The 543,286-nt window shown below is 41.7% G+C and overlaps 25 protein-coding genes across 35 annotated transcripts; 9 read left to right on the top strand and 16 right to left on the bottom strand.

Annotated features, from left to right (window-relative positions):
• Nucleotides 1-16,321: 16,321 nt before the first annotated feature.
• On the top strand, nucleotides 16,322-58,505 carry uxs1 (UDP-glucuronate decarboxylase 1). Its single transcript, XM_069663000.1, has 15 exons — nucleotides 16,322-17,095; nucleotides 19,537-19,564; nucleotides 21,571-21,619; nucleotides 24,596-24,639; nucleotides 25,507-25,567; nucleotides 27,620-27,800; nucleotides 32,451-32,555; nucleotides 33,925-33,984; nucleotides 34,688-34,809; nucleotides 44,359-44,478; nucleotides 45,952-45,995; nucleotides 54,272-54,332; nucleotides 54,454-54,511; nucleotides 55,764-55,867; nucleotides 57,737-58,505. Exons 1-15 carry the CDS (start codon nucleotides 17,005-17,007, stop codon nucleotides 57,866-57,868), a joined length of 1,260 nt encoding a protein of 419 aa, XP_069519101.1. The 5' UTR covers nucleotides 16,322-17,004; the 3' UTR covers nucleotides 57,869-58,505.
• A 1,522-nt stretch (nucleotides 58,506-60,027) lies between these two features.
• Nucleotides 60,028-67,325, bottom strand: ecrg4a (ECRG4 augurin precursor a). The gene is made up of 4 exons (XM_069663612.1): nucleotides 67,182-67,325; nucleotides 62,662-62,709; nucleotides 62,396-62,565; nucleotides 60,028-60,429 (listed from the first exon to the last, which is right to left on the bottom strand). Exons 1-4 carry the CDS (start codon nucleotides 67,249-67,251, stop codon nucleotides 60,280-60,282), a joined length of 438 nt encoding a protein of 145 aa, XP_069519713.1. The 5' UTR covers nucleotides 67,252-67,325; the 3' UTR covers nucleotides 60,028-60,279.
• A 10,820-nt stretch (nucleotides 67,326-78,145) lies between these two features.
• On the bottom strand, nucleotides 78,146-119,650 carry nck2a (NCK adaptor protein 2a). The gene is made up of 4 exons (XM_069663789.1): nucleotides 119,443-119,650; nucleotides 92,530-92,771; nucleotides 81,649-82,415; nucleotides 78,146-80,356 (listed from the first exon to the last, which is right to left on the bottom strand). Exons 2-4 carry the CDS (start codon nucleotides 92,753-92,755, stop codon nucleotides 80,162-80,164), a joined length of 1,188 nt encoding a protein of 395 aa, XP_069519890.1. The 5' UTR covers nucleotides 92,756-92,771; nucleotides 119,443-119,650; the 3' UTR covers nucleotides 78,146-80,161.
• Nucleotides 119,651-128,553: 8,903 nt separating this feature from the next.
• fhl2a (four and a half LIM domains 2a) lies at nucleotides 128,554-133,118 on the top strand. Its single transcript, XM_069662773.1, has 6 exons — nucleotides 128,554-128,610; nucleotides 131,036-131,211; nucleotides 131,298-131,472; nucleotides 131,928-132,097; nucleotides 132,228-132,414; nucleotides 132,517-133,118. The coding sequence occupies exons 2-6, from the start codon at nucleotides 131,056-131,058 to the stop codon at nucleotides 132,666-132,668; spliced, it is 840 nt and encodes a 279-aa protein (XP_069518874.1). The 5' UTR covers nucleotides 128,554-128,610; nucleotides 131,036-131,055; the 3' UTR covers nucleotides 132,669-133,118.
• Nucleotides 133,119-133,706: 588 nt separating this feature from the next.
• On the bottom strand, nucleotides 133,707-136,217 carry cunh2orf49 (chromosome unknown C2orf49 homolog). Its single transcript, XM_069663632.1, has 4 exons — nucleotides 136,107-136,217; nucleotides 135,760-135,914; nucleotides 134,744-134,990; nucleotides 133,707-134,497 (listed from the first exon to the last, which is right to left on the bottom strand). Exons 1-4 carry the CDS (start codon nucleotides 136,215-136,217, stop codon nucleotides 134,441-134,443), a joined length of 570 nt encoding a protein of 189 aa, XP_069519733.1. The 3' UTR covers nucleotides 133,707-134,440.
• Nucleotides 136,218-138,782: 2,565 nt separating this feature from the next.
• On the bottom strand, nucleotides 138,783-143,631 carry gpr45 (G protein-coupled receptor 45). The gene is made up of 2 exons (XM_069663570.1): nucleotides 143,564-143,631; nucleotides 138,783-141,553 (listed from the first exon to the last, which is right to left on the bottom strand). Exon 2 carries the CDS (start codon nucleotides 141,442-141,444, stop codon nucleotides 140,284-140,286), a length of 1,161 nt encoding a protein of 386 aa, XP_069519671.1. The 5' UTR covers nucleotides 141,445-141,553; nucleotides 143,564-143,631; the 3' UTR covers nucleotides 138,783-140,283.
• An 8,185-nt stretch (nucleotides 143,632-151,816) lies between these two features.
• pou3f3a (POU class 3 homeobox 3a) lies at nucleotides 151,817-153,085 on the bottom strand. The gene has a single exon (XM_069663452.1). The coding sequence runs from the start codon at nucleotides 153,083-153,085 to the stop codon at nucleotides 151,817-151,819; it is 1,269 nt and encodes a 422-aa protein (XP_069519553.1).
• Nucleotides 153,086-196,559: 43,474 nt separating this feature from the next.
• Nucleotides 196,560-202,768, bottom strand: tmem182a (transmembrane protein 182a). Its single transcript, XM_069663403.1, has 5 exons — nucleotides 202,408-202,768; nucleotides 200,835-200,964; nucleotides 199,775-199,873; nucleotides 199,535-199,672; nucleotides 196,560-198,149 (listed from the first exon to the last, which is right to left on the bottom strand). The coding sequence occupies exons 1-5, from the start codon at nucleotides 202,561-202,563 to the stop codon at nucleotides 197,923-197,925; spliced, it is 750 nt and encodes a 249-aa protein (XP_069519504.1). The 5' UTR covers nucleotides 202,564-202,768; the 3' UTR covers nucleotides 196,560-197,922.
• A 1,958-nt stretch (nucleotides 202,769-204,726) lies between these two features.
• Nucleotides 204,727-210,201, top strand: mfsd9 (major facilitator superfamily domain containing 9). Its single transcript, XM_069663457.1, has 6 exons — nucleotides 204,727-204,827; nucleotides 206,923-207,010; nucleotides 207,169-207,212; nucleotides 208,286-208,415; nucleotides 208,902-209,111; nucleotides 209,193-210,201. The coding sequence occupies exons 1-6, from the start codon at nucleotides 204,741-204,743 to the stop codon at nucleotides 210,065-210,067; spliced, it is 1,434 nt and encodes a 477-aa protein (XP_069519558.1). The 5' UTR covers nucleotides 204,727-204,740; the 3' UTR covers nucleotides 210,068-210,201.
• Nucleotides 210,202-212,505: 2,304 nt separating this feature from the next.
• slc9a2 (solute carrier family 9 member 2) lies at nucleotides 212,506-225,752 on the bottom strand. The gene is made up of 13 exons (XM_069662730.1): nucleotides 225,258-225,752; nucleotides 224,898-225,112; nucleotides 224,552-224,800; nucleotides 221,108-221,358; nucleotides 220,796-221,013; nucleotides 220,077-220,276; nucleotides 218,634-218,723; nucleotides 218,472-218,542; nucleotides 216,234-216,401; nucleotides 216,015-216,120; nucleotides 214,324-214,440; nucleotides 213,963-214,050; nucleotides 212,506-213,481 (listed from the first exon to the last, which is right to left on the bottom strand). The coding sequence occupies exons 1-13, from the start codon at nucleotides 225,517-225,519 to the stop codon at nucleotides 213,060-213,062; spliced, it is 2,457 nt and encodes an 818-aa protein (XP_069518831.1). The 5' UTR covers nucleotides 225,520-225,752; the 3' UTR covers nucleotides 212,506-213,059.
• Nucleotides 225,753-227,043: 1,291 nt separating this feature from the next.
• On the top strand, nucleotides 227,044-246,071 carry inpp4aa (inositol polyphosphate-4-phosphatase type I Aa). The gene is made up of 24 exons (XM_069662901.1): nucleotides 227,044-227,133; nucleotides 232,835-233,106; nucleotides 233,211-233,255; nucleotides 234,869-234,987; nucleotides 235,077-235,193; nucleotides 235,329-235,408; nucleotides 235,526-235,643; nucleotides 235,757-235,847; nucleotides 235,956-236,103; nucleotides 237,079-237,209; nucleotides 238,339-238,443; nucleotides 238,540-238,648; nucleotides 238,757-238,774; nucleotides 238,878-239,064; nucleotides 239,311-239,592; nucleotides 239,679-239,826; nucleotides 240,206-240,238; nucleotides 241,141-241,313; nucleotides 241,417-241,540; nucleotides 241,654-241,921; nucleotides 242,918-243,015; nucleotides 243,113-243,225; nucleotides 243,306-243,460; nucleotides 243,554-246,071. Exons 2-24 carry the CDS (start codon nucleotides 233,007-233,009, stop codon nucleotides 243,684-243,686), a joined length of 2,895 nt encoding a protein of 964 aa, XP_069519002.1. The 5' UTR covers nucleotides 227,044-227,133; nucleotides 232,835-233,006; the 3' UTR covers nucleotides 243,687-246,071.
• Nucleotides 246,072-247,500: 1,429 nt separating this feature from the next.
• Nucleotides 247,501-252,792, top strand: LOC138592281 (inosine-uridine preferring nucleoside hydrolase). 3 transcript variants are annotated; one of them, XM_069663029.1, is made up of 7 exons: nucleotides 247,501-247,740; nucleotides 248,773-248,867; nucleotides 249,065-249,252; nucleotides 249,630-249,809; nucleotides 249,889-250,000; nucleotides 250,149-250,285; nucleotides 250,589-252,043. In XM_069663029.1, exons 3-7 carry the CDS (start codon nucleotides 249,073-249,075, stop codon nucleotides 250,934-250,936), a joined length of 957 nt encoding a protein of 318 aa, XP_069519130.1. In that variant the 5' UTR covers nucleotides 247,501-247,740; nucleotides 248,773-248,867; nucleotides 249,065-249,072; the 3' UTR covers nucleotides 250,937-252,043. The 3 variants fall into 3 exon arrangements, with proteins under 3 accessions (XP_069519130.1, XP_069519131.1, XP_069519129.1); XM_069663030.1 differs by lacking the exons at nucleotides 247,501-247,740; nucleotides 250,589-252,043 and adding exons at nucleotides 247,809-247,870; nucleotides 252,174-252,792; XM_069663028.1 differs by lacking the exon at nucleotides 247,501-247,740 and adding an exon at nucleotides 247,809-247,870.
• On the bottom strand, nucleotides 251,011-254,051 carry LOC138592596 (cytochrome c oxidase assembly factor 5-like). Its single transcript, XM_069663430.1, has 5 exons — nucleotides 254,038-254,051; nucleotides 253,347-253,524; nucleotides 253,070-253,199; nucleotides 251,518-251,601; nucleotides 251,011-251,371 (listed from the first exon to the last, which is right to left on the bottom strand). The coding sequence occupies exons 1-3, from the start codon at nucleotides 254,049-254,051 to the stop codon at nucleotides 253,158-253,160; spliced, it is 234 nt and encodes a 77-aa protein (XP_069519531.1). The 3' UTR covers nucleotides 251,011-251,371; nucleotides 251,518-251,601; nucleotides 253,070-253,157.
• A 706-nt stretch (nucleotides 254,052-254,757) lies between these two features.
• Nucleotides 254,758-256,684, bottom strand: LOC138592280 (cytochrome c oxidase assembly factor 5). Its single transcript, XM_069663027.1, has 3 exons — nucleotides 256,441-256,684; nucleotides 255,164-255,247; nucleotides 254,758-255,016 (listed from the first exon to the last, which is right to left on the bottom strand). Exons 1-3 carry the CDS (start codon nucleotides 256,540-256,542, stop codon nucleotides 254,975-254,977), a joined length of 228 nt encoding a protein of 75 aa, XP_069519128.1. The 5' UTR covers nucleotides 256,543-256,684; the 3' UTR covers nucleotides 254,758-254,974.
• Nucleotides 256,685-256,948: 264 nt separating this feature from the next.
• mgat4a (alpha-1,3-mannosyl-glycoprotein 4-beta-N-acetylglucosaminyltransferase A) lies at nucleotides 256,949-294,327 on the bottom strand. The gene is made up of 16 exons (XM_069663432.1): nucleotides 293,832-294,327; nucleotides 277,629-277,796; nucleotides 275,807-275,947; nucleotides 266,808-266,941; nucleotides 266,669-266,715; nucleotides 266,453-266,566; nucleotides 265,359-265,434; nucleotides 264,664-264,778; nucleotides 263,188-263,318; nucleotides 262,997-263,104; nucleotides 262,838-262,912; nucleotides 262,583-262,701; nucleotides 260,280-260,358; nucleotides 259,903-259,963; nucleotides 259,388-259,500; nucleotides 256,949-259,271 (listed from the first exon to the last, which is right to left on the bottom strand). The coding sequence occupies exons 1-16, from the start codon at nucleotides 293,923-293,925 to the stop codon at nucleotides 259,245-259,247; spliced, it is 1,602 nt and encodes a 533-aa protein (XP_069519533.1). The 5' UTR covers nucleotides 293,926-294,327; the 3' UTR covers nucleotides 256,949-259,244.
• Nucleotides 294,328-296,870: 2,543 nt separating this feature from the next.
• Nucleotides 296,871-300,156, bottom strand: creg2 (cellular repressor of E1A-stimulated genes 2). The gene is made up of 4 exons (XM_069663434.1): nucleotides 299,511-300,156; nucleotides 298,061-298,230; nucleotides 297,413-297,526; nucleotides 296,871-297,310 (listed from the first exon to the last, which is right to left on the bottom strand). Exons 1-4 carry the CDS (start codon nucleotides 299,928-299,930, stop codon nucleotides 297,169-297,171), a joined length of 846 nt encoding a protein of 281 aa, XP_069519535.1. The 5' UTR covers nucleotides 299,931-300,156; the 3' UTR covers nucleotides 296,871-297,168.
• A 1,322-nt stretch (nucleotides 300,157-301,478) lies between these two features.
• Nucleotides 301,479-307,939, bottom strand: cracdla (cracd like a). The gene is made up of 9 exons (XM_069663426.1): nucleotides 307,891-307,939; nucleotides 307,482-307,626; nucleotides 307,262-307,394; nucleotides 307,060-307,182; nucleotides 304,595-304,840; nucleotides 303,420-304,485; nucleotides 302,287-303,200; nucleotides 301,831-301,951; nucleotides 301,479-301,749 (listed from the first exon to the last, which is right to left on the bottom strand). The coding sequence occupies exons 1-9, from the start codon at nucleotides 307,937-307,939 to the stop codon at nucleotides 301,553-301,555; spliced, it is 2,994 nt and encodes a 997-aa protein (XP_069519527.1). The 3' UTR covers nucleotides 301,479-301,552.
• A 4,477-nt stretch (nucleotides 307,940-312,416) lies between these two features.
• Nucleotides 312,417-314,998, bottom strand: mitd1 (MIT, microtubule interacting and transport, domain containing 1). The gene is made up of 7 exons (XM_069662977.1): nucleotides 314,747-314,998; nucleotides 314,554-314,655; nucleotides 314,244-314,380; nucleotides 313,269-313,355; nucleotides 313,056-313,168; nucleotides 312,877-312,937; nucleotides 312,417-312,788 (listed from the first exon to the last, which is right to left on the bottom strand). Exons 1-7 carry the CDS (start codon nucleotides 314,889-314,891, stop codon nucleotides 312,693-312,695), a joined length of 741 nt encoding a protein of 246 aa, XP_069519078.1. The 5' UTR covers nucleotides 314,892-314,998; the 3' UTR covers nucleotides 312,417-312,692.
• A 185-nt stretch (nucleotides 314,999-315,183) lies between these two features.
• On the top strand, nucleotides 315,184-317,468 carry mrpl30 (mitochondrial ribosomal protein L30). 2 transcript variants are annotated; one of them, XM_069662978.1, is made up of 5 exons: nucleotides 315,184-315,573; nucleotides 315,997-316,083; nucleotides 316,507-316,653; nucleotides 317,006-317,079; nucleotides 317,230-317,468. In XM_069662978.1, exons 1-5 carry the CDS (start codon nucleotides 315,523-315,525, stop codon nucleotides 317,360-317,362), a joined length of 492 nt encoding a protein of 163 aa, XP_069519079.1. In that variant the 5' UTR covers nucleotides 315,184-315,522; the 3' UTR covers nucleotides 317,363-317,468. The 2 variants fall into 2 exon arrangements, with proteins under 2 accessions (XP_069519079.1, XP_069519080.1); XM_069662979.1 differs by having other exon boundaries at nucleotides 315,189-315,564.
• A 1,925-nt stretch (nucleotides 317,469-319,393) lies between these two features.
• txndc9 (thioredoxin domain containing 9) lies at nucleotides 319,394-322,714 on the bottom strand. The gene is made up of 5 exons (XM_069663391.1): nucleotides 322,634-322,714; nucleotides 321,334-321,540; nucleotides 320,574-320,692; nucleotides 320,052-320,306; nucleotides 319,394-319,964 (listed from the first exon to the last, which is right to left on the bottom strand). Exons 2-5 carry the CDS (start codon nucleotides 321,505-321,507, stop codon nucleotides 319,844-319,846), a joined length of 669 nt encoding a protein of 222 aa, XP_069519492.1. The 5' UTR covers nucleotides 321,508-321,540; nucleotides 322,634-322,714; the 3' UTR covers nucleotides 319,394-319,843.
• A 720-nt stretch (nucleotides 322,715-323,434) lies between these two features.
• rev1 (REV1 DNA directed polymerase) lies at nucleotides 323,435-333,947 on the bottom strand. Of its 2 annotated transcripts, none has more exons than XM_069662942.1 (22): nucleotides 333,667-333,947; nucleotides 332,868-332,943; nucleotides 332,248-332,380; nucleotides 331,904-332,072; nucleotides 331,284-331,823; nucleotides 330,385-331,166; nucleotides 330,106-330,204; nucleotides 329,881-329,997; nucleotides 329,665-329,791; nucleotides 329,450-329,578; nucleotides 329,213-329,367; nucleotides 329,008-329,127; nucleotides 328,707-328,927; nucleotides 328,446-328,618; nucleotides 328,134-328,363; nucleotides 327,867-328,060; nucleotides 327,504-327,782; nucleotides 326,422-326,521; nucleotides 326,101-326,309; nucleotides 325,851-326,001; nucleotides 325,420-325,522; nucleotides 323,435-325,326 (listed from the first exon to the last, which is right to left on the bottom strand). In XM_069662942.1, exons 2-22 carry the CDS (start codon nucleotides 332,931-332,933, stop codon nucleotides 325,215-325,217), a joined length of 4,209 nt encoding a protein of 1,402 aa, XP_069519043.1. In that variant the 5' UTR covers nucleotides 332,934-332,943; nucleotides 333,667-333,947; the 3' UTR covers nucleotides 323,435-325,214. The 2 variants fall into 2 exon arrangements, with proteins under 2 accessions (XP_069519043.1, XP_069519044.1); XM_069662943.1 differs by having other exon boundaries at nucleotides 326,101-326,306.
• Nucleotides 333,948-337,241: 3,294 nt separating this feature from the next.
• On the bottom strand, nucleotides 337,242-355,284 carry aff3 (AF4/FMR2 family, member 3). The gene is made up of 19 exons (XM_069662567.1): nucleotides 355,146-355,284; nucleotides 353,315-353,359; nucleotides 347,773-347,847; nucleotides 347,028-347,061; nucleotides 346,855-346,912; nucleotides 345,526-345,577; nucleotides 344,840-344,874; nucleotides 344,478-344,667; nucleotides 340,791-342,812; nucleotides 340,574-340,701; nucleotides 340,324-340,480; nucleotides 340,128-340,231; nucleotides 339,895-339,958; nucleotides 339,102-339,238; nucleotides 338,955-339,026; nucleotides 338,744-338,837; nucleotides 338,569-338,618; nucleotides 338,246-338,451; nucleotides 337,242-338,110 (listed from the first exon to the last, which is right to left on the bottom strand). The coding sequence occupies exons 1-19, from the start codon at nucleotides 355,215-355,217 to the stop codon at nucleotides 337,989-337,991; spliced, it is 3,717 nt and encodes a 1,238-aa protein (XP_069518668.1). The 5' UTR covers nucleotides 355,218-355,284; the 3' UTR covers nucleotides 337,242-337,988.
• Nucleotides 355,285-361,619: 6,335 nt separating this feature from the next.
• arhgef7a (Rho guanine nucleotide exchange factor (GEF) 7a) lies at nucleotides 361,620-392,420 on the top strand. 2 transcript variants are annotated; one of them, XM_069662911.1, is made up of 22 exons: nucleotides 361,620-362,047; nucleotides 366,125-366,208; nucleotides 372,923-373,007; nucleotides 373,157-373,290; nucleotides 375,850-376,051; nucleotides 377,531-377,610; nucleotides 378,375-378,469; nucleotides 378,654-378,749; nucleotides 378,978-379,100; nucleotides 381,506-381,644; nucleotides 381,719-381,778; nucleotides 381,892-382,038; nucleotides 383,528-383,614; nucleotides 383,740-383,818; nucleotides 383,897-384,036; nucleotides 385,112-385,333; nucleotides 385,421-385,514; nucleotides 385,976-386,065; nucleotides 386,459-386,638; nucleotides 390,145-390,244; nucleotides 391,384-391,438; nucleotides 391,536-392,420. In XM_069662911.1, the coding sequence occupies exons 1-22, from the start codon at nucleotides 361,883-361,885 to the stop codon at nucleotides 391,656-391,658; spliced, it is 2,580 nt and encodes an 859-aa protein (XP_069519012.1). In that variant the 5' UTR covers nucleotides 361,620-361,882; the 3' UTR covers nucleotides 391,659-392,420. The 2 variants fall into 2 exon arrangements, with proteins under 2 accessions (XP_069519012.1, XP_069519011.1); XM_069662910.1 differs by lacking the exon at nucleotides 386,459-386,638.
• A 3,251-nt stretch (nucleotides 392,421-395,671) lies between these two features.
• Nucleotides 395,672-480,033, top strand: sox1a (SRY-box transcription factor 1a). Of its 6 annotated transcripts, none has more exons than XR_011308217.1 (5): nucleotides 395,672-396,179; nucleotides 396,255-396,309; nucleotides 396,590-396,695; nucleotides 472,466-472,514; nucleotides 479,121-480,033. XR_011308217.1 is itself a non-coding variant. In XM_069662918.1 (3 exons), exons 1-2 carry the CDS (start codon nucleotides 467,843-467,845, stop codon nucleotides 472,484-472,486), a joined length of 864 nt encoding a protein of 287 aa, XP_069519019.1. In that variant the 5' UTR covers nucleotides 467,572-467,842; the 3' UTR covers nucleotides 472,487-472,514; nucleotides 479,121-480,033. The 6 variants fall into 6 exon arrangements, 3 of the variants coding, with proteins under 3 accessions (XP_069519017.1, XP_069519019.1, XP_069519018.1); XR_011308216.1 differs by having other exon boundaries at nucleotides 479,118-480,033; XR_011308218.1 differs by lacking the exon at nucleotides 472,466-472,514 and having other exon boundaries at nucleotides 395,673-396,179.
• A 22,451-nt stretch (nucleotides 480,034-502,484) lies between these two features.
• LOC138592153 (phospholipid-transporting ATPase IH-like) lies at nucleotides 502,485-541,505 on the top strand. The gene is made up of 29 exons (XM_069662820.1): nucleotides 502,485-502,894; nucleotides 514,038-514,160; nucleotides 514,419-514,508; nucleotides 516,812-516,892; nucleotides 517,481-517,588; nucleotides 520,912-521,040; nucleotides 522,937-523,040; nucleotides 523,132-523,182; nucleotides 523,312-523,376; nucleotides 523,467-523,548; nucleotides 523,645-523,795; nucleotides 524,399-524,596; nucleotides 524,687-524,860; nucleotides 525,490-525,656; nucleotides 528,138-528,209; nucleotides 530,121-530,194; nucleotides 530,295-530,398; nucleotides 532,099-532,280; nucleotides 532,754-532,987; nucleotides 533,260-533,437; nucleotides 533,750-533,852; nucleotides 535,030-535,175; nucleotides 535,582-535,641; nucleotides 536,621-536,748; nucleotides 536,842-536,977; nucleotides 539,950-540,015; nucleotides 540,247-540,350; nucleotides 540,474-540,639; nucleotides 541,423-541,505. Exons 1-29 carry the CDS (start codon nucleotides 502,856-502,858, stop codon nucleotides 541,498-541,500), a joined length of 3,393 nt encoding a protein of 1,130 aa, XP_069518921.1. The 5' UTR covers nucleotides 502,485-502,855; the 3' UTR covers nucleotides 541,501-541,505.
• The last annotated feature ends 1,781 nt before the right edge of the window (nucleotides 541,506-543,286 follow it).

Here is a 543,286-nt window from a genome sequence, read left to right as displayed (position 1 = left end):
GCATTCAGCTTCTTTAGACGTCTGACTTTTTTTTGGCAAAGCTTACGTTTTCTATCACCATTTGCACAAGAATCAGTCCTTTACTAATTCTTCTGTTTCCTTTGTGTTTGGGGAAGTCTGTAATCTATAAGTCACCACTTTGAAATAAATTGTAATCCGCGCTCACAGTGAACACTCCGGCTACGTGTACAGTGTTGTGTAAAGTGCGCGCTGCTCCGCTATCCAGCATCTTTTAAAGGCGACTCTTACGTCACGAGACACTGGGACGAAAGGGGCCAAAAGGGGGGTGGGTGGCGGGGGAGTGTGTGTGAATGTGTGTCTGTGTGTATATCTCTGTGTGTATGTGTGTGTGTGTGTGTGTGTGTGTGTGTGTGTGTGTGTGTGTGTGTGTCTCTCTCTCTCTCTTTCTTAATTGTGCCTTTATTTAGCCTTCCATAAGTTTCATTTTCCTTTTTTTTTTCAGTGTCTGACAGCAAGGTGATTTTTTGACAGATGAATGCTGCTTTTAAATAAGAGGCCTCCTGGGAAGGTTAATCACAACTCATCAACAATCTAGACCAGAGATACTCTTGTTGCTTTGCCCGGGGGCCTCTTTGACAAAATGACAGGACGCCAGCTGGGGCCAGTTAAAAAAAAATTAATACTATTTATCACATAAGGTGATTTAACTCATAACTTATTGTTCTCTAAAAGAGGAAACTCATTCTGATGTTCAGGTTCCCAGTTTTCACACTTCATCGGCCCGGTTGTTCACGACTGATGGCTTTCCTCCTTGAGTCTGGTTATGCTCAAGGTTTCTGCCTGCTCGTGCTGTCGCCATGTGCTTGTTCATTGATGGATTAAGTTGGGTATCTGTAATAAATATTACAAAGAGTATGTCTAGACCATAGACTGTATGAATAATGGACGTAGTCTCATTGGCGTCACCCATTGGTTTCTGAAGAAGCGTTTTGAAGCCCGAATTGCGCCGGCGCTGGGGGTTGCCATATTGAAAATGCAAAAGCCGGCTAATCCAGAGAAGGGCAAAGAGGCAGAGCCCGAACGAGCTGAAACCTATGGCTGAGCTCTATGGGAGGGCCGCATGAATCAGCCAGCTACGGCTATGAAGCTAGGCTATATGCTCCTCAGCGTAGCTAGCGGTTATTAGCCATAGACTGTATAAATAATGAATGAGCTAGTTTTTGGCAGGAGGAGATTCTGTTTGTGACGGTGACTGACTGCAGGTGTTATCAGACTAATGAAGTAGCGGTGAGAGAGTGGCGAGCCGACTCGTAACGGGAAACGTCTTCTTATCACTACATTCCACTGTAATCTCTCCAAGGAAAAGCCAACAACTCCCGACTCCTATTTACTGGCCGACGATTAAATAAATGTTTGATAAACACTGCACAGGCTAACAAGCAGCTAAAGGGAGCACAGAATACCTGTTACTTAGTGCAAAAAATATATCAGTACAATAGCACTAGCATTTAACTCGCCAAAAAGCTGGAGATCAGACTTCTTGCACAGCCATAAAGTTCCATAAATCCCTCAGAGAGAGATTATTTATCCAAACTTTGAATGAAAAAATCCCCAAAAGTCTCCAACAACACAAACAGGTGAAGTTAAGCTCAGCGTCTGTGTTGACGTCTAGCAGACAGCCAGCAGGATCTACCTGTCAATCAAGTGTGCTGGCCCCTATAATCTAAGGCTTAATATAATTAAAACGAGTGTGTTATAAAAAATTCATCCCCCACCCCTTTACAGTTTTCTTGAACAATAAATTTAGCTATTTATAACAAAACCGTTTTTTGTACCAGGCTGTAAACATGTTCATGTATATAAAAATTGGCATTTTCCCACCTGCTGTAATGTTATTTCTTGTTTTCTGGTGCCTCAAGTGGCCACTCGAGGAAATGCAGTTTTTTGCACTTACACATTGGCTTCATTTTTCAACACCGGAGGTTGCCCTTTATGTAAAGTGTGAGATAACTTTGGTGCTATAAATACACATTCAATTGATTGATTGACTTAAACTTAGAAAGTCACTTGGCTCAGATCAACCTCCACCTGTACCCCTAATCCTGGGCAAGTTGAGCCACTGGGAAACTTTTTTTTTTTACAGTAAAATTTTTAGGGCTCTTTTTCAGATGCATTAGAAAAAACAGTTAATAGGGAACGTCTCTTAATGAGGTCAGATGTTTGTACATCTGTCTCATTTTTTCCTGCCTAGAGGAGAACATATGTGTGTGAACATATGTTCGCAGTTACAAGAGTCACTACTTCCGCTGCTGCACAGATCCCTGATAGGCTCATATAAAACTTATAAATAAACAGCCAGTGGACATAACTGCACATTTACTAACTGATATAAGTAAAAAAAAATTGCCAAATTAATAACTTATATTAATTTAATTTAATTGCAAATTAGAAAATGTTTGGCTGTCCACCTGGAGCCTTATCAGGCCCGATTCTGCTTTTTACAGAATGTGACTTGTTTTATGTCTAAGTGAGCATTTGTATAATCCAAATCCTACTTTTGACCTGTCATGTCATTTAGATGCTGAAGAACCATATTCAAAGTGATAACTAAAAGAGCCGAGCTGAGTGTATTAAAAAAACAGTATTAAGAATATAGACTGCTTTTTCATATAGTTCATCTTTCTATAACCAGGCTTTTACACATAAAAGATTTTTTTTTAAAAACCCTGTCTCTATGCTGACAGCAAACTTGGAAGCAGAACAGACAACTTCATATTCTGGATTGTACTGATGTGTTGGCCTGATTAGATCAGCTCCACTCTTTCTGTTATTCAGCAGACAGTGTGACTGGATGAAAAGCACATAATAATAAACATTAATAACATGCAGCATAAATAATGCTGTTAGTAACACCAGAGATGGGCACAGAGATGGGCATGTCAAAATATCTGTTGTGAAAAGGTGTCTTCCAGCTTTAAGATCAATTATAACATGAGAAGTAGAGTGTAGTTTGTCTTAAACAACAGTATTTACCTAACCTTTACTAATACCTGTTGTCTCTCTTTATTTGTTTTGGCGCTGCATTCAAGTGCACTGAAATATCAACAAACCAGAGTCAAATTCCTTATATGTTCAAGCTTACTTTGCTCTTAATAATGTGATTCACCTAATACATAAGAAATTGTTCATGAAATGTTGCAGTGAAGGCTGAAAAATGTCCCCCCTGAGTGACTTTGATGGATAGTGGGTGGTTGTGCTAAAAATAGCGCGGTGTTAAAAAAGACAAGGGTTTTGTTGGTGTGGGCATGTGGTAACGATGAGAGGATGGAAGAAGCACAGTCTGTGTCAAGAGTTTAAAGGCCTATATGAACCCAACACAGTGCAGAGCAGACGGTAATACAGAGAGGCTGAGAATGGACTTATGTTGTTTCAAAGCACTTTCAAAGATATGACTATAAAGAAAAAAGGAAATTATTGTATTCTATTTAACCCTATTGTACCATATCGTACCGTATCCTATTGTACTTGTACTTGTAATCATATCGTACTATACAGTATCATATTGCACCGTACCATATCGCATTGCACTGTGCCATATCATCATATCGTATCTCATTGTATCGTATCGTATCTCATTGTATCGTATTGTATCGTATTGTACCATATCGTATCGTATCTCATTGCATCGTATTGTATCATATTGCATCATACCATATCTTATCGTACTATGGCGTATGTATCGTATCTCAATGTATCATATTGCATCGTACCATATTGTATCACATTTGATTGTATCGTATTGCATCGTACCATATCGTATCGTACTATGCCGTATGTATCATATCTTATCTCATTGTATCGTATCGCATCGTATCATATCATACTATGCCATATGTATCGTATCGTATCTCATTGTATCGTATCGCATTGTACCATATCGTATCGTATCTCATTGTATCGTATCGTACCATATCGTATCGTACTATGCCGTATGTATCATATCGTATCTCATTGTATCGTATCGTATCGCATCGTACCATATCGTATCGTATCTCATTGTATCGTATCGTACCATATCGTATCGTACTATGCCGTATGTATCATATCGTATCTCATTGTATCGTATCGTATCGCATTGTACCATATCGTATCGTATCTCATTGTATCGTATCGTACCATATCGTATCGTACTATGCCTTATGTATCATATCGTATCTCATTGTATCGTATCGTATCGCATCGTACCATATCGTATCATACTATGCCATATGTATCGTATCGTATTGCATTGTATCGTATCGTATCGCATTGTATCGTATCGTATCTCATTGTATCGTATCGCATTGTATCGTATCGTATCGCATTGTATCGTATCGTATCTCATTGTATCGTATCGCATTGTACCGTATCGTATCGCATTGTACCGTATCGTATCTCATTGTATCGTAACATCATATTGCATCATACCATATCGTATCGTACCATGGCAATGTATTGTATCTCATTGTATCGTATCCCTTCATACCATATTGTATCGCATCTCATTGTATCGTATTGCATCGTACCATGTCATATCGTACTATGCCGCATGTATCGTATCGCATCTCATTGTATCGCATCCTATCGCATCGTACCATATCGTATCATACTGTGGCGTATGTATCGTATTGTACTATACAGTATCATATCGTATCTCATCGTATCGTATCGTAACGCATAACATCGTATTGTACCATATCCTATCGCACTGTGCCATATGTATCTTATCATCTCCAAACAAATGAAATATTACCCCCCATCCCTTGCGTCAAATTACGTACAATTCCTCCACCAATATGGTGGCTTATATTACAGTACAATGACAGTATTCACGTAGTCTACCAGGAATGTGCTCTTGCTAGATGACACATTATATTGCTGGAAAAGTTGAGACAGGTTCAACCCTCATTTTGGGATGAACAAATGCTGTGTTGTTTATTTGACAATTTATTTTGAAAGAGGCCTCTGTGTTGAACACGAAAATTCAGACATGAAATTGCACAAGTAACACAATCCTACAATAACGTAGTAGTAATGTAGTGCAGTGAATTGTAAAATGCAGCCTTTTTGACTTTTTTTCCTCAGATCCCTCAGACTGTTCTGACGTAGGAATTTTAATAATCCTGTTCACTTTATGAACTTCTCTCTCAAGCTCTTTATTTCTGTCACTTTTCGGGTCTAAGACGGGTGAAACACTGGATGCCTTGCGGGAGAGACTTTTCAAAAGTGTGTGTAGCATTTGTTCCGTTTCAACGCCTCTTTGCGTCTTTGCTCCTCTCGCCTTCAGACATGTTCACACAGTCTAGTTCATCCAATAAGTAGAAGTCACTAATGTAGACATCAGAAACTTCACTGTTTGAAGGGTATTATTCCATTTTCTATTTAAAATTCAATCATCTCTTTCTTGAAGCTGCACAATTTCAATTTGTCCGCATGTTAAACTTATAACTCTTAAGGAGGTTTGCAGACCCATGCAGAACAACCCACAGAAAAACATCAGCTTGCATTGAAAACAGGTTCATTTGATTTACATCTCAACCTGGATTAAAAAATAAGGTAATTATGGAGTTTCTACGGTTTCATAATCTGGTAGAGAGATCCCAAGCTAAAATGTAAAAGGTAATGTGTCCCTCTCATGAGGTGAACGAAAGGAGGAAGGCGAAAACAAACAAATAAGAAAATCACAAATACAGCAAAGTGCCACTCCTCAGTTGCAAGACAGGGTGGGGGTGCACCTCTCTGGCGGCCCGGTCAGGCCTCACAACTCACTGTAGTATCGTAATGGTTATTATTGCAATATTCGTTGTAGATTATCACTATGGTTGCTGCACTACCTGATTTATTATTATTATTCCAAAATTGTTATATATATCAAGATAATCAAAATATCACTGGCACTATATTATTACATATGGCTGTCATCATGGCATATAACAGAAATAATATGGTGTGTGGGTGTACATATGTATGTATATGTATGTATAATATGTTATATTATGTTACCTTAATATCATCATGATAACTACTTTTTAACCCCCCCCCCCCCCCACACACACACACACACACATTTTTTGTATGTTTTTTTTTTAAACTTAGCTTCATTTACTTATTGATTGATGCCTATTATTAATGTCTCGTTCTCTCCTTACCCTTCCCTGGCTAACGCAAAAAATACAAAACTCAGCTCTTCATAAGAACTGTTTCAGATCACATAACAAAGATAAAGGTCACAATCTCCAACTAACACCCATTAATTTATTTCCTCTTATTTAGTCTATTTCATCCAATTACTTATTTTTTTTCTCTCCCTCTCCTTCCCTCTAATTCTTCATGATCCAAAATGTTTTGTAACTGTTAGTGTTTGTTATTGTACATCCGTCTAATTTTTATTTAATTTTTTTCTCTTCTCTTTCACGTCACTTTTTTGTTGACATATTATCTCACCAATATAAAAATAAAGGAAAAAGGTAATGTGCGAGTATGATATGTTATCCCGTTTATATTGAAACATAGAATTAATTCTAAAATTTAACGCTTCCTAATAAATAAAGCTGTGTACACATACTTTTATTTAAGAAGTTGTGTTCACATATGTGTGGGCTGCTGATAACTCTTTCCAGTAAAGTCGTAACTTAAAGTAGGATAAAATGCTTCTGCCCACAATTTCTTCTTTGAATAAAATGAATGAAATGAGTAAAAGCAGCAATGTAAGGACATTTAAAGCAGAAAACTGTAGCTTCACAGCAAGCATCTTTAATTACAATTTAAATGTAATTTAAATATGTTGCCATTAGAATTGCAAGCCAAGCACAACCTAATGATGCAGCACTGCAATCACTGAGCCTGAGGCGTTTAGACTCACTAAACGCACGCTTAGGTGATTAGCTCCTTTGAGTTGTCAGAGCAAAAATTTTTGAAGAACATTTTGGAAGGAACAGCTTTATGGTTTTTTAAGTTTCACTTTTCTTTTCATTATCAAATAAAAAAAAATCTGGTGCTTGTCATTGTTGCGTATTATGTAGAACATATACAACACGGGTGATGTTCAATATGTGGAATTTGTGGTTGTGATTGGTATGTGCTTCTCTGCTAATCAGATATGATTCCTTTTTATTTAGAGTATAACTGTGGAGACAGATAAATGTATGATGCATTTGAGTCTCAGACAAATTACAAACTATGATGACAATAAAGTATATTGTATCTAATCCTATCGTACTGTATCATATTGCATTGTACCATGTTGTACCATATCGTACCGTACCGTATCATATTGTACGGTACTGTATCGTATCATACTGTATCATATTGACTCATATTGTACGGTACTGTATCTTAACGCATCGTACTGTATCATATTGTCTCATATTGTATCGTACTGTATCGTATCGTACCGTATCGTAGTGTATCATATTGTCTCATATTGTTCGGTATCGTACCGTACTGTATCGTATCGTACCGTATCGTAGTGTATCATATTGTCTCATATTGTACGGTACTGTATCGTATCGTATTGTACTGTATCATATTGTCTCATATTGTATCGTACTGTATCATATCGTACCGTATCGTAGTGTATCATATTGTCTCATATTGTTCGGTATCGTACCGTACTGTACCATATCGTACCATACCATACTGTACCATAACGTATCAGACTGCATTGTATCTTATTGTACTATACTTGAATTCTATCCTATACTACCCTATCCTATCGTACCGTATTGTATTGTATGGCACCGTATCATACTGTATCGTACCGTATTGTATCAGAACTTATTGTATCTTTTTTTTTTTTTTTGATTATTCTTTGGCTATTTTGCCTTTAATTGATAGGACAGCTGAACATAGACAGGAAATGCTGGGAGTAGAGAGCGGGGGACGACATGCACCAAATGATCGGGAGTCGAACCTGCGATCAGTGCGACAAGGACTGTAGCCTCTGTACATTGGAAGTGTGCTCTACCAACTGAGCTAAACCAGCGCTCCAAAGTATTGTATCTTAATGTACCATACTGTATCATATCCTATTGTATCCTACCGTATTCTATTGTACGGCATTGTATTGTACCTTATTGTACCATAATGTATTGTGCCGGTTCTGTATCGTATCCTAACAAATGGCCACTAGATAAATGCGTCTTCCAAGTCTCTTTAATCTCTCCACCTTGGTCAGTGACATTAATTTAAATTCTTAGATGTTTTGGGCATGTAGTTATTTGTAAAACTGAACAAAATAGGATCTTGGCAGTTGTTCTCTTAATCTCTTCCAGTTTCCAAACAGGTGATATCTCCAGTCCTGCAGACAGTGTGTGCATGTTTTAATTTAACACCTCTTGTGCAACATGGTGCTTTTATTGTGATTGCCTGTATGTGTGTGGCTGTTTTTTTATTATCACTGCTGGGAAGTTTTTATAATAAGCTGGGCCTCAAAGCAAAGTTCAGTCATAAAAGTTTCTGATGTCTTGCTGGGATTAATCATATACTGGCCACATCCTTAACTGGCTTGTTTTTATTTTACCAATCAATCTAAAACCTATTTTACTTCACAGTTTGAACCTCAAGGACAGATAGCGCGTCTAAATCAAATGAACTCTTAAACTCAAACTCACTCTGTTTGGGACACATGGTTCAATGTTAAAATAAAGGAGCTCAAAAGGTTTGAAGGAGCTGGGTATGAAGGAAAATGTCCATGAAGATTCTTAGCACAAAGCCGTCTGTGGTCCAGATGATGAAATATTTAATAGCCAATTTCATCACTCAAAACTAGACAGTGTGCACTGCATCTGAACTTAAGAGGATGTTATATTGCTAGGTATGGTCTGAACTACTCATGAGCAGAGACACTAGTATGTGTACTAGAGGTGATAAGAGGGTTTATAACAGGCCTCTTACACAGTGGACATTTTTTACTTGCCAGAGTATTAAAAGCATAACTAATATCATTAACAATTCTATTTACTGTATAAGTATGACATGGCAGGGTGACGGTGAGTTAGCATCCACATTACACCTGGGCTTCTACTTTGACACCTCAAAGTGTCCCATGACAAAGTCAAACTATTGTAAGAATAAACCATATATATTTGGTTGGTTTAGATTGTATAAATTGTGCATAGTTTAGTGATAACAACCTGGTACTTTACAATTTTGTTTAAAAAAAAAAAAAATGTAATCTTACTTTCCCCAGCTTTCCTTAGTTTGAAATCATTAGATTCAGATCCAGTATAAAGTGATGTGAAGTCATAATTAAGACCTACAAACGGTCTATTTATAGCAGAAAAAGAATACTAGGTGAATACAGTGTGGTGTGCAAAATTTTATTTATCATAGAAAAAGCTTAATCAAAACAAGAGCATCTGTCACACGGTACATTTCTAAGAAGTAGAGTGTTTACAGAATACTTGACATCATACACCATGATCCATAGACCCTTAACATTCAGTCTTAGTTTGCTCATAAGTACTCCGTGCACTGGATACTTTTTTTCTACAGCAACACTTGGGTACGGTGAGGCTGCTAGACAGAATGCAAGCTTGAGCATGCCACTATGCTAACATTGGCGTTGTTAGCATGCTAACATTTGAGAATTTGCACGAAACACAACATACAGCTGAGGCTGAGGGGGATATCACTCATAATTCCTACCAACCACTTGGTTTGAATTATCCTCTGGAGAACAAGAGTGTGTGTACAGAATTTAATGCCACTTTAATGAACTTTTTGTTAAGATATTACAGTCCGGACCAATGGTTCAATACATAAAACACTACTGCTATAGCAGCCTACATAACATCGTCCCTTGTCACATTAAGAGATATAAATAAGCAGGGAAATTTGGGGGTGTGGCCTTATGTTCGTACAATTTGTTTAAAGCCTGTTTTTCACTTTCCAGAATTAGCATTAGCAATTAATAGCAGCTACCGTGACTTACAAATGCAATTTAATATCCAAGCTAGCATTACCTGATGGCTATGCTAACACCTCGCTCTTCTCCAGCTCCATATGATCACTTTTGGCTCCAAAAAAAAACAAGGTTGCGACAAAAAATGCCAAACGCAACGCTTAAAAATGTCAGTCCACAAACCCAAGGGTGACGTAACAGTGAAATGTCCACTTTTTGTATACAGGATATATACATTGTATACATTTTGTACATGGATTGCTATTTTTACTTTTTTGGTTATTCCACCCCATTCAAAAGTATTTTCGAGAGAGAAGTTAAGAAATTTAATATTTTGTACGCTGTTTCCTGCAGGTGTACTCTGTAGGTTATACTGATGTTTGAACTGTGTTTTCCCTCCGCACTGTCCCCTGCAGCTCTGCTATTCAGTTGCCAGTTTCAGTTCCCTACGTTTTTACCATCGATGTCGCAGCAGGGCCAAAGAATTATGAGACAGAAGCTCTGTGTTGGCTGTTTTCATGCCAATCCCTGCTATTAACAGCTGTCAGATGGTCTATTACCAAACAGCTCCCTTGGCAGATGGGTTGTACTGGAAATCATCTCTGAAGGGATTTATCAGCCGATGATGAATTAACATCAAAATATGCGAACAAACACAACCAAAGCAGTGCTGGTGTAATGCTGCCTAATTGTTTAAAATGAAATGAAAATGTGTCCCTCTGACATGTCATCTGGGCGTTCTCTGTTGACAAAGGAATGCTTTCTCAAGGGAGCAATTTGTTCTTGCAAGCACAAGATCTGGCACAAAATTGGCTCTGTTTAAATTATTCAGCTTCAGTGAACGTGCGAAACCATCTGAAAGGACATGAATAGACCACCCAGTCAAACTGTTAAGTTAAAAAAAAAAAAATCAATAATTCGGCCAGTTATGTTGTCTTTCTTTTACAGGATGGCAATCTTGTCTGGAAAGATGTGTTTCAATACAGTCTTTCACTGGGATAATTGTGCGTTCTTCTGTCTCTGTGACTCCATTCAAGACCTGAACAACTGGATTATCCCCAGCTGAGTGCAAATATCAGAACCTTCTGCCCAATCTTGACGAACAAAGACAGGCAGGAAATTAACTGCACTGTGACTGTCCTCAGACAATACTGATTGAAATGTCCTACCAGCACACAAAAACTGCCTGCAGGTTATTGAGTTATTGTATTTTTAATTGTGTTAAAAAGGCAGGTGGGATTACATTATGTGATTTTAAAAGTGGTCTAACCTTTCCTGTCCCTCTCTGCTTATTGGCTGTGAAAGCAAAAGAAACTAAAGAAAAATGAAACAACATGTTCTGAGAGCACTGAGGTAATGCAACCAGCAGTGTGGTTCTTACAGGTGCAGCAATATTCACACTCATCTTTTTCTGGGTTATGTCCTGATAGCTGTTTTAGTGTAACCCAGGTGCTGGGTTTACAGTCAGGTCAGCCTCGGTGACTGTTAAAACCTCACAGACAAGACTGCCACTCCTCCAAATTCAAGGAGCCTATCTACAAAGCCGCCAGGTCAACTGTGTGCTCTTCTCATTTTGGCTCCATTAGTACTCAAGAAGCAGCTCATTCTTCCTCGAGCATTTAAGGAGAAAATTATGAAAAGAAAAGGTTGGTATACACTTTTTCACCTTTAAGTCAAATATCACTGTCTTTGTAATGTCAGTTAATGTTATTTTTGTTGTTGGACCAAGCTAATAAAACGTTAACGTTAGTTGTCGTTTAGTTTTTTGGCAAGCTTGCTAGCCAAAGAAATCCAACTGTCTAGAAAAGAAATGGATTGGATGTTAGCTTTATTTGCAGATTGTAAACATGAGTCTGTCGCAGATATACGGCTAATGATGTATGAAACCGATACTTCAGTGACATGGAGGACTAATCATCTACCAACGTAGCATGGAAACATCGCTAAAATAGTTTAGGTCGATGTTTATGCCATTAGAAATGTAGTATTTTGTCATAAACCATCGATTTGGCTGGAGTCAACCTGTCTATAAAATATGACTATACTTCACACTTGATTTGTTACCTCAATTAACTTTCTTTTTTTTTTTTTAAAGACTCTCAATAATAGTGAATAATGTTAATTTTGTAAATTAGTGTCCCACTTAAAGGGCATGGCAACTTAGTGATTCAGCAAGTTGCTACAAGGGGGACCTTAAAAATTATTTGTTCAGCAATCTGTTGTACTTACCGGTAAACAATCTCTAAGGAGTGATTGGTTTGAGATTTCGATAAGTACATTTTCTCCAAACCCTTATTTTGCTAGCTAGTATTAGCATTCTAATTTATATTTCAGATACCTTGAATTACGGATGCACGATTGAAATTGGCGCTAGCGCTAGCTTACAACCTTGAGTTTGCTAACATCTCGCTCCACTCTCGCTCCACTCTCCTCCAAATATGGTCACTTCTGACTCAAAAATAAAACAAGATGGCGGCGAAATAATTGAGAAATTTGACACTTAGAAATTGTATGTTGCAACATCTACTTGTTGTATAGAGTTTACGGTTGTTTAAAGCTGTTGTAATGGTTATGTATGGGGAAATGTCTGGTACAAGAATGTCATGTGACTGAGAATTTGGTATATTTTGGCTATTCTTCCCCATTCTTCAATCAACTTAAAGAGAGGGGAGTTAAGAATCTATTTTGAGGCTGTTTCCAGCGGGTGTGCTCTATAGATTATAGTCATGTTTGAACGTTTTACGTCGATCTCAAATACAGTCAATCTTGGGGCTATACATTTGTTTGTGCTGGCTAAATCACCAGCTGATGCATCCTCGGTCAGAAGGGAACTAAACTGGCAGAATGTTTACACGATATGTCTGGCTTAACATTTATTTGTTCATTTACTTGTTTACACACTCTCTCTTATTTCACACTGTGCTTTCCTACATCAGATATTACAAGAGCACAAGTAAACAGTGGAGGGGCTTTCATCCTGTCCCCGGCATATCAGGAAAACATGATTTGCTCTTGGAAACTTTTGATTTCTCTCTTTTAATAAAAAGGTATTTTTTTTGGATGTCAATGCCAGTTAATCATTTCTCATAGAGCTCATTATTTCCTGGATGCTGTTATGCAGACAACTGCATAATCTCAGACGCCAGCAGCTCAAAAGAAGCAACTTGTTCGCATCAAATTACATTTAATTCCCCCTCGACAAAAGGCCACTACTAGAAGGAGATTTAAAGTTAAATCCGCCCATTGCCTGCCAGGAGCTTATTAGTGTAGCTCAAGATGTGGTCAGTCTCTATAACTAATAGAGCCTAATCATTCGGGAGGTTGGATATCCTTTATATCAGTATGCACTGTATGAGACTGTATTAAAAAAATCTATTAATCTCATCCTAGTTGATCTTTCAGTTCAGAGGTTGCATGCTTAAGAAGCATTTCTGATGAGGTCTGTTTGGATTGATATTGTCTGCTCAGAGGGTGTGCACAGATAATTACTACCTGTAAAGTTAATTACAGATCTGAGGACAACTAGACCAGGATCTAACTCCTACAGGATACTGTAACATCCTACTAGTTTTCTAACAAGGTTTTAGTTCCCTACCAAGCAGCCCATTGTCTATTGTAGAGTATAAACCTATTTTGAAAAAGGTTGTAATGGAACTTCCAGTTGCAGTGTAGAGTTAGGATGTACGTTAGAGGGCTCCCAGTCCACTTTTAGCTGCACTTTTTCCTTTGACTTTCGACACAAAAGCTGCAGTTGGATTAAATGTAGAGATTTTTGTACAAAAGAGCGATTCTAAGTGTGGCAAACAAGTTAACAGTGCTCAAACTCTTTCACTTTGTTTGACACAAGAAAATAAATGTAAAATCATTTTTATTTTAATCTCTCAGAGGTATTCTTTGAGGTTGTGCATGAAATGCTGTGAACCAATCCAACAGATTATTTTAATTGTAAACCACTATCTTAGATTTGACTAATAAGTACTCCTCATCAACTGCTTTGATGTTTATTAACCTATATCAAGGCATGCTAAAGTGTTAATATCCGTTTTCTCTGGACCGTTTCTCTGGCAGTTTGCCTACCAGCCACACCTGGGGGTGGACGATGCCATCATCTACCTGCTGCAGCGCGCTCACTCACATCTGGAGGGGACCGGCTGCACTGTGAGAATCACCTTCTCCGATTTCTCCAGAGCATTCAACACCATCCAGCCACAAGTGAGAGAGAAGCTGCAGACGATGGGTGCGGACTTGTCCCTCCCCTCCTGGATTACTGACTACCTGACAGACAGACCACAGTTTGTCCGCCTGGGCTGTTAAGTCTGGAGTGGTGGAGAGTAGCACAGGAACTCCACAAGGGCCTGTGCTTTCTCCTTTCCTTTTCACCCTGTACACCTCTGACTTTCAGTACAACTCAGAGTCATGCCATCTGCATAAGTTTTCTGACGACTCTGCAGTGGTTGGGTGTATAAGTGATGGACAGGAGGAGGAGTACAGAGCACTGGTGGACAACTTTGTACAGTGGAAAAGAAGCAGGAGGAAGAGGTCGCTCACTACCGCTGTGTATTCTGGGAGAGGATGTGACCATAATGGAGGAGTACATGAACCTGGGAGTCGACATCGACTCTATTTCCTGAGGAAGCTGAGGTCCTTCAACGTGTGCAGCAAGATGTTGGAGATCTTTTATCAGTCTGTTGTGGCCAGTGCACTGTGCTTTGCTGTGGTCTGCTGGGGAAGCAGCATCGGAGCCAGAGATGTAAACAGACTCAACAAGCTGATTAAGAAGGTCGGCTCCGTCAGCGGCTGCAAACTGGACTCTGTCACTGAGGTGGCAGAGAGGAGGACACTGAACAAACTGTTAACCATCGTGGATAACCCCGACGACCCACTCTTCCACCTGCTGGACAGACAGAGGAGCACCTTCTCCAACAGACTGGTGCAGCTCTGCTGTCACAAGGACAGATACAGGAAATCTTTCCCCGGCCGAAGCAATAACTGTACAACAGCTGACCTCTGTCGAGCAGGGAACTCTCATCTCATCTCATCAATTTGCACATGATCCATCTTGAACATTTAGTGCCACTTCATCGGTGTAATGGCACTTTAACACCTTGAATCACTGTATCTGCACATTAACAACCTATACACTGCAATTGCACACTTACAACTGTGAAGACTGTATGGTACGATAACACCTCTACCTCCCTGTAATGTTTGTTTACATTTAAGTTATATGTTAGTTTTATATTTTAGATTTACTTTTCAGATATGTTTATATATAGTTATATGCATGTATATTTTAGATTAATATAGTTGAGGTTATTATTTATTATTGCTGTTTATTTTACTATGTAGTTATTTTGTACTGTGATGTAGTCGCTTTGATAACCTGCTGCTGTAACGCCACAATTTCCCAGTTTGGCATCAATAAAGTACATCTATCTATCTATCTATCTATCTATTTATATAAAACAAGACAATATTTATTCCACCACTCATAATTTTAATGTTTGACTTTTATTCTGGAGGAGACCCCGGGGCAGACCCAGAGCTAGCTGGAGGGATTATATATCCTGTCTGGCCTGGGAACGCCTCGGAATCCCCCAGGAGGAACTGGAAAATGTTGCTGGGGAAAGGGACGCTTGGGTCACCTTGCTGAGTAGGCTGCCACCGCGACCCGGCCCCGGATAAGCGGAAGATGATGGATGGATGGGCTTTTATTCTGTTATTTTTTCTCTCTTTTTCAGGTATCAATTTTACATAGACCTATAATAAAAAACATTTGCTTGACATGCTGACAAACAAGATATGTAACATAAAATGCTACGTGACACATATCTCTTTCCTTCTGTCTGTAAGATGTCATTGTTAATTTTTTTAAATGTCCTACTATATTGAAGTCTAAGAAGCTTGTCCCACCTGCTGTGTAATGTAGAAATAATTTAAGGATAGGAAAGCAATTAAACTGTAGTACAGGGCCCTTGCTATGTAATGGTTTGTTTGTCAAGGAGAAGAATTTATTTCATTAAGGTAAGGTCCCATCATCTAACACTGACAGATTTACAATTTTCTCTGCCTGCACCATAAGAAACAGCGCCAAACAGGATACCGTGGTTGAAATGGGGAAGATATTCAACAGGGTTAGTTAAATGGACTGTGGAAACTTTCGTGTGATGGAATGAATGAGCCATTGTGTTACCGTTGAAAATAAATGATTGTGCAACTTGACGCCATTACACTGAAAGTTAAATCTCAATTACAACGTCCTATCCTGGTTATGAACAAATAGCAAAGGTTTAAGTCAGCTCATACCGGTACAACAAAATGATTATTATTGTTTGAGGCTCGCTAAGTCAAATTAACGTCACACGATTTCTGCAGGAAAAGTCAGGCTGCTAAATCGAGCACAGAACAGTCGTTCTCCTGCTATTCCTTGGCCCAATAAGGGGAGCAAACTCCAGCATGTATGCATTTGTGTACTTGGACAGCTGTTTCATTTTCTCGGTACTTACCTGAATATAGATGTAAGGCAGCATTCGCGTCTGTTGTTTTTGAGCGGCAGCTGTCAACTACGGGAATAAACGCTGTCAGTTTGTCAGCTTGCTAGCTATCCGCAGCTTGTTGCTAATGTGGTGCTAACGGCTAACCTCTCTGCTTCAGTGATATTCGTTACTGAGGCGTTGTCGCAGTTTGTAAATGTGTCTCTAAGATACACGTTCACGCCAGGAAATAGGAGTTGCGGCTTACGTTGAGTTTAGTTGGGGGACAAATGGAGCTACTAAATAAGTTTATACGTAGTTGTGAATGTGGACACACCATAGTGTAGCTTGCTACCTGATACTGATGGCTACCTGTGAGCACCCTGCTAGCCACGTAAACTGCTCCTGCTAGGTGTTGACGTAGCAGGAGTAGCTAGCTTATCTCTCCTGTCAGGCTAGTTAGAGTTTATGTGAATGAGAACTACCAAGTCGTTGACAGTGCGCCTAATATACCAAATCATCCCGAAGACCGAATTCCACAGAGGACATGATTAATTGTGACTCAAAATGCTATAGCTGTACTTGAAAGTGTGGCTCGTTGATTCCTGGTCCTGTTGCATTGAGCGGATGATGAAGCGGGTCATCTGGCTGATATCAGGATTAAACAGAAGAATGATGAAGCTACTTTTTGCCCTCGCTTTGATCGCCTACATTGCCTGTAAGTACACTTATTTTATAAACTGTCATCAATTCTGTGACTCTGTTTTATACCATGCTATCCTAACTGTAACTCGTGTGAGAAGTTAAAACAGAAACATTATACTCTTTAGTTTCCCAGCACACATAGTATGCCTTTTATGACTTGTAAGACTGGTTGGACATGATTTGAAAAAACACATAATTCTTGAGAAGCCTCAGCTAAGGCAATCAGGCTCATTATACTGAAAAGATTAAATGTATTTTGTAGATGCATCCTTTAAAGCTCCTGTAAGAAGTTTTGTGCTGATTATGAAAAAGACTGAAATTAATTCTGATGACTCTGTATGATATACAAAAGCAAACCAGACCATCAGCAACAAGATTGAATATTCCTATATAGTTGTTTTTAAAGCCTGAAACTTCCTGGCAGGGGGTAGGTGTCAGGCGAAGCGATTAAATGTAAATTGCAATGAAAATTTTCAGGGCAAAAATTTAAAGTTAGCGATGCATATGACTGTTAAAGTAAGCAGGATGAGAATTTTTGTTATAAACCACCACTTAAGCATGTACAGGACAAAATCAGCAAAGAGAAAAGAGGTACAGCTTTGTCCACAGTGGATGCCAAAATCAACACAAACCAAAAGTTCCTCACAGTAGCTTTAAGTTAAGGAGAAATCCCATGAGCTGTACCATTTCATTTCCCTAAGGAAGAGAGAGTGGATATACTGGATGAATTGGTAGAGGGAATTGAGATTATTTTATGTACATTTACAGAATGCAAACTCTAAGATCAATGTTATGAAAATTTAGCTGATCAACAGGAAATGTATTACTAGCAATTTTGTTTATTTAAGGATGTTTTGCTTTAACTCTTTTTTTATCAACTTTAATAGTAAGTTGAATTTATTTTAGTTTTCTGGTTTGATAGCTAACTTTCTTTCATTGTTAAACTCTGAGAAGTTTTGATAAGCAATTATCACTAATGCCTGACCTTTTTAACGCAGCACATCTAAAATCTAAAATATCAAAAGATATCTAAAAGTATCCTAAATTTCTCCATACTTTTAAATGTCGACCGATTGACCGACATAAACATTTAAAAGTATGGAGAATGGATGCAGACATATACCCCTTTCCCACCGAAAGTAGTGCTTTGACGTGGGTTTTTCAGACTTGGGAAGACCCTTTATAGATGCTGATTGTCTCTTTTCCCATTGCCAGTGAAGTATACTCCTGTCAGTCTCTTTTCTGATGCGTCACCGTCTGAGGTCACAAACGAGCCCAAAACAGGGTTAGCAAACAGTGAAGATGTTACGGTGGTTAGGTCTTTATTGTATCTATTACTCATTCAGTCTGTTTATCAAACTTGGCAGTGACAAATTTGGAACGATGTTCGAGCGCTGCTCGGACGGAGACGGGCGGAATTTGTAGCTGAGATGACAAGGAGTCGCAGAAGTTACTGATGGTGCATAGCATTGCGCCGGAAAGGGGGCGGAGATTAGTGTGTTGACACGTTTTTTATGTTCCCATCAAATGCCGATCGGAGCCGAGGTGATAATGACCCGGGTCTACTGCAGAGTTATTTGACCCGGGTCTGAATGCCGATTGTAGTCTTTCCCACTAAGCAAAAAATCCAAGTGTTAGCGGGTGTTGGTGGATTTTTTGAACAGTGGGAAAAGGGCTATACTAACGCTTATACTGAGACTTTTAAACAGTGACTAGATTATATACTGATTGGCTTGTATTTGAAGAAATTTTGTTGGTCTTCTGTCCTTAACATGCTTTTGAGGATTGTGTTGTGGTTGCACAATGAACATTGTGTTAAAACACACGTTGTCATGTTTCTGTGTAGTTTTCACAATGAATTCTTCCATGTTTAGTAACTCAGAGACCTGTGTTATTTTCAGCGAATACAGCCACAACGGTAGGCATTTAATAAGCTGATATTCTCGGTTCATTATTTTTAACTCTCGTCATGGGTGATTGTTTTGTCTAGTAGTGCTTTGTTAGGTTGATCTGACATTTAAACTGTGGCAGACAGACACAGTGGCTGACAAGTAAAAATGATAAGATGCGTCAAGGCAGTCGTCAGCAACGCCTTTGCTAAGTTTAGAACAAGTTCAGGACCAAGCAAGGTCAAGTTAGAGTTAATGTCAAACGGTAAAATGACGACAATACGGAGTCATAGAAGCCCAAATTTGAACCAGGATTAAACCATCATCCATTCAATCATTGGTCATTGTTTTAATATTTTAAATTGTTAAATTGAATCCAAAAGTTTTACAATCCTCTTGTCAAAGAGTACGGTTGTAGGGAACACAGTTTGAGCTTTAATTTCCTCTCTTGACTTTGCCTTTCAGAAGTGTTCTTTGTGCTGAACGTGACAAAGCTTTATATGTGCACTTTACGTTCATGATTCTGGCATGTTTTGTGACAAGATTTCTTCTATTTCTTTTCCAGCTGTCTGGGGAACTTACACGAACATGAGGTAAAGTCTTTCATTCATATATTTTTATTTATATTTGATTTTTCAGTTTAGTTACAAGATGTCTTCTTTCAGGGAGTTATGGTCAAGATGCAGCATAACATATGACATAAGAAAAACAAACATGTCAGGTGGAAAGAAGTAATCCTTTTTTTTTTCATCCCATCTTGAATGGTTACGTATCAATGCACAAAACTCCCTGATCAGCATTCAGGGCAGTCCTAAAGCACTGGCACTCGGATTTCTCACCTCTACATGGCATATTCAGTGGAGGAGTGGGTTGTTTAATGAGGTTGTTTACCGAACATGATGACTGTGACCACCCTCAGCATGAGGCCATTTTACTTCTACACGTGTTGTGTAGTCTTGCATGTTGAATAACACACTTCTGACAAGAGCGAGTGGTGCTTGACATAAATCAAGCCAATATTCTTCCGCATGGGAAGTCTTTCCTTCTCTGTGAAAATAGAACCAGGCTAAAACTGGTGGGAAATTGAGTAAGATAATCCTTTATTGACCCGAGGGGGGAAATTCGGGAAATAACGGTGTACTGGCACAGTCTACCTGCTCCCATTCTTGCACTGTGATAAGTGCAAGCAAAGTTAGCATATAATAGAAATATACATTAGATGGTTTCCCCAAGAAAAAGTTGTTCGGCTTGTTGGAAAGTTTCCTTTGACCGGGGCAGGCGGCCTAGGGCATGTCATTAGAAATGACTAGGGATGCACCGATACCACTTTTTTTCAGACCAAGTACAAGTACTTACATTTGGGTACTTGCCGATACCGAGTACCGATATGAGTACTTAATATCATTACAGTTCTCATAATGACTTTATAAGCATGTTTCATTTTCATAAGATGTTCCTCACTGTCTGACTGTTACAAAGTAAATCGACATAATGACGCAACTGACATTTTAACACTCAGCTTTGTTTTACTTAAAAAAACCAAACATGACACTGCCACTACTACACTACCACACATAGTGTAAAAAAGGTCACTTGATGAGCATTCCCATTTCTGAGCGCACCTGAACGCAGCGCATCCCCCCGAAACACGGCAGTGAGGGAGACATGCCCGGACTTGTTTACTACAGAGACATCAGTGATCGCCGAATGACTTTTTTTTTTATCGTGTGTCCGCCATGAACATGTAAGTTAGTTTGCCTTAATGTTTATGTTACACTTCAGTTTGGCCGTGAGTGTATGTTAGTGCTGTCTGTGAGGACTATGCCTTTTTCTGAAAAGTGACATTGTTCCTTCTCCTCCTACCTGCTTAACTGACGGGAGGCTAACGTCAAGCTGTAAAGTGTCATCGGGTGCAGTTTTCAATTAATCGAATATTAATTTCAATTACAAGTTTGGCTTCCAACGATTATTAAAAAAAGAAATCAATAAATCCAGCACACCCCTTTCCCTCAGCAGTGTCCGTTTCCCCGCCCACACTCACTCGCCATGCTGTAGTGGCATGTAGTTCAGTCTGAGCCAAGATGACGGTGAGAGAGACTTTCGTCTACAAGAAAGGTAAAAGTAAATCCGTTGTTTGGAGACACTTTAGTTTCAAAGAGTCTGATGAGGAGCAACAACAAATACTGTGCAAGAATTTGTTACACGGAACAGGACCAATTTGTTAACTCACCTGAAATTCAATCACCGTTGCCCATGACGAAACAATAAAGGAGCGAAACACAGAGAGAAGTGACCAATTCATCAATAATGAACAACACAGCAACACAGTCGTCGATAAAGGCCACTTAATGCAACTGCATAACCGCCCAGCTCACAAAGACATAAAGAAATAACAGATGCCTTACATTCTTCCAACTTAAGACATGTGCCCAATTAGTAAATTAAATAAAATGAATATCACACTTTTAACGCCTGCGTTGGGTCATGTGTTGCTACGTAACAACATTCGTCAAGTGAAGAGCTGTTTTCTGTGGCCTTGTGATAATGGCTGCCATCATCTCACGCCCTTGTCCTTGTCTTTTTCATTCTCTTGCCATAGATCAATACAAGAACACGGAGAAATGAAGATTGAGCAGAGAATTGATGAAGTGAGTGTGACACAGAAAGCTGTTCTTTCCCCTGTTAAGATGTCGTCTTTTACAGGTCCAAGGAGCTCTGCTGCACATGTTATTACACATTTACCAGAATACAACCTTGACCTCGACAAACAATACGATTAGGCTGAAGTGTGTCTATTAAATGTACGTTCATTCGCTTTTTCTAGACGGCATTCTTATGTGCTGGGAAAAATCACATTTCACATCTTTTTACCTTTGACTAGCATGCTGCTAAAGACTTGAACAATGAACCATTTTAAAAGCGATTTCTGAATACAATAGTCAGAAGTGAAATAGGCCTTTAATGGGCCATGAAATGATTAGGAAGGCTGCGATCAATGGCTTTTTTTTTTACGTTACACTTATTCTGCTACGGCCAAAGAAATGACTTTCTGTTTGGGCTGATGACATAATTGAATAAATTGTCAAATGGCCATAGTCCTGAGAAAAATGTGGGAATGCACGTTTTTTTTCTTTTGTTCCCGTGAACATTGAATGTCTTTATTGACAGACAGATTACCACAGTTACAGCACGTGTGCGCGGCAGATGGCCGCAGGCATGCAGCAGGATTATAACTCAGAGCTGTTGTTTTTTTATGCCTCAACACCCGTGACAGTCGTGGCCGGAGGCATTTTATTTTCAGGTTGTCCGTCTGTCTGTCCGTCCGATTCTTGTCAATACAATATCTTAGGAAAGCCTGGAGGGTCTGTCTTCAAATTTGGCACAAAGGTCATCTTGGACTCGATGATGAACTGATTCGATTTAGGTAATCGAAGGTCACTGTGACCTCATTAAGCATGTTTTTTGCCAATAATGGAAGAAATTGAATAGGATTTATTATAAGTCAATATATTGATATATATTATAGTGATAATATACAAGTCAATACCTAATATCTGTTTATTAACCTCCTCCACGGTCTTATAAATGTCAGGACAGACATTGACTTGATTATTATTATCACTTCCTTGAATTTGTCAAATGATGAGTAATCAGTTTTGTTATGAACAGTAAAGGCAGAACTGGAACAGACCGTACTGTTTGTTCCTCCATTAGGACCAAATGAACTGAACTACAGGCTTTAAAAGCAGTGAGATTAGATTGAACCAGTCATGTAACAGCGTATTGATTTTGAGAAGACTATTATTTTGGAGCTGAAACTGGAATAACCTCTGACATCATTGATAATAACGGAAAGGAAGCTCCGGGACGTCAATACATCATCAGAATAATTTGAACTGTATCCTGACCTGAGCGCAGGCCCTTCTAGTCCCAAAAATGTAGTTTATGAGGTTGTCCGCATTCAGACATATTGAGTATAACTTTTAATGATGCACAGAAGGAGATTGAAATACAGTAGACGAGTTTGAGCTCAACGATTTCCTCAACATGTCTGACAAATTCGTGGATGTGACCTGTTTTTAATAGCTGCCAGAAACCTTCAGTTAAAGATTAAAGTGAGCAATTTAGTGATAAAATAAATTAAAAGATAAACATCCTGGGCAGACACTCCATTGATAATACCATTACATGCTCCATGATAACCACATCAAATGACCAATACTAGTTTAAAAGTGCGACTATAGAGAATACAGCGATTCTGCCATAACTGAAGAATACAAAATACAGAATTAATGTACTGCACGAGTCAGGACGATAATATGTTGCCGTATCAATATTTTGTCCCACCCCTAGTGACACATGTCAAACACACAAGTGTCACACTCTTCCACCTGTTTCTGACCCGCTGCTCTATGCTGAAGGATTGGCGTAGTAGATGTGGTCGTATATATGTTACTTAAATAGCATCAATATACCTCCCATTTCGCTCAACCATGTCCCACACCCTTTGACAATTCCTGGCGTACAAGTTGTGAAATACCTAAATTAATAAACATCCACATTTCAAGGTAACAATATGGTGTTCATGCTCTTGACTCTTTTCTGCGTGTTAAAAAAAAAAACATTTATTGGTTTTTTTTTTGGTTTTTTTATTTGTTATGGTTTGGTGACTATAAATGAAAATTGATAATTATATTAATAAATATATAGAAATGGACTCGCTAGTTTATTTACGCTTAGATAATGTGAAACAACAGAGAAGAGCAGGTTTTATATCGGTGTTCCTTTTTTATACCTTAAAGTAAGGTTTGGGTTAAATAGCCATCCGTGCAAATGTAGGGTTATACCTTGGTTTCCAAATGGCGTACAGAGGTCTTAAAGTCTTAAAGCATTTCATTTAATTTTGTCTTATTATTATTATTTTTTAATTCTTCTTTAATGCATCTTAAATTTAACAAAAAGTTTTTAGGGTTTTTATTGTTCACAGTGAAAAAATGAAAACTGCATACTTCCGTGTTTTTCCAGAATGACGTTTTTAAAAAGGTCGCCTCTGAAATGGGCCGTTCAGAACAGCTGCAGGTGGAGGGACAGCGCGGTGCGGCCCCTCCCCCACGTGGGATCGCACAAGTAGGGGAGGGGCTATGCTGTCACTCCAAATACTGTCAGCCAATCGCGGCTGAGGTCTGACCTTTGAATGGCAAAACGACTTGTTCGTTTCAGAAGGAAGGAGAGGCTCAGAAAAATAATTAGATTAAAATATTCAAATTTTAAAATGAAACAAACTTTACCAACGTGATTCAAAAACACATTAGAATTGGATAGGATAGGATTGTCATTCCTACACCACTTTGTTCTGTGTTTAAGGGGATTAGTTACATCTTGGGGGGGATTTTCTTTACATATAGTTCACACATTTGTCAGTGATTGAAAAGGTACATGGATAAATGAGTATGAATATGACACGGACCAACACTGACACTGTACACTTTCATTAACATGCTGGTGTGATAACATGATAACAGACACTTAAGGGACAATTCAGTACGACACTGTATTGAATTATATTAATCAGCATTGACTTGTGCTCTCATCTCACGTCTCTCTCGCTTCTCGTCTCGCTGCAGGCGGTGGCTCCTCTGAGAGAGAAGATTCGTGATCTGGAACAAAGGTGTGTATCCCCTTATTTACAAGTTCAAATATACACACACACACACACGCACACACACACAAATGAGTTACAGTAAAGGGTTGAGAAACCTGTCTGCAGACCTGACGGTCACCATCCCTTCTCACTGTCAATACAAGCATATTTTCTGTAATTAAATACCTGCTCAGTGAAAGGTTAATGGGCTTTTTATTGGCGTTAAGAATTTCCTCTCCGGCTGCCAGATGTTTGAAAATGGAAAACCATAAAACATAACGGCAAGATTAGAAGTCACACGTGCTTGTTATGACTTCTGCAGAGCAGGCCATCCAGTTATAGTAAGATTATGATTAATGTTTATGATTATTCGTGTCAAATTTGATGCTTTGAATGCTAATGAGGCGGATGATTGCAGACCTGTGAGCCCTGAGTCCCTACTGCAGCCTGCTTTCTATAAACCTGCAGTATGGCAAAGGATTAAAAGACTCCTTTAACATGAACAAACATGAGCAGCGTAGTCTTGTTATCCTGTCTAAAAGAGCAGAGCAGGGCTCTCCAAAAACATGCAGCGAACGCTTGTGTATTGTGTTTCAGCTCAGAGATATTGTTCTGTTTTGCTTTTAGGGCTGCCCCTTAAAAATCAACTTCCATTCCGTCAGTTAAATCCCTGCATCTTTGTTGTTTACAGCTCCTTCATTGTACAAAGGGCACTGCTGTAGCAACAGCACGACAGCCTGTACTCTACATTAAAGCAGTCTCAAAGCAAACTCAGTGTTCAGCATTCTTGAGGGTTTTTACCAGGAGCCGAATTATCTGAAGAGGTCTCTTCCTGTCCTGAACAAACAGACCCTGCTCCGTTCTTTCTTCTCATGTTCGTCTTCTCTCTCCCAGTTTTTCTCAGAAATACCCGCCTGTGAAATTCCTGTCAGAAAAGGACCGGAAGAGAATTTTGGTAAGCAACAAACACACAACTTCAGATTCAAATCATATTCACAATAAATGTTGTACTAGGGTCAGACGCTTCATTGAGCCACTTCAGCAGCACGTTATCATGAAGTGAATGCAAATCATCAAGGGGCTGAAAACTTCTGCTCTAATCCTGAATAATCAAAAAAAAAAAGTAATAATCTCGAAGATTTTCATTCAAATAAATGTGGCCCTATGGCCCACTGATGACAGCCTTTGCATCTGCATTTTTATAGACTGGGTGTCTGTGGCGACATTATAAGAAAACATCACAAGCGGCCAGTTAGTGACGTGTTTTCCATCAGCCAGCAGTGGTTGGTCTGCCAGAGACCAATCGATCTCTAAAGATCGATGACTACAGATACAACTTCAAAAAAAAGTGAAAATCCAAAGAAAAATAAACAAATTGGACGCTCAGATGAAGGCAAACAGTCTGAAAAGGAAAGCGACCGTCAGCGAGGAAAATCAAGAGTTACAGCCGTTACAAAGGGAGCCAACCGTAGACCACTGGTCAAATTTGGAAGTGTCCTTCTACAATTAATGTAGAAGAATTGCAATTAGGGGGCACCAAAGAGAACGAAACTGAAAACTTCAAGATTCGAGAGTTTAAATTAAACCCAAACATAAGATTTGAATAGCACAGGTGGAACACATTTTAAGATTAAGTGCTGCCTGAGATTGTCAGCTCTGGTCAAGAGCAGGTCCGTCAGATGTTTGTTGTTTAAGACGCACGTCGCTGTTTTTACAGTTGAAAAGGAAATGTTGTTTTTTACGCAACCTGGAAGTCAGTGTTGTAATTAGGCCCTCAGTCCACAATCCAGGTGTGGATGAAGATATCTAAACATCTACATGAAGCTTGACACAAAATTCTGCACAGACATTCGACGTTCCACAACAATGAATCGTAGCGCTATCGCTGCACGATGTGTCGTTTAACAAGCAATTGCGATGTGTGCAAGTGCAATAGTCACATCGCAGGAGGTGCGAGAGTGAAGCAAATGAAGTGAAACACGTCAAACAGCTACTTTATTGTTGCTCGGTGCAAAACGAAAAAGTTTGTCACTAGTGCAACAGAGCACAGAGTGACTGACCACTGAGTTGCAGAGTCCGTGCTGCTGTTGCAGTTTTGGCCGTCGCTCCTAGCAGGAATATTTATTTATATCGTACTTGCCAAGTTATTTGCTGAGATCCAGGAACAGTGCAACATTTCTAATTAGGTGAGCCAAGACAATTTATAAATACACCCCCAGGTGAGCGAGACATATTTTGTAAACAGAAAATAAGACTTATGATTTAATGTTGGCGAGAGTTAACATTTGAGAAGATCACATTTCACACAATACTCAGCTGTACACACTGCGTATGACTTCCTCTGTCAGATTGATTGAATGGTAGCAATGCTGCTTCGTTCCCAGATCTTATTCAGTCAATTTGGGGTGTTACATTTCAACATAACCGAAAGGAAGAATTGCCATGTCTGGGAAAATTTTTATTTTAATGGTACACATTTTTTATTGATTTTTTTTCTTTGTATGAGGTGTCGGTGAGGACGCTCAACTCTATCAGCTCTGCTTGTAGTCGTTTAGATGCACAAATGTCCTGCAGTATATCAGTGAAATGGCGCTGAAAGTTGTTATACAAGTAACGTTTCACTGTACACATAATTGTTTCATAAAGTTTCTTTTCAGAGGACATTTTCAAACAATGCGGGTTAAACAATACATGGTGGCTAATTCTATTCAGCTGCGTCCGTTTCAGGGTCCTGCTACTGTTCATGCCGGATCAATGTCACACCGTCGGGGCTTACTAGGGCACATGAATGGAACAAGTCAAAATGTTGTTTGTCAGAAAGGCATTTATGAAGCCTTCACTGCTGCCCGGAGTAGTTAAAAACAAAAGGCATAATAGGCATAACTGTTACACACACACACAGACAATGATCACTCAATTGTGTACAGGCTCAAAAGCAGTGTTTCATCTCTCGCCTTTTTAAAATGTCCTTTACTGATGTTATCGTACATGTTTATGTTTTAACCAGATCACAGGCGGAGCAGGTTTTGTGGGCTCCCATCTGACTGACAAGCTGATGATGGATGGCCACGAGGTGACTGTGGTGGACAACTTCTTCACGGGAAGGAAGAGGAACGTGGAGCACTGGATCGGCCACGAAAACTTTGAGCTCATCAATCACGATGTGGTGGAGCCTCTCTATATCGAGGGTGAGCGAGAGAGTAAATGTGGGAGGTGATGAGTTGTTTTGTTTAAAATTGAGTCACCGTAAACAAGAAAAATAAATTGTAAAAATGAGTGATTTCAATTTAAAAGAACCTGCTTGAACTATGGACGGATAAAAACCGCCTACAATCTGCTCACTGAAGCGCATCATTATTCTCTGGCCGAGATGAAAACCACTAATTGCATTTACCTAGAGACGGTAATCCACAGTGTTTTTATCTTCATTTATCTTAATTAGTTTCCCCCAATGATTCCATTGTGGTTGTCAGAAAATAACCATTCTTTACTCTGATGCATAACCCGCTTTAAAAAACAGTGTCTGCAAAATGTTTGCCTCATTAAATATCATTTAGAAATTGCTCTGCATGCGGCACATGTACGTGATGTGTACAACCGCCTATGTGGATGAAGCTCTGTTCTAAAAACAAAGTTACATTTTTTTTTCTCTTCTATGCAGATACTGTAAACAACTCATGAAAACTGTTGCTCACACCCATAATGGAGATGAGCAACGCAAAGTATATACACAGTAATAGTGCAGAGTCGGAGCGAGAAACTGCCTGTCAGAAAAACACAAAACGCAAAAGTTTAGAAAGACAACATAGTTAAAAACAATGAAGAGTTTGACACACAGCAGCGTCAACTCTCAGTATGAATATAGCCTTGCTCAGTCACCTCCAGTGTTTGGAAGTGAAAAAATGTTTTTAAGCAGTTAAGTTGCCAGTGGAATAGATTTGTTAAACTGGTTGTCACGGCCGTGCTTCTAGCTTTGATGTCTTTTATATTAGAAAGCAGCAGTTTACAGAAGTGCCCCTTTTTTCGATCTATAATTCCCTCCAAGCACAGACAGAAACTTCCTTTCTGCCTGTGGCTTTCTTGCTACATGTTTATTGAAGGGTTCAATATAAATACGATGTTTCGATAAACAAAAAATAACATTCACAGCAATTTGAATAACATTAACCAAAGTAAAATACGAACAAACAGAACAATGACCTCGCTGGCTGCATGCTACCAAAGGGAATAGGCTTGCGAGGTGTCTTAGCGGAGCAGAGAAGTCCCTGCTTCCTGTTGCCGGCAGGTGACGTGAGTCTTACTAATGTAAGAGCAGCCAAACGAGACTTAAAATGTAACTTTAAAATAAAAGCACCACTACTTATATTAAACGAAACAATGAATAACAATGTAAGTGTAACATAATACCAAACCAAATGATTTCTCAGTTTTAATATTAATAAGGGAAACAATCCAATGGAAACGTTAAATTACAGAATCATTTTATGAAACCTCAACCACAAAAATGTATTGGAGTTGGTAAAGATGCCCAGAGTTAAGAAGTTAAAGGCAGAATAAGCATTTTGTCAACAACACATTCACACTGGGCCCCTCCCCCTGGGCTCTTCGTCACCAGAAGCTCACGCTCACTCTCTCGTGCGAGAACACGGCCATCCCGCCGAGCTAACACCGACAGCATCACAGCTACCTATGCGCTAGCACGCTAACCGCTGGTTTCCGTTGCGCCAGCTCGTCCTACCCGGTTTGAGGCCCCTACCTGTCCAACAGAAAGAAGGCCAACTCTGCATCGCACCACTCCCACACTCACCTATACGCTGTGATTGGCTCAGGGAACCACGACAGCGCCCCTCCTGAAAAACGTCCCGTGCAAAGCAAAACAACAGAATAGATGCAGAGGGAAGGGTCTCACAGGGGTCTGCACACACACTCACCTACACACATGTATAGAGGCCCATAAGTGATGATTTATATTATATTATATTTGTAAAAGTCTATATTTGATTTTTCTAGGAAAATCCTACTTACTATACCTTTAAATTATCTTTTCTGGTCAATCCGTTAAACCATAATAATGTCAAGAGAAATGATCAATGCAGAAGCTTCACTGTATATCAGCTTCAGTGAGATTATCTTCATGTGCAGCGGTGCACTTGAGTTGTCTGCCTGAAACTCGCTCACAGGCTTCACTCCAGTTTATGCTAAGAAGACCTTGGATTGCACCATTACAATATAATGATTCATGGACAGTAGTAGTGGCGGACAGATCTGATATGACTGATTAGAATCGTCCTTTTGCATCGAACAGTGTTGTTATAAAACAGTTTGTCTCCCACATCCTGGCATGCCGGCGGCGTAACGTCTCACACAGGCTTCCTGAACACACCGCAGCATCATTGAGTTGTAAATATGCATGTGTTACACAAGCACCAAAAGACAAGCTGTAAGAATCTCTCTCTCTAGTGAACACAGAAGCATAATATAACTCTTATCACGTGCGTTTCTTTTTTTGTAATGTCATTTTCTTCTCTGCAATATCATAAATTCTCACGGCTTTGAGGGTCTGTGATCTTACTGTGTAAAACAGAGGGAGATGGGATTCTCTGTTGGCATATTAAGAAAGAATTAAGATGGGTGGTGTCTTGCCAACTCTATGAAAATTGCTTGGCCACCCCATGATGTCCCTCGCCTGTCCTCGGGGAGATATCCTTGCATTTTGTTGGTAAAAGAAAACAGGGGAAAAAAACGTGTAAATAACTTTAAAAAAAGTAAACTTACAACGGACACCGGGAGCGTTTCTATCACTGTGCAGGACGATCAAATCTGACGTCCGTGTCTCTGCATTATATCGAGTAAATTGTGCTTCAGAGTTGGAAGAGAAATGTTGAGAGAACGAGCTGTGAAAGTGAAAATGTTTTTGCTTCATGAATCAGAAGGTCATGCCTTCAATAGGCGGGGACATTCTGCTGGAGGAAAGCTGAAATGAATGTGGTGGGCCAGAAAATGGAAGGATGACAAGGAGTGCAAGATAATGAGCCACTGATGGTCGAGGGAGAAAAACTTACTGTGGGCATATAAGTCGATTTGACGTTGTTGTAGTGGAAAGCACATAGTTGGCGGTTTAAGTGTAAGCTACAGTAAGTGCACAAACTGCGCGATCAGATGTGAAAGAGCCGCCGCTGGCAGGAATTCAAATTCACTTACTGACTTTAAAGTATCAGGTGAGCGTGACCTTGTTCGTGTTTTCTTTAATACTCAAACTATGTACAAGGAGAGATGTTCTCATTCCTGTGCTCTGAGCTAGTAAAGGAGCAAGTAGCTAATCTTATTAGTTCACCTTTTTTTATTTCAGTCCTTAATATTTGGAAAGGAGATAATTCAGTCATTTTATTTCACTTAAAGAAGATTTGTGTGATATTTGCTTTGGCACTGCAATTTTTGGTGCTCCCAAGTTTTGGACAAAGTTAAACATAGAACAATAAGACATTAAAGATACAATTAAATGTTTGTGCTCTTGAGCGCCTCCCATTGGCGAAAATTAGTGACTACAAGAGCACTCTTCCGAATTCAATCAGACGTCTCCGGCTGGCTCCCTTTGTCGTGGTTGAAACTCTTGATTTTCCTCGCTTTCCTTTTTAGATTTGCCTTCATCTGAGCGTCCAATTTGTTTCTTTTTCTTTGGATCTTCACTTATTTTTGAAGTTGTATCTGTAGTCATCGATCTTTTCTTTGTTTGTTCAGCCATAGTAGATTACCGTTTCTTAGCAATGCTTTCAGAAACTGGAAGTGCATCCGCTTAGCTCCGCCTACCCTCTCTGGCAGACCAACCACTGCTGGGTGATGGAAAACGCGTTTAACTGGGCGCCGCTTGTGATTTTTTTCCACGAATGACCCCAAGTCCTTAATAATACTGTATACTGCAAATGCAAAGGCTTTCATCAGTGGGCCATAGGCTCAATCGCCATTGTGTTAGCTCATTCGGTGATAGATAACGACTTAACAGACTTTATTTACATGAAAAAGTTCTTGATTTTAACTTTAAAGCCTTCTCCTCATTAATAGTGCCGACTTTTACTACAGTGGAAGTCCCCCAAACCACCATCTACCTCCCAGTGGTTCACAGACACTGTGTCCTTTTATAAAACTGGAAAAAATAAGACACTCCAGTAAAGGAAACCTTTGCAAATGTTATAAAAGATGGAAAGCCTTCATAGATCCCTGTAATTCTATGAAAACGCTGCCCCCTGATCAATCCGTCCCCCTCTCTGTCCTCTCTGTCTCTTTCTTTTCTTCTGTCTTGAGATTATATCACTGCCTACCATATTTGTTTTTTATCGCTAGCCCCTTTGACACTGCCAGTTCAAAGCCTCTGTTACGTTCCGTCTTCTATACAAAACGCACGCAGGCGTGATGGTGGGGTGAAGTCGTTCCACCTCTGAGCTGGCATCGGCGGTAGTAACAAAGGCGAGACGGTGTCTGTGTAAACTGCAGAGCCGGCCGGGCGGAACAGTGCTGTGTGTGTGTGTATTCGAAGCACGCGCTGTTTGTATACACCTCACACATGCTTTGCCTTTACGCCGGCGTTGCTTGGTCCAATGTAAAATGGCAAAGGCTGCATGAGGACGGAGCTTTGTTACGGCACTGAGGCAGAACCGCAGTGTAAAAAACAGCTACTGTCTGATTATTTGTTGTGTGTGTATTAAAAAAAAAAAGAGAGAGCTCCAGAAGTGTTGTAACATGTCACATAGTATGTAATACATGTTTTTCTCTGAGTAAAAGAAAAAAACGATTGGTTTCTCAAGTTGAGATAAATAATGTTTCTTCTTCTCTTCTTTTTACAGTGGACCAGATCTACCACCTGGCTTCTCCAGCCTCTCCTCCAAACTACATGTACAATCCCATCAAAACACTCAAGACCAACACAATAGGAACTCTTAACATGCTGGGTGAGTGCACGCTACTCACTCAGATCGTACGAGGGGAAAGAAGGACAGGCCTTCACTGTATATAAGGTTGATTTAAAAGCCAAACTGTATCACCGCACTTTAACCCAGTGAGGATTGTTCTAAATGTTGCTTTTTGTAAAACTTTTTAATGTTCTAAATGTCTCATTTATTATTTCTTATGCAGTTAGAAATTGATAAAGATTCTTCAGTACTTGGCTGAGATTTTAAATGTTTCATTCATTGTTTTTCCCCTTGTAGTATGAAGCAAAAGAGAAAGACACCTCGCCACTTACTTCACAGTTATTCTCCATAATTACATTCTCAGAATTTCTGCCTGCATGCCATCTGCTTATGGTTAAAATATAAAATCTTTTTACCACAGCACTTCCCATGACCAAATCAGGCTGCAGAACCTTGTATTATACATAATATCATTATTGATAAATAATCAAATTGAAGGGAAGATTTGTCATGGGTAGAAGATACATGATTTCATCTTATTCTAGGACTGCTCCGATCAATTTCTACTTCAGTGAAAAATGAAAGCTGAATCCCAAAAGTCAAATTAAAGTGCTTTTTCTTTTTCAGTGTTTTTAGATAAAGCTTTAAAGACGAGCTCCAGTCTTGGTTTAGGACATATCAGATACAATTTATTATTTCAAGCAGAGCATTTTATATGTTTTTGCCCTGAAAAAAACGTTTAATTACCTTGTAAAAATCCTCCCAAGGCATCTCCTCCTTCTCTCTCATCTGCATAGGCCCCGCCCACTATGCACATTTCCAAAACAAAACGCGTCTCTGCCATCGTTTAGTGGCAACTTGTTGAAACTTAGCTAGCTTGAAATGTAGTAATTAGTAGTGACGTTAACGTTAGTAGTCAGCAGTGAGTTTGCGAAATTGACAATGACGGTTACCATTGGTTGCACATAATGAAATGCACAGCGTCACCCCGTCCATTAACGGGATTGGCTCCTTAGGTTTGTGACGTCTCAAACCTGCCAATCTGAAAACGTGTTGTTCAGCCTGTCCTTGGTACACTGCATTTTAAAAGCAGACAGGCCCAGCCATGGAGATGACTGCTGATGTTGTCCCTGATATGTCTTGTAGCACATGAAGAACACCACATGGAGATGTTTACAAGGTTAAACACTTGATTTACACGGCTTTAACTGTATGAATATTAACATAAACTATAGTCAGAATAATATTTGTTATATTCATATTTAATAGGCTGTGCAGCAGTGGCTGTGGTAAAGTATGTGCTGTCTTACTTGTTGCTTATCTGTGAATACAGTCAGGTTGAGGCCAAGGTTTGATCTCCTTTGTTTCTTATTGATAAGGCCGTGTCACTGTTTTGTTTGTCTCATAGGTTTGGCCAAACGTGTAGGCGCCAGACTTCTCCTGGCTTCTACTTCTGAGGTATATGGAGGTAAGAGAGACGCCTCCCACTCACCTCATACTGTTCTTTACATAACCAGACTGAAGTGCTGCTTTTCAATGACTCTGTGGGCTAACATTGTGGCTAGGATATCCGACGGATGTGTATTGGCATTGTAAGTGATGAGAGATAAATTTGTTAGAGCAGCAGCCCTCAGCAAAATGCAGCTGCTGCAGCAACCTCATCCCACGATTTTACATTATAATCACCTCAGAGATCTTTTATGTGTCCACTGATGATAAATCATGTGTTAAAACTTTCGCGAAGTCTGCCAGCGTTGGCATTCCTGCCACATATATGTGTTTAATAATTTAAGGAGGCCACCTGTCCTGCACATGGCTACACTGGCTAATCACCGTTTTTTCTTCTTCACTGTTTACATTCTAGTCAGTCGCTCATGAACAGGTTCCCAAGCATGTATTGATGAATTGTTTAAGGCTCTCAATCTCTCTCATCTGACAACACCAACTGAAATATTCTATAATGTATTGTGCAAAGTAGCCAGAGAGAGTCAGACATCTGAGCGTCATCCTAACATCCTTTATCTTTGTCTGTTTTGTGCTGATGTGAAGCAGACTTTTCTTGGCAGTTCACAAGTGGAATGCAAAATGCAAAGCATACTATCACAAATCAACCTTGTATGATTCATTGTAAAAAACAAAATAATTAAAAATCCAAATTGTTTGTGTTCCAGATCCAGAGGTTCACCCACAGAATGAGGAGTACTGGGGGCACGTGAACCCGATTGGCCCTCGAGCATGCTACGATGAAGGGAAACGTGTGGCAGAGACCATGTGTTATGCCTACATGAAACAGGTATCATCACTGTCACTCTACAGTACTCATTTAAAAAATAACAGGCTTGAGAGAGGTGATTTTTTTCTCTTGAAGTTGATGTACATGGTCATCTCTGTGACATTCATCCAAATACTTTGTAATAACGCTAACATTTTGTAAATGTAATTATAAAGCTAAACTTGAATTATGCAATATCTGCTGAATATCAGCACCGCTGTGAGTCGGTTGTAGGCACAAGGCCTCAGGCCGAGTGCCGAAGATAGCAGTGCAAACGGTTCATTATTTTTGGCTGACCTCCGGGGTCAGCCCTACACATGGGTCTGTATATGACTGACTGAGTAACTGACTGAGTGAGTGACGGTACTTTCAGAGCCGTACAGAGAGAGAGTTGCGACATCGCAATGGCGGATCATGGAGCATATTGGACCTTTACTGACGCGACTCTCTGTCTATACGGCTCTGGATACTTTGTTCGGGGAGTAGGCGGGGCTGCTCCTCCGCTGTCCTCACCTATGTCCGCAGCGCGCACCTGCTTTCCAACACGTTGTCATTGGCCTCATAAGGACAGTCCTTGTAACACATTGCCCACTAAAGCGCACATTGAGCTAATGCGGTCAGCCACATACTAGGTTTTGACCTAGTCTTGTTTACTCGGCTAAGTCAACTAGTTCCAAAACTTAAAGGAAACTGGACTTTTGTTGCCAAGCAACCCAAACATTCTCCTGCACTCTGTGTCTACAGGTTACCACAGATCAGCTGTTTTTTATCATGTGCATTTGTTTTTATCAACAACCAGTGAAATAAGAGTCTGCTGTGTGATTCAGATGTACCAGCTTGATCAATGTAGACATACACAGTCTTCACTGTTAATTAACAGTATTTAGAACACCTAGCTGAGGCGGAGTGATGTTGCTCTCTACATCGTTGACAGCCCTAGTTTAAACTGTTGTTTATTCCATCTCCTTACAATTCTTTTCAGTACCAAAATCTGTTTATTCTAACAGGATAATAAAATAATTAGTTTAACCTCATCTGGTCTCTCTCAGTATCACAAAAGTGATCATATACTGTGTCGCGGCTGAAAAAGTAAAGATAGATTTGCCTGCATGTGACCTTAAACATCTAAATAACGTTGGGAGTCTGTTGTTTAATTCTCCCGTTATGACTTGATTGATGCCAGCCTTTGATGAAGAGATATGATTGACTCGTCTTGCCTTTCCTTCAGGCAGGTGATATTTATTTATCTGCCTCGTCTCCTGCTCCTCCTCATTATTTTTTTCACACCTGCTGGGAGAATTCTCGGAAATTGCCGCCATTCGATATCCAACTGTCAGTCGTTTGTGCACAAGGACAAGAATATCGCAAGTTCAATCTATTGCCCAGTCATGTAATCAAAATTCATTAACATTTAAAAACTGATGAGTGTAGGTTATGCAGTCTGCTCCTCAGACACAAGGCAAGATGACAAACTGTGCATCTGTTGACTTCTTATTATTATCATCCATTTAAACTAGGGGCTGTCAATCGATTAGATATTTAATCGCGATTAATCGCATGGTTGTCCATAGTTAACTCTACCTTAGACATATTTTTCAATTTTGTAATGATAAATGGACTGTACTTATATAGTGCTTTTCTAGTCTTTGCGACCACTCAAAGCTGCTTTTACACTACATATCTCATTCACCCATTCACACACTGATGGCAGAGGCTGCTACGTAAAATGCCCAACTGTCAATCAGATATCACATTCATACCCGGGAGCAATTTGGGGTTCAGTGTCTTGCCCAAGGACACTTCGACATGTAGCCTGAGGGAGCCGGGGATCGAACCTCCGACCTTCCGATTGAAAGACGACCGACTCTACCACTGAGCCATAGCCGCCCCGTAATCCTGTTATCAACATGAGAATGTTTCCTTTATTCAAGTGCAGCGTTCCAAAACAATGACAAATACTGTCCAGAATATTCTACAGAATAACCGCAAAGGTACTGCATGCTCAGAAATATGCTGAAAGCATAACATGGCAAACTGAAGCCCAACAAGCAACAACAGACGGGCATATTGACCTGAATGTAACATTCCTAAGTAATAAGTCATTGAGTCTGCAGTAGGAGATAAAAATCACATTCTTTCAGTCAAAGTTTAATCACTTAAAGACATTTTTCACAACCTGGAGCTCTCTGCATCAGCTGTGTGCTTTGCCAGCAAGTGGTGTTTAAGACTCGACGTACTCCGGTGGTAACTCCATTCACATCGACAGTCATTACAAATAACTTTTGTCTTGTTGAGAGAACCATCTAGCAGGGCTTTGAGGCATTTAAAAGATGCGTTTCTTTATCCATTTCTTCTCACAGAGGTTTGTTCTGCTTGCTTTCCACAACATTGCGGCTGCAACGCTGCGTGATTTTTCAATCTACGGGGCGGGTGGAGGGTCATGATACTAGAACGCGCATGCGTTAATCACGCATTAAAATAAATAGTGGCATAAAGTGAATGTGCATTCACACGTTATACGCGTTCACTTTGACAGCTCTAATTTAAACATAATTGTATCATTTATAAGGCAACAAAGACACAAGTATATATAAAGCACTGTTTTATAGGATGCAGGTGCTGCCTCTTTTATTGAATAAGAAGTAGTGGGATTTGTCATGCTGGTTTTAGCACTTTCTAGATACTCTGTAATTTTTGTAATTGATCGTTGACCATTATCTGACAGACAGGCTGAAATAATAATCTAAAATAAGTAAGAGTTAAAGCTGCTGAAAAACCCGACTACACAAAAACCTTTTAACTTAAAAATTGAATGTCTTATATTCATAATTGTTGGCATCTAGAAATTAGTTTCGAACTCGACATGCAGAAAACAGATGGTCTGAGAAAGAGCTTCACAGCTGCACAGAAACTGCACGTTGTGGATTTTGCTGAACGCCGTCTTAAAAAAGGTCTTTATAGCTAATTGAGCTGTTTTTATAACAAGCTTTTATGAACTTTTATTTGACTCAGATGTTGTGGATGCTTCATGAGACTCTGATATTATTAAAGCACTTTTAGTATTTCAAGCAACATTTCCAGAGGCTTTATATCAGACAGTAGAAGAGATATAACCACTGACAAGTGTACAGCAGCAGAAACCTGTGGATAAAGGCGCCGTGGTTGCTGATCTCATAGAGTCCTTACTGCGGTGAGATATTTTCCCTTTGCTGCATGTCATCCTCTCTCCAGTTCACAACAGCAGTTTGATTAAACTAATCATCTGATTAAAAAAAGTTGTGAAATAACACAAGTTTTCAAAATACTTTGGGGCGCCTGTGGCTTTGGAGTTTGAGCCCTATATTGCTCCAAAAGGCTTTGAGTTAATTGTGCAATGCAGTGTAAAAAACGTTGTGCGGGAAGATTAGAAACTCACAAGTTATTCTTTATTTTATTCTAAGAAATAACGACATCCTCCTCTTGATTAGTTATAAATAAATTGAAATTGCACAGATAGGAGTGTGTGCTGATTTTTAAAAGGCCTAAATTAATATCATATCTTAGTTCTTCTCTCTTATGATGGGTGTTACCGTGACTTGAGGTCACGTTGCTCTGTGCGTCATTCCCGACATTAAACATGAAGCCAGGGGGCCCAAAAGAGGCAGCACATGTTTTCTCAATAGTTAACCAGTGTTACTTCTATTACACGCAACAAGTGCTACGCTCATACATTTTCATTTTCTCTGTCATACAAATTAAACTGCTCGCCCAGCAATTTAACCACCTGCTTCTCATAACTACAGTCCACAGCAGGGGAACACATCCTGGGCAATCAGCTCTGCAAAAATCACACTTTTTTGGACAGGCCCTCAGACTATTTGTAGTTTTTCTAAGCCCTAATCAAATAGTGAGTCTACATCTTTGAGAAAGTTTGACGCGTGTGTTCTGGTGGAAGTTTTCGGGGTTGATTGCATTGTTGAGTAAGGTCTTAAACAGAAACAGAATCGGCACGATCAGTTTGAAAACGTTTGTAGAAATAAACGCACAACAAGCTCGACAACATTATTAGACAGTAAGATGATGCGACCAAAGAAGAGTGCAAATGGTGCAGAAATAAATATGATAATGTGGCTTTAACAGGTTGCTTTTATATAAATAAGGTAGGTGGATATGAAAGTGCAGCGTGCATAAACAGGGTGTAATCTACACAATGAGAGTGAATGATATAATGAAGAGTTACATTGGATAACATGTACTTTGATGTAAGTCACATGCTCAGGGCTCTTCACTCACGTGTTTCTTCTCAAGGCTCTTGTGCTACTCTCCTTTGCTGCTACACTTTTAAGCATAAAATATACAGTATCCACTTAATGCAGTGGCAAAATGACTTGACTAAGACTTTCTTGAATAATTTAGTAATAAGGTACCAATAAAGAGAAAAGGGATGTGTAGTGTTTTAGGACTGCATCTGTTTTCACATGATTCAATGTTTCTTTAATGGTTTGAAATGGGGTGGGAATCGCAGGGTAACTCACAATATGTTGCGTGATACGTGGCCCGCGATAACAATAATGTCACGATACAGCGATAATCGATATATTGCAAGACGGTTGAACTTGTTCACCGTTTCCTCAGAAGGCAGAAACGTGTCTGTTTTGAGTGACAGGCTCATCAAAGTTTACAATCTGAAGATACAACCTGAAATGTGACGTGCAGCGTAAGATATGAATGTTGATTAAATATGTATCTGAGCTGTTGAAATAGCAGGTGTAGTTAACCTCTTTTTTTAACAAGCTCAATGCTCAAAGTATTTCAGGTTTGGGTGCAGAACTATTTAATTATCACTCTTACACCCTTGATAAAAGTTACGAGGAGACTCGAGCTGAAATTATGAAATCAGCAAGCTAACTTCACCAGTTAAGACTCTTGAACTGTCTCTGTCTCTTGAACTGTCTCTGTCTCACTCAGAAACACACAGTCAAATTGCCTTTGCACAGAAGCATTACACAGTGTTTTTCTCTTAATCGGTCTTTGGTTGCTCACTGATTTACAGAGAGCACATTATCCATACAAAAGCAAAGTGGCATGCGTTTGCCTTTAGGGCCTGTGTCCACTAACAGCGTTTTTTGCACTGGCCTCACCCACAACCTCAATTTCAGAGCGCTTCTCAGGGCGCTTACTGTTGCTAGGTTACGAAAGTTGTCTGGCGGCACTTCAGCTTCCCTCGGTAGTGACCGTTAGGTCTGTTATAAATTGCTCTGTATGCTTAATATTTGCTTTTACTCAAGGACATTTTAGGAATCGTGTCCTTTCGTTAGCAGCAGCTCGAGACAAGGAAATTGTATCCTTGAAAAAACGAAAGGATCAGCTTCTCCTCCACCATTGTTGTTGACACAAACGTTAGCTGAAGTCCCGCCCCTTCTTGATTTTGATTGGACGGTGAGGGAGAAGACATTTGCGAGCGTGGTGACAAAAAACTGCTTATACTGAAGGTGTTTTCGGCTGTGGACGCTGAGCGCTGAAAAGTGTCCACTAACAGCGTTTTTTGCACTGGCATCACCCACGACCTCAATTTCAGAGCGCTTCTCAGGGCGCTTACTGTTGCTAGGTTACGAAAGTTGTCTGGCGGCACTTCAGCTTCCCTCGGTAGTGACCGTTGGGTCTGTTATAAATTGCTCTGTATGCTTAATATTTGCTTTTACTCAAGGACATTTTAGGAATCGTGTCCTTTCGTTAGCAGCAGCTCGAGACAAGGAAATTGTATCCTTGAAAAAACGAAAGGATCAGCTTCTCCTCCGCCATTGTTGTTGACACAAACGTTAGCTGAAGTCCCGCCCCTTCTTGATTTTGATTGGACGGTGAGGGAGAAGACATTTGCGAGCGTGGTGACAAAAAACTGCTTATACTGAGGGTGTTTTTGCGCTGTTGACGCTGAGCGCTGAAAATGCTAAACTACATTGGTTTTGTATAGAAAATAGGAGCTGCCGTTAGTGGACACAGGCCCTTAACTAATGCTAATTAATGATAATTTACAGATTGGTTCGCATCTGTGTTCTAACAAAACCCCTACAGTAAGCCTCGAGGGTGCCCCAGAAACTGAAAACGTACTTTCCTTATAAATTACTCCAATACGGTTGTGCACTGAGACAGAAATAACCGGAAAACTCATCGGATTGTTTCTCCCAACAACCTCTCTGGTTTTGAATCTCTTTTTCCACTATTTCCATTCCAACATCACAGACACTCACACAACAGTACGTGACAACAAAATCAATCTTTGTTGTTTTCATGCTCAGTCCACACACACACACACACACACGCACACACACACACACGTCTCTTCCCGGAGCTATTTCCTGGAACTGTTTCGCTTTGAACGTTTTAAAAAGCCCTATTTCCTGGTTGTTACCTTTACATCTTGTGCTTGAATTCTCATTAAGGTTTTATGGCGTCTCTGTTTTTATCCACGAGGGTCTTGTGTCATGGACAGTTATAGATGTGTACATGCACATACATTGTGTACTTAATAACCCTAAGGCAATGTGGTTGCCTATTAGAATGTGCAACACGCCACATGCAGATTACAACTTACACCTGTGTAGTGGTGAGCAATTGTTTCATAGTCACTGGAGGTCTTTCATCGATTCAAACTGTAGTCATTGACATCCTGCTTTAAGCCAATTACTCTCACTCCTTGAGATGTAAACCTGCTCTGTTAGGTAGACTGTGGCGTGTTTTAAGTCCAGTTTCACGCACACTCCACCTCTGTTTAAAACGGGGGCACACACCTTCCACGAACTCCCCGTCATCTCGCCCTCACTGTGTCCTTGTTCTCCACCGTACTGAATACATTTGCAGGTTTGCGAACATTGAATTTCTTGTTCCACTTTTTCAAAAACAATCTACATAATATTCATGTTTTTATTCATGCTATACAACCTGAAATGGGTCCTCATCCGTTCTGAAGTAGCACGTATTGATGCATGAGGCTGACACATGAAGGCCAAAGGCAGTGTTTTCTACAGCCGTGGGATCAGTGTGACTAACCAGGATGTAGTTGGCTTCTTTATTCATTCTTTGGAGAGTTTGTAAGGAGAGCTCAGAGTCGTAATTGCCTTGAGATTATTTTGACAACAGAAGTCACTTTAATTTCCTCTCGCATACATTCTCGCACAATGCAGTTAATTCTGCTTCCGATTCAAAGAATGTAACTATCTCATTAACGCTCAATGGTCCATGTATGAAAGGGCTATTAGGTAAGGAAGTATGTGATGCAAATTATCCCAGTGCCCTTTAAGAACGGTATAGACTCGTTCTATATCTGCAGGGATTGCTCCTTATTTGTAAGAGTAACATGTACACGCTAATCTCACAGTGACACCATGTTAACATGCACACGCACCCCCGGGACAGGAATTACACCTGAATGAATTACAGGAAGATTCAATTTGTGAGGAGTTGTTTGGCAATAAAATGCTTAAATCGTAACATTGATGGCTGGGAGGGCACAAAACCATCCAGCTCAGTGGTACGTAACAAGCTATTTCAAACTAGCAGTCAGGTGAGACGTTTGATAAAGTGGTGGAGGAGTGGGAAAGAAAATTACACATTTTGTGGTGGACTGTAGCTCAGTCTGTAGGGAACCGGCTGGTGAAAATCCCGGTATGGAACTGGGGCTGGTAGCTGGAGAGGTGCCAGGTCCTTTCCTGTGCACTGTAGAGGTGTCCTTGAGCAAGGCACCGAATCCAAGTGAAAAATTGAAATTATTGATTAATAAAGTATTTCTTCTTCTTCGCCTTCTTCTCTGTCTTCGTCTCCTTCGTCTTCATCGTCTACTTCTTCTTCTTTGTCTCCTTCGTCTTTGTCTTCGTCTCCTTCTTCTTCTTCTTCGTCTTCATCATCTACTTCTTCTTCTTTGTCGTATTCTTCTTCTTCACTTCTTTGTCTTCGTCTCCTACTTCTTCTTCATCGTCTACTTCTTCTTCTTCTTTGTCTTTGCCGTCTTCTTCGTCTTCTTCTTCTTCACCTCTTTGTCTTCGTCTCCTTCTTCTTCTTCGTCTACTTCTTCTTCTTTGTCTTCTTTGTCTTTGTGGTCTTCTTCGTCTTCTTCTTCACTTCTTTGTCTTCGTCTCCTTTTTCTTTGTCTTCATCTTCTTTGCCTTCTCCGTCTTCTACTTCGTCTTCTTCACTTCTTCGCCTTTTTCTTTGTCTCCTTTTTCTTTTTCCTCGTCTCATTTTTTTTGTCTTCTTTTTATTCGTTTTCTTCTTCTTCTTCTTCTTCTTTTTTTTCAAGGAAACATTGCATTTTATTAAGTTGCCTGTCTTCCAGCGATATACAGGAAACAACAGATGATGCCTCAGATAGTGAGGAAGGAAGTCGTTAGCTGATGTTAGTATTCATTAGGAGGAAGTGACATAATGTAAATAAACATGACTCAGCGTAACATGATTAACACTTAAATACATTCACCACACTCACTGGGATTTTCATGATGATGATGATGATGATGACTATACTGATTGTGTTGATGTTGCTGATGGTGATGATTATTATTTAAAGAAACAAACAAAAAGAAACGCCCTGTACACTGCCTGTCTGCACCAGTGTCTGATCGCACTTGAAGCTGTTTGTTGCCTCTTACCATCTTCGTTCCCTCCTCTCTTGATCTTTGCTTGTGTTGTATTAACTCTCAGATGTACGTCACTTTGGACAAAAGCGTCTGCTAAATGAAATTGTAACATTACGTCCATGAACATGATTTCTTTGTTGCATCAGATTTTCATCGCCATACAATGCTGCTTATTTAACAGTAAAGACAACAACTCCCACATTACTTCACAACATCAACAAACTCTTTTGTTTTGACTGAGAGGCCCTATCTGCAGAAACTCTTTACTGTGCACTCAAGGTGAAGGGTTCGTTCCGTTTCTTAGTGTTGACTGCATAATGATAATTAAAGCTTCTCTGTTTTATCTATCTTCTGTATGTTATATTCTGTCAGCCATTTAGATTGTCTAGGAGACAGTTCCTGCATGTTTTAATAAGACAGGCTGACTGATGACTTTAAGTGGAAAATGCATCATACTTCAAAAATGAAAAGTGAAATCAGCGTCAAAAATCTTCAAAGAAAAAAAGATCACAACCAGAAGGGATTGCCAGGTGTGCACAGCCTCGTTGTATGTTCCCCTGCAGGTGAAGATTCATCATTTTTTGATGTGTGTGACATCTAATATTCAAACTGACATAGACCCCTAAACAAATGACCCGTGTGCAGTGTCTCATATATGTTACATACATGCTGCTAATATTTGATCAGCGGGCCTCCCTGCTCCATCAGCTCATTTGTCTTGACATGCAATAAGTAATTTATAGGTGTCATCCGCATTAGCATCAAACCGCTGCTAGCTGCCATTTATGTGCACATGAGTTATTGATTATATAGCATACATATTATTTCAAGGGCAGATTGAAACATTTTTCCCCCCGCAGAAAGTCTTAAACCAGTAGCAGCCAGGCTTTATACGAAGCGCTCCAAAATGCTCTTTACTATAATAACAAGATGACAAATGAGTTATCCTCTTTGTTCACAGGAAGGAGTAGAGGTGAGGGTGGCGAGGATCTTCAACACGTTTGGCTCCCGGATGCACATGAACGATGGACGTGTTGTCAGCAACTTCATCCTGCAGGCTCTTCAGGGAGAACCTCTCACTGTACGCATTATAAGCTTTCTAATGATCCTATGCTCTCAACTCATTTATCAAGTGCTCTAGGCAAACTTCAGCAGGGCTCTTTTCTTAGCTGCTAGCAGTGAGAGTATTTACATTGTAAAGGAGAAAAAAACTGAGTATGATTTAAATTTGGATAAAAGTTGAATGCACCTTGAAGGTATAATAAGTAGGATTTTTCCTCGCATTTTGTCAACAACACATTCAAACTGGGCTCTTCGTCACGAGAAGCTCACTCTCAGGGCCTTTCCCAAACCGGACCGTCCCCACTCCCACTCCATCGCTGAATGAACTCCGTTTGATGTCACACTCGCAGCCGAACGGAGCACCCTTCGTTTAGGTGAAGGGGTTAAATGCAGCGCACAGCTGTGACACACACTCCTCTCACTCTGGCGGAGGCAGGAAATGTGTGTAACCATGGTTTCATGTCAGACAAATAACAATAGCTACGTAAATACCAGTGAGGCAGAGTCGTTACAATCACTCCACATTATGAGGAAAATAAACTTCATCCCGAGCTCCCTTGGTGGCTTTTCTTATTCGTAGCCTAAAAGTATTTTTTCAACATGACCTGCTGAGTTTTTACAGCCGTCCCCGTTGATATAAAACACTTCAGATCAGTATATTATTTCATGTTTATCCTTATTAAACGATTCTCGTTGGTACGGGTGATAACACAGAACTTTAATTTGCAACACAGCCTTGCACCTGGTCCGTAAATCAGCGTCTGTGCCGACTCGCTGGTGGAGGGTATTACAACCCACTCCCACTCCACACTTTCGGACGGCACTCAATGTGGTGGACCCTCCACACGAGCATGCGAGCGCGCAAGCGGAGTGGAAGTGTGTAGGGAGAGGGTGTCGGGAGTGGTTTGGGAAAGGCCCTCGACATCGAGCATCTCTGCACCTTCGCGCTAGCATGCTAACCACCGGTTAGCTTGTCCTACCCGGTTTGAGGCACCTACCTGTCCAACAGAAAGAAGGCCAACTCTGCATCACTCTTTCGCCATGTTCCCCGCTCTGAATGGGGCCCAGGTGCTAATTTAAACCACTCCCACACTCAACTATACGCTGTGATTGGCTCAGGGAACCACGATAGCGCCCCTCCTGAAAACGTCCCGTGCAAAGCAAAACAACAGAATAGATGCAGAGGGAAGGGTCTCACAGGGGTCTGCACACACACTCACCTACACACATGTATAGAGGCCCATAAGTGATGATTTATATTATATTATATTTTTAAAGTCTATATTTTATTTTCTTAGGAAAATCCTACTTATTATGCCTTTAAATTATCTTTTCAGGTCAATCTGTTAAACCATAATAATGTCAAGAGAAATCTATTATTAATAAATAAATAAATGAAACTTGCAATAAATGTAGTGTATGATTCAATGCATGGTAATCACATGTTTGTGCATCATGCACGGATGATAATCAGTGTTCTCTTGTTCTCTAGGTGTACGGTACCGGTTCCCAAACAAGAGCCTTTCAGTATGTGAGGTAAGACGGCTAAATTAGAACCGGATATTTAACTCGACGTCCCTGAATATTAACGTTTGTTGTTTTCCCATCAATCAGGAAACAATGTAGCAAAAACAGTCACAATATAATGTATAAATAAACAATAAAAACGATGAATTATAGTTCATTGTATTGCATAAATGATAAAAATGCCATGCGAGTCACTACTTCTGCTGTAATCAAAGGTTTGTGTGGATGTTGATGCTTACATGCACGGATGAATTAAGGATCAGGCGAAGTTTTACTGCATTAAATCTTTCAAGTTTTATGCTAAAGACCAACATGTTCTGCCTGGGAAAGCAGATACATTTGCACGCGTCAGGTTTAAAGAGTATTAGTTGGTTTGTGTGCAGGTGATGATGAGATTAGTTTGATGACTTTGAAGAAGAGAGATCAGAGACACGGAGCATTTGAAGCCCTCGTATCTCTTTTAAGCATCCACCTGCTGCCCGTGACTTTATTGTTGTGTAAGCAGTGAAAACGCAAGGTCGTCATGAAAAGTCTCTTTAAAAAGGAACTCTGTAAGAAAGTTAATGTGTCCTTCATTACTAACACTTTTGTCAAAACAAGTCAGTGTTCAAAGACAGTCACACCTCTCCTCCTCACCGTCATCTTTTCACTTTCTCTGTCAAATTTTAATGATCAAGTCAAGAAGCACGCTGTTACAGGCGGCTGTTACAACTTTAGTGCCATAAAAAGTGTTTGCTCGCCTGTGGACTTTTTTCATTTTTTATGCAATTAGGGTTTTATATCTGATGGATCAACAGAAAAAGTGTGTGTTCCTTATGTTCTTTGTAGTCCAACAGATGGCGATAACACGCTGCCTGCTACAAACCAATGGAGGAAACTAACGTGCTGTCGTTAACCTTTCCTGCTTCAGCGTCCCGACCGTAGTCAGAAAGCACAGGGGAGACTTATTGTTGTTCTGCCCCGGAGCGTCACTTTAATACGCCAGCAGCATGCAGCAAGCAAGACGCAGGAGCGTGGCTTCAGTATTGAGGTGTCGTAGGCTTTTTTATCTGGCTCAAGGTTTTGATTAAACGAACTGGGCTTCAACTTGCGCGAGATTTGGCCACAAGATCTCATAGCGCGAATAACAAAGCCACGCGAGAGTTATAGGGAAAGGCATGCTGTATAACAACATGCCGAAAATACACTCGTGGCCAAAGCCGACGCTCACAGAGAGTAACATGAACTAGCTTACATATTCATGGACGCACACACGATAAAAAGAGTCTGTCAACGATCACTGATGTCTCAGTAGTCGGTACAGTAAACAAGTCCAGGCATGTCTCCCTCGCTGCCGTGTTTCGAGGGGATGCGCTGAGTCGTGCTGCGTTCAGGAGCGCTCAGAAATGTGAGAGATCAGATGTTTTTACATATTTTTGAAGATCGATCTCGGGATTAATGAAGCAATATTGGGTCATTCAAATGAGAATCGATTCGAATCAGAAAAAAACGATTTTTTTAAACCCAGCCCTAACTGCTACAGACACATATTGAAGTGTCCTTGGGCGACACACTGAACCCCAAATTACTCCTGAAGGCAGAGCCATCGGTATGAATGTGCATAGGTCCTGATTGGTGATTGGCACTTAGGTCTTTGCCATCAGTGTCTGAATGTGAGTGTGAAAGTGTAAAAAGGTTTTGAGTGGTGGGAAGACTAGAAAAGCTCTTTATAACTTCCTATGATAGATCCTGTGATAAGTCGATTCAAGGTTCCCAAAGGTACCTGTGGAAGGATCCTTACCGGTTGCCTGTAACAACCCTTAGCCCTTGTAACAGGATGTCTCCTTGATAATTTAGTGATGCAGTTCTAACTGCACTGCACTGTGGAGCTTTCAGATACTTTAAGAACCACTCACATTCATTCATAGATCTGTAGTCGCAACCTGTAACACATGCACTATTTTTCGTTGCTGTTGCTGGGCCGCACTGTCGGTACGAGTGCCCTCCGCTTAATTCTCAGTCTGAGTTTTTTTCCGAATCCAGGCCTACCTTAGAGAACTACTTTGTGAACTACTTGTTTATTTATGTCTGTATTGTGTGCACACCTCTGGAGAGGTCTGGGACGTCATGATTTCATTCATTCCACACATCGTCCTCTGGCCGTGCCTTTGTGCTGCTCAGACTGACAAAGGTTTTCACCTGGCAGAGATCATGAAACACCTTGTTTTTCCTGCACCTAAAAATAGATGCAGCCAATGAGTGAGCAATTATGCTCCTTTGTCATCTCTGTGGAGAGTTACGAATGCACAGTTCCTCTTAGGAAGTCAGTGATGATATAAAACAAAGTGTACATTTCAAAACTTGTGAGACCCTGAAAGCACAAGACGTCATGTGCACAAAACGTATAAGGCTGATTGGTACATGATTGTACCAGAATAGCTGCGGACAGACGGAAACACACACATACACTGTACTGAGCGCATGATCCCTCAAGCCTTACGCCTCGCGGAGAAAATGTGCATAATGCATGAAGGAAATTGGACCAAATTAAAATTAATAGGCAGCATCTTGGCGTCATTAGCCCTGAGAATGCGTGCCTTATGAAACCTTAATCATGAGTCAATAATACTTGCATAAGATACGTCTTGCCCTCACAGTTAAAGAAGAACTCCGGACATGAAAGCAGAGAATTAAACAGAGGAAATAACTTATTTTGCTAATTGCTAGTTTTTAATGATAAAACACTCTGAGTCAAACGTTCAGTTTAAGCGCTGACAAAGTAGGAAATGATGATAGTCCAATCAGTCTCTTATATAGTGATTAGTTCTGCTGAACTGACAAGAGTTTCTCTGAAACGGCAGTTAAAGTTAAGAGGTCTTGTCTAATAGCAGTGACTATTCTTAATGTGTCCGTCAAAGTGCTTTTAAGGGCTGTTGGTGCAAGGTGAGTCATTGAAGAGAACAGCCAGGTCCAGATGTGGATTCAATGTCTATATTTGTAGGGCAGTATGTGTATGGTACTATGTGGAGCACAGGTAGATTAGATTCTTGTATGTAGTTCTCACCAGATGTAAGCAGGTGAACAGGTTTTTGCCGGGGTTAACACTGTTTCTCAGTTATCTGCTGCCTCTGCACAGGCCTCTCACCGCTGTCACCGACGACGTTTAGTGATGTACAACCGCTGCCCCGGGCCAGCCCCGCCTGTCCCTCCCTGACTGCCAGGGAGAGAGGAGAGAGAGCAACTTGGAGCTGTTGGCATAGGTGCCGTGAGCTGCGATTAATCTGAGCAGCGTACGTGGGAATTAATTTATTAATTAATTAATATGAAAGTTGCTAAATTTGTCGCTAGTCGCTTTTTTGAAAAAAGCTGCCAAGAGGGAGAGAGAGAGTCGCTAAAGTGGCAACACTCACAGGAATTGCCACGGGAAGTAAACACAGGTGTGTTGGGTTTTTTTACGCATTAAATATTTCAAATTAATCGCAAAAATTAACACGTTTTAACAGCACTAACAAATAGTAATGTTTTTATCCACTTCCAATTAGGGCCGGGAATCGCAGGGTAACTCATGATACGATACGTGGCCCACGATAACGATAATATCATGACACAGCGATTCTGCGATAATTTATATATAAGATATGTAATGGTACATCACGATATCTGATTAACAATTCATTTCCGTTCATGTTACCCTCATTCATGTCAAGCGCCACTGCGAGCAGTCATGAAGTAGTGACACGGTGGGTCAAAATCGCAGGGAAAATCTGTTTAGAGAACCAAATATTAGTAAATTCAAACATCGATATTTGGCGCCAGCGCATCACTAATTGTGTTGCACGAGTCAGGACAAAGATATATTGCCGTATCGATGTTTTGTCCCAGCCGTACTTCCAATAGCGGCCAACGTAACTCAGTTTCCTGAAAATCTGCAACTAAAATGGAATGCACTTTTCATCTTATAATATAAGGAATCGATTGTGAGTTGGTTGCATTGAGAGTTCATTGAGACTTCAGTGCCTTTAAATCAATTCAGAGGATGATGGTGCTACAGGTGTCTTCAATGGTATTTATAAGGTATTGTTGAACCACACAGTTCTAGGACTCGCTGTCAGTAGAATTCCATTGGGCACCTCCACAATGGACAGACTTTTTTTTTCCCTTTTAGAGCACTTAATGGCATCTATATGCAGACAACAGGAAGTTCCTGTTTCTAAGAGAGAACGAGGATTGTATAAACTGCAGCTAAGGTTGCATATATTACATGACTTGTTAATGATTGTTGACTTGAGACGAAAGAAAAGATGATCGATCCTTTATATTATCCAACTGAAGCGTCTCAGGGGATTGATAATGAGCAAAACATTCGAATCAGGTGTGTTAGAGCGCGGAGAAACCTAAAACATGCAGGCAGGTAGCTCTCCAGGAGCAGGGTTGGAGACCCCTGATATAGACAGTAGTCTCTATTAACAAATTCTACATAAAATGTATATTTTCCGTTTGTAGTACGTTTGTAGTCCTATTAGTATTTCCCAATCACGTCAACAGGCTGCAGGAAAAGTAAAAGGAACATAATGCGCCCTAATGAAATCCCGGCTCCCATCGGCAGCATCTGACAGCGATTTAGCTTCTTATTAATCTCTATAAACGGACATCTGCATGCTAACAGCTAACAATCCGTTAGAGATCTAAAATTCAACTTGAAAAAATCGTTTGACGCTGTGTAGTATAAGCCGTCCAGTGTCTAGATTTCCCGACTTCCTCGAATGCATCAGAAAAGATCGATCCGACCTGCGTTCGACAAACGAGCATTTTAAAAGTGGTTTTCTTCTCCTCTTGAGGACAGACCTGACAAAGCTTCATTTTTACCTTTTACTAATCTGCATCATGATGTTATTTCAGCAAAGGTAAGAAAAGCGGGGGTTTTTTTTCACTTTTGATCTGAGCACACGGTCGCTTCGCAAGTTGCTAACTGGACTGTAAACAATGCAGCGCACGGAAAAGGAAGTCTTGACTCGAAGTCCTTATCGCTATCTGCTGGCTAAACCGGACACGCCCGACATGTTCACCTCCCCGAGGCTGTATCGTTTCAGGCTATAGCTGATGGGTTTCAACATTGTACAGACAGTAAAGATCGCATATGTTATTTAGAGACAAATTAAATTAAAATATGTGTTTGCAGAAATGAAACAAATCAATCTACCTCATCAGCACAGGCATCAGGCGACACCAATTATCTGAAAACGGCATAATCGATCAATCAGTTGATCACTATTTTTAAATGACCTCACGTTTCTCCTCATGTGACATATTTTCTTTGATAGCACGTGTTACAGTACAATGAGATGAATAATTACTCTTGCAAAACATGTTTCTTCATCTGTTGTTCCATGTTGGGATCGTGTTAAATGCTCGTCCCCATTCAGAGTATTTTTTTTCACGCTTCTTTTGTGCGGCTGTTGTGCCACTTTTGTGAGCAATGCTGAGGGAAGCGGAGTAATAAAGGTCCGAGAGCATCGTTGTGTCAGAACAATAGTTTCTTCATGCTGGCCATCACAGTCTAGACTAGAATGAATGCTGTTAATGTTCACGAGATGTGTTGTTTAATGCTATTGGCGCGTGTTGTATGTGAGGGAGAAAAAGAGCTAATTCAGACTCTGTCTATAGGAGAGATCGAGACAAAATGTGTGCGTGTGGGTTAAAACACGCGTCCAATGTTCTCCGACAAATGTGACAATTACCCACCCATAAATACATTGACCTCTTGTTGGCCTTTTATGCAGATCAGGGGCATGGTGTGAGATGGACAAGCTGAGCAGCGCAGTGTGCACTCCTGAAAGGACTCAGCAGTTTATGACCTGCCCTATGGTACCAACTTTTTATGCAACTTATGCTTTTTGAATGTAACTCTTCTAAGCAAGGGGATATTATGATTTTACATCCAGATGAAGATTTCACAAGTTTTCTTTACCACATCGGTGAAGAAGAGATTACATGCAGAAAAGGATGCATGCTTTAACATTGAAACAAAATCGACGTTGTGAATGTTTTATGAGGAAACAAACGCACTCATCACATTTATAAGACGTCAAGGATTTTCTTGTAGCATTGAAGTGGAAAAGACAGAATGGATACAAAAACATAGAGCATTACTTTCATTCACGGAGAAGCTTTTAATAACCACAATCCTCTGCAAAGTGGATTACATCCTTTTCTACCAAATCTTCTAAAGAGGATGACAGCATGATGATTACAAGCATGATCCTGTGCCACAACCGTAGCAATATTATACAGCTCTGGAGACTCCACTCCAAATTGTCCTTAAATCAGCATCTCTCTCCACATGTCATGGCCAGCTCAATCCAGGTCTGAGCCACGTTGAAAACCTCCTGGACATGATCAAGAATCCTGATCGTGATTCTTCAAGAGGAAGGTTGATGGTCACAAGCCATCGGACAAAGTCAAGCTGCGTGAATTTTTGAGCCAAGAGCGGCCTGATGTCACTACGTTAAAACATTAGTATTCTGTTGTTTAAGCATGAACATTAACTTGGTTTCGTTGCGTTATTCGAGGTGTGAAAAACATCTTTTTTTGCATTTAGTAGACCCATAGAAAAACACATTTTGGCAGTTGTCTCTTTATTTTTTCTGCAGCTGTATTTGATGGTTATGGACGAAAACACATTTGTATTATATGTTATTGCTGTTGCGTATTGTGTGCATATGTAGAGTAATATAACAGCGCTGCAGTAAATCATTTTTGTTCAGATGTTTTGTTGAAACTTGATAACTTAAAGACCCCCTCCAGTGAGAATGTTTAACCTTGTAAACATCTCCATGTGCTACAAGACATATCAGGGACAACATCAGCAGTCATGACTGGTCCTGTCTGCTTTTAAACTGCAGTGCACCAAGGACAGGCTGAACAACACATTTTCAGATTGGCAGGTTTGTGACGTCACAAACCTAAGGAGCCAATCCCGTTAATGGACGGGGTGACGCTATGCATACCATTATGTGTAAGCTATGGCAACCACTTTGGCGATGCGCGAGCCAGCTGTAACCGTCATCGTCATTTTTGCAAACTCAGTACTGACCGATAACGTTAATGTCACTACAACTGATTACTACATTTCAAGCTAGCTAAATTTAAACAAGCTGCCACTAAACGATGACAGAGACGTGTTTTGTTTTCGTGTCGGAGGAGGCGGTTGGTAATTTGCATAGTGGGCGGGGACTATGTAGATTAAGGAATTTTTAATGAAGAGAAGGAGGAGACGCCTTTTTTACAAGGTAATTAAACGTATTATGCCGCAAAAAAACATATCAGACACAATTTATCATTTCAAGCAGAGCATTTTATACGTCTTAAAACAAGCTGGTCTTTTAAATTCATTTTGTCAGCTTTAGGTTGAGGTTCTGTTTTTAGCACAGCCTCATTGGTCTAAATAAAGTAGACCAAACACATCCCTCAGTATGTCATGTTTATATTCATGAATGCAAAATTTGACATTTGTGCAGAAGTAGAGCTAACTGATGTGGATGTCATGCAGTGATCAGGATTAGATTTTTACACTAAACCTGCATCTGTTAAAACTCAACCTGTGGTCCGTGAAGTAGCTCGTCATATTATTATCTCTGTTGCATGCACCTGCTAATGTCAAGGTCTAATGCATATTGACAGAATGCTGCTAATGAATGGTGTGTGTGTATCTGTGTGCGAATCATGTAGCAGACATGCTTAGGGAACACGGCACGATGGCATTTTTATTTCTTTATATTTTTACGTCTCCACAGGCTCCTAATGAAGTCGTATGTTCATCAGCATGTTGGCACCGTATGTTGGGGTTATAGCTCGAAGCAGCGCTGCGCATCAGTGTAGCCTCACAGAGCTGCTAGCATTGCTTTTGAGTCTTATGCAGTGTCGTTTAAAAAAGTACATGCAGTACTCTGGTTCTGGTTTATATTTATTGGTAGTGCAACATGAGTGCAGGCAGATTGGTTAATGCATAACACAATAATAGAATAACAATGACTTTATGTTTCCATATAGGAAAGAAGATGTTCTGTAAGGAAATCTTACATCCTGACTCTGCCTTGTCTAACATTGCATTTGAACATTTTGCACCACTGTGATGACTAAAAGGAAAAGCATGAATGAAACAGTTGTTTGCTGAAGAAATGCTGTGTTTTCTGTTACATATACATATCCTCATGAATAAATCCCTGCTCTCGTACAAAGCAGAGCGTAATTTAAAAAAGACATTGAATTTTAAAGATCTCTCCTCCTGTCTCTGATTCGTTCTCCAGCGACCTCGTGAACGGCCTGGTGCTGTTGATGAACAGTAACATCAGCAGTCCAGTCAATCTGGTGAGTTCACGTTTTACAAACTGAAGTGGAAAATGGATTCTGCAGGCGGCCGGTTTACTGGCCCGTGCGTCTGCCTCTTGTTGACACTGATGTGATGGAGGTTTATGAAATGTGTTTGCAGGGGAACCCGGAGGAGCACACCATATTGGAGTTTGCTCGTCTCATCAAAAGTCTCGTCGGTAAGGTGTCGCATCGATCAAGATAGTTGTAATTCTGTGTGTCTCTGCCCGCTCTTGTCCCTCGACATCTCAAGTCCCCGTCCTATCAGACCTTGCCTCCTTATCACTTAATGTCCTTCTCCCGCTTAAGTCGCCCTGTTGTCTGTTTTATCTCGCCTCTTCTTCTTTAAAGATAAGTTGTTCCTCTGCCATGGTGACTCTCACATAGAAATTGATCTGTTTCTCGGTTTAGGATTTAACCCCTTGAATATTTGCAGCAATGTAAGCATCTTAAATTATCAAGAGTTGTCGTTATTGTTCTGTATACAAAAACATCTTTTAACCCCTTGGAACTCATCGCCCCATGAAGTCTTGTTCAAGGTACTAAAAGGTTCCTGTTCCTGTTCCTGTTCCTGTAGAATAGGCAAATCAGTCTGCTGACATGTGGTGGAGTGTAACACCATATAGAGTAAGGGAAAGGCATCATAATTAACACTGCAAAAGCAAAAAAAAAAAAACATGAAGGGTGTTCAATTTGTGTTGTTGATCATGATTTAATATGCTCATTAGGCCCAACCATCTGTCGTGTGCTTTCTTCTGCTACTCTATTTATGTCAAAGCACGAAGATGAAAAAACAGACGTGTTGCATGTTCAGGTTGCATTTTTAAAAATTGTTTAAATATAATGAAAAAAATACTTGTAAATCATCTGCGCTGCAAACCCCACCAGCAATGTTCCTGTTCTTTTTGAAAGTACTACCCCCCCTGCAGGGCAAAATTACATCCCGGGAACTTAATTTAGACCACAAACAACGGTTCCTTGTCCCAGAGGAAAGTTCCTGCAGTTGAAATGTGGTTAAAGAGAGCGAGCAAGGCTGCAGATACAAAGTTTAAATAGCTATAATAACTACAAATTTACAGTGGCACCAAAAAGCCTTTTTTCCATCTGCTCTATGTTCTACTGTACTGTACAGATACTGGAAAAAATGCATTAAATAACAGTCATAGTTATGATTGTCCAATGTGGCATCTCCTCAGCCAGAACATGTAACATGTCAGCTTCACTCGTACCTCTGCAGAGTTACATCACCTACTCATTAAGACACAAGCACTTCCGACACAGATCGATCCGCCTGGAGTCATCTCTCTTCTACAAACCGTTACATAAGATCCTCTACAGTAATAAGAGGATCATGTAGAAAAATAACTACGTTCTTCTGTCTGTACTCTTGTGCCTGTCAATGAACACTCCCTCTCTCTTTTACACACACAGTGAGCAGAAGTCAGATCCAGTTCCTTCCAGAGGCTCAGGACGACCCACAGAGGAGACGACCCGACATCCGGAAAGCGAAGATGATGCTCGGCTGGGAGCCCGTGGTACGTGTGTCACACTAGGATACCAGGTCCTTAATTTCATGCATGCTCACACACCGTCCCTAAGAACTGCAACAGAGCCGCAGATCTGACCAACCTTACAACCACTAAGTGCCTCGTTGAGCGAATAACATTTAAACCCTCTAGTTTTCAGATTGTCACACAGCTCACGTTGCGGATCCACAGTGAAACATTTATTAGCAGACTTCTTCTTTGCAAGCTGATACTGAATTTTTTATGCAGAAGTGGATTAAAATTCACATTACATTATACTATTCCTTGTAATGATACATTATTCTCTGTATCAGTAAGTGACTTAGTATTCAAAGTCCCAGAGAACAAAAGTCAAATTAATTATTTATTAGTGTCGTAAGTTCTTACAAACTGATATAATGTGGAGTCCATCTTTACAAGATTAACAGTGATAACATTATCTGAGTTTAAAAAACTTCACAACAACATGCCGGCCCATAAATAATTTTTGCAACACTGACACTTTTACATTTTTGAAATGGAGAACTGGCCAATCAGAAGGATGTGGGCTTGTAGGGGCGGGGTTTCTTAAAGGGACAGAGCTGACTGATGCTCTGTGCAGGCCCTCGTTCAGCCTCTGCCTGAAACGACTCCGAGTGAGAAAAATTAGTTTTTTTTAACAGTAAATTATGCTAAGCTACTCCACAGGTATCACAGGTATGAGGTAGGTATGACATTAGCATAATACCCCCCTTTAAATGTGGCAAAGATAGGTACTGAGTGGGACATTTTGCTGTTGAAACTTGTCAGAACATAACTTTTGCATTTCTGTACGACAGTTTCTTGTTTCTTATCAGTATTTATACACAGTTTGTACTGCTATAATGCTACTATATCTGCTAATATCTGTCTGACAGGTAAGTTGATTATGAACTAGTTTTAAGTCTTAAAAAGGTTAAATATAGCCGCTTTCCCACTGGTCAAATTACCCGCTAACACTCGGCTTTTTTGCTTCGTGGGAAAGGCTTCAGACCCGGGTCACATGACTCTGCAGTTGACCCGGGTCATTATCACCTCGGCTCCGATCGGCATTGATGGGAACACAAAACCCGTGTTGACACGCTAATCTCCGCCCCCTCTCCGGCGCGATGCTATGCGCCGTCGGTAACTTCTGCGACTCCTTGTCATCTCAGCTTCAAATTCCGCCCGTCTCCGTCCGAGCAGCGCTCGAACAACGGTCAAAATTTGTTGGCGCCAGGTTTGATGAACAGACTGAGTGATAAAGACCAAGCATCGTAACATCTTCGCTGTTTACTAACCCTGTCTCTGGCGCATTTGTGACATCAGACGGTGACGCAGCAGAAAAGAGACCAACAGGAGTATACTTTACTGGCAATGGGAAAAGAGACAATCTATAAGCTGGTCCTCCCAGGTCTGAAAAACCTGCATCAACGGGCTAATTTCAGTGGGAAAGGGGTAAATGTCATGCTATGGGAAATTTGGATACAAATGGGCTACGATTTGTTTAAATAGAAGAACTATCATCCTAATTTTGTTTTACACAGAGCGACACATTATATATTTGAATTAAAACCCATATTTTTGTACGTATTTAATATTTTGGAATTAAATTTAAATGCAGAAGATAAGTAAGTAATTCATATTTTCCCTTTGTTGTCCATTAAACTATGAACTACTGTATTTTGATCCTGGTATACTTGAGGTCTTTAGATTAGGGATTTTTGGCCAACTTAATGAGTAATATCACACCGTTTTCAGCCGTGTTAGGAGAGCAGACTCCATCAATAGTAGTCATCATAAGCAGTGGATTACATGCCTGGCCTTTTTCATTAACAGCCGATTTCCATCATCTCACCTCTTCCTGTCTCATGTTCACAGGTGCCCCTGGAGGAAGGCTTAAACAAAACCATCCAGTACTTCAGCAGGGAACTCGAGCACCAGGCCAACAACCAGTACATCCCCAAACCCAAAGCCGCCCGCATGAAGAAAGGACGACCCAGACACAACTGAGGTCAGGAGTCTGAACACAGACTCTCCTAAAACACAGAGGGATGTTAAAAGACTCCTGAGAGGACCCTTGAAGAGCAAGTGACTGAAATACACTGCTGAGACGAGCACTCTGGGATATTGTGTCTTTTTTTGAGACTGCTTTCAGAAGAAGTTATTGTTGCCTTCTGTTGGAGCTGCGGCTGCTCTCTGGGATACAAAAGGGCTTCAGTGCCGGAGCTTTTGTTTTGAAAGGACAAGACTGAATCAAAACCAGAAATGTGAGGCAGGAAATCTGAAACCCAGCCGACCTTTTTTTTGTGAATTTGTGCTTTTGCTATTTAAATCGCAGACTAAAAAAATCGCACAGCTCATGCTGTGAATCAGTGCTTTGTGTTTATTGATCAGTTTCATGGTGTTTTGTCTCCGGAGATAAGCTACCTGGCTTTGTTTTTTTCTCCTTCCACTGGATGTTGTGTGCTCTTATCAGTGGTGTGCCAGCACCCTGCTGGCTGTTCATACAGCACACCGCAGGACTGAGCGAATCCTGACTGCTACAGCATCATTATGTGTTTATCGGGACATCATGCTGTTATGCTTTGTGAAATCTCATGTCAGGATTTGCATTATCAATCTCAGATGATGCTATTTTAATAAAATATTTCCAATATGTTGTGTACGATGTAATCTCTATTTACAGATCCTACATAGAAATGTAGAATCTGTAGGCAGGGACGTGGATTTTAGGGATGGTACGCATTTTGGTTTCCGTTTTACACTTGTAGTCTGAGTAATATTGACCAATCACGTATCAGCAGGTTGGAGAGCAAAAGCAGACGGAACGTAATGCAAGGGTCAGCCATACACACGGGTCTGTATGTGACTGACTGACTGAGTGAGGGTACATTCACAGAGAGAGAGAGTTGGGACATCACAATGGCGGATCATGCAGCATATTGGACCTCCACTGACGCGGCTCTCTGTCTATACAGCTCTGGATACTTTGTTCGGGGGAGAAGGCAGGGCTGCTCCTCTGCTGCTCGTCAGCTGTCCTCACCATGTCCGCAGCGGGCATATCCAGGGGTACTTTCCGGTCTTTGTTTTAAGGGTTTCCGTGGGTCGGTCTTAACAGAAAACGATCTTTTTTTATTAGAAACGGGACCTTAATTAACACATAGCGAAAACAGCCGTAAGAGCCGAGACGGAGAGCGAGCTAGGGGGAGAGAGGGAGAGATCGTACCTGAGTTACATCTGTAACATGATGTTATTTATGTATATTTACTAACATATATACTTATGGCCTGTGGGAGACTTATGACTACGTATTTATTTCAAAGAAAATTAAGCCTGTGAGTGACTTTATCGATCAAAGAACTTCCTGGAAATTTTGCATATAAAGTAAAAAAACAACAACAACGGCATGGCACTTCAAAATAAAAACATTATGTACAAACGAGGGGAGTCAGAATTCCAGATCGAGCTTTTACTTTGAAAAAGCATACCGGAAGTGTTGACCTACTTTACTCTCCATGCCTGTGTCTTTTACTACAGGAAGAGATATTAATATTGCTGTCAGAGATCAATAGGACTCATCACAATTCATTTTCACCGTGTATTTTGGCCGAGAACCGTGCGCGGCTCGCGGTAAAAATAGCCGAGCCTCCTAATCTCTACATTTTCGGCGCGTGAGTCACGCCGGCAGTGAGGATTCTCAACCGTTTTCATGCACTTCAAATGAAAATGAACACGTCCCGCAGCTGCCACGCGCACGCCACGCTTCTCGCGTGTTGCCCACAAAAGCGTACATTGAGTGGTTTTGACCTAGTCTGGTTACTTTTTACTAATCTGCATCATGATGTTGAAATTCCGGCAAACTTAAGACCCATTAATTAAAGTAAATCACAAGAAGAATTGTTTCTTTTTCTGTAACAAAGCAGCACGCGGAAAATAGAGTCTTGACTGGAAGTCGTTTATCGCTCACCGCTGGCTAAACCGGACACGCCAGACATGTTCAGCGCTGTCCCCTGAGGCTTTATCGTCGTCAGACTGTAGCCGATGGTGTCCGAGGTTGTGTATGATGTTATCAGAAAAGAAGGTAATTATGTGTGTTGGTGTGTCACTTTTCTACAACTGTTTTGTACTGGAGTTATGAGGAAGTGGAACAAAAGCAAGCCAAAGGGAGGGAGCCAAATCTTTATTTACAATAATGTACTGGTTAAAAAACGACTAATAAAGACGACTAATTTTACAGTATTTTTAGGAAGTCTGTTGACTATAAACGTACAGTATATGTGAGGATGAAGAGAAAGCATAGAGAAGAGGGGGATATAATGTGAAGTGTAACCAATCAGAAAAAGAAGCAGAGCGGCCGTTGAGCTCTTGGATGTTGGCAGCTGCACGTCAGGGGTCAAACAGCAGACTATCACAGGCTGGTGTTAATAGTAGTCGTAGTTGACATTAGCTCCATGCCTGTAAGAACCATGGTCTCTCGGGCCGATTGGAGCGTTTTCATCATAGTGGTGCTGGCGCCCCTGATCACTGGAGCGAGCGTGGTCCATCCAATACGATAGGTCGGTCTCCAGCCTCTGGTGAGAGAAAAACACCACAGACGACGTGGCTTGTTAGGAAACTCAGCCTCAAACAAATCCCAAGCCAATAGATGCAGAGGCAGCTGATAAGGTCTCCTCTTAGATTGTCAAGAGAATAGACACGGATGAAAGGCAGACATTGAAAAGGCCAATGCTTTCACGGCTCTGGCCTTTTAAGGGAGCAGCAACAAGCGGCGTTCATGCGCGGGGCTGTTTGGGAAAGGCGGCTACACTGGCTGAAACGAAAACGCTGTCAGCTGTCAGAGACGGTGGCGTTGGGGGATAATTTGTGCACTCTGTCCCCTCGTTCCTCACTGTCCCCGGGGAATTCTACACGACAGTCAGACCTGAAAGCAAGCTGAAACCGGCTCTGAAGGCGGAGTTGAATTTGTGTGTGAAAGAAGGACTTCGTGTATTTTCATGTGTTCAGTTCTACATTTGTATTTGTACATTCAGTGGTACAGCAGCTTCTGAGGACTGAGGACAGAAAATGTAAAGCTGCAGGTTTTATTGTGTTTCCTTATAGGTTTCCTGCCTGGTCTGTCTCCAGGTTTAAAGCCCTAAAAAATCTGAAGACAAACTGAATACGAAACAGTTAAACTTTGGAAAAACATCTTCAAGCATTGTTTATTAAGAAATAAGCTTAGAAGCTAAAAAATGAATGTGCTTCATCTGACTGTGTGGGTGTTGTTGGTTGACATTTGATTGATAGCTGCCAGGAAACATTGGCTTAAAACTCCACAAGTTTTAATTGAAATATTACTAAATCCTGAATGTAAGTATGTGATAACGAAGCCCCGCCCACTTCAAACCACTGAGAAAACACAGAAACATCAGAGCAGAAAGAAATGATACAAAAAAGTATTTTGTTTGTTCCGACCAATCTGATTGGACAAGAGGCATTCCATGAGCGCAGATATAGAGCACAACATCGCTGGCACTTTTCACTCTTGTGTATCACTCCGCCTCAGCCGTGTGTTCTGAATACTGTTACTGTACTGTTGTATGTCTACAGCAGACTCTTATTGCACTGGTTGATGATAAATTAAAACATAAATGTACATGATGAAAAACAGCTGATCTGTGGACTCAGTGCAGGAGAGTGTTTAGGTTGCTCGGCAACAAAAGTCCAGTTTCAGTTAAGTTGTGGAACCCACCCAAGTGGAATTCACTTGTCTGGTAGATGAGATGCCAGACAAGTGAATTTCCATTTAAAGTTATTGTTATTGTTATATCACACTCGAGGCCGTCGTGTTGTACTGAATATCATCACGGCTGTGCCTTTGACTGAATCACAGCCGTGATGATATTCAGTACAACATCATGACCTTGAGCGTGATGGTGCTAAAGTATAAAGCTTAGAAAGATAAAGTAAATAGGTTTCATGGCGCTGTATTAACTCTGAAAATATGCAGAATGTACATGCATCACTATTGTGATGTGAGACGTCACTGAAGAGCCTCTTAAAGGGAACGTCCACTGATTTTTCATGTCAAAATCTAGCTACTCACAATTAGTACTCATTGGCTTGTGAGAAGTTGTCCCTTCTGGCTTTGTAAAATTCAGTTCAAATATATGGCGGCGCTTTAATTTTGAAATTTTGAGGAAACAAGTGACCTCTGTGACCTCAAGAGTGTGGAATCATGTTTTTGCAAACCAATTGGAAGCACAACATTTAAAGTATTTATGCTGGTGGAGGAAAGTAAAACTGGGTTCTTATGAGTCAGACTGGAGAGAGGAAATCAGTGAGTCCCTGCTGTGTTTGTGTGCGTGTGTTCTCTTCCTCCTGATGTGCAGACTCGTTCTCAGAGGGAGGTAAATCTATGCGCCGTTTGCTCTGTGGATCAGTTTTGTTTTGCAGAGTCCCTGTCTTGTTGACAGCTCCACTGGAGAGTTTGTTGTGTTTTAGGATTTAAGGAGTTCAGAGGAAAAGCTGAACTCTCCTGGAACAAACACAACCCACCTGCTCGTCATATCCCATGTACATAAACTGCATAATCCACTGCTGCACGTCGGGTCTGCTGCGATCCCAAATGTTCCTCTTGGTTCGGCTCAGTTTGGCCAGGAACTCTTGAGCCTTGGAAGAGGGGACGGCGATGGAGGACTTCGAGGGGGCAGTACCAGCTCCTGCCACTGGAGGGAAGCGCAACAGAATGGGGGCATTTTTAAAACACTTTAATGGAATTTTTTTCCCCAGCAATTTTATAATGTCATCAAGTTAACTGTTACCATCTCTTCTCCTTAAGATCTTGTGCAAGCTGCTGTCGCTGGATGCATCTGTTGAGGAGAGGCAGGAGGGAGATAATGAGATGCAGAAACAACAGTCTTCACGGCAGGTTAGTTTAAAGTCTTGGTACATAATGTAACAATGAAATTGGCCGTCATTCACTCTTAAAACAATCATCTTATTTTAGGTCTAAATTGTACGTTTCTTTGCCAGTTTGAGTTGAGTATGGCGGCAAATCTTTGGGACCAACTGTTCACTTGTTTGAAGGTTTTTTACTTATTTTCGTGCAGATAAAGAAACATTAAAAATGTAAAAGAAAACAAGATACAAATATGAATACCAAAATATAACAAGCTGGTTCTTTTTCTTACAGTAGAAGAAGAAGGAGAAGAAGAAGGCATTAATCCCCCAGAGGAAATCCAATGTCTTCACTCTGTTAGTATAAACATGCTACACACACAAAGGCACGAAATACAGACATGCACTAACAGGACTCTGTGGACATGCGTCAGTGGAGAGATGAGTGAGGGGGCTGCACGTGGACATACACCCCGAGCAGTTGGGGGATTCGGTGCCTTGCTCAACGACACGTCGACAGAGCCCAGGAAAGGAGCTGGCACCTCTCCAGCTACAAGCCCCAATTCCACGCTTGGTCCGGACCAGGACTTGAGCCGGCCCCGCCCTCCGGTTCCCAAGCCAAGCCCCTACAGACTGAGCTGCTGTCTACCCCAGAAGTATCACAGAAACATAAGAGGTGTTTCAAAGTAGTTTGCAATATTATAATTTCAATTAAAGTATTAGTAATAAATGAAAAACGAAAAAAAAACAGAATTTAAATACAAAGTGGGTGGGACATGGTTCAGTTGGAAGTCAAATAGGTGAGAGACATCAGCCGTAACACCTGGGTGTGAATAGAACATGAGAGTGGACCTCGATCAACAGCCGAAGTTCCCAGCTGAAGTTCCCAACTGAAGTCACTACAACCTCTTTACGTCCAAACATTGTCCTATCATTCACCGCAGCCCTGACACTGATCATGGCAGAGCTCACTGTCCCGTGGGAGGGAGGGATGGAGGCAGCCTCTGAGCGGAAGGAGGACAAATACATGGAGCTGACAGCTGGATGCAGAGAAGCAGGGTGGTCAGCTGTAATCTACTCTGTGGAAATCGGCAGCAGAGGCTTCGTGAGAACATCCACCCAGCGCTTCTTGAGAAGCCGGGGAGTCTTTGGTCCTAAACTCAAGAGGGCCCTCAAAGAACTGGCCGAGGAGGCAGAGCAGAGTAGCTTCTGGCTAGGGAGACGTCCCTACCGTTGCTCCACCACCACGAGATGTTCCCGGGGTTAATGGAGCAAAGGGTGGCCCCTGCCTCATGACCGTGCAGCTGTCCCAATGGCAGCAATGCCAAGCAGGTAGCCTTTTACCTGTGCTTCCATCTGTTGTGCTTATATTCAGACATGGCAGTTTGTGGGGAGACTGCTGTAACGGAAGGGTTGCCAATCAAACCCTCTCAATAAGTATTTCATTATTTCCAGATGGAGAAGTTTTCAGGCTGTAACTCGAGCTTCATCTTCTTTGTCAAAGCTACATAAAAAATGCAGTTTTCCCTGATTAGTCTGCTCTCTCTGCTGACGATGATTAGCTTCAGTAGTTTTCACTTTTCATTTTACTCCACCAGTTTCATGCCTGACTTGGTTTTCCGTTTCCATTATAGATTCAAATGTGAAAGTGGAGCGTGGAGCATGCATAACGGGGACGTTTCCAAACGCACGCCCAACGCAGCTACTCGGAGGTCAATTTGCATGTAAATATATGTACTACATCCACTTCCTTCCTGCCGCTCCTCGCTCCCACAGCTATACGCAGTGTTAGGAAAGAGACAAAGTAGGCGCTAATGAGGTGTCTTGTACCTCGCTGCACACAGCCAGTTCAATCACATGACGTTTTACAACACTTGAAGAGGCAATTGAGTGTTCTCTCGGAGCACTGAAGTCCCGCCGTACATCTGGGCCACGTTCGCTTTAGTCTCAGGGGATTTCGTTTGTCTGCTTTTCTCAGAAAGCTTCAATATAACAACTAAATCTGCCGTTGGTGCAGAAATCCAGTCCGTATCTTTTGATGGACCCTGTTTTGGCTTGGGCCCAACAAAATTTGCACTCTGCGGTGAGAAGTGGAAGCATGCAGTCGGAGATAATTGCTTGCATGTGGATTTTCTCCTCCTCATGTTGCTTCTGAGCTACGAACAGCACAATGCTGCAGAACGTCTTTTGTCTTTAGCACTCTGTACATTATAAGTACAGTATGAGTCATTCTTCCAAGTCGCAGTTGTGTGAGCTATTTTTAATCATTTCACCTTCTTGTAAACCTCTGCACATTCGTAATGAATCAGCTCACAAGTACAGGAACAACATATGCTTTATGTTAACATCAGTCCAGCCCTCCATTAGCTAAACAGTCAACCCACAGAGGGTTCAAAAGAGCTGCTGTCAGTCCCAGCTGACAAAAGGACAGGGGGGCGTGGGGAAAGTAATTGCATATATTGCTGACACACAGGAACAGATGACCATCCATGCTCACATTCACACAATGGGGTTGCCAATTGACCTAAACCTGCATGTTCTTGTGCCGTGGGAGGAAGGCGGAGTACCTGAAGAAAAGCCACACGGGCATGTGGAGAACGTGCAGACTGCACGCAGAGGTAGAGTGGAGTTTGCATGTTCAAACCCAAATCCTTCTTGCAGTGAAGCCACAATGCAAACCACTGCACCACCGTGCCAATTTTATAATTACAGTGCGAGGATTAAACTTCTCAAAAGGTACTCAAACCAAAGTCAGACAGCAGAACATCACTATGATCTCCTAAAATGTGAAATCCCCTGTTTAAAATGTGCAGCACAGAAGACAATGTGTGACCAGATAAAGTTCAATCAGTTGATCCAGAGGCTTTAGTGATTGCCCTCTGACCTTTCCTCTAGCACCGCCATGAGGTTAACATGTGGCTCTGAGTGGACTGTCTCAACAAGTACTTTAAGGATTGCCCCTCAGGCTGAATTGTAATAACTTTGGTGATCTCTGAACTTACTCTTTCCTCATCTAGCGCCATCATAAAGTAAATGTTTATTCAATACTTCTTGAGCTCCGGTTTAGCTCAGTTGGTAGCAGGCACCCCATGTGCAGAGGCCACAGTCCATGACGCACTGACTGCAGGTTCAACTCCCGGTCTGCTGATCACTCTACTCTTAACATTTCCTGTCTCTCTTCAGCTGCCCAATAAATAAAGACAAAAAATAATCTAAAAAAAGTTTATCCAGTGCTTCTTTAAGACTAAATGCCTGCAGGGTGCTGGTTTAGCTTAGCGGTTTAATCGGTGGCCCATGTGCAGAGGCCACAGTGCTTGATGCAGCGGCCCCAGGCTCGACTCCCACCCTTGGCCCTTTGCCACGTGTCATCCCCCATTATCTCCTCCCCTGTTTCCAACACTATCCTTGTCCCCTCTATAATTAAAGGCTTTAAAAGCCAAAAAAATAACAATGTTGGATGTCCGTACTAAATGTGGGTGAAACAGCAGCATGTCATTGTGAGAATGTATGTTATCATTAGTCTTCAGCCATAAACACTGCTCAGTACAGCCTCACAGCGCTGCAGTCTTAGTCTTGTTGAAGCTAAGCTAAGCTCTTCTAAGCAGCACTGGACTCTTCTGAAGACCAGTAGTCTAAAAAATAAAAATGATAAAGAGATGTTATGTTCTCTCTCGTAAGAGAAACAATTTGTTGTTTAGTTGTTTAAACATGCAGATGTAAAGTAGGGTATCATCTGCATATGGGTGTATTCTCATAGGCTTCACATATAAAAAGCTGTGTTTTGTCTTACTATGTTTTGCTATAAATATAAAGTTAATCATTAGACATGTGTTATGATTCAATGCAGACTTCAATTGAAGCTACTTTTTCACTGCATTCATCACATAAAAACTGGAACATTCACAATAACAGAAGCAGACAAAGCGTTTAATGCATATAACACCTCCATAAAGATTAAAATCTCTGCAGGTTTAGTTTTCCACCAAACTTATAAATCAAATGTTATCTACATCGAAGGCTGCCGGAGTGCTTTCAGATATGTTCTTCAAAAGGAGCGGAAATGTAAACGATACTAATCCAAACAAAATGGGGTAAAACTATATAAATGTTATGGCCATTTGTATCTGTTCTCTTGTCCGTTAAAGACACTTTTTTTTACACTTTTCTCTTTACTGCAGTTCTCCATACTGTCAGAATGTGAGCGCCAGACAGAGAAGAAGAAGGCAGGGACAAAGACAAAGAGGGTGAGTGAGTCATCATTTTATGAAAGGTTTTCTAAGAACAAACATCCTACACACTCTGACATGCTCATTGTGCTGTGATACATCCGACCAGCACAAAAATCTAGCTATAAACACGGATAAATAAAGGCCAGACGGTAAAGGACGCACAAAATGTGACATTTTAAATGTAAAGCAGAAGAAAAGCCAAAGATTGAGCTCACCTTTAAGAGCCAGCAGTGTCAGCAGCACAGCCAGACCCATTAACCTCGAGTAGAGCTGCTGGGATGCCATCTCGGTCCCCGAGCAGAGTCTTCACAAAGCGTCTTAAAAGCAACAACTCTGCTTAAACTGCTGCACGACCAGAGGGGAGAGTGGGCGGCGACCCAGGCTTTCCAAGTGGAAACTGGCCCACGGCTCAGGAATGTCGTTTACCTCCCTGCCTACAGAAACAAGACTGAGGCGGGAGCTTTTCTGCTGTTAAATGAATTTTTATGTGTTTCCCAGGTGCTTTTCCATCTCTCATAAATACAGTGAAAAAGCAGAAGCGGTGTGTTATGCAGGTTAACTGAAGAGAAAAATTGGATGTCAAAATATCATGATTTGCGTGTGTAAGTAAGTACGCAGAAATGTAGGTCTGTTGCAGCTCTTTCCAACGCAGAACTGAAATAACAGGAGACATGTGGTCAGAGGAGACTGCCACATGAAATTAATTTCAGCGTTGATTGAAAAGCAGTGAAACACCAGAGGATCTGTGTGCCTGACAGCAGGAGAGTCGGAGTCTTCAGGGGGAATAAGAATATAAAAGAGGCCTGATTCAGGAATCCTCTGCAGTGAGAATAAAAGTGCACAAAGCTGCACACCAAATTGGCTGCATGCTGCATAAATCTGAAATATTAATTGCTTGTACGGCGCAGGGAGATACCTCTGTTTCTCACTTCCCCCTGGGGCTACATCTCAGCATACATGGTGTCCACCTCATCTCACCTTGATCTATTGATCATCCTTTCACCTCGGGTGTTTTAAAATAGACATTGCTTTTTTTCCCAACTTAATTCTCAGATAGTTGCAAGATGGTCTCCTTTTACCTGAATGTGCTTTTGTGTTGTGCGGCTCATTTCAAGCCCACCGGCTCAGCCCATAGACTTTATACTTTAGGAGATGATGCCACGCATCTTAGCGGAGCTTTCTAGGCTCTGGGAGATTTTTGCAGTTGAAGGTGTCCCCTTAACAGGACCTATCCAAGAATTATTTTAGTGTTTGTTTGTTTATTGCTGCAGTACCACTAGTGGCCACAAGGACAAAATGGCAGTGAAGCTTATTGGCTTCACTGTACTCAGCACTCTTAGTAGCATTAGCTAACATTAGCCACCTTCACCTACAGGTCATACAAAACCAAGTTGGACTGTATTTACCAATAAGTGGACGTCACATCTCCATCTGCTCTCTTAGCCCCCATGGCGGGCGCTGCCATCTTGCGATGGTGACGTCATTTGGACCCAGAGTTGCGCAGCAGAAATCGGTGGGTGGAGCCGCTGTAGCCACTCCCGCTAACCAAAACACACACTTAGGGATCCCACACGTCAGCGTGTTTAACAGCAGAACAGCTTCTGTGTGTTGGTGTGAAGCAGACGTTAACAAATATGTAAACTTCAATGACTTGTTTTGGTTAAGTCTCCTCTCGCCGTTCCTCCTCTACTCTGCTAATCAGGAACAGATCGGCTGCAGGAGCCGTATTTGTCGACAGAGCTGTCAATCATCATTTTTACAGCATCAAATAACTCATTAAAAATAAACTCAGCATGATAAGAACTAACTATAATGACAGATACCATGCTTGAGAAACATTTATTTGGCGTGTATTTTGATTTTATAGTTTGACTCATGTCCCATCTGTTAACATGGAGGAGGCAGGCTTTATGAGCTATACTGCAGCCAGTCAGCAGGGGGCGATAGAGATGTTTAGGCTTCACTTTTAGAGAGCTGTCATGTCGTCCATCTTTTTATACAGTCAGTGGTATTTACCAAACCGCTCAGTGCATTAAGTTGTAGTACAAAGTAAGAGCGACTTGTGGTTCTTATGAATTGAATGAATTGATTTAAAGGTAATATTGTAATTTATTGCTTGTTTTTACAACAATTGTTGATGTTGATGTGTTCGTCAATTATCAGTTTCCTGCACAGCAATGGTTCATACAGAAATAGCAGCCTTACTGAAACCAGGTCAGCAGAGTCATTAGTGATGAAATGTTTCTTTATAGAGGTTTCATTCATTCTCTCTCAACTCAGCGTGAACTTTTAAGTTGGTGTGTTTGTTTTCGTGCGTGTGTGTGTGTGCGTGTGTGTGTGTGTGAACCCGTTTATGAACTCTGCTTTCCCTCTTTCATTACTCAGGCTCTGCCAGAAGTGTCCTCATCCTCCTCATGAAGGCTGCATTTTGCCAGCTGTGTGTTTTCTCACACACACACAGGAGAGAAAAAGGTTTCAGCTCGCTCTGAAGTTAATCCAACTGAAGCGTCCGAGTCACGACTGGTGAGTTATAACGCTTAGTAAAAGGCGCAGGCCTCCTCTCTGAGAGCAGGCGTGCGTATAGACGAGATTTCCCCTGTGTTTTTATTCATCAGATTCCTCGGAGAAGGTCTGAGTCCACTAACAGGAGGTGTTATCAAAGGCTCTCTGTCCTCGGGCACATGTTTGAATTCATTACATGTCAAACAAAGAAGATTCTGTGAGTTATAGGATAAAAAACGCAGATTTTGTTGAGTTTGAGATTAAAATATTTGAGCTTGAAAGCCTGGAGACACATTGACGGATGCAGACAAACACTGATCCCCCAGGTTTCCCTCATGCTGTTTCTAATTCTCAGCTTTTGAGCACATTGGATCATGAGAGGCAAACAAGAACGAGGGATGAAGAGAGAGCGTTTCAACTCTCACGGGATGAAGAAATTCACAGCCACAGGACCCTCATCGGACGCCTGGATCTCTCCCGTGCAAATGAACCTCGCTCTGAGCTGGAAGGAAGAGCAAAGCGTTGGAAGGTGCGGACACAGTAACTCAGATTCAGCTACAAAGCTTTTCTTTTCTCTTGCCCATAAAAGCGTGAAATGAGCATCTCTGCATCAGAGCATTCCTGGACGGAGATAAAGCAGAATAAGGTAATCCTCTCTCATGTGTGCGCTCACTTTGTTTGTTTGTTGTCCCGGGAATTAGGACTCAAAGCATCGCACGATCAGAAATATACAGTACATTGAACCTCAGTTTCCTTTTTTTAATCCTGTCAAACTCTTTGTCTCCTCGTCCGTCATCCCTACCCCCCCCTTTTGCCTCACACTTGACATGACAGTCTGAGCGGTGTGACCCAAGTGTGACCCGAGTGTCTGGCACTTTAGCATCCAGGATGCTCCTCTGCGCTCACACAAACACTTCTCACTGAAAAGTCGAGTCCAAATCACACTCTAACAAAGCCTTTCATGCCCTCAAAGATGTGTGAACTTTTCAACCTCAGCTTCAACCGTGTGTTCGAGAACCCGGCTCCTGGGTTTAACATGGTTTTATTATTGTGACTTTCCTTCATTTGTTTTTGTATTGATTATATTTTCACACATGTTTTGCCTCTGCCCAAAATTATTTTTTGGCAATCTATATTTAAATTTTTCTCTGGCGTTCTAGAAATATCCAGAGAACCACCTGCCACTATAGCAATGTTTGGTGCCTCAGGATCTTCAGCTGAACAAGTGCAGTAAAAGCAGGGACGCCTTTGCTACGCTCCTCGCTGGGAGGCTTATACTCCTTAAGTGGAAAGATGGGCTCCCTCTAACTTTCAATCTATGGATTAAAAAAAATCTAGGGGCTCTGTTTAGCTCAGTTGGTAGAGCAGGCGCCCCATCTACAGAGACTCCAGTCGTCGTCGCACTGATCGCAGGTTCAGCTCCCGGTCTGCCGATCATTTGTTGCATGTCATCCCTCGCTCTCTCCTCCCAACACTTCCTGTCTATCTTCAGCTTTTCTATCAATGAAAGGCAAAAAGCCCAAAAAATAATCTTAAGAAAAAAAAATCTGTATGCTACAAAAGGTTGTGACCTTACATTGTTTGACAACCAGTTCTGTATCAGGTGGAAAAGATGGATGCCTCAGACATCTCAGATGTGGCGATATAACCCCTCCTATAACCGCTGTAACGGTACATGTTCGGGTTAAATTTGGGAAAAACTGTCGAACAGTATTTCAAATTGTCTTTTGAAAACTTCAGAAACTAATAAGAAATCTTTGAACAAAAAAAAAAGAAGTCAGCTATAAAAGAATTCCACTTATTTTTTAATTGGTGAACGCACGATGTGAGAAAACTCGATAACGATATGAATCAAGATAAATAAACAAATATAAAAGCGTGCGTATTAGCTATACCACTTCTAACCCTATCTGCTGTTCTGCATGTTCCACACAATACCTGTGTTTACAACATGTCCCCCCTGAACCCCAAATAGATCCAAATATCTGTTGGTATGGTAACCACTTCATTAACACCAATTATTAAGCATCAAAATAGTGTTAAAGCATCACCATTATACCCATTAAATCTAATGTTTGCATCCTCAGTGAGAAAGCATGGCTTGTTTACATACAATATTTTTTCTTATTTGTTATGATAAATTCAGAGTTTTGCGATGCATTTATTTATTGCTCATATTGCGAAAACAATGAAATTGCGATTTATGCGAAGCTCTAGTTTGGAGTCTCAAAGATCACCACTGTGGGAAGAATTATTTAGATCCTCCAATCCAACACTCACTACACACTTATTTATTATTTATTTATCACTCTTATAAAAGCAAAAGCTCTGCATTCAAAACTATATTATTATTATGATTAGCTGTGCCTGTGAATGAGACTCCTAAATGCTGCTGCTCGGCTTTTAACTCGTTCAAACAGAAGTGTTCTTAAAGCCCCACAGGCACCACCTTATATTCGTGACATTTTGACGATTTACGAGCCTAATGGCTGTCTGAGATTCTCTGGCAGGTCTGTTCCTGAACCTCGCCTGGTAACTGAAGGCGATCGGGACGTCTCTGTTCGAGCCCCGAAGCTTTGGAATCTCAGATCAGCTGGGTCACTGTCCTCTTTAAAATCCTTATTGAAGACTTTTTTAAAATCTTTCTCTGGTTTTATGTATTTATTTTTATTGTGGTTATTTTTAACATCTTAAACTAACTGTCTTTTGTCTGCCTGTTTTTACCCCTTGTATTTTAATTAGGGATAGACCGATTATCGGCGCCGATATTCGGCATTTTGACACATATCGACATCGGCCTTTTTTTTTTTTTTTTTTTTAATCCGACGGCCGATAAGAGATCAATTTAAAACTGGGTTATTTTGGCTCTGATGCATATGCTTAAAGGCATTTAAACAAAGTTAAGTGTTGGAGTTTGTATTATTCAAAATTTGGACGCCAATATTTTCACTTTTACTGCAAATGAATATCGGCTTCAAATATCTGTTATCGGCCTCCTTGACTACTAATAATCGGTATCGGTATTGGCCCTGAAAAAACCATATCGGTCTATCTCTAATTTTAATGTCCGTCTATGAGGCACTTTGTCACTTTAATTATTATTATGAAGTCTTATCAGCGCAATACAGCAGGAGCCAGATCACGAGGTACGCCTACCTAAACCTAATAAAGTCTAATTCAACACTCATATATTTGTTAAATTCTTGTTCAGACTGTTTTAAAGAAGTTTTTATTCAACAGTGTGTGTAAAGCAGAACAGTTTAACTGCACCAAAGGGAATTCTGTTGTTAAGTCTATAAATCAAGTGGAAAAAAGAAACAATCAGTTAAAATATTTAATCTATTTTTGTTATTTTTATACGTGCAAAAGTGAAAGTCCAAAAAGTCTCCAAACTAGTTCTGATGGTTTACACACATTAAAGTTATCTTCTACCTGCCCTCAGGCTCTTAAATCTCTCCTTTCCTCTCTCCTCTTCCTCACTCCTCAGGTTGATCCTCCTCCTCCGGACTATCGTATCCCAGCCCGTTCGCGATGGGAAAGTGAGCCCAGAATGTCCGAGCCAGGTCGTCCACCCCTCTGTGATCCGCCTGCGCCCGCAGCTCCTCCAGCCAGCCGTAGAAATCAGACGACCACAGGCCCCAGTAAGGCAGGCTCCGCTTCTCCCTCTCCTCCCTCCTGCCGGCTGCATCGCTCCCCTCTGCTCCCATCAGGGAAAGAAAGAAAGAGGTGCGAACGTTATTTCACACCTTGTCTGTCATGTCAGAATTGCTGCCTATCACGATATCATGCTGGTATATGTAATTTGCCCCGCATGATGGGCTGACGTACCTGTAGGAGGCAGGAAGACGAGCAGAGAACAGAGCAGCGCGCACACAAAGAGAGCACGCATTATTCCAGGAGCTAGGAGACAAAATACAAGACACAGTAATTCTTTTCAGCTGTCAAAAGATAACACGTGTGTATGTGTGTGTGTGTGTGTGTGTGTGTGTGTGTGTGTGTGTTCATATAGAACATCAGAAAGTAAAGCATAGATTCAGAGCTGAAATTTCAAGGAGAATAACATGTTCTTTAAAAGCCTCGCAGGCTTCAATCCAAGAAGAAGAAGAAAAAGCTGCTCCAGGTGTCAAGGCCGTCTTCCTTCTTACCTGATCAGCAGGAGATGATGCTCGTGGTCCCCGGCCTCCTCTCTGTCAGACTGATCTCAGGATAACGCCTGCATCACCGTTAGAAGCAGACAGGAAGGCGGACATGTTTGTTTTTCACACGTTGCCTCTTTACACCTGCATGTCTCAGAGGTACGTCAGAGAAGCTCTTTCACACGTCTCACCTCCGTTTGCTTTGTATAGAAGAATGTAACGTTGTGTTTTCTGGTGTAAAAATGTCCGAATGTGTCGTAAACATGGTCAGGTTAGAGATAAGAAAGACGGAGAGGTCACATCTGGCTCCGTCCTAATGATACAGACTAATTATTTCTGCTACAGCGTATTTATAACTGTGTTGTTGTCACATCCATCAGGAGCTCAGTGTGAGACATTTTAGCCTTAAGCTGCACGGGTTTATTTTATTTTTCAAGGTGAAAAGAAGAGAGAGCAGCAGATGGGACGGGACAGGAAAAAAAGTGGATGAAGGCGGATAAAAAGAATCATGAAGCAGACAGTTTTCACACCTGAGATCCAGACAGAGCGAACCAGCGTTCAGCCACGGGGCGGAAAGTTACAGACAGTTTGTTCCTTTCATTAGACCATCCCGGATGTTTGGAGGAGTTATGATGTTTGCCAGTGAAAGTTTAATGGACAAAGTTGGTATTTTTCATCATCATGCGTGTTATTGTGAACAAATCCAATGGAGGGACCAAAGACAACAATGTTTTCTTTGTAAAAACGTTCCCACAAACACATTTTTTTCTCACAGACAAAATAAATCTTACAACAAAACACATTTTCATTTTTGAAATTAGGCTAATTTAGTTCCCACAGCAGACGGGCTGAGTAGTTTGTGTGAGTCCAACTGGAGTGATGAATTAATGGGGGACTATTTCAGGCCACAGATTAACAGTTTATTTTTAACAAACCATTTTTCAGGCAGGAAAAGCAATTAGAAATCTCTTCTTTCTCTCTGTCCAGGCCATAGACCGTATTAACAGTCGCACACGAATAACATCCATAAAATGATAATAAATACAAATTCTTTCAATCAGAACAAATATGTCATTCTAAAACAGCCTAAAGGCGCTCTAGTGTGGGTGAGAGCCCAAGAACTGTCTACAGTGTGATCGATGTGAAACATTAACTTGATGAAAAGTTGCCAGAAGAGACTTTCACTGCAGCAGTCCTCTGACTTCACAGAGGATGCCACATTTTGAAGTTTGGATCCAATTGTTATATCCAAAAGCAGCACACTTCAATGTCATGTTTTAATTTTACATAATCGAAGACTACATAAACAGAACGTCCTGGGCGTCGGTTTAGCTCAACGGTTAAATCGGCGTCGCATATACAGAGTCCTGGATGCGGTGGCGCCGGGCTTGACTCCCACCCTCGGCCCCTTTGCGAGCTCTTTGCCCTGTTTCCAACACTGTCCACTGTCCTCTCTTTCAGTAAGGGCATGAAAGGCCCAAAAAATCATTTAAAAAAAAACAGTACTTCCTGTATTGCATCATTAATAAAGGGGGGGGCATTATGCTAACCGTAGCTAGCTGTTATATAGGTAATCAAAGTAGATGTGATTTCTACTCATTTGTTTTGTATACGTCACTGTCTGTAGACTTCATTGTGAACTTGTTTGATTGCTCAAGTTTTCTTTTGTTCGGCTGCAGACACAATCAGTGAGCTTGTTGTTGTTGGTGGAATCGAAGTTGCATTCAAGGCCGGCTTTGAATTTGATTTACAAACAGAATTTTTTATGTGATACAAGAAGTTTTTTAACGATGTTGTTTTTTTCTCAGTGCACAAAGTCAATCAAAGGCCGAGTTTATTATTTTGCTAACAGCTGGAGAGATTCTAGTTTGCTTAAATTGTGTATATTTTGTTGGTCAATTTTAAAATCATGTTGCCTCAGGCCTCGTGTTTAAAAAGCTCCACTGTTGCCCTGAGGTGTTGCTCCCTGTTTAAAAGTGTTGCTTCTTCATGGACTCAATTATCTTGCGCACCGCTGACAACGACTCTGTCTCTCTGTCAGTCACAGCTCTGAACTTCCTACACCTCCAAGTGTTGTTAACCGAGTTTATGTCTTTAAAGCGGTGTCGATCAGAGCCATGGTAATTTGGAAGTTTAATCAAAGCGTTCAAATTCAACGAACTACATCCTCGGGTTTTTTCAGAGCTCACTGGGAAACGCTCGGAGCAAAAACAGACCAGCTGTCACTTCAGGAAAATGAATGTACGTTTAACAAACAAACAGAGGCTGTGTTTTGTTTCAATATCCCATGTAGGCACAAATTAAAAACATAAACGGTTGTGAGGTGACCGTGCCTGAAGCCCAACACTGCCACCATGTGGAATGTAAAGGTATTGCAGCTCAAATTTCAGTGGCTGTTTTACATGCTGTTAAATGCATTCTTTAAATCATCTTAGAAAACATTAACTTTCTGTGTTTTCATTCCTGTGACAGATAATGATGGCGCAACTGAACCACTTCATCCAACTTCATCCAAAAGGTAATATATATTGTTATTGTACTTATTCTTAAATGTAGCACATAAACCAAAGTAGCGGTCTGCTGAGGAGTTTCAAACAGTCATCGCTCTCACTTAAAGGTATGACATCTCAACAGCTGGCCGCTCTGTGCCGTCACGTCGGCGGCAGATGGTGGTTTAATCGTGACTGACGCAGATTCAAACGCTCCCTCTCTCAGGTGACCTCAAACATCAGCCAGACTCTGCTCACACCAGCTGACAGACGCAGAGTGTAACTGAAAAACTACCAGCCCACAGGGACGTGATCACCCTGAAGGGATCGTTAACGGCTGACAGTGTTTGTACACTCTAATAGAACACACCCAGTGATTTAATCAAACACTACAGCTGTTAACTAAAATAGAAAACATCCATTCAAATCAAATACTTTCAATTTTTTTCTGGTGGTTGTTTGTTTTGTAAAGCAGATTGTGATGATAGATTGTGCAGCTGCAGCTCAGATGGTGGAGCGTGTCACATGTCATTGTGTCCTTGAGCAAGACTCTAATCCCTAATTTGCTTGTGATGTGTTTGTATATCTGGATAAAATGCCAAACCCCAAACACACACGGTAAACACAGTCTTTACTTTACTGACTTGACTTTACTATTACTTACTTATTTACTATTACTGGATGAATGGATATTCTCATATTTAGCATTTTGGGTTTTTATTGTTCACATTGAAAAAGTGAAAACTGCATAGTTCTGTGTTTTTCCAGAATGACATGTTTAAAAAGGTCGCCTCTGAAATGGGCCGTTCAGAACAGCTGCAGGTTTCTACCTAGAACCTTGCTTCCACTTAAAATCGACCAATCGTCATTCACCGTCATTCACCTCAGGCTGCCTTCTCGCACGAGCTTCTTGTCGTTGTCAAGATTTCAACTCACGATTCCGATACCTCCTGACGATTCTGGCTATGCGGTCACTCCAAATACCGTCAGCCAATCATGGCTGAGGTCTGACCTTTGAATGGCAAAACGTCTTGTTTGTTTCAGGAGGAAGGAGAGGCTCCGAAAGATTTTAAAATTAAAATATGTATACAATTTTTAAAATTAAACAAACCTTACCAAAGTGATTCAAAAACACATGAGAATAATAGAAAAGCGATTGCATAGCTAAAATATGTCCCCTTTAATATAGTACTGCTACATTAGTTGAGGCTAGTGTTTCGTCTAGTGCTCAACTCAGGCACAAAGGTGCCAAATAAAATGAGTTGGTAATCCTCATAAGCTTTATTGACCACCATAGTTTGAAAAAAACCCAAAACATTTTATTACCATTAGTTATAATATATATTAAAAAGAGGGTTCTAGGAAATGCAGGTGAAGATGTTTTATTTTTCAATAATTGTAGTAAAGATTTAACAAAATATCCTGGTGAAATCGAGGGGCTGAAATGCATCCAGATCTATTATTCCTTATAATTTCTTTAAAAATTAATTTATCTTTTTAAAATGTTGTGGAAAAAATGTGTATATTTATGATGCGTACGGATAATTTTTGTAATGAGTGATCTGTCTGTTGTATTTGTTAAAAGTCAAGCGGCAGCATTTTGGACCAGCTGATGTTGAAAAGGGACTCTTGAGGCTAGCTTTGAATTCACTGCAGAAAGAGCAAAACACTGCTGTATTATAACAGAAATACTCTTTTCCCTGTGATAAGGACTTCTTTTTTGTCAAGGTTAAGTTAGAGCAAGTTATTTGAGTGGTCTATGGTCTGCATAACAGGGATGCCAGAAATGCCTTCAAGTAGACAAATTGAGGAATGAAGCAGGGGCATGTGCAGGTAGAAAAGAATGGGACCCAGGATTGAACCCTGGGGTACACCTCAAAGTATACGCCACAGCCAAGCAGATGAGGAGACATACTAGTCAAGGCCACATAAAAACTCCCATCTGATGAATAGAATGACTTTACAAGCTATTTGAACATTAACCAGCAGGACAGTGATGATGACAGCCAATCACACATTTCAGCACATGTAGGTATAGTATTCTTCAAAAAATTTTATTGAACAAAAGTATTTCAATTCTCATCACGTTGTCGGTGATACAGTACCATAGTTTGATCCTAACGATTCATATATGCACCTCATCTTATTTTGAATATATACATACAGTGGAGACAAGAATTAAATAACAATGCTCAATAACATTCAGATATATCATATAAAAGCTGAGGACCCCATGATCAACAACACTTCCATTGGTAAACAAATGCACATAGCAGAAGAAAATAGACAAGGTAAATGTTTGGTAGGACTATCTTTTCTTTTTTTTCTAAACCAGACGACAGAATATTTGGTTTCTTTACAGTAAAAGATAATATTGCAAATTGACTGTTCGTTAAGCCCCGCCCCCCTTAGTTACTGTCGCTATGTCTGTCTAATCTTTGATTCTTGCAGTTTAAAATGAAAACAACTGCTTAAAATGTATAGTAATTTTAAAGTTTACTTCAGACAGAGGCAGAGAAAGCAGGCATTGTATTTCTGTAGCTACCTTAGCTAGCTAGCTAATGTGCACTCGGTCCTTTTGGAGTGACTCTTTGTTACCACTATATGTAGTAAGCTAGTTAGCTTGGCATGCTAATGATACATTACAAAGGATTGAAGACACTTTCCCCTAAAGTGGTGCCATCCCTTGTTACCGTTGCTAAGAAATGATTGGACGATTACTGTTAGGGGGAGGGGTTTAGCGAACAATCAAAGCGAGTCTATTGGCGGGTTTTCTTGAATTAGCAACAAGTATTTAAAACTTATGTGGACCTATGAAAGATATTTTTTTGATTCATGAGTGTAGAGTAACCTTTTATAGTAAATTATTATTTGGGTCTCAGTTCATCACTTTTTGTGTATAAGACATTTTTCCGGCAAAATTCTCATTAATTACAAGATTCACAAAGATATTTTTCATCCTTGACAAATACTACTTTAGAAGAGGAACTTTTTTTTTTTTAGATTAACTGAAATTAAGCAGATTAAGTGTAATTACTCAGAAGTGTTACCAAAAAGGTTTTTATTTTTCTTCAGTCAGTATCCTCACGTAGCTACAGACACATACTGGAGAGCAGAACAGGAACATGTTCAACGTGACACAATATAAAGCATGAGCATAGAGCTACGAATGAATGCCAAGTATAGTGAGTGCAGTGCAGACCTGGAGCCAGTAGTATGGGTACAGGGTGGCACATTTGGTTACATTGATAAACATTCAAACTCTACAGGAAATCAGAGGTCTCCCCTATTGCAATAATGCTCCTCCCACTGCCTTTCAGAAATAGTACAGGAAGTATTGTGGTCAGATTTTCATTAACATCATTAGACTGGGTCTGTGCGGACAGAAAGAAGGAGAGAAGTGAAGAAGACACAATAGGGGGAGAAATCATGTAGAGGAATGATGAAAATAAGGAGAAAAAGGCAAGAGAGCGATTCTGGTCACTTTGTGAAGTCACTGTATGAACGAGCGATGATTCGAACCTCCAGAGAGGAATTTAAATTAGCTTTAAAACAAACAAACAAAACTCAGGAACAAGCATTTCTTTTCAAATTAAAAAAAACCCGAAATAAAACAATGGCCAGCAATTTGACAGAACAAAACATCAAGAGGAAGGTCCCTCAGAGGTTCGAGTCCTCTCTGTCCTCCTGTGTGGATTAAGAGCAATGGTGTAACCTACAATGTGCGTGGTAGTAAATGGACGTTATGCATGACATCGGAAGTAGAGCTCGACCCCCAACAAGGCCTGGGGCGTTCTGTTAGCAGCACGTGTGGCTGCGTATTTCCTGGCACAGTACCCGCCGTCTTAGGACAAACAGCTTGATTATAGAGTTAGAGATAGTCTCACCTAGTCACCACTAGAGGGCGGTAGATTCGACTTAGAGAAAGATCTGGGTGTAGTAGAGATGCCACAGCGACCACAGGGGGGTCCAGAGCTAAGGCTTGAGTTAAGACAGTCAGGGAGTGGCATTAGTATCATGTGTGTGTTTGTGTGTGTGGGATCCAGTGTAGGTGTGAGCATGTGTGAGTCACAGCAGTGCTTTGACCAGGTACAGCTTCTCCCCGTGTTCGCTGGTGAAGATGGGGGCCTTCTTGTAGTGCTCCACTAGTTCGTCCATGGAGTTGAACCTGCGCTGGCCGATACAGTACACTCCCTCCGTCATCTGCACTTTAAAGTGCTTGTTCTTCCCCACCGCCTTCAGGGACACGGAGAAATCACTGGGCTGGAAATAATAAAGAGGGAGACAGTTGATGGTGCGATTAGAAATATGAGAGGGACAGAAAAAAATGCAGTGAAATTAAATGAAAGGCTGCTTTAATCCAGCAGGTGGCAGTGTTTTCCTACATTTAACAACCTGGGCCCACTTTTATCAAACTGCTGAGAAGAACAGCTTCCTTTAAACGTTCTTTGATAATACTAAAGCGAGAGCAGCAGGGACATCTTAAAGGCTGCCTTTAAAGCTTTACACCTGTAGTGTTGCTTTGAAGGTGGTTTTACTTCAGTGGGTCTGCATTTTGTTTATATCTTGCACGAGGAGGCACATGCTCATGGCACACAGTCCTGCCATTGGTCTCCACATTATTCCACTGATCAACAGGTGATAGTAACATATGCAGCTATGTGCCAACAGAGGCAGGCCAGAAGAAGATTTAATAAGGTAAACGTGGATGAAAACAACAGTGATTTTAATAAATGGCTGTTTAAATGATTAACGAGGAAGGAGATACATTTGGCACGTATGTTAGAGTTCAAGGACACATTTTTCGCTGGTTATGAAACAGGCGGAATTATTTCTGATTACTCTATATGACCTACAAAAGCAAACCAGACCATCAGCGGCAAGATTGATTATTTCTGTATATTTATTTTTAATGCCTGAAACTACTTTTTTTTACTTGTTCAATGCTGTTGCTGATATTAAGATTTCAAAATATGATCATACTGCATGCTTTTGCAGACTTAAATAGTAAGGATATATTAGGAGGGGGATCAATAATGTATGATGTATTTTGGCAGTGTGTCTGATTGGCTCTTCTTGTTTGGAGCATAAAACGTAAATACTCATGAAATAACGTTAAAAGTTTACTCTGACATTTTGTTCATAATAGGAATGGTATGTTTGATAAACAATCATATTCTTTACCATCAACAAACAACATTTTTGTGCTTTCTTAGGAGCTATATCCACTTATATAAAATGATATCTTCTTTTCTTTCTCTGTATCTGTTTGTCTTCCGTATGCAAAACTCAAAGGCCATTTGTGCAGCTATGCCTGGGCTGCTTCTCTGGTTGTTTTTTACATGCATGGAGCGGGGTTTTAGCCTTTCACCATGAAACAGCCGACTGAATAAAGGCTTTTTACTTTGTGCCAGATGAGTGTCTTTGTTTTTTTTAAATGTTTGAGACGCCCACAAAAGAGCACTTCCATCACACTGTGTTTGAACTCCAGAACACTCTAGACTCTGTTTTTCTTCTCAATGCAGCTCTGCCATGACTTCACTTCACGGACTCACCGATGACTCGCTGTCCCGTATGAGGAAGTCGCCCTCCTCTCCCTTCTCGTTGAGGATGCACTCGGCCTGGTGTCTGGTGATGTCGCCGTAGTACCAGTCCCTCCCGGCGAACTTCCCTGAGCGGGCCGGAGCCACGAAACGGTTCTGCGGGGAGCTCGACGTGGAGGAGGGGAGGCCGGGCTGCTCGTCCAGCACCATCACATAGTTTTTAGGCACCAGGCCCACCATGCCGCGAGAGTTCTTACACCTCCACCACTCCGGGTCGTTCTCAGGCTTCTCCACCACCTCCATGACCTCTCCCTTTTCAAAGTTCAGCTCCTCCTCCGTCACAGAACTGAACGGGTAGAGAGTTTGTACCAAGTGGAGGACTTCACCGCCCGCACGCCCGTTAGCCAACAAAGTCCCTTGAGATCCTCCCATGAAGCCCGAGGGATCTCCCTCCCCTCTTTCATCTGCTCCTCCCACATCTTCCTGGACATAGTTGGATGGAAACCAGCCCACGCGGCCCGCCTGGCTTCCCCGCCACCAGCCGTCACTACACTTCTCCATCACTGTGACCCGCGAGCCCTTCAGCAGGGACAGCTCATCTTCTCTCTCCGCCGCGTAGGCGAACTTGACCACAGCGGGCACGTTGAGGTCGTAGATTCTTTCAGCAGCTCCTCCTCCACCTCCTCCACCCCCGCTGCCGTTGGAGGGGTACTCGGTGTCTGAGCTCGGCGTCGGGGAAGCATCGCGGGCGCTCGTCTTCCGCTTAGTTTTTCCCAAACCTGCAACATGAACAGAAACAAAAGAGAAAGATGACACATAAAGAACCAGAACCACCTTTTCTACACATCCAGCAGTCCAATTTCTGAATCAAACTCCAATATTCACTCGCTTTTAAGCTCTGTTTTGATCTCCTAAATGCTCCCCAGCTAGACGCTAACTTTGTCTGTCATCTGTTCGGTGCTTGGCAAGAAGTGTAGAGGTTTTATCGGAGTGTTTCCACCGTTAAACAGCTGCCTGCTGTGTTTGGAATCAACGCTGATAAAAAAAAAAGGTTATTTGTGAGCTCAGCTGTAAGATCAAAACAACGTGCTAAAAGATGCTGAGGGGAACTGCAGTGTCTCTGTGTGGAACCCCTTTAATCCCACGTCTATTTAAAAATAATGATAATAGCAGCTTTAAACTTTGACTCTATAAGCCAAACACTGCTGAATGTCTGCACTGGAGCAGCGGTGAGAGGCTGTGGAGACTGAAGGCCGTTTATAGAAAGCAGGAAGAGGCCTGAAGTCCACTGGGAGAGGAGGAGGTTCAGGTCAGCAGGAAACTAATAATTGCACTCGTGGGCCCTCAGAAGCACAAAAACTACTTTAGAAAAATAAAGGATACAGGATACGCCGAGAAACCTCTGCGGTGCAGCACCGATCAATACTCCTGAAAATAGAAACAACACACAGGTGCACACATCAACTTGTTCTGAGCACCCCATGTCCCAATGAAACAGGCTCATATTTTACTTCATATTCTGTGGACACTGTCCACACAGCCTATATAGTCCATGAGCCAGACCCCCAGAATTTGGCTGTTGTGCCAATTTGGGGGGACCATGTCTCACAGTGATTCTTATAAAGGTCTATGTCCCTAGTGTTGTGGTGGTAGCTTTCTATGTGCTATCACTCCTTTTTTCTCCATCATGAAACATTTTTCATGTTATTTTTGCCATCCCCAAGAGGGTACACAGAATATCATGAAGTCATATATCATCGTAAAGCTACCAGTCACATTTTCATGATGCTAAGGACAACAGAATTCACAAGAATTCAACCAACCGAACGACTTTTGAAGAGACAGACCAGCCGACCAACTTTTGAAGAAACTGACCAACCGACCGACTTTTGAAGAAACCGACCGACTTTTAAAGAAACCGACCGACTTTTAAGAAACCGACCAACCGACCAGCCGACCAACTTTTAAAGAAACCGACCAACTTTTGAAGAAACCGACCGACTTTAAAAGAAACCGACCAATTTTTAAGAAACCGACCGACTTTTGAAGAAACCGACCAACCGACCGACTTTTGAAGAAACCGACCAACCGGCCGACTTTTATAAAAACCGACCAACCAACCGACTTTTGAAGAAACCGACCGACTTTTAAAGAAACCGACCAACTTTTAAGAAACTGACCAACCGACCAGCCGACCAACTTTTGAAGAAACCGACCAACCGACCGACTTTTAAGAAACCGACCAACCGACCGACTTTTGAAGAAACCGACCAACCGGCCGACTTTTGAAGAAACCGACCAACCGACCGACTTTAAAAGAAACCGACCAACTTTTAAGAAACCGACCAACTGACCGACTTTTAAGAAACCGACCAACCGGCCGACTTTTGAAGAAACCGACCAACCAGCCGACTTTTAAGAAACCGACCAACCGGCTGACTTTTAAGAAACCGACCAACCGACCGACTTTTAAAGAAACCGACCAACCAGCCGACTTTTAAGAAACCGACCAACCGGCTGACTTTTAAGAAACCGACCAACCGACCGACTTTTAAGAAACCGACCAACTTTTGAAGAAACCGACCAACCGGCCGACTTTTAAGAAACTGACCAACCGACTGACTTTTAAAGAAACCGACCAACCGACCAACCAACCGACTTTTAAGAAACCGACCAACCGACCGACTTTTAAAGAAACCGACCAACCGACTGACTTTTAAAGAAACCGACCAACCAACCGACTTTTAAGAAACTGACCAACCGACCGACTTTTAAAGAAACCGACCAACCGACCAACCAACCGACTTTTAAGAAACCGACCAACTTTTGAAGAAACCGACCGACTTTTAAAGAAACCGACCAACTGACCGACTTTTGAAGAAACCGACCAACCGACCGACTTTTGAAGAAACCGACCGACTTATAAAGAAACCGACCAATTGACCGACTTTTGAAGAGACCGACCAACCGACTGACATACAGACATAAGGGCTAGTTATAAGAGCATTTACAGAGTCAAGCAGAATTTGCCCTGAAACCGACCAACCGACTGACTTTTAAAGAAACCGACCAACCGACCAACCAACCGACTTTTAAGAAACCGACCAACCGACCGACTTTTAAAGAAACCGACCAACCGACCGACTTGTAAAGAAACCGACCAACCGACCAACCAACCGACTTTTAAGAAACCGACCAACTTTTGAAGAAACTGACCGACTTTTAAAGAAACCGACCAACTGACCGACTTTTGAAGAAATCGACCAACCGACCGACTTTTGAAGAAACCGACCGACTTTTAAAGAAACCGACCAATTGACCGACTTTTGAAGAGACCGACCAACCGACTGACATACAGACATAAGGGCTAGTTATAAGAGCATTTACAGAGTCAAGCAGAATTTGCCCTGTTACAGCGTTAGAAGTCAAAGGTCTAATCTAAGCTTTACAATAGTATATTACTTCATTATATATCATGTGTAAAATTGCACAAAAGAAAACATGAAAAAATGTTTCATGACTGAGAAAAAAGGAGTGATGGCACATAGAAAGCTACCATTGCTGCAATGCTATCATACATTAGGGACATAAACCTTTATAAAAACCGCTATGAGACATGGTCCCTCCATATTGGCACGCCCAACCCCCTGGCTCATGGACTAATACACATCTAAACCAATCAAAAGGCTGAAAATAGTTGGTGTAGACAGGGAATGAAAAGTGGAGCAGGCACCGTGGGTTTGATAACGACAGGCACATCCAGGAACAAAGTCGGCTCCTGTCTCACCTGCCTCTGACTCCTTTCTTCATGTACTTTCAAAGACGTCTTTAAACACGTGTTTGCTCACTCCGCACTTTAACTTTCTGAAGTCTCTCAGCTTGAACATAAGCAAGGAGGTCTCCCCTCAGAAGTTAAAATAATAATGATGCGCAGCGTGGTAGACAACATTTAAAACGTTTACTTGACAGTTGCGGCTGGTGTCAGCGTATCTTATGCGTGCCGCTAATGACTGAAGTCGGCGTCTTGACAGCTAATCACCCAGTTTTTCCCCCCTCCTTGGAGCCTGCTGAAATGCCACAGAAATGTCACCGCTGAATAGAACATTTACATTGTTTGGGAAATAGCTGGGTTCACGCAGAGTAGCATGAAACTTGTTGGCAGAGAAAAGAGGAAGAGGAGGAGGAGGAGGAGGAGAGCTGTGAAAGACGAGGGGTCCCTTGGCAGCTGTTTCTCACACACTCAGTAGACCGAGCATATCAGAGGCCACAGCTGACAAACACGCAAAGAAGAAGGATGAGACGGGAATAACAAGCAGATCATGTTTATGGATAGCAGCGTGTATGCTACATATCTCATAGCTGGCTCTATATATGTATGTGACAGGAAGCTTTATTGACTTAAAGCCGAAGACAAAGGTTGACTCTGAGGCGTACTTCAGGTGATCTCTTAAGGAAAGATAAAATAGACAGTCGATGACTCTGACACACGCTCCCTTAAGCAAAGTGAAGAAACTTTAACACACACACACACACACACACACACCTTTCTTCTTCACTCATTTCCACTTCAAGGCACTGGCCTGCTGGTTAGAGCAGCAGCAGGCTATACTCCCTCCTCCCACACATTCACTCCCAACCTTCACCTCCCTCTTCATCAGGAGGAAGGAGACGAGATTTTCCAGCCCGGAGGAGTGAAGCTCGGAGGGAAGCGAGTTGATGAAAGCCTCGATGACGGCGTGTTGCAGCATATTGCTTCACTGTACGACTTATAGGGGAAGTTACTGTGCCAAAAGAGTCCAAACAATGCAGTAACGTGCGTGTGTGTATTAATGAGGAAGCACAAGCCGTTAGCTCAGTGTCAGTGAGTGCTGGGGTTTTTCAGAGAACAGTAAGTGAATCAGAGTTGAGCTCTTCTTCCACAGGGTCTTCATTTATTACTGTGTGCAAAAAGGGTCAAAGCTTTCAAAGACAGAAGGAGAAAATGAAAGTAAGTTACAATGTTTACATTGGAGGAAAAAAGGACTCGGCACTCGATGTCGAAGCCGCTATTTCAAACCGTCGCAAGGTTTTTCACTGTTTTTCTTCTGCGTCATGATGCCAGTCGTTTATGGCTCGAGTCATTGGTCGGCTGAGACGCTCCAGTCAACGCAACGCACAGTTTTAGAAAATGAAATGGCAGAGGCAGCAGCAGCGTCCAGCTCGGTTCAGTTTCTAAAGGCCCAAGGCCAATGATCACAAAACAAAACTGTGTGCAAAGAGAGCACACAGGCCCTATGCTGGACGATGGAAAGAAAAGGCCAAACCACCATGAGTGTTGTCTATTCATTAGTAGGGAGAGCTTTCTAATATCTCTAGTCCTCGGAGCTGTTTAATACACTTATTCAGGCAGACGACTTCATGGCTTTATAAGTGTTCGACAACATGTTTCAGAAAATGAGTTTGTCAAAATAAAATGTACTCAGTTGAAAAGGTTTTTTTGGAGGAAAATTAATCGTTTAAGGTTAATGTACTGATCAGTAAAATAGTCGATAGATTAATCGATAGATAAATTGTCATTACATGGAGCCCGACAGCTTTAGAAGCAGAATGCAAAGCACATTACACATGCAGTATTTTAAAGGCAAATACGACAGGCATTTGAAATGTGCAGGTATAATACCACTTTTCTTTTAAGTTGTAATCTTGAAGATCTCAGTTTCGTTCTCTTTGGCGGCACCTATGGTGATAAACTGTAATTGCGGGAGCACACTTCCCAGTTATCCAGACAGTGTCGCATGTGTGACGTCCACGGTTGGCTCCGGTTGTAACTCTTGATTTTCCTCGCTGACGGTCGCTTTCCTTTTCAGACTGTTTGCCTTCATCTGAGCGTCGAGTTTGTTTCATTTTCTTTGGATTTTCACTTATTTTTGAAGTTGTATCTGTAGTCATCCATCTTTTCTTTGTTTGTTCAGCCATAGTAGATTACTGTTTACTCGCAACACTTGCAGAGACCGGGAAAATAGCCGCTTAGCTCCGCCTACCCTCTCTGGCAGACCAACCACTGCTGGGTGATGGAAAACACGTCACTAACTGGGCGCCGCCATTGTGTTACCTCATTCGGCGATAGATAGTGACTTAACAGACATTTATTTACATGAAAATCTTCGAGATTATATCTTTAAATTTGATGTTTAAAAGTAGCACTAGAGAAGTTCTTTGCTTTAACTTATTATAAAGTTATGTTGATCGTAGGATGTAAAGGCTTCGCAGCTCTCCCACCTGGTACGATCCTGTAAAAGATAAGGCTCGACTTCCGGAGGCAGGAATGACAGATGGTGAAACTACGCTGCTAAAGGAGGAGGAGGCTAAAGCCTGGTTTACACTATATTAAATCTATACTTGGTTGAGTCAACGTAAGAGCCTACACCACAGCATGACACAAGAACATCCCACACATTTTAACAGGAAATACTAATCGTCTCCTCCTCTCTTGATACCTCTGTATTGACCATCCAGGGACAGGATTTCAGAGGCTTAACGGACATTTAAGCTCTTCTGGCTAAAGACTGCATATTGTATTTTACACAGCTGCAAAGTCACAGCCTTTTATGGGGTACAAACTGAACTTTCTTATGCAACATCAGAGTAAAATGAAGTGCAGGTATATAATTGTTTGTGACTTTACGACAGGACAAAGTGCTTTTAAACGCCTCACATCCACCTACACGAACAGTAGCACAGCTGCCACGTACAAACTCTAACTAGCCGGTATTTTTTTGACAGGTTCGAGCTGGCCCAGTTTCAGGAACGGGTCGGACCTTTTCTGAATTCTTTCATCCATTACTGTGTTTTTATTTCCTGTGAGAGGAAACTGGGGCACAGAGCAGCATGCAGCCATTTACAATTCAATTCTGCCTGGGTGCATGTCGATGACACAACCACATTAAAGTGCAGCAAATGAGGAGGAAAAGCTGCAGATAACAGTAATCACTGGCTCTCCACGAGCGCTATAATCACAATGTAGACTCAGTGAAGACCGGGGAAAAGAGAGGACGAGTCAGAGACTGTAGCAAGATGAGGTAATCACGCTGTCAGCCAATCAGAGGCTCTATTCAAGTGTGTGAGTGTTTTCCATTAGCCTCTGACCTCACCTATTGCTCATCACCTCATCTTGAAAATGTTCTCGCCTATTGGATTTGCTCGGGCTTTTAACACTGAAGAGCCGCAGACTGGAAGCAAACTACTTACGCTAAAATGGAACTGGGCCATAATGTTGCAGTCGGAGAGGTAATCCGTCATTCCAGCACAACCATTAGGCTGCTCATCTCTCCACTAATCAATCCTCTGATCATACAGACGCAGAGACGCGCAGTGACAGAAAAAAGGGGGCCGAAGGGAACAATATTGAAGTGGGGGGGGGGGGGGTGCGTGAGGAGGGGGGGGTGACGCGTGTCGTCTGTGCGCACAATGAATGGCGACGAGGGCGACAGCGGCAGGCCGTGCCACGCTGGCCCACATAAAGCCGCAGAGCTTCCTCCCCCGAGGGCTGAAATCCACAGAGCCGAGAGGAATCAGAGCGTCAGACTCTCTTCATATCATCCACACGGCTCTGAATGTGGCCGCTTTCAGGGACACAGTTACTATTTCTATCTTAATTGCTCTTCTTAATCGTCTTGTCTTGATAGAATTTCTCCCACATGTTACTGTTTTCTTCCCAACTCTCTCTCTGTGTTTACCAAGCTGACAAAAAGTGCTAACAGATGCTTAAACTGTCAAAACAGATCAATTCCTGTTCTGTGCTGGCATTCTGCTCTTTTCCTGCTACCGGAAAGAGCAGCAAGCTGATCATTTTAAGTCTAATATTCCCACACTGAACGCTGCTTTCTGACCAACACATCCGTACTATAACACTTAACTTGATTTCCCTACCACCTAATTCGTAATCATGCAGATGAATTGGATCACGTGACGTTGGCAAACCTGATTACAAACTTCCAAATTACATTCTGGTTATGAGAACATATGTCCGACCATCAGTCACGACGCTTTCATGATGATGCCGTCGCCATGTGACGGCTCGGAGGCGACAGTTTCCTCCAGACAAATACCAAAATATCAACACACATGATGAGTGTGGTGTGAAAAGGTTAAAGAGGATGCGTACTGACACGAAGGGGAGCTGTGTGAGTCACACATGCTCACGCTGTGGTGCTGTTAAATCTGCTTTTATGGAATGGTAATGTGTATTAACAGCATCGCACAAGTGTCGCACGACACGTGGCCCACGATAATGATAAAAGCACGATACAGTGATAATTGATATATTGCAGGACATAATGATAAATCATGATATCTGATTTACTTCTTCTTCGGCCAATTAATTGACGTTCATGCTACCCTCATTCACGTCATAAGCGCCCCCACGCGGAGTCACGAAGGAGTGACGCGGTGAGCAAAATCGCAGGGACATCTGTTCAGAGCGCCACGCATCTGTAAATTAAAATAGCAATATTTGGTGGCAACCTATCGATAATTGTATCGCACGAGTCAGGATGACGATATGTTGCCGTATCGACATTTTGTCCCGCCCCTAATTAACAGTGTTATAAGTAGGCCGGGCCGATTATTGGCGCCGATATTCAGGCGCATATCGGCATCGGCCTTTTTTTTTAATCCGACGGCCGATAAGACATCAATTTAAAACTGGGTTATTTTGGCTCTGATGCAGCCGCACCTCTCTGTCTGCAGTCACTACTCTGTCTCCAGCATTGTCCCACCCACAGCACTGATTGGTTACACGCAGAGCCATGGCACTGGTAACAGCCAATCAGCAGTGAAAGCTGTGCATGCAGAGTGCTCACACACACGGCGGAGAGGAGAAATTTTCATTTCTTTGCAAATTTTATTTAACTTTGTTTTATTTACTTTATAAAACTTCAGGAAGTTATTTATTTATTTATTTAAATTTTCAGTTACCTTTATAAGAGATGCTGCTGACCCTGGGAACTCCCTGCGCTTTTTGTTTGTTTGTTTAATAAACATATGCTTAAAGGCATTTAAACAAAGTTAAGTGTTGGAGTTTGTATTATTCAAAATTTTGACGCCAATATTTTCACTTTTACTGCAAATGAATATCGGCTCCAAATATCAGTTTTCGGCCTCTTGACTACTAATAATCGGTATCGGTATCGGCCCTGAAAAAAACATATCGGTCTATCTCTAGTTATAAGGCCAAAAAAAGTGTCGGTGTTTTCAGTACTTTCATGCCACAGATGCAGTTTCATCAATACTCGCACCTCTCCGCACAGCGCTCTTGCAGACCGTCATTGCTAATTGCAACCTTGAGAAGGTTAATAACAGACGCCATAACGTGTTAAACACTGTGGAGATGAGACCAGACTCAGTTGTAGAAAACACAAGATTGAAGCACATTTTCAATCATCTTTACGCAGAGTGACTTCACGTGTGCTTTTTAGTCGTCACGTTGGACCTGCCTGTATGAACATGCAAGACTTAGCAACAGGTCAGAGTTATAGAGTGGAGCATTCATTTGAACAATATATTACTTTAGTGCATTAACTGTTAAAGGAATACATTTTTTATTTATTTATAAGCGCCTTTCAGGACACCCAAGGTCGCTGAAAGTAACATTTACATAGAACAAGCAAGCTTCTGTTTACTGCTCACATCATTTTCCTATCTTGCGTATTTACTGCTGAGCCAAAATGCACTGAACCATGATTTTGTTTACTGTTTTGTTTAATGCATTTTTTCCCAAACAAGGCAAGTCTGTTTACAAACAACAAGCATTCAAATGTGTATTCCATGTTTCTCTGATCTAATCTGTCGGTTAGGGCTGTCGCTGCACAGAACTTCTCTAACCGTGGTGAAACACTAACGCACCCCCGCTGCCGGTTTTGTTTACTTAACTTCAGCGAGTTCCCCCAGACGGTGAAACATCATCGACATGAGTGAACACAGCATGAGCGGTGGAAACACAAGTTTATTATCACTACTAAGTTTGTATCCTTAATTGTTGAAATGGTATCCGTGGTGACGGATTAGTTGTTGTTGTGGCTGAACAAGCATGTAGCACACAGGCTTAGAAGCGCAGGTTGATTACTGTGACTCTTAAAACAAGTTTGTTGCTCATATTAACGTTTGGTTCTGTACGGGAAAGATGAGGTGCTTCTCTGGGACGCGTGGAAAGTGAGTGTCCTGCTTTCCTTTAGATGTTAATGCGTCAGAGATGCAGGACGCTTACTGAGCAACCGAGGGTCTATGATATTAAAAAAAACACAAAAGCAGTGATGATGGCACCGGGTCCAACCCACGTTGTCCTGTTTTACTACTCGATTTTGAGTGGGGAAAAAATGAAATAATGTAGATAATGAATCGCATAGAAGATAAAATGACATGTTTGATGCAGGAGCCTTTTTAAATGACACTGTTATTTTCTTTATAGCTGCCCATAAAATAACTCTCTCGTCAGTAGCTATTTTTCTATCCTTAGACAGGGTCTAAATAACTCCGCTCACTCTATATGCACCGACAGTCCCTCTCATAGGTTTGCAGCTACGTCTACATACACAGCTTTATGTATTCCAGTCATGGCCGGGGACTGAGAGACAGTCCGCTGACAGCCGAGAGCAACGGCCAGCTCGGCAGGATCCCTGGAGTGCGCAGTGACAGCTCCCAGCTCGGGCCAGAGACACGGTGAGCCAATCATTTCACTTGTGAGGACTGAGGCTAACACACACTCAGCACGCACACACACTGACCGCTGTTTATGACCACGTCTGATCTCCTCTAACAGGAAGCAGGATGTGTTAAAAGGAAGAGAGTTTTGACTTTTACTGAAAAATCCTCTTTGACACATAAGCGACCTTTAACCTGTAAAAACTGAATCCTTACCCAGTGTGTCTTTGATGTTCTTCACCAGCGAGCCTTTCTTCAGGCTGTTCTTGCGCTCCACGTAGTTCGACGGCACGTAGCCCGTCTGGTTGCCGGCGTTGCGGACGCGCCACCAGGTCTTTGAGTCGTCCAGGAGGTGGAGACGCTCGTTTTTACGGATGTCAAGTTCCTGGTCCTGCTGGGCCGTGTAGTCCCACTTGGCTACAACAATCACCTCCTCTGTCATCTTTCATGGAGTCCTCCTGTGGAGAGGACGAGGACTGGGTTAAACACACACAGAGGTATACAGCCGCTTCACAGTGAGCATTAACAAAGGACCAATGTCACATTGTGCGGATGAAAAACAAGCGAAATATTCTGGTCCAACAGCAGCTTGTAAACACTACCACACCTTCAAACAGCCATGAGGGAGCAGATAGGATTGTCATGGGTATTTGAATTAATTAACATGAATAAATAATTAAGAAATATTGTAAGTTAATTAGTAACGGACTAGATCCACTGGGTAATTTACATTTTAAAAAGGGGAAAACAGCCATTACAAACTGAATCCTTTGCTTCATAAATAACTTGGGATTAATTAAGAGGGATATTGGGAAACCACACGCTAACGTGTATCGTGTATCATTATTTCTCATGTGCAGGCTTTCTAAGGTGAGTGTGTGAAAGGCTCAGTTTTCCTGTGACAAGTGAAAAGTCATTACAAAATAATCCACATCCTCCCATGCACACCGTCTTTAAACCGATTATCCCAGCTCTCATTGGGCTTCAGGGAGGACACATCCTGGACAGGTTTCCAGTCCATCACAAGGCTAAGTTACATAACGGAGCTACATATGAGTTTCAAATTGGTGGGGATGTTTAAGGCCTGAACTGGGAATAAAACCGATAATTCCGTGGATTAAGATTACGGCTCAAAATTGCTGACCACGTGATCACCCCTCTGTGTATCCTAAAACACAGAGCGGTCGCATGCACAACACACGGCGCCTGCAGCTAATAGGCCTAAGTGTTTTGAATGTGGAACAATCTGCAACAAAATGTAAAAATAAAAAATATAAACGCTCATCACAGCTTCTCAGAGACAGAAGGAACGTCTCCCGATTGCTTCTTTTGTCCAACAAACAGTTGCAAAGCCAAAAACTCTTCATCATAAAGGACAAAGAAAAGCAGAAAATGCAGAGATTTAAGAGGCTTCAAACAACACAAATGTTTTACATTACGGACTTTTACCGGTTAACTGTTAACTGACCGTTAAGACCAGTTATACAGTACAAGAGAGCAAAATAAAACCAGCAACAAGAATTTGTATTTAATACAAATTGTACTATTTGCTATTTATTGTATTCATTTGAAGTTAAATATCTCCAGAGAGATTTAGGTTATTATCTCCAGGTATTAGGCCTATAGCCTACCTAATTATATGTTCCATGCAGCGGTCTCAGGCCCGGAGCCTAACTTTATATTCAGAGTCAGAAATTGCCGGTATCCTGGAAGCCATAACGCCCAAAACTACACAGATGTGTAGGCTAAACCCTCATGTTCTCTCCGTTTATGCTATTGCACTTGTAAAATAAACCTTAAACATTTGTCGTATTTGTGTTTTAATGGGTCCCAGACTTTTAAGTTCAGTAAATTAACCAGCTATTAACCTTTAAGAGTGTTGGTTAACTAGTCAAAAAACATTACATTACATTTATCCCTATTTTACATTATTGCCTAAACCATGTCGTTTAATACCGTGGTGGGTCGGGACCCAAAAGTGGGTCAGGCGGATGTGTGCTTGGAAAAAAAAACAGTTGTGGTTATTTTGAAGGACAGGGGTTTCCTGTGACGTGCGTGCAGAGGTGGTGTAGTTAAGTCACACTCCATGTAGTCACTGATATATACCTAGGGTAAATGGTAAATGGACTGTACTCATATAGAGCATTTCTAGTCTTGCGACCACTAAAAGCTGCTTTTAAACTACATGTCACATTCACACACTCACACACTGATGGCAGAGGCTGCTACAGAAAGTGTCCAACTGTCAATCAGTCATCACACCGGGATTGAACCTCCGACCTTCCGATAGAAAGATGACCGACTCCGAGCCACAGCCGCCCCAGATATATATATATATATATATATATATATATATATATATATATATATATATATATATATATATATATATATATATATATATATATATATATATACACATACAGCTGCAGTTGCATTTATGTTGACATACTGTGTTAGGTCCAAACTGCCATTTTTCATTAAACATATGTGAGTGGTTGGAAAAATGTGTGTCGCGATTTGTCATTAAGGAAGTGGTTGTGGGTCCTGAGGCGAGACCAGTTGAGAACCACTGGTATTATTGGTTAATCAACTTATCACTGCAGCTACCACACAGCCCAGAAAAAAGAAGCTATGTTCAAAATCAACATGAAAACATGACAACTTTCACAGCCACAGTAACATCCAACATCCAAGTCCAAAAAAGCAGCTCGTTAGAGAGCGGCACAAACACACAACATAAATGTACGTGTTCACTCTGCACGCTCTCTCGCTCTCTGACACACACGTACACACACACGCAAGTTAAGCCTTGCCTATTAGTTCCTGAGACAGACAGTGAGCGATTACACGCTCTATTTCCCCGGGCCTTAGGTGAGGTGATTGGACAGGGGTTTGGTGGACCACCTTCGCTGCTGAGAGATTACATGCATCTGCTCAGGAGACAGCCCCACAGGAAACAGATTGTCTCTTTGGAAATATGCGTGAAACAATCAGGAAAGTTGAATGCAATTTTTGTTTATCCCTATTCTGAGGGGAACTTTTTTTTCTCCCCTCTCTGCGATAAACGGCATCCCGCGGTATGAGAACCATCCGAGCAATCCGGTTTATATTTAGTTCACCGCCAAGTTAACAGTCTGCGGCGGGGAAACGAGATCACTGGAATAAATAAAGGAAGTAATAAAAAAAAGGTTCAGATGAAAAGGAAAGGGAGCTCTGAGAAGATAGGGCTGAAATCAAAGGTACAGAATGAATAGTTAGGTTGTAAAGCTTTTGTGTCTGCAGCTGTTCAGACGGAGTAATCAAATAAAACGGCACATTTCTTATCTAATCTCATGTGGAGCTATCAGTAGTTTTTGGCTGTGATTTATGGCAGAATAACCTTCCAGGAGACACAACTGACAGTTAAATATCCTTTAAAACTCTATCACACAAAACAAAACACAATAATAGAGCTGTGTAATAACGGTTAAGTTATTAAAAAACAGTGTTTTTGATTAAAAAAGCCTGCTGAGTCATAGTTAAATGGAAAAAACTGATACAGCACACAGTTTTATTCATGCATTTTGAGCGAGTGTGCACAACAATACAGTGTTTTCTACTCGATACACTGGAGTAAATGCAGCAGCGAACATACTGTGTATTCTTGTACTCGTATTGTCATTTACATTTTATTCTTTAATGAGAGGGCAGAGCGAAGATAAACCTCCTCCACAAAAGAGAATTATGACTTACAGGAAGCAGAGCCGCACAAATTAGACCAAATAAAAGATTCCATTACTGGTGGAAAGATTGATATCTTCTGCGGAGGCTACTTTTTATGAAATGCAAATGGGAGCACTCTGCAGTGCGGGCGGGTTTTTCAACCAAAGATATTTAATTCCACTCCAATTAGGCCACAAGCGCGGAGACGGAGCAGACGTCTCCGCATACATTCTTACAGTTACAGTCACAGCCCGATGCTGCGAGTGTGACGCTGCATGAAAGTAGCTGGTTTCAGTCTCTACAACATGCAGCAACAACTCAAGTGCAACAGTTTGTACAGTAGAGCGCCGCACTCTATGAATGTGCCTCTGCTTGCCGTCACTAAAGCTGTCAAACTGGATTTCTTCGCAGGCCGGGACAGGGACAGCGGAGGAGGAGGAGGAGGAGGGGTAGGAGGAGATGGGGGGGAGTTTTGCAACACAGCACTCGGAGAGTTTATGTTAAGTTCACCATAAGTTAAGTTACTCAACTTTCAAGGATGTGACTTTACTTTTACCGCAGCAGAAGGAAGGCGGTGAAGGGTCAGTCCGACATGCCGGCGGAGATGAAAACGCAGCAGCTGTGATTCTTCTGCGAGCTCGGGAAATAGAAGAGGAATTGGCAGATTTATGACAAGATGAGGGACGCTGACGTCAACTCCTCCAGGAGACAGGAGGCATGTGAACGTGCTGTGGCCTCCGTCCGCCTCAGGCGGGATTAGACCAGGCTCCCGCTTTACCTTCTTTTTATTGCATCTGTTCCTCCTGGTGCGGATGGATGGACGAGGAAGCCTGATACGATCTGCAGGGGTACTTCAGCGTGTTACTGTCACCACGTTTGAGATGTTGAAATGGAAAGCAGAGCAGAAGTGTTTGATGGTATTACAACATGGCTTTGTTTGGGATTCTCTGCTTTTTCAGTTTCCTCCTCTACACAGCAGAGATTCAAAAAGGTCTTGCTGACATGCAGACTGAACTCAGGCATTCAAGCACACAGAAAAACCTGTGGTCTGGTTCATGTAGTCCAGACCAAGTGAAAACAAAACTAATTTTGTTATGTAGTCGTTAGCGCTGTTGCCTCATAACTAGAAGGTTCCGAGTTCGAGTCCCAGTTTGGACGATGAGGGAGGAGCATGTTCTCCCCGTGCATGCGTGGGTTTCCTTTCGGGCTTCCTGTCCGACAAGACATTCGTGGTTAATTGGTGACTCAAAACTGCCCGTAGGTGTGGGTGTCAGCATTTCTCCATTTCTGTCTCTATAGCCTTTTTTACACTGCGGCTCCGCTTGAGCACCGTAACGAAGCTCCGTCCTCATGCCACTTTTGTCATTCTACAATGGACCAAGCAACGTCGGCGTAAAGCCGCCCCAGAGCGTGTTTTCAAATAGCGTTCCGGAAGCAAAATGTGCACGAGGTGTAAACAAACAGCACGTGCTTCAAATACACACACACAGCGCTGTTCCGCCCTGCTGGCTCTGCAGTTTACACAGACGCTGTCTCGCCTCTGTTAGTACCTCCGATGCCGGCTCAGAGGCGGAACGACTTCGCTCCACTGTTCCGCCTCCGTGCGTCTTACATAGAAGACGGAACATAACGGATATGATAGCGTAATAATCCCGCCTTGAACTGGCAGTGTAAAAAGCCCTTATGTGTCAGCCCTGTGATTGACAGGCGACCAGTCTAGGGCCCCGCCTCTCGCACAATGACTGCTGTGAACCAGGCAAAAACTTGGTCATTTTTGGTGACTTTTATTGTTATATGATTGGAGGAAGGTCATAAGAGAGAGGGGTGGGGACCGCAGGGTAACTCACGAGACGTGGCCCACGATGACGATACAGCGATTCTGCGATAAATGATTAATTGCACATATAATGATGCATCTTGATATCTGATGAACTTCTTCGGCCAACTAATTTCTGCTCACATTACCCTCATTCATGTCAAGCGCCACCACAAGGAGTCATGAAGTAGTGACATGATGAGTCAAAAATCGCAGGGAAATCTGTTTAGAGCGTCAAATATTTGTAAATTAAAAATATCGATATTTGGCACAAGCCTAACGAGTCAGGATGACGATATATGGCCATATTGATATCTTGTCCCACCCCTAATTAGAGATATGTCAATTACCCATGCACATGTCTCTTTATAAAAAACAGGAAGTTGTTCTGTCATTCTGTCATGGAAACAAAAAAAAACGGTTACTTTCTAGTGCAGATAAGAGTTGTTATCTGAATACCGCATGACACAATATTTAACTTCACAGGGTGATCATGGGAATTTCCCTCACCATGTTATTTAGAATCAGTGTCGCAATCACACGGTTTGTCAGTAAAAGAGTTTATTTTTACACTGCAGAAGCTCCCACTTGGAATATATCGTGGTCACACACACTCAGACAGAAAAGCCCCCAAAAAATCTAAAGAATCTGCATCAAGATAGTTTCTGTTGTGTGTTCAGCTTGGGGACGATCAGGGAACAAGAAATTCTTGGCCAGCTGATTTTCAGCTTTTGAATTCATGCTGAGATTAAAAGTATACCATCTATAAATCCTGTGGTTGGTCTGCTTTACGTTTTTGGAAGCAGACATGTTTGTTTTCACACCAAATAAATTTGATTGACAGCTTTTCCATCAGCCTAAACAACCAGCAAAAGCACAGACCCCACAGTGTCAATGTAAAAGCACCCTATGAATTATAACACAATCAACCTTCCCACATTCCCTCTCGCTTGGTGTCACCCCCCCCCCACGTGTGACTCTGTATAAATTGGCAGAATAACATGCGATTTTCTCCCATCCTACCACGAGCACTTTGCCTCCACTCATCCATGATACCCATTCCTCTGTCTCCTTGACAACCTTGCTCGTCATTAGGCGGAGTGATGGGAACGCCGCTCCGAATCAAGTCCATCCTCCCTCTACGGGCAGTGATGTATGTCAGAGTGGCAGCTAGCTCATATTGACGCGCGCTAACGTGGCGATGAAATCCACGACGTCTCCTTTTAAACCGTTTGTGCTTCAGACGTCTGTGGGTGAAAAATAATCCACTTAACAGATCATTTATCATTTAATCACAGCCACTAACTGTTTCCTTGATATGGTTAACAAGCAGACAGATGGTCGAACAAAAACACTTCTCCTGAGAGCACACAAACACGCACAAAGAAAACAAACAGATTTTTTTGGGACTGACTGGGATTAAAGAGAGGAAACCCTGCGAGCTAGTGCTCCCCGTGACCCCTCCATTCCTGCGCTGAGAAAGTTAAAAGAGGGGAAAGAGGAGCGTCAAACTGCTGAGGTGGGCTTCAGCACCACTTCACAACTCCCCTTCAGTGTGGGGAGGGGGGAGGATGCTCGCAGGCTCTTTCAACACCACACAAAGAGAAAGGGAAAGTAAAAGAGGATTATAAAAAAAAGAGGGGATGTGGAAAGAAAAAAAAACGTCTGGCGGAGCTTTCTGTGTTTGGCATTCAGGTCAACGACGAGGGTCAGGATTCAGCCAATGGGAGACGTTTCCACCTCCCCCCCCTCTCCCCTCCACTCCACACTAGTGTTTGCGGTAGCTGCTTCTAACAGGAAGGAGGGCTGCTTCACTCCCTACTGGCACTCAGTGTGTGAAGCATTTGGAGTGAAGTGAACAGACTGAAACATGAGGAAGCCAGACTCGCTGTGAAGAGGCACCGCGGACAGAGCTCCGTGATCTAAAGAGGCCTTATGGTCGTCTTCACTGAATAATTCGTCTCTAACAACTAAACCAGGCCACCGCAGAATTAGATGCATTTAGCATGCAGTCAATTTAATGATTTCTTTCCACATTACAGCTGCTGCTGCCCCAAACAAAGCCAAAAAACACATGGTGACGGCTATATTGTGAAACAGGCAATATGTCACAACCCCAACGGTACATGTTCCATCTGTCACACACTCGCCCTGAACCGAGGCTGCGGTTTATGACATAAGCTCATCTGCCTCTGTGTGATGAGGTTTGTGGTCACTCTTCTTCAGTTTCAATTCAGAGGAATGGGGCCCACATGGACGTCATCAAAGTCATATAAAAAAAACAAAAAGACAAACCCACAAAAGGGCATCTCAAAAGCAACACCAGGAGGGTTTCTCGCTCTCCGCTCAAAATAGGACTGAGAAGAAGGCACTCTCAGACCACACAAATAGAGCCTGGGCTGCCATCTCCAAAGCATATGACTGCACATCAGAGGACAGAGGAGGCTTCTCCAAAATCGGCTTGACCAAACTGTGGTGAGAAGTAAAATCCACACCGGAGGGCAACAATAATGAGGACAGGCAACTCAAACCTGGCTTAAAAATGTCTTTCTCTTTTAATCTGGCTGATCTGGCAAACTCTCTTTTATCCCGGTTTTTGGTCTCTACCAACTTCTCGTTGTGAATTCTGTTTGGTGCTGAGGTAGTGTACAGTGGGTTTTCAGGGTTCTTAGCTTCAAACAGCTCAATGCTTTGGCAATAAATTAAATTATAAGAGGTTAAATTTAACTTTCAGCCAAAACACTGTAAAGCTCTGAGTGGAGCTGCACAAAAAGGTGACCACTCTTTGAACGTTCATCACTACGCTCTTAGTGACGCTTTTACATTGTCACCTTGTAAATAATAATATAATATTGCTAATAAAAGAAGCCTAAAAATGTACTCTTGAAAGTAGTATTAAGAGGGAACTATTTGCTTGCTTTCTTGAAAGCTGCAGAGACCAAGACCCCTCCCTTCTATTAGTCAAGCTCCACAGATATCCTACAATTCCCATAATGCAATTTAGAAGCATCTTTCATTCTGCCTTACATGCCTATTAAATAATGCTATATTTGAAAATCAATGTCCCTAATTTCTAACACAGGGTATTTGTCACATATTTTGTATTTCAGTGTTTGGTCTCAAAACTATCCAAGATACGCTGACGACATTCTACTTCTGCTTTGCAAATGAAACTAATGTTACCAAGCTACTTGCCACACAAATGCATCTGAACTCCGAGATAAGTCAGGGAAAGTTTAATTTAAGCCTCAGTCATTTCAAAACTTGCTGCTCAGCCACAGAAACACCTGATTGTTCTCGTGATTCTCACCAGTGGGTCTGAAGCTTGTGCACTCGGTACACAGATGGCACTGACTTCACGGAGGACAGAACATCTCAGCACAACAAATTATATCCGGAAAGTTTCCTCATATTAGAAGCTCACGGTGTGGACATCAGATATTGCATTGAGTGCTTCTCAGGGTGGATGATTAATGTGAATATCTACCAAACAAGCAGGGACTTAGAAGGTTTTTGGATGCATTTTATAGAATGTGTTTTGCTAAGTGGGGCTGGATGTTGAACTTCAAATACCTTTAAGAGGCCTTTTAGACCAAAATGTGTCCATTGCACCAAATACAGAACTATCAACAGTCCTGAAAGCCTCATAAAATGTCTCGTCAGATGCTCTTCTGATCTGGTAAATTGCTTTTCTTTGTGGCAATAAATTGAATATATTTGGTCATTATGTTGGGCTTGCTATTTTCTGACATTTTGTACAATAAAAAAAGAAGCTAAATTGATGGACTAAACTATTCATTGCATCCCTATTGTTCCGTATGTTCATGTACTGTGCACATCACTAAGCACATAGAGAAATAAAGTGGTGTTAGTTGCTGAGTCATGTTGGCCCCTCAAGCAGCAGCGTTGCACTCTCTGACACAAATGCAATAAATCTTAACTTCCCTAAATGCATCATGACAAAAACATGGAATTCCCTTCTTTCTTTAACCAGACCATCCTTCTCCCCCCCTCCTTACTCCCTTTACCAGCAACTTTTCACATGTCACTTTCATTTTCTGTCACCGCTTCAGCCCTCCTCCCCTGAGTGAAGCCAGCATTGTTGAGCGAGTCTCCATGATAACCGTCGCTGGGTGGTCCCACCGTCCCTGACAGGGGCGTTCCCCAAAGGCTCCGACTTTTATCCCCTCGCTCTTCGATTTTCAATATTTCTTCACAAAAGGATCCGCTCTGTTTCGGCACGACAGGGTGATGCTTTGAGGAGAGGTTTTCTTTTACCCCATTAAAGTCAAAATAGAAGAGGAGTACGAGATAAATGGTGTCCTTGGTTTGATATTAATTCTGAAAAGGTGTTTAAAACTTGAAATTACACTAAATTCAGCACTTAACACCCTAATCTGACAGCAGATTGATGGCACTACTGAAGAGTGATGATTGTGCATTAACACTGTTACTTAATCCCAGCATCGCACATTATCTGTGCGGGCAGATGGTAGGTATTGATTTCCTACTGAAGCATCAACCTCCAGTCCCTAATTTATTACACATTATGAGAGCTGCTGTTTTGATTAGTATCTGCTTAGTTAGGGCACAGAGCAGTGCATCATGGTAATTTTTGATATCATTATTCCATCATAACGATCGCACTGACGGATGATAAACAACGCAGAATCCCCGCTGCACTGAGATCTCACTTTTTCCTCTCCTTCTCTTCAGCCAAAAATAGCCGGCGTCTAACTTTGGTTGTTTACTCCTTGATGCCCACTTTGCCTCCTTCGACAACAGTGCAGCGCTTGTTCACTCGGCAAACCTCCCTGCGCTCTCAACACATGATGCAAACCTCTCCGCAAAAACCTAATCCAGACACAAGCTGTAATCTGTTAGCACACTTTTCCTTGTGTCTTTTTTTTTTGTTTTATTACGCCTTTTTGTAGCTAAAGTGGAAAAGACTCTATTTTTAACTCTCTATGTGACAGCCTGGTTTCCCCCGTCCCTTGGCACAACAACAAAAGGAAAGCACTGTAAATCACGGCGGGGCAAATGTAGCGAACACAGCTTTGATGTACAATGCTGCTCAGTTTTCCTTTGACTGGAGGAGACAGAAAAACCTGAGGTGATGTTGTGTTTGTGTCTCACAAAGAGAGGGGGGGGGCATGAAGAGATAAATAAAGTATGGGGGTGAAAAGCGGGTCCCACACAACGAAGATGCGGCAGTGGCTGGAAGCTATAATAAACTGTGTATTAATTTCTCTAACCTTCATAATAAAAGCATGTCACCGAGGAACTTCTCGAGGGTTGGGAAACTGGGCTTCACATTGGGGCCTTTTCTAAAACGCCAAGGAACTTTCCGGTCTTCCAATGTGTATTTCAAACAACGGCTAATCATCTGCAAAGACAGATATTCTGGAAGTTATATTCCAAGACCTTTCTTATACCAAGCATCAATCCAACTGTATGTCTATTTGTTTAGATACAAGCTAGCACACTTGTCGTCACAACAGTGTGAAAGATGGATCGTAGTTCGTTCGCTAAACGTTTGAGCTCTTCTTTTGCCATTTAGGAAGTCAAAAAAAGCGAACTTTCAAACAACAATCTGCAATAAGTTCGGGCAGGAGAATATAGTTTGAGTTTGCCCTCGGCAGAAAGAAGAAAACTGCCTGTCCTTAACATCTCCTTATGACTTATTTTCAATGTCAGTGCAGCTTATCCCACAGTATGGGGGTTGTCATTGGGCTGTATTTATGTCGAGGGTCTGGGTTCATTTCCGAGCTTGGGAAAAGTTGTCAACACACACTTTCAACCACATCTTGCGGTCGTACTCGGCGGATGGAGTCGCTCATTTGTCATCGAAGATGGCTGTGGTCGTGTTGAGAATTTTTGGGGTCGGACTGTATTTCTGCCGATTTTGTCGGTGGAGTTTGTAATTACACAGAAGCGAATGAATCAACGTCTCAACACAGCAGTCTGGGGAAATACTGCGAACCTCAGTCACAGAACACAGCAGTTATGTATCTAAGCATTATGTGGTGTTTGTTTGTTCACAGATAGCAAGAGCAGACAGAATGATGGTTTAACTGGACCAATCCTTCCAACGTGATCGGTTCTGTTTTATGCCTCAAATTAATTCTACATAAAGTGCATATTCAAAGTGACTCTGCCTGGGGTTCTCTCTCAACAAGCTTTGTAAATCTATGTCCTGTCAAAATATGGAGAGAAAAACAACACTCGACTGGTAGTTTTTGTCAACACTCCCAGCGGCTGCAGGGCTGAATTTCTAGACTATGAAAATAAATAAATAAGTAATAATAAGTGCCGCAGGATGTGCGGAGAACAAGCGATGCTCTATGACATATTGAACATTTTGAGACTGGAGGCACGAAACATTTCCACGCTGCAGTGTCTTATTGGCTTTTAAACTTTACTTCAAATGAGCAGCTTGAGAAATCAAATAGATAAACGCTCAGAGCAAAGCGAGCTCTGCAGCTCAGCTTTTATCCTAAGCCAGAAATAGTCAATACAGTCACCTAAAAACTCAGAGACAATCTAACAGGAGCACTCAGCTGTTAGAAGATACACTCGGAATAAATGTAAGGAGCGATCAAATAAACATCCAGAGTGTAATGAGGCTTCATGCTCTTCATGAATGAATGACCATGAGGCAAGTGAGGATTAATGAGACTTTTGCAGAATTATGACAGGAAATACAGTTACTGTTATGTAAAAGTGGATAATGACGCTGGATTCTCAAGCAGATGCAAAAAAACAAGGTGCCGTCTGCAGCTGTCCAAACAGCTCCTTGATAAATTGACTAAAGCTGCAGTAATTATGAAATGAACACATGTAAACAAGCTAATTAATGTCAACACAGTTTCTTCTTCATTTTCCTTGATTTTCGCCAGAAGAGGCTGTGCAATGATGCGATCACATGAAATCAGGAGAAGATAATCAGTCGTAAATAAACAACGTGCTAATTAGGCGTCTCACCTACGTGGCTCAGTGTACTAAAGCACAGAGATTAGAGATAGACCGATATGGTTTTTTCAGGGCCAAAACTGATACCGATTATTAGTAGTCAAGGAGGCCGATAACCGATATTTGAAGCCGATATTCATTTGCAGTAAAAGTGAAAATATTGGCGTCAAAATTTTAAATAATACAAACTCCAACACTTAACTTTGTTTAAATGCCTTTAAGCATATGTTTATTAAACAAACAAACAAAATTTTTTTTTTTTTTTTTAAAAAGGCCTAGCCGATAATCGGTCTATCACTAACAGAGATAATGTTGGGAAAAGGCGAAAGTGAGGCTGGGTATTGAACTAGGTAGTATTTTATGAGGCAAAGTTAATATGTGGCAACTTTGGCTGCCCGCAGGCTGCTGGTGTATGACAAGGTACATGCACATAAAACAAAACAGAGTTGAATTAAATATATCGGTTCAGGATAGGTATGCACGATATTATCGGCACGGTATCGGCCGATATTGGCTTAAAAATGAACTATCGGATATCGGCCAACACGCCGATATCCACCGATATAATTAACCGATAAAATAATGGGCTGCTGCATACTTGATTAAATGCCCGACCTCAGCGCAATGTCCCCGGCGCGAAGAACACCTGCGTGGCGCAGCGTGATGATGTCACGTGTGTCTACCTGCAGCATGAGAGAGTTAGAAGCCAAAATGTCAGTGGTGTGGAAGTTTTTCAAAGTGTCCGAAATAGAAAGCAAAACTGCTATTTGCAATGACTGCTCAGCTTCGGTGATGCGAGGAGGAGCCAAGGCAAAGTCTTTCAACACTACAAACTTGATTAACCGTCTCAAGACCCGTCACCCCGACCGTTGTAACAAATGTGATAAGAGTATCACCATTATACTGTACGCTAATTCCAATACAGAAGAGAGTTGATGATCTCTGCAATTAGGTGTGCGGGGAAAAAATATCGGTATCGGTAATCTGCTAAATGAGTTGTAAAATATCAGCATATCAGATATCGGCAAAAAATCCAATATCGTGCATCCCTAGTTCAGGATTGTCAGCAATTACCCAATCCAGTGAGTCAGTATAAGGATGATATCAGATATCTATATCGCACTGACGCATCCTTATTTGGTAGCAATCACACATGCAGAGGAGGGGAATCAGTTCGCCTCCACTTCATCAGGATCTCCCCTCATTACCGAAAGGAGAATCTCTCTGAAAGCTGAGCCAATCTAAGAATTGATCCTCATTAAAATATATGCAATTAAATCAGCAGATGTGAAGTATCATATACAGACACAAAAACGATCAGTGCTTAGAGATCGTAGAATGTTACAGTTCTTTGTACAAGACGAAAGCAGGCTAGACAACTGCAAGGTAAGTTTCAAAAACATTCACTTTTTATGAGACTCTCATGTGTTGAACTAATCTGATGACTCTTTTTTTCTTTTTCCTCTCCTGCAAACATTTAGTCTCCAGTCCGCTGCAGGGAATCCTGGTACAACACACTCTAGTTAGAACTAGAAACGCAACAGAAAGAGAGTATCCCTCACCTCTTTTCATTTCGCTCCGTGTGGAACGCAATCCGATCTAGCACACATGCACTTACGAGGCGTGAAAACACAAGGGTACCTCTGTGAGACAGTAAATTTGCTGTTTTGCTTCTGTTCATCAAAAACTGCGCTGCTTACAACCCCCGTCCAGGGATACAGAAGCGGCGGTGTGGGTGTGTGTCTTTACTTTAAAACTGTCTTGTACTCCTACGGGCTTACAAACACACTCCTCTGTCTCTGCACACGGCTCTGACAGCAACTTTCATATCTGACAGATGCAGCATGTTAGTGGAAAGTAAATAGTGTTAATACTGTCAGGCTGATGTATCCAATGGTCTGTTCACTCAAACAGCAAAATATCTTCAGACTATTCCTTGCGGTATCAAACCAGGCTGAAACTTTTTATTGTATTCGCTGAGGTTTTGAGATTTCTGTCTTCACTAAGATACAATTGGGATGATAGAATAAAATGTGGTTTTTGTGTTTTCACAGCAGGGAGAACATTTGAAAAACTGAGCTCGATATCTCTTTCAAGAAAAGATGCCCCACTTATATTGGGTAATCTAAGGAGCTCAGCGTGGTTCCTATTTTTGGCGTAATTATGGATTAAGAAGAGGGCGGAAATACAAAAAAACAAAGCAGAAAAATAAAACCTTTCCTTGAGGAATAAGAGGCCGAACTATCAGGCATCTAACTCCGCACTCTCATGCAGGTAATCATATACATTACCATGCATCTGTGAGGATCCCTGCAAGCAATAAATGGCAGGAAGATATTTTCTCCTAATGAGGCACCATGGGAGCGAAACTAGACAAGCCGGGTCTGCTGTGTGCAATTGTGTGTTGTGCACACTTTGCATCTTTGAGTTAATTCAATATGTGCTTTTGATGAGCGCGCAGGCCGTGGCACCATAGATGACCCCGGCTGTACGAGGAAATAAACTCGCAGTCACCTGAAGCGCTGCCAACTGCACTTTAGCTCCTGTCAGGTTAAGTTGTGAAAGAATATGTGGTAAAATGAGGTGAGGAAACAAAGTACAGAAACAGTCCCCTCGTAGTTCTCGCTCCTTGTGTAACGCAAACAACTGTTGACTTTACCCCAGCTTGAGCTTCACCTTCCCTTTGTACCCTCCGCTCCATCGGTCGTCTCCTCACTTCTCCCTCGGCTATGGATCTGAATTATTCCCTTTGATCCGGTGCTACCTTGAGGCTCCCAAGAGAGGGAGAGCGAGCAGGCTGAAGTAGTGAGAGCAATGCAGAAAGACTGGTGCAACACACCGCAGACCTGTTGAGCACCTGAACCCTCCATCACCCGGGTACAGATGAGGATATTTCACAAAGGCCACTTAGTAGAGAAGTCAATTATTTAGTGGACAGTCTCAGGAAATCCTTTAAAAGTTCGTCCCACAAATAAAGCACAAAGTCTGTTCTCTTAACGAGAAACACTTGCATCTTATTTTTAGTTTAGAAAAGGTTGCTCAGAAGAGTCAGCGGTTTTTCTTCTTTAGAAGGCGTAGTGGTTGTAAAGGAAGCAACCTCGGTATTCATGTTTGGTTACAGAAAGACCAAAGACCAAAACAAGGTCGGTCCCTATTTGTCAACTACTGTGAGGAGATGAGAGCCTTGTTTTCAGCAAACAAGAGAAGGTGAGAATTTGTCAAATATTTTCTTGGAAGAGGATCCGTTTCCGGGAATTTTTTCCAGTCTATTTATTTTCTGTGAGTGACTGTTATTTTCCATGACGGACTGAAAACACTGTCTAAATTTATCCAGGTTTTCCAAAAGGCATGGGAACTCTTCCTAAGGAGCATGAGCAGATGCTTCTGGTATCCCGCTTGTCATTCTTACGCATGTTTGTTTGCCTATGTTACATAACGGTGGCCTGATGTCAGAGCCAGAACAGTATGTTGAGAATGGAAAAAGCATATGCAGAAGCTACATCTCTTTTCCATGTATACGTGGAGCTCATAGTACATGTCAGTTCTTAGTAGAACAAGATACTACATAACTGAATGCCTGCACTCTTTCACAACATTACAATGGGCTATGCTAAACCTCTGGAGAAGGCACTGACCTTTGTAAAGGCATTCTAGTAGGAAACAGTTACGGGAATGAGCAAAGGAAACTTTGAAAAGACTAAGGGACGATTGTTATTCTTTTATTTCTATTCTGCCCACATGCCGACGTCTTCTTGGAAGCAGGCTTTGGATTGCATCATGTTTGACTGACTCGGAGAAGCTGAAGGATGGAGATATGAACAACAACTGATAATTTCAGAATCATCAATTTTTGATCATATCTCCATCCTTTAGCTTCTCCAAGTTTCAACTTCAGCTGCCAATGTCTACAAAGAGTTCGGTCTCTTTTGTCAATCAATCAATTTTGACTTATTTAGTGCCAACAACAAAGGGTAGGCTATATATTTACACCTGACATATAGAGCAAGTTAAGACGGTCGATTATTACAGACAACATTGATCCACCAATGAACAGGCACTTGGCAACAGTGGCAAGGAAAACATCCTACAGAACCAGATTCAATGATAGAAATCTGTGAGCCGTGGCACATGACAAGAAAGGAAACCAAAAGTGGTAACAGGAAGAGTTTAAATAAGGACGCTTCCAAATATGTTGCTTTTGTAGCACTAAATATAAAGCTAGCTATATATTAGCTTAGCTTTCGCATGTAGACTTGCAGATGTCCTCCATCCTGACATAAGCAGTTTCTCTGGTTAAAAGTTATTGATCCGGTGAGCTCCTAGATTCAGGCGGATACATTCGTCCCCATAGATTGGTTAGAACCTCCTGCTCTTCACTCTCTTCTATCTCTGTGTTTGGTCTCTACCAACTCCTGAGGGACATATTTGGTTCCTCAGCTGCTAAAGGCTCTGCTATGTTCAGCACATAGATGTTTATTTTGTCTGCTGTTTGGTGCTGAGCAGGTAGTGTAAGTAGGATTTTTGCTAGGGATAGACCGATTATCGGCTGGGCCTATTATCGGCGCCGATATTCGATATATTTTTTTAAAAATCCGACGGCCGATAAGAGATCAATATAAAACTGGGTTATTTTGGCTCTGATGCATATGCTTAAAGGCATTTAAACAAAGTTAAGTGTTGGAGTTTGTATTATTCAAAATTTTGATGCCAATATTTTCACTTTTACTGCAAATGAATATCGGCTTCAAATATCGGTTATCGGCCTCCTTGACTACTAATAATCGGTATCGGTATCAGCCCTGAAAAAACCATATCGGTCCATCTCTAATTTTTGCTGTACATAACTGCAGCGAAGAAGAGTGGTGACAGCGAACTTAAACAGTAAAGTTGCTGGCCAGGAAGTTTAACCCTGAAACTCACTGAAGCGCTCACTAAAGTCGGTTCTTTCCGTTTGTCACTGCAAGTGATCATTTAATAAATGGTCGATTATGCTCCCACTAGAAACATTTATCCTTCTCCTCCTCACCTTTCATTCGTTGAATATTCAGTAAAGCCTCCAGTGTTAAAAGCCAAAAAGGCCATCACATGAATGTAACACCTGGCTAAAGGCTTCCTATCGACTAAAACTATGTTTCCTGACGCCTCTAAATCACATGAAACACTTTTTTTTTTTGCCCTTCAGCTGAGGCCAAAAAGGTACACCTGTTATCTTCACGCCATCATGTTCATGACGTTGGGTGTTTTTTTTCTGATAATTTAAACAGCTTGAATACTTCCCTTCAGCTCCGGTGCTCTCCTGTTCCTATTACGGCTTTCAGCACTGTGGGATTTCATAACTTGACATTTTACGGTTCACTTGAGTGCCACCACGGTGATGTAGTGTGACCGGATGGCATTTCTGCCTCTCTGACATGCAGATGATATCATCCTTCCACTGAACTGCTGCCACGTAAAAAAAAAAGCACTAAAGCACCACATTCAGCAGCTATCTGCCGGCAGCTCTCCAAACCCTGCTGGGGAAGACCAAGGTCACGCTCAAACAACTGTGTTTCTGCCGCGCCAAACAGCAGAGAGGGTAAATAGATGCCCTGCAGCCAGTGTGTGTACGATTGTGTGTGAGAGAGCAACAAAGAAGAGACTCCACAGGCCAAATACTGTGTGTGTTTGTGTGTGCAGTGTTGAATCCTCAGGAGAACCCTGTGGCTCTCCGAGCTATACATCTCATAAATAAAGCAGGATTTCCTTCAGCTGCAGCCATGAGTCAGTGTGTGTGTGTGTGTGTGTGTGTGTGTGTGTGTGTGAATAAGAAAGAGAAAGAGCACAAATGGATTAAGGGGGGGGCTATCATATTGCTTCATTGAACAACTGAATCAACTCCACAGCACGCAGCAGCAGCATGTTTCAGAACAAATAAATGAAGACATCATATCTATAAAGCCTCTGTGAGCTCTTGTGATCTTACTACATAAAATGTTCCTAAAATATTAAACAGGAATTCAGAACAGAAATTTCGACTGGGGTTAGAGATGCAGTACTTCTTGCTGTTGAACAATCTCTGTATGCACGACTTATTCTTTTATTTGCCTCACTATGACGTGAGGCGAGCTTTGAAAAAGCCATTAACAAAGATTGCTAGCGTACAGTGGTAACCCGCTTATTTGACAGGTCAAGGACATACAAGACGAGCAGGAGGAAAAATAAATCTTACAGCAAGCTTACAGGAAATCAGAGAGCGATACGTACTAAAACCAGCAATGCAAGTGAATTTTGATCTTTGAGAAATTCCTTCATTCTTTTGACGCTGAATGTGGGACACGTCAGGTGAGAGACTCATCAACATTTTAAAAGCAGCTCATCTGGGGACTTGTTTGTAAAAGCACTACAGCTGCAGAATAAAGACAACAAAGGAAGTCCTCAAAAAAGCAGCCCTAAATTAAAAAGCAAAGGGGTTCCTTTCAGGTTTAGTCACAGGTCCTTGAGTTTGAAGGCTTATCAGGCAGCAAAACACTGCTCAACCAATTTACTGATTTTTTCAATTTTGTTTGTTGTTTCAAATTTTTAATGAACATGACCTTACACAGTTAGTCCAGCAAACATTTTTTGCAACTAATAGTATGTGACTGCAGGTCTAAGAGTTCAACTGATCACTATCAATCATCAGTATTCACTATCACTTGGCTGTCCTCTGTTGTGTCTCGTCTTGTTCATTGAGTAATTCTGACACACAGTACGAGCTGGTGGCAAGTTTTCACTAGAAGTGAATTCCATCCATGTAATCCCTCCTTTAACGCATGTCCCGACAAACATGCACACTATTGATGCACCTTAAGAATGGCTCCCTTTCTCATTCTCTGTGGTTTGCGTGGGCACTTCCTTTAATCGCGGAGATTTCTCAATTATCTTCCAGGACATTACTAAGAAAGGCATTCTTAATTCTGTCCGCGGGCATAGGACACATGAGTCATCAATGTGCTTGCTCCGAGGGGAGTGTCAGAATGATGAAAACACAGTTCTTTTAATGGAAGATAAGCAACTGGACATCTGGTGCACACTTATAGATCCTTTAACCCAGAGGTTTTAACGCTGTGCGGCACAGAGAGCTGAGAGTGTGCATTATTTCAAGTCCGACAAATTGCAAAACAAGCTTATTGCACTGATGCGTGTCCGGTTGAAGGCGTGCTAATTGAGAAATCAGCCTGCAGTCCACTTAGTTTTAAAGACAGAGGTTTCTTTTCCTCACAAATAACATCTGGAAATCTAAGAGTCACAGAGTAACAACTTAAAGCAGATTAATCAGACACCAGTTAATATTCTAATTTTAGCTAGTGGTCCAGTTCCCTTTAAAAATGTTAATAAGATACAGCTGATCGAACTTGCTGCCAGGAATATTCGTCATTTCAACCTGTGACAGTGCCGGGCACTGACACAGCTGCTGCACTTGTGAATACCCCTGAATGGCTGAGGCGTCTGTGCACCGGGGTGAGAAAGTGACGATAGTGTGAAGCGCTTACGTGCCACTCCTTCCTGGGGAAGTTCACGGCCAGCAGGTGAAAAGAGCAGCTGGAAACCGATCGTGTCACGGAGGAGGATCGTGTGTGTGTGTGCGACCTTCCCCGGGCCAACATTAGAGTTAACAGCACATCGTAAGGTGTGATTCTGCATTAGCATTAAACAGGGAAGATTTCAAAGATCAAAGATTTCTTTAAATCAAAGAAGTTTTATCTCAGTTTGTAGGGACACACGGTGTGTTTCAACTGAAAGTAACATTAAAGTGATGAGAAATAAAGCCTGACGCAAAATGTGAGTAGTGTGTGGAACTACTACAACTACTACTACTGGTGGTACTGCTGGTGGCTCTACTGGTATTACTACTACTACTGGTGGTTCTACTGGTACTACTACTACTACTGGTGGTACTGCTGGTGGCTCTACTGGTATTACTACTACTACTAGTGGCTCTACTGGTACTACTACCACTACTGGTGGTTCTACTGGCACTACTCCTACTACTACTGATGGTTCTACTGGTACTACTACTACTACCGGTGGTACTGCTGGTGGCTCTACCGGTTACTACTACTACTGGTGGTACTACTGGTACTACTACTACTACTGATGGTTCTACTGGCACTACTCCCGACTCCTACTGATGGTTCTACTGGTACTACTACTACTACTACTGGTGGTACTGCTGGTGGCTCTACCGGTTACTACTACTACTGGTGGTACTACTGGTACTACTACTACTACTGATGGTTCTACTGGCACTACTACTACTACTACTACTGATAGTTCTACTGGTACTACTACTACTACTACTACTGATAGTTCTACTGGTACTACTACTACTACTGGTGGTACTGCTGGTAGCTCTACCGGTTACTACTACTACTGGTGGTACTGCTGGTAGCTCTACCGGTTACTACTACTACTGGTACTTCTACAACTAGTAGCGGTACTACTGGTACTACTACTAGTGGTGGTACTGCCGGTGGCTCTACTGGTACTACTACTACTAGTGGTTGTACTAATAGTTGTTCTACTGGTACTACTACTACTACTACTACTACTAATGGTGGTTCTACTGGTACTACTACTACTACTGATGGTTCTACTTGCACTACAACTACTAGTGGTTGTACTAATAGTTGTTCTACTGGTACTACTACTACTACTACTACTACTACTACTACTGGTGGTTCTACTGGTACTACTATTACTAGTGGTGGTGCTACTGGTGGATCTACTACTACTACTAGTGGCGGTCAGACTGATACTAATACTACTACCACTACCACTACTAGTGGCAATCCTACTGGTACTGGTACTCGTACTGGTACTGCTACTTCCTTTCATCAGTCATTAGGGAAAATCACCTAACAAATGTGAATCACAATGTTTACTAGAGTGCCGGAGCCTCTCAGAGCATCCACAGGAACGCTGAGAGATTGTCAATGAGGCCGAACCTCGGAGGGACGCGTTGCTGCGTGGGCTGTGATGCTGCGAGGGATACTTGGAACATGGATCGCTCTGTGAAATGCAGATAAGCAGAGCCCTCACGCTCTGGGTGAGATAATTCAATGTTTGTCTACATACTGATGGTTTGTGCATCTGCACAGCCAGCGGGGAAAATGTCCACTTAATTAAATCAATTAGAGCATGAAGGGCCCGCCGAAGCCGCCGCTGAAAACAACACGATGGAACAAACTGGAACAACAGCTTTCATGAGTCACACAAACTCTAACGATGTCCTAGATGCAGACTTCTCAATGCAAGCCATCGAGATAATGCTGTGGTCACAAACTTAAGACATTTTTCTTATCTTATTTATAATATTTAAATTGCTTAAAAATCTCTGTGTTGGATTGGCTAGAAAAAGTATTTTTTCTTGGAAACAATAGTGCTAATTTCTTCTCTTAATCATTTAAACTTTAATATCTTCACTTTATATAGAGTGTGTGTTTTTCAGTGTGTTTGTAGAGGCACCTAAGGTCCTGAACCATGGTCCAAAGTTTACTCTCTCCTGCTAAGAAGTTTTGGGTTTCAGCCTCACTCCGTCTCCCTTCATGGCCTTAAGTACCAATTTTCTGCCGTGTAATATGAACCCCGTACACACTGAAGGAGAGTGTGGGGGAGCTGAAGGCCTTGATTACTATTTAACGAGCAGTTCTCAGTCTGTCTATGAATTTATGGTCATGTTTCTCTGTTGAGGGAGGAGGAGTCGGATTTACAATCTCCATGAAAGTAATCTCCCTGAAGACCACAGGAGGGTTACAGTTGCCCAGCTCCCAGAACTCTATTCTTTCATGAAATATAAGTAATAGCAACAACAAATAAAAGTATTACAGATCAAACTTCACTCTTCTCGTGTTTCCATCATCATCATGGTTCAAATTCTTGAACTATTTCGCTTCTGGGATCACCTCAAATGCCATTGCAGGCCTCTACGTCATCATGCACCATCCACAGATTACAAAGTCAATGACTGTGGCTTTTGTTGGGCCGAGTGGGTGTGAGGCTGAGATACAGTACCGCTCCCCGCTCCATCCCTTCCCTTCCCTTCACGGTCTACCCCTCTGTGTCCGAGAGGAGGATTAGGCTCGGTGCCCGGTGGTGACACAAGGACACTGGAGCCAGCAGCCTGTTAGTTCAGTTGTTGGGCATGAATTAGGAAGTGAAGCCGGGTGGCAGAGGAGGGAGGTGATGATAGAGATGAAGGACGGGGTGGAGAGAACGGATAAACTAACAGGCACAGAAGAGAATCTGAGAAGAGAGAAGTGAAACTCTAAGCTACTGATAAGTAGCAGGAATGACTACAGTGTAAGTTACAGGGAAAAGAGACTCAAGTCTGGATTTCAACTTTGTTTTTTAACAGGGTAGTGGGACCCTAAACTTTTAGAGTTGTTAAAATCTTGTTAAAAAAGTTTGTGGGCCTGATAGAAGCCAGGGTCAGCTACCTGCGCTGGACACAACAACTGGTTCAGCAACAACAAGAATTTGTTAGCTCCAGATCTACTGCTTACGTCAAGGACTGGGGTAGAGTTTTGATAACCAACCATAACTCTGTGATCGCTGCAAGCCGAGAGTTTCTTTGTGGACATAAAATCCAATAATGGCCTCTCTCTTTCTAGCTTGTGAAAATGCAAGGCTGTTCGGTAACTGAACCAACTGTGAACAGAAGCCAGCACAAGCCCAGAACCAGATATAAGTTTGAGTTGGCGTAGAGGGAGTATGAGAGGCTGGACTTGTACAAGGATGCTTTTAACTAAATGAATGCTAAAATGCCCAAAATGAAAACATTTACATGCTGATGTTTAGCAGGAAATGATTGCAAAGGCCACCATCGGGCCGGTAGGAGAGGGAGCAGTTGTGAAAAACAGAGACCACCTGGCATGTCAAGAGTTTAGTCTTTTGGCAGGCTGGATATATTCCAAGTTTTGTGATCAGTCTAGACCAAGAAGAGCAGCTTGGTCCCCTTGAGCCAGTGGCGCCACTCTTTGAGGGCCAACTTCAGCAATTCCCGGTTCCCTATGTCATAGCTCCTCTCAGAGCCGTCTGGAAAAGGAGATGCGAGGGTGTAGCTTCTGAACACTGGCCGCCCTCTGTGTTCTCAGGTTAGCACGCTGACATCAACACCATGTAAAGCAGCGGCTGATGGAATTGTCATTAAGTAGTTATTATCCTGATGATGGCCAAGGATTTTAATACATTTTACTCAAAAACCAAAAACTTCACCCACGTGATTTTGCAAAAACAAAAGTTAAAGCATCACCAAAGTTATTAGAATAAATTGCACGGGAACCACGAGTGTTGAAGGCCTGTAAGAGTTAGAAGAGTTAGTAGACAAGAAAAGGGAATGCCCTGTGATTGCAATATTTAGGATGCAATCACAGGGCTGTGAATATCTGTTCAAAGAGGGCCAAAACAGTGAGCCAACAAACAGTAGCTAGAAATCATAAGAGTTAAATATATAACTCCTCTTCGGCAACGTGGTGTGAGTGCCAGCGTGCTACAGAGACATTCTGAAAACAAACAGCTTGTACAAATAAAAACAATAATCATTATTTTGCTATAACCGCACACAGACGGTTCAATGGCCACTGTGTGCCTTTCTGCTTAATCATACCACAAATCCTCTTTCGCCTCCTCGTTCATGGGGTCACAGACAGGGGGTCTATTGTCATAACTGGATGTACTGTCAGTTTAATGGCCACCCATTCCCCAGATTACACATGATTACAATGACAATGGGTTGACCTTTATCTCACCACCAACATGATGTCTGCTGACCGCCCATCTGTGCCTACACAAGTCTTTCTTCCCTCCTGGAGAGATTAGGATTTCCTGGGAGGCGGACATGACGCTATTACCAGAGATAAAGTACCAAATTTGACAATGACCTCTATTTTCTACACGGTTTCCCCTGTAAGTAAGTAAAGTGAAATATAAAGCTGTTTTGATTTCACGCTCCTGGAGAATCTGTTTGCTGTGGTTTATAAAACGTTAGCGGATAATTTAATCAACTTTAAAACCATTTTTTGCATATTTAAAAAAGGAGATGATTTTTCACCTCATCTTGAAATTACCTCCTTAAATTATTTAACAACCAAATACATTATTAAAGAACAGATTTTTCTTTGTTTAATTATCCTCGACTATTAAATTTATAATTATCATTCTACATTATGTAAAGATCACATTTGCCAGACTTATAATATCTTCTAAAAAAAACTCAGATCAAACAAAAAAGAATCTAAAAAGTTAAATATTTCTTGTTAATGACGTCGTTTTTTTTCCAATCGACTCCTACACGAAGAACAAAGGCGTAGGTGGGCGCTGTGTGTGACATTTAATCACTTACAGTGTGTGAAAACATTTTAGGCCCATTAAGCATCATTGTAGAGAGAAACTAGCAGAGTAATTAGTCACAGCTCATAACTGTGCAATCAAATCTGGAAGACGCGAGGACCGGGCTTGTTATCTCATCAGTGAGGATGTGGCTCAAATGACAGATCTGTGAGTTAAGTGTCAAAGATATATGACGTGTGCAGGGTGTGAAATTTGAGTGTAGATTTTCCGTTATAGCTTAAAAAATATTAAAAAACATAACACATATGGTAAACGTGTTATTACACTTGCCCAAGTATGTACTGCTGTGTTGCCTGTTTGGGATAACTTAGCCAACTCGAGGTTAACTAGCCACATGTTTGGCTTTTTGGTTTTAAAAACATCAGCTAGTTGAAGTGTCTTTGAGGTTAAATGAGGTGATTTACTGTGACTCTGAGTCAATGTTTAAAAATGTCTTTATGTGGCCAACTAACAGACCAAAACCACCGAAGAATTTTAAAGGTATTTAAGAGAGAAAATGCAGCAGAAGTCCGCATGGGGAAATGCTGGGACTTTTTTTTAAAAGGGAAAAATAAATATCAAAATGTGACTATTATTTTTTAGATCAAAAATCACCTGATTGATTACTCGTTTCAGCTGTATGACCGGTCTGACTTTGTGCACTTAGTCAGCAACAGTTCAACTATGTTCTGATAAGAAGTACTTTTTAACTACTCACAGAATGTGAATGAATGTGTATCTGCTCAAAACATCGCCTCCTGTCCAATCTTATTCCTACAACTAGTAAATGATTCATGCTTTTGATGTATTTGACTTTCAGGATTTACAAGCAGTGGCAAATGTTTGACAGCTCAACTTACATGAGACTTGAGGGGCCGCTTGACCTCTTGACACACCTTACGTAAGGCTAAACTCTATTGTGAAACCAAATAAATACAGTAAAACAGGGTAGGGCTGCAACTCACAATTGTTTTCATTATTGATTAATCTCTTGATTTCATAGTTCAATGCTTCGTGTATTAATGGTATATTAATTATTATTCCATACCCAAATATTCAGCATGCTAAGAAGGACTAACTAATTTGACACATGTTCACCTTTGAGAAGCTGAAACCAGATAAATGTTTTTGCTCTTGTGCATGAAAATGACCTTAAAAAATAGTCCTTTATCCATCGACTGGTGCTGATTGATTATTTCAATTACGCAACAAATTCAGTAAAACCAGCTCACCAACCTAAATGCTGAAAATGTGAAATTTGCGCAGCATTTTAAATCACTACATGAGTTCCTAACTTATGATGTCAGATAGGAAGTTTCTGTAATACAGGCCTAGCAGTCTTTTACTGCACCTGCCTTCCACATACCTGTCATAGCTGAGCGAACCTTGTCCTAGACTCTGTGTTACCCTTAAGAGAGAGAGAGGGTGTGTCTGCAGAAAAAGGTGTGCCAAGAAAGTGAACCTGCACCTTATAACATGCATCTTTGAGTAGCTGAATCTTCATGAAAATAACCATAAAACACTTTCTCTCCGTCTCCAAGCAAAAAAAAGAATACATGGTAAGATTACGTTCAGCTTCTGCAAACAAAAAGAAAGACAATGCAGCCCATCTTCCATTGATAAGGAGGATAGGTGGTGTAGTTACCATGAAGAGCCACTAAACACACTGACAAGCTCAGCATGTGGCTCCAGTCGCCAATCTATGGTGTTCTGGCAAATGTGGTTCATTGTGAAAAAACAAAAGCTGTGACATGCGTTGTACACTCTAGCAATGAACAAATGACTGAATGTTATTTTAAAGTAAGTAAATAAAAAAAGGAAGAGCAGAAAATAAGTCAAACAAAACAGATGTCTTGGAGAACAGAGATGTCTTGAGACCTGCGTGTTGATGGCTGTAGTAGCCTTCGCTTACAGGCCTTTGAGAAGTGGTGAAAATATTGCAAAATGGGTAAGTTTATACATTTAAACTATCTGTTTTAGTTATAAGAATGAGCATTTAAGCTTTACACTGTTTGCTATTGAATCGTAGCAAGCACAAAAGAAAGATAAACCGAGGTTTCCAGCCCAATGTCTTGTAAAACCACATCTGAGTGGACAAAGAGCCAGCGTCAAATGTAGAAAGTGAGACGAGAAAGCTGCCATTTCTGTCTCAACTTTTACGACTGTTTGTCACAGAGAAAACGATGAGAAATTAAAACAGAAACTGGCTTTTAAACTGCGAAAAGTGGGCGAAGTAGCCCGTCCAACTGCACCAACTTAACACAGTCTGTTTGCGGTTCCAGCCTTACCTTAGTGTTCACTCCAGCGAGAATGGGCAAACGGCGAGACACTCAAAACGCCAAACGAGAGCCCGCGTGCCAAACAATAAGTAACTAAGTCGGCGTGAAAGCGACAAAAATAACGGTTAAATCCACATATCCTCGGGTTTCTCAATATTTCTTTCTTTTAAAACATGGACTGAGCATGTACTGCTCGACCTATCCTCGCTTGTTTTTCTGTCGCAGGCTGACTGCCTCCACATCAATCACTTCTATCAAGCTAGTTTAGATAAAATTCGGACTTCCGGTTTGACCTTTCAAAATAAAACAGCACTGAGTTGCAGACAGTATTTCAAATTTGCTTCTGGTTAAAGAGTAGTTCATTTAGATGTTTTAAAAATGTTGATTTGTTTAATCCAACAAAAAAACACATTTTACCTGTAAAGTTCAGTCTTCATGAATATTGGAATTTGGTTCTTAAGCTTTTAAAGGAATATTAAAAGTATGCGAGAAACTTTAACTTTGAAGGAGCCTCAATTGATTTTCGGTGTAATGCAACTGTCTTCGGTTAACTTGATCGCCGGTACCGTTGGTGACGTCACTCACGCCGGGACTAGTACAGGACAACGCCAGAGGAAAAGGGTCCTACTCTGGATGACAATAACGCCCCTTGCTGATGATATTGGGAAGTTTTCTCTAAATAATGAGGACAATATATTTTTCTAACGCTAACAATGTCTGAACTGGACTCAAACTCAACAGAGTCAACAGACCAGATATGTCTCAAAGAGATGTGCAAAATGTATGCTTAAAACCTCAAATTTTCCAAAATTGTGAAATGACTGACACACTGTATGACCTCTAGACTAATATTGTCCATCACAAAACTTTAACTGGATATTCAAGGTTAAATTATATGATTATATTATTCCGTTTCAGGAGAAAAAAAAAGATGAGCGTGGATGAGTAAACCTTGAGCTTACAGAGAGTGAGTCACTGATTACATCCTTTCAGGTTACAGTTATAGCGTAGTAAAATTAGTCAGTTTTATTTTGGTATTCAAGGAGAGTGACATCATCCGATGATCAAGGTTGGTGTACAGAGGAAAAAATACATTGAATCATAAGAGTTGAATCACAAAGGAAGTCCCCATAGTCAAAATGTGACATTGAAAACCACACAGTTTTCACATTGATGAGAAATGAGAGAATCTGAGTTTGTGTAAATTCAGACAATGCAAGTGTGAGTTTTTTTGCTGTATCTTTGTGTAAACATTTTAATTTTTTATAGATTAAATTAAATACATAAAGTTAAAGTTATATCCTTCACATCTTATCTTTGACACCTGACCTGCAGCTACAGTATCTGCCAGCCAGCTCACTTTGTTGCAAACCTATACAATTAGTTTAATTCAGTTCATTACATACAGCCACAACCTCCCATTTATCTTCCCTCTCTCGTGTACATAAATCATCCCTATAAAAGTTATTAGAGGCACACTGATGCAAACTCATGCTCTTGTTCTTTGTTGCACAGCACCTCCACACGTCTAATCTGTACTCCTACACTGGAAATATGAAATGTTTAACTGCCAAGGTTTTTTTTGTTTGTTTACTTAGTCAATCTGAGATTTTGAAAATGAAAATGAAACAGTGCTTTTATTCTGAAGTTGAAATCATACGAATGAAATAAAAATGTGTCTTGCACAGAGATTTGGCTGTTCAAGTGTTGAGTTTCCTGTCACAAGGGGGCAGAGCATGCATGGCAGAAAAGTAAATCACCGTCACACATTCTAACCTTTAATGGCCTGTTAATGTAGTGCCATGCATGTGGCTGTTGAAATAACAAATCCACTGGGGAACGCCTGGTCCACACCCAACTTCGCACTCTTATTCTACAAGGTCAAAAAATGTCATACCAAATATATTTAATTAGAAAGTAATTAGTCAAATAAACAAAACCACATGCCTATTTGTTTTATGTTCTGCTTGTTTTAATACAGCTGACTGTGTGAGTTTAATTGGAAAGAGCTGGTGTTTGGTTAGATTAGATATTATGGTTCAGTTAACATAAAATGATCGAACATCTGGGCCCTGTTGTATATGTGATTTATATCACAATTCAGGCAAACATGCTGTTATAAGGCTTGAATAGCCATACATCCCAGGAATTCGGTTTCATAAACTCAGTTTAAGGATTTATTTGTTAATCCCGAGTAAAGGAAGCTGTTGCGAGTTTTGATCTACCTAAAAAATGACTTGTTGCCAGTTTTGATGTACCAAAAAAAAAAGACTTGTTACCAGTTTTGATGTACCTAAAAAATGACTTGTTGCCAGTTTTGATGTACCTAAAAAATTACTTGTTGCCAGTTTTGATGTACCAAAAAAAGGACTTGTTGCCAGTTTTGATGTACCAAAAAAAATGACTTGTTACCAGTTTTGATGTACCAAAAAAAGGACTTGTTGCCAGTTTTGATGTACCAAAAAAAAGGACTTGTTGCCAGTTTTGATGTACCAAAAAAAATGACTTGTTACCGGTTTTGATGTACCAAAAAAAGGACTTGTTGCCAGCTTTAGTGTATCAAAAAAAAAGGACTTATTGCCAGCTTTAGTGTATCAAAATAAAGGACTTGTTGTCAGCTTTAGTGTATCAAAATAAAGGACTTGTTCCCAGCTTTGATGTACCAAAAATAGGACTTGTTGTCAGCTTTGATGTATCAAAACAAATTACTTGTTGAAAGCTTCAAAGTACCAAATAAATCATATCAAATGTTCAAAATGTGTATCTGGTTAACTAAGTTATCCACACAGGAAAAACAGGGTGGTATGTGACTTAGGTGTAACATTATACAATAAAATTACTGCTCTTTATCGTGTTCAGAGCTGCTGTAAAAGTGCAAAATGATTGGAACGGCTTCCCTTTCATGCCCCTCCTCTCTGAAGGCCAAGGAGAGCTTGACTTATTAATCAGGCTGAGTAACACTTGTCAACACTTTATCTGCCACTGCTATAAGCAGGATGTCTTCCATTTTAGATCCACGCCCCTCGTATTCTCACCCGCCACACCAAATCAGCCCACTGAGTGACTGCTGAGAGCGCTGCAGCTGAGCACAGCTATAGTTACAGCCATGATGAAGCTAGAGGTTTATTCTGGCAGAAAGGTGCCCGTCTTTAAGTCCACCTGATTGGAAGTGATGATGTACGTAATGAACCAGCGGCTCCCGTGCTATGTTTGCTATTCCGTGACCTCTGGGCCCAGAGGGATGTGAATCACTAATAATGTATAAGATGTGTATGATGAAATGTGTGGCTATATGCATTTTTGTTATGGTAGTATGCATGCCAACTCTAAACCATTCTAAGGTGTGAAAACTTGGTTCAGAGGACACAAGACTGCAATTCCTAGTTTAAAATTTTTGGTCATGCTTATTTGTTTTCTTGCTGAGAGTTAAATGACAAAATTGATACCACTTTCATTTCTGGATATTAAAATGAAGCTACGAACTGACGGTTAGCCTAGCTTAGCATAAGTATAAGAACCAGCTAGCTTGACTCTGTATTCCTTGTCTGCTCACTTTTTGGACATGTTTGCCTTTGACTTACTCTACCAGGTTTGTTGTCATCGGTCTTTCTCTAAACACAACCGTTTCCATGTCATTAAAGGGAAAGCACATACTGTATGTTGCTAATAAACAAAGCGTTCTTAAGTTCTTCAAGTATCCCAGCAGCAACAAATGGCTGGCCAACACAGTTGCCTACAGGGTCCTGAAATAAGTCCAACTTAATGGATCGAGCCCCTAAAAAAATATGAATTACTCCTGTGATTTTCCTTCTATGTCAAAATGTCTGCTCTAAATAAAAAGGTTTACACTGTGACCCTGAAACAGAGGCAGCTAAATGGAATTCAGCCATCAGTCATTACATTTTTTTACACCTGTGCTTTTCCCGCTGTGACATGTCAATATGTCTCCTGTGAAAAGGGCTCACCATGGCGTTGTAATTGCTGATGCAACTGCTTAATGACTCACATACTCATGTGTGTTTGAATGAGTATGCAATCGCTAATAAGCTTAGCAAAATGAAAATGCATTGATGATATCGGCAGTGACAAAGCCTGTCTTCAACCAAACCAGCAGGCCGTTGCAGTCAGAACAGCCAAATAACTAAGAGCCTAACGGCATTACAAAGTGGAGACCGCTGGGCACAGTTGGCGCTCAGCTGCCACCACATCACCAACCTCGAACTTCCAGCAGCCCCCCAAATCTTTTGGATCTGTATTCTGGGACACAGGGCTTGGTAAAAGCTGCCAGAGTGCCACCATGACAGCTGTCCACGCTTTGCAGCGGACAAAATTAGCAAGATAAAGGCAGCCAGAGACAGAGGGGCCCAGTTGTTGTCCAGATAAGTGAGGTCAGATGAGCCTTCAGCAGCCTCTTGCCCTCTAAGAGAACAGAAACATACAGTACGTTTTTAAGACTGGGGGTTCTTCATTTAACTTCTATAGACATCATCAGATCAGTTATTCAGCATTTTGTTGTGTTGCATTCTTGTGTGATTGTTTTTAAGAACAAAGAGTAAAGACAAACTTCAGCATCTAAATAAAGTGTCTGGTGACTGCTGGGGCTGAAACATCCCACCAATCCCTGCTGGGATTTAGCGGCCTGGGAACACAACACCAGGCTGAATGACTGAAGATTTGCTGTGTCATATATAGAGAGCCACATCACTGCTACGGCACGAGTGAAGTTTGAGTGAAAATGAATACAGGAGGCTTTTAATAACGGTCATAAATTGAATGTCAGGGGGACAAAGACACACGCAGACTTTAGAAATGTGCAGCGGAGACAGGTGAAAAAGCAATCTTACGAATTTGTACTTTCAGAACCAATAAAAAACTTTTTTTCCTCCTGCAGATGTAAAATGGAGGCCCTGGTTTTGTGAGAACTTTTTATTAAATAACTCTGCATACTTTTCTTTCATCTACCACATGATCATACCAAGGTAATTCAACCATTCAGTAATACAAGAGTCACATGCTGTCATCATTCATCTTATTTGATTTTGATTTAAAAGTCCCTGCACAAACCATCATGCACAACAATTCTCTCTGTAAATTCTTTGAATTAAATCATAGGAGCATGTTTAAGGAGTAAATTGAGGTTAATTCTAATTGTGTACAATAGCCTCCGGAGCTGGCAAACGGACAACAGAGAAAATGCTGGTTAGCTTAGAGCGAAAGCCTTTCAACAAGCAGAAACAGCTAGCCTGACTTTCTAATGCTAACAAATTTTACCTACTAGCTTCTCTAAACCTAGCTAATTAACACATGACACTTTGTTCGTTTAATTGGTATGGGTAAAAAATGGGGATGCACGATATTATCGGCCGATATTGGCTTAAAAATGAACTATCGAATATCGGCCAACACGCCGATATCCGTTGATATAATTAAATGATAAAATAATAGGCTGCTGCATACTTGATTAAATGCCCGACCTCGGCGCAATGTCCCCGGCGCGAAGAAGACCTGCGCGGCGCACATGATGACGTCACGTGTGTCTACCTGCAGCATGAGAGAGTTAGAAGCCAAAATGTCCGTGGTGTGGACGTTTTTCAAAGTGTCCGAAATAGATAGCAGAACTGCTACTTGCAATGACTGCTCAGCTTCGGTGATGCGACGAGGAGCCAAGGCGAAGTCTTTCAACACTACAAACTTGATTAACCGTCTCAAGACCCGTCACCCCGACCGCTGTAACAAATGTGATAAGAGTATCACCATTATACTGTACGCTAATTCCAATACAGAAGAGAGTTGATGATCTCTGCAATTAGGTGTGCGGGAAAAAAATATCGGTATCGGTAATCGGCTAAATGAGTTGTAAAATATCGGCATATCGGATATCGGCAAAAAATCCAATATCGTGCATCCCTAGTAAAAACCAAAGATTGTTTGTTAGGGTGGCTTGTATGTGGGACTATTACTTGGCTCAGAACAGAATCGACCCTAAGTCTCACACTTTTATTGGCCATCTCTTAATGGTCCAGGTAGATACAATTTGTTTTGTTGGAAAGAGCCAGGCTAGCTGTAGGCCTATAGCCTCCCTCTGCTTCCAGTCTTCGTGCTAAACTTAGCTAACTTGTTGCTAGCTGTAGTTTTATATTGATAGAAATATAAACTGTTGGGAGGAGGGGGGGGGGGGGGTTATAGTCTTCTTATATAACTCTTGGCAAATAAGCGAATAAGAGTATTTGCCAAAGTGTCAAACTCTCCCTTGGTCTTCATCATCAAATCAAGACTACGGTGGTCCTAAACAAATTCTTGCTGCACACTTGCTAAGCTGCATGAAACAGTATCCCCACAGTGGGAGCCCAAAATGATTCTGTCCCTCTTCATCAGTTCTAATTGCCCATTAGAGACGTTCATTATGACGCTGCACGTTCTCAGTTGCTGGGATCCATTTCAACCTGTTCGACAGTTTGCACTGTAGTGAAGTTCTTCCATGGGATCATATTGGATCTTGGATGACCCAGAGAAATTCCAGTCCAATTGGTTGCTGTGGTATAAATGATTAACAGTCCGCTGGTGATGATGGGGTCTGCCTGGCTTGACCTTTCCACACGGCTGTATTTGCAGCAGCAGTAAGCACCAGGCTTTAGCATCACGATAGCCTCACAGTGCCCAAACAGCTGCAACTTTATCCCCCTGGCCTTAGCAGTGAGAAGCAAAGGCTGAGGGCTGGGTGGTGAGGTCTGAGGGCTCCCTAGAGCAGTGCTGGGCAACGTTTCAGTTTGCCAAAAAAACATATTTGCTGCTTGAGGTTTTAATTACACCACACGTCTGAAATTAAATGCTCATGCTATAAATCTTTTGAGGGAATTCAGGGATTTACCAGATCACATTGTAAGCACGTCTGAAAAATGCTATATGTCTGTTTCACAGGGGTAATCTAATTATTGCTACATCCATCTTGTCCTCTGAAGTAGCACAACATCTTCCTCTGTCTACTGTCTTGTAAACTGTCATCTGACTTCAATTTTGCCCTTTAGCTAGTCCTAACAACACAGCTTCCTGTTACCTTGTGCACTTTAAACGTGTTTTGAGTGGCCTGAATGAAGCTATTGTCACAATTTTAACTAAAAAAGTGCCTAATATTGGAGCTTTTGCATAAAAAAAAGACATAAAGACTGTGCTACGTGCAACAGCTAATCAAACATGTTAAGATTTAATGGCTTTGCTAGCGGCTCTACGAGGCTGTACTTCAACAAGCAATTGCTTTAAGCTAAATCCAAACGTCAGCATGCTCACAACAATGTTCAAATGCTCATTTTTAGAAGGTATAATACATTGTTCGCCATCTTAGTTTAGTGTGTTAGCATGCTAACAGTCACAATGTTAACATGCTAATGTTTAGTAGGTTTATAACCATGTTCACGTCTATGTTAAGCATGTTAGCATGCTAACAATGTCAGTGTTAACATGCTAATGCTTAGTAGGTAGGATACCATATTAACCATCTTAGTTTAGCGTGTTAGCATGTTAACATTGACAATGTTAACATGCTAACCTTTAGTAGGTTTATAACCATGTTCACGTCTATGTTCAGCATGTTAGCATGCTAACAATGACAGTGTTAAAATACTAATGTTTAGTAGGTTTAAAACCACGTTCACGTCTATGTTCAGCATGTTAGCATGCAAACAATGACAATGTTAACATGCTAACGTTTAGCAGGTTTAAAATCACGTTCACGTCTATGTTAAGCATGTTAATGTCTTAACATGCTAATGTTTAGTAGTTAGGAAACCATATTAACCATCTTAGTTTAGTGTGTATGCTAACAATGGCAATGTTAATATGCTAACGTTTAGTAGGTTTAAAACCATTTTCACGTCTATATTCAGCATCTACGCATGCTAACAATTACAGTGTTAACATGCTAATGTTTAGTAGGTAGAATATCGTATTAACCATCTTAGTTTAGCATGTTAGCATGCTAACAATTACAGTGTTAGCATGCTAATGTTTAGTAGGTAGGATGACATCTAATATATCATCTGAGGCCTGTACAAACTTTCTGCACAAAATTTAATTCCGATCCATCTATTTGTTGTCTAATTTGTTACTTATTGAGATGTTTTGGCTCAGTCTAAACACAATAAACACAATAAAACATACACATAAATATACACTTACAGTTAGACAGAGCACACACACAAACTGATAACACTTTGTGAAGCTACAATCTCTTTCTGGCAGTCTACAAATAGAGCACTTGAATGTAGTGACGCATTTTCTCACTGGAGGATGTCCAGGGACCCCTAGGTCAGGAAAACCTGCTGGACGTGGAGAGTAAAGGAGGGGGGGGATTGGGGGAGAAAGACAAACAGAGAGAGAGGGAGGGACGGAGGGGTGGTGTGGCGGTGTGAACAAGAGAGTGTGGGGTTACAGAAAATAGTGCTACAATTTTCTTAGAAACCATGTGGGCGTCTGTCATTACCAGGACTGGATACTGTACCCCACACCGTCGGAGATTTGGGACTGAATGCGTATTCCCCCATGAGGAGGAATATAGGACGGTAGAGACAGATGAGACAAATGAGCTGGGGCGAATCTCAAAGGACAACAATCTTTGCCGTTTGACCCTTTGCATCCGTTCCATCAAGTGTCAAAGGCCACCGGACGGTTGTTGCATTATCTAACAGTGTGCGCACTTGTGCAATATTATGATTATAATGAATCACAGAAATCTCTGATGTAAAGAAAACAGCAGAAGGATGGATTGCTTTTTTCCAGGAAGCGAGATAGGGAGGGATTATATGATTAAGGGTGTTGTGGAGGGGGAAACAAAAATATTAGCAGGATGAAGTACAAACTAAGTGCACGAGTGAATAAGTGAATCACTGAGTGAGTATGAGAAAGAGGGAACAACTGAGTGACCTTAAAAGGCCACACGGTCTCGCTGGTGCAAGTGAAAGGGGGCCTTGGGGTTATCTCTGTGTAGCGCCGCTGTATTTATAGATCATCTCAAAAAAGATTCCCTGCCCCCTTGCCACCCCCTTGCTCAGTTGCCCCTCCCCTATTTTCAATTAGCCCCTGATGGGTGGAGTAATGCAATCAGGAGTTACTACAGCTCACCCGGCGCCTCCTCTCTCAGTCTGCCCCAGACTCCGCACAGACACACACTCCTCAGACAGGAAGGTAAGACGCAACTCTGTTCAACTGCTCCACTATCCATCCATCCACCCGTCCATCTTTCCACCCATTCATCCTTTCACTGGTCTTCATCCACCATCCACCATGTCTGCAGCTGCTCTGGCATCCCTCCGATCTGCCTCCCCACCCACCTGTTTGTGTTCTCCCTCTTTCACCTGCACAGCACCTTTATTATTCTCCACTCTCCCCACCTTTTGTCCTCCTGTCTGTCTCAGAGACACCTTGACTTCCTCTGTTGTTGAATACTTTCATCCACTTTTGTCCAAAAAACTGCACAACCCCTGTTGACCCCTGTCAGTAATGCTCATTCCCACCCATCTTTCCTTCTTTTTCATCAAGCTCTCCCTCAGCAAAAATCATTTGTAGGTATTTTTCACAGCAAACTGGTGTTTTGTTTTACTTATTTGTGCCTTTTCAGCATTTGATGCACTTTACTTTTTTAACAAATTCTCAAAGTGCAGCGAAGAAATGTTAAAGTTTCTGAGTTTCTGAAAAGAAGTCTACGAAATAGAGGATTATAGTCTAAAACAGTTCCAGGAAGAAAAACTTTTTATTTGTATTACATTTATTATGCGAGTGAGATGTTGAGATGTTAAAAAAAAAGGGTATTTTCCATTAAAAGCTTAATTCTATTGAACTTCTATTCCATTACCCACTTACCAGGCTATTATTAGTGGCTGTTGGTTTTCAAACTTATTCAATTGAATGGAAATGCCTCAAGAGTTCTGCTGTGCAGGGATCAATAATCAATGAAAGCGCGCTGATTGTAGACTCACTGTCAGAGAAATTACTTGTTGATGGTTTGCATTCATTTAAATGATTGGATAACATTTAACAAACAGTCTCATGCACCTGGAAGTTTAGAAGAAAGAGCTGCAGATTATAGGATTTCCTGAGCCATATAAAACATCTAAATTCTTGAGATAATAAATTAGATTTTTCTGCTTGAAATTTTTTGCAATTTAAAAAAAACAAACTTGCACACAGAGTTGATTGTCTGGGTGGAAACAGTGCCTTCAAGCACTGGAACTTTCTGGAGCTACACCAGTCTGCAATTCGGTCAAACTCTCAATCAAACTGGACTTATAGCTCAGTTCGGCATAAGGCCACTTGCACCGAGAGACCCCCAGATGGGCAGCATCAAAGAGACCCCACAAGCTGGCAAACAGCTGCCTGACATATTGGAATGGCCCCGGGTTTTATTTGTGGCGGTCGAGATTATCCGTTTTTTATTTTTAGGAGTCAGATAAATCCTTATATAAGCTAGGTGAGTCATGGTGGGAGCAGCAGACAATGAGGGAATGTGGGAGGGGTCGAGAATAAATGTGAGCAGAAAGGACAGGCAGATTAAACGTCTCAACTTCAGCCCGATAAAAGACACCTCCTGAATGTCGGGGACATCGCAAATCAATCACAGAGCTCGTGTTGAGACGGGGATACGACGTGATCAGGAATAGATCAAGGGGAAGACGTTCTGTCGGTACACGTACAATAGAACAGCAAGAAAAAGGGCAATAACAGCAGAGAGGAGAAACTCGATTATGCAGTAAATCAGACATGAATGAGACAGAGAACAGAGGTAAATTAAATTAGAGGTTTTTTTCTGGTAGCTTTGCTGAGGAATCACTGGACAGAAAGTCACATGAATAATGGAGGATATGTGCAAGTCTTCGGACATCTCTAATCCTTCCTCATATCCTCTCTAAGTAAGACATACAGTTCAAACGCACACTCTAATATATAGCCTATATTATCCTTGGTCTACAGAGAATAGGGGTATTTATGCACAGGTGGGATAACCAGAGGGCTTAACAGGCAGCCCACAAACAGCTGCAGATTGAGGGGAGCCATTATTACAAGTGCAATTCAAACCCACTTATACACTGACACACACACACACACACAATGACAAGGGATACAGTGATCGGGTGCTGACAGCTGGACGTGAGGTGATGGATCGGTCAGTGTACAGTGGCATGGTGAGAGTTGGTATGCAGCAGGGCAAAAGTTGACTGTCTCTAAGCAGGACTGATAGGAGTTATTTTTAACCTCCTCATCTCTCACCTTCCCCTCCTGGCGCTGAGGACGAAATGAAGGACTGCTGGGAGATGAGAGAGAGAGATGAAAGGGGGGGAAAGCGACACGGGAAAAAACCCTGTGATGGGAAGGATGATGACGTTGAATGCGACTCGGGAAACATTTATTATTTGGAAATGAAAATCTCACTGTGAAGAAGTTTACCGTGCGGATTAGCAAAGAGAAAACTGATGACAGGATGAGGAAAAGTCATCCAGAATAAGCATGACACTTTCATGTCTAAAAACTAACTACCTAATTTCCCCACTTCTGTTTGCATGAAGTTACTCTTACTTTCGACTGACAGTGTCTCCCCCCTGTCCCTCTCTCTCAGGTTAGTGACTCTGGGTCAAAATGACCGAGCGCTACGACTGCCACTACTGCAAGGAGTCCCTGTTTGGGAAGAAGTACGTCCTAAGAGAGGAGAATCCCTACTGTGTGAAATGTTACGAGAGCCTGTACTCCAACACCTGCGAGGAGTGCAAGAAGCCCATAGGCTGCAACACCAGGGTAAAGAAACGTCATAAAGTACATTATATGAATGAGCCCTTTTATTCCATCACCTAGCTCTAACTAATCATCTGTCTCTCTTGTAGGATCTGTCCTACAAGGACCGTCACTGGCACGAGGAGTGTTTCAAGTGCTTCCAGTGCAAGCGTTCTCTGGTGGACAAGCCCTTCTCCACTAAGGATGAGCAGCTCCTCTGCACTGAGTGCTACTCCAACGAGTACTCCTCCAAGTGCCACGAGTGCAAGAAAACCATCATGCCGGGTAAGAAGACTATAAAAAGACTATTTTAGTTGAGCCAAAACCAACACAAAAGACAGCAAATAATATCAAAAGGGAGGAGTGTGCGATTTTAGAGGTTCCACAAGTTTTTTTTGTGTAGTAATAATACAGCACAAATAGGACATTGGTTAGATATAAAAGAAGATCATCAGCATACAGGGACACTTTTTGTTAATGCACCATTTGACAAGGTGTTTTGTAAAGCAGGGGCACTGTATTATTCAAAAATAGAACAGCTGTGCAAAAAGAGGCAAACAGAGCTGTTGTCATTCGACACAGTACATTAAACATTTAAACTGCAAATGTATTCTCTTTATGTTTCTAAAAATGTTATGTTTAAACTCCTGCTTATACAGAAATTGGAATAATTGTTTTTGTCTTTTTGCTGTTGTCTTAGAGTAACTCCATCTACTCCCTCTCTTCATGTTTCTCTGCAGGCTCCAGGAAGATGGAGCACAAGGGGAACAGCTGGCACGAGACTTGCTTCACCTGCCAGAGATGCCAGCAGCCAATTGGCACCAAGAGCTTCATCCCAAAGGACAACCATAACTTCTGCGTTCCCTGCTATGAGAAGCAGTTTGCCATGCAGTGTGTGCACTGCAAGAAGGTAGGACATACTATAGTGCACATCACTCATGTGACTTTCAGGGCAGTACTTAATCATTGTCTATCTTCACTCAAGGAATCATGACAACACCTGTTTGTGGGACAAAAAAAACTGTTGTTTTTCTTATCAGCCCATCACCACTGGCGGGGTGACCTACCATGACCAGCCCTGGCACAAGGACTGCTTCCTGTGCACTAGCTGCAAGCAGCAGCTGTCTGGCCAGAGGTTTACCTCAAGAGACGACTTCGCCTATTGTCTCAACTGCTTCTGCAACCTTTATGCCAAGAAATGTGCCTCCTGCACCACCCCCATTAGCGGTAATCACAATCTTTCAATTGAATTCTCTTTCTGAAACTTTCTGAAAAGGATTCTTTTCCACAATGTTTTTTTTAATTTACACTTTTCCATTACTTTTCTAGGCCTTGGAGGCAGCAAGTACATTTCCTTTGAGGAGCGCCAGTGGCACAACGACTGCTTCAACTGTAAGAAGTGCTCCGTGTCCCTGGTTGGCCGCGGCTTCCTCACTGAGCGCGATGACATCCTGTGCCCAGAGTGCGGCAAGGACATCTAATACATCAGATACATCTGAGTGGATGGCCATGTTATGACACAAGAATCAAAGAGATATAAAAAATAGTATCAGAGCACAGAGCCAAGCATTCATAGCATCCTTACTACCCAGCATCACTATAAATGTACATTGTTGTACGCCTTGAAACTACTAACAGTGTTACTTGAATGAAGAAGTTAAATGTTCTTTGAGAAAAAGTCATTACTAATAAAAACTGTTGGCATGAATGTAAAGACCTTTGCTTATTAAACAGCAACATGTTTGCAGATAGACTCTGTATGAAGCTTTTAGACATAAATCTGCAGCATTAAAGTATGTGAATGACAATCCACTTTGAAGTGTAATATTAACCTCTGCTTTTTGCATGGGCTAGCTTAATGCTGTAATAAGTAGAGGTTTTGTGAATGAGTTCTGCTATTACCTATTAAATATTTAAACATTTTGTCTTTACTCTGTGTACACATGAATTTATGACCTTACTTGTATGAAAAGGGGATCAGAATCTTCTGACTACTCAAAGCGCTTTTATACTACATGTCACATTCACACACTGATGGCAAAGGCAAAGTGCCAATCTCCATTCAGTATCTATGCTCATTCATACCCGATGGCTACGCATTTGGGAGCATTTTGGGGTTCAGTGTCTTGCCCAAGTCAGGGATCAAACCACCAACTTTCCGATTCAGAGACGACCGACTCTACCACTGAGCCTAAGAATATTTAAACAGAACGTTCACTGAGCACTTTCGAGCAGAACATGCACACAGCTTTAATATAGAATTGGGCCTAAGACATCTTAAAAGACATTTAGATTCCTTCATTATTTTTTAACCACAATGTAAGTTTAGAAGTGCACTTAGTATTGCAAATGTTACATGTCAAACATGTGCACAAAGCAGCTGCAACGTCTGCAGTAATTAAATCCAAAGTGACTCATTGCATTGAGACAATTTATTTAAAAAATGTTGGTACAAACATGACAATGAATTTGACAATAATTCAAAATGCTTTGTGTTTCTGAACTCCGTCAACATCCATTTGAAAGACAAAAACTACAAAGTCAATTTATCCAAATTAATAATAAATACTGTTCTTATTAAAAAGTGATTCTCAAATATGTGAATGGTATCCGCTCCCTCTGTGACAAAATGGATTTTCATGATCGGATTACGATCCTTTTGAACTCCATGTTATGTTCAACTACACTGCATTTATATTTAAAAACCCTGAAAAGCTTTTGACAAAGCACTGAGAGTGAATTGAGAACAAAAATAACACAAACTACCCCTTGAGCACGTTCAGCATAACCTGTGGTTTGTATTGTTTTCTGCTGCACCAGAGAATTACTTTTTTTTCTTTACCACTGCCAGCCTCTTACATACGTCCATCACAATGCATATCAATATTGCAAACCATAAAAGTCCAAAGCACAGAAACAGAATATCAAAAACCATGAATCCTATAGAAGAAAACAAATTGTCCTCTACAAGGTCTCCGTGTTTGGGACTTCATGGAGAGTTGCTGATCATTGATGGTAAGGGCACTTGAGGTTATGGAAAGCAACAAGGGAGCTCGTGGCTTTAAAAGCAGGAAGATGTTTTAAAGCCCCGCGCCATCCTCCTCCATCCAACCAGAGTTGTGATCGGCCTTGACACACAGGTTAAAGGTTTTTAATCCCTTTTGTGATGGAGTTAGTGTGAAAACTATGATGGGAAAAGTCAAAGGTAGTGGGCAACAACATAAAGTGGGTCTGTGTGAAGAGGGGTCAGAGGTCAGGGCCATGTCACATGCTGGATCTTTTTCTTCATGTCTGGAGACTTCATTGCACCCTGAGGAGATAAAAATAAAAATAAAATCATGAGCAGCTATTACAAAAAGACGTCTGAAAAATAATCAAGTGTAAGTATTGGAAAAGTCTTGTAGCAGAATTTGCCTTGTATAATACACACCCAAATTTACAATACAATTAAATACAAGCAGCACAAAACAATATTGATTATCATGCATATTTTCTATAAAGCATATGGTATGTGTTTAATACAAAAGTAACAGTAACAGAACATAAGGTTCCATACCGAGTTGTTTGCTTCCCGTTTAAGACTGGCTGCATCAGGGCTGCGATGAATGGATGAAGATGATGATGTCGTGATTCCAGATAGCTTGCGGATGGGGTTGGACAGGTTTGCAGCCGGGGGCGGTTTTAACCTGTCGCTGATTCCTGACGACACGGAGGCGCCCTCTGGTTTCTTTACTTTTAGTTGGCCAGAGTGGGATGAACTGCCATCAAAAACAATCAGAGGCCTTTTCCTAATGTGGTCGTTACTGGAATTGGAAATCACAAAACAACAGTAATCATGCTTTTGAAATCATGGTACTATTAAGTTTCTACTTCTAAGCAGGTGCACAGAGAGAAGCACCTTTTCCCTTGCCTGCATCAGTTTGATATTTTGGTGACTTGCCATACATAGCTGTGAGAAAAGGAACACAGGAGAGGGTTTTCCAATGCCAAACTGGTACCACACTGCAATCACAGTGGTAAAAATGACTTCTTCTTTTTTGTGCTGTCCACTTCCAGAAACTACACAGCCCACCTGTACTATGTCATGCTGTCTCTAAGCGTCTCTGAGCTCTAAGGAGAACCTACAGCGGCCGCGAAAACTCGCGAAAAAAAACACTAAAGGCCTCGCTTTAGAGCCTGTGTTTGGTTTGTCCGTTTTGGGCTACTGTAGAAAAACATGGCGGGACAACATGGCAGACTGAATGGACTATACCGGCTTCCTCCGTAGATATAAATAGCTCATTCTAAGGCAAAAACGAAAAACTTCCAGTTATTTTAGCTGAGTTTTACACACATGAAGACATACTTGTGAATATTATCTTCCATCTCTGTTTTCCCTGGATCGTAGAAACGGGACCCTATAACATGACAACTTCTTACACCACTGTTCACCAGCCTGGTATCACCTGCTCGACATAATGAAGGTAAACTAGCCTATAATAGATTGCGGTGCAGCGTGAGAACATTTTGGATATAAATGCTGACATACAAAACATTTAACCGGTCTAACTTATTAATGTTTACATGTCTGACCTGTGACCGGCCGGGGTCTGTCTCGGTCGGGTCTTCTCCATCCTCTTGCCCCAGCGGCTGTTTGGTAAAGTCCTCTGCGGCAGTGGGATGACATGTCGGAGGTAGAGCTCTGTCAGTTGGTCCCGACTCTCACAGTGTCTGTTGCTGACATGTTTCTGATGAGAGAGACAGAAATGTTAGCTTAACATGCCCGATATAACAAACATTTGTTAACGTCTGGTGAAAGAGCAATACTGCTAATACAAACAGATAGCTATATTAGCCGGTAAGCTAACCGCCGGTGTCCTTCCTCCTCTAAATCGGCATTAAATTAGACTTTCCTTGTTTCTATCTACATATTAGCTCACCTCACTCAAAATTATCCGCATAAACTCTTGAGACAACAGCTCAGGGTGCAGTAATAGGTCCACATCCGAGGTACCAACAGCCTTTCCATCTTTTCCCGTGGAAGTCGCCATATTGGATGCTGCTCTACTCCCAGCATGCCCCGCGTCATAACAACAAAGCGTGGCTGTTAACCGTAGACTGTATAAAAAGATATATATATCTATATATACAGTCATTGCTGTTAACCAATGCTGTCATTTTTTAAATCAGGAATTAAAGTACATTCTTTAACATAATTGTCCACCAAGGAAATGCCTAAACAAACGAAGATTTAAAATTTAAATTCATTTAAAAATGATAATTGAACATTTTTAGTTTCAGCTGGTGAAAAGTTATAAACGCAACCAAAGCACAACTGTTTTATTTACTTACAGGGAGTGTTGTTGCATAATTAATGTATTTTGCACAGTATAAACTTTAATATGATTTTTTTTGCGCATTGTAAGTATCACACTTTTGTTTAGTTCAACCACTTATGTCAATATTACTGACTGTATTGACTGTTTTCTACCTTAATTGGAGTCATGCATGCGTGACAACATTACATTACACCGTAATTAGTAAATTAGGCTTGTTAAAAATGAACTTCGAACAGATATGAAAATAAGGGGCCCTGCAGTTTGAAAATTCTCGTCTCAGTCAGTCATGTGTCTCAGTCATGTCTTGTGCTTGAAAACAGGGAACCCAGTTTTCAGTCACGGGCTGATTTAATATGCTGCCTGAGGTGGGCGTTGCCACCTCATGGAGATAAACATCTGTATTTGTATTAGGGCTGGGCAATATGACAATATATATCGTTAAAACACGTATGTGTTTTTCTTTATCATCTCTATCGTGATGTCTGCTTAACAGCAATTTTTACATCATTTTGACAATGCTTTATGTGCTAATTATTGCACGTGGGAGTGAAGCTAGAGCAAACCATAGAGGGAGGGGCTGTTTATCAACATGGACATTAATGTGCAGAAAAGGGCTCAGCCCGAGTGAAAACAGAAACTCAGTACTTTTTATTTGTCAAGTATTTAACTCACTCAGAATTATCCGGAAATAGGCTTTACCGTGTGGTTATTTCATATGGACTACATTTTTGTTAAATTGCCAGAAAACGAAAATGCTATATCATGATATATATCGTCATAGAGATAAGAAAATTGAATATTGTGATATAGGGTTTTAGCCATATCGCCCAGCCTAAGTTTGTATCTGTGTATTTACTAAGCAGTTAGAACTAAAGAAGAACGAACTTCATCAAATATCTTGGCCTAGTTTGACTATAAAGTCCTGAAATAATGTGTTTCACAACTGCAAACTAATGTAACGCAGCTCTTGGAATTCAGACAAACATACAGAAATGACAAAAATCAGAAGAAATCTGCAAATCAAAACCACGCCCGTGAGCTTGTGGTCTGAGACTGTGGAAAACTGTTGTGACCTCGGAGGAGTTGCCTCAGCCTGAGACCAAAACAAAAATGCAGTTAAAAGACTCGTCGGATCCAGCTGTAAGTGATTCGGTTAGGACAGTAATGTGATGTAGACACCATGAGATCCTGATTAGGAGAAAGAGGCCATGTGTTGGTTGTCATGTGTTGGTAACCAAAAAATGTGCCTAATTCAATGTTTGATTTGGTTCTCTTTTGTTAAGGCAACCTTTATGACCTTTATGACAAAAGATGATGGAAAGGGGTTTGATTTTATACGTGAACATACAAAATAGTTTACCATAATTTGGATCATTTAAATCCTAATTTAAATACAGTATTACAAATCGTTGCTTTAGATCAAGTGGGTAAAATTGTATTCATGTGTGGCTGTACCAATGAAACCTGTTTTAACTTAAACAATCTACACAAACTAAAAGGGGGAAGTTAAAGCGAAAGCTAAGCGACATAAAGTGTATGGCTTACAGCCCCTTTCAGAAAGAACAGTGAATGAGTCCTACTTGTTTTCTCACGATCATTCAGATCTTTGAAATATTTCAGCCTACAAATAAAATAATTTAATATTAATGTTTTGTATCTTCCCTGAATCATGTGAGATTATAGACAGAAACATCAAACAGAACAGGATGCAGTGAATAATTATATAAATAAAACTATTTGGGCTGAATGGATTAAACTTACTTAATGGACTGGTTGATCTTAAGTTTTTGTCATTTTTCAAGCAATTATTATTATTATGGTCATGCCTCCCAGTTTATAAGAGTAGCTGCTTTTCTTTGCCTTACGTGATAGTAAATGTAGTATCTTCAGGTTTGGGACACGTTTTAGAGCACATTTTTTAATTATTTCTTTAATCAATTAATTGGAAAAATAATTAGCAAATTAACTGATAGCAAAAAATGGCAAAAAAAGCTGTCAAATTAATCGGGCAAGCTCTGTTAATCACCAGGAACAAATGAGACCAGGTTTATAGAGATCACTTGCTGCCAGTGTGATAAGACCACATTTCCCATCTGCCCCAGTTTTTGTGAAAAGGATGTTGTTGCCAGAGTTTAGTAACCTGTTTAAAGACCTCTGAAATACAGCCAATACCTCTAATGAATGAATGTTTCCAATTGAATTAATAAATGAAGTGAAACCAAATGAGCAATTCACTTTAATAGATGAGGCTGAGGAGTCTCCAGTAGTAGTCGTAGAACATGAGCCCATTCAGTTAACAATGACAGAACAGCACCATCTTCCTGTTCAGTGGAGAAACACAACCTCGATTAGAAGGAGCCAGAGTTGTTCAAGCTTCTCATTGTTATTAATGATGGTGGTTAAGCTTTTGTGAGTTCTAATTTCTCTTCTAATCAGAGTTCGATACATGAAACGCTGTGTGAAGTGTTTCAATGGAGTAGACACACAGTGAATAGATGTCTTCAGTATCCCAGCAACCTATTTCCATTGTGTATTGTTGTTTGTGTTCACTGTAAAAGCAGCTCTTGAGAGTGTTCGTTTCATCCAAGCACTTCAGTCTGTCAATGCGTCCTCTTTTAAAAACTGTATCATTTATTTACCTGGTTTCGTCGTTCATGAGACGATGATACAATCAAGTAGACATTCACAGCCAGATAACTGACACTTTTTATGTTGACACCATCACGTCCAAAAAAGATGGACGACATTACAGCTCCCTAAAAGTGAAGCCAAAACATTTGGAGCGCCTCCTGCTGACTGGCTGCAGTATAGGTCATAAAGCCCGCCTCCTCCATGTTAACAGATGGGACATGAAACTATACATGAAACGTCAAACTATAAAATTAAAATACACACCAAATACATTTTTCTCAAACATGGTTTCTGTCATTATATTATCATGCTGATTTATGTCCAAGTTTATTTTTAATTGGTTATTTGATGCTGTAAAAAGGATGATTGACAGCTCTGTTGACAAAACCGGCAGCTGGAATGGCGAGAGGAAACATAACTTAAACAATCGCTACAGTCACTGAAGTTTCCATATCTGTGAACGTCTGCTTCAGACCAACACAAAGAAGCTGCTGTTAAACACGGTTGATGTTTGCTGTTTTTTTGCTGTTGTGTTTTGGTTAGCAGAAGTGGCTCCACCCGCCAATCTGTACTGCGCAGCTCTGGCTCCAAATGACGTCACCCTCCCAAGATGGCCTATCACGGGGGCTTTTTTGGCTTCAATTTCATACAACGAGAGCAGATGCAGACGCATCGTGCATCTATATATACAGTCATTGGTTGACACACACACACACACACCGGTTTCAATCAATGCTTTTAAAAAGGATGTGTTCCTGCACACATTTCATGTATTCATATGTTTTTTTCTTAAAAAGACACATATTGGAGTCTTACAGACTTTCCTCTGAGAACATCACAGAACATTACAAACTGTGTTCACATTTTTTTTCTGTTGAACTCACAACATAGCCGACAATGTAAGTATTATTATCACTACTCAAGGACTGAAAGTCCAGTCTGAAGCAACAAAATGACACAAAAAAGAAACCAATGATGGCCATGATTTAAAACCAACAAGTGTATCTTGAGAATGAGAAAGTGGTGAGATAATTCTGTCAATGACCTGCGTTTTCTTTAGAGGTGAACTTGATTAACCTCTGATTGCTTACTATGTGGAAAAGTATGAGTTAAAAACAGCTAATAGCAGCAACAACTGCTCCTTGTGTCACACAGCTGACTGCGTCTCGCTGCACACGTAGATGTTGCTCGGCCTCACCCTCCTGCGGCTCCGGCCCGGCACTCTGGGACACAGTCTGCAGCTCTTGGGGATGAACTCCTGACAGGCCTCCCTGAACTTCCTGATCCTCCAGCAGTAGATGACCGGGTTGAAGACCGTCTTCAGGTAGCTGAGCCACAGAGCGCCGATGCTGATGGGGTAGAAGACCGAGCTGTAGTAGAACTGCCGGCTGAACACGGCCAGCAGGCTGACCACCGTGTGCGGCAGCCAGCACACGGAGAAGCCCACGAAGAGGATGAGGATGGTGGTGAAGGCCCGGGTCTTGAAGCTCATGTCCACTTTGATCTGAGGGGGGCGCTGCAGCCCTGTGAGTCTCATTTTGCTGACCTGGTTGAGCGCGGGCAGGCAGGAGTGCTCGCTGGTGTGGTTGTGGATGCGGAGGGTGTTGCGGCGCACCGTGTTCAGGATGCACATGTAGGAGTACAACATGATAGCAAATGGTACAAAGAACACTGCAACCGCCAGCAGAACTGTGTATCCTCGATCTGCAAGAGAGTCACTGTATCCCAGCACGCACTGCGGCGCCCAGGAACCCCCGATCCCTGCCGCACCCGTCCTCCACCCGACGACAGAGGGCAAGGACACACACAAACTCAGCAACCAAGATCCTACGATCAACAATTTAGCTCTGTGAGGGGTCAGCTTGTCCTGCCGCTGCACGATGATGAGGAAGCGGTCCACGCTGATTATGAGCAGTATGGACACGCCCTCCAGCACAAACAGCCAGTATAGCATGATGGACGCCCGGCAGAACCCGCTGCTGAAGCTCCAGTCAGCAGTCGCCACGGTGACCGCAGTGAACGGCATGCAAAGCAGAGACAGCATGATGTCTGAAAAAGCCAACGTGGCGAGGAGGAGGTTGATAGCAGAACGCATGGCGGGTTTCTGGTAAACAATCAGACACACAATAGCGTTGCCGAGGAAACCGATAGTAATCATGAAGATCATAATGGCCGCCAGAGTCACACGTAGGGTGACTGATATGACCGGAGTAGCAGCTTCTGACGGGAGACTTTGTTCTGCTTCCTCTGCTGCGTCCGGAGGGATGAAGGCACAGTCCTCCAGAAGGCTGTCGTTCCAAAAAGCCATGGCAGCTTTGAGAAGAGGACGTCAGGCCAGAAGACTTTCTACATGATTGATTATTGTCGTGGTGTGCACATTGAGTTGTCTTTCAGCAGGAGGTCTTCCATGGCAAAATCTGAGATAGAAAGACAAATAGTTAAACATGTGGCAGTTTCAAAGTACAGATGTTCTGATTATATTTCTTCCTTTCCGATTCGATTCTGAGACCTGGACTTGAATATTGGCCGGTAGGCTAAACCTCCAATACCAGTGTGATAAGAAATATACATCTAATATTGATGGAAAGATCCTGATTGCTGGCATTTTACTTGCTGAGGTCACACTCTCTTACACTCAGTAGCACCACACTGTAGTTGTTTGTAATTGTCACTGGATAATTTCCTTGGAACCATTGATTTTTGGGGGATAATTGGTTATGCTATTGGCTCAATTCAATGACTCGCATAGTCGCTAATACCTGATACCGCACCTTTTGCATTAGAGTTTCTACCTGACATGGTGTGCCTTCACTGGCTTTAGTGTATGACTATGAGAAAGTGATCAAATTAGCTTTCAATTTCTTTTAAAGATTATTTTTTTGACCTTTGTATGCCTTTATTGAGAGAGAGGACAGTAGATATTATCAGAAACATGGGCAGAGAGAGTGGGGAAGGCACGGGCAGAGGGCCGAGGGTGGGAGTCGAGCGTCTGGACACGGGATGCACGATTTAACTATTGAGCTAAACTTGCGCCCCAGCTTTCAATTTTGTTAATAAACGTTATCAAAAGTAGGATAATTTTCACGCTCCTATCCCGCCTAGAATTGTTTGTTTGAAGGGGGGAAAAAGCACTTCAAAGACCATAAAGCATTTTGTCAAATGTAATTATTATTGTGGCTAATTTCTGCATATTTACAGTAATTTTTATAATATAATTTGTCCATGACAAATATACAGAATAATAAAGGCTCGTATCAAGTTTGTAATGTTGTCCTATTCAGAATAAAAGTGGCAAATTAGTGTAACTGTAGTCAGTAGCTTGGTGCTTAAAAAATATTAAAATTGAAAATCTTAACTCTTAAAGACCCCCTCCAGTGAGAATCAAGTGTTTAACCTTGTAAACATCTCCATGTGGTGTTCTTCATGTGCTGCAAGACATATCAGGGACAACATCAGCAGTCATCTCCACGGCTGGGCCTGTCTGCTTTTAAACCACAGTGTACCAAGGACAGGCTGAACAACACGTTTTCAGATTGGCAGGTTTGTGACGTCACAAACCTAAGGAGCCAATCCCCCTTAATGGACGGGGTGACGCTATGCATATCATAATGTGTAACCTATGGCAACCACTTCGGCGATGCTCGAGCCAGCTGTAACCGTCATCATGATTTTTGCAAACTCACTACTGACTACTAACGTTAACGCTACTACTACTAATTACTACATTTCAAGCTAGCTAAGTTTCAACAAGTTGCCACTAAACGATGGAAGAGGCGTGTTTTGTTTTCGCGACGGTTGGAAATTTGCATAGTGGGTGGAGACTATGCAGATTGGGGAATTTTTAAGGAGGGAGATGCCTTGGGAGGATTTTTACAAGGTAATTAAACTTATTTTATTTATTTATCAGACACAATTTATCATTTCAAGCAGAGCATTTTATGTCTCAACAATTTCCAAGTGAAGTTGGATTGTGGATTTGAGGAATTGTGACCCTCCTAATGACTACGTGAATGAACAGTGCATTACATCAAGGTGCTGTCCCTCTCCTAAAAAGCTGCTGTAAACATGACATAACCATAGAAAACACTGAATGTCTCATTAGATAATCAAAATATATCAGCTGCTCTGTGTTCTATTACTCAGTGATTATTGTAAATGTGAAACAGTGAGAGGAGGAATGACGTCCACATGATGCTGAATAATTACATAAACCACAGATTCACCACACTGACACATACAGTCACACAGAGGACGCAGAGGTGCTGCTTTCTGGCCTGAATCAGGTTGATGATTAACAGCCGAGCGGCACGGATACACATGGGTGCATAAACAAACATCACACCACCTACCCTCCAGTCTGTGTACTGTGTTCACACATGAGTCGAAACATTACCCAATCTACACTCCAGAAGTGTTACAGTACACACCCATGATGTCGCCTGTCCCCTGTGGACGTAGCAGAAGCTCAGTCGCAGTTTCAGAAGATGCAAACGTGATAAAACGGAGCGGCATCCTCTGCAAGTGTCCCGGTCATTCTGGCGTTCAGGTCTCAGATACGGCACTCAGGAGCTGGGAGACAAGAAGGACAGATAAGGGTCATATTATTAACTTAACTTACTGTTCATACATGTAAACCCATGTCCCATCAAATATTGTCACAACTTAATTTCAATTGCTGTTCTGTCCTTTAGCAGTGCACACACTAGCCCTTTAAAAACGCCATATGATACTAGAGAGGACAATATATATATTTTATTGTATCTTATTATCTGTAGTGCAATGTTGTTTTATGATACTTAAAGCTGTATATTAGTTATTATAATGTAAACGTAAAGGCCCAGCTAGAGACTTGGAACTATGTTAAATTAACCATATTCACACAGCGGCCATGTTCCTCTGACGTCATGCTCTAATGCTGTTGTTCTGTCCTGCTGCTGTGTTCCATTTTGCCAGTCCTGTAAATGTAAGATATCTGACAAAACATTATAATTTCACGGCTTTACGATTGATCATAAACTGAAAAGACAAAGACGTGTGAAAATCTGGAGAAACATCGTGTCATATTTCAAGTTAAAACGACATCTGTGAAACAAATTAGGTACCGTAATGCAACAGCTAATGTTAGCATTCAAACAGCTAGCTTACATAAAGGTAGGGTCGAAGGAAGTGAATTCCTCGCTAATGTTCTGTAAGTTTGGTTTCTTTTCCATTATCATGTAGCAGTACAATAAGTTTAAGTTATCAGCCATCCCCTAGCTAAAGGTAATATTAGCTAGCTAGTGCTTGAATGCTAACGTAAGCTGTGTTCTGACTTTAGCTAACAGGTTATCAAATATGTTTAATCTGTTGTCTTTTTAGGTGCTGTTCAATCAGGAAGCAGAGAAATGACAAACACACAACCTGGAACACAGCAGTACAACATTATAACATGATTTGAGCTTCCCACACTAAGCGTGATGTCACCGGAAAATGGCTGCTGTATGGATATGGTCATATATCAACAAATTCAATAACCTCCCTGTTCAGCTAAATGGAATTCAGCCATCATTTATTCATCAACTCCATCAAGTTATTTACACTTTTGCTTTGCCTGTAGACATTCAGATAATTAATATAAACAGTAAAAATCAAAACGTCACTGAGAATATCAAACTATGATGTCATTTCTCATCTCACCCCCCCCCAGGTGAAAGTTAATGATCCCACCGTGACTGTAGCCACATTTTCGCACAAAAATACCTTAAAGGCTGCTGCATAGTGTTACTGGTTGTTGCCAAGGTAACAAGGTCACCTGTTTCATGGCAACAAGCAGCCCGTACACTCCTATGACAAATAATTTTGTGCATCACTTGAAATTCAGGACTTTTTCGAGACTTGGGGAAAACCTTTTTTCCCATGAAACCCGGAGGAAAAAATATAAGTGTAATAATCTGTTGACGTATTCAATAAAACAAGGTCAGATGTAGGAAATAAATCACTTAGTAAGAGAAAAAAGGAGAACATAGCATAACGTGACAAGAAGGAAACGATACAATAATGATATTTTAGAATAAACGTAACAGATAATGAAATACATTTATTTAAATACATGACAAAATGGTTAAGTAGAAATTTAATCCAGAAGACAATAAGCTAAGTTGTCCTGCAGGGGGCTCCTGTCTGCTTATTTCAACAAAAACAGGTGGTTTTACTCGCTGCTGTGATCAGATCAAGGATTCAGTAGGTGTTAGGAGACTGATGGAACAGCATACACACATAAATATAACAGAAAATCTTTATAGAATTAAAAATAATCCCTTAATTTCCTCATAGATTAAATGATAAACAGTTACATTATAGTGCTATCAGCCTCCAGGCTGCTGTTTTTCGATATAGAATACGTGACGTTACATCCATTTGCATTAAAAATCCAATGCTTACGTGCAGTGACATTAAAGACTTTTAGCGCCATCATTGATCCTGTACAGTGTGTTCTCACATTTCTACACGAGCCTGTTTCTTTCTCACACCTGTGTTTTCTGTCCATCTCAGGCTTCTGTCTGCATCACTGAACAACAAGTCAGTGCTCATTTTCACACAGGCTACATCAAAGGGAAAATACCTGTTTTTCCCTCCAGCGGAATTAAAGCAACAAACCAATACATCTTTTAATCAGTATGCAGATAAAAATAGACCCACCTTGACGTTGCTTTTGATATAAGATTTCACGTTCCTCTACAGTCGCGTCAGTCAGCCCAGAGATCGTGTTTTTCTCTCTGTTCATGTCGAGCTTTCCCCAAAATATCTCACTCTGAACATTTTACTGCCGTATCGATCGCCATCGTGCCGCCGCCTGCGGACGATGCTGACGCCAGAGGAGCAGGTGGTCACTGATTTAAAGGAGCAGTGCGCCAACTACATTTCTGTGGAGGATGTATTTAAAGATATGCGGTTATAACAGCATTTTTTTGTGATGAATATACAAAGCAGGTTGCACGTTTGATTCGACAGTTTTTTTTATTGAAGATGCAAATTAAGCAGGTATAGGGTTGGCTGAAAATGTAAACTACGGCAATAAGAAGGATCATATTTAAAGGATTTTGACTAAAACAATAATAAAAAAAAAAACCTCATTAGCCTAGTATGGCATCTTAAACACTAAATAATAATATTCAAAATAAGCATGACTTCTAGTTCTTGAAATATGCAAGTTTTTGGTAGTAAACTTAATGAAAAGCCAATTTAAGTACAAAAAAATGTCAAATTAAAGCAATATATGAATTTATAACACTTTAATTTCATTAAGCCGTCATTTTCAAGCCTTTTTAAATTCCGCACACCACTGCAAAAATATCGGCATTACATATGTTGATTACGATCAATCCCAATGGTGTCTCTTAACTCAGTAACGTCAATGGCAGACTCACTCTCACATGCGAGCTTGTGACTTCTCCACTTTAATTATATTATAAATTAATTATATTCATTGATACATTAATTTAATATTGAAAATATTACATTTTGATGAAATATTTTTCAACGCATTATTTGAAATTAAAATTAAAATTAAAATTCAGAAACATGCATTATTTGTTTTGTCCAGGAGATGGCAGCATTGTTCCGTACATGCACTGGGCTTTGAAGCGTTTGAGACATTATTGTGTTTGTATGTGTTGAATTTTATAGAAATGTATAGGTGTTTTTTTAATGTATTAAAAAATGACAGCACATTTTTAAGCTAAAAAATTATACAGTAACAGTTATATTCTTTTATTTTGAAAAGCAGGTATACCACACATCAGTGGCAGAATGCCGACTTAGTCCAGATGTGCAGAATATCATCTACAGATTTTCTAAACGTTATTTAATCTTTTATTAGAAAAAGGTGTATTCTCTCTTTTACGCTCGTAAAGACACACTCTCTGTTACATTCACACACTCGGCACGCAGGCGGAGATTATTTTCATGGGCATGCTTGTCTAAATTGGCATCATGCCCATGTGTTGAACATGCCCATCAAACCAGTTCCACTCCAGCGGGCTGGCACATGCATGCTCGTCACGTTCAGTGGCACCCTCACAACCAACTCGCTGGTGAGAGAATTCATTTCCCCGTCCATTATTCCACAGATGTTTGCTTTAATTTGTCCATGATGGAGAGACTTTGGCACTCCATCATTTACCAAAAAATTACCAGAGGAAGCAGGGAGAAAAAACCTGCACACGTACCAATATTGGCTGTGTCCTGTACAGGTAATGTTTGTGTTACATTTAGGACATTTTAGTGGATTTACACTCAAATATATTAGCTTTACAATCACCTTTAATGCACTTTTGGGGCCTTTTTATTCATACTCTGGAGCTCTTTTGCTCCAGGTAGCAGTCCTGAGTTTTCCCTCTCAGTATAAGTAACAGTGTTGTTAATCAGTGTGAGACTTCACTGGTTAAACAATCTCCACAATGTGAAAATAATTAACACCAAAGTGTGGGGGCTGATAATGTGCAACCCACAGTGAAATAGTTGTACATTCAAACTTTGCTGCTGTTAAATAACTCTTATAGATGCAGGTTTGTGTGTGTGTGTATGTGTGTGTGAGTGCGAGGCACAAACAAGCTGCGTTAAAGAGGGGATTATCAGGCAATAATTGCTTTATGTAAAGTGCCTCTGAACAAGGCTTTAAGAGCAATTATGAGCTATTATATCAGCAGTTTATTCTGGGGGAGGTAATGACATGCTTAGTGTGCAACTGCAAACATTTAGTGCGAGAAACAATACTCCAATTAATGCATTTAAGTAGCATGTGCATGCACCTGCACTGGCTACATGTTTTGCTCTCATCATAAGCACATTCGCTCTTCATGTGAGCTCAAACGTTTCTGTAGATTGAGGGGTTTTTTTGTTCAGGTTACAGTAACATCATCAGCTCGCACCTTCAGATCCCCACATTAATATTCAGAGAGGACACCCAGCACCGTGTGATGACAAAACCTCTTTAAAGAGCTTTTTTATCCCCCAATTCCAGCCTTATCTCCCATCTTTACATCGCTAAGCTTTGAGGGGATCATACTGCAATCCCACCAGCTTAGATTTTACCTCCATTTTTTATCTGAGAACTTGCAGCTCACGCTGCTCAGAAGGAATCCACCGTTTAAAGACACACTGGAAGATGTGGTGCCATTTTCCTAACTCAATATCATACAACTGTGTTAGATGAGATAATGAAGGAGTTTACCTTTGAGTTAACATTGTGTGTTTAACATGTCGACCAGGAAGGATTTCAGGACAATTAAGCTGCATTATTTTCAAGCTACTTGATGCTAACAGGCCGTGTTTGCCACTCTACAGCGATTCTGAAATGTCCATCAGATTTTTTCAATTTTTGGAGTTGCCAAAATGAATTTTACAGGGTTCTATCTGCCCCAAAAGTCACATTTTACAGATTTTGTGCTGGATAATCTCGAAGATCTCAGTTTCGTTCTCTTTGGCGGCACCTATGGCGATAAACGGTAATTGCGGGAGCACACTTCTCAGATATCCAGACAGTGTCGCGTGTGTGACGTCCACGTTTGGCTCGCTGACGGTCGCTTTCCTTTTCAGACTGTTTGCTTCATCTGGGCGTCAAATTTGTTTCTTTTTCTCTTGATCTTCACTTCTTTTTGAAGTTGTATCTGTAGTCATCGATCTTTTCTTTGTTTGTTCAGCCATAGTGATTACTGTTTACTCACAACACTTGCAGAGACCTGAAAAGCAGCCGCTTAGCTCCGCCTACCCTCTCTGGCAGACCAATCACTGCTGGGTGATGGAAACCGCGTCACTAACTGGGCCCCGCTTGTGATTCTTTCCGTGAAAGTCACCACCGACACCCAGTCTGTACTAATACTATATACTGCAAAGGGGTATAGGCTCAATCACCATTGTGTTACCTCATTCGGTGATAGATACTTAACAGACATTTATTTAAATGAAAATCAAGATTAGTGAAAACTGCATCAACAAAACCGTCTGAAAAAATTGTCCCACTTGTGTCTAATGTATCTGCTTTCTGAGGTATTGGCATCATAACAAGGTGCGGTACAATCAAAAAGTCGCAAACCAAATAGTGAGGAGTTTAAAAACTGACGTGTAAAGAAACCATTCATGCCTGCAGGCTGCTATTTATAACCCAGAAGGCCTGAGTTTCCCTTAAATCCTGCCACAAGTCAGCAAAGACAAACACACTTTACACTCTTCTGACGTATACTCCGACTGTAATCTGAAGTGTAACATTTCCAGTGAGGTATTAACCTTCCTGTTTGACCTTTGACCCTCCCTCCTTCACCGCCTCTCCTCGGCCTTTTCCACCACTTCTCTTTATAATCAGTGAGATGTTTGATTTGCAGCGTCAGCTCTTGCGTCTGTATGTGTCTGTGTGTGTATCATTGTGTGTCATGTTACACGGCTCACAGACAGAGAGAAGAAACTCTCTCTCATAGCCCGCCAATCTGCCAAACCCATCGTCTGTGGCAAAAGATCCGCCGCCTCGCGTCGCTCCAAACTCGCCGTCACCTCGGCAGCCCGCTGCTGAGGTGAACTGCCAGCTGGGATATGTGACCTCTGCTGGCTGCGTTCCACAGAGCCGCAGTCCGTCCACCGGATGGATGGATGTTTCTGGACGGATACACAGTATATCACTCAGATATATGTAGGCAAACTCCAACTACAGCGTTACACAACAAGGGAAAAAAAGGTTGAAAATGCCTCTTCGTGTACATATTGTAACGCAGGGTATAAGTTCCTGTTTATGTTTGCTGTTGTTTTGCAGTTGTTTACTGAGGGAGGTGTCCACTGTAGTAATTAGCTAAGAAGTAGTTCCAGGGGAGGGAAGAAGGAGTTAAAGGAGTTATTGTTATGAAGCTACTTTTAAGCAAGAGTCCAGCAATATGGGGAGGAGAAGACGCCTGCTGAGCGAGCGAGAGCTCAGTGAGAGAAGCAGATAGCCAAACTGTTTGTTGTTTTTCCCGGGGACACCTCAGCCTCAGTTAGCTCTGTTGAGCTAGCGACGCTCGTCGCCTGTTCCTCATTCTTCCTCCATCCATCTAGCCACCCTGCCACGCTACAATATGAGCAATTAACAGTTATACTTTGTACTTTAAAGTCTATTTACTTCTAACTAAACAAACCTGCCTTTCTGTCTTGTTAAAGAAGTTTCTGGCTCACTGACTTTTGGATTAATCAGTATTAAACGGTGTGTTAGACTGACAAAAATCTTTGATGATCCATCAATGTTTTTGTCATTTGTCAGGCAAAAAAATGTCAAACTTGGACACATCGCTACAGACACTGCAAAAGTGCCCTCACGGATACCCCTGTTGAAGATAAACATGATCTTCAAAGAGCCCTTCTAGTGGATAAATGATGCACACTCCTACGTGTGACACTCATGGTCTTTTATAGTTAAAAATGCCCACCTTGTTGTTTTGCATCACAACTTTCTGTGCGCTTTTTTTTTTTGCCCCTGCCACTCAAACAGCTCGTCTGTTGCTATGGTACCAGTTAGGGCTGAACGATAAATCGTTTAACAATCACAACTGCGATGCGCGCATGTGCAATAGTCACATCACATGGCGCGCGATCGTGAGGCGAATTAACTGGAAATAAGCTCAATACTTATAAGACAGCGACTTTATCTGCAGGAGAAGTCCGTCTGACGTTAGATTAGTGCAGCTCTTCATGAGAGCAGAGTGAAGTGACCACTGTGCGTGCAGTGTCTGCGTCACCTGCCGGTAAACTGTAAGCACGAGACATGAAAATATTTGTTTACGTTTATGTAGCTTTATTGTCATTTTAACCTTTGGTTTATTTGACAATCTCCACTGAGAAGCGGAAGACTTCATGTTTTATATTTCACTGCAGTCGTTTCTGTTTGTTCGTGTGTGTGTGTGAGAGAGAGAGAGTGTGTGTGAGTAAAATCGATGCCCATCTCAGATAACTGAACACAACTCTTTACTTTTTTTTGTCAAATTTATTAAATAATTAAACTATTCCATGAAAATAAACACAGTGGAAAAAAAATAAATAGTCCAAATCATCACACAGGAACGCACAGCAGACGCACTGGTACATCATAAAGTTGAGGGAACATTTGCTACTTTTTAAAAAATAAGTTTCCTATAAAGAAAAACAAAACACAAAACTGTAAAAATGTTTCAGATGCTCTTAAACTGTGTCACAACAGAACTCCACTGACACACAACACAAAGGTGAGAAACACGTTATTGCTCGTTTAAAACAACTTAATGCTGAATAAAGCGCATTAAATCTTAAAGGAACACATAGAGCCTGTGGGACATCAAAACCCTGCAGCATTACAAGGGAACTCTTATTTTTAACATGACAGAGACACGGAAATAACTTCTTCTTTGAACTTCTTGACGTATATTTGATCAAATAGTCCTTCCGCGGGCTCTTCCGGTGAGAAGCCTTTAATAGACTTAAAGTTATTTTCTAATCAGGTTTTTATCTCAGCTTTTCATTTTTATGTCCCAAAGGCGGATTCTCAGTGCAGAAAGATACCCGGAGATGCATAAAAGGAGACACTTGTCCTGCTCTGAAATGAATACACAACATGATCGTGGGTCACGTGGAGCTGTAAGAAAAGTTAATCAATAATGAAACATGAAATATTTTGTATTCAAACGCGTATTGTTCAGTTCACGTGATTTTCACGTGTCGCTGTACATCCTCTTGCAGTCTATGGAGGGTGACGGGGTGTCGGGTCCCATGCTGCCCACCTGTGAGTACGCGTCCTCCGGAGTGCGCGGCAGTCCGGGCGGCGTCATGCGCTTCTCTTTCTGCCTGCGGTTACAGAACCAGACCCGGACCACCTCCTTCTCCAGCTGCAGAGTGTCCGCCAGAGAGTTGATCTCCTGCGCGGAGGGTTTGGGACACTTGAGGAAGTGGCTCTCCAGCGCGCCTTTTACGCTCACCTCGATGGACGTGCGCTTTTTCCTCTTCCGGCCCTGCGTGGCGATCTTATCGATGCTGGTCGGACTCCCCGTGGTGGAGTCGGCCTCCTCCAGCCATTTGTTGAGCAGAGGCTTCAGCTTGCACATGTTCTTAAAGCTCAGCTGCAGCGCTTCGAACCTGCAGATGGTGGTCTGGGAGAACACGTTGCCATACAAGGTGCCCAGAGCTAAACCCACGTCCGCCTGCGTGAAGCCCAGCTTGATGCGTCGCTGCTTGAACTGTTTGGCGAAATGCTCCAAGTCATCAGATGTAGGGGTGTCCTCGTCTGAGTGCGGCTCGTGGCTCACCCCGTGGTGCTGGTGATGGTGCGCGTGGTGGTTATGATGGTGATGGTGGTGATGGTGGCTGCTGTGGTCCAGCTCCGGGGACTCCCCGCGCACCAGCCCCGCGTGCATGAGGCTCTGTCCGGTGTGCGAGCTGAGCATCCCGTTAACTGTGAAGCCGCCGGGCTGAGAGTAAATGAGAGACTGCTGCTGCTGCTGATGCTGCTGCCCCTCGCTTATGCTGATGTGCGCAGCAGAGGAGCTTCCCCAGCTTCCCGCGTGCGCCTGATGCGCTCCCAGATGTGGGGACCTGTGGTGCAGAGCGGAACCCGGGTGGAGGTCCTCTCTGTTTCTCTTCACGTCCTGCGGCTGGGAGCTGGGGGGCCACGGGGATCCGGCCTCGGCTGCTGCCACCGCAGCCGCGGCTGCTGCGGCTGCCGCGTGAGGCAACGATGTCACCCACTGGTGCGCATGGCTCAGCATGTGGCCCCCGTTGCTCCCCACCATAGCGCCCTGCATGAAGTCACTCTGCACCATCTTTACCGAAGGGTCCCCTCTGTAACCAGTAGACACCGTGGTGACAGCGGGGCTGCCCGGCTGCATGCCGCCACCTCTCCGGTCAGAGTGGAGGACCGGGCCGGATAGAATCCTGCTGCTGGCGAGGTAAGGACTCGAGGTGGCTGTGGCCATGTCCCAAAGCATAAATCTGAAGATATGTGTCTCTCTTCTGAAGTCCCAATTTATTCTAATCCATTAATACATTCAGTCAGTCAGTCTCAGCATGAGCAGCAAAATTACGCGTTCGGTGTAAAAAAGTGTGAAATCACTCCATAGAGGCTCAGAGGATAATTTTAGTTATAAAGCAGTTCGCACGTGCCAACAGCTGTGTGACACTTTTTTGGATTCCTGTGCAAAAAGAAACACAACAGTCTTCAAAACTTTCCCTGTCCCGGGAGCTCTGCTGTGCGTAATCCACCGAGCTGATGAAATGGGAAAACACCGTCTTCAGTCCAAAGCGACGAGCCAACACTCTCTTAGAAACGTTAAAGTGATACATCAAATGTTAAAGACAAAAACTTCTAAGCTTCTCCTGTACTCTCGCTTTCACTCCATCCGCTCTATCCGGCGTGTCCTCCGCGGAGCGAAGCAGACGAGCATGTGTGTTTACGTTGTGCCAAGGCTGCGTATTCCTCTCCCGTCTCCATCCAATTAGAGCAGAAAGGCGCTGCAGAGCTCCCGCTGATTGGACGCACTGACAGAGAGGAGTGTGTGTGTGTGTGTGTGTGTGTGTGTGTGTGTGTGTGTGTGTGTGTCTCAGTCGAGCCTCGGGTGCACAAAGTTAGAGCTGCAGGGGAAAAAAGCAACAATGAGCTAGAAAATATTATAATTTAAAAAAAAGTAGAGAGGAAAGGAGACAGAAGAGTGAGGCTCTGTTTTTAAGGACGCGCAAAGAGAATCGTGTTTAAAGACGTGGAAAGAAAAAGTGCAACAAAACAAAAGTTCTTCCAAATATTTTAAATGAATCTGGATTTAACCAGATTTTTTATGTAAGTGTTGCAAACGTCTACACAAATGTCCAGGTTATAATAGCGCTGATACCAAATCCAAAATGCTGTATATACTGTAGCTACATATATAGCCTATTAGTCCTTTCATTATAACGCAGAGCAGCTGAGACCTGTGTCAAGGATACTTAAGTCTGCTTTAGGGCCGTCTGTACGCGTCTTGCATCTTAATGCGCTCTTCTTTTCTCATGGTAAAGGAAAGGCCACAGTGGCGTGACGCGCCGCGCTGGTAGACGCTGAAGGCGCACAAAACCAGCAAACTGACCGCGTCTCCTGCGATGTTTTCACAGTGGATGTCCTCTTACATGAACGTATAACTTTGGGATTTATTTTACCTCGGCTTCGCCTCAGATTTTAAAGGCCTTCAGAGAGCGAAGCATCGGCTGAGACGCGGGAAGTTTGGAGAGGAGAGGAGAGGGGAGACCAGGTGCAGCCTTATAAATGTGCTAATTTATGTTTTCAGCGGATTTGTTTTGGATGGTTTCCAAAAAGGTAAAAGATAAACGGTCATGAGAAATGTATTTGCTCAAAGCTGCAACATAAACGGAAACTATTATCATAACATTTAAATCCACTTACCCACCACTGTGTTCGGTTAGAAAGAGCTATATTTATCCGAAGAGTAAATAAGCGATGCAAATTAGGAGCAATAAAAATCAGCTTTATGATTTATCAGCGGAAGTAGACTGTGTGTTGTTTTGTATTATAATCAGGCTGTTCTGAAGTTCTTTAAGGGACATTAAAATAATCTAAACTAAAGAACTTTTAGGACATCAGACTCACTGATTGAGTCACTCTTAAAACACTTCTTTAAGATGAATAAAAATATGGGATTGTTTTGTTTAACTGTCTCAACTCTTTAAATAGCCATAAAATTAATTACCAATGTCACAAGTGAACACCAGTCAGAGTTCTGTAACATCCCTTTAAGATTTCAGTGACCTTTTTGAGGTGTCAGGATGGCACGTAAGGATTAACACACTCATAAAACGCACTTTATCTACAGGAAGCATCGCAGCATTTCAAAATAAAATACAACAAAGTTCAGCATTTGCAGTAGATTTGCTAATTCAGCTGCTTTAATTTTTGAAACCTAAAACAAACTTTCTAAATGACTCAGCTGTTCGTGACTTACATTAACAACAATAAATGATGAGCTGAAGATAGTTTTGGTGACTTTGCTGTTGAAGTGCAAAATCATACAGGTCATACAGATATCACTCTGCTGAAGGGACACTAACCACTTCATCAGTTTCCTTAATATGGAAATAGTGTTTTCTTTTTCCACATACAGAACATGAACATGATAGAGTTTAAAAGTTGAAGTTTTACGGGCTTCAGCTGCTGTTTTCTCCTCCAACACAACACTTGCTTGTGAATTTAAAAAAAGTTGTAAATTAAGGATTCTTACAATAACCTCAGCCTGTAACTGTGAACACCATTAAGTTTAGTATTTCATTATAACGCAGACGTTTGTCACTTTGAATGCACCACACTTAATACTTTTTACAACCAAAAATGTCCAGTTCACTTTTTAGTTGTTTAAATCAGTTTCATGCAGAAAGTTCAGACTTTGTAATAAAATGAAAGATGTCAAGTTCATAACTTAAAAAAAGGAAAGCATCTGCAAGAAGCTGCTCCTGCATCTCTGCCCTGCTGTAACAGCGATGTATCAGCAGCTCAGCCGAGCCGGCTCATTCTCCTGTAGAGACGCAGACAACTTTATTGTTATGTCATTTTATTCATGGCTAATTGTTACTGCTGTTTTAGGCTTTAGTAAGTTATTCTGTAAATAACTGTTGAGGCTTGTATTCACATTTAAAACGTTACATTCTGCAGTAATCATTGATCAGAGTTTAAAGTAACAAAGTACATTTACTTAAGTGCAAACTTGAGGTACTTTTACTTCACCTGGGTCTCTCCTTTTTCTGCTTCTTTAGACTTTTATTTCTCTGCAATTCAAAGACTTTTTACTCTCCTACATTTATCTGAGTGACCCTGCACATTCTCAGTATATTCAACAAATGTAAACTGCTGCATTATTACGGGTTAAGATCAGAGGAAATTCAGACGCCAGCAAGATATGAAGAAATAACTCGACCAGCTGCAGCGTTAAAGTAGTGACGACATCTATGCATTCAAACAGAGATTTCTGCTTCATGTGTTCTTTTACTTTTTGCACTTTTGGTGAATTTTGATGCTCATACTTTACTTTTATATAAATTATAACTTAAACTTAAAAAAAAAGTCCTTTACAAATGACTAATAACTATTTATAAGAATATAAGCACAAAGAAGAAGATGCATGAGAGAGACTTCTTAAAACTTCTTAATAACTCATCTATAACTTAATTATATGCAGCTTTTTACTCTTTAAAATGTAACGACAGAAGTAATAATTAATCCCACAGTCTATAAAAGCTGTTATTGTTGATGCGTGTGCAGTAAAACACAGCAGAAACAGAGCCGCCGCACAAAAGCAGCACAGTGTTTCCAGGCCAGCAGCACAATGTCGAAAACCAGACGAGTCGGGGAATGCAGTAATGTTTTTCATGTGTTGTGCTGGCTGGTCGCAGCGCTGCCTCTCTATTTGTTATTCATGAAGGAAGCTGGGTGAAGAGGCCTTCTTATGATGCACATTTTTCCCCCCTGCTCACTCGCTCTCTCTCTCTCTCTCTCTCTCTCTCTCTCTCCTTAAACCGGCCTGACAACTACGCAAAAAGGCTCTGCTGTAGTTAACGTGATGCAGCAATGAATCAAGCACAACAAGCACGACATCATCAGCTAATTGACGTTATTGTTTCTTTTAGATCCTCTTCGAGTCATTTCCACAGACATGCTCCCTCTCTCTCTCTCTCTCTCTCTCCCCGTCTCTCTCTCTCTGCCCTCTGTTGAGTCTTCAATATGCAGATCGGCCATTTCTGCCCCCCGGCTATTTTCTTTGGTAGACTTTTGAAATATGCAAATGCTTCCAACAAAAATTGCAAAAAGGAGGAAAGAGGAAAAAAAAAACGAGAGCTTCATCTGGGCTGCAGGAGTTTTCCATTCAAAGAAGCAGATGATTTTTTAAGCTCTTGTTCTTGTTTGTTTTGTCAGACAGTTACAGTGAGAAGTCACAAAACCAGGACAACAAAAGATGAAGGTTGTTGTTGGTTTCTACATCATCATTAAGCCTTCTATGCAGAGAGAGTAAAAACATCCAGCTCTGTACGGCTTGTGGCTCGTATTGGACACTTGGCTCAATCAATCAAACAGCTGTATTAATCCTAATGGGGGCAATTAGTTTGGAGCAGCTTGTACATTTAAAAAAACAGCGTCACACAGGCGACAAATACATTTTAAAATGTGGAATAAGATCCAAAATAAATACTGATAACTGATTATAATGATAAAAACAAGCTGGTGATTAACCATTTTAAATAGTGGTTACTTTAACAAGCAGGTAAAATGACTAATGACTTCCTGTCGGCGACAGAGGAAATTAATTTGCGAGAATATTTCCAGACAAAAAAGCTGAATTATTTGCAGCTTTCTGGAGCACCTGCCTGGTTATAGAATGATGTAGATCTGTCGTTTCACGGCCGTGATGTCAGCGCGGGTTTTAATAAGACTCCTCAGACTTCCTGTCTGTTACAGCGAGGCTGTGGGAGCAGCTGATAAAAGACAAACAAAGAAGAAGAGGAGAGAAAAGGGGGAGTCGTTTCTGGAGAAGATGACTCATGGCCACCTTAGATTTAAGGTGATTATTGAAATATATATGTGATATAACAATTTTCATGATGTATGCAGGGGGCATGTCAAGACTTTAAGGCCGGGGTGGCCCAACTGACTCATGCACAGGGGGCATGATGTAGTGTTTATAGCATTTACTTACATTTGGTAAACTGTAAATGGACTGTACTTATAAAGCTTCAGACCACTTAACGCACTTTTACACTACATGTCACATTCACCCTTTCACACTCACTGACGGCAGAGGCTGCAAAGTGCCAATCAGCATTTACCCCTCATGCACACTCACTGCTAGATATGCCTTTGAGAGCAAGCTGGGGTTCAGTGTGTTGCGCAAGGACACTTCGACATGTAAGCCGCAGCAGCCGGGGATCGAACCGCCAACCGACTCTACCACTGAGCCACAGCCGCCCACATTTCTGTCCGCACTACTTTTATGTACTTTAACCGCTAACATTAAGGTATCTAATAAGTGTATTCAAGATCCAGTTTAGTAGACAGGAGAGGATGGGAGGAGTGGCTCTGCTGGACCTGTGTCTTCTGACTGAGGGCAAAAGGTCAAACAGGTGATGAGCTGGATGTGATTGGTCACTGATGATGCTGTGTGACCGGCGAAGGCAGCGGGTGGTGGTGAAGTGGCTGATTCCCAGAAGCTTTTGTCTGTATTTAGTTTTTTAATGACCAATGACAAAGTCCAAAGTCACAGTTCAAAGTAACAAAGAAGGAAAATGGACTGGACTTTGGAGAAGCAAACGTCCTTATTTTCTCCTTAATTCATCATAAAAGTGTGCATGTGTTCTTAAGGCTTTCAGACTGTAAGGTATGTGTTCAGCTTCTCCTCACTGAGCGGCACACTGTTGTGTTACAGACCGAACTGCACCGAACACACTGCCAGAGAGAGAACACAACTTTATCTGCGTGCCTTTCATCCCCGTCCTCTTTTATATTCCACCTCTTCAGTGTCATCCTGCGGTTCTGATCATGAGCGTGTTTGACCTTCAGCTCTCCCTGAGTCAGAGAGATCCTTCGCAGTGTGAGTCTCTTACCCACAACCCCCTGCTGCGCGCTTAAATCAGAAGCAGAGGCAGCCGCGGAGAAGAGAACCGGAGAGAGAGAGAGAGAGGAGACAAAGTGTGTTAAAGAAAGCGAGGGAAACAGAGGCTGCGGAGAGGAAATGATCAAAGTGCATCCATTTCTAAAGTCCTCATTCACAGAGACGGAGAAATATGAGACAAACATGAGCGATGATATTCAAATTTAAAGGCAGACTTCTCTGAGGTTTGGCAGAATGTCTGAGTCCTCTGTGATGTGCTGCTTCAAATTGCTCTTCAGTCAACAAGCGAGTTTAAAGATGAGTCATCAGGCATGAAAAGTTTTCAGGGACAGACATCAATTTCTTAACGGCGCTTGATGTGGCGGAATTACTCCGCGCCAGAGCGAGAGGCAAAAGGAGAAGAAGGAGCTGTGTTTACCACGCGGGAACAATCGTCAATTACAGACCCCTGCTGGGATGCGAACGATGACACCCGACGGACAGATGCACTAGTTAAACACGGCTGTGGTCGGGCCCATTATGTGTGAATAATGTGTGAAAATTACATTCATTAATCCCGAGGGATCATTTGAAAGTGGCCGAAAACGGCAAAGCCGGGAAATCTGTGTGTGTGTGCGCACAGGTGTTTGCAGGTGTGTTCGAGGCCCCGTCTCTAAGTGTCTGAGCGCATTAACATAATGGTGGAAGATGTTCGGGGAATGATGGCCTGTTACAAGCGGACGTCTTTGCTGCATATTTATGCTAAGCTAACAAAACGCAGGGAGAGCAGAGGAACATCTGGGAGGAAATTGAGAGGGGATGAGTGTATTTGGATAAAGTCATAGCCTATAGAGAGAAACGCAGCGCCCGTATGGCTGCAGAAACGAAGACATGGAAGTTGGATTAAAAGAAAGGAAGTCTTGGAGTTTTTTAATTTCCTTTTTGATTCGACCAAAGCTTGCGAGCTAAAATAGAAAAAAAAAAATCACATTTGCGTCCTCCCACTACGGCATCTAATGAGATTTTATCCGTGTTCTCGCTATAAAAACTCCCTCGCCGTCCTCTGCAAACAGCATGACAGAGAAATTTAGTCAGGAAATACCTGCAGCTCTGCAGCCTGTGGCTCCGGACAACTGTAGCCCTGTACCCGGGCCCGGGCCCGAGCCAAGGCAAACAGCGGGTGTCCCTGAAGGGCTCGGTCTGGCTCGGTCTGGCTGGGTTTTGAGTCTTTCATGAATGGACAGATATCTGTGTGAAGCTCTGCGTGCTTATAAAGGCGCTCTGTAGCGAGGATGATTTCTCAGGTGGGGTTTGGAGGAAGAGAGGGAAGTATCACATGCTGAAATATTAAGTGACTTCTGATACAAGTGGCTGAATGCTCTGTGGGGGTTTGACTTTTGTCTGTGCTCGTGTTACGCCACGTTCCAGTGGATTATAACGGCAGGTTAAATAGTTAAAGCGCTTGTAATTCACTAGTTACTTCTTATTATGGATGATTACCCTCTGCAGAGTTCAAATAAACTCTGCAATCATATTTTGTAGCATATTTTTCATCTGAATCTGCGACCAATTAAAGAAGGCGGGGTACACCCTGGACTGATCGCCAGTCAATCACAGAGCTGACACACAGAGACAGACAACCTTTCACGCCCACACCTACAGGCAATTTAGAGTCACCAATGAACCTAACAAGCATGTTTTTTGGACTGTGGGAGGAAGCCAGAGTACCCGGCGGGAACCATAGACTGTATAAAACGATGGACGACATGACAGCTCTCTAAAAGTGAAGCCAAACCTCTCTCTATCGCCCCCTGCTGACTGGCTGCAGTATAGGTCATAAAGCACGCCTCCTGCATGTTAACAGATGGGACATGAGACAAACTATAAAATCAAAATACACGCCAAATAAATGTTTCTCAAACATGGTTTCTGTCATTATAGTTAGTTCTTATCATGCTGATTTATGTCCAAGTGTTTTTCTGACAAGTTTATTTTTAATTAGTTATTTGATTCTGTAAAAAATTATGATTGACAGCTCTGTTGACCAATACAGCTCCTGCAGCCGATCTGTTCCGGATTAGCAGCGTAGAGGAGGAACGGTGAGAGGATCTTTGCTGTTTTTTCGGTAACTTAAGTGTGTTTTGGTGAGCGGAAGTGGCTACGGCGGCTCCACCCGCCGATCTCTACTGCGCAGCTCTGGCTCCAAATGATGTAACCTTAGCAAGATGGCAGCGCCCGTCACGGGGGGTATTTTGGCATTAATTTCTTACAGTGGTAGCAGATGGAGACATCGTTCATCTTTATACACAGTCATTGGATGGAACCCACACATGCACGGGGAGAACGTGCAAACTCCACACAGAAAGGCCCGCCATTTCCAAACCGGGATTCAAACCAGGAACCTGCCGCCTCACAGCTAGAAGGTTCCTGGGTCGAGTCCCAGTTCAGATGAAGAGGTTTGCACGTTTTCCCTGTGCATGCTTGGGTTCCCTACTCAGGCTTCCTCCCACATTCCAAAGACATGCTCGTGTCTCCGTGTGTCAGCCGTGTGACTGACTGCCGATCAGTCCAGGGTGTACTCCTCCTCTCACCCAATAGGCTCCAGCCCCCCTGCGACCCTGAACAGGATAAGCAGTGTAGATAATAAATGAATGGATAGATTATATCAGGTTTGGATAAGATTAAGGGGGAAATTTACAAGCTAGCAGTGTGTAAAAAGCTAAAACAATCCCCACTTTTACCAGCTGCAACAATAAAGTGATGAACACATTAAAACACCCAATCATTCAATTAGACAGTATTCTGTTTCAGGTCATTCTGCACAATGAGTTCTTCCTGTTCGGGTGCTTGAAGTAGGCCTGTATATTGAGGCAAACATTTCTATACTATAGTACTGCTGCTTTTACTGCAGTAAAAGATCTGAGTGTTCTTTCCACCACTGCTTTATGAGTGACTAATTACCATCAGACACATTTACACACTTGTATTAAGTGTAGAAGTGTCATGCACTAAATGACGCACCAACCGGATTATTTCAAGCTTTCTACAACTCTCTATATTGTTGATCTGTATTCAGTAAATCACATTAAAAACAGAGAAGCTGTTTGAATTTAGGAAGACTTTTTGTTCACTTGCGTTTAAATAATCTGAGCATCTCGAGAGCGGCGTAACAAAAGAACACGAACACGTCAATGTTATCTTGAATGTATGAGCCCAGAGTGAAACCGTGCCGATCAGCTGAGACATCAATCACAACACCTTCCAGTGGAATCTAATTAAGTAGACGCAATGAATACCTTTAAACACAGCAGGTAAATGATGTCGTGCAGCTGTGGTATTAACACTTATTCGCTGCACAGTGAGACTTACACATCAACACTGCACACTTCAAGAGTTACAAACTCCCCTCACGTGCGCCTCCAGGGTAATAAGAGAAAAAAAAGCTATTTTTAGCCTCTCGCTACGATTTTAACTTTGTGTTAAAGTGACACATTTAGTGTTTTTACTGCATGCAGACTGAGTGATTAAGTTCAGTGCAGGTGAAAGTTTGGAAAGATATTGTTACTTCTTTCTTTAGTTTGCATTCGTGTACAGCACCACTGTGAGTGTTCTTTTTTACAGTGTGGTGAGCCCAACATGCAGATAAAGCATTCAGCATACTCGGTTTCCACTATGCTGCTACAGAATATCATCCTCTTTATTAATACTGTTGGCACCTTACAAAAGGTTTGTGACTGTCTTTTTTTAATGGTGAATTTATCATCCATTTATACTTGTTTCACAACAGTTTTTTCATACCAAGCAAGGGTGGACAGTATCAAAGTAAATTTACTTGAGTACTGGACTTTTACTCCACTACTTTTGAAAGACAAATATGGTACTTTTGACTCCACTACATTTCCATAGCTGTGTTCCAATCCAGCGGCCGCAGCCTTCGAAGGCCGTATTTGAAGTCCCATTGCGTCACAGAAGCGCGTCGAAGGCTGTTCCAGTTCGAAGGCTCCTTCAGATGTGGCCTTCAAAAGCGTCCTCCATTTCCCCGGCCGCCAAGGATCCATCTGGTTCATCCTTCCCGGCCCACCGTATACCGAGTTGCATTGCACACTAATTCAAATGAGATGCCGGACTTTTAAACGGCCGAGGAATACACTTTAAAATGTAAACGTTTTTGGTTTCAACTCAATCAAATAGCAAGTGTTACACATGTTTTAGAAAACGAAAGGGCCCTTGAAACAAATGATCTTTAAAATAAGAGGTTAAGTTACAGGACGTTAGTTTTGCTAGCTAGTTAGCCCACTTGCTAACTGTTGCTAGGCGACGGGAGCAGCGTTTGGTGACGCAAGGGTAGACCAGACGGTCTCATTTGAGTTCGGCTTTAACGGTCTACACAGGCTATGAATGGAGCATCCTCTGTGCACCGCCTCCTTCGAAGGCTGCGGCCCCTGGATTGGGATACAGCTTATGAATGTTCTCGCTACTTTTGCTCTGAAGTTCTTTTCTGAAATCCATAAGACAATAAACTGTGTTCGTGTAGTTCTGCGTGTGGTTTGTCTACGTGGTGTTGCCGTACCTGCACCTCGAACGTCTCCAACGTAGAGCAAACGCAGAGCAAACGTCACTCAGATCAGGGCGGTTCATTTAGTGCTGCTAATGACGTCTACGGCTGGTCATCAGGTGGTTTTGGTTGTTCCTGTTATTGTTCCTGCGAATGTGTAAATCTGTCGCATGTGAGTTTAAAAATGTAAATAATGTTTTCTAAATAAACTTAACGTAGCAGAATGTACACCCATGTATTCTTGACTGCACTCAACTGAAAATACAACAATGTTATGAGATTTAGAAGTAGTCTGAATAATTAAGTATATTTAAACGCTAGTACTCCAGTACTTTAACTCAAGTAATAATTTGACTGAGCAACTTTCACTTGTATTGGAGTAATATTTGACCAGGAGTATCTATACTTTGAATACTTCCAAGTTATGAAGTTGTGTACTTTGTCCACCACTGCAACCAAGTAATCTGATTGGACAGGAGGACTTCCATGAGTGCTGATATTGAGTATAACAGCACAAGGACTTTTAACTGTACGTATATGTCAGCTTTAGGCGTTCTGAATACCATTAAGTAATGTTACATAATTGATTTAACAGCAAGCGGACGTTGTCTAGATTGTAACACACTTTGCACAACAAACATGGACATATTTTTGCTTATAGTTAAACTAAGAATTGTCTTCAGAAGTGGATGTTTCAGAAAAAAGAGAGATCCCTGCACACGAGCGCAAATCTGTGTTAAAGGTAGCTGGAGATACACAAAGTAGGAAGGTTTAAGTCCAGTTCCAGTCAAGTTGCAGAACTAGTTGCGTTGCAGGTGCCGATTACTGTTTACTAATATATGCAGCTTCTGGAACTGTTGTGTAAAAAGCAGTATCGCACTGGAGGCCGTGCTGTTATGCTGAATATGCACGCTGTGATTCACTTCTATGACAGAATCTGAGGTATTATATTTGGTGTTTTATGACACAGAATTTTAAAGGGCCCCGATGAATTCTGCATGCTGGATGGGTCAATGAAACCCAAAGCTTCTGTCCTTTTAATTTTCATGATGCTGCGCTTTAAAAAGAACTTCAATGGACACTGTAATTGAGGACGTCCTCCTTCTATCAGCCCTTGTTGGCTTTTGGTTCTTGGTCCTGCTGTACTTATGCAGCACAGATGCAAGTTTCTCACTGTACAAGGTGGTGTTATATCCTCGTAGTTTTATTGGTGGTGGTTTTCTGGATTCTCAGACTTTAAAATGCACAGAAGAGATTTCACACGTGTAAACTGGGAGTTGAGTAGATTTAAGTCAATTGGAGTCCACAACTTTAACCTTTAACCAGCCTTTGTTGGCAGCCACGTTTGACTTCCCGTCCATCAGAACACGTCCTGTACACCCAGCAGCAGCTCACCTTACACATCAGACCTGAAGCGCTAACACCGCCCGAGCAGGATCAGAGACAACCTTGGCATGCGCGCAATGAAAACACAGCCTACTTCACGTCTCTCTTTGATGTACATTATCAAAGACCTCTCCTCCCTGGACCAAAGGCTACTATTGTTTTTGTTGTTGTTATTGATATTGTTTTCCACCCTTATAACACAAAGCAGTCTGACCATGACTCTGATGCTAATGCAGAGGTGGAGTGGGTGTTTTAATGAGCTGCAGAGTAGATCAGAGGGGCTCGGGGGGGTTAGAGAAAGGGAATAGGTAGCACCGAACATCAAAACACAGCTAGTACTTCAGCTCCTGATTTTCACCAGCCGTGACCTTTCAGTACGGCACCGGCTGGAGGATCTAACATGGAAATGATGATTCTTTGCCTTTTTTATGGAGGCAAAAGCAACTGAAGGTTTGATATAACGTGAAATAATTGATGTCGGAAAGTTTGACCACCTTAAATATCAATAGATTACATTTCTGAGTGAAACAATCACAAAGGACGGCGTTGAGAAGTAGTGTGGGATCATGGGAGTTGCTGTCTTGTTATAATTCCAATGTTAGCCAAATGGGTGCTTACGTGTCTAGTTGAACACATGCATGATTGTCAACTGTAGTCCTAGCTTGTCATGCAGCACTCTCCATTCCAGAATTGTCACATCAATTATTACACTTGTTTGCATCCCCACTTGTCCAATAATGCTCTAGTTTGATTCACCTTCTAGGGCCAATAATAGTGAACCATCCCGTGAGAGCAATACAAACAATAGTAAACTCTTAACCAACATCCTTCCTCACTCGCTGACATTTAACCTGGTGTTTCACATGAAACCCAGGAAGTCTAAGGCGGTAAAGGGAACATTATATAACTGACAGTTAACTGAATGAAATGTATGGAGCCCCTGAAGTCCCAAAAGTTGAGAGAAAAAAAAAAGAGTTGTTATCAAAATGTTTCACCTTTTGGGACTTCAGGGACTCCATAGAAATGTGACCTAACACTGACTAATATAAGTTTTTATATTCTAGATGGTTTAAACTAATTTTAGTTTAGTTTAAAATACTTTTAAGTCCATCCATTATCCATACCGCTTATCCTGTTCAGGGATGCCGGGGGCCGGAGCGTATCCCAGCTGTCATTGGGCGAAAGGCGGGGTACACCCTGGACTGGTCGCCAGTCAATCACAGGGCTGACACTTAGAGAAAAGACAAGCCCTCGCACTCACGCACCCCGTACCTATGGGCCATTTAGAGTCACCAATTAACCTTAAAAGCATGTCTTTGGACTGTGGGAGGAAGCCGGAGACCCCGGAGAGAACCCATGCATGCACGAGGAGAACATGCAAACTCCGCACAGAAATGCCAACTTTTGCCCAAGCCGGGGTTTGAACCAGCGACCTTCTAGCTGTGAGGCATTTGTATGAAATCAGAGGAGCAGGATGTACATTACAGTATTGCAGTCAAGTCACAAGTCCGAGTCACCAAAGAAGAAATCGAGTCGAGTTGGAGTCCAAGTTAGCTAGCAGCTAGCTAACGGTAACGTTATCAACAGTTACCAAGTAACTTTAGCATTTCACTTACTCTTCTGGGTGCATCCTGACGGATGTCTGTTAAAGTTTGAGATTGACGTTGTTGAGGTTCTTGCATTTGCTGTAAAAAATCTTTGACAGAAAAACGCACAATTTCCTGCCAGGGTGCCGGCAGGAGACAGAACGTTAGCTTGCACGCCCCTGGTTGAAACTGGATACATTATGAGGGCCTAATACAAAAAAAAAACAGTCGTTATCAATAAGTCCAAGTCCAAATGCAGTCAACTCTCAAGTCAAAGTCTGAGTCATTAAAAATCAGAGTACTTGAACGCTGGTATGTTATGTTCTTAGCAGCACAAGACAGAGCTTTCCTGCTACATATTCAAAGCTAGGTTACCAACAGATTAAAGTGGGAAGTTGCCCATGACCTCTTTGCATTAACTACTTTGTGCTAATTCAATTTAAAAAGTGTTTGGAAATATGCACCGGAAGCACGATATCAACAGAAAAGACGGGGGTAAAGTTGGTCCTACTTTATCACCTAATCTTTGCACCCTTATTTGGAGTGTGTATAGGTCAAAATCTAACTGTAGGACCATTCTAGATTCTGAGCTTACATTAAAATCTCTAAATAAATTGGTTTAATCAAATTAGCACACAGAAAATCTTGCAGCAGGTAGAGTAGGAGGAAGAGGTGTTGACATTGCTTCACATAAACAGCCCTGACTCGCGCTGTCTGCACAGATTGTTTTAAAACCTTACAAGCGAATCATTCCTTCCAACACAGACTGTGACAGTTTTTCTAAGACGGACAAAAGCTGTGAGGGAGACAATAAAAGGTAAATGTGAAGTTATTGGAATAGAAATACTGTCTGAACATTTGGAGCTCCGACATCAGAACAATTTGTTTTTGCTTTGTTTTCTTAAAGAAGACTGAAAATGACTTCAGACCGCTTCTCGCTTCTGATCTTCAAAGTTAGAAGAGTTCGTTTGACTGAAGGGTAACAATTATTTCCTAGTGGATGCGAAAATGTTCAAAGTCTGCAACTTCTCATATCTTTCTGTTCACATGCTCCAGCACTGCTCCCACTCTGGAGCAGTTTTTTCCTGAGATGTTCGGTAAATATACACGTGTCAGTCTGTTTTTGTACCGCGGCAAAGTATGACCCTCATCCTGCTGCAGCCTGATATTTTGTTTTCTGAGCTCCTGCTGAGATGAAAGTTTATGAGCATCTCTTATTTCTCGACTGTTTGTATAATGAGATGATTCAACAAAACATCTACCAGTGCTGATGTGGAACCTTTTTTACCTGTACTCCGGGGCTGCAAAGGTAAAAGCAGTTTTACAGGAAGCAGGATTTGACACAGAAGTGAACCGTCGTCATACAGCTGTAGACGGTGCACAAACAGCACCTAAACACCCACTTTATGTACTGGGAGCTGTGGTGGAGGCTGTCCATAAGCTGGTACATGCTGAGAGATAAATGCTACAACTTTAGCATCCAGCTGCAGCTTTTTCGACTCTGCCATGTCGTCTCATCGGATTCCAGATTTGGAAGTTGAAAAAACACCTTCCTTTAACGTCTATGGCATCTTTTTAATTGAAATAATCACATTCTACTTCTAACAGAGCAGATATTTAGTTTTTAAAAAGCTATTTAAAAACACACACATTAACTATAGGTCTTTTATTTTTTACGGCTGTGTTAAATACTTGATTCTTATTGGTTAAGTACAGCATTCCGAAGTCTGCTATTTCTCAATAACAGACCATTACTATGAAGAAAAAAGCATTGCAATGAAGAACCAACCGTTGCTTTAGAGAACACATTTTTGCAATTAAGAACAAATCGTTGCTATGAAGAACAAACCGTTGTTTGAAGAACACATTGTTGCTATGAAGAACAAACCGTTGCTTTGAAGAACAAATTGTTGCAATGAAGAACATACTGTTGCTATGAAGAACAAATCGTTGCTATGAAGAACAAACCGTTGCTATGAATAAAAAATTGTTGCTTTGAATAACAAATTGTTGCTATGAAGAACAAACCGTAGTTTGAAGAACAAATTGTTGCTATGAAGAACAAACCGTTGCTATGAAGAACAAATTGTTGCAATGACGAACAAATCGTTGCTATGAAGAACAAATCGTCGCTATAAAGAACAATCCGTTTGCAATAAAGAACAAGGATTGCTAGGGATTCGTCTCTAATCACACAATCTAGAGGACTAACTGTAATCAAATAAATCTGCCAAAAGAAGTCCCATGAATTTGACGTCGGTCCGTTTACAGAGAAAAAAAAAAGAGACAAACAGCGGAGAGAAAGCAAGAGAGGTTGAACGATGCAAAAACTGAAGCCTACGACAGAGAGATCTGCAGAACTGAAGACGGCACGGAGCCAGAGTCCTTGCATGTTCCCACATACTTGGCCAACAAAACTGATTCTGGTAAAGTAAACATTAAGCAAACACAGAACGGGATACGACGGTGTTTAAAGATGGTGAATGGAAACGAAAGAGTCAACAGACTGACAGTGACGAGACAGAAAACCTCAATCAGGTGCTGTGCTGATTCCTGCGGTCACGTTCACCATGTCGTACTTCACCATCAGTGGAAATGTTTCCATTGAATGTGAGTAAAAACAGCTAGCTTAGCTTGTTTTAATGTGAGTAATATTAGATCTATTAGCTCGTATAAAGAAGGCTACAGTTAACCGTTGCTATGGACGCAGCTCTCACTGTGAGTGTAACAGTCTATTTTTAAACAGAAGTATAATCATTTTTAAATTAATAAAATCATTTCCAAACCAATATTTTGTCAAATAATTAATTTTGAAAAAAATTCTGTTTAATAAATTCTGTTTAATAAATTCTGGATAATGTCTAGTGGTCTTATCTCACCCCCTTGTGTAGTGGTCCTATCTTCAGGCTTCGCGACGGGGTCCTGCCCATCCTGTCGGGGCTTCCATTCCGTGATAACGAATGTGTTGGTTTTGGCGACCCCTGTGCACAAAGTGGTACGTCTTATCTATTTGCTGATCTTGTCATGTCCATTCACAAGTATTTTCTAAAGATAAAAACCTTATCCTGCTGTCCTTTAACTGTCAAACGTATCATTCATTGTGAATCTTTGACTTGGAAAATGTATAAAAAGGCTGTTTTGTAGGGGTGCTATTAATTGCCTTGTCTGAAACCAACCCAGTGGCAGCCATAACAGACATTTAAAATAGCTATACAGAAATAATCAATCATCTTGCTGATGGTCTAGTTAACTCTTTACAGTACACGTTAGTTATTAAGATTCTGTCTTTGCATATTCAAGAGACCACTGGGCATGCATGAGCAAACCTAAGACATGTTCACAGTCCCCATGGTAGAGCACAGCACAATTCTAGAGACAGTTTCCTCTCGAGATATCCATTCATTATCTATACTGCTGATTCTGTTCAGGGTCGGAACTATCCCAGCTGTCATAGGGCTGGAGGCGGGGTACACCCTGGATAGGTCGCCAGCCAATCACAGGGCTGACACACAGAGACAGACAACCTTTCAGACTCAAGTTCACACCTTAAGGCAATTTAGAGTCACCAATGAACCTAACCTGATAACCTAACCTAACGAGCATGTCTATGACTATGGGAGGAAGCCGGAGTACCCGCTACGTCCAAAGCGGTACGTAGAACCCCCTTCGTCCAAACCGGGATTCGAACCAGGAACCTTTAAGCTGTGAGGCGACAGCAAACCACTGCACCACCGTGCAGCCCTCTACAAATATCTTGCTGTTTAAATCATTCTGCTGTTTTTTTTGTTAAATTGTATTATTCACAGGCGTGTTGAATGCTTGATTCTGACTGGTCAATTAGAGCACTCTAAGGTTTGCTATTTCTCTGTAGCACATTGCTGCAAAGAAGAACAGACCCCTGCTAGATATGCAGCTCTGATCACAGTGTCTGGAGGACATACTGTAATCATATCAGTCTGCAGAAAGAACCCGGTAAACTCGACGTTGGTTTGTTAACTGTTGGGGCAAAAGAAGAAAAGAAATGAAAACAGCCGAGATAAAGAAACAGTGGGCTACAACTGAAATAGTCAAAGTTGAACACCAATTAGGTGTCAACAGATTTAAATACACAGTTTATAGAAGCATAGTGCAACTTAAACATTGACAAACACATTTATCTCTCTGCTCTCGCTGACTTGTTAATATAGCAAAAGAAGAGGGGAATTTATCAAGAGTCTCAGAGCCTCAAAACAAGGCTGGAGTTCAATACAGAGAGCAAAGTGTGCTGGAACAAGGCAGATGGGAGGAAGGAGAAGAAAAGACTTGTTTACCTTTCCTCCCCTTCTGGGTGGAGGGGGATTCATTAGCCGCTGTGTAAATCAATCTGCTTCTCCTTAAAGGCCTGTCAATTTAGGCCTGATGTCTGGCAGCCTGACATCGCTCACTGGATATTTAACTTGAAAGCCAATTAATCATCATGATTAATTCACTCACAAACCGCACGGAACTGTTCGACTTTACCTTACGGAATAAGAGACGAGTTCCGCAGACTTGAAAAGGGAGAGGAGTATTGAAAGTCTCACGGCTTCGGTCACTCTTGATCAGTCGTTCAGTGCAAAGTTTCAGCTGCAACGCAACACTCTGTGCTCTGTGTGTAACCACAAGACTAAAGCTCCTTCTTTTTCCCCACAAGCACTTTGACAGAGAGAGCTATTTTCCATGATTATAGAGGGATGCTTTCATTTGCTTTACTTGTCAAATCTTTGATATTAAAACTTTGTGACTAAAACGTGCTCAAACATATAATAAAGTAACTCTGCCGTCTAACAGATTTTAAACTCTTGCTGGCTAATATTGTCTTAGGTTTAATTAAAATGTCCTTGCATTTCTCAAACTAAATGTGGTATCACATACAGTATAAGTAAAGTGTAGTGTGAATATGTACTCTATTCAGCACTTTATAATCTTCCAAAGTCTCATCTGAGGTCATGGAAATGCCCTAAACTGTGTGCACTTACTGAGAAAGACGGCACCATCAGGAAAAAAGGTAATTTCCCTGCTCTTTAAAGATGGGGTGTTATGCTGTTTCACATTTTAAGACATTATATATATATATATATAATGTTACAGTGTTGGATGTCCAGACTAAACATGGGTGAAGTTTCAAATCTGTAGGTAAAAGTATGTTAGAGTAACCCCCAGGCTTCTCAGCTCAGTCTGCAGGCTGCTGTGAACGCCAGGTTTCACACTGTTTTTCCTACACGCTGCACTTTGTGACGTCACAAAGTGCATCCTTAGCAGGCTTCAGAGAGCTGGCCACTCAGAAGAAAGCAGGCTTGTAGGGGCGGGGTTTCTTAAAGGGACAGAGCTGACTGAGTTGTTTCACGCAGAGGCTGTATGAGGGCCTCCACAGAGCACCAGTGTGAGAAAAATGAGGAGTTTTTTTAAACTGTAAATTATAAGCTACTCCACAGGTATCACAGAGTGAAATATGAAGCTTGAAATTAGCATAATACCCCCCCTTTAAACATCCATCATTATATCCTATGATTATTCAAGGCAGAATTCAATCCATACATAGAAGAGCATGGATTACTTTTTTGCATTAGTTTAGGATTTAAATAATCTGTTATTTGATTACTTGTTCATAAAAAATAATCTGTTACTGGAAAAAAAAAATGCTGTATTTCTCTTTTCCTTTTGTCGCCACAAAAAAAAGAAAATCCCAGGAGCACTGTCTCTGTTTCTCTCCTACTTCCTGGCAGGTCGCTGCGCACCAGCAGACCATAAACCTCCAGTTGTGTCAGTGCGCTTGCGTAGCTAGCTAATTCACCTAGCGAGATGGCAGAGAGGACAGCATTTACTTGGTGGAAATATTCCCATTATTTTTAATATTCGGGCAAAAGGGACAAGAACAATGTAAGTTGTTTTTGGAGGATAAGTGCTCATCAGCTGCAAAGAGAGAAATTTAAATAAGCATGTGCAGCTAAACGCACTGCCCAGTTCTCTGTCAGATCGTTAGCATAATAAATAGCTTTAAAGGTTAGATTGACATTACTGTTATCAGGCTGCAGAGTTACTAGTCTGTGGAATGACGGTAGAGTCATTCACAGGTAGACGTATAGGCTACATGCCGTCCTGACAATGTAACTGACATGTGTAATGAGTCTCAAAGGTTGTTTAATTTTTGGTAATGCAAAAAGTTTATTAGTTACTTTTCTCAGTAGGTAACGCAGTAACATAAGTTACTTTTTAATGGCAGTCATTTTGTAATTAGTTACTTTTAGAAGTAACGTTTCCCAACACTGGTGGTTAAATGGACTTTCTGCAGTCTTATAGCAGCGTTTCAATCCCTATTCTACAAACAGAAAAAATGGGGTATTACACTATGATGACAGCAAATAAAATGTCAAAATGTGGTTACAAATTCTGCACAAGGTGTCTCTTTTGTTCTCCCCTGAATCCTTCAACGCGATTGGTCGAAGCTGACTCAACAAAGTGATGAAGTCAAAGGTTGAATGATTCATGACACCAATTGGCTGACTGATGACTTCCTGTTATAAAGCTCCACTCTCCAAGAGGACAAGAGCAGCAAATCAATCAATCAATCATACATCCCCTGACAATACAGAGAGAACATTCTGTAGCTGCAGTCTAATCACTTTAGAAGCAGCGAATCATCACTGTCATCGTCCAGTCCAAGTGTAAAGCCTGACAGTCAAACTGGCAGACTCAGCACATTTCACTCAGTCTGTACACCTCAAAAGCAAAGGATCCATTGTGTGCTGGAGCATCTGTTCAACACATGTCACAACTTCACATTATGCCTGAGGTACACATGCGGGCCGGACTGAACACCACTCTGTCCATTCCTCAGATATAAAGAGATACTGGTGGTTTTAGACCAGAACAAAGCCATCATTCTGAGGAAGAACAGCTCATTCATTCACTGGACAAAACATTTATTTAAAGCTTAAATTGCTGAACACTAAAAGGCGTGTCATGTCATGTCTAATTGTACAATGCATCCTTGATGTAGCTTGGCATGACTGCACCAATTCATAAATGTAAATTAGTCTGGAAAATCTCAGTTCGGTTTTGATTTCCAAGAGGCGTTATCAACAGGAACCGATCCAAAATGCCTCCGGACTCAATAATCAATCACAGCAATGAAACGTGTCATGTAGCGGAAGGCTAGTACGCTAAGTAGCTAGTCCCAACTTCTAATGGGGCTTTTAGTTCAACACAATACACAAAGTCTGAGATGATGTGTTTTTGTAGCAAACACTTGCCATTCCAGCTCCTTTAATACTGAGCGGTAGCAAATTCAAAGCAAATGCTTCTACATAAGCAGCAGCCATCTTGGTTGTTTAAACCCGCCCCATATTAGATAAAGAGTTGTGATTGGACCGACCTAAATTTGGTCGGATAGAAATCTGTCTGAATGGAAGGGCGATCAGATTTATCTACCAAAGCTCACAGATTTGTATCTTTTTGACTACACTAATAACAAAGCAGACATAATTTAAATGTTTTTTAATATCAAAAAGGTATGGCAAAAAATTGCACATTGCATCTGCGATGTAGCTTGGCATGGCCACTCCAGTTCACAACTGCAAATTAGTCTGAAAACCATTAGTTCATTGTCTTTTTCAGTTATTATCAATTCTGGACTCAATAATTAATCAGAACTTTAGTTTAAGATGTTACATGAATGACTGTTCAGTTCCAATAATACTGAGGCGATAGCAAAACATTTTACATAAGCAGCAGCCATCTTGGTTGTTTAAACCCTCCCCATATTAAATAAAGAGTTGTGATTGGACCGACCTAAATTTGGTCGGATAGAAATCTGTCTGTATGGGAGGGGGACCAGATTTATCTACAAGAGCAAATGCAAGATGAGCTTGCAGATTGGTCTGGATCCCAAGAAATTATTTTGTATCACTTTAACTACACCACCCAAAGAAATTAAAGAAAAGATATATGCTTTGTTTTTGCTACCAAAATTAAATGGTACAAATATCATAGTGTTATGGTTGTGTTTGTTCAGTTGGAGGCAGGAAAAATCCAACTATAAAAATCCACAGAGAATAAATCATATTCCTTCAAATAATATGACATAAGTTTATAATCACACCAATTCTCAACCAAGTAATTAAATCACATGAGAACCCTTTAAATTGACAGATCCACTTCTTGCGATTGACAACACCACCTCCAAACACGCACGTACGCACCGCTCACACCCTCACACTTACACCATACGCAACCTCCCGCTGAGCAGCACTGTCCGCCACGCAAGCTCCATCCTCACTGCTTGAAGAACGGGACATGAAAGCAACGGCAGACCCTCCACATGGGCTTGTATCGGATCTTAATTAAAAAGCCTCGCATATTATTTGCTGTAACAAAGGGAAATTTGGGGGTTCATTTAAATCCAATTAGGCCTGCGCCGATGCCTCGGGAGATGAGAGAGTAATTGCTGTTTGAACACGAAGGTCTTTGTTCTGGGCTCCGGTAGATTGATAAAGGCAATAAGCACACAATGTGGAGCGACTGGAGACGGGACGGGGCTGTGAACTTACAGTACGGAGGCTCAAACACACCAGGACCATAGAATAAGACAATTAGGAGTATGGAAATTGTTCCTTGTTGTGTTGAGAAAAAAAATGGGATTGAGCTCTGTGTGCTGCAGGTGTTACTGGAAAGATCAGTAGAGTTAATTGCTTCAGTCATTATTGCCTGATACCACATGCAGTGAGCCTGAAGATAATCAAAGGGCGACTGTTAGTGAATAATTTCACTAACTGAAATACATTTCCTGTTGTTATGTGGTTATCATCTATGTGTTCCTCGCTATTAATGTCATTACTGATTTATGAGAGGCTCAGGTGTTCCCTCCAAATGTCCAAGGTGGGTGGTGGTAGTGATCAATAACACACCCAACCCCCAAAGCCTCCACACACACACACACACACACACATAAACACATGCTTATCTTGTTCTTTTCTTGAACACAGATATTTGTTGAATGTAGAAGCTTATATTTGCTCCATCTTTGGTACCCAGATTAAAAAGCACATCCTGACTCATTGCACCGTCTCATAATGTATGTGTATGTACACACACATACATACACGCAGACAAACATACAATGACCATGACCTCTGACCTTTAACCCCATGATCTATTGATTGTGTCTGGCTGAGTCTGACACCTGCACACCACAGCCAGCGAGGACAAGGACATTTGTTGGGCTCATGTGATTGTTGCAGGAAGTTCAAACCAACATTAAAGGAATGTTTTGACATTTTAGCAAAAATTTTCATTCATGTTCTTGGTGATATTTTGATGGGAAAATCAAAACTCTCATGTCTGTAAGTTCAATATAAGATACCAAAAGCAGATGGTTAGCTTAGCTTAGCACAAAGACTGTAAGCAGGGGGAAACAGCTAGCCCGGTTCTGTCCAAAGGTAACAAAAAATCGGAAAACCAGTACTATGAAGCTTAAAGGGCCAGGCTGCTGATTTTCAACCTCAGTCCTATCATGCTATCATGGGGAGCTAATGCCATTATGGTAGGAAAAAATGCAATTTCGCTCTGTGCCTTTGGAGGACGCTAACCGCTTCTACAATGGGCCCTGGAAAACCTCCAGCAGACTACGTAAAATGCGTCATCTGGCAGAGGCCAGGGAGCTCGCTAAACTACACTTCCTCAATCTAAAAGGACCCCCACCTCTGATGTCAGATTTGAAATGTAGACTGCAGACCCAAAGATCCACCAGTATATTCTCGTCATATTCCAGATTCTGTTCCGCTCTGATCCATTGCCTGCAGCGAAATTATAGTATTTCACTCCAGCCTCTCTCGCTTGGCCGTTCCTTTCAGAGGGAGGGGCGCAATGCACGCTGGGTGTTGTAGGAATGTAGAATGGGTGAAACCACGAGCTGTTTGTACAACTTTCTCCACAGCTATGTCGCCAATTTCAAATATTATTGATTCTACACAGCAGCTTTGACTGACAGCGGCTTTTTTCAGGGGCAGATTGCTCCTTTAAAAATTAACAATTTGTCATTTATTCACTCTAAACTAAAAATAAAGCCCCAAAACATGTGATTTTATAGAGTGATCTTGTATGAGTTGTCGTTCAGTAATCTTTCTGTATTTACTATATTTACGCTGCACCATGTAATATGTGAGAGCTATTTTCCTTTTGGGAAAGTTATTCACAGCGCTGTTGCCTGACAGCTAGAAGGTTACTGGTTTGGACGTAAGGGGCCTTTCTGTGTGGATTTTGCATGTCCTCTCCGTGCATGCGTGGGTTCTCTCTGGGTACTCCAGCTTCCTCCCACAGTCCAAAGACATGCTCATTAGGTTCACTGGTGACTCTAAATTGCCCGTAGGCGTGAATGTGAGCGTGAAAGGTTGTCTGTCTCGATGTGTCAGCCCTGTGATAGACTGGCGATCAGTCCAGGGTGTACCCGCCTCCAGCCCTATGACAGCTGGCTTGAATAGGCTCCAGCCCCGCCGCTACCCTGAACAGGATAAGTGGTAAAGATAATGGATAGATGGAAATGTGTTCACTACATAACTATATGTTCAACCTTTTCTGACGAGTCCTCTGCTGTGGTAGATGAACACAAAGAAAGCAAAGACTGTCTGACTCTGTGATCAATCACACTGTCTGTGTACGTGTGTTTAATGCACGCTCATGTAATTAAATTACCAGATCAATACCACTGAGCTGCTGGTAACCTTATGACTGCTTCTTCACACTGTAGAAAATGTTCTTACTTCCTCCTTCTTCCCTTCCTTGGGGCTCTCTCTCGCTTTCTCTCTCACGCTGAGGTCACACCTCTCAGGTGAGGCAGCATTCAAGCGAAACCTTTACTTTAACCTCCCCCTTCCTTCTAAGTCCTCCGGAGAGGTTCCTTTGGCTCGGGCTTTTTGTCAAAGAGAAAGGTAGCAGGGCCAGAACACGCAGCTCAGGTCACATCTGGGGCCTCCCGGAGGTCAGAGGTCACAGGATGGAGGTGAGAGGTCAGTGTTCTGGCTTTAGGCCAAGGTCAAGGTGGCAGAGGTCAGTGTCTGAGATGTCGGCCTCATCCTGCCCTTGGCCTTGAGCTGATCAATAGGTGCAGGGTCTCTGCTCACCTCGGCAACAACGATCAATGGGGCATTTACATTTAGGCAGTCACTCCATTCCCCCTCACTTCCTCCAACCCCCCAGTATCTCCCTACCTTGTCTCAAAAGGTGTTTCTCAGCTGTCTTCTTATCTTTCCTTTTATTGTTCTTCATCTGTAGAGGCTATCTCATAACTCTCTTGTTTTATAAATCAACATTTTGGTACACTGCCTTCCTCAGTATAAAGATTGAGTTATGAGTGTGTAGCTTTCTGCTCCTTTCTTTGATGTCTGCCTGAAAGTCAGCACCTCATCAGAATCGGTCCTTCAGTTCTCTATGTTGAAGCGTACATTAAATATTTTTCATTATAAGTGATGTTGATGAAAATTGTCTTTCGTTGTGTTTGATGTCAAGTGAACTTCTCGGCTCTGCTCAGTTTATGTTTGCAGGCTGTATTATCGTTCTCTGCTTTGAGTTTTTGGTCGCTAATTTCTGCGATTTTGACAGTGTCGTCTGTCTACATTATTGCAGCGTTATTGGTATTCATTGTCATTGAATTCAATGTATCTAAAACTACTGGTACATCAAGGCAGAAATACAATTGATGGGAAGCTCAAATGTTGTTAGTCTGTCATTCTAGGTTCCAGGTAGCGTACAGGTAACAATCGTTGTAATTTACTTCACAATAAATAAGCAACTAAAAAGACAATGAACAGTGAAAATCTGGAGGGAAATCTGGCTGTAAAACAACATATTTGATAGTCCGTTAGTTACCTTTAGACAACAGCTAATGCTAGCATTCAAGCACTTCATATTCTACCATCATTAAGTTAGCTAATAGTTAGCTAGTTAGAATGTTAACTAGTTATTTGTAACATTATGTTAGCTAAGAATTTAAGCGTTTCCTATTGTATTGTGTAAAACTACCATTTTGTCATTTTAGCTTTCAGCCTCTTCCCAGCTAACTGTCACGATTTCAAATTTAAACAAAAGGTTGAGGACTCAGATGCAGAATGAAATAAGTATTTATTGAAACAAAAAGGCACAAGGAAAAACAAAAGGCTTACTGGTTTGAGGAATCCGAGGGGGGCAGGCAAACAAAATCCAATGGTAAATAAAGTCCAAAGGTGAAAAATCCAGTGAACACTGAGATCAAGATCAAGAATATCAGGATGCATGGACATGGACAGACAACAAAAACTCCAGAAGAAGGACGACACGAACTAGCACAGAGACAAGGGAAGACAAAGACTAAATACACTGGGGAGGTGAAACTAATCGGGCACAGGTGAGACAATCAAGGGAGCAGGTGAAAACAATAAGGGCAGGGCACATTATCAAACAGGCGGGAAAACACACAGAGGCAGGAAGTAAAACGAGACTAAACAAACATAGGGCAAATACTACAAAATAAAACAGGAAACACTAAAAACCAAACTCAGGACTGTGACAGCAGAACTCAAGCAGAATATCTCTAGATAATGAAACACAAATTAATTACATAACTAAACAAGACTAAATCAAGACAAGAACACAATATATTAAATACAAAATTAAACAATAAGAACCCATGACACTAACAGTAATGTTATTTAGCTGGTGGCTGGATGCTAACTTTAGCTGTTGTCTAGTTGAAGCTAATGGCTCTTCAAATATTTCTTATCTTGAGATTCAGTTGCTAATCAGTCTGTAAGAAGTAAATTGATAAGAACTGCAAATCTATACGACGAACAGACTTGAACACAGTGGTACGACATATAACAGCAATCTAGCTTCCCACTCTGAGCATGAAAAGAAAATGGCCGCCGCGTGAATATGGTCCTTTGCATCTCAGGGGTTCTTTACCACACTCAACTATGTCACAGTGACCCAGGTTTTGATGTAAATATTAACATTAAAGATGGATCTTTTGAATACTTGTAGTTGTTCCTGATGAACCTACCAAGAATTAGCATCTGACTCTGAGCTTTATTACCAACAAATAGTTTTTTGTTTCACTCATAACTTTGTAGGTGTAGCAGTTATTTATAGTTAAAAAAACAAAAACTTTCGGCCAGGCAACAAATGTCCCACTGACAGTTTATATTCCCAAATTGACTGAATGCATTTCTCTCTCTCTATCTCTCTCCCTACCTTACCTTTAGCCATGCTGGTGAGTGATTTTAATTCTGTCTGGAGCTTATGTGGCTAATTATACACCAGTAATAGTTACAGCCTCAATTAATAGAGTTCTTTCGTTGTTAAGAGCAGCTTTTCCTCATATTTTTATTGGAGGTTTTCTGTAGAAATGGAACAAGTTATTTATGATTTAATTTAACTCATATACAGAAACATGCTAACATATAGGCCTATTTTGGAACCAATACAACAACTTGAAAAACTAAAGCCATCAGAAGAAGAGGACCCTGTGACAGCTCATCAGATGCCTGTGGTGATATCAGCTGCCAACTGGTATTGTTTTGGCTAGTCCTGCTGAATGCTCATGTCTATAACAAACCACTTCTTTAACTATGTTAAAAATCCAGTCTGGAGCGATGAGTTAAACTGCCAAAACACGCAGTGAATATTTTATTCCCCTCCTCACCCTGTAATGTTAATCCCATCCAAATGGGGCTTAAGTCTAACAATGTATTTCCAAGATTGAAAATCGTATTTAACACTCTGCTGTTATTAGCATCCTCTGTCACATTTTATCTACTTCCTTGTTCTGTCCTGTTAGCTTCCCTCCGTCTCTCGCTTGTTGCTGCTATCATGAACCTTCTTTCATTCTCTGTAGCGTCTCTGTGACATGGGACATTTAGACAAACTGAAGCTATGTTGTTTGGACAGTGCTTCCTATTAAATGGCCCTTCCTTTATATTCACACACGGTGCATTTCCAGTCCCAGAGCAATTATACACATGACTACACTTGGAGCTAAAGGAACCGGCTGAATCTTTATCTCCCTGCCAAAGAGCAGCAGCACTGTGACTCCTACCGAGCGCTCGGCCGTCTGTGCCTGTGTCTGCGTTCCCAGTCACAGAAGAGGGAATATTATTTTGTTTTAATCAAATGACCAAGCATTGGACACGAAAAGTTAGCATGGAGCTTAATTAGCATTTTGCATTCTTGGCAAAATCACTCTGAGATAATTATTCACTACAATTCAAAGTCAGTTTTAACTTAGGTTCAGTTAAATCATCTTATAAGTATGCATAACAGTCACACAGAGTGACACTGACAAAAGAACAATCGTGGTTCAAGTACAGACGCCAACTTCGGCTAGCTACTGTTCTTGTAGCAACTAAAACATCATGCAACTCATATCAAACATGTCTTTATCAACCTATCTGAAAAAGAGAGTCATGTTGGTGCAATTTACTATCTTTATTCCAGGATAAATGTCTACTGTAGTGTGTGAAGCTGTGAGAAGTTGAGATTGCTATGACATTATTATTAAGATTTACAGCTGCGTTATGCTAACATAATTTGTTAGCATAGAAAAAGAATACATCTCACTTGGAAATCTACCAAGACGGCGGGAAAATGACATCATGGTAAATGGATTTATTTCAGTTCCATCTAGGCTAACTTTCCAGCTCTATGCTAACATTCGAGCTCTATGCTAACTTTCCAGCTCGATGATAATGTTCCAGCTCTATGCTAACATCCCAGCTCAACTTCCCAGCTCTATGCTAACATTCAAGCTCTATGCTAACTTTCCAGCTCAATGCTAACGTTCCAGTTCTATGCTAACTTTCTAGCTCTATGCTTACGTTCCAGCTCTATGCTAACTTTCCAGCTTGATGCTAACATTCCAGTTCTATGCTAACTTTCTAGCTCTATGCTTACGTTCCAGCTCTATGCTAACTTTCCAGCTCTAAGCTCTACAGTCTAAGCCTCTTTACATTGCTCATGCTTGTCTTTACAGACCTGTCTGCAGCAGCCCATGGACCTACCCATGGACTCAAGTCTAGTCTTCAGCCAGCTGGTGACATTAAAGATACGCCAACATGGTCTTAGACTAACAATGCTATTGTCCTGTCACTTTGAATCAATGCTACTTAACACATCTATCCCAACATCTAGAGGATAGCCAATGATCTATTAGATTGGCAATAGTGGTTCTCAGACAATGTATCCTGGCAACGTATCTTTAGTTCTAATGAGCAAATGTTAGCATGTTTAAATTAAGCAATAAAATGATAATTATATGAGAAATCTTCACCCGCTAAACATTGGCACGTTAGCATTGTCAATGTGAGCACGATAGCCTGCTGATTTCAAGAGTGTAGCTTAAAGCATTGTTGTTCCTCAGAGCCAGCAAGTTTGTTAAATGTCGGGCAGCATCAGGCTCGATGGAATCATTATTTGTATAGCTTTGTAAAACATAAAGAACAACTTCACAGACATTGCAAGTAGCCGTATTACGTCTTGGCAAAATATCCAAAAGAAGATGTCACTTTAGCTCCGTCCATGCTGGTGGGTTAGCTCCCTCTATTGACCCTTCAAGCAGAATGGCAGCCAGCCATGCTGCTAACACATGGCGTAATATCCGATTGGTACCTCCCTACTTTCTGTACAACTTTCCTTGTGTCCTACAAAAACCAATTATTCATTAAATCACTCAACTTCCTCTCCAGCCTGGACTTCAGGATATTAATAAATGTTCTCCAATTCAAAGAGAGTCATTCCGGACAAGGACAAATACACCCTAAAATGAGTGGCATCCGTCTTTCCTTCCTAGTACTTCCAGGTCTTAGCAGTGTCAGAAAATCTGGCAGCAGCTAAGATGAAGGCAGGACGTTTGAAGATGAGGAAAGATGTTTGAACCGACACCTTTTTTTCAGTGTCCCATTGGGGAGAGTGTATGTGAAGGAGAGTCATGTATTATTTAGAGTCACATCTTACGTTGGGTTTGATCAGGGTTTGATTGAGAGGGTCTGTGACTGGTGCTTTCTTTCCGTGTGTAGGAACGTCTGCTCAGGAATGAAGGTGAACTTGTGACCTCCACACAGAACTCGGTCAATACCTGCATACATTGAATGCAAAGCGCAGGAAATGCATTACACCCCTCTGATGTTGTCAGGTCATGTCATGAGAATACCAGAGAAGGACGACTCTGTTGAATTACATTATTGGACAGCTGTGGGAGAACATGCGGTCCTTGTGGAGTTGTTTTAAGCACTAATAGACTCGTGAACATGAGTATTGGTAATGTGTCAAGACCACAGGGAGCTGTGTTTTAGCCAATCCCTAATTAAAGTAGTAACTCGGAGCACTGTGCTCCTCCGCGGCTCAACAAACGAGCCTCTGCTGATACGCTCTTTAAGTCATTAGCAGCTCTGATTCAGAGCCACAGCAGCTTGTTAACAGAACAGGGCTCATAATCCCAAGACAAGACGCTCTGGTGCCGGTGGAGGAGTTACTTTAGTCCAAATTGGATTATCTGTTTAGTTTATAAAGTGTGCAATTACCATATCAGACTGAAATATTAAACTGTAACATCCGTGCTGATGGTGTCATACGCTGCTGAAAAAGGAGAATCAGGAATATGACACTGCCAGGTATCTTTGCAGCAACAGACGGGAGTTTATTAAACACAGTTACTTAGAATTTCTGAAATTCAGCCATTGGTTACTTCACTGGACACTGACTGAAGAGCTTTCCTTAGCATTAAAATTCTCCTCTTCAAGAGATTTGAAGACGTGTCTCTACACAGTGTTTTCATCCATCAGGAATATTGAAATTGAGCAACAGCATCCACTGAATTAAGAAATATTTGAATGCATGTAGTTGTAATCTTTCAAAGATACAGAACCTAAACTATAAAAATTCATACTGTTTTTAACAATTAAGGCTTTCGAGACACACGTGCACGTTTCCTGCAGGTGGTGCAGTATTCTGAGATGCACGTTAGGTTAATTGGCAGCTCTAAACTGCCTGTAGGTGTGGATTAAAGTGTGAAAGTCAAAGTGTCAATGTAAGGATGGTTTCCCATTTTGAGACAGACTATTTCTCTTTTCAAAGCACAGTGGTTTGTAATGTACCTGTTCATGTTTCCTGATGAACTGGATGCATGTAGAGGTTAACAGCTTATAAATGCAAGTTTGAAGGTGTTATGAGCAACACTGAAGGCCATTGTGACTAACTACGGTTACCTAGTTCTAAAGTAAGCAACCAGTGACACTGAAGGATCATTTTTTATACGTTTTTGCAAGCATTGGAGTCGCCCCCTGCTGGCCATTAGAAAGAAAAGAGTAACTTCATCAATCTTACACATTAAAGTCTGTTAACAGGTCGTTGGGCAGTATGACTGCATGTTTGAGCAAAGTTGTAAAAGTCCTTTTGTAGTTCCAGAGGTAGTGTGTTAATACCTCAAGTGATGTCACTTGAGTCGTCGTAGGATGGGTCTGAAGGCTAAAAGTTTGAAAAAGAAAAAAATCTGGGTTTACCAGACCTCTGCAGCTCGCTCCTCGTCTCTGCTAGAGGCTAGCTGTTTAAGGTGTAGTTAGCCGCTATTAGCATGACACACGCTAATCTCTGACTAAGGACCTGTGTCCAGTCGTGTTTTTTGTGCTAGCGGCGCCCACGACCTCAATTTCAGAGTGCTTCTCACCAGCGCTTACTGCCCCTAGGATACAAAAGTGTATCACGGCGCTTTTGCTTCACTTAGTAGTGACTGTGTTAGGTTAGTTTGAAATGTAAAAACAATTGAAAGGAATCGTGGCATTAGCAGCAGGTCTACACCTGAGCATGAGATAAATGTCAGTGACGCCACTAGGATTAGTTTCTCCTCTACCATTGTTGTTGACAAAGTTGATATCGGAAGTCCCGCCCCTTCTTGATTTTGATTGGTCGGTGAGGGAGAAGTGACATTGATGAGCGTGGCGCTGTTCCAAATATGTAACTATTTTCAACTGAGAGTGCTGTGAGAAAATGCTGAACTGCATTAGTTGTATAGAAAATAGGAGCTGTCAGCGCAGAAAACGCTGTTAGTGGACACAGGCCCCTAAACCAGCTGAGTTGTATTGTGGGTAATGTAGTGGAGGGTTTTTTAACCTGCACTCATATTAGAATGAATAAAAAATGAAATTTAGAAAACATTTTTTAGTCTTGCAGTCATTTTTTTGTCACAAACAAATTGTTCAGACTGCTTTCTAATGAGGATTTTCATGTTTGGACACAAGAGGAAGATCTCAGTGTGACAGAGCACAGGGAGGCTTTAGATGTAAGAAGGAGTGAAGAGGTTTGAGTTCACTCGGTGTTGTCTCCCCCAGAGAGCTGAGCCTTGGTTTTCAGACATGATTGTTATAACCAAACAATGTTTTTTTTAAGATATACAGATGACATTCCCTTTTTTTAAGGTCAAATGTATTTACTTTTTTTGTACTATGACTCACAGACAATCAGTGAAGTATGCGTAAGTGCTGTGAATGGACAAATGCTTCCACACCAGGCGGGCTGCATTTGAATAACAAATTCAAACAAAAAAGCAGGTTAACCTTCAAGCTGCAGTGTACATTGATTCACTGTTAAATATGCATTCACAAGATTTATTGTCCTGCGTTGATGGGTCTGTGAAGTTGGACAAACGCCACCTAAAGATGGTTTATCCTGCTTCTCCTCCCCCACTCTCTCTCTCTCTCTTGTCAACGCTCGGATCTACAATCAAGATAATCCATCATTGTGGCACATAATGCAAAAAAAGATATTAAACTCACTGTGAGAAAATGTATTCAAGGGACCGAAATGAGAATAAAATGCTGCTTAAGCATTTAGTGAAGGTTAAAAAAGGAGAAGACTGCAGGTGATGCACTTTCAAATCTGACAATCAGAACAAATATTAACTCATATTCTGATTAACTTTAACTACATTACAACCAAATACATGTTTTATTTATTAAAACTGGTGACATTAGCTGTGTCTCAATCCAGGACCTGCATCCTTCAAAGGACGCATTTGAAGGCCGATTGCATCACAGCAGCGCGTCAGAGACTGTCCTTTTCCCAGGCCACAAAGGATCTATCGGGTGCAGCCTTCGCAGCCCAACGTATCCCAAGATCCATTGCGCGCCAGTTCAAACGAGATGGCGGTTTGTTTTTCGTTTCAACTCTATCAAATACTATAAAGCGATACAAATGTTAAAAATAGCGAAAGGGCCTTGAATTAAATGATCTTTAAAAAAACAGGTGAAGTTACGTGACGTTAGTTATGTTAGCTAGTTAGCCCGCAAGGTACCTGTTGCTAGGTGACAGGAGCGGCACATTGTGACTCAAGGTTAAGGGCGGGAACAGCTGGTGACGCAAACAGGAAATCCTCCGTAGACCAGACCGTCTCATTTCAGCTCAGCTTGCGGTCTACACAGGCTACGAAGGACGCATCCTTCATAGTCTGCGTACTTTGAAGGATGCAGCCCCTGAATTGAGACACCGCTAAAGTGTGTAAATTTGTTCTAAAAATTTTATTTTTCAGTGGAAACTGAAATGCAAATTCGTATTCTAATAATGCAGAAAACAGCTGTAGGCAACTATTTCGTTTTCCTACATCTTTGTATGATGATGCCAAAGTACTCTTAACTCATCCTAAATTTAAAGTGAAATAAATTTAAATGAGATAATTCATCCTGCAAAGTGTTAGGCTGATTCGACAAGCAACAGGAACGTGCTGAATGAACAGATGGAGGGCAGGGAAGGAAGAGTTCAAACAAGAAGGAGAACGAGAGGCGAGAAAAGCTGCAGAGGTCAGAAGCAGACTGAGAATCGCTTTGCAGCAAAATGAAACACACTTGTGGGTGTGTTTTCACTTACAACAGGTACAGATAGGAGTAGAGTAGGCCAGTACGACTGCAGATGTTTTCAGACAGATGTTGACTTACACCTATTCAGCACATTTTACACTCAGAACTACGGTGGCCGACAAGCGCCGACAAGCAAATTTCAGAAACGATGCAAAAGTCTAAAACACATGCAACAACGGAAACAAGCTGCAAGTGTGGCTTCCCTTAGCTACAAATCTGTGCAGGCTTTTGCATGTGTTTTTGAATTTGCAGCCTGTTTCTTCGAATGGAAACTGTTAGCCCTTGTCGCCCACCGTACAGATCATTTTTAAATGGTCGCTATGTTCATGACGAAAACTGTCTGCAGTAGGACGAAGGAGCCTTGGAAGTGCAATTTGAACCATACAATCAAACTAAAAGCTTCATTAAATAGTAAATTCTTTGATACCCTTCTAAACAAAGAGAGGAAATGGAAATTACATTTGTATTAGATTGGCAAAGAATATTTTGACGTAGCTTTGGTTGTTGAGGAAACATGGTGGTAGATAGTGATTGCCTTATTTAAATACAGCCCAGTCTCACCAAACGGTGTGTGTAAAACATTGTCTTAAGTCACTTGGTGTGAGATCACAATGTGTTTGTGGGCGGCTATGGCTCAGTTGTAGAGTCGGTTGTCTCTTAATCGGAAGGTTGGCGGTTCGATTCCCTGGCTGCTTTGGACTACATGTCGACGTGTCCTTGGGCAAAACACTGAACCGGTAATTTCTCCCCATAGATCTGTGTTTGGAGAGTGGCACTGAGGCCGCTGCCATCAGGACTATCTGGACAATAACTGCTGAGCTTTGTTCATGTTTGTCTTGAGAACGCGTGTAACATTGTAACTTTTAAATGCACTCAAATGTAAATCGGCTGTATGTAAATCTTGAAGTCATCATGGATGTGTGTGCTCGTGGCTCCTGCAGGAAACAGTATCAGTGATTATTCATATCATTCAGAGGAGTGATTAAATATTCCTTTTTGCCTCAGAGCAGCGAAACAAATGAAGCACGGCTTCGTTCTAACAGGAGCTGACAGATCTTTTAAATAATGTTTATTTATCACTGGTAACATTTACCAGCCTGCGTATGCTCCCTGTGGCATGTGACTTCCAGCGCCCGCAGCCCGCCGCTGTCTCCTCGCATGGCATTTCTTTTTCTTTTTTTTTTACTTTGTGAAACTTTGCAGAACTTTGTTTATCTGCTCTGCTGCTCATCTTCAGATATGGAGAAGAAAGGGAAGGAGAGAGGGTGAAATGAAAGGAGAGTCAGTAAACATTTTACAAGTTTAAACAAGAAGGAGACAGAGTGAGGAAAAATATGTATTTAAATTAGGAGTGCGGTATGAAACGGGATCGACCTTGCTTTCCTAAAAGTTAAAATATCCCCACTGTAAAGAATAAAACTTCACACAAGAGTTTTTGCACAGAGAAGTAATGGAAATATAAGGGCAATCTAAATTGCAATTCAAACGTATGAATTAATAAATGAATATATGAACATATTCATTTATCATCTGCATGCAGATACATTATTCACCGCCTGCTTTTTTCCTTTCCAAGCAAAGGATATCATTATACTTCAATTAATACAAAGTCTACTCTTTCCATTGCAAAACCAAAACACCACCGTCTGCGCATAAGATTTAACTTTCAAGGAATGTCAGCCCCACTCGGGGTCAAAGGTATGATTTTGCAAGTTGAAACCAGTATAAAAGCACGGCAGGCGCCACAGGACGAGGACACACGTGAAGACGGTTTTGTTGCAGAGGTGAAGAAAAGGGATCGTAGCAGTGGTCGTGTTCGAGGCTTTAAATGTGGGGAGGATTGTTTGTCGTCAAAGGAACACAGCAGGTAAAGTGTTTTTTTTCTGGGTCTTTTAATTTGAAATTCACGGCCTGTTTTGTGTCAGTTACTCCTCATGTTTACAAGTAAATTTAGCAATGTTTTTTAATGATGCTGCTAAAGCTAAAACACTTAAAAATTAAACTTTTATTCTGTAGTTTTAGCTTCCTTCCTTCACTTGTTTCTCCTTCTTCTCCTAATCCGAGCCATATTTCTGCAGTGTACAAACGTTACATAAACCAATAGTGTTGTTGTGTATTTGTGTCTAAAACTTAGCACAAGTATTCTGGTTATGCTGTTGTAACTTTAGAGACGTCACCTACGTTAATATCCGGGCGCTGTGACTCTAATGTCTGCACACATGTAGTTCAAGTGTTAATAATAGGCCCCCGTTTCCTTTGCTGTAATTTTAATACATAATACGTAATTTTCATAAATGTTCCTCTAATGAAGTGCGCCTGCCTACGAAGCTTCTCTAATGAATACACATGACGAGTGAAACAAAGAGCGGAGGCAGCATTTGAATAGTAACATTAGAATTGTATATTTTTTATCTATTAAATATGGTAAACAGCGTTTGCTCCTGTTTATTTAGCCGAAGCCATTTACACACGCTGACATGTCTCAGACTCACAGACCTGACAGTGCCCTCTTGTATTTGTGCATTAATAAACATGTGTAACATTAAGACACGCTGAGGGGTCGGGGTTCAGCAGGACGGATCAGCAAACACTTCTTATTGCACCGTTGAGACGCGCCGACGAAAAATTAGGTTTAAAGCTGCAGGAAGTGTAAAAAATGTTTTCTTTGTTTTTTTATTGTGCACATCAGGTGCTTCACAGAAAAGGCTTCATAAAACATGACAGGGTAATGCAGGGAGATGAGGACCATAACCAAAGCTATACAGCAACAGCAACATTGACAGACAAACAAATAAAGTGACCGAGCCATGAAAGGGTGTGTACATGAAGATGAAGAGAGTGTGTTTTTTTAAGCTATTAAATCATCTATGAGTTGGAGAATTCTGTTCGAGACAAAAGATTTAAAGGGTTAAAAATAGTGATTTTTACTAAAAGATATTATTACATTATTAGAGCGACTATTGTGAATTATCTTTAGTATAAGTAGAATTCTGTTGAAGACAATTAAAGTATGACAGTTTAATAATGAGTCGAAGTCAAGAACCACAACAGAGAGGACAAAAAGTGTCACACACGTGGACAAACTTGTTTTTGATTAATTAAATAAATGTAATAAATTGTTATATTTATGTCGTTACTTTTATCTCTCTCTTTTTTTGAGCCAATGGTCTTTCTTATGTGTATTTTTCAGTCATTTAATGAAGTTTTAAAGAGTCACTCTATGGTCACTTAGGTTCAACAATAACATCTTTCTTTACATCGTGTATAAAGTTCCTTTTTACTGACATTGTTAGAGATATGTACACTGTAAAAAAAAAACTTGTTATTTGTACTAAAAAAAAAGTTATTGTCCGGGCTGCCTTAAAATTTTAAGTTGACTGAACTTGAGAGGATAAGTTGAGATAAACGTGTATTGATTTAAAGCTAATTAACTTGTAGCCTACTTTACTTTACTTTCTTTAATTGTTAACACAGTCTTTAAATTTCATTCAATGTGAACCAGGGAGCTTCCAGCTGTGAGGCGACAGCGTTACTCACCGCACTGTGCAGCCACTTCACTTAATGTCAACTTTATTTTTGTAAGTAGAAAAGTTGAGATGACATAAACAACATAAATTGTTTTTACATTGTAAATGAATTTATATTCATGTGGTTAGCGCTGGACTAAACTGTACAGAGAGGTCACATGTTTTGTCCCTTCCATTAACCTCTCATTAGGGGTGCAGAATAATGGAAACACTGCTTATATAAACTGTATGAATAAAAAAACACATCTGAAAACACTGCAGTCCACTACAGAACCATCACGTGCTGTGACAAGAATGCTGAAACATATAATTAAAGTAGCACATTTATGACAGCGTGGAAAAAAGGAACATTATAGGTTTTTATAACAGTGAAGCAGAACAGTTGTTTGAGACTGCATCAGACTGAACACCATGTTTACTTCAAGTTTAGCTGACATTGACGGAAATGTGTAAATTAATGTATCTAAACTCGGGCTGTGTTACATTCTAATGATATATTAATAGGTGCTCTGATTACATGTTAAATAAAAGAACATTTGTTGCCAAAAAAAGAAAAAAACAAACTGTAAATATAATGCAGGGAGCTCAGAACAAAACCATCACTTACTATAAAGTCGGTGCAGAAACTTACAATTGAATTAACACCTTCCTAAAAGAAGGAACTTCAAAAAGTATTAAAAAAAGTAACAAAATTTTAGTTACGAATTACGAAACAGACAAAAACGTGCAAAAATGTTAATAAACCAGTCGTCTTTTATTCTGATATATGTATTTAATTGACAGTTTTTGTATATATTTAGTCACTTTAATCTTTTGTATGAGAAATTTGCCTCTTTAAAGTCTCGATCCTGATTATTTCAAAGTTATCTAATCAGGAGAAGCTGTTTAGGAGGTTTTATAAGAGTCCACTTCATGGCAGAAGTTTTATTTGACTGCATCAGGTGTAAAGGTGTAACTAATAAAAGGGACACTGAGTGTAAAATAAAGTAACACAAGAGGAATTGAAAAAAAAATTGAAAAAATAAAGTGTGAAAATAATATTTAAAAGTCTTTCGTGTCACTTTCAGCGTGACTTCTCACTCTGCAGCAGAAAGTGCGGCCTCACTTTCTGCTCAGATCAGACGCACAAACCCTGACTGTCTTTGAAGCCGCTGCTGCCTGCCTCACCAGCGGCCTGTGTTACGACGCTGCATAAGAAATGATATGCACGAGGTGCGTTTGAATATTCATGAAGTGAATCCACCGGCTTTTTGTTGCTGTGGCATTAATTAATAGCTGCAGGGGAAGCTATGCCCATATAAGGAGAAACCGCTGAATCCCAGAGAAAGCATTGAAAAACAGTTACCAGGGTGCTTCTTATTTAACAATTACAGACACTCACAACAAGAATTAAAGTAAAAAAGTTAGTGAAATGTCTGATAGGATACCCCGTCTTTGTTTAGGATTGGTGGCTATACATGTTCCATTAAAAAAAAAGTATGAATATTCAGGAGGAGAAGATGGCTGAAGAGTCCCCATCATCTCCTACACAGTTTGCTCCGGCAGTTAAAAGAGGGCCGCTGAGAGGAGTTTCACTGTGAAAGACATTAGCATGCCTTTGAAACAAGAGACCTTGAGTATGAACGAGGGCTTTCCACACACACTTTGGAATGTCATTTATATGCACAATCTGAGGTGTGAGGCCAGAGGATGTGAGAGGGGCCAGAAAAGGAGCCACTCGGTACAGGTGTAGCTTTCACCGGCCAATAAGCAGTGTAGACTCAGCAAAGATAGTATATAAAGATAAATGTTCTGTTGTATTTCCTCCATGATCCTAAAGATGTTCTCTCATTAAATAGATTATATTTAATGTTTCGAGTCAATAAAAGTGTTGATTTGTTGATGACCTGAGTTACTTTTTGCGCGCCTGCCACCGGTGACCTATGTGCCCCCCTCTCTGAATAATGCATGCTGATTATACGCACAGTCCTCTGAATTGTAAATCCCCACAATTATACAGCCCATTGTCTATTCATTATTTCAAAACGAACGGGAAATTATGTAAAACTATCTCTGAAGAGGAAAGCAGCGTGTAATATGACTTGCCATATTGTTCATGCAATTCAAATACTTAGCTTTTTCTGAGAGTTGAAAGTAATCTGATTTAAATGAAATCTGACTTGCATGTCGTGCGGGATTATGATACATTTGGAAGATAAGCTATGATAACTACGCGACGTGCCACGAGGTGAGAGCACTCAGGCAAAGAGTGTTTTCCAATTAACTTAAACCTCCCTCAAGGTTAAATATACGAGTGTCGACTGAGAGTCCGACTTCTCGTCTTCCCTCGACCGGATGAGTGACGGACTTCAGCTCGTCCCACGGATCCCATACTGTACATTTACAAAGACGAAGAAGTTACTATTACATTTATAAACAGAAAAAATATATTCCTCCCTAGTTTAAGGCCTTTATTTACAACTTCCTCGGCTTGTGTTTCCGGGTAGTACCTACAGTCCCGACCTCAGATCCTGCAACAAACTCTGGCAGTCCCCGAGTCTGGACTTATAGCTTCCTACTGTGTTTTTATTTTGTGTTGACCTTTGTGACCCCTGTGGACAAAGCGGTGCGTCTTAGCTCTTTGCTGATATTGTCTTATACAGGTATAAGTATAAAAAAAAAAATCCTGCTGTCTTTGAACCTACTGTGAATCAATTTCTCCACTTACACTTCCTGTTTGTCTGACACTGACCCGGTGGCAGCGGTTACAGCCTGGTTTAGCTCCCGCTCTGCCGATCATTTGGTGCATGTCATTCCCTACTCTCTACACAACACATTTCCTGTCTCTCTTCAGCTGTCGTATATATAATTGAAAAAAGGCCCCCCCAAAAAATATATATAATTCTAGCTGATGGTCAGTTTTGCTTCTGTAGCCTATATTGAGACATATAGTGACATCAGTATCAATTTCAATGTGTCTGTTTCATAACTCATGCATTAGCAGTCAGGGCCCTCAAACTATGGGCACAGCCGCTCTGTTCAAAGTTTTTCTTTCTCCCTCAGATTCCTTCAAATCTGTGATAAAGAAACATTATAATAAACATGTATGTGGTGTTGCTGTACATTGTCGAAGGCCCCCGCAACTCTTAGATGTCTGACCTTTACTGTGTACACTCATGTATGTGCAGTGCATGAGTGTCTTGTGCATGTTTTCTGCACAAGACACTGATTTTGTATTCATGTGTGTCTCAGATGAACGTGCTCCTTAAATCTGAGTTTAACGCACAAACACGCCACAGCAGAGCGGGATTCTGTGACATCACATCTAGTTTGGAAGCCAGTCGATGTTTGCTGAGCAGCTCAAACTTAGAAACGTGATTCTGTCCTCTTCTGTATTGTTCTGCTCTGTTCCTTCTTCTTTTGTGTTCTGTTGCATTCCTTTAATCTAAAATAAGATGAGGTAGAACTTTATTCATGAAGGGAATTCTAGCGCCGCATTGCTCCGAAATACCAAAACAAAATAAGAGTAATACAAAAATAACAACTCAAATGAAAGTGAAATACGGGGCGCTGGTTTAGCGCAGTGGTTTAAGCGCCCGCCCCATGCATAGAGGAGCACTCATTGATGCGGAGGCGCAGGATTCGACTCCAACCCTCGGCCCTTTGCTGCATGTAGTCCCTACTCTCTCTTCCCTTGTTTCCAGCTCTATCACGGTCCTCTAAATAAAGGCTCAATAAATAATCTTAAAAGAAGAAGAAGTGTATATGGGCTAAATGCAGGCTAAACGACGGTGCCTGAAATAATAACAATAGTGCAGTAAGTTGTTTACAACATTAAGCTGAGAAGACAGTAGTGATGGCAACCATGGACAGTCGTACTGACAGTGATACAACTTCTCTTAGACACGAGATGATGACTGTAAAGACAGCACATGATATAAGATGTAACATGATGATTATGAAAAGTAATTTTTGCATGAGACTGAGTAAGTAATTCTATGAATATACATCTATCTCCTGATATTGGAAGTGATATTGCACACGATAGTGAACACAACTATTTTGTTCTGTTCTGTTTCCTCTGGTTCTGATCCGTTCCACTCCTTATTTTCTGTTCGGTTTTGTTCTGTTGTTTGCTTTTATATTTTCCAGTTGTGTTCCTTATTTCTGTTCTGTTCTCATCTAGTCCAACATGTTCTGCCCTCCTGAGACCCACGCTTTTGTTTGCTATGCATTTTTACTTTGCTGAATAGTAGAGCCTGATGGTGTATAAAATCTAATAATTTCCTCTGAACTGAAAGTAGTTTTTGAATAGATTAATGTCCTCATGTGGAGACAATGGGATTGTTTGCTTTATAACACCATGAAGTCACTAATTATAAAACTTTAATACCGGAACACTGTGGTCCGAGCTACAGAATAGAGCGTTAAACTTCAGTGCTTCATGAGCCAGAAGAATCTAAAAACTGGATGAGGGATTATTTGAGTGCACGTCTTGTTGCTATGTGCTGCTAATTTATACTACTATATGTTTTGTTCTTCATGTGAAGCTTCTTTATGCTGCTGTCTCGGCCAGGACTCAGTAATGCAATAACAATATTGCAAACAACATATTTTAAAGCCTTGTGATGTGTTCATGTTTCCGGGAAATTCCCAAGTCTTCCCAAGCACTGTTTGCTTACTATTACACTTTCACTTTGTATGAACAATCATACAGTTCAAATGAGTCCTTCATAAGCCGCATTGTAGCTGGTAATTAATGCTAATAGTTCACATTCAAATGTAAGTTATCTCAATTTTTTGTCCACTTTTGTCTCCGGATTTGCTCGGCTGAGACGGCTGCCTTCTTGCATATTGACCCAATATAAAGACCATGCTTTGCAGACTCTTCTCTTCTCTTCTGTTTAATTCTATTTTTCTTTATTCTATTGTTTTTTAAGGGATTTCCTTTCTCATTTTGTTAAGGTGCAGTATCTTGGCCTCGCTTTGCTTTAGCCGATTACATACAGACTGTAAGGACCTGCAGTGAGACGGCTGCTTCCTCCTCCTCCTCCTCCTCTGAAAGTGTTACCCTCTCATCCTCTATCTCACCCTCATCCGCTATTCTCCTCCTCACCTCCTGCCGCACTCCATCCCTCTGCTGAGCACAGGTATTTGTTTAGGAATCTCTCGGTGGAAATTATACTCCATCTCCGGCGCTCCCTATCAACACACAATTATCATGGGCAATCATGCAGAACAGCGCTGGATTCAGCTGGGACTCTGATGACATTACTGACTGCTGAAGGCCTCGCGTCTTCTGGAGGTAGCCTGCTCCACACCTGCATTAAAACCCCCACCTCTCTCTTTCTCTCTCTCTCTCTCTCCCCTTCTGGATATGGATTGGGAAATTATCAAATATTTTTTATCTTATTATTTCATTTAAACCAGGAAGTCCACCAGATAAGAAATCTCTCTCCTCGGGGGAGGCTTGGCTGAAAGGACCACTCCAACCTGAAACACGACAAATCCTGCCATCTTATCTTTCAATTTATTATCATCATGTGCCAACCTCTGTGGCCTCTGCCTCTGACCTGCAGCGATTTAGCTTGGTGTGAGCTGAAGTTTCGTGTGGCTACTCCCTCTGCAATTTGAAATTTCAGGAAGCAGGAAGTGTGAATCCTCACCCTCATCCTCGCCTGTAACGGCGAAGTCAATCTCACAAAGTAATCAATGCCTCACATTGTGTCTCTCCCTCCTACATTCTGAGGCATTTCCCTATGTATGATAAGTACATTTTGAAGCTGGAAGGGCCCGGAGTTGATACAGACACATGAGAAATCGACACTGGAGTCCATTCAGATCCTGATCAAATGCTCCATTCATGAGTGAAATTACCATCCGTCTGTCAGCCAAGGTGTGAATTCTTTCATCTACAGATCCTGCCTCTGAAGCTGTGATTAAATGCATAACGCCACATACGCTCCGCGACGACTCCAGATAAGCAAAATAGGGTTTCTGCTGCTCTGCTGGAGGTTAATGTGTGACGGAAATGATGCAGAAGTGCCCTCTAGTGGTGATGATGATGATCCCATTTCAGAGAAGAATTTTCTGCATGAGGCTTCCCCCTGATTTATCATCATAGATGTATTTTTGCCTTGATTCACCTTTTGCACCTGGAATAAATCGGTTTTGCTTTCTTTGTTCAGTGTGCAGAATTCAGTACACACACCTTTCTCTGTCTTCTGAAAACCACAGATTTCAGAGCACAAAACCCTTCACAGTTTTTTGACTTTGCTACAATGTAAAAAAGATTCACTTTAGGCGTCAAAGCCTTCACCCTCTTCTTTTATTGGCAAACAGATCACAGGAGAAACATTTACTTGGACAGGTACGTTACGTCAGAATCTCACACTTAAAGCTAGGGTAGGCAATTTATTTTGAAAGCATTTTTTGTTATGTGTTAAAATTCTCGACACTTCCTGATAGAAATCAGTTAATCAAATGCTCTGAAAGTACAAACAGAAGAAATATGTGCATCTGTTACTGTCACAGGCCAGTTATAAGTCTTTAAAACAATTAATGTATCCAGAATTAAAGGATAAGAGCCCGATCAGACAGAACCAATTTTAGCAGCTGCTTTTGCGTTGCAGAGCACCTCGCATTTTTCCGCTCTGTGTGCGCCTCGTGAAAAAACTTCAACTCAAAGCAGAAAAGCGCCTGACGTCAGGGGCGTTTTTTTCTCATTGTCCAATCGGATGAAAGGAGAGGCGGGCCTTCTGTCAGTTTACAATATAACGGTTAGGTTAATCACAGCTCGGTGGTTGCCTTAACAACAGTAAGAAAACAAAGGCGTAGCGAGCTGCTCTCTTTTTTTTAACCGTAGGCTTCAACAAAGGCAGCCTCATGTTTTACAGCCTGCAAAACGCGCTCCGCTGATCGGGCCCTAAGTTGGTTTACCTGCCTGTCCATGTACTTAATGTCCTACCTGCACACACTTTACCCATGCAATCATTTTGCTGCAGTATTCTTGCATGAGCTAAAGCAAGCGAGCTAATCTCGAGACATGTAGTTGGATACTGTTTGCTACGCTTCTCTCACAAACTCATGCTACTGCTCATGGTGGATTCATATATTCATATACTCTATAAAAAAATGAGTTATGATTTGGCACCATACAGACAAAAAATTTAATCAAACTCCTCCCATAAGTGTGGCAGCGCACATTCGTGTGTTACAGGAGAGTGGCTTTAGCATGTCTTCTGCTGGATGCTAACACGAGTTAGCTTACTCTCTGCTAGTTTCTCCAAAGTTGCCTACCCCAGCTTTATAACCTCATGGAAGCACCAGAGTAAGGACTTTTAAAACAATACAAATCTGCAACACGAACATTAAACTCTCACGTAAAAAGCCAATCATGCTTCAAGCTCACTAATAAATAGAACAAAAGGTTTTTAAGCAATAAACTGGTCAAAAAGGAAACAACACGGTTTTAAAGTTATATACAGAAATTGTGAAATAATACTGAAGAAAAAATAAGCATGAAACACTCAGTGAAATATAAATATTTGACTATATTAGATGATAAGTCCGATGATATTCTGCTTATTTTCAACATAAAGACCAAAGTCAAAGCTGAATCCGTTTTCTCATGTTTACGTAATGACAGCTGTTTCAGGGTGTAATGAGCCTTTATAAGAAAAGCAAGCTTTTTTATGTGATATATGTTTTGTACAATACAGTCAGAATAAATGATTGGACAAGTGTCCAACAGACAAGGCGGGGGATTTGAACAGTATTGTCTTTGTCTTTTTTAACAAAGGTGCAGATGATGACAAAAATATAGAATATCATCAGCGTCAGCCTTTAAACGTACAGCTCGGTGCTTTTCCCCGAAACACTGACTCCTGTACTGTGTGAATGGAATATAAAAATAATTCTGCCACCTCATACTATGTGCCTGTGCATTTATTTAAACTGCTGTAACTCTGCAGCATATTCTAAAACAGACAAAAGGCCTCAATTATCATACGATTTTCTTATTAACATTTAATTGCTGGTGAATTTTACACACAAGATTGAATCTAAAGTGATGTATGCACCACCGGGATTTATGATGGGATTTTGTTGAGAATTCCTCGCAGTCTGATGCCTGTTAATGGAGCTAAACTGTTTTACCAATGACCATATGAAATCTACAGAGTCTAGCTTTTACATGGCAGACGAAATGGGGTAACCGGGATCAGGACCGGTGGTATAAAAAAAACAATCATCGTTACAATCATCCACTGCTCCTCTAAGGCGGCTAAAGTCACTGGTAGTGAATCTGGACGGTTCGGCCGACGAGGAGGAAGAGAAGGCCTGCCAGGAGGCAGAAGAAGATGCCAACAGGAGCAAACATGAAGGACAGACCGTAGTGGAGCGACAGCTTGAAGTTTGGACACACTGTGGCGCGCTGGTGGTCGACGTAGACGTCCACCACGTCCAACACCTGCAGCCACAGCACGTACATCACCACCACACACAGCAGGAACACACCTGGGGCAGAGAGGGGAAAAGAGACCAGGCTGTGATTATTAGAAGAGACTCACGAGATTTTTCAATACACAAATGGATCAACAGGACATAAATATTGGGAGAGTTCAAATCCTCTACAGTAAGAGTACAAACACAACAACTTTAAAGTATGCCATGAAAAAATCATGCATTCACTTCTGTAAAAGTACAGAAAGTAATAAAAGTATCCCAATAAAAAGTGCCTGTTTTGCAGGAAAAGGCCCCCCATGTGTGTCGCATTATTATATATGACTTTATCAGCGCATTATACTCTAACTTAGGTAGTTATGAAGTTATGTGGTTTGAGTCTTTCCCCTCCAAAGATTAATCCTCCAGATAAATCTGTACGAAGATGACATTTTTGGAAAAGAGAGAAGAAAAAGAAAGTTCCTCATCAACAATTATTTTACTCGTCTGGTCCTCAGATTATTATTTAAATTAAGACATCTGGGGGTTTAAAGTTGTAATCTTGAAGGTCTTAGTTTCGTTCTCTTTGGCGGCACCTGTGGCGATAAACAGTAATTGCGGGAGCACACTTCCCAGATATCCAGAGAGTGTTGCATGTGTGACGTCCACGGTTGGCTCCGGTTGTAACTCTTGATTTTCCCCCGCTGACGGTCGCTTTCCTGTTTAGACTGTTTGCCTTCATCTGAGCGTCGAGTTTGTTTTTTTTTCTTTGGATTTTCACTTATTGTTGAAGTTGTATCTGTAGTCATCGATCTTTTCTTTGTTTGTTCAGCCATAGTAGATTACTGTTTACTCCCAACACTTGCAGAGACCGGAAAAGCAGCCTACCCTCTCTGACAGACCAACCACTGCTGGCTGATGGAGAACGCGTCACTAACTGGGCGACGCTTGTGATTTTTTTCACAAAAGTCGCCACAGACAGCCAGTCTGTAATACTGCAAATATAAAGGCTTTCATCAGTGGGCCATAGGCTCAAACACCATTGCGTTACCTCATTCGGCGATAGATAGTGACTTAACAGACATTTATTTAAATGAAAATCTTCCAGATTATCACTTCAAGAGAGGAAATGTTTCATAGATATCTGAAATGTGACTAAGAGCCCAAACCAGCTGGGGCCTTTTTGTGGAAAATCACAAAAGGCTTAAATTATTATGCATTAATAATGCAATGGATTGTGTTTTATTGGTTAATTATATGCTTTTATTTTGAAATCTCAGTTTGAAAAGTCACCAGTAACCAGAACCTTTACATGAAAGAGGTTGAGTAAAAAGTTCAGTTCTTCCTTTCAACATGTAATGGAGAAGTATTTAAAAACATATAAGGTAGCATAACATTTGTACATAAGTTAGTGTACTTAGTGACTTTCACCGCTTGATTTAACCCTTTCAAAGCCTCACCTGATGCCAGGAAGAAGCCGCCTCCTGCTTTGTACAGACGGTGGCTTGCGAACGGAGCAGCACAGATGATGAAGAAGCCGCCGAGCACCACAGCTGCCACACCGATCAGCATGAAGATGCTCCAGAAACCTCTGTAGACTGGACGGCAGAAATGTCAAACAAGTGTGTATAAAGCCATTGGAAGAATAAAAACTTAAACGATGCAAAGAGTCAAATCTAAACAGATAAACAGTCACTTACTTATGGCTGAGTCATACTCTGTGGCATTGTGGGTCTGATGCGACACGGGGAACGGGAAGAGGTAGGCGTGTATGCACACCTTTGAGTGCGGCTGATTTGCTGCAAACAGAAAGAATAAATCAAATGATTCTTTTGCTTTAAAATGTGTCACTTCTTTGTTTTGTCTGACGCACACTGCGACAACAATCCCCTCTGTGACACAAAGTTATGATTATAGTACTCTTTCTCTCTCATGTTTTTGAACTCTTTCCTCATCTCTTCTCTCCCAGCATGTGAAATTCCACAGAGCCTCACAAGGTCCTTTTTGGTGCTGCAGGCTGTTTCTGACAATGACCCACCATTCAAAGAAGGAAGAAAATAGATGACACACGATCACCTGACGGACGACCAGAATAACATCACATGGCTCGGCCTATAAACAGTCATATGAGAGGGTTTTCTACCACTATGACGTCACGGAGAGGGTATCAACAAATCCAAATATGATGTTTATTCTGCAGAAGAAGACTCATTGGGCCATTTAGGAGGAAGTACAAAGTTAATTCCAAAAGGTAAACCTACAGTTACACCGTTAAACTAATTTTTCATGAGCACTATGTTAGTGTTTGTTGTAAATCTCAATTAGATTACTATCACTGTTTTCACACTGTTGAATTCGACCTCTCTGGGGCCACAATGCAGGATATAGGATAACATGCTAGGCTAAAATGCATGCTTATTATTTATCTGTGAATGACATGCATGCTTATTTTTTATTAAATATGTATATATCTTTATTTAGTGTAATAAAAATCCTCTTTGGTCATTTGCATGCTTTTTTGCCTCATTAAAATTTGCTCTGACAGTTTGCAGCAAAGTTAATGGTTACCACTTTGTGACTTTTCTGGGTTTAAGTGAGTTCAGGGGAAAATGAATACTCAAGTGAAGGAAAATAGTTGACTGTGCATTAATTGTGCTAATTTTGAAATATAAAGTAGTTAAAACAATGAGAATTAAGCCACAGTCAATAATACGTATTGGTAAAATATCGCGTCATCACCATCGTGTGTCTGTGACTTACTGAACCAGAGCTTCCACAGCAGGTCGTCGTCTCCCTCGCTGCCTCCGAACGAACACCTCCAGAAAAAGCCCTCATGGTACAGAGTGACGTCACTGGCTGCCGGAGCCTCCTGCACCACCACATCTCCACGCTGAAACAAAGACAAAGAGAAACAATTCACCGTATTCACTCGGGCGGGCATTTTTCTCTGACGTCAAACTCTGGACGGGAAGCTTAAATTCTGTTGTAATGTCTTACAGCTGTGTGGCAGAGTCTTATGAATGAGATAAATCAGGAAATTAAAGTAAATTGGGCCATATTTCAAGTTAAAACAACATATTTTATGACCCACTAGCTACGTTCAGAGCTACCATTTGACAACAGCTAATGTTAGCATTCCGCCACTTACTCGCTAATTATAACCGTTAGCTAGGAAGTGGCTGAAGGCTAACATTACCTTTAAAATGTGTTGTACCAAAAGACACGAATGATGTTAACCCCTAGCTAACGTGAATGTTAGCTAGGAAGTGGTTTAATGCTAACATTACCTGCTGCCTGTTATTAGCTAAAGAATTATCAACTAGTCTTTTTAGTTTGTCAGGAATAAAAAGTACTGTTATGCTAACTATTGCCAGATAACACTTATTTGTACAATTTACAACCTGGAATTCAATAGCACAACATTAAACCATGATGTTGGAGGAAACTGGCCGCTGTGGTAAAATGGTCAATAAGGATCTTACTTTCAAAAGCCTGCACAGAATAGTTTGCAGTATGGATCAACTCCACGTTATCTGTGGCTGTAATTAAAGCCAGAGAGACATCTCACGATCATGTGAGGCAGGTGCACAGCGTGTGGCCGCAGTGACACACAGCAGCTGCTAATTCAGGTCAAGGGTTGAGCTGAGCGAGCACCTCCAATGTCGTGCAGGTTCGGTTTAGGGCCTTGCGAGAATACAGTTCAAGGATGTTCCCATGAAAATAATTAGATGTTTCCAAAATAAATAATTAGATCAGAATTAGTTTGGAATTTAAAGAGACAGATGCTCACTCTAAATTACTGTACATACTACGTGCTACCACTTTGGTTTTATTTTGGTGATATCAAATCTCGATTCCAGTATAAGTGCCCACTATGAAAAGCTAAGTATGTTCTAGTCGGTGATATTTAATACAGCAACATACCACCGGGACTACTGGTATTTGTATCTCTATTATAGGTGCACATACAAGCTATGTCTCAACTACTGCATATCTGCTCACACGCACACACAACATTAAACAGTGTCTGATTACATGGAGACGTCCTGCAGCAGGGATGCCTCTCTCTACCCCACAGTTCATCAACTGACAGAATGATTGGAGCATTTAAAAAATAAAAGAAGGGACTTTGATTTTAGGTTTAAAGGTAGATCTTTTATATTAGGAAATAGAGTTGCACATTCAAAACAAACCAAGCTTAAATACTATACATGATATTAATAGGAATATGAGTTTTTGCTGGTCTCCTAATCTGATTTATACACATAAACTTTTTTTAATTAATAAAAACACATGTAAACAACATTCAAGCTCCCGAATCTGCTACACCCACCTCTATGGTCACACCACCCGGGCCAGAAGTCCCGTTGGGGTTTGGGCAGCTCTCAGAGGCCAGCAGCCAATAATCAGTTCCAAACGAGAGCAGGACGAAGACAGCTGCCAGTGCTCCAAAGAGCCCGGCAAAAAACAACGCCACACTAAGCTTCATGGTCCAGGATTGACCAGCAACTCAGCTCCTGGATGTCTGACTTTTTCCTCCAACTAGAGTGAGTTCATGTGACAAGCAGAGGCAGAAATAATCACTCCTCTTCCACTGCAGAAAATCCTCTCAGCGAGCTGGTTTATGCTCAGTTTCTGGATCCTGACTCTTCCCCTGTGTCTCTGTCTGTGTTGTGGGGCGACAAAGTTAAGCACATGACTCCTCTGGACTCTGCTGGGGTCTGCAGCCAGCCAGCCCACCCTCCATCCCATCTCCCCAAGGCTATTTTGGGGGTCTGATTGAAGGCGGCTGCTTCTCTCCGCTGTGGGTTTGAGCGTGCAGAGCATTTGGGGAGTGTGAAGGGAGGGGATCAGAAATAACTGGTGGCAACTGGACACCTAGCATCTGCACGGGAATGTCAGGGCAGGGTGAGACTGAAAGGACAGAAGAGGGGTGAAGAAGTGTCCCACAACACTCCCCCCAGGAAAGCACACATGTAAACATAATATCCCTGCAGGGTCATTTCCTGTAAATGGGGTGTTGAAAATTACTGTAAAGGCTCTATACTTATTGGATTATCAAGTGAAGCTTTATAAACAGTTACTTTTACCTTATGCAATGCTATTGTTTCTGAAAATAAGTAAGAATTTCTAAGAAAAATTTCAAAAATATTCCACACTTTTGAAATGTGGATACAAAGACTTCTTTTAAACTATAAATTAGCGTGTAACTTTAAAAGTCACTGGGCCTTTAATGCTCTTATAGTTTGACATTTAAACGCTATAATTGCGTTTAACCCTTTCTGTAAAATCTAACCAGTGTCAATAAGCTGTTGTTTACTTGAAGTTGGTCGTGCACTACATGCAGTCTTTAATCAATAAGTGTTTTAAGTTTTACAGTTATAAAACAAAGCAGTTTGAATTTTATGGTTTGTAACATTCAGTTGAGGGAAACTGCTGCCTTATTAGCATATAAGGGGCATATTTAGCAGTGAAGCTACATGAAGACCCGGCAAATTTGCACACCTATGTGACTCACCCTCAGCCAGAAGCAGCACACCCATAGCTACTGCTTCCAAGGGTGTGTCTGTGTCACTTTTTAATGATAGCTTTTGGAAGCCAGTGAGTTATATTTTCTATCAACCGCTTACAACTTATCTTATATTCAGATTCATTACATATTTGACTTTCAAGATATAGATATAAGGTGTCTGAACAAACAAAACAGATTTCATCCTGTTGAGTTCTTCACTGATCATAAAACATTATCATATTCAAATGTGAGGAAAAAATATGTAAATAATGTTTAGGAAATCTATTGTGCCGTTAGTGATACTCCACTTTGTCCAGCAGGTGGCGTAAAAGAAACTATAATCTATGTCAGCCAAGACCAAGTAACAGTTAAAAGGGCACTGGGAGCGTATTCATTAAATTAAACTCTGAAAAATCAATACGTAAACAATAAGAGTTACGAGAGTCTTCTATATAAGTGGTTAGGACAGTAATCAAAGGCAAGCATGTGGATTATATAATTAAGATAGTGTATTTATACTGTCTTTTCGCTTTGATTCAGCTCCCGGACACACGTAATCTGCACATCTGTTTATGACCCCCCCACCCCCACCCCAAAAAAAATCTTCATTTAAAAAGCATTTATAATTACATTGCAGATGTGCTCAACATAAAAGTACGCTTAGAAAAGAAAAAAAAAGAATAAATAAATTAAAAAGAGTTGGGACACTTAAACTGCATAAATAAAGAATATTTATAAAGTTATGTTAAAGAGAACATCTGTCTATTTATCGTGTTATTCTTTTTCCCACCGGTTTCTAAATAAGAATTCTCCCGATCCAGTTCCGTGACGTCAGTGGACAATACCAATTGTCAGAGCAGCTGCGGGGGAATCGGAGCAGACAACAGAGCAGTTAAAGGTCAAGATATAAACCTCGACTCGAGCAGTCAGCTTCATCGTTGGACGAATATTTGTAGTCTGTCTTTAAAACCCGCCAGCTCTTATACATGTCTGATTTGTGCTGAAGGATAAAGGTGAGCGGTTTAGCCCCACCCTCCCCCCGCACGTGAGACCTCAGCCGGGACGCCTCACAGTAAATTAACCGTTTGGATGATTTACAGTAAAGCGGAAAACTGCTTCCGCCTTTGCAGCAGTCTTGCTGTCACAGCGGGAGGATGAACAGCCAGAGATGTAGCACTTTATATCAGAAACCAAGAGGACGGCGCAGCATTATACAATGTATATACGTGGTGGGCTTCATGGTGAGTACGTAACTGAGGTAGGACGGTGCTGCTTTCAGCCGACTGGGTGAACTGGTCTGGTCATGCTTGCTTTCATAACTCAAAGGTATTGTGTCAAAATACATTACACAATTTAGAGATTGTTCTTCATGTTTAAACCTGGCTTACACAAAAAAAAGATTAAATACCTTAACTTTCACAAAAATAAGTGTTAAAAGTGTTTAATTTGAAATGTAAGTGCACGAGGATTACCTGTAAAAAATAAAATTCCAAAGCAAAAGCACAAGTTTTATAGCCTAGTAATATAGGCTATAAAACTTGTGCTTGTGTTTTTGTTTTTGATATTTTTTTCTCAAGCTGGGTTTGTTAAATTGTATGCTTGCTCTTGAGACAGTAATAACATAAATATTGAACGTAAAACGTTTTAAATTACACTGACAGTGCATATTCTGTACACGTAATAGCTACTATACGAATACTAATACTATAGCTTCTTTACTAGAAAAAAAATGATGTTCTATACGGTGTAATTTTATATAAATTTAAATATGTCACCATAAATAAACCAGGTGTATAACTAAAAAAGGAAGATGTTAGCAACAGGTTGTTGTGACATCTCTAAGTGGTTGCTCTTCAACACACTGCTGTCAGTAAAATATGTTGCTGAGTGGACTAGATCTTCTTGAATTTCAGTGCACACATGCTTACCACATGCCACATGCTTAAGTTGCTGATATACAGTGATCTCTATATAAAGATGATTCAAATAGCCATTCTATTTTCATTGTTTTTATTCTTCAAACAACTCCCTTTACATGTCAGCCTGCATAGTTGAGATGATAATCTCATTGAATTCAGGCAGCTACAATGTTTGGAGCAAAGAGACACGAGTGGAGAAAGTGAATCTACTGGAAGTTAAGCAATTAGGGTTGTAAGTAGTGCTGCTAGAGCACTTTATGAATTGCTGTGTGACTTCAATCAAGAGTTTGGCTCAAGCTGTTCTGATCTCGGCAATGCAGAAAAACAGGTAGAACTGCTGCAATCATCCCTCTTTTTCATTTGTAATTATGTAGCTCTCTGAGACGGATACCTGGTGGCACCTGAACACCTGACTCCTAAAACACCTGGTGGGAACATCCTTGTTGAAACGCATGGTTAGAATGATAAAACCCCATTCAAGAGTTTGGCAAGAGCTGTTCTGATCTCAGTGATGAACTGCTGTCACTCTCTCTGAACCAAGGACATTGGATTACATGTCCCTGCAGATATTCGGCAAATGCTGAAATGTCCCCACCAATCATTTTGTCCAGGGCCGGGGTATGGTGCGATAAAATATCATTTAATTCCCTAAAAGCCTGGACTTGTCGCTCGATTGATCATGTTGCAGGAAGTCTTATACAGGTGTGACAGACAGGTAAGAGTTCTGTCAGGATTCCTTTGGTCCTGGAAGGTTTGCAAGCCAGGTCTACAACTGTGCAGAAGTTCAGTTCAGTCTCACTACAGTAGCCTAATAAAACAAAAGGCTGTATGTAAACCATATTTACACAGCAGACATTTCTCCTTTTGACTTCACTGGTTCCTGATTCTTCGGCAGCTAAAAACACAGTGTATAGTGAAAATCCAGGGGCACAATGAGCCGTATCTCAAGCATATAACAGTATTTCTTACCTCATTTGGTACTTACAGCTACGTCACAACAATGTTAGCATTTAACATATTCTAGCTAACATTGCTAGCTACTCCTTGGTGGTGCTTTTTAAACGCCAAGTGGCATCGCACGTGTTTAAAGCCTAGTGGCTTATTAAAAAACCTGGTGATGTCACACTTGTTAAAACGCCTGGTTAGCCTCTAAAACATCTAATGCTTTAATTAATGCTTATTTAAAGGGCCACGACTCGTGTTTAGAGAACAGGTGGAGCCTTTTAAACTTAAATGGAGACCAAATGTGACCTTTTGCTAATCTTCCAGTGACGCTCTCAACAGCCCAACAGCAGCTAAAATACATTAAAAAAAAGGCACCAGCTGTTAAATCACAATGTTATGAATTAATGGCAGAACTCTTTGTCAATGATGCTATCGAGCACTGAACTCACTTCCACTTCCTTGTTTTCTTAAGGACTTGTTCGGGGTGAGCATGATCATCCCGCTGCTGAGCCATCATGTAAAAGCTCTTGGAGCAAGTCCCACTGTGGCTGGTATCGTAGGTAAGCTGTGTCCTTTGCACAAAGTAAATATGTAAGTTACATGATAGCGTGTGGACTTTAGGGTCAGCCCTCAGAGCTCGTGCATTATTAAATAGTCTGTTTAAACACACACTCTGTGCTTTACATTACAAATCTGAATTTAACCTAACATGTTGCAGGATCTACATATGGGATCTTACAGCTCTTCTCAAGCACCATAGTTGTAAGTATTGACTTTGTTTCTCTAACTGTCTCTAGCCTCCATTCGTCCTCTCATACTTGACAAGGCATGCTCGCAGTTAGCCAAAATGGCTGCATTCCATGTCATCTGACATTCCGTGAAAACAATGCACACTGGCTGTTTCAGGTTGGTTGTGGTCGCACAATACATCCAGTCTCTGCACATTTACACCAGATACTCCTAGGTGGCTGCAGACACACGTACGTCACTCTTCCTACACAAAGATTTATACTCTAGTCTTTGACTTCCCCTGACTGGACATTTTCTCGCTGCGTAATCTTTGATTTTTGTGATGGAGAATCAAAGCCTTGCTGATTAGAACTCCGTCCTGATAAGGAATGACTCAAAAACGCTAGTCGACCAAAGCCTCAAATACAACATTCTCTGCTTTCCACGACTCCTGGAACTAGTCCTACCGCCCATAGCTCCTGAAATTGGTTAAATTCTCAGGGGTCATGGGACAAATTAAACCGATAAAGAGTCATCTGTTGGTTCCCGCGTGCAGACCGGCTGGATCCTGATAAACCTTGGGATACGTGAACAGCTGGGTCTCTGTGATAATCCCACCAGGCCACATCCTGAACACGGCAAACTCAATTGGGCCTAATTTCATTATTTCATCAGATGTGTGTGTTTGTGTGTGCGTGTGTGAGTGTGTGTGTGTGTTACAGAAAGAAAAAGACAGGGTGAGAATCTAATAAGGGTTGTGTAACTGCCACATTTAAGAAGAAACTTAAGAGTTTGGGGTTTTCTGCTTCAAGGTGTGTTTAGAGAAACATTTGGAAATGTAGAAATGGTGACATCAGATAGTTTCCACAGAGCATGCTCACACTCTTAGAACTGTCTGCAGCACATGTACCGAATCATCACAACTGAGCAGCCTTAAGATTTCCTTTGCATTGTTATATATCAGCGCAAAATCTGTGCACAAACTGGTGAATTTTGTGACCTCCAAAATCAGTACCAGTCTCAAAAATATGCCTATATAGGTCAGGCTCTTGGCTGGGTCAACATCTGCTAAGAGTTGTGTGTTATGTGCTGTGTGTGATTGTCAGGGCAGCTGGAGTGATGTGGTGGGACGGCGGGACTCTCTGCTCACCTGTCTGCTGCTGAGCGCTTTCGGCTACTGCCTGCTCGGGATGTCCACCAGCATCGCTTTGTTTGTCCTCGCACGGATACCTGTGGGTGAGTCCATAACCATAAACGTTTTAATAACGCCAATGTTTTGACATCCAGGAAAAAATCACATGTAAATATTAAAATACATTGGGTTTAGCTGCTTAATTATCGGGTCTTTGTGCACGCTGGTTACTGTCACACCTTCAAGACTTTCAGGACACTAGATTAGAACAGAGTTAATGTTAGGCGTAACATCTGTGCTTTTCCTATTGTGACAAATTGCACTAATATGTGTGTTTAAAATGTAAAAATATACTGTCAAATTTGAGTAATTTTGGAGGCTGAAATGGAACAAGCAGTAACTGTTTGTTTTCTTTAGGACAAAGACTACAAGTCAATAATCCTGATTAAAGAAACAACGTGATAAATAGATGCTTAACATTCAAGATGTAGTAAAAAAAAAGTCTTATTTTATATCTTTACATGAAAACAAAACTTTACTTATTTATATCCAGACGCCATCTTTATCTTTTGTGCATCAACTGTTTTCAGGGCTGTTCAAGCACTCCCTGTCCATCTGCAGAGCCCTGCTGACTGACCTGGTGTCTGACTCAGAGCGCCCTCTGGTGATGGGACACTTCAATGCAGCCTCCAGTGTTGGCTTCATCCTCGGCCCTGTTGTGGGTGGCTACCTTAACGAGCATGAAGGCGGCTTTTATACCTCCTCTTTTACGTGTGCCGCCATATTCCTTATAAACGCAGGTGGGTAGAACATTTAGATAATTAACCAATTAACTATCGTAAATTGAAATATTTACCACAAACATTATTTTTTTTATAAAGGCTTGGTGTGGATGTTACCCTGGAGCGAGGTGCTAATGCACCTTGAAGAAACAAACTCCAGCAACAGCACCAGTAAAGGTTGTAATGACAACATCTGCAGGAAGCTGGTTCAAAATGGCTCTCATGCAAACAGTCACCACCCTGTGTTGGCAGCAGAGGCTGACCCAGGATCCAGTCCTCCAGGGAAGCACAGAGGTGGTCTCAGGTGGAGGGACGTGTCTCTACTCCAGCCTGTCTGGAAACAGCTCTCCTCGGTGGGCTCAAAGATCCGCTTAGTGGCCTCCTCTGACATGTGGGACCTCTTCCTGGTGCGTCTTCTGATGGCTATAGCCATCATGCTTTACTACAGTAACTTCTCTCTGGCCATGGAGGAGCGTTTCTCACTCAAACCAAAGGTGACGGGTTATCTCATCAGCTACAGCAGCACCCTCGGGGCACTGGCAGGGTTCCTGGTGGGGCCTGTCACTCAGCTGTATGGCAAAAACATGCCCGCTCTGCTGCTTCACTCCACAATTTTCACTGGTACTCTTATTTTCCTGTACGCTGCTGCACCCACTGTGTGGCAGGTGCTGCTCACCTCCACCTTCTTTGCCATTTCCACCTGTATCGGGCGGACGTGTATCACAGACCTGGAGCTGCAGAGAGGAGGGGTCCAGGCCAGCGGGACTCTGATTGGAGCCGGGCAGTCAGTCACAGCTGTTGGTCGGATCCTGGCCCCTCTCCTGTCCGGTCTGACCCAGGAGTTCAGCCCCTGCGGCCCCCCGAGTCTGGGAGTGGTGTTAGCTCTCCTCGCTGTAGTGGTAATGATCGTCAGGATCCCCAAATGGGAAGGGAGGGGGGTGACAAAAACAGCCGAGCACAGAAAGTCAGAGTGACTGGATACATTTCAAAGAATGAAAAATCAACTCAAAGAGAAGTGCTCTTATTTTGAAGAGGCCAGCTGTGAGAATGAGCAGCAGACTCATTGAGGGAACGATGTTTCCTGCTTAAATGCCTCTGCAGAATATGTCTGCAGCATCACTGGGTCACAAAGGCACCTCATCACCAGCACCAAAGTCCTTCTCTCAGGAAGGCGGTCTGAGGGGGAGTCAGGGCGGAGAAGGTTAACCCCCTGTGCGCTCCTGGTTTGCGAGAGCCTGATTGGAAACAATTGACAGATGGATTTTAAATATAATTTTCTAACCACTACATCATCCAAAGTCTCTGAAGCTAGTCAGCCCGTCTGATACAAGTCAGATGAGCTGAACCTATAGTTAGTGGTGGAGAAATCAGGCTGATCACTATTTTAACCAAGTTGGACACATTTTACCTCTATTAGTTGCTTTTCTTAATGCACTACGCCAGAAATGGTTCATACTGTGGTATGTGAGTGAATTTTTGCTAGTTTCTGACTACTGAGATTTGTGAATGTTTCTTGGGGATATGTTTTAATGAAGAATTGTGGTTATTATTTGGGTTTTTTAAGTTTATACAGAACACTACTGTGGTTTAAAAATGTAAATATCCCGGGGTAAGAAAGACACTAAAAGTCAGGCCATCCACGAGGTACATGCCAGATCCATGCCGAAAGGAATAAACGTTATTTTGTATTTAAGTCTGTGGTGTTTTGAGTCGTTATATGAAACACTGAAATCAATACTGCAGTTTGGATTTTGCACTCAACTCCAACATATATACTGTACCTGACAAGTTATCCTATGTTTTGCTTTGCTCAGCTTCTGCCCAAACTTGAAAAATGGCCTGGCCAACCATAAAAGATGCAATGGGACAACTCTTTTCCTCTTCTCAATTTTTATGAGGAATAATAGGTTGAAAACCTTCAAACAGAAACAGAAATGTACAATCATCATCACTTTCAAACAACCAAATGTCTTGCATACTTTTTAAATGTTTTAGTTATTTTTAAAGTAATTTATTATTCAAATATTTTAACTTTAACTTTAACTTAACTGTTTTAAAGTGCAGAATATTCACTGTTTTTACAATATACCATGTACCTCCAATTTATTAATCATCACATAATATTTATCAATTATCATTGACATTAAAGTATGAAATCAATTTAGAATTTCAAAGAGACAAACAAATCCAAGCAGGCTGCTTCACTGCTGCTCAACAGAACAGGCCTGCTGTCTATCCTAATCATGCATGAAACCAAACTACACCTTTTCTGCTTTTAGCAACAAAACAAACATTTCTTATCAACATAATTTCAGTCCATTTCAGTTCATCCATACCAGTAGCTTCTTCATGGTTTGAACCAAGCTGAACAGTTGTTTCTCTGTTGTCTGAAGCCACACTGAAGTGCAGAGTGATCCTGCTGAAAAACTGCAGGCAGGTGCCCTCAGTCTGCTAATCAGCTAATCAGCTGGTGTCAATTTGCGGATTTCCCTCTCCTCAGCAGGGAGGCAATACACTGCTCCACTCGTCCTACAGGTGTCATGGTTTCTTTGACTTTGATTGATTTTGATTTTTGACTCAACAGCACCTATACCTGTGGTTTTCAAAGTGGGGTCCTAGGACCCCTGGGGGTCCGCAAACCATAGCCTGGGGGTCTGAAAAAATTAAAATAAATTTATAATAAATTATAAAATTGTGCTGTATCATTACAAACTGCATGTCTACAGATGAGGACCATTTGCTCCAATGAAACAAGCATATTGTGTCCATTACTCCCACCCACGTTAGCTTTGGACCAATAGAAACTGACATGATTGTGACACATCACGTCAATCTGTCATCACTCAGGTAATAGCGAACCGTTCTTGCTGCTGTTAATTTTCTGAAAGCTTTTAAGATCAATTACTCAATTACCAATTAATATAAATGCTGTCAAATTGAGTCCACAAGCAATTTGAATAAAATGAGTCTTTGTTTTAAAGTATATAAGTGGTATTAACATGATTCAAATTGATGTTTTTCTGTGTATCACTATGAGACGGGTCTGAAGTATTTAGGTTGATACGTTTTACAAAACAAATAGTCCCAATGGCATCTCCCTAGCCCCAAAAAGAACCCCTGACCTATACCATCTACTCTTTGGTCAGCGTTTCAGTCTCACGCTTGTAAACTTACATTGTATCCACTGTTTAATTAAGAATGCATTTTAATTGGGCTTTTAGTAGAGCAGGTCCCCCATGTACAGAGGCTACAGTCCTCCACCAATGATCACAGGCTCGACTCCCGGTCTGCCGATCATTTGGTGCAAGTCATGCACCCACTCTCTCCTCCCCATATTTCCTGTCTACCTTCAGCTGTCATATCTAATCAAGGCAAAAAAAAAAAGAAGCATTTTAACAGATTTCTACAACATAAAAAATTTATTACAGATAATAATAATGACGTGGGCCCTGATTTGTGGGGTCCATCATTGTAACAGACACACAAGGCCTCCTGCTGGTGCTTTGTACTGCACAGCAATAGTTCTCATTTTAAACTAATAAGGCCTTTATATATAAAAAACTATCCTCATACATATTGTACAACTGCGGCACGCAAAAGGTCATAAAACACAAAAAATAATATTTACATGCAAGGACAAAGAAATAATAACTCGATATATAAAAAGGTTTAAATAACATGTCTTTAAAACATCCTACAGGAAGACAACGTCTTTAAAATCACAGGTGAACGGTTGAAATAACGTCACAGATAAAACTAGCAGAATATAGTTACAGTGCACCGCTTCTGATACGGCTGACTTTACTCACTTGACCGTGCATTTTGGCTCATTTTGGAGGACGGTTCACCTCTAATAAGAAATAAATAAACCTCCAGTGTTCATTAACTTGCACAGTTTTATGAAGAGACCCGGGAATTGTTTAAGAACCTGGCAGTCCAGCTGCGCTTGAAATGCAAGAAAGGCTTTTATTTCTTCGGGTTCCACTGCGGCCGCCTGAGCAGAGGGTTTCGTGCTGCGCTGTCTCTGGGCTCGGCAGCCCAGGCCGGAGGAGGAGACGAAGGCTCCTCCTGCTGCTGCTGCTCCTCTTCTGCTTCATGATGCCCGTTCTTCAAGTTATCAGCTGAGCCGCTGTCTTCCTCGACGAAGGGACGGCGAGGAGCAGGAAGGCGGGAGTCACTGGAGGAGGAGTTCGTTCTGGGCACGCCGCGCCCCGCCCGGCCTCGCTCCTCCCCCGTGCTTTCATCCAGCACGTTGACAGACGGCGCTTCCTGTAGGGTGTCCAGCCTGCGCAGAGGCATCATGGCTCTGGAGGAGGAGCGTGAGGGCTGGCTGAACCGAGAGCGTCTGGAGGGCGGGTAGGCCACCTCTGACATGGTTTCCTGATCATCTGAAAGGTGGAGAAAAAAGTGAAATTAAGTGTGAATCATGCCATCATACCACATTATACAACTGTGTGTTAATAACACTAGAAAGGTCCTTATTGTGTGCACAAATGAATGGGCAAAATTAAACCTCATTGACTTGCCGGTGGGTCAGTCTTCATTAACTTTACTTGATCACACATAAACATACACTTATGTGCATTAAATGAAACACAGAATATTTCCATGTTGATACCTGTGAGGCTGTACCGTCAGCCAGAGCATAGTGAAAAAAGCTGTGGGTCGGGTTTGCTTGATTGAGGAGCAAGATATACATATACAAATATAAAACCTGAGCATTTACCAAAGAAGGCTGTGAGATACAGATAAAGGCTGTGGAAACAAAAACGAATAATGAACCTTGCATTCATGATTAATTTTTTAAAAACCTTTAATCTACTAAAGGGAAATACATTTGAAGGGATAGAAGGTAGTGTAAGAGCTTACCTGTGTGGCTCAGCCTCACAGGAGGGAACTTGGAGTCCAGACTTTTCCCAGCAGGAAGAGAAAAGTACTTCTGAGATTTTGGCACCATCTGAACGTTGGAACGAAAAAGCAAAATAAGTGAGAAGAAAGCGTGTCAAGGGAGAAAAGGAGAATCACGAACAAGGGTTGGGATAAGATGGGGAACGTCATGTTTGATTTGGATTCTCTCATTTCAGTGTAGCTGATAGATAATTAACCTGCTTCTGATGAGGTTTAATTCAGCTCTGACTTACCTACTATAAACTTAAAGGCTAAGAACATATGTAAAAAAGAGTATCTTATATAAATGTGAGCCCTTGTTATAAAGATTTTTCCTTCTTACCGATGACTGAAAGCTGCCCGGTCGGAGGCTCCGACGGATGCTGGCGTGTCGTCTGATCAGAATCTCTCTCGAGTGGCTGTCGTTAGGAAGGGCGTGCTTGTTTGTGTATGCCACCGTCTGGTTAGAAAACACAAAAGGGGAAAAGATACATTTAAAAATCCCAGAGGAGTTATGACAACTTGAAGACACAGATTCCACCATTTTGGACCTATCTCTGTCCAACACAGTCAGCCTACAGGCCGCTACAAGGCTTCCCCCTTTCATCCAATGACTGTGAAGATAACAAAGGCTGACACAAACACAGTAAAGATGCTTTGAGAGGTGGCAGCATTCTTTAAAGCTCAGATTACTCTACCTAAACTGGCCACACCTGTTTGAGCCGCAAGGGTCCATGTGTGCATTTGGACACACTGCATGAGCAGCAACACTAACCTCCGCCATGCATTGAGCTCATCACTGTCAACATAGTTCTTTCTGTCCTGCAGCCATTAGCTATACTCTAAACAAACACAACGGCCTTTCAAACACTCGAAAGGTTTCTATAGCTCTGAGAAATGTCTCGTGCCAACAAAATGCTTCTGTTTCACAAAGGGCCTAACAATAGGAACCAAGTTAATACTCCTTTCTGTTGACATTGCGTTCCCATCTAATGCTATGTCAAATAAATACAAATTTGCTAGATACAGAGATAAATGCAATAACGTGCTGTGAAGATAGTCAGTCTATCTCAGAACAGCAGCTCATGCTCAGCATTTGTCTGCACATCAAAGCGTCTCTGTGGGCTTTCTAAATGGTGATGTCATTTCACTAATGGAAAAGTACCAGCTGCAGTCTGTGGCTATGCAAAACAGCTCCGAGTTTCAGGAGTTGGAGCAATCACATTGTTGTGTGTGGGGAAGGCGTCGCAGAAACTCTGTGTTTCAAGTTTACAAGGAAGCTGTCTTGTCTTATCAAGCTGTTGCTGCCCTGTCGTAAAAATCTAAAAGCAGTATCACAACTACTGTATTATGAAGAACAAATACATGTGGCTTCGTTGTACGAGTTCTAAATGATGCAGCTTTGTAGAGGAGCACATGTTATATGGCTGCTTGCTATCTCAATCTAGTATGCACTACTACTAAGCAGTTTAGCTATGCTCTACTACTGGAAGTATACTTTAACAACAGCAAAAGACTGGGAAAAGCTTTCTGCCTTTACCAATAAATCTATAAACTACCAGATAAATCTGAGGGGCTGCGAAATACGTGACTTTGTCTTTCTTTGGTGTCTTCTTAAAATATCATATAATTGTATCCTCTTTAAGAATCAAACATTTACTTAACAAAAGGTGAGATGCCTTTTTGTGAAACTGTGAAAGAAGTATCCGCAGAATGGTTTAATCTTCAACAATTATATGTACTTTATAAGCTTATTTTACATTCTTTTAAGGTAATTTTTTTTTTTACTACAGCTGTTAAAAATACGGAGCTAAAATTGTGACAGAGAAAAAATACAGTTTTTGTCTTTGAAATGTACTAAAGTAGACGTATAAAGCAGCAGAAAATGGATGTACTCATGTAAAGCACAAACACATCATAATTAGGTGAAGTATGGAACTTAAATAAAGGTATTTAATTACTTTCCAGTACTGTATGACAAAGCAAAATGGTGTGCACAAAGCTGTCATCCTGCATGATTATTTCACATCTCACCCGTTGCCTGATCTTGTACATGTTCTTGGACAGGATGTCGTGCATGCTCCTCAAGTCAGCAGCCAGGAACTTCTTCTTAGGTTTAGCAGAGCTTTTCTTCTCCTCACTAAGACAGAGATAAACACAGATTAAAAGAGAAAACAAATATCTATCCATTTGATCAGACAATAAGAAGCTGGTTTGTTTGTCAGGAACAGAGCCATGATAAATGTTTCATACTATAGAGAGACGATGGACGGAGCGGCGCTGATGTCTCCGGACACCGTGTCCAGGATCTCCATGGCGTTCTGCAGCTCCAGCTTCTTGTACAGAGCCACGATACTGGACTCGGCCCGGTTGTCTCGGATCAGGATCCTCCGCAGGATTCGATTGTTGAACTTCATAAACCTGACGTAAAGAGAAGTGGAATGTATACATTGAATAGGGTTCAACGTTTGTGTTAAAAAGAGGTACATGTGGAGGCTCTGATGCAGTGACGTCAAACTGCAAACTGAATTTGAGATGATGGAATAATAAGGAGGTTAAAGGATTAAATTGATGCTATTCTAAGTTGTTTTTCTTTTGGAACAAATCCCCTGAAAGGATTAAAACTAACAATATGTTCATAATGAACAGATTGCAAAGTTGTGGCACATTGATTTGCTTCTAATAGTTTTGGGATGACTATGGAGCTGTAGTACACAGAGGGATGAACTTTACTGCAAAAAATGCCCGTGAATATTACAAATAGTTGTTGCTTTTTGTGTTTTGATGGGATGTGTTTCCAATAAGAAAGACAGAAAACATCAAGAACGGCGTTGGATTTGAGATACGACATCTAAGAATGCAGATGTCTGTTTATAAAGATTAATACAAGCTAAATTGTTGTCAGATGACTGCTGATGGGAGACGGGATGGCATTACAGCAAATTGCATTCCGCTCCTTTGATCTCCACACGTGCTGTTTTTCGTGCATGGAACCAGAGCCTGCTGATACGTGATTGGTCAATACCACTCGGACTACAAAAGCACCACAAACAGAAACCAAGACATGGACAAGATTCTGGATTTTCTTTGCAGAATCTGTAAACAGAGATTACTTTCAGAATTGCATATCAAAAAAGAGACTTAATGTTAATGTAATCAGGATATTATTGGTACATACTTTCATGTTTTTAGGAATGCACTTTGGTATCGAACCTTTCGAAGTGTCTAGAAAAAAATTCCCAATTCCTAAACAACCTTCCTTATTTTTATTTAACGACGTGATTCTGCACTCAGGGACAAAACCAGATTGGCCTTTAGGAAAATCATATTATAAAGTTCGACTGCTGCAAAGAAGACTATAATACACTCATAGAAAGATCTTTAGCTGTAATTCATAAAGCGTGGGCATCCACTGCAGAGGCTCTTGATCTCCTGATTGCTTCTCTCTCAGACTCAGTTATAACTGGCCCTTTTTGAAACGATGTAGAATGAACACACACAATATCCTTTCTATAAAATATTAATTTTAGTTGTTATTATTATGATTATTATTGTTTTATTTATTTATTTTTATTTTGTCTTTTTATTTTATGAACCTATTTTTCTTATTAAGGCAATGGCGATGTGTAAATAGTTTGTGTTTGATGGTGCTGTTTGTCTCTGTGGATCCTTACGTAGAAGCATCTCAATGGGAAAAAAGGCATAATATTGTAAACACTCATTTCAGAGGATAAAACATAACTTAACATTTTTGCAAATATTTCATCTATGTTAATGTGTGTAGAATTGAATCCCTTATATTTAGTTTTCTGCCTCATCTCTTAAAAGTAGAAGTGTATACTATTCTTATTCTTTTGTAAAGTTGCTGTACTGCTGACCGGTTCTTGTAATTCTGCTGTGACACTTGAGTTCTCCTGCATCTCTTTACTTACTTCAGTTCAATTTTGTTTCTTGCAGCTGGTGACAGGATCCTCTGACTCACATCGATCAGCAGACACTTTATTTTCTGATAAATGCTCTCAGGCTATCTGCACTTCTTACTTGTTTTTTCACAACTTGTTCGGACTTGTTTAATTTTAAATCTACATTCTGAGACTCGAGGAACACGTCTCACTACACAAGCAACACGACTGTGTCGCATTAGTGGCCTCTCCCTGGTGTTAGGGTGAAACATTCAAAAGAGGTTATGAGGAAGTAAGTAAAACACATTTCAGATCAGTGAAGCTGCTGATGGTGGAAGCTGAACACGACTCCAGGGTGTGATTATAGCTGAAAACATTTTCACACAGTCCCGCGGTGAACAATAGCACCGTCAAACAAAACCACAAAGAGGGAAACTGAGAGCAGGTAAAGTAAAACTGCCAACTCCCTAACCTTTAAGCAGCCGTTAATTTAAGATTCAGTGTCTTATATGTAAGTTTTGCAGGGTACTTGTAAACTCGGTGTGATAAACAAAAGCAGAGCAAAATGAGCAGAGAGAACGTTTCTTACTTGTCCTTCCAGTAGAAGTGGCTCCACTGTCCACACAGGTCCTCGATGCCAGCTATGGTGTGCTCCATGAGCTGAGAGAAAAATTAAACCTTTTAACACTGCGAGCTAAAAAAAACAAAATGCTGTCCGTCACATTTACAGCGATCAGAATCTGTGTCATACCCTGCAGTGAACCTCCGCGTTGATGGTGGCAAGATCGCGGTTGGTTCTGCGGACGTTGATGAACTCGATCAAAGGGCGAATACTGATGCCCTGCAGAGGAGAATAAGAGAGACCACAGATTCAATAGTTAGAAAAATCTTTTAAAATCCCAAAACACAGTGCACAGTAAAGAAGTAGACAGGACACAACTTGTTTCGTTTATTTGAAGTCAGTTAAAGTCCAAGTCTTAGGAACTAGTTTTCGCCTCAGTACAGACAAAGCAATAAAACGAAAATATGTGATGTTATGATGAGTTTATTAAATTTGCTCATTTTAGACTCATCTTTTAATGCCCACATAATCAGGCTCCTCAGGTGCTCTGTAACCTCATGGCTCCACTTAAGAGTTTCATGCTCAGTAACCCGAGGAGAATTTAAAGACGCACTTACGTAAATACTCATTTAGACAAAGATCTCTTTCTTAAACTGCCAATCTTATTTGTTTAACTGGATCCTGATAGGAATCATCTAAAATTGAAACTGAGACACTTTTTGAAGAGTGTTTAGTCATTTATTTATGAATGATCTGGTGCTAATTATTTTAGGGGATTATGGGTATTTTAGTTTCTATCTTGTATTGTTCAGACTTTCTTTTCGTTGTTAAAAGTTTGTGTGTTTGATTTTGAGTTTCATGCATTTTAAAATTTCCATTTAGCGACAGGCATTCCAAATTAGCTGTGGCTGTAAATGCTGTACTTTGTGGTTGAAACATTTTATAAATAAATATAAATATATGTTCCTCGGCCGAATATGAAAACATTTCAAACTAAAAGGTGGTTTCAGAGGTCTCTCTTAATGACAACTCAGATTGTCTTGACATCGAGCCGCCATCAAAAATCATTATGTCCAATCCGACAACAGAAGGAACAGACAGTTATGATGCACTGCAAAGGCAGTAGTAGTCATTATCACAGGTAGCACTGCTCAGGGATGGGGGGGTTTGGAGGGGGAGGGGTTATATTATTTGCACATTATTTAAAGTTGAGCTAAAACGGCATTTGGAGAGTATCTAGCTTCCGTATCGTGACGTATTTCCGAGTGAAACAGGACGTGAAGGCGGGACATATCATGAGGGGGATTTGATTTGATCGTTGAGAAGTGGGCGTTCTCCCACAGCGCAGTAGCTAGCTAACTGTTTGTAGCTAACTGACGGAGCGTTCTTGGTGCTCTGCGGCTAAATGTTGCAGATTGATTGGTTGAAATTGTTTTCTTGTTTCATTTCATTTTGTTTGGTTTTGTTTGTTGGTTTGTCTTTTGTCTTGTCTTGTCTTGCCGGTTGTATTTTCCTGTATTGTTTGTTGTTTAAAATAACTGAAAAGAAGCACAACACCTATAGAAGCCTGTAATACTGACGGCTTCACAAGAAAGATGTTGGAAAAGAAATCCAATCCGACATATCTGTTACCTGAAGAAAGACGGTGAAGAGGATGATAGCAATGGTGGCCGTGATGAAGAGCTGCTTGCGGCCGATGTTATCAGGAAGCGTGAAGGCCAGGGCGAAAGAAATTGCCCCTCGCAGACCACCGTAGGCCAGGCCAAATTGATCTTTCAGATTAAATGGGATGGTGCGGAAAGGGTTGATGATCTGAGTCAGCACAAGGACACCTGGAAGGAAGTAGAAAACATGCTAGTTTTTTTCTGAAATTATATTATTAGCAAGCTTAAAGCAGAAGCACATAATAATGATCGTTCACTTTATGTTCCTTTTGCTAGTTTGCCAATATCAGACACAAGTGTGAACAGTCCATCAAATTCGTGAGCAGAGGATATCAAGGACTAAGATTTGGCCGATCCCAGCTGTCATTGGGCGAGAGGCGGGGTACACCGTGGACAACCCCAAAGCAAAGCTGTGATGAAAGTTGATCTAGAGATCTAGAGTTTCCCCTTCTGACCAATGTTGATACTCAGAAGTCTAAAAGACTGTTGAATGCTTTATTCCACCATAAAACCCTTGCAAAGATGTGATCTAAGGAAAGATCCTCAAAACCCATGAGTTATAATATGGCTTCATAGTTCTTTAAAACGCCACAGGCCACCTTGAATCGGCAACAAGACCTCCAGACGCCAAATCAAACACAACCTGACCTACAACATGACACAGATGCCCCCCTGCCCTCTGCTTACCCAGGCCTCTCCACACAAAAGCAAACAGCAGCGTGAACAGGATGTAGCCCCAGTTCCACTCGTGCTCCGTTGTTATGGTGACGACCCCCAGGAAGAAGAAGATGAGCGTCTCGGAGATGGAGCCCAGCATCTTGACCACGTGGCGGATGGTCGTGCAGGAACGCTGGGAGACATTTTCCTCCACGTAGTACTTCATGGTGAGGGCGCAGGTCACAATGCTGCAGAGAAACACCAGACACACCTGTGATGCTGCTGCTGAAACTCTCAGACATTCCAATATTTGGACCTAGAAAAATGTCAAAGTCTACTCACGCCATGATGGAAGAGATGGCGAACAGCTCGGCCACCAGATAGGCCAGGTAGCTGTACATGAATATGAAGAGCGGCTCGATCTCTCGGACCTTGGAGGTGAATCTTGTTGTGAAGGCGGCCACAAAGCCAAACAGGATGCCGAAGCCCATCCCGCCGAGGCCGACCACGAAGAACCTCGCCACCCCGAGGAAAACATCCACCGGCTCCACCACCGGCATCTCCGCCACGAAGTTGAACATGTTGTACAACACCTAAAAAAATAAGTACACACAAAAGAACCGGTCTTTTATGTGAGAGGTCATGGGTGAAGTCAGGGGCTGTGGCCTCTGATGACACCGTTTCAGATAACAGTGATTTATTGAAATATTTACTCTGCACTGTTTGCAGTTTGATGATCTCTTTACCTAAGCATGCTAATGACTCAGGACAAAGGAGCAGGCAGATCTCTTCTTTTCCTTCAGCTCTATCCGTTATCACTCAGTCACAGTTTCATCGCAGTGGGAAATTGTGGGTTAGGGTCTTAAATGTTTACTAGGTTACATGCTGTTTAAAGATTCCCTGCAACAAACATTGTTGAGTAGTTCCTTTAACGCATAACTAGAGACCAGCTGGTTTAAAGAATATGACAGGAGATATTCTATATTTTATTTTATTTAGTTTTTGGCCTTTTATGTCTTTATTTAGAGAGAGGACAGTGGGTAGAGTCTGAAACAGGGGAAGAGAGAGTGGTGATGACACGTGGCAAAGGGGCGAAGGTGGGAGTCGGGAGACGCATCGAGGACCGTAGCCTCAGTATATGGGACGTGCGACTTAAACTGGCGGCTGAGCTAAACCGCCACCCGATTTTTTTTTTAAAGAAACAAATCAAATTACTTAGTAAAAAAAAACCAAAAAACTGTCTGCAAAACTCAGCCCCAAGCCAATTTGTTCCTACTAAAGATATTAAATCGTGAAAAACAGGTAAAAAAAAAACCCTACTTTATTTCAGCACAGTTTAACTTTGGGGACTATTTTTGGCCACAGATGTACAAGTATTTTTTAAAAATGGTGGACAACATTGGAGCCTTGTTTAAAGGATCGATTCATTTATGACTTTTTTTCATGGGATTTGTTCCCATACAGAATATCACCAGATGTATCCTTTTAGTAGACCTTCTGCTCTAGAATGAGACTGTTAGATAGTAAAGTTAACAAGCCTTTTAATGGGCAAAGGCAGACAGGCTGATGGCTGCTTTTTATAGAATTTCTGTGCGTGAGTGAGGGATCAACAGTTCCCTCTTTTGAATTTGCGTATCCATAGATACAGATAATAATCAGCCTCGCAATGTTGAAAATAGGATCCTACAGTAACTCCTCTCCACCATAAGAGCCCCTACACCTCTCACCAGCTAACTTGGGACAGCAGAGCTCAAATATGACACCTTGTTTGACGGGTGCTCTCTCTGCACAGACTACGCCTGGGCTCTCCCGGTCTCCTGGGTAAATGTTTGCCTTCACTTTCTGCACCAGCTCGGCTACTGTGTACCAAACAAAAGGGTCACCAGCACACCAAAGGTACGAGCCGGTTTATGGAGGTGGCTGCGTGGGTGTGTCCGAGCACAATGAGAAGAGGAAGAGAGGGGGGAAATTTGAGCATGAGTTCCCTTCAGACAAGTTTCAGACGATGGTGTGTGTGTGTGTTTGTGTTAACCCCTCCCGCACAACCAAATGAAACGGTGACCTCAGAAACTGGTTTGGCGGCATCTGAGCAAACAAAGCTACACAGCTCAGATGTGCGGAAACATCCCTTTTAACGTCTCTGACAACATTCCCTCACTTCCATTTTTGAGTCGGTTATCTGTTCAGCAATCTCGCCTGTGCACAGATATTTCCCTCCCACACATGATGTCCTCACGCATGCACACTAACCCAGATAAAAAAAGAGAAATTGTACAGTATCTGCTGAAACATGAGCCGAGCCTTTAGAGGAAGAGGAGAAAAGCTTCAGACAAACGATACCGGATCTGCTGTTTCATATAATAGCAGTCATGAAATTAAAGGTGCAAACTGGGTCATAAATGGAGTTTCTAGGGCCTCCAAATGAGCTACATAATAATAATAATAAGATGGAAGAACAAAGGAATGCATAAAGACAATAAATTAAGTTTCGCATTACATCATGCAGGACACGGAAGTCATACGCCCCAGCTGTAATCAGCTGACAGCCTCCTGACTGAATCAGTGTTTCTAACCAGTAACACACCAAACACAGCTGCTTCTTACAACAAGGGGGTCCCTTTAACTTCCTTCCGTCACTCATCCTTGTTACACCAATGCTGCACACACACCACTGCTGTTGCTGGCAATGCTTTGTCTCCACCACCCCAGCCTCCCCCTTTCTAGCCTGAAGCCTGTCTTGATTGCTTGCGTTGTTTTATCTCTCAGACGTACGTCCACATGCTTCAGACAAAGCGTCTGCTAAATGAACGGGGGATGCTGCTCGGCTAACCCAGGAGCATCCTAAGAGCGGAGCCATCAGCGCCAAACATAAGTGTATTTCCATTTGGCAATAAATGCTTAAATCTATGACGAGAATGTCCCTGACTGACATTGTGTTAAAGTTAAGAATGAAACAAAGGAAAGTTAAATGTTCGTGAAAGGCGATGTTCAATCAATAAATTAGTCTTCATTTGTTGCTTAAAAATTGCTACAGAGTTTGCATCTCTTACAGCCTTGGTTGGGGAGTTCTAGTTTTGGTGCGTTGTTTAAAAAAGGCTGAACTGCCAATTTTCATATTTGTGTGACAGTTTGTATTAGGGAAGTTGGTTGCGGAGGATCTAAGAGGTCGTTAAGGATTATGAAAGGACAAAGAATTAGTAATGCAGGCGGGCCTGAAACCGTAAAGAGCCTTGTAAACAAATAAAACAACTTTAAAAGACAGAGGGACCCTGTGGTTGTTTTGGAAAACTAGCAAAGCAAGTCAAATCTACTTTACTAAGGTTTTGGGGATCTTGTGGGGACAGGAACACGCACAGATTTGCTATATTTCTTTACGTAAAGAAACTATATGTATGTGGGGCAAAATACTAACAATAGGTGTGTGTGTAAGCTCTTTGTGAGACCCCTTTTGGACACTAAATTAGTCTTTGTGCTGTTGCAATTTGTACCCTTGCAAGTTGCAGCGCTTTTCCAATTAACTTTTATTTTGTCTCTCCGCATGTAAAGTGCTTTGTTAGCGGTTTTGTATCACTAAAATATGCCCAATTATCCCAAACAATGCCTTTAATGCATCAAGAACTGTTTGTAGAGGGACCTTGCTCAGCGTGTTTTCATAACAAGCAGCAGCCTGGAGGCAACCAAAGCAGGCTGACGTGCTGCAGCAGGTATCAGTTTAGAGTAAATGGCACACAAAAAAAGGACAGATTCTTACTAACCTGCAAAAAAAGAATGTATCAGCACACTCACCACAGTGACAGCATCATTGAAGAGGCACTCCCCGAACACCACGATGTAGAGCTGCTCGTTCACAGACACGTCCTCGAACACGCTCAGCACGGCCACGGGGTCCACGGCCGAGATGATGGTGGCGAACAGCAGGTTCTCCTGGAGGTTGATGTCCTGCACGCCGAACGCCTCGATCTGACAGATGGCAAACAGAGACATGCCAATGCCTATGCTGTTCCACAAAGTCCCCACCACTGCAAACCACAACACCTGCAGAAAAACACAGAGAGAAAATGTCAAATTCTTCAGAGGGAGGGGAGAACGAGCTGAACCTGTTTGAGGAAACTGGGGCAGATTTGAAACGAACCGTGCCGATGTTCTCAAAGAACGGCCTGGTGGGCATGAAGTAGCCGGAGTCGAGCACAATCGGGGGGAGCATGTAGAGGAAGAAGACATTGCTGGAGAGCACAGCGGGGGGCTCTTCGTGGACTGAGTGCATGATGCCCCCCACAATCAGACCAATGCTGATGAGGAGGCAGGACTCAGGCACCCAGATGGTGATCTTATGATACACATGGAAACCTGCAAAGGAAGATTTAACTTAAGTTCAACCACAAGAACAAGGCTGATGAACATTACACCTGCAAAGAGCGTACCTGCAGCCTCTATAAAAGGGTTTTAGTGCCAAATGTGACCACAGTTTGAGCGTATGTTTCATGTTACTCACCTATCTTTGCAAATGAAGCCAGCAGAATCCAGAGAGTGATCTCAAACGGTATCTGTATTCTCGGGTAATCCATAGTAAACACTGGTAAATTGTCTTTACCGGTGTCTGGGAAGGCCTGGGGGCCATCAGGCTTAATCGGGGGCACAATCGTGACACCCCTGGTTGTTTTGGGGGGGATTTCTGCTCTGGAGCCATGCAGAAGACTTAAACATGTGAAACTAAGGAGAAGAAGTCCTGCTCGCCTGGTACTGGTTAAATCCATTGTAGCACAAAATCCGACAGAGTAATCCAAATTAAAGCCAATATAAATCCAACTTCACGTCGAAAAAAGAAAAATCAGTTGAGGTGAGAAGAAACTCAACTTCTCCTCTAAAAGTTTTAATTTGTTGTTGATGTTCTCACATCATCATTTCCACGGAATTCTCCATCGTTTGCAGCTCAAGTAAGTTTTCTTCAGAGTTCACAGCTCTGCTATCCGGGTGAGTCCTCTTCAAACTGCGGGGCTACACACCTGTGCTTCACCTGCAGCGCGTCCACGAGTTCCGATACAGGCTGGGCGCGGCCTCGAGCGCGGCCCTGATTGGGTGTCACCTGCAGCAGATCATAAGGGTGGGACGTGGTGGTGTTTCTGCGGGACATTCAGGGCCTACTCTGTAGTTTCGGTGACACCAGTTTCCGGAATTTCAACTTTCAGCTGTATTACACTCTCTGATTTATCTAAATGGATTATAGACCGCAGAGTAACAATAATGTGATAATTAAAACGTATTTTAGTCGGAAATAAATTGGTTTCTTCCATTAACGATGCAATTGGCTTGAACGAGTGGAGTGCTACCTCTCATATTTACTGACAATAAATTGACTTCTGTAAACAAAGATTTTTTTAAGCAGCATTAGCCAATACAATTGCATCTTTATATCTTTAATTAAGTCTATTACAAGCCCATTAAAAAAATAATAAAGAGAGACAAAAGTTAGTAATGACAATAATTTCCCGTTTCTTTAACTCCTGGAATCAAAAAATGACAGGACCGATGACAATTGCAGAATAAAGCAGATAACAAACACAGTTGTCGGTCACATAGCATATTCAATCATGTATTCACCTCAATTCATTCAACCTCAAATATTATTGCCTTAACAGGCAATTATAATTGATTACACTAAGTGGCAGTAGGCTATATACATTGATACGAGAAGATAAATTGAGATGAGATGACATAAGATAGAACTTTATTAAACCCGAAGGAAATTATAGTGCCAGATAGCTCCAAAAATACAGTACAAATTAGAGAAATGCAAAGAAACAACTCAAATATAAGTAAAAAATATAGTGTATGGGTTAATTTTAAAGAGGCAGTGCCTCAAACAAAAACAATATTACATTAGTCATGTACAAAAGTAGGCAGGAAGTAATGGTGGCAGTTGAATAAATTAGCCCCACCTTTGCCAGCTGCATTATTGAAGTGATGAACACTTATAACATCGTAATCTGAGCATAATTTGTATTCTATATTTTGGTAATTAATACTTTTATACTAACTTTAGATTCGTTTCTACTCTGTGCTTTCTGTACTTTGACTCAAATATAAGATCCGACTATTGCTTCCAGCACTGCCCATGTTTATCCATTCACTTACAGTCTTCCAGCCACCTACAATAAACATGTGAGTTTATCTCAAGTGGTACAGTCTGTCTCTGTAGCAGACCGGGTCAGCGGCGCCCTCTGGTGGAGGGAGTAGGCGCTGCATACAGAGGAGGTATTACGTCTCGATGTGTCAGAGGGAGTCAGGGCGAGTCTTGACTGCAGACATCGTCGAGTATGGAACGAGGATGCGCATTAAAATGAACAGAAACCTTCGCATCTCTCTAAACGGTATGTAATGTGTAATATATGTTTGTGTTTCTCATTTTACAACTCATCATTTCATTTGTCGAGGGCGTTTGTTTCAGATGCTGCCGTACAGAGAGTGCAGCATCTCGAAGCAGGGTCAGAATAAGACATGTTTACACCCATTAGGACTCATATCTCGATTTGAATGTATTGTTTTTATACGTGGCGTGTTTTTATTCGCGCTGAACGAGGTGTACATCCTGCAGCAGCATGCAGCAGCATCACTGAATGAGCATCAGCAGATATCATGACGCAATATTTGTTATTGTCCGTGTGTCAGTGAATAACAGTGGATCTATTCTGAAGTATCATCACTGTATTTTTATCCGATGCTGCCATAAATAGATTTCCGGTCCACAGCTCTGGCCTCTGTCCGTTTTATTTCCACGATTCCTGGTAAACACACAGGATGACACCCAGTTTTATGCAGGTTTAAAGAGGGCCAGAGGAGTGTTGGCAAAGGATTATGGAGAAAAATGTTACATATTTGTTTTTGTAATACGTGTTACATGTAAAACCGGATGTATTACTCATGAAGCAACGTGTCACGCCATGCTCATGGACACCCAGATGCCCCCAACAGAGCGGAATGGATTAGATGTGATCTGTTGAATCACAGTTTTCACTCTTTTTATAACAGAAAGACTAAAATACAATCAGCTCTTCTATGATTCACATCTTACTGTTTGCACTTTCTTTCTCCCGCTTCTGTGTGTGCTAAAAAGACTTTTAAACCTCCCCGTGGTCTTTTAAATGACACTGATTCTCCTAAAAAGGCTGCATGTGACAGAGTAACTGTATGTGATCCTACAGCATCATTAGCAAGAATACATCATCATCATCATCATCAAAGGTTTCTTTCTCATGCTCACTTTACTGCTGTCTGGGTAACAGCCTCTTTTAGCATCACACTGCTTCCACTTAGCATTTGTGTGCGTGTGGATAAATGTCGCTCTCGTGGGAATAAGCTGCTTTGCATATTCTCCTCCTCTTTGATCAATCTGATCAGAAAGCAGTCACTGTGGATGGAGACAGACCGTCCACGGCTACTACGGCAACTTGACAATTATAGATCAGACTCAAGGGACCATGAATCGGCACAGCTCAGCTCTGGGCGGAATCACAATCAATAGACTGAAATTGAGAGGAACATCAGGGTTATAGGGGGACACAGGAAAGAAAGGGAGACGGCTGGAGCAAAAAAAAGAAAGTGGGAAGGGATGATGACGAAGCAGAAAATGGGGGGCATGAAGCAGTGGGAGAGATTTAAAGTTAAGGAAGAGGATGTGTGAGAGAGAGGCTCTGCAGTGCAGCCGGTAGTGACAGCATCTGCAGGGGGCCAGCTGTGTGTTGCCAGCTTCCCTGAGTAACTGGGTCATTTTTGCCTCCAGACCGTCCCAAGAGGACTCCCTACCACGAGGACCACCTGAATCCTCCCCGTCCTCTCATGCACAGCTTCACTTGCTTCCTCGCCGCACTTATACTTTATTTTCTTCTTCTTTCCTCAAGCTGGAGAACCGAACTATGTCCCTCACTGGCCGGTTCTGCCTTTTGAGGTCATAAGGTCACCCACAGAGCAGCAGCTGCGGAGCTTGTCAGGGTTCAGATTTTGCTCAGTGGCATCGCATCAGTGTTGATGTTAGCTGTCAGCAGGCTTGAACACAGAAAAACTAGCCACACTGCAAGTAGCAGGGATCTGTCAATATACAAAACGATTAGTCAATTAATCAATCACAAGATGGACAGAAAATGATTTTCATGACTGTTTTGGAAATTAATCACTTCAGTCGTTTTCTAGCAAGAATAAGAGCCATCTTTGGCAGTCCAAGGCCTCATATTGGAGTGTTGGACTGGTTTAGCTGAGTTGGTAGAGCAGACAACCCATAGACTACAGGCCTCAACGCACAGGTTGCAGGTTCCACTCCCGGTCTGCTGATCATTTGTTGCATGTCATCTCCCCCTCTCCACTCCCCACATTTCCTGTCTCTTTGTACACCAACTGAAAATTATCAGCAGATTAATAGCCGATAAAAATAATGCTCCGTTGTAGAGCGGAAATGATTAAGTCATTTAATGTAATAGCCGATCAAAACTTGCAACTAGTTTGATAAATGTATTAATTTTCAAGCTATAATTAAAGCCATTCTTTGTACCCAGCTTCTGAAATGTAAAAAATGATCCTCTTAAATTTTTAGTTAATAAGATCAATATAGATTATGTTGGGGTTTGTAGAAATAATTTTTTTTAACTTTTATGTAGTTTATCTGGTTGATGTTTTTCTATAAAAAAGCAGAAAAATATGTGAAAATGGCCGTCACAGTTTTCTAACTGGACTTCGAATGTGTTCTTGTTTCTAAACTAGTAGTCCATGATCAAAAGACATTCAATCTATAAATATATAAAGCAAAGAAAAACAGCAAATCAGCACATCTGAGGAATTGGAACTAGAGGCTGTCAACCATTTTTGTTTGCCAAATCACTAACATGATAGAACAGTCATCAGAATTGTCACTTCTCCACCCACTGTTAAACCAGTAAATTGATAAATACGTTCAGCACCACTCCCGGGTATTTCCTCTCCCTTCACGCGTGTAGCTGATGACTGTCAGACAGATGCAGTGATGATGATGATCCTTGGCTTCCTGTGGTTTCGCATTAGATCCACTGTAGGTTTCCTAGAGAGCTTCCCATTGAGCCTCAGGCCCGTGTAGATTACAGCGTGTTAAAAGACGGCACCCACTGACAATAACGCCCTCACAGCTTAATGAGGCAGAGCATCCACGCTGTAATTGTCATCTGTTTTGGTCGCACATGAAGGTTCCAAATCAGAGATTTAAAAGCCTCACACACACACACACACACACTTTGGATTTTACGTGTGTGACTAGGCTGAGTACTTTTAGTGTGTGTGTGTTCTGATTTAACACACTTTTGGGGACACAGTCTAACGACCTGTTAATAGGGGACCGCTTGTACAAATGAGGACATAATTAGGACAAAGCAAATTTTTGGGTCTGTAGGTGGGGTTAGTGTTAGGCTACAGCTGAGCAAGTAGTGGTGGGTGTTAGCATAAGTGTTAGTTGTTTTGCGCGTGGAGTGTGACGTCAAAACAGACACCCATGTAAAAATAGACCTCCATTACAGAAGTCGTAACACATGGATGCACATCGCCGCACACACTCGGATGTTCTGCTTTTGTCTGTGTTGTATAAAAAAACAGCCACACACACACACTCACGGTAAAGTTATAGTACCATACGTTGCTTCGGACTCCCTGGTCTGTGTACGTTTGGGCTGAGAAGTGATGAAAATGTATTCCAGTTGATCACGCTAGATATTTGTGTAGCACACCAACAAGAGGAAATGTTAACTGAGTCTGACGTGCCACTAAACATTTACCTCTGAAGCAGCTTTCAGCTCCGATTAGTCATAAGACCACTTTTTTCTTTCCTCTTCACCTTTCACATTCACTGTTTTTCTGTTTGCCATTTCTGCTTCTGCTCATGTCCTCCAATTACTTTTCTGTTGATCATATTTGTGCTTACTAGCGCTTTGCAAGAGCTAAATCAATACACTGACAGCTTGCTCGTCTTGTTGCTGATTCCCACTCTTGCAGCAGTGTTTCCTCCTAGTAGTCACTGTGTGGCTCACTTGGCACAGCCCCGGTTTCCTGTCCTCTCACTGTTACACATAATTTTGGCAGGTACAGTGTTAGCTTGGTGAAAACATGAGCTGCCCTTTATGCTGTTGCTTTTTGCAATATAAGCCGTCTCTTCACAGTAATCATTGTTTTGATAATAACTCATCAAAGTAGTTATGTATACGTCCAGAGAGCCTTCTAGCGGTACATCTTGCAAACTACCAGTGAGAATTTAAATTTAAATTTTGTTTTAAAGCCTGGAGGATAATTCCCAGTGATCTTGACTTTGTGAAACTCTTCCTTTTTTCGAACACTACTCCATTACAAGGCTTAAAAACAACCTCCTCAAAAGATTTATGTAACATTAATGGGACCCTTTGAGGCCAAACTGTCATGGTTGGACACTCAAACCTTCAAATTGTACTCCAGAAGAACAGGTGTGTCTGGATGGCCTTTGGGTTAGAGGGCCAGTTTGCCGATTTTCAACCTCAGTCCTATCTTGCTATTATGGGGAGCTAATGCAATTATGGTAGGTCAAAAAATGCAAGTTCACTCTGTGCCTGAGGACACTATTTGGTTCTCCAATGGGCCCTGGATAACCTCCGCCAGATGACGTTCTACGTAGTCTTCTGGAGTACAATTTGAAGGTTTGGCCTCAAAGGGTCCATAAATGTAGCATCAATGATACCAGTCGTCATCCGAGGAAAATGAACCAGAGAATTCTTTGGGGACATCTTTTGAGGAGGTTGTTTTTAAGCCTTGTCATTGAGTCGTGTTCATAAAGTCCCAAAAGGTCATGGGGCCACCGAGATTACTGGGAAGTATCCTTTGGGAGACATGAATGCAAAACACAAATTTAAAGTCTCACTGTTAGTTTGGCCAGGGAGCTTGAAGATTTCTTAGACGATCCACCGGCATATTCTCGTCATATTTCGGATTCTATCTCTCTGAGCAATTGCCTCACTCCAGCGTATCTTGCTTGGCCGTTCCTTTCAGAGGGAGGGGCGCAATGCACGCTTGGTGTTGTAGGAAAGTAGAATGGCCAAAAGCACGAGCTGTTTGTACAACTTCCTCCACAGCTATGGTGCCAATTTCAAATATTATTGCTTCTATCAATCACAGAGAACACCAGCTTTGACTGACAGTGGCTTTTTTCAGGGGCCAACTGCTCCTTTAAGGTAAAGACCATATCAGTTAGACATCCCTTGTTTGAGTCTACATGTACTGTACTTTGTTTGTGGTCTAGGACACATGGGCATTTTATTGCATCCTTTGGGGGTGATGGGGGTGTTTTACTTTTGATTATTGGCCCCGTGCAGACTCAAAAACTCACATTTAAAGTCTTCTTATAAAGGAACAAGGCAATAAAATACTGAATTATATGTCTAGGTAGTCAAAAAGCTGTGTAAGAAAACGTACGTAGTGTCCCTGAAGCGACTTGTGAAATAACTAACAGTTCTTTCTGCCTTCGTATGACGAGGACATCGGGAGTAGATTGGCGTAGTTTATAAAAATAGAACTGTGACATTTACGTCATTATCTATCTGGCTGTGTATTTTATGTGTGACATTAGTCATTAAACAGTTATTTTAAAAAAAAACACAGGGAAAGTACAAGTAGCACCAAGAGACGGAGGGTGAAGATTCAGTCTGCTGCCGTGTTTCACATCATGCAGCTGTGTGAAAAGTCACACTTTTCCTCACAGTATTTTTTTCCACTGCCTATATTTGCACATTTTCAGACAGGAAGAGAGAAGTGAAACACTGACGGAAAACTACACAACCTATCATATGTTGTTCATCTTAGCGTGAAGCACAGCAATTTTCAATAATTAGTTATTCATTGCTTTAGCGCTGTGTAGTGGGAGACTGTTGTGTGATGCTGTGTGAATGCAGCCACTTACATGCACTTTTCTAATTTTGTCAGAGTTCAGCTGCCATCATACTTAAAGGATGACATCAAAATAAAAATGTCCACCCTGTCTCAGGTGTTTCATTGGCAATTAGAGATAATCACTTTGTTGTCTTCTTCTGTCTCTTTCAGCTTTATCATTGACAAACGCTTAACCACTCAGATCAGCACACAAGAGGAAAACCCACACACATCTGAAAGAACCGACGTGACAGACAAGATTTGATTTTGAGTCAGCTCGGCATCGTTCCGCTCTTCAGCCTTTCACTCTAAAATCCATTCTTTGCCGGGACGTGAACCCACCATGTCCGGAAAGGAGCGCAGCCCCCGCCATCGGCCATGGTCGGTCTACCGGGCCAACACGTTTGATCTCTCAGCTGAGATGATGGGGCTGGCTCTCTCAGGTAACTAAGTAACCGCTACCATGGCAACCTGTTTGCTTCATTGATGATGAAACAGCTAGGCGTTAACAAAGAACTCCCCCTTCCTCTTTCTCTTTATCCTACAGGCAACAGTCAAGATCCAGACGAGCCGGTGCTGGAGTTTAGCGTGGGTAAGTTCAGGAAGATACACTGCTGCACACTGCATATGGATCACATCGTGTGTAATGCTTGTATAAGTAATAGTCAAAGTGTTTAGCTTAGTAAGGTCTATAGGTGTAAGCAGCGTATTAACAGAACTTGTTTCATTTACACCAATAAGCCCAATGAACTAATTGAATTGATCATTTAGAAGTCAGTAACCACACTGGCTACACAGGCAAGTATTATCTCTGCATCCAAAGCCTGATACAACACATTCCTCTACACTGTTAGCGAGACAATCTTAAAAGAATATAATTCACATCAAACACATAAAATTTAGAAATTATTCCAGTTTAGCTTAATTTTGAAGTTTCAATTGGGAATTTGCAATGGAACCATGGCGTGAATGTATGTGATGATTAATGTTTTGACAGAGGTTGGATTTGAACCAGGGTCCGAAAGTACCCTTTGATACAGGGGTCGGGTACTCTGTCCATGGGCTTTCTGATTGCCCTGCCTTTAGGGGTTCATTTGGAGTTTTGAAAGCATTTTGGTTGTGCATAATTGTATTGCTACTCTCCCTACTCTCCCTACTCTGAGATTTGAACCCACAACCTGCTCCCTACAATCACCCAACCAAACCACTTCACTAACCTGCCGCACTGAAGACTTGACCTGTTAGATATATATATTTCGCTTCTATCACATTGTGAAATTTAAAGAAAGGCCCCAGCTGGGGAATTGAACACAGGACCTCCTCTCTGCAAGTGCTAACCACCTTGCCAACCGGCCACCTGCAACTTCTTGCCTGTTTGGTTATATCTACCTTTAATCACATTGTGATGACTTAAAGAAGGGCCCCAGCCGGGGAATGGAGCTCAGGACCTTCTCTCTGCGAGGTGGTGTAGCTAACCGCCTGGCCAACCAGCCACCTGCCAGTGTGTGCCTGTTTGGTTATATCTACCTTTCATCACATTGTGATGATTTATAGAAAGGCTGAATGTACCCTTCAATACATGTGTCGGGTACTCTATCCATTGAGCTATCTGACTGCCCTGACTCAAGGGGTTCATTTGGAGTTTTGTAATCATAAGATTGTGCATAAAGTTGTGTTGTTACTGTAAATGGAACTCCACACCATTCTCAATTACATTATGATAATTTAAAGTAAGGCAGGTCCAGGCTGTTGCTTGTTTTGCCAGGGGCTGGATTCGAAGGGGATTCAGTTGGAGTTTTAACATCATTATGGTTGTGCATAATTGTGTTGTTAAATGACTGTGGTGAATGGAAATGGATGTGTCACTTAGGCCTTTGCCATTAGTGTGTGAATGTGTGTGTAAATGGGTGAATGTGACATGAAGTGTAAAAGCACTTTGAGTGGTCGGAAGACTAGAAAAGCTCTATATAAGTACAATCCATTTTTGTACCATATTTGTATTTTTAAGTGACTGTTGTGGAACATGGGATTTGATTCATGTTCTGGCAGAGGTGGAAATCAAATCAGCATTAATGTAAACAACTGCTGCCCGTCAAGTAACAGCTCAAACAACTGTATTACATTCATTCCATGGCCAAGGATTAGTGACCAGCCCAGTATTAAATCCCACAGTTTGTAATCTCCTGTGTCTTTATGTTGCTGCAGCCTGTAGTGAGCTGGTTACTCCCTCTCTGGACCGTAAGCCAACCAGCTTTGTCGCTGTCAGCTGCACCACCCCGCCTCAGGCCTTCTGGACCAAGCACGCTCAAACTGAGATCATAGAGGTACAACACTGTTTGCTCCCCCTCACTTCCCGCTTTCTGTTAGACACTTCAACACAGTTTAACATCTCTTTTTCTCTCTCTGTCTTTAGGGCACCAGTAACCCTATCTTCCTGAGCAGCGTAGCGTTCTTTCAGGACTCTCTGATCACTCAGCAGACTCAGGTGAAGCTCTCCGTCTATGATGTAAAGGACCGCTCGCAGGGAACGGTGAGCCAAAACCCAAGAATATGTCAAAGCAAAAACTTGATCTAGCTAAAAGTTGTATTTTCTAAATCCTTTAAAGTCTACATTTATCTGCGTGAAACCCTCTAAATCCCCAGGCTGTGTGCTTTTATGTGACAGATGTACATGCTTGGTTCGTCCATGTTTTCTGTGAAAGAGCTGCTGCAGGACAAACACCACAGATTGCACCTGACTCTCAGGTAACAAGCAGACACGACACACTGTTTCTTTTCCTCTATCAGAGATTAAATCACAACCACTGCTTGCTGGATTTGGGCTTAGGGACGTTTAATTTACTGGCTGTCATTGCGGTTAAGGTCGGCGGAGAACGAGCGCGTGGGGAACATCACGGTCATCGCCTGGCAGATAGAGGAGAAACGGGAGCAGAGAGCTCCTGTTGCTAGACTACAGAGAGGAGACACTGTTAATGGAAGGGTGAGTGATCCAGAAAAAAGTTAGGATTACTCAGGACAGAAATACTTTACGCATTACATTCATACATTTATTTAAAAAGAAAGGGGAAGAGCTGAAATTGTTGTTTGTGTCAGATGGTTCTTCCTGTTGATGCAAGCCTGACTGAATCCATGGGCATTAAATCCAAGTCTTCCTCTCTGTGTAAAGACCCTCTGCTAAAGGCCGGTGAGTGCGTCTGTTTGACCTGAATATAAACCTCCTGTATGACTTCGTGTGAGAGTTTAGGTGACATGGTGAATCACGACCATGATGGTGTGTGTCCGTTTGTTTCAGCGTTTGGGGGCGTCATGTCGCGGACGTACCGGTTCCCCACCACAGACGGCAACCACCTTCGCATCCTGGAGCAAATGGCGGAGAGCGCGCTGTCGCTGCACATTCCCCGACAGTTTGTGAAACTGCTGCTGGAGGAAGATGCTGTCAGGTAAAGGCTGGAATTTGTCTTGATTGTTTCTTTTTGTATCAGAAGCTGTATGTAGAAATTAAGCGGTATACTTACTGCTCTTGTGAGGCCGAACTTGGTCTCCCAGTCTTATTTTTTCAAGTCTTGTGTTTTGTTTTTCTCTCTCCTTGTCCTTCTTTAATACCGCATGTGATTCTCAAGTGCAAATAAGTTTCAGATGCTCCATAAAGTGTCTTTTTAAAACCAGGCATGCTCATTTCTGATGTGTGGTAGTTTTTCATGTGCGGAAAGATTTGATATTTTTTTACTTTCTCTAAACATTAAAATTAGTTTTTGAACTTAGACTTTTAAACCTTTATTTCGAGTCTTGCTGTAACTTGAAGTTGAAAATGCCAGAGTGCTGGTTTAGCAGCAAATTCTTTGATGCACAGGTCGTGGGTTCGACTCCGACTTGCGGCTCTTTGGTTCATGTCATCCCCACTCCACTTCCTGTCACTCTTTACTGTTCTGTTTAATAAAGGCCAAAAAATGATCTTGAAAAATGCCTGACTTGACTCACAAACTTTAGGCATGCTGACTGCAGCTCTGCCCACAGTCAGCCAATGAGCTGCAACCTCTTCTGGGACATTTCCCATGGAATAGTTATAAACAGCCTTGAGAGATATAACCATCAAATTCCTCACAATAAAAAGGAGAGATTAATTCAATTGAAAAAAATGCCCTATCTTATTAATCCTGCAAAAGTATGTTTGCAACCACACATATCTGCTTGTGTGAAATATGTCTCATTTGTAGAGGTGGCAAAGAATATTGTGTGATTAATGTATTCTCAGTATCTGGTCCAAGAAACCTTAAAATGAAGACTCCCACTGTTGTCGTTCTTACAAGTGGTTGCTTGTAATGACGGCCTTTTAAGGAGCTGTTGTGTTTCTTGCTGTGAGATCCGCAGTGCATCGGCTGGATGTCTCGATCTTAATGCATCTGTGTAACGTGCAGGGTGTGTGAGCTGGAAGAACTGGGTGAGCTGTCTGCGTGCTGGGAGAACCTCAGGAGGCAGATCATCACTCAGTATCAGACCATCATCCTCACCTACCAGGAGACCATAAGTGACCTGCACGAATACAAAGGTTAGAAACACAAGCTAATTATAACATATCAACCACAAACTATCTCTGACAGGCAAATGTAAAGGGGCCCTCGACCAATTTTACATGCCAGAGTAAGGTAGTCACAGGGGGAGGCTTTGGCAAGTCCGAAAAAAATCAAATCAACAAGACGTTCTTTACAAACTAGAGGCTTTTCATATATGTTGAGCATTTATCAGGCAGGAAGGAAGGAAGGTGGGGAGAGCGGTAATCCTGTGGCACAGAGAGAACACGATGAGTAATCAGAGCAAAAAGAAACTTCAAAAATCAGTGAAAGGCCTGAGACATAGTCTGCCACTGTAGCTGAAACAACAACCTGGCGATGAGTGGATGGAGAACCGTGGTAGATATAGAGCTGGGTTAATGAGTAGATGGAGAGCAGGTGTGCAGGTTTGAGCAGGTGTATTGCATGAGCTGCAATTAGGAGGGAGCCGGGGAGTGTCACTGGAGGAAGCCACACCCACACAGACACAGACAGATGAGAAAACAGGGAGATACGGGAGGAACAACTGGTGGCCCGGCAGAAGCCATAACACAATTAGGAACAACTTGGGCTCCTCTGGCCTCTGCATAAATCTTTGTTTATATAATCCTTAGTATAAGTTTCAACTTTTTTAACATGAAATTGCTGAGCTCTTAAAGTGATAATCTCAAAGATTTTCTTGTAAATAAATGTCTGTTAAGTCACTATCTATCGCCGAATGAGGTAACACAATGGCGATGAAAGCCTTAGCATTTGCTCTATATAGTATGATTATGGACTGAGTGTCTGTGGCAACAATCGTGGAAAAAAAACACAAGTGGCGCCCAGTTAGTGACACGCTTTCCATCAGCCAGCAGTGGTTGGTCTGCCAGAGAGGGTAGGCGGAGCTAAGCGGCTGCACTTCAATCAAGAGTTAGAACCATGACAAAGGGAGGCAGCTGTAGACCTCTGGTTAAACTTGGACGTGTGTTTCCATAGTTACAGGTTATAGTTAGTGGTGCTTAAGAGCATGAAATTGAAATACTTGAGATTAGAGTTTTATATTTTCATGTAACATATTATATTTTATCAAAACCCTGCTGTATGCAGATACAGTGAGTGTCTTCCCCCCTCTCTGCTCCCTTCCAGGTCCTTCTTTTAAATCGAGTACCCTGAAAGCTGAGAGGAAGTTGGAGTTTATTCCCACTAACCTGCACATACAGAGGATGAGAGTACAAGGAGAGTCTGGCTACGGTTGGTATTTGTGCCGAACTGTATATGCTGCATATCTATGTCAGTCCAAATAAAACTGTTCTTCCAATATCTTTAATTTTTTTGTCCTCTGTTCAGACCGGACATACGATGTCGTGACGATTGGCGCTCCTGCAGCTCATCATCAAGGCTTTAAAGGCTGCGGCCTCCGAAAACTGCTGCAAAAGCTCGAAGAGGCCAGGAAACAGTGAGTAGAGCAAAGCAGAATCAAGGCCCTTTTTTTATAGTGATGTTTTATATTTTGACTGATAAATTGATCTGTTTCTTTGTGATTTTTTTTGCCTCACTCAATCAGCACCTATGGCGAGGAAAGGTGAGGTTATTTTTAGTTTGTTAAAAGTTTCCTGTGCTTTTTTGTCTTTGCTGTGTTCCTCAATTTATCTTCTCTTTTTTTGCTCTTTCACACACAAACAAAGCTCCACCGGCTCCGGCCCTAAAAGAATGGCGTACCAGCCTCAGGATGTCGTGAAAGCGAAGGAGCTGATCGGTCAAATTAACACTCTGAAGACACAAGTGTGTTACTACACCGAGCGTCTGTCTCGAGCTGCGAAGGAGCGCTCGGCCAACGCTCTGGAGAGAACACTGGCCATCCTCACAGAGAAGGTGAGAGAGCAGTCAGAGGAGGAGGAGGGACAAGTGCTGTTATTGTTTGTGTCTGTTTAATCTCTTTCTTTCAGCCCCCCTCAAGGCTTTTAATGACAATCTGGACTTTTTAATCTCAGCTCTTATTGCCTGGATAGAATGATCTGCTCTTGTGAGCTATAAATGTCTTTAAAAAGACAAGCAAAGAAAGGACACGTGAAATTCTGTTCTGTTCTCACTCCTCTCTCTCTCCGTCTCCTCCTGCAGACTCGTCAGTTGGTGACCGTCTGCGACTCCAAGCTGCTGTCCTCAGCCATCCTCGCCCTGGCAGCCGCCCGCCCAGAGTTGACTCAGCAAGGCTCCCCGTCCCCTTCCTCCTCCTCCCTCTCACCCTCCTCTCGTTCCCCGTCTCGCTCCCCCTCCCGCAACCCCACCTCCCCGTCTCGCTCTGCCACCTCGCCTTCACGCCATATTTCTCCTACGGACGGCAGCGAGGGGAGTAAAATCAAGCGTGCCTCTTTGCAGGCCGATATGCACGAGGAGGAGTGGGTAAGAAAAGAGTCCACCCGCTCCTTTTTTAATCCGCTTTCATGTGTGTTTGTTATGTTAACTCTGTTAACTGTGTTTGTGTGCAGGAGAAGGTTTGGCTGAATGTGGATAAGAGTCTGGAGTGTGTGATCCAGAGGGTGGAGAGGCTGCTGCAGAGGGACAAACTCCAGAGCGACAGCAGCTCTGAGGACGTCTTTGAGCTCGCCACGGAGGAGCCGGGCAAAACTAAGAAAGGTACGCACACACACACACACACACACACACACACACACACACGCACATACACAGGGATTGTTTTTCTGTATGATGTGTGAAAGAGGAACAATCGTGCAGCACTTCGGAGAAGAAAGATGTCACTCTCATGAAGTATGCACATTAACAAGAAGCTTTGTGGATAAACGCTGACCACACAGACCATCCCATCCTCCTCTATTATTATCTCCATCAATCATCATCTTCCTCTCACCACACTCCTGCATGCCTTTCACATCCCGTTTATCACATCTGTAGGTCCAGGCTCGTCACTAACCGCTTCAGCGCTGCTGGTTGAGTTACGTGCAAAGGCGGAGCTCTGTCCTCATCTTAACATTGTTTTACTTTCTCTTAATCGCAGACAGCAGCCCAGTGGTAGAAAAGACGTCCCCAGGTGAGTTTAAATTTTCAAACCCGGATTTAAAGTGCTACTAAATATCACGGTTCACGAAAAACACAAAAGGTACAGGGCAAGCGGAAGTAAACAACAGCCCTCTAATAGCAAAAGGCTGCTTCTTTAGCTATAGCGCCCCCTTCTCCTCTTCTGCTGCCGTCCGCCATTTCAACTGCTGCTGTGACGTTCCAGCGCTTTGCATTGTGGGATACAGTAGACGAGGTAGACTGGTCTGATGCATACTGGAGATTTTTTCCAAATCAGTACGACATCCGGGTATTTTTGGCACGCTGCACATTTTGTTTTTGTTTGCATACTACATAATACATTTCGGCCACGTCAGGACGTACTGCTAGAAAAGTATGGCTTTTCGAACACAGCGATACACTGAGGGGAACAGGTGAACACAATAAGGGCGGGGCACACAATCACAAAGGCGGGAAACGAAACAAAGGAAGGAAGTTAAACAAGACGTGACATACGTGGGGCAAGAACTACAAAATAAAACAGGAAATAATAATAAACAATGAAATACATAACTAAACAAGACAAAGGCCCAATCCCAACCTCCACCCTAAAGCCTATAAGCACTGAACCGTCACAGACGTCAGGCGTGCAGTGCGTGAGTGTGTGAGGGTTTGAGAACTGCATAAAACCAGGAATGCACCTCAAAGTCAGTGAGTCTGTGAGTGTGGAGATTGGGATTGGGCCTAAATCAAATTCTAAACTGGTGAAAATAGTTTCACAGATTGGAAAAGGTTGAAAAACTCTGACCAGTAAAGTGAAAATGACGCATAAAAATGATACCACATAAATTAATGAAAAGTAAATGCTTTTTTTGCGTACAGTAGTACAGTCTGTGTGTGTTTATATGTGTCTGGGACCTGTCTGTACGTCCACAGGTGAGTGGAGCGACGCTCTGTACCCTCTCCTCACCACGCTGACAGACTGTGCGTCTCTGATGAGCGACAAAGCCAAGAAGTCCATGGTGTTTCTGCTGATGCAGGACAGCGCGCCCACCATCGCCATGAGCCTCACAATGCAGTACCGCCGCGACGTCGTCTTCTGTCAAACGGTCTGTCAAGCTCCTTCCAGCGCTCTGTCTCTCATACAGATGAGAATTTTGCAGTGTGCACGATGTGTATTAACAATCTGACCGTTCCTCGTGCCGCTCACAGCTGACGGCGCTGATCTGCGGCTTCGTCATCAAGCTGAGGAACTGTCTGTGTGACTCGGGCTTCCTCAGGCAGCTGCACACCATCGGCCTGCTGGTGCAGTACGAGAGCCTGCTCAGCACCTACGGTAACTCGTGTGTGAGGACGTGTGTGAGTGTTTGTTTAGAAATGTCCCATCAACAAACATCATTCTCATCACCTGTGTGACTTGTTATCGCCACGCCTCATTGTTCCTAAAAGGTGAGGAGCTGGCCATGCTGGAGGACATGAGCGTCGGAGTGATGGACCTGAGAAACGTCACCTTCAAAGTTACCCAGGCGACCTCGGGTTTCGCCCCAGACATGCTGCCGGTGATCACAGGAAACAGGAACGGCTTTAACGTCAGGGTCCCGATGCCCGGGGTGATGTTTGACTCGCTGCCTCGAGAGATCCAGAACGGGATGCTGCTGCGCGTGCAGCCCGTCCTCTTCAACGTGGGGATCAACGAGCAGCAGACGCTGGCTGAGAAGTGAGTCACAGAGATCAGAGGATAGAAAGGGTGCAGGCTGAATGACATTAAATAATAACTAGAGCAGAAAGAGCAGCCAGAGGGAAATGGATAGATCACTTGGTCAGTTTCAAAGTTTTTAAATAATATATTTCAAATAATCATCAAAAAAATCGTTTATGCTTTCTGTTACATTTTCATACTAAATTATCTAAAGGCTCATGTGTGAATGTTTTTGGCATTTTCTATTTAAGGGGGGGGAAATGAATCTATTTGTAAATATTTTTGCACCAAAAATATAAACTATTTAAAATGCGTTCATTTAAAACAACAGATGTAAATGACCAACTAGTTACACATAAATAATGCTGTTAAGTCATGGCATTGTACTAGTGTTAACTGGTAATGTTTTACCTCTTTATTCCTCTGATCTACTTAAAGATATCATCTCGAAGTTCTCAGTTTCATTCTATTTGGCGGCACCTTATGGTGATAAGACGTAATTGCAGGCGCATATGTCCCAGATAACCAGGCGTCTACGGTTATCTGGGACGTATGCGCCCGTCCTAGCTGACGGTCGCTTTCCTTTTCAGACTGTTTGCTTCATCTGAGCGTCAAATTTGTTTCTTTTTCTTTGGATTTTCACTTATTTCTGAAGTTGTATCTGTAGTCATCCATCTTTTCTTTCTTTGTTCAGCCAAAGTAGATTACTGTTTACTCGCAACACTTGCAGAGACCGGAGGAGCAGCCGCTTAGCTCCGCCTACCCTCTCTCGCAGACCAACCACTGCTGGGTGATGGAAAACGCATTACTAACTGGGCCCCGCTTGTGACGTTTTCCACGACAGTCGCCACAGACACCCAGTCCATAATAACACCTAAAAGCAAACGTACTCAGGTCCCCAGATGATGCATTTAACCTGTAAAGGTGGTGCAATAGAGCGATGAAATATTTTAAAAGCTGAATTACAGGGAATGATAAAGATTTAAACTAGAATATGAGAACATGTGTGTTTAGGTTTGGAGACACGTCACTACAAGATGTGATCAACATGGAGAGCATGACTCGCTTCCAATCCTACTACGACCAATTTAAAGAGGTCCTGCCAGAAGACTGTGAGTTCACATACACACTTTTATTCAATGAAAAAATGTGTCCAGTTTCTCCTCATATTCAACGCGCCTCATCGATCTTCCTCTGCTCTCTCCTCAGGCCTGCCTCGCTCGCGCAGCACCACCAGTCTGCCCGAGCTGCTCAAACTGCTGAGCCAGAACGTGAACGCCAAGAAGAGCAAGAACGTGGAGATTCTTTGGCAAGCAGCCGAGGTACCCTTGATTGTCTTGTCTTCTCTTTACAGTTACAGCAGTTTTCTCTTTTATTTAATCTCTCTCTCCAAACCCTGAAGGCATGTCGCCGCTTGAACGGAGTGCGTTTCACCAGCTGTAAGAGCGCCAAGGACCGCACGGCCATGTCTCTGACCCTGGAGCAGTGTCAGATCCTGCAGCAGGAGCACGCGCTCGCCCCACAGGTCTTCTACCAGGCCTTGGACTGTATGCGCAGGTCAGCCAGTGATGAAAGAATTGAACCAAAAAGCTCATTGGGAACATTCCCCCCCCCCAAAAAAAATAATGCATTGCTTCTGTTTCTCCACAGTGAGGGCTGCAGGAGAGAGAACACCATGAAGAATGTGGGATGTCGTAAATACGCCTTTAACGCTCTCCAGCTCAAAGCCTTCCCCAAACAATACCGCCCTCCGGAGGGGACGTACGGGAAGGTTGAGACCTGAGCGGACTCCTCTAACCAAAAGACTGAAGACATTAATGATGATAGCACCACATGAACAAAATCACCAACACAAACTGGAACAAACAACCCTTTGTTTTGTGCTTAGTCACTATTAAGATGTCCAAGTGCCAGTGCAACTGTAGATTGTTTTATAGCAGTCCCCCCTCTCTCCTCCCATAGTAATCACACTTTTCACAACCACTTCACAGCCAAACAGTAAAAACGTGGCTTTCTCTGTGTTACATCGTAGCCACTGTGCAGACAACACTGTCGGCTGTAGCGGTTTGTAGCGTCTGGAAGCAAACTGAGTCACCTTAACTTGTGTCCCTACAAAATAAAACGTTTAATCTAAGCTTTTAGAAGGATGGATGGATGGCGACACATATCTGTAGTTTTCCTCGCTGCTTTTATTTATTTTATCAGTTTGTTTGTGAATGGATGAGGCTGCAGATATTCTATATTTTTCTAATTGCCAACAAATACCATGAAAACACCAAAACTAGCATGAATTGATCCGGCTAACAAGTTTGTGTAGCCACACCCTGATAGCTAATTCCTCGTGTAATAGAGCTCCAATATATACTTAAAGTTAAAAAATTACATAAGTTGGCTTCACCATTGTACTTGGCATGTTCCTCCGAACAGTAAACATAGGTAGAATTTATTTTGAGTCAAGGCCACATAACTCCCTGCTTCTGCTGTATAAGACACTGGAGTACCAATTGTGTATTAATCCACCGCTGAAAATAGTCCCCAACAAATTAACTGTTTTTGAGTGTAGCATTTCTAGTTAACTAAAGTGCCCAGCTGTTTTAGGTAATAACCGAGCCCTTTCAGAGAATGAAACTATTTATGTTTATGCTCAGAATAAATGTACTTTTTCAGTGCGTTGGAAAATATTATTGGTCTCAAGGTTGTAGTAGTTTTGAATTTTTCAGTATTTTTCATATTTAGTTAGTTTTGAATTTTTGTTTTGAATTTTAGTTTAGATTTTATTAGTTTTAATGCTATTTAGTTTATATGTTTTGTTTAATTTTAATTCGTTTTAGTTTAGATTCAGGTTTTTTTTTATATGGGATACTTCAGACGAGACTCAAAAGGGCGGGAAAAATAATTGTGTAATAAAACTTTAAAAACATCCATATTTTAAAAAAATCAACTATAAACAGCAACAACAACAACAACAACAGTACAGTAATTGTAGAAGTGGGCACATATTTGGCATATGTATGACATCAATCAAACTAAAGACATTTTCTCTACAATGTTATTTTATTATAGTTAGTTTTCACTACGTGTTACTTTTTCGTTTACGTTAATAACCTTGATTGATTTTGGTCTTTTCATGGGATTTGTTGACAGTAAGAAAAACTAAGAATAATGCCAGCCTCATCCCGTGAGGCTACACTAGAACATGTCTCCAAAAGAATCACCTGTCTTGTGTAGCTTTGAGAAGACGATCATGTTTTTGCCTGTTAAGATATTTCTCTGGACCTAAACTGCGCTGCAGAATGAAAGCTGTTAAAGTCAAAGCATTTATTTTATTTAATCTCAGTGCTTTTAACCTGGTGTCTGTTTCCCTCCCACTGTCTCTTCCTCTTCTCATGTTTCTTCTTCCACCACATTAATATTCTGCACCATATCACTCTCTACAACAAGCACAGATGTTTAAGAAGTACATATCTGACACCACTCTCTGACATTTGTAATACAATGATGTCTCATCTGATGTGATTTCTGAGGTTCGTCTGATGCTACGCCGGAAGCATCGATGGGGAGCTGGTTCACTTCAGAAGTGGTGCATCACATTATTCTGTAATTGTAACATGTCTACAGATATTTAAGACTCTTCTCCAGGTTACATGCAACACTGTAGTGGTTTTATAGCTCTTCAAACTTGGGTTTTATTTATTAAAAGTGTGTGTTCTCAGTTTTTCAGCACTCAGTTATATTATGCAGAACATTGTGCAAAGCTTCATTCATTTAACCTGCATGAGGACGCTACTGCTTTATAATACTGCAATTGTGTACTGTTGAGAGTACCCACAGGGATTGAAATAATGCATATTGCCTTATTTCACCGACCATCACCATCACCTCTTCTGTTGTTAGTTCACCAGCTCCGGGCTCCAATGTACCTTACTGTACAAAACTTACAGAGACAGTGGATTTTATTTTAAAAATGTTATTTTGCTTACAGGTATTTATGTTGATATGGCTGCTGCTGCCAAATGCTGTTATACTTTTATCCATTGTTATTGAGTAAGTTAGGATCTTGTTATGGTCAGTCTTTCATGTACAAAGTTTGGACAGGGGGAGTTTGGGAGAAGCCTGCATCCTGACAACGGTATGAAGTGAAACTTGATAATGATTAAAGGCTTGAAAATGCCAACTGAGTGTAAATGATTAATTAAATTATACATTATGGTTTGTGAATCAAACAACACATGTTTTGTTCTGCTAAGTTTGTATCATGTAAATTCCCTCAAAAAGAAGCATATGCTAAGAAGAAGTAATCCCAATGTTTTTCTGTAAATATCATTATCTACATTTAATCCTTTTAAACATTTTAATCCAACTGAATATTGAACTGGAAATTTGCATATCTGCGAATACATTTAAGAACAGGCAAAATAATTGAGTCGAACCCATAGACTGTATAAATAATGGACGTAGTCTCAGTGACGTCACCCATTGGTTTCTGAAGAAGCGTTTGGAAGCCCGAATTGCGCCGCCGCTGGGGGTCGCCATATTGGAAATGCCAGAGACGGCTAATCTAGAGACGGGCAAAGAGGCGGAGCGCGACCGAGCTACAGCCCATGGCTGAGGAATATGGGCGGGCCGCATGAATCAACCAGCTACGGCTATGAAGCTAGGCTATATGCTCCTCAGCGTAGCTAACGGTTATTATCCATAGACTGTATTAATCATGAATGAGCTGGTTTGACTTTCCCAGGAGGAGATTCTGTCGGTGACTGACTGCAGGTGTTTAGTTATCAGACTAAAGAAATAGCGGACTCGCTGCTCGCTCGCCCGGTGAGAGAGCGGCGAGCCGACACGTAACGGGAAACGTAAAAGAACCGGTCTCTTCATCACTACGGTCCGCTGTAATCTCTCCGGGGAAACGCCAACAACTCCTGACTCCTATTTACTGACCGACGATTAAATAAATAAACACTGCACAGGCTAACAAGCAGCTAAAGGGAGCACAGTATACCTGCTACTTAGTGCTAAAAATATTTCAATACAATAACACTAGCATTTAACTCACCGAAAAGCTGGAGCTCAGACTTATTGCACGGCCATAAAGTTCCATAAATCCCACAGAGAGATTATTTGTCCAAACTTTGAATGCAAAAATCCCCAAAAGTCTCCAACAACACAAACAGGTGAAGTTAAACTCAGTGTCTGTGTGTCTGTGTTGACGTCTAGCAGACAGCCAGCAGGATCCACCTGTCAATCAAGTGATCCGACCCCTATAATTTAAGGCTTAATATAATTAAAACGGGTGTGTTATAAAAAAATTCACCCCCCGGACAGTTATCTTGAACAATAAAATTAGCTATTTATAACAAAACCGTTTTTTGAACCAGGCTGTAAACATGTTTATTTCTGCTGTAAAAATAGGCATTTTCCCACCTGCTGTAATGTTATTTCTTGTTTTCTGGAGCCAGCCTCAAGTGGCCACTCGAGGAACTGCAGTTTTTTGCACTTCCGCATTGGCTTCATTTTCAACACCGGAGGTTGCCGCTTGGTCGAACAAAAACAAACGTGCGATTCTCTTTAAGAGTACTTCCGGAAGTGATGTCGTTGCCGTAGATTGTATAGTAAAAAGGAAGAATCACGTCGACATTCAAACACCGGCCGTTTTGAAAATGTAGACATTCATCCTCGCGCATTCGCTCGTTGTACCCTGCCACTAAAACTCAGCTAGATGTGGCGTTGAAAAGTCTAGTAGTGAAACACCTTTAGAGTAATAATCCAGCTCTCTGACCTCAAAACGAGATTTTTACACAATATTTCATTGTAAGCGCTCTGGCCGTCTTTAAAATTCGGTAAGTGGTGCATAGAAAACAGTGAGACCTCTCTTCGTTGTCCTGCTCTCTGGTCTCAATCTGTCTGCATGGCGGTTATTATCCGATGTGTTGCATCAAAATCGCACGTTTTCAAGAGCTGTGTAGGGAGGTGAGGGGATGCTGCATATTCATACTGTAAATACACTGAGGAACTGTTAGGAAATATTAATACAGACACAGTACTTTTACATATATTCACAAGTATTTTTGCTAGCTATCATGTTAGCATGTAGCAATTCTGTGCATCTGTTGACTATTCTGAAGAAGGCGTGAAAGAATCTAAATTTTTATGCTCTTCAGTGCAGAAATGTGCCGTGTTACTATCTTAAAGCACACTCGCATCATGGGAAGTGTTTACTGCTCCCTTTGAGATATTAATGGTCATTAACCATGGGTGTGTTTTGATGGCATAAACTTAACATTTAGTGGCAAAACTTATAGTAAACTTTGTTGATTAAGCGGACATTTACTGAAGTATGTTAGCTCAATTTAGTTACTTTATTTCTATTAAAAATTAAATACCTGCTACCAGAGGGAAAGCTGTTTTTGTCCCCTCAAATACAATTATCAGCTGTTGCATTTTTATAGATTGACTGCAACATTTACATGCTGCTTATTTAAATGCATCTGAGGGAATAGTACAAAGGTAATATAACACAGTAAGGGCTCACACTGCATAATAATTCCTGTCGATATAAGTACATTTTTGCCACTTACACATCAGTACATTTCTTAAGTTTTAGATTCCTGATTAGTTACCTGATATGAAGTATATTTACTCTGTGGTATTACTAATAATAAAGTTTAGTATCAGAGCATTTCCTTTGTAAATTACACTTTTAAAATGTTTTACATGGAAATAGTGTCCCAACAAGTTTGGTGATTATTACAGAAGTCGCCATAGATTTATTAAGTAACTGGCTGATTATTAACTTTTGCTTCCTATCACGTAACCCCTCCCATTCAGTCCACTCTCCATAAAGTCTTTGATTTCCCTCTTGCTGCTCAAAGGTTGTTTGCAGCTGACCATCGGTGGTTCCAGTCTGTGAGAGGAAGAGCAGCAGCTGGCAAACACTACAGTTTATCTATCTCACGCTCAGCTACAGGTGGGTCAGGTGGGTTAGTCTTGTGAAATATGTGCTTTTGCTTTTTACAATGTAACTAAATTAAACCAAGATACTTCACCACAATGTTATCTTCAGCTTACTAATTAACAAGAGGAGCAGAGCAATAACTAAAGAGTTACATGGACAGAAAGACGACAGCTTTTTGCTCCTGCTGGACTGATGTGTTTACTCCTCAGGGTCCACGATGAGTAAGAAGCTGCTGGTGGACGCAGACTGCGGGACGGACGATGCTCAGGCCATCATGTTGGCGCTGGCCGCCCCTAACGTGGAGCTCCTGGGCATCACCTGTGTGCACGGAAACACCACGGTGGAGAACGTGTGTAAGAACGCGCTGCGAGTTCTGCAAGCCTGCAATAAACTGGAGGTGGGAGGAGCACGGTTATTAAATATTAGTTATTTTATGGCCATGACTTGACTTTTTGGTGCCTTTTTCTGACCTGCATGTGTTGGCTGAAGAGTCAAGGGTTGGATTAACTGGAATTTTCTGGCATCATGTGATGTGTTAGGGACAGTGAGTTGTTGTTCCTCAGGCCACATGACTTGAGGCAGAAACTGGACAAACTACACAAGCAGAATCAGTTAGTTGTTGTCTGGTTTCGGCTCTATGCTCTGAAGAAGGAAATGAAACTAAATATCTGACAACATATAATATTAAACAAAATCAGTGCTTAATAATACTACATAAATGTACAGTATAACCCATAAAGCGCCTTGTCTCCTTGGTGTCATTTCTCGTGCTAGATCCCAGTGTTTAAAGGCGCTGCTAAGCCTATCCTCGGGAACACCCTCAATGCGGGGCACTTCCACGGGCTGGACGGGCTGGGAGACGCTCCCGACCCCGACGCTCCCGGTCTGGACTTGGTTCAGAAGGAGAGCGCTGTGACGGCTATGATCAGGATCGTCAATGAGAACCCAGGAGAGGTAATAGTCTTGAAGCAGCTCTCTGTTCGTGTGTATACCTGCTTCTTTCAGGTCTTAAAAGTCTGAGCTCATTCCCCAGGTGTCTCTGGTTGCCACAGCGCCCCTCACCAACCTGGCTCTGGCTGTGAGGATTGATCCGTCTTTACCGAGCAAACTCAGAGGGCTCTACATCATGGGAGGCAACACTGAATGTCAGTCAAATTATTTATCTAGACAAGATCAATCAAAGATGAAATAAAATCCATAGCTAACTGTGACCCGCTGGTTTGTAATTGTAGACTAATTGCTTCAAATTCTCTCAGTGTGTAATCAGTGTTATGTTTGGTTTTCTTCCTTTAGCTCGAGGAAACACCACAGTGTGTGCCGAGTTTAATTTTGCTGCTGATCCAGAGGCTGCATACATTGTACTCAATGAGTACCAGTGTCCCACATACTTGGCCTGCTGGGAGTTTACCTGCTATAGCAAGCTATCCTGGGTAAGGCTTCCTTTTCCACACTGTCACATGAATTCATTTTTAATACTTTAATGCAGACCTATTCAATTGGAAGCTCGTGGGCCAAATCAGGCCCTCTAATAACCTCAATCCCGGATTGGTTTAAAAGAGTCATACTTAATAAAATAATGTTAAATGAAACATTAAACTACTCCCGTCTAAGATGAAAAAGTTGTGACGTCACAAAGTGCAGCGTGTAGAAAAAGCTGTGCAGAACCTGCCGTTCTTTAATGAACTCATCAGAGAGTTCCTGCTGATCTGTGTCTACATGTCTCCATGCTGCAGGAGTTTTGTGACGCCTGGTTGGCACAGGACACACACAAAGCTCGCTTCATGGCACGGATCTTCCAACACAGCATCAAGGCTTCAAAAAGCGAGTGTTTCGAGGAGGTGCTTGTCGGCGGCGGAGGTTTTGTTTCCTGCGACTCGTACGCCGTCGCAGCCGCCGTGGACGATTCGTTCATCCTAGAAAGCGACCGTTATCCGGTCAGCGTGGAGCTGACTGGGACACACACCAGAGGCATGATGATAGTAGATACTCTGGGACTACTGAAGAAGACGTGTCAGGCTTTTATCATGAAGAAGGTGGATATGAAGATGTTTGAGCAGATGATGATGGCTGCTTTAAAATGACAGCAATGATACCTACATTTTATGATGCCACCATCATAAGTGTTTGTATACTTTTGTTTTTGATAACACCTCATTAAATGTAAGAAAAGAAACAGCTTTTGTTTATTACAACACACTCATTCATCCAGAAAAAGCTCCAGCCTCTGACAGCTCCAGTGTTTTTTTTCAGCCATCATTTTGCAGATGAGTTGTTAATCCTTTAGTGTGTCAGTGTCCATTGTTCTTTAATAGTTGGAAGTCCTTTTGCGAGGCAGCTTCTTGACACACGTCTTCTAGATGGATTGTTAAGCTGCACGTAGACTGACCTGTGAGCAGCACTCTTTGATTTAAATCAGTTTTCACAGTTGCTCGTCCAGTAGTCATTCTTTCTTACGGCAGTGTTGAGATGGTTCTTCAGTATCCTTTCTTTCCTCTGAATCTTGATCGTGTGTCCAGCTGTCAAAAGAAGATACTGTGGTTTATCTCTGCTTAAAACAGGAGTCAAGTTATCTTTGAATGAGTCACAAAATGATCAAATATATCCCAATTCCCTATCCTCTTTTTCCCCCACCACTTCCTGCATGTCATCCCCGCTGACTCACCATTGACCTCTTGCACTCAAAGAATGATGTCTGCAGGGCTTTGCAGTGGCCTTCCTTCAAACACTCACTGGGCAGCTTCCCTTCCTGACAGATAAAGAAATCAATGAACAAAAAATAAATCCCACAGGTAAAATTCCCCAACGAGAGTCTGAATTAACCGCTTAGGGTCCTGACTGAATCTGGGACTGGAAAGGACTCATTCAGTTTTTTCTACACGCTGCACTTTGTGATGTCACAACTTTTTAATCTAAGACGGGAGTAGTTTTTTTTCCATGTTTTATTTAACATTATTTTATTAAGTATGACTCTTTTAAACCAATCTGGGTTCAAATGTATTAATAATATGTGCATTTCTGGACAGCAGACACAACTAATGAATGAGCTAAATAGCCAACCGATAAAATTATGAATGAAAACAATGTACTGATGAATGGCTGTAACAACAACTTTAGAGGCAAAGTCTCTTATTGGAAATAAAAAAAATGTAAGCCTTTTTTTTTTCAAATTTATACTGTTTTTTTGTGATTAAAGGGCCGGATTGTGGTTGTTAGAGGGCCGGATTTGGCCCACGGGCTTCCAATTGAATAGCTCTGCATTAATGAACTCATCAGAGAGTTCCTGCTGATCGGTGTCTACATGTCTCCATGCTCTGACAGGAGTTTTGTGACGCCTGGTTGGCACAGGACACACACAAAGCTCGCTTCATGGCGCGGATCTTCCAACACAGCATCAAGGCTTCACAAAGCGAGCGTTTCGAGAAGGAGTTTGTCGGCGGCGGAGGTTTTGTTTCCTGCGACTCGTACGCCGTCGCAGCCGCCGTGGACGATTCGTTCGTCCTAGAAAGCGACCGTTATCCGGTCAGCGTGGAGCTGACTGGGACACACACCAGAGGCATGATGGTAGTAGATACTCTGGGACTACTGAAGAAGACGTGTAAGGCTTTTATCATGAAGAAGGTGGATATGAAGATGTTTGAGCAGATGATGATGGCTGCTTTAAAATGACAGCTCTGATCAAGGCGAGGAGGCATTAGTGAACAAAATCTCACTGTTTCCGTCCACATAATTTTGGCTTGATATTATTTTGTGTTTAGTTGTATTTTGGTCCTTCTACTCGTAATGAATCATTTATATATTTGTGTTTTTATAACAAGCTGAAAAACAAATTCATTCATTTGCAGGAAATAGAAGGGCTTGGAAGGGCTCACTACTGTACTTGCATACCTACATTTTATGAAGCCACCATCATAATTGTTTGTATACTTAATGTTTTTGATATGACCTCATTAAATGTAAAAAAAGAAACGGTTTCTCATCCTTTATTCATATTTTTGCATTAAAAGCTTTTGTTTATTACAACACACTCATTCCTCCAGAAAAAGCTCCAGCCTCTGACAGCTCCAGTGTTTTTTTTCAGCCATCATTTTGCAGATGAGTTGTTAATCCTTTAGTGTGTCAGTGTCCATTGTTCTTTAATAGTTGGAAGTCCTTTTGCGAGGCAGTTTCTTGACACACGTCTTCTAGATGGATTGTTAAGCTGCACATAGACTGACCTGTGAGCAGCACTCTTCGATTTAAATCAGTTTTCACAGTTGCTCGTCCAGGAGTCATTCTTTCTTATGGCAGTGTTGAGATGGTTCTTCAGTATCCTTTCTTTCCTCTGAATCTTGATCGTGTGTCCAGCTGTCAAAAGAAGACACTGTGGTTTATCTCTGCTTAAAACGGGAGTCAAGTTATCTTTGAATGAGTCACAAAATGATCAAATATATCCCAATTCCCTATCCTCCATTTTCCCCCACTACTTCCTGCATGTCATCCCCGCTGACTCACCATTGACCTCTTGCACTCAAAGAATGATGTCTGCAGGGCTTTGCAGTGGCCTTCCTTCAAACACTCACTGGGCAGCTTCCCTTCCTGACAGACAAAGAAATCAATGAAAAAAAATAAATCCCACAGGTAAAATTCCCCAACGAGAGTCTGAATTAACCGCTTAGGGTCCTGACTGAATCTGGGACTGGAAAGGACTCATTCAGTTTTTTCTACACGCTGCACTTTGTGATGTCACAACTTTTTAATCTAAGACGGGAGTAGTTTTTTTCCCATGTTTTATTTAACATTATTTTATTAAGTATGACTCTTTTAAACCAATCTGGGTTCAAATGTATTAATAATATGTGCATTTCTGGACAGCAGACACAACTAATGAATGAGCTAAATAGCCAACCGATAAAATTATGAATGAAAACAATGTACTGATGAATGGCTGTAACAACAACTTTAGAGGCAAAGTCTCTTATTGGAAATAAAAAAAATGTAAGCCTTTTTTTTTTCAAATTTATACTGTTTTTTTGTGATTAAAGGGCCGGATTGAGGTTGTTAGAGGGCCTGATTTAGCCCACAAGCTTCCAATTGAATAGGTCTGAATTAATGAACTCATCAGAGAGTTCCTGCTGATCTGTGTCTACATGTCTCCATGCTCTGACAGGAGTTTTGTGACGCCTGGTTGGCACAGGACACACACAAAGCTCGCTTCATGGCGCGGATCTTCCAACACAGCATCAAGGCTTCACAAAGCGAGCGTTTCGAGAAGGAGTTTGTCGGCGGCGGAGGTTTTGTTTCCTGCGACTCGTACGCTGTCGCAGCCGCCGTGGACGATTCGTTCGTCCTAGAAAGCGACCATTATCCGGTCAGCGTGGAGCTGACTGGGACACACACCAGAGGCATGATGGTAGTAGATACTCTGGGACTGCTGAAGAAGACGTGTAAGGCTTTTATCATGAAGAAGGTGGATATGAAGATGTTTGAGCAGATGATGATGGCTGCTTTAAAATGACAGCTCTGATCAAGGCGAGGAGGCATTAGTGAACAAAATCTCACTGTTTCCGTCCACATAATTTTGGCTTGATATTATTTTATGTTTAGTTGTATTTTGGTCCTTCTACTCGTAATGAATCATTTATATATTTGTGTTTTTATAACAAGCTGAAAAACAAATTCATTCATTTGCAGGAAATAGAAGGGCTTGGAAGGGCTCACTACTGTACTTGCATACCTACATTTTATGATGCCACCATCATAATTGTTTGTATACTTAATGTTTTTGATATGACCTCATTAAATGTAAAAAAAGAAACGGTTTCTCATCCTTTATTCATATTTTTGCATTAAAAGCTTTTGTTTATTACAACACACTCATTCCTCCAGAAAAAGCTCCAGCCTCTGACAGCTCCTCAGCCATCATTTTGCAGATGAGTTGTTAATCCTTTAGTGTGTCAGTGTCCATTGTTCTTTAATAGTTGGAAGTCCTTTTGCGAGGCAGTTTCTTGACACACGTCTTCTAGATGGATTGTTAAGCTGCACTTAGACTGACCTGTGAGCAGCACTCTTTGATTTAAATCAGTTTTCACAGTTGCTCGTCCAGTAGTCATTCTTTCTTATGGCAGTGTTGAGATGGTTCTTCAGTATCCTTTCTTTCCTCTGAATCTTGATCGTGTGTCCAGCTGTCAAAAGAAGACACTGTGGTTTATCTCTGCTTAAAACAGGAGTCAAGTTATCTTTGAATGAGTCACAAAATGATCAAATATATCCCAATTCCCTATCCTCCATTTTCCCCCACTACTTCCTGCATGTCATCCCCGCTGACTCACCATTGACCTCTTGCACTCAAAGAATGATGTCTGCAGGGCTTTGCAGTGGCCTTCCTTCAAACACTCACTGGGCAGCTTCCCTTCCTGACAGACAAAGAAATCAATGAAAAAAAATAAATCCCACAGGTAAAATTCCCCAACGAGAGTCTGAATTAACCGCTTAGGGTCCTGACTGAATCTGGGACTGACAAGGACTCATTCAACTGCAGATGACAGGGGGAAACCAAATGTTTACAGTACAAACCTACCAAGTTACTGTTTTATATTGTTGTGGAAATTGTGTTTTTGACTGTTTTGGTGCTGATCATAATTTAAGTAATTTCAATGTAAACTTTCATATCAACACGAAAGAAAACCCCATGAAAAAAGGGAAAATAATATTGTAGTGGACACTGAAATAAAAACCTCCTTTGCCACTCTTGCAGGACGTGAGGTTTCTGACTTGTGCTCTCAAAAAACAAGACAGATATAAAAGTATTGTGAGTATTAACATCTCACATTAACATCACATGACATGGAAGCTATTGAAAAACAAACACACTTTTTCATATAAAAATTAACATCAAATACAAAAAGCTATAAAATCCAACATAAAAAGGGTGTGTCCCATTTGTCACATATGTATTGTCAAGTATTAATTTCTCTTATTAATTTTGAGCCATGACCTCAAAACTATTGACAAAAAACGGGCGTATTCCTTATAAAAACATTTACAGAAAATAGATGAATAACAATTATTTAAAATTAGTGGGCAACATTTACCCAATTTAGTTGCGTTTTTTAATTCCTAATTTTATAAGTGCAAGTCATGGTCGTATTATGAAAACATCCGTTTTGTGTCCATTAAACAGTAATTTATTGATGGTCACCAAGTCAGGCTTTGCATGTTAACTGCGAGGACTCGGAGTTCCTCCAACCCTCCTCCCTCCACCAACTCTGTGTGAAGATAATCCCCTGATATAAATGTTGAAATCGGCTTGACGAGAAGCAGAGAGTGGTCACTTTATGAGCAAGAAGCACACTTTTCCCGGTGTTACAGAGGGCTCCAACTGTCAGCCTCAGGGGATGGACGTTAGCATCGTCAATCTAGCTAGTTTTTAACAGAGGTGACTGTTTGAGGCTCGGTTCAGGTTCGGGGAAATAGACTAGAATGGATTAATTTTGACATGATTATTTCAAATTCCCTCCATATTTGAACACAACTTTAATCTGATTGTTAAACGGCGCCAGTTTAGGAAGTGTAGTTTAACTGTCCTGACCAGAGGACGTTCACTTACCTTTACCACGCAGTCGTGTTGAAGGAGACATGCCTTGAAGTCCTCTCTGATACCGGCGCATGCTCTGTTATCTTCCTCTTTATCCTCGTAATATTTCGGCATTGTGTGAATCCACTGAAAGACCAATATTACCTTATCGACAACCTTAGAAATGCAAAGAGCGGCAAGGTAACAGCAATAACATTAACGTTGTTATGACGGCTTTCGTCCATGTTTCTAAAATTGCATGACGGGAAAACGGAAGTGTCTGGCGGAAAGAAGTGCATGCTGGGAGAACTTGTAGTTTTTCCGTGTACGTCATGTCTATTAGCTTTAAAATAATGTAGACAGATCACACTTTTGTGAAAAATTGAAAAACTATGTTAAATTAATCTTAAGGAAAGTCTCGCTTTATCTACTTTGACCCTGTTTCTCTCAAATAAAACCTGGTGATGCAGATGACATGAGTGATGCAAGTAGAACAAAATCACAACACAAAAAAATGGCCATGACTTCTAACAACTTTTATATTTTATTTCAAAGATGTTCATGAAAAATGATGTCAAAAACATCAGAGGCAGGCTTACACATGTACATGATGAAGGCACATGAACTGATGGGTGTATGGGGTCGTCTCTGGTCAACTTTATGTAAATACATCGGAGGGATCACATGACCATTCATGCTTTTTTTCATGCATTCAGTTTGTGGTTGTATGTGGATGCAGGACAAGGGGGAGAAGCCATTCCTGTTAGCAGTGTCTTTAACCATTTTCTATTTATTTTCTTCTCCCATTAAAAAACAATCAGATGAAGAGACCTAGATTAAGCTTCAGATTGTTTTTAGTGCAGCTCTAGCAGCAGGTGGGGGACCCTGCCTTGAACAAAAACACTGTTTATAAATTACAAAATCTGATCATGCAAATATTGTCTTGTTTTCATATCAATTCCACCAAAAAGGCACTTCAATACCCCATTGAATGAACCACAAGAGTGTAAAATGAGTGAAGTGTCACTTAAAAATAGCTTCCACTCAATCCGTTGGCCACACACACAAATAGAAAACATGTCTAGTGTATTTAAATAAACTGTAAAGTGAAGGAGAAGAGAAAGAGAGTGAGGAGAAGATTGAGATAATGCTTGTTGCTTTTTATATATTTACAATCAGTGAAAGTACTACACAGCCTCAGCCAAATCATACATCAAAAAGGCGCACTCTGCAATCATCAGTAGTCATAATATTCTGCCCAATCGAAAGAACAAGACGATTGATTGGACGAAATAAATTGCGGTGTGGATTTGGAGGAATCAGTGGAACAAGCATCTACCATGGTAAGATGAAAGATTTAAGTACAATGGTGAAGGATGTAATGGTAACGAAAAAATAGTGAAAAAGCAGTGCAAATCACGCCGTTTCAGATGAGAACACAGAGATATTGTTATTCAAATCCAATCACTTATTGGACTGTAAAAATCTTAGTCTTTCCAGCAATCAAAGTGTAGGAAAAAGTGAGGGGGAACCGATTGGAATAGTGTTGCAGAGACTATTTCAAGGGACCTGGATGTAAGGCACATTTTTTTAAAAATTCAACCCACAACTTCTCCAACAGAATCTATTCAGACCTCTCCTACCGTCAGTTTTTTAGCAGTGAAAGTTAAGCGTTTTAGTTCTAACGGTTCGCTTCATGTGAAAAGAAACAGGTACAGCTACTTTCACTAACAGAGTAAGCAACTTCTGCAGTAGCTGTGATAAAGAAAATGTACAATTTAGAAATAAACAAAACACAATAGTACACAAATAAAACAGACTCTCATCTACCATAAACATCTCTTCATAGAATAAAAATATATTTTACCTCTTGTACAAATTAAAGATTTATTTCAAATAAATTAAGTCACCTTCATAGATCGTCATAGCTGTAATAATATATCAATATAACAATATATTCCTTCGGGAAAATGACGCCAAGGCAATGTCTGATTGGTTTACTATAAATGGACACTGAGGTCGTACACGGCCTGTCAGACAGGAGGTGAAATAGATAAGGTGTCATGGTATTTATTTTCTTCATGGATTGGGGTAGTTGCCGCTGAATCTGGACTATTGGTCGACGTTGTTACTGACTGGCTCATCCTGAGTTTGTGTTTCAGGAGGAGGAGAGTATTAGAGAGTGACTGACAATACTCTGGAAGTGACGGAAACGTGTTTTTCGTTTGGGCTGGTGTTGATCGAGGAGCTCCGTCACCTCTCCGTGGAGAACAGAGGGCAACCCGGCCATTAGTGATGACAACATTCTTGGTCATCACGGGCTTAGCTGAGGCGGTAGTGACAGTGCAATGCCCCAGCTCGCCCAAAGGTGGCAGCATTGAGTAACAGAGAAGGATTTGGCAGCATGTACACCAGTGGCCAGGTGACTGGTTCTCCCCACGTGTGATGATTTGTCTTCATTCATCCCAGGCGTTTTTTCCGATTGTGTTCAAAGCTGCTGAACTAAACAGTCACTTTGAAACTCAGAGCTGGGAACAGATGTCTTCACATACGTCACTGTTGTTTTGTTAGACAGTAGTATTCACATTCTCACAAAATGAATTAAGAGCACAAGAGTGAGGGAGAGATGCAGAGAGAAATCGATGGATGGGATGCAAAATAAAGTACATTAGGAAGAGCGGGGACAGAGAGGCGGCGTTCCTCAGACGAGCTCGTACGAGCAACTCTACTGGGTCTAATGACTTCACTGCTGCTAGGTGCCAGAGGCCCCGCGTAAGCAGTCCAGGAGATTTTGGTCCCCTTTAGAGCCATAAATCATGTGCCCCAGTCCGGAAGAGTCAGCCAGCTATCCTCTTTATATGTATCTGCAGGAGGAGAGCAGAGCATCACATGCGTTAAATACACAAAGAGGCATCTGGAACACGTGGCGTTTACCATGTGATTGGACAGGAGATTAAAGTGTGCAGCGTGATTGGCTTACTTCACTTAGGATGGCCCACACAGCCGAGTCTTTGACAACTGAAAGCCGAAGTGCAATGATGGGATTGAAGGAGGGATCCACAGCGCCTTCTGCCGCACCCTTCACAAACTGACCTGTGGGTTTCAGCACACAGACACACACACGGATGTATGAAGTAAGATAAATCATTTGCAGAGAGAGCCCTCGCCAATAAGTCACCAATTACTGAGCTGCACAAGCGAGAGAAAGCAAAACGTGAGACATAAATTGGCAACGCTGACTCAATTGAAGGATGTGAATTAAAATCAAAAGCTTATTGTAAAACTGTCGGTTAATGCAGAAAGAATAAAGAGGAGAGAACGGCTGCACCGAGAGCAGATAACTTGGTGTAAAAAAGGCTGTGACTGAGAACATTTCACACACTTTTGTACAGTCTTTCACTGCAGGCACCATCAGCCTGAGTGTGTAATCTGATCACGATGCTTCTCTGTGTTTGTATGCGCTCACACACTTAAAGCACTAGGAGACCCACTCACCGATCCTGTAAAAGCGATCTTCAGTCCGCTTGTACTTCTCTTTGGTCGTCAGTCCAGTTTCCTAACAAGTGAACGATGGACAGCACAGTCAGATATGAGCTACAAATGTTAACGATTTCTCATTTGGGCAGCACTTGAACACATGTGAGCAGCTGGGCCTACGCTGGCAGCGTGAATCGCAGTGTGAGAATGTATCGCCTCTGGCACAGCAACGATTCTGTCACGCTTACATTCCTGTCAATAATCAATATGCTGCGTCCCTAAGAGCAACCGCTCAATGTAATCTAATCAAAACCGTTTGCACATCACACCACAGAAGGTTGACAGACTGCGGGTGGGGTTGAGGCCGAGCGAGGGGGGGGGGGGCGTTTCCTTACCGAAACAGGCAGTATTTCCACTGTGGTGTTCTCGATCTTGTCCCCTGGGTGCTCCTGGTTACCGCTGCGAAACAGGAACCTGCCAATCAAATCATACATTCGTTGTAATATTTCCACGGACTAGCATGCTTGCACTTTTCCCATTGTGATAACTAACCAGAAAGACCAGAGGACAGAAATCAAAGAAGAATCATAATTCCCTTTATATGCAAGAGAAGGCTGTTATCACGTATGCCTGTGGGGACACTGTGTTTACTTGATTTAAATGCTACACAGACAGAGAGTGGGAGACAAAGGAGGAACTCCAGCCAGAGGCGGAGGCAGACACGCTTCACATGGCACGCTGTATCTCTGAGGTATCGCTTGACCACCTGCTGATGAGATGTTGTCTAATCAGCGAGGCTACAGAGTCCGAGCCAGCGTAATTGTTGTCATTCAAAAGCAGACAAAACACTTTAGAGTCAGACAGTGGAACAGTAGGTGGCTCCCTTCCAACTCACTGCCACTTAATTGATAAGTGACTTGCAGTCTCACACACTCGCTGTCCGAACATTATCTCAACAAGAGAAGCAGATATACTCGTCACTAAAATGAACCTACACAGGTCATATCTATATATATATATAGATATCTATATATATATATGCATATATAGTATATGTGCTAGGCAAAATATGCACATAAAAGGATACATTCTCACAAGTTTAGTTAACCTTTTTTAAACAAATCTGTATAAGTTAGCACAATTAACAGCATGGTTATAACGCTAATGTACCTTGGGCCAGTCACAATATAACACCACTCTACACTGTGCAGTTTTATCACACAACACAATGCCATAAATGCTGCATGTTTTGAATGATCCCGTAACTGGCATGCTGACTGAAGGAAATGTCCACCACAGCTGTAAGGTGAATGTTTACTTGTTGTTTTCTATTTGGCAATACATCCAACCGTCTCCACATCCAAACACCAGGTGTAACCAAACCAGCCCGTTAGCCCCACATCCAGCGAAGACCAGCAACCCGGCCATCTGTGGCATGGTGTGGTGTAATCAAACTGCACATTTTAAAGCCTTTTATTGTGACCAGCTTGAGGAAGAAGGAACTTATGTAATGTTCATAATAATTATTGTAAATAAGTTTTTTGAGTGCATAAAGATTTTCATGTAAATAAATCTCTGTTAAGTCACTATCTATCGCCGAAAGAGGTAACACAATGGTGATTGAGCCTATGGCCCACTGATGAATGCCAACTGCCCAATCACAAGCAGCGCCCAGTTAGTGAGGTGTTCTCCATCAGCCAGCAGGGGTTGGATTGCCAGAGAGGGTAGGCGGAGCTAAGCGGCTGCTTTTCCGATCTCTGCGAGCGTTGCGAGTAAACAGTAATCTACTATGGCTGAACAAATAAAGAAAAGATCAATGACTACAGATATAACTTCAAAAATAAGTGAAAATCCAAAGAAAAGGAAACAAACTCGATGCTCAGATGAAGCAAACAGTCTAAAAAGGAAAGCGACCGTCAGCGAGGAAAATCAAGAGTTACAACCGGAGCCAACCGTGGACGTCACACATGCAACACTGTCTGGATATCCGGGAAGTGTGCTCCTGCAATTACCGTTTATCGCCATAGGTGCCGCCAAAGATAACGAAACTGAGACCTTCGAGATTACATATTTAAAGTTAGGAAAAATTAAAAGGGCGCTGGTTTAGCTCAGTTGTAAGCACAGGCGCCCCATATACAGAGGCTACAGTCGTCGACGCACTGATAGCAGGTTTGACTCCCGGTCTGCCGATCGTTTGTTGCACGTCATCCCCCATTCTCTACTCTCCTTTTATCTGTCTCGCTTCAGCTGTCCTATCTAATAACAGCAAAAGTCAAAGTAAAAGAAAGCAAAATTAAAAAGTGTCACATTTATATGCATGTTCAGTATTTTAAACATCCCCCTCAGGTCTGCTGTGATCTAAGAAATCAGTCTCCCTATCACATCTCTTTATATTCACTGCCTTGCCCCCTCTCTACCCTAGCGTCCACAGAGAGTAGGCTGGGCTGTGAATGCTTATTTTAGAGCACTCTCATTAGCTCACCCTGATCCCTGAAGATACATAGCGCACACGCACGCGCACACTGGAGCTAAACCTGAATCACTGAAGGGCAGCAGGCGGAAAGATGAGAAAAGAAAAATTTTGCATGGGCCATTATGGGGAGACAATATATAGTGTATGTTTGCCTGTGCTTTGCATGTATTTGAATGCAAACTAAAATAAACCTAGCACGCAGTAGTAAAAGCGCTTTATGCCTACCTCTCTATGCTAATAGGTCTGTCGAATTTGAAGAGGACGTAATCTCCTGCCGTCGGGGTGATGGCCCAGAAAAAGTCCTCCCCAAGGTACGTCTTCTCGAGCGTGTGACCCTGATACACCTGTGTGTGACACAATACACGTTTCCAACTGATATAAACGCATTAAATTAATTCTTATTCTTGTGAACTAGCCTACAGATAACAGCAAAGTGACGAGCCAGAGATAACATCTTTCATGAGAACCCAGACACGATACCTTCATTGAAGTGGAAACCTCAGCAGGGGGGTTGACATGCATCTTGTGGAGCAGTGGCTTCAGGAAGTCCTTGTCCTACACAGAGTTAGTAAAAGGTTACACAAGAAGTTGACTGTACTGTTGCTGCGAATAAATTGACTGCGAGGGCGTGAAACTCACTGTGAGCTTTTGGATCTTTCCAGCAAGAGAAGAATGGAGTCCCACATGCTGAAACAGGGAGGGCCTGAACCGCACACGTAGGCTGGACTTCTGACGCTCGCAGTGTTTCTTTAAAAATGGAAGAGGTAAAATAATGATGCCCATTCTCCTAACGATGAGACTCAGATTAGTACAGTGATCACAGTGCATACCGCGTCTTTCTCAGGATTGCACACTTTGACCCAGAGGATGTGGTCCAGCAGCCAGTCGATGGGCTTCTCCTTGTAGAACATGAAGATGAACTCAACGATGAGGTTTAGGTCTGGAGCCTGGAACATTTTTCCTGGAGGACAGAGGTAAGAAAAGGGGTTTTACATGCGCTCAGGGGTTGATCTGCACAGAGACATTCAGAATCAGTATAAACCAATTTTGCCACAAGATTTAAAACATTATTCTGAACGAAAACGAGAAAAGAAAAATGAATTGTAGACGTTTACTTGATACTTAATTTGGACTTCAAAACCCTGCAAAACCATATGACTTTTAAATGACTAAATATCAGTGATCAATGTAATTGTGGGTGGGTGAATGCATTGCCAAGTTGAGTTAAAAGTATGGCCTCCATAGTGTCACGGCACACTATCTCCTGATTAGCTGTCAGGCTAGTGGGGTGGGTCTAGCTCGTCACACGGCCAGAGTCTAATTAAAAAAGTGAGAGCTGAAGTGATTGGAAGACTCCGAAACTGCTGCGAGGGGGTCGCAATGTGAGGAGTTGTTCGTGAGTGCCGCAAGAGTGGACAGACCGCCGAGTTTTAAGGTATTGTCTGTGTTTATGTAAAAATTAACTGTCAAAGGAAGCACTGATGCGAGGACGTGTCAGAGCACACCCACACTAAAAGATCAAAATCTTAACAGATGTTGAAAATGTGAGAGACCCCACGCAAGACGATATATAATCATAGATTAACAGTTTTGCTCCTATAGTGTGTGGAGAGCAACGATTACGCCAAAACAGCACACCACACACAGGCAGATTTCATTCACCAACAACCAAAAAAATGCTGGAAGAAAAAAGAACAAACTGGATGAAGTGGTGGAGACGGCGTGAACATGGGCTGTACAAGTTTTTGCTGCGGTTGTTGTGCCAAAGTGTGTTGTGCTTCCTTCTTCAGTCAGCTTGCTTCACAATTAGCTAGACAATCCACAGACTGTGTGCTCAGCTGTCATTGAGGTTCCCCTCACACACAACGGATCGTAAATATTGAACACGTTTAATATTTAGAATTTGAAATCGGTGTGGCCACGGGGGATCGGGGGACGTAAAATCACTCTTAACACACCTCACACCACAGGAACATCTGGCAAGATAATCTTTAGAACCATCAAAAAATCCAGACTTATCTAGAAGTGTGTACCCCGCTTAAGAGCGAGCTATCTGGGTGAACAGCATCGGCGAGGCGCAGGGTGGGGAGTCAAAAACAGGTAGGCCCATTTCACTCACCTTTGGCCTGGCAGCCTAAACCAAATGTTTCATATGTGCGGGCAACAGACTCCTGGAAGTCCTGGACGAGAGCAGGGGTATCTTTTCCCAGGGTTGTGTTTGCTATCATTTGACTACGCAGATGCTACTTCATCTGTCAGGCTCCAGGTGGATGCAGAGTACTAATCATGTGCTTAATGGATCGTACCGATGAAACCTAGCTGAGAGAACTCCAGGATCATCCAGTCCTCCGACGAAAGCTGCAGAGCAAAGTTCTTCATAGTGGCGAAGTAGTTGGGCTTGGCCACGATGTCGTCCTCCAGCTGAAGAAACAGGCACAGACAGAACAAAGTATAAGACAGGAGGATCCGCTCTGAAGTCAGAGTGTATTGTTGATGGAGAGGGTGATGGAGGGGAGACTCCTCTAAGTTCACACAAGGACAGCTCTCTGAACGGAGCTATGGATCTTCTGAATTGCTACACTAAACTAGAGTAGGTGTCAAACAGGAAATACCTCATCCCCCCGGCTGAGAGCAGAGAATGGATATGACACACCCCGTGCATAAGACAGAAAGATGGGAGATTAACAACACAGTGAAACTAAGCCGTGAACGTCTGGTGTTCAAATCAGCTGAGAGTAAACATTTATATCAACATTCCCAAATTGGACGAGTAGTTTAGCCAAGGAGACAGATAAGAGCGGTAGAAGTCTAAGAGGATTAGGCTCAGAATAAGTGAAAAACACAACAACACAGGCTCTGATGAGTGACTGCAACACATTTAGCTCAAGGACCGGACCGGTTTTAAATCGGTATGACACGTGTCAACGCTTTCATGCTGATTCATAAGTAGGAGCAACAAGTTCAACACGTTTATTTTCTTTTAGTCTTTTTAAGCACATACCTGGACATAGTAAACCCCTTTGCTCACAGCGTACATCATGAGGAAGGAATAGTCCAGGTTCTGCTTGGTTCGCCATCTAAACAAAAAGAACACATACATTAAAAAGAATCCATCCCCCTGTACTTAAAGGCTTCCTCTGGGATATGTCAGCAGAGGAACGCCTGTCAGACACACCTCTTTACATGCAAAACTGCTAAATGGTGCGAATCAGGTACACGCAGGTATACTGAGTGTTACAGCAGACTCAGGCTTGAATTATTTATGAAGCAGTGCTGCCACTAATTGTTTGATCTGAATGATCTGCCCTTGTAGCCGTGTGACTCATGGGCAGCAGGTGTTCGTGATGCCTCCGCGTGGCAGGTGTTGGGAGCTGGCACACACACACACAAACTCACACATTCTTTTAACATTCAGGTGAACAGGTATGAGGGCATGGATGCACATACACTGAAACTCAGCCAGGTGGTTCCTGCAGCTCGAGCAGCGAGCGACTGTAAAGAGCCCTTTTTACATGCACACACAGATAAAAAAAAAGGCAGCATCGCACTCTCACACCTGTGAACAAGATATTAACTGTTCGGATTGCGATCGCAAGCGTCTGACAAACGCCCACATACAAACATGACACACATCCTCGGGGCTTAAAGGCGATGAACAGAGAACATACTGTAAGCTTCCGTCACAAACTGCAGCATAAACAGATTTCTAATGAAACCAGTTGTTAGCCGACTATAAAGAGAAGATAAGTACGGAGGATAATGGGAGGGAGCATTACAAAGAGAAAGAGATAGAGGGTGCTGCTGCTGATGACCTTGATCTGACTTTGAGAAATGCCTGTGGAATACTAAGTACCCAGGCAGCCTACCTAAAAGCTCCCGCTCACTCGCTCGCCCGCTCCCTCCCACTTTCCCCCTGACTCATCCTTCTACTTTTTTTTTTATGCAATCCTCATCACAGCTCGCCTGCGTTTCATTTCTCTCAGGGCTGATTTCTCCATCATTTCCATAATGATTTCTATCACACTCTGCTAATTACATGGCAGAGCACCGAAACACACAGATAACATAGACGTTGCGCCGGCGCTAACTGCTTACTTGACTCTCTCTTTGGAGTCTCCGAAAGTCTCTTTGAGGTTGGTGAGGTCGGGGTAGTAGGCGGCTGGAGGGGAGATCACCTCCAGCAAGCCTGAATTCAGCTCTGTAGAAAACCTAAAGAAAGAAGGTCACAGGTGATTATGTTATTTTTCCACTTCTTGTTGGGATATTTCAACATTTTTGTGCATCTTTCAGAGAGCAGAAAAGTGTACATACTCCTTCTCTAGGCCAGCAACCACACTGTGAACATAGTCCACGTCAGTCTGCAGGGATCAAACAAGAAAAAAGACACATAAGGCACAAAGACTTTCTCGCATCATGCTGTGACTCATACAGGAGGAAGGCGAGCTCTCACCTCCCCGACGAAGACGATAATGACACAGTCCAGTTTCTCCTCCGGTGACAGCTTGTCTATTAGCGAACGCAGCGTCTCCGACAAGTAAGACTTCACCTTCCGCTTCACTGTGGGGATCCCCATCACCATGGTAACTGAAGGAAAGAAAGTGTGAGAGGTGAGAGGAGAAGTGTTGGGAGGCTGCAGGAGTGTCTGTTTAATCAAGTGGATTCAAAAGCAAATAATCTTTGCTGTTGGGCAACGGCAGATTACATGGGCAGAAATCCACGAGAACAAGACATCCATGCCCAGACTCGCAGATGGCGGTGGGAAGGAAGAGTAAGGGAGGTAGTTTGAAATGCATGTACAACAACCTGCTGCCTGTTATTAAAGAAACACGTCTTTAAACAAGACGCTCTTTTCACACTCCTCACAATTTCCAGAAAATTCTGTCTGCGCCTATAATTTTCTAGAGCTGCCCTTTCACACACATCCCTAACAGCGGGAGATTTTCCCTGTTGGACTGTGGAGGGACATGACATAAAAAGTATGCTGCTGTCCCCGCAACTGGCAAACAAATTCGCCATCGGCCCACACAGACAGAATCTCTTCATCGCTCCAATTTGCATACATGTTTGCTAATGTCGTCTTGTAAATGATCCTTCTTCCTTTAACCTCTGATGTTTTTAATCACCCTGTTATGTGCGGCCACATGATATACACGTCATCACCCCCGCCCTTAATCTGTTTATCAGGTTGGAGAGCATCAGCGGTCATCTGACAACGATTTAACTTCTTATTCATCTCTATAAACAGACAGCTACATGCTAACTGCTAACAATCCGTTCTTGATAAAAAATTCAAATTGAGATAAACTCCCTTGACGCAGTGTCACGAAAGCGTTCAGATATTCCGACTTCCTCGAATGCATCACAAATGATCGATCCGACCTCCGTTCAACAAACGAGCATTTTAAAAGTTTTTGTCTCCTCTTGAGGACAGACCTGACAAAGCTTCATTTTTACTTAATTTTCAAATCTGCATCATGATGTTGAAATTTCGGCAAAGGTACGACATGTTAATTAAAGTATATCACAAGAAAAACTGGTTATTTTTCTGCAAACAATGCATCACAAGGAAAAGGAAGTCTTGACTGGAAGTCGTTTATCGCCAACCGCAGGCTACATGCCCCAGCATGTTCACCGTTGTCCCCAGAGGCTATATTGTCGTCACTATAGCCTTTGGGGTCCGAGATTGCTCCACCCTAAATGTTCCTGAGTATTACCTGCTGCTTTCACACATCAGCTCACCACGAATTCTTGTGGACATTTTACGAGGTAGCTGGACAACGTCTGCATGAAGTCGGGGTAAAAAATTATGCAAATTTTGTGCAGCTCACCCAGACAATGTCGGGAAATCTTCAGGAGTGCAGTGCATGTGTGAAAGGGTCTTAACACAATGTGGAAAACTATCGCCCAACAAATATTTGGATATGCAGCTTCAGTAGAGACACTCTGGCTCATCATTCAGAGGCAACAATGCTTGAACTTTAGACCAGGGAGACAAACATTTTAAATAGCTGGCATGTTCTCAGCATCAATCTTTATCCAGAGATCAGCAAGGCGTAGCCAAATGTATTTAAAGGGCTTTTGCTAGCAGCTAAAATAAACAAAGACAGGTAGGCCAAAGCAAACAGCAATGAGGGAAAATTAGATAGAAGAACCAACAGACAGTTTCAACAACGATCTAGCCACTCTAAACAAATTCATGATTTGATTTTCATTGAATTGATTAAAATGTGTCTATACAACATCAAGTTTATACGACCCAAAATGCTATTTTAAAAGTTCTTATTTTGCCTTAGTGATGGTGCAAAATCCCAACGGTCTGACAGCAATATGCAAACAGCAAATCCGACATTTTGAGAAGCTAAAAACAGCTGATGTTGAAAATAAATCCTCAAACATTCTTAATTCTTATTACTTTTTTCTGTAAACAATGCATTTAATCATGCCAGCAAAACACACTGACTGCAAACACAAAACAGTTAATCTTCTCTGAGAAAAGGTCAAAGAAAGGTCACAAGTAGGAGCACATGTTCGGCAGATAATAGGCTGCTGAGACGAGACGGAGGACAAGAGAGTGGCTATTGTCATCTCCTTATTGCTCCTATTGTACGCGGCTTGGAGTGGCTGCGGCCAAACAGACGGCCTCTTCTTTAGTGTCTAAGGATTCCTTGAAAAGTACACCAGGCTGAAAGGACACAACAGACTGCAGCAGATGTAAAACCAGTTCATTTTACCCGCTAGGATACAACGACCACTTTCACCAGGGAGAGAGAGAGCGAGGGAGGGAGCGAGTGGAGAGTGTGCACCAAGCCCACGCTACAGAGGAAACAAATGTGAGGATCAAGAAGTTATCTGGCTGGATATCTGACACACAATCTTTTTTTATTCCCTCTTGCTCAGAAAAAACAAGCAAAGACTGCAGCATGAAATTACCTTTTAGCATGTGTGCTCACTCTTTCATGTTTAGCCCTCTCTTCCTGTAAACATGTGTTTCCCTTCCCTGAATTCAAATCCTCGTGAAGATCATTTTACATAATGTTTTGCATGAAATGTACAAAGCTTTTCCAACGACAATGAAAACTAAGTGTTTGTAAGAGTTATCAAACAACTTGTCCTATAGGAAAAGTAAGGATTATGAAATACATGGAGCAGGATTAATGTGTGCGTGCGTCTTCCGGTTGCTGACTGAGCTGATCCGGGGGCACACAGGGGGCCCCAACAAAAGGCACGAAACAAACTTGAGGTGCAGTGCGATCGAGCAGCGCAGTGGACTTCAGAGAGGGTGCAATCCTCCAGAGTGATCTGCGCAGCGTGGAGAATCTGTCCCAGTTTCGCTTTGTGTTTCCAACACTGAGCTCCGTGTCGTATAGCGACACCCACCACCACCAAGAAAGTAGGTCGAGGATGAAAGGAGAATGTGGGAGGAAGGAAAAGAGACAGAGAGTGACAGAATAAGAAGGGATGGGGGGGGAGACAGTGAGTGAGTGATAATGCATGCAAGTGCAGCGAGAGCAGGACCGACTCCGAGACTGCCCCTCCCCGTGTCCCTTGATCAGCCTGCCCGCTTCGCTCTGCCGTCCTTTGATCTCATGCAGGAAAAAAAAGCAAAACAATCTACATATCCGTCTGCTTCTCTGTCGCATCATTGAATAGAACTGATTTGGCATGCCACGCACAAAGAGGTGCTGCTGTTCGGCTGTGTTTGGAAATGTCAAACAAAATGTCGCTTGATTGTTTGCTTCAACTTGGCATGTAAATGTGTTTATTTTCATGTTTAAGCACCATAGCTTCCTATTATTCAGTGTTAAGGTGGTGACATGGAGGGAAGTGACATCATTGTATGATTGTGTAAAGTGGGAATAGCTATGCATGAGTGTTTGATAAAATAACACTCACCATGAAATGAGGACAATTAGTTTTATGTTTAGAATTTTACTTTTCAAATAACTTATGAACAAACTAATCAAAAATAACGATCGAGTACTTTTTAATAAGTATGAGTACATGGTAATAAAAGTCTTTAATAAATGAATTGTTACATTGAGAGAGACCATATGTTACTTATGTTGAGTTACAGAAGTCATTAATTAAATGTATTACACGGCTGTATTAAATACTTGATTCTGATTGATTAATTATGGCAGTACGAGGTCTGTTATTTCTCAATAACAGACCGTTGCTATGAAGAACAGACAGTTGCTAGGGATTCAGATCAAATCACACTGGAGGACTAACTGTAATCAAATCAATCCACCAAAAAAAGTCCAGTAAATTTGACGTCGTGTTTACAGAGGGGGAAAAAAAGAGACAAAAACAGTGGAGAGAGAGCAAGAGAGGTTAAAAGATGCAAAACTTTAGGCTACTACAGAGAGATCTACAAAACTGAAGACGGCACATCAAGCTAACATCAAACAAACACAGTAGTATAGGTTACAACTGTGTTTAAAGAAGGTGAATGGAAAAGAAAGAGACAACAGACTCTGACAGTGACGAAACAGAAAACCTCAATCAGGTGCTGTGCTGATTCCTGCGGTCCCGTTCACCGTGGGAGTAAAAACAGCTAGCATAGCTCATTTTAATGTGAGTAAGAACAGCTAGCATAGCTCATTTTAATGTGAGTAAAATCAGCTAGTTTAGCTCACTTTAATGTGAGTATAAACAGCTAACTTAGCTCATTTTAATGTGATTCAAAACAGCTAGCTTAGCTCATTTCAATGCGAGTAAAACAGCTAGCTTAGCTCATTTTAAGAAGGCTACAGAGTTAACTGTTGCTATGGACGCAGCTCTCACTGTGAGTGCAACAGGCTATTTTTAAATGGAAAAATAATAATTTTTTAATGAATAAAATCATTTCCGAATCAAACTTTGTGTCTAATTATTGACTTTGTCACATCATAAGCGGGATAATGTAATGTAAGACAAGACCCTTTTCACTTCACCTTACAAAAACATGGAGTATAAGGAATACTACACTGAAACAAAAGAGAAATAAATAAATGTGGTCAAAGCGCAATTGTGGTACAGGTATTTTTCTGAGAGACACAAAGAACCTGTCCATCTGCTCTATTAACAACAGAGAGTTTGTTTGTTTGTGTTTGAAGTTGGGCTTTGATGCTTTTTTGATGTCCTGCTTTGTTTGAATCTAAACATGTTTGCTTTTGATATTTAATTAACACGTATAAAAAGAAGCCCTTTTAATGATTAATTTAAATCTTTTTAGGTGAACTGTCAGGCTTTGAGTTGATTTGAATATAATGTTTTGAATAATAAAACAATGTTCTCCTCAGTCAGTTGCTGCAAGGAATGAGACGCATGATGCTAATTAATCTGTTATTTCAATGACAAATACTGAAGCTTAGTTCTTACAAAGCCTGAGGTAAAGGACACCCAGTGTGTGTGTGTGCGTGCATATGTGTGTGTGGCAGACAAGTGAGTAGGTCAGCAAGTAAATGGCACAGCTTTTAAACAAAGCTGTCCAGTAGAAAACAGCCTGAGTAGAAGACTGAAATCCTCCGGGTAAAAGTGAACTTTTTTTTTTATATAATCACTCATCTCACTCATCTCTTAAACTCTCAATTTAAAGTATCTTGTTACTTATTTGGTGCCTTAAATAAAAGCTATCTTTAAGGACCACGTTAATACTGCACAGTTCTGCTTTATCATTAAATGAAGCTTCATACATTATTCTAAAAAAAAAAACATGAACAGTGGTGCAAGTTTTACAGCCAAGGGGTGAATGAAGACAGACCTTTAAATTACATACTGTCTGCCACACATCCCAAACGCCCACATCTTGGGCATGTGTAAACAATAAAAGTGATAATTATATTCCAAAGTCAACAACATGTGGGCAACGGGTCACATCCTGAACCTACCGGCAGGTGAAGAGCAACGTGCAAAGCTCACCTGCTTCGACATGTGCGGCTGTTTGCTGCAGTAAAACAGAAACGCGATCTCTTTGTTTTTCTTGGGTGTTCTGTTGCAAATGAGGAGAGTGCGTTGATTATTGTTTTAAAAAATTCAAATGACTTCAGAGATGGTTAAAAGCTTTGGCTTTAGTTGGGCTAAAGGGAGGTTTGGTGTACAGGGTTAGGAAAGGACAGCTCTGTTAGAAAACCGGGTTTAAGACCGGTATGGTTGGAGTTAGAACCAGTGACAATTTGAAGCTCTAAATTTCCAAGAACCAAGGACACAAACATTTTGCTTCTTCTTGGTTCCTAACTTTTGCATCATTTCTATATTTCAGTCCTTCCCTAAAGTCACTTCCTTTCTTACACAGTGCTTCAACAAAACATTTGAAGAAGAACACTTCTGTTGCCATCCAGGACCAATGGGTGACCACTATACATTTGGCTCAGCCTTACTAAAATATTAACAATATTGTGACATAGTGTTTACTTCTACACAGCGTGAAAAACCAAGGAATGCGCGGTGTTGAATGTGTTGCAGTCTCCTAACCACAACAACCCCAAGATTGAGGTAAAGTTAGCAATTGCAACATTAAACATATAATGTTGAAGTTCTCAGTTTCATTCTATTTGATGGCACCTAATGAGGATGAAAGGCAATTGCGGGGGCACACGTCCCAGACGTCTACGGTTGGCTCCCTTTCTAACGGTTGTAACCGTCCTCGCTGACGGTCGCTTTCCTTTCTATACTGTTTGCCTTCATCTGAGCGTCGTATTTGTTCCTCTTTCTTTGGATTTTCACTTATTTTTGAAGTTGTATCTGTAGTCATCGATCTTTTCTTTGTTTGTTCAGCCATAGTAGATTACTCTTGCAGAGACCGGAAAAGCAGTCGCTTAGCTCCGCCTACCCTCTCTGGCAGACCAACCACTGCTGGGGATGGAAAACGCGTCACTAACTGGGCGCCGCTTGTGATTTTTTTCCACAAATGTCGCCACAGACACCCAGTCAGTAATAATACTGTATACTGCAAATGCAAAGGCTTTCATCAGTGGGCCATCGGCTCAATCACCATTGTGTTACCTCATTCGGCAAAACATTGGAATTGGAACTGGGATCGTACAAGTAGTGTTGAAATTGATATATTGAAGCAACAACTAACACGAGATGCAGGATATATGAGTCAGTGTAGAGTGTGTGTGTGTCAGTGTGTGTGTGTGTGTGTGTGTGTGTGTGTGTGTGTGACAAACCTACATAGTGTCCACTGAATCTAATTAGTTTTAGATTCAATCTTGTTTGATTAGATCTTGTTCAATAATGAACTGAGATCACAACTTCAGCCATTCAGACCGTCTGAGTAATAAACAGAATCAAAGGTTTCTCTGCCACGTTTCTCTGATGGTGAAAAAGCAATCATGTCGCAGGCAGGAAATGTAATACAGTTTAACCCATGAGATATTCATATTACTGTCAACTAATATTTTTGTCGTCCAGGCCTGTTTCACACAGAATCAAACACAGTTTTGCATTCTAACAAATACAAGTGACAGCGCGTTGAGCAGCCGTGTGTGGGAGGCTGATGAGGGGTCATGTTCTTGTAAATGCACCGGCAACTGCGAATGCGGTTAGTCAGGAAACCTGCACAGAGACAGGTGGGATGTGAGAGAGACGGTGTGAATGGTCACATGTCTTAAGCCCTTGCGGTAGGGTTCTCTGTAAGCAGAAGAAGAGAAGCAGCTGGGACCTTGTATGTGAGCAGACACGTAATTGTCTTCACTCTTCTTAGGCCAGCAGGTGAGTCAGCAGAGAGAGAGATTGCAGTGCAAGAAATTCCACGTTCGGTAGAAAAAGAGGGGCATAAAAAAGGTCTTCAACTGGAGCTTGTGACAAGTTTAATGGCCGGGCAGTGTAAACAAACGTGTTGCTTGGCAACAAAATAAGTAAAAAAAGGGCGTACGTTGGAAAGCTGGTTGTTTGCCACCCAGTTCTGTATGTGTGGAACAAGCAAGGCTGTATTTACTATAATGCTCTTTTGTTAGTTTCAGTGTAAAAGGTGCTTCAGTCACACCCTCATGCAACCGTTTCAGTCTCTGAACTGTTTCTTTCCATCATCCTTGTTCAATTTAAAAGAGGGATTATGTCCTAATTTGCACGGCTATAAATATCCCAATGTCAGATATGCTTCAACCAGCAGAGAAAAAAGGGGGAAAGAAAAATGAATGACACAAAGATAGACTAAAAAAAAGGGGAGGCAAAAATTGGAGGCCTCCTATTTAAGTATGTCATGGGACATGCACGGGTGGTGGACAAAGCTTCTCCGAGGCAGTCCTGTGACTCTGTGACCGTTAACCCCTGAGATCCACAATCACTTCACAGTGGCAGTTCCTCCTGCCTGTGGTGCATTCCAGTGAACACAACTGATAGTGTTTAAGGGAGGGAAGCCTGTGAGTACAAGGCAACTGTTCATTATCTGGGGGCAGGAATCTCTCTAGGATTTCTAAAAGAAAGCCAAAAAGAGAGTCTTAAAACCTCGTCTGCAGGTAACGGATACCTGCCCACCTGTCATAAAAGCAGACTGGGACTGACTGGGAACGAGGAAGAGATGGCAATGATAGACCTCGCTTTTTTCTTGGTTCCCGTGGGAATACCTTGTACTCATTGATCAAACAGGCCAGAGACAAGAAACTCCTACTTGTTCCCCGACTTGTCCCTCCTTCCTCTCCTCTAATTTGTCAAGGGCCTCTGTTCTCCCCCCCAAGTCTTTGTCATTAGGAATGTGGAAACACAATTCAAGCTGTTCCGCCCCCTAAACCTGCACCCCAAATTCACTACACACCTATCACACCCACAAAGCCAGATAAGTAATCCTCTTAGGGGAAAGACCTTGATACAGCAGAGGTCACATACGCAGCATGCTGCTGCTTGAGGGGTGAAAGGAAGAAGTTTAAAATAAAAGCGGGGTTGCTGAAAATAGGAGTTCATATAAAAGAGTGGGGCATGAGGAATAATGTGTTTGACAATGGAGGCTAATGAGATACAGAAGCTGTAACAGGACATGCTGCACTTTCGCTGGCGTCTTGAATTGAGTTGATTTTGTTATCAAACGTTAAGTTTATGGCCCTTATACAAAGGTTACTTGCATAGCGCTAACAACACAATAAATCGGAGAATAAAGGGCAACAGAAAAACATTTGATCCCCCAAAGTGAAAGAACATGACAGTAAATAAATTAAGATTTGAAAACAACAGGGATGTTAAGAGAAGGTGTACACACCATGTAAATAAGATAAGGAACAGTATAATTATCCTCAACTCTGCACATGTTTTGAATCATCCTACTGCAAAGCTCCCTCCATAGCGGATACTTGTTGTGAACTAGTCGTCAACTGATACTTGTTGAGACTTGACTCTCCCCCTGGTGTAAGGAGGGTCTCTGGAGGTTTAGTGTGTTTGTGTAGGATGAGCATGCACATTATAAAGAGCAGCCTCATTAATCAGAGGCGTTACAGTTGTACTGAATGTGCAGAGTGCGGATATGCTTCTCACCTCCTGTGCGGCCGAGACCAACCTGCACGGCAGGGTGCAGGCTGCCCTCATTGTTGAGCAGGTGAGGCATGTGGTGGTAGATGTTTGGCACCTGGAGAGGTTTCCTATTGGCCAGCTCCTTCAGTAGTTTCTGTGTTTCGTCTGAAAGCAGACACAGAAAACAAGTCAGAAAATATAGCATGATAGCAGGTGTGACATTTCTGCAGACTCTAAAAGCACAACCTGTTTACCTTAAATTTCTGGTGATGCTTTAACAACAGTATGATCATATCTATACACTGACTTACAGGAGATGAACAAACCTTACTCACGGGCTGAAGGACCATGTCTATGTCTGAGCCTTATACCACACTGCAGTGTTAAAACTAATAGTGTATTTCCCTTACGCACGGCTCTGGATGTTTTCTATCAGCCCCCTGCAGCCAATAATAAGATGAAATTACATAATCATGTTGAGTTTCCATTTTCCATTTGCGTGTGCATGATGGATGAGAAAATAAAAAGTCTAAAAAGCTGTGAAAAAGAAGAATTGTGGCCATAACTTAAATTCAAATATAACTAAATGGACAGATAACTTTCAGTTTAAAATGTGTAGCACGGCCATTATGTCAATGAGCGGAATATAAAAAGGAGTATTCATTTTAAAATTGGCAGAAAATGTGCAACAGAAGCGTAACAACCAAATTGCAAACTTGACTTTTACATTATATTTTATTATGTGCATTGCTAAGCAGTGCAATGTTCTTGTGATTGCTGTGTTTCAGTCGATTCAGTTTTATTACCCACCCAGGGGTTAAGGGGTTGATGATTTCAGAACAGAAGCTTGGAAGAATTCTCTGAAAATGAGCAGGGAAACTCCCTTTCTCAATTCATTTTTAAAAATAAGAAATGACTTAAAAGGTATTCCCCTCCCCACATTTTGTCTTCTTCATAGTTACAATGTCTAGAAGTCTTACAGCAGGAAATAACCAAAAAACGTAGTAACACGTAGGAGCACCGTTGCTAATGTTAACCTGTACAGAAGGTCATGCAGAGCCAATGCAAGAGCGGATGCTTGATTAGATGAAGATTCAAGATTCAACATCTGATGCTAACAAATGCGTGAAAAACATCTATCTGTTCTTAAAGGAGCAATTTGCTCCTGGAAAAAGCCGCTGTCAGTCAAAGCTGGTGTTCTCTGTAATCGATAGAAGCAATAATATCTGAAATTGGCGCCATAGCTGTGGAGAAAGTTGTACAAACAGCTCCTGGTTTCACCCATTCTACATTCCTACAACACCCAGCATGCATTGTGCCCCTCCTTCTAAAAGGAACGGCCCAGCGAGAGACGCTGGAGTGAAATACAACGCTGCAGGCAATGGCTCAGAATCCGAAACACGATGAGAATATACCGATGAATCATCGGAAAAAACTTATTTTGAAGGACTTATAAATGTGGATTGTCTGGGAGGGAAAACAGAAAAGCAGGCAGCATTTCAAGGCACCTCAGGGAACAAATCATTACATTTTACGGTATGTGTTTTTTTCAACTAAACACTGCAGACATCGGAGGCGGGTGTCCTAGATTGAGGAAGAGTAGTTAAGCAGGCTCCCTGGCCTCCGCCAGATGACGCATTTTACGTCGTCTTCCAGATTTTCCAGGGCCCAATGGAGCAGCGGATAGCTTAATCCAAAATGCATTCTTTTTTGCATTTTCTTTTCTACCATAATGGCATTCGCTTCCATGACAGCATGATAGGACTAAGGTTGAAAATCAGCGAACTGGCCCTTTAACATAGTAAAATACTGGCTAAATGAGTGTGTTTGTGTGTTTGTCAGTTACCTGAGAAGTTCGTGAGGGCATCTTTGCTGCTGTTTGTCTCGGCGATGGCGCGTCGGAACTGCTCGAGGATGTTGTTGAGCTCAGACGAGCGCTGCAGCGTCCGGTGCTCTGCCACACGAAGGCGCTCTTTCAAGGCATGGAACTCCCGCTGGTATGCTACCAGCTTTTCTATGAGAATTAAAAAAAACAAAGTAGGATACATTAAAAAGGTGACAATGTGCACAGTAGATTGGTTTTACTTGAGAAGAGTGGTTGGGATTTTGATGCAACATAATGTATCTGATGACGTTAATATTTTACCGACTTGTCTAATGCCGGGCTTAGACTAAAGAAGTTTCAAAATCCTTGTTTAAAAATCAGGCTGCATCACACTCATTAGGACAAATTTCACAGATATGACGTAGAAGAGGTAAAAGATTGGATCTTGAGGTCCCTTAAATTACCAGATAATCTGTTCTGAAATCAAAGTACCAAACAAGGGCCTAAACCAGATTCCTGGCCTGATTTTTGGGAGGGGCAAATCTAGTATAAATTGACGGTAAACTCCTTTAATCAGAGCCTGGCCTAAGGAATAACTTGCAAGCTTTATTTCACCATAGTGTCCCTTTAATATGTCAAGCCAGAATGTTCCATGTTGATCTGTGAAGACTTCAATTGCATCAAATAATGCAGCTACAACATTGTGCATTGACTATTTGTAACTAATCAGTTGTTTGTTGGATCTTGATGTAAATATCCCTAAAAGGTGATAACATCTTCTTAAATCTGCACTTTAACTAGGAGCACCCTGATATACATGTTTCTCAACTCTTTCTGTTTATCTATGTTTTTTTTATCTGACCCTTTTTGAGCAGTTTGGATTGAAGGACATTAGATCTGTACTGTCCTTCAAGACAAGCTGCTGAATGAGCAGGGTTTCTGAGATTTTACAGGGACTTCCAGCACCTCATTGACGTATGGCACTGCGGCACCATATGATGATATCATCGACAGTGGTACAACCAGCAGCATGGTCTTTCTGGAAATTACTTTTTGAACTTAAGAGGCAGTTTACAGCAGAACTGTCAGCGGGACGGTCCTTGGTGAGCTCTTAGGAGGAAACAGAAGTTTAGTGGTCGGTGTAGGAGTGAGAAAGCAAAAGGTGTGAAATACTGAGAAAAAGGGAGAAGCTGTTGTTGGTGATTGAGATCATAGAATGATTGAAAAATAGTGAGTCAGCCTCACGGCTTGTCTTACTTTACTTGATAATGATTTTAAATTCTCTTTGTGGTTGGGTTTCTTTTCTTTTTAGCACTTTTATTCATGTCTTTTACTTTAGCCGAATGTTTTATTGCTCTTTAAAGCTTCTGTCAAGAGTTTTTCACTGGTTATGAAACAGAGTGAAATGAATTCTGATTACTCTACATGACCTACAAAAGCAAACCAGACCATCAGCGACAAGATTGATTTTTTCTATATAGTTATTTTGAAGTGATTGACTGCACGCTGCCTTTGTTTACATTTTCCGGGGCAAAAATGTAAAGTGAGTGATACATGATGATGTTAGAGAAAGCAGGATGAGATTTTTTGTTAAAAACCACCACTTAAAAAGGTCTAATCTCAAAGATTTCAGTTGCGTTCTCTTAAATGGTAATTGCGCAGAGACACTTCCCAATTTAACCAGACGTCCACGGTTGGCTCTGGCTGTAACTCTTGATTTTCCTCGCTGACGGTCGCTTTCCTTTTCAGACTGTTTGCTTCATCTGAGCGTCAAATTTGTTTCTCTTTCTTTGGATTTTCACTTATTTTTGAATCTGTAGTCATCGATCTTTTCTTTGTTTGTTCAGCCATAGTAGATTACTGTTTACTCGCAACACTTGCAGAGACTGGAAAAACAGCAGCTTAGCTCCACCTACCCTCTCTGGCAGACCAACCACTGCTGGGTGATGGAAAACGAGTCACTAACTGGATGCAGAAATGCAAATGTTGCCACACACATCCAGTCCGAAATTCCGCAAATGCAAAGGCTTTCATCTGTGGGCCATAGGCTCAAACACCATTGTGTTACCTCATTCGACGATAGAAAGTGATTTAACAGACATTTATTTACATGAAAATCTTTGAGATTATACTTTTAAAATCCTTAAAGAGAAAGAGGTATAGCTTTGTCCACAGGGGGCGCCAAAATCAACACAAACAAAAAGTTAATCACAGGAGCTTCAAGCATTTTATAACTTTTAAAGTGATATAGGTAAAGATCATTCTAATTAGAGTGTAATGAAACATCAATTTGGATCCATATCATTATCTTTTCCACATGCTTTCATTTCCAAATTACCATTGCAATAATGTAAAATGGGCATATCACATCCTTTCATATGCATCACAGGCCCGCTAATTTAATCGATTAAAAAGAGGACTGTGGATGATTATTTGTTAAAACTAATATTTTATTGTTATCTAGAGAATCAATGCAATATTATATCTTGAGATCTGGATGACACGTTATTTGGTAGTACCCCTAATAGAGATGACTGAGTCTTTGGGACAAACGAGTGATTTCGAACCCAGCCGATGTAGTCTACCATACAGGTAAAATTCATGAGGTTATCTGGAGTACGAAGAACATCTCTGGTGTATATTTATATATGGGACTTTGTGAAGTGTGTGTGTGCGTGCGTGTCTATTAGGTGTGGTTGTGGGTTTGGCCAGCCTCTGATCTTCCTCTGCAGGGAGATTTATTGTGCCCTTTCCGAGAGCCCTTCACTACAACAAAACCCAGACTCCCTTTATCTTCCCCTCTCCATCACTCCCTCTCTGTCTGACTGAACTATTGTCCGGCCACTCTGCCCCGGCTGCTCTTTCGAACAGATCCAATGTTGTTCCTCTGAATGTTGATCTCTAAGACACACAGACAGATGCTGTCATTCGGCCCGAAAGCTCATGAAAAGGTCATCTTGAAACTAAAACAGACTTTCATCTTCACATCAGTCCTTTGAATGTGAGGACTCCGGGCCTGTTGAGATGAAACCACACCTGTAATCTTGCTGTGCAAAGAATCAAAGACAAACAGGGAACCACGGGAACAAAAACAAGAACTAGATTGCAGTTCTCTTTAGCTCGATGTTTCCTGTACACACATGTATTAGGTGGTGAAATTTCACGCTTTGCCGTGTTTAGACTAACATCATTCTCTTATGAGGAAGTGTTTCTCACATTACCTGAGCAGGGCGTACGTTGGGCAATGTTTACACAAGTCTCTTGGCATTTCAGGTAAATGTCACTCCTGATATACTTCAATTACAACTAAACCAAATCGGACCTTGTGTTCAAGTAAAGACGTTGCTTGATCTACAAACCCCCCCCCACTATTTTTTGCCCACATTTTTTGTACATTGTCTCCTTAATGTTTCTGTATATGTTACCTGCCAAGGGACTACAGATGTAAACTAGCATTCTTGCCAACTCTGGCATTTTTATTCTAATGTTCATCAACCTGCTCTGTCCCTATCAAATAAACTGTTAAATAAATAACGCACAGAATTTAAAGCTCCTGTGAGGAACTTTTGGTTTGTGTTGATTTTGGCGCCCCCTGTGGACAAAGCCGTGCCTCTTATCTCTTGGCTGATTTTGTCCTGTACATGCTAAAGTGGTGGGTTTTAACAAAAAAAACAAACGTATCCTGCTTTCTTCAACAGTCATATGTATCACTCACTTTAAATTTTTGCCCTGGAAAATATAAACCAAGGTAGCATGCAGTCAATCACTTTGTCTGACACCTACCCCCATGCCAGCGGCATTCAAAATAGCTACATGGAAATAATCAATCTTGTCGCTGATGGTCTGGTTTGCTTTTGTAGGTCATATAGAGCAATCAGAATTCATTTCAGTCTGTTTCATAACCAGTGAAAAACTCCTCACAGCAGCTTTAAGTAATAGGCCGAAGGTGTCTTGGTGAAGCTACTCTACTGGCATACAGCCACTGAATGACTCAATTGGTGCACAAATAGCATTAAGCAATTACACCTACCTGAGGTCTGGAGTAAATCTATACAATCACATTATTCCTCCCTGCTCTCTACAACCATGACTAGTGGGGGGGAGGGGCTAAGCGGCTGAGCTCCGCTGCCGAGCTTGAGAACCTCTCCTCTCCTTCCTTCTGCTTGCATCCAACCATTTGTCTGAATGTTGTGTCATCCCTTCCTGCTGATTTCACAGCGTTCTGCACATGTGTTTTTGGTCCTATATAGTGCCTTACTTTCTTCCTCTCCTTGGTTTCGACGCACCCATTGCACTTCCTCTCCTGCGATGTTTTTCCTTGACGTGCCATCTTTGCTTCCCTTCCTCAGTGTATGTGATTTATTAATGAGATACGTGGGAGGAATGGGGGGTTGTATATATAATGGTCACTTGAAGCCTTTAAAAGAGCACAAGGCACACGCACTCACAGACACGCACACTCCTGGCCAAATAAGGAGATAATAATATATACACATTTTTCATTATGCACATTTACATTTCTCATTTGCAAGGTTTTAGGATGGGATGGTCTAACTGATTAAGTTAATTGAGCTGATTTGTGCTCCTTCAATATGCCAGGGGAAAAACATCTGAAATAAAGAGCAGACATGTACACCGCCAAGGGACTATCAATACCCAGCTACTACTAAATTGTTCCTACTAATAATATAGTCAAAAATTAAAATATAATACACTGATTCAACCTGCTACAGGACTTGTTTTACAGTCTTGAGAGCAACAAGGCTGCAGAAAGTTTTTCCCAAGAAAACAGGACAAAGGTTAAATTGCAGTTGTCATTTCAAACCTGAAAGCTCTCACAATAAACAGTGTTTAAAGGCACTTTAATTGCTTTTTATTTGCTGTGACATTTTGCTTGCTTCCTCTGACCTCCTAAATAGTGTTTGAAAACCTCAACACTTGATGTTAGACGGAGAGAGCCGACAGACACTGTGAGCTTTGCCACAAAGGTCTTTAAGCTACCGCCTTCTGAACTTCACAGTTTAAGCGAGCACGAGGATGATCTGAGTGCTGAGAAAAACTTTACAGAAAGCCAGCCCTGAACTCACCAGAGTGTTAAGAGTTTTATCAGTCAATCCATTAGCTCATCAAAAGCCCTCTCAGTGCTGTTGTCCTTGACCTCCCCCTCCCTTGCTGATGCATGCTGCTGACTGCAGGTTTGCGAGTGCTGATGAGGGACTTGTTCAGTTAATGTTTGCATTGAGAGAGAGGAAGTTGCAGGGCGTAGTATGTAGATGTCCCTGTTCAAGCAAATGTACACGTTTCCAATACATTTCATTTTGAAATACTCAGCTGCTTAACGACAAAACTACAAATAATATCTTAACAAATAAATACACAAAATGATAAAGGAGATAAAAAAATAAATCCTTATGTTCAGGTTTTGTCCCTGATTTTCATGTAAATAAATGTCTGTTAAGTCACTATCTATCGCCAAATGAGGTAACACAATAGTGATTGACTGATGAAAGCCTTTGCATTTGCAGTATTACAGACTGGCTGTCTGTGGCGACTTTTGCGAAAAAAAAATCACAAGCGGCACCCAGTTAGTGATTGTTTCCATTAGCCAGCAGTGGTTGGTCTGCCAGAGACGGTAAGTGGAGCTAAGCGGCTGCTTTTCTGGCCTTGTAAGTGTTGCGAGTAAACAGTAATCTACTATGGCTGAATAAACAAAGAAAAGATGGATGACTACAGATACAACTTCAAAAATAAGAGAAAATCCAAAGAAAAAGGAACAAACTCGACGCTCAGATGAAGGCAAACAGTCTAAAAGGGAAAGCGACCGTCAGCGAGGAAAATCAAGAAATACAACCGGAGCCAACCGTGGACGTCACACATGCAACACTGTTTGGATATCTGGGAAGTGTGCTCCCGCAATTACCGTTTATCGACATAGATGCCGCCAAAGACAACGAAACTGAGATCTTCAAGATTACCACTTTAAGTATTGCGGTTATAAAAAGGTACCATTTATCATTCCTTACGATTCATTTGTCTTGAATGATTTACACCAGCTGTTCAGAGGCAACTGTGTTTCAAAAGGTCTGTAACTCCCAACAGTTACCCAAAAACCTACTTATATGGTTAAATCTACTAAGTGTTTGAGCTATTCCTCTTTAAGATGTCAACTGTCATCCCAACATATTGGGAAAACGACATTTTTTATTGGTAGTAAGAGATTTGAAAGTATAACACGGTGCAGTTTTAGTTTCAAAATCTGATTTCTTCACTTGTTTTCAGTCAACCAGTCCTAATGGATGTCAAGCACATAACTGGTTCTAATTTTTTGAATGGATTAATCAAACAAGACACAACATGTCAGTCACTGAGCTTTACATAGGCTGGCGGTTGGATTTTGTGTTACGCTAACTGACAGCAGCTTTCCATTAACCTTACACACAAGAGAGTGGTGGCAATATTCTCATGTAACTCACAACAAAAAAGCAATTACGCAATATCTACCAAAATATTGAACTTTTTCTTTAAACTGTGGATCCTATCGTCCTTGTTTCTAGACGTTTGTGCCACACAGCCTGACATGAACTGGATAAACTGGTGAGGCATGTTGAGCCCTTCCAGTGCCAGCTGTTAGCATCATGAAAAACAGGCCTGTCGTTCTAAACACTGGTTAAAGTGGCTTTTTGAAGTGACTTTGTTCTTTGTATAAAATATCCCATTTTCTATTTAGCTATACAAAGACAGTTATGGGTTTACAGAGAATTACCATGCTTATCAAGATCACCTTAACTAAAACTGTCCTGTCTCCATTTAATGCATCCCATTTAAACTGTGAATAGGGCACTTTGCCAGAAGTGCCATTTATATTAAGAAAAAAAAACCTCAGCAGACTGTCTCCGTGCACTGACGGAAAGCCCTCAGCACTTCAGAGCACTTCAGCTTTTATTCCAATATACCGTTAAAACAGCAACCTTAGCAAAATGAACAGTCCTTAAACTTGTTGGATATCTGAAAACATGCCTCGGTAATTAAACCTTCTCTTGTGCACTTGTGGCTTCACATTTGACCCGCCAGACATAGGAATAAGATGCACATGTATGCAAAACATCCTTATATACATTATGTATGTATGAAGACCCTCAAGTGGTGCACCTGCTAGCCACGTGGTTCTGCACTGCAGCTGCTTTGTGCAACACAAAGCATTTAACCAGGCTGTTATCTATTAAGTAGGGCAGATGGAGGAAACTGAACTTGAGATTAATATTATAAATACAGGAGTGGTTATATGGTTACAATCCACATGACCCAACAGTAATCTAGCCTGACTTGTGGAGTTTAACAGACAAGTGCAGCCCAGAAGTGAAGATCAATGTACTAATTTTAAGTGATGAAAGAAGGTATATTTCTTTGCTTAAACAGTCTCACTATGCAAAAGTAATGCAACACTTATCTTCACAACAAGCACCCCGATACACATAAGTACTACTGCATATGCACCGAGTAGTAGTATCGATTTTTTTGTGGTATTTCCCTAAAGAGAAGTGCAAGTCGATCGATGAGTAGGCGAATGATACTCCCTAAACGTCCATGCGGTTTGCAGAAAGAAAAATGCACACCTTTATCCTATTCTGTCCTTTTTTTCTCTGCAATATATCACAACCCTTTTACTTCACTTTTAAGTGAAGTAAAAGGGTTGCGGGGTCAGAATTAATGCAGCACCAGACAAATCCGAACAGATAATTGCCCCCCCGTTGGCAGCTTTCCAAACCAGATTCCTAATTTTCTTCCTCGACATGGACCCGTTTTTTCTTTTGACCTCAGCCCACTCTTCTTCCTCTCCTGTGCTGTAAGTCATGCAAAGCTCCTGCAGTCTGCTGTGTCACTTTGTGGCAGCGCATGCTGTCTGACGGCACTGAGCTGAGAGCGAGGCCCCCGCTCTGCTTACTTCCACTGCTCTGGCTCCACTTGGCTCGTGTAAGGCTTCTATCAGCCAGCACTGTCACTCTTTTTTGACCCTTTTCTCAACTCCGCTTTCAGGGATGTCACCAATCAATTGCCTAATGATATTCAGCGGCATAAAGAGAGAGCTCAGCACAAAAACTAATTAGCCACTATTTTCATAATATACAGATAAATTCGGTCATTTTTCTGGGACAGTATCTCATATTTGTTAAATGTGGATTAAATGTTTGTCATTGTCAATGTGACAGAAAGAAAACACTGAATAACCTTTAGTTTTGCACCGTGACTGAACAAATTAGCAAATGTTGTCTTGGGAGGAGAAAATAAGCGACACATTAATGAATGATAACAGTTAACAGTATTTGGAGCCCTTACTATTTCCTGTCCTAATTTATCATAAACTATTATATTTCTAATCAAATGATATTTACTGACACTTTAGTTCTGTGTGGTACAACTAAGTGGCAGTAGTTTACATTGATGTTGATATCTAAAGCTTTGTGTTAGCAGCTGTATTAAACAGACTGTATAAATAATGGATGTAGCCACTGCGATATCACCCATTGGTTTCTCGACTCAGTAAATGACGCCAAAATATGGCCGCCGCCACGTTGGCTTACTGGAGCCTGAAGTGACCAAATTTGAATGAGAGGGGGGTGCTGCAGAGCAGCGAGGGGTGAGCAAATGCCAAGTTAACAAAGCTTAACACTTTGTGTCTGTGGCTATGAATGAGGTAGTTTAACTTCCTGTTTCCCAGAGGGGAGATTCTGTTTGTGGTGGTGACTGACTGATTGTTGTTTTGTTTTGTTTATTTGCTCGCTCGCCCGGTGAGATAGTGAACGACGCGTAAAATAACTGATCTTCTCATCACTACGGTTTGCCGTAATCTCTCCGCAGCACGCACCTGCTTTCAAACATGTTGTCATCGGCCTCATAAGGACAGTCCTTGTAACACATTGCTCACAAAAGCCTACATTGAACCGATGTGGTCAGCCACATAACTAGGTTTTGACCTAGTTAAACAGGAGGTTGCCGCTTGGTATTAAACTGGATATATGCCCTTGAACTTAAACCTTAGGCCCATACATCTGTAAGGGTCCATGGAGAAAATCAAGCTTTCAACTTGTAAACTCTGTCATCATCTGAGCACAAATCTGTGCTGTACGATGCTTGTAAGTATACATAGCTACAGCCCTAAAGACGATATAACAAAGTACACAGAAGGTCCTTGTATATACAGCAAAGCTCGTGCCACAGATTGATCAACAGAGAAGAGTTAAAGCTCAACAATCACCATCTTGTAGAAACGCTGTGACGTTGGAGGAATTCTGTCCAGACTCAGAGACGGAACACGCCTGAATTAATGAATGGATAGCTGTGTAATACACAGGAAGTGAGCAGCAGCACGAGGAGGGAAACAATCATTGTTAAGTCACTAGCAGCTGAAGACGCCTGTTCCTGTTCGGACATAGTAAGGGCTGTCTGGGATAAAGGGAGGTGGGTGTGTGACTAAGCAGAGTACAAAATACAGAAATAAGAACTTATCCCACAGTCTCACTGCCGTGTCAGCACTAACATCCTTTCTCTCCATCATGCAGCCCACCTCAGGCTTTTCTCCTCCTCTCTCTTTTAAGACTTGGCCTTTATACTCTCTTCCTCCTTCCAGGCCACTTAGGATTTGTCTGGCAGACTGCCCTCCCTCACTGTGCACACAAATAAAAGTATGCACACACATAAACAGACATTATAAATGAGATACACAATGTGCAAGCCATATTCTCTCCCGATTCCGACTAATAAACCATGTATCTGGCCGACCAGCCTTCTAATCTGCCTACTCATTTACACCCCCCTTCTCTGCAATCACTGCGGCTATTTTTGGCCCATTGTGTTTGGAATGATGTGATGATGGAAGAAAACCATGCCTTTAAACACGGAGAAAAGGCTCGAGGAAGGCGAGGAGGAAGTCGCATTTGCAAAAAGGATGTGTTTAGTGCTTGAACTCTTCAGTAAATCTGCTGAAGGCATAAGAACCTTAGAGCTGTCTCAAACTAGAGCTGAAAATGTAGCGCTCGAGACGACATCAAAATACAAGCATGAATGTGAAATGTCTGTAACGCATCGTTTCTATGACAAAAGTTAAAGGTTAAAACTTATTAACAACAGGAAAAACAATCAATTTAATGTACTATTTATTCTACATTATGGAAATACCCATCCAATCATGCTACCCTGAAACCATCTGATGCCATTCATTACTCGAGACATTTCTCACACTGTTATATGAATAGGTGGGATCATTACGTACATCTGGAACGCATCGACATACCTATGTGTTCATTCCATTGTGATTTAAGTTGCCAAGACACACCCTGCGTAAAGCTTAGAGTGAACCAAAGTGACATCGATCACAGTTCAGCTTTGCTTTAACAGTTGCAAAACAAAGTGAAGGTGGTGACACAGTTTCCTTTGTGGCTTCCTGATATTTGAATAATTTTTGCGATTGTTTAGATAAGATTCTTGTTGATAACACTGCAATATATTTCTGCATCAACTTTTGGTCCTCTCCCTAACTCAACAGTTACAGACTACAGAAGTTTTGGGCTGATATATACACCAAATTTAAATCTGGTGTGGGACCTCTGTTGGTTGTAATGTTGGCCCAGATTATCTGGAAACATCAGGGCTTTACAGATTTAGTCTTGAACATCCTGAATGGCTTGCAGACTCTTCCGGCCAGCCCCGATAATATCAGGCATGTTTTATATTTAGGATTTAAAACCAGACAATAACGTCAGTTCATCCCCAGACGGACTACATCCGCCAATAAGAGAGGCGACTACAAGGAGACGGAGCAGCTGACATTTCAGCCAAGCAATGGTAAACGTCATAGCCTTTGGGTCTACTGTTAGCTAGCACTGAACTTTTGACAAACACTAAAAGTGTTGGCTAAAATCTCACCTCCAGCTCCTGCTGAAGAACAGAACTGACTGCACTGACCTCGGCTCCCAGATTTGTTAAGCCCTCTGCTTTAGTATTTCCTCAGTGCAAAACATAACTACTGCAAGTTGTTGCACTGCATGAGTTTTATGCATGAGATCACATGAGATCATGTGAGGTGGTGCTTTGCTGGCACACACAATAGTCTTAATACTATCCTGTTGTGAGGAATTCAGCATCATTTTAAAAGCTTGTAAATGGTGCACGTTTGATGTTAGAGAGAAGAATGTGAAAGATGGGCATTTCCAGTAATCCTAATATACGAGTAATCTAATTACCTTATGAACAAGTAATCGAGTACTCGCAAATTATATATTTTTTTACCATTAAAAAAAAACATACGTCGGACACGGAACTCCCAGCCCGGGAATAGTAGGTTATATGCCTGTAAGAGAACATTACTATCTAACACTTTTACATTAAAAAAAACATTGAAAATGATGATGATAAAAATAGGCTTACTGAGCAAACTAACGCTTTCCTCATACATGTTTTCCACTCTCGTAGCTGCTGTCCAACACTTAATGGGAGCATATCTCCAGTCACCATTTTCCTTATTAGCAGGCTAATCTTCTCTGGTATCATCACAACGACATGTGCTAACAGGGCTAGCAAATGATGTGATGCAAACTGCATGTTGTCTGTCTCCGCTGGCTTCTCCTGGTGCTTTAAGCACGTGTGGTTTAACACCACAAAACTTGCACAGCACGTAGTACTTCCAGACATCACCGTTCTGGTCACAGCTGACATGGTGCATGCAAGCTAAATGAGTTAAACTACTTTAGCCGAAAACAACCCATGCGCCGGTGTGTAAGTAGCGTAATGTTACTCAAATAACGCTGTCAACAACGAGTACTCGAGTATTCGTCCCCATCCCTACTATGTACCTGAAGTCTGTAGTCTGAGCCTGGACTTAGCTAACCATGCCTGAAGGAAAACATAATACATTTACACAGAAAAAATCATTGAAAAAACTATTTGTAATAACATTATGTGGCGCCAGTAGTACAGCCCTAACATAACAAGATTGCTGACGCATGTTTGCTGTCACCACGAGTGAACAGGAGGCAGCTCTTGTAGATATGTAGTTTTTATCATGTCTGTTTGAGATAGGGAACCTTTAATCTGCTTTCCGCTTCAAGGACATTTACACAAATTCATAAACACAAATAGGAGAAGTTGTCATGGGACAGAGCTGAGCTAACCTTTAAAGGCAAGAGACTCATTATGAGTCAAAGCATTACGAGCACAAAATCATAGAAAATAGATTCTTATCAAGAATACTGCACTATGTTTCTGCATCAGCTTTTGGTCCTCTCCCTAACTCAGCAGTTCAATTCATACTTATCCGGCTAGTCAATACCTTTGAGGCCTATTTGCGATACTTCCACAAAGATAGAAGAGAGCAGTCTCTCACCGGGGGACGAGGCCGACTCTGACAGAGAAGTACACATTCTAGAGAGTCATTCAACATGGAGTGTTTGGACAGCTGACAGGCACCGCTCTCATTCACAGCAGTCGAGTGACCAGAAACAAGACAGGGTGTCGGAAGGAAAGGGTTAGGCAAAAAACTTAAATAAAATAAAAACCTTGCCTAAGAGCACCCCTCCACCTCAAACTTTGTCCTGAAGAACTGAAATAATCGAATCGTGAAACACAGCCATGAGCCAAAACACGAATGTTCTCTGTAAAAACTACAAGAACAGGTTTCAGAAATTCTCTTTTTCAGAACGACTACATTTGCCTGTAGCCAAGTACTCTCTCTAAACACCCACGCTGGGCAGCATCAAGCGGAGGAACCATCTATAACCGCAGGGAGAAATGAAACACGATAAAAAAGACTTTCGTATGTTAAAAAAAACCCTGAAAGAGAGGCTGTATTAAACATCCAGTTAAGATACAACACACACACACACACACACAGGAGCAAAGAGCACATGCGATACAAGGAAAAGTACATGCCTCACACAGCTTGTGATGTTGCTGATGCAAGTTAAGCCTTCACTTATCTTAGTTTTATGCATCCTAGGATTAGTACACTAAAAATAAGATGAATACAGAAATGACTTCCTATTGATTTCAGTTTCAGCCTACTTGCAGAAACAAAATCATTACGACACTGAAAGTAAGTGTTTATCATCTACATCTAAAAGCATCTCTTCATTTCCCCCGTCCCCCAGCTAGTATGTGGCTTAGTGTTGCGCATAAAGAATGCAACTTTTCAGCAAAGAATAGGAGTTATTTGCGTTAGCAGCCCTCACATGAACTAAGGCGGCCCAGATTTAAATCAATACTGTGTATTTCACTAGAAGGCCAAAAAGAGATCTTCATTACTGCTTACATCCTGTTTCCCCCAGAACGTGAACACTGGACACATTCTGCGTTGCTAATTAACTTTTGAGGAAACTGCAATAAAGACAAGTAAACAGATGATATAACACCTCTGACAATACATTTAGGGAAAAAATACATATTTTAGATTCACTTTGGAGAGACTTTTTATGCGTTTTAGCACTCTAGGTCTTCTATAGGGTAATTGTTGTTGTGTATGGCTTGCAGCATTATTGTCTCTTTAAGTAACGTGTTGTCATATTAAAAAATGTGTAAAAAAAAAAAAAAAAAAAAGTGACAGCACATAAGCAGCATGCAAAAAAAAATCAAGATGGTTTCTTTCTTCAGGGATTACAACCAATTTTTCATGGCATGACCCTAATCCAAATATTGGCCTTGATACTTATATATCTAAATAGATGTGTGTTTAATATTTAGCTGACACATACATACAAAAACAGCTGTAGCCTTTTAAATTTGGCCTACCTATCCAAATACTGAAGGTCCTGCTTCAAAACTAAGTTGAAAGCAGAGAAGCTGAGTTGGCTGTTTTCCACACAGCTTCTTGCTCATAGTAGAGGACTCTGATTTGTTACTGTTGTATTTAAGGAAACCCGTTTATCTTGCCAACGCAGGTGTCAGAACAGTCAATGATCAGTGCCACCAGATCATTTTTCACATTTTTCACATGCAGAGTCAAATCTTTGCAGCTTTGATGTCGAGTAAGGAAAGGATTTGTTTACGAGCTGCTTTACATGAGTGGACACTGATCCATTTAAATATGCCCTGATCGGCTCCTATACAAATCCTTGAATCGGCTTAGAAAAACCATTGGTCTTTTTTTCGTTTCCTTGTGTTTGGTTTATTTGCACTATTTTCTTCAAATGTTGTAGGTTGAGCTCTCTCAAACAAACTGGTCGGCATTTGCATTATAAATAGAGGCTTTAGTGGTTCTTTGCTCAAGGGCCTTTTTCACTGAGGACATTTAGAGAAGTTGCGGTAGGAAAACCTCTGTAACCTATGTAAATAATAAAGTGATGATTGTTAAATTCCATTTGTGCTTCAGTTTAAGGGCCCTGGTGTTTGGCATGCTAGCTCACAGCCACACAGTAATAGCATAGTGGGACACTGAGGTAGAACAGAAGCCTTGTTAATGTTATTAGTGACAGCGGTGCTCTGCCTGCTATCACAAGTCAAAATGTCTGCTGTAAAAATGGCCAATGCTCAATGATTTAAAATACTTAAAACTATACGAGCAAAAAAAATCCCTTAAATTCTGAAATATATGAATTTAAGTCAAGATATATTTCTCATTTCTAATGTTTCAAAACTCTTACGTTTGGCCAACTGTGAGGTACAGATAAAAGGGTAGTTGCACCCAGCTTAACAGAAAACTACTAATCAATGTTGGCCTGTTTGTACCTTGTGACAATTATTTAATTTAAGTCCTCTCAATATGTTCTGACTGCAGGCCTACTGTACTGTATCAACAGGTGCAGCAGACAAAAACAGAGAGCGTCAACAATTGACATTTGCTTATTACACAGCCACTTTTATCAAATCATGGACGAATATTTGCCTGCCTGTCACTCACTGGGCTCCATTCACAGGAAAAATATTTCATCAAGCTGATAAGCTCCACAGTTATCACAACATGAAGCCTTTGCTTGGAATTTATCTAAAGGCTGCAATTATTTACACTCTGCTGATAACAGTCACTAAGACCCATAACTCCCCCCACACGGACGGAGTTAACCCTGGCAAGTAAGTAAGCACCCGGCCCTTGCGTGCTAAACTCAAACACAGCCACACTTGCGTAATATGCTAGAGCCCAGATGTTGGACAGGACAAGTTAAAATGTGGTTAATGTTCAGATGATTAAAGTTTCTGCAGGAAGGGTGCAATTACAGAATAATATTGCAAACTGTGCTGTCTGGTGCTTTAAAACTGATGTGGACTTACTACATTATCCCTAAATGATTGAGACACAGTGGAAACCAAACAGACTGGAGATGAGCAAAGAGAGAAGTTAAGGAGTGACTGCAGGGTTGCTATGCTGTCAAACTGGAAAAACACATATAGCTTATCAGTACCAATAATGATACTTAAGCAATATCACAGGAGAGGGAGTGACGTCATACAGACCACTGCTAGTTCATAGGCACGGGGCCCAGTGCTGAAGATAATCACAGCAGTGCTGATATTCAGCACAACCTACAGTCATACACTATACTAAGCAACACAAGATTATTCTTTTTTTGAGTATGTAATCAATCATTTGGCTCCATGGACACAACTTGTTCTGCAACTTGACTGAAACTTGACAGTGGCCAATAAACACAAACATTTTCTTGCACTCTTCCTACTTTGTGTATGTCTCCACATTACCACAGACTTTGTATTATGTATATTGATCTGTGTGGTTGTGTATCATGCAACCAGTGAAATGAGAGTCTGTTTAAGTGGAATGAGTCATGTTTCATCTACACAAATACCGTATGCTGTATCGTTAATTAACGGTATTTAAAACACCAGCAGCGGAGTGATACCTATAGTTAAAAGTGCTGTTGTACTTTGTATCTGCGCTTATGGAATGCCTTTCTTCCAATCAAATAACTTGATTGGAACTAACTATTTTATGGTTAAAAACAACACATACGAACGAGTTAAGAAAAAACAACAATTAGGCTGCTTAGTATCCCTTGCACAATGTACGTTGTAATGTAAGTCACGTTGCCCGTTAACACAAATTTACTGGTTGGAAACAGGATGGGTGCGAGGTAACCAGCAACACCTGCTGCCCCACAACACGCTGCGGGACCCATGTCAGCTTTATATCTGCTAGTTATATTAACCAGGCCTTAAACCAGCCGCTTCTTATAACCCAATAACACCTTATATTGTGTGGTAACCGTTATGAAATGTTCAACCTACCTTTGCCATTCTGCCACGCTGTGTACCAGGACAGGCTGAGGAAAGACGTGAAGAAAATAATCGCAGTGGCCACAGTTCCATTTCTGAGCCTCATCTCATTTCAGCGATGCCTCTCCTCGGCTGTGTGGTGTCGGGGACCCCGGAGCTGCCGTTGCCTCCCTCCCTCCTTCTCTCGCTGGCTTCAGGGTGTCGAGACGGGCGTAGGCGCCGGCATATGGAGGCGTTAAACGGTAAAAACGCTCCAGTAAACAGGACTGTGAACACGGACTGGTGTTCTGTGAGGCGAGTGCTCGGACGTACCCTCAGTCTTGGTGCGTCTTTCCTCGTCGTTGTTCGGGGGACTGGCTCTTCCTGTACCGTCCAACGGCGTTCAGTCACGAGTCAACTGCCTTCCGTGGAAAGACAGCTTACATGGTGGGTAAGGATAGAAAAAGCTAGCTGCCGATACAATCCATTGTAATTATTTGCAGCCATTCGTTCGCTACAAGTTACAAGTAGAAGGCATTTCGAGTGTGTGACGGTTGATCCTCTGGGATAGGCTGGTTGGTCTGTGACGAAGTCCGAACGGCAACGCCTCACATCACGTTGAGTCCGCTTCAACTGGCAACAGATTAATTTCAAAAATAAAAGCTAACTGACCAAACCTCCCGTTACCTCTGCAACGAGTCGACTGAAGACATTGTCAGAAACGAGATATGTTACTGCAGGCTTTTATATATTTTAATAATGGCATTTAGTCTTTCATACAGAGGAAACTTTTGCGTTAACGTTCCTAACGGCTGTTTCTAGACATGACAGATTGAATTGAGTTGCATGTTCGCGCGATATTTGGCACTGGTGCTGTAGAGCGAGGGGTGTAGAATGAACAGCGGTGAGTTTAAAGCTCCTGTGAGGAGTTTTTCAATGGTACAACAGAAATTAATTCTGACGTGTCTCTATGACCTACAGAAGCAAACCAGACCAAGATTTCTGATTTCCATGTAGTTATTTTTAATGCCTGAAACTGCTGGAGGCGGGTAGGTGTCAGGCGAAGCATTCAAGTGCACGCTGCCTTTGTTTACGTTTTCCAGGGGAAAAAAATTAAGTGAGTAATACATATCACCGTTTAAGAAAGCAGAAAGACTTGTTTTGTTAAAAACCACCAATTCAGCAAGTAAAGGACTAAATCAGCAAAGAGTTAAGAAGTAGAGCTTTGTCCACAGGGGTCGCCAAACACAAACCGAAAGTTCCTCACAGGAGCTTTAAATAGCAATGAAAGCGAGAAAGAGGTCTGTTTCCATGCCCTCAGAGATGCCGCACTCTGGACCAGTGGATGGATTTTTTTTAAATTTACTTTACTCTTGAAGCCTTCAGTTCAACAATTTATGAGAGCAATTTATGCTGACTCTTTTGATCTATCTAACAGTATGAAAATAATTAAAATGCATGACGTTAAAAAGGGACATATTTAATCCTATTTAGCACACATCTAAACTTTCAACCTCAAAGAGACTGACACACTAATTGCAGTTTAATGAACGTAGAGGCTTGCATGTCTGAAAGGGGTTTATATTCTGCCATGTTAGCTGCATTTGTGTTAGCTTAAAAGCTACTGAGCTAGCATAAAGTTAAAACTCCGCTGGCTAGCCCCACATTGAATAAATAAACAAAACATAGTTTTTCAGCATTTCTCACAGAGTTTATAACTTATAAGGCTGTCCACTTCTGCTAACTAACGCCCTAAATTAAATTATGATTACGAACTTCTAACATTTCGACCAAACTTAAATGATCCCCTAAACTAGCGTTAGTTGTTGCTTTCACGTAAATTATGCATGAACAAACAAGTTTTCCGGTAAACTTTCTAAATAAAGCCACTACACAAGAGATGAATTACACATAACGATCATGAAGCTTAGTCTTTCTGACTTCTCGGAATAATGGCCCTTGAAGGCATCATGCCAGTTGTCTATGGCAGCTTCACTAGCATTGCCAGAATCGGGATTTAAATTACTACGTGTTGAATTGCTAAAATGAAACTGAATATTGTTTGACGTTTCAAGGAAGCAGCTCCATTAAATTACCAGAAACCTCAAGAGTGACTAAACTTTTTCACCAAGTAGCAGTGAGTTTTCATTCTACAAGAAGTAAGCCCGCCACCTAGTGGGCAATGTTCTTAACTGCATTAATGTAGATGTCATCTGAATCTCAGATATAGAGCCTCTTTCTGATATAAATATGGAAAGACAAGACTATTATCAAAATACTTACATTCTTTTTCTTTACATTCTTTATGTACTAACTGAACAACCTCTGAGTTGGTAAATCTAAAACTTTACCAAAACCAATATTTGTCACAAATTGTCCTGTTGTATTAGGGTCTGGCTTTTCAATGCATGCATGCAGAACTACCCTGTTATACATTTATTTATTAATACATTTTTTTAAACAAGTTATGATCTGTATCTTCATTGACAGGCGAGCTGTTACAGATCAAGTTCTTCAAGAACAGAGAAACATGAAAATTCAACCAACTGCAGTGCTAACTGTAAATGAAGGTAATGTGACTTGATTGACAGCTCCCAAACAGCGATTTGTTTGGACCTTAAGGTGAGACTTTTGTCAGCCTTGGTTAATTCAAGGGTCCTAGAATCACTTAACTTGAATCATCTTTTTATACCTTTTATTGCTTTTAATGTTTTATTTATCTTTTTGTATTGCTTTAAGTGCCTTTCCTAGGTCCACCTGTCTTATTGCTTTTATTGCTTTTATTAGCATTTATCCTTGCTGACATTTTGCATTGTCATTGTGTTCTTGCCTTTTGCTGCATTTTTCTAGACTACTCTCTGCTTGGCCTAATTATTCTTTCATCTTCCTGAGTTCCTGTTTTTACTTTCTCTGTCAAAGCACTTTGTAAACGACAAACAACAAATTAACACAAATAATTAATATTTCCTTATCTGTGTGCTAACATTCATTTATTTTCAAACAGCACACATTTTTTAAAATCAACTCCCAAAATAGTAATTCATGTTTATAAAGAATATATATGACGCAGAATTTCTTATGGCAGCTGTGATCATTACCAATAGCTTATTTACTTTGAATACATTCATACATCAAGCACAGGAACTGATGACCTGACTTCAAGTGATAAGCCAGGTGGAGAAGCAGAAGAGAAAGAGAGAAGAATATTCATTTTCACTAATGAAAATAGCAACAGTAATAAAAGAAAATATTCTTTGCACATTGCTCATATGGGATTTCTTGCCCATTATTAGAGTGAAATCTAATAAGGGGTTGTGTAGACCGGTGAACTGTTCTTTTTGGCTGATACAATGCAGAGAAAGAGTTATTCTCAGAAAGGCGTAGCTTTAAAGTAGTCCTCCAGTGGAATGAGTGATACGCCTCCGACCCAGTCCTGCAGCCAGACCTGGATCAGCTCCAGCTTCATGAAGAACCACTTGTGTCCCACTGGCCACTTTGTCATCACAGGATGTCTACAAAAAGAACAACGCATTAAGATATATTTGCGAATGTGTTTTTTCAGAGATGAAGGAAGCAAACATGTCTTTCACGACATCTTCTATTAGCCGAGTTACCTTGAGAACATCGCCTCCTTTGCAAACGCGAGCTCCTCCGGGGACACCTCCACCATCTTGCCTGTTAGTGTGAGCCGAGCACATCTTGGATCCTCTGGATCATACATCATTTGCCTTGAAACAGAAAAAGACTTTGTTCAAACTGTAACACACACACACACACACACACATACACACACACACACACACACAGAGAACAGGTGTTTTAGCCTTTCTGTGCCTCTGAGTAACTTGCAGTAATTTAATTCAGCCAAGGTTGGATCAGCAACCAGGCAAAGCAAGCAAGTGCCCCTCGGCCCAGAAAGCCCCAGGTGGCAACGGGTTTGTAAGAATTTTATTAACAGAAGCACAACAAACGCTCAAGTCCTGCTCACCTTATCATGAGGCCCTGTTCTGAAAGGCAGGTATGTTTAAGGTAGGACCTTTATTATTTCAGCTTTTCTCTTTGTAATATAATACTCAGATAATTTGTATTAGGTTAAACAGCCACACAAAAAACCTTGGGGTAGGTAGAATTGTTACAGAGAAAAACTGTTCATATTGCCTATAGTGTGGGAAGCATTGGTGGTTGACTGGTCTCTAGACGATCATCTTTTCCTTTAGACCTTTTAGCAAACAACCCTGAGTTCATAAAAATGTAGGGCTAACCTGCAGAATTCTCCTTCAGCTTCGGAGAATGTGAGCGAGGCATACGGGTTACTTCTGAGGTCTGTCACAGTGTTGTCCATCGGAGTTACATAAAAATAAATAACTCCAGTGCTGTTGTCCAGCGGTCCATCACTGACTGAGAAGATGTTCCCAAAGGGGAGACCTTTGATCTGTGCAAAGATATTGAGAAATATATAGTTTCAGAGAGAATTCAGTGATGCAGGTAAAGGTTCAGAAGTATCTAAATTGGTGGTAATCTTTTTCAAACACAGTAGAATCTTAAAGGGAGACACATCTAGGAAACAAAACTCATATGACAACAGCAGTGGTGTAAGAAGTACTTGAGTCCTTCACTTAACAAGGCTAAAAGAAAGAAAATCACAATTTAAAAATGCTTTCAGTGCATTAAAAATACAACTTAGGTAATTTAAGTATGATTAACAGAATGTACTTAATAAATTAAAAGTAAAACTACTCATTATGTAGAATTGTCCCTTTCAGAGTAGTCCATTCAGGAGCTCCCAAGTTCTTGAAGTTGAAAATGACCTAAATATGCAGATATGTCATTTTTCTGCCGATATTTTCGCTTTAATTATGCCTAAATGCTCGATTCCCTAAAAAAGCTTGACGTAATGCTAGGACAATAATTTAGCGTGATTGTGAGTGCACTGAACCACGCCTCTTCCGTCAAGCGTGAGGAAGGGTGCAAGATGTCTGCGGTATGGCAGTTTTTCAAAGTTTCCGCCAGGCCTGTCGAAGTTGGATGAATATTACAGTTTTATTTGTAAGAAAATGTTACATACAAATAAATATGGCATTTTGTACATGACCTAAGTTTAAGTAGTTTCCTTATATTGTCCATTGTATGTGTACATTAAGCACTGTATTATGTTATTTCTGCATCTGCCAGTGGGCCACTACAATAAGAGTAGGCATGATATCAATTCCATTACAGGGGAGACTTGATGTTCTCTGTAATTAGGTGGAAAAAAACATGTGCCTAATATATCGGTCTCAAAATCTGTTATAAGCAAAAAAGGTTGGAAAATATTGGCAAATCAGATATCGGCAAAAAAATCCAATATCGTGCATCCCTATATTTTAGTCATATTATGTACAAGGTAATATTTCGAGCAACAGGATAAAAAAAAGTATGTAGTGTTACAACCTTATATTCAAGTCAATTCATTGACTATATTTTTTTACCATCTGATGAACAAGAAAAGTCCAAAAGCACACATCTGTTGGATGCTGAAGTTAACTTAAGGTGGTTGCACTTGATCTTAGTTAGTGGTTTTATTTGCATATTATTTGGAATAATTTGGGAAGGAATCTCATATCAAGGAAGTTTAATCTTCATACAAGGCACTATATTTAGTGTATTAACATTTAGCTTATCGCTGGCTAGCCCTAGAACACACGGAAGACAACTCCCCCCTGTACGTGTTACCTTGTCTTGAGTTGAAATGGTGGCAAGATGTCCCCAGTCACTGTTATGGGCTATATATCTGGCAGTCCTAGCGGTGTCCTGGTGAGGGGGAGGTCCTCCGCTGTTGGACTTCTTCACCTTGTCCAGTCGATATGAAAAAAGGCGAGAGGACAGCTGCGCCACATTATCCTCCTCCTGCTTGACTAGCTCGGCGGGGCTGTCCACGCTGTCTCCGAGGACGCTGGAGGACGGGTAAGCCTGCTTCCACAGACCCGCACCGTCCACCAGCAGAGCCGGGGCGACCTCTTCCTCCGACAGGTCCGCGTCCTCCACCACATCGTTTGAGGAGACGACCCAGGACACGGAGCTCCTCAGGGTGTAGCTCAGGCAGAGACAGACGACATTGGCAAAGACTGCCAAGGAAAAGTAAGGGGCCCTCATATCATTGAGCTCGGACAATGGCCGCCCAACTCCCCTACTGTCTTGTTTACAACCTTACGTGTTTGTAGCCCCTATCACACATGCACTGCTACACTGCACTTATGTAGACATAAAACAGAGGAGCTGTATGTGAGAATACTTATTTCCGAGCCAGTTGTGTCTTAAATTTAGCGGACTTTACCCCGCCAACGTCTCAGCAATATATCCTTCTTATGTCCCCATTGGTCCCACGTTTATCACAGTCAGGGTTCGTGTTAAACATGGTTTTGCAACACAAGGTGGTTTTGTAATAGAGAGCAGCGACCCCTACTGACCAACCAAGGTAAATAATTATAAAATGAATCCACTTCCAATTCCATTTAATAATGGAAAACTTCAGTAATTCAAGACACATTTCACATCTACGGTTACTGCACTACTCAAAATATTAAAGGTAAACTTATCATTTAAATGTATTTATTACAAAAATGGGATAAAATAACATTGGTTGTTCATGCCATGGTTATATTTATGCTAGAAAGTAGACATCCAGTAATCACGACCAGACCGAAAACATCATCTTGTTTGGAATAAAATATGTTCCTGTATTATTTTTCAGTAGTAGACCTTATTCTGTAGATGGAGTTTTAACACAGCAAACCCATGATGGGCTTACTGTATGTATCGCTGGGTTAAACAGTGGTTCGTAACTTGAGTGCCAGAAAGCTCATCCTACGTCATGAGCTTGTAATACACAATTTACTTTCCAGCCGTCGATAAGATTTATTAAAGGAGGCCACTTGGCAAAAAGATTAGAAGCACAGAAACGGCAGCTACAACATACACATGGAGGTGTTTTACCTGTGTCAGGGTATACTGAAATTATTCTGACTGTTTGTGCCATTATGCACCCAAACAAAAACATGTTTTTAATAAAACCAGAGCTTGGTTTCAAGCCAAAAACTATACAAATGGTATGCAGTGTAACCTGTAGTTTAAAGTCCCTTTAGTTTCAGGAAAGAGGAGCAGTTTTCTTTTATGTACCGCTATAGGCCTGCAGATAGTGGCTATTGGCCCAATAAGGGAGATAATAGATGTCATGACTGATAAGTTAAGGTAAGCTGGGACAGTAGTCAGACCAAGATGCCCTTGCTCTTACATTAGCCTTGACCCAAACTTTCCACGTATTGTTTTTAAAAAGTTATATAATTATTTTAGGAATTTTGGTGTTTACCTTTTTTCACACTTTCATCACAAGTTTGTTTTAGTTCCAAGAGTTTAATGGAGGGTGTTCTTCTTCTGCGTACCCGTCTCACATAAAGTTATTGACAAATGAAACACAAAAACTAGTCTTAGAAATTTTATTATTTAACAGCACTATTAACAGCAGTGACATGCTGAATCACATAAAACATTATTCAGAAGTACAATTCATGGTTCAGAGTGATTATAATTTACTTTTCAATATGTACGTTAGCTCTGTTTTTCTCTAAATATAACATTAAAACTTTAATATTAAATAAAATTCAGTACAAACACAAACAGCCTCAACAGAGCTGAATCAACGCCTTTCTGAGAATCTCACCTAAAATTAAACTACATTTTCTCTGCAGGGCTGTTGTGTTTGCTGTCTGTTTTCCTCCTCAGTCCATGGACTTATCACTCCAGGCCATTGACTTCCTCTTTGCCAGTTCCATCCAGGACGGCTGTCCGCTGTCGGACAGGGACTGTAACGTCGATGGCATCGTAGGGGACATTGAGCGCGACGGAGATGACGGCGCATTTTTCCGCAGCCACTTGTCCTCACGAGGCTGGTCAGGAATTTTGGCGGGACTGGACTCTGAAAGCAAAAACAAATTTGCTGCAATTTTGAACACTAATGCAGTATACTGTTGTTATGGTAATTAATGTGTCAACACACCTGCAGGTTTCACCCATTGTCTCCCCTCTGTTTTTGTGTCTTTGCTCAGAGGCGTGGTTTTGGCTGTGGCCGGGGATTCACCTGATGTCTGTGCTTCTGTTTGGGCTTTCTTCAATTCAACCTGAGAAGAACGGTGGGTTAGGTGATCTGCTCGGGATCATTTGTGAGTCCAAAAGAAAGTAGCAGTTTAAGAATGAATTTGTTAATATTCTACGTCTCTTATTTTTTCAACATATTCCATAAAAAGTCCAAAACCAACAAGGAATTGTCCGTGTAGTCAAAGTGTGGTAGCCTCGTCTACAACAAAGATCTTCTAGGTGTCAAAACAATTAAAACACATCCACAAAGGACTAAAATTAGTCCCTATAAATGCACTATTAACATCAGATTTTCATGGGATTTGTTGAAAAAAGAAATTTAAAAAAAATCGCCTATGAAAGACAAATTTCCACAAACCCCCTTGGTTGCTGGTGGAGAGATCCGCTCTGCCCGTTTCTCCAAAAAAGCCGCCCTCTCGCTGACTGACAGGGGTGCAGCCTCTTTTTCCTGCACTGTGGCTTCTCTGTCTCCTGTTACCGAGGCAGGAACTGGAGGAGGAGCTGCGGCAGGCGAGGTGGTAGAAGCTGAAGTTGGAGCTGAAGTCGCGGGTACTGGCTGATTGGTGGACTGAAGACCTCGATTGCTCCAGGCGGGCTGCTGCTGGCCCGAGGAAAGGTAAGATTGTGCAAGAGACTGTGGGGCACCTTGTGCAAACTGAGATGAGGTTTGTGTTTTTGGAGCAGAGTGCAAGGGCGACTGGGTTGCCGGTGGGTTCGTCTTCACAGACGGAGTTGTATTTGGGTGTGATTGGGGTTGACTGGTTTGTTTCAATGCTTGCGGTTCTCTAGAAATGTTTGATTTAACAGGAGATGCTGTTGATGTCTTCTGTTGCACTGCCACTAGTGATGGTTTGACAGCCTGTGTATGACTTGCTTTGACTGCATCAGTCGATGGCGTTGTCTCTTGTTGCATTTTCACAGTCTGTGTCTGTATTTGGGCCCCTGTCGGTGCCTCCGTTTGACTCTTTGTCTGCTCTTGTGCTTGTGGACGAGGAGCTGCCTGCCCGCCTGTGAAATCTCTTGGAAATCTATTAAAAAGCTGTTGCAGACTTTTGGTCTTCTCCATCGCCAGGCTCATCCAGGACACCTCAGAGGAGGTGGTTTGGGGGGCCGGCTCTGGCTCCTGAGGCGGGGCAGGGACGGTTTCTTTGGGGATGAAATTGGAGGTTTCCAATTTGGCGGTTGTTTGGACTGCTGTTGACATGATGCAAGGATTGTCGGCTGATGGAGGGGTTTTTTTAACCGGGGAGGAGAGGCCAGATGGGGTCAGCTCTAAGGAAAGACACAGGTTAGTTAGACACACTTGACAGCACAGTTAGCCTCAGTGGTACTTTTAAGTACAAAGGTTCCCGGTAATCAGTACAAATGTTATCACGCTAGATGAATTATTTACCGCATGCATCCGTGCAATGTTTAACCTATAGGGAACTGAAGATAACTGCTATATAGGGATCTCTCCACATGGTGAAATTTGGTTTCTTAGGAACTCACCTGTCTGTCGCAGCTCTCCACAAGTGGACAGTGTTCGCGCGTTGTCTGTTGACAGTTTTCCGGTCTTGTTGCCGCTGGTATCACTCATCTCCGGTCCTTTTTGTTTGTCACATTGCTCCTTGCACACTGGCGCTTTTGAGTTCTGGTTAGAAGAGGCATCAGACCGAAATTTCATCGGCTGAGACGTGGAGCGCAGCTTAACACCAAACGCTGTCTTTGCATCTTCCTCCCCGACTTCCTGCGCTTCCACCGACTCTTTCACCTCCTTCTCCTCGACAGATCCTGCGTCTGTGGTCGCTTTTGTTACTGATTCCACCTTTTTGAGACTCTCTCTCCTCTCCCATAGTAGATCTGAGCTCTTTGGTGGAGCCTCTTCTTGTCTAAGTCTTGCCACTTTTACCTGCAAGTCTCTAAGTTCTTCCTTTTGCTTCATGCCTAATAAGGGGTTCTTTTCAAATCTGTGCCTGGCCTCAGACTTTTCGAGGACGCCTGCAAAACTGCCCGATCGGGGTCTTTCCTTGTCTCCTATTTTGGCGGTTGTGACGGAGAAATGGAAGGACCCAGATCCTTGGGTGGGTCTTTTTATTCCCGTTGTGCTCTCTGTCTCTCCTTGACCCTGCTGCTGAACAGAGCCGGCCACTTCTGCCTTGTTTAGAGCATTTCTCTTGTCATGGGACATTACGTCTATCTCAAAACCCCCTTCCCTTTTGTCCTTCACCTCTGATGGTATAAAGGACGAGTGTGGCCGCTCATTGGTCATTGCATCCACTGTTCTGTGAGTCTTAACTCGAAGTACCTGGGAGGGTACCGAGGACGGCACCTCAGGAACAACTTGTGGCTGTTGAGAAGACATGATCGTTGTTGATTTGGTTTCTATCGCTGATGTGATTGGTGCCACCTCTGGGACTTTTGAAGGAAGGACTTGAGATGTAATAGGACTGACAGGTTCTACTTGTTCTGTTTCCAATGTCACTTCCTCTCGAGCACTAGCCTCCTGCTCTTTTTCGCTATCAGAGTCAGGGTGGTCAATGTTGTTCAGGCTGTCTAAATGAGACCCAGAGTCGCCCTGCAAGTAAAGAGATAGAAAGAAGCAAAGTACATGAAATGGGTTGTCTGTGTTTGTCTTAATAACCAGCATAAAGAGTGAAGAAGTAAGTATTTCCACTCACATCAGCGTCACCAGTTTTCTTCTTGGAGCCTGCCCTCTGCTTTCTGGGTTTGACAGACATCCGGTGGCGTGCAGCAGAGGTGTCCAGGCGAGGGGTTAACTGGGCTGGAGAGCTGAAGTCTGACGGGGACTCGTCAGCAGAAGAATTGGGAGGAACAGTGAGTGGCACTGGTTGGATAGTTGGGAGCGCGTATTTGGTGGGTGAAGACTTGGGGATTGGTGAGAGTGTAGAAGAAGATTGCGGAGATATGTTCTGAAAAGAAAGAAACAGTAAAATCATAATATAACACTGCAAATACATGTCTTATCAAGAAGACGCATAAAGGGGCACAAAAATAAACTCTATATCCTGATAAGTAACCCAAAGCTTACCAGCTCCTACATCCCTGACATTGAAGGCTAAGGCTACTTATATTGTACATTTTTCTGATAGTAAGTAGATTGTGACGTCACAAAGTGCAGGGTGTAGAAAAAACAGCATGAACCAGGCATTCACAGCAGCATGCAGACTGAGCTGAGAAGCCTGGGGATTACTCCGACATACTTTTACCTACAGATTTGAAGCTTGACCCACATTTAGTCTGGACATCCAACATTGTAACATTATATTTATTATTATTATCATTATTATTATTATTATATTATCTTAAAATGTGAAACCGCTTAATACCCCCTCTTCAGTATGGGGCCTAATGGGGATTTACTCACTTTTGGAGCCAGCCTCAAGTGGCCACCTGAGGTACTGCAGTTTTTTCACATTGGCTTAATTTCTGAGCCCCTGAAATTTTTGGTTGAAACCAATAATGAACTAATCCTACTAACAATGTTTGTCCCTATAGATTATGCCTCCCTGTCTAAAGGCCTCCAAAGGTTATTCAGTTAAAAACACAGCAATGACACACATTGTTACACACGGTAACATGTTCCTTCAGTAGCATGAACATACTACTCTAGTTTATTTTTAGTCATCCCACATAAACAGACCTGCTGCTGTTAATACTCACTAGTAAATCTTCATCTGTGTCTGTGTAAGGTCCCAACAAAACACTGTTTACTATTTTGTAACGTTTGCTCAAAACTGTAATCACGGAGGTTTAAGGATTACTGTGGCTTTAAAAAGAAGAAACTATTTGTTTTTGACCCATTTTTTTAAGATTAATGCCTAAGTAGGACTAAATGAGCTTTGTTAGAGCTGAGAGCTGGACAGGGTAGGGTCACAAAATATTGAGGGACAGACGAACACATTGTTTCTATTAGCCTTTTTTCTCTGGAATTGTTGACAGCCAGAATAATATAATATCACCAGATTTTATTTTTAACCGTTTTAAACCCAAAAACTTTGATCTCTAATTTGAACCTCCTATAAAGAGCCCAGACTGAATTGTTTCGGACATGATTAGAGTATTCTAGGAAGACAGATTGTCATCTTAAATATTCTTTATAATTTTAAATGTTTAAAATCTGAATTTGTAGAGCTCAATAATAATCCATCCATCCATTTTCTTCCACTTCTCCTGGGCCGGGTTGCGGTGGCAGCAGGCTAAGCAAGGTGACCTAGGCGTCCCTCTCCCTAGCAACCTTTTCCAGCTCCTCCTTGGAGATACAGAGGCATTCCAAATCCAGACGGGATATATAATCCCTCCAGCAAGCTCTGGGTCTGCCTCGGGGTCTCTTCACAGTCGGACGTGCCCGGAGGAGGCATCCTAATCAGAAACACCTCAACTGGCTTCTTTCAATGCAAAGCAGTAGCGGCTCTACTCCGAGCTCCCTCCGGTATCTGAGTACCCTATCCCTTGGGCTGAGCCCAAACACCCTTTGGAATAATCCGTAAGGATTTATTGTTACTGTCAATTAGCAAATGTTAAGGGAAGTTGTTGCTTGGGATTTTAAAGATACCTGGCTAACTGATTAAGTCTGCTGATGGCAGAGGTCTAACTGATGGACATTGTTCATTAACCCAAAGCTGACATTCCTTGAATTTTCACATTAAAAGTGGCTTATTTTGCAGGGCTGTGAACACACACAATTATAATTAGCATAATTTCATAACCCATGAAGCCTACATTTTCTATTTGCTTTATTTTTCTTTAAAGTAGTTTGACCTCTAAGTAGCTTTACTTGAGCAAACTATATTAACCGCAGGGGAGCTTGGTTGTTGCTCAAATTCTGAGTGAAATACTTGGAAGCATGCAAAGCTACTTACTGCACTGTTGGCAGGCATAGATAAAAATGTGTGCATGACTGTAGCTGCACCTCTTCCTGCTTGACTAAAGGGGCTTTGGCTCCTGGTGACACGGAGCTGGATTGTGTTGAGCCAAAATGTTTCGTAGAAAGTGATCGACGAATCCTCTCAGGAACTCTTTGAATCATAAAAAAATCTACCCTCAAAATACTCCGACACTGAACTTGAAATGCTCAAATACTAAATGATGGGATCATAAATCACCTCGAGGGCTCCCTGGTTTCACTTACAGAGATCTCTGCAGGGCTTCCGGAAAGATTGTCCTCTTCTGAGCGCCCTTCCACATCTTCAGGTCGTCTTGGCAGAACCAGAGGCGGCGGACCCAAATGCATCTTCTGCTGCTGAAGCTTTATCTATGATAGCACAACACGGTTGTGTTATTAGAGGGAACTGCATTTCTAAATGCCAAGTTTAATGAATACAAGGCTTTACCTGCAGAGCCTTGATCCTGCCAACGTTCTCCTGGGACGAGACCCTCGCTGGTTCAGCCTCCGCCAGGACCTGATCGTCCAGGAAGATGCTCTCGTGGGACAATGCCCGTGATGGCATCATCCCTTGGGGACATCTGTGGACGCAGGAGGGAGAGAGACGGGTGAAGGCAAAGGCCGGAAATCAGAACATTTGCATGATTTACTCTCTTGTGGACACTCACACCAGATTTTCCTCTGATCCGAGTCCCTTTTCCGCCGCGATGTCGCTCTCCGACTGGCTGAGTTTGGCGTTTTTCTTTCCGCTTGCTCTCTTACCCCTCCCGAAAAGGCGAGTTTTCAGAGACTTGAGCTTGGACTTTTTACGTCCTAACGAGAGATGGAGATGGATCCAGGTCACAGCAGCTCATACACACATGCGCAAGGACTAATTTAGTCCTATATATTCTCTCATTATCTTTTGTGTTGCGTCATTTACGTCAACTCGTGTTAGAGATCAGAATTTATCATTGGCAATAAACGGTCCTTAGTCACGCGTTTCTGTGTGCTGATGAAATCCTGCATTTTGATAGCTCATCGTTGTCGAAGACTCTCCTTACAGTAACACTCTTATGTGTAAGTAAATGATCTCACCTGGTATGTCCTCGGTGCTCCCTTCTGCATCTCCAGAGAAGGACGCCATCGCTCTGATCCCTGAAAAAAAGAGTAGACAGGACGGACAGGAAGTACGTCAAGAGAGGCACCAAGCAGTCAGGACAACAAACCCCTCAGGCGTACGGATTCTGTTGTCACACGCTGGAGGGCTTCCTACGTGGGGTAAATATTTGCAAGTGGTATGCTCTCCGGCGGTCACGCATATGCACTTAATGCACTCGAGTGGGAGCCTGAAGATGTGACACTGGACTTGAGGTCCAAAGGTTTATTGGCATATCAGGGACGGTACAGAGCTTTACTGTAGCTAGGCGGGGTGTTCTTTGGAAACAGACTTGATGATCAACAAAATTTGACGTAGAGGCTTTTACAAGAGCATGTGTTGTAGCAGATACAGAAAAAAACGAGGCGTCTTCAAGAAAATACTTCCTTAGAAGAAGTTGAATATAACGCTGTCACAGAGCAGCATCCTGGGTAACGCATTATATTCTGTGATTTTGTGACTAAAGCAAACACTTATGCAACACTTGTTTGACTAACATCAGGCTGCTTGTTTTATTGTATTTCAGACTTTATTCTGAAGCCCGCCCTGGAGCTAATGTCCTGTCTGAGATACACCGTTTTTTCCCCTGTGTCGCCTGGGAACCGCTGTCAACAGCGTGATCCTGTAAAGCGTGGACGCCTGATAAGACAAGATGTGTCAGGTTATGGAAAAACATGCAAAGTCCACACGGCACCTCGCATATCTGTGAGAATACACACACACACACGCCCTGTTGAAACAAATAACACACAGAAACACGTGTGCATCCAGTCATATTTCACTTACACAACATTTGAGCCAACAAAATACATTTCAACTAGTGTGTGGATTAACCGCCACAGCCCTGAACGCACTCGTGAATCAGGCCATACCTCAGAGTTTTGTCATGCATTGAGCGTAGCTATAGTCCCAGCAGAAACAGCTAGGATAATCTGGTGGATTATTAACATTGCAGAGCGATCTTTGCAAGATTTCCCGGCCCCATAATCCACAACAACAGCTTAATCACAAACTTCCCATTGCACGGACAGCAGCGTAAAAAATTCACCTGACATTCACAGGGAAAGCACTTTTACTTCTACATATGTAAACCTGTTAAAACACACGATTAAGTGCAAAAACTTACCCAAGGTCTAATAAGCAACCCCTCCGCTTCTTTCCTCCTCTCTGCGTCTCCTCTTTGTCCTCCCCTGTCTTGTCCCCGGCCGTGTCACCGTCTTAGCGTTTAAACCTCAGGCGTGCGTCGTCCACATCTGCAGACGGAGGGAGATGCAGAAGGAAAGGGAGCGAGGTGAAGTGAAAAAAATAGGCAGGGAGAAGGAGAGAGAGAGAGAGAGAGAGAGAGAAGGACACTCCACGACAGGGTAAGCAAATGCACAAAGAGAAAAGAGGACAGAAGAGAATGAGAGAGAGGGAGAGAGAGAGAGAGACTGGGAGAGAGAGAGAGATACTCTATTACATTAGTGGCACACTGTGGCCCTCTGCGCTAAGCTCCTTATAAAACGCTAACCTGATTTTAGGCCCAGAAATGAGAGTAGAGGGAAAAAAAATAAAGCTCCAGTTGGAAAGAGGACAGGAATTACGGCTCATAGAAGTGTTTATACATTACACCAGGTTGCTTACCCCCCTGGTAGACCACAGAGGGGACCCTGTGTGTGTGTGTGTGTGTGTGTTTGGTAAATGTGTGTCTTAGAAAGTTAAAAATTAAGAAAAAAACAAGCAGGTATTAGCTCCCAGCAGTGCTGAGATCCAGAGTTCAAATCCAGACGTACCAGACGCTGGAGCTAAAATAATCCTTTACTGCATTCTTCAGTAGATATAAAATACATGAAATCTGCCCAAAACATACTTTCGCACGTATAAAATAGACACGTGATTGTTTATTTTCAGCATAGACTCTTCCAGAAGGGTGTCCCAGTGGTTAAAGTGTAAAAGGCACTGATTTAAATCCACTTGGGGACTTTTGTTTCCTCTGAATATCCTCCGTAAACTCTCACATAAAGTCTGAAAACAAATCTTAAAACACTAAAGAGAGACTCGGTGAGTACACTTGTAAAAGGGACGAAAATATCTCCCACACACGCCTGGTTTTTTTTAGAGGGTGAAAATGATCCTCGTGTTGCGACGGTAAATCCAGCTTTCTGCACATTCACACAGGATCGTATCCACAGATGGGAGCTCTAACTATCTAGGCCACTGGGCTACAATCAGCGAGAGGGAGGGCAGCAGGAAGAGGAAAGCAAACCTGTCTCCCAGTGCATATTTTTGTGTGTCTGGTGGCTCTGATGAGGCGCCTCATCACACAAATCCTTATCTATTCCAGCAGAATATAAACCCAGTCGCTGACATCTGGATTACATGGGACCCACGGCACGCGGCATGTTCACAGAACACAGTGACATAAGAGTCTGGGAGGTGGTTTTGTTTAATTCCCCCATTCAAGGATTTACAGCCTGTAATCTACACAAAAGGGGCAATATGTGTGCAGGCTTATCTTATCTTATAAAGTGATTACGGCTGATGTGTTGTCCATCAGAGTGATGTACTGAGATACACTGCGCTCCAGTCTTTTATCTTTACAGTCAGGGTAAACGAAGGCACCAGCGTTTGTTACAGCTCCGGTCGGCTGTGCTTCATGTTTATTTTTCTGATGGATTATATTTTCTTGCCCTCAGAGCCGGGATGAGGTTTGTGCATATCGAGATTAAGGCCGATAGATAAGCTGATCACGGTTGAACTGAGCAGGGAAGCCATTCATTAAACAAACGGTTTCCAATGAAACATTTAATGAGGGAGACATTTTTCCAGTGATTTTATTTTTAAAGGGAATATTTATCTGCACCAATATCACCACATCACAGCTACAACTATTAAGCTATTGGTAGATTCATTTTATGCCTGTCTTAGTCTGCTGTCTGTCCTGTACTGAAACTTTTATGTTGTGGTTTTTAGTCTGTTGTTCGTTTTTGTGAAACTTTTTATGCTGCCGTCTGCCCAGGACGTCCTTGTAAAAGAGAGCTTGTATCTCATTGGGATGATTTCCTGGTACAATAAAAATGAATAATAATAGCCTGTCTTTACTTATACAGTCAATTATATAACGCTTTAGGCTCACATAATGTTACAGATAATATAACATATTTCAGTTATAAAGATCTGAATATTAACTAGATTTCCCGGTGCTTTACATAAATGCCAGAAATACATTAGTTATGTAATATGTTAATTCAGCCATTCCCAGACTTCAGACTGACACAGCTCAGTTTGAAATCTAAAAATATTCCTGAACTAAACCTGAAATCGCACTCTGATCAACTTCAAGTTCAAGTTTTCCCCATATTTTTTTCTTATATAATTTTTTTATTTAGAAAAGGCACTATCATGAAATAGACAATAATTTTTTACATCAAGTCCTTTTCCAGTCTTTTATATACATATATGTGCATATGCATAGAAAAAAAGCTTGTGTGAGTCCACTCCTGGAAATAAAACAACTCTTGTCCAAGTGAATACATCCATTTAGCCTGTTAAACTTACATCTCTATTCACCCTATTAGCCAGCATTCAGCATACATACCAATGCGGGCGTTCACTTCTACTGTTAACAGATTAATTTCCTTGCATAGATTTATATTGTGTCCCAAAAGAGGGAGTAGTTTGTGGAGTCATACAAAGTCTGCTCTCGTTGGTTATTTCATAGACCGAATTTTTTTAAAGATGATTTTTTTTGGCCTTTCATGAGAGAGGACAGTGGATAGTGTTGGAAACAGGGGAAGAGAGAGTGGGGGATGACACGCGGCAAAGGGCCAAGGGTGGGAGTTGAGCCCAGGGCCACCGCATCGAGGATTTTAGCCTCTGTATTTAGCTGCTGATGTATCTGCTGAGCTAAACCGGTGCCATAAACAGATTTTTTTAATGTGATATTTGACCCACAGCAATGCAGTAACAAATGAAGAATTCATCCACACTCGTAACAATTTTTGCAAAAAATACATAATGAAAATTTAAAAATAAAATCTTTTTATTTATATATTAAGAATGACCTCTGGCGGCCCAGTTACTTCAAGGACTCCATTCTGGGAATCACTGTGTTAATATATAAACCAAATTATTCCAAGGCACTTTTAACCTTTTGCAGACAGTGTGCCTGTAGAGCCAGCAGTATCAGTGGAAAAACTTTCAAGCTACTTGAAATAAGGGTTAATGATACTGTATGAAGGCCTTTGAAATAGCAACAGCATTAACGTTTATTCGTGATCTTAGGAATAGGTTCGCTTTTTAGCAAACCTGGATGAGAAGTGGGCTTCGAGTCAAGGTTAATGAGTAAATATAGAAATGTGCTATGTGTTAATATATTAGTAAGCATATTTTTAATGTCCTTATGATGCAGTTAAAAGTTTTGTTAAAGGTCACCAAGTCAAAATTAAATATCACACACACAGACAGACATGTTATTATATTACAAAAGCTCTTTTAATATAATTTTAAAATCTTCCACCAGATGGTGGTATGACACCTTTAAAGCACCTTCCCTGTAGAGTCTATAGACAGTCATCAACCAAATAGAATGTAAAAGGTAAAAAAAACAATAGAATCACACAACTCAAATTACAGACAAATCATGTGACACAAAAGCATTAAGGCAAACCCAATAACACAGCCGGTGTGGCAGTGTTTTGGGGTCAGGTAAGTAAATGAAGTCACTTGAGATGTTACAAAAGGATTAAAATGTTTATGAATCTCATGAAGTTTTTGTGTGTTTGGTGTGAAAGATGTCTACGTTGGTCTCCTGACACTGCCGGAGGTCATAGTCACAATAACCGGTAGAGAATCGTCCCTGGAAGATACAAATGAAAACTTCTAAATGGCAGTCGTTTTAATGATGATTATAACAGGAACATACTGAACACAGTATAAAGACTCACCTTAGGCCTCTTGAAGTAATCCAGCCCTCGCCCAATCTTTATGATCCACCCGTTATCAAACCTGGAAACACATTTTATTTTAGATCACTGCCATACAATAAAGCTGCAATCATAGAGAGCGCAACGCAAACGTGAAAGTAAATACTATATATAAATGATATCTTCAACATGAGCCGTACCTGATCTCCCTGTCATGTATAGAGGAGGAGTACTGCAGATCCAGAGTGACTCCCTGAGAACCGAGACTTTCCCTCAGCTCGGCCAGAGCGCTGCTTTGTTGGCTGCTGTCCCCCTGAAGGACAGGATGGATGGGAGTGAAACAAACTGAACAGAGGTGACGGCTACAATGCATTTACATCACATAGTGTGTCCTCATTAGCTATTTAACCTACTTCATCCTGTGACGTGAGGAGGTGAATCTTTTTCACCTTGCAGGACGCTTTAAGCAGCATCTCACAGAACCGGAGGAAGTTGTACAACTGTGGTGGAGAGAAAGGGGGAGAGGTTTGTTTAACATATTGAGTTTGGTACAGTTTTATGTAGATGTTAAAAGTTCATAGTAAGCTAAAAACATGAGTACAAATGATACAGTGTGCTTTGTGCTTTATAAAGGATCAAATTAACAAACTTTTAGACTGTATTTTGTGACAATATAAGTAGTGTTTTGTGTGTTATGGATTGTAGAGTTTCCTCTGCGTTTACTTTAAACTAAACTGCCCTAAACTACAAAATCTTGAGGTAAATTTACTAGAAAAGTTTAAAAGGTAACACAATGTAATAAGGCATACGTCATGCCACAGAAGTTTGCAATGTTTGAAAGCAGCATTTAGAATTTTGATTGAGGCGTATTCAACTGATTGTGTATCCATTACAAATAACAAACACTTGTGTAAACACTTGTGTAAACACTGTAAACACAGTATAAGCTGTGTTTACAGTTCATTGTTATTTTCATAGTTTTGCCACATTTTAAGGCGAAACAACATTAAAAATGCCAAAACAAATCTAAAATCATTAGACAACATCACTTTTGTAACCTCATTTAACATAAATCAAATTAGAAGTATGAGCCACTATTTTAACACAGGGACACTATTAAAACTTAAACAACCTACCTTAAGGCCTTTGTTAATATTGTGTCTAGATGTTCATATTTCCATATTTAATCAAACAAAGATTCAACAATCACATTTCCATTTTCCACAGAGTGGAACTGGGATCTTAAGTTCCCCTGTGCAGATACCTGCTTTCCTAATGGTTAAGTCGTATATTATTCGGATAACTAAAAGGACAAAGTATTCGAAATCCTGCTGGAAAACAAGAGGACAAACCCACCACCACAAACACTGATAACACAAAGCCCTTACTTGGTGAATGTGCCGTATGTATGGGTCTTGTACCCAGACCTCTGTGAGTAAACTGCTGATGTATGGTTTAAACAGAGCATCATAGCTGTAACCAATTGCATCCTCTTCTATTCTGATCTGCTCATGGTACTTCCCATCTGACAGGAGAGGGAACACAGGTAGAGACAAGACTTTAGTCTAAAAACAATTATTTTACTTTTAATGATCTAGTCTATTACACCATTATCAATCCATTTTAACCAAAACAAGATTATATTCCTCACAATAGAAAAGATGTGTCAATTTAACCCACACCCAGTGGCTATGTTACCTTCTTTCATTTGATTCACATGGACTTTGATTTGCTCCGCTCTGTCCATGTAGCCCTTTATCTTGTCCCTGTAGTGTCCTCTCTTTGAGTCATCCTTTACAGCTGATGGCAGGGGAAAGGAACAAGAATAAGTTGTGTTTCATTTCTTTATCGTGATGCCTAGTGTATACATATGGATGAAGAAGATAACGACCTTTCAACACGTCCATAAGCAGCTGGATGCCTTCCTGGTAGCAGACAAGGGACTCCTGGAAGCGGCCGCCCTGGTCCAGCTCCACTGCCCGCTTCATGACGGAGATTGCGGAAGTCTCCATCCCTGACACATGATTCTGTGTCATTTTTTCTACCTTTTCTTCTTCTTCTCAGAGCTAATAGAAAACCTACAGGGTGTTTCTTACCATCTTCTGTCAGGGAAGCCACCAAAATAAGTGAAACCGACTTCCAAACTCGAGAGCAACACACCAAAATAATTCCCGGAGAAACTTGCTGGTTAACTAATGGTCCTTGTTGCTTAGATTGGGGCAGTTTAAACACACACACACATGCACACACAAAACAATAATACACCTATTCCATAACCATATCTTATTTAATTCAAATAAATGATTTGTCCTTCCTAAAATTTAAAGTTAAAAATAACTCTAGGAACCTTGTTTAAGGAGCGTTTATGACATCGGCACCGTTTCATAGTAACTCGCTAACGCTTCCGGTGAAGACGTCCATTGAGGAGAGAAAACTGTCATGAAATAAACGTGATAGTCCACTGGCCGTCGTTTTTCAGCCAGTGAATTATTATTGTACGTTTACATGTTGTGAATATGATATGAATATTGCTGCAGTCTTATTTTTAAAATAACGTTTTGTTGCGTTTCCTCCACGCGCTTGTTAGCAGGCTGTAACCTTGGCGTGCATAACTAGTTTTTGTATATGAGCTGCCATTAACGGTAACTCTACTCTAAAATAACAAAAATGATAGGTGTGTGCCGGGGATTAAGCTCTTTCTCTGTCAAGGTAAGAACGGTATGTTTAATTATGGTCGTTCTATGTCAATACTTTGAAGGCTATTTAGCAACGCCATGTAAATATGAGAATGTACTGCTTCCCCCCCTGAAACATATTATGGGGATTATCATTAGGTTAAAAATAAATAAATAAATGAATAAATGTGCCTGGTGATAGCCATTTTCTGAGGTCATTAAGTTCTTAATAATCCCTCGTCTCTATTTTTAGTTTTGTCTCTAACATTCAATTGTAATATATTATAGGGTATAATATAGAGATAGAGATATTAAAGTATAAACATTATAAAAGATATTACTATAGATTATTATAGATTACTGTTACTGTAACAGAAAACAAATCTATGCCTTTTAGCCTGTGGTATGTTTGGTCTGGTATCTAACTTTTAATTTGTGTCTCATCGCTGTTTGTGTATGTTTTCAGATCCTGACAGAAACCACACATTTGTCACCTTGCCCATGGTTTGTGTCTGCACGCAGCAGATTCAACAAAGCAAGAGTCCCAAACGAGGTATGAATTTGAAGGGGAAAAAAACCCTTCCTTTATGTCAGTTTCACATAAATTAAAAAATTGAAAACTAAAGCAGAAAATCAACCAAGGCTGCTCTGTTTTATTACCTGAACATTTTTGAATAGTCTTGTAGAGGGCCCCTGTGTAGAAATCAAATACAATACAATACAATACAATAATACATTGTATATTTAGTTTATAATGTGCCTTTGTTGTTCAAAGTTGTAAACTAAAGGGCAGAATTAAAGCAGTTGCCCAGGGTGTATTGATAGTGGACAGAGGACTGGAGGTGACATTAGCCACCAAACAGATGACCCTGGCCGTGGTTATAATGATGCTCCTGTGTTCTGCACCTTTAAATGATTGAAGCGTTACTTCGTTTGCTCTGTAGTCGGCGTTCAAAGGCTCTGTATTTTTTCTCAGCTTTTTGAAGAAAGATCAAAAGAACACGAGAAATATGGGGGCGATCCAGACCAACCTCATAAACTGCACATCGTGACACGAGTCAAAAGTGTTATGCGGAGACCGTACTGGGAGAAAGAGATGGTGAAACACCTCGGCCTTCAAAAGGTAAAGCTTTTGTTCTTTTCACAGCCTGCTAAAGGTTGCCTCTTCTGTAAAGCTTAAGTTAACTGAAAATAATGAGGAAAATAAAGGAAAGTTGTGGAAAAAAGACAACGCAACTTACAGTTTATTTCTACCTCCAACTGTTTCGGCTGACTTGGTGAATACATCACATCATTATATTCTGTGCAGAGTTGTGATTGGCAGCCTAATGAGCAGTTTACAGTGTGCCACAGCTATGCTTTGTAGATAGAGATATTATTATAGCATTTTGTTGAGGTAAAAAATAACTGGATTTGTAAAGCTCACAGATTTGTTTATTTGCACTGACTTTGCTCTCTTTTTGTCATATTTTCAGACCCATGTACCAGTAATTCACAAAAACACACCCGCAGTCAACAGCCAATTGAAATTTGTCAAGCATCTTGTAAGGTAAGCGTCCATTTTTGCCTTAAATTCTGGTCCTTAAGGTTGAAAATCTGATGATATAACTGAGGACAGTAAAAGCCTATTAGAGCTATTTGTCTTGCAATTGATTGTATAACTTTCACCCTTCTATCCTCTCCTTCCTGGTTCATTCAGGATCCAGCCACTGAAGACTCCTTATGGACTCCCTGCTGAACAGGACATGGCCGACACCTATATAAACAGCAAGGGAGAGCTCATTGTTCGTCGCCTCCTCCAACCGGTGGAGAACAAGGCTATCGAATCGTAGCTCTGCTTTCAATCACATCAGTTAACTGTTCATAAGTATCTTGGAAAACCATGTGCTCCTTAGCTTCCTGTTCTGGTTTCTTTATTAAATATGGATGACTAAAAACTCCACATATATTAAACCTTTTTGAAATGAAATGCAGCCTGTATCATTTCAGTTGTGTTCTGTGGAGACTGACCTTTTTCTGCTGAGTCACACTACCAAGTGGGTGTGTTAGACCTGTTCCAACTGTTATGAAGTTCGCTATGAACTCTGGGTAAGTCTCACAGGAAAGTCAGCAGATATTTGGACTCACAGAAAGTCTGTTATTTGGCGTTGAAAAGTCTGCATCAGAGCCCCCCCGGCTCTTGCTAATTTGACAGAGAGACGGCCCTAAGAACTTGCACACTTACCAGGGACGTGCCTCAAAATCCATGAGTGTGGAGATTGGGATTGGGCCCCAGTGTCCATTCATACTGCTTTCTGCACTGTTTATTGTGTTAAATACTACTGCATATTTACTTCATTCATACATCCATGAGCTATATCCACTTTAAACTTTAGAGGTCCACTCGGGGCTGGATCAGATCCCACCTAAACATGGAAAATTAACAGTTGCCAATCATTTGACATTGCATGCTTTTGTTCAGAGGAGGAAACCATGCGAACATGAAGACTGCATACACAAAGTCCTAACTTTGGAGAAGCCTTAATGTACTGTTTTTTGCAGTAATGAAATAAGCATTTAATGAATATTGCTGTTTTACACTCACTGATAATGCACGGACTGAAATTACTTTGAACATTGTTTGTGTACGCACAAAAATCAATCAATCAATCAAAATTCTTCTTTAGTCTGGTGCCCCAGCCAACTTAGATCAGAGCCAGAAACAGCCAGAATAACCAAGGGGTCACAGTGGCTACATCCACTTACTTTAAATAGTATAGGACTAAAACTCAGGATGCAACGACATATAATTTTTTTTAATCCATCTCTCAAGTGTCCTGACTTTAGAGAGGAGCCATACAACATTACTAGAGAACTTGTTTAAGTCTGCATTAGTCAAACACTTGTTACAAGAAAATGCTGAGGTAATAACAGAGCTTTGGTTTCCAAACAAAATGTTTTCTTCTGCCAATTTGACCTACCATTGTTTCATGTTCTCAGTAAGTGAAAATGACACTACCTCCCCTTTAATGTTTTAAGCCCTTTTAGTAAAAGAACAAATAATGTAATTTACAAATTAGGCATTAAGGGTTGTGTTGGAAGCAATGTAAAATGAATTGTGGGCATGGTCAGAAGGCCCATACACATGTCAGGGTTCCCACTCTTTTTAAGAAATTATTTTTCCAGGACCTTTCCAGGAGTTTCCGGAACAGCGCTTGCTCTCAAACGGTCATATCATCTACCGGTAGGCCTAGTACTGACACAATTAACCCCAGTTTTATTCCTCCTTTTATTGATGATGCAGGGTTCATGATGAAGTGTCTCAAGCCCCTTTTACACTGCCAGTTCAAGGCGGGATTATTACACCTGTCATGTTCCGTCTTCTGTGTAAAACGCACGGAGGTGCAATGATGGAGCGAAGTCGTTCATTAAGCCTACATCTATCCAAGTTACACCTGAAAGGACATAGCAATGTATTGGAAAAAAGATTTTAAAATTCAAGTGTCATACTTTTCTATTGTCTTTCAGTTGGTTACAAAGCGTCTTAAGGCGACGATCTTGCACCCCTCGCAGGACTCGATTGTGAATGTGACAGCTCTGGGAGCTCTGACTGGAGTTGAAGCGGCAAACTTGTGCTGAGCGTGGGGCTAAATTACATTTAAATTTTCCAGGACAACATGAAATTATTTCCAGGAAATTCGGTCATTTTAATCAATTTCCAGGTGTTTCCAGGACTGGAAAACTAGTCTGTAAATTTCCAGATTTTCCAGGTTTTCCAGGACACGTGGGAACCCTGACATGTGCATAATGTTAGGATGATTCAAGTGTAAGAGAAAAAACTTTGGGAAGAGACTAAACTAATTTGAATGAATCTGACAAAAAAAGCATATGAATATTTTTATTTAGTTTTATTGGCAACTGGAGTTCAAGACAAAGGTTTGAGGTTTTAGCCAATATAGAGACAAAATAAACAAAAACACAACAGAGCAAAGAGCTAGTTGATACACGAGTGGTGCGGTGGCTCAGTGACGCCTCCTGTATCCTCTACAAAATTATGTTTATTGTTATCTTGTCCTTGAAATGTATGTTTTATTTAAAGTTATTCAGATATGAAAAATGGCAGAGAATTAATTAAATAAGGCTGGGACAAGAATTTTAACAGCTTTAAGAAAATAATTTGATATGAGACATGGTAAATCAGAATATGGAAAGTTGTAATTTACAGGTAAGTCACTGAGAGGAAGGAAGAAGAAAAACTAAAGTGGGCCGTCTGCTGGACTTATATTAAAGTGAGGTAGCCCTGAGGGAGAAAACCAGACGACTGTTGGTTATTTTCAGTCATCGTCAGAATCAGAGTCTGAGTCGTAGCCTCGTCCTCGGATGGTTTTCTTCTCCACCTTTGTGAACTTTGTGCCCGACCTCTGCGTCACTGTGGGAGGCTCCATCAGGTTACCGCTACAACAGGGACAAAAGTTGAATTTGTATTAGCACATTAGTTGTGATTCCCAAAATTTGAATGAGGGAGTACCCTGTATGTCTCACCTGTAGTTGATAACATCTGCACAGCCGAGTCTCCATTCAAGCATCTCTGTGGGAAACTCATCTGTGTTTCCCACGTCAGCGAAGCCGACCACATAGTCCTTTGTTTTCCCGTCTATAAGCAGGGCCAGCGTGGGAATAACCTTGATCCGCAGCCTCTCAGTCAGAAACGGGGCCTTGTCCACGTTCAGTTTGATGAATTTGGTCTCGACGTGCTTCTTTGCCAAGATGGCCAAGTGTTTGTCGAGGATCTTACATCTACATGTGGGAGGAGAGAGGACAGAGTGTCAAGTTCAGCAGACTTAAAGCTGAGTGGTAGTAAGGTACCCAAAGGTTACAAAGCTAAAAAAATACAGGCAAAGTTACATTTGAGAAGCTAAAACCAGGAAAGATTTGTCATCAATTATCAGCACTGTTAGGTTAACGTTCTGTTGACCGACCTACTAATTTATGAGTAATTAATTACATTTTGCAAATCAATACTGCTCTGTTTATAGATATAAAGAGTTTTATCTTCTCACTGACCTGAAGGTTGAATTTCTGTAGAAGTGGCAGACGACATTCTTGCTCTCCTTGACCTCACCGAAAAAGTCCTTCTCACTTGGGATTTCTTTGTACTCCCCATGGCCTTTAGAGACCCACTCCTTTAAAACAGAAAAATAAGGTCAGCAGCAGAACAATGCACCTCAAAGTGGTAAAACCAGCTTTTATAGTCCAGCACAAAGAGAACATGCAGTCGTTGGCTGACGTGGGATGCAAAAACAAGGCAAACAAATTTCCTCCGGGAAAATTAACTTGGATGTAAAGACAAACTTCAGAGTAAGAGTTAGTCTATAAATCTGTCCAGAGTTCCAGTCATGGTTTTACGGTAAAATTCAATATTTCTAAAAACTTTAATCACATATTTTACATTATTCAAGCATTCAGACTGCTAGAATAAGTGAAGTCATACAATTCAAAATCAGGCTTTCATATAATGGTAGGTTATAATATAGGTTTCTCCGCACTCTAACACACCTGATTCGAAAGTTTCGTTCGTTACCAATCCCCTGAGACGCTTCAGTTGGTTGATAACGAGCAGATCATTCAAATCAGGTGTGTTAGAGTGCAGAGAAACCTAAAACATGCAGGAAGGTAGCCCTCCAGGAGCAGGGTTACCCACCCCTGCTGTAGAGGCATGAATACATTTCATATTTTTTGTGCAGTGGGTGCCTGTGTTGTGACATAAATGTAAACTTCATCAATCACATAATGCTTATCAGTATACATAAAATATCTCACATACCTGCTTCTGTTTCTGGGCTTTTTTCAGTGCCTCTAATCGCCTCTCCTTCAGTCTTTCCAAATCATCTTCATCCAGTTCATTCAGTTTGCTCAACTGTGCATCCACAGACTCCTCGACCAGCTTGGCTGACTGCTCCAGAACCTTCGCAATGATGTCCATTGGTTGGTTTGCCATGGTTGCCTGCTTAGTGTGAAAGGTTTTCTGAATCTGAGGAAGTAAAGAACAGATAATGAGCACTTGGACATGATAAGAGATAACAAACGTTTATAATAAGACACCAGCTGAGATATCTTGTGCCTAAAATTGCATGGAAATGCCACAACGATAAATCACATTAGAGAAAAGTGTTTATAAATGTATACACCTGGTTGCCAGTGTGTATAATGCACCCAGCTAGACTTGCAACAATTTATTGATCGGAAGAAAATTAATCACCAAATATTTTTTATAATTAATCGTTTTGCAGATTTTTCAAGCAAAAAATATGTATTATATATAATATTAGGCCTACCATTTGTATAAAATTAGCTGGTTCCAGGATTTTCTGCCTCTGTTTGACCCAACATTATGGTCATTACAGAGAGCTGTATATGTTTATTTTTACTATTATACAGAGTTTATTAATGCTAAATGTACCCTCACGCCTCACATTAAACCTGTATGAAGGAGGGGTTTACTGCAGGGTTGTTATAATGGACTGCATTAAATGTAGTAAGATGCACCTGTTATTTAACATCTGTAATATATACATTGTTTCACTGACATGAACAACGCAGCAATTTACAAACATCAACACTAAACAGATTATAGCAAAAAAATGACAGTGTGAAAACAAGGGCTGAACGTGATCAATTCATTGAGAACAATTCCACAACGATGAAAGCTGTCAGACAGAGCAGCGTCTCTTACGTAGAGACAAAGCAATGGTTGCGACAGGGCACGCCTTTTTAAACCGGTTGTTAGCTAGCGTTAGCCTATTGGCATTTACATAACATTACTTTATTTTGGTTTACCTATAAGACGCTTATCATTTCGCGTCGTGTGCAGCTAATTGCTACAGGTCAGATAATGTAGAAATGAAGCTAAGTAATATCTTTTTCAGAAAAAATCTAGACAACACTAGCGCTTGTTAGCCTGCTAAGCTAGCTAACGTTAGCCCTGCGAGTTTTTCAGACGTTAACACTCGCATGAGCATGGAAATAGTCGTGTACTATGTAAACGATTGTGCTAAAATGATGGGAGGTCTTAAAATATAAATATGACAATGTATAATAACACCGCTGTCAAATTGTTTGATTACCTGATGGAGATTTCAGCTAGTTATCCGCAGTGACTTCAGTTCGTGCGCGAAATGCAAACCGTTGCCGCGGATATGACGTCAACGTAGGCCCCTTGACGTCAAACTACATCCGGGCAATTCATAAAATATAAATATATTTCTTACATTTCTCCCTGCCGTTATGTTTATTAGTACTTTATTTAATTTAAATTTTTCAAATATTGTGTTTCTGATGTATTTACTGAATTCACTGGGACTGTTCTCTCTTCTTGTTCCTTAATCTTAGAAGTTACTTTTTATTTGTTTGGATTTTATAAATTTGTTAAGAAAAAAGTAAAAAAAAACAAGAGAAATCGTTTTCGTGCTATGAGTTGGACATTTTTTGTAATAATCTTTAAGTAGTATAGTTAAAAGGCTGTAAGGCCTTAAATGTAAAACAAAGTTAGGAATAAGACACAAAATGGAAACAAAACCATTTTTATTATAAATATATTATAAATTGAAACAGATTTGTTTGTTTAAAGTAATGATACATAATGAAATATTATAAAATGTGGCCACCATAAAAACCTGTTTTTTTTGTTTTGTTTTTTTAAAGAAAACTGGGATTCTTGACCCCCCACAATGTGTTCATTGGTAAAACATGAAATATAAGATGAATATCTCACTAGAATAAACATCTTTTACTATTTTCACATATATGCCAGATGGAATAAATGGCCACAAAAATAGCCATTCAAAGATCATTTTCAGTTGCACAGCTTTCTACTTTTCAGGTTGTCACTTTAAAAAAACGACAAAGACAAATAAATGAATACAGAGTTTACAGTTTATTACCAAGATTTAGAAAACTTACAAACAAGTTCACAGCTTCAGGTCTTCAGGCACAAGCCAGTTTAGAGAAGTCAAGACTGGCCAATTTTGAACTTCTGGCCATTTCCTTCTGGACAGATATGAAAGGTGGAGAGAAGAAAACATCTTGAAAGTGAGTGGAGCCTTGCACATTCTGAGTTACATTCATTTCAATGAGTTGATTGATTTGGTTTTGCATATAGGGATACCATTTAAAACATGTTTTTTTAACCACACACTTCACATAATGTCTTGCATGGTGAGATCACAAGCCAGCCAGCCAGCCGCATCTGCTGAGTCCTTCTTATCACCAATCATAAAAGTTAAGTTCACACAAGTACAATAACGTAGCCACAAGCCATACAAATGTCTCCAATGTATGAAGTAAACAAGTACATACGACAGGTTTCAGAGTTAAAAACTGTTCCTATACATATCCAGCATTATTTCAATATTCAGATTTGTGAAACTGTTAAGTAAAACACACTTGAAAACCAAGATATACTCTAGATACAAAGGCTGTATGAAACATTACATCCTCTTGAAGGGGCATCTCACTTGTTAGTGAAGAAAAGAAATGCATAGGCTACTTATTGATTGCCTTTCAACATCCTCCTAAGTCAGAGTGCTACTGAGAATCAACAGTTAACCTCACATGAAGTGCTTTGGCCAGCTTGGGATTTCCATGTTGGAACACTTACAAACAGTTAAAGAGTGAGAAGATTTACAATTTATAGACAGTTACTAAGAATTCACTACATGTAAACAATACAAGAGGCAACGCCTCCACATACATCTTTTCTTTAAAACTTTTAACAAGTATCTTTAAAAACATTATTTACACACTTTAATAACAGTTTGGCACTTTTTTTTTTGCAAAAGACTAGAAAAAAGGTACTAGTGTACGCAGCAGACGATATTCTGCTTGCTTTTTGTGACACAGTAGTTGTAGATACTTCACAGGTCAGTACAAGTGGCACGGAGCACCAACCAAACATTGATGACAAAAAAGGTATTGTAGCTCTACAATTTCTGGGATAATAGTGTGTCTGATGTGTGAGAAGTGCTACAAAACGGGCTGATTCTAACAACCCTAAAAGATTCCTTGTGTTTAAAAATGATGATTGTGTTTGACACAGTCATTATTTTAAACCTAGACTGATTTAACTGCGTAACAGAATTCAAAATAAAGCTCCGATTGTGCCTGTAAGACACTATATAAACTTTAGGAACACGACTGACTTAAAATGCTTTAGCAGGCGGAAAACGCTCAACAGGAGGAGGGAAATTTAAATCTTACAAACCGTTGTCCTAGAGAAATATTTAAGCACTGTTTGCAGAAAATTTTATATAAAACTTCACATATATTTGAAATGATTCTTTGCATTATTTTGAAAAGAATTCCATACAAAAAATGATGAATTTGCAAAAAGTTGCTACTGTTCTGGGTGAGTAGAATTAAAGAGTATTTCCTGTCTTTTCAGTTAGTGTTAACTCGTCCCTAGAAAAAGCAAGTACAGAAAATAATTCACTGCAAAAAATCCAATACTGTCATGGCTCTTGTAACACTTGTCTTTAATCTGTGTGGCCACTGAGAATAGTCTGGCAGCTTTTGCAGTGGTGTCTCAATAAAAAAAAAAGGAGAACCATCATGAAGATGTCATGATTTGAGTCAGAGAGGATCTTGTAAAAGTAGCAAAACAAAAAAAAAAGTCGTTGTAATGGTAACACACGGTGTACCACTCCTCCTTCATGCTACCTTCAGGGTGCTACCATAAGCCTGCTGCACAACCACCTGCACGTTGTCCAGTATGAAGTCAAAAGCCATGCTCCAGACGGACTCCACAGACTGCTGCATGATCCTGCAGAGAAAAGATCCACGTGCAAGGTAAGGAACAAACAAAAACAAATGAAAGACAGGGGGAACGGAGGAGGCTAAACTATGAAGTACTGACCTTTTCATGTATTTTATAATCAAATCCAGCCTCTCCAGATCTTTATCCTCAATCAGGTCAGTGCAGTATTTCACCACCTGCAGGATGTCCTCCTCCATGGGTTCTAACACAAAGGAAGAAGTGGTTCAAAATGCATTTTTTAAGACTGATAACAAATACATAGACAACTGCATGAGCTGACAACAGCTGCAAATTTCATGGACATTTCTTTAAACGAGATGAGTCAGAGATTGTAGCTATCTGTTTACATGGACACAATATGTGTTTTTATGTCGTTACTAGGGGCTAATATTTTCCTTCTGATCCAGCCAGATGGGGCCAGTCTTTTCCAATTGAGATGGCTAAACGAGGCATTTTTATTCTGATAGGGCTATTTTATTATTGTCCATGTAATTGCAGCCACTGTGCCACAATCTTTCTTCGCTGAATACCTGTTATGGTGGTGACCCACTCTCGCAGGAGGGTTTTTATGTCCGTCAGGTCGCAGGCTCCGGCCAGCGCTGGAGCAGGACGGGGGATGAATTGGGACGGAGACTCAGGGATGTCCCGTTTTAAGGTCGATACGGCGGGACTGTTGTCAGTCTGGGAAAAGAAAACAGGTGTGAGGTGGAAAGATAAGTTGAGCATCAAATTGTCCTAAATTGTCTGTCTTCATTCTAATGTGTGAAACAGTCGACTCACCTTTACGATGCTCATTGGTTCCCGAGATTTCATAGGAAGCGGTAAGGTTTTGGCCGGGCTGTTCATTGTGTTACGCTTCTTCAGAGGGGACGGACCTTTTTTAACCGGGCTCACTGCATTTTTCCTCTTGTAGCGCCGCTTCATGCGACCGATGCCAATCCCGACTCCGGACTGTTTGAGCTGCAGCAGTGGGTTCTTCTGCTCCACTGCTGACAAACCAAGAGGAAGAACATGAGGTAATGAGAATATGCATGCTGATAATAATTATCAACAGAAATTTGGTTGTTTATTTCTTTAAAACTACATCATATAGGGACTTACACATTTTGGCCTGGGGCTGGACATTTGTTGCGGAGTTGTATGCAGACTTCAGTTCTTCCTGGAGCTCTTTGGGAAGGGCAGCGAATACGTCTGGATCAACCTGCAGGGAGAAAGGTGAGAGTGAAGCTGAACGTCCAGTCAGAAACAATCATTTAGCTTGGTACACAGGAGAAAAGCTTTGGCTCTTTAAAAACCTTTGTCTCTTAAAGGGATAGTTAAAGTTTTTTTTAAAGTGGGGTTATACAGTATGAGGTACTTACTAATAGTTGTATTACATACAGTAGATGCCGATCAGCACGCCTCTTTTAGAAGAAGCCAGTCGGAGTTCCTACACGTTAGCTAAGCTATTTACTGCTTTTTTATAAGTAGGACTCTTTTAAGTGTACGCTGATGAAGGGACAGCCCTTTCCCTCGGCAGTATGTCATACACCGCACAACGGCCCTGTATACCCGCAAGGTATCGGATCAGCTGTTGTCTTTAAGGACTATCTAATTCTATTCTTAACAAAGACAATATATAAACATTAAAATGATTATAAGTCATTTTTCTGTGACAACTTGGACTTCTGACCAACTTATGGATTATTCACAGAAGGCACAGTTTTCCACCTGGAAGCTTTTCAAGCAGTGCAGGATTTTCACAACAGACAAATACTGTTTAAAAGTTCTACATTTGTCAGGAGCTCAAGATCACACATTTGCATCAAGGAGGTTGCCAATCTTTACAGCTTAGAAGACCCCCTTTAATAAGTCCTTTGATTCTGATAAGGAGAAACACGCTGAAAAACCCTTTGACAACTGTTAGAAACATCAGGAAGAGCAACAGAGGAAGGATCCCTCCACTAGTGTGGGTCGATATATAATCGATGTTGTGTGTACAGAATAAACCAACGTAATAGTTACGGAATGGACGGGAAGGATGACGCATCATAGCGAGATTTTAAGCATGTATGAAGAATATCTATCCAGGAGGATGCTGAGAAATTTCCAAGAGTCTCCAAACGGAAGGAAACCCTAAAAGTGGCTTCTACCTCTTATTACCAGTAAATAATAAAAATGATCTCAAATGGCTTCATCCCTACCTGTGAAAAGTTTGGTAGTTCCAGTACGATTCCTGGACTGTCCGGCTGGTTTGGAATCTGTAGGAGCAACGTGCCGACAGGAGGTGTGTACATTGCAGGACTAGAGGTCGCAGGTCGAGGAGGCGAGGAAGAATGAGACTTCAGAGAGAAGGGTTGTAGGACAGGAGCCTGTGGACCGGGTGACTGACGGTTACTTGGTCTTACGTCCCGATTAGTCCATGACTGCTCCACTTGTTCTCTCAGCTCGGCGGGCAAGGCCTCCAACACAGAAAGATCCACCTGGGACATCATAAAGAAGAAAAAGTGTCAACCTCGTTTTCAAAGGGTTAAGCTATTGTTTAAATCAAACACACGCTTCCTCACCTGTGACGGGGACGGGACCTCGATGCTGAAGTTGAGACGAGTTCGAGCGTGATTTGGAGTTCGTCTGCACGCCTGCTGGTCTCTGCTCGTCCCTGGGACGGGCTCGGGAGGGGACAGAGGAAGTGGAGTGGAGCTTGACGATGGAGCTGTGGTTGAGGACGTCTTTTCCTGATGTCTGTTGTTGTCTGCGGCATCTGTAACATCAACCTTGAAGTGAACTGATTTCAAAGACAACAGCAAAGATTTAAACTGAAACACTTCACACACCTTTGCTGCTGGATCTCGCACTTGATCCTCGGCCTAGCAGCAGGTCTTTGATGGAGCGATTCCCGGAGCTCGTGGAGTCCTGTGGGATGGAGTGATTTCCGTCAAGAAGCTGAACCTGAATGCCCACTCCCCTCAGATCCATAACCTGCAACTTCATGGCATGGAACAGCTTGATGACTGCAGCGGCGATCAGCTCACCACTGTCAGTGGAGTGAGCGAGCATCACAGTCCTGACAGAGAGGAGATCAAAGTTAGACCAAGGAAAGAGGACGTTTTAAATACCTTGTGAAAAACAGCAGATTACTGTCTTACTTGGCGAGGTTATCACATATGCCATGACCCCCATATTTAGACGGTTCCAGCGGAGCTCCGACCTTACGAACCATGACCTTGAGGGTAACTCTGCGACCCTTCAGCCCGGCTTCTTGTAAACGTTTTTGCACCTCCATGGACAAGTTAGACAGGAAACACTCTGCCTCGTCAACCTGGTCACAGAATTACAGGACGTGAGAGTTAAAGTGGTGGGAGGATAAGAAAGAAGAGACGCTACAGGAACAGGAAAGAAGGTCTAACCTTTGTAAAGCGAATGTTGTAGTTCATCTCAGCTGAGACGGACTTCCTTTCCTTCTCGTAGCGCACCGGCCGGTCGTCCAGCCCCCTGCAGAAGCGGAACAGGGTCTGACCTGTGCGGGGTCCGAACTTCTTCTGCAGCTGAGACAGAGACACCTGTTGGAGGTCCCCACATGACCTCACACCCATAGCAGCCAGCTTTCTACCCATAACAGGCCCGACACCTTGAAGAAGAAATCACAATCATTTTAATATACGCCAAAAAAAAGAGCACATAACGACCAGCAGGTGGTGCTGTATCTACCTGGTAAGCTGGTCACAGCCAGGTCCCTGATGAAATCGTCCACTTCTTCACTCTTTAAGAAGTACTGGCCTTCCGGCTTCGCCTTGCGGGTCGCCAGCCGAGCCAACAGGATGTTGGACCCTGAACAGATGAGCCGTCCGTTTGAGTTTGTAAATTAGCAACACTGTCTTCATCTATTTTACAACATAAGACAACATGGACTCACCCATGCCCACTGAGGCACTGCATCCTGTTTTCTCCTTGATGTCTGCTCTGATCACTTTGGCCAAGTCTTCCGCATCGATGCCCAACTCAGCCAGCAGCGCAGAACCGTCTATCAACAACTCATCGCAGCTCAGAGCTTCGATGTCATGGGTGTAACTGCAAAAAACAAATGGATAAAAAGGTTATTTTTTGCAGGTAAAGGTGAAGGAAATTAGGGAAAGAGTTGAGTTCTTCTTACCCTGCCAGAGTCTCATACATGGTGAAAGCGACCTCTTTATAGGCCTCGAAATCATAAGGGACAGACTGCAACGAGGGGCACAGCTGCTTTGCCTTGCCAAAAAACATCCCGTTCCTCACGCCTGCCTGCCTGCAAAGCACAACAGATTTATTATCATTGCGGTTAGTACAGATTTGTGCTGTTAAACATAAATAAAAACGGTATATATATTTTACCTAGCTTCATAACTGCAAGATGCGATCTCTGCCATTGAGAGAGCAGCCTCATCCTGGTCCACTCCGTTAGCATGCGAGTCAGGACTCTCCTGAGAGGGAGTTCTGTAAAGATCCCCATCGTCTCTCTCTGAGAGGCAAAACAACGGCACACTTAGCCAGGCATGTTAGGAAAAAGTCATCTTTCTCCATGACAAACAGTTGGGTATGGCATCTCACCAGATTGAGGATGCGTTATTTTCCTCTGGTAGTACTCCAGCTCCAGTTGGCGGTTGGTCCCGGGTCTGTGGGGCACCCGACCCTGTCCGCGGTTACTGGTCACAGCGACAGGCTTCCCTGCAAAAGAAAACATGAGGTCAACCAGGAGCACTGATCGGATGTTACAAGACTACTCTGGATGTTTCACAAGCAGCGAACAGATTAAACAGACAAAAGGGGCTTTACCTTTAAGCTCTGGGCGATATCGGATCCCCACGGACACAAAGAAACAGTCCATGTCCACATGGAGAATACAAGATTTAACACTTGAGGGTGCAGAGGTACCTGAACACATGAGCAAACACAAACAAAAGACATAAAGACAGGATCTAATTATGCAAAATGCATCCCCAGAAATCTAGAGTAGCTGGAATTGGCTACACAAACAATAGAAGCACTGTGAGCGACAGGAAAGTGGGCCTGATTTTACAGTGAAAGGCAGCAAAGTGAGTCGTCCTTTCCTACCTCGACCGTCTGCAGAGCGCTGCGCCAAAGATTTCCTCAGCCGGTCTTTCCCCGGAAAGGAGACGCCCCCTGCTGTTTTGCGTTTGTTGTGCAGCTCGTTGACATACTCGGAGAAGCCAGACCTCCATGTGGAGATCTGGTGTAAACGTGAGTGAGAGTAGAACTCAGAGATCAGACCGCCAGTCTGTGCCAGCAGCTGCGCTGACGATGAGGACGACTTTTCAGTGGGAGGATCCAGTTTGGCTGTTATGTTGGTTTTGTTAAGCGAGGCTGAGTCAGATGAAAAGGCATTGTGGTGACTTCCATTCAGTCGAATTGGAGAATGGGAAAAAGATGGTGAATGAGGAGTCTTTTCAGGGTTTGGATCAGCTTCACAGGACGGCTGGAGCTGTTTTGGGAATAGGAGGGTTTCTGTGGCTTTTACAGCCTCCTGATATGTGGTGGGTGGAGGTCTCTGCTCATTCGCTCCTTCTTCTTGTGAGCTGGATTGCTCCAAAACATCCAGAGACTGGTTGGAATGCTTTGGAGGACTGTGGGGGAACTCATAGGGGTCAGGTTTGGTCTGAAACTGCACTGGACGCAGTTCCGTGTGCACAGAGGGTTTATCTGTCACAGGAGACAGGTCCTCTGGCTTTAAGGCACCGTTAACAAAGTGAGAGTGTCCATTGGTCAGCGGGGCTTCCTTCACCACCTGTGGGAGAGGATCTCTGTTGCCACTCTCTTGCATTTCATTCATTTTTGAATGGCTCATCACGTCCAATGAGGTCAGAAGGGATCCGTTTCTATGGGATAGAGAAATGAAAAAGAGAATTTGACAAGATATTATGGTGTGCGCAAAAACTCTCGAAAAGAAATGGAGAAAAAAAGAAATGGAAAAACCGCCGAATAGTTCCACTCACATTTTTATTTCCCCTTCCTTGCTGCCACTTTGGGCACTGTTGCAAGAAGAGGTTATCTGAGGTTGTGGTTGGCCGGCTCTCTGGTGTTGTAGATTAGGATGAGGGGTTTGAAGAGAGGTCTGAGGGGGTCTGTTTAGGTGCAATGTGGGGCTTGTGTTAGACAGCGGGTAGGTGTGCAAAGAGCTTCTGTGCCGGGGGTCTGTACTGAGGTGAGTGGATGCTAAGTGACTTGGTTGGGGGTTAATGGAGTGAGCTGCAGAGCTTTGTTGTATGGACTGAGGTTGGTTGTTGCCATGGTAAAGCCGACTGTGGCTGGGGTCGGGGAGGGAGTTATTTTGGCAGCTGGATGAGGAATTATTGTTGAGAGGAGAGAGCTGAATGCTGCGTTGCGGCAGGTGATGAAGCTTTTGATGGGTCGGCTGACGGCTGGGTCCAGGGATCTCTGAGGTCTGACGTGGAGTCGTGCCCGGGAAGAGTGGGCCCTTCTGTCTGGCATACAGCTGATACTGCAGGTAAGGCAGGAGACACCCCGCCTTGACACTATTTAAAAAAAGATGAAAAAGTTAGCACTGTAATATTGTAAGAAGTAATAAGTCTGATATCAAAGTTTCAAAACAAACCTTTCAGTGATCCACTCTGGCCTGATGACCTTTTCCCCTTTGAGCTCCTTGATTTTGGTGTTGGGCAGGTTGGTGGCGATGATGTGGGTGGTTTTGGAGCGAGAGTAGTAGACGTGGAACTGGCCACCGTGCAGCATCATCAGTCTGCGCAGCTCATCTGCACTTGGATCTGATCACACACAGGCAAAAAGGGAACCAAAAAGGTGCCTCAGAACCTTCCTTTAGTTGACTCTTTTCAGTCATTACCTCCAATAACATGGTAAGCTGTGTAGCTTGACATTAGCAAAATCCAATTACGAGCATTTATATTCAATTTTTATGGATGTCTTGTTGCATCATGTTACCTGTGTATCCATTGACATAGATGGCGACTCCACTGAAGATGTTGGTGCATGAACCTTCCTTCTGTTTTTCTCTGGGGGCATCAAGTCTAAACTGCTCGTCCAGCTTGGACACTTTGGCAGCCATGTAGCCGCCCTGCAAACGAGAGGGAGAGCAGTGACAGGATGAGGTTTTGTTTGGCCTTCTTGTCTGTTTTACCCTTCTAGTTTTGGTTTATGTTGGTATATTCCTTTTTGAGTGTCCAGCCCTTTCTTTGACCGTCAAAGCACATTTATTAAATGTGTTTTAGAGGGTTAGAAATTCAATGACAACATCCCTGCCTGAGGGATCACACTTATGAAGACAGCCAAGGGAATTGATAGATTTCAACACACACTGTATGCAAGTATATTCTGTGGATTACACAATAGGGCCTCAAAATCGATAGTTTGCCACTATACATTGATTTATCATACACACACACAGTATTGATTTGCTGGTAGGAATGTTATAGTTATTGTTGGTATACATTCTCTCATAATAGGATACTTTTTATAGGATATATCAGCCTGACTCTTTATAGGATATATCAGCCTGATTTCTGCCATACATCGATGATTATGATAAAATGATCAATACTTACCCTTTCAGCCCAACCATTGTCACCACCGGCATTGGCTTTCTTCTTCATCCACCCATCTCGACTCATACTGAGCTACCTGGACACACAAGAGGAGCTTTTCATTGTAAATGAGTTATACAGGTCAAAGCTGGCACAGACTGCACACAGCTTAGTGATTAGATTATAATAAAGTTTAATTGTTTAAACATACTGATATGCTGCGTGACAAATCAAATTAAAGTGTAATATCTACTGTACACTAGTTAATAAGGTAAATATGGACAATAACGTTTTGGAGAATCCCTTTATTATGTTTTACTGTGAGTTTACAAAGACAAAAGAGAAAAACGACAATAAATGACACTTTCAACTGATATCTCTATTGTGTTGTGCATTTATTATTGTGGTTTTATGTTAATTAAGCAAAAATGTTTTTCTATTGGTTTCCGCCAGGGGCAGGAGCCTCGTGCCCAAGGGCATGTCCGGACAGGACCTCTGTTACTGACAGGTAGGTTACAACAGAGCCCCATGTGGCACTTTGTAACATTTTTCTTGTAAGCAGCTAACATTAGCATAGCGACTCTAATCGATGCTAGTAAATCAGGCATGTCGTTGCGCCATGACACGACTGTAACATCATGTCAGTTCAGACAGAAATAGGAGTATAAGTGTGTTGCCTGCATGCGCTAACAATGCTGGCAAAATTAGCTGCTAAACAAAAGACATGCTACAAGACTGTGTAACTTCAGCACAGTGTTAATCCTGGTTGTAAACAAACAACAGTTCGGAGTGATTGCTTGGAGAAGTGATTTGATTTTACCTTTTATCCTGTGAAACTGGGCTGTTAGCCTCAGACTTCTCTCTGCAGATTCTGCCAAACACAAACGTTGTGTGCGCACTGATTACGAGGTGAGAGCAAAGCGAAATGAAAATCCTCCAGACAGTTAGCTCGACTCCTCAGCCATAACTTTGTTTTCCTGTGAACTCCTTTCAGTGAACTGAGATCCTCTTATTTTGTCATGTTGCAACGCCATGTCTCTTGAACGTTTTCGCTCACCCTCCCAGTCCTTTTGCTCTCCATTTCAACCGCCTGGTCGCTTTGCTTTCCCTTTCCTCACAGAGAGTCAAACGAGAAAGGCCAAACATAGGAGTTCCGGAGAAAATTTTCAAAATAAAATACGCATAATAAAGATTTTTGTGAGGGTGCTGAAAAGAATGTAAGGGATAAAACATGGTATGTGAAAAGCCAAAATGTTCACAATTCGTCTCATTTCGTCTATTTCTAAACACCATCAGGTTATTAAAACTCGTATGACTCCACCAGGTGCTTCTAAACACCAATCAGTATTTATTAATAATGATAATTGCGTGCCTATTTATACACAACCATTAGAATGGTTATTATGAAAACCAGAGGTGGAATATTCTTTAGACTACCCTTCTTCTTTCTGATTGTTTGATTTCAATTTATTGGAAAACCTAATTTATTAAATTATTTCTTCAAATACAGGACAGGAATAATACTTACATTTAACTGCTCAATATTTATAGTGTTTTGGATCTTGCATGTATATATTTAGACATTTATTTTGCCTGTCTTCACTTCCAAATCTTTTATAGTTCTAACAAGTCACATATTATTTGTGAGGTCTAAACTGTATTTTATTTTCCCAACAAAATCCGTACAACATCCGTTTTTTCTTAGCTTCTCTTAGCTGACTTGACCCAGCTTATCCCCGGCTTGTTTTTAGCTTCAAGTTGTGCTGTAGTGCTGCCACTATGCGGGCAAATGAGTACATGTCACCTCAAATGACTGTATGGTAGCTCTTAAATGCCCTGTACAGTTTGAAACCACCCACTCTGTTACTTTCACACAGATTTACTCATATAGCGCGACATGAACAAGAGAGCCGTTGGTGTGAAGCTGTTTGATGTTGAAGTGACCGTTGGTTGTCAGTCTCTGACAGTTTGTTCGCCTTTGTGCATCTCTGTGGCTTAAATCAGCAGGGTTTGTGTTTCAAGTCTATCGCTCCAACACCACCTGCTTTCCTGCTGTAGACAGTCGATAAAGAGCAGCACGTCTGGATTTTTTTGCGGTGTGTGTACTGTCTGGCTCTGGGAACGGTTGTCCTCAGACGGCCCGGTACACGGCCACTAACGGCTGTGACGCAGAGGCACGTGCAGGTTGAACGAGCTAGCAGCGTAGCGGCTGTCAATGAACATGGTGGTCTACTCCGTCAACCTCACAAGGAGACAATAACAACCCTGTAGAGCTAGAATAAAACTATTAATTTCATGAGTGGTATAAATTGTCACGCTCAATGTATGGACTGAACAATCATGTTGTTAACTGAGGTCAGACCATATACATGGGTCAGACCGACGCTGCAGAAAAAAAAAGAAAAAGAAGGGTAGCCTACAACCTGATACAAAAGTATGCATTTATCTCTCGCGGCATTGTGTCAGTGCATGTTTTTATTTGTAATAATAACACGTGATCTAAAGAATGAATGAGTAAAACATGTCTGTATTCTGCTGTGTGATAAGTTCACGACAGACCTAATTTCACGGAACCAAAAAAACCGGGATGCTATTGACCCCAGACTCGTCGTGTCCCGAGAAGCCCCCTTATTGGTTGATCGCTGTTGCTATGGTACCAGACATCGGATGCTGAAGTTTCATACAGCGGCGTCTGTGTTGATGCAGCAGGAAGTAGTGTCAGTGACGGAGCGCGTCAGAGAGTGATATACATAGAGAGGAAGAGAGGGATTTCTGCACAACTGGACTCAATCGAGTCTGACTCACACACTGTCTCTCATGCCTATCTCTACAGAGTTTTTGCTTGCGTCAGAGATAGAAATAAGGCCAAAGAAAAAGAGAAACATTCTATAGCATGAGCATATTTTCGCAAGTCAAATGCATCAATGATTAATTTCTTTAAAAAAATGTCAACAAAGTAATTATATACATTTTAAAAAGACACTGAGACAATAACAGCGGGATATTCGGTGAGCCTCTTCCAAAAATCGAATGATGAATTTATTGTCTTTAACCTGATTGAGAAAGTAGTGTACTGTAATGTTCAGGTCGTTGCAGGCACAGGAAGACATGAGGTCGCTCTGTTGCCATTACTCGACACTGTTGGTAAAGTTTTTGATGATTTGCTGCCATCTGGTGGATACGTGGAAGTGCATTATGAGAAGGGAATTTGTTGCCCCCGTGTGAACCCCGTCTGAGGTTAGCCATTAGATGAGTAAAGAAGGGGGTTCTAAATTCTTTAATCCTTATTCTTACTTGTCAAAAAGGAATTACTGATATCTATAATTAAATAAAAGATATCGGTAAATCCCTTTTGACTTGTCGAAATGTAATTTCTAAATGTGAGAATATATTTGTAACATGACAAAATTGTTTTAGGCCCCTACAGATATCTTAAATGAATATTTTAACCAGTGAAAACTAAATTGCTACTAGTCAGCCCTAATGATTAAATGTTAAAAGAGCTATCCCTGGGACTTATGATGGTTGTGTTACTTGAAGGAAGGCAAATTACTAAACAGAGAACCTTTTATATAAAGCTTCTCCACCAATTTCCCAGAGTCCAACTAGGTTATTAGAAGGCACTTTTTTCAATGCAGCTATTTTATGTGGTCCCATTAAGGGTAAAATAGACAATCAAGCGAGGCATGCTTTCAGACTACCTTGTAATTGACGAAGTTCCCCAATTTACTTAATCAGAAACAGCTTGGCTGAGACTGTCATGGAGCTCGCCGAAGCGTACACTGCTACGTCAGGCAAAACCACGCCCATCCAGGTCAAATGGCGTGTTTTTACCGGTATAACCAAGTCCGGTCTAGCGTTCAGTTGTATTGAAAAGACCTTTGAAGAAGTCGGCGGTTCGTGGTAAGTGCAATTGGTTTAAAACCTGTTTCTCCTGGCAAAAATGATCTTCCAAAGTAATATCACAGTTAGCATAAACCAAGGATACACCTTGCTAATCAAGCTAGTGCAAGAATGCTAATTTTGTTTGTCAGGCTAAACCTAGCATAATCTTTCTTTGTTTAACTGGGCTCTTTTCACCCAGTTATTTTTTAGAGGCTCTCATCGGACCATGATTTGAATATTTTTTAGCAATAGATGACGCTAAAATCGTTCATATTATGTAAAAACAGACAAATTAGCCTAACTAAAATATCATGTAAAAGCTTAGGCCTATCACCTGTTGCTACATTACCTGTGGCCTTTGCTCAGTAAGTAGCTGGAATTAAAAAATGCACACTCTTGGATCAAGGAAAAGTCTAAATTACATCTTCGGCTTCATTATTTACTCAATTTAGAAATCAAAACAGGAACAGAAATACATTTTGCATAAAAGGTGCCTTGAATGTAGGCAAATAGACTCACCAACCTTTTATTTATCATACTTTTTCTTTCTTTTCTAAAAACAGATAAACAAATATTGCACAGTAAAAAAAAAACATACAGTTGAAAATATCAAAGATTTAAAATAAGGAGTCATTAATTCACCTTCCGTAGAAAACAATGCTGACATGTTTCCTTGTGAAGAAAGTATTACATGATTGGTTGGTCTTTATCTTCTCCTGTTTTGGCCTAAGAGAAACAGTCCACAGTCCGTAGAAAACAATGCTGACATGTTTCCTTGTGAAGAAAGTATTACATGATTGGTTGGTCTTTATCTTCTCCTGTTTTGGCCTAAGAGAAACAGTCCGCTGGATAATGATGAAATCCAAAGTATGAAAATGGCATCACACATAAAATTGCACAAACAACTGTTTATAGAGTCCTGTATCGGTCACAATGGGACATTTGGCAAATTATTTAAATCCATTGAACACACACAGCAGATGAATCCAACAATGAGGAAGAAGGTGCATGTAGTTCATCTGTCAGAAGTTAAATGATTGATCCTTCAGAAGGCTTCGCACACATTAAGGCTCGGACTGCAAGCACCCAAACATCCTATGAGGATTTCATCAGGCTCCATTAAATCCAAGTTCAAGTCACACAGACAGCAGAGTAGGTATCAGTGCTCTCCTGTCAGCTGCACAGAGATCCAGAGGTTATGTCTTCCAAATAAGGCCTGAAAATCCAGTGGGCTGGTTGAAGTAAATCCTCTCCTTGTTAGTTCAGTTTGGCACTAATGCGTATCCACTGAAGAGCCTGTCTTGTGTATTGGACTGCGTGAGCGATGCTACTGTGAAGAGTCAACGGCCCAGACAACGTATTCAAGTAGTTGAAGAACTCTGCAATGACAAAGGAAGTCAGTTGACTTAAAAACTCTGATTTCATGAGTGTCCAAACTATTTATTTGAAATGTGTGGCTAATTTTCGAGTAAATCTGTAAACATAAGCTTTTCTCCCATTTCACACTTCAATACCTTTATTTTCCTTTGCAAGGTTGTCTGCCACCTCCCAGTACTCGTAGCTGTACAAGACACTGTTGGTAATGTTCAGATGATTCGCTGCCATCTGGTGGATACGTTGGGGAATGCTTATGTGAGAGGGGAAGTTGCTGCCCCCGTGTGAACCCCGTCCGAGTTGCTTTGCATTGGGTGAGAGTGAAGACGGGGGCCCTTCTGTACCCCTGGGAGTTAAAAACACAACCAGGAGTAATGATGATAAACAAAGGTTCAGTGGCTGGAATGAAGGCAAGTAAATGAAAACAAATACCCTGTAATGTTTAAAGCAATTATCCACCTACTTCCCAGAGTCATTCCAACCTGGTGGTGTAGTAGGCACTTTGGGAGAACTCTGTAATGAGACCATAAGCAAGGCTGAAGGTCATCCAAACTGAAATATTTACATTCTAGCAGAAGCACAAAACAATAAAAAAAACTTCCTGTAAAATGACATGTCAGATTTGTTTTTAGATTTACCTTAAAGTAGTCCAGCAGAACTTTGGAGTATTTCAGTGCATGGTCCTTCTTTAAACGAAACATTTGCCAGTAAAGGAGGGCAAGGCATCGGAAACTGCGGACACACAAACGGATGTCAGAGAGACTCAAACAGACCACAAATCATGCTCAAAATTCAGGTCCTTCAGCCCGATGACAGATGTGGCATAAACAGCGGAGATGAGATACACACCACAGAACTGCCAGCTGTTTGTCTTCCTGTCTCGCCCCAGGGCCAGAGTGGCTCTTCAGCCTCATTGCGTACCTTAAGACATGAGTCTGTTAACAATTGAACTACGGCTCATGTATGTGTACATTTTTGTCTGAATGTGTTATTCACCTAATAAGCTCCACTGTCTCTGAGTACATGGTGTAAGGAGACTTTGCTTCTAGTGGCCCTTCCTCCATTGCCTTCCCACATTCCATAAAGGAAAGCGCAGCATCAATATAATTTACAGCCTTCCCCAGCTTGTCCACCTGGAAAAAAGTCCAACACAGAAAAAGATAGGGGTAACCATTAAAGGAGTTGTTTAATATTTTAGTCTCTATTATATAAAACAAGCAAGAATGAAGTAAGAGGAACTTTAACTTTGTGAATTTCCTTAGAGATTTATCCAGAAAGTGTTTAGCCTAACTTAGCACTCGGGGAAATATCTTGCTCCCCAAAATGTGCTATTTTACATTTGTCTGGCCCCACTCTCTCGACTTCATCCCTAATATGTTAAGTGTACTTCCCTTGCCTTTGTCAAAGTAGGAAGGGGCTAGCACGTTGTCAATATTAGGTTTAAAATTTGATGTCTCCTTAGGCAAATATTTCTAAATCTTAGTAGAGAGCAAATAGGTGACAAGGTCACAAAATTGCCTAAAGAGCTACTACCAACTGTTAAATGACAGCTGAATTAACCAAACATACAGAGTGCTTAGATCACTAATAGGGCTGGTCCGCATCAAGATAGAGCATTTTAAATGTACAACAACCATATAGGTCAAGAATTCCAATGTTACTCTGCACCAACATCCCACAAACTGCCATAAACCATTTCAAAAACAGTTCTGCAATAAGACAATGCCCACCTCCGCAATAAGCAAACCCCTGTCAATAATTCATGTTCCATCAAAGATCAAGCACTCACCATTGCGTCTGCACGATGCTTTATCCGTTTCGCTTCATGTAGGTAGTACTCAGCATGATGTGGACTAGGAAGATGGACAGAGCAACATAAAAATGAAGAAATAGTGCAGCGCAGTCACAGTTTTTGTTTTTGATGTCATCAGTAAGCCACAACACCTAAGTATGAGGTGAGTCTTTATCTAGCATAGTAGGCTATGTAATGATTCACTGTATGGACTTTGTAAAGTCGCTCACGTGTCAGGGTTAGGCACAGTTCCCCTGTGTCCTGCAGGGCCCCAGGACTCAGACGGTGGTTGAGACTGTCTTGATACTTTCACAAATTCCACCTCCATCTTTGGCTGAGAATACAGGTGAGCAAGAGGTGAAATAAACCAAAAGGCTGCAAGCGAAAAGAGTTGCATTGATTTAAGCATGGACTTGTTTGCTTTACCTTTATAGCAGAATCTCTATTCTTGTCCCGGTTCTTGTGGACGTGATGCTGGTCGGGTGTCTTTGATTTAAAGGTAGGCTTGGCAGGCTCAGGGCTGTCGGACAGTGGAGACACAGGAGAGAGTGGCCTCTTGCTGTCCAAATACTCCTCCAAGTACCTGCAAGAACACATACCCACAAACTGCAGTACACTGGCATGAACATACATAATATGGGATATTAATAAAGTGGTGTGTTTAATGTTGTCTTACCCGTTATGTGTCGTCTCTGTCACAAAGTTGTGATCAGCTGTGTGAGATGAAGGCCCTGTGTGGCCCGGGAGGGAATTTGCATGAGGAATACTCCTCTTGCTTTCTCTGTGCGACACACCATTCTCCAACTGGTGATACACAAACACACATATGCATGCTTTGAAAGACAACCCTATTCTGATGAAAAACATGTAAAGTAATTATGCAGGTTGTCTACCTTGCGTTTCCTCTTGCTGTCTTTTGTCCCAGTCTCGGGGACGAACAGGTGTTTCATAGCCTCTCCCTGCTTGTCGTTGGTTGATGAAGTAGCGGAAGAAGAGCAGGGTTTTTTAACAGGGGAAGTAGTTGTGCTATCTGGAACTCTTTTAAGAAGACAGAGGTCTATCTGCACCACCAGATTTCTAAGACCTCGCTGGGAAGATGCTGTGGCCTTCTCACCTCGCCCGAATGGGACCAAGGTGTAGAGTTTTTGCTTCCCCTCACTCTGCTGCCCCTCACTTGGATTCCCTGAGGTGGGTCCTCTCGGGGGCACCACCTTCGGCCTGTTGGTATCTGTTCTGCCTGGGCCTTGTTGCCCCTTCTTTGAGAGTCTTTTGTGAGAGGTAGAGTCAGCTGGGACTTTGGTGACTGGAGCCTGGTATTCAGATTCTGAATCTGAATTCGAAGAGGAGGAGGTAGAGGATGAGGAGGACGATCTATGAGGAGTTGGGGAACGTGATAAAGGTGGTGATTTTTCTTGTAGTATCCCTCTCTCCTCTCCACTTCTGCCTCCTTTTTTTGTCCTCCCCTGGCGGTGTACGCTGTCTGGAAGACGGTGTTGCACTGTGTTTGTAGGTAGTCTCTGTTTGGCCTGGACTGTTTGCCATTCGCGTGGATGTTGCTGCTCCCTCCTCCTCCTGTTTTCCCCTCTTGCTATCTCCTCTCTCTTCCTCTGCCTTTCTATCACTCCCTCCTCCTCCTCTTCCTCCTCCTCTTCTTCTCCTGAACTCTGGATCCAGGGACGTCTCAGTAGCTGCTCCTCCGCCAGCCTCCTGTCTTCCTTTCTCTCCTGTTTCCCTTGTTTTTTTTCCCTATGTCTGTCGTCTTTTCTCTCCTGTTTTTTCCCCTCTGCTTTGGTCAGATGATCTCTTTTGTGTTCTACCTCTTGTTCCTTGGACTGGGGTTTCTTCTGTGGTGTTTTTGTATGGTTAACATGCACAGGAGTTGGGGCTGTAGCCTCCAAAGACTTGGTCCTAGGATTAAGGCTAGGGTTTGGTCTAGTGTTCAACCCAGTATTAGAGTTAGTAGCAGCTTTAGAGGTAGATTGGGAATGAGAACTCTTACCAGAGTTTGTTACACGGCTTGTGGAAACTAAGTGCTTTGCTTTCGTTGGGCTATGTTGTGTGCTAGATTGGAACGAGGGCTTGGACTTGTGGTTAGAGTTGTTGTTGGATCTGCTTCTTTGAAGTTGCTCTAAATGTGATGTGTGTTTGGCATCATGTGCATCTAAGACCTGTTGAAAACTTGGATTCAAGTTAGTCCTGGCTCTAGATATGCGGTTTTTACTCTGGTTAGAGTTTAAAACAGCAGGAGCCTTGGATTTGCTTTGGTTCTGGTCTTGGTTCTGTGTAGGTTGGGTCTTGAGCCTGTGTTGGTAAGGGGCCTGAAGATGAGTACTGTTTGGAGGCTTGGTCTTGTTGTTCGTGTTAGGCAATGGGGCAATCCATGACCTATTTTTTATCCGGGGTGTACTGGTTGTTAGGCTGGGTTGTGTTTGAATCCGACTCTGAATTTCAGGGTATTGACGACTCCTGGAAGGAGTAGGTAGACTTGGACTCGGGCTTCGTGGAGGGTCTCTATTTATAGGGCTTGGGCTACGGCTGGCTCTTGCACTCCCACACGGACTAGGGCAAACACTTGGACCCGGGCTGGGGGTCAGGCTGTGGCTTGGGCTGGGACTGGGACTTGGGCAGGTGCTGGGAAATGGGCTGGGGCTTGGGCAGAAGCTATAGCCAGGGCTAGGTAGGGGGCTGTTGTTGTCACTGTAATTGAACTGTGGGCTGGGAATAGGGCTTTGGCTAGGGCTGTATTCCCGATTGCTGTCCCAGGATCTGGCTGGAGATGGGGCTCTCTGGGTGCTGGGAGAGGGAGGGCGTCCTGGAATGCTCTGGGAGGGATCCTGTTCAGTGCTGGCAGATTTTTTCCGGGACTTCTTCAGCCATTTATCTAACTGCCACTGGGCAGCAGATGGGTGATCAGCCTTAGGAAAACACAGAAAAAGAAACAAATGTCCAATATTATTCATAAAGTAGAAACTTGCCATCGGAAACGTGACTTTGGAAAAAGTAATTGACCTAAATAGAAATCAGGACAACACTTGATAAGAAGTTCATTTTTGCAGGTGATCGCTTGGAAGTTTCAAAATCTTACTTAGTAGAGTTACCCAAGCTCTTAAATATAAATATAAACAAGTGACATGGAAGTATAAAGCTGCAGTAGAAGGAACCTATCAAGTACAAATGTATTTAAAATGTACTGAAGTAAGGGACATGAGTAAATGTACTTTACATTCCACAAGTGTACACATGTGTTTTCATCTACTAGTTCAGAGATAACTAGGTGAAAGCCAAGAATGCGGGATCCCATTCAACCATTTGAGGAATGACACATATTTGAGGGTGAGCACATACCACAACATTCTCACTTTGCAATACAATCTTAGGAAATGCACCACAATATCCTCATATAACAAATACCTCCCTGATTACTCAGCTGCTACTAAAACAGTTCAAACTCCAACCCTGGATCATGACACATGAGTAAAAAGTTCCAACTGACATTGTAACCTCCTTTCAATAGCCTACTTTCTACACCGTCTCACAGTCCACATCTGTGCTTACAGTAGCTCAACCCCCATCCAATTATGCCAAATGACTCACATAATGTTTGCTTAACAACTGGCGTGGTAACCTTAAGAACGAGAGGAACACAAAAGAAAGCAGTTCTTCCTCAAATAAAAAATAGAAGACAATACTCACAGCTTGAGAGCAAACTTCTTCCTCTTTCTCGCGTTCTCTAATTCTCTCTCCGCTGACCAGGAGCTAAATTAAACCTCTACTTACTCCTCAAGTCAAACAGTGACCCCCCTCCCTCCCTCCCCACATCCCTCGCCCTCTTTCCAGAGAAGACACTGCATCTCTTGTAACGTCTCGACTGCCCTCCCTCCTTCCTTTTCTGTCCCTCCCTCTTTCTCTCGCTACCTGGAACTCTGGATTTGCTGCTTCCATAACTCCAACCCCCATCTCTTCCCTGGGAGACATTTAAACAGTCCACGTAAATGAAAAACACATGGTGTGCACCCCCCCCACCCAAACACACTCAACTCCCTCTCTCTCTCTCCCTATAGGGGCCCAATGTAGTGCATGTTTAGTACAGTCTGCTATGTCGTACAGGGCCTTCCATTCATAAAAGTGAAGCAGGTTTCCCCTTCATTCCCCTCATAGCACCCGTCTCAAACTACCCCATTCAAGACTCATCTGTGATAATGATGCACAAGTAGTTTACATTATCTGTGTGCTTTTATTTTGAAAGGTTGCTCTAGTTGTGGATGTCAACATGAACTCGAGTCTTATTGACTTCCACGTCCTGAGGGCTTTCCTCTTTAAGACATGGCCTGTTGACATGACACCCAAGCACTAATTCCCAAAGCTACCTCTGCGCCCTCCACCCCCGTCATCCTCGCCTCAAACTCACAAACATTCCTCGGATCCCCCTCCACCCACCCACCCACACCTGCCGTCAACTGCCTTGAGGCCACCGCTCCCTTTAGAGAATTCACCCAAAGACACACGACCACAGGAAGACACAGAGACGTGAGACAGTGATCGAGAAGATAAAGAGAAGAAGAAGAGGAGTTGGTTGGTACCTCCTTGTTGTTGCATGGCTGCCGTGTGTTGACAGGCGACGCTGGATCTGGGTGAACTTCTGGGCTGCGGCTGGAGCTCCGGGAGTTAAGGCTACTGCTGACTGACTCAGCGCTGGAGTCTGAGTCTGAAGAGTCGGAGCTGGAATGTCTCACCCGCCTGCCATGTGTGTGCGCTCTCTGTGCTGACAGTCTGTCAGTCAACACACACACAACATCAGAGAGGGGTCAGCATACGTACACAGCCGAGGGGAGCACACACACACACAGGCAGACTGATACATCACACAGTTGAACTCATGTTTACAGACAAACAGTCACACTCATTTTCACAATATGCACACATTCTATTTGTAATCTATTACCTGTGTCCATCCCAGGAAGCCGACTCATGTGTTGCCTTCGGGGACACAAAGCAGAAATATATCACCAACAGAAGCAGCAACTAAAGCTAAACTGGATGTGTTGCGTCAGCTGCTTGACATCTTAATATTATTAACAAATACAGAAACCTAACTGAGTGCCAGCTGTGCCAAACTTCCCATGGGTGTGTGCACACATTAAACACTACCAGAAAAACAGGCCTCATCAGCAGGAGCTGCCAAACACTAAAGCCATTGTTTTGGTTTTGTTTACCCTCACACTGACTGTCCTGTAACTCTCTTTTTTACTGTCTGTCTGCCTCCTGAAGCGTGCACAATAGTTTAGAAACATGTCAAACCTAGATCAAACTACTTAATTAGTTTATATTTCTGTGCCATGACAACACTGGCCCATTTTTCAGAAGATTACAAGACACTGCTGCCGTACAAAACATGCATCTTCCTGTAATTCATAACATTTGTTACAACATTGTACTTGAACTGTACACTTACATAACCTGCTGCAAGCCTGCGGTTAAACCTGATGAATGGCATTTTCTCTTAATAATTGTAATGATTTAAATGCAACCAACTCATTCAGCAATGGGTCGCGATTTGCAAAATGTTATCTTTTATCGATTAACTCGCCTGACTTCGGGTTGTGGGGAAAGTTGGAGTGTGTTACCTACCCTGTTAGCGTCTTCATCATCACTGCTCAGCCTCAGGTCATCAGCAAGCATCCTGTAAGAACAGACACAGCCAGAGAATCACACACTGTTGTACATGTACAGTAATTACTAAGGTTGCGGGGATCTTAACTACTGAACTTTCTTTTCTTTTCAATCGATAATCAACAATCACATTCCAATGCTCTCTTTTTCATAAATTTAAAATCACACGTCACTGTGTGCAACTGGTACTCTAGCCCCCTGAAAATTTGATATCAAACCACCTCAAACACCCAATCTACAATTAGGATAAGGTATGGTATGTGGTTTATTTGAGGGCTGCACGGTGGTGCTGTCGTCTCACAGCAAGAAGGTTTCTAATTCGAACCCCGGTTCGGACAAAGCGGGCCTTTCTGTATGGAGTTTGCATGCTCTCTCTGTGCATGCGTGAGTTTTCTCTGGGTACTCCGGCTTCCTCCCACAGTCCAAAAGACATGCTCGTTAGGTTCATTGGTGACTCTAAATTCCCCGTACGTGTGAATGTAAGCATGAAAGGTCTGTCTCTATGTGTCAGCGATCAGTCCAGGGTGTACCCCGCTTCTCCCCCAATGACAGCTGGGAAAGCCTCTGAGCCTGAACACGATAAGCAATGGAGATAATGGATGGATATATGGTTTATTTGCACCCCAGATAAAACTTGCAAATTAGGTCAAAGGCTTCGATCGTGTTAAGATGACCACTATCGTAACTACAACTAGTCATAAAGATTGGTACAGCATATAATTTTGAAATAAATAGTGCCATTTTATTCAAATTTGTTGTTTTCAATAAGATTCTTATTGTACCGTATTGGTGTTAAGTGTTTTTTAATGTGCCTCAACACTTTTAAGTTGGGTTCCAGAAAAGTGCTTAAATCAGTAAATTAAAGTTCTTCCAAGTGTTTTAGGAACCGACATAAAACTGCTCCATTACGTAACAGAATCTGTGTAATAATGTGAAACAGGCAGTCAGCCTACAACTTCGAACACGTGTTTCACACTAAAAAGAGGAAGTAAAGAGGTAACGCACAGAATCACATCGTTCTCCACTGACAGCTTGTAAGAATGTTACCTGACCTTTGACCTGACCTGTATTATGTAGGTCTACCTCCCTTCACTCTCTTTATCATCAATACTTCTCCCAGTGGTTCCACAGGCAGCATGTTTCTGATTTGTATCTAATTTTACACAAGCTACTGAAAGCAAACATAAACTAGGTGTGTTGTTTTAATAAACCCTTTGTGTATGTGCCAAAGCAGCAGTTCAGGTTAGATGACCTTTGGTGGATCATGTTTCCTCATGCCCCACTTACGATTTGTGAGGTGCCACATGAGGGTGACGGGTCATTCGCAGTTGGACATCCCCCCGACCTAAGAAAACAAGGAAACAGGATCAAAAGCAGGCAACAAACTGTGTATATCTATAAGAAACAAATTGTAAATGTTTGCACAGATCAGATAAGGAAGTTAGTCTGTGAAAACATACTTTGCCTTTGATGTGTAGTCGGTTGTTTTGCTTCCTTGGGGAAAAAAGGGAAAACAGAAAATGATGAGAAATCTCTACTTATGCACTAGATTTAGCTCTAATATAACCTGCCGACTACATTACCCACAATGCAACTTAACCACAGACAGTTGCGTCAGAGATTCAGGTATGTTGGTTGCAGCTAACGCAGCCTTGAGTTGCAAGCCTCCAGCAGAGATAAGGAGCGGGTTACCTCACTTCTTTGTAACTCCACACTCCAGATTATTTCATCTCTTAGTTCTCCGACCCAAACACTTTCCTTTTTTCTGATATGAAGAAGAACTCCCAAACATGTAAACTGACTTAAATATGTCTAATAGGTTGAGTTTGCATTTAATTATACAAGAAAACACTAAAAAAAACACACACAGCACACCATGGAGGGATTACTGAGCGGGTCTACCAGCCACATGCCCAGGGGCCAAAGGGTTCATGGAGCCCCGAGATCGGAGCCTCTCCTTCAAGAGACTGTTAACATTTGTTGTTGGAAGGTCAACAAAACAACATAAAAAGGACCACAAAGTGATGCAAGACAGGAAGTATATATATATATATGTATAGTAGAAGTATATGACTACAAATGACTAAATTGCATGTCTTTTCCCAAAGTAGTGGAGGTGGGGGGCTTTTACAATTCTGTGTCCAGGGGCCCATTCTCTCATAATCCACCAATGCAACACAAACACACACACACTCACACACATACCTTCGAGTTGTAGAGGATTCGCTGGGCCTGGTCACCCCCTAAGGCTTGCTGGGACGCCCAGGACTGAGTCATGTCCTGTGACACAGAAGCAGAGGTCAAAGGTGAATTGTGAAACTTCACTGTGATCGATGGTGCACACATACAGAAACTACTAACATCCTAAAACTGTCATTGTAACTTCCTTTTTTATTTCTTTAACTTAGAGGTAACTTATCCCTCTCATTTCCGCATATACAGTACAGAGACAGCTGACTCTGGTTATCAGTACTGCTCCTCTCCACCAGGGGGAGTGCGAGTGTGTATAAATATGGGTTAGACTCCGGTGACAAGATGTCTATTCATTTTAATTGATCTCCAGATGTAGCCTCTTCCAGACAGATACCGTTTTCTTCTCTTTGTTTTCTGAGTGAGAAAATAAGTGCATGTAGAAGCCACTCTCTCTTTTGTGAACCAGTGACACACTTTGGGCTGAGAACGTAATCTAAGACGTTTGAAAAAGGCATGATTTCTCCACATAGATAGGTCTGAGTGTCACTTTACCGTCAAGTTACTTTGCTCTGTGAAGGCAGCACTCTCAAAGGTGCTCAATCAGCGAACCAGAAAACAAGACAGCTCATCAAAGCATAGTTGCTTGTAAGGCGGCCTCCGGGGATATGAACGTTAAAGGCGTCAGGTGGCTCCGGCCATAACAAGTACTCACTAGTACCATGTGCAACTGTTAAAATCCCGGTACAGCTGACAGGTGGGCTACCATACCTCCCCTGAAGAACACACGTTGGAGATTTTAAATTAACTTGCAGAGTTAAATTGTTAAAACATTTGGAAGGATGGAACTAAAAGGACCGTCTACCCAGCAGCCACAGGAAGCACTGCTCACACATGCTCAGTTAAACTACGGTGAACTTTTTATTAACAATTATTTTTAACATTTCACAGACTACAAGACTTTCAATCTAATATTCAATACATTAGTAGAAAACAATATTGTTAGCATTAGCATTAGCCACAGCAAAATAAAATGATTCAACTTTTGGGCATAGTAAATTCAGTTTGCACACACACACAGGAAACCACCCTGAAAAAGATGACGGTATGTCCTATAGGTGGCGCTTCAGAAAGACAATGCATCTGTGTGGCAATAACTGAATAGTCACAGGCTCATCCAATCCTCATATAAATCCCTAATTTCCATGTGATTATAAGTAGTTAAAAAATCTTGTTTGTCTATGAGCATGTGTTTGTTGATGCAGATTACATTTTGATGTCTTGGTAGAGGTATAAATGCTATACGTGCTTTTGAGTTGACAGATGTGGCCGAGGCTCACAGCTGTGACATCACGCTGCTCGCTGTTTCACTTCTCACCATGAAGGGAGAAGGAAGACTGTGATGATTACACATGATTATACGCTTAGAATTTTTCTGAAAATGTACCCCATTCCTTATTTGTTCTCTCTGCACGCTGCTTGAGAGGAAACCAGTAACATGGAGGGAGCTCTGCACACACAGTGCGCCGTCTTAGCTCCCGTTCTGATTATAATCTCTGCTGATTAGATTTGCCCGCAGTCTCACTCAGACAGACCAGACCTCATGGATGCTGACAAAGTGGCCTGATTTTGCATTTACCATGATCTTGATCTGGTAACTCTGCTGTGTAATAATGTGGGAACATCAGGGCCCAGTTTAAAATGTACATGTTAAAATGTGACGACTGCACTTGAGCTGTTCATTTCTAAAGGATTAAAAGAATAGTTCAGTATGTTTGTTCTGCTTTCTTGTTGAAAATTATATGACAAGTTAGATACCACTATTTTGTCTCCACACTTAATTTGTGCTGAAGCTAGTAGCCTGTTAGCATAGCTTAGCTTAGCAGAGGTAAGTGTGCCTGGCTGGCAGATACACTCTGCATTAACACAAGACAACATTTTTGCACTTAACTTTTGAAACATAATCCAAAAAAAAATCATGAATATGTATTTAAAGATAATGAATAAGTTTCTCTGTTCTGTTTGAAGCTACAGCCAGTAGCCTGTTAGCGTAGCTTAGCTAAGCAAAAGTCAGTGTGCCTGGCTGGCTAATAACTCCTAGTAGGCTAAGTACACAACATGACATTTTTGTGGTGTACAGTAAATACAAAGCTACATACAGTAGCCTGTTAGCATAGCTTAGCTAAGCAAAAGTCAGTGTGCCTGGCTGGCTAATAACTCCTAGTAGGCCAAGTACACAACATGACATTTTTGTGGTGTACAGTAAATACAAAGCTACATACAGTAGCCTGTTAGCATAGCTTAGCTAAGCAAAAGTCAGTGTGCCTGGCTGGCTAATAACTCTTAGTAGGCTAAGTACACAACATAACATTTTTGTGGTGTACGGTAAATACAAAGCTACATACAGTAGCCTGTTAGCATAGCTTAGCTTAAGCAAAAGTCAACATGTTAACTATTGAGTTTGGCAGAAGGCTACTAGCTAATACACTTTGTTTTCTTCAGACAAAAAGGCTAGCTTTTCCCCCTGTTGCAAGCTTTTATGCTAAACTAAGCTAACCAACAACATGAGAGCGGGATCAATTCTGTCATGTAACTCAAGGGCAAGAAAGCAACAGGCTTATTCTTATTCTGCGTCTGCTAAAAGGAATGCTACCAGTTTCATTCTTTTGAATCCACAGATGCTCATGATTTGACACATTTTTATGAACCAGGCAGCTGCCTGGAAAGCTCCTCTCTTCCTCGTCTCCTCTTCCCACCTTTTACAGTAAGCCCCAGAGGGGAAGTGTTTCCTCTCTCTGCTCATCCTTTCACTTCATTATCTCTCCTCTCTCAGTCACCAAGGACACAGCACCAGCCCTCACGCCTTTCCTCCTCCAACAACAACAAGGTCTCCCAGGTGGAGCATTATGTGTTGCTATCTTACTCCCCACCCTTCCCCTCCCCATTTTCTGTAGCTCTTTTCTTCTTCTCTGGTACTCCTACCTGTCCCACTCTGTGACAGGACTCAGGGAGCAGTAGTCCTCCAACCCGAGCACAGACTGAGATAGTCCATCAACAGCATTTATCTGCAGCTTAATCAGGATTTTATGTTTTCTTTCTTATTTAAAATCTTTTGCACTTTTTGCCTGTTAGTCAAATAAAACAAGATATATGAAATCATCACCTTGGATTCTCTGAAACATTTTTTAAAGAGAAAACTGCTAATTGAATAACTACAAAAGAAGAATCAATTGGGAACACAATCTTAGTTTCCTTCTCTAAGCAGCAATCTGCTGTAATTATTCGAGTCAGTCTAATTACTTTCAAATGGCTGAAACCTGGAAAGAGGTTGCCAAATTCTTTCTTAACAGAATACGGAGCGCAGGTTTAGCTAAGCGGTTAAATCACACGTCCCACGTACAGAGGCTACAGTCCTCCATGTGGCGGCCCCTGGCTTGACTCCCATCCTTGGCCCCCTGCCTGCGTGCCATCCCCACTCTGTCCTCCCTTGTTTCTGACACTATCTACTAGGAGTTGTACAACATATCGATACTGCAATATATCGTCGTCCTGACTCGTGTAATACAATTATCATCAGGCTGGCGGCAAATATCAATGTTTTAATTTTTGTCTGACCGCCGGGAGCAGCCCTACAAATGGGTCTGTATGTGACAGACTGAGTAACTGACTGACTGACTGACTGACTGACTGACTGACTGGCGGTACTTTCGGAGTTGTGACATAGCAATGGCCGATAATGCAGCATATTGGATCTCCACTGACGTGACTCTCTGTCTATAAGGCTCTTGATACTTTGTTCAGGGAGTAGGCTATTCTCAGCTACGTCCACAGCGCGCACCTGCTTTCAAACATGTTGTCATCGGCCTCATAAAGACAGTCCTTGTAACACATTGCCCACAAAAGCGCACATTGACCTGATGGAAGTCAATAAATACTTTAATTCTGCACTTGACCTGGGGTCCGTTTCAGAAAGGAGGTTCAACAAACCGTCTAACAGTCTAACCCCGGACTGTGGTTTGACTTACCCTGAGCTGTTAGATGCTTGCTTTTTGGTTTCAGAACAGCTCATCAGAGTTATTTCAATCAACTCAACACAAAAAGAGGTCCTCCTACATCACACCAGTGGAGCTCGAAATCCTCATGCGGACGTTTAGCGAATACGAGCATGTTTTAAAAAAAAAATAAAGTAACAGGGCTGCAGCTGCAAAAGAGAGAGAAGCGGCATGGGAAGAAACTGCTGCTCGAGTAAATTCGCAAGTTTGATCTTGTCTATTTATTTAATACTTAATCACGACCAGAAGCTAAAATTTATATTAATTTAGGAGCAATCCAGCATGAGAAAAACATACATGGAAGCAGTTAAAAATAAAATACCAGAACATCATTCAAAGGTGCGGCTCAGGCAGAACAGGCTCATGGCTGAACCTCACTTCAATCATATTTTAAATATTAAACTAATGAAATATCATTCAGTGGCTGTTTTAATGTGCATTAGCTTTATCCCTAACATGATGCTGACTTCACATACATTATAATTTATGTTGATTAAACTGAATTGTGTTAGTTTAAATAAAAAATGCAATAACTTATCGTCTTATTTGAGTGCTCTCGGCAGTGGTGGGGGAAAATCTAAAACATTTTTTTATCATAATTATAAAAGACTTTTGCAAAGGGGTCAGAGCAGCACAGAGACGCATAGTTTTGTTTTTTAAATTTGTAACCGCTCAAACACACGCTTGAGACGGGCTGAATGAATGAGGAAGTCGAATGAGGTTTCCTGAAGAAAACCTGCTCCCGACCAGGTTAGGTTCACAGACACAGTTACCATAGTAACCAACTCAGAGTTAAAGTTACCTCTCTTTCTGAAACGGCAAAGCTGAGGTTTCCCTCATTTCAGGGTTAACAAACCCAGGGTTTTCACTAAACCCGCTTTCTGAAACAGACCCCTGATGTATCATTATGTGATTGTCTTGCAATTATCACAGAACTGCTGTATGGTGATATTAACATTACCGTGGGCCATGTATCCTATCGTGAGTACCCTGTGATTCCCAGCCCTACTATCCTCTCTCTCTCGCAATAAAGGCATAAAAAGGCCAAAATAGTAATAATAACAAAAAACAACACCCAAAATATGACTAGATCAATCAAATGACGATTGAATCTGAATTATTTCCCTTAGTCAATTACTGGAACGACTATTATCACATTTACAATTACACACACAGTATTTCATTTCTGCCTCAGGGGGGTCTTTCAATCAAGACAATAACGAACTGATGTTATGAGTAACGTGAGATAGTGGAGTTTTTGTTTTCATCATTTAACAACCAACATTTCAGAAGTCTTAGTTTCAATATTATTTGTTACGTTTATTCTCTTCATGTCCTTTAATTCTAATTAAATTGACGCAAGTAACAATAGCTTATATTAACAATTACACTACTTTAAGATTTATTCAAGCAGTTTTAAACATTTCAATGTGGAAATGTTACATATTACAAAATCAATAAACAATATCATCAAAATCAAGCAATGGAAAAAAGTAGTCCCTTACCTCCAGGATATCTTTGGCACAGCTGTTGTGTTGGCTTCTTGTTACCTGTACAGACACAAGGAAAGAGGTGATGAATGAGGAGAGAGTTGCAGGAAGTTAAAACTGACACATAATCTAGGGGAGTTTAGTAACACTTCCAGAACAACAGCTATCAAGTAGACATGCACATGGAGAACAACCCTCTGTTGACTGTGCACACAAAGCGTGTTTAAGCATCTAAAGCAGCAAAGTGCAGAGTTTTTGTCAGATAACATTCAGACGGAGCGCACACACTTTCACACAGATGTACTCGCGCATACACTATAAAGCATCATTAATTTCTTTCATCATTAATATCTCAAGATGCGACCTTTAACCTTTCACTCTCCATAATAACAAAGATAGATACACACATTTACTGTACATCGAACTAAAAGAATCACCTGCTGCACCCTGCTTCCCGCCTTTTTTCAATTCAAAACACAGCGTAGCACTTTACAGTAACCCTTACAGTCACGCACACGCAGTAATTGTGAGAGTTGTGAGGCGGTTGAAGCTTGTTGATGACTCATATCTTTGAAATCACAGCTGCAGATCATCAGACGGATGCTGACTTTGTTGCAGGCAACTTTCTGTTTCCATCCGTGTTAGGCAACCCTGCTCTCTCTCTCTCTCTCTGTCCCTCCCCCCACGTTTCAACCCTTTTAACATTTCGACTCACAATTCAAATTTCCCCTGTCCAATGAGAGTGCAGAGAACAATGTTGCTCAAGCATTATGATAAAGAACAAATGCTTTACATTACTTTCACTTCCCCTTTGTGTTGGTGCTGAAGGTGTGGGCGGGAGTGTGTTTCATTATGAGTGTACGTCTGGTGTGAAAACAGATGATCCTCCTGCACTAGTAGTTTAAAAAACTATTGTGTTTTCTAATAGCAGTCATACTTATTTGTCAGGTTTGTTTTTTGTTTCACTTTTTCATCAAATTGTACCCCCCCCAAAGCATTTAATTATTGAATTCTCATTTTGGTGATATGCTTCTAATATCTATGCCCCACTCTGCCTTCAGTGCCATCTGTGCAGCACCAGTATGCACAGTACAAAATGTGTGCGCCGTGCATGCATGTGTCTGTGTGTATGAGTGTGTGAAACTGTCTCTTCTTGCAGGCATGACTCACTAAGGTCAGAGTCTGAGAGGCTGGACCCAGAGCCTGCGGATGGAAAACAATGTGTGTGAGAGCTGTCTAGTTATCAAAGCCACAAGGCGGTTATGAGGCCGTGGGCACAAAATGAAAAACATAAACACAGACAGCCAGCGTTTCACCTCCCTGTGGCAGTGCATGAGCCAAAATCAGGCCAGCTTTTTTACTTTTACACTTAACTGACCCATTAGAATGGATATCATCATGTGCAATGTGTTTCACACATCCATAGCCTCCAGCACCACTGGCTACAGCTCTGTTGCAATACCCTAATGAATAAACCCCCCTGGGTCAAAACAAACCACAACCCATCACAACACCTGCATCAAGCAGCATGCAAGCCATACACTACTAACCACCTGTTACATTCTTAAAGTATTAGTCATTACTGAAGTTATGCTCATTTTTAAGCTCCTGTGCAGCACTTTAATCTCTGCTGAGTGCCATTCAGGAATATCTGAAAAGACATTTTATCTGCAAAGAGAATTTCTTACAAATAACAAGCAGATACTCAACGTGCAAATTTGCTAATTTTGTGCAAGATTTAAGGAGTCATTCAAGCTGTCAGTGATCCATCTCTGACTAACAAACTATCATTATACCTAATTATTTTTTAAGAAGGCTATATTCCAAGCTCCATGCAACCTCTCACCTGAGAATAAGCGCATCTGAGTAGAAAACAGACAACGGAAAGTTTCCCTTTGCCACCGAGGACAGTAGGCATGGTTCCTGGATGGTCAGTGCTCTCCCCCGGTGTCCATGCCAGTGAGGACTCGCGTATACAGCAGCGGATGTTTCCCACAGGCTGAGACTCTCGCAGTCCGGCTCTCCACTCGTGGGTCCGCCGATACGCAGCTGCCGGAAAGTCCGTGTTTGTATGTGTGAGTGTGTGTCACTGAGGGAGACGGAGGGCGATGTAGGCGGGTCGGTAACGTCAGAGATGACACACGCGCAGCTCACGTATGGAGATCACGACTCAGAGTGGCCCTGTGGATGTGCAACACCGGAGCTGCTTGACTTATTTTTAAAGGCGTAATTACAATGACAAAGCAGCTAAATGGTGATATGACGGCTATGTAGTACATTTTATGACTTCCTGTCCAACATACAGGGTCCGAAGCTATACATTTCAAAGCTTGAACCTGCTTTGTTTTGGTTTTTTTGTCCACTTGGGGGACACCAACAAACAAAACATTTGATAGGTGATATATTATAGCAAACAACTACCTTTACATGTAAGAGACATGAAACATTAGGAGTCATATTTTGGCCAAACAACTAATGTAAGTTCAATATCCACTTCCCTGAGCTTCAGTTTAGTCTCCTTTAACTCCTTAACAAAACACGTAGCTCTTTGGCTGCTAGCATAAATGCTACCCCTGCGAGTTATCTCTTTGGCAGCACAAAGTAAGATTTTATAGAGCTTTTTGGTTAAACCACACCCTGCTGTTGCTGGAAACAGCTGGATTGAAGAGTGTTTCCTAACTGACAGCAAAATCCATAGACAAAACAAGGAAGTGGACATAAACTGTGACATCACCCATTGATTTGTGGACTGCAACTTGGAAGTTAGGTTTTAGCATTTTTTGACTGTCTCCATTTTGTTTTGTGGAGCCAGAAATGACCATATTTGGACAAGAGGGTGGAGCTGTAGAGTAAACCTTGAAACAAATCTATCCTGATTGACAGGTAACCATATTAGCAAATCAATCACAAAGTTGTCATGCCCCAAAGCAGCCAGCGTTATCGTTGAGATGAGCTGACCGGTTGTCAGAGTGGCTAAGTCCATTTCAGTCTATAGCACCTTTAAAATTACTCAGTGGCATTTGGTCCATTGTTAGTAGAGCAGCTTTAGACAGAATGCAACACACACTGAGATGTGTGAAAAGGTAGTGGATCTTTAAATATATATATTTTTGTTGACAAGGTGTAATTTTATTATCTCATGTCAGCGCTCTAGAGGAATAATTCACGGTGACTATTTTGTTAATAGGTTTCTTTGTTTGTACTGTGTCCCTGTCATCTAAAGTAAAGGGTATATAGTATGTAATTATATACGTAAAGCCATATCTAACATAGTTTTGTGACTGAGAGTACATTGTGAGCTAATGGCAAAATTATGGTTGTTGGCTCTTGCTGCAGGCTATTCTTCGACAGAAAATATACAGTATGTCGGGTCATATCTCCTTTCTACATCTTGGCCTTGTGTGCTTGTCTAGTCGATCCATTATTCTGCTTAATGTATTCTGGTCTGTGAAGTGACTCTGGGTTTCATGGATTTTGCCTTGTCATGATAAAATATGAGCTGCTTCTCCGAGTCGGATGGCTCTGGGGGTAGACGGAGAGAAGAGGTAAAGTCGGACACAGGGAGGCTGATATATTAGAGCATCGACCGCATTGATTTGAGGGAGCATAGGTGGCACTATCTTCCTTATAACCCTCAAATTTCCCTTATTTCCCTCAAAGACAGAGAGGTGCATTTTTAGAAAATTGTATCTGGAATTTGGCTCAGGCCGCACTGAGACCATAGTGGTCCTTATTTGTAGGGCAGGGTTTTGTCTAAAAGATGATGCCAGTAAAATGTGATACTGTTACCAATTCATCGTATTCACATGGAGGCCATTTTCCTCTGCGTCCCGCTTAGGGTTGAAAGCTTGAATGCTGTTACAATGTTGTACTGATCGTATAAACACAGGGAATCTAACAAGTTGTTATCATTTCAACACTTCTCAGTTGTGGTTGTCCACTGTCCTTTCAGCAACTTAAAAGACATTGGAGGTAAAATCTTAATGGACAGGGCCATATTTCACTGTAATACTAAATATTTGCTTTTTAGCTGCAGTTAGGATACAGCTAACGTTAGCTTTCAACCACTTCCTATGTAACATTACATTTTATTGTGATACAAGATACAATAGGAAAGGTGTTAAGTCCTAGCTGACATTAATGCTAACTAGCTACAGGCAATAATGTTAGCTTGCTAATGGTAAAGTTAGCTTGCTAACCGTAATGTCAGCTTGGAATTGGTTGAATGCTAAAATTAGCTGTTTGACTTACCTGTTGGTACCTAATGTGTTTTCAAATATGTTGTTTTAACTTGAAATATAGCTCGATGTTCAAAACTATTTGCAATTTTTTTAGCTGCAGTTAGGATAAAGCTAATGTTACTTTTCAACCACTTCCTATGTCCTAGCTAACATTAATGCCAACTAGCTAAAGGTATAATGTTAGCTAGCTAACGGTAATGTTAGCTAGCTAACGATAATGTTAGCTTGGAATAGGTTGAATGCTAAAGTTAGCTGTTGTGACTCAGTTTTCGGTACCTAATGATGGGTTATCAACTATGTTGTTTTAACTTGAAATATGGCCAGATGTTCCAACAATGCTTAGTTTCTTTTGTCTCTTCTGTTGCTGATAAATTGAGTACCAGTGCGATGATAACAATAGCCTAAATCAGAATCTTTTTAAATTTCTGTCCAATTTGCTGAAACACGGCAGTTACATATTATAGCAGCATTTTAGCTTCCTAAGCTGAAGGTGGTGTCACAAGGAAATGGCTGCAGTGTAAATATGGTGAATGGAGACCTTAATTTGACAGTTAATTCAACCTCAATCTCCTCCAATACTCCTCCTCCATGACTGTTTAGATAAATGCATTTTAACTGCGAAGTTAATTAAATATGACCAAACCTCAGACTGCGTGGGTTGCAGCTGATGCAGTAGTGGGTCTATCACAGGACGCATTTCATCGAACAATGCATGACTCTATTGGCAGCAAGCAAAACCATAGAGATCAAATGCAGGTATGCAATTTGACTAGGGCAGTTTCAAAGATACTTTACTGAGCTATTTTAGTTGAAGGCTTAAAGGAATTGAGTACCGAAATCTTGTCCTACTTATTTGTTTACTGCAACTGACAAAGAGAGAATACAGGGGCAGCCCCAGTGAACTGAGTGACACTCTTGAGTTGCTTGTGTGATAGCTGTAAGTCAAGATGTAAAAAGTTATTCACTGTGCAGTGTTGAAGAGAGACAAAAGAGAGACTTTATTTTGTCTTTGTAGTTAATTAAACTTCATTGCGGTAATTCATTCTTCTCATTTCAGGTGGTCTATCTTATGTGTGTGTTTGTGGGGGTGTGCAAATGCTCGTCTGTGGCTTTATCTCTCAGAGTTTCAAAAGGGAAGTTTCATTACGCAGCACGTTTTTTTTAGTCTCTTGTGTATCGAGGCGTGAGCATGTTTAGGTAAGATGAGCCCCGCACTCTGAAGAAAGATAAAAACCCCGACATATTTTGCCTTTTAGGGTGTGGAGATTGTTGATAAGTGACCCCTGAAGAAGTGAGACATTCTTGCTGGGTAAAGCTTTCTCATTGACTTGTAACAAACAGAAAAATTCCCATGTTTTAGCCACTGGAATCTGGTTGCAAGTTACGTAGCTGAAGGAAAATCTCTATTGCAGTGTCAAAAAAAATGACCATTACAGGCCTTAAACAGGTAGACATTAGGACAGGGCAGTATTAGACTGCATTGGATTTAGCAGATTAGTCATTTTTCAAGCAGTAATGACAAAAATGTGATATTTCCAGGCAGTCAAATGTGAGGTTTTGTTGCTTCTCTTGATTTAACATTATACTCAATGTAGTGATATTGTAACAGGCTTTTCTAACTGCTTCCTTAGGGTTTGCAGACCAATGATTACTGATTTACAGATGAATCCTTAACAAACAGTATCACTCGTCGTGTACCTTGTCACCTTATAGTGACCACTGTGCATATGGCTGGCTCACCACAGCCTGGTGTCCTGATATAACAGGAAGCATCTCTCTGAATATTTTAGTTGTATTGTACAGTGAAGCAAAGATAGCTCAGAAAAAGCAGCATTTCCCTGTGATGTAAATATATGGATGATCTGGAAGTGGAGGGATAAGAAATGCCTGGAGCCACACCGTAGCACCCTTGGTTACAGACCCATGGTGACAGGACCTCGAAGGCACAACAGCATCCCTCGACGCCGCCTGTTTAGAACACGGCCGGCCTCGAGAGTAAGCCTTCCTGACAACTCACAGACATACAGACACACACACACTAACTCTTTCTTTTTCTCTCTTACACACAGGCAAAACGTGGACGATGGGGATGGAGAAGTGTTGGGAGTGAACGAGCTGAACGCACCTGATCTGCGTGACATGAAGGTAAACAATTTAGTACCACTTTCCAATGAAACACCCTTAATAAAGGCTTTCTAGCTTTATTTAAATTGTTAAAAAGAAACAACTTTTGGGTTGCCAGGTTGGGAAAAAGCCCACCTTTTTCAGACACTATCTCGTACATAAACCATGAAAGAATACTCACAGGTTTCTCAAACATGTCAGTGGTTTTAAATTGTAATATAAATATAACTTTCTAGCATTCCATAAGCATGAGTAAGTGTATCATCTGGAATTATAAGGCATTGCAAATATGTTTTTACACAAATCTTAAGTTGATGTTTTTTAATTAATGGTATGTTTTTGGTGCTCGTCTATTTTGTGAACTTAAGAGCTAAAGAGACAAATGAGTATCTTGCAAGAGGAGGATTAACGCTAGCCACAACCTGGCAACCCACATGTGTTTGAAGGGATTTAGGGAGGTTACCTACACATACTTTTCACACCTTGAATGTAAAATACAAACATTAAAGAGGTTTGTATTTTAAACTTATATAATGTTAGAATTCTGCAGTAGATCATTAGAAAGCACTTCTGTGTGCAAACCTATTTTCAATATGACTTTATTGGATATATCATAGTCTGGTTGGTGTAACGCTTTCTTAATATTGTTACCAAAGGCTCATGTTGCCTCTTGTAAATCGAGTAAATTGTGGAAAATTTTGCCGATTGATTATCTTGTCTAACTATAGGCTGAGCAGAGAGCACCACCTTGTGGCAAAAGTGTGAAGTGAATCTTTATTCTACCTCACCACCACCTCCTGCATGGACGTGACATGTATCATAAATGTTTTATTCTTACTTTGCTTCAGGACAAACACAATGACAGGGCTGGATTATATATTAATGTTTCACATCGCCTCCTCACCATGCACTCAGACAAACACACACACATATTAAACCTACACAAACAGACCATTTTCTCTATAAAGTAAGGCAAGCCTGTATATGATGATTGACCAAAACACAAAGACATTTAGTTTGTTTTTTGTATGACTTAAAAACTGGTTGTTTTTAAACATTGTTTGTCTTTTTTCCGGATAAATTGACATGGATCGACTATTAAATTAACCGTCTCATTGTTTCAGCTTCACAGAAAATGCTTTGCACAGGGTGTTTCTGTGCCTTTCAGCAGGCTCCAAAGCAAGGCTAAGAGAGCAGGTACATAGAAAAATAATGACTGATAGGATATAAAGGTCAGCTCCTGATTTGCGCCTGTATTTGCTCATGAAAATAAAGTGCTGTTGTGTCCCCACAGACAAGTCATCGCCTCATTGTGGACTGATTTTCCCTCTCCGATTGTTTCATTTAGATGGACTTAGATGCCTAAGGCTGTTAAAGATGCCATCATTTCCCATGAAGGAAAAGGCTAAAGAATAGGCCTAATTTTGTTTAATTATTGTTTTCCTGTTTTTTTTTCATTTTCCTTTTTTAATGCGACCTGTTGTTTACTAATATATCAGGTGAGGAACAAGCAATAAGACGGATTTATTCTTAAACTTGATCATCATGGCTCAGTATGCAAATCTAGCTGTCCTGACTGACTCTCCTGCTTGTTTTGTGTTACCAGTTATTAAATGATATCTTTAAAATGAACCCATGTTTAAATATAGTGTTATTATAGCAGCCTGTGCTCCTTATCTGACCTGCCAGCTCATCTGGTTTGAATAGAGGCCTGTTCAAACCACCGCAGCTTACAGCACATAACAACAGATAGCCTGTGGCGTGGTCATAATAAACGGATAAAAAAGAGCAGGATATGCAAAGCCACGCAGAGGAAGCCTATTCATGTCACGCTGAAGTGCCCTGTAACAACTGCTCGGACAGGCTTGTCCCTCTTGTGTGATGTCATCCAATGGATGAGTGGCTGGCGGCTGCGATGCGCATGTATGCAGTCCAGTGCCTGAACGCATCACAGCGAACCGCACTTGACAGCTTGCCAGGTTGGAGGGGGGAAAAAAACACACCATTCAGGGGAGGAAACCAGACCTGCTGAATATCCACCAGCAGCCAGCCGTCATCCGCATCCCGCAGCCTCTCTCATCGACATCTCATGCATCGTTTTTCTGGATTAATTATGTTTCTATCGTAACGCACAGATGACAGCGTAACCGGGGCGGTAAGCTGTTCATATACCCCCAAACACAGCCGCTTTGTTGAAAAGGATCTGTTGTGACTGGACATGAATTCGGCGGAACAGACGGTTACGTGGTTGATTACGCTCGGGGTGCTGGAATCGCCGAAGAAGACCATCTCGGATCCTGAAGCCTTTCTGCAGACCTCCCTGAAAGATGGGGTGGTGTTGTGCAGGCTGCTGGAGCGGCTCAGCCCGGGCTCCACGGAGAAAGTAAGAGCAATACACCCCCCACCACCACCACTAACACCACCACCACCACCACTCTCCTCTGCATAACCAACCGCCCGCCCCGTCGGCGCGTCTGTGTGCTGCCTAGATCCGTGAAACCGACGCGGTTTGTTGTCTGGCTTCTCTTTCTGCCCACTGGTCCATGAGGCGATTTCTTTTGTAGGTCACGGCAGCTCGGGTTATTGTCTGCGAAAACAGCTCTATATGGCTGCACATACGTGTGTCAGCGTGTAAAAAAACACAAGGATAGGGGCTTGTTTCCACTGCGTGTTGATCTGCTCTAAAAACGGGATCACCTCAGCAAATATAGAAATAATTGATCAAATGTATCTTTAGATATTAGATCCACCAGTGGTTTCTTCTTATTATGAAGGCCTCGTTTAATGTGCTTGTAGTGTAGGTTTAAACACTCAACAGATGTGGGTTATCGCTTGAAGCCCCCGTTTTAAATTCCTCTTTAATCCAGGGCGATGGAGCTTGTATGTCAATGTATTTTGATGCACTCAATATGATCCTTTAGGGATACACAAATCAACAGCAATAAGAGTGGGCCGCCATTGACTGCAAAGGCGCACACACACACGGAGATGGACCCTCTCCCCATTTAAAGAAACAGCGCAGTGTTTGTGTCTGTCAACGTATAGCGTCAGCCTGTTAAGACAGCTACCTGAGGGAGGCAATGTTTTCCTGAAAAGAGTCTGTTCCTCTGCTCGGGGCTGCTGATGCACCTCCACACAAGCGTGAGAAATTTGCCTGTTAAATGGCAAACAGGTTCCTCCATTTTCCACCTCACACTGACAATGGGGTGTCGTTAAATGTGTGCGCGTGACATAACATGTCATGTTTCACCATTTTGCGCGCGAGAGAGAGGATGGGTTGTAGGTGAAAAAAATCTGCCTCTCTCCCTCTCTGATGCTGTTTTTGAAGCCTGAGAGTGGGGAAACAGCTGGGAAATAGGTGCCTCATCCTGATGGGGGGAATCCACATCAGTGTGGCATAATCATCTAAAGTCTGTCAAATCTGCTGCTATCTCATTTTGGGGGGATTTAATATGTTTTATTGACATATAACTGCTAAGAGGATTGTCCAAAACTTGGAAAACGGTCATAGGTTAAATGCCTGACCTGCCTCACAATGACATGCTCCTAATATCAACTATTTCTTTGAAACGATAATCCAAAAGGCTTTAAATAACAAAAAAAGACATTAATGCTTTATGGTGGACAAACTACACAAATACAATTCAAAATTAACCTCAAACATACAATTTTGCTGACCTTTCTTGTTACTTATAAACCATTGTAACACTGATCCCAATATATCTGCGATAAGCGATAACTGGCTGATATATCGTATATGTCGTCTTCTCAATACTACTACCTCTACCTTTACTACTACTGTTGATCGTAATACCGAACATTTCCCTCCACACTTGATTCCCATTTTCCCATCAACATTGTTGCACTTAGATTATAATGTGTAGGGTTTCCATAGTTCCCAGTCATTTCGTGCCACTGTCTGGCCCCTGATGTGGCCCTCATCTGGCTCTGTTTTGTCCACACTTCAGTCTTATGCAGTACTGCATGTGGGATGTTAAGTTGTAAATGTGGGCCACAACTTGGTCAGATGTCAGTTGCTATCCACGTAGATACAATTGCTAGACAGACCAAATAAAATCCTGTATCATAGTGCGCCCATTTGCATTTTGAGGTAGAGATACAAGGCCATGATCTAAGGCCACACGTCTCGCACTAATCCCCCCTGTATCATCCATTCTTACTGAAGGAAGTCCTTTTTTTATGACAAACTCTCTTGATGTCTTGTAGTAATCTCTAAGGCTTGGTTGCACCATCATAGATTAATTTAATCTTAGATTAGTTCCAATCAGAGTTTAGCAAATCTAGGTTGAACACAAGTGAATCAAGATTCAGAATTAAGCAGAACTCAATTAAAACAAATCTCTGTTAAGTAAATGTTTTTGGTGCAAACTAAAATTGAAAAAGAGTTAATGAAATTTTTCATGAGATAGTTTTGAAGTTTGGTGCAGCATCATTTATACCTGCAACCCAGCCTTAAATGTTCGGTTCTGTTCTTCTGGCAGCCATTTTCCTCTGACATCACAGCCAGGGTGGGAAGCTCAAAAGCTGTTATAATATCGTGCTGATGTGTTCCAAGTCCTATAAACATACGTAGTCTGTTATTTCACTGCTTCTTTACTGTTCTGCAACTGAAAGGACAAAAAAAACATTAGCTACAACAGCTAACGTAGCATTCAACCAATTCCTAGCCTACATTCATATTTGATAGTGTTACGTAATACAAATTAGAAGGCCTTGCTAATGGCAGTGTTAGCTAGTTAACAATATCAGCTAGAAACTAGTTGAATGCTGACATTAGCCATTGTGATTAAGCTATGGGTCAAAACAGCTAAAGCTAGGTTTCAACCAACTCCTTGCTATTACCTTTTTGCTAGCTAGCATCATAAGCAAGGAGTAGATGCTTCACATCGTATTGTGTAACACTATCAAACAGTGCTGGGAAATGGTTGAGTGCTAATGCTAGCTGTAACCACTGGGTTTTTAAATACATTGTTTTAACTTGAAAGATTTGATGGCATTCGAGATTTTCACTAGGCTATATATTGTCTATGATAACGATTTGCCTGATTTTGTACGTTTCTACAACTTGCAACCTGGAGCACAGTGGTCTAACATTATATCAGCATCTGAGCTTCCCACCCTGACCCTGCTGCTGTGGTCCTGCTGCTGATACTAGCTTATTGATATTGGCATAGGCCTCTTTGTCATTTTAAAATAACTTGAGCTGTTAAGTATGACATCTTTTTAGGGCCATTGTAGTACAAAAAAAACAAAAACTAGATGGGGGAGTGAAGTAATAGACTTTTATCAAGAAAAAACTCAAATTTCCAAGATTAAAGTCTGAGATTAAAGTAGTAAATTTATGATAAAAACTCTTACATTTACATCAAAATAACTTAATAACTTAAAAATGAAATGAATTTACTAGTTTACAACAATGTAAAGGTCCCATGTCAATGAAGTTTATGTTAGGCTGTAGACAACAATATAATTATTGATATTGGTATCAGTTAACTGATATAAATATAGGGTTGTAGTTGCCAGTTTATTGGGCGCGCCTCCAACAAATCCTACCTTTATCAAGGTATAATAATATTTGTCCGTCCTTTGATATCAATAAGGGTAGAATGACTTTTTTCCCAACATGTTTCTTCTTTGCCAGTTTGCTGAAGTAGGTTAAAGCTACTGTGAGGAACTTTTGGTTTATGTTGATTTTGGCGCCCCCTGTGGACTTATCTCTTTGCTGATTTTGTCCTGTACATGCTTAAGTGGTGGTTTTTGACAAAAAATCTTATTCTGCTTCCTTTAACTGTCATAAGCATTACTCACTTAACTATTTCCCCTGTAAAATGTAAACAAAGGCAGCATGCGGTAAATCACTTTGTCTGACACTTACCCCCGCCAGCGGTTTTAAGCAATAAAAATAACTAAAGATAATCAATCTTGTCGCTGACGGCCTGGTTTGCTTTTGTAGGTCATATAGAGTAGTCAGAATTAATTTCAGTCTGTTTCATAACCAGCGAAAAACTCCTCACAGGAGCTTTAAGAGATTTAAGAATTGCACAGCCAGATATAAGAAGTGCTTTTAACATTTTGTCCGTCCATTTATATCAATGAGGGTAGAATTACTTTTTTTTCAACATGTTTCTTCTTTGCCACTTTGCTGAAGTAGGTTAATATAAGAATCAGTGCACCCATAGGCTCCAACTACATCAGTGGGGATCCTTATTTGTCGACGTCATTTCCCTCGACCCAACACCACAGCCTCCTCCACTTCCCCGCTGTGGGATCTGCGTTCAGCCTCCCGGAGTGTCAGGCCCAGTGCAAACAGTGTCTCTGTACAATGGAGAAGATACATTTTTAGGACTTTTTTACGCACATAAACCTGCAGTGTGAACAGCAACACGCCCGCAGCGTGAACTGGAAGTTTACCTCTAACCAGCGTTTCCGTCTTTCCCAGATTTACCCAGAACCGAAGAACGACGGCGAGTGCCTGAGCAACATAAAGGAGTTTCTCAAGGGCTGCACATCGTTTCGCGTCGAGGTAAGTACATTTTCAAATTACTGTTTCTCGTGCGTTCATACCACACCCTTTCACACACAATACCACCTTGTTTAAAACGAATAGTTTGCGTGTTTAAGAAGAGACACTCGTACAATAAACAATGGGCTCATGGAGGGGAAGGACGGACGGACAGACCCCCTGACAGAGGGAGGAGGAGTGAACTCCAAGCCGAGAACAATCACCCATCGTCCGGCTGATAGAGAGTAACTCCTCCGGTAAACTGTGGTGATACATTTGCAGCATTTTAGACCTTCTCAAGTAAAACTGGTTCATGTAACTGTAACAGAAGACCCCATTTAGTTCACATTTACGTATAGAGGAGCTTGTTTGATATTTTCCTTGCTTAATTAATGCAGAGCTTTGTCCTCCTGCTCATGCGTGGCTTTATTGTCACCATTAGTTCACACTAGCTATCAACACTTATAAGGGAAAAAAAATCGCCAGTGCAGCTATGAACAAATCAGTACCATGGTTATGTAAGCATGCTTGCTCTAACACAGTAATTAGTTATTATTATAAGGTGTAAAGTCTAAACATGTCCTCCGATTAAGTACCTCACCCTTGCAAGGCTATATTGAAATGTTTGCAGTAAAATAGCTCCAATAATTTTGAGCGAATTGAGGACAACGTGTTGTTTTTAAGGCTGTGTTGGACAGTGCATAGAAGGGTCATTGAACTAGCCTCTTTTTTGACAATACAACACTGTGTTTGTCAGGGTTGCTTCTCCCTACTGAGTCTGCAGCTGCTGAACGAGAGGTGGAGATGGGGTAAGACAGAGCACTGTCATATGAAGTGCAGAGTTAGTCCGTTACCCGTACTCGCATTGGTATTGTCTTGTGATACTGCCTAAAATGTGGCGTTGAGTTTTGGTATGTAATGCAGTGATCCGATGCAATTTATAATCACCACCAAAACTTTAAGTTTAGTATCCGGCTATGATAAACAATGACACTCTGATAGCACAGTTTGATGTTAGTCAAAGCTAGCAAAATTTCAGCAATCGGTGTTTTTCCACCAATAATATATATATTTTTAATCCTGCTGGTATCAGTTTTACTTGTTATCGGCTGATACTCAAGTATAGGTATTAGATTCAGTATCAGGAAGGGAAAAATGATATTAGAACATCTCCGATTAAGTGTTGGAAAAATGTCCTGCTGACAGCTAAAAGGCGATTGAAGCACAATGCATCTGTTATGATTACACTGGAAAAGGTCGCTGTTTGTTTTGCCTCACTACAGGGACGACTTTTGGCAACCGTGAGCAATAATCTGCAGCTTTACTGCAAACAAATATTAAAATTCCCTATGATAAACACTCATGCTATGTTAGTTCCTTTCGTGCAAGAGTGTGTTTAACCCAATGCGACTTTTTCTTTTTTAATATGGAACTGGCCAGAGCAGGATTACAGTAGTTTGGGACATGGCAGTCTTCCCGCTCACCATCTGTAGAGCAAAGATGGATCGTCTCCAGAGCCAAGAGCACTGCTGGCTCCGGCCCCAGGTAGGCGCGGCTGCAGATTAAAGCAGTGGCCGGCCGCTCACATGAGAAGGACAGACAGACAGGCAGATAGAGGCTGTGCTTTTTTCCGGTCTGACCTACCTCTTTTTTAATAGCGTTAAGCTGCATGTTTGGCTGAGCATCAACATGCTAGCTCTGCTTGGTCTGCATGTTTTGTGTGGATATTTCAACGGGACTCGTAGATCTAATTTGGATACCTCTTGCAGATTAGACAGACACTCGAGACCACGTCTGACACTTAGGCAGTTGCTGTTACTGACCCTTAACCCCTTAATGCCTTTGACCACAGGAAGTGATCATTCGGGTTCCCATGACCCCACTGGTCACACGGGAGTAGTAACCTTACCCTGCTAGGTCTACCCTGAGAATAATCACAGATCCATCTGTCTCCACTAATGGGACACTCTGAGTCCAAAGCCATCAAAAATTAAAACAAGTATCATATAGCTATCAGAGCAGATATATAATGTTTGCATTATTTAAACACCACCAGTATTTCAGCTATATGGCTGTTATCAATGATTATTTTTATCATACATATATTTATGGGTTATTTTTTGCTAAATAGAGTAACACAGAGAAATGCACATCACAATTTTCAGAGCAGAAAATCTTCAGAAATGTAGAGAATAAGGGATGACACGCACCAAATGATCGGCAGACTGGGAGTCGAGCCTGGGCTCAGTGCGTCGAGGACCGTGGTCTCTGTACATGGCTGCTCTACCAACTGAGCTAAACCAGCGCCTCTAAAACCAACATCAGGACCATCAGGATCATTGCCGATTTTCAACCTCAGTCCTATCATGCCATTATGGGGAGCTAATGTCATTATGGTAGAAAACAAAGCAATTTGGCTCTGTGGCTTTGGAGGACGCTATCCGCTTCTCCAATGGGCCCTGGAAAACCTCCACCAGATGATGCGCTTGCTAAACTACACTTCCTCAGTGTAGGACGCCCGCCTCCGATGTCATGTCGTGTTCAAAATCATCAGGTTTAAAATGTAGACTGCAGACCCGAAGATTTTTTTAGACGATCCACCGGTATATTCTCGTCATATTTCAGATTCTGTACCGCTCTGAGCCGTTGCCTGCAGCGAAAACGGTAGTATTTCACTCCAGCATCTCTCGCTTGGCCGAGGGAGGGACGCAATGCACGCTGGGTGTTGTAGGAATGTAGAATGGGCGAAACCACGAGCTGTTTGTACAACTTTCTCCTCAGCTATGGCGCCAATTTCAAATATTATTGCTTCTATTGATTACAGAGAACACCAGCTTTGACTGACAGTGGCTTTTTCCAGGGGAGAATTTCTCCTTTAATTAAAGGCTTATTCATATTTGTAAAATGCAAGGCTACAACTTGCTGGGCTGTTTAATCAAATCAGAGTTTGAAAGCAAAAATCCAATTTTGGTTCGAGTATCATCTTCACTTTTTGCTTGTCTCTGGGGCTTTTTGTCTGCAGGACTTGAAACACATGATTAGCTGTATTGGGGTCTGGTGACTAACTTCCACTGTTTGGCCTTAAAGAAGAACATCATCCTTGTCTGCATGTTTCGCACCATTGTCCTGTTGAATTGCCCAAAAACTAGAGGACTGCAAGACAACGCTGTCAATGCAAATTGCTGTCAACACCCTTAATAACTCCGACAGTCGGCACTTTCACCCCAACATCTATTATTTTCTTTTAATCCAGTGTAACTTTTTAAATATAGACTATACTGTATGTTCTCTTAGCTCCCTCACTATAGGCGCTTGTACTTCACTGGATACTGATTGTAAAGGGAGATTCATATAGGCATCTTTAGTAATCTGTGGCTAAAAAAATCTGATATGTTATAACTTACCTCATGTTGTGTACATCACACTGTTGGTCGTAACACCCTGTGTGATAAACACTAATTTCTTTAATCATAACAAGTGTGGAGCAACTCACCATGTTGTTGTAGCTTGATGAGTCACAGTGGGGTGTTGCACTATTGGCTCAGCCTGCTCGGAGGGATCATTACCTGCCTGATGCTGAGGCTCAGCGGACACGTCGAAGCTTGTCGTGTTAGTCATTATCTCCACGATGAATGTTTAATTTACATCGTGTGTCACTGTGGAGACTGGTAATCCTGTTTTTTTTAATGGAAAATCTTGGAAAAATGGAACAAAATTTGCGTGTCACCGAAAAGTTGAGTACAAATCCTGAGTGTCCGTGTCAAATTAAAAGTATATAGACGGGCGAGGAAGAGGGTTCTTTCACATGGATGCTCCCAAAGGACAGCAAGCCGTCCAGTAGCCTTTACACACACTAACACACACACACTCTCCTGCTCCGATAACACACTCTCACAAACACAGTTATTCACATATTCCCTCGGGACATATCTGCAATCAGAGCGGAAGATAAAAGAGACTCATATCTCACAGTCACTCATCCTCAATATAACTGAAGCGAGAGTAACTAATCACTGGAAGCCGTTACACAGGAAGCGAGGGGACAACTACAGTCGTCAACAGAGATACAATCACTGCCATTCATGCTCACGGAGACGAGGAGGGAGTCACACTGATAGTGATACACACAGGGCTCACACTTTTACTGCAGTTAAAGGAGAAGGCTGGCGTTATTCTGCATTTTTCATTCTGTCAACATGTCCAATGAAAAAACACAGCTGTCAATGCAGTCAGTCTGTTTCTTATGACTTTCCGGCTTCGCTGCCCTGTCTGTGACACTCTGCCAATCTCACAACGTTCTGATTCCTTCATAGCAACACCCAAGTTGTTCTCCTGACTTCCCTTATAGCATCAATATATCAAACCTCATGCTTAATGATGCATTTCACAACTGTAACCAAATAGGGCTGCACAATTCTGGCCAAACGATAATCAGTAGGGAATAGCGGCGTTATCCCTCTTGGCCTGCGACCACTCATCATGCTGCAGTTTGAGGTGTTTTTTCAGGTGGTTGGACAAGTTAGTTGTGTTGCTTTGTGGCGCAGGTTTCATGCACTCTTGTTATTTTTTCTTGCTTGACTTCTCTCGCCCTAAATCCAAAATACCCCAAACAACCGCTGACGAGCCGTTTTGAGCACCAGCTCTTTGTCTTCTTTTCCAGACATTTGATTTTTGTTTCTCCTAACCGGTCTCTGCTGTTTACTCTTCCACTCTAAACTGCCGCTGCAAGGTAGGCGCTCATGACATGACGTGCCAGCTACCCCCAAATGTGAGCTCCCTAGTTTAGGGAGCGCTTGATTTGAATATGCAGCACGCATTTTAAACGGCAATATCCCTGTCAATCATGTTTATTTAATCGCAGGAAGCTAAAATTGCCATCAGTTGTGCAGCCATACAACCAAGCGTGCAGGGGTAGCTTACGGAAGCCAAATCACTTATATGTTTAAAATGAATATGTTGTGTTATTCATTGCAAGTAATTCTAACCTTCACTCGACCAACTCAGCAAATTCTGATGAATTTAGCAACACATGAATCTTTCCCATCCTCACCTCAGATCCGATATGACACTAAAGCAACATCAGCCTGAAACCACTTTTTGACGCTAATTTCAAAAGGCAGATGTGTGTTTGTTTTTTTTCATTATAAACACTGAAAAGTAATTTTGTAAAACTGCGCAACCTTTTAGCGTTTAGGTAACGTTACTTAAACATATGACCGGGTATCTTTTCGCTGATCATGCTGCGTGCGTGCCTCGTGTACATGCGTAGTACTCGCTTCAGAAAAATCAACTTCTGCCTCTTTTTTTTTTTTAGATTATTTTTTTGGCTTTTGCCTTCGTTGTATAGCACAGCTGAAGGGAGACAGGAAATGTGGGGAGTAGTGAGTGGTGGATGACATGCTCCAAATGATCGGCAGACCGGGAGCCAAACCTGCGATCAGTGCGACGAGGACTGTAGCCTCTGTACACTGGCTGCTGAGCTAAACCAGCACCCCGCTTCTGCCTCTTTTTCAGCATGCACACTATTCAATCGCAATCTTTATCTGAACTTGACCTGAAAACAGTGGCTTCAGGCATTTAATATAACTTTATATGAATAGCCAATCTTCTCACTGATTGTCTGCTTTGCTTTTGTAGGTCAAATAGAAGCATCAGTCTGTTTCATAACCACTTATAGACGACAACTCCCATAAACCCCTGCTACTTCAAAAAGTCAACAAACTATGTTTTTGATATTGTTTTCTTTTTTTTAAATGTACTTTTCTGACCATTTTTATGCCATTATTGATAGAGAGAGAGAGAGAGAGAGAGAGAGAGAGAGAGAGAGAGAGAGAGAGAGAGAGAGAGAGAGAGAGAGAGAGAGAGAGAGAGAGAGAGAGAGAGAGAGAGAGAGAGAGAGAGAGAGAGAGAGAGAGAGAGAGAGAGAGAGAGAGAGAGAGAGAGAGAGAGAACAGTGGATAGGGTCGGAAACGGGGGAAGAGAGAGTGCGGCCGGCACGCGGCAAGGGGCCGAGGGTGGGAGTTGAACCTGGGGCCGCACCGAGGACTGTAGCCTCTGTCTATGGGACACGGGATTTGACCGCCGAGCTAAACCAGCGCCCTCGATATTGTTTGTTAGAGAGACTCAAAGCAGTAGAAATGAAATAGTAGTATGATAATAATAACATGCAGCTCTCTGAGAACATTTGAACTTAATGCACTTATAGAACATATAGCACTCTATTCACATAAAGAACGATTGTGAGGCTTTCTTAAGACCAGGATGTTTGTAAAAGGAACTAGCTCTTTTAACTTTTATTTATTACTGGCTTAATTCTGGATTAAATATCTAATCAATCAAATTATATAAGAGGTTAGTTAAAGATATAAATAGCAGTTAATTCCCGCCCTAAATCTCTCCCTTTCAAACATTTATGATCCAGCTCTTCCAGAAGTCGACGAGGGAACTCGTCTCCTGTCAGTATCATTCTACTTCCCATAATTCAACCGCTGTTGCTGAACAGTTTAAAAAGTGTCTATTTGTAGCTGCTGCAGATTTTTTGTGTGTCTGCTGAGCTCGTGTGTTTCGCCCACTACTTCTGTCAAAGGTAGCGAGAGTTATCGATCGGCCGCTCATTGCTGGCGGCGTAGCCGAGTGATGACACAGTCCTGCTGCGCTGGAATTAGCGATTAGCTTTAAAAGGGAAATGCACTTTGTGATGACTTTGTGTCTCTCTCTGTCCTCTCTCTCACGCAGCCGTTTGAGGCCAGTGACCTGCTGCTGGGACTCAACTTCTCCAAGGTGCTCAGCAGTCTGGTTGCTTTGAATAAAGTGACTGCAGGTTAGTCAAATTATGTTCAATGTGACAATATGGGTCTGTAATATGGTGCATGTGGGTGTTTTTATCAAAAACTTTCTGTAGTTGTGAGTGTGCCAGTTCTTACAGGAGATAAAGGTCAGGTGTATTAATATACCTCCCTCTCTGTGCAGATATCGGCGTGGGCAGTGATTCGGTGTGCGCTCGACACTCTTCAGCCCTTCGCATCAAGTCCTTTGAGTCGCTGTCCTCTCAGGCTTCACTGGGCCGGACCTCCAAGCTCCTGCAGAACCAGTTTCGCAGTCTGGTAAGGTCAACACACTAAAGGCACCGTTTACCACTGTATATCTGGGTCAATAAGAAGATGGACACAAAATTATAAAGTGATTTACAATTTCACAGCTTGTGGAATGCTGAAACGATGGCTCTAAATCGAGCCCACGCTTTTTCCTCCCTACCCTGCTGTTGACTTGAGATTATTTGACACATAACAACCAGGGTTCCCACGCGTCCTGGAAAACCTGGAATATCTGGAAATTTAGAGACTAGTTTTCCAGTCCTGGAAACACCTGGAAATTGATTAAAATGACCAAATATCCTGGAAAAAATGTATGTTGTCCATGTAAATTTAAATTTAATTTAGCCCCACGCTCAGCACAAGTTTGCTGCCTCAACTCCGGTCAGGGATCCCAGAGCTGTCACATTCACAATCGAGTCCTGCGAGGGGTGTAAGATCGCCGCCTTTAGACGCTTTGTAACCAACCGAAAGACGATAGAAAAGTATGACACTTGAATTGTATAATCTTTTTTTTTCTTCAATACATTGCTATGTCCTTTCAGGTGTAACTTGGATAGATGTAGTCTTAATGAACGACTTCGCTCCATCATTGCACCTCTGTGCGTTTTACACAGAAGACAGGTGTAATAATCCCGCCTTGAACTGGCAGTGTAAAAGGGGCTTGAGACACTTCATCGTGAACCCTGCATCATCAAAAAAGGAGGAATAAAACTGGGGTTAAAAGTGTCAGTACTAGGCCTACCGGTAAATGATATATTTGAGCAAGTGATGTCCCGTATTGTCAGGAAAAACTCCTGGAAAATGTCCTGGAAAATAATTAATGTTTGCATATTCACCAATGAGGCAATCAGTAGCCAACTTGAGGCTTGCATTTTCATAAAACCTTTGTAGAGAAACAAGTGCACTAACCTCGGCAGCAGTCTTACTATTCAAGTCACTGACATGTGAATAATCTCAAATGGAAATGAGATGGAAGAGATCCTTAAATGCAGCTGTAGTTGTCTTGAACCAGCATGTTCCTTCGGAATAAAAAGCACTACGACAGCTGTAGTTAGTTCTCCCTGTGATGGTCGCACTTGCCTTCTGTGCAACAATCAGTCCCAGTCAGTCAGTCAATAGTTTTGAGTCATTCCATTCTGTCGTATTTTACTAGTTTACTAATTGTTTCGTCAAAATGTGGCTTCCTAGGCTACACTTTATCAGTGGCTGTAACAGTAAGCAGAATAGAAAGAGCCGTTTAAACTGCGAGCTCTGTTACGCCTCATCTTTAATGTTAAACACACGGAGGCAGAGTGTCCAGGCGAAGCCGTTCCGCCTCTGAGCCGGCATCTGAGGTAGTAACAGAGGCGAAGCGGTGTAAACAGAGGAGCCAGCAGGGTGGAGCTGTGCCGTGTGTGTGTATGTGAAGCACACGCTTGCTTAGTTTACATGTCGCTTGCTTTTGCCTCTGGAATCCCAGAACGCTGTGTAAAAACACACACGGGGGCGGCTTCATGTCGGAGTTGCTTCATTCAATGACCAAGGCGGCATGACGGCAGAACTTTGTGGGGCCCCGTGTCCACATGGCGCCTTTTTCTGGCAGGAAAGCGCTGGCAGGGTGCTGGGGAGCGCTGGGATGTGGGGTTAGAGAAAAAAGGCTGCACGCGGGTTTTGTTTCTATGATAACAATAAGTTTAACTTTTTAACTACACAGCCGACAACAAGCTTACAATGCATAGGGCGATAAAAGCATAACGCTTACCTGCAACATTTAGTGTCTGGCTGATCTGCTCCCGCAAATGGGCTGGCGCTCAGAAAAAGGCGCTATGTGGACACGGGGCTGGCGCGGAATTGCAATGTAAAAATGGCTGAACAGTAGAGGTCGCTAACCTAAAAGAAAACACTTCTCTTGCCTCTATCCAACCCAGCGAAGAAAGAGAAAGAGGTGCTAAGAAATCTGTTTATATGTGATGTTATTTTTGGCTGACTGTGGGGTCAGCCCTACACATGGGTCTGTATGTGACTGACTGACTGAGTGAGTGAGTGACGGCACTTTAACAGCCGGAGAGAGAGAGAGTTGTGACATCTCAAATGGCGGCTCATGGAGCATATTGGACCTCCACTGACGCAACGCTCTGTCTATACGGCTCTGGAAGTTTTATTAAATTGTCCCATCTCCAATCAACCATGGCGATACTTCAAAATGTGCATATAAATGTTGGGAAACACGACCAAAAATTGTAAAAATTTCCTAGAAAATAAAATTAGGTTTTGACCAGTTATAGTGTAAATAGAAAGAAGGCAGCACCAAGCTGCAGTGACAGTGTAAATGTTAATTATAAGATTAGTTTGCAACACATTATCGTGTCTGCGGGGTGGAAATAAAGAGTGTGAGGAACCATGATGAGTTATTAATGTTGCACCATAATTGTTTCCCTTATTTCTCAAGATGGATGAATGGATGAAACTGTTCTTGTTGATACTTGCCGTCCTTATTTTACATCCGTAAAAGCTGTTGTGGTTTTCCTCACAGCTGACTTTTCCTTCTGCTTCTCCCCCTCTTCGTCACATCCTGCCGTCGTCTCACAGGACATGTCAGAAAACAGCGGGCAGCAGCTGCTGGTGAAGGCGCGTTTCAACTTCCAGCAGACCAACGAGGATGAGCTCACCTTTAATAAGGGTGACATCATCAGCGTGACTCGTCAGGAAGATGGCGGCTGGTGGGAGGGGTTGCTCAACGGAAGGAACGGCTGGTTTCCTAGCAACTATGTTCGTGAGGTCAAAGGCTCTGGTAGGTACCTCAGCTGCCTTTTTAAGACGTTTCCACAGTTATACAATAGTGCAGTGATTCATCACATTATGTTCAGTTTGTTTCAACCTCTGAATTTGCTGGTCTTCCTCTCCTACATAAGTCTACGAGTGATTAAAGAGCAGCTTGAAAGACTAAATAATTTTCTATAAGACGTTTTCACATCTGTCAGTCAAAGTGGCAGCCAGTCACTGCATCACGGTTTCCATCTGGCCGTGTGACAGAAAAGCAGACCCACATCTGCTGCCTCCCGAGGCCTGCTGGGGTCTGCTGTTCTTTGCTTGTTGAACAGGTTGAGATGCCGCGTGGCGAGAGATGGCTGCTTGAAACATCCACTGTTTGACAAATGTTTCATTTATTCTCTAAAGATCAGTTTGTGGTGAGGGACAAACGATCGAAGAATTTGACCAGGGCTGAGTCTTTCAGAAAATTCTTACAACCAAACTGATTTTAATATATTTGAGTTATTTTGCGGGAAGACAGCATGAATATGACGACAAAAGTGTTGGTACAGTGCAACCACAATAGAATACAAGGTAAAAATGAGACAGGTAAGATGAACACAAATAAAAACAATATAATAATATTTGGCATGAGATAATGAGATAATGCTGAGATGTGATGTTAGTTAGGAAAGATGCGAAGATGGTGGTTACAGTACTGCTCTATTTTTTCCCCCACAATTCTTACTATTGTTATGTACATTGAATTTAAACACAAGGGCCATGCCTGATGTGTGCATCATGGATACAAAGCAGTGTGAAGATGTTTAATGTTCAGGTGAACTACAGTGACTACAAAGAATTTTGTTAAAGGGACTATATTGACATTCACAGCAGAACACACATTTTCAGTTTGTAATTTCTGTCGTAGCATGTGGAGTGTTTGGACTGCACGATTCGCCTCTAAAATGCAGGATAATAATATATCGATTCATACTTATGTTGGTGCTGAGGCTGCAGCTACAGGCATAAATGTTCAGGAAGAGCACTGTCAGGTCAGGTGTGTGATCCCAGGAAGGGCATGCGGGTTTTGACTGCTGTACCACGAGGGCTTTGTCACTTTAATTTTGAAACTGGAATTTGTTGGATAATTTTCTGCTGTGGACCTTTTTTCACTGGAATGCACCAGTGGATAAATAAATCAAGAGCTTTTTCTGCAGCCTGGTCTGGCTACTATCTGTTACAGCTCAAACATAGCACCTTCTACAGGTAACTGCAAACCGCGGTCGAGCACGTCAGCCACGTCGATCAGTGTTAGACTCATTTCCTTTAACACTGTTGTTTATATTACAGAGATTATTTGCAAAAAAATCAGTTTGGTCCGGATACCATACTGGCTGTTACTCCTCTTTTATATGATGGTTAATACATCATGCATGAGGAACTTGAGGCTCAGTGTTGATTACAAATGTGTAGCAAGAACTGTGTGCCCTAACTCATTCCTTCTGTTTTCCTAAAGTGTCCCCCAAGTCTGGCACTCTGAAGAGCCCGCCTAAAGGCTTTGACACTTCTGCTATCAGCAAGACCTACTATAACCTGGTGAGGACAAAACCCCACAAATCCCTCCCCCTTAAGGCTCCGCCTCTCCTTTCTCACTAACGTCATTTCAAATGAAAGGATTCAGTTTCTTTTATTTAATGAGTGAATGTTTCAATCTCTGCATGTAACTCTGCTTTTGCAATTCAGTATCTAGTTCTAGCTCGCCTCTTTCTAAACAACTTGACATGCTGTCTCCCTCCTTTATTGTCTTGAATTCTCTGCTGTGAATGTTTTCGTAGCTGTGGGCAGGTGTGGATTGTTGAACTGTCATCACAGCGGCATGAAAAGCAAACACAATTGATTTTCCATCAGTTTTCTTCCTCTCTCTCTCTCTCCATCTCTGACACATAAAGCAGGATACATATTTATATTTCTGATTTCAATCACAAAGGATGATTAGAGATATTTTCAAATGTTTTTTAATCACACCTGTTTTTAAGGTGCTCCTGGCTGCTTGTAGTTTACGTTGTTGTTCGTAGCCAACAAGTGTTTTACTGCCTTAAAATGAGACATAAATTAAGTAGCTCACTTTCCAAACCTGTCCCATGTTGAAACTCTGAAGCAAACCATATTTGGTACGCCATGTTTTATGTAATTTCTTTGGGTGTTTGAATTTAATTTTCCTTTTAATGTCATGTTTTATGGGCTATTATTTGTAGCAACTCGTAAACTATAACTGTAATCTTTGAAAAATTACTTTCTCCTTCCAATTCCCGAGGCAGGTACGCTTATTAAATTAAGGCTTTTTTTACTCTGTGTTGTAGGTGCTGCAGAACATTTTAGAAACAGAGACGGAATACTCCAAGGACCTTCAGAGCCTCCTGACGAACTACCTGCGACCTCTGCAGGGCATCGACAAGTAAGACTCATTGACACATAAAGCTTGATGAGACCTGAACCAGGTTATTTTAGCATGCTTGTTACATAACAGGAGCCTGGATCAATCAGATTTTCTACTCTTCCCTAAATCCTGATATTGTTTCGTGTGTCACGGAATATGTCGTTGTCGCTTTTTCTTTAACCATCCCGTCTTTTCCTCACAGACTGAGCGGCTCAGACGTGGCTTTGATTCTGGGAAACCTCGAGGAGATCAGCACCTTCCAGCAGATGCTCGTTCAATCGCTGGAGGAGTGCACCAAGTGAGTCCCTCCCTGCACACACAGCCCCACTGCAGCAGCATCCTCATGTTTCATAATAAGCAGAGGGACATCTAGTGTCGGGCCGACTGTACTGCGGGGATGTTGGATTAAACCATAGACAAAACATTATATCACACATTTTGTTTTTAGCTGACAGCACACATGAACATTAATATATTACTTTTTTTCAAACATTATATTATTGTGTGTCCGTTTTTTCTTCTGCAGGCTTCCTGAGAGCCAACAAAGGGTGGGAGGCTTCTTCCTCAACCTCATAACACAGATGAAGGCTCTTTATGCCGGCTACTGCTCCAACCACCCCTCTGCAGTCAACGTGCTCACGCAGCATGGGTACGTTTACACATCAGCTACACATTTTGTTCAATTTTTACAGTGTTTTCAACCCTTTTTTTGTGCAGCAGGGAAATGTATTCTGTTGTTGTTGGTTATCTTTGTTAAACAGTTGTAGCTCCATTGTGTTTGCTATTTTGTTTGGCAGCTATTGTGCTCACTATGGACCCTTAGTGTGCACTCTGCATGCAGCTGTTTGTTATCAACACAACTGCAGATGTGGCAATTTTATTTTAAGAGAAAGCCGGCTGAAGGAAAGAGCCAGAAATGTTCAAAGATGCGTATGTTTGCAGCTTAAGGAGAAATTAAAGTGACTGCAATGTGGTAGAGATAAAATGATGAACCTGATTGGTAACAGAATTGCACTAAATCTAGAAAATGCTATTATTAAAAAAGGGATAGAATCACAAAGGGACCAAAGGAGAGTCAGAAAAAGTTCAGAGGAAAGTCACACCCAATACAAGATGACTAACATGATGCCTCAGCAGTTTTGAAGTAGCAAAGGCTAGGGTTCATTTTCAATGCTATTCACAGCTGTACTCAAAATCAATCAGTTTTCTCATGCACAGATCTGTTGAGACCTGCTGCAGTACAACAGGAGTCGACTCAACCTGATGAGGCTTAAAGTTGAGCTGAAACGGCATTTCGAGAGTATCTAGCTTCCGTATCGTGACGTATTTCAGAGTGAAACAGGACGTGCAGGCGGGACATATCATCAGAGGGATTTGATTTGATCGTTGAGAAGTGGGCGTAGACAGACGTTCTCCACAGCGCAGTAGCTAGCTAACTGACCGAGCGTTCTTGATGCTCTGCGGCTAAATGTTGCAGATTGATTGGTTGAAATTGTTTGGTGCTAACTTACGTAAGCGCGGGTGAAATTTACCGGGAAAAAAAATTATCGAATTTAGATATAAGAATACGAAGAAATTGATTTTCTGTATTTTTTTTTGGCCTATATTGTCAAATAGATGCACAATATTACCGGGGATGTGATCTAAAAGGATTAAAATGACATTTTTCATTTCACCTCGACTTAAATTAATTTATCTGTGAAGAGGTTGGAAAAAAATTAACTCAATCAAAAATGTAAAAATGCATCTGTCCTTCGAAAAACAATCCAAAGCATACATAGCAGATCCAAAGGGAAAAGTTCAACATCGCATACAAGTGTTTTCAGCTTGCAAAGCATTGTGGGTTGCTCTGCTGCTTTTCACAGAGAGATGAAATGAATCCTCTGCAGTAATGAGATATGTTTCAACCATTTCATCCAATAACTAGTAAATTCATCCATGCAAAGTTTCAAGGAGAAAGTCAACCTTTCCATATTGTACATTTCCTTCACAATTTTCTATCCATTCTAACTTTGTAGGAGGGTCTTCAATCATCCATTTCCTGTTTTTTTTTTACTGGCTGCGAGCAGGATTTGGAGAAGACACCGGATATTGAATTTGGTTGGAATATTACAAAGCACTCTGTGGGATTTAGTATGTAGAATTAAAAAAGCCTTTATGTCACATGATTTTACTGCCACCAACTTAGGTCTCGTTCAGGGCCATTGTCAGCAGTGATGTATTACTTCTACTACCTCAGACCTCAGTAATACCCCTTTCACGTGGGTTTTTCCCAGACCTGGGAAGACCTGCTTATATATGCTGATTGTCTCTTTTCCCAGTGCCCGTGGAGTATACTCCTGTCGGTCTCTTTTCTGCTGCGTCACCGTTTGACGTCACAAACGCGCCAGAAACTTCAGATCAGAAGAGGCTCTCTCACCTCGCTGTCTTGCCAGTGTTGCTGCATCTTGCACGAAACAAAGAACCAATTTGCCGTTGTATGTTGTTCGTCTGTATTTACGCGACAGCGGCCGGAATGTGCGTCATAGCATCGCGCCAGAAAGGGGGCGGAGATTAGCGTGTCGACCTGGGTTTTGTGTTCCCATCAATGCCGATCGGAGCTGTGGCGAATCATTTGACCCCGGTCTGATGCCGATGTAGCCAGGTGTTAGCGGGTTTTTTGACCAGTGGGAAAGGGGCTTAAGAGGGTGGAATCTGGGAGTTGGGTGTGCTTTTCTTTTATGTAATTGTATATAGGAATTCTATGAACATTATGAGTCATTATACTTTCCAACAACCTCAGCAGATACTGCTATTAAGACCATATCAGTGAGCAGCATGTGTCAGCTTTCATAGAGGTCTGATGTTCGTGTTTCCATTAATGTGTTTTTAAGTCAATAACAGATAACTAACGGATGCCAGGAAGTCACTCTCTGAACGATGTGCTATTTCCAAACCCTGTGAAGTTACTGTCTGTCCTGTTGATAGAAAAATCCCTGTGGGTTAGGGTCACATTAAGGTTACATAAGAAGCTGAATGAGTAATTTATTTCTCTCTCTTTCCCTCCTCTTGCAGTGACGTGTTGGGGGAGTTTATGGAGGGGAGGGGTGCAGTCAGTCCGGGGATCCTCACTCTGACTACAGGCCTCAGTAAACCCTTTATGAGACTCGACAAATACCCCACCTTACTCAAAGAGCTGGAGAGGCACATGGAGGTGTGTATCCAAGCATCTGTCCTCAGCTTTGATGTCACGATGCAGCTTTTATAACCAATCTTTTGTCATTTCAGGAGAGTCATCCAGACCGGCCAGACATTCAGAAGTGCATGGCCTCTTTCAAGAATCTGTCTGTAAGCTGACCTCACTCCCTCTCCTGTCAGATGCAGCATGTAACCAGAGCTAATATGAAATGAGACGAATTAAAAGCAGGAGTTTAAGCAGCTGTTTGTTTACATCGTTTCAGGCTCAGTGCCAGGAGGTGCGGAAGCGTAAGGAGCTGGAGCTGCAGATTCTCACCGAGTCCATCCGGCTGTGGGAGGGGGACGACATCAAGACCCTGGGCTCTGTGCTCTACATGAGCCAGGTCTTAGTCCAGAGTCCTGGTTCAGAGGTACCAGCACCAACTTCTTCCACCCTTTGCACTTTCTTTTATTTATACTGTAAACTGCTATGAATATTACTTCTACACAAAATTTTGTTTAAAGGGGGGGTATTGTGCTAATTTCAAGCTTCATATTTCACTCTGTGATACCTGTGGAGTAGCTTAGCATAATTTACACTTAAAAAACTCATACAGCATCTGCCTGAAACGACTCAGTCAGCTCTGTCCCTTTAAGAAACCCCGCCCCTACAAGCCCACTTTCTTCTGATTTGCCAGCTCTCTGAAGCCTGCTGAGGCTGCACTTTGTGACATCACAAAGTGCAGTGTGCAGAAATAACTGTGTGAAACCTGGCGTTCACAGCAGCCTGCAGACAGAGCTGAGAAGCCTGGGGATTACTCCAAAATACTTTTACCTACAGATTTGAAACTTCACCCATGTTTAGTGTGGACATCCAACATTGTAACATTATATATATATGTCTTAAAATGTGAAACAGCATAATACCCCCTCTTTAAACTGTGCAGTATATTTGATGGATGGAAAGCATGTATCGTCCCCATTCACGAAACTTCACTGCAACCATTTTTCCTAGTAAGAGTACCATAAAATCCGCAATATAAGTTGCATTACAAAATAAGATGCAGTCTGTTTTTGGGGGTATCCAGAAGGAAAAAGGTTTTCTATTGCTATTTATTAATAAAAACGTGTATAAACATTTATTCAACACTTAATTTATTTTCATTCAAAATACACAAATTATAGCCCACCATCTGCTTTCGCCATGTCAAGTTTGCAATCCTGCTAGCTACCGGTGCTGTAGCTAGCGGTAGCTGGCAGCCTACGGTAACGTAGATTGTTGTGAGGGTGGCGGCTGGAATGGCGATCATGAGCATGTCTTTGACGAAGTGTTAGCAGCAATCGAGTTAGTTTTCCTCGCTTAAAACAGCGAGGAAAACAGCACTGAGATGTTGTAGCGAATTGGACCTGGAGACAGTTTAATGCAGAGGTGTGACATCACCACATAACAACGGACAACTTTAGCTAGATGATAGCGCCATCGTCTGGGTGATATACCCGAACACAATAACAAACCTCTGCATTTTATACCGGTATATAGGACACAGCCACACTTTTTAGATGAAAAAAAATGTATTAAAAGTGCGTCTTATACACTGAATTCTACGGTACTTGTAATAATATATTTTGTTAAGAAACATTTTTCACAACACAGATTTGACACCCATCTCTTTGTAGTGAAAAAACAATCCAGCATTCTCAAATAAGGTAATCATAAATCATAAGAACCCCCAGCAAAACAAATCAATAGAGGACTTTACGCTAGTGAGCTAAAGAGCTTTTTAAAGTCACTTATGACTTTATACACAATAATCACACTAATGGAAATTCACAGCAATCAACATATCTTGTGGTTTTTGTCCTGGCCTCATTCCTCTCTCTGTCTCTCTTCTATTCTTGGAACATCTTCCTGTTCGTTAGGAGAAGAGCGAGCGTTACCTCATGCTCTTCCCTCACGTCCTCCTCATGCTGTCTGCCAGCCCCAGGATGAGCGGCTTCATATTCCAGGTCAGAAATAAACATATTCTGCAATCAGTCCCATTTAACTCCCCCTCTAGTGTTAAACCTTAGAGACTTGTGCTTAATATAATTCATAAAAGCTTTGTTTCTAACGTGATGATCTCCCTCTGCAGGGAAAGCTGCCCCTGGCCAGCATGACAGTAAACAAACTAGAAGACTGTGAAGCTCATAAAAACGCCTTTGAGCTAAACGGTAAGGCCAATGATACGAGCAAGGTGCTGAGTGTTATTACACATAATGCCTTCAACAATATTTTCTCCATCCCTGCAGGCACGATGTTTGACCGGCTCACGGTGGTGTGCACCAACCAGCAGGACCTGCAGGACTGGTCTGAACATTTGACCAGACAGATCAAACACACTGCAGCGACAGCGCCCAGCCACAAACCGCTCACTGTTCCCTGCCACACGGTCAGAAACGAATCATTACACACACAACTACAGATCAGTTTTATTCTTCATTCCTTCCCAGTGTGGGGTAAACATTGTTAATATATATGTTGATTTCTCACAGATCTTTATATTATGAACCCTAAATATGTGCCATTAAGACTCTGGCTAACATAATGCCGAGCAATCAACTAAAATGATGAAATAGTCCCGTGTGAAGTGGCTCGTTTCTCTCACTTGAACAGCTGTAATATACAGTTAATCAACATTCAGCCTTGTTACATAAAAATCAACAATAATGATCATTTTAATAACAACAGGCCACTTGTATGTTGGTGGAAAGCGCTCACTGTCCGATCATTGTCCACTATGTTCACCAGCTAAGGTGCTTTTCGACAGCAGGAAGTAGGAACCTTTTGAGGATAGCAGGAACCAATGTCTAAATTTAGTAGTACCTTTCAAAGGTCCAGAAACTTTCAGGGCGGGGCCTGCCGTGCTGATCGTTTCTGATTGGTCGAGTACTCGCAGCGTTTCACTTGATAAAATAACTACTTAATATCACTCACCATTTGTCTTCTTTGTGCCCGATAGCGCGGACATGTCTCTGCCAGCTCCCGGCCGATCTCTGTAATGGCATTTAAAATCCATCTTGCTTTTCGCTTTGCTACTAGCGCTCGTCTCCTTTCCAGTGTTGATTTAATTAATCTATTTGCAATGCATTAAAGCGCGATCAATAACAGCACAAGTTGAATCTCCTCCATGCTTATAGGCTAACTGTAGCGTCGCGCAAATGATGATACCGGCCCGCTCCTCGTGTTTTGTAACGTCATCTTTTTTCCGGGACTTTAGGCCCCTGTGGAAATGCAGACAACAATTTAGACCATTTAGTTCCTTGAAGGGAAGTTCATGGCACTAAAAGTTACTGGTACTTTTGGAAAATCAGCAGGAAGGAACCAAAAATTTCAAGTTGCTCAAAAACCAAAACAAAGAGCTGAAAGATGCTAAAATGTTCCTGACTTCTGTTTTCATGTATGTGTTTCTTTTTTCTGTGTTGTGATAGGTCATGTTAATTAGTCTGTTTTGTTTCATTCCTCAGCTCCCATCTCACCCTCTCACCCCGTCCCGGCACGCCGAGGGGAGGGGCATGACCGTGGCTCCCACCTACCACACCCTGCCTCACCCCTCCTCTCACGGAACGTCTCACAGCACCTTGATGTGGGGCCCGCTGGAACCACCTAACACCCCAAAACCCTGGAGCCTGAGCTGTTTGCGACCTGCACCTCCTCTACGACCCTCTGCTGCCCTCTGCTACAAGGAGGTAAGATACCGTTTTTTATGTTGGAAAAAATTCTTACATGTTTAATTGCCTTGCAAGTTATTAACTTTTCCTTCCGCCCATTTACAGGATCTCAGTAAAAGTCCTAAGAGTGTGAAGAAACTGCTTCCAAAGCGCAAGCCTGAGAGGAAACAGTCTGAGGAGGAATTTGCCTTGAGGAAGAGTAGGTTTAAATTATTCTCTATTTATTTTTGAAGGATTAATTTGTTCTTTATTGTCGGGGAACAGTTTGGGAAATATCTTATTTGCATTCTTACTGAGAGCTGGATGACAGATAAACACCATCATTTCTGCTCCCTCCTTTTTTGCTAAGCTAAGCTAAGCTAATCTACTAGCCCTAACTTCTTACTTAATTGAAAGCTAAGGCTCTGCTAGCCATTCCGTTGTCTAGGAAGAGGACCATGGGTGGCCGATGCCTTTTCCGTCCCCTCTTCCCTAAAACAACCACCCTGAGAAGATGAGACTGCCAGCGACTTGTTCTCTTTAAAACCCCTTTTAAGAACATATTCTGATAAATGTGTTTAACTATTTTTTTATGTTTGCAGATGCTTTTATTTTTGTGTAAAACTGTGGTCAGACAGCCTAATTACATGTAAACTCAAATGTTCCCTACTTTTTCTCCAGGCACAGCTGCTCTGGAGGAAGATGCCCAGATCCTGAAAGTTATCGAAGCGTACTGCACCAGCGCCAAAACCAGGCAGACTCTGAACTCCAGTAAGAAAACACTTAATCTTACTTTTACATGTGCATGCACAAAGAAGAGCCGTTCAAACTGGCGCCATCTGCTGCGGTACCTGCATTCTGTTACTCAGTGCCTGTCTTTAACACCGGTGTTCTGAGCTGATCTTTCTAACAGTATCTTCTCCTTCTGTCTGTCTCTCCTCCACTCCTCAATTTTTTCAATGAGTTCACTCTTTTTTCATCATGTTTCGTTTTCTCCATACTTCACTATAATTTTCTCCTTGTCTCCATGTGTTCTGAAACACCCCATCACCCCATCCTGCATCTCTCATTGATATACATCTCTCACGCCTTTTTTCCCCCCGCCTGTCATTTCCTCCCTCCACATTCACTACGTCACTGCAAAACTCGACCCGCCTCGACCAGCCTGGCAAGGCACTGACCTGATGCACAACCACGTGCTGGCCGACGTGGACAGGTCCTGTGTGGACCCGCCGGGTCGCCGTAGCAGCGTGTCCCGGCCTGAATTGTCCTCTGACCTCTCGGAGGACTCTGACTATGACTCCATCTGGACCACCCACAGTTACAGGATGGGTTCGGTGCCGCGTAAGAGCTGCATCTCTCACCAGAACTAAAGAACGTACAGTACTGCCACGCTGTGCTAAAAATGTAACGTACAGCGGGCTTACCTCTTTTACCTTCAATGTATTAAAAGAAGCTAGAATTTTTTAATTTATCTATTTATTTTCTATTATATATTTGTTCATTTTTTTGTTAACTTATTTGGTTTATTTATTTTTAGACTGTTTGTTCGAAGATGTTTTAAGCATCTCCCTGTTGCCTTGCCACTTTCCCTTTTATGTGCCTCCTCTCTTCGTGTAGTTGTCATGCAGTAATAGTCTGTAATTCTTGTTTATTTATCTTGAATGTGACCACTCCCCTTGTTTGACCATAAAATGTGGCGGACTCTCTCAGCAGGGAGTAACGGGAGGTCGGAGTGGAAATAGGGGAGGGATAACCAGGGGGAGGGAGAGATGGGGACTGAGCTTTTCCTGTCTGATATTCAGATGTAATTCAGGAACGAGTGTATTCTATTTACCATGTACTACTTCTCTCCAGTATGTGTTTCTAGAGTATGTATGCTCAAACATAGCACAGATGCCATACACACATGCACAGGTTCAGGCACACATGCCTCTGCCGCCTGATGATATAACCGCATGCAAATGAAATATCCAAATTTTTATCATTTTGTGTCACTGCTGTTTTCATGTTTAGATCTTGTTGCCAGTCCTGAGCAGGATTAAACTCAACCACATGACCAAAAGATATTTAATACTAAAATTCACAACTTCATTTAGTGCAACATAGTTTATGATTTGCCGTAGCTGCTACAGAAAAAGGAGTTACCACAGACGCTTCACTGTTTAGTCAAGCCTTTCCTTCAGCTAGTTGACTAAGAATGGTGAATTTAAAGGGTCAATTCACCCAAATTAGGAACAATTTTGCAGATTATTCGGTGTATTTTTTTGGGATCTAGACAAAGTAAAAAAAAATTTGGTGCTTGCAGCTTTGAAAAAATAGATTTAAAAAAAATCCCCACCCATATGTTGGTGAATACAAAGACCTCATTGTCACCAGCTTAATTTCAAGTATAAAATGGTTTACAGCGTGTTCAATAAGGACATACAAGGATTTACATTTATTATTTAAATCCTGTAAACAGTCATTCCAACTAGCTCCATTTGTAATGTTGTGGATGCAGAGACCTCTGAGACTTTCTGCAAAGTTAGATAGATTTTTTTTTTGTATTTTTGGCTGAACTGACCCTTTAATTCAGCAAAACTAATAATTTGCTGTATTGTGTTCATCCTTTCAAGCCTGATCTTCCATCCAGTAATCTTGCTGTCTGTCAGTGGTTCTACAGGGTTACATTTATATTCAGTTTTTAACCTCAAGTCAGTTACAAAATAAAAAGATTCACTCAAACTAGGCAAAGCAGAACAGCCTGATGCGTATAATCTACAAAACTACAGCGTCACACACCCACAGTCCTTTAATGCAAATCTAATGCCTTTGTTAAATGACTCCTACAAGTTGAAGGAATACTTTGACTTCTTATTTTCTTCGTAACTGTTAGATGTAATGATTGATTTCACTCTCAGAACTGTCAAAATAAAGCTTTAGCCAGTAGCAGGTTAGCTTAGCTTAGCATACAGACTGTAAGCTTGGCAAAACAGCAAGTCTGGCTGTCAAAAGGTAACATAATCCAGCTACCAACACCTGTAAAATTCCCCGTTGAAATTACTTTAACGAACAAGCTATATCCTGTTTATTAAAGAGCTTTAGCGGCGGTTGTTGTGGATATTTTTTAAACCTCTAGACAGAGCAGGGCTAGCCGCTAATCAGTCTTTCATAATTTATGCTAAGCTATGTAAAAAAAAAAAAAGTCCAAAATCCATCTCTACATAACACACAAACATGTTATGTGTCAAGAGAACAGAAAACAACTCGCTTTAAGTTAGCTAGGCTAGCAGCTGCGCAACCAAGCTTCTAGCTTACGCTTGAGATTTATTGTACAGACATGGGAGTGGAATCAATCTTGCCGTCAAACTTTCTTCCCAAAATACCAAACTTTTCCTTTAAGCTGCCGCTGTAACCAGACTGATAATTTGAACACGTTAGCGTAATGTCAATAGCAAACTTCCCTTGTGTCACAACAAACTAGCACCTATGCTACAGCCTCATTAGCCAGACAAGGCTTTGTGTTGTGTGGCTTATGAGGCTTCCCATGCTTTCTCTTGCATTAATGACTATTTTTATGAAGAAGTATTTTTCCAGTGTTGGTAAGTACAGGTTGGCATCCACTTAGAGTCTATCTCCTCTTACAGCAGGCAATGCGAATGAAATGAATGGAATATATTGGTCCATTTTACGGTACTACTTACTGTTTATGAAATGATTTCTGTAATGTATTCATTATTTTGTATACAGGCATTTTTTTTATTTATTTATATTTCATTCTGTATGTCAATGTTTACAAAACGATCCCTTGAACAATATTTTTTTCTTTTGTTTTTTAAATTGTATTGGTCTGTATGAAAGTTTACACTGAAAATTATAACATGACGTGTTTAAATTATTTTGCACAATCGTGTAACGGGCCACGACGGGGATAGAATCTGTTAAATTCTGTACTTTTTGTGTGTATGATATAGTCCTACAGGTAGACTTGAGTATTTAGTGTTACAGTAAAGTAAATGCTCATTCGTAGTGTAAATTCTCACCCTCAGTGTTTTCAAAGCATTAGGTGGGGGAAAAAAAAGAAACAAGAGAGTGTGATTATACAGGAACATTTCTATGTAAACTACTCATTCAACCTCAGAATACTGTCAGAGTGGACTTGAAATATAAGAGCACATAGTCTCCCGTCTGTAAATAATAGTTGTCATGGAGCAAGAAAATAAAAGAATCCATTCTACCTTCTATGAGTATTTGAGCTAAGAATATCACTGTCCTTATATCATGTGCTATACTTTGTGACAGGTGTATTCTGTGGTTAAAAAAAACTTAACTGTGGGGCGGGCAGGGTGATGACACCAAATGTCTTTGACCAACGTTGTCCTCTGTGCGCTCTAATGCTGTATTCAGTTTACACATGTGACCACGTCTTATCTGCAAAACAGCGCCTTCAGTGTATTTGTCCTACGCTGCTGAAGTGTTCGAGTCCCAAACGCTGTATTATGAGTTTTGAATAAATCTGTCATTTGGTATACACTGGCATTCTGGTGGTTTGTTTCAGTGACAAATCTGTTGTGTGTGCTGCATTTGGGGAACATGATGGAGTTGTAATCTTTTGTGCAATGTGTCTTGTGTGCCTCTCATTTCTTCTCACTTTCCTCTTGCTCTTATCTGATATCTGCTCTTTGCATGACTAACACTCTACTACTACCAATTGTGGTCCATGTTTGGTTCACTTTGATGCGTCACGTGTTCCACTAAAGAAGCTCAGAAGCGTTACTTACAAAAGATGAATCACTACTGACTCATCTAACCACAAGGTGAGACAAAGCAAAGTACCAACCGTTCAGTGCTCTTCTGTTGTGACACAGGGCCGCGAAAGGACACAGGGCCGCAGGTGATCATCCCCGGAGAGAAGAAAGTCCTAATGGAGGGTCCCAATCGCAACGGACAGAGTGCAGCAGAAGAAAAGTAAGATAATATATAAATCTCTATTACATTTCTCATTTCCCCGATTTAGTCTAGTTACTTATTATAAAGATAACAATGTGTTAGTAAACTTTAATACTCTATATAGGCGCTAGGAAGCCCTTTGTTTCTTACCATAGACTTAAGTCTTTAAAAAGGGGTCACAAATATATAGTCCCATATTTTTCAAGAGCTCAGTTTTATGGAACACCTAGTGCTGTGTATTGTTGGGACTCTTTTCAGCCAGGCAATAAAACATGCTGTGTTTAATGAGTATTTCTGACAGTTTATGTGGAATCATTTTCAGATTTGGCTATCTTCTGAGGACCACGTCCAATAGCTTCCAGTGTAGTCGGTAGATGACCTGATATTAGCCAAAATGTTCTCTAACGTGCGGTGGCAATTGTTTACATTCTGACTAGCAACTTGAGAAGTGAGAATTAAGTTGGAGTTTAGAGACAAGGCTTTCCTTTTAAAACAAATATAAGCAGATCAATGCAGATACATCTTTTTAAAAAGGTAATAAAAAATAAATTTACAATGTGCTATCAGACAATAGCAAAGGATTTTTTGTTTTGGCTAAGGCACCTGCCTCCTTGGACTGCAACTGAAACACTTCCTGTACACAAAGCCTTGTTCCTTGCCTACAGATTTTGTATATGAATATATATTTTTAGAAAAGCTAACAAAAAGTCAATGTGCTGTCAGATGACAGTGTGGCTAATTGATCTAGATCCAAAAAAAATACAAAATATTATCAAATTGTTCACTTAAGGTCAAGGTTAACACTGTGATTATTCTTAAACAAACTGCTTTCAGTTTGAGCTACTTCTCTGAGCTCTTAGTGTAGGCTGACATATTTTTAAGTGTGTTTTAAAGTGATAATCTCAAAGATCTCAGTTTCGTTCTCTTTGGCAGCACCTTTGGCGATAAACCGAATCCAACCGATCAAATTTTATAAATGGGAACGTTATGGCCCTTTTAGAAAATTAACTAAATGCAAAGTGAATTTAAGATGTCGTTATATAATACTGTACATGTAAGTATGTGAGTGTGAAGATGGACTTGAAAATGTAAACCTTGCCTTTAATAACCAGTCGTGTGTCATCACTGATGTGTACATTTTATCATCTTAATTAAAGGAGCCTCGTGGACGTGGTGTATGCCCTGAGGGATGAGGTTCAAGAGCTGAAACAGGTGAATGAATCTTAATTGTGACTGTCAGTTAAATTTGGCAGTTTGCTCTAAATCTGTTTTACAACAACATGAATGACGAGATTGTTTTACCTCACAGGATAACAAGAAGATGAAGAGGTCGCTGGAGGAGGAGCAGAGAGCTCGGAAGGATCTGGAAAAGGTTGTGAGGAGAGTGTTAAAGAGCATGAATGACCCGACTTGGGATGAGACGAACCTTTGAGGAGTTTCTTCACCATCTCTTAACTGGAGCTTAAATAATTAAAGAGCTTCATATGTGTGGGCCTGCTGGGACTATGTGCTAAATGCACACTATGACACACATCATTTAAGGTTTGTTGTGAAAACGTGGGAACAAGAGTCAATCTGTGTGTTAGCTCTAATGGTCAGGTCATAGCTGCCACTCTGGTGATAAAAACAGGAATCATTGGAGTGATGCTGAACAGACTTGACCTTCTATTCCAAGATTTCATTCCTTGAAACAACAAGCAAGATACTGAGGAGATTACTCGCACGAAAACCTTGGTGTGTTCCTCCAACATCAGTGTGTACTGTGGTGTTTGGTGTGACTCAAAGATAAGTCGAGACACATCATCTCCCTCTGTTTACAATCATTTAACGGTACGCTGTCCAATGGTACATAAATGGTACTTAAATGGTGTTATTGGTCACAAAGGCCTTGGACAAGTCTGAACTTAAACCATGCCATTCCATAACCTCTCTTATATTATTTAAAACAATTTTTTAATGAATTTTGGTCTGTCTTCTTCCCTGGCACACGCTTAGCCTGTTGACTGAAGGCTGAAGTGAAGCTAACGTCAGGAAATTCATCTTATGTGTCTGTTTTATTTTATGCCTTTTTTGTCTTTCTATTCTTTGACCACTTTGCGTTTTGACTTTCCTTCTAGGCATCCTAGAAAATTGTACAGATATTGAACTTGTACTGTATAATGTAAATACTGCTAAAAGATGAGCCGTTGTCCTTGGGGAGAAATAAATGTGGTTTTAGAAAAATGACTTTGAATTACTCTTCTTCAGCACCACAAGTAACAATGAAACACTGCTCTTTGTGTCTCAGTTATACACACTGGCAAACAAAAACATCAAGGCTTGGTTACCATCTTGGTGAATCAGGCAACTCCAGCTTCACTTTGATTGAATTGGTGGTAGATTATATAGTTGGTTTTACATTTTTAAGGAATCTGCACCCCTTAATATTCAAATAATACTTGGTAAGAAAAGTGAGTATCTACTCTAAAATAGGCATATCTTACTGTTTTACAGCACTAGCTGGTATATTATTTAAAATAATACATTATAGGATACAGTACAGTATTCACCTTATTTTGAAATAGTTTTGAAATTTAGCTAAACATCCGGTAAATCCGAACTACGAACGTAAAAAAATCTGGGATTCCATTTATTGTGCCTTCATAACCGTCGCTAACGATTAGAAGTTGGAAGGGAACATGCTCTACACAGGCACTTTTGGCTGATATTTGTCATTGAAATTTGATATTTGTGTTATTGAAAACAAGTTAAAGCCTATTCTTTCCTTAGCTCTTCTTTTAAACTAACTGTTATCCAATGTTGCAGGTATTGAACTAGTTTGAGACCGAAGAACTCATCTTTTGCTACTCCGCCCACACGTGATACGATTGAAACGCGCTGCAACGAATCAAACTCACCCTTCGCAAAATTGGCGGGCAATTTAAAGTTTCCGTCTGCCATGTTGCTGTAACCCTGTTTTTATGCTAAAACCATAATGCTTACTGTTAAACACTACTACTACACAAGTAGCACTTGAAACACAAGCAACCCTATCAACAATAGTGTTATTGTTATTGTTAATATTACTTTCTGTCCTCTTCTGTTGCGAGTGGCTTCTTTTATCAGACCGAGGCATTTATCATGTAAAGTTTTACTTCGTTTCTGGAAGACAAGTTTTGGCTGGAAGCAGATTCCGACCTCCAGCAGATATTCCCGAAACTACTCCAAGGAAGTCAAGGATAACTGCGCCACTTCTCCAAGCTAAGTATTTGCTGCTTGTACAAACAAAAATGTAGGCTCTTAAAATGTCTTGGTTCTGTTGTTGGTGTTTACTGCAATGATAGTGAGTTAAGAGGACGAGGCTGCTACTTCTGTAGTGTTTGTTGGTACAGTTATAGCTACTGCTTCACTACTGCTTATCAACTACATAACATTTCAAAGGAGAGATATTTCCAAACCATGAGTGTTGGTATTTTTTCATAGCTGATGTTTTGATATATAATAGCAATAATATAAATAATAGTTGTATTTTTGGACACCTGAGAAATGTAAGTTGAATACTCACACCATTATTGGCTCTGTATTGGTCTACACCAACTCCTCTTTACCTGCTAAATGCTCCAGTATGTTATGTAGCTAGCTATAGTACCTTACTGTGTGCTGTTTGGGGCTGAGCAGATAGTGTACAGTCAGTTTATAGGAACTTTTTTGTTGAAAACAGCTGTTGGCTGCTGCTGGATAAAAGGTTAATGAGAACAGTTGTGTTATATTTTCCAAAACAATGTCCCGGAAGAAGTTAAAACACTGTAGAGCTGAGTAGAGTCACTTGTAGAGTTGACAGTCAGCCATGGTGTTACTCCTGCAGTACTCTGTAAAGGATGCATTTAAAAACATGGATCCACAGTTCTCATCTGAAACTAAAGCTTAAACATAAATAGAAAACATCTTAGTGGTATTTTAAATTAAAGTCATACAAAAGTGCAGAGAATAGGTTTGTACAGCAATGATATTGATTGCATCTTGTTGGCCTAACAATAACAACACACGGGTGTGTGTATGTGAGCGTTTGTGTGTATGCCACCTCTTTTGGAAAGGACAAGCCTTTTGAAATGTATTGTGTTTCCTGATAATTGTGACATTGTTGGGGTAGATTATCCCTTTCTGCTGCTGTTGCATGAATAAGCACAGATGTCAACCTTTTCACTGTGACTCTCACCTTGTCCACTCATTAGTAATGAAAACAGTTGCCTTTTGTCTCGCGTTGAATATTCTTTCATAGGAAACAAAAGCAAGATTTACATTCATCCTCTCTGAAGCAGATCCGGGAAGATAAAGCCAGGCCAGCGCTGTCATGCTCTGACCTTGTTGATGTGACTCTTTAGCAGTTTATGGCTGGCTGGCTGCCTCTTAGTCTCAAATATTGAACCTGAGAATGAAAAGAGCCCCTGCCTTGCAACTGGGAAGTTTACCTGGATCTCTTGGCTGGTTCGTTCTAGATTGAGGTACATAAATCCACATTTCCTGGGCTGCATATTACCTTATTTCCACTCCCACTTTACCAAGAAAAACTTAGGTGCCTACTTCTTCCTGTCAAGTGTCTGTTAGGTGAGAAACTTGTGAACTGAAGAGGCAGACATGTTTTATCAGGGCCCGACCTGCCCCAGCCCCTCTTCTCTCTATCCGCCTCTTTCTTCCTACCAGGATGGAGTGACAGCCTGTCACTGTGTTCGCTCCACAATACGCCTCAGACCCCCGGACTATTGTGGCGCTCAGAAAAAGCATCAAGGTCTTCCTCTCTCTTTCGTTCACTCTTTTCTCTCTCTTTTCAAAGCAGAGAATCAATCAGCTGTACACACACACATGCATACACACTTCTTTTCCCTTCCATCTGTCTATTCAGCAGCCAGTGATCATTTAGACTTGACATGTATTGTGAAAAACTGAGCTGCTCTGCCTCTTTCTTCTTCTCTTTCTTTCACTCCCTTTCTCTTTCAACTGTCTGTCATTAATGTCCAGGTCTTACAATATGCGAACAGAGGAGAAGAAGAAAGCGAAGAGTGAGGGATGAATTGATGGATGGGAGGATAAGCACTCAGTGTCCTTTCTTTAAAGATTTGTTATTGTACAGTACTGTCTCCCAGTCATTTTTGGTTGGTGTTTCAGTCTGAAAGCCCGTCCACGTGCTCTTTTGTATGGGAAAGCAATAAGGCCCCATTGAATGAAGCTGAATGGACCTGCCATCCTTAGGGGCTGAGGCCTGAGGACTCCTATTCTTTAGCCCCCAATCTAATTGGAGCTGAAATGAAATGGAGGTTTCTTATGAAAATAGGCTTTGTTTGGCCGCAAGGCTGGTAATTCATAAACAATAAGCAGGGCCCCATTGTGTAGATAATAATATATTCATGCTGCTGGAGATGGGGAGAAAGCAAAGCAAAGGCTGAGGATATATAAGGAGGATAGGCAGAGACAGGGATGGAGAGTGGAGGGAGAGGAGGAAGGGGAGGAGGAAGACTAATAGCAAATAGTGGGTCAGAGAAAATTGGTAATGGTCGGGTAGCGGCGGAGGACTTATTAGAGGAAGTGAAAGGACTAAAAGTGGGTAGGAGTGAAACCTGAGTGGGAGTTAGGTGAAAGTGACGAGAATAGGAGAGATAGACAAGATAAGAATGAGGCAAGGAGGAAATGCTTTTGAGTACCTCGCAGCCTACAGGTGACTGGTTTGGCAGCAGTGGGGGGAAAGAAGGCAAGTGAGTGAGAGTATAAAAATGGAATAGGTTGCAGAGTGAAAACCTGCGTGGATTTCAGAGTGGTGGAGCTGATAGAGTGGATTGGTCAAGTGCAGAGATGGAGCAGAGCAACGCAGCCTAACAAGCGAGTGGGGGGGAAGAGGAGACCGGTGTGTCCGCGCTGGAATAAAACTGATAGGAAAAGCTTTCACCGCCTGGAGACAACGATGTCTGTCGGAGAGAAACAGGTGAGCTTTCATGACACTTTGCTGCATCAGCCTATCTGGATTATCTCTCACTCCTTTTTATCTGTAATCGTACAGGTCAGAGCTGCTTCCCGAAGAGGATCCTCAGCTGAGTCTTCACACGCTTAAAGAAGTGAGTTTCTCTGCTCGACACTCTCTGACAGCAGGACCAAAAAATGCCCTGGACTTAAGTGCACTGTGGAGTGATGGACTGACTGAGGGGGGACCCTGCTTCCTGTATCTGCTCTGAGCAGCTGTTACAGTTCACGTTTGGCCGTTTCATTGAGGAGGGATTCTTACAAACTACAGGACTTTTTCCTACAGGACTGTTCTCCTCTGGATGCTTTTGTGAAACACTTCCTCTGTGCTGCATCTTTGACTTCCTCTCTTTTTCCCTTTTGTTATCCGGACAGAGTTTTGTGACAGCGAAGATGGAGGATGTTGAGGACATGAATGCAAAGCTGAAATTGTACCCCTGAATTGATTTCACTGCATGAGACAGAGAGGTCTATACTGATGGTGAGTAAACATGAAATGGCACTTTTTTGGGTGGACTTGAACTGAGTTTGTGTGTTTGTGTTGCTGCAGAGAATAGATCTGAATGTGCACTCAGTGTGGAGGAAAATACACAACTCAAGTGCAATGTCAAGTGTAAGAGTTGCATATAGTTTAGCAACAAGAATTAATGCTGTCAACTTCTCAACAGTGGAGTCTCTTACGTAAGCAAATTATCAAATGGACCAACAACGACGTCTGAAAATAGTTTTATGATTTGATATGATAAAACTGGATGGCATGCAGGCATTTTTTTTAATACCTGTAGCAACATATTTAACATTGCTTTGTGTGTGCGTAAAACCTTCTGCCTCATGATCATAAATAAGGAAGTTCAGACGAGGACAACGTGACATAATTCATCAGGAAAGTGAACATATCACTTTGTATCCTCTTCTTTCACTGCACTTATTCTTTAAAAGCTTCTTAAGTAGTCTAAAATATTCTGAGAATAAACTGACGTTTCAGGATTTATTCCAAACATAGTTTGAAAACACGTATTTGGCCTTTTAATCTGTTGTGACATGAGTGTATTGGCCAAAAGGTGGTGGTATTTACTTAGATCCAAACATATGTGATCCTGTGGCTCCTGGCACGGTGAAGTTCTGATGTTTGGCCACTAGATGTCAGCATTTATCAACATATCAACCTGAAATGCAGCCCCTATTGCTTTCCCATCATTAGACTAAATTCTGCATAAAGCTGAAGGTATGTGCGGAGTTTATTAACCCCTTTGAACGTATGGTGTTTATGCAATTTTTTATAGATCCTAACATTAAGATATAAACTAAACACTGAGGTATCACTCCACAGCAAGGTGGTGCTCATACTCTTATGTAAATGATAACTCTACTTTCACCTGCCGAAATACAGCAGGTTGATCGGTCCAAAGCCCTCAAAACAAAACAGAATTTGTCTTCATGTTTTGGCCTTGGCTAACAGTGTTTGACTGTAACAGCAGTAAAAACAGTGAAGGTTAAACATAATCATACAGTTACTGCTGCCACGAGATGGCAATCACACATAATGTAAACCCTCTCAGCTGTCTGGATGTGTGTGTGTGTGTCAGGGGGCATGAAAGGGGCTAAATGTGTTTGCTCTCAACATGCTTTTACATATAACCAGATGTTATTACAGTCGTGTTTTGGATTAATTTAACTCTATCCTGTGTGTATGCTTGTTTTTATTTAACCTGCAGTATTAAGCGATTATGTGAGGATGCTGGAGCGCCTCGTTTGTTTTGTTTATTTTGCATGCAGCAAAGTGGTTGCTGGCGGTGCTGGTCACTACAAGTGGCTGGCATTTGAATCCTGGTAATCAGGCTGCGGGCAAACTGGGTGGCAGCGCTCCGAATGGTTTGCTGGAGATTATCCCAAAATTATCCATGAATTATCCCCCGGAATTACGCCATTCCTGTCAGGCCTTGTCCATTGATGGGACTGGGAAGAGGGAGAGTGTTGGACGAAGAAGTGTGTGTGATGCACGCTTTGTCGGGGGGGAGATTTGGATGGAGCAGTGTTGATGTCATGGAGCCTGTGTTTCTATGTGTGTGTGTGTGTGTGCTCTGTAATGATTCTGGCAGTGTTGTTACATTGGGGTAATGGAGCATGTTAATCCACATCAAACAGCTATTAGCAGCAGATTTTACTCATAAAAATCACTAGTTACAGTAAGAGGAAGGACATAAAATTAACATACATCTTCCAACCTGTGACCTCTTTATGTATTTATTTTATTTTTTTACTCTGTCGACGAGTGTTTTATTTTTCCAAGAGGCTTTTGTTTGTTCTTAAATCTGCTGCAGCAGAAGTTCGGTATCTCACCTTGTTACAAAACTATCTTCAAATCCCTGAAAATCTGCAACAAACTGCTGTGTAAACGCCGTGTATGTCAACATTTTCCTGAGAGGTATTTATTCCCAGAGCTCCAGGTTTTCATGCCATTTGGAGCATTGTATTAAAATCATTTCTGTGCGGCTGCTGTCACGGCACATTTGTGCTGTCATTAAAGTCTGGGCAGATAGGAGGGACTAGTTGCCTGCTTGTGTGCGGCTGCTGGAGCCGCAGGAGATGAATAGTGCTGGTGAACCTCTCTGCGATAAGTGTTCGGTAAACGGGTCAGTGGATTGTCCTCCGAGGCTCAATCTGAGCTATTTTCCCTGACTGAGAACACAAATTATCCGTCGTATTCATCCCGTAAACAGACCACCAGCGGCGCGGACTCCACATAGTTTGTTGTGGCTGTGTTTGCGCGCTCAGTCGCCCTGTTTTCTTGTGCTTTGGCTGAACACGCGACCGCTTGTACATGTGAACCAAAATATGGGATAACACACGCTTCTCACCCACTCAACGACAGAGTCCAAATGCAGCGTTGGCGAACAGATTAAAAGCACAAATATTGAAGAAAACAATTAAATGTAGAAGCGGGTGCATGTGGAGGAGCAAAATACGAAACACACACACACACTGGAAGGGAAGAGGAAAAAACGATGAGAGGCAAAAGGGGCGAAGAGAGGGAGAGGCCGAGGTGGTGAAAGGTTAAGTACTCCTTTTTTGGAGGCTGTACTTCCTGCAGGGCCTTGTTCCTTGACCCACTGGTTAGAGGAGGGAGGCAGAAAATAAAAATTGGGGAGAGAGGGAAGGAGGGAGAAAAGGCTAAAGCTGCATGTGAGGTTGCAAGGTGAGAGGTGGGAGAGCTAAAATGGGAGGAGTATTTGCCTCTGGCTGATGGGGAACAATTGGACACACAAGGAGGCGCACACACACACACACACACACACACACACACACACTCGAAGCCGAAACAAAAAATGGACATTCACGCACACACACATGCACACACTTAGAACTACAGTCCCAGCAGGCTATGAACTTCAGTGCAGTTGTTGCCATGGCGATACACTGAGTTGCTGACCCCCCGACTCCATTTTTCCTGCCGCTTTGCTATTGAAAGAGATGATTGACAAGTGTCCAAATGTCAGCCGACCCAGCCGGCCACACAGATAGGAGGGGGGTGAGGGAGGGGAGGGGGCAGCCATTTTATGCTACGTTCACACACGGGGAGGGAAAGGTGTGTGTGTATGCATGTGTGTATAGAATCGTATATTGCACGCATTTAATGTCTGTTAACGCTGAACAAGTACTTAAATAGCAATCATGCTAAATTGTATGTACCCACTGGTGCTAAGAATACATTTAACAAACAAATCACACTACACACACACACACACACACACACACTGTAACTGTTGTATTAACCTGCACAAAGAAAGCCTCCAAATAAAGCCCCTTTTGAATGCGAGACAGGGTCGTATATTTTGTTTGTCTTTTGAGCAGCGCTGATAACCCGCTCTGCATTTGTTGCTGGTGGCTATTGAGTTTTTAGTGTCACTGCTCTGTTGTGCTGCGTGCAGATTTATGTGCACATCCCTGACGGACAGAATCTGCATTTAAAAAAAACCCTTTTTTTAAAATTCATGCGTCAGATATGATAAACAGCGGTTTACATGCGGCGCCGAGTCACACAGTCGTCTAGTTTTTTTGCTTATTTCTGTATATTTTTTCCCTCTCTGCTTTTTGTATCCTCTCTCCTCCTTTCTCACTGTCTCATTGTCCGCAGGCTTAAAGGGATCGGCCTTATCTTGATCACCCACAGCAACACATTAACCTCTCCTCTCTTATCTCTACACTGGTCATTAGTGCCAAAACCCTTAACGTCCTATTGACAAGGGGCACCCAACTCTGCATGTGTGTGTGTGTGTGTGCATGTGTGAGTTATCGTAGGTGACATGCGGGTGAGATCTGCTGAGTTGGTGATCTGAAGCGATAACATTATTAGCCTGCAGTGTGTGTGTGTGTGTGTGTGTGTGTGTGTTTGTGTGTGCATGTGCCAAATATAGCAAGAGGGGAAAATTCAGTGAGATTATGAGGCAGAATTGAACTGTTGATAGTGGATATTTATGTTTTCTTTGCTTCTTTAGTGAGCTGTACATTTTTAAAACATTTGCTAAATAACTTTCTGATTTATTTATGAGATAAAATTACTTTTTTTTTATGCTCAACGCAGATTATACTCAAAGGAAAGTCTGAATTACACTCTCCTCCCACCTGCAGGAAAATGTGATCATTCAAAAGCCAGTCATCACTTTTGCTATGAGGCCATTTAGAAAGTATTGAGAGCTTATAAAAAAAAAAACGTACTTCCTGTCTCTAATGCGGGGCGGTATCGGCGTTGAATGGGTTACTCCATTTGCCGCTGATGGGAGCGTTACACTTCAAGCTCAGTCAAACAGCTGTCAACAGCCAGTCTATCGCAAATTAAATCAATTCAATGATATCATAGCTCGACGCGCGGCAATCAAATCTCTTATAGGAGTAATATTAGCACCTGCTTTAAACACGCGTCGTACACGCGAGGGGCTTTGAAACACAACAACAAAATATATGTTCATTCATCGCTTTAATCCGCTCAGGGTCACAGGTGCTTCAAATATTGTCATTTTAGATAAATAAGAATAACGTAAAATTGCATATGTTAGTGTCTCTTTTGCTGGCGTACTATAAAATCATTAAAAGCCATTCACTCCGACTGAAAAACAACATCACATCTCTGCTAATACATGTCACAGAGACGTTTATTTTAGAGTTGAACGTGAGCCACTAAACGCAGTACTTATCAGTCTGTCTGTGTCTGTTTTCTGTCTCCTCTCGGCCCCGTGTGTTAGCGGGGCTGACAATCTAACAGGTTAAAAGAATAATTGCAACTCTATTTACCCCAAACAGCCTCTCCTCTGCACATAATTACATCCACACGCACACACGTACGCAGACGCACTATCACATACTGAGGCACACTCAGAGAGAGAGAGGGAGAGAGGGAGAGAGTCCCTGCACTAATATTTAGGTAGTAACAGTCATGTGTTTGAGTGAACCCTCCTCTTGTCCTCCTCTTCAACGCAAAGCACTGTTAACCACCGGCACTCACTGTGAGAGGAATACACCCCACATTGACCGTACTCATCATGTGTGGGTGTGGAGTTGTGTGTGTGTGTGTGTGTGCTGTATGCGAGAAGAAGAGATGTGTATGTGAAAATATTATGACAATACCATCCTCCAAGGTGAGGGGCTTTATAATGAGCGAGTACATATCTGTACTTTGTGGAAATACAGTAAATAATAGAACATTTATTTTTCATTTTCAATTTCTTCTTTTTCTTTTAGGTGAGTCAAATCTTTTCTTTCTCAAATCATAAAAAGGCAGATATTTTTTTTATTCCTCAAAGACCAAGGTGACGACTTCAGATTGTTTGTTTGGTACGATAAACAAGGTAAAGCGATAAAAAACAACAACACTGTAGAGCCATAAACCACAGAATCCTCACAATTTTTTGCTTGAAAAATGACCTTAACCATTAATTTATTCCTATAATGTTTTTATATTTTCAAACTATATAATGCACTCATTTAAATATGTTCTTTAAGACCCAAAATGAGGACTGCCTGTGCAAAACAGCCTTAATAATAGCTGCTAAATTATTATATTAGCGCCTTAAAAGATCTGTGATGAATTCAACTTATTCAAGTTTAATGAAGTTTGCTCAAGAATAAGAATCTGACTCGGCTTTATAGGTCAAATACACCAACGTGGGCTGTTATTTCTGTGTGTAGCTTAAATAGATAAGAATGTAGGATAGGCATATATAAGCATTTGCTTCTGCCTAAGTCACTATTCAACACATGGGCATTGAATACTGTTTATGTTGCTAATGTATGCACACGTCATGTGTGATGACTGAATTAAAAAAGTACTACTAATATAAAGAGACGGCCAAAGCAAGGACAAAGGAGAGCGAAGATAAACGTACAACAATTATTTGGAAGTAAGAAATAATGAATAAATATTAACAACAAATAGAAAATATGATGTAATATTTCTGTACAGGTCAAGCTTTTTAAGAGTGTGTTGCTAGGCTGTGTTTGAGTTCAGAGAGCAGGAATGAAGTTGTATGTGAAATATAAGGGTTACAGTATTTAATATGCACGACATGCATGTCTAAACATCCGAGGTCAGATGTGTTTTTAGAGCAGCTTAAAACAAACAGGGTTTGTACAGCAAGCGTAAAAACAAACTTTACAACAGAAATTAAGAAGAGCAATTAAACATGAATATTTCAAAAACATGTACAAATGCTTAAAGTGCACACCCATACGTGTGCATGCTTACAGACATATTGTGTATACATGCACAATATATACAGTCTACTTAGTTTTACATTTGACAGTGGTGGATAAAATTGACTCTGTTTTTGCACAAACTAAACTGTAACTCACTTTGTAGGTTCAGAAGATGTTCATAGAAAAATTCTCAAATTAATATAAAGAATGCAGCTCGGGGTTCTGTTCCCTGAATGCAGCCTTCAGGTGTTTGAGTTCAGCCTGCAGCTCAGTGACGCAGTCCCCCTCCTCAGGTATTGGTGGCGCTGCTGCTGCATTGTGATTAATGACCGCCGCTGCTATACTGTGTGGATCCACTCACGGCCCCGGCATTACATTAGGGGACATTATCTAAATACTCAACAAAGTGAAATTGAATTTAGGGCTCCATCTCCAACCCCCCCATCACCCCTCGCCACCCCCTGTCCCTCCCCCCTCCTCCCCTTCTGCTGGTTGAACTGGGCCGCTCTAGGATCCCATTCTCTCCTTATTGTTAGAGCGAGTCGAGCAGCATCCTCTGCTCCTCATCCACTCTCAAATTGAATCAGTCTCAATTTGACCTTTTATGTACCAGAATCTGCTCCAGATGTACAGTATGTGCGCGCAAGTAACGTCTGACATGTGTGTGTGCGTGTGTGTGTGTGTGTGTGTGTGTGTGTGTGTCCATATGTGCCCCCGTGTCAGCTCGCATTGCTTACAGTGAAGTGGGAAACAGCATCACCCTATTTGCGGCAGAATAGACCAATTAGTGTTTAGCAACAGAGCAGGAACCCATGTGAATGTGTCATTGATTAGCAGGATTTGGCTAATCATCACATCTCATAAACTCAGCCGCTAATGTCAGCTGGATCTCCTCCTCTACGCCTCCTTCTCCTCGCTCAATCTATCCTCTCCTTCTCCCTTTCAGCTCCCTCTTCCCGGCTGTCTTTCCGCACTTGTCTTTTCGCCCATCTGTCTCCGTCTGTCTCCTCTCCCTTCCTTCCTCTGTTTTTTCTCCCCTCTTCTCAATTTCTTCCTTCCTCTCTTCTCCTTTCTTCTCCTTTTTTTTTTTCTTCCAGCACATGATGGTTTACAGTAGAAGGAGCTGAGCGGATGCTCACGTTCCTCCTCGAACATCAGGAGCAGGGAACAAGAGTCTGCATTGCTGCTAATCTCTGATAGCAATATGGACTTCTTTTAAATGTGTCCACAGTGCAGCGATGCTTTTCTCAGTTTGGATGAACTGAATTCTTACACAGTGCTAGAAAAAGCATCTAAATTGAGTTTTTGACATGTGTTAAAAGTAAACTTCAACAAGAAAATACCTCACGCTATCATTTTCACTTTCAGCCATTAAAAACAGTTTAATTGTTCGGCTACCTCGTTGAATTGAAACCTCCCTTTTTCAATGTTGTCATTTTGGGTCAAAACAGTCGGAAAAGAAATGAAGTGGGGTCGTTACAAAACACAAAAGCTCACGTCTCAAGTGTCTTAACCCAAATCTAAGTTCATTTTAACATACCTGTTTCAAATGTGTTTTCTTTCTTGCATGTAATTAACTAAATGTCGTGCCATATTTATAGCTCCAGTATATTATTTGGGTGCAATTAACTCTTATTTCCATTATGAAATAATCTGGTGAATATTTTCTTAATTACTCAATTAGTCCTTTTGTATATTTCATGTCAGAAACTGGAGAAAAATGTTGTTTTCTTTTTCTTAAAGCCCAAGGTGACATCGGTAAATCGCACTCTAAAACCTGAGAAATGTTCAGAGCACTGTCACGTAAGACAAAGAAAACGTACATTACAATTTAGAGGATTAATCAAATAATTCAGGAGCAAAATAGTTGCAAATAATTTGTCTGCAGACGCAGTAATCAAGAAATTGACTCAACAATCGTATCAGTTCTGGTATATCACATATTCTTTGTTCAGCAGCACAAGTTTAGTCGTAAGAGAAGATACACTTACGGTTATAAAAACACAAACTGATTTAACTTTGATTTAATATCTAAGCTTCTATTTAATAAATCTTCAAGTTTGCTTACATCCACTTAAATACTAACTTTCTAGCTGTAAAACAAACAGGAAGTAGAATGTTTCTTGACTAATTCCATCTTTCTGCTTTAGAATAAGAACAAATTAAATTAGTGCTTTTGGATCCCTGCGTGTTGTTGTGTAATAGGTATTAGTTATCATATTAATTAGCATCTGTTTGACACCGTACGGTGGCCAGCTGGGAGCATGAAGGAGGACATGCGCCGTGCGTGCGTGTGTGTGTGCGCGCGAGGTTGCGGGGGGGAAACTCGCAGCGTTTGATTTGTTGTGTTGCTAATGTGACACTGATTATACAGGTCAGAGTAAAACAAAGCGGTGAGACGCTGCAATGCTAATACAGACGCTGTGATAACAGGGTTGTCATCTCTCTCACACACACACATGCAGGCGCTATGAAACACAGATAGACAGATATATGTACCTTCATGTGAACATATATGCATGTACACATGTACAAGTACGCACTCTTGTAGCCTTGTAAAAAACATGCAAAGACACACTCATGGCACACACATTCGCAGGTCATGGAAAAACATCTCACAATGACTTCAACAAACCACACTAAGCCTTTCTTTTCTTTTCTTTTTTCTTTTTTTGTAAGAGGTAGACTGTTGCCATGGAGAGAAGAGGTTCGTGAATCTGACCCACGCTATCATGCTAGCTTTGGTCCCGCAGCTGTAATTTCAAATGAGAGAAAAAAATATGTGTTTCTCGCTGAATTGATTTATCCCTATGTTTATGAGTAGATAAGTGCAGTGATGCTTAGATGGAGGGTTATTTTCATGGGGTGACTCTTTTGTGTGTATTGTTTATCTAGGCCACTGTTGATGTAGGGAGTACTGTAGCTCTTATTCTTTCTTTGTGTGGGTTTTTTTTTTTTTTTTCTGTCTGTATGTGCGCCTGCGATTTGTTGGTGTTTGTGTGTGTGCCAATCTCCACCGCAGGTACAGAAAAGGCATGGGAGACATTGTGGTGTTTGACGAGCGGTGCGTGATCAGCAGCAGCTAAATCAATCACAATAGGGTGGAAAAAGTGACTAAATAACATACGGTGCATTTGTTCGGATTTAGTCACCGCATCACCTTTTCTTCCATTTAAACCCAGCCGGTTTCGTGGCCTTGGATGCGCTTGCATTACCTTGATGCAGTCAGAAAAAGTAAAACTCGTCTCTACATTTTAATTACGCTTTGAAAAATATCTGCTTTATCAGCCAGGAACAAATGCAAGATGTGTGAAACTTTTGACGCTTTAAAGTAACATAAACATTAAAGGACTATTCATAGTGTATGTATTTGTGTGTGTGTGTGAGTGTGTGTGTGTGTGTGTGTGACATATGGAAGACGTCAAGAGAGCAAATGGGGGAGCAAAGAGATGCCCGCCTGTCTGGCTTTTGGGGTAATTTGACGTGGCCGGTGTCAGTGTTAGTGGAGATGGGCGGCGACGTGTCAATCATGTGTGTGACAGGGCCTTGTATAGGTTGTCATGTTGCCCGGCAGCCGAGGCAGAGGAGCCGCGGACCCGGGGGCCACGCAGGGGTCACCCGTCTGCCCTAAACGGTTCCCCTCGACAGCGCGGGGTGCAGATAGGCGAGGCGGATGCTCCGAGGAGGTCAGCCCAGGGGTGATCCAATTCTCTCGCGTTTGGGCGTCGGGAGATTGTGTGCTCACCTCTGTCAACCCCTCCGCGTACAGGTCAGCAAAAACGAAGATGGAAACTCACAGCAGCCGGCGGAAAGGTCGGCGTTATAGAGTCTAACCCGCGTGTATGTGTGTGAATGTATGTATAATTCACCAAACAAGGTTGTGTCTCCTCCATTCGTTCTCCAATCGTCTGTACGGGACACAAATGTGCCTCTTAATTCTCAGTTGACCCTTGAAGGCCCCGGTGGGGATGCAGAGTGGGTGACTTTGCTCCTGCAGCCCGGGAGACTTCCAGATCCATTGTTTCCTCTCTTCATATACCTGTTATCTCTCTGCCATTGTCTATCTGTACTTCTCTGTTACTCTCAATTTGTCTTTCCACTTTCCTCTTCAGGGACACTTCTCACCTTGCTCTTATATGCAGAGGATGTTGCACCTTTGTGGTCCTGTCCTTATTGGCATATAATACAAATCAATCAAGTGCTTATTCTATCGCTTTTTTTGCTTTACCTTCAGGCATGTCAGTAAAGTGCAGAATGTGGAGGTTGCGGTTTTAGCAGTTATTGAAAGCTTGTTAAACATGTTGATTTGATAATGATCCACTAAAGGACACGCTGCAGAAGTAAGTCCTTCAACAAAGTGAGCATTACTGAGGACACAAATATAGCAAGGTATGTATCATATCACCTTCAGTTAAAGCAACGTCATGCAACATTTTGACCCTAAAATATAACAGCTCAAAAATAATTTTCATGGTGCACGAAAGAGCTGGCTAATAAATCAATTTCATCAGTTAATCAGGATTGTTTAGGATGTTTAAAATCAATAATCAATTGATTGTGGTGGGGAACGGCCACCTCACGGAGTCCTCTTCAGACCAGGTGAAATATAAACATGATGGAAAACACTATCCCCAATGAAACTGACTTATCCATTTCAAAAGGTACTCCTCAGTTGTACTGAAGAAGTTCCGTTTTGTGGCCTCCATTCTCAAGCAAACCACGGGACAATGTTAAACTGATAATCTCGAAGATCTCAGTTTCGTTCTCTTTGGCAAACCTATGGTGGTAAATGATTATTGCGGGAGCACACTTCCCAGATATCCAAACAGTGTTGCATGTGTGACGTCCACGGTTGGCTCCCCGTAACTCTTGATTTTCCTCGCTGACGGTCGCTTTCCTTTTCAGACTGTTTGCTTCATCTGAGCGTCGAGTTTGTTTCTTTTTCTTTCGAATTTCACTTATTTTTGAAGTTGTATCTGTAGTCATCGATCTTTTCTTTGTTTGTTCAGCCATAGTAGATTACTGTTTACTCGCAACTTGCAGAGACCGGAAAAGCAGCGGCTGAGCTCCGCCTACCCTCTCTGGCAGACCAACCACTGCTGGCTGATGGAAAACGCGTCACTAACTGGGCGCCGCTTGTGATTTTTTCCACTAAAGTCGCCGCAGACACCCAGTCCGTAATACTGCAAATGCAAAGGCTTTCATCAGTGGGCCGTAGGCTCAATCACCATTGTGCTACCTCATTCGGCGATAGATAGTGACTTAATATTGACAAGAAAATCTCAGAGACTGTGACTTTAAGCTTTAAGCCAGAGTACACAGAATTTACTTGCAATAGGAAGATGGCTCATCTTTCATTCCCAAAGTAAATTGCATTCAAAAACTGACGGCCTTTTAACTTGCAAAAAATAGTAATTCTTGGCTAACTTTCAATTAGATTGTGAGATTTAAATTTGTGAGGAGAGCCTGTTCTCAGTGTGTGTGTGTGTGTGTGTGTGTGTGTGTGTGTGTGTGTGTGTGTGTCAGAAGAGCCAGTGTGAACCGCCATCTGGTTGTGAAGGCCAGTAAACCGTTGCTGCCCTACCCTTGTCATTGGCAGCTGTGTGTGTGTATGTATGTGTGTGTGTGTGTGTGTGCTCACACGTACTCACTAATTACGACCATCATGGATGTCACAGTACGATCGGACCTGTAACGATCATCATGTGTTTACACATCTAACCAACTGATCCGTTCCTCTCCTGTGGTTCTGCAGCAGTGACACTCTGACTGACTCGTGCAGCGATCACTGCGGAGCGGCAAGAAACTTGAAGTGCTTTATAACAATGTTCTTTCATTTTAAAAGGTTGATTTATGGCTGCAACACATTATTATTTTCAATACTACTTAATTTAATGATATTGTCTTTATTAATCAATTAATCATTGGTCTATAAAATGTAGAAAAAGGTTTATCCAAAGAAGTAAAATTGCTTCAGTCCAACTAACCAAAACCTAAACACATTCATGTAACTATCACGAAAGGCATGAAGAGCAACAAATCCTCTGGAGTTAAGAAATTAAATAAAGAAATGTTTCATACTATAAAGCTTTTTGTCTTCTGCTATTTACTTACATAAGTGGACCAACAAAAAATAAGTCGGCAACTGTTTTGATAATTGATGAATCATTAGTTTTTCAAGCTTGAACCCTCAACATTTGCTCATTCCAGCTTCTACGGTGTGATAATTGGCCGCTTTTCTCTGTTTTTATATCAGTATAAAGTTACTATCTTTGAGTTTTGGTTTCTGCAAATCAAGAGATATGAATGTGTAACCTTGGGTTTGAGGAATCTGGGATGGGCATGTTCTCTACTTGCCAACATTTTGTAGACCAAGTGATTAATTAAACGAGAAAATAATTAGTTGCAGCCCTAGGGACGACTGCCCTTTTCTAAGAGGTACTTGATTATGTGACTGATTGTGTGAGCACAGATTGGAGCGTCTCCTGCCACGTTTTCGTCAATGGAGAGAGTTACCAATGTTTAAATTGAGGCAGGACATCAAGGCCGGGGACGAGCGGGCTGCCCCACATCTGTACGATTCTCCAGAGATGTGACCGTTACTTACCGTTACCGTAACATTCAGGCCACTTTTTTTGTTGTTGTAAGCAGGAAAAGCTTTGAAAAATATTGGTGCAGTTAGAAATTCTGGTATATGAAATGTTTGTTTACACCGCAGAGGAAGACTTATGCTGCGGATTCACAGGGATTCAGACAGACTGCAGAAGGACAACGCCTTTTTGACGGTACGGGAAAACAAGCAAACAAACACTCCGACGGGAGCAAAACGAAACACGCATGACGAGATGTTGCCATGGTGATGTTGAGTAAACTATATAATCAATACATTTTTTTCGCGTCTAATATTTGTTGCTATAAATGCAGCTTTCTCTTGATATTCTTTTGCAAACATAAAATTATTGTTAGATTTCCCTCAAAACGTGAGCTAATTCATTGTGACGTCTCTGTAGGAGTTTAAACGCGGATCATAAAGTTCCTGGTGTTGTACCGAAATGTTAAGCTGCTCGTTGTCCAGATCGCCCGTGTTTTCTTGGCGTGTGAGGGAGGTAACATCCGGTTGTAACTTCCATTGCGGAGGATGTTTTTACTTTGGACAGCCGTTACCTTTTCTGGCAATCTCTGCTGGCCTCACCACATTTTACCGTCCTGGTCTCGTCCACGAAAATGATATCCCGTTTGCCGTCTACCGTCTGCCTGAATCCATGTGAACGCAGCATTAAGGTTTTTACCACCAACAATAGAGCAGCCTAAGATTACCCCAAAGAACGATGATGTATATTCACTTAAGCACGCCAAATAGAACAGAGCTTTTAAACCATTTAATTCAGCCAAAAAAAAAACCACATTTACCAGACAATATATTGTTGGCATGATTTGGGAAATACACCTAGATATTGCTGGTGAAACTAAAATGGTCAAAAAAAGGAAAGTAAAACACAAAGGACCAAAACCTCAGTGTAATCTTTGTCTGACAATGGGCCTCAAATGTTCTTTTACGCTGCAAGAAATGGTTTCTAAATGTATCATAAATGTTAAATCACTAATATTAAGAGTCAATATTGACATGTTTTTTCCACACTCCAGGTTTTAAGCATTTGTCGACTTTACTGAAGCTTACTAAACCCGCTAAATGTCTCTTTTCCTCTTCTCCTCCTTCATCTCTTGTTCATTCGCCCCCTCCTCTACCCCCCATCTCACTCCAATCCCAAGGGCAAGCCAAAGGCTGACAGCTTTGTTTGTGTTCTCCACTAAGTGATTTTTAATCAACTGGTCTGCATGAGTCCTCCCAAGGGCCGGAGCGGCAGAGGCTGTGAGAGATTGAGCTGAGGGCTGCTGATAGAGGAGGTGAGAGGAGCAAAACACTGCGTCCACAGTGAACCAGCTAATTTGGAAAAACACTGTTTATGTGTTAAAAAAAAGGGTGATCATTGTTGTGTGGATCTCAGTCTATTCTAAAGTGCCTGAAAAATATTGAATAGGCTGAATCTCTCCCATCATGCCATTCTGTGTAACGGAGGGGAACAGACAGAGCCAGGTTTCATCTGTGTAAACCTTAATTCTCTCCTGCTTTCTGTCATCTCCTACACTGCATCATAAGGCATGATTCAAATAATTTTATCGACATACATTTCAGTTATCTTCTGCCCTCTCTGTGTGTAAAGATGCAAAACTACAGTATCCATCAGGCTACAGGACACAGCAGCACTTTTAGGAGACATACTTTGATCACATTTGATGACGTTGCAGCCAGCCTGTTTCAGCCTGTGTCACTGCGTCCGGCTGAAGCAATCTACTCGAGCAATTCCAAAACTTTTTGTACAAGGGCTGTGACAGTAGCCGCATGACCGCGGTTATGTGACACCAACCGCGGGGTGGACCCAGTGACCATCATCACCGCCATATTTCTTTTTAATATCACAGACCCAATGATGTTGCTCGGTACACGCCCCGCGTCTCTGACACATTGAAATCTAAAGGGACGCAGTAAACTCACTCTCCATGCGTCCCAGAGAAGCACCTCATCTTTCCCGTACAGAACGCTACATTATGAACAACAAACTAGTTTTAAAAAATCTCAGTAATCAGCAAAAGAAACCTAGCTGTCAGAGCACCACTGTTTCAACCCTCTGCGCAGACGAGCCCGTGTGCAGTCTCGCAACTTCCTTGTTTAGCCGCTACAGCAACAACAAGCCCGTCACCACGGATTTCATTTTAACAATGAAAGATATGAACTTAGCAGTGGTTAATAAACTCACGTTTCCACCGCTCATGTCAATGATGTTTTAACATCTGGGGGAAGCGCTGTAGTTAAACAAACTAAACATGCTCCGGCAGCGGGCTGGGGCCGAACTGCAAGGTGGTGTTAGTGTTTCACTGCTGTTAGCAAACTTCAGCACCGTCTCAGTCCAGTGTTTCCAACTTCATACATACTGTTTGTAGAACAGCTAAAAGCAGACACATTGACTTTGCATGTTTGTTGCTGTGTCTAAATTGCCACTTCCTACTAACATGTTGCAAAGTATGTAAAAACAGCATTTTTAAGTTTGTCCAAAACCTGAATTTGTTGTCAGTTTTCAGTTTTCCCTCTGTGACAGTGTTTGATATACATCTCTGTAATATCACAGCTCATATGACACCATGCAGAGGATATTACAAATCAGTTATTTGACAAAAACAGACGTTTGTATCTTGTTATATTTCCAGCAAATGTCTAAAGTGAGTCGTAACATTTTTTGGCCTTTAGTGATATAAAATAAGATCTACCATCATAGATGACTTTATCGGTTTAAAGACGTTTCTTCACCACTCATCTGGTATTTTAAACCGTGTGCTTCAGTATAATGTTAAAGGGAGTGTGTGCTGATGAATTGCCGTCTGGCAGCTGTCAAAGTGGAGGCGTTGAGTCTATGATGCTACTTATTAGGAGACGGGATTAGTCTACAGATTATTTATGTTATTATTTACGTGGTAATCCACAGACAGCGGCGACAGAGATTCTCACCTTATCAAAACAAACAGCCATCGCATGCATCCCCTCTCTCCATATAGAACAGATGATACATGCAAACATCACTCTCACGCTGCTCCGTATCCCAAGAAGCCTAACTAAATAGAGAAAACACATGCATGCATAGCAGCCGTTTAAACTGGATCTTTGTACTTATTCTGCTTTATGGCGACCACATCGTACATATAGCACTTAAAGTTCAGGTGTATAAATATCACGTTACAACCGCTGGAGCAGGACAGAGAGTACATAAAGCGAGGGAGGAATGACAACACTTAGCGTCTCTCAGCGGAGTAGCCCACACACGGAGTAAAAGAGAAAGAGGCCATGCACTGAGGTCTCTATTCACTGTTTTACTCTTCTTATTTCATTTAATCTACCCAGAACAAGTCAAGGTCTCGGGCCTGCAGAGAAATGGAAAGAGAGCAGGTCGAGTGTTACAGCACCGGAGCAGAGGGGAGTTGAGGGAGGGGGCTACTCAGAGGAGCTGTATTTATGTTTTTTCTATTGTTAAACAACCTTCACGGAGCTGCTAGCAACATTACCAATCAGGCCTTCAGATTGAAGGTCGAGATGGGAAGTGACGGGGACGTGGCTTCTTCACAAAATAAGAAAGTTCCTAAATGATTCCTTCCTTTTTCTCCTCATCTTCCTCTTCTTTGAAACTTTCTCTCCGTTTCATGACGGCATGTTTTCTGTGATCGAATCAGAGTTCCAGTCGCTCACTTTTTGGCTCAGGTAGAAATGAGATTAGTCCTCCTCTGTGGCTCAACTTTAGCACCAACAGAGCGTGGCAGAGGATGCATTGAATGCATTCAGCATCCTATACACACTCTCTCTCTCTCTTAGCTGTTTGCTATCCTGAGCGTCTGGTCTCCTTCCCTCCTTCCTGCTCTGCAGAAGCAGCTGCGGAGGAGCAGAGATAACTCTTAACTTTGTTTTGACACTTTTGATTAAGGACCATTGAAGGAACACCTGTATGGCGGGAGGGAACAATGCACCGAGCCCGTAGAGAGATTGATTTTGTGCATTAGAGAAGCAGCCTTTGTCTAAAGCCACGAGGCCCTTTGTTATGCTAACCAGCCGTGGAAGATTTCCAATTCAATTTCACCTGAACGCTGGTCAGCAGCACGCTCCATTGTATGGCGTCCCTCGGGCCCCGGCGGCCCCCCCACCACCGCTGCCACTGCTGCCTCTCCCCTGTCGTCTCTCAAACTGCAATTTAGCCACTGAGGAGGGTGCGTGCATGCGTGCGAGTTCTGTTATGTGTGTTGGAAGAGAGGGGAAGGGGAGGGGGGGGGCACTGTTGCTTAGATTGACAGGCGCCTGGATACTCTCGCCACAATATTCTCTGCATTCTGTCCTCGTGTGTGCAGTGGGCCGCGGAGAGGATCACAGTGAAATGAGATGATATTAATTATCCTAATCCTGATAGCTCTCTCTGGAACTCTTGCCTCCACTCGTCTGTCTCAGGAGAGGACTTGGATGGTCAGACAGAGAGAATGTCAGAGAAATGAAATGAAAGCCGACAAATTCAGCAGAGAATACTCGCAACAAAAACACCGCTCGGTGAATAAGGTAGATTTGCTGCTCCGTCTGTCTTTTTCGCTTTTCTTTTCAGGATTTCACGGTTGCTTAATTGTCCTTCTATTTCCAATATTCCACTTTAATCTGGTAATTGAGAGTTCTTCTTTGCCTCACTGGATGTCTTAATTTGAAAGAAACCAGGAGAAATAAATACGCCATAAGATTCAAAAATGACTCTCTCCTTTTGACATAAAACCGAAATCATTCCCCAACTTTCTGCCGCTTTAAAGTAAAGCACACACACTCTTATGCACGAGTCTGCATGCAAATTATTATTTATACATTGCAAAATGTATTTTCCGATAACATTAAAGGAGGAGTCTTTCTTTAATTGAGCATTGAGCAAAAGAGCACGTGATAATTGAAGCAGAGGCTGCATGAATGGGCCTGTTATACACAGAGATTTGCATTAAGATCAAGTCTCTACAGTGATGAAATAACACAATGCGACGCTGCAACCGTTTTTCTCCCAGAGATGCACTAAGAGAAACTTCTCAACTCGCTCATTATGCTTGATGATTGTATTATTTTAGCGGCGTCACACACCAGTAGGCCGGGTTTGATAACATGGCTCTCATTGCATTTATTAATTAGTTTTTCTATCATAAAAGAAGCTGCTTGAAATGCAACTTAAAGATACTTTCAAGTGAAGTTTCAGTGAAGCGCGTGCACGCGTACGTTCAGATACCTCCTTAGGTTTTTGTGTGAGTGTATTGTACGCAGTGGGGAATCTCTCTCCTGTGCAGCATTCCTATATAATAACCATTCACATTTCAAACACAGTGTTGTTTGTATAGTTTATTTCAGCACGTTTAAAATTAATTGATTTGTCGTTTATCTGTGTGTTTGCATGCTTGTTTTCGATTCTGATAGCTCTTTGTCCCGTAATGCAGCACATCAACACAAATGTGCGCACAGAAAAGGCCCCTAATCCTGGCCTGAAGTGGAGGTACAGTATATTTAGAGCGCTTTTGATTGTGAAGGTTGTTATTATTGAATTTGAGTGACGATCACGCTCGTTTGATCATGAATCAATGCCTCGCTGTTTTTTCGTCGCGATGTGCTTGAGGGGACGCGGAAGTGTAGAAATTGTTTCATGGGGCATTTTTTTTTTTTTTTTTGCGTTCCTTGGTCTTTGAGGGGCTCTTGTTTTCTCTCTTGAGCTCGCCCTGTAGCCTGATGAGACCCCTGCAGGCACCAAACCCCCCCCGTCCTCCTCCTCCGCCCGCCCTCCACCCTGTGCACTTACTCACTCACACCCTGAAACCACTGCACCAGACGGAGTGAAGTGAGGAGAATAGCTGTTTACCCCTTGTGCCTGAGGTATCAGTGCCAGCATAGAGTGGCACATCTTCCTCCTCCCACCCCTCCCGCCTCCCCTCCCCGTCCCCACCCCCCACCCCCCACCCCCCACCCTTCAATAGGCTTGTGAAGTGTGAAGTATATTTTTGTTCTCGTGTTTTTATACCAATTTTAATTCCACAGCTGCATATCTGAGAAGCAGGATTTCCTTGGTTAGCTTCCCAGATTTTCTTTCTCTCCATCTTGCTATTTCCCTCCCTTATATCCTCCCCTCTCCCTCACCCGCCCCGTCTCCTTCTCCTACCCCTACAATCCCTAACCTCTCTGTGTCTCTCTTCCCGACACCCCACCACCCAAGCCCTCCCACCCCCTTCCGTTGCCTGGGGGCTGATTATTTTAGTGGAAATACCGCCATCGTGTATCGCTGCCAGATTCTGCCAGCCCGAGCCTCTGCCACCCCGCCCCTCCCTCCCCCGCCCCCATACCCACATCCCTCCACTTAGAATAACCAATCTGATGATGTGACAGTTTCTTTCTCCCCGTAGAAAATCTGCCTCTAACCCTTTTTCTCTCCCTCTTGCGTTTTGGATTCCAGCGTTGTTTGACATGTTATGGAAGGGTTTCAGCATCCCACCTCCGCAATCCTTATTCTATCCCAGGGAAGCGGTTGGCATGGGAATCTAATACTTGGCAAAGAGGGCAAGGAAGGAGGTGGTGACGGAGGGGAGGGGGTGATGTTTAAAAAAAAATCTTTTTAAACACATCTCTGTGGAGTTTTCTCTCTCAAATATCCGCTTCATTTCCAGCAAATCATCTGTTAAACTTTGATTTTCTTATGTTTAGAAACGCTTCTAGTGAACTTCACACAAAGTTAAAAAATAAAGCTTGTGTGTCTTTGAGTGATTAGCCTCCCAGTGCACGCAATCTGTTTATTTGTGTGTCATGTAACTATGCCAGTGGTCTCCGGCCCTTAGGTCGATGGTCATTGGTTGCCATGGCTCTTGCAGGAGGAGAAATCAGGTCCGGTTACAAAGCTTTGATGAGAGACATGAAAGCCTCTTTCTTCATTACACAGACAGGAACCTTAAAGAGTCGTAACTCGGCTGCACCCGTCAGAGCCTGCGGTGAAGTCGGCCTCAGTTTGCAGACATGTAGCATGAGGCTAAAGAGCGTCTGAAGGCTCACGCTGATTCCAATCACACCCTTACCCCTGCTTCAAAAACGCACCTTTAAAAAATTTTCACTTTGCCAACAGGGCTGATGGTGGTCACGAGCTAATTTTTCATCATCGTCTGTCATCAGCTTCATTGTCATGCAATCATATAGTTAGAATCTGCCAATTATGATTCACTTCTGTTGGTTTAAGGTGTTTTAGGCACAGGGTAAGCCTGGAAGAGGTTAATCAGCGCTCTCTTGTTACATTGTCTCTGCTAATGTATTGCCCAAAAGTGCTATCTCGCCCTCTCTTTCTCTCTTCCTCTCTGTCTCTCTGTCTTTCTTTCACAATGGCTCAGCCTTGGTGGGATCTGGCCGCCTACAGATAACTGCAGTCTTTGTGCAAACCATTCTTAGCAGATACATACTGTGCCATTCAGACAGGGTTAGGTTATTTACTTGTCCATTCTGTTTCTTCTACATGCATTTCCATCATATGTCCATGAACTGATATGTTTATTCAGTCGCAAATCCGTATGGTTTTACATCGCACATAAAAGTGATCGCACGCATGTGAAACAGTGGTAATTTAATCTTGTATCAATCAACAGCTAAGCACACGTCCAATCTGCAAATGCAAATGCAAGCGGGCCACATATGCGTTGCATTGCGCTCCATATTAACATGTATGGGAGAGGAGATGGGTGCAGATAGCCCCCGTCTACTCCGAGTTGTTTATCAATGTGCGGGTCCTCTCGGCATGCAGAGCAGCCTGGCGGCCCCCGGTGTGAGGCTGAGCAGCCAGAGCTGTCATTGTTTAACGCCTCCCCTGATTAGTTTACTCTCGCCTGATTAGAAATTAATTAAAATGATGACACAGATCCCAGCAGAGGAGAAGGAGGAAGGGGGAGGAGGAGGTGGAGGAAAATGAGGGATATGTGCAAAGGGGAAGGGGGGACGAGGTGAAAAGAGGGTTAGTGGTTTGTTGGTGACGTCCATCGGGAAGGGGTGATGTTAAGTCGGGGAGCTTTTAGCAGGAGAGTGTGCAGTAAGGGAGGGCTTTGGTGTGGAGTGTGTGGCAGGCATGGGGGGTAAGTGTTTTGGGGCAGGGGGGGGGTTGTGGCGTGCAGGGAGTGGGGGACAAACATGGCTTAATGAGTGACTCTTGTCGCAATCAGAACATCGTTTCCTCATGCATTCTAATGAGCTGGATGCTGCAAAGGAGATCGGTTCACGCTCTAATTTATTCAATATATTTTGTGTATTCACCCTGTTTATTTAATAACAGGGACGGTGCACATTAATCAACATCTCAGCCATCATCACATCAGCGCAAATATTCCACAGTGAGTTTTCCCTCTCTCTCTCTGTGTGTGTCATGTCACGGCTTCTCAGGACAACAAACGTTGAGCCACTGCTATCTGCGTCTTGGTTATTGCATCTGCAGACAGTGTGAGTGTCGCTGTGCATGTCAGAACAAAAGCTTTAGAGTATTACATCGAGGCCTGATAACATCGCGCTTGAGCAAATATCAGTGTTGTAAACATTTGAGTGTGTGGCTGAGGCTTACATGTCACCCATGGATGAGTCTGTAATTCTCCCCGCTAATAATTCTCCCTGGAGTCCCGCCCGTTGTCCCTGTTTTGTTGATTTTTTTCCTGTCACTCTTGTGTTTTCTCTTGTCTCAGTGAGAGTCGGGCTGACCAGACCGCACGCTTGTAATCATCTCGGAGATTTTTGGAAATGTTCTGATGGCGTTTTTTCCTTCCCCGATACCGATATCTGGACTTTGCCGATACCTAGTACCCCTCTGATACTAGTGCAATTTAAGAAGATAGCATTGTATTGGTGTAAAAACCCTGATTGCTGACATTTTGCAAGCTTTGACTAACAACAGACTTATGCTACTACGTAATGTTGTTGAGTTGTTCCAATACCGATACCGATATTGGTAACAGTATCGGTATCTGCGTCAACTACTGCCTAAAACAACAACAGCCATCAGTGTTTTTCCACTTATAATATGTATTTTAAACTCCTGCTGGTATCAGAGGGATACTTGGTATCGGCCGATACTTAAAGGGATAGTTCGGATTTTTGACAAGTTGTATCAAATACTTGCTAGTAGTGTTGTGGATGCAAAGCTATTAGCTTACTCACTGAGTCCCGTGGTCGGAGTTCTGGCCGGTTCTGAATGTCGAATAAGTAGTTCCGGTGAGATGTCAGGGTCATGAAACTAAAAAGTTTTACCTTACAAAAACACGCAGGCAGTGGTGATCCATTTTCAACCCAAAATCACCGTCCTAGGATTTCATATACTGTGCCGTTCTTTTGGCACTATTTTCTCTCTTGACAAATCCAGTATCACTACGCCTGCTGCAGGCCGCTTTCTCAGGTGACGTGACCCATCTGCTGTTTCTAAGAGAACACGCTGGAATTGGTAACTTGTGAGTCACAGAGGAAAATACTTTTCCCGGCTGTAGTAATAAAAAAATTACACAGCACGTATTTCACCGTTTTCCTGACATGGACAGGTCACCTACCTGAAACACCTACTAGCTCAGGTAAGCTGACGTTGTAGGTGTTTCATGTTGATTCTGACTGATTCGCATCATCGTTGAAGTAAACATGTTGGACTATGAACAACGGATCCACCGGGACCTCTAAGGGCACGCCACCTGAGAAACCGGCCTGCAGCAAGCATAGTGATACTAGATTTGTCAAGAGAGAAAATAGTGCCCAAAAAACGGCGCAGTACATGAAATCCTATGACGAAGATTTTGTGTTGGAAATGGATCACCTGCCTGCGTGTTGTTTTTGTAGGGTAAAACTTTTTGGTCTCATGACCCTGGCATCTCACCGGAACTACTTCTTCTACATTTAGAACCGGCCAGAACTCCGACCACAGGACTCGGTGAGTGAGCTAATAGCTTTGCATCCACTACACAACTACTACTACTACTACAACTTGATGTCCAAAAATCTGTATTATCCCTTTAACTTTAAGTATCGGAGTCGTTATAGGGAAGGAGATTGGTATTGAAACCTCTCCACATGGTAATTCTCCAACAATAATTTACCTCAAAGCAGTTGCTTCTTTGGGGCTGATTGCTTATAGTATCAGATCTGTTTTATTGGTTTCAGAACAACACTAGAGATTTTCAAAGTTTGCTCCTCTTGGCAGCAAACTTTTGATCTCTAACTTTGACCTTTTGCTACCACAACAATCATTCTGTCCCTCGCACTGCAGAGTCCTCTCCTCTTTTCTACCTTTCTGTTTCCCCTCGGCGTCCCCTTATCCATGTCATGTAATCAAAGGGTTGAGAAAGGAAGCGCATGAGGCCATGGGTGCCTGTGTGTGTGTGTTTGTGTGTGTCTGTGAGGGGGCCGTGTGGCGCGGAGACTAGTGGGTTTCCCATAGCGATGAGGGTCCGCGGTTCTCCTGGTAACCTAATTGGCATGTGTTTCCTGGCAGGTCTCATTGTGGCCTCTCCTAATCACTGTCCCCAGCCCTAACAAGAGCGACCTACAGTACTGCTGCTGCACTGAAGGAGCACGTCTTTTGTTGTTTTATTTCTTTTTCTCTTTCTTCCTCTCGTCTGTCCTCATCCCCCTCGTCCTAACAGGGGGACTCGTTCAGACGGCCTGATTACCACAGTCAGACCCAGAAATTCGAGCGTGTGTATGTGCGCGTATGAATGAGCTTGCCGTTTTCCCCCCCTGCTATAAAACCAGTTGGTTTATGGAGGCAGACTCCTGCCCAACTGAGCATGTAAACCCTAATTGGGAAATGCTTTAAATAATTTCTAATTAGTACAAGTGTGGTAATAATTGGCTGGGTAATCTGAGGATTAATTAGCGGTGTTGTGTATGTGTGTGAGTGACTGCCTGTGAATGTGTGTGTCTGTGGGATCCTTGTGTGTGTGTGTGTGTGTGTGTGTGCATCAGGCCTGGACGGGCGCTTGAATAGACCCCAGGTTCTGCAGCTTGCTAATGGAATCCTGCCCACTCAAGGAGGTCTGTGGAGGAGGGAGGCCAAGACAGAAGCAGCTTTGTTGGCCAAGTTGTACTGTGGGTGGCCCCCCCTGCCTGCAGACCCTCATTTGTATCACGGTGGGCATCCACCCCCTTCTCTTATGACCCCCACCTTATTTAACAGCTAACCTCGCCTCCACCTCCCCTTCACCTCGCCCAAGCCCTCCCCTCCCCTCCTCGCCGTGCACACTGCTCTCATCTTCTTTCTTTGGCTAAATGACACGTTTTATTTCCTTTGACCCAATATGCTCCCAAGCCCCCCCCCCCCCCCGTCTCCCCCCCCCCCCCCCCCCTTTCTTACCTAGACGTATTCTTCCTCTTCCACTTTCTCCTCTCATGTTCACCCTCTTCTACCCACCTCCACATTTCCCTCTTTCCATCTTCCTGTGGAGGAGAGGGCGAGCGAGCAGGCGAGTGAGCGCCGGGGCTCTTGAGTTGTGTACTTCCACCTGGTCTACCCTCTAATTACTGCATCCTTTCTTTTGAAAAAAGAAATGGAGAAAAAAAAGAAGGAAATGAAGAGCAAGAAGAGTACAACCACTTGTTGCTCCAAGCATTGCTTTTATAACACTCCCCATTGAATTGGCGTCATTGAGCAACAAGAGATTTTCTGGATTAATTGGATTAGGAATTTATATTTCCAAAAAAGCTTTACTTTGAAAAGCTCTGTATCGCAAAGCATCTCATTGTCATCCTTATTTACAGTTACACATTATATGAAGTCTCCACTCACAACCTATTGGAAGTTCTTCCATCCATATTTATCTCACCGCCGTCATCGTACATCACCCTTTCCCTCCCACTCCGTCACCTCCTGCCTCCCTCCTCTCACCGTCTCGCTGCGTGACAGATGGCTGTCAAGGCCGCACAAATGGAAAGCAGTAAGCAAGTAAACAAACAAGCCGCGATCAATATGGGAGACTAATTGAACAATGACACAAACAATTTTGCTGAAGCCGGCTCTCAGTCATTCGCTCTCGCCCAGCTTGAAAGGCGCGGCTGTCAGGCAAGGCCAGCTTGATCAAATATGTGTCAAAGCAGCGTCACTCACAAATACAATTCATAATACGTATTTAATCATTTATAGATAAGCAGCAAAAGAGGAATACAGTTACAAATAAGGCAAGTATATCTTTCTGTTAATATTTAAGCTTTTACCCTTTTCAAAGGTGTACATTTGATTGGTTTAATGTCAATTTGGGGGCAGATAATAGTATAAATAAAGCATACATGCATTGCTGACTTGTAGGGAAACATTTTTAAGATGTCCAAAATAGAGATAGACCGATATGGTTTTTTCAGGGCCGATACCGATACCGATTATTAGTAGTCAAGGAGGCCGATAACCGATTTTTGGAGCCGATATTCATTTGCAGTAAAAGTGAAAATATTGGCGTCAAAATTTTGAATAATACAAACTCCAACACTTAACTTTGTTTAAATGCCTTCAAGCACATGTTTATTAAACAAACAAACAAAAAGGGCAGGGAGTTCCCAGGGTCAGCAGCATCTCTTATAAAGTTAACTGAAAATTTAAATAAATAAATAAATAACTTCCTGAAGTTTTATAAAGTAAATAAAACAAAGTTAAATAAATTTGCAAAGAAATGAACTTTTTCTCCTCTCCGCCGTGTGTGTGAGCACTCTGCACTCTTATCGGCCGTCGGAGAAAAAAAATAAAATAAAGGCCGATGCCGATATGCGTCAAATTGCGGTCGATCCCTAGTCCAAAACAACTGTTTGTTTGGGGCGTCGCATATACAGAGGCTACAGTCCTCCATGCGGCGACCTCAGGTTCGACCTTTGCTGCATGTCATCCCCACTCTCCCTTCCCCTGTTTCCCACTGTATCCACTGTCCTCTATCAATAAATGCATAAAAGGCCAAAAAAAATACTTTGAATTGTTCTCAAGGAAATCAAATCACAAGAGAATTGAAAGGAACTCTCTTTTTTTTACACTTTAAAATGCATTTATTGTCATTGTGTATTGTTTATTGTGCTTTTACACAAACTTTAGTGGTATTCTACCAATAAGAAACTTCCGCTTAGTTTTTAGACATATTACAATCCAGCAGATGCCGTTGTTTGGGCGCACAATATTCATTGGAAGTATCACAGAATGGATAAAAGAGCAACATAGTGAATACAGATTGTGAGAATGCTCACAGAAGAGCTGAGAACAAACAAAACTGTTTAATTTAATTGTAGATCCACGATGCTTCTTGCAAATATCGAATGCAGAAATGAGTTAGTGTTGGGAATTACAGCTCTTTGAAGGGAGCCGGATCTTATGGCTCCGTTCCTTTCTGAGAGCAGTTCGAGGTACGAGGTAGAGAGAGGTCAGATCGATTTGCCAATAATTTATGATACAGCTCTGTTTGACTACAGAGATGTCAACGCAAAAACATGGTGGAGGGTTACAATGTTGCTCACAGTCGGCACTATGTTGTGGCGACGTGATTCCGCTCCACGTGACCTAGTGTAGCAGAGATGCAGAAAAAAGCTGCCTGTGGTAGTTCAGATTAAAGGGGAGTGGATCTCGGGCAGTGAAATTTTAGGGCACCAAAGAGCCGTTCAAAAGAATCGTATCGTTCATGAACGCCACTACACTGGAGTTTCTTAGTTTAAGGTCTATGTGACCATTCCATGACAATAAAGGTGTTTTAATAGTTAAAAAGCGACCACCTTACAGTTTTCTTGTGATTTTTCACAAGCATTGATTTTTACTCCCTGTGCATCTTCTGCCTCTCGCTGTTCTTTACGCGTCTCTGTGACTGATAACACCCTGATTTCTCTAATGACGCTTAAAGGTGCTTATCACTCGCTCCCTAATCAGGTCAGCGAGATACATTAACAAAGGTTGTAGATTTATTATCGCACGCTAACACGGCTAACGCACACATGTGGAGGATGTGGGTTTTTTACAGCGGGTGTAAAACTGTCCCCCATTTTCCAGGTGATGTATCCTCAAACCACGAGGCCTGTCCGGGTGCCTGCCCCACTCTGTGACATTTACTGGGCTGGTACAAGGACGTACCCTTTCTCTTCCCCTCCTCTTCCTCCCATTCCTCCCAGTTAATCAGACTGGTGTGAAAAGGAGGCTGATAAGGCCATTGTCTGGCTGACAATGTCTTGGTGATAGGCCCGTAGTGGCCGGCTGGATGGTGTTCTGTCCTCCTCTCCTCCTGCATCATCCCATCCCATATCCCCTCGCCCTGAACCCCTCTGCCCCCCGCCTCCTCTTCTCGCCTCCCCCCTTTATCAACCCTTCTTCACCCTTTTCTTAAAACTCTCTTACCCCCCTCCGCTCTTTGCCATGCCTGCACCTCTCCCCCCCCCCTCCCTGACCCCTCTCCTCTCTCCCCCCTCTCTGCTCACCCTTTCCTCTCCTCCATTGAGCAGCGCAGAGCCACCAGAGGGAACTCATTAGTGCTCTGCTCCCAGGTTAATTGGCTAGCTCAAAGAAAAGGAGCGAGAGAGAAGAAATGAATGAGAAGAACACCCACTCCGTCCCGGGGAGAAAAGGGAATCGACCTGTGTGTTTCTCACGCCGGCAGCTCTTCTAAACAGTGATGCAGCTGCTGTCAGGCCAGATGTGATCCTCCCGCGCTGATTAGTGCTGCCGTCCTGCTAACTGTGCATGCAGAGGGAGCGAGGCCTTGGCCCCTATTGTTGGATTTATCTACCACTGAACTATGTAACAAATCTGTAAGGCGCCCCATGTGACAGGTTCATATTTCTCTAAGAAAGGAAAAAAACGATAACATCAAGCTGAATTGAAAGTGTTATCCGCCGGTTATCTGGACGAGTCTATGAAGAGATGGCGGCTGTGGACTTGCGCGCGTCCATGCGTGCACATGTCCACGAGAGCGCCCGGCGCGGCCCTCCATGTCCTAAGAAACAGAGGGAAATGACTCTTGAGGGAGTGTGTTGTAGGAGTGGTGCTTATGACAATACCAGGAGTGTGTGAGTGGAGGCTGGAGTGCTGTCCACTCTTTAATTAACCACACGGCTTCCTGTCACCTCGGGCAACCAGCACATGGCAGACGGAAAAACAGTGGCCTCACGGTGTCACAACAACAACAAATACATCAAGATAGCATTACTTTGATAGTGGAAGACGCTCGCTCAGGGCAAAGGGGGAGGAATCATTATAATCAGGATGTTTCAATTACAAACATTGATGTGAATCACATACAAACTTATACAAACTGCACCTCACAGTTATGCATCATGCATTTAAAAATTCATTACTTAAGTTACACATTTTAATTGTTTTAATAACAGTTTGTGAAGAATAATAGGACAGGATTTTGAAGTCAATAAACAATAAAATTTTTCGAGCCTTTAATTATTCTCGTTAGGACTTTGAGGTTTCCCTCATTTCCAATTCCGTCGGGATTACACACAAATACCTATAATCAATCACAGAAACAATAGATCAATAAATAGCAATTCACTCACAGTGGCTGGAAGTCCTAAACTCCGCAAGAGAGGGAAGAACTTTAATCTTTACAGTGTGTTGAAGGGCAGTCCATGAGCGAGGCGCATCAACGGAAAAGGAGGATATGCCAAGTTCAGTGTGAGCTCGAGAGACTTTAAGAACAGTAGAGGTCATTATCAGTCAACTCTAACTGATGCTTTTATCCAAGAGGACTTTTCCCCCCCCCAAACACCACAATTGCTCTGACTTGGATTCAGCTCAGTTCAGGTCTGTGATATCTTGCAGAAAAGAAGCATACCAACCCAAATACATGAACATAGACACCATTACCACAGCAGAACATTAGAAGACATTAAAAATTGCGGGTACACTGGCAATACAGAGTAAAACAAAGGCTCGTGTGTTAGAAGGAAAGAAAACTTTAACAGAGAGAAAAGGATGAGATAAGAGTCAGTAAATGTGTTACAATTGATGCATAGATTAAACAAAAACTTTAACCGGTTGCACCCATTATTTGAACGGCTGAATCTCTGACAAGACCGGCGGAGGTAACATTCCCCAAAGAAAGAGAGAACTTGCTCTGAAGAATTTTGCGATTAAAAATACAACGATTAAAAAAAGCTAATGACCTACAGAGGCTTATATTTGTAGCTCTGCAAGAATTTCTTCAAGAACTCTTTTGGATTGAGCTTAGAATTACCATGACCTGGATGACTGAGGAACCTTCACAGACAAACTACAAGACCCTGTTAATTACATATAAAGCACTGCATGGTCTCGCTCCAGTTACATTTCAGACCTTCGCGTTTCATGTTCTGCTCATCGTCCACTCCGATCATGTAATCTCAGCCTTCTATCAATCACACGTTCTGATACCAACTTTTTGTTTTTATTCCTGTTTGTGAATCTGGTGTTTTAAAATGTGCTTTTCTTACTTACACGCCATCTTATCGATTCTGCAGCGCAGTTTCTCAAACTGAAATCCTCAAACCAACTTGTCAGTGAAACTTTGAGGAGATGTAATTCTATAATAAGAAACTCTTATTTGCTCAAAACCCCTTTTCTATAAAGACAGGGGATTTAACTTCCAACCTTAAGATTAAAGACGACCCGAGCTCTATCACCTCCGCTTCACCCAAAACTACTCATACACCTGACATCAAAAGAGGAATTTAGTTTGGTGAGTGTGGTTATGGGTAGACGGAGCGCTGGCGGAGGACACGGAGGCCTGAGTGACGAAAAAACAGCACACATCCCTCCTTCTCCTCTCTCTCCTTCTTCTCTGTTTCTCTCCGCTGAGATGATAACAGGATCAGTGGTTCACTGGGCTTCAGCCAGCACAGGGATCATATTCATATGAGAAGGGGCTGAGACGCTCTCCAGATTGGCTGCTGCACCTGACAGAGAGGTGGGGGAGTGTGTGTGTGTGTGTGTGTGTGGAGGGTGGAGGGGGGGATTAGGAGTATAGGGATAGCAACAGCGTTAGTCACAAGCTCATCTTTTTACCGTCTTCACTTCTCCTTTTGGATCTGCTTCGGGTTTGTTGGACATCACTCCTTGTAAATGCACACACCCCCCCCTTCTACACACACATTCAAACACACACACACACACACTCACACGCTAACCCCCCCTTGTCTTTTCAGCTGGGAGAGAGAAAGCAAAAAGCAAGACAGGGGGGCTCTGCATAGATTCGCTGCCATTGTGTGTCAATCATTCTGCGTCTGTGTGTGTATATGTGTGTGTGTGTGAGAGAGAGAGAGAGAGAGAGCCCTTGCCTCCAGTGATTAGCTCTGTCAATGCTGGGCTCTTGCTGCTTACAGAATAATACAGTAAGGCCTTGAGGAGCAGCAGGGAGAGGAGAGGAAGGTGGTCCGCCTATAGGCCTGCCGGCTCAGCGGTCAATGGTTTCCCTTATTGGGTGTGTGTGTGTGTATGAGAAAGAGAGGGACTGTGCGTGCATGTGTGTGTGTTGGCTCATCCATCCCCTGGACTATCTCTGTGTGTATTTTTGGAAGTGAATTCAAGCCGAGTTACTTGGTTTTGTTAGACGACGCGTGAAATAGGAGGTGGATGTCTGAGACTCAAGGCACAAAGTCTGAACACATAAAAAGAAAATAAAACACACACACACACACACACATTGGGCATCCCTTCATCCTCTGATCAGTTAGCTGCATGCACCTCTCTCTCTCTCCTCTGTAGTCTCTCCTCTCCGTCTCCCTCACACACACACAAACACACACACATCTTTTTGCTCGTGTCATAAGTGGGTGTGCAGAGTATCGCCTTGAGCTGCAGATGAACATGAAATAAACACAAACTAGGCTAGTGACAGTTTTAAATCGGCTTTAGATCACTATGAAAGGTAAAGGATTAGGATGCTTTTTCCCGTCCTGAGGAGATAGGACACAGTGTTGGAGGAGAGCCCACCGCGGGCCGCCCGTCTATCTCCTAATCTTCTAAAGCACTCTCTCCTCCACCATTTGCATGTAGTGTGGCCTACATAGTTCCCATATGCCCGTCTATATATGGGCGATGATAAAACGGATCTTTTACACAATGATGGAGGAATCATTTTCATGTGATATAGTCATCAATTTCAGCCTTTTTTTCGGTTTTATTTACCTCTGCATCTAGATTAGAAACGATCCGCTGGAGGCTGCTTTAACATTTTATAATGCAACTTCATTTTATTGTTTAAAGTGGGGTTCATTTTTGCTTTTAATGTGCTTTTCAGATCATTGGAACACTTCAATTTTATTTCTTTTCATCAATAATTTACTGCTTTACAAATAACCTCACTTCCTGTCATTTTTTAACAGTTCACACGTGGCTTTAAATCTCATCTATTTTGGACATAATTTGTTTTCTGATTAAATTGAATAAAAAATAAAAACAAATGTGTGCAAAAATATTTAATTTTGCACCGATTTTATTCCAAAAGTGGGACAAACAATAGGCAAACATGTGCTTCCCTAATAACCCAGGCTTTTTTTAATTGAATCCATGTGTAGTCAATATGTGTTGCTATCTAATCGCTCACTAATTGTGAATATACAGACACCGTGCAGGCCGTACTCTCGTCTTTTATTACCGGAGGTTTTGTCAGCTTTTAAAAAAAAGAAAATCCAAATCAGGCACGAGACCGTCCTGGGAAGACGTTTTTTTTTTTATTTGTCCTTATAATGCTTTTCTCTCACTTTCCCTCTCGCGTGCACGGAGGGAACTCGCAACAAAATCAAATTAAATTTCCCATTGAAAATGTTGCTCTTGTTATTCAGATGCCGGTTTGGGCTCTTTTGTGTGGATCTAATTATTCTCCACTATCAGGACGGTCCACAGGGTAATTAGTCACTTCTCACCAAAGTCCTCCCTGCATCCTCAGATTCTTATCACCATAACTCTGACATTTTAAAAAGAGACATTTTTGTCTCTTTTATGATAGCCTGGAGTTTTTTTTTTTAATATTCCCTCGCGTTCGCTTATTTTTTTAAACTAATTTGGTGATACAGCGCGCGCGTAAATAGCCAAAATGCGCCTGCCTTTCAATTGTGTTTAAGAGGAGGTTAAAAAAAAAAACACGGCGGCGTTGCTGCTGCTGCTGCTGCCGCCTGTGCGTCTTGCAGGCGAACAGAATTGTTGCACCGTGCCAATCAGAGCAATAACGCGGCGCAGAGTTGGGAGGTGAGGTAAAGCGAAATCAGAAGAAGCGCGTGAATGGCTGCTTTTTTAAGGTCCGGCCGCGGCGAGAGGTCCGGAGCGCGAGGACAATCCAGCGCCTGCGTGGCTCTCAGTGAACTGCAACACTTGTGGTAGCAAATTGGCAAAGTGGCTGTAATAGTCTCCAGTTTCTGTGTGACAGAAGAAACGAACATGAGGGGGGAAAAAATCTTTAAATCACAGCGAGAAAGTTCAACAGCCTTATCATAATACTGAAAAATAAATACACTCTAAAATTCCCATGGGAGTATTATAGCAATGTTTGATTTGAGAGAGCTTAATACACTCTCCTCCATTGCCTTTTTAGCTTTTAAAAAAGCCTGTAAAACATTTATTGTTGCTGCAGCTCCAAAACCTCTGTCCCTGTTTACTCATATTTAATTGCTGAAAATCGACTCTGCTGCTGATTGTTGCACAGCATGACATGTTTTTTTTCATGTTCTTTTCCTCCTTTGTTTTCAAGAGCATTATTTATTTATTTTTATTTTAAATGGTCAAGACTGTGGCGCGTGGACTTATAATGGCTGTGTTGCTGATTAGGCATGGCAAACCGAAAACCCCCTTCCAATTTAACAGAAAACTTTAAATCAAAAAATCCGTCTGATGCAGCCGTCCTCGCTGTCCATTTTGGCTGAAATTCTCAGGGCCAAGCATACATTGTATATTCCACTTCAATATTTTTACAGCAGCGACACCTCTCTTTCTTCGTATGCTAATTTCTGCCACCTGTAGGCTGCGACCTTTTAGCCAATGAGTGTACACTTCATATAAACGTCTGAAATATTTACGTGCATCAATCTAATACCTGGCCAAATATATTCCGAGCTCGGCAGCATGTGTCGGCTTCAGGAAAGCAGCTAAAAAAGAAAATGAGTCATGTGCATTTAATAATGAAGCAGGGACACAGACAGCAGCGGTCAGATCAGCAGATCATGGCTCAGACTCAATCAGACTGACAGCTGGAGCAGGGAAGACTTACCAGTAATTAAGATGGGAGGATAACAAAAGCAACACAAGTGTGTGTGTGTGTGTGATGCAAGTTTTGCATGTCTGTGTGTGTGTGCCTGCAAATGGCCTATCGATGTATTTGTGTTTCATACCTGGTGAGTGTTGATAATATGTGATTTTAGGGGGTTTTAGGAGGAGACAGAATGAGAGAAAATGGTGATGCTGCTGAGAGGGGGGGGGGTGTTTTCTAATCAGAGTCTCTGTCGTTTTGTTGTCACCTGCTCCCAGACAGACAAAGTGGCATTTCCTGACTGTTCCCCATCCCCGTCTGAGTTATCTGACACCCAAAAATACGGCTACGGCTGAGGGAGGGGGGAGGGGGGGGGGGATGCAGGGAAGCAGGGGAGACGAAGCAGCGCAGCCTTATCCCGGTAAGGAGATGGCTTCTTATCAGATCAGGCTAGGAAGTTTATTTTATGGAGTAAATCTGTATAGAGGGGATAAAGAAATGACACATCCCTTGCGGACACAAAGGGAGAAGGAGATTAGTCCTCCAGCAGCATATATGGCTTTAGTTCAACCTGACAGGCAGCGGATTGAAAGGTCATGAAATAATAATCCCCCTATTCTTCCGCTCTAATCCTACGAGGGTGTGTTTCACTATGGGAACGTATAGGCTGCGGCTATGTGCTGCAGGGTGGATGTTCATTTAGTGTTGTCACTGTATTTAGATAGGCCTCCAACACTGATTTAAATTAATTAGACTAATTATGATTGAAGAGGGGATTTTTTTATGATGAATGTCAGCGCTGCTGCGTCTGTCTCTGATGTTTTTTCCCCCTGTTTATGTTTTCTATGTTTGTACAGATGCTGGAGGTTATTTTGTGTGTGTGTCTGTGTGTGTGTGTGCTTTTTTTAACAGGTTGAGGTTAAAGGGACGTTACAAAAGTCTCGCATCACCCTGCGCCTTTTTCCTCCAACACCTCACACATACAGCGAGCATCAGGTGTGATGCAAACACACGCTTTAACCCTTTGTGTGTGTGTCTGTGCATGCACACGAGAAAGAGGGGGGATTATGCCATTTAGGGAAGTGTGATCTAGCTCGGTAGGTGTGTGCGTGGGCATGTGTTATGTGTTTGGAGTGTGTTGGGTAGAGAGGTGAAGGGGAGGAGGGAGGGAGGGAGGGAGGCAGTGGGGGGTAGAGTCTGCCCAACAGCCTCATAATCAAGCATCGAAAATGAGAGAGAGAAATTCAATGCAAACTAATGTGTTCCACACAATTACTCGATTAATAATTCTTATTCCATTACAGTGCCATGGAGACTCAGAGAAAGAAAGAGAGAGAGGGAGAGAGAGAGACGGTGGGAGCGAGGGATTTTCAGAAACAGGGACAGAGACGAGAGAGAGAGAGGGAGGCGGGAGGGGAGAGAGCGAGAGAGCACATCAGGCTAAGAGATCTGCAGTGGCTGTATATTTCCCAATGCCTAGTTAAGGCTGCACGGCAGGGGTCAGGAAACTTAATTATAGCGTAAGTGGATAGAAACTGCAGAATGATAAAGAGAAACATGCAGACAGATTGGAATGGCAAGGACAGGTTTAATACTATTTTCTCCTGTCTGCTCCCCTCCCACAATACAAGGCAGGCCTGCAATCACACAGGGAAACAGCCCATACACCCCGCCTGACAATAACACTAATGCATATCAAAATTACATACTCGACAACTGCACGGCGTTTTGCATGGCCACTATTACTTTCCAATTTCGTGAGTTCAAGAAAATACATATCCCATCATGTAATGGTGATATCAGAGGGACTTATTTCCATGCGGCGTGCGGCGGAGCTTCAGATAAGCGCTCACCTGCGCTCGAACACGAGTTATTAAACCGTATCTACTCTGATGGACCAGCTGAATAAATAATGTTTTTTTAATTTTTAGCCCCATTAATTCACCCTCTCCTCTTTTATTTACTTTCCTTAATATCTCAAAGTCCACTTCTTTTTTTTCTGCAGAAGCCACACGTGTGCCTTGATTTGGATTTCAAATCAGCAGGCCTCAATGGGGCCGGTCCAACACGCGGCGACCACCGCGCGAGCTCTGCAATCTATTTGCACTGTATGAGATTTGCATATCTGCAGCTCATGAAGCAAGGCTTTAATTTCCTCCTGCTGCAGATAAACATCACCTTGTTGGAGCAGATGGGCGGAGGCAGGATGGGGTCAATGAAGAAGAGGCAGGACAATGGCATTGGTGCAGAGACTGAACGGGCAGAAGTAATAAAATTGCACAATTTCCATACGGTGGGCAATTTTTTTTTTTTTTTTTGATGAATTAGGATCTAATGTGATATAAGAAGATGCTGCAAAATTCTTTTAGTGGGGGAAAGGTTGATGTTGAGGAGGGGATTGTATTAAGTTTGTTGCATGCCTGTAGCTTAAATATGTGAACACAGTGGGCCATGGGTTAGGCTGAAGCCGCTTTCCCAATAAAACCGCTAACACCCGGCTTTTTTACTTAATGGGAAAGGCTGCAATCGGCATTCAGACCCGGGTCACATGACTCTGCAGTAGACCCGGGTTATTATCGCCGGTTCCGATCGACATTGAAGGGAGCACAAAACCTGTGTCGACACGCTAATCTCCTGCGCAATGCTATATATGCTCCGTCGCTAACTTCTGCGACTCCTCGTCATCTCAGCTACCAATTCTGCCAATCTCCGTCCAAGCAGCGCTCGAACATCGTTCCAAATTCGTCAGCGCCGAGTTTGATAAATAAACTGAATGAGTAATAGATACGATAAAGACCTAACCACTGTCAAATCTTCACTGTTTACTAACCCTGTTTTGGGCGCGTTTGTGACGTCAGGCGGTGACGCAGCAGAAAAGAGACCAAAAGGCGTATACTTCACTGGCAATGGGAAAAGAGACAATCGGCTTCTATTAGCGGGTCCTCCCGGGTCTGAGAAACCTGCGTCAGGGTGCTAATTTCGTTGGGAAAGGTGTGACAAACTAGAAAAGCCAAGATGTGTAAAGTCACTTCTTTTGCTATATTTCTGTCTAAGGCTCCTGACATGACTATAATCTTAAAAGTTAAGTGACTACACCTCAAGCTAGCTCCTTTACAACATCATTCTCATGTATACTGTCTCACTCAATGTCTATATTTAATATAATTAATGCCCTCCGTAGAGCTGGATTCTATTTCCTGCTACTGTTGGCATATTGTACTGATCACATTAGACGAGTGGTGCCATATTCCATGAATGAGAGTGTCAACTAAGCACCTTTCTTATGACAATATTAGGCACAATGGGAATGATTAATTAGCTTCAGATAGATGGAATTTAATCAGCTGGAATTCAGTTCACATGTAAGGGGGGAAAAAAATGGACGAAGGTTAGAGGAAGTGAACTTTTCTTAATTTTCCGCTTAAACTTATGGGATGTGCATTGTGGGAGCTGGCACATTGTTGTACATGATTTGTATTAGAGGAGGGGAGACAGGGATAGCACGAATAGTTTCTGAATACAGAGAGGCTCATGCGGGAGTTATGTAAACCTCTTGTTATTTGGCTGTAGGAACATTGTAATTAAAGTACTTCTACAGGGGATGGTTCTGCGTTCTGCCCTGGAGGAGAGCCGGTGAGGCTGGCAAGGCTTGAGGTTACAGAGGGTAAGAGGAGGTGGATGCGCTCCATTTATCTATCAAAAAATATATCTATTTAACAAGATCACCCTTGCAAATCTGGATCCAAAGTAATAGATCTTTTAACGACACAGACATGAGTAATTAATTAAAAAGCAGATGCACATATACACACATTTTACATGCGCAAACCCTCGTGTAACAAGTTCATCTGATTTTCAAAGACGCCACACAGTCGGATAAGGCGAGCAAAGAGAGCGCGGAAAAAGGCAAAAAAAAAAAAAAAAATCTGCATCACAGTGTTAATTTAATCAGACTTCAGTAATACCTCTTCTTCTCCTCTCTCCCCAGGCAGCTCGCCGTTTCTCTGCTAGCTTGAGGAGAAGATGAAGGGAGCTTTCAGCCTCTTAGAAGATGAGGGTTAAAGAACGGAGAGATTAAGGAAGTGAGAGTGCGACTGAAAAGAGGGCCGGGGATTATGTCATCTACAATTGATGTGCTCTCTTAATGTACCTTTAAACATGTGCCACTGGGGCCTGCTTTTATAATGTCTATTCACTCGTGGGAGGGGGGGGTTAAAGTATTAACCCAGAAATACTTTGCAACATATGTGTGGCTCGTGTATTGAGAGTAGTTATCAGGGTTTATGTCGCTTTGATATGTATACGGCGTGCGGAGAGATCGTCTTTGTCAAAGGAAGTCCGTTTCTGCTCGGCTTCCCATACACTGCCATGCATTGTACTGATCTCCGTATCAAAAAAGAGATCCTTTATCGAGCGATCATAGGGACAAAATCTGTCTTTATTCCACGTCTTCAGCTCCAATGTTCCCGCAATCTAGTCCAACTTGGACTATGAGCAAAGGATTTATTAAATTGACTGCTTCTCCTCTAACTGCTGGATGAATTGTCTCTCAAATTGCTGCTTGTCTCAACAAAATGACAGCGCAGAGAGCGTGAGGAAGATCTGCAGATCTTATCCCCCAGAATGTTATGGGGTTAAGTGTACTTGGAAGTGTGTGTGCGCACATACACTTGTCTCCGTGCCTGTACTGTGTGCAACCATTCGATTAAATCCACAGCTATCACTAACAGGATTAGCTGAGTGGACAGCAGAAGTCTATCATTGCTTATTGATTTCCTCTGATTCCCATCAGCCCATCAGGGCAGGACATTCAGCGAGCGGCCCCAGTGGGAATCGCTGCCGCCGGCCCAGGTTAACGTATTGTGGCTAACGTATCTGAGAGGCTTCAAAGCAGGCACCCATCTTTCTGTGTCAGGAAAAGTCAAATAAGTCAAAGCTATCAGGGGCAACAGATGCTCCCGTCTCTCCTTCCTGTGTGAAAAATACAGTTTGACTCCATCTCAACGGAAACACTCAGGGATCAATCAAATCAATGGATCGCTAAGACAGCAGTGTTGAGCAACAGTAAGTGAGTCTCTCCGGACACCGTGGAGGACACGGCTTCTCCCTTCTGGTCTTTTTTTAATACATTTAAACAATGAAATAATTTAGCATTTTGTCACTCCTACCCAAATCTATTAAACCTTCGATCTGTTTTGTGTTTACACCGCAAACAGTACTCTTAAATGCAGATAGGGTTGTTATCAGATGCTAATTGCCCCATTGGCCCCATAAGTAGCTTGACATAGCAGCTACGACACAGTAAATAAGTCTGCACCTTGTTGTTTGTCCACAAAACAGAGTTTAACTCAATTTCAGAATTGAATGGAAATAATTTGCACTTATTGTTTAGACTCTTCGTGGAAATTGACAGGAATTTTTTAAACGAGCCAGTTTGTGCACTGATACCTTAGAGATAGTCCTGTTAACCATTACACAGACTGCAGTGGTTCTAGCTGTACCTTCAAGTAACTCAACAAAGGCAGAACAACAAAGGGAGGGAATGGGACTACTGGTATCATAAGTTTTGCAAAAACAAAAAAAATGTCAGGGCCTGTGTCCACTGACAGCGTTTTTTGCACTGGCAGCGCCTCTTTTCTATTCAACACCAGTGCAGCTCAGCGTTTTCAGCGCTCACTGTCCTCGGCATCAGCTTTTTTTTGTCGTCAGCTGAAAAGAGTTCAACTTTTGGAACACCACTGTGCTCGTCAATGTCATTTCAATCAGGAGAGACTTCATTAAGATTGAACAATTATTTATTTACAGGTTTGGAAAGAATGAAATGTGCAAAGTCTTTGGCGATTAGACTCCATCGTGATGTCTTCACTTACTTGAAGATGTCGAGAGGCCGATGGAGTCTAGACAATGGTGGTGGTGATGATGGTGAAGGCAGGATGATCTGAGGAGCTGGACTTGGACACTGATGAGATGGATTGGAGGTGAACAGGGTGGAGGAGGGTCGCTATGATCGAGCTGAAACGACAAACTGTCTGCGGAAGAGAGGAGAACAGATTTAAAATTTGACAGCAGCGGGATGATTGGTCGACAGACGTTGAGGCTGAATCTGGTTGGCTTAGTACTTAAATAGTATACGCCCATAATCAGTTGATCACCAGACAGGAAGGACAGAGCGGGAGAGAGAGAACGTGACGTGAATGAATGATGCTAATGAATGAATGAGTAGGAACAGTCTTCCTGGTTGAACTTACACTCGGCTACATTTCTACCTCACCGACCAATAAATCAGCGGGGAATTCTGATATCAACTTTGTCAACAACAGTGACGGACGAGAAGCTATTCCTTTCGTTTTTTAGAGGGTACAATTTCCAGGTGTAGAGCTGCTGCTAACGCCAGGACACTTTTCCTTTCCTTCGCTTTTGCGTTTTATTTCCTTGAATAAAAGCAAATATTCAGCACACAGAGCAATTTAAAACAGATGTAATGGTCACTACCCTAAGGGAAGCGGAAGTGCCGCCAGACAACTTTTGTAAACTATCAACAGTAAGCGCCAGTGAGAAGGGCTTTGAAATTGAGGTTGTGGCCGTTAGTGGACACAGGCCTTTAATGTGTGACCAACTGAACTGGACTGCTTGGTGGAAACACAGCTTCCAGTACCAGTGAAACTGTGTGACGACACAATTCGTTTGCACTTTGCGTCCATGGAGGTGTCCAGTAGAGGACAGGTAACATGTTTATTGCCATTTTCTTGTAATGAGATCACATCAAAGAAACACTCAATAACAATTCAACAGTTCGAGACCAAAAACACACACAGATCCATATTCTTCTTCAACATAGTGCAAAAGCTCTCCTGGCTCGAAGAAGTCCAAGGTCCAGAATTTAAGTCTGTTTCTGTGTTTGTATAAAGTCCTCCGGATATATTCCAAGCAAACAGAGTTTGACATTTAAAGGGATTTTGGTGTTAAACATCTCTGACAAACATTTTATAACCAGAAAATTTGACTCTTTGGACATTTCCATAGACAGTTTAAATCCTCTTTAGTGTAGAAGATGATAAACTAGTAGACTTCAGTCTCTGCGATTTCCTCTTGAATCTTTCGACTCTTAAGGCACAAGTACAAACTAGTTTTGAACAGCAAAAGTGAATTTTTGTGCACGATATGTTTATAGTTGCAATATATCATCTACACTGGGGGAAAAATAATTTGAAGTTCCTCTATAAATCAGCTACAACAGACAAATTAGCAACTCATCTGGTGTGTAAATTTCACAGGTGGACAAATAAAAGGTCAAACATAAGCGACAACGAGGTTGCATTGACACGGTTGTTTGTCCAAAAGATTTTGTACAGCACATTAAAGCTCATTTGTTAATTGTAACCATCTTCCTCTATCATAAATGACTGCACTATTGTTTCCGTTCCTTCAAGAATAAGAGAATAAAAAGTGATGGGGCACAGAGGAAGAGAGGGCGTGCAGTGTGAGAGAGAGCGAGAGATACTAACGGAAGATAATAATCTAGTGGAAGCTGTCAGCAGTTCACCCTCGGTGGCTCGGGTGTCAAAGGCTAAAAGAGGTCCACGGAAATTTGTGAAATTAATAACAGTGTTTGTGAAAGGGTGAAAAAGACATGTACGAGGAGGCTTTACAGTCTGCCTCTGGATGCAGCTGTGACAGGACCAGAAGAATTAGTCCAATTAAAAGTGGTAATTGCTTTGCTAATTTCTCCTATTAATTTCTCAGAGTGTAGAAAGAGTGGGTGCATAATAGGCAAAAATGTTTTAACCCTTCATGGCCTTAATTCCTTCTCTCACCTCCTCCTCACTGATGTCTGCATTCTCTCCTCTTATTTTAATAGCTCATCTCAGCTCTCTACCCCTCACACACTCACCCCTGATTTCTCCTGAGCTTCAAAAATGTCTTTGTCTCCTGCTTTTCTGCACAACCTGAGGATTCCCAAATGTTTTTTTTTTTTTCTCACACTGACAGTTAAGGAGAAATGATAATTGAAAGATGGATAATAGTTTGTACATCAGCATGACAAAATAATATTTTGTTAAAGGATGTGTGAACTACAATTCTGCTGAAGCATTCGGGGATACTTTTAAGAAATGTGTTAAGAGAGATAAATCATAATTTGTTGACGTATTTGTGTTAACAGTGTCTAAAAATCAGGCCACTGTTATTCCCATGGCAAGAGAAGCATCAACTGTAGCCATGCGCTACTGACTGAAGCACATCATAGCACTGTAGTCTCTAAAGGTAGCTGAGTAAAAGATGTTTTCCCCCTGTTTTTTAACAAGCTCACATAGTGTTAACATTTTGGAGGACTTATTCACCAAGTTCACACAATGCCCATTTTTCCATGCCGCTCAAGGTGGAAAGCTCTTTGTTCATGTTTTAAATTGAATAAATTTATAATAATAATAATAATAATAATTTTTATCATTGCTTCCCAATTGTTCAGGAAACACAAGAAAGACAATGATTGTAAATTCCTCAGCACATGGGGCCATATTTCAAGGTAAAACAACATATTTTATAACTTACCAAAAGCTAAGCACAGAAGCTAATGTGAGTATGCAACCAATTTTTTACTTACATTACTGTTAGCAAGCTAACATTGCTGCTAGCTTGGGATTTTACACCTTTTCTTTGTACTGTTTTTAGCTAGGAAGTGGTTAAATGCTAGCTGTTGTCCAATGCTAGCAAATATGTTGTTTCACCTTAAAATATGGACCATTTCCCCTCCAGATGTTCATTGTCCATTATCATTTTAGATGCTGAACAATTGTGAAAAAAGCGGTGAAATGATTGTGATTTGTCTGATTTCTTACACGTAAAGATTTTGTAAACCTATAGACAGAAATACGATACAATAACAGCATGAGTGTAATGTCAGAGAAAAATGGCTGCCATGCGTATATGGGGAATTGCAATTGTAGTCCCCTTGGAATTGAAGCTAGCAGGCTGGCTAATGAGCTTGCTAACTTGCAAATCGGACGAACAGGCATTACTTTTGAATCTTGTTCCTCAGCACGGGCAGAGTCATCAACAACTCCTGTACAGTACATTAATGCTGTTTTATGTCATCAGCTGATTATGATTCGGATTTGTAAAAAATAGTAATCTTACTTACTTCCTTAATATCAGAGAAAAATGGCCGCAATGTGTATGCGGTGAATTGCAATTGTAGTCCCCTTGGAATTGAAGCTAGCAAACTGGCTAATGAGCTTGCTAACTCACAAGTCGGAGGAACTAGCATTACTTTTGTCACAAGGTCAGTGTCACCAATAACTCCTGCACACTCATGCTGTGTATATGTCAAGTTATAATTATGAGATTCAGATTTGTAAAAGCCATCACGTCCATTGTCCAAGTTGTAAACATTCGTGGGGAACCAAAGTTTATCAGGCTTGTAACTAAATTATGTGGAAGTGCCTTAAAAACCACACAAATGCAGATGCATCAAATAAGATAAAGACCATTATTGAGTGTTCTGAAGTGCATATTTAAAGCTCCTGTGAGGAGTTTTTTGTTGATTATGAAACAGACTAAATGTATTATGAAACCAGACCATCAGCAACTAGATTGATTATTTCTATATAGTTATTTTTAATGCCTGAAACTGCTGGTGGGGGGTAGGTGTCAGACGAAGCATTCAACTGCACGCTGCCTTTGTTTACATTTTACAGGGCAAAAAATTAAAGTGAGTCATACATGTGACTGTTAAAGAAAGCAGGATGAGATTTATTGTTAAAAACCACCACTTAAGCATGTACAGGAAAACATCAGCAAAGAGGTAAGAGGTACGGCTTTGTCCACAGGGGGCGCCAAAATCAACACAAACCAAAAGTTCCTCACAGGAGCTTTAAGGGATATATTGTTGTTTTATAAAGCAGTATTTTACTCCTCACCGAACAGCCTTGGAATCTCTGCAATAATAAAACCTTCTTAATGCTCATCCATCCCGTATGACACAGTTCAAATTTTAAAAAACTTCCATAAAAACGCCTATATAGTGCATACAGTATATTTACTTTGATGTAGATTTCATTTGACTTTAAACTTTTACTAAAACACACCAGCTTCAGAGCTCAGCACCACCAAAGGAAACGTCCTCATCTTTATCATCATGTTTTGAATTGGTGTAAAATAGCAAATTCATGTATTTCTCATTCATCTTATATCACTCTGTGTTGACTGGACATGACTATCGCACGATCCCACAGAATGTGACTTGATCATAGTCCGTACACGTGTCAAAAAAAACATCATGGTGACATATAAATCTTCTCCGCTGAAGCCGACAAGGTGGTCAGTCGCGTAATTTGTTCCCATCCGGCTCCGAGTGTGTAGTGTAGGCAGTCCATTGAATTCCCATCCGTCATGGTTAGTTACACGCTTGTCAGCTGCTCTGCCACTGCCCAGCGGTGTAGCCCTCACCCCTGACCTGGAAGCATTATATCTAAATCACATTACATGGCCTGTGTTCTTTACTCCCCTTTTGAAGTCACCGGAGTGAGACATCTGTCCGGCCCTGTTTGAGTTTACTTCCCACTCAGCCGCCACGTCTTAATTAGCTGATCTGATTTTCTCCGTGTGCGTGGGTGTGTGCTTTTTGTGCGTGTTTGGGTGTATCTGAGTTTGTGACTGTGTTTGTGTCGGCAGATAGGGGGTTTGTTTGTGGGCTGAGGGTGATTGACGGGCTGATGGGAAGATAATACGCTGAGAACGACGACCAAAAGGACCTGGAATTCATTCAGCGTGATGATAATGAATCTGAGAGAAAATCCTTGTGTTTGTTCATTAGCCATTGAGGCTGGATGACACGGCCTTCCCGGCACTGTCAGCCACAGATGTCCCTCACTGAAGGATTCTGCGGCACCTGAGTCCTTCCTGGCTAATAAGGTTGTAATTAGCACAGCAGTGAGTGAGAGCTGCGCAGCCCTGAGACGAGCGGCTCCATCAAATTAAAAAAGAGAAAGTAAACATTTCTAAATCAAGGCTCCAGTCAGAACAAATGTAGTTTTTTCACCCATGTAATCTGCACTTTGGTGCAACCATGGTCAGTTCCCACCCTTTGCAATCTCTACCTGGAACTTTGTGTCACTGAATGCGTTACTGCTTATACCAAAGGGAAATTGGTTTCACTTCTCTTGTGTCCTTGCCACTATATTATGTGATTATGCCTTAGTGTATGTATTTCAACCTCCCTTTTCATGCCCTTTGACATACTTTTCACTCAATAGCAGAAGGAAGAAGTCAATGTATTTTTTTCAGCAATGTGAAAGACATACATGAGTCCTTTCTTCCACCTCCACCTCGCGCTCCTCTCTCCACATTAAGACCACAGCCCTGAACCTGCAGCTACAAACATTGTGCCGTAAAATAGTCTCATTTATACTCTGCTAGAAAACTAATTAGCCTAGCGGTACTCGACCCAAGCTTCTCTCCACATACGGCTTTATGAACTATGTGTGTAGTGCTCAAGGTGTTCTATTACTGCATTACAATGATCCTACATGACAACTCTGGGACATTTTATGTGATCAGGGCTATTAGCTTCCTAAATTGGACAGCTATGTTGAATGACAGATTTGTTCAGAAAGTCAAAATTTGACACTTAATAAAATATCTCTACTATGTCAGTTTTAAACTGAGCTGATTATATTGATTCCATGTTGAAATCGTTAACATAATAAGAGGCATAAATTCAGGATATTGAGCATTTTTGACACATACAAGTTGAAATGAAAAGATAAATACTGAGCCGCTGTCTCCATTTTATCGAGTATTTTTAACAGCTGATATCTAAACAGTATTTACAACCAGCTTTAAATGGTGTCTCATGTTGTCCTTTTTCACATATCATTGCACAAACCCAAATGAGTGATGTAACCCTTATAATGGCCTGTTTGTAGACCTCTATAGTCGCCTTTCATCTAGCTGGTCTTGGGTTGTCTACCTAGCATCTACTTTTTCATACACATAGTAAAGTGAACACAGTTAAGACCCACTTTCACTGCCCTGGAGATCCCTTGCAGATGTTCAGGGTAGATTGAGAAAAATATGAGTCTTTCAGTCCGAGCAGCTAAAGATAGGATCAGGTCCTTCTGAAGGGCAGGTGAAAGTTAAGAAAATCCAAGGGTAGGCAAATATTCAGAATAAGAGTCTGCTGTTGAGGCAGTAATGTTCAGGCTGTAGATGTGGTTGAAATTTTCACTTTGCTACTTTCAGCTGGTTTTTATCTTACATTAAGTATTAGGTAGTGGAAAGACTTCATACATAGAAGTTCTATAAGTAATGTAACACTTACAGTGTGCCTCAGTGAAAAGGACACAGGCGGGTGGCTTGCTATGCTGTGTGCTGTACTAAAGCAGCCCTCAGAGGACTGTGTGTCGTATGGTCTATGTGCTTTGTTGGATTACACATATGAAATGAAATGTGTCTCCATATTCACAAAACATTTCACTTAACACATTATTTCACGATATATAACTTTTCACTAAATTAACAAGATGTCACAGAACACAACTTTTAATAAAACAGAACACTAAAAAAACAACATGTCAAAAACACATTTTAAAAACAAAAACATTTCAAAAATGCAACATTTCAAAAGCAATAACATTTCAAAAATCCATAATTTTAAAAACACTACATTTGAAAAACACATTTCAAAAACGCTACATTTCAAAAACACAGCATTTCAAAAACATTTCAAAAACACTACATTTCAAAAACGCATCATTTCAAAAATGCTACATTTCAAAAATGCTACATTTCAAAAACACTAACTTTTCAAAAATGGATAATTTCAAAAACGTAACAAGTCAAAAAACAGCTTTTCTAAAAACACGTCTTTTCAAGAACAAATTTCACCAGCAATGACATAAATAAATTTCCAAAAGACTAACATTTTAAAAACACGAACATTTAAAAAAGTGTTGTCAAATGTGTTCTGTTCTGTGAAATGTTGTTTTTTGTGAAATGCTGATTTGTTTCGTAAAAGTTTGCTTTGTTTGCTTTGTTAGTTGTTGTCTTTTGACCCTCAGGGCCACCGTATAAAGTGGAGCTGTTGACTCCCATAAATAAGGAGATAAATTATCCTTCGACAAAAGACACATATTTCATAACATGAATGGACCTTGAGGTCGTTTATTGAGTTTCATATTTTATTGTGACATTGAATGCTTCACAGCTAAATTGAGAGCCCGCTGTTTGCTGTTCACATGGGCTGAGCGTGGCAGGAAAAAGTATCATGATTATTGAATTCTGGGTAAAGTACAAAAAAAGAATCATATTGTGAGGGCAGAACATTTGGATTGCAACTAATTTCTAACACTTTTTAGGTGTTTTTTGTTATGTTCATGAGACCCTAAATTAAATAGTTAGAAGGATATTATGGACCCGGGTTTCAGTGGCTTTATAGGCATTCCTTTTAGCTGGATGTACCAAATATCCTGGCTACGGACTGTAGTTAAATTGAATCAATGTCCCTTGCAGTTACACCACATATCACTGATGCCAAGTATCTTTCAAATGTCCCATTCCGCTCATAAAGTAGTTTTGCTTCTTGCTACTGTTGTTATTGTTACCTGGGTGTTTGACCTTCACTGTGCAGAAGGATGTTTGACCATTTACTTAAGAATATTCTGCACAATAACAATTTCAGCAAATCTCTGAAAGCAAATTTCTTGATCTTACTTTTCAAGAAAACTTTACAGAACATTATTTCCTTCACATTTGTTACTGTGTAGGTCTTTATTATGGTCTGGGCATAGGTCAAAAGTAGAAAAACTCTCTTTCTTTTCTGGCCTTGACAATGAGAAAGAACCACTGCATTTCATATTACCAGACAACTGATGGGAGATTATCCTGGGTTGTCTGGTTAACCGTCTTCAATCCCCTCACTTTTCTGTCTTTATCAGCACTTCTCACTTTATACCACCCTCAGAGAAACCTTCACATTATGTCTCCATCACATCTCCATGCAAACTTTGTCAGACAACTCCAAAAGAATAAAGCGGATTAGCCTTTAAATATTGAGTATTAACAACAGTGTTAGTGTTGACTATACAACGAGAAACGACTGAATGTATGTTGCAAATATTGTACACAAACGCTGGTGAAGGATTGCTTCTTTTAACTCCTAGCAGCCACTTAACCCTAGCTCTTAAATAGCAGCAGTTTGTGTTCACGCAGCAGTTTCTGACCTGTGGATTGAACCATCCCTGCACTTTTCAATTATTGCAGTTGGTCAGAGGCGTTTTCCCACGGACTGGATTTATGCAGGTCAGCCTTCATGGCTCAACCTCTGAGATTCTGCTGCAACTCTTTTACATCACTTTTGATACCCTCTTATAATATAAACTAGTCTTAAAAAGTTAGTAACTATTTGTAAGATTTGGACAGTGACCAAAATATTGTGTTCTCTCGCCAAGGAAAAGAATAAGTAGCTTACTACTGTATATCATATTTAAACAATGTGCTAAACATGATGGGCAAATATAACGTTACTTACCAGAAGTTCGCTCCACCTGACTTTGCCCACAGGTGCTTGAACATCTTTCTACGGACTCTCTGATTATCTCGAGAGCCACTCTCGAGCATAGATTTTTTACTGTCTGTAAACAATTTGTAGGTTGTGCACAGTCTCAAATATGTCTCTAAATGTAATTATTATTGGCAGGTGTTCAGGGCCAGGTAAAAGTACACAGATAACTTATAAATATGTTCCCTAAATCCCCGCTGTGATGTAGTGGCTCTCAGTAACTTAGTTTCTATGCATGTAATTATGTTCACTGATGTACAGTCTGTGTGTGCAATCGGTCCCTAATTCAGTAGTAAAATGCTGTACTGTGAGTGAATTGGATTTCCACACAGATTAGGTGTATTGAATGAACACTGGGCCGCTGATAAATCAATAGAATTTAACACAATTTCAAGCAGGCACATTAATGTAAATGTATAGAGTCCTGACAAACAAACCGTTTGTGCTAACTGTTAACATTGGCAATAACAACATAGCAACACAGCATAGGAGAATCAATAAGAATGTACAGACATACCTTGATTGAGAATAATGATGATGATAAATGGTTAAAAGAAAACATAAAACAATACAACATTCTTAACAATACACTTTCCTTTTCCAGAGCGACTGCACGTCTCCGTGCTGTGTTTCTTATCAACAACATGTACAACTCTAACTTAAATTGTCTTACATCCTCTTGTAATGTGACTTGGATAACTTCATGTTAAAGTGATTTATTTCATTGTTTAACTAGGAAATGTTATTATCTTAAGCCTTAGAAAATGACTATTATCAAGCAACCAAATTGTGTAGTTGGACGTGAAACTAAGGCCATGTCTACACGTACACAATCCCATCCACACAAGCACAGTTATAAAAAATAAAACACAAAAACAACAGAAACGCTGTCATGAGAATGCCACACCAACAGACCCGGTCATGCAATGAAGAAAAACAAAATCGCGGGCAATCAAAAGTCTGAAAAATCTGTGGACAGAAGACTACCTGGCGAGGAAGGGGGGAATCATACGTGTGGACTGATAGCAACGTGAAGTTATTCCACAATATCATACATGTGTAAACATGTAAAAAGTCCTCTTAGCTAAGGTTTCTACTTTAAAGACTAAATGAAAAAAATAGACATAACCTCCTCAATACTTTTCCCAACAAATTAGATGACTTATTTCTCGTAAGCTGCTGTTAGTATTTGCTCTTTTGAATAATACATCCGGTGTTCGTACGACATAATTTTTTCAGAGCCTTCCAAAACTCCGTCTCTATGGTTGAGTTTTGGTTAGTTTAAGGCCCAAACACAACGTGATTTAAGTTCAAGGGAAAATGTGGTTTGGGTTAAAATGGTTCTTTGTTAAGGTCGGAAATCAGAAATAAATGTCTCTGTGTAAAAGTCTAATATTTAGTTGACCCAACAATCCCACAAACTTTATATTGAAATGAACTTTGTTGCCTTATTATATTGTGACCTTACGTTGCTTATGGCTTGCTTGAGGCATAAAAATATTTGGCATTTTTCTCAACAATGGCTTCAATGTCATTTTTCTCAATAGAACTGTCTTTCTGAATATCCCTGGAGGTGGTTTGAATGATTGAATTTTCTGTCTTCAAACTTTTTGTCTGTTGTGCTGTATTTAAAGGCAAGGTTCAGGGCCAGGCAGAGGTAAAGTAATAATTTTTTATCGGAACCAAAGTTGAAATGAAAGGCATATTTTGGTTACAAAGAGAAGTAAAAGGGGAAAAAAACATTCAGCTGTGAACAATGATGCCCGAGCCACACTAATGCAAAGGCATAAAAATGCAGAACAGGAAGGCGCAAGATCGTGTTTTAGTATCAGAAGTGTTGTGGTTTTCTTTTGCAGTGCGTTTGTAGTCCGAGTATTATCACGTATCATCAGGCTTTGGTTGCATGCCGGTAAAACAGTTGAGAGCAAAAGGGGATGGACGCAATCCGGCGTAATGCCATCCCGACTCCCATCAGCGGTCATCTGAGGAGGTTTTCTTGATTTAATCTCTGTAAACAAGTAGTGCAGCAAAGAATCCGCTCTATGACATCGTATCTCGACTCCATTTCCCTTCTACCTCCTGAAGTTGCAGTCATACTATAATCGATGAAGCGCACGGTAAAGGACAACCTGGCTGGAAGTCCTTTATCGCTAACTGCTAGCTAAGCCCAGAAAAGTTGGTTGTCACTCCTAGAGGCTATATCGTTGTCAGACGTTAGCCGATGGGTTCAAAGATTGATGCAAAATTAAAAGGAAGTGCTTCCGTATTTGGTATGGTATAACATTTACCACTGGCGCTACATGTTATACGCTTATTTCCAAGTATCTGCACGGAAATGGGGCTGCACGGAAATGGGGCTGCACGGTGGTGCAGTGGTTAGCACTGTTCCCTCACAGCTAGAAGGTTCCTGGTTAAAATCCTGGGTCGGACGTAGGGGGCCTTTCTGTGTGGAGTTTGCATGTTCTCTCTGTGCATGCGTGGTTTCCCTCTGGAGTCAAAGGTTGTCTGTCTCTATGTGTCAGCCCTGTGACTGACCCCGTCCAGGGTGTACCCTGCCTCTCGCAGCGGGGATAGGCTAGATAGACTCAAATACAATAACTTATTTGTTTTGGTCCGTGCGAGACAAATTAAAGTGTAGTGGTTGTTTGGCCGAGTTTTCTCAACATATTAGATCAACATTTTATGTAGATAAGTATTTGAAAAAGAAATATCTTTCCGTTGAGCGTCCAACTGTTGGAAAATGTGTACTTTATCTAACCTTGCCTTGTAACCTGTACACGCATGTAATTTTTTTTTTTTCATATTCTTATTTATTACCTTATTCACACAAACATAGGCACTCCCAAAGCAAATGATACATTTTTTGAATGATTTATTAGATTATTATCATATGACTGATGGGTGAATGGATGTTGCCTGTGCTTGGCTGTCTGTATATCTGTGTATGTACTGAATGTACATAAATGGAATCCATTGCCTATTCTCTGTTTACAAAAAAAAAGAGTGTCCATATACACACTGTACTTGCGAGAGCATACACAGCGCTTTTAGCTCCTTCTATTGTGATGTTCTCAGTCCAAGGCCGCGTGCCATTCAGGCTGAGCTCTCACAACTCCCATCCAAACCTCTGCTGCCTTCAATTAGCATTTAACTCATGAGTGTCAGTCAGTGTCTCCTCTTTCACCAAAGTAGCTGGGAATTCAATTTCTCCCTGTCCTTACAATCATACCCACCACCCCACCCCCCTTTCCTGTCTCGCTCTGTCCTCCACTTCTCTCTCTCTCTCTCACTGTTGCCTGTGCCGTCTGTTTCTGTTAAGCTCTACACACTGAGCTGTTGAAGCATATATAACAATATAATTTAGACTACTAATCATTGTTGATGAACAGTTTGACAAATAAGAAAGGCTGTTTATTTTCTGTTGCCTTAAAGAAGAAAACCATGTCTAAAAAGCTGCTGTAGTACGGAAACAGACAAAGGTCAAAAAGTCTGACATCTGCCTGAACACAAAAGTCTCAGACAGCACTGGCTTTGATACAGTAAATAAAGTAAAATAGAAATTCTGTGTCTACTGATCGATCAGTTGATGAGATGAGAACTGGATTATATCTTAGGTTAGATTTTTCAGGCAAATATATTAATATTCTCAAGTTTCAGCTTCTGAAAAGGGGGAATTGTAGGAAAATATCTGGATTTTGGTTCAATTTTTATATATATATATACATATAAAAAACATATGTCAACGCTTATTTTGGCAGAAAAAATTGTAATATCTTGTAAGCAAGCGAATCTTACAACAGATACGTTCAATATCAGCATTTTTTTGCAACATGTGGATTCATTTATTTACATTTACTCCTTATCTTGAAGGAATGTGTAGTTTCATTCACAACATACTGTCTGTTGCATATTAAACATTTCCTTCAGAAGACAGGGCATCAGCAGTGCTTTTCCTTTAAAGAAATAGTTATTTTTTGTGTGTATTTACACATCTTTTTTGTATGAAGTTTTATTTATATACAGTATATATATATATGTGTGTGTGTGTGTACAGCTCATACAGGTTAGTGAACCCTGTTGCCTTCCTGTGCTGTTGTTTTTGGTGCTTTTATGTGCTTTTACATTTAATCTTTTTAAAGGTTTCTTTTTGGCATTTCACCTCTTATTGACTGTTTTGCCTGCGTAGATACTGACAAGCAAAATGAATTGTGAAAGAGAGGTTTGAGGTTTGACATGAATCAAAACCCTCGGCCCGAATCGAACCGGGAACACTGCAGTTGATTGGTGCTCTTCTACATCACTTTCCACCATCAGATACAAACAAACAGTATGTTTATGCCCTTAAAGCTATCCCATATAAACAATCATTTAGATAATCTGTCACAATCTCGTCAACACTTAGCCAGAAAATGACTATTTTTGTTATTTTGCATCAAATTGCACTTTAAGTATTATGAGTAGTCACTGCACAAACCTGTTGCACAGTTGCCCCCTCCCTTTATTTAAGAAGAAGTTACTTCACTTGCTGTAGGTAAGCTCATACAGTTAACAACATGACATGATTTATTCTTGCCAGTGTTACAGCATGCAGTTGTTTCATTGGATACTGCAGATGCTTCAGGTTTTACAGTCCTATAATCTTTCTCTGGCCTTGGTTTCCACCTGCTAATTTACTAGCTAATCACAAATGCACATAAAGAAGTGTGCAACAGGGTTGGCAATATGGAAGAAAATGGAATTTTCTAATGTTAATGACAATGAACAGCGACTTTCTCTCTCATTCAGGGCTGCAACCAGTGATTATTTTCATATCTGTTAGTCTATAAAAATGTTTATGATGTTTTTCTTTGATGACATAATTACTTTAAAGGAGAGTGCTTCAAATTATTATTATTTTTGTCTTACCAACAGGGCAGAAGATATTCAGTTTAAGATTAATTAAGTAAAATGAACATATGGGGCGCTGGTTTGGCTCGGTTGCTGGATCTGTCACCCCGTGTGAAGAGGCTGCAGTCCTTGACGCACCGATCGCAGGTTCGACTCCCGGGCTGCCGATTGTTTGTTGCATGTCTACCCCCGCTCACTGCTCCCTGCGATTCCTGTCCGTCTTCAGCTGTCCTTTCAAATAAAGGCAAAAAGCCAAAGAAATTATCTTTAAAAAAAGGGAAAAAAAGAACATTTCAATTTCAAAGGCTTAAAAATAGACCCACATGATTAATCTGCCATCAGCGTTGGGTCTAAGTAATCCGTTACAGTACTCAGATTATTTTTTGTTTGCGTTCCGTCTGTGCCGCGGTTCTGGTCCGCCAGACAGCGTGAGCCCTCGCCCACAGGAAGCGTGTCTGATCCGCAGTGCAGCGGATTCGTGAAATTACAAGATCGCCGGAGAACTACGTTGTCGGGCGAGAATTGCGAAATCACGCGATAACATCAATGTTAAACAGTTCAGTTTGCACCTCTGAGATTGATTAAATGCTCATTTGGATATCATTCTGTGATTTTTGTGCTTCTACCATGGCTGAGTACACTACTTAATTAAAAGTGTTCTTTTTTCAAGATTTCAGTGTGTAATTGTTATGAAAACGGAAAAAAAACAGGAGTCTGTACTGGTCTGTACATGGTGTTTTATTTTGTGTGTGACTTCCTGTTTGGAACGATCTGCTTTGTTCAGCTTGAAGCAGCCGCTGTCGAAAAATAGACCCGGTGCGTATCTTTAGCGGAGCAGAGCGGAGAGACGCTTCTGGGACGCGCCGGAGACGGACCGTGGCGTGTGCTGTGAAACCTCAAGCATTGCCTGGAATGGGCGGGATCGAACCGGGGGTCACGGCGTACACGGAACGTGCCGGAGATGGATCCTGTGGAATTTGAGGGTAACATAAAAGGGTTAATTCTGCAATTCATGTAATCCGTTATTTAGTTACTTTTTCATAAAAAGTATTCTGAGATGACAGAGAGGACAGAGTGTACTTTGTGGAAATGTTCCCATATTATTTAATATTTGTGTGAAAGGGATGAGAACAACATGACGGTGAAATGTTCTCGTCAGCTGCAAAGAGCTCAACTTCAAATCTGAAGAAGCATCTAGAAGCCAAACACAGCTCCGCAACACTGGTGGTGACTAAGAGCCTGTGTTGTACTGCATGCCTCTGCCCAGTTCTCTGTCACGTTGTGAGCATAATTAAGAGCTTTCAAGGTTATATTGTCATTCCTGTTATTAGGCTGCAGAGTTACAGGTTACGGGCCGTAAACTCCGCTATGCAATGACGGTAGAGTCAACACATTTGAAGGTAGACGTACAGTAGGCTACACGCCGTCCTGACAATATAACCGACACTCTAAAGTTCAGTTTTACCCGTTTATTGGTTTGTTACCTTAGCAAATTCACATCTTGCAGTAAATGCCGTCCGTAGTTGATATATGATCTGTGATTCATCTCAGCCCTACTTTTATAGCTCATCCAACCTCTTCTACATTTCTCGAGCTATTTCTTCTTTCAAATGTTGTGACATTCTTCATACAGTAATCTGACAAATATACAGGCAGCTTTATGAGGAGTATGTGTGAGTGTGTGTATTTTTATGCATCAGAAGAATGTTGTAGCGTACAATGACAATAAAGGCTTTCTAATTTCTAATTTAAGTACTTTGTGCTGTTGTGCTCGCTTTCCAAGGCTGCCTCTCAGACTGTACTCTCATCCTATCTGCAACATGCATCTGCAGGCTCGTGATATACTGTCACAGCCTCCATATGATCAGTTATTCAAATCATCTGCCTCTGAATGATCGCTCTCAGTTTAATCAACAAATGAGAAACACGCTCTTCTTTAATTCTCGAATCGTTTCGCACTTAAAAAACAGACCGAAAAAAAAGTAAACACGAGCCGTCCAGACTTCTCCAAACATCTGCATACGCGAAACAAGGACACACATAAAGTACACGACGCACACACACATTGGTCCATCAAGCTGCTCTTCATCTGTATATCCAAGAGTCTCCTGCGACCTTCCTCCCAACAAGGCCAAGGGACATTCATACTGATTTATTCAAAGGGACGGTTCTCATTCAATTTTCTCCATATTCATAAGCGTGTTTCGCACCCCCGCTCTCGTTTTCCTTTTCAGCTTTAAATTAAAGGTACAGGAACGAGCCGGGCCTTTCATCTAGGGCTGGGGGGGGGGTGGAGGGGCTGTGGGAGGAAGGCAAAGGCGTGTGTGTATGTGTGTGTGTTGGGTCGGGAGGGAAATAAGGGGAGGGATTGGTAGTGGCGAGGCTCTCTCCTCTCTGTATTTATTAGCCCCCTCTCTCTCCCCTTTGCCCCCCCCCCATCCCCTCCCACCCTCCACCCAACGACACCTGGCGAAAAATGATTCATTAATTCAAAAAGCAGCATTTTTGAAAGCCGTATTTCAAAGGCTTCGACAGGAAAGAGAGAGGAGCTGAGTGGGGTAAGGGTGAGCCGGGGGGAGAGCTGAGCGAACAGGAGGAGGAGGTGGAGAGGGCAGGGGAAGGCAGAGCCAAGGTGTTTGAAGGGGCAGAGTACACTTCAAGTTTCTGTCACGCCAAAGATCAAGCTGGGGAAGGGGGGAAAGAAGAGGGGGACGGCAGAGAGGATGCAGGGGGGGTTCACGGCTCGCACTCACTGGGTTTTTGTGCAGGTGGCTTTTATTTAGCAGGAACATTAAAGCGCAAAGTTGATTAAAATGCAATAAAGGTGTAGACACAGTAAAACACAGTTTAGGGTTAAATGTAACTGTTCATTTGCAATTAAACTAAAGATGTTGCATTAATGCTTATTATTAAAGGGCACCTTTTATATATATATATATATATATATATATATATATATATATTTTAAAAAGGACTTTTTCCCTCGTCCATCCACACAATCACGGTTATAAAAAAAAATCTCCGTCCAAACGCAAAATCAACAGAAATGCTGTCATGAGACTGCCACAACAACAGGCGGCGATATAACCCGGTCATGCAAAGAAGTAAGAGAAAATCACAGCCAATCAAAAGTCTATTGCTGGAAGACTGGCCGGCTGCAATGGCGCATTGAGGAAGAGGGGAATCATATGTGTGGACTGATAGCGAAGAGTTATTCCTCAATATCACAATGGAATATAAAGTGACCTCCGTAGTGCATCCCAATGCGTCTGTTCCTCAGTATAGTGGACAAGTAACTGTACATTTATGTGCAAACATGTAGAAAAATACTGTGAGCAAAGTTAGGAGCATCACCGTTATTTTGAAAGGAACGTCGCCTCATTTGTGACGCCTCAGGGGATAACGGCGCACAGCCTGACGTCATGAGCCTAAAACACTGTTTACCCCGTCAACATCATGGAAACGGAGATTCTAAAAGTCTTCCGCCTGGCCGGAGTTTTACAGAAGATCCGTTTTCAGTGTACTAAAAGGGCGTTGTGTGTGGACGAAAGGTCAAAACGCAGAGAAAAAGCTATGTTTTGAAAAATGGCCTCACTCTGTTTTGGAAGGTCTCCGCTCCGCCGCTCTGCACAGGTCGTTTTGTGAAGTTTTTGTTTGCTATATTTAAAAAACTGCTTAAAAAAAGCCTTTGTAAGATAAATAAGACGTTTTTGAGACTGTAAATATTGTAATAGAGCTACTCCAGTGGAATCACCAAATAAAAATATACATCTAGAAATGATCGTAATAGGGACCTTTAAACACCTGTTATATATAAACACCTGTTAAATCAATTGCAGCTACAGCGCACACACATTTATACACACGCGTGGTAAACACCAACAGAGGGATCGTGTGTCGGCCACTCCCAGTCCAGCTGAATCTTTCATACGGCCGCAGATGATGTGCTTAATTATAGATGGCAGGACAAGCCGGGATCCTTAGCCTCAATTAGACGGGGCCACAGGGTTACTGACCTGCGCAGCGACTGTCAGTGCCTATTACACACTACACATGGCCGCTGACAGCGAGAGGGGCCGGGGCGGGAGGGCAGGGCTGGGTTACAAGGGCTACTACTGTATTCTTTTCTTTCCCGGGAAAAAGGGACACACACACACAATCAGAGACCCACGAATGAAAACACACAAGTAGGCGGATTTAGTCATCATTGAATTAAGGATTTTATTAACCTATTACTCCTATGATTTGTGTGTGTGCGCCATGTGTGTGTGCACGCACAGCTTTGTTCTGTGAAAATGATTTAAAGTTTGTGTCATTGATCATCCAGGTCAAACTGTAATCTCAAACACAGTCTGTAACCCGATGAGACTAAAAGCAGAGATGCTGGCTTCACTTCAAGGATTCAGTGTCGAACTTGGATCGCATTTTTGTAATTATTGCCACATTTATTTTGAAGATGGCGACATACTTGTAGAGTTAAAGCAAGAGTCGCAGCATTGCTCAACAGAAGTCAGATAGGGAAAGAAAGGTGGGCTGAAATACTGGCTGTAATTAAAGTCATGTAAAGGTGAAAATGAATTAATAATGTCATTTAACTTTGACCCTCCATGCTCACTGTTGATCTGTTAACACAGCTTTCCAACAACTCTGCCAAATCATTGATAAAATGTTTGAGCTGTTTCTGATACGACACCATTCTCGACATGATCTCTTCTCCGTGCCAAGCTGCACACATTGTCGTAAATCGGTCATGATTCCATGAGTATAGTTACAGTTTTGTTATGTCGAAGAACAAAACGACTTGGAAAGGGTAAGAAAAATAGCATGGTCTGAATTTTAAAAAAGTACTTTACCTTGAAATAGGTAAAAGAAATAAACGTTAACTAACGGTAGAGAAGGCGTGTTTTGTTGACCCACGTCTGAACCCAGGCTTCTTCCTCCTCCTTCAGAGATTATTGATGTCTTAAAACCTTTGCTCCTGACACAATTACTACACTAATGTCTTTCATGGAGGGATGATCTCTGATGTTCCTCAGTGATGGAGATTTAATATAGATATAACAGGTGTGCGCAATTTTCGTCCTTATTCCAAATAAAGAGCTTTCAATCAGTGGTTCTTAACTGGTCTAGCCTCAAGACCCGCCAAATCACGACCCAGAGTTCTGACATTTTTTGCAACATAAATGCACAACTGTCGGGCTCATCAAGCTTCAAGAGTGTAAATGTAACTGTAGCTGGGATTACCCAATAAACTACACTACTACTGCACGCACGTCATAGGAAATCCATCTCCTTCAATTTAAAAGCGCAGCATACACTTTTTTTTTTTTGAAGCACACATCCACGACCCACTGAAAACTAGCAACCCACCCGTTGAGAACCACAGCTTTAGCTCATCTGTCATCTTTTGGCTTGTTACAACTTGAATGATCATCTTAGTGCTCGTGTTTCTTGCCCTGTGGACACCAGAAGTTAAAGAGGTTGCATTCAACAGCCCAAAATACATCAGCAAATACCACACCTGTGCATTTTGAAGTGTGTTGTTAACAAGTGGCTAAATCAGACGGTAGAGGTTGTCTGGGACATGATCTTGATCACGCTTGACACAGACAAGTTGGAAGCTAATGTTGGTTAAACTAAAGACAGGCGACGGCAAGGTCGTTTGGTTATAGTTTAATAATCTTTTACTTCCGGTTTTTGCATTTACGTCTTCAAAAATGAAAGTGTTGTTTAAGAGTAAAGATACTGTTGCCAACAAATCATTTAAGTATCGTAAAGTTTTGCTTGCCATAGAAATGAATTTCTGCAATAGTCTAAAATCCAATATGAAGATCTCAGTTTCGTTCTCTTTGGCGGCGCCTATGGCCATAAACAGTAATTGTGGGAGCACACTTCCCAGATATCCAGACAGTGTTGCATGTGTGACGTCCACGGTTGGCTCCGGTTGTAACTTGATTTTCCTCGCTGATGGTCGCTTTCCTTCTTAGACTCTTTGCCTTCATCTGAGCGTCGAATTTGTTTGTTTTTCTTTGGATTTTTTTACTTATTTTTGAAGGTGTATCTGTAGTCATCCATCTTTTCTTTGTTGTTCAGCCATAGTAGATTACTGTTTACTCACAGCACACGCAGAGACTGGAAAAGCAGCCGCTTAGCTCCGCCTACCCTCTCTGGCAGACCAACCACTGCTGGCTGATGGAAAACGCGTCACTAACTGAGCGCTGATTGTGATTTTTCCACGAAAGTCGTTACCTCATTCAGCGATAGAAAGTGACTTAACAGACATTTATTTAAATGAAAATCTTTTTACTTGAAGGTAATAATGCTTCGTTTTGGTTTGGCCTACATGATTCATCCCTCCAGCGCTCTTTAAAGCTCCAATTGAAGTAAAAAGAACAGAGTTATTCCACACACAACCAACAAGAGACTAAACTTTTAAACATTTTCTATATATTTTTAATGTACAGATACCATATCGACTTTTTTGTGCCGTATTATCCTGTGTTGAGATGTCTAACAGTCTTGTACGAGAGCACAGAAAGTGAAACCACGAGTGTCACCACAGCATTGATATTAGCTGTGTTTTTCTCACGGAGGTAGCTATTGGTGTAGAGTGTCCCATTCCCAGGGTGTCTCTCGTAATACTGTCTCTGGGAACAAAACTGGGCAAATGGTCCTGAAATCTATCATATAATGATCCCGGCCTAATGACTACGGCTTCAGGAGTAAGACCGTCCTCGAGTTAATCACTGCTGTCTACCTTAAACTCCGTATCTTGTAATTACCGTGTCCTCCTGGCCCCCTGTGTCTTCTCTGTTCCACCTCCGCTTTATCCCTCTATCTGCAATCTACTGTACAGGGGGACGGTTTAATGCACGAGTATATTTCCCTTAAGCTCAGGTTGTTGCCAGCTGTTTGGCTCGAGGATCTATTTTCTTTAACAAAACTGCTGTTTAAGTTACATCTCACATGAAACCTCCCCGTTCCCGTCCTCCTCTCTCCCTGCTGCCTCACCTGTGCTCACCTGTGTCTGTCTCTGTGGATGAGCGAGAGCCAAGCCCCCTTTGGGACCTGCTGATTAGGGTATTAAAAATAAATGGGCTCAGTTTAGGGGGGGTTTGGTGGCACGGCGGTATATATTTCTGTTAATTTTTCTCCCCCCTCTCCCCCCCTCCTCTCCCATGTAGTGACTGATCTGGCAGAATATGATAGCACGGGCTGTCACGGCAATAATTAGGCCTATTTTCCGTGAGGTCATCTTACAGGGACGCTGGGCGGCTGTGGTTCACACACAGGGTGCTCTGTGCTGCTCCTCCTGCCCCAGAGCCCCCCAGGATATGATCGTCCACGCAGGGCAACAAAGAATCACTCCGCAGCAAATGAACGAAACATAAAACACCTACAATCTGATATGGAGCCTGGTTCCCAACGCTTTAGACGCTGGGAGAGTTTAGCTCGCCGGGCTTTCAGCGCTCAAAATCAAACAGCCTTTTATTAAACTGTGTCCCGTCTAAAATATTAAACAAGATCTGAAGGAGGATTAAGTTGTCAAGGGAATCACCTGTGATGCGTTTCAAAAAAGGGAGAGCCTGATTTTGTTTGTGCACCAAGGTCAAGTAAATAAATGTGCAAACTTAATGTCTGAGTCTTAAAAGTGAGGGTATTTCATAATGCTTCTGCTACTAGAAAGCCAACAGTGCCAAGTCAGAGCGCAACATATTTCAGCTCCATTGAAAACACTCCCTGGTTGGGTCAACAGCTGCAGGCTAGAATTAGAAATCAATTATTCAGCTTCGACAAGCTCATTAAGTCTCTGAATGGGATTTTCTGTTCTGAGTCTGCCTGCTCATTTCTCCTAGCTTGCAGTTTCTAATTAGTATTTCTTTTCTCTTTAAACTTTGATGGGAGTTTGGGTAAAAAAAAAAAAAAAAAAAAGTGGGCTCTGACTTAACACTGGCAAGGCCCCGCTGGCTCCTCTGAACAGTATCATTATCCGTACAAGAGGCTGTATCGGTGCATTGGAAGACCACTGTTTGCTTTCAGATCGGGCTCCGTCTAATGATTGGTGTCATCAGGGCTAAATTAGGCATTAATAATCAAAGGAGTGTAATCTGGGTAAATTAAGCATTAATAATCAAAGGATGACTGCAAATGAAGCGGCACTAATCAGGACGGGGAAAGAGGGCGCACGCCGACAAAGTATTTTCTGACAGAAAAGGAGGATGTGTACACTAAAAGTGCATTTATAATCAGCTCCCGCTGAAGGACTCTGAGCTCACATGATTGATGTTGTCATAGAAACTTGCATCCATCCCACTCGATGGCATCCGAGTGAGGTAAGCCTGCGTTTCATAATGTTGCCTACTGTTGCCTACATCACCTACAGTGCAAGAAGGCTTATTAGCAAACCCTCTTCATCCCTTGTCCTCTCTCTCTCTCTCTCCCCGCTCGGCCTCCTCCCATCCCTCCCTCTCTCTCCCTCTCTCCTCTCCATCCCTCTCTTCCTCTCCTCTCCACATTGTGTCTGTCTATCTGATCCCGTGGCCTTTTGTTGCGCTATGAAAGGCCTGATGCCACACTCATTATTTTCTCCTTTATCTCTCTCCCCACTGCTCTGATTAGAACAGTCGCCCCTGACAGACGCCCTCAGCCAGCTCCTATCCATTACACTTTGTGTGTGCGTGCGTGTGTGTGTGTGAGAGAGAGAGAGAGAGAGAGAGGGAGATGTGAAGCTACCTACCCTGTATAAATCCTAAGTGTTTTCAGCACCGTAAATGTCTGTTTTTATAAAGAAATAAAGGCAAACACAGATATTGCATAAAGGGTAAAATACGAGGGGGAAAATTAGGTGCATTTTGAGCATTTTCAGGTTTTTGTGCGGTGAAATTACACTCTGTCCCGCACACGCACAAACTACACACACGTTCACAGTCGCACACCATGGGAAAATTGACTTGCTCAAGCCAAGTTTTCTGTTTGGGCTTCTGTGTTTTGGTGCGGCAAAATTTTTAGGCTCTGAATTCTGAACAATTCCCGGGGCAAAAAAAGGCCCACATGTCCTTGCATTTTCCTTTGCATGCTTTTTTTATGCGCATTATTAGACCTTTACATCCTTCCTCCCTTCCTCTTGTGTGCAAAGAAACCGAAACACAAACACGTCACAAGATAAAGCCGGTTGTCTGTTATTCCACTGCTGATTTCAATGAATCTCTGTTTTTATGCCCCTTCAAACGAGGACATTCACATACTGTCAACCTCACAGCATCACGGTGCTGTTCTAACATAAGGTGTCATGTATACAAAGTGTGCAGAAAAGCAGCAGGGAGCATTTAATACATCAGTCGCTAATCTCTAATAAGCTGTTTACAGTTAAAGATTTAATTTATGCACAAATCAGTCGCGCTGAATTATAGAAACACTTTAAAATATTTACAAATGCGCGTAAAACAGAACCAAAAAGCCTTTTTACACATTTAGTGTATATTATTTTCTCATCGGTGCTCTCCCGCCGTGAGTAGTCTGAATATGTCATTTGCTTTTAAATTGCATTATCATGCAAAATGAAGCCGAAATTTGATGAAACTCAGATGGATTCACCTGAGTTAATGGAATATGGGTTTAAGAGGGAACTAATTATCCCAGTTTAGCAGCGACTGAATGTATTTCTCCGGGAGGCCTGATTTTAAATGTAAACATTAATGGCCTCCTTGATTAGCATAAGAATCGCGCATTATTGTCCCGCTCACTCTACGTCCTGCATTGGATATGCATCTGTGCTGCTCCAGACACACACATGCACACACACACACACAGACCACGAGCTTTAATACACTTATTACCTGCCTTATCTACTAATGATTCCATTTCTTTCTGTATTGTTTTGCTAATCCATAAAATTCATTTCTCCAATCAAATTACAGTTTTAAAGCCCAATGACATTACTGGAAGCTTCTTGTTTTGCAGAGGTCGAACAAAAACAAACAAACAAATAAAAACAGCTCCAACTGTCGAGGTAAAAGACGATATTTAATAGAAGCAGAGCTGAAGAGGCTGAGTCATTGTGATGTTCCTTGTCTTTGGTGTTCATGCCCTCTTTGGGAAAGCATACCAGAGGAACAGGACATTACAGACGAAACAAAGGGCAAATAGAAGGAAAGGTAATGGAAAATGGAAGATGGTTGGACTCAGGTGAAGAGTTAAATTAAGAAAAGGAGGCGATGAGGAGAGTTAAAGGGCAGGTGAAGATGGGAAGCTTTGACTTGGGGCCTCCCGGGGACGCTGACCTTATTTTAAATTCTGGGTGAGGGACTTTAGTTGGGTACCTGAGGAGCCCCCCTAAGTCTTCGTGACACACACAGATATGCACACACTCCAACACACTTTCAAGGCTGAGTTCAGGGACAGAGCCCCCCTGAAGTCTTGCAGCTCCCTCAAAGGCCAAGCTGCAGACATTGTCGTCAGTACAGCTCCACAATAGGTTACAGCGAGCGATATTCCTCCAAGGTTCAACTCTGCTGTAAATCCTTGAAGAGAAGCAAACTAGGAACTACATGCTCATGTAAATAATGTGGGAGGATGAATGCATGAGTTATGTTTTGCTTACACGAGCACATGTTGGATCCAGTTCCACAATTTCCACAAAAAAACTAACATTGGGCCCAAAACTCAACGTTGGGCTGACGTCAAAATCCAACGTTGGCTGCCGTCAAATCTCAACGTTGGGCTGACGTCAAATCCCAAAGTTAGGCTGACGTCAAAATCCAACGTTGGCTGACATCAAAATCCAACGTTGGGCTGACGTCAAATCTCAACGTTGGGCTGACGTCAAATCCCAAAGTTAGGCTGACGTCAAAATCCAACGTTGGCTGACGTCAAAATCCTACGTTGGGCTGATGTCAAATCTCAACGTTATGCTGACGTCAAAATCCAACGTTGGCTGACATCAAAATCCAACGTTGGGCTGACGTCAAATTTCAACGTTGGGCTGACGTCAAATCTCAACGTTGGGCTGACGTCAAAATCCAACGTTGGGCTGACATCAAAACCAGACGTTCATGAAGTTCCTTGAAAATCTGTTAAATAGATTTTTTGGGATCCTGCTGACAAAAACACAAACACATGAACAAAAACAAAAACACATCTTAGGCAGAATATTAATAATAATCATGACCATCGTGGTGCTTTACTCTGACATTTCCCCCATGTTGGCTTTTAAGACCATATGGATGAGGCGTCCTTAAACCTTAAAAAAATGAAATATGAACACGAACAAGTCCAAAACAACTTAGTAAACTCGGTCTAACTCATGGACCACCACTGAATGGACCTCGTGTTGAATTTGGTCTGTAAAAGCTTCTGTTAGATGCATAACCCACTGTTTGCAGAGCGGTTCTGTTGGTGAGAAAACAAATACACCAAGTTACACCACAAGCAATGAAGCTGTATATACATCATTGGCTCCTTCCCAAACTGGAGATAAATAATTTAAATCCCTTTCACCACCACCACACCCACTTTGACTACCTTAGAACAGCAGTGTGTCCTATAAGATGGCATACTATAATGCGGATCACTCTAAGGGTTAACTGTTTACTATACTGTATAGTTACTGCAGTTTCTTTATTCTTGGGTTCAGGGTAACTTTATAAAAACAATTTATAAAATCCCATTTCACCAAAGCCCTTATGACAGTGAGAAGAACTCTCTTTACAAGGCTCTTTTAATTTCTCCATTGGTTTCCTGTCATCCAAATGTCTCTATCTTCACCTCTGTCACACTGTTTCGCTACAAGTTAGTGCCAAAAGGCGTAAAAACAGGCATCACTTGCTGAATGGGCAGCACAGTGCATCAGAACTAACAAGGTCAAAGGGCCAAAATGCTTAACCAGGAGTGTTATAGCAGCCTGTCTCTCTTTCTGTCTTCTGAACCACGGGGCCGCTCGTACCTCCTTTACTCTTCTCCGTTTTTCATCTCGTCTTTACCTACACAAAGTCCAGCATGACAGATTTCACCGTCATCAAAGAAAGCCTTTCCATTAATGGGCCGTGACCTCTGACTGCTGTGCTTAAAAACCTTCTCCGCCGCTCGCCGCACTTTCCCCTAATCACTCCCCTCACTCCTTGACACCCCTCCCCAACTTTTCCATTTCACCGTCTCCACGCCGTGTTTTTTTTTTTTTTTTTTTCCCTCCCTCCTCCATAAATTTTCTGCTCCTCTCACCTTACAAGAACCCCCCTCTGTTGTTTGTGGGGGCTTGCCTGATAGCCATTAGTGTTACACCCTATTACATCAGTAATGACTGACTGTGAGCTCTAATTAGAGATGTGTTAGAGAGAGCTGACTTACCCCCTCCTCCCTCCCTGCCTCCCTCCTCCTTCCTGCTTTTCCGCAGAGCTGTTACTGTGACTCCATCACTGTGGCGACACCATTAGCACAGCACCTCTAAGAGTTGCAACTCCTGACTGTTAAAACCATTACGTTCATTACAGACCAATCAGAGGGGAAGGTGTTATGGCTAATTGATAAGCTGAACAATGCATAAAATCTTGTCTCTAATTGCCCTGCGGGAGAAGGAGAAAGAGACAGTGAGAGAATGAAAGAGAGAGAGAGAGAGGGGAAGCGACCGGCGTGCTAATTTCAAAATCTGATATTTTTCCACTCCAATACTTTAGGCTTACAATATGTCTTCATCCAAACATGCTGTAGATTTTTTTCCGCCCTCTTCTTGAATAATGGGATGTTTCTTCCGGGTTTGTCATCTGTGATAAGATGATTATCTGAAAGGTCTGTGGCACATTGTGAAGAGAGTCTCGCCTGCTCTGCTGGAGTAGGTAATCCTGGGTAATAGCATTATGGACACAGTGTTTTCCTAAAGCCCATGATTATCCACTGCTGTTTGCCGTGGGATTGACACTGGCCTCCCTGCTCTCTCTCTCTCTCTCTTTTTTTCTTTCTCACTCTCTTTCTCACTTGTCCGTGTCATCCTGTCTCTGACTCACCGCTCCATCAGGCTCTTACATGCTCTTCTCTTACGATTCGACCGGGAGAAGAAGATGAAAATAGAGCACATGGAGCAACAAAGGAACAAATTGCTTGTAGACAAGAGTGGCCCAGATTTGAATGGCATGTTATGTTCTCTCTGTCAAAAAATCGCACTTTCACTTTGTCAGTTTGGGGTTACCATCCTCAAAAACTCGACGAGAACACGGTGCATTATGCTTTTTACCCAATCCTACATATAAACTTGTTTAGGCCGTTTCTAACTGCAGATATTCTCCACGCTGGATCTCTTTTGACGTACGTTCACGATTTTGTTTACACCTTCACCCACCTTTTATATCGAGTTTTACACTCTGTAACTCTTATACATCGTGGTTAATGCTCTTAGGCTGCTTTCAGGATCCAGTGCGGCTAAAGACATGTTTCACTTTGCCGCACAATAATGTCCTCTTTCTTTCGCCGTCGATCAAATTGCTACCTGATTACATTCTCTCAGTACAGCATTTTAAATACAAATTCTAGTAGAAATCCTTGGACGTGTACGTGTATGCCGTTACTCTGTCTGTTCTTGAGGTCTTTAGGTGTTCAAGTGTCGTGTTATGGAGATCCGCGCGTTCGAGAGAGACCACATGAACCGAGCCGAGACCTTTTGCTTTTAGCCGATTGGCTCACTCTTCCCTCAAGCTTTTAGGCCTGAACCTGACCTGATCTCTCTCTCGAATCCTTTCTAGTTTTTTTTTCTCCCTTAATAGTTTCAATGTTACTCAGCTTTACTGCATTGTGTCGATCCGCTGCTTGCGTGGTTTATGCGTAGTACTTCCTCGATGCAGTAAAAGTATTCTCTGTTAATAATGACGAGTTGTTTTAATGTGCAGAGGCGCTCTTGCTTCTGTGAAGAGTGTTCATCAAATGGCTGGTTAACCCTCAACCACCTTCAGCTCATTGAGTTTATATAAAGTAATACACATGGGGTTTTAATGACAGTGAGTCATGTGATATTAGATGTATTCTCACTTTGAAAGGAATAAAGGAAGTTGATGACCACATTAAACATGGACTTTCAACAGACTGGCAAAGTAGAACATAAAACAAGAGTTGAAACAGTTTTCATGTTATCATACAGACATGAATGATCGCTTTGTTGTGAGGTATCAGACAGTGTCTGGTTTCTTCTTCTTAAACAATAGAAGGCCGGGAAATTGCCTTCATGAGACCTGCAAAATTTCTCACCTTGGCTTCACCTGTAAGCAGCAGACTCCTGCCAGCTACATCAGGCTACAAGCCCGGGGTTTGTGTCTGCCCTGTCATGCATGAGGCCAGGAGGCTGCAGCAGCAGCCAGGTAGACGGGGTTATAGGGAGGTAGTAGCAGCAGCAGCAGCAGCAGCAGCATGTCTGATTCATTAACAGAAGGAGCTGCTCAACAAGGCTGTGCTCTTGTGTTTGCCAAGCGAACGTGAGGGTTAGATTGAGAAGAAATCAATCAGGTGAGGTAATCAAGTCTTGGTTTCCAGTGCAGAGGAGCAGATTAGGTAGAGCTATGTGTACGCTTTCCTTCCACATACAGATTCTGATACCTGTTCTTGAGTGTTGGCCGATACAGAGTATGACTACGATACTTGTGCGATTAAAAAATATACACACTGATTAAAGTCATTTCGTAGCTTTGACTGATACACGATACTTTCCCTCAAAACAGTGGATTTTTGGGGGCTAATTGGTGACAGCATCAAATTGGTGCACTGACCGACATACTGCTTTTTAAGCAGCATCAGAGGCCAGGAACAACTCTGTGTGTGTAACAGTTTTAAGACACCACCTGAAAAGTGTCTCAAAACTGTGAACCTGTGTGTAAATAAGTCACCTTTAATGAACCCAGCTGTTTTTTTTTATAACACATCCTATATTTGCACCATATACTTGTGTGTGCGCGTGTGTGTGTGTTTGTGTAGGAGCTGTCAGAGCCACATGCTTGCAAGCTGTGCAGGCTCACATAAAGTAAATCTAATTGGATGCTGCAGACTTCACAGTATGAAGCAATATTTGGTGATTTGAGGATCACATTGTTGGACATAGTGTGAAAAAAACAGCCTCCAAAGTCAATAGCAACCCTCCCTCCCCTCGCCTTCTCTCTGCCTCCTCTTCTGCTCCAGGATCAGTAAATGGGAGTCAGTATCCAGGAGGAGGCGAAGGGGTTGCGGGGCTCCTCCTCAAGTCCTCGCCCCTCCTCCCCGAATGCGGCACAGCTGCCTTTCAGAACCCCGCCGCTCCAGCCCCATTCATCCTGGAGAGCCAAAAAAAAAAAAAAAAAAACGCGGCTATTTATTAGAATACTTGTTTTGTATTGTTCTGTGCCACACAAAAGACGCTTCATTATGTTAGAAGCAAGCCCCCCTTTCACAGAGAGAAACAATAAGTTGGAATTGTCTTTTTTAGAGTGTATAATAAATGTCATTTCTTCTTGTCTCTGCCCCTCAGTGTGTGTGGAGTGGTGGGTTTGGGCACCGGGCATGCATGCATGGATGGATGGCCTTGGCACTCGAGCGGCCGCATTGTAGTGGGAGTAGCGGTCTTACATGCAGCTTTGGAGGGTTTAGGACGGCTTTAGGAGGATGGAGGGAGAAATCTGCCCACTTGGTCTGGAGTAGAGTGGACGAAGGGAACATGCGTAAGTTTGCATATGACTATACTGTACACAAGGGGGGCATTTTAATCTAAATGTTTAGAAGTGCTGTGCGTAAAATGTCTTTGTAAAGCGAGCGTTTTCTGATTGCGTCTTTATTTGACGCTTTTATTTTGGAGGTGTGTTTTTAATTCAGTGCAGGTAATATGTGTTTCTATGGCTGCAGGCTCTCGTTGTATTTTGGGACAAGTGACATCCAGCAGGTTTGGCTGCAGAGCGCGCAGCTCTGGTGCTACCAGTTGCTCTCTGAGCGACTCAGGTTGATTTAGCGAGGTGAAATGATCGGCTGCTGATGTGTGCCACCTCTACTCGGCTGGATTAACCAGACAAGTCTGTTGCGTGCTGTAAAATGATGGAACTAAATGACGTGAATTGTTTCCGAGGCTTTGCGCTTGACAATATTTAGGTGACATGATTCTGTCTCGGCGTTTTCACTTTTGAGGAGGCGGGTGGGGGGGAGGCGCGTGGAAGTGTCTGTGGGGGGGCGATCGTCTCCTCTGTAGATTTTAGGGTGTGTGTAGATTTCAGCTCGCGTTCCCTTGTTTTTAACACAGTTTATGTCCGCAGGTCATCAGCAGGTGATCACACACTTCCTCCCCTGTTTCACGCGCGCGTGTTTGTGCTCACGCGCACAGCCATAGAACACACGTGGAAATAGTCGATCTGGACTTAAAAAGATCACAGAAACATGAGCTCGTTTTTTGTTTTTTTTACTTCGTCACGCGCGTGAGGGTTCCTCTCCGCTGTGCATCTCTTGTTTTTAGTCACAATTTTTCTCTTATTTACTTATTTGTTGTTGTTTGTTTGTTTGGGGGGGGTGGGGGGCGCTTTAACTGCTTTGACCCCTGGCCTCGGTCGTGCACCATAATCGCAGTGCTCGCATCCTGTTGCAGAGGCCGCGCGCACAAAGGAGCGAGGAGGTTTGGAAAGAGGTTTGTTAAAAGAGAAGTGACTGATGGGGGATGACAGAGAGGGTAAACAAGAGGGACACCGGGGTCCCAGTGTCACAGGCTAATCCTGCACGATGCACGAGACAGGGAACACATGATAATAACCATCATTATAATAACATATTTAATGCTTATTATCGATCGATCCTCAATCTACAATATTTATTTTAGTTATTTTATTTTACGCGATTATTTAACAAAATGCTTTTCAAAATAAAAGTACCAAAATCTAAATTATATTCATGCATGTTTTGGTGCTTTCTTCTGAATTTCAAAATAAAGGCCTTTAAATTAAAAGATTTTATAATTTTGACTTTCACGTGGTAATATTAGTATCAATACTGAGCCATTATACGCTGTCAGTTTAATTTGTTTATTGCAAGAAGCGAGTGCACCGTGTTTGTTTATTGGCTTTCTGGTGTGATGTCTTCACTGGCACTCGCCTCCCTGCAGCTCTCCGGGTGTCATCATTACATTGTCATCTCTTCCCCGGGCCTCCAGCCACATGGCCCTGGACCACTGGAAACGTTTTATTGACCATTGTGATCTCCCGTTAACCCCATTACCAAAGACGCATGGATCCGTCCGAGTGATCCCGCTCCCTCAGGCCCCTAAACACAGAGCTACATCAAGCTAAGCTCCAATTAAAATAAAAACCAGCATAAGGACGATGGAATGATTAAATCGTTAGTCTCGCCGCGGGGAAGTGGTATTTCGTTTTCGCTTTCAATTAGAGGTTGATTGGGCTTTTCAGGGGAGGTCAGCTGTGAAATCTGGATTATATATGCGCGGATTCGAAGACGCAGACAGTTTGCCTCTCGTGGTTTATTCGACGAGAAAAAAAAGAGGACGTAAAATCAGCCACATAACAACACTGAAAAAAACAGCAGCGCAGTTTACATGTGGCCTTTCTTCTAATCTTTCACTGCACAAACAGGCACCACCGGGACGCGTCCACATCACCAGCAGACGGCGATAACGGCGCTTTGCCCCGGCAATTTCACGTCATTATACGGCTATCCATCCCTCAATCCATCCTCGGGGGCTTCTCCTCTTAGACCAACAGTTTTTACCAAATCTCTCTCACATCATCTTCTGCATGGAGTGCGTGTAATTTCTCTGCCTGACACCTGCTATTAGTACATACCTTAATTACATACCTGGAGGGGAGAGAGACAGAGAGAGGGAGAGAGAGGGAGAGGTGGTCTAAAAATGGATTTTGAGGCGCTGCTTCAGCATCAAGTCGTTTCAGATTGAAGTGACTGTTGTGCGTAAAAATACATTTTTACGCAGGCTTGTAGGACGCTGAGACATTTGAGAATAAGCTATTAAAGATGGGATGAATTATTCTAAATTTCAAGCTCATTTGAAGAGAAAAGGGAGAGGGTGAAAAAATACCATATTTTTTTTTATTAGATCCTGGGAATTAAAAATTGCTCGATTAATAATCTATTTTTAAGTGATGTTAAATTCACCAACCACAACTAATTTTCAAAAAAATATGTTGATATGTTTGACTCATCGTCATCACAGGCTGCACCCACCTTTTGGCTGCTACATCACTGCTAACAAATCTTAGTTATTTTTGTTTAGCTGAAGTCTCTCAGAGCGTGTTTGGAAATTTCAAATGCCTTGTGCTATTTGTGGGATTGACCCTCCTCTCTGCCTCCTCCTACTCCTCCTCCTCCTCCGGTGTGTTCTTCCTCTATGGTCCTCTAGTCACCTGACCAAACGCCATGCAAATCACTCTGCTGCTAGAGCCTCATTGGCCGCTTGTGGCTCATTTAACCGCTGTCAGTGCGCATCATATGGCCGCCGCTTTAACTAACTTCTCAACTCCGACAGGGAAAGTGGCTCCAATGCGCATTCTATCACAGTGGATGTGAAGCAGCCCAGACGAAGACAGGCTGAAATACTGGTTGGAGAACATTTTATTCCCCTTTTCGGATTAATTTTCATCTCGTGTTTGATTCGTTTGGGGTTAGAATATCAGTTTTGAAAGCCAGTCCTCCTGTGCGCACTCGATCCTGTGCGCGCCTGACTTACCTTCAAATAGACTTTTTCTCTGTTGGTGGCGAAGTTTAAAACCAGGTGAATGTATAGCATGATGATGGAAACTGACCTCCATTCCCCCGGCCCCCAAACGAACACAGCCACGGGGCAGACGGGGCCGAATAGCGGGTCCAAAGCGAACCAGGAACGCGTGAAGAGACCGATGAACGCGTTCATGGTTTGGTCCCGCGGGCAGCGCAGAAAGATGGCACAGGAGAACCCCAAAATGCACAACTCTGAGATCAGCAAGCGGCTGGGCGCCGAGTGGAAGGTGATGTCCGAGGCTGAGAAGCGCCCTTTCATCGATGAGGCGAAACGGTTGCGCGCCATGCACATGAAGGAGCATCCGGATTACAAGTACCGGCCCAGACGGAAGACCAAGACGCTGCTGAAAAAGGACAAATACTCCCTGGCCGGTGGACTGCTTTCTGGGCCCAGTGGGGGCGGTGGAGTTGGTTTGGGGGTCGGAATGAGTTCATCCGGGGTCGGGCAGAGGTTAGAGAGCCCCGGGGGTCACGGAGGCTCCGCCAGCTCCGGCTATGCGCACATGAACGGCTGGGCGAACGGTGCGTACTCGGGGCAGGTGGCTGCAGCCGCGGCGGCCGCAGCGATGATGCAGGAGGCTCAGCTCGCCTACAGCCAGCACCCGGGCAGCGGGGCGCACCACCACCACCACTCACACCACCACCACTCACACAACCCGCAGCCCATGCACCGCTACGACATGACGGCGCTGCAGTACAGCCCCATCTCGAACTCTCAGAGCTACATGAACGCTTCTCCATCCGGCTACGGCGGGATCACCTACACGCAGCACCAGGGCTCCGGCGTCTCCTCCTCGGCTGCCATGGGGACGTTAGGGTCGCTGGTGAAGTCGGAGCCGAGTGTAAGCCCTCCCGTCAGCAGCACACACTCTCGGGGTCCTTGCCCCGGAGACTTGAGAGAGATGATAAGCATGTATTTACCGACCGGAGAGCCGGGGGACCCGTCAATGCAAAGTAGACTCCATGCCTTGCCGCAGCATTACCAGAGCGCAGCGGCTGGAGTGAACGGGACGGTCCCTCTAACACACATTTAGACTCCCAGAATAATTGAAAACTGCAAACGAACACATAACCAAATATTTACCTCTTTTCTAAATCACCCCGGCCCCGAGAACTACCTGCATTTTGTACAGAATGTTTATTGTAAATGAAGGTAAATAGCAGATTCATCTCGGCTTTTTTGGATTAGCCACCAGTGGAATAATATAACGAATATGATGCTGAGATATTGGTTATTGTGCTTTCATCTTTTTGTCCATTACTTCAGTCTTAGTTGAGGGTTCCGCCAGGTTCACATGCTGGTGTTTGGTTCAATTGTCTCATCTATTTTTTTTTTGTGGGGGGTGGGGGGTGGTCTTGTAAGTTATTGAAAAATGAGAAAACGTGTCATAATCTTAAGAAAGTGCTTTAAAAGAAATGGGAAACTCACATTCTTCAAACCATTTGTGTTCATTTGCAGAAGCCTGTGTCTTAATTCTTGGAAATCATCTCTTTTTATTGTAACACTCTAATTATTGTAAATTGTGAATAATTTTAATATTTCAAAGGATGACGGGCAACTGCTGTTGTAATTTAAGTGCTTTTCTGTAAGTGAAAAGCCCTGATTATTGCAATGAAGAAGAATTGAATAAATTTCACAAGATCTTGCTTTGATTCTTAAGACGACGGTCTTACGTTGATTTTTTTTTTTTTTTTTTTTTTACAGTCTTCTTCCAGGAGTGTTTTCACGTCTTAGGACACACAAATATCATCAAGCCTCCTCTCGAGTAAAATAGCCACCTGTTTAAAATTTCACACGGCTGCTGGACACAGATCCCACGAGCTTTTAAAGAGCCTAATTGTTGAGTAATTGTTGTCTAATTGTGCGTAATTGTGCGTAAAAGGCCTGCGAGGAAACCATATCGGGGAAGTTGTTTTTAGGGGCGAAACTTTTCTGTTGGTTATTAAGATTATATACAAATTATAAAACAATTTAATGTCAGTGTTGTGAAGGCCACAATACATTCAAGTGTAATTTCCATCGTTGAAGGAAGGCCACAAAAATACCTGACACATTCGTTTTAGTACATTTTTAAAAAATCCGATCATATGGAGCACGTGAAGGCCTCATATGAAAAACAACCTGTTTATCATTTACGAAACGTCCTCATTTATTAGCGGGTATAAAAGGCTGTACCTGAATTATTCCACTAAAAGGTGTAATGTCCTTTGCACTGGCTCACGAGCTGACTGCTTTTAAACAAAGCTAATTTATTTTGGATCAACTTTAATTTTAAACTTCTAATTTTAATGATCTAGAAGTACATTTATATTTAAGATAACGAATTGTTAAGTTGTGTCAGACTTCCGGTTCGTATCACAACAGCTGCTGAGAAGCGAAATGATGTGTTATTGACTTTTTAAAAAACGGTTACTTTCAGGGTTTTTTATTTTTTTTATAAAATATACAATAATTTATTAAAAAGTTACATAATTATTAACGAACTTTAATATTTTATGTTAATTTAAGTTTTAATATAATTTTATTGCTCGTGTTTTGAAAAACGGAATATATAATAGAAACATATAACCAGCATTTAAGTGATAAAATAATTGCTTTAAAAATAAAAATCTTAGGCCCAATCAAAAGAAAGAAATTTCAGTGATCTTCCATCGCTGCCTGCGAGACGTGAAGTCGTTTTTTGTCATCCACTTCATCTGTCGTTTGGCACACATTCTGTCTTTCTAATTCAGAGGCTAAAACATGTAATCTTCAATATAATATAGATTTATTAATATATTTATACCTCGTGCACAACGGTACAACAGAACGGAGAATAAATACCTGCATCCCTAAAATCTGAACATCTTCATTTCTTCAGCTGTGCTTCGGTTTTCCTGCTGATCAAATCAACAGTGATGAAGATCAATAACGAGTTTAACACATATTTGTGATCCGGGGTTTTATTCTTATAGTGCAACTTAGAGTTTAGCAGTGAGGCTCGGCTTTGTATTTCTACTTGACACTTGATAGTCAGGAAAATAAAGGGAAACACAAAGAGGGATTGAACACACAGAAAAAAATCACGTTTGATCACCACTTCTTAGAAACTTGTGGGAATAAAGAAAGAGAAGATAAAACCGTGTGGAGCTCGCAGCACAAAGCAGAGCATGCAATGATTCCAAATTTACTGCCCTTCATAATCCATAATCACTCTGACGTTTGGATGTAAACTTCGCACCGGCCCAGCAGGCACGTGACACTCAGCTGATGTGGTCACTGATGACTCATCAGATTCACAGCTGCAGATGTTTGATTTTAGATGTTTAGAGTTTTTATACCTTTGACAGAAACACCTTTAATGTGACGTGTTAAAGAACAGACCCACGTGAACATTAAGATTATTGATCCTCTTAAATTAATGAAAAATGAGTGTGAACATGACGTCACTTTTTGACAGGCCACAGCTGGTTTTGACGTGTACATCTTTGTGATGCCTGCAGGCCTCGTATGTAGATACAGGCTAATATCCATACACATGCAAATGAGGGACATTTATGCATACTTAGACATTATAAAAAATCAATTAATCTCAAATACATAGTTAAAGGGCCTATTTCACACTGATGAAGACTTGCATGGCATCTCAATTAAACCTGTTAGGCCTCATAGTAGAGCGTGCAACGTCTGCAGGCTGCGCATTAATCTGCTCAAAGAAAGCACAGGAACATTATCTGGAAATTACTTTAAAATTCCAAAAACCGCAAAAGAAAGCGCATCTTTGGAGACATCTCTGCGCACCGCAGCCTCCTCGTGCGTTTTGCATCTGTTTCCATCTTATCTGTTGATGTGAAGAGATGCGGATTAACACTGAAAGCCCGGAGAGGCGGAGCGCGTCACGGCGCATCGCCAGGCTAAAAGAGGAGCGTTCTGGCAAATTTAACCCGCATAAATTACACCTTGAGGTGGAAGAGGGGTAAGTGTAGGGTGCGATGTATACAAGCAGTGGTTGTTGGTGTGTGAGTGCTGTGTTTGTGTGTGTGTGTATGCGCGCAAGCGCGCGCGTGTGTGTTTAGCTGACCGGCCAATAAATCTCTCCACCGCGCGATACTCTTATCTTGTAGCCACCGATATATTCCGTGCTAGGAGGCCATCAGCTCCGGCGCACACTCGGTGCCTCGTAAAGCCCCGATCCCTTGCACTCCCTGTCCTAAATGGGGATAATTAGCGTCACTTTATCACGCCTCTGCATATTTTCTCCGCGTCTCCCCCCCTTTTCCTAAAAAAATTACCAGGCAGGCTGCTCTCGTCGCCCGCTCTGTCACAGAAGATTATGGAGACAGATTGCACAGAGCGAATGTGCCGGGCGAGATTAGCGCGGAATAGAGAAAGCAACTGGGCCAATGAATTCCTCGGAAGGGCCTTATCGTGCAATTACACGTTGACATGTTTAACAATCTTGCTGCCTCTTAATCCTGCAGTGCTGCTCTATCTACCCACAGCTACCACGCTGCACGCGGGCACACAGACCTAATGCACCGAAACGCAGCACAAATGTCCTGAAAGTTATGAGAAATTGCTTTATTTTCAAACTTTGTCCAACATTCAAACGCCTGTTTTTATTTCCTTTTTTATTTTTCAGATTTCTCCGTTGTTGGAATAGCATCTGCACTGGAACTTTTTCACAAGAGGTGAGATATAACAATGAAAACAATATTGATTTGGTTTATTGTTGCTACAAATCAGTTTCACGTAATCGAAAAATGACAAAAACTCAAAGAGATGTTGGTGCCATGTTCATCCAGAGGGGCGATTTTACACACAAAGTGGCCGTCTTGTTTGGAGTTAAATGCAGACTTTTCAATCTCTGTGCCCAACATACACTCCCCCTCTCCTCCCCCCTATCCACCCCTCCTCGCCCCCCCCCCCTGCCTGGCGGTATATCGGGGCCTGTGTGGGAGTGATTGTGGAGCGCCACTGTAGGAATTTGGCAGCGGCCGCGGTTTGGAGAGCCGCCCCACGCTGAGCCCCATTCAGCGGCCAGCGCGCTGTGAGGTTGGGAAGTTTCAGTCAGCCGTACAACTCAATGGCCCCCACAAAGGCGATTACAAGCCCCAGCGCATTCCTGTAGGGACCTGGGAGCGGCGCAGGTGCGAGGGGGACCCGGGTAACCCGTCAGAGGAGTGATAAACACGGGACAGTGCTGAGGCCACACAAAACCAGCCGCTCCACAGGAACCGGGGAGCTCTTGGAGGAAGGAGGAGAAAGGGAAGAATAAGTTTGAAGAAGATGGAAGTTGGGTGGGTGGAGGTGCAGCATACTGAGTGGCCTCACTGTCCATCACTGAATGAAAGGAGGAGGAGACCCACAGTCAGGGCTGCAGCCAGGATTTCACTGAGGTCATGAGTCCAAAAGTCTCTCACAAACTCATCCACCCACCTCAGGAAATAAGCCATTAAATCCCTCTGCATTCATTCTTTTAACTGATTAATTATAGTTACATTCATTACATGGTGTGAGCGCTTTCTCTACACTGGATGGAAATCCTTTTAAAAGACATTTTAATATATTTAAAAGTGGGCCTATTACAATCTCACAAACCCAACATGTATCATATCAAATTGTAAATATAAACCATCCTTTATCGTTTCACAAACATCCCATAATACTTCACAGGATCTGATCTCAGTGTCCTCTGTGCTGCGTGCCTTCTGCCAGTACTGAGCAGAAAATGCTGCCACTGAAAATTCTTCTGAAAACTCTTTTATTCCAGAAAAAAAAAAACACTCCCAGCTTTACAGTGGGTGTAAATGTAGTCTCACATAAAGACGCTTTGTGAAGAAGAGTATGAAACGCGTCCGTCTTTGAAATAACTCCGCTTTTTAAATAAAGCAAAAACATTTCACAAGAAAAGTATCGCTCGACACTTGAACAACACCTTTATTCAATAAACACAATAATGACACTTATACTCGACACATTCCTGCAAACGTTTACTCGCAATAGAAACTGATATTATCTTTATAGTTAATTTGCTTTCCCTACAACGTTTGCTCAAGCTAAATAAAGGTAAATAAAGGTAGCTTTATAATTTCAGTTAAAAATCGTTCGAGCAAAAAGCTCACACTGCCTGTGCACAGCCACCGCAAGACAAAGCTAGCAACTAGCTGGTCAACATAGCGACGTATTCAGCAGGTAAAGAGCTTAATGTTTCCTTCAGACAAGATGCAACAGTTTGCTAAAATGTTTGCTAACTTTATACGGAGGTAATAGCTCAGTGTTGTGTTTCCAGCTTGTTCCACTGCCCCCTAGTGGCCAAAATTATACTCACGCAGCTTTAAAGCTATAGGCAGTTTAATTTAGCACATTGTTTTGTCCTGACAGAGATTAATATGTCAAATGTGCTGACAAAAGAAATCCAGTGTCCGGGTCTGTCACAGTCCCGTGATAAAGCTACCTCCCTACTTGCCTTTTTGCGGCTCCTGATCCTTCACTCATTGCGCATGAGGAGAGTTCTCCACAAGCTAGCGAGCTAGTTGCATAGAGTGGCAGCAACGTGATCAACGTTGAACGTCATCTTTTGGACTTGCGTGCGTTTGGGGAAGTGGCTTTGTTATTTCGTTGTTTTTTTTCTCGGTTAGATGCACAAATTTGAGCTGACTCATGATGGTTTTTCCTCGGTTGCCTTGAGTTCAGGCCACTTTAACTTCATGTGTAAAAGAAAGCAATGCTGACAGTTGGTAGAAGATGTGTTGTGAACAGTCAGTCAGACGCTTTGTACGGGTTGCAGTGCCTGGTTTTGTATTTAAAGGCATAGTTTGGGTTTGTTGAAGCGGGGTTGTATGAGGTGGTTATCTACTGTACATAATACACTTACTATTGTTAACAGTCAGCACGGCCCCTATTAGGAGTTTCTCTTTAAAGAGTCCACCATATGTAGCAGCGCTATGTCTCACTCTGCGCAGCGGACCTGTAGACCTACGCATGCAGCGCACGGTGTCACAGCGGTTTGAAGAAGAGACGGCAAAGATACGATGGAAACGACGAAATGCAGATCAGGGTGGAAACCCGAACTATCCCTTTAATACACCAACCTAAATCCTCTGACCTTTGACTTCTCTGTGACAGTTAACTAACTCTCCTAAGGCTGGAAAAAAAGTCTGTAAAAGTCAGCATCCAAACAAACAAGGCCGAGTAATTTAATAGAATACAAAGTTATTGTACGAGAGAGGCTGTAACCAAAGAGACAGAGCTGTGTTTGAAGTAGCACATATTTATCAATGACTAATAAAAGTGCGCTTTCTTTTAATAGCGCTGCTACAACCGGCACACGCAGCACTACGACAAGTTGATTTGCTGCCCTTTTAAATGTGCGTCGCTCATCTGTTTTCTATTGTTGTGTTCAGTGCAGGGATGGCACGCGGCCATGGGAGGAGAGGTGCAAACAAGTGGCCATTTCACTCAAATACATCACAAGCCTCTCGGCTCACTCGGTCAGAAGGGGCACACTGTAGAGAGTTAGAACTATTTTTGGCAAATACTCCAGCACATGCATTAAAGTATCATCAATTAAAAAAAAAAAATACAGTTATAGAAGAGATGGCATAAAATTAGCCATTACTGATCTGTGAAAACCCTTCAGTTTTTAAGGGAAGCAGCACAGATGTGATAAACCTGCAGCTTCAGAGGCGCCATCGTGCACATGATCCATTGTTTTAATCAACAACCAACCCGACCCGCCTGCACGCACATCGCACGGGTGGGTTAAAGGTTATAACTCGGTATCCTCCAATTTATGCCGCAGATGTTGGACTCATTAGTTGTATGAGTCATGATGTCCTTTCCAACCTTTCTGGCATCACAGCGTTTCATGTTTAATTCTGACATAATGGGAAACTGAATTATTAACTCAATTGTAGAAGCCACAATCTGCCTTCTGCTGCGGGTCTGTCGTTCCGTGCTTCCTGATCGTGCAACGTTTTGGAAAATAATTCTCTCCATTTAGTTTGCCTAAATTTCCACCCGGGTGATGAGCCGCGACTGCTTTTAGTGGCATGAAACAGTTACCAGCTGACTTTCGCAGCTCGGGCGATGACTTCTATGAACATTTTACTCACCAAAAATAATTAAGACGAGATCTCAAAATGCACCAACATCACTAAAAATAGGTCCAACAGGGCGAGACAGTCAGACAGCACCTCAAGGACGAGTCATCGGTATTATCTGGAGAGTGTCCCTCTCACTCCCCTCCACAGTGTCATCATGAAGGTACAAAGTATTCCACATGCACGTGCAGAGATGTGTTGGAGAGAATATCATTCAGACTACGATGTCGGGCTGACAGCTGGAATTAAAGCGTCTCTTAAAAACATTTTTAATCATGATTTCTGAATTTAACCACATAAAAGCAAAGCTTACACCTTAAACAGAGATGAATCAATAAAGAAGAGCGTTTAAAGTTAGACCAAATTTTCTCAGGGTCAGACAATAAGTGAAGGGACACAGTGAGATTTAAGTATCCTCCATATTCTTCATGTGTTGTGTGCTTGAAGGATCTTGGAGCCAGTTTTTCCCCCTCTTTTAAGATAAACGCTTCCATGAAGTGTGTCCTTCTCGGAGACTAACAAGTGAAACTGGAAATCCGGAATAAATTGTTCGTGAAAATAGGCCAAGTGGTTTCCCGTACCTCACGAGATTTACAGTTAAACGCTGTGTCACCAGAACTTTGTTGTCAGCTAGCGAGAGCTATATTATCTTTGTGTTGTGATTAAATGTTGTCAGTGGTGTGGCTCTAGGATTGGCAATGGCCATGAAGGTTCACCATTTTAGAAAGAGATAAAATGTTTTCTAACTTGCACCAACGTGACATTCACTTCTGTGGCAGCAAATTATTTATTTATTTATTGTATTTTATTTAAAAGGGACCATGTTCAGTTTAAAACATAATTTTTTGATGCACCGTACCAGATTATAGCTTTAAACTAAGTCGCATCCGAACAGGACAATAACAAACAGTACAGAGTAAAGTATACAACAAAGTTACATGAGAAAGAACACACAGTAGCACATCCTAAATGCTTGTCAAATAAAATCACTCCATAAAGACTATAAGATGGGAAGCAAGGTCGATGAGTACAGAGCTGAGCAGCTTTAACAGACCATGCTCACCTCAGAATGAGTTCTTATCACTTCTCTGAATGTCGGACTTTTCTTGCTAACATGCTAAAGTAAGGTGGTTAACATGGTTTACATTATACCTGCCAAACAGTGCGTTGCGTTCTTGTCATATTAGGTGTAATTACAACTCTTAATATGGTGTCATTTCATGTTATTCAAGTCTTCATCATGGCTGGGAAACTATTTGTCTCAATTGTCTAAGATAAACGACTTTCTGAATATTTGGAAATACAACAATCCAAATGTGGATCCACATTTAATACGTGTTACGATACATCGTCAACCCACAGTAATTTATTTTAAACAATTTTGTAATAATTATACCATATTAATGATGGGAACACACAAGTTGTTAACCGGCACATCTTCCATCTCTACCATTCCTGCTGTACGACGGGCAAATATATATTGTCAGTGTGTTGTCATATCAAGAGTGAGACATGCTGTAGTTCATGTAGAACGTAGCTTGGGATGGCTGAAAGGGTTAACACAGTGGTTTTGGGCTAAAATAAGACGCCAACGTTAAAGTAATTGTGAACATGCAGACGTTAGCATTTTGCTCACATCACCGCTGTGCCAAATTACAGTGATTGACTCTTGTTCTAATAGACTCTACAAACACGCTGCAACTTTCTGTTGTGTTGACCAAATGTAACTTTTTTTTACTTTATTGCCACTCTTTCAATGAAACAGGCAATTAACAGGTGAAAAAGAAAACATTATCACCTTGAGATTGGGCTTCATTTGACAAATGTATGAACATAGGTGATCAAATGTAACTTGATTTGTTTTGTTGCTGAACACAAAAGTTGCTAACGTAGGGCAGTTGCTTCCAATATATACAGCAAACTAGCCCAAATTAATAAAGAAAATCTGATATATGTTTGGAAGGAGGGAGAGAGAGAGAGAGAGCTGGTGCGGAGTCCAGACTCCAGACACAAGTTGCTCCTTCTGATGTGGCACGTCTCTGCCCGCAACCCACAATGCCACACTGAAACGTGGCCTCTGTAAACTGTCAAAAATCTAAACAGCGTTTTTTAAAATCGATAAAGTATCGCAAACGATATATCGCAATATTTAAGTTTAGTGATATTTTCATACAACCCTACTTACAACCAGCTTCCTGCTTGACTCAAGCCTCATCCCTCCCTCCTCTCCCTAACTCAACCATTCACACAGTACAGTGTGGAGCACAACACACCTGCAGTGCCTCCTTCTCTATCTCCGGCCCGCACTCGCTCAAACACACCAGATGCTGTAAAGGATTTCTGCTCCTGTGTGGCGGGTGATAACTCTCAGCGCGACGCAGGAAGGGTTAATGAGGGGTCAAAGTGTTCAAATAAGAAACAGCAGTTTTATGGTGCCTGCTGCGCACCGATAGCTGTTTGAACTGGCCGACCTTCGACCTCTGCCGGGTCAAGTGATCAACAAACTGGGTCGTTTAGATAGGTCAGATTGGAACACAGTGAAAGATGTGTGTGTCACGGCAATATGTCCGAGGGGTACAGATAAATAGTTGTTAATGGTTATAACGCTGATCAATTTGTATCCACGGCCATTAGATTGTTGTCGGCGATCAGACTGTTTAAGGTTCAGGATACATTTGATTCATTCGGATTGATAACCTTCAGTCTATTAAGTAATCAGGTGGTTGATACATGTGTAAGTGTCTCTTTATGTCCATGAATGTGTAAGGAATAATGTATATGGAACCTGACACAAAGCTGAGGGCTCCTGCTCGCCCTGTCGCGATAACGACCTGCTCACGATACATTATCCCGATTATTACACGGCTTTTTACTCACGAAATGAATAATTTGACACAAAACATTGATTTAGTAATGCTTTTATTAATTTTAAAAATGATTATATTTCGGTTTTCTGTTTAAAAATAGTCCGTTACACTCACAGTGAGAGCTGCGTCCATAGCAACGGTCTTTTCCTCATAGCAACGGTCTGTTATCGAGAAATAATCAAGAATTAAACACAGCCATGTAATAACTATATTTAAACATTGAGTACGGTATGTTTTTGTTATTAGCTTTATCGACTCTTGCCGTTTGATATTCCTACAAATCAATACCCTCTCTTTGTCCATCTCTGTCTGTCTCTTCCAGCAGACTGTCCACGGCGGCCGTCAGCAGTGGACACGGATCCCTGTGGGGGCCTGTGATTAACAGATAGCAGCTCGTCTCCTCGGCTGGCAGGCCATCATTACCACGAGCACCAGAAGACAGGTGATGTGGGCGAAAAGACCTTTTGGAAAATGTCAGCGACAGTCAGAGCCCCAAATTTACCCCATTCACTCCTTCCCCCCCACGTGATGCTACCTACCCTAAACCCTTTAATTACACAATCTCTATCGCATAGTGTTTTCTATCTATCTAAGTGCAGTGTTTGATTTCAGAGCATGTGGAGATTTTATTTTGTGTATGATCGGAAGAGGAAAAAGAAAAACTCAGGCCTGTCTGTTTTTCAGCATCTAAGCAGAAATAAACACAAACAACAAAAAAAAAAAGCGTCAGTGTCGGCAGCAGCTCCACTCTCCCGCTTCCCTCTTTCACTGGAGCCAGCTTCACTGTCTTAATACTCTTAGTCCCTCAGCTGGCATGTTTTCCAAGAACCCCGCTGCATTTTCAGATTTGTAAAATCCTTCAAAATGCCTGTAATGAATATTTCTACAGCCTTGAGTGTATTTAATGTGCTGTGTGACCGGCCCAATAAGACACATGTACTGATCTGGCACGAGGAACATCTGCAGAGGGTTTATTGAGGTCAGTGTGGAAACTGCTTTTTTCTTTTTATTAACACAAACATTTAAAAATCAGTTTTGCTACTTATGTTCTAATTAACATTCTTCTGTTGCATGAATCTACATGTCATGTACAATTATGGTTTAAAATGTTCAAATAAGGATCTATTTTCTTTCATGGCTTTACTGTCATCTTGTGAGAAAGGTCTTTGTTATGTATCAACCCTCCTGTCTCTCTGTTGTCTTAGCTTCTACTGGCAGAAAAAAACTATTAAATAAACTCTTGCATCTTATTGCTGCTAAGAATAAAATAGTGTCTGTTTTTTTCCTACATTCAATTTGGGCGGTAAATTAATTTATCAAAGTGAGGAGTTGTGGAAAAGTTTTAACATTTAGACTATGTGTTAATTTCAAGGCCTAAATGCGCCCTCAATTATTTTAGCAATGCCCCGATGTAATTGATTTTAGGTAGAGAAAGAGGGAGAGGTGGGGGGGTGATGTGTGTTGATGCGCGAGAAGCTCAAAGCCAACAAATGAAAAATAACTAACGGCATAATTGCCGCGAGCGTTAACCTTGCTGTATTGATTATTTTTTCTCATCAAGGTATTTTTTTTTGCCTCAAAGTTGTTTCGCGTCTTTCTGTAAAATTCTGTAGTTTTGTTGTTCCCTCGCTCTGCCTATCCTCTCGCTCAGGTGTGTGAACCTAACCTGCGCAAACACAAACACATGTGAGCCTCGGGTCCAGCTGCGTGTGTGTGTGCAGACTCGGTGTACACACACACACACAGAACGAGCACAGGGACTAGATAATGAGCATCTCAGGTGACTACATGCGGTGATTACCAGGTTTGCTGCTGTTATAGGAACTATATCACATAAACATACACTCCCACTCTGCTCTCACACACACGTTCAGACGCACACGCACACACACACACACTCTTGAGAGATCCTTGGTTATCACACCCTTCCAGATTGTTCTGAACTACTTATGGAAAACACACACATCTCAAGATGTGGCCACTCTTGCCAATACGAGCCCAGTGTTAAGAACAGTTGTTGTCGTTGTCTTGGTGTGGGTTTTTTTTTAGCATCTCTAAATTCCTAGCGTTGCTAAGGTGCTTTGGGAGGGGATTAACAGAGGCTGGCGCCGATGAGCAAGCCTCGCAGATTTCCAACCAGCAGGAAAAAGACAAAGAAAGAGGGGAAAGACGGAGGAAGAAACAGCAGAGGGTTAGACAACAGGGAAATGGCAGGAACAGCTTGTGTAAACATGATGACTTGAGAGAGGTAAAGAGGTGGAAACGAACGGCGGAAAGTGAGACTGAATAAGTATCCTAAAGAGGAGGCCTCAACTTTCACACTTGCAGCAGAGGAGACTCTCCCTTTCCCTCCTTCTCTTTCCTTCTTTTCCTCTCAATCTACTCCTTTTTCCTCTCCTCGCTCTCTTTTCATCTCTCATTTCTTCCTATCTTCTTTATTCCCCCACAGGCAGCAGTTTGAGATCCAGCCACTTTTTTTTTTTTTTCTCCCCTCTCTCTGTCACAACTTCAAACAGCGCCGGCATTCAGGTCACACCGCTGTGCCCGGAGCGCCGGTGACTGTGCCATCTCAGGTGTACGTCTCCCAGCGTGTCCTTGATGACACTCTCTCTCTCCCTTTCTCCCGTCTCGCTGCTTTTAATTAGCGTAGTGAGGAGCGGAGACAGCTGAGGCACGTTATCGACCTGCTGTAGGTACCTCTGCAACAAAATTTCAATGCTTTTAACACGTCTGAAGCTGAGGGGGAAAAATAAAAACAGAAATAAAGTGAATCAGAGAAGAAATCAGGATGTGTTTTCGAAGCTGCAGCAAAGAGGGAGGTCCACGTCGCTGTTCTTTGAATCCTCTCCTCAGGCTCAGCGTCTCAGGTGGAGTGTAACTCTATGCGGCCTGTTTGTGGAATACAAGGCACTTGACCAAGGGCCAGCTCTACTCCTCCCTCCCCTCCTCTCCTATCCCCTCCCTTTCCTTTCCTTCCCCCCTACCTGGGTCAGGTTACCCCTCACCCTCCCTGCCTCCCTTTCTCCTCTCCTTGAGCGATGGCAGGTGAGTTTGTTTTGCAGCCCGTGGATGTTGAAAAGCATGTGTCCGTATGTTTGTACTCTACCCAGACAGGTGTTTGTGCCTCTGTTCGGGCCCCGGCTGCTCGGGCTCCTGTAACTTTTCCCCTGGCTAATGTGTCCGGGTTGGCCGAGGGCGAGGAGGCGGCCTGTCTTTCAACCACTGATCCCCCTCAGAACTACTCATCTGATCAGGCTGGATCTGCGCTTCGCGGCTGCCGGGGTCACACAACCCAACCCCGGGGTCAAGCAGCTAATTACAGAGCCCTGTGTCCTCCGTCTCTGTCAGCGCCGGGGAGATGGGGAAGGTGGGGCAGAGAGGAGCGGAGGAAAAAGAGAGAGAATATTGACTTAGACATCAAAAGGTCAACAGTGAGTATAACCAAGCTTCAGTTCAGAGTGTGAGGCTCTGCTTTTTGCAGCGTCTCGGTCACACCCTTCCCTTCCCCTCAGGCAGAGAGAGAAGCTTACACCCAGAGCTGCGTCAGTCTATGTGGATTTATGTATCACTAACTTTACATTCAAGGGTCTGTTCCAGTTTCTGCTTTCTTGTCTTTGTCTCGAAGATTTACAGCGGCAGGAAAGCTCCGACACGATGAGACAGACGCTGAAATCAAGAGTCCAAATGTTGTGCGGGGTTTCCTCTCCTCTTCCTGACCTTTGCCTCCGACCACTGAAAGATGCCGTTCTGGTACAAGTCATAAAGAGAACACACATGCCCACACATTAAAAAAAATATGTACCAAACCTCCATTCTGCTGTATATTTATTAGGCTGCAGGTTCATTAATCACAAATGCGGGGGCTTCTCTGCCAGCACAGGAAATTAATCAAAAAAAGGGGGACATTAATCACATGCATGAACAGCAGTAGTTACACCTGTGACAATGCCATCTGATTTAAACGTGTTACTCCAGACTGTGTTAATGATGCCACCCAGGGCCAGGCAAAGCAACCTCTCGGCGACGGCTGAAACAATAATGCGCTAACTATGAAGCAATTTTCTTCCGTGTAGTCGCGGGGCACGCTGATGCACATCACACAGGGGTCAGTGGGTGTTGCAGCAATTACCAGGTGCGGCTCTTTCCTCACAGCTTGACCACTGGGTTTTTCACTCTGACTGCTGAAATGTCTGTTGAAATTATATTAGTCATACTTCATATTTTCTTTCACTTTTGCTCTGACAAATTGTGTGAGACAAAAAAAAAAAAACAAGTTGTTTCTGGAAAGATTGATTTGTAAAGAAGCAGAGTTGAAGTGAAGTAGACGTATACGTGGTGGAAAAAGTAACAGTATATGTGAGGCATGGATCATTATGTGAGAGATAGAGGCACGCATCAAGCAAACCCCGCATGTGTGCTTACACTGCCCTCTTTTGAATGCACTGCAGTGTGTCCCTGTGATGTCCTGCAGCCGTGGAAAATACAGACACAGATGCAAGATGAATCAGAAATCCAACACAACTGATGCTGCTTTTTAATTAGAGTAAGTGAATGAACCTTTAAGAACAAATTACGATATCATAGAAAATGCTGCATAATAAATAACATAATACAATCCAAATGTAATCTATAAGGCAGTGATGCTGCTACATGTGATCATCCATGTTTTGTTCTCCTCATAAAAAGGGGGGAACATTTTTTTTTTACAGAAATTAAAGCTCCTGTGAGGAGTTTTTCACTGGTTATCAAACAGACTGAAATTAATTCTGATGACTCTATATGAGCTACAAAAGCAAACCAGACCATCAGCGACAACATTGATTATTTCTATATAGTTATTTTAATGCCTGAAACTGCTGGCGGGGGGGTAGGTGTAAGACGAAGCGATGGACTGCCTTTGTTTACATTTTACAGGGCATAAATTTAAAACGAGTGATACATGTGACTGTTAAAGAAAGCAGGATGAGATGAGGAAAAACCAGGACAAAATCAGCAAAGAGATAACAGGTACAGGTTTGTCCAAAGGGGGCGCCAAAATCAACACAAACTGAAAGTTCCTCACAGGAGCTTTTCATGTAAAAAAATGTGTGTTAAGTCTCTATCTATTGCGGAATGATGCAACACAATGGTGATTGAGCCTATGGCCCGCTGATGAAAGCCTTCGCATTTGCAGTATTACAGACAGGGTGTCTGCGGCGACTTTAGTGGAAAAAATCACAAGTGGCGCCCAGTTAGTGACGCGTTTTCCATCACCCAGCAGTGGTTGGTCTGCCAGAGAGGGTAGGCGGAGCTAAGCGGCTGCTTTTCCGGTCTCTGCAAGTGTTGCGAGTAAACAGTAATCTACTATGGCTGAACAAACAAAGAAAAGATCGATGACTACAGATACAACTTCAAACATAAGTGTAAATCCAAAGAAAAAGAAACAAACTCGACGCTCAGATGAAGCAAACAGTCTGAAAAGGAAAGCGACCGTCAGCGAGGAAAATCAAGAGTTACAAGCGGAGACAACCGTGGACGTCACACATGCAACACTGTCTGGATATCTGGGAAGTGTGCTCCCGCAAGGTGTTGCAAAGAGAACAACACTGAGATCTTCAAGATTACAGCTTTAACTGAAATTAAATTTAATCAAGCAATTACCTGTTTCTTTTATTTGTCCTTGGATGTGATGAGACAAAAACTTCATTCCGTATTAATTATCGTGATTAATTATGGTCTTTTTAAACTCCTGATAGTGTTCATTTAAAAAGCTGTTTTGTCATTCCTCAACACACGTGGAGAAATCCTCCAAAAGGCAAACTGCGAAGCTAAACGTGAACTTTGTAATATGTCAAAATATATTTCTTTCTTGTATTTAATTTAACACCAGCAGCCATTTAATACAGATATTCCACAACATGAATTCCTCAGCAGATGCAGCATATTCACGGATTATAATGACTGCTCAGGTATTTACATTAAGCTTCGAAAAACTCAAAGCATGACACAAATGTACATATTTGAATAAAAAATGTAAACTATGTTCCACTAAAGAAATACTTGCAAAGGCCTCCTTCAGGGAGGCCGATCTCTCAAGCATCCATTCACGTAATCTCCTGAGACTGAAGAACTAAAGAGAGTGACTGAAAGAAAAGTTCAAGTGATGTTCAGACTCTCATCTTCAACTCTGTGTTTTTGACGAAACAGGAGAGGAAAAGGTCAAACGGAGACCGACTGCTTTTACTACGCGTTGCACATTTTGTGCCACATTTCACTGCAGAGTGCTTTAAAGAAATAATGAAGACGATATTTGAGGGTGAACTTTAAATTTTGGGTGTTTTCTTCTTTAACAGATGCGCCTTCAGATACAAACAAGTGCTCAGAAGAACTCAGCTTAAGTGTTTTTATTTGGCGTCACAGAAAGCACAGAGTGGCATGAACTTTAGCTTCATTCAGGTGAGAAGAAGTAGGTCTAGTAGTGCTTCTTTTATACTAGCGGAAGTAATGAACCAGTTACCCACTGTACAGACAATATCAATTAGAAGTCTATTAATGAAATCTTGTGTTCTGTTCTTTTAGCGGCGTCTCTGTGCTTGCAAACAAAACGCTTTGGATAGATAGGATCTCCCTTTGTACAGGTCCGTTAGCTAGTTTGTTTCTCTCTTGTAGCCGAGTCTGTGCCTTCGGCTCTCAGGCTGCGGGCCCGGTCCAAAACAGCACCGCTCTGTGACCCTGTGAAGCCTGACAGGCCGCTCTGATAAACTCATATCAAACATGACGGGGAAACCCAAGACCTGGCCTAATTAGCAGGCCGGACGAGGAGGAGATGGAGAGAGAGAGAAAGGAGGGAGAGAAGATTGAAAATCAAAACGCGGAAGAGTTTATTAGCGGAGCCGTTGACCCCTGCTTACTTATTCATGGGATTACTAAAGAGGACTTTGGAACAGAGTGCTCTGCCAAGTTCTCTACAAACATGTTTGCTCCTGAGAGGTTGCTAAGCATCACAAACCGGCCTCTCTTTCTCTTCCTCTCTTTTTCTCTTCCTCACATGCAAACACATACATGCACTTGACACCTTCCCCTGTAGACTTACCTGTCCAGGTATTCCAGTAATCCAGGCCAAGCCTTGTCAGGTGGAAGAAAGTCTATCCCAGGGCGGAGACAGGAGGGAGGGAGGTGGCGGCGGCGGCGGTGGTGGAGTTGCAGTAAGTCTAGCCGGTGTTGGGGGAGGAGGAGGGAGGGAGGGTGAGCAGGAGAGACAGGGGGCAGGTAGAGGGGATCGTATTCAGGCTCCTGGGGACAGGCGGCTTGGCGTGGCACCGCACTGCCCACCCAACATCAACACTCTCAGGTTGCCTGGCTCAGATGGGCCAGATAATCACCCTCTCTCCACAGGGACCATCTGGAGGCAGGGAGGGAGGGAGGCGAGGGTCATATTTTATTTCCAGAAAACATAAATTCACTCATCTGCTTGCCAAAAGAAAAAAAATACTAACCCTTTTTCTTTTTTTTCTCTACTCCACGACAGATGATTTACACGAACGTCCACACACGAGAACGACACGTTTAAGGCCCGGGCCGGGGGAAAACATCCAGCACGTGTTGACGCTCACAGCGGTGCTCCCTCTCATCTCTGAGTGTCTCCAGTTTGATTGACGCTCGTATCCCCGTACAGATCAGAGGACGGCCACTGTGATTATCATCTCGCCGTGGTAACCGAGACACCCTTAATCCCATAATAATCCTTCACAGTCAGTCAGCGCAGGAGTGTCCTGACCTCCTGCAAGGAAAACACATGCACACAAATACACGTGCATGCTCTCACACACAAACATGCAGACTTTTTACACATTAGTATTTTAGATAAATACTAAAATACACAAACTGACACTATTTTTCATTTCTATCTACAGATTTCGCCTGTACCAACATATACACAGTAACACTACAACACATTATTAGGGAACACCACCTCCAGACTTTGGTGAAATGACGGCCCAGGTCTGAAACAGACACTTGCCTGCTGCCTCAACAATGTGTGTATAAGCTGCAAGGTTTGAAATAATGTCTGATATCTTTTTTTTTTAATACAGAATCTTAAAATTATTAAAGGTGAAAAAACAAGTCTCGATTAAGAGATCAGGTAACAGGTCCAGGCAAAGACATTTACTCTTAAACCTCCTCATTAATCAGACTTGAGGCCTAGAAATAAGAAGATATTCATCTATGGAGAGGACACAAAACTACTTTAATAAGTAAACTGAATATTGAGATATTGTACTTCTGTCCCAGATAACCAGACGTCCACTGTTGGCTCCCTTTGTCACAGTTGTAACTCTTGATTTTTCTCGCTTTCCTTTTTAGACAGTTTACCTTCATCTGAGCGTCGAATTTGTTTCTTTTTCTTTGGATTTTCACTTATTTTTGTCTGACCGCCGGGGTCAGCCCTACGCACAAGTCTATATATGACTGACTGAGTAACTGAGTGACGGTGCTTTCACAGCCGTAGAGAGACAGAGTGGCGACATCGCAATGGCAGATCATGGAGCATAATGGACCTCCACTGACATGACTCTCTGTCTATACGGCTCTGGATATTTTGTTCAGGGAGTAAGCGGGGCTGCTCGTCCGCTGCTCGTCTGCTGTCCTCACCTACGTCCGCAGCGCGCACCTGCTTTCAAACACGTTGTCATCGGCCTCATAAGGACAGTCCTTGTAAAACATTGCCCACAAAAGCGCACACTGACCTGATGCGGTCAGCCACATACTAGGTTTGACCTAGTCTTGTTGAAGTTGTATCTGTAGTCATCCATCTTTTCTTTGTTTGTTCAGCCATAGTAGATTACTGTTTACTCGCAACACTTGCAGAGATCAGAAAGCAGCCGTTTAGCTCCGCCTACCCTCTCTGGCAGACCAACCGCCGCTGGCTGATGGAAAACGCGTCACTAACTGGGCGCCGCTTGTGATTTTTTTCTGTGAAAGTGGCACCAGACACCCAGTCCATAATAATACTATATACTACAAATGCAAAGGCTTTCATGAGGGCCATAGGCCAACCACCGTTGTGTTACCTCATTCAGCAAAGGACAGTGACTTAACAGACATTTACTTAAATTAAAATCTTCAGGATTACCATGTTAAGCAAGATTTCCCCCCGAGGATTAATAAAGTATTTCTGATTCAGATTCTGAAGATCTTGAAAATATGATAAATAGAAAAAATAATGTTATAAAACCTCATATTACGAGCTGCACACTTAATCACAATGTGTTGTAGATAGAGGGCTGAAACATACTGAAATTTCAGATTGCACAGACCGTGACTTGTCTTGTTATCAGGGTGAAGTGGCACAGATTAGCAGTGGTGTAGCACTCAGTATATGCTCACTCACTCAGCAGAGCCCCTTCTTTTTCAGTTCATTCTGCCTGTATGCATCAGAACCTCTGGAAATTGAGTAATAATTAAATATTAATGTTCTCCTGAAAGGATGCATTTATGATTTTTCATTTTAATGCCCTTTTTTATATCTTCAGGCAAACTATGGCTCCTGGTTTGGTATTTTTCTTGCCTATCTGCACACAGAATCTTGTTCTTATGAATAATACAAGTGGAAAGATGATGGTGGGTTTCATGTCCAGTCAAAACATCTGTCTACTTCTTCTTTTGATGGCATGTTTTGCTCTGTTACTTGTTTATATGTTTATATTTACAGAGCTCTATAAGGCAGTGTGTGTGTGTGTGTGTCCCAACTACTTCCTGAAGCAGAGGAGTGACGGCTGCTCAGCTCACATGGAGACCTAACTGCAGGTAGACGAGCTCAGCGAGGGGGCCGGGAATCAGTGGGTGTCACTGTTTAACAAGCCGTTTCAAAACTGTTCTATAGACAGGGAAAAAGTGCAGGACAAAGACAGACCCTGTACATTTATGTGAAAATGTGTGTGTATGGTAATAACACATAGTATGAAGTGACGAGTATGGTTAGCAGGTTGAAGGGCCATGCACCCAATGCACACACTGTTGGGGGTCTTAATGGGTCATTATTCCACCTCCTTGGAATTGGGTACACTCTTTAAACTTCATTTTTTAGGGCCAAAGTGGCACTCTTGACATGCCGATACACCTGCGATCATTTATGGCAATTTGGATTTTATTACAATCCCTCAGATTTTTTTGATCCAGCTGTTCTTTTATTCCTTACACACGAAGCATTTTGAGGTGTATTAATTTATATCATAAAGTGTTATAGAATTTCTGTAAGCGCAGAGAGGACACTCTCATGATGTGGGCTGCGTACTCAAGACCTGTTCCTTATTATATATGATTATGTTCCTCAATAACCAATCACAACCATCATCATTTATCATTATGGAATGTTCACTGAAGAGAGAGTCAATTATGTTGTTCAATTCGGCCAAGTTGGACTGCAATTTTAAAGCAGTCCTTACTGCAACTCTTAGCAGCAATGATCTGTCGACTAAAGTAACCATAACTTATTAAGATCGTTTTTACACATGGCTGCACGGTGGTGCAGTGGTTGGCGCTGTCACCTCTCAGCTAGAAGGTTCCTGGTTTGATTCCCGGTTCGGATGTAGGGGGCCTTTCTGTCTGGAGTTTGCATGGTTTCCTCCTGCATGTGTGGGTTCCCTCTGGGTACTCCCACTGCCCATAGTTAGCTCGTTAGTCGGGCTGGGTATCGATAAGGATTTCTCAATTCGATATCGATTTGTTTGGTGGTATTTCAGTTACAATATCAACCACCTCTAATCTGGTGCATATTTAAAATGTTTACAATAAGAAGTGACCCCAAAGAAGTTACATCATGTACGTTTTATTTAACATGAACACACAGCAGGCAACACAATATTAACTATTTTATGAATTAGACAGCTTATGAACGAACTGGGGTTCAACTTGCGCGAGATTTGGCCACGAGATCTCACGAGATTTGGCCGATAATCGGCGCCGATATTCGGCATTTTTTATTTATTTTTTATAAATAAACTTTTTATTTATTTCTTTATTTCTTTCTTTCTTTTTTTAATCCAACGGCCGATTAGAGATCAATTTAAAATTGGGTAAAGGCATTTAAACAAAGTTAAGTGTTAGAGTTTGTATTATTCAAAATTTTGACGCCAATATTTTCACTTTTACTGCAAATGAATATCGGCTTCAAATATCGGTTATCGGCCTCCTTGACTACTAATAATCGGTATCGGTATCGGCCCTGAAAAAACCATATCGGTCTATCTCTCAAAAAAACCACTCGAGACTGAGAGTTATGGGGAAAGGCTTATTGTTTAACAACATGCTGAAAATACACTCGCGGCCAAAGCCGACAGTAACATAAACATCAGTGCAAAACTAACTTACATGTTCATTACATATTCAACTTACTCTCTACTCCCCACAGTTCCTGTCTTTCGTCAGCTGTCCTGTTAAATAAAGGCCTTATTAACACACACCAGACCAAAATCAGAAGCTTTATATCTGCATGTTTTAGACAGATGGCCCTTTTAACTGATGATGTGTCAGTTGTTCTAAAATGTTCTAAAACTCTACTTTACAACAGGCAGGACCACGATGACTAAACTTCTGTCATTGTAGCGCCACCTGTTGCATGTTTCCGGCAAAAGTAAAAGTTTAAATAGTATATTTATTTTAGCATTGCAAATGGTCGTGGTTCATTTACCTTCTGATCTGAGCTTGTTTTAGTTATTTTGCACTGCAGCCGCGTTTCAGCTTTTAGCAGCATCAACGCAAGAGCCGAACCCCACTCAACCAGAAGTCTGCACTACAAACACACACACACACACACACACACACACACACACACACACACACACACACACACACACACATTAGAGGTTCATTAACAGAGAGAGTCAACAGGTTTGACATTTAACTTTTACCGAGCTATGAATCATTTTGTTGACTTCACACACCGGGGATATAAATGTTGTTTTAAATGTTTGCAACTAAATGAAGAATAAATTTAGATTTTAAAATTCTGAAAAAGTAGAAGAAAACTAGACTGAACATCCCATTTGACATAATGGACAGTAGCTTAATTAAACAACCCAAAATTATGCAGATGTAATTTAGCCATTATAATTATGTAATGCAAAGACTTTCAGCGTATATGGACATTTTTAAATACCAAGACATTTTTAGGGCTATAAGATGGACATAAATTGACAACTTTTAATCATTTTTACTCTATGAATGGAAAGAATCGTCCTTCACCTCTAAAAACCTGCAGGTAAGACCCTGTCTACAAGTACACGGACGTTATTGAAAACAGAGTTTTTGCCTCCTTCGCTTAAAAAAAACCCGTCCACACAAGCACGGTTATAAGAAATCCCCGTCCGAACGAAAACTCAACAGAAACACTGTCATGAAAACGCCACACCAACCCGGTCATGCAAAGAAGAAGAAGAAGAACCGCGGCCAATCAAATGTCTGAAAAAATCTATCCTGACGACTTTGTTCCTCAGTGTAGTAGACGAGTAACTGTACATATATGTGTAAACATGTAAAAAGTTAACCATCATTGTTTATGTCACATCCGTCATTTTGCGAGGAATGTCGCCTCGTTTGTGACGCCTCACAAAGGATATTATGCCGCACAGCCTGACGTCATGAGCCAAAAACACCTGTTTACCTGACTGAAGTTTTACAAATGATCCGTTTTCAGTGACCTAAAATGTTTGTGTGTGGACGACAGGCTGAGAAAAAGCTATGTTTTAAAAAATACCCGTGTACGTGTGGACACATGGCCTAAATCTACAGCTTTGAAATGAACTTTTATCACAGATGCAAAACTTACGTCCCCTACAGGCTTTAGAGGGAAGAGCAAGGTGATTGTATAAGAGAATGTCTCATCAAAATGTGTGATTGTGTCGTCTGTTACACTCAACCAGTCACTATATATTAACATGGACGACGCGTCTCAACCACCTATCATTGTACTCATTTGAAGCCAAAATACCCCCGTGCCATCTTGCACTGGTGACGTTATTTGGAGCCAGAGACGGCGCAGTAACGATGTCCCGCCCCTTCCTGTAACCAAAACACACATTTGAACTTTGATCCCACACGTCGGCGTATTTAACAGCAGAGCAGCTTCACGTGTTGTACTGAAGCAAATGTTCACAGGTATGGAAACTTCAATCACTGTAGTGTTTGTGTTAGTTACGTTTCCTCTCGCATTTCCTCCTCTACTAATCCGAATAAGATGTTTCTTCCTCTGCTGTTACACGCTATACCTTAGCATATGATCTACAGGTCCATTTTTCTTAATACTAACAGACAGGACCAGAAGCCCAGAGTCACTTTGCCTCGCTCCCTCTCTCCTCTGTCTTTGTGTGTCTCAGGTACACACACAAACATACAAAAACCCACTTTGGGAAAAGAGTGCCAAAGCTTACTAACACCACAGGATATCACATTTTTATGACTGGTCTCAGTGGTGTAACTACAGTATACATCCATCTCTTCGGCATTAGCGTGATAGATGTATTTTTCATGCTGCCATTAGGGCTGAAGCAGTGTGCTGTGCAAGGCTTGTGTATGCTAATGTGCCCTCTCACACCTGCAGTTTGCAATTACCCCTGAGGAATGGAGCCAAGACTCGGTTTGTGACCAGCAGCAATAATATGAGTAATGGCAAAATTGCACAAGTCCTTTTGTGGAAAATTGAGGAAAAAAAAGGGGAGGCAATCATTAAAGAGGGGGCTGGAGAGGGAAGGGAACAAGAGGGAAAGGAACGAGAGGGGAAGCAGGGAGAGACGGCGGAAGTGTGAGCGAGAAACACATGCAGGGGAACGATTCTTTGTCACCACACTCGTACTGTGTTTGATTTTCCCTTTTTTGAACAACATCAACAGCAGCCTTGCTCTAAACTTTGGGGTTGGATGCTTTCCTCTGATAGGAATTGAAGACAAAGTAAAATAAAGGCAGTAATGAAGTGAGTCTTATATTACCCCTCTAGAACATTGCACTCCCAGGACACAGACCTGCTTGTGGTACCTAAAGTCTCTAAAACTAGTGTGGGGGGTAGAGCTTTCTTTTATGGGGCCACTCTCCTGTGGAATCATCTACCAGTCAGGGTCCGGGAGGCAGACCATCTCTACTTTTAACAGCAGGTTTAAAACTTTTCTTTTTAAAGTTGATAGTTAGGGCTCGGACCAGCTGCTATGGTTATGCTGCTATAGGCTGAGACTGCCGCTGGGGATCCTGTCTCCTGTCTCTTTATCTCTTTATCTGTATGCATGTATGTTCCGTTATTACATGGCCGTGTTAGACACTTCTGATTGGATAATTATGGCATTCCAAAGGTCTGCTATTTCTTGATAACAGACTGTTGTTATGAAGAACAGACTGTCGCTAGGGATGCAGCTCTAATCACACAATCCGAAGGACTAACTGTAATCGTATCAATCAGGCGAAAGAAGTCCGGTAAATTTGACGTTGGTTTGTTTACAGAGGGGAAAAAAGAAAACAGACAAAACAGCGAAGAGAAAGCAATAAATGTTGCAGAAACTGAAGGCTGACGACAGAGAGATCTACAAAACTAAAGACGGCACATGCAGTAAACATTAAACGGAACACAGTACAAGATACGGTGGTCTTTAAAGACAGTGAGTGTAAAAGAAAATGTCAACCGACTCTGACAGTGACACGACAGAAAACCTCAATCAGGTGCTGCGCTGCTTCCTGTGGTCCTGTTCACCATGTCTTTACCATCAGTGGAAATGTTTCCATTTAATGTGAGTAAAAAAACAGCTAGCTTAGCTAATTTTAATGTGAGTAATATTAGCTCAGTTAGCTCATTTAAATGTGAGTAATATTAGCTTGGTTAGCTCATTTTAATGTGAGTAAAAACAGCTTGGTTAGCTAATTTAAATGTGAGTAATAACAGCTAGCTTAGCTCATTTAAATGTGAGTAATATTTGCTCAGTTAGCTAATTTAAATGTGAGTAATAACAGCTAGGTTAGCTCATTTTAGTGTGAATAATATTAGCTTGGTTAGCTCATTTTAATGTGAGTAAAAACAGCTTGGTTTGCTCATTTTAAGAAGGCTACAGAGTTAACCATTGCTATGGAAACAACTCTCACTGAGTGTAACAGACTATTTTTAAACACAAAAACAGAAAGATAATCATTTTCAAATTAAAAAATAATTTCCGAATCAAAATTAGCTGTAATAAGGGGGATACTGTACAGTCACCCTGTCAGGGTTCCGTTCTGTTACAACAGCCTGCTCACTACATTATCCCTCACATAATGCACGTTACTAACTTTATATCTTCCGGAAGATTTTGTGCCTTCTTGTCTCGCAGGTTCCTGGGGATCGTTATTGCGGACTGCCTGCTACCATGGAGCGACTCGACTCGAACTGCTAAGAATATTATTATCATTCATACTTATATTAGACATATTGCCATTATTATTATTGGGATTTCTACCACAAGTCTTGTCTGTCAGTATTTTATCCCTGTCTGTGTCTGACTTTCTTTCTTGTTTTCGACCTAGACAATTGCGGCAGATGGCTGTCCATCAATGAGTCTGGTTCTCATCCAGTGTTCTGCCTGTTAAAGGGAAGTTGTTCTTTGCCAATCCTATGTACAGAGGCCTAGTCTTCAACGCAGCGGGCTGGGGTTTGACTCCAACCCTAAGCCCAGTGCTGCATGTCGTCCCACTCTCTCCTCCCATATTTCCCACTCTATCCACTGTCCTGTCAGACAAAAGCAAAGGCCAAAAACTTGATATAAAGAAAGTACGGTGTCGACTTGCTCTACTTGTGTAATGTCATGAGATGACTGCCGTTGTGATTTGGCTCTATATAAATAAAAAAATGATTGATTGATGTCAGAATAGAAAGAGCCAGAAGCATCCACTAATATACATCAATCTTGCTTTATTTGAATAATCTCAGCGTCTCAATCATGAGGAGTTCTTGGGTTTCTAACTGCGCTCTGTCAGCTACAGGCGAACAGAGCCAACTATGTTTTCTCTTTCTTCTACTCCCTCAGAGCCAACTACGCTGATTAGATGTTTGTTATGACCACGTGAGAGAGAGACAGATGATACTTGATAGGCCTATTTTCAGGGTATTGAGCTGCTGATAGTGTGTGTGTGAGTGTGTGTAAGACAGGGGGGTATTAGGGGTCCTTGTGGCTGCTGGCCTCGATAACAGGGGGGCGGAAAATCAATCACCTCCTTTGACAGCCATGTGAGTACGCCCGCCCCTTTATTTCCCCTCTCCTCCCTCTGTGTCTTGTCTGTCTGTCACTTAAAGGATGATCTACAATGTGCATGCAGGAAACACACATATAAGCACACAATTGCCCTGCACACACACACATATAGGCAGGCAGAAGACACCTGGCAAAAGCCCTGGCAGGATTAGGGAGTTGTATGAGTTGGTTACGGTGAGGAACACATGTTCAGGTCACTGTCTCTCTGACTGCTCTGTGTTACTGCTCCAAACACTGTTCTTCTTATTATACTCCCCTCTCTTTGCTTTTTCTTTCTCTCCCTTTCCATCCACAATCCCCCTCTCCTCACATGTGTGTGTGTGCCCAAGCTGAATATGTTTAAAGGGTGAGGAGGGGGGCATCAAATCCGCAGAGAGGACTTGGCAGTTGCTCGTCTCCCTCTCGCTTCATTGCTTCGGTCCTCCCCAAATCCTATTTCACGGTGCCAAGCATCCGCTCCCTGGGATCTCCACAGCTCCCATCTCCAGACGCAGGTTTAAGCCCCTCTCCTGGCACCCGGACTGGGCACGGAGAGAGGAGGCATGTGACGCACACCAGCACCGCCAGAAAACAGAAAACACACCTATTATCTTTGCCCGTCGTCCTGCAGAGTGTGCGCCGTGCTTACTCACACAGTCTAACAAGCTGCGTTCAGTAACCTCTGACACGTGCCAACAGGTCACACACACACGCATGTAAACCTGTAAGCTGGTTCTCATGCATCACCTAAATCACTCAAGCAATCACTTGCACACCAAACACACTCAACAACTCATTTAGTCAAGTAACAACAAATCAGTGAGTTGGAGCTTCATGAATTAATAAACAGTAGACAAACACTGTGGGCCTAATTGTCACCTCCTGTTAATTTGTTCCCCCAGAATGTGCAGCAAACTCTCGCTTTAACGGTACTCCAATTACAACTAATCAAAGCAATTAATTTGCTGCCAAATGACCTGAATCTGCACCAGCAGAGCCACGGAGCACATGCGAGCGTGTTGCATTTATCAGGCAGAAGATGTGTTTCTGTGTGACGGCCACTAGATGGCACCAAATACCTAAGAGTGGCTGCAGACAAGCAGCCGTCATCCAGGCGCTGGATTTCACCACAGCATGAGATCAACCTTTAACTCAAAGTCAGAGCAAAAAGTTTTGACTTTAAGATAGAAAGTCGTAATTATGAGACACAAAGTAATTAAGACTTTTTATTTCATAATTTTAGCTTTTTGTCTCATAACTTTGACTTTTTACTCCATGTTTTTACTTTTTAGCTCATAAATTTGGACTTTATGTCCATAATTATTACTTTTTTTCTGTTTTTTTATCTCATATTTTCCTTTTTTTAATCTCATAATTTTGACTTTTACCACAAAATGTTTGCTTTTATTTAAAATTTACTTTTTTATTACATAATTATGACTTTTTATCTCCTAATTTTGACTTTATGTCCATAAGTATGACTTTTTTTCTTGTTTTTATCTAATTTTTGACGTTTTTTTTATCACATAATTTAGACTTTTACCACAAAACTTTTCCTTTTATAGAATATTTTTTTCATTTTTGTTTTATAATTTACTTTTTATCTCATCATTTCTTCTTTTAATCTCATAAATATGACTTCCACTTCCTCCACCAATCAGTCCTGACAGCCTTTACCAAATGTTTCATTGAATCTGTAATAACCGTCAATGTAACAGCCTGCTTTGAGTTCAATCCACTAAACAAAGTCAAAACAATGAGCAGTTAAATAATCGGACTGGAGCAGGAACCACTCACTAAAGTAAAAGGATTACAAACATCAGCCAGTACAGTCGCCTCCCCTCAGGCCGGAGATACAGATCACTCACTAAAACAGCCATGTCGAGCTTTGAGCCCTCATCCATCAGACTCATGAACAGTTTAATTATTTATTCTTAACTCCACGCGCCTCAACATCTTTTAACACAATTTATTGCATATTCATTAAGTCTTATTGATTATGTGTTAAAGCTTCATTTACCACTGTTAATTGCTCTACGAATGTTGTATGTGATATGTGTGTGTGGTATGTTATTGGGTACATGAACTGTATACGCAGTGAAGCTTTTACAATAACGGATAAATAAAGTTATTTGAATTGAATTGAATATAGTTCTGAGAGATCTTATTTCTAACAATGTGAGGAATATCTAATGGCTGATACAAAATAATTACAAGTCCTGCAAAATATTAAATCCAATATTCAGTGTATTGAAATATATGAATTATGTTTGGGGGCTGCAGGGTCGTGCAGAGGTTAGTGCTGCCGCCTTACAGCTAGAAGGTTCCTGGTTCGAATCCCAGTTGTGTGTTCCCTCCAGGTACTCCGGCCTTCTCCCACAGTCCAAAGACAAGCCCTGTTATTGACTGATGATCAATCCAACGACACCTCTCACCCAATGACAGCTGGGATAGGCTCAGGCCTCCCTGCGGCCCTGAACAGGATAAGTGGTTGAGATAATGGATGGATGGAGTTATTTTTGGGAGGCACCACAATCAGAAGAAGTCGAATAATCAGATGATTACCGGCCCTTCTGTAGATCCCATGCCTTGCAGAAATAGCTGCCTGTACAAATACATGCAGTTTCTCTCCACAAAGCTCATCACATGCCTTTATATTATTTATTTTCTGCAGCCAGTGAGGAGCATAATTTGTATCCCAGCATAATCGGATCCACTGTTTGTGCTGACAATAGTACAGAGTCAGCTGCTCGCACTGCAACGAGATCTGTGAGGATTAAACTATACAAGATACAAATGATACTGAAAACCTGTTCATCACTGGAAAACATCGCTGGTAAGCAGTTTAGGGTTTCAGCTAATAAGTAACATGTCAGCAGATGGGCCGCGGCTTGATGAATACACCGCCTTAAGATCGAGCAGTTTGAACCATATTTTTTGAATCCTACGACTAGAAACCATAAGTCTGTGTTGGCATATCCTTTGCAGGTTTTGCACAAAAAATGTATACAGACTAGTAAATTTGCGGGGGCTATAATACATGGTAGAGGCCCTCTGGAGAATATCTGTTGTTGGGCCCATACCGACCCCTCCCCTACAGCTCTATGTGCATTACTTTATGTATGCACTCAAGTTTGCAGTAACACAGCCCTCAAAGCAGGCTCTTTGTATAACCTTCCTTTTATACCCAAATACCTATAATTGTTGGAATAATACATCCTGAACCCAAACTTTGATGTCCATCCATCCATCCATTATCTATACCTCTTTTTCTGTTCAGGGTCGCGGTGGGGCTGGAGCCGATCCCAGCTGTCACTGGGCGAGAGGTGGGGTACACCCTCGACTGATTGCCAGTCAATCACAGGGCTGACACACAGAGACAGACAACCTTTAACACTTACACTCACACCTATGGGCAATTTGGAGTCACCAATTTAACTTAACAGGCATGTCTTTGGACTGTGGGAGGAGAACACGTTAACGCAACACAGAAGGCCAAGCAGGTCGAAACCAGGAGTTCTTTGTGGTGCAAGTTTAATTAATTTATGAAGACACGCCCACTGCACCTGGGGCTTTTACAGCTTCAGGTAATCACTCCACATGTGTAAAAAATGGGAAGAAGTTTTAGCAAATTTCTATAACAACATTTAGGTAAAGATTTTCATTTTAATTCATTTTAATAAATGTCTGTTAAGTCACTATCTTTCGCAGAATGATGTGATTGAGCCTATGGCCCACTGATGAAAGCCTTTGCATTTGCAGTATTACAGACTGGGTGTCTGTGGCGACTTTCGCGGGAAAAGAAATCACAAGCGGCCCTCAGTTAGTGACGCGTTTTCCATCACCCAGCAGTGGTTGGTCTGCCAGAGAGGGTAGGCGGAGCTCACCGGCTGCTTTTCCGGTCTCTGCAAGTGTTGCGAGTAAACAGTAATCTACTATGGCTAAACAAACAAAGAAAAGATCGATGACTACAGATGCAACAAACTCAGATCTTCGAGATTACCACTATAAGCCTGACATTATAGTTAAAGATTACAGTAGGCTAAAAACATGCCTTATTCAGCCATCAGCACCATCGTCTACAGTCATGAGTCCCTTATGTCTGTAGATAATGTAAGTCACTTAATCTACACGCGAACAACATGAAACATACACAGATTGCAGATTGCATTTTCTGCCCACACAGGGCTGATGGCATCATGAGAAGTAACCCACTGCCCCATATGTAGCTCTCGCTGTCGCCCACACACAAGACAGAAGGAACGAATTAACAATGACCCACTTCCTCCTCTCACATGGAACAGTAACAGTCAGTCAGCGATGTGATGATCACGGCAACAGCAGTGGAAACATCAACCCCTGCAGCTTAGGCCCAGTTCTTTTGGTGGCAAGCTTCCATGTGATTTGCGGATCAGAGAATAATCAGATTTTTTTTTGGTTTTAGAAATTTGGAGTCAGACAAAGAGAGAATTACAAACTTGTTTAATCTTCAGGATGGAGAAGATACTTCCTGTAAGGTCAACTTTTAGTCTGACTTCGGAGTGAAGAAGTGAGACATCAGCCTGTAATTCAAGATAGATTTATTCCAAAAAGTCAGCTTTTTTGTAGTCTTATTATGGCGTGCATTATTTTTTATATCTGCATTAAGTAGTTGTGACAAATAAGTAGGCATGGGAATAAGAGGCATCACTGTCTCCACATCACAGTGACATAACTCACAACATGCGAATAATAATGACAGCCCATAAACAAAGAGCATGCTGTAATCTGTCCACTGAGGCAGACTCATCATTAGACTCTAAGTGCCCCGGGGGTCTTCAGGGAGGTAAACAGCAGCATCAGGCATTAGTAGGTCAGGGCTGAAAGTGCTGGATCCCTATGCATTATTAATCGCGTCTGTGCTAATTGAAAGTCATAACTTGGCAAATGAAGCGTCTGGGGCAGACAGCACGCCCCGCCACCCTGCAGCCACAGGATCACCCGCAGATTGAGACGCAGCTAATTTTAGGTTTTCTCTTTGCTATAAAGTGCAACTAAGTTTTGTGTGTTGCATGGTGTGACCAACAATGGCAGGATTGTTGTTGTGTAGCTGCGGTTAACAAGAGCTCAGTTACACAACATAAAAAGTGATCTTAAACTGTTAAGCTATTATCTCTGTCCTTAGACCTTAAATTTGTTCTGTTTTAATATTCAATTTGAGTTATATTACTGATGATAATGTTGATTTTTGTTTTATATTTGCTTAATCTTAACATGTCACCTGGACTGTTTTCTTTCTTTATATCACAACCTCAATGGAAACATTTTATTGTTTCATTTATTGTATCATATTTGTGTTTGTCTGTGAATTCCCCCTTTTATAATGTCAAATAAATAAGCTAAACAAAACATCTGCACAAACAGTAGTATATGTACGGTAGAGTGCAATAAGTTGAGTCAAATTGCTTTATTGATGCTTTATATATCATTTACTAATACTTTATAAAATCAATTAATAAGAATAACTGCTGGGTTAAAAAATAACCCAACTTTAACCCCATCCTTGGGTCACTATGAGAACACGTGCTGGGTTGGTTTGACCCACTAGCGCGCTAGTTAGCTTGCTAATGTTACCTTGCTAACGTTGTTGTTCAGTGAGGCAGCAAAGTCAGCTGAACAATAAAGACTGCCACACATTAAACTGACAGGTTTAAAAATGGATGCAGATATATCCGTGGTTTTCAGCTAACATTAAATCAACTGTAAAAGTTAGCTAACTAGCATCTTGTAAAGAACTGCAAGCTAGTTAGCTAGTTAATAAATGGCACAGAATAAAAAAACACCCCAATTTTAACAGTGAAATGAGTTATAGATCACACTGTTTACCAAAAATTATTAAAATAAAGATAAAATATTAATATTAACCTGCTCAGCCTGTGTCTGAGCCTCTCTGAGAGAAGGATCCAGATCGATCCAGTTGAAGAGCGGGAAAATGAACAACCCAGCAGTTGGGTCAAAATGACCCTACCAGCTGTTTTGACGGGAATGAACAATGTTACAATTTCATTTAGCAGACGCTTTTGCCCAAAGCGACGTACATCTGAGAGTTAATACAACACAAGCAACAATCAAGACAGGAGGGAACAAAGTCAGTAAGTGCCAACAAATAGCTTCAAGTGCGATCGGACACTTTTTAAATAATCATCAGCATCAGCAACATTGACAAGATATCAGCATCAACAACATCCTCAATGTCATCATCATCAATAGCATCAATATCATTAAGTGTATCATCATGAACCAATATGAACCAAATCAAAAGGTTGGCGGTTCAATCCCCAACTCCTCCAGTCCACATGTCACAGTATCCTTGGCCGAGTTACTGAACCCCAAATTGCTCCCGAAGGCATGGCCATGCGATGTGATTGTGTGTGAATGCTTGGCTGATTAGTGGCCTTGCGTGACACTACAGTGACTACAAGTGTGTGAATGTGTGTGTGAAACACATGTGACATGTAGTGTTAAAGCTCCTTGAGTGGACTGAAGACTAGACAGGCGCTATATGAGTACAGTCTATTTATCATTTACTTGATGGTCCAGGATATAGTGAAAGATTACTGGATTACCACATACAAAGGATAAACACCAGCTGAGGGTTTTTTTCAGAACCTGGCAACCCAAAAATTGTTGACATTTTAAGTGATTTATAAAGCATTAGTAAATGATTCATTAACCATTCATAAAGGCGTTAGTAAGTCAGCTATGAACATTGTCAGGGGCAAATGCTGTTAGCCTACCACGAAGAAGATAAAAGTAGGTTGTACTGAAAGCTGCACAGCTGAGCACAGTTACATGTTGTTGTTGTGGAAAAAATGGCTGACATTTAGGGCATGTGAAATGTCTCTGCCTAAATATACTCAGAGGGAGGATGTATACAGTATACTGTTACAGATACTATATATAGCCTAATGTATGTATAACTATAATAAGCTATGATAATTACATCAAAGACTAAGACCTGAAATACATTAGGCACAGTATCTTTTCACTGAGGCACTGTACTTAAATATAGCACTGAGTGACTTTTAATTGTATACTTTCCTTTAAGGAGAGAAATTATGTTCTTTTTACCTTACTGAATGCAATCAGCAATTGAAATAGGCTAAAGTTGTATTGGTTTGAGTAAATTAAAACGTTAGCTGTGCAAAAAAAGAAAAATCAACAGCACAATCAGGTAATATTACCAAAAAAAGTTTTAATATATAGTTTTCCTAAAAAATTTTTAACATTGGTTAAATATCTCCTCACCCAGGGGCTTCTGTGTGTGGAGGTAGTGACATTTCTTTCAGTGCAGTATTCAAATACACTCCAGCAGTGATGACAACGCCTCAGTACGCATGCGCAGCGTAGTCATCTGACGGGTGAGCGCTCTGTGGACGTTACCGCTACATCGAGGGCCAGCAGCACTGATAACACAGAGCGGGACACAGACAGCCTCCATGAGGGACCGTCTCCTGCAAGGATAAAAACACTCCAACAACCGAGGAGCAACCGGAAACACTATCCAGACGTTCGGAGGTTTGCACGCGGTGAAATTTCTCCTGAAATGTAGCCAGCAGCGAGAGCGTGTGTTGTTGTAGTCGCTCGGTCGCTGCATGGCTCTTCACAGGGATGCCATGAAAATCAGAACAGCCGACTGAGAGACCGCTGCTCCTCGCTATCACAGACACGGCGGTGGCGGCGGCGGTGGAGGTGAACGATGGATACTGGGAGAAAAATCCACATTAGGTAGCGATAACGAAGATCCACGGAGAGCTGAACGTCTCTGCTGCACAGTGAAGTCGCCGCCGGAGCCCTCTAAAAGATGGATTTCAGCCTGCTCCGGAATATCATCAGCAGATACGTAAGGGCCCCCGTCTGTCAACACTGTCACAACTGTAGCTCTGTGACCTGCAAGTGCAACCAAATATCATGCATTTAACTTTAATTGTAGCCTTTTTTTTCCTTACATCAACCATGCTGATTATATTGAAAATTATTGCACACTGCTGCATTCAGAGCGTGCATATAAACACTTCTCCAATGATAAACATTGCACTCGAGCTGCTTTGGCAGGCCATCCACTGTGGGCTTTACAATGTTGTTTTGTGGGGCTGAATGGGGAATGTGCCAGTAGCTACAGATGCAGTGATGGCTGGTGAATGTGTGGAATAGAAATGAACTTGGCTGGCCCAGTTTAGTTGCTTTTATAGTGAGTTACTACAAGCATGCATACTAAACTATCCTCATGGCTTGCAGTTGCCCTGGTCTGCAGAGGGAATAAATCAGAGACCTCACTCTGCAGCACTTGTTTGTAAAATTTACACTAACACTTGCAGCCTGAAAGAGTTCTGAAGGTTAAATCAGGGTAAGATAGCCCTTGAATTCATACCTTCATAGACTTCTTATAGATAAATTTTTGTGTGAGGCAAATTTGGTTATGTATTAAAGGCCAAACCATCATTTGCTTAATTGATAACGTTGTAATATATTTTTTAATATATATATTGAAGACTTTGTGCAAGGATAAAAAGTCCTGGACTTTTTCCATTGTTGCCTGTGGGATATGCACTGCCCAACTGTTGTTATGAAGACAGGATATATATTGATTTTGAACATCTAGAAACTAAGAAGTAGTGGCCGACTGATATGGGATTTTAGACTGATGCCGTTAACAATTTTAGAGGGTAAACTTCACTGATAATCAATATAGTGCCAGATATAATGAATATATGAGCTGCTATACGCATGCATACTAAACTATCGCTCATGGCCTGCAGTTGCCCTGGTCTGCAGGGGAAATAAATCCCAACAAGGACAGGAGAGGTCTCACTCTGCAGCGCTAGTTTGTGAATTTTACACACAACACTTCCAGCCTGACTGAGTGATAAGTTTTGCAGGTTTAGACCTCATGATTGTCTATGATTAGGGAGTGTCCACATAAAAACAATAAGACGCTGAGCTGTAACTGTATTACTGGTAGGTCTGTTCTGCTGCCACCGTCAGCAGTCTCCGCTTATTTGCTAGAGCAGGAAGCAGCTGGTCGGTGGGTGGCTGAATTAGAGGGAAAAGTGTCTAGTGGGAACCAACTCTGACAGGTCTGGTGATGTTCATCAGACTGGGCACCTCTGGAGCATTGTGACATCTGCTGTATACAGTCTGCAGCCCTTTCACCTGACCTTAAAACCGGCTCAGGTGCCGTGAGGATAACTATCAGTTCGAGCGTGTGTGCGTTCATGCAGTTGTGTTTGTTTGTCAGGCTTGTATCTATTAGCATGTGTGTCTGTTTGTGTGTGCGGCAGGCGAGTGACAGTGTGGAGTGAGCTTGACGGATGCTCCAGCAGGGCTAATATCAGGGGAAATCAGATCCACGAGTGAGGAGGGGGAGGAAGGGTCATTGAACACGCCCCTCATCCCTCACCCTTCTCCCCTTTGCATCCTCACCCTGCAACATTATGAAGTAGACAAGTAATTAATCATTAATTTAATTACCCAGATATTGATTCAGAATTGGAGGGATGTTAGATGTATATGTGCTCCTCTATTACTTGTGTATCACCCTCTATTAACCCCGCCATATTCCGAACAGCTGCTCCCTTAATGAGGCTACATAGAAGAACAAATATTACATCATGCAAGGTGATTAACATGTGATCAGTAAGGCGCCCAAGCCTTTTCTCTGGACAGAGAGAGCAGTAAACCCCCATAAAGGTCACTGCCCAAATGTCGCCGCATGCCTCCCATACTTTCAAATTTCCCGTTGAAAAAAAAAGGTGCCGTATTAGTACATTAGTGAAGCTCCTCAGCCATGAACGAATGTACTTAGATTTAGTCCAGTTGGAAAAGTTAATGAGCCTTTCACTTCATACCTTGCTACCTTGTAATCAGCCCTGTGACTTGTCCGTGATGTACGTTTGGCGTGAAGGTAATTAGTGTTCATTTATGTTGTATGCCCAGGTAAACTTAGCGTGTTTTTTACACTACATATTTGACTTTGATCAGGATTAAACTGATAAAGTTCCAGACTTATTTCTGCTGTAGTCTGTGGTGATTACACTGTCCGACATTCACTGTTTGATATTGAAAAATAGGAACTAAAAACTAGAGCCTAACTTAAAAGGGAATTTAGGAAATGATACGATATCCAAGTCCACAGGATACCAATATCATGGCCGATATAGTGCTTTTCTTTTTTTTAGACCTTTTCTATTTAGATTGTGTACTGATACAGCTCAATGACTGTATATATAGATAGATGATGCATCTCCATCTGCTCTAATTGTACGAAATTGAAGCCAAAATAGCCCCTGTGACGTACACTGCCATCTTGCGCTGGTGATGTCATTTGGAACCAGTGCTGCGCAGTAGAGATCAACAGATGGAGCCGCAGTAGCCACTTCCGAAAATAAAAAAAACAGGAAAGATCGTGCACATCGGTGTATTTAACAGCAGAACAGCTTCTTTTGTTCACAGATATGGAAACTTAAGTGACTGTAGTGATTGTTTTAGTTACATCTCCTCTACCCGCTAATACGGAACAGATAGGCTGCAGGAGCCGTATTTATCAACAAAGCTGTCAATCAACCTTTTAACCTTTTACTTCAAATAACTAATTAAAACTAAACTTGTCAGAAAAATGAACACTTGGACATAAATCAGCATGATAAGAACTAACTATAATGACAGAAAACATGTTTGAGAAACATTTATTTGATTTTGTTTTGATTTTATAGTTTGACTCATGTCCCATCTGTTAACATGGAGAAGGCGGGCTTTATGACCTATACTGCAGCCAGTCAGCAGGGGGCGCTCGAAAAGTTTTGGCTTCACTTTTAGTGAGCTGTCACGGTGTCCATCTTTTTATACAGTCTATGATACAGCTAAACAAAAGTAATCAGAAGGCTGCTCTCTGAAACAAATAACTTTTATTTACTGTTATTAAACTTTTGTTACGCTCTGCCACATGTGCTGCAGCCAGTGCTGAGAGTATTAAAAACGGTGGAGTCAGAGCCCGCTTTGTTAGACAATCTATGACACCATTTCTAAATCGCTTTCTAAAGTGTTGTGTTCTGCATTACGTGTTCAGTGAAAAAAAGTTTTAACTATGCCACATTTGATACTCTGATACACTGATACGGATATTTGATATATGATGCACCCATATCGGGTGATAATATTAGAGATAGACCAATATGGTTTTTTCAGGGCCGATACCGATACCGATTATTAGTAGTCAAGGAGGCCGATAACCGATATTTGAAGCCGATATTCATTTGCAGTAAAAGTGAAAGTACTGGCGTCAACATTTTGAATAGTACAAACTCCAACACTTAACTTTGTTTAAATGCCTTTAAGCATATGCATCAGAGCCAAAATAACCCAGTTTTAAATTGATCTCTTATCGGCCGTCGGATTAAAGAAAAGAAAAAACAACAAAAAAAAACAGGCAGATACCGATATGCGTCAAAATGCCGATAATCGGTCTATCCCTAGATAATATCGGCTAAGCGATATATCAGGCAGGCTCTACTTAAAACAAACAAAACGGAGACGGCAAAAATAATGGAAGACATCCAACAAAGCACAACAACAGCTCAAGTGTTCGAACAACAATTTTGTCTCATATTTCAGATAATTCTGTTATTTGACTCATTCCTAAACCGCTATCTTTACAATTGCTGCATTGGCTGTCACTTTAAAGCAACTTTTTAACTGGGTTTAAACTTTATTAGCTGCAGACAGATATCTATCCAGTACAGCACTTTATAATAAGGAATGAAATCAAATTACATTTTCTGAAGGCCGTGCATTCTGTCCTGCTTATAAGCCTGTTTTCTGACTGAAGAAAAATATCTGGTGAGTAGAGCCTGTGCCGTACAGTAAATAGTTTTTGTAAAGAAAAATAAGGTGTCATGGTGTTTTCTAGAGCGTGACGTTTAAATGGGACACTTTGTTGTGTAATAACTTCACTCTGTATAACTTTTCTCACTCTGTTGGCATAAAAGAAGTAACGCAATAAGATACACTTTACTGTAGTGAACTCTTGTTCTCAGCAGACTCTGCGCCTGGACATGACGGGAAGAGATATTAGTTCTAATGAGATTAATCTGTAAAATAACTTCCTGTAGTTTGAACAGATCCTGTGTATGTGTGGCGGCTGAGTCATAGAGTGTGTCTGCTCAGCTGTCTCCACTCCCTTCTCTTTGGTGCCTTTTTGTCGTCTGGTAATAATAGCGATGCCGTGATGTCTCAGAGTGGCGCAAAGTGTGAGCGCTGCGTGAGGTCATGATGTGGATCAGACAGCGGCTGGCATGTGTGAGTGGGGGTCACATTAAAGATGCAGGATGCCTCATAGGGGCTTAAGTATCTTTTCTTGATTGTTTGATTGTCCTTTCACTTTCACAGCTCATATGATAACATTTTGATGTATATCGACGCTTCATATGTCCTCAGCGAGAGAGACCCCTCAGCGGATAAAACGCAAGGCCTCCCTTTCATCTATAAGAGTGCCAGCAGGTCCCCAAGTGCCAAGGGGCTTTAGAAAGGTTTCCAGCAACTTAACAGCTATTTCAGCCATCTAGCTGGTGTTGAAAGGCAGAATGCAACCTGCTAGATCACTGTTAGCCACATTAGCTGCCACAAACAGTTAAGGGCAGTCTATTCCTGTCTGCTGCCTCCCGGAAATGTTGCCCCGCCGTATAAAGCGAGGCTGCAGGTGACAAAAACCACACAGGATTTGTGTTTGGGCAAAGCTTTCCCCGCTGGCTTGTGTGTTTATACCAGAGAAAACAAGCATGTAACAGCTTGCTAGCTCAGAAGAATTATTTAGCCTCCCACAGCATGCCCTGGACACAAAGGTTTCAGACACAGCTTCAAGCCCGTATTAGGATGTCGTCGTTTTTTAAGCGCAGACAAAATGAGAAAGAGGGTTTATTCTTTTTTTAGGACTCAGATTACGGTGGCGGGAGAAAAGGAGAGATGAGAGGGATGGGAAAAGAGAAGTAGCACAGCTGGATTAAAGACTTATGTAACAGCTGGATCACAGCGAGTCAAGAGGGAGAGGAAGCTGGGGCAACAACAGAATACACATTTTGTCATTTTAAAACACCTTCTCATAGTATTTGTCCTCTTGATTTTGTTGCAGGTGTACACTTATTTGCGTCATCAGGGTGTCTGGTGGATTTTGTCGTCAGTGTCAGCTGTTTTCAAACTTGTGTCTGCACCTGTGTAGCAGCTTCCCTGAAATATTAATATGACGGCGAATGGCTCCTGCTTTCCCTGCGAGCTATGTTCCCTTTCCTTATTTCATTAGTTGTGTTCCTCACTACTGCTTTTGATGTTTACGCTTTCATTCTGCTCCAAAAAGGGATCCTCCACAGAGAATACAGTCTTGAAAAAATCACCAAGATGATGTTGAGGATATATGCTTGAACAGTTATATTTCACTTTCTTCTTCAAGCCTTAAAATCTCTTGTCAAATCCAGTTTCACAGCATTGAATTAATGAATAAATCCTACACGTTTGATCTTAAGTCTTCAACGAAGCCTCTGTGTACCGGTGCTGTTTCTTTGCCTGATGTGCTTGCAGCCTTGTTGTTATGGTGATTAATGGAAACTGAGTAGCTGTGAAGAACAGGTAGCGTCCTTCCTTTACAGCTGATCAAGGCCGCTGTTATCTTAGATTAAAGCTGCGACAACTTTTGCTGCTTCTATTGATAAGAATATTTCAATATTTTTATATTCTTACTTTAAATATATCTAATTAACATTCCCTTAGCAGCTTTGCTATTTTCTGTTGCACTAAATGTAAAAGAAAACACTGTCTGTTAGATTAGTTAAACTTTGCTAAGACCTTTGGGTTGCGCCAGCTGTTTGTTAATTCATTCGTTAATTTAGTTACTAGCTTGTTGTAAACTAGCATTGTATTACATTGATTTGAGCCAATAAAACTTAAGCGATAGCACAGCTATAATGTGTAAATGATAAACTATTAGTTATGGAAACTGGAAGTCACTGTAGAAACACAAGCTTTAATATAACTGCTAAAAAGTTGGGTTAAAATGTTGCTAGCAGTTTTAACTGCGACTAGCAATATAGGCCTGTGTTAAATTCAAGTGCCTATTCTTTCTGATGTAGTTATGGCTGTTTTTTTATTCGGCAATGCGTATGTATTTCAAAGGTGGCAGTATTTATTCATGTTTAGAATGAGTGTAAAATTCCCTGTTATGCTAACCTAGCTCTGTAGCTAGTCATTTAGCTTGCTGTTACTAGCATATTGTTTTGTTATTTGAGGGATATTTGTGATTTATTTCTTAAATCTTTCAAGTTTACATCTTTATTAAACATAATTTTATCAAGTGGTAAGTAAGATATGTGGCCTATATTTCATTTAACAGACCCTCAAAACCAAGCTAAAGTTAGCTTTGTCAGTTAGCCAGTTAGCTACATGGCAGTTACACATGACAGTTAGTAGGTGTAGGTGTTTACTGACAACTGATTACTATATAATAACTAGTCGGTTTGGTGCGACATATGTTAATTAAGTGGTATGTAAACATCCACTTAGTAAAAGTGTATATCTTGGACGTATAAAATGTTAGTAGTGCGAACAACTAGGTCTCTTTTTTAGTCATTTGCATGCGTTCACTTTTTAATGCTCTTAAGACAAAACATTATTTTAAACAATTTTATTTTATATTTTACCACAACATTAACTGTTAAATTAAGACTTCAGGGTCTAAAATACACACACAATTATCCTTCATATGTGTTGTGTCATCATGTTTTTATTTCTGTCCTCTGTCCACTTAACATGAGTAGCTCATTAGGAAGAGCTCAGTCAGACGAATTTGATCTGTGAGTTAATTAGCGGTACCTGCTCAACATGCTGAGAGCTTCTGCAGCACAGCGTGAGGGGACGGTGGGGGAGGGCTGCGACACACGACCATTTAATCAGAGCAGTTAATGGTGTATATCTTTTATTACATCTCTGGGGTTTACAGGAGCTACATCATGGGAAAACCAGGATCAGGGTCAGGGGTTGCTTTCCCACAATAAAGATATACACGTCTAGAGTGCTTTAAAGTGCTACAGTAGCGAGCCGTCAGTTTAAATCCAGAGTTTAAATAGTTCAAAACTGTCTTCCCAAGAGAGTAAACTGTACTGTACAGTTAGAAAACATTAAAGGAGAAGTTGAAGTGGTTGGATTTCACTGTTATCAAATCCATCCCGTCATTGTTAATGATTGATGGTGATGTAAGAGCAGCCTCGGTGCTCGGAGGCTGTTTTTAGTGCCGTTAATAAAGACAAAGCCTCCATGTCCTGCAACCAACCAGCCAGCCACTTTGTCTGATGGTGCAGCAGAGTGAAGAGGGAACAGTGGGCCGGGGGTTGATACGGATCAGTGAGGATTAATGATCAGATAACTACAAACCACAATGCAATCTCTCTGTGTCTTTCTCCATCCCTCTCCCTCGGTCACACTGTCAGGAGTGTGACACACACTCTGGCAGGGGATGGAGGGAATAAAGAGAGGAAAGAGAGCAGACAGAAATATGAAGGGAGGAATGATGGAATCAGGGAATTGTGGATTACGGATGAAACGCTCTATGCTCTATAGACAGGAATATGTGATATGCTTGAACCATTATCACGGTATTATAACTTTTAATAACGATTAACTGTGTTTTAATCGTTATCTAAATATATTGGTGGAAGTTGTGATGGGACATTTTAAATATTTTTATAAATAGATAGATAGATATAATTAGATATTAAATAAAGATAAAGGATGATTAAGAATAAGCAATGAAGAAAAACAAAGTTATTTCCAGCCTAAATAGGACACTATTATATTGATTTAAATCAGATTATGTTAAATACTGTAATGTAAAATACATGTCAAAACAATATTTTGTGGGTGACATACTGTAGCTCAATTGTAATTAACTTGTGTCCCGATTAATCAGCATGAGTTCAATATTTTTGGACTTCTGGACTCTGAGCTGATTAAACATCCAGATGGCGTTGGTTACTGTAGCCGCTCTCAGTATGATAATAAAGGATTCAGCCAGACAAAAAGAGATTTTCTCTTGGTGGGAGATTTTTGATGTCAGCTAAATTTGGTTTATTGTGCCGACCCAGATCAGATCCCTGTTCTTTGTATCGAAATAACCCAGTTAGCTTTATTTTAGTTCCAAAGCCAGTTCTTACATTTGGCCTGAAATAATGAGGCGCGGATGTCAGAGCAACAAGTTCTTAAAATTAAGCTTTCAAAAGTGCAGTTTGTTCAGCTAGAAGAAGGAAGCATTAGTGCCAGGTGCCGATAAAAGGGGTGTGGCACTTTGAGATTCTTGAGACTTCTGCAGCCGTCAAAGAGTTCTGTGTGGAACTCCTTTGGAAAAAATAAAGGGCTAGCATAGTAAAACTAGCATATCATACAGTAGTATTCAACAACTATGCACAGTAATTTGAGAAATAAAACCGACAGAGATAAGTCCTTGTAGAATATTGACCAAACATCACATTTCTATTGGTACAGTATACCACTACCACAACCAGATTTTTATCAATAGGATTCTTTTAGCTAGCTAACAGCATGTTAGCCAGGATTATTTAAACCTTGATCGAGGAACAAGCCCCCGAGGTTGTTTTTCTACTGACACAGTTTTGTGAACATGACACTCTCTATAAAAGAGTATGTGTTTTTTTTTAACTGGTTGGGTTGGTCAGTTACATTCCCTTTACTAAAAAAAACTTGCTTGTACTAATTCATTTTGTCAACATATCAGTTACGACATTATTTTTTTTAAATTTTATTTTACGCCATCTTTTATTCACGCCGTCTTTATTCTTTTGTTCCATCTCGTTCCCCTGCTGCTCCCTCCCTTTCAATCAGCTCCTCTTTTACACCTCACTTTCATCTCTCTATTTCCATCTCACTGTATTTATCTGGGCCATGCAGCCCCCCCTTATGTTTTGGAGGGGTCTCAAGTCGGCTAACACTGTTGGCTCAACGTCTATTTTTATCCCACTGCCAAGCGCCTGTTGAACACTGTGGATAAGTTTAGATGTGTGACTCAGAGCTTTTTTGTTACTGTGAATCACAATTTTTATTCTTTTTTTTTAAATTACAAAGTGTCACTAGGAACACTCGGAAAAGTTACATTAGCGTCTATTGGTCTTTAGTCCAAACTTACTGAGGGATGTAAGTCGTTTTAGTACTCCAGTTTAAACTTTTTAAAAGCTATGGATCTGAATCTACAAGGTTACAGAGGGGACGTGCGAACATTAAAAGATTTGTTCATTGGCAACGATTAACTGCACCTCTGCCAAAAAGTTGAGGACATTTAAAGCAGTGAAGCGCTGCTTCCACTGAAGTGCTTGTTCCAGAACTTTTCTGCTAATGGTCAACACTTTGCTTTGAGCTGTGTCAGGCCGGCTGCTTTGCCAAAGGCTGCGCTCGCACTGCCCACTCAGAGCAGAGCTTTAGGAGCAACGTAGGAAGCCAGATGGAAACAAACAGCTGAATGCTGTGGTCTCTTGACTTTTGTTTTTCTTTGAAAGCTTTCTACGTACAGTACTGTGAATGGAAGGACACCTTGGGAAAATATGGGCTGCGTTAAACTCCCAGAATGCACCCTGTTAGTCCTCTTGGGAGCTACCTAGATGTTATATAGATAGACTGAGATACAGCTTTCCCATATACACAAAGTACTTTGATTATTTGTAACAACTCATAGGCGCGTTATAGTAAAAACTATAAAAGAAAATGTGGATCTGTGTAGAGCAAAAAGAGGAATCAAAGAATGAAGCAGACTGCAGAGAGGTCCTGCCAGGAGAAATGGACAAATCTACACTTGTGTGACTCAGTTGATCCCTCCCACACACATTAACAACACACACTCGTCCTTCAGTCTCGTCTGTGAGGAGGTTTGTCAAACAAAGCTGCTGAAGAGGTGGAAAGGTCTTGTGTAACATTCTGTTTCTGTTTATTCATTTGAACTTTATTATTGCTGAGGGCTACAACTTTCATTATTAAAGTAATCTGTGGATACTTCATGTGCAATTTGTCCTGTTATTATATTATCTATTTATTGACACACAAATGACAAATGCCCATTTCAGTTTCCAGTTGTGACGTCTTTTAAGGGACGGTTTGGTCTAATGATATATAACTTTTTAAAACAACAGATCCTCCTATTTCAGAGGCTAAAACTTGTGAGTATTTGGCGTTTCTGCTTGATAAATTACTAAACTAATTTTTAAATTCTATATTCATTCTATGTTTATAGTAATTGTTGTTCACCAAAACACCAAGACAAATTCCTTGTACAACTTGTAATATACCCGGATTCTGATTAATTGTTAATAAAACTACTCTGTGGTTAAAGGGGGGGAGGGGGGGGATATGCTAATTTCAAGCTTCATATTTCACTCTGTGACACCTGTGGAGTAGCTAAGCATAATTACAGTTAAAAAAACAAATTTTTCTCACACTGGTGCTCTGTGCAGGCCCTCATACAGCCTCTGCCTGAAACGACAGCTCTGTTTCTTTAAGAAACCCCGCCACTACAAGCCTGCTTTCTTCTGATTGGCCAGCTCTCCGAAGCCTGCCTAGGCTGCACTTTGTGATGTCACAGAGTGCAGCTTGTTGACCAAACTGTGTGAAACCTAGCGTCCACGGCAGCCTGCAGACTGAGCTGAGAAGCCTTGGGATTACTCCAACATACTTTTACCTATAGATTTGAAACTTCACCTGCGTGTCGTCTGGACATCCAACATTGTAACGCTATATATAAGTCTTAAAATGTGAAAACAGCATAATACCCCCTCTTTAAGTTTCTTTAAGGGTAGATGACATGAAGTATAATATTTAATTGGATCGATGTTAGGATGATATATTGTTATGGTAACGATCCCTTGAGACTGAACAGTGTGATTTAACCCCCATTTTTCCTCTCCACCTGTATTGCTATTTATATCTCTCCATATATCTCTCTCTGTCAGTGTGTGGGGGAGGAGATCTGGGTGGACAGTCGGACGGTGTATATCGGCCATAAAGAACCCCCTCCGGGAGCTGAGGCCTACATCCCTCAGCGTTACCCTGACAACCGCATCGTCTCCTCCAAGGTGAGCGAGCCACCGCCGTGAGTCAGTGCCGTAGCATTGTTTATCATCACGCCGCTCTTTTGTTTCATATTTAGACAACCATGTAATCTCTTTTGTGAACATGTTTTTAAGGATGACACATTTCACTTTCCTTGTGTTCGTCAAGCGGTGCGTCACCGGTTCTCCTGCCGGAGGGACTGTAGGATGATATGCCTTTGTTTGCCTTTCTCTTTCTGTGTGTGTGTGTGATAGTAATGCTGCTGTCGCTCTGTCCCACAGTACACCTTCTGGAACTTTGTGCCCAAGAATTTGTTCGAGCAGTTCAGAAGAATCGCCAACTTCTACTTCTTGGTCATCTTTCTGGTCCAGGTGAGATTTTATTAAAACTAAAAGAAATGTTTTCACTTGTCTTGAAGAATCTGAAAATACTCTCCCAGCTGCCCCTCGTTCAAACAAAAGCAAAGCATCCTGAATCTTTCAAAGAGCTACATAAGTAGTAACAATCAAACAAATACTGCATTTTCTGTGCATTTTGTGCTTAGTTTTTCCTACACTGGAAGGATGGATGGATAGATGGATGAACTTTATTGATCCCAAATTTGTAAATTGTGGTGTTACAGCAGCAGGTTATCCAAGAAAAAATATAGCACAGATAAAATGTAAATAGACAGTAAATACACTGTAAGTATGCAGTAAATATACCCTCAAAAAACACTACATACACCCTAATACTGTTGATTCAAATGAAGGACCTTTAATAAAGATATGTTCAGTGTGGCTGGAGAAGTTTGCCTTTTTCACACACAGGTAACTAAATAGGAAAGGCAAGTTTATTTATAAAGCAACATTTATGCATAGAGCAATTCATTTTACACACATTAAAGCTCCTTTGAGGAGTTTTCCCGCTGGTTATGAAACAGACTGAAATTAATTATGATTACTCTGTATGACCTACAAAAGCAAACCAGACCATCAGCGACAAGATTGATTATTTCTTTATAGTTATTTTTAATGCCTGAAACTGCCTGCGGGGGGGTGGGGGTCAGATGAAGCGATTAACTGCACGCTGCCTTTGTTTACATTTTCCAGGGTAGAACATTTTAAGTGAGTGATACATATGACGGTTAAAGAAAGCAGGATGAGATTTTTTGTTAAAAACACCACTCGAGCATGTAGAGGACAAAATCAGCAAAGAGATACGAGTTACAGCTTTGTCCACATTTGGCGCCAAAATCAACACAAACCGAAGTTCCTCACAGGAGCTTTAAGCCCAAATAACACATTAATATACAAAACACAAATTATGTTAAGATACAAGATCAGGTCCGGTCAGAACAATGCAACAGTATGCTTAAGACTCAGTCTACTTATAATTTAGTGTAAATAAGATTGCTGTTAAATTCAGGTATTCTCATAGAAATGATATAAATCAATCAAACAAACAATTTTATTAATACCACAGGGACAGCTCGTACGTAAACACATAAAAACACAGCAATACAAAAACTGAAAACATAAAATATAGAATAAGATCTAAAATGAATAATGATACATACACTTATAAATAACTTGATAAGAAACAATTAAAGCATCAGGCTGTCTAGAAAAACACTGACAACCTATGAAGCACTTTGTCTGATTGCAGAGGGGATTAAGTGTTTCATTACTTACATTGAGTCTCTATAAAAATGTTTCACCTTATTTAACCTAATTAAATGATGTGTTGAGTTGAGTTGAGTTTATTTATCTCGAACAATCAACCACATGAAATTACATAATAAAAAGAAAACACAAACATAAACTGTTAAATCTTAGTCAATATAAACAAAAGAAAACACAACAAAAGGGTTTGAGAAGAGAAGGAGAAATGTGAAGATAACTAACTTAACATTTTTGCATCTTTAGATCCTCATAGCCTTAAATGAACTCATGATTGATTAAGAGACGTACTGTCTCTTTAAATCAAACTAGTGGTCATAACAGTTTAGACTCATTATTTCCTGATTTCAAAATAAGAGCAATTATCCAACACTTGTGTTCGAGATTAACTGGGTGACGATCACCAACATAATAACAATTAGCTTACATCGTATTATCTCATATTATGTTGACATGATGACTGCTGGACGGCTCAGTGTCCGTCCGTATGAATCAGAATCAAAGACTTTCTCCTTGAGCCACTACAGTGCACCAAATAATCACGCAAGGACAAAGTCATCATAGAGGAGGAGGACAGTTTCTTTACCAACAGCCACCGCAGTGGACCAGAATGCAACTCACTGTAGGCGCAGCTTGGGTGTTTGTGTGCTGTGGGTTTTTTCATCAGCATGTGAAATACCGCACCTGCTTAATGGGACAAAGTGGGCACACAGCAGCCGTGTTTGCACTCCTCTTTTATTTTGTAGACTTAAAAGCTTCTACTTAACTGTTATTACTCTTTACATCTGGACGTATACTGCTTTAAGAATATATGCAAACATTAAAGCTGTCATAGAATACTTCCTGTAAGAGCAGATGCAGGAAATAAAACCAGCTTGATTATGTGGATGCTCGATTTCTTATTACAGAAGCTCTTCCTGCTGCACTTCCTTACTCAGCGTTCCTTTCTGTTGTCCCCCCCTTTTTCCTCCCCCCCTTCTGCATCTTCCTCCCACTGTTCCTCTCCCTTGCAGCTTATCATCGACACCCCCACCAGCCCAGTCACCAGCGGCCTGCCTCTCTTCTTTGTTATCACTGTCACCGCCATAAAACAGGTAGGACACACACATGCTCGCATTTCCGGGAAATATTGCCCCCCTTTTCTCGCACCGAATCCCGGCCTCTAATACACACACACACTCTCCGAGTTGGCTGCTCTATTATCTGTATATACACATTCCTCTCTCAGCGAAAGGACATGCCATTGAATATGTCTGGTGATGTGAGAAATATGATAATGAATGGTCTCCTCTGTTAATCACTCTAGCTGAGGATCCCAGGCCCCCGGGAGTTGCATCCTCTCTGCTGCGTGCCGCTACAGAGGGATGGGGGTACTATCAGTGATAGATGGAGCCGCTCTAGCTTAGGAAGCCTGAGTTTTACTGGGACATAAATCTAAAACATGACAAGTTGGCTGGAAATCCAGGAAACAGGTCACTAAGCTCGGGGAGCACAATGCTAATTAATTACAGAGTATGACTTTCACCTCTCCCCCTCTGATCTAGCACTCTGCTCTGGCCCCGTTTCTCTCCACACAATAATCTATACTCTCTGTTTCCCCCTGCCAGCAAACACATCGGCTTTCTTTTCCTCTTCCCCTCATGCTCCTGTTCTCTATCCCCCCCTCGCTGCGTCTCTCTCAGGGCTACGAGGACTGGCTCAGGCACAAGGCTGACTGCTCTATTAACGAGTGTCCGGTGGACGTGGTGCAGCGGGGGAAGGTGGCGAGGACGCAGAGTCACAAGCTACGGGTAAGAATGGCCTCATTAGAGCAGCGCAGCACCTGAGGCCACAAAGCGACTCCACAGTTCTGCTGCATAGCTCAAATTTTTCTCAAACTGCCTCTCACTTCTCTTCCTTCCCCGCAGTCCTCCTCTCTAACTTTGTTTTACTTCCTCTCGTGTCTTTCCGACCAATTAACTGCCCTGAAACTGTAGTAGAGGAGCAGTGACAGTGTCCCATGGCGCATCCTGCATGACTCCCTCTGAAAATGAGCCGCACGGATGTATTTCAAGACTTCACTTACTCCTGTCATCATCCATTGATGTGCTCTTATGTCATTCTGATGCAACAGCAGATCATTGTTTGGCAGCGTGGCTCAGTGTAACTCTTGGAAAGGCCTTGCAATCAGTTAGACTTATATAGAAACACATTTTTGATGCTTTACATGGCTGACACTTTTTGGCAATAACTTGATGTTAGGAGCACTCTTTCTTTATAGTACTGTTTATGTTTAATGATGAATTCTGCAGGATTTGATATTACACAGACCTTTGATCCTCTTGATCATCATTATTACCGCCTGGATCTCGGGGTCTCACTGCGCTCCTCATGCGAATAGACAGGCATACAAGCGCTCCGCGAGTAAACGCCAGGCGCTCTATGCGTGGTAACCATGGAAACAGCTCCTTTGCACGACTGTATCTCTGTCGGTACAACTGTATTTTCTCTATAGGCTGTAACTACCTAAACTATTATAGTTGTAGCTCAACTGTTTCCAACTAACATACAGCCTGGCTTAAGTTAAAACCAACGTCACATTACCTGATACATCCAGTCTTGCGATGATGCTCTGCCATGCAAAGGCCCTCCTGTTATATATCTCCGGGAACTCACGTACAGCAAGGATCAGTCCCTCATCCTTTGGGATTTCTGTGGTCACTACTGCGCGTCGTCTAGAAAAAAGTTCAATAACTTTCAGCTCTGGCAGCGGGGGGGGGCGTGTGCACGAGACTGTGACAATTTCACAGGATTGCGGTCGCTCACCTCTCATTGAAAATGAATGACTAGGCGCGTCAATCATCCCCCATCCGAGAAGACCTTTATGGTTATTATTATTCTTATTGTAGGCTGCAAGGTGGTTAGCGCTGTCACCTCACAGCTAGAAGGTTCCGTGTTTGAACACTGGTCTGTACAAAGTGGACCTTTCTGTGTTCTCCCCGTGCATGCGTGGGTTACCTCCGGGTACTCCGGCTTCCTCCCACAGTCCAAAGACATGCGCGTTAGGTTCATCGGTGACTCTAAAATTGCCCGTAGGTGTGAAAGGTTGTCTGCCTCTATGTGTCAGTCTTGTGATTGACAGGCGATCAGTCTTGGGTGTACCACGCCTGTCGCCCAATAACAGCTGGGATGGGCTCCAGCCCCCCACGTCCCTGAACAGGAAAAGCGGTATAGATAATGGATGGATTATTGTTGTATCAGACAGCACTGTTGGTTGCCCTCTTCATTATTGAAACAAAGTGATTCTAGGAAATCTCAAGGAAAGGGTTAAATAAAGTCCTAAACATCTGGGCATTGTAGTTTTTTGAAAGTGTTTCTCTAACAGTTGTAAATGGTGCATTTATCGGGGACTATTTTAGCAACAGCAGGGCAGTGGATGTGCAAGGTTACACACATGTAATTTTCAGAAATGTTGAAAAGAAACACTGAATTGACTTAATAACACTCAATAAAAGGCCTCACATTGTATTGAGAAGTCATGAATTAAACTTGTACGTTCTTTCTCCTTGATTGTTTTAGACACAAACATTAGGTTTAATTAAATTTGGAATATGGGCGTTCAGGAGACTAAACACATTTCAGTCAGACAACTCGTTTTGTTTATGTTACAGGCAGAAATTTGAGGAGTGATGAGATGATATCTTAAACCCCTCTAGCCGGAGACTGCAGGTGGATGCTGGCGTGGTGGTGGTGTGGCTGAAAGTATGAGCGTAGTACTGGTGCAGGGCAGCGGTGGCAGTGACAGAGCAGAAGGAGAGAGCGGAAATCTTGCAGCTTAAATGGATGCAAAATTGTGTTTGTCAGGTGATTGAGGACAATGACGCATGTCGAGTGTGAAATCAGTGCAGCTCGAGTTGCCTGCCCGAACTAGCTCGCAGGCGTCGCTACATTTAAATACGACTAGGACTGATGCAAATGTGCATTGTGCATGCAGGAGGCTGTATAATCCTCTCTTTGTGGAGCTGCGTTAGACCTGTAGCAAACGCAGTGGCAATAATTGAAGGCCTTCTTTTCCTTTATGGTTTTCTGGGATTCTGTTACTGCTATCAGTGTGAGAAAAATGTTTTTAATTGCGTCGTATGTGGTCTGAAAAAGATCAGAAATTGAATTTGCTGAACGCTGCAGAAATCCTGATTCTACAAAAAGAATCTAACCGTGTTAATGTCCAGGACACGTTTCAAAGTACTCGCCACAATGCAGCAGCAAGAAGGGTGGCGAGATGATAGAGTAGAGGAAATAAAACGCCCATTAATACTCTTCTGCTTTATTTAGTAGTCCTATTCCTGGTAGCAGATGTAGGTAGAAAGTGAGGGAGCTTCACTGTGCCAACACATTACTCTGCAGAAGTCTTCTATCAGCCCAGCGTGAATGAAAGCAGATGTGCTGAGCTCAGCAGCTCCTATGTAGATGTATAGATACGGTCTATTTCAGTTTGGTTTCAGCTTTGTGTCGGAGGGGCTATAACGTGTGCAGGTACATTTAATTTCTGCTGCGTCTGCTGCTCTGTCAGTGTGCAGACACTGTGCGGGAGGGCCGCTTTAAAAGAAGGCTCAGCTCACTAGCATTAAAGGTTATACAGTGCGATAGCTTGTGTTACAGAGCGGTAGTTTTGACTTCATTTTATTGATCAAGAAAGACATTTTATACGGACGTGCTCTGGTTCTTTCTCTTTCCTGTCTCCACCCGTCTCTCTCTCAGTCCCTTCTGTCGCCCTCTCTCTCTCCGTCTGTCTTCCAGCCTTTTTTCTGCACCGAGGTTTCTCACTGCCGTAGATCAAACGCAGAGGATTAGAGTGTGAATTGGGAGCAGGAATAATGATGAATATATTAATCATGCAAAATCACAGAGCGTGTGTCATGTGTATGGTCACCGTGGAGATGGGATTTATCAGAGCTTAAGCTGCTCCGCTCGCATAATCCGTTATGCAACTTCTCAATCCTTTGGAGAAAAAAGAAAAAAAGGAATGGTAAAGGATGAGCAGACGATTACCCGCAGGTCTGCTTCTTTGTCTGTTACTCTCATCGTCTCGTCAGAACAGTCATGTATTATTGATGTGTCTGTGTTTCTCTGTCAGGTTGGGGACATCGTCGTCGTGAGGGAGGACGAGACCTTCCCCTGTGACCTCATCCTGCTCTCGTCCAGCCGCCATGACGGGACCTGCTACGTCACCACCGCCAGCCTGGATGGGGAGTCGAGTCACAAGGTGCCAGGACGAGTGCATGATTTAAATCCTTTATGTTTTAACTTTCAATCTTTCAACCTTAAACATGAAGACACAGTTGGTCTATAAAAGCTCAATTTAAGGCATTTTAAAGTATTAAAATAAATTCAGTCCCCAAGATCCAAACGCTTTATGGTACAGAATAATTTTGTGCTTATTTAGCATTAAATTTAAAGAGAAACAGACTTTATCTTGTCTTTCTTACAGTTTTATTCTGGTTAAAATTATACAAAAAGCTTAAAGAAATTGTCAATTGAACAGTCAATAGTCTTTACAATTTGTTACTGTTTTTTATAATTGATTCAGGGTTGCAACCAGCCAATATTAGTTATTCTGCATTGGTTATTTTCTTGATTTTGGGATTAATTGTTTGTTCTATAAAATACTAAAAAGTCTTTATATGAAAATAAGAATCAATATTTCCTGAAACCCAAAGTAAAACATTTTAGTTTCAAATTTTTCGACAGAAAAATCGAATCCAAAATATACTTACTGTTTTAAAAGAAAAATATTAACATTTAAAAAACTGGCATTTTTTCTTGACTATATTGTGGACGTTGGGGTAGCTCAGTGGTAAATCAGCAGCCGGTGTGCAGGGGCTACAGTCCTCCATGCGGAGGCCCCGGCTTGACTCCCGCCCTCGGCCCTTTGCTGCGCGTCATCCTCCTATTCTCTCTTACGATATTTCATACAATATAACACTATCCACTGTCCAAACTCTCTCAATAAAGGCATATAAGGGCCAAAAAATAAATAATTTTATTGTAATAAAAATTACTTAAAGCTCCTGTGAGGAACTTTTGATTTGTGTTGATTTTGGCGCCCCCTGTGGACAAAGCCGTACTTCTTATCTCTTTGCTGATTTTGTCCTGTACGTGCTTAAGTTATGTTTTTCTTTAACAGTCACATGTATCACTCACTTTAAATTTTTGCCCTGGAAAATGGAAACAAAGGCAGCGTGCCGTCAATCACTTCCCCTGCCAGCAGTTTCAGGCATTAAAAATAACTACAAAGAAATAATCAATCTTGTCTCTGATGGTCTGGTTTGTTTTGTAGCTCATGTAGAGCAATCAGAATTAATTTCAGTCTGTTTCATAACCAGCGAAAAAATCCTCACAGGAGCTTTAAATGTGAATTGCATGTCTAAGTAGCTGCCGACTGATTTATTTAGCATTACCTAGTTGACACTGATTAATCGAGAAATATTTGCTGATTGAGTTATGAAAAATAATTCTTAGTTGCAGCCTTACATAATACTAAAAAATAAATAACAAATAAGGGACGCATAATAAAAATGCAGGACCAAAATGACACGGTGCATGGGTGTATGTAAGAGAGGAGACATTCCATCCTGAAAACACCATCAAACTTCACAAAATCTAACTTTTATGCTGCATCAGTAGCGCTGTTGTAAACATAAGCTCTGTTTTTGAGCAGTAAAATTATCTGTTAAGATATAACACACAAATGTGTAATGCTGCAGATGCCACACACGTAATGCACCAGACTTTCCTCTGATGTTCTTTGGTGTCACTCATACGACTGTAAGCATAGCTGAGCGTACACACACACACACACACACACACACATATATAAATGTCCCACAGCGTAGCGTAGAGTACTCCACCCACCCTCCTCATACATGCCCTCGGGGCGACCCCCTGATGTGCGCGCCGTCCCAGCCCGCTGTCCTCTCCTGACCCGGGGAGCAGCCTGTATCAGCTCACCTCTGCTGCTCCACCTGTCATTTAGAGAATCTGCTGGAGGCCGGGCGGAGGAGTCAGATGCACCCTGCTCTCATTAGTGGCTGTGGGTGACATTTTCCTCTGTTGTCTTCTCCTTCTTCTTCCCCCCCCTTCCTCCACCTTTCTCTGTCAGACCTATTATGCTGTACCAGATACCATGGCCTTTAGAACGGAGCAGGAGGTGGACTCGCTACATGCCACTATTGAATGTGAACAACCGCAGCCTGACCTCTACAAGTGAGTCCGACACCTGCCCACTGATGCTATCAGCTACAGATCGTCTCTCGTTGCTTCTTGTGATTTTATTTTGTTGTAACTTTTTTTGCAGATTTGTGGGACGCATCAATATTTACAAGGACAAAGAAGAGCCTGTGGCTAGGTGAGTGTGCTCTTATTTTGATGGCAGGTACTTTTTCATTTCTGGGTGTACCAAGGCCAACTCTTTATGTTCTCATTTCTCAAATATCTTTAATGAGTTTCCTGAAAAAAGACTGTTACATTCTTGCAGACCACTTGGGGCTGAAAACTTGCTCCTTAGAGGAGCGACACTGAAGAACACGCAACGCATTTATGGTGGATATATAACACGTGGATTCACTCTGTTTTATGTCTCTTGTCATGTTAGCACGTTTGTCTTGATAACTCTGCTTCCTCTCCTCTCAGCTGTTGCAGTCTACACCGGTATGGAGACCAAAATGGCGCTTAATTACCAGTCTAAATCTCAGAAGCGCTCCGCTGTAGAAAAGTACGATTTAACTTCTTTCACTGCATGACTTTCATTTTAAGAGGATTGGTTCATTTCCTGTTTCCTCTTCCTGATCTTTGCTCCGTCTCCCTGCAGGTCGATGAATGCCTTTCTCATAGTGTATCTGTGCATCCTGATCAGCAAAGCAGTCATCAACACTGTTCTGAAATACGCGTGGCAGTGGTCTCCTGACCGAGACGAGCCCTGGTACAACCACAGGACGGAGAACGAGCGGCAGCGCCACATGGTCTGTTCAGCAAGCTCAAACTTAGAGTGATAATCTCGAAGATTTTCATGTAAATAAATGTCTGTTAAGTCTCTATCTATCGCCGAATGAGGTATGGCCCACTGAAAGCTTATGCATTTGCAGTATTACAGACTGTATTACAGAAAATCACAAGCAGCGCTCAGTTAGTGACGCGTTTTCCATCAGCCAGCAGTGGTTGGTCTGCCAGAGAGGGTAGGCGGAGCTAAGCGGCTGCTTTTCCGGTCTCTGCAAGTGTTGCGAGTAAACAGTAATCTGCTATGGCTGAACAAACAAAGAAAAGATGGATGACTACAGATACAACTTCAAACATAAGTGAAAATCCAAAGAAAAAGAAACAAACTCGACGCTCAGATGAAGGCAAACAGTCTAAAAAGGAAAGCGAGGAAAATCAACCGGAGCCGACCGCGGACGTCACACATGCAACACTGATATCTGGCAAATTTGCTCCCGCGATTACCGTTTATCACCATAGGTGCCGCCAAAGAGACCGAAACTGAGATCTTCGAGATTACAGCTTTAAAAAACTCATCCCTTTATCCCGAATCTTGTCGCCTAAAACTTCTCCCTTCTTCTCTGCGTCAGGTGATCCGTGCATTCACAGACTTCCTGGCCTTCATGGTCTTGTTTAATTACATCATCCCGGTGTCCATGTACGTGACGGTGGAGATGCAGAAGTTCCTCGGCTCCTATTTCATCACGTGGGACGAGGAAATGTTCGACGAGGAGCTGGGAGAGGGGGCTCAGGTTAACACATCCGACCTGAATGAAGAGCTGGGACAGGTACATGAGCACACACACACACGCACATGCTCACATTGAACTATTTGCAGACATGCCCTTACCTCACCCTCTCTCCTCCTTCTCTCCAAGGTGGAGTATGTGTTTACTGATAAGACCGGCACTCTGACAGAGAACAACATGGAGTTTATTGAGTGCTGTGTCGATGGGAACGTCTACATCCCACATGCCATCTGCAACGGCCAAATCCTCAGCGCAGCCTCCAGTATAGACATGATTGATTCTTCACCTGGAGGATACAGGAGAGTAAGTGTGTGTGTTTGACAAAGTAAACAGGCTGCTAAATCCGGCTTGAATAGACTCTTGGCTGTACGAGCTCTGCCAGGAATAGAGACAGAGACCGGGAAAGTTCTGAACCATACCTGCAGATTAGCATGTCACATTTTCCGGCAGGCGGCTTGTTAAAGTAATTACCTCTGACATTTTGATATGAACAAATGTCTGTTTTGCTTATTTCCACTGCTGATAAACACAGTGGGATTACAGCCTATTTACAGATCATGAGAACTTTGGCATTTTCTTTTCTGTCACCCCTGAGTGTTTGCTGTGTCTTATGAGGGGAAAAGGTCCTCTGGTACAAAGAAAAGTGGCAGTGAAAGCGTCGTTTCTGGCAGTTGGGACAGTCATTTGTGAGATTTAATAAAGGAAAATAGTAGTCAGCATATTTATACCACAAATGACCAGAGAGAGAGAGAGAGAGAGAGAGGAGCGAACCCTGCCAGGCAGAACATCTTAGAAAAAAGAGATTTCAGGGATATGCTTTTTTATTGCTGTGTAATTCTGGGAGTTAAAATACCACAGCAATAGGATTAAAAAAAAGTAGCACCAAAAGTATCAAGATGGTTTTTTTTAATCTTGTCTTTGTGTCTCTGCAGGAACACGAGGATCTATTTTTCCGGGCGCTGTGTCTGTGTCACACGGTGCAGGTGAAGGAGGAGGAGACGGTGGATGGTATCAAGAGGGGCATCCACCAGGGCCGGCCCACCTCCTTCTACATCTCCTCCTCGCCGGACGAGGTGGCTTTGGTGGAGGGGATGAAAAGGTAAACTGGACATTACTCATTATATTTCAGAAGATTGTATTTTTAAATACAAAAAGGTCCGACTTTCATTTTCAATTTGAGGTTGTTTGCTTTCATGTCAGATGAGAACTGTAGCGCTTTATATCTAAAACCAATAATTTAATTTATAACAATAATATTAGGGGAGAAGTACGGTAGCCCTTAGCGGACATGCATCCATACTAGAGATAGGCCGATACCGATTATTAGTAGTCAAGGAGGCCGATAACCGATATTTGGAGCCGATATTCATTTGCAGTAAAAGTGAAAATATTGGCGTCAAAATTTTGAATAATATAAACTCCAACACTTAACTTTGTTTAAATGCCTTTAAGCATATGTTTATCAAACAAACAAACAAAAAGCGCAGGGAGTTCCCAGGGTCAATAGCCCTAACCCTTATAAAGCTAACTGAAAATGTAAATAAATAAATAAATAACTTCCTAAAGTTTTATTAAACTGCACTCTTATCGGCCATCGGATAAAAAAATAAATACATTTAAAAAAAACAAAAAACAAAAAAAAGCCGATGCCGATATGCGTCAAAATGCCGAATATCGGTGCCGATAATCGGCCCGGCCGATAATTGGTCGATCCCTAATCCATACATTTTATGTACTCTGCTACTCTGTCATTTTCTTGAGATCTTGACTTATTTTTCTTGTTATCTCAGAAAAACTAAGCTGGTTTTCCCATTATAAAGGATTAATTTATGTCATTATCTCAAGATAACAAAGATGGCGTTCGCATAATGTTACGCCCCAGCCTAAGGCGGACCTATGGGGCTAACAACGATCCACAATCCGACCCCAAAATAACCACGTGAAACACCTTAAAACACTCAAAACAAAGGGATTTATCAAAGGATAAGCAAACAATCAAAACATTAACTAAAGTTGACTGAAAATCGACCAAAACACAACAAGACAAAATCCCCGCTAAGAGGCAGAACCACAGCAGTCCAGAAGCCTCTCCTTCAGATGTCATGTCTGGGGTTTTTAAGCAGCTAAGACCAGGGGAACCTCGTTCAGCAACGGGTTAATTTTCCGGTGATCTAGAAAACAAAACAACAGGCTGGTCACTGTGTTATCACAAACCAGGACATGCCATGCTGCCATTGCCCGTACTAATGAGCTTACTTAAAGTCGAGCTGAAACGGCATTTCGAGAGTATCTAGCTTCCGTATCGTGACGTATTTCCGAGTGAAACAGGACGTGCAGGCGGGACATATCATTAGAGGGATTTGATTTGAGCGTTGAGAAGTGGGCGTAGACAGACGTTCTCCACAGCGCAGTAGCTAGCTAACTGACCGAGCGTTCTTGGTGCGCTGCGGCTAAATGTTGCAGATTGATTGGTTGAAATTGTTTGGTGCTAACTTACGTAAGCACGCGGGAAATTTAGTTTTACCGGAAGAAAAAATGATCGGATTTTGATATAAGAATAATTGATTTTCTGTATTTTTTTGGGCCTATATTGTCAAATAGATGCACAATATTACCGGGGATGTGATCTAAAAGGATTAAAATTACATTTTTAATTTCACCTCGACAAGCCTGTTTATATGTTTGTTTTGTGCTTTTGCTGCTCTGGTGATACGAGTTATGATCATGTGACGTTGCGCTGGTGCAACGTTGTTATCTCGAGATAACAAGATAAAGAAGTCGAGATCTCATGAAAACGACCAGAAATGACTCGTTTTACAGGAAAACTGAGTGAATAAAAAGTATGGATGCATGTCCGCTTTGGGCTTCCGTAGAAAAGTATGAATCAAACCTTGATGAATCTTTTTACTTGACATCGAGTTGTAAACCCTTTACAGACGAGCATCGTTTGAAATCACGCACAAAAACAACCTGATATCTTTCCTGCTAATGTTCTGCTGCTGTGCCACCCGTTATGTTGGCACAGCAGCTTGTTGTGAAGGGGTGCTGCCAAAATGTGGGGTCTGCAAACAAAACAGCTGAACCGGGCTGAACCAGGCGTTCCTGCAAAGCAATGCAGCGTCATGCAACAACACAATCCAATTCCTGCATGCTTTCAAACATTAACGCTGAATTTCTTTTTTATGTAAACACTTTCCAGAGTTTGAACATGCCGTGACGTACAATTATAACCCCTAACGCAGTGTTTGTACTACCTTTTAAGGGCATGCATTTAAGTAGTTTTCACAGTGGATTTCGCCCATTAGACACAGACTTTTTTAATAACCCAGTGTTACTGCTTAAGCCGTAGAAACATGTAAGGCACATGGTCCAACATGCCAAATCACAGGGTGTTACTTTCACAAGTTGCTTTCACAGATGTGAGCTTCTGTAGTAAGTGTATCTGACGCGGTGCTCAGGTTACACCAAAAGCGTCAGAACACCTTCAGCCTTTCCAAGTGTGATGCAAGTGAGTAAAACTGTATATGGATCCTCTCTGTCAGACCTAAACACACCCTCTTTGTTGCTCTCTTGTTGCCAGGCTGGGCTACACCTATCTGAGGCTGAGGGACAACTACATGGAGATCCTCAACAAAGACGATGAGATTGAAAGGTTGGTCTGTTGCGGTTACACCACAGGGGATAGATGGGAGTAATTCAGCTGATGGAGTTGTGGTTATACATCCGCTGCCTGCAGAGAAACCGCTCTCAGATTGTATTTCATTTTCAGTCCACTAAAAAAAAAAAAAACCCACAGAAGAGTGGGCAGCAGCAGGTTGTTTTTAGAAACTGCTCGATCAGATCAAAATGCTCTGACTGATCTGTGAGAATGAAAGGCAGCGAGAATCCATTAGAGAGCGGGTCCGTGGAGAGGGTCTGATGTTTTGATCCGTGGGAAGTGTTCATGTAACCACCCTCTCTCTACATCACTCTCTGCAGTGGCCTGTCAATAGTGAGCTATTTTAGAGAGGCAGGGGAGCGGGAGAGGGGAAAGGGGCGGGAGGGGCAGTGCATCCAGTAGATTGGAGGGAAAGGGGAGGCGAAAGGTTGGAGAGCTTTTTCACACATGCTGTTTTTAACAGGGAATCTAAAGCGTCTGTTCCTTTACACAAACTACAGAGCGAGTCTCTAATGTGTCTCTGTTATAGATCCAAGCATGATCTACAGTAATAAGGGGATCATTTAGTTCAATGTGGATGCAACAAAACTGCAGAGGCACTTAATGCAAGTGACCTACTTTAGAGATTTAAGAACACATCCAGGAGAACCGTTAACCATCATTGTACTGCAGATGAATAAAAGGTTCTCACAAACAGGAACCCCCAAAACCCCTGATTACAAACTGCCATTGTGCTTGCTGTTCTTGATATTACATTACGCAGTCCTTCCAGGAAGTTGAAATGTTGCGTTCTGGCGAATTCACGCAAATTCAACCAATTGTCTCAACTTTTCCGCAAATTTGACCGACCGTCCTGTTTCCCTTACGTCACCAAACTCGCCTCTTTGACGTTCTAAATATGTGTTTGCTGTGAAGCAGACAGCTGATCTCTCTTTCATGAGCATCACAATCCGACCTCGCACTACAGTGTCTTTAAGGAGACTCTTTACAGTGAATCCATAATAATACATCCAATACTCGATGTCTTCTTGTGGTCATTTAGTCCTGTTTCTGTGCTGAAACTTAACAGTCCACTTTCAAATAGTCATTATACAGTCAGATAGTAATCTCCCTGTTCTCTCATCAATAGGTTTATACTGCTGCAGCAGCCGAAGTAACGATTAGAGCAAAGTAAATGTAATAAATAATGTGTAAATTTGCACATTTGCACATGTGGATAGCATTTCATGCTAAGTGACTTTAGTATCGTTCAGTTATTACTCATTTTATTCGGCGTCTTGTCCCAGAAATCGACCGAAAGTGATGTCAGAAGACAAACAGCTCGTCCAGCCAATAGTTGGCTTTGTCACAGTGGATGTGTTATTGATTTAAACTGAAAAAAATGCCTGAAAACATGGCAACTTGCATTGCAACTTTTGTTTTTTTTTAAAGATTATTTTTTTGGCCTTTGGCTTTATTACAGCTGAAGATAGACAGGAAATGTTGGGAGTAGAGAGTGGGGGATTACATGCACCAAATGATCGGCAGACCAGGAGTCGAACCTGCGATCAGTGCAACGAGGACTGTAGCCTCTGTACATGGGGTACCTGCTCTACCGACTAAGCTAAACAGCGCCCCGCAAGTTTTTTAAAAAGTGCATCAGATCAGGCGTTTTTGGCCACAACAATCACTGCGTGAAATCCTGGAGGGACTGATGACCTACAGTTGTGTCTGTAATATTTACGGAGCAGACTTTTACACAGAGAGACGCATGAACAAAACATTGAGAGGGTGCGTATTTGTTTAAAAAGCATAATCTGCAAGGAGAACTGAGACTTGTAAGACTTTAGAATAACCCCACTAAAGGAGATTAATTACATCTTAGCAGAGATCGCCCCTTTCATGTCATAACTGTCTCTGTTTCAGGTTCAAGCTGCTCCATGTTCTGAACTTCGACTCTGTCAGGAGGAGAATGAGCGTCATCGTCAAGTCAAGCTCGGGTAAGTTAAACTCAGACACTCAGTGACACGTTTTAGTTTCGTCATCGATGACTGGTGTTTGAAATGTGTTTTGTTCTTGTGTGTGTTCGTGGGGTCTCAGGAGAATACCTGCTGTTCTGTAAGGGGGCAGACTCATCCATTTTTCCTCGGGTGGTGTCGGGGAAGGTGGAGCAGGTGAAGGCCCGGGTGGAGCAGAATGCTGTCGTAAGTGACTGTTACATATGCTGTATATATAATGAGTTTGGTGATACTTTTGTGCCAAGCTAGTTATGTTCAAATGTAAGTTTAATCAGCGTGATCTGCCCAGTGACAGTACCTTTATGAAATGAAAGCTCACAGTATAAATTAAATTGATTTTAATAACTTTGTAATTAAAATTTTATATTATGTTTTTAAGTTTGTTGGGGTGACTCAAAACATCTGTCCAGTTACTACGGATGAAAAATGTTCCTGCATGTGCACCCTGTTAAATAAATACGTATCCTACTTCCTGTTGACACACACAACCTCACGCCGTGTGTAGCCACTAAAAGTAAACACTCCAATGTACATTCGCTCTGTGAACAATCCCTTTATGTAGCCATAGTGTTAACCAGCACTGGGACGAGGTCCTGCTGATAATGGGAATACAGTTACTTATAAGTAGAGATAGACCGATATGGTTTTTTCAGGGCCGATACCGATACCGATTATTAGTAGTCAAGGAGGCCGATAACCGATATTTGAAGCCGATATTCATTTGCAGTAAAAGTGAAAATATTGGCGTCAAAATTTTGAATAATACAAACTCCAACACTTAACTTTGTTTAAATGCCTTTAAGCATATGCATCAGAGCCAAAATAACCCAGTTTTAAATTGATCTCTTATCGGCTGTCGGATAAAAAATTAATAAATAAATAAAAAAATTTGAAGAAAAAAAATAATTAAAAAAAAAATGGCTGATGCCGATATGTGTATATCCCACCGACATTATCTGTGATGTCTGCTTGTTTACTTGCATCTGACACAGACTCTGTTGTGCAACGGTCAGTCCTCTGTGTGCTCTGGTGAAGGGCTGCACTAAAGTGATAACAGGCGGACTTTTCCTGTTGATAAGTGATAGAAAACGAGAAACTGGCGAGTTTTTGTTTTGCACCAAGCAACGATAAAGTAGCAGCTTAACGTGTTTCACTTAATTTGCGTCACTATCGCACGTCAATTGCACATGCGCACATCGCGATTGTTAAACAATATAGACTAAGACTTAGACTCAACTTTATTGATCCCTTTGGGATGACTCCCTCTGGGAAATTCAGTCTAATATATCGTGCAGCCCCTCATATCAGCTGCTTAATATTAAAACAATCTGTTTTATATTAACACTAGACTGATTGTTTTACCTGCAGATATCATCACCCAGCTCTGGAGCTCCTCTCAGCTCTACGTAGCATTTTAGCGTCTTTCAGCTGCTTGTTTTGGGTTTTATGGGCTACAGCTTTTTTGTAGCTTAGCATGTAACAATCCACAGACAGGGTTAGCAACTTGCTGGTTAGCATAGTCGAACATTCAGCAGCTAAAAGGAGCAGCTCAGTATCGTAAAAGGAGAAGGACTTCACCTTTGTCAGGTGTCCAGAAACAGGAATCCTTCTGAATGCTAATGTTGCTGTGCGCCTGCAGGATGAGTAAATATTTGCCCCCACATTCACTACAAAAACTTTATAAGGTGATAACATGTCAGTGTGGTTTTTACAGCTTGTTACTCTGCTCTTAAGTAGCCAAAAAAATAATTTAATACCCCGTTAAGCCGAACAGTGTGAGTTTTGACCTTTTAAAACCCATTTTGGCGCACAGCAAGCTCTCATTTATGTCACATAGCAGCTACAAGAGCTAAACATGAAACCCTCTCCTCTTTCATCAAACGCAGGAGGGGCTGCGGACTCTGTGTGTGGCGTATCGACGGCTGTCGGAGTCCGAGTACGAGGAGGTTTGTCATCACCTGAACGAAGCCAAGCTGGCCCTGCAGGACAGGGAGCAGAGGCTCGCGCAGGCCTATGACATCATCGAGAGGGACTTTGTGCTGCTGGGCGCTACGGCAGTGGAGGACAGGTTGGTGCTCATGCAGAGAGGGGGAGAGAGAGAGAGAGAGAGAGAGAGGGAGAAGCTTTTTAAAAACAGAGCAGCAGCAGGGGACAGAAGGGGAGATTAATGAGTCATGAAGTCGCCTTCAAAGTCTTGTAATGACTCATGAGGGCAGAGAAGATGCAGTCTGAGCTCTGATAGGTGACTTACTCCTTCACTGCTGTGTCTCCGTTTTATTTTCTGCTCTGCTAATATATTCACTGTTCCTGCTCCAACAAGGTAGACTTAAGTATTGATCTCTAAAGGTAGTTTTCCCTTACTGATCGATCTGCTGCCTGGCAGTTTGACTCCCTAGTAGATAAACTGGTGATGGGCAGGGACAGGGGTGGTCGTGCATTGATAAGTTGTCACCCGTTGGTAATTGATTGATTGAAGTTTTGACGGACGCTTTTACCAGACCCAGTGGAGGCTGAAACACTTATTGACTTATTGACGCGCAGGCTCCAGGAGAAAGCTGCAGACACCATCGAGTCGCTGCACAAAGCCGGGATGAAAGTTTGGGTCCTGACGGGGGACAAGATGGAGACGGCGGCCGCTACCTGCTACGCCAGCAAGCTGTTCCGCCGCAGCACCCAGATCCTGGAGCTGACCAAGAAACGCACGGAGGAGCAGAGTCTGCACGACGTTCTCTTTGAGCTGAACCGGACTGTTCTCAGACAACGCTCCATTTCTGGGTATGAGATCATGCATGTGTAATATAAGGCCTGCAACTATTTCCCAATTAAACAGCGTCAGAATATCGTGAAAAATCGCGTCAGGGTGACATCCTTCAAAGTTTTGTTTTGTCCAACCAGCATTTACTTAAATATAGGAAAAGAAAAGGCAACAAACAAGAAGCTGACATCATCACTTTTTTGACATTTTTTCTTTAAAAATGACCCAAAACAACTTTTGCTGATTCAGTTCTGTGAAAAAAAGCTGATTGCTCTGTGAACTTTTGTTCCAGGTTGTCAGTAGACTGCCTCGATTTCGGTCTGATCATAGACGGGGCCACTCTGTCAGCAGTTCTGAAGACCAACCAGGAAGGTGCCGGGTCTGGAAACTACAGAGAGATCTTTCTGGAGATCTGTCGCAACTGTAGCGCCGTGCTCTGCTGTCGCATGGCACCGCTGCAGAAAGCACAGGTGAGAGACCTGCGTTTAACTCTGCCAATATCCTCAGCATGTGTACACATACAAGGAATTTGACTCCGGTCTACAAGGCTCTCAATGTTCAGACAACAATACACAATAAAGCAATAAGGCAATGGGAAGGTAGTGCGGTGATAAGCGATGAATAGCAGCTATGACTTCATATACACATAAGGTAGATGGTGCAGTGAAAAAAATACACAGTATGTACAGGTGCATTGTTTTGTGTTTATACAGTGCAATGTTCAGGCACACTCCTGAAGGACATCAGTGGCAGTGACTGTACTGTGTTTTTTGTTTCTGCAGATCGTGAAGCTAATAAAAGCCTCCAAGGAGCACCCCATAACACTTGCCATCGGCGATGGCGCCAACGATGTCAGCATGATCTTGGAAGCACATGTGGGCATTGGTGAGCTCATTTTACCGCCATAATAACTGGCTTTGATACATCATCTGTTATTATAGACAGGGTGCTGTATATTAAAGCACAAGTTAATTTAAAGCCTTATTAAAAGTATTAAAGAGTAATACAGGTCAAGTGATTTTCATTTATTTATGTTTTATTTATTTATTTTACAAAACAACACGTAATGTAAACAAACATTGTTGGTTATTGGTCCTTTAAATCTGTTTGAGATCAGTTGTGACAGATTTGTTTAACATTTGTCAGTACAGTTATATGATCATAACAGTAGATTATATATTATAGAAAACCTTATTTGAAATTGATCAATTATAAATAATAAATATGCAATGAAAAATGATTAAACGTAAATTAAAAGTCACAAATACAGCCAATAAAACACGGATGCACTAAACTTACTTTTGCTTTTCTAACAAAATATCAAGTCATACAATATTTGTATGATAAGCCAATATTCTCTCACATGCATCTTGTATGTTAGTTGAACTCTATTAGTTACAGAAGCCTTAAGCGGACATGCGTCCATACATTATATTTACTACTTTTACTTTTTACGTCTAAGGTAGAATTTTCCTGATTCAGGCTTTAGACCCCTGGCAGTCGGTCGTAAATCCCACTGTATGTTTGAATAAGATTTGTACCATTTGCTGCGTTGCCTTCGAGTTATCTGTTAATGTGGACTGAGTGGCTCCATGCCCATATTTTGGCTCCAAAGTTCCCCTCCCTACACTTATTTTCGTCTCTCTGCCTTTTGAGGCTGCACGTCTTACTTGTTTTTAAGATTGCTTATTATAACGATAATCATAACTCGTATCCCCAGAGTTTCAGAAGCACAAAACAAACATAAACAGGTTTAACCTCATTAGTGTGGGCAGTGGCAGCATGGCACGGCCTGGTCTGTAATCGCACAGTGACCAGCCTGTTGTTCTGTTTTCTAGATTGTCTGAAAATGATCCCGTAATCATGAATAAACAAACTTTGTTATCTCTCAAGAAAACAACCGGAAATAACTCATTACCACGGGAAAATGGAGTAAATAAAACGTAGGGATGCATGTCCGCTAAGGGCTTCTGTAATTAGTCTCTTTACAAAGATTCATGTTGTTTTAACCTCCTCTCTTCCTGTTAAGATGATATGTAACCAAACCTCTTTCCTTATTAAGGCATCATGGGTAAAGAAGGCCGACAGGCAGCAAGGAACAGCGACTACGCCATCCCAAAGTTCAAGCACCTGAAGAAGATGCTCCTCGTTCACGGCCACTATTATTACATCCGAATCGCTGAACTTGTTCAGTACTTCTTCTACAAGGTAAAAGACGAATGCCTTCCTCTGTCCTCCGCCGTCTCACACGTTTTAATCACTTTATCGTAATTCCCAGTGAGACACTGAGTTACAAAGAACCAGATTCTGCAGCGACTCTGACAGATTACCGGATTCATGAATCCCTGGTGTAACATTCTCTGCTGGATTCACGGTTACGATGATCAGTGTGGGCGGCTTCCACAGCGAGCGGTGCCCTGCCAACTGATTCATTTTTTCCTTTTGGCAGGCCAGCTCTGTGCGGCCCACTCAGTCAGCTTATAGCGCACAAGCTGTGCATAAACAGAAATGTGTAGATAGTAGCATTTTTAGATTCTTTAAATCTCTTTTGGTGTTCTTGTCACAAGCTCATCACTTTCTCTGTTTGTTGTTTCCTTCTTTTAAATCTCTCCAGAATGTATGCTTCATCTTCCCTCAGTTCCTCTATCAGTTCTTCTGCGGGTTCTCCCAGCAGGTAAGTGCTAATCATGCCCTCATGTTATTCACTAAACCAACTTCATAAAGTAGTTAATGCTTTTAAGCTTTTAATTTAAAAGCTGCAATAATATGTGACAGTGGATCAATTTCTGATGTGAAAGATGTTGCACGTTCAGCTTTGTTCTGTTTACCTTGGTTTTATTACAGTAAAATCCAGAATATAAGTCACACTGGAGTATTAGACGCAGTCTGTTTTGGGGGTACCAGAGGGAAAAGGGTTTTCTACAGCTGTCAACACTATTTAAATGTATTTTATTTGAAACACATTGAAAAACACACACAAATTACAGCCTATCATCTGTTTTCGCCATGTTGAGTCCTGCTGTCTACCAGTGCCATAGTTGAGCTACGGTAACGTTGATTGTTGTGAGGGTGCTGGCTGCACTGGCGATCATGACGTCGCATGTCCGTGACTAAGCTTTAGCTAGATTATAGCACCATCGTTTGGGTAAAACACAGTAAAATACCTCTGTCTGCATTTTATACGGGTATATTAGTCGCACCAGTATGTAGGAAGCAGCCCAGTTTTTACATGAAAAAAAAAAAGCATTAAAGTGCATCTTATACACCGAATTTTACGATATTTGGCCCAAAAAAGTCTGAGCAGACCTGTTTTAATAAACTCACATCGTAGTACCTGCCCCGCACCAATTTCTGACAGACGATGGTCACAACTTGCAGGACATTTAGCAGCTAAAGTTGGTGGAGACCAAAACAGAGCGAGAAAGGATCCTGAATATTCGACCATTGTCAAATAGCCAGAACCACAAATACAGTTAATGTTTCTGTATTTGAAATTCGGATAATATTTGAGGAGGAATTCATGATAACTTTATAAGAAGGTAGTTTGTCTTTGAAGCTTGTTCTGCTGCCCCCTGGTGGCCAAAACACCCAATTAATGTAGATTCAAATTGAAGGTGTTTGACGCTGTCTGTTTTATCTTTGCCCCTCTGCAGCCGCTGTACGACACCGCCTACTTGACGTTGTACAACATCAGCTTCACCTCACTCCCCATCCTCCTCTACAGCCTGGTTGAGAAGCACGTCACCATGGAGACACTGAAGAGGGATCCCTCCCTGTACAGGTGAGGTTGAACACAATATCGGAGCAGTTTTTGCGGCTACAATTTTTGCTGTTGTTGCTCATGTGTTCTCTTTTTTCTGCCCGTCTTTCTCAGGGACATCGCAAAGAACTCCCTCCTCCGCTGGCCTGTCTTCCTGTACTGGACGTGCCTCGGTGTGTTTGACGCTGTTATCTTCTTCTTTGGTGCCTACTTTCTGTTTGACAACACCACCTTCACCAGCAACGGCCAGGTGAGCCTCTGCCTCTGTGTCGACATTATTTAAACAGAGTGGACGTAGGAAAAGTTAATGGCCATTTGTGGGGTGTTTGAGGTGTCCTTCAGGGAAATTAAAAAAAGGATAATGGACACAAAGTAGGTTATTTCTTTAAAAGCACTCATCCATCTCCATTGGATTGTCATGAAAGAGGAGCTAAGTGTTACTTTGTGGTCATGTTTTGTCATTATAGATCTGTAACAGTAAGGTTTCTGTCCCAGGCCCCCCTGTAGGTCAGCAACATTGGATCTCCATTCATATCGACAACGCAATAGCATCTTTCTCTGTATTGTTAATTTGTATCATGTCAACTGTTTTTGATTGCCTTTGGTCCTGTTTTTTAAGTTGAAACATCCTGAAATTCATTTTACCCTTTGTCCTGATTCTTTTCTCTTTTCTTCCCCCTCCTTCTCTCTGCTTCCTCTCTCTTTATTTTGCTTCTTTTTCTTCCTCTTCCCCCTCTTCTTCCTCTTCTTCTTCTTCGTCCTCAGCTTATGACCACCAACACACAGATGGTAAGCCTGTCTCCCTCCCTGTCAGCTCTCTCTGTCTTTCACGCTTTTTTAGTTCCTGTCGTACCGTTTAAGCTTTCAGTTTGACCGTTTCATCCAGTTTCATCCCTCCTCACTTCACATCATCCATGCACTTTCATTTGAATGTGTAGTTTTCCCAGTGCTCCATTATTCCCCCTAATCTCTGTAAAGCCCTGAATCTTGCACAGAACCTGATCCTAACAAACCCACTGACATGGTAGAAACCTTAGATGCTCCCCCACATTCTCCCTGTGTTTCCTTGTGGTAGTCAGTAGAGTAATGCTAGTATGTGCTATAGATTAAGATCCAACATCTGTTTGTTGTTCTGTCCTGTTTGTGCATTTGTCTGTGTGTGTATTTGTATGTCCATGTTAATGTGTGGGGTGGGTTTTATTTTCACTGCTCCAGCATCCAGAGGTTAGCTGGAATGTTCTCATCCTGTACTCTTTGTAGAGATGCTCCAATACCATTAATCCCTTCTGATACTGATACCACTACCCTGACTTGACTATTAGTGGATACCTAGTACCCCATCGATACCATTGTGATGAAAAAATCACTTTAATGGGGGGTAAAACAACAAACGTATTAATGCTGTCAAAATTAGCCAACAATGACGTTCGATTACTCCTAAAAAAACCCCACAGTGGTTCGAACTATTCGAATATTCTGTGCAATATTTCCACAAGAGGACATACCAATACAACGAGAGACAAACTTACTTGCAAAGATAAATGTATTTAAACGTAAACAAGCCTTTTAAAAGATCAACATCTTCTTACACCTTGCAAAATAAACAAATATAATCATAAGGTTACGGTAGAACGGACATTCAGCGACCCGTTCGAGCTGTGCTGCGACAGGCATATTTATTTTAACACAAACGTGTCTTTTAAAAATATTAATATACCTACACCTGTCTGTTATGCTGCGCGTGAGAATCTCTCTCTGTCTCCGGTCGGGCTGGGATTTTAATTCTCCGCCATAATTACACGCCACACGGTTGTTGTATTAATTCGTTTTAGCTAAAGTTAATGATTAACGTTTAAAGTAACGTTGTGACGCATTCAAAGATGCTCCGTGACCAAGAGAGTGCACGCGAGGACACATGCGAGAACACGCGAGAGTTCGCGAGACAGCCGCGGTAGCGCTGATTTTTTTCCATTTAAGAATATTTAGAATATTCGTTGACAGTCCGAAAGAGTATAAACGCCTGCACTACTCTGTTGTTTTTTATCAACACCTGATAATTTACCTGTAAACTGTTGTTCTTTGCCGCTCTAAAACAGTAACGGCTCGTGGCAGCCATGATGTATAATTGCTGTAGGTAGGGAAGAAAAAATTGATCTTTTGGGGGGCTAATAAATCATGGTATCGGTTTGGGGCATTCATTGGCATATTAGCCGATGGGCGATACTGTTTTTTAGGCAGTAGTGAGACATTACAGTATCGGTATCAGAACACCTCAAACTCTTTGTGCACTTTGTGCAATAAATAAAATAAAGGTTCAAAATGAAAATTTTGTATGCATAAAGAAGAGGCTTAATGAATGAAGGAAGTCAAGCATAAATATAGAGCTTTGCAAAAAATGAAGAGACCACTCCAAATGTTCCTTAAATCAGCATCTCTCTCTACATGTCATGAGCAATTTAGATCTGAACCCCAGTGAAAACCTCCTGAATGTGATCGTGAGGAAGATGGACGGTCACAAGCCATCGAACAAAGAGTGGCCTAACATCACCCAACAGACTGGTGAAGAGCATGCTAAGATGCATGAACGCTGTGATTAAAAATCTGGTTATTCTACCAAATAAAGATGCCTGAACTCTTTCTGAGTTAAAACATTAGTATTCTGTTGTTTAAAGATGAACATGAACTTTCTTTACATTATTCGAGGTCGGAAAACATCTTTTTGTTCTTAACCAGTCGTCATTTTTTGCAAATAAAAGACCTAAATGAGAACATTTTATATGGAAGTAGGGAGAAATTTTGTTTACAATAAAACAAAAGTTCATTTTACAAAAACACTAACCTGTAAATATTAAAACCAGAGAAAAGCATATTTTTGCAGTGGTCTCTCATTCTTTCCGGAGCTGTAGATACACTGGTACCAACCAGCTATGGGTGATCTTGATCTGTCTCTACCTCCACCATCCTCCCTCTTTCATCATCTCCCTCCCAACTCCCATCACATCTGTTCAGTCCTGAAGTCTGCTTAAACCGTTCTAGGATTTCAGAAGGTAGCAAAAATGTAGGGACAAAGTCTAAATATTAGCCGTGTGTTGGCCTCAAAGCTACAAAGAAAGTCCTGTTGATCCTCCTCATATCTGCGCTGTAAAACCAAAGGATGCAGGGTTGTAGGGGTGTGTGACTGATGCAGCATCTAACCCTCCTCTTCCTCTCTTCCCCTCGCAGATGTTTGGGAACTGGACCTTTGGGACTCTCGTCTTCACTGTGCTGGTGTTCACTGTTACGCTCAAGGTGTGTGCGCAAATGTCACTCGTGTCTGTTGTGTTGCATAATCCCTGTGAGTTCATGACCACTGCACGTGCTCCTGATCGTATGTGTGGAGGAGCTTGAGGCACACACTGTTAAATAGCACGTTACATAAATGTATCGACTCCACTGGTCGCTCAGTAAACCCTGAAGGTAAAGGCATTGACTTCATTGACGGCTCGAGTGTTTACTATGTACATATTCTGTTTGTTTCAGCTTGCCTTGGACACACACCACTGGACCTGGATCAATCACTTTGTCATCTGGGGGTCACTACTTTTCTATGTTATTTTCTCTCTCCTCTGGGGAGGCATCATTTGGTAAGACATGCTTTGTTTTTCAAGCATGAATAACCCATTGCTGAAAAATTAAAGGGCCAGTTCGCCGATTTTCAACCTCAGTCTTATCGTGCTATTATTTCTGTGTTTCCTGTTGCGTCTCAGGCCCTTCCTGAACTACCAGAGGATGTACTACGTGTTCATGCAGATGCTGTCGAGCGGCCCGGCCTGGCTCAGCATCATCCTGCTCATTACGGTCAGCTTGCTGCCAGATGTCATTAAGAAGGTCCTCTGCAGGGCCGTATGTCCCACAGCCACCGAACGTGCACAGGTAAGACCTTTGCATAGACTCCACTGTAAAACTGAAGCTTTAAATTGTCTCTTAAAGGAAAGGCTTCTTGGACTTTTTAGGGATGCAGGTAGAAATAAAAAAACTCCAAAACTATTTGAGATAGAGAGTTTTTAACGTCTAAAATGAACATAATGTGACAAAAAAGGCTTTTTTATTCTTTCAAATGAGAGTTTTTGGCCCCTTTTTAAGTTATTTTCCCCTTTAGTGAACTCTGATGGTGATAACGAAATGCTTTGCTAAAAACATTAACAAATGACTAACTGATGCTAAAGAGAATTAACCTTTGACAGTACAGAACATTCAGAGTTCCCAGCTGAAATGACCTGATATAGTTAGCTGAATTCCCCCAAATCCTACCTGCTACTTTGACTGTAACAACGTGCTATGAATCATCCAGGGAGAACGTTAAGATCCCAAATAGCTTTGAGCAACAGTGTGATTTAGAAAGACTCCCTGTTCCCCACGGCTTAGCCTCACCTGCCTGCAAAGCAAACTTCACCATGAATGAAAAAATGAACGAAAGGTCTGACAGATTTCTTCCTCCTCTGCTTTTTTCTTCTCTTTTCTCCCTCCTCGCTGCATCCTAATGGACCACTATAATCCACATTCACACCACCCTCCACCTTTCTGCTCTTCTCCTACGTTTGTTTTCTTCTTCCCCCCCCTCTCCTCATCACCCTCATGTCTCGTCTCTCCTTTCTGCCCCCGTGCGTCTGCGACTCCGCCACTCTGCACTCGCTCGCTCTCTCCGGGTAACTGCAGTCCACTCGCCCGTGCCTTACTGTGGAGCCGTCCACCATCTTCATGCTTTCTCAGTCCTCCAGCAGAATGAGTTTCTGATTGGCCCAGAGAGACCAGAGAGGAGCAGGAAGAGGAGGTGACTCTCTCTTTTTAAGCCCTCGTCTGTATGCATGGTGGCATGTCTCAGTGTAAACTCCTCATCACCGTCTCAACACCTCCACTAATGTGAAACTAACATTTAGCACGCTATTAATAAGAGCGGTGACGCAGCGTTTGGTTGGAGAGCAAAGTTAGGACTTTATGGTTTCTTCTTCTGCACATTTTTCCTCATTTGTGAGGTCAACTTTTCCTTTTTATATTTTCTGTCACATTTTTATTCACTGTTTAAGAAATGTCACTTTCATGCACTACACCATGTTTTTTGCATGTGTTCATCTCGTCACCTTTTTATGTACAATTGTCAGGAACTTATTAGAATATAAATCATCGATTTACAGAATTTCTTTCCTGTAAAACCAGTTTAATATTATTCTTTAATTGTTGAGCAGAGAGTGGTATTCAGTGATGTGAATTTTAAAGAAAAATCCAGCTCCACAGTGACAGCTTTTTTGTTTTTATAGTTTATTTATATGAAGAAGAAAAGGGACAATGCACATGAATCAACATTCAGACAAAATGTGATCCCGTTAGTTAGCCCAAAGACTAGTTTTCATCCGTAGTCCCTTCAATAAGCACAATAGTTTAAAATATACTAGTTTGTGATAAAAGCATACAATACAGACAATGTTAAAGTGCTAATCTCGAAGACTTTCATTAAAAAGTGAATGTCTGTTAATTCACTATCTATCGCCAAATGAGGTAACACAATGGTGATTGAGCCTATGGCCCACTGATGAAAGCCTTTATATTTGCAGTGTATACTGTTATTACAGACTGGGTGTCTATGGCGACCTTTGCAGAAAAAATCACACAGTTAGTGACGCACTTTCCATCTTCCAGCAGCGGTTAGTCTGCCATAGAGGGTAGGCGGAGCTAAGCGGCTGCTTTTCCGGTCTCCCCAAGTGTTGCGAGTAAACAGTAATCTACTATGGCTGAACAAACAAAGAAAAGATGGATGACTACAGATACAACTTCAACAATAAGTGAAAATCCAAAGAAGAAGAAACAAATTGGTCGTCAGATGAAGCAAACAGTCTAAAGAGGAAAGCGACCGTCAGCGAGGAAAATCAAGAGTTAGAACTACCGTTTATCGCCATAGGTGCCGCCAAAGAGAACGAAACTTCCGATTCACAGGTGACATTCAAACAGTTCAAGCAGTCAGTGTTGATATTTTGTTATCAACAAGCTTCTTGACATGACACTTAAAAGATGATAGTTTTTATATTGTTATCAAAGTAATCGGACTTTTGTTGGACTCAACAAAGCTTTTTAAGAGGTGCCCTTGGGCTCATAAAAACCTGAGCGTTTCTTCCTCTATTTATAGACTCAAATTGTTTGTGAAAACTCTCTTAACCTGCTGCCCCAATTTTTTGTCATCTCTAAACAAGACAAATGATTTGCAACTGCAAAAGTTGGGCTGGCAACCTCATTTTGCTGAAGATTAATGTAGTTGAAAAACTTATCTCCTGAATGTGTCCTTGTTTATGAGATTATAACTAGTCAGTGGTTACAACAGCTGTGGAGGCACCGAGTCCACACACGGAACTCAGCTGAAGTCATATTCTAAATTGGTCAGGGGTGTTAGCGAGCGGTTTTAAAGTAAACTGAACTGAACTGAACGTGTCCTCTCTGCACTTCAAGCCTGCTTAGTGGAATTCTTAGTGTGACGAAAACGGCAAAGCTCCAAAACAAAATCTGCTACACTTTGCAGGGCTAAACTAAACAT

Source organism: Semicossyphus pulcher, unplaced genomic scaffold (genome assembly GCF_022749685.1).
Source record: "Semicossyphus pulcher isolate SPU_LCO1_2020_fin unplaced genomic scaffold, fSemPul1.0.p SCAF_15, whole genome shotgun sequence".
Classification (NCBI taxonomy): domain Eukaryota; kingdom Metazoa; phylum Chordata; class Actinopteri; order Labriformes; family Labridae; genus Semicossyphus; species Semicossyphus pulcher.
This window is presented reverse-complemented; position numbering and strand designations above follow the sequence as displayed.

Bases quoted from the DNA above. Each gene is read 5' to 3' on its own strand.
- uxs1 (XM_069663000.1), top strand. From the start codon at position 17,005: ATGATGAAGCGGGTCATCTGGCTGATATCAGGATTAAACAGAAGAATG. The intron at 17,096-19,536 runs GTAAGTACACTT...TTTCTTTTCCAG, and splicing joins TTTGATCGCCTACATTGCCT to CTGTCTGGGGAACTTACACG. The intron at 45,996-54,271 runs GTAAGACGGCTA...TTCGTTCTCCAG, and splicing joins AGAGCCTTTCAGTATGTGAG to CGACCTCGTGAACGGCCTGG.
- ecrg4a (XM_069663612.1), bottom strand. From the start codon at position 67,251: ATGGCATCCCAGCAGCTCTACTCGAGGTTAATGGGTCTGGCTGTGCTG. The intron at 62,566-62,661 runs GTAACAGTTAAC...GCTTCCCTCCAG, and splicing joins GATCTTAAGGAGAAGAGATG to TGGCAGGAGCTGGTACTGCC. The intron at 60,430-62,395 runs GTGGGTTGTGTT...TTCTCTCACCAG, and splicing joins ACATGGGATATGACGAGCAG to AGGCTGGAGACCGACCTATC.
- nck2a (XM_069663789.1), bottom strand. From the start codon at position 92,755: ATGACAGAGGAGGTGATTGTTGTAGCCAAGTGGGACTACACGGCCCAG. The intron at 82,416-92,529 runs GTAAGGATTCAG...TTCATGTTGCAG, and splicing joins GAACATCAAAGACACACTGG to GTTTGGGAAAAACTAAGCGG. The intron at 80,357-81,648 runs GTGAGTCCGTGA...TATTATTTCCAG, and splicing joins TACGGGACAGCGAGTCATCG to CCCAGTGATTTCTCCGTGTC.
- fhl2a (XM_069662773.1), top strand. From the start codon at position 131,056: ATGACCGAGCGCTACGACTGCCACTACTGCAAGGAGTCCCTGTTTGGG. The intron at 131,473-131,927 runs GTAAGAAGACTA...GTTTCTCTGCAG, and splicing joins CAAGAAAACCATCATGCCGG to GCTCCAGGAAGATGGAGCAC. The intron at 132,098-132,227 runs GTAGGACATACT...TTTTCTTATCAG, and splicing joins AGTGTGTGCACTGCAAGAAG to CCCATCACCACTGGCGGGGT.
- cunh2orf49 (XM_069663632.1), bottom strand. From the start codon at position 136,217: ATGGCGACTTCCACGGGAAAAGATGGAAAGGCTGTTGGTACCTCGGAT. The intron at 135,915-136,106 runs GTGAGCTAATAT...CTCTCTCATCAG, and splicing joins TGCGGATAATTTTGAGTGAG to AAACATGTCAGCAACAGACA. The intron at 134,991-135,759 runs GTCAGACATGTA...TTCCAATTCCAG, and splicing joins CAGACCCCGGCCGGTCACAG to TAACGACCACATTAGGAAAA.
- gpr45 (XM_069663570.1), bottom strand. From the start codon at position 141,444: ATGGCTTTTTGGAACGACAGCCTTCTGGAGGACTGTGCCTTCATCCCT.
- pou3f3a (XM_069663452.1), bottom strand. From the start codon at position 153,085: ATGCTTTGGGACATGGCCACAGCCACCTCGAGTCCTTACCTCGCCAGC.
- tmem182a (XM_069663403.1), bottom strand. From the start codon at position 202,563: ATGAAGCTTAGTGTGGCGTTGTTTTTTGCCGGGCTCTTTGGAGCACTG. The intron at 199,673-199,774 runs GTAAGTGACTGT...TCTGCCGTCCAG, and splicing joins AGAGTATGACTCAGCCATAA to TCTACAGAGGTTTCTGGAGC. The intron at 198,150-199,534 runs GTGAGGCTTTGA...TCTCTGCCCCAG, and splicing joins CGGCTTCTTCCTGGCATCAG to GTGTGTTCCTGCTGTGTGTG.
- mfsd9 (XM_069663457.1), top strand. From the start codon at position 204,741: ATGAACAGCCAGAGATGTAGCACTTTATATCAGAAACCAAGAGGACGG. The intron at 207,011-207,168 runs GTAAGCTGTGTC...AACATGTTGCAG, and splicing joins CACTGTGGCTGGTATCGTAG to GATCTACATATGGGATCTTA. The intron at 209,112-209,192 runs GTGGGTAGAACA...TTTTTTATAAAG, and splicing joins CATATTCCTTATAAACGCAG to GCTTGGTGTGGATGTTACCC.
- slc9a2 (XM_069662730.1), bottom strand. From the start codon at position 225,519: ATGGATTTAACCAGTACCAGGCGAGCAGGACTTCTTCTCCTTAGTTTC. The intron at 216,121-216,233 runs GTATGAAACATT...TCTCTGTCTTAG, and splicing joins CCGTCCATCGTCTCTCTATA to TGAGGAGAAGAAAAGCTCTG. The intron at 214,441-216,014 runs GTGAGATGTGAA...TTTTCTAACCAG, and splicing joins TGTACAAGATCAGGCAACGG to ACGGTGGCATACACAAACAA.
- inpp4aa (XM_069662901.1), top strand. From the start codon at position 233,007: ATGTCCGGAAAGGAGCGCAGCCCCCGCCATCGGCCATGGTCGGTCTAC. The intron at 240,239-241,140 runs GTGAGTTTAAAT...GTACGTCCACAG, and splicing joins GGTAGAAAAGACGTCCCCAG to GTGAGTGGAGCGACGCTCTG. The intron at 241,541-241,653 runs GTAACTCGTGTG...TGTTCCTAAAAG, and splicing joins GAGCCTGCTCAGCACCTACG to GTGAGGAGCTGGCCATGCTG.
- LOC138592281 (XM_069663030.1), top strand. From the start codon at position 247,809: ATGGCGGTTATTATCCGATGTGTTGCATCAAAATCGCACGTTTTCAAG. The intron at 247,871-248,772 runs GTGAGGGGATGC...TGCTGCTCAAAG, and splicing joins TTCAAGAGCTGTGTAGGGAG to GTTGTTTGCAGCTGACCATC. The intron at 249,253-249,629 runs GTGGGAGGAGCA...TTCTCGTGCTAG, and splicing joins AAGCCTGCAATAAACTGGAG to ATCCCAGTGTTTAAAGGCGC.
- LOC138592596 (XM_069663430.1), bottom strand. The intron at 253,200-253,346 runs GTGAGTCAGCGG...TTCTTTTGACAG, and splicing joins TTGAGTGCAAGAGGTCAATG to CTGGACACACGATCAAGATT.
- LOC138592280 (XM_069663027.1), bottom strand. From the start codon at position 256,542: ATGCCGAAATATTACGAGGATAAAGAGGAAGATAACAGAGCATGCGCC. The intron at 255,248-256,440 runs GTAAGTGAACGT...TTTGTCTGTCAG, and splicing joins AACACGACTGCGTGGTAAAG to GAAGGGAAGCTGCCCAGTGA. The intron at 255,017-255,163 runs GTGAGTCAGCGG...TTCTTTTGACAG, and splicing joins TTGAGTGCAAGAGGTCAATG to CTGGACACACGATCAAGATT.
- mgat4a (XM_069663432.1), bottom strand. From the start codon at position 293,925: ATGAGGCTCAGAAATGGAACTGTGGCCACTGCGATTATTTTCTTCACG. The intron at 277,797-293,831 runs GTAGGTTGAACA...TAATTCTCATAG, and splicing joins AGCGTGGCAGAATGGCAAAG to AAAAGCTGGTAGCATACCAG. The intron at 259,272-259,387 runs GTAAGCCAATCA...CTCCTCCTGCAG, and splicing joins TGTGGGCCATCCTAAGTGAA to ATACATATAAAGAGGATAGC.
- creg2 (XM_069663434.1), bottom strand. From the start codon at position 299,930: ATGAGGGCCCCTTACTTTTCCTTGGCAGTCTTTGCCAATGTCGTCTGT. The intron at 298,231-299,510 runs GTAACACGTACA...ATCTTTGCACAG, and splicing joins CCATTTCAACTCAAGACAAG to ATCAAAGGTCTCCCCTTTGG. The intron at 297,527-298,060 runs GTTAGCCCTACA...TTCTGTTTCAAG, and splicing joins GCTGAAGGAGAATTCTGCAG to GCAAATGATGTATGATCCAG.
- cracdla (XM_069663426.1), bottom strand. From the start codon at position 307,939: ATGGCGTCCTTCTCTGGAGATGCAGAAGGGAGCACCGAGGACATACCA. The intron at 307,183-307,261 runs GTAAAGCCTTGT...GTGCTATCATAG, and splicing joins GCAGGATCAAGGCTCTGCAG to ATAAAGCTTCAGCAGCAGAA. The intron at 301,750-301,830 runs GTGTGTTGACAC...TTTTGCTTTCAG, and splicing joins ACAATGGGTGAAACCTGCAG to AGTCCAGTCCCGCCAAAATT.
- mitd1 (XM_069662977.1), bottom strand. From the start codon at position 314,891: ATGACACAGAATCATGTGTCAGGGATGGAGACTTCCGCAATCTCCGTC. The intron at 313,356-314,243 runs GTAAGGGCTTTG...TCTCCACCACAG, and splicing joins ACATACGGCACATTCACCAA to TTGTACAACTTCCTCCGGTT. The intron at 312,938-313,055 runs GTACGGCTCATG...ATGTGTTTCCAG, and splicing joins ATACATGACAGGGAGATCAG to GTTTGATAACGGGTGGATCA.
- mrpl30 (XM_069662978.1), top strand. From the start codon at position 315,523: ATGATAGGTGTGTGCCGGGGATTAAGCTCTTTCTCTGTCAAGGTAAGA. The intron at 315,574-315,996 runs GTATGTTTAATT...GTATGTTTTCAG, and splicing joins TCTCTGTCAAGGTAAGAACG to ATCCTGACAGAAACCACACA. The intron at 316,084-316,506 runs GTATGAATTTGA...ATTTTTTCTCAG, and splicing joins AAGCAAGAGTCCCAAACGAG to CTTTTTGAAGAAAGATCAAA.
- txndc9 (XM_069663391.1), bottom strand. From the start codon at position 321,507: ATGGCAAACCAACCAATGGACATCATTGCGAAGGTTCTGGAGCAGTCA. The intron at 320,693-321,333 runs GTATGTGAGATA...TCTGTTTTAAAG, and splicing joins AAGCCCAGAAACAGAAGCAG to GAGTGGGTCTCTAAAGGCCA. The intron at 319,965-320,051 runs GTGAGACATACA...TCCCTGTTGTAG, and splicing joins GCAGATGTTATCAACTACAG to CGGTAACCTGATGGAGCCTC.
- rev1 (XM_069662942.1), bottom strand. From the start codon at position 332,933: ATGAGTCGAGATGGGTGGATGAAGAAGAAAGCCAATGCCGGTGGTGAC. The intron at 331,824-331,903 runs GTTTGTTTTGAA...TTTTTTAAATAG, and splicing joins CCAGAGTGGATCACTGAAAG to TGTCAAGGCGGGGTGTCTCC. The intron at 327,783-327,866 runs GTGAGGAAGCGT...ATGATGTCCCAG, and splicing joins AGGTCCCGTCCCCGTCACAG to GTGGATCTTTCTGTGTTGGA.
- aff3 (XM_069662567.1), bottom strand. From the start codon at position 355,217: ATGCCTACTGTCCTCGGTGGCAAAGGGAAACTTTCCGTTGTCTGTTTT. The intron at 346,913-347,027 runs GTATGTTTTCAC...TTGTTTTCTTAG, and splicing joins GACTACACATCAAAGGCAAA to GTCGGGGGGATGTCCAACTG. The intron at 339,027-339,101 runs GTGAATAACACA...TCATGTCTTAAG, and splicing joins GAGACAGTGGAGCTTATTAG to GTACGCAATGAGGCTGAAGA.
- arhgef7a (XM_069662911.1), top strand. From the start codon at position 361,883: ATGAATTCGGCGGAACAGACGGTTACGTGGTTGATTACGCTCGGGGTG. The intron at 378,470-378,653 runs GTAAGACTCATT...TTTTCCTCACAG, and splicing joins CCTCTGCAGGGCATCGACAA to ACTGAGCGGCTCAGACGTGG. The intron at 385,515-385,975 runs GTAGGTTTAAAT...CTTTTTCTCCAG, and splicing joins GGAATTTGCCTTGAGGAAGA to GCACAGCTGCTCTGGAGGAA.
- LOC138592153 (XM_069662820.1), top strand. From the start codon at position 502,856: ATGGATTTCAGCCTGCTCCGGAATATCATCAGCAGATAC. The intron at 523,377-523,466 runs GTGGATATATAA...CTCTCCTCTCAG, and splicing joins GAACACGCAACGCATTTATG to CTGTTGCAGTCTACACCGGT. The intron at 533,438-533,749 runs GTGAGAGACCTG...TTGTTTCTGCAG, and splicing joins CACCGCTGCAGAAAGCACAG to ATCGTGAAGCTAATAAAAGC.